Raw genomic sequence first — 490,085 nt, forward strand, 5'->3', positions numbered from 1 at the left:
AAGAACCCCACACAATTCCTTCCAGGGTGACATTATCCAGATATTCTCTAAGGTTTCTTTCAGGGTGCTCCTCAGGGTGACAGGGCATTAATACTCCTAGTAACGTCTCCTCACCCTCACTGGCATTTTGAGGGGCTGACTCTCCAACATCCCATGTAGGTATCTCTATCAATCAAAGACTCCATTCAGCCTGTTCTCAGCCTTGTGCCAACATGATGGTATGCTTGCTTCTGTCAATATCTAATACCTACAGCCTTTGTTCATTTTCACATTATTATCCTTTCCTTCTAACAGCAATGCATATAAATATGGCTTCCTTTGATGCTTTTCATTTGTTCACCCGGATCCAATGAAGGTAAAAATTTAAATTACGTTTTGTATGCAAATATTGAATACAGGGAGCATGAAGTTCATAAGTTAGTATTTACATGTCAGTTTTCATAGTGCTTCCTTTGCAAAGCAATAAAAGTAAAATTAAGCTTATCAACAAGTTGATATGCTGTGGTCCCTCGTGACGCTAAAATTGGGTAACGCAGGTGTGACCATGTTAAATTTTAGACAATCCTGCAGTTCAGCATACATCCGCCCACTGATTGTTTAAAAAGTTAAAAAAGTTACTTCCAGAATTATCAGTGCGGACATAAACAGGAAGCCTAAATATTCCAGGGTGTATTCCTGCCTTGCACCCTCAGCCAGCTGGGATATTCCAGCAAGAAAATGACATGACATAATATGTTATATTTTAAGGGACATGATTGGGCGAGTTTGAAACTATTATGACTTGATAATATTCTTTTTCCTGGTATTACACTCTTGTCACTTGTTCAATATTTGTTTAGCCCGGTACAATGCAGGGACCTAATTACTCACACAGGGCCAATTCAGAGTTGCCCGTGAATGTAACTAAATATACAAATGAAGTATTCAAACACAGACAGTGGACAAAGAAAGTCAAGACTTGAACTGAGTTTCCTACAGATGTGAGGCAGCGACACATAAGCCACACTGCTTAAAAATCTAAGCATTGTTTTCAGATATTCCTTTTGGTCTATTCCTGTTCTACCCCCAAGGTCTTCTTTCACTACACATTCTTCTCTTAGTGCACACCAGGGCCATGTTTTCAGTAAGTCTCAAGTTGCTTTTTTAACACTTTCAGCCATTGTATCCCATTTTCAAGAGTTGTCAATTTCTATTCTGATGATGAAACTTAATTCCCTCTGTGTGAATGTCTGAAAGGCGTGTGACCTTCTAACTTATTGTACTTCACCAACACCCCACCCTCTGATGCTTCGAATGATGCATCCATTTAAACACTGATTGGATTCTCTTGTTCTTGATGTCTCCTATTGTCATTCAGCTTCCCTCATTGGTCCACCATGACTCCGTTTAACATCTGCTGTTATAATTTGTGCTCGATTAAATTTGTAACTTGTCAAGCCAAAGTGCAGTCAATCTGCTGTCACTTTTTTGCCACTAGAACTTTCTGAAGTGTGTCTTATTGAAACTGTGACAAGTTTTCAAGCAGCACCAAGCTGGACTTTCCATTTTATCATTTCTACATTCTAGGCCGTTATGGTGCGCGTTTCTGCCTCCTTCTTTAAATATTGCTGTCAGGATCTCGAGACAGTTGAGCATTTTATTGCCACCATTCATTTACTGTTTATCATTCCAGTCTCCTCTATTTCTCTATTCATAAGGTTGTGATTTTGCAGCATATTATTCTATTGGCATACAGTTTCAGCAGTCTGTCACCATATTACTTTCAAATCAAGTTCTTTTACACTTCTATACAGGCAGTCCCCGGGTTAAGTACGAGATAGGGACTGTAGGTTTCTACTTAACTTGAATTTGTATGTAAGTCGGAACAGGTACATAAATTTAATAAATGCTATTGTTGACTGACTGTAACCAAGTGCTCTGCCAATGAATGATGGAGTTTCACCTCTCTCTGACCTTTTTATTATTTCTACTTTATTTTCAATGGTGATGGTTTTTCTCATCTTTACTGTATCACCAGCACTTGCATCAGATTTGTGTTTCAGAGACATTCTTGAAGGGTGAAGACAAAAGCTCTTCTGCACAGCGCTATACATGCTATCACAGCAGGAAGGCACCCATCGTCAAAACATCTGATGTACTGACAAGAGACAACTTCCTGCTATGTACGTAACAGTACAAGCAGGCTTACTATTGAGAATGAATGGGGGCATCGACAGGTGGTTCATCACCAGCCCACCTCACAGTCACCTCCACTACAGTATGCTGCCTGCAGCGTCTGCCCACTGAGAACGAACACGGTGCGGCCAAAGGCGGGTAGTGAATCGCCCCCATTCAATAGGCAGCCATCTGATGCACACTACAATGCTACCCCCTGCCGCCCCATTCACCCTCAATGGCCTCAGTTCAGCCACAACCGGGTCACTGCTTGCAGCATTACCAGCTGCCCACCGAGAACAAATGGGGCAGCCGTGTGTGGCGGGCGGGCAGTGAAACCGCTTGCTGATGGGAGCTGCCCGAGGGACACTACACTGCGCAAGCAGCAAAATCGCCCCCCTCCAGCCTCCATCCAGCCACCGCTTGCAGCATTACCAGCCGCCCACCAAGAACGAATGGGGCAGCCGTGTGTGGTGGGCGGGCAGTGAAACCGCCCAAAGGACATTACACTGTATGGGCAGCAAAATCGCCTCTGTCCAGCCACTGCCTGCAGCGTCCCCAGGCTGAAGATGACGGAGCAGCAGTTACTGAGGTGCATACGTCGCAGCTGCAGCCCCGTTCGTATGTCGTAGGTCGGATGTCCGTAACCTGGGGACTACCTATATTTATAAATCCAAGACAAGGGCTGGTCTTCATTAGATTTCTGCTCCATCTTTGCCTATAAACTGTGTCCTTCATATCAACCATCTCCATTTTGTTCATGGTTAACCTCACCTATAGGGAATCCATTCCCGGACAGGTTTATCCATTCCCGGGAATTCGGGAATCCTGCATGTCATTCTCGGGGATGACACAGTGCACGGGCATCTCACATGTGAACGGTTTTAGAATGACTGACACTTATTTTTAATAAAACTACTGCAATATGTTGACACCAATAAAAGACTAACCTTATCTACAAGCAGTTCATGCTGTCATATAAGTACATGTGTCTAGTTCAGTGGTGCCCACACTTTTTCGGCTTGCAAGCTACTTTCAAAATGACCAGGTCAAAATGATCTACCTACATTAAAAATGATATATATATAGAGCTTAGTTTTACTGTCAAATAATGCAAAGAGTATGCGACTTGTTTCGCCCTTTACGTTGTGCCCAGGCGTGTGGTTCGTTTATTTGACAGCATGTAGATCGGGGTAATTACATTCATGGCATTCATAGTCTGAATCACAGTCTGATTGTATGGGTGGTTACCTACCAGATAACGCTTGTGTAGGCAAACATCCGCCACGGTGCCCTCTTCAGTTGCAAGAAGCAGATCATAGAATGTTGCAAAGTTTTACTGTCAAATAATGCAAAGAGTACGCGACACGTGTTTCACCCTAATTCTGGGCTCATCCGGCGTACACACTCACTGCAGCCCCTCTCGGGGATCGAACCTCGGACATCAGCGGCGAAGCCTCTTTACGTTGTGCTACAGCGTGTGGTTCGTTTATTTGACAGCATGTAGATCGGGGTAATTACATTCATGGCATTCGTAGTCTGAATCACAATCTGATTGTATGGGTGCATGTGGGATGACCAGTGTGTTAGAAGAAAAGAGATCTCAGACTGGCCGCCCTATATGTCAATCAAGTGGCAAATGCTATAGGGAGGATATATGATAGACTAACATTTAAAAAATTTTTTTTTAAATGCAACGCGATCTACCTGATCAGATACTGATACATTTGTTCTAAACCACGCCCGCACTTGCCATTACTATGAAACACCTCCATTTCAGCTTTTACTGATGCATCCAGTTTCTTGTCATCATTCTATGATGCTAAGTTTCTTGGCACAGATAATGCAGATGCAACAGGCTGACGCATTGCAAGTTCAAGTTGCTGTTCAAAGCTGTTGTCTGACTGACGTCAATGAAGTCTGCCCCGTCCCGGCATATGTGAGCTGCAGAGTGCAGACTCCTCCCAGTCCACTGTACTCAGTCTCAGTGGGAGCCAGGAGACTGACAATTGCTGCTGGTTGACTAAATTAATCTGCAAAACATTACACCGTGGGCCAAAAAACCATGCCACTTAATTATTTTCAACTATAACTCTGCTATTTCTTGATCGATTTTTACACTTTTACACGCTATATATGCAAGCTTGGCCATTCCCAGTTTCCTGGGAATTACAGCAGTAATCCAAAAAAAAATGTCCAGGAGCCCGGGAACGGATACCCTACTCACCTATCCCAAATAGTTTAAGACTATATCTTTGATATAACAATAATTATGTTTCATGTTAAGGTGGTTCTTTTTTTTTTTTGCCTTTCTTCTCTGATTGGCTCCAGCGCTGCGAACATTAAATATTTTACATATTACCTGCTACACAGAGGTGGCTAGTAACAAGTTACATTTACTCCGTTACATTTACTTGTGTAACTTTTTAAAAAAATTGTATTTATACTGCACCATACTTTTTTACTTTTACCTGAGTACATTTGTGAAGAAGAAACACTACTCTTACTCCGCTACATTGGACAACACTCGAATCGTTACTTTTTTCCATTATATACGCTATATTTTTGCCAGAGAGAAGCCGCCAGTGGATCTACTGCATGACTGTTTCACCAATCACACGTAGCAACAATAATCACAAGACTCCATTTCACAAATCAGACGTAGCCATGCAGTCACATGACCACACACAAACTGTGGCGGTATAGTGGCACAAACTCCTCTCAGACAGTGGACAGGGAAAGAAAGAATACATGAAAAATGAGAGCCAACTCCTGCTGAAGCTTAACCATCGCTTCACTGAGTCAAGAACAAGCACGTTTTAACCAAACAAGAACAGACACAGAGAGTCAAGGTAAAGTGAGACTTCTTTAAGTGCAGAGGCTGCCTTGTTCTAATGTTATTTTCTATCAGCTGTGATATTTGGAGGGCAAGTGCATATGCAGTATTATACTGTCAGTGTACAGAATATCTTGTCACTGTAAGTAGTTTGCACTGTTCAAACATACGTTACCTACTGTAGGTATTGGCTTCAAAAGCTTTGTTGTGAAAAACTGACATTGGAAACTTTGTGTTATTTGTGCATCTTTATTTTGTAAAGATGTTATTTATTTTTAATCATTTTTTTATTTTAGTATTTGGAAATAGCAGAATTTGCACATTATTTTATATTTTTGTCTGTCTTATTACAACATTTCTAAAAAATAAATCATTTATTATGATCAAACAGTTACTCGGTACTTGAGTAGGATTTTTATTCTTACTTGAGTAATTTTTTTGGATGACTACTTTTTACTTCTACTTGAGTAATATTATTTTGAAGTAGCACTACTCTTAGTTGAGTACAGTTTTTGGCTACTCTACCCACCTCTGCTGCTACACTGACTTTTGTGAGCAGAAAAGGAAAATATTTGTTAACGATTAATAGCCAACAGAAGCTGAGATATCGCAAGTAGCAAAAATAGATTCACAAAATAAAAAACATGAAAGCAGTGTTGAAACTATTGTGGTTGCTTCCTAATTATAAATTAAAAAAGAGTGACATGTTGGGACCATGGCAGTGTACAGTACTGTGCTAGCCCTGAACCAAGACCAGGCTACATAGTACAGTGCCAGCGGTGGATGATCCTCTGCAGGGTATTCCATAAAGTGAGCTTAGCAAATAAGCCTTGCTTAAATCTGAGCCGGCGTCGGTTCCACCACAGAGGATTAGGGCAAATCACGCTTAGTAACCATGGGAGCTAAGCGCCATGTCCGCTCCGCACCAGGCTAACGATGAAGCTTAGTGCAATGTTGTGGACTGAGAGCTCATGAAATGAACACATCAATAAGAAACAAAACCTCAGAGTATGGTTTGGGGTTTTTTTTTTTTGGTAATACAGCTGATGTTGCTGAATTTTCCTTTAAATTAATCTAACATGTTCATTACTAAGTGGTAAAGCATTACAACATAAGCTATCCATTGAAAATAAACAACATTTAAATGATAACGGTCATTACCACGTCAGTGACACGACTTTGTAGCATATTTGATGTTGCTGCGTTCTTACACACACTGTTGTTTAAATGAATCGGAAATGTGTTGCAAAGCGGTAAAAGATTAACGTCAACACTCTTTATTGAAAATGACAAGAATTAATAATGTATCACATTTAAATTCTTATGCTATCCATCCCTATTGCTTGCTTTTGTCTGTGAGACACAAAACGAAAATGTATAGTAATACTAAAAAAACATTAGAAAGGGGCTGTTCTGTATTTTTAAAGTTGTTCACATTTGATGATTGACTTAGCCAATATTTCTGCTTCCCGGTTATTCAATGTTGCGTGCTTTAAGTAAAAGATTAACTTCCATTAAAATTCCATTAAGCTTGTTATATAAATTAGATATGAACTTAAAGTGCCAGGGGGCTGAGTGGTGGCTCTGAGGCTACGGATTTGCACTGGCAATTGGAAGGTTGCCAGTTCAAATCTTGTAAACCCCAAAACTGACTGTACTTTGTTGGGCCCTTGAGAAAGGCCCTTTACCTACAGTTGCTCCGTCCTGGGTAGGATGTTAATCTGCATCCAGCATGGAGGCCGAAAAACCTGGGGGTTGGTGGCAGAATTGGCACTCCAGCCACCATAAAAACCTCACACTGGTTCCACTCCATCTGAACTAGTGTGGTGCTGAGGTGTCACCCGTCGCATGGCTGCACTCAGGCCCTAATCTGATCCTGAGTTGGTTTGTAATGTGGCAATATGTCATGTGCGGCAATGCACTGTATCAACGTGTGCTCCCAACCTCTCCTCAACTGCTTCACAGTGCATCTGGAAAGTATTCACAGGGCATCACTTTTTCCACATTTTGTTATGTTACAGCCTTATTCCAAAATGGATTAAATTCATTTTTTTCCTCAAAATTCTACACACAACACCCCATAATGCCAACGTGAAAAAAGTTTACTTGAGGTTTTTGCAAATTTATTAAAAATAAAAAAACTGAGAAATCACATCACATTGCTGCAGTCATCTTTCCCTTTATCCTGACTAGCCTCCCAGTTCCTGCCGCTGAAAAACATCCCCACAGCATGATGCTGCCACCACCATACTTCACTGTAGGGATGGTATTGGCCTGGTGATGAGCAGTGCCTGGTTTCCTCCAAACGTGACGCCTGGCATTCACACCAAAGAGTTCAATCTTTGTCTCATCAGACCAGAGAATTTTGTTTCTCATGGTCTGAGAGTCCTTCAGGTGCCTTTTGGCAAACTCCTGGTGGGCTGCCATGTGTCTTTTACTAAGGAGTGGCTTCTGTCTGGCCACTCTACCATACAGGCCTGATTGGTGGATTGCTGCAGAGATGGTTGTCCTTCTGGAAGGTTCTCCTCTCCTCACAGAGGACCTCTGGAGCTCTGACTGAGTGACCATCGGGTTCTTGGTCACCTCCCTGACTAAGGCCCTTCTCCCCCGATCGCTCAGTTTAGATGGCCGGCCAGCTCTAGGAAGAGTCCTGGTGGTTTCGAACTTCTTCCACTTACGGATGATGGAGGCCACTGTGCTCATTGGGACCTTCAAAGCAGCAGAAATGTTTCTGTAACCTTCCCCAGATTTGTGCCTCGGGACAATCCTGTCTCGGAGGTCTACAGACAATTCCTTTGACTTCATGCTTGGTTTGTGCTCTGACATGAACTGTCAACTGTGGGACTTATATAGACAGGTGTGTGCCTTTCCAAATCATGTCCAATCAACTGAATCTACCACAGGTGGACTCCAGTTGACCTGCAGAAACATCTCAAGGATGATCAGGGGAAACAGGATGCACCTGAGCTCAATTTGGAGCTTCATGGCAAAGGCTGTGAATACTTATGTACATGTGCTTTCTCAATTTTTTTATTTTTAATAAATTAGCAAAAATCTCAAGTTAACATTTTTCACGTTGTCATTATGTGGTGTTGTGTGTAGAATTCTGAGGAAAAAAATGAATTTAATCCATTTTAGAATAAGGCTGTAATATAACAAAATGTGGAAAAAGTGATGTGCTGTGAATACTTTCCGGATGCACTGTATGCTGTATGTATATCATAATTAGCAAAATCAGTAGTGGAGTTAAGGAAATGATGTGAGGCAGTGGAGAAGAAAAAGTGAACTTGTAATACTAATTGAAATCCTTACAAGAATTTATGCAATAGAGGCATTTTAAACAATTAGTTCTCAGCCTTGATTCCTCCAAGGTCCCTAGTGTGTCATGTGATTATGTGAGGACCCCCTATATGATATTTCCCCTCTTGTACTTGTGCTGCACTATTGACAAAGCTGCTTGATTTTAAACTTACATTTTTTAACAATAACATATCTGCTGCTGGTCAGCGCGGTGGTGCAGTGGGTGTAGCTGCTGCCTCGCAATTAGGAGACCCGGGTTCGCTTCCTGGGTCCTCCCTGCGTGGAGTTTGCATGTTCTCCCCGTGTCTGCGTGGGTTTCCTCCCACAGTCCAAAGACATGCAGGTTAGGTGCATTGGTGATTCTAAATTGTCCCTAGTGTGTGCTTGGTCTGTGGGTGTGTGTTTGAGCGCCCTGGGCAGGATTTGTTTCCTGCCTTGTGCCTTGTGTTGACTGGGATTGGCTCCAGCAGACCCCTGTGACTCTGTAGTTAGGATATAGCAGGTTGGATAATGGATGGATATCTGCTGCTATTGTCAGCGCTAATACACATGATTTTTTGCATCGCATTATTATCTTTGATGGTCACTTTTGGTCAAAAAAACTTTCATTATACTGAAATTTACATTTCATTAAAATGAAATCTGTTTAACTTGATGTTGTATGAACATTTGACCAGTCTAACAAAAAAGTGTTTGTTATTCTGAAAATTTTGTTACTCGAAAATTTCATTTTGTATTCGCTATAACAGGATTTGACCTGTATGCACTTTCTAAATATCCCAGATACAATACCACTGACCAAATATTCAGAATCTGTGTGTGTCAAAATACCATATACAGAATACAAGGAATGCAATTAGAAAAGACATTCATAATTTATGAAAAATGGAGATCATAACTCCTATAAGAAGCGTTCCCCTCTTCCCTGATTTTGCTTGTCACTGTTGTTTTCATGATCATATACAGTAATGAAATGTACAGAAGCACTTCATGTTTTACATTCCTTTCTTTATTAATTTTTAATGTTTCGGGGTTCACTTTGATCCTGAGTTAAGTCCATATCACATTACACAACTTTTGCAAGGAAGCTACTTATACCAGTGGTGAACCTTGACGTGACTGAATTCACCGGCAGTTCACAAAGTGCCATATACGTCGGTTTCTCTATCTGTGTCAATTCACCTTGTCATCACTATTGCTTGAGTCAACTAACTAACTAACTAATGGTTCAGTTTCAGTTTCAATATTAAAGAGTGTATGCAGCAGGGAGCGCTCTTTCTCCCCTGGAATGTGTTTCTTGATGCAGAACTGACTAGAACCAATACCATCCTTTTTGTACCCATGGCAAGAGAGAATTATGGTACAAAAAGAGATATACTGTAGTATTTAACTTGCTTTAAAACATAACATTCATTCCCAGAATATAATGTATAATCCTGTATACATACATATTCAAGCCGGAGAGAAGCCAAGGAACATCACAGCCAAGTGGGAGAATGCTGACACACTTACTGTATATCCCATCCAGCAGTGAATGTCAACGGCATAGTGAAGATGCTTCTCACATCATGCTGGATCCTCATCATTTTAAACATTCACATAATTACATATTCATAGAATTCATGTCAGATATGGGCAACTACCAGAAGAACTGGCTGGTTATTAATACCTTCATCTGTTCTCATCATTTATCACAGACTCTGGGTTTTTTAACCATATTGGTCAAGCAGACATCAGCACTTTTCTAAAATAACCTGGTTGTGTGTCTTTCACATGTTTTCTGCCCCTCTCCCTAACCTGACTTACAGCTGTCATTTGTCCATCTCTCTAGTAGTCTCTCTCTGTCAGCTGAATTGCAAATCTTTGAAATACGTTTCACAAATTGCATTGGCACTGTTGTGATGTAATTTAGGCAAAGCAATGTAATTTAGTGTTTACAGCTCATCCCCCCACCCCACCCACCTTTACGACTGAGTTTATTAGTAATTTTACAACAGGATTTGGGGGATGTGTCTTAAACCAGTTTGGCGAGTATTTCTCTGCTAAAGTCTTTCATCCTCCACAAGAAAGCCAGGTTACGTTAACATATGGTTGGGGGCAGGTGTTAAGATGTTCTATTTCCCCCATTGGTCTGAAGTATGGCTGTTTGGAATTGGCTTGGATCAGAAGCTTTTAAGTACCATGATGTCCTGTTGGCTCTAGGGGTTGGACAGAACATCTATAAATGTACTTGCTTAAACTCAAAATCTCTGCAGAGCACAGCTAAGCAGCTATATTGACCAGGCTTGCGGCCTGTTCTGAAAAAGCTGAGCACCAATGATGCCTTAACTAGAGACATTAAGTAACTACAAGTCTGTGTGCCACCTGAAGCTACACATCATCATTTAATCAGGTTGTATGATTGCCAGTATTCAAATGTACTTTGCATATTGTTATTATTTATGAATATTATCAATAATACATTGTTTAAATTGTAACGTAACTCCTGCTTGTCTTTTTACTACATCTAATTGCCTGAGATTATAGATATAGAAGGGAAGATGGGGATAAGTTGCATACTATAATACCTTATAAACAGTGGTAAATCTGTGGGATTAGGCATTCTGACAGAGGCTACATCTTAATAATACAAAGGGGAAAGTAGAGCAATATATTACTCTACCAAGATAAAACAGGCACTGATAACCTTCTTGCTACAATGTGTTTGTTACCTTAGAGTGGCAAAACACATAGTAATGTTCCTAATTTTTTGCTGCGTAATGTTCTTTCATCCACAAGATGGCAACAGAATACTGTCCGGAAAGGCTTTACACTGTAGAACAGATCATTACGCGTCACCCTCATTCTGACTCGGGGTTTACCGTAATTACAAGAAATTCCAAGCCCAAGTCACGCTTAGGGTTAATGAAATAGAGGTTAACACTTCAAACAGCCTGAGTTCAGTCAGGCAGCATGCTATTGGCTATCACAGAGAAGGGGCGAGTCCGACTGTGCTTCAGTGTCAGAACACAATAAACAAGACATAGCCAGCGATTTTCAGTCATTAAATTGACATGGTCCATTGATGAGACCAGCAACTGCAGTCAGCAAGTCTGACATATCCAGTGACTAAAAGTCAAGTAATGTGACATCAGCTTTACAGTTTGTTTGTTTGCCCTCATGCATCTGACATCTGACATCCTTGGACTAAAACAAAAAAAAAAAAAAATCTTCTATCCAAAATATTAAATGCCATCCCAATGTGCCTTTCGTTAGCACTGTGGCTTAAGTTCAGTAGCTGTAAAATCTGGAACTGGTGGCCTAAACGTAACGTCTGCAAACACAAGAGGCACACAGCACAAGAGGTTACTTGATCTGCTCGCAAAGCTTTTCAGCTAAATTCAATGTCTGTTTTAGTGGTTGGACACTAGGCCATATGGATACTGTCTGTCAAACTACTACGGGAGGACCACACACTTCTGTACTTAAATAAAAACAAGCCAGGGTACGCATGGCCAATTAAAATTACCAGCCATGCTGGTCTCGCCAACTGTCAAGAATCAGACTTCAACTGGGTCTTGCCTTCAGGATGTTCTGTATCCCTTGCTAATAATAATACATGGGATTACAGGTCCAGACCGCCATGCTAGGGACCTGAGTGTCATGTGTCCGCATACTAGGAGTCGCATACATTTGACACAGAAAAACAAGAAACGTCAGGGGTGAACAGATAACTCTCTATAGTAAAAGTTTCTCTTCCATCTGCTGAGGACAGATTTTCTGAGGAATGTATGAAGGCCGTGTCCTGTCTAGTTGACTTGGCATGTTTCAACAATTTAGCTTTGTTGTACCATATGTTTTATTTGTTTCCAGCTGAAATTGTGCATTCATCTCCATTCTCTGTTTCCTCTTACCACCCCAACCACATCTCCTGTTTCATTAGCTCACAAAGAACTCCTTGTTTCTTGGGAAATATAGTTCACCACTGTAACCAGAGTTGAAAATAACCATGTGATATTGTGATCCGTGAGCATGGCTTTTCTTCCTTAGGTTTAGCATACATACAATTTTTTAACTAAAGAAACACAAAACATATTTTCAGGCAGTGGTAGCAAACTGCACTAAGGGCTATAAATGAAGGATCATGATTGGAACCGGTTGCACTTTTACAATGTGATAGACTGTCAGAATGGTCTTCGAGATCTAATCCATACATAGCAGTGGTCAGTTAAACCTGCAGACAGCTCACTGAATATGCTAAATTAGGCCCTCATTCATACATACAGTAAGTATGGGTCAACGAAATGCGTGGGTATAAAAAGCTTGCCAAGCAGACTCAAAGTCAGAAGTCCCATCGGCACACATTATACTAGTACTAAATCCGTACTAAAATTTTGACTTTGCTATCGATACCAGCATTTGGACCTCAGTAGCGGTACCAAAATGGTTCAGAAGAAAATAAAGAGGACTCCAAAACTCGACTCCATGATGCACTGCACAGCGCAATATGCACATCTTGAATTTGTGAAGTTCCAATTACGTTGAAGCAATCGCCCCGTGAACTTCGGGTTGTGTCGTGAAGTCTACAAAATGGACGCGTTTCCTAAACAGCAGAAGCAAAAGTTGAGGGAAGGGGGAGAAATTAACAGGAAAGCTGGTGGTTACTTCCTGTGCTCAAAATCCCGAAGTGCTGGTACTGTACCATTTTAAAATTTGCGTTTGGGTAAGTTAAAGCGATCTGCGTCCACACTAGTATTTTCACATCGTTTCTGAAAGTATAATCCCTGTCCACACTAAAATGATCAAAATGGCATAGATGTTCGAATACACTACACAAGCGAATATCGTCGGAAAAATCCATGAAGAGACAGTAACACTGCTGGCCACAGACGTGAGCATCAGGAGATTCAGCTTTGTGCCCTAGGAACTAAGTTACCCAAACTATTCTATAACATTTCTGTAATTATTTAGCACTCTAATGCTGATCTTGCTGATCATAACATAGGTCATTATGATAGCAATTGACAAGAAGAATTCATAATTAATTACAGAATTACAGTACAGTACAGTACAGTACAGTAGTGCCTCATTCTCTTGCACAATTTGGCTCAAAACTAATCGTCATCTCATAACAGGCTGAAGTTTCAAGTTTGGTATTTTTCCGTCTAGTCGTTTGAGCTCTAGACTGTCCTCAAGAAATTGTGACACACAGACACATGCCCATCATCAAGATATTGATGTTTTTAGTATCAGGGGAACCTAAAATGTCGAGATCCATCCAAAAATTCGAGGTCAAAATTTCTGACGAATCTAAAGCTTTTGCTCATCCCCCATTGACAAAAGGTTTTAGCAGATTTTTAAAAATAAGCACCGATGTAGAGGCACACAAAGGCACTCATAGATAGATAGATAAATACTTTATTAATCCCAAGGGGAAATTCACATAATCCAGCAGTAGTATACTGATACAAAAAACAATATTAAATTAAAGAGTAATAAAAATGCATGTAAAAGCAGACAATGGCTTTGAATAATGTTAGCGTTTACCCCCCACCCCGGGTGGAATTGAAGAGTCGCATAGTTTGGGGCATGAATGATCTCCTCAGTCTGTCAGTGGAGCAAGATGTTGACAGCAGTCTGTCGCTGAAGCTGCTCCTCTGTCTGGAGATGATACTGTTCAGTGGATTCTCCATGATTGACAGAAACATTTTCAGCGCCCGTCGCTCTGGCACGGATGTCAAACTGTCCAGCTCCGTGCCTACAATAGAGCCTGCCTTCCTCATCATTTTGTCCAGGCGTGAGGTGTCCCTCTTCTTTATGCTGCCTCCCCAGCACACCACCGCGTAGAAGAGGGCGCTCACCACAACCGTCTGGTAGAACATCGGCAGCATCTTATTGCAGATGTTGAAGGACACCAACCTTCTAAGGAAGTATAGTCGGCTCTGACCTTTTTTACACAGAGCATCAGTATTGGAAGTCCAGTCATCCAGCTGCACTCCCAGGTATTTATAGGTCTGTACCCTCTGCACACAGTCTCCTCTGATGATCACGGGGTCCATGAGGGGCCTGGTCCTCCTAAAATCCACCACCAGTTCCTTGGTTTTGCTGGTGTTCAGGTGTAAGTGGTTTGAGTCGCACCATTTAGCAAAGTCCTTGATTAGGTTCCTATACTCCTCCTCCTGCCCACTCCTGATGCAGCCCACGATAGCAGTGTCGTCAGCGAACTTTTGCATGTGGCAGGACTCCGAGTCGTATTGGAAGTCTGATGTATGTTGGCTGAACAGGACCGGAGAAAGTACAGTCCCCTGCGGCGCTCCTGTATTGCTGAACACAATGTCAAACCTGCAGTTCCCGAGACGCACATACTGAGGTCTGTCTGTAAGATAGTCCACGATCCATGCTACCAGGTATGAATCTACTCCCATCTCTGTCAGCTTGTCCCTAAGGATCAGAGGTTGGATTGTGTTGAAGGCAATAGAGAAGTCCAGAAACATAATTCTTACAGCACCACTGCCTCTGTCCAGGTGGGAGAGGGATCGGCGTAGCATATAGATGATGGCATCCTCAGCTCCCACCTTCTCCTGGTATGCGAACTGCAGAGGGTTGAGGGCGTGGTGGACCTGTGGCCTCAGGTGGTGAAGCAGCAGCCGCTCCATGGTCTTCATCACATGTGATGTCAGAGTAACAGACCGGAAGTCTGAGCACTCACTCTAGCACAGTGCCGTCTGAGCTTGTTTCACACTTTTGAGTATCTGTTGCTTGCAAATCAGTATTTTCTAAAAGCTGATCACTTTGTGCCCAGACATTTCTGTCTATGTTGGCATTTTCTGAAGTCTCTAATTAATCATATCACTCTGTTTGATCAATTTGACACAGAAGCTGCAAAGCATTGTGGGATTCTCTTGTCAACATTGTAGAATTTGAGGAGCTGATGCTAATGCAAAGGGCATATATGCCAGTGGACATAAACCTCTTATTCACCCATGCTAGATGAAGAGTTTTAGTTAAAGGCAAACAAAATTTGAGAAGCATCACTGATGAATGCAACATTCAACTCCCAGCACCTGATGGTGTAACAGCCAGACGTCAGAGATGCACAAGAGCATCTCGACATTAAAATAGAAAAATAACAACTTGTGTCTGTTCAGCAGGATGATAAAGATTGAGAGAGACAGATTGAGGTCACTCCTCAGCAAGTAGGGGAGCGACTGTAACTAACCATTCAGAGATCTATGAAGAATACGACCGCATATGGCGTCAGGGAACTGGCGCGAGGTGGCGGGTGGGGAGTTGTCCATGGGCTTGCAGCAGCAGCCCCTCAGTCTCTGTGACGGGCAAAGGCTTCTGACCTGCACCTGGAAGGAGAACCCTTCTAAACAATTAAAAGTAAACCACACCGATCGAGCAGAAACTGTAAAGGTGAAGGGGATAAAAGCTCTGGAACAGAAAAGAGAAGATTCTTTACTGAAAAATTTTCTAATTTCTTAGTTCAGCCCCTCTGCCTGAATTGTGGATTTTAGCTTATAGTGTTTTGTGAATAGGAATTGCTTCTTCTCAACTATTCCCAGCCTTTTCATTTCCGACTCATTGCACAAAGAAGCACACTTTGGATATGTGACATCTCTTAGCCTCTGGCGCCACTATTTCTTCTTCTGCCTTATTCTCATTTCAAAGAGTTTTTGCTGCTGCTGTTTCCACGCTTCTGCCCTTGTGTTCCCCAGATATGCTCCTCTTCTTGTATTCCTCTATTTTTCCTTTCCTGATTTGTTGAGTGTTTCTCATTGGTAGGGAGGTAAATAAAGTAAAAGGTTGATTGGTTAATCTTGCACAGATCAGGATTAGGAGTTGGACATAAAGGCTGTGGCTTCAAATCCCAGTCTACACTTCATGTGTAAAGCAAATTCATTTACCCCGGTCATGACGGAACTATTTAAGTGTGAAAGAGAAAGAGGGTGAGAGTATGTGCTGATAACGTGTTGCCGCACCCACCTCACAACAAACCACCTGGATTGGGACCCGAGTGCAGTGGGTGACACCTCAGCACCACCCTGGAACAGGATGAGGTTTTTTTCTGGTGCCTGTAGTGCCATCCTGCCACCAACCCCAAAGATTTCCTTGTAAGTCGAAGGACCTGTTTGCAGGGCTGGATGCAGGATGAAGCGATTACAGGTTAAAGGCCTAAGGGCCCAACGGAGTAGAGTCACTTCTGGCAAACCTTCCGATTGTCGCTGCGGATTCCTATCCTCAGAACCACCACTCCGCCTTAACATGTGAAAAAAATCAAATTTTATTTTACAGTTAATGCGTAATTTTTGACGTGATCAGGAAGAAATTCATTATATAAAGTCAGGGGCCTCAACCTCAGTTCTGTTGTTCCACTGTTTTTCTTTCTAAACACACCTCTTCTGTAACTTGCCTCTGTTTATAGAGTGGATCTCCATTCTGATTTAATCTTCCTATTCATCTTATTTTACTTCAGCTGTTGGGGACTGCCTGTCCAGACCCTTTGCTGCAATGTATCCCTCTGCTCTCAGGCCCAGCACCTTCATATCCCTCCACCTAAAACCTTGGCCTTCCTCTCGAACTTCTGTCCACCATTATGCTTTCCCAATTGGATTGTTCTCCATACTGAACTTTATAACCACCAGGGGGCACTCCTGACCCAGAATAATGCCCAAACACAATTCTGGGTTTTATATAAAAGATATTTATTTAGCTGCCACACCTTTCCAACAATCCCCCATCAAAAGAGCAATAATTAATACACTAATTCTGTCGATTCTTGTTCCTTCCTCCCACCAAGAGTGTCGCCTCTGATGTGAGATGGTGGTCTCCTTTTCAAGCCAGACCTGGGACTGCTTTCGGTGTCACTATACTGAATATCGGGATCACTTCCAGGTCGCGTGGTCCTTCCCCAACAGCACTCTCTGGTGGGACCTAAGGACCCTGACGGGCCTACACTTCTGCACTCCAATTTCCATGCAACCTTGCGGGCGTCCTGATTAGGATCAGCCTTGAAGAACACTGCACCTTCTATGAGGAAGTATGAACTGTCCCCAGATACCACGTTCTACCAGTTCATTCACTACTGACTCATCCCAGCCATCATGACAATTACAAAAAGTTCTAGTAGGGTTGTGTCTCCAGTCCATCTGTCCTTCCTTCATGGCATCTGGTCTGGGTAAGAACTCTGTCTCCATCCCAGTTGGCATCCTCAATGGCATTTACAACTTTTACTTAATCTTTTCCCATTATACCTTACGATGTTGGGGTCTTGAGCCAATAATTAAATTTTTTCCTATCTTTTGCCAGGATCTTCATTTGCTCCATGGTCATCCCTCTCTTTCTGGCTACTTCTTTGATGTTTTTATTTCCATATCCTTCTAGGTCTTCGCCTTGGTCTTTTTTCTTAACCCTTCATTTCAAACGCCTTTTTGAGATACCACCTGTCACTCATCCTTATTATATGTCCATACCACTGTAGGTGTTTTATTTCTATGGTTTCCATCAGCGTTTGTATTTCCAGTTCTTCAAGGCTTCTTTTATTTCTTGTCCTGTCTTTTAGTTTTATTTATCACTCATCTTAAATACTTCATTTCAACTGCTGTTATTTTAGATATTTCTTTATCGAGTATTGTCCAAGATTCTTCAGTGTGCAATATTGTTAGTGCAAATATACAGTATAGTCACCCTTTTCTGGTTATACAACAGTGAATCTCAGTGGATTTCATTTGAATGTTTTGACACTGATTGACAGTAAAAGAAAACAGATCTCTGCAAAATGAATTACAAATATAAAACACCAAATAATCACAGAAGTAGTCACCTCTTTACTATGTCATATCTAAATCCTCACTGGTGCAGCCAACTGGTTTTAGGAGTCCAATCATTATATCAATGGAGATCACCTTTCGGGGGTTTCCCCTGATTGTAGCATTGATGCATCTTATCTGGAAGGTCCATCTTATGGTGAGACAGAATGGTGGCCTGACCTGCACAATGAAGACAAAAAACACTCCAAGCATCTCCGTCAAAAAAAGATGATTGAGGGGGGCCATCTAAAGAGAACTCTGAAGGAGTTACAAGCCACAGATTGGAGAGACTGTACAGACAACAAACTGTTGTCCACATTGGAAAATCTACCATCAGGGTGATTTGGGTACCCACCTCCATGAAACAAAGGAAAAAGTCTAAAGGAAAGGCTAATATCGCTGCTTCTGTGTCAGCAATGGCCACACTGAAACACTGACACAGACATGAACTGAGCGTGAAAGACAACGAGACCGCTGCAGGAGATAAGACGCCTCCAGCAACACCAGACCCAAATAAAGCTTTCAATATATTTGTTCTTTGACTAAGATTAGTGACATCTCAGAACACCGAGTTATTTACGTGTCACCTTTTTTTGCCAGAGTGTCTTGAGCCTTTTAGAAATGTTTACCTGATGTTTGCTAACTGCGCAATCAGAAGAAGGTTAATTTTGTGCAGATGTGACGTTGTACTCATCAGTTAGTTTGTTACATTCATTAATAAGATTAAAAAGGAAGGTGAAGTTGACCTGATGGAAACATATTTTTCAACGTTAAATCTACAGTGATACCTTGAGATACGAGTTTAATTCGTTCCGTGACCGAGCTCATAAGTCAAAATACTCGTATCTCAAATCAATTTTCCCCATTGAAATTAATTGAAATGAGATTAATTCGTGCCAGCCCCCAAAAAAACACCCCAATTTTTTGTTAAATGTTTTCAACATAAGAAAAATGTATTTTAATGAACAAATATTGTCCATCCATCCATCCTCTTCCGCTTATCCGAGGTCGGGTCGCGGGGACAGCAGCTTAAGCAGAGAAGCCCAGACTTCCCTCTCCCCGGCCACGTCTTCCAGCTCTTCCGGAGAATCCCAAATGTTCCCAGGCCAGCCGGGAGACATAGTCCCTCCAGCGTGTCCTGGGTCTTCCCGGGCCTCCTCCCGTTGGACGTGCCCAGAACACCTCACCAGGGAGGCGTCCAGGAGGCATCCTGATCAGATGCCCGAGCCACCTCATCTGACTCCTCTCGATGCGGAGGAGCAGCGGCTCTACTCTGAGCCCCTCCCGGATGACTGAGCTCCTCATCTTTAAGGGAAAGCCCAGACACCCTGCGGAGGAAACTCATTTCAGCCGCTTGTATTCACGATCTCGTTCTTTCGGTCACTACCCATAGCTCATGACCATAGGTGAGGGTAGGAGCGTAGATCGACTGGTAAATTGAGAGCTTTGCCTTACGGCTCAGCTCTTTTTTCACCACGACAGACCGATGCAGAGCCGCATCACTGCGGATGCCGCACCGATCCGCCTGTCGATCTCGCCCATTCTTCCCTCACTGTGAACAAGACCCCGAGATACTTGAACTCCTCCACTTGGGGCAGGATCTCTCCCCAACCCTGAGAGGGCACTCCACCCTTTTCCGGCTGAGGACCATGTCTCGGATTTGGAGGTGCTGATTCTCATCCCAGCCGCTTCACACTCAGCTGCGAACCGATCCAGAGAGAGCTGAAGATCACGGCCTGATGAAGCAAACAGGACAACATCATCTGCAAAAGCAGTGACCCAATCCTGAGTCCACCAAACGGACCCCTTCAACACCCTGGCTGCGCTTAGAAATTCTGTCCATAAAAGTTATGAACAGAATCGGTGACAAAGGGCAGCCCTGGCGGAGTCCAACTCTCACTGGAAACGGGCTCGACTTACTGCCGCAATGCGGACCAAGCTCTGACACCGTTGTACAGAGACCGAACAGCTCTTATCAGGGGTCCGTACCCCATACTCCCGAGCACCCCCACAGGATTCCCGAGGGACACGGTCAATGCCTTTCCAAGTCCACAAAACACATGTAGACCGGTGGGCAAACTCCCATGCACCCTCCAGGACTCTGCTAAGGGTGAAGAGCTGGTCCACTGTTCCGACCAGGACTAAAACCACACTGTTCCTCCTGAATCCGAGGTTCGACTATCCGACGGACCCTCCTCTCCAGAACCCCGAATAGACTTTTCCAGGGAGGCTGAGGAGTGTGATCCCTCTATAGTTGGAACACACCCTCCGTCCCCTTTTAAAGAGGGGACCACCACCCCGGTCTGCCAATCCAGAGGCACTGTCCTGATGTCCATGCGATGTTGCAGAGCGTGTCAACCAAGACAGTCCTACAACATCCAGAGCCTTAAGGAACTCCGGCATATCTCATCCACCCCGGGCCCTGCCACCAAGGAGTTTTTGACCACCTCGGTGACTTCAGTCCCAGAGATGGGAGAGCCCACCTCAGAGTCCCCAGGCTCTGCTTCCTCATTGGAAGGCATGTTAGTGGGATTGAGGAGGTCTTGAAGTACTCCTCCCACCGACCCACAACGCCCCGAGTCAGGTCAGCAGCGCACCATCCCCACCATATACGGTGTTGACACTGCACTGCTTCGCCCTCCTGAGACGCCGGACGGTGGACCAGAATCTCCTCGAAGCCGTCCAAAGTCATTCTCCATGGCCTCTCCAAACTCCTCCCATGCCCGAAGTTTTGCCTCAGCAACAACGAAACCGCATTCCGCTTGGCCTGCCGGTACCTATCAGCTGCCTCCAGAGACCCACAGGACAAAAAAGTCCTATAGGACTCCTTCTTCAGCTTGACGGCATCCCTCACCGCCGGTGTCCACCAACGGGTTGGGGATTGCCGCCACGACAGGCACCGACCACCTTGCGGCCACAGCCCCGGTCAGCCGCCTCAACAATAGAGGCACGGAACATGGCCCATTCGACTCAATGTCCCCACCTCCCTCGGGACGTGGTTGAAGTTCTGCCGAGGTGGGAGTTGAAGCTACTTCTGACAGGGGACTCTGCCAGCCGTTCCCAGCAGACCCTCACAACACGCTTGGGCCTACCAGGTCTGACCGCATCTTCCCCACCATGAAGCCAACTCACCACCAGGTGGTGATCAGTTGACAGCTCCGCCCCTCTCTTCACCCGAAAGTGTCCAAGACATATGGCCGCAAGTCCGACACACAACCACAAAGTCATCATCGACCTGAGGCCTAGGGTGTCCTGGTGCCAAGTGCACATATGAACACCCTTATGCTTGAACATGGTGTTCGTTATGGACAATCCATGACGAGCACAGAAGTCCAATAACAAAACACGCGCCGGGTTCAGATCGGGGCCATTCCTCCCAATCACGCCCTTCCAGGTCTCACTGTCATTGCCCACGTGAGCATTGAAGTCTCCCAGCAAAACGAGGGAATCCCCAGAAGGTATGCCCTCTAGCACACCCTCCAGAAACTCCAAAAGGGTGGATACTCCAAACTGCTGTTCGGGCGATACGCACAAACAACAGTCAGGACCCTTCCCCACCCAAGGAGGAGAGGCCACCCTCTCGTCCACCGGGGTAAACCCCAATGCACAGGCTCCAAGTCGGAGGGCAATAAGTATGCCCACACCTGCTCGGTGCCTCTCACCGGGGGCAACTCCAGAGTGGTAGAGAGTCCAGCCCCTCTCAAGGAGATTGGTTCCAGAGTCCAAGCTGTGCGTCGAGGTGAGTCCGACTATATCTAGCCAGAACCTCTCGACCTCGCGCACTAGCTCAGGCTCCTTCCCCTTCAGAGAGGTGACATTCCACGTCCCAAGAGCCAGTTTCTGTAGCCGAGGATCAGACCGCCAAGGTCCCGCCTCGCCACCACCCAACTCACACTGCACCCAACCTCCTTGGCCCCTCCCATAGGTGGTGAGCCCATGGGAGGAGGACCCACGTTACCCCTTCGGGCTGGGCCCGGCCGAGCCCCATGGGTGCAGGCCCGCCACCAGGCGCTCGCCATCGAGCCCCACCCCAGGCCTGGCTCCAGAGACGGGCCCCGGTGACCCACGTCCGGGCAAGGGAAAACGTCGTCCACAGTTTTTATTCTTCATTGGAGGTGTTGAACCGCTCTTTGTCTCATCCCTCACCTAGGACCAGTTTGCCTTGGTGGTTCTACCAGGGGCATAAAGCCCGGTCAACATAGCTCCTAGGATCATTGGGACACGCAAACCCCTCCACCACAATAAGGTGACGGCTCAAGGAGGGAACAAATATTGTGTACAAACAAAATAAAACCTAATACATAAAAGAGAATCTAAAGAAATAAACAGATGTTGGTGAAGCCGATTAGCGTATTGTAATGTTTTTTTCTTTCACTTCACTTTTGCTTAACTTAATTTTCTTCACATACTCATTCAATAAAGTCAAGTGTTAGGCAAGTGTCATTAAATAGCGCCGCTGCACGATCAGTTGTAACTTTTTCAGGGTTTCTTTTCAATAAAGTCAAGTGTTAGGCAAGTGTCATTAAATAGCGCCGCTGCACGATCAGTTGTAACTTTTTCAGGGCGTTTCTTTTCTTTAAAGTTCGAAACTTTTTCCCACATTGCAAACATTTCCTTTATCTCACTTTAAGAGATAACCTCCTCCGCGATACCGATCTCCTGCGGAACCTCCGTATGTTTCTGCGTCTGTAGTTCCGTCAACTCCTCTGTCGTCAGTTCCTCAGAATGTGCGGCGACAAGCTCTTTGATGGCTCGTATTTCGAATTTTGGCTCATAACTCAAGGCAAAAAATCAACCTAGTGATGGCTCGTATCTCAAAAAACTCGTACGTTGGGGCTCGTATCTGAAGTTACCACTGTAGTAGGTTTAAAAGTGTTAAGTTACCTATTTGTTAGTGTGTGGCATACAGTATGTGATGTTCTAAAAGTGTGAGTAAATGTTTATTCCTTTGAGGGGTTTGTGTGTCGCTCAGGTGTCTGACCAGTTTCAGCTCTATGTGTGGGGAGGCAGTAAAGAGAAAGCCATTGTTAAAAAACACACAGATCTAATCAAGAGAGATTCTGACGCAGGCTGAACGAAGGTTCTATGGTCTAATAAAGCCAAAATTGAATTTTTTGCCCATCGGACTGAACAGCATGTTGGAGCACCGCACATTCTCAAAATGACACCATCTCCACTGTGAAGCATGGTATAGGTAGCATCAGGCTCTGGGGATGCTTGTCTGCAGCAGGCCCTGGAAGGCTTGTGAGAGTAAGAGAATGCAGCAAAATCAGGAGAATCCTGGAAGAAAACCTGAAGCAGTCTGCAAGAAATCTGCACCTTGGGAGAAGACAACGACCCCAAACATGAAGCCAAAGCAACACGGGAATGGCTTCAAAACAACAATGCTAATGTCCTAGACTGGCAAAGTCAGAGTCCAGATGTCAGGTCAGTTGTGAATTTGGGACTGGACTTGACAAAGGCTGTTCAAGCTGACAGAGCATAAGCAGCTTTACAAAGAAGAACGGCGAGAAATGGCAGAGTTGACATGTGCAGAGCTGAAAGAGACCCAGGCTCACAGACTCAAGGCCGTCATGGCTGCCAAAGGGGCATCTACTAAATATTGACACGATGGGGGAGAATACTTATACGATTGATTATTTTGCTTTTTATATTTGCATTTAATTGAGCCCACTTTGGAAAAATCTGCTTACACTTTGATATTAAAGGACCTCATTCTGCTGATCATTGTCAAAAAAAGAAACAAATTTGAGTAACTATAAAATGTGAAAACTTTCAAAGGGGTGAATACTTTTTATTGTATATAAATATGCCCAGACTGCTGCACCCCATTTTCCATGACTTTCTCCCCCTGTCATTTTCTGTAAAGTCTAGTATTTGTAAGACGTGTCCCATCATCCTGGCGAGGATAAGCAGGTGTAGTAAATCGATGACCAGAGGGTGGTTAGACTGTTCTGTGCGCTTTTCTTTATGATTTTTATTTAGGTTCTTCTCATTTTAAGACTTTAGTTTGGATCGTTTTTTTTCCAACCTTAAGCCCTTCTGTTCTTTTTCTCTTATAAGTAATCATTTACTAGCAGCAGGCGTCAGGTCAGTATGTCCAAAGTAGAAGGCGTTTATCTCAAAAGCATCCATCCTTCCACTTCCTAATTCCACTTTATCCGTTGCAGACACCTGGAGAGTTAGAAATAATCCCCACGCAAGGCTCCCTCACTCTCCCAATTTAGCGCCATCTTACCTGCACGTCAGTGGGATGAGAGTGTAAACCCGAAAATCTGCAGAAAAATCCTTGTGGATGTGGAGAGAATTTATCAACTCTTAGCAAAGGTGGAGAATCAAACCTCAGTCTAATAAACAACATTTAAAAAAAAATTAGAGGGTACAACATTACCTAGTAATTTCAGGAAACCAGATCCGATTGTGAGAATAAAGTTCAAATCCTTTTGTAATCTCTTTTGAGGACTGTGATTGTGGTTTTGTGCCTACACACAATGAAGTAGAATAAACCAAACAGCAGTAGGTGTCATTAAGGAGGCGTCCAGTTCCAGCAAGGATTAAACTTGATTAATGAATAAAATCGTCTAACAAGCCCCCTCACTTTTAATAGCTGTCATTGCTGCTAGTGGCCATCTATGATGAGAGAACTGTGCAGTTAGTGGGCACTTATTGTTAAAAACCTAGACTTGCTTGTTTTAATATTTATTTTATTATACTGTGTAGCTTTTTACATCTAAGTGAAATAATCAATACTAATAAAAGGCAAAGCCCTCACTGACTGACTGACTCACTGACTGACTCACTGACTGACTTCCCGTGTAGGTAGAAGGCTGAAATTTGGAAGGCTCATTTCTTACAGCTTCCTTACAAAAGTTAAACAGGTTTCATTTTGAAATTCTACACGCAATGATCATAATGGTCGACAACGTCCGCCATGTTAAACTTTCTTATTTATGGCCCCACCTGCACAAAATTTGGTAGGCGGCTTCCCTGCGCTAACCGAAACCGATGTACAGTACGTACTTATTTTGATATTTTGGTATTGAACTTTTCAACAGTCTTTGTTACTTATGGGCCCATTTTCAAGAAATTTGGTTACGCGGGTTCCCAACGCTAACCGAAACTAATGTACGTGCTTATTTCGGTGGTATGATGCCACTGTTGGCCGCCATATTGAACTTTTCAACGGTCTTTGTTACTTATGGGCCCATCTTCAAGAAATTTGGTACGCGGGTTCCCAACACTAACTGAATCCTACTTACGTACATATATACGTTCATAACCTGCAGCTCGGTCACCGTGTGAGGCGGCGTTGGGATGGGGGACCCCATCCCAACGCCTCCCACGTTGTTGGCTGCCTGCCTATATAAGGCCATCCGTCACTCCAGTCTCTACATTCCCTTCCTTGCTTCGCCACGGGATTCACGTCTCCCTGCTGATAACTACAGCCTTTTTATTTAATCCACGGCTTCTCCGCTGTTTTATTGTTCATTTATTACGATTATAGTTATTGTGTAGGTATTTTAGACTTACTTTACATTGTTCAGGTACCCATTTCCTTTATCGTTCCAACCGTACCCGCATTAACGTGTCTATCGAGGTGATCACTATCGATCAAAGAACTGTCACTTGCCGAGTGGTTTCCATGCCCGGAGATGGCACCTGCCTTTTCCATTCTCTGTGTTACATATTGCATTGCCACATCAGGCTCACTCTTGATATCCGGAGGAACATTGTGTCTTATGTATTGAATGACTGGGACAGGTTCCAGGTGTGGACTGATGACGGTACAGGAGATAATTATACTACACAGGAGCACTAGAAGAGTGAAATGCTTAAGCCCTTCACCTATGGATCTGCATGCGAGTTGATGGCTGCCGCTGAATTGTTCGGTTGTCGCTTTCAAGTGTACCGAAATGGCCAAATATTTTACACCTTTGGACAACCCCAATGCCTCTTAAACATCTTAGACTCACAGGTGACGATTTGAGTAGTGGACACTTTGATGTTTATGAATGTTTAAACTCTCAAAAGCTGGATGTGAAGTTATCGATGAAACCGGTTGTATGCTTACAACGCTTGACAGATGCCGAATGTCTCTTCAACACAAGTCCTGCAAATACTGTCGTAATTGAAACAAACCATGAAACTCAAACTGATTATGACAGCAGCAATCCAAGCTGTGAGATTTGAGACAAGAGTACTGTTCACATGGCCAACTGTACTTGCATGCTCAAGAGTAAGCTCACCGCACAGCTTGGTCATATTACAACCGGAGGGCGAACTCACAATGTGGTACACAGATCCTTAACAAATAATTATTGGTATATTTTCCCTCAGTTTAAAAAGGATTAATTTTCTTCTTAATAAAAATTTTAAGGCAGTACTTCACCGCTTCGAAGCACGGGTATTTTGCTAGTATTAAATAATATTTTAATAAAATATTAAAAAACATTAATAATAACATTATTATGATTATTAATATTAAATAATATTTTGTAGTCTTCCTAATTACTAATTTGGCTCAGATCTCCTCACATAATATTATTAATATATTATTATATATATTTAATATATTTATATTATTTATTTTATATTATATTATATTGTTTTATCATATTTATATTAATATATTTATTTATAATTTAATATATTAATATATATTATTATTATTATTATTATAATAATATTAAATATTAAATAATATTTGTAGTCTTCCTAATAACTTATTTGTCTCAGATCTTCTCAAATGTATCACTAGATCTAAACCAGTGGTTCCCAGCCGTTTTTTAGTGGTGGCACACTTTTTGTAACCAAAAACACCCGCTACTCTAATAGCCGCAAAGACATTATATATCTCATATACGTGCTCAACTATCTGAACAGTCAGGGCTACCGGAGAAGACGATAAAAAAAGTGGCTTAGAGATCAGCGTTCACAGAATCAGCAGTTACTGAGCACTTTGGTGGGATCTCCCAGCTGCTTCGTTCCTTTGCCTACTCCTTTCAGTCTTAGGGGCAACTCATATGCCCACTGTCCACCAACCTGTGAGACTCGCTGGCATCCACACAGCCAGGCAACGCGTCCAAAGTGCTCTGACATTGCGATCTTGCAGACAAGCGCGGTGGCGCTGTATGCGTATTTAATATTTGCATACAGTAGGTCGATAGTCCTATTTCCCCGGGTGTTACAGTCCACATACTGGAAGAAGGCAAGAAATGTTTAGTCCAGCGTCATATGGTTGAAGTATCCAGTGACTAGAACATGCGCCTCAGGGTGCTGTGTTTGTAACTTAGCAACCGCGGAATGGATGATGTCACCCGCTATCTCCACGTCCGCCCGAGGAGGGATGCAAACAATAACAACAATGACATGTCCAGGCTGGTAGTGCTGGTGGAGTGATGCTGTGGGGAATGTTTTCTTGGAACACTTTGGTTTCCATTAATACTAATCAATCATCGCTTGAATGCCATGGCCTATTTGAGTTTGTTGCAACCCTTCATGGCCACAATTTACCTATCATCTAATGGCTACTTTGCTTGCAATGCACGATGACACAAAACAAAAAGCTTTCTCAAACTGGTCTACTGAACATTACAATGAGTTCAGTGTTCTTCAGTAGCCTTCTTAGTTACTTGGTCTGAATCCAATAGAATGCCTTTAAGGACATGGCAGCACATGATATACACGGCTGCTGGCAAATCTACAGAAATTGTGTGATGTAATCACATTAACATGGACCAGACTCTCAAAATCTTAGAGTGTTTCCAACATTTTGTATCATCCATGCCATGAAGAATTGCTTTGAAATATAAAGGAGGCAAAACCTAGTATTAATTACTACAGTGTTGCTAATAATTTCTCAGTGACTGTACAAATATATTTTGTGGACTGGGACCCGGACACAGGCAGACGGACATCTTAAGTTCACCACACACTGTTTATTTACACTACTATTTACAATAATTACGTGCACTCACACACCCCAGTGCCTCCAGCACCGATTCCCCCAATGTCCAGGCCACACTTTTCCAGTCACTGTGCCTCTCTTTCGACCGCCTCCCGTCCTCTCCCAAGCTCTGTGTGGCGGAAGTGTCGGCTGCGCACCCGGAAGCCGTCCGGGTGTCCCCTGCACCAGGAAGTGCTGGGCTCCACGGTTCCTCAGGCACCTGTGTCGGCTGCGCCTGGCGGAGGCCACGGGCCCCTACAGGGTTGGGCTTCCCAGCACCCTACCCGTGGCCCCCAATACAACCAGGGCGATCGGCACCTTGCAGTCTGGAGGAGGCACAAGCCCTCCTCTGGTCCTCCTGGGCGTCCCAGCCGGGCTCCAGCCCCGACCGGGTCCCACACGGGATACTCCGGCATCGGGGCGCCGCCTGGCAGTGACCACGGGTCCCTACAGGGCTGGGCTTCCAAACCCTGTACCCGAGGCCCCCAACATAACCAGGACGGACGCCCCCTCACGGTCTGGAGGAGGCACAAGCCCTCCTCTGATCTTCCTGGGCGTCCCGGCCGGGGACCACAATATACTTATATATACATGGTAACGCTTGTGGTTGGTCGGCCAGTAGGTCAGTGTAGTGGATGGTTGCTACTGACCGACCAACCACAAGCGTTACCTGGTGGATAATCATTCAAATAATCAGATTGTGATTCAGACCTTTGAATGTAATACTTCGATCTTCACCCCGTCAAGTAAGTGAACCAGCCACTGTGGCATGACGTCAGAGGCTTTGCCTCAGGTGCTGATGTCCGAGGCTCGATCCCTGTAAGGGGAAGCAAAGGTGCATACACCTGCTGAACCCCAATTAGGGCAAAACATGTGTCGTGTGCTCTTTATATTATTTGGCAGGTAGTGTATCACTACCTCCTCCAGACCATGAGGAGGTGACCGCCCTGGTGGCTTTGGGGACCATGGGTACAGAGCTTTGAAGCTCAGCCCTGTAGAGGCCTGTAGTCACCTCCAGGGGGAACCCCAATGCCTACAGAGCCTCGGACCTCAGCACTTCCGCCCCACCCGGAAGTGCTGGGGGGAAGAGAATCAGGGACACCTTGGGTGCTTCCGGGTGCAGAGCTGGTACTTCCACCACACTGGGGAGTGCTGGTGGAAGATTGTCGGGAGGCACCTGGAGCACATCCGGGTGATTATAAAAGGGGTCACCTTCCTCCGTTCGATGGCTGGAGTCGGGTGGAAGAGGACAGAGCTAGGAGGAGAGGAGTGGAGGCGGACCAGAAGAGGCATTGTGAGGCCTGGACTTTGGGGTGATTGATGCTGTGGCACTGGGTTGTGTGTGTTCACCATTGTATATATTTGTAAAATAAACGTGTGTTGGGTGATACTACGATGTCTGCCTGTCTGTGTCCGCCTGCTTACCACAATATATATATTTATACATAGAGAGTCAATGCGTGTGTGCATGGAAAACGGTTTACAGGCTCAAATAGTTATTTTCAGCCAGACCAGGGTCTGACACTGTCATCTGATCCTTTCTCCTCTTATCGCCTGCAGACCAGCCTCTCAGTGACATCACTACAGGTCCACCCACTGCTGACGTCACTCCCGGCACCTTTAAATGACGTCACTTCCATTACCCAAACCCATCTACCTGCCACATCTCCACCTCTTCATCTAATCCACCATATACCCCAGACTCACCCTGTTAGTTAGTTTGGTTTTGAACTAGGCCTTGTAAAGATGTGTTTTCTGTATTTTCTGATTTTTCAGTATATGGGGGCATCCTCAAACCTTTTCTGTCTGCTGCCTAAGTTTTACCACAATAAGTACCCTAATGGATGAACTGGCACTATGACTGGGTTGAAGGAGAATTCCTGGCCTGGTTGGAAAGCCATAATATATGGACACCTGACAGAGTTATCCTTCAGGACTACAAATCCCATGGATTCCTGCAGGTGTCCATACTGGGAAATGCCAGAGGAGTACTGCCATCTATTGTACTGGGGAAAGAACTGCTCTTGTCAGACAACCTCCCCAGACCATCCATTATTCTTCCACCCGTCTGGGATAATAATCAAGCACAATCCCAGCTGGGTTACACCTCCATATAGTGTTCATCCATTGTGGGCCAGCTAATGCATCCCAGTCCATCCCTTAGAGAAATTCATATATATTTATATAAAATGGAAACATGCTGTAGACCAAATAAAACATCTATTCATATCTCATTTAACTGATTAGGGATGTAGTAAAGTCTTATAAAGAGTGTTATAATATAGTGACTAAATAAAAGGTAAAATATTAATAACGCAATATTAGGTACTAAGAGAATAATGAGGAAAACAATTCACATAATTAAACAGTGAGATCACCTGCAAGTACAATGGCTCACTGACCGTGAAATTGGTTGGAACAAAAACCTGGAACCACAAGGATCCTCCAGAGCTGGGGTTGGAAACAACTGGCGTCATCAGTTCAGTGCAGACTGATGGTCATGTCTACAGACTATAGTGAATTCTTATTTTCTTGCTTGTCCAACACGTAGCATACCACCGCTCAGATCTCTAATAGGTTATGTAAAATATAACAAAACTGGTCAAAAGTAGTCCAGGCCTGGACCTGAGGACTCCACCAGTTTTGTGCTCTATACTATAGTGTGACTTACCGTCTTTTGCTCTGTCAGAACTTTATCTGAACAGCTTTACACAGGAATGGCATGAAAACTGTGACAGCATCCAGACTTTACCAGCAAGCAGTTAATTGATAGTTAGTACTCAAATGAGCCAGCCAATCAGAATGAGCAAAACAACTTGCACAGAAACGAACTGGTTGGTGGAATACATAAAGCAGGTTGAGGCGCCCTAGAAAAGTGAAAGCCATGAGTGGTCATCCTGGGGAAACCATCTGCAACAAGACCTTCCGCTTCAATGAGTGGGCATGTATGACCGTGTCGAGAGCCATGGCCTTCAGCTCAGTGCTTGCTGTTCCCAGTAAAAGACTTGTTTACTCAACATCCTCTGGTTGTTGAGGAATTGTGAAATAAGAGTTCACATGTCACACGATCACGAGATTAGGGTGTTTGTCTTTGAATAGGCTGGATTGTCTGCCTTAATCGCTCCAGACCTTTATGGTCTGACATCAGAAGTGCCTTTTCGTGTTTGTATAAAATAAACGTAACCAACATTTATTCATGGTTTTCATTGAAATAGCACATAATTGTGATGCTTTAACCAGCTAACCCACATCCTGATATCCACAACTATAAAAATTAGATTAGGGTTTGTTTGTTCCTAACTAAAACCGTCTGCTTCCTAAACACTGGACGTGTGGAGTCATCAAATAGCTGTTAACATCAAGGAGTCAACACCAATAGAAGGCCCTTCTCCATTCTGCTCGTTTTAGTACTTTCTCTTCAATTTTACAAAAAAATGTATCTTGAAAGAAATTTGGCAGGACTATCATCCATGAAATCTCTACAACAGAGAACAGAAACAGGTAGGAAGAAAGAGAATGAAATCAAAACAGGGATGGCAGTTCAATATGTCCATGCAATATCTCAGTTGTCCATTGGTGTGAAATGCACTGCAGTGAGGCCAAAAACATCCTCCCAATTTCTAGCCAACTTATTCCAAGCCAGAGGCAAGGGGACCTGCTGTCTATCAAAGCAATGTCAGGTGCAAGTCAGGAGCCAACCCATGGTGGGACGCCAGACTACCAGTGTTCTGCACACTAACCACGAGGTCAGCAGTCAAGCAAGCCTACATGTCTTTGAGATCTTTGAAGAAAATGTGCAGGGGTCCAAAGCCAGCTTTCTAGAGCTGTCAGACAGTGGTGCTAAGCACTGTGCCACTCTGCTGCCCACCTTCCAGATGTTTAATTAATTTACTTTCTGTGATTCAGTCAGTGCTACTGTATTACTACTTAAAAATGTGTGCCCCTTTGCTTGTATAATCACTTTAATCCCCATATTTCAACAGCTAACAATATGACACATTGTATGGCTTCTACTACATTTTTTAAGTTTTGTTTTTTTTTTCAGTTCCTGGCATGTTACTCAAACCACAATATGTCAAGTAGCACTGGACTCTTGGACCGCATCATTTGTGGACCTCCTTGGTACATTCACAGGACAGTCAAGCATGAGTTACGTCACATCCGTTAGATCTAAAGTGTTATCCAAATGTATTAAAATGTAGCCTTGAGTAGATTCAATGAAATCTTTGTCAGCTTGCCACCATGGCTTCACCACATTTGTCATTCATTCATTTTCAAGATGAGCTTTTTTCTTTATAGCCTAGCTGGGGGCCTGAGTCTGTCCTGTTACATTCTCATGCCTGCATGTACAGCAGGCCAAACCAGAATACCTGGAAAAAAATCGGGAGTGACTTCCCCTCGACTTTCTTGTATATTCAGACATAGTGATGAGTCATTTATATGGGTAAACCAAAAAAAAATGGTCATATTATTATTTACCTTATTATTCTTAAGGGTTCTATGTTGGCATAATATTTTAAAATGTAAACAAAGCACCTTTCAAATGGCGTCAATTTGCCATACCTATGCACTGTAGTTGGACCTACAACACTAAACATCTGGTTCCTCATTTATAAATGGTGCGTACGCACAAAAATGTTGCATACGCCCGTTTCCATGCTCACATTGCGATGTATAAAAACTAAACTTGGTGTAAAGCCACACACATTTTCACACCAGCTCAGTCCCTGGCGTATGCAAGTTCTCCGCTTGGTTTTACAAAGTGGTGGCACCCATTGTCAAAGCAGTGCTACTGTTCCTGTGTGTTTATCCTTTCTGTTTTAGATCCACATCCCTGACGCGGCTTTATAAATACACTGAAATTAACCGCATATTATTAGTTTAAGGCATCCGATTGTAATTAACCTGCAACAATATAATGGGCCACAGAATGGCCAAACTATTCCAGATACCCTAGCTGCTTTAGCATTGTTACTCTCAAGTATTTATCCCACTGTATCTGAGTGTGGAATCACAGCTCTTAAGCAGCTGATCAGAAAGAGAATTATCGTGTCACAAGAACGACAAAGAGTCATTGGAAAGGTTTGGGGGCAGCCACCATATAATATTTCCAGGCTGCAAAGTCCAAAACAGAACTGACTGCTGCTAAAAAATGGCGGCCTTTAAATGCAAGTACAGGACGTGATGTCATTAAGGCTGGAACCGGCAGTGACGTCGTTGGCAGCGCTGGGACTGAAAGGGATGTCATTGGTTGCCCCAGAGCCAGCGTGACTTCCCGAGAATGGTCTGCAAGGAATTGAGAGAGAGAATCAGTGCACTTCACCATTCCCTGGTCAGGCGTGGAATTACTTTTATTCAAGCCCTTTAGTTGTTCCCTAATTGCGCGTGTGACAATCGGTATACAGCATCAAGAACACGCTGCCTCAGCCATGCTGTCTAGTGAACTGCTCTCATTCAACAAACACTTCACAGCCTTCCTGTAGGGACATCGCAGTTCAAAAACAGTTTCGTCCCAAGAGCGATAAACACACTCAAACATTTCAACTGTTTGTACTTATAAGTACAATTACCTCACTGTAAACTTGCACTACAGTTATAATGGATTTTAGGAGGCCCAGGCCCCTCATGGACCCTGTGATTATCAGAGGTGATGTGTGCAGAGGGTGCAGACCTTTAAATATCTGGGAGTGCAGCTGGATGATAAATTGGACTGGACTGCCAATACTGATGCTCTGTGTGAGAAAGGTCAGAGCAGACTATACTTTCTGAGAAGGTTGGCATCCTTCAACATCTGCAGTAAGATGCTGCAGATGTTCTACCAGACGGTTGTATGAATGCCCTCTTCTACGTGGTGGTGTGCTGGGGTGGCAGCATAAAGATGAAAGGCGCCTCACGCCTGGACAAACTTGTTAAGAAGGCAGGCTCTATTGTAGGAGTAAAGTTGGACAGTTTAACATCTGTGGCAGAGTGCGGGCACTAAGCAAACTCCTGTCAATCATGAAGAATCCACTGCATCCACTTAACAGTGTCATCTCCAGGCAGAGGAGTAGCTTCAGTGACAGACTTTTGTCACTGTCCTGCTCCACTGACAGACTGAGGAGATCGCTCCTCCCCCACACTATGCGACTCTTCAATTCCACCCCGGGGGAGTAAATGCTAACATTAATTTTATTTTAATTTTTTCATTTTATTACTATTTAATTTAATATTGTTTCTTTGTATCAGTATACTGCTGCTGGATTATGTGAATTTCCCTTGGGATTAATAAAGTATCTATCTATCTATCTATCTATCTATCTATCTATCTATCTATCTATCTATCTATCTATCTATCTATCTATCTAATATTCTACAACCTGAGCCACTTTATAAAGTGTGTATTTACATATGATGACGATATCATTTTAAGATGAAATGCAGTAAAATATGTTTATTACATTATACAGATAAAATTTAACATTATTTAAATAATCTATATTGTTAATAATTAAACATGTGAGGACACGGTGTCGCAGCGCTAGCAAGGAGCTGGCACTCGGATTGTTCCTGCCTCGCGCTGTATTCTTGCTGGGACTGGCGCTAAACACTGGAAGGATAGATGGATAGAATAATTAAATATGTACTCGAAGATATTTCCATGTTCCTTAAAAGTTTTGAAGAATCATCATTCTAAGCTTACAGATGGCTTAACGCTCTATTACAGAGCTGATTGTGTGGCGATTGGGTATTTGGAGAAAGAAAATGAAGGACAGGAATTGAGGTTTAGTACGCGTTTGAAAGAGACAGTACTGCTCTAATAAAATATTTCATCGAAGGTTGTCGCACCGACGCAGCAAGCATCTTAGGAGGCAGTAACAATCTCTGGATGAGGCGTCAGTTCATCACTATCATTGCGCCACCGTGTTCCCATGTTTAATAACATGCTTTAACTCGTATGATCATGAAAATTATATCACGTATACAGTACATCTCAGTATGTTAGTTATTCAGAGAGCTGTAATATCATGAATAATGGATTCTGTGTCCTGTCGGAGGAAGAGAAAGCCTGTTTAAGAAACAGGTAATGATTCACACACACAGAGCACATAGAAGAACAAATACAAAACCAAGCATTTAACATGCTACTTTAGTGGCCGACACCTGTGCCACAGCACACTGGTTGTTAAACACTGGTCTAAACTGTGCTACAATTTACTAAATGACCTTCTAATATGGTCTGCTTGATTATAAACTTGACTATGGGGAATTATTGGGGTGTTTGTTTATCTACATGGTGGTATTCAGCCATCCACTTTTCATATAAAGATGATTTCAGAAAAAGCTTCTGGAGTGGGGTTCATAACAAAAACATACTAAGGGATTAAAAAAGAGAGAGACAAAAAAATCTAAGTGTACAGTTAAACGACTCTTTGAAACACAGCCATCAAAGAAAAGGACAAACGGACTCACACCTCCATTACAAACCAGTAAGTGGTCCTCATTAGAAGACCATAATGGCATTGAGTGCAATTCAAGTGAATGGAGCAGTAAAGTGGAACCATTCAGGCAGCACAGGTCTGCACCTTTCTTTACTGTTGCTCTGTTTTGACTTTCAGAAATGAGTCCAGCCAAACTGAAAAGGTGTCTGGGATGCCCCATGCCTTTGAACCCTGGCATCTCCATAATCTCTGGACTACTGCAGTGGTAACCGACCACACCAATGGATGTGGATAAGAAAACAAACAGGAAGGAGAGGAAAACAAGTGCCAAGAACAGAAATCCAAGTCCACTGTCATGCCAAGTATTTATCAACACTGCTCTAATTGCAATGACACACATCGAAACAAAAGTGCAGAAAAAATGAAAGGAATATTCTCCTCTCCTCAGCTCCTCAAACGGCAAAGGTGATTGTCTTATAACCTTTAATAAAATGAAAAATGGGACTATACAGTAAATAGTTCTGCATCTTCTACAAAATGAAATGCTGGATTGCTTTTCCATTAAATAACTATTGTCTACTTATCGCTCTGTAGTAACAGACATGAATAAGAGGCTCTGGGGTAAGGAAGGGCTACAGGCAGAGCCCACTACATTGCGTACAGCTGTTGGATTACAGATGCCAACATAGAGGCTTACTGGTGTCACAACAAGAACACAAAGGAGTCACAAAAAGTTTGGTGTAGCCGCCCTGTATATTGTAAGTGGTTGCAGACAAAGTAAAGCAACTGTTTTCATGGAGTTCAAAACAGAAACTGATGCATAGGTGGAAAATGGTGGGATTTAAGGAGAGGCAGAGGAAGTGACATCATCGAGGTCAGAAGTGGAGGTGACATCATCGGGGCCAGAAATGGAAATGGTGTCATCAGGGCCAGGCAGAATTTCTCGAGAATGGTCTACTGGAAAAGAAGAGAAAGGGTTAATGCACTCTGCCCGGTGTCCAGCATGGAATTTTTCTTATTCATTTTCCCAATATACCCAGCATCTCTCCTCCGCACATGTCCAAAGCAATACAATCTCGCCTCTCTCCTCTCTAACTTTATCTCCCAACCTTCCAACTTGAGCTGACCCTCTAATTTACTAATTTTTAATCCTGTCCATCCTCGTCACACTCAATGAAAATCTTAGCATCTTTAACTCTGCCACCTCCAGCTCTGTCTCCTACTTTCTAGTCAGTGCCACCATCTCCAGCCCACTCTTTCACTCTTGCTGATATCCATCTGTCACAAATCACTCCTGACACTCTTCTCCACCGATTCCACCCTGCCTATTCTCTTTTTCACTTCTCTTCTACCCTCCCTGTTACTCTGTACTGTTGATCCCAGTTATTTAAACTCATCCATCTTCGCCAACTCTACTCCCTGCATCCTCACCATTCCACTGACCTCCCTCTCATTTACACACATGTATTCTGTTTTGTTCCTACTGACCTTCATTCCTCTCCTCTCTAGAGCATATCTCCACCTCTCCAGGGTCTCCTCAACCTGCTCCCTACTATCACTCCAGATCACAATGTCATCAGCAAACATCATAGTCCATGGGGCCTCCTGTCTAATCTCGTCTGTCAGCCTGTCCATCACCACTGCAAATAAGAAAGGGCTCAGAGCCGTTTCCTGATGTAATCCCACCTCCACCTTGAATGCATCTGTCACTCCTACAGCAGACCTCACCACTGTCACACTCCCCTCGTACATATCCTGTACAACTCTTACGTACTTGTCTGTCACTCCGACTTCCCTCATACAATACCACAGCTCCTCTCAGCGCGAGCTGTCATATGCTTTCTTCAGGTCCACAAAGACACAATGCAACTCCTTCTGGCCTTCTCTGTACTTCTCCATCAACACCCTTACAGAAAACATTGCATCTGTGGTGCTCTTTCCTCGCATGACACCATACTGCTGCTCACTAATCATCACCTCACTTCTTAACCTAGCTTCCACTACTCTTTCCCATAACTTCATTCTGTGGCTCATCAATTTTACCCCCCTGTAGTTACTACAGTCCTGCACATCCCCCTTATTCTTAAATATCGGCACCAGTACACTTCTCCACTCCTCAGGCATCCTCTCTCTTTCCAAGATTCCATTAAACAATCTGGTTAAAAACTCCACTGCCATCTCCCCTAAGCACCTCCTTGCTTCCACAGCTATGTCACCTGAACCAACGGTCTTTCCATTCTTCATCCAAAACATATCTGTCCTTACTTCCTTCTTGCTAATCCGTTGTACTTCCTGATTCACTATCTCCACATCATCCAACCTTCTCTCTCTCTCATTCTCTTCATTCATCAGTACTTGTTCCATCTGATCAACACTCTCTCCTTGCTTGTGAGTATGTTTCCATCTTTATCCTTTATCACCTGTAAAAGGGATATGAGAAAGACACATAAAGGTTTGGGGTTTCCAGCCCCGTATACTGTAAAATTATCCACAGTAGTCACAAAAAGGTCACGGTCAAAACAGTACATGTACAGTATTTCGCTGACAACAAAGATGGCGTCGAAGAGGTTTTTATGGAGGCGGGGCCGGAAGTGGAGGAATGCTGGGAAGGAGCCGTGGTGGATGATGGGATTGCTGACATCATTGGTAGCGGACAGAGGAAGGGCGGAAGTAGCGTACTGCGGGAAGGAGTTAGGCTCATGGTGGCGGTGCGTCTTTTTTTCTGTAAGAGAAGAGAGAAAGGTTAGCACCCCGCCACTCCCTCCTGCCGTATTGCTTTGCGATCGAATTAAGGTCCGTCCGCGGTCCCCTACTCGCGCGTGCGTGACACACCCTAACCTGCTGCACATCTTTCCCAGCTCGGTCCCTCTGTCTAGCTAATCGGTACAAGGCCTTTTCTCCCTCCTTAGTTTCGAACTTCTCATACAACTCATCATATGCCTTTTCTTTAGCCTTCACCACCTCTCTTTTTACCTTGCGCCTTATCTCCTTTTACTCTTGTCTACTTTCTTCATCTCTCTGACTATCCCACTTCTTCTTTGCCATCCTCTTCCTCTGTATACTCTCCTGTATTTCCTCATTCCACCACCAGGTTTCCTTTTCCTCCATCCTCTTTCCAGATGTCACACCAAGCACCCTTCTTACTGTCACCTTTACTACATCTGCTGTAGTTTCCCAGCTGTCTGGTAACTCTTCACTACCAACCAGTGCCTGTCTCACCTTCTCCCTAAACTCAACCTTGCAGTCTTCCATTTTCAGCTTCCAGCATTTGATCCTTGACTCTGCCCTCACTCTCTTCCTCTTCTTGATGTCCAACATCATCCTACAGACCAGTATCCTATGCTTCTTAATTACAGTTTTCCCTGCACCACTTTGCAGTCTTCAATATCCACCAGATTGACTCTTCTGCATAGGATATAATCTACCTGTGTGCATCTTCCTCCACTCTTGTACGTCACCCAATGTTCTTCCCTCTTCTTAAAATATGTATTCACACAGCCATGATGATTCTTTTCACAAAATCCACTATCATTTGACCTTCTTCATTCTTCTCCTTGATACCATACCTACCCATCGCCTTCTCATTTCCTCTGTTCCCTTCACCAACATGCCCATTGAAATCCGCTCCAATCACCACTTTCTGTCCCTTGGTTACACTGTTCAACACTTCATCTAACTCACTCCAGAAATGTTCTTTCTCATTCATCGCACACTCATCTTGCTGGGCATATGTACTAACATTCATCATCACACCTTCTTTTTCCAGATTCATAATCATTACTCTGCCTGACACTCATTTCACATCCAAAACACTCTTGACATACTGTTCCTTAATAATAACTCCTACCCCATTTCTCCTCCCATCCACACCATGATAGAACAAATTGAATCCACCTGGCCTTACTCCCCTTCCATTTAGTCTCTTGCACCCACAATATATCAACCTTCCTTCTCTCCATCATATCAGCTAACTCTCTCCCCTTACCAGTCATACCTCCAACATTCAACACTCCTATCTTAAGTTCCACTCTATTTACCTTCCTCCTCTCCTCCTGCCTCCAGACACGTCTCACACCTCTTCTTCTCCTTCTTCGGTCAACAGTAGCTCAATTTCCATCAGCACCCTGCTGGCTAACAGTACTGTTGCGGTCATTGTTAACTCGGGACTCGACTGATCTGGTATGGAAATCAGTATTTTGTTGTCTCCATGTTGATCTGGCAAAATTTTACACCGGATGCCCTTTCTGACGTAACCCTCCACATTTACAGTATCTGCGCTCCAGACCTTTATGGTCTGACATCAGAAGTGCCTTTTCGTGTTTGTATAAAATAAACGTAACCAACATTTATTCATGGTTTTCATTGAAATAGCACATAATTGTGATGCTTTAACCAGCTAACCCACATCCTGATATCCACAACTATAAAAATTAGATTAGGGTTTGTTTGTTCCTAACTAAAACCGTCTGCTTCCTAAACACTGGACGTGTGGAGTCATCAAATAGCTGTTAACATCAAGGAGTCAACACCAATAGAAGGCCCTTCTCCATTCTGCTCGTTTTAGTACTTTCTCTTCAATTTTACAAAAAAATGTATCTTGAAAGAAATTTGGCAGGACTATCATCCATGAAATCTCTACAACAGAGAACAGAAACAGGTAGGAAGAAAGAGAATGAAATCAAAACAGGGATGGCAGTTCAATATGTCCATGCAATATCTCAGTTGTCCATTGGTGTGAAATGCACTGCAGTGAGGCCAAAAACATCCTCCCAATTTCTAGCCAACTTATTCCAAGCCAGAGGCAAGGGGACCTGCTGTCTATCAAAGCAATGTCAGGTGCAAGTCAGGAGCCAACCCATGGTGGGACGCCAGACTACCAGTGTTCTGCACACTAACCACGAGGTCAGCAGTCAAGCAAGCCTACATGTCTTTGAGATCTTTGAAGAAAATGTGCAGGGGTCCAAAGCCAGCTTTCTAGAGCTGTCAGACAGTGGTGCTAAGCACTGTGCCACTCTGCTGCCCACCTTCCAGATGTTTAATTAATTTACTTTCTGTGATTCAGTCAGTGCTACTGTATTACTACTTAAAAATGTGTGCCCCTTTGCTTGTATAATCACTTTAATCCCCCATATTTCAACAGCTAACAATATGACACATTGTATGGCTTCTACTACATTTTTTAAGTTTTGTTTTTTTTTTCAGTTCCTGGCATGTTACTCAAACCACAATATGTCAAGTAGCACTGGACTCTTGGACCGCATCATTTGTGGACCTCCTTGGTACATTCACAGGACAGTCAAGCATGAGTTACGTCACATCCGTTAGATCTAAAGTGTTATCCAAATGTATTAAAATGTAGCCTTGAGTAGATTCAATGAAATCTTTGTCAGCTTGCCACCATGGCTTCACCACATTTGTCATTCATTCATTTTCAAGATGAGCTTTTTTCTTTATAGCCTAGCTGGGGGCCTGAGTCTGTCCTGTTACATTCTCATGCCTGCATGTACAGCAGGCCAAACCAGAATACCTGGAAAAAAATCGGGAGTGACTTCCCCTCGACTTTCTTGTATATTCAGACATAGTGATGAGTCATTTATATGGGTAAACCAAAAAAAAATGGTCATATTATTATTTACCTTATTATTCTTAAGGGTTCTATGTTGGCATAATATTTTAAAATGTAAACAAAGCACCTTTCAAATGGCGTCAATTTGCCATACCTATGCACTGTAGTTGGACCTACAACACTAAACATCTGGTTCCTCATTTATAAATGGTGCGTACGCACAAAAATGTTGCATACGCCCGTTTCCATGCTCACATTGCGATGTATAAAAACTAAACTTGGTGTAAAGCCACACACATTTTCACACCAGCTCAGTCCCTGGCGTATGCAAGTTCTCCGCTTGGTTTTACAAAGTGGTGGCACCCATTGTCAAAGCAGTGCTACTGTTCCTGTGTGTTTATCCTTTCTGTTTTAGATCCACATCCCTGACGCGGCTTTATAAATACACTGAAATTAACCGCATATTATTAGTTTAAGGCATCCGATTGTAATTAACCTGCAACAATATAATGGGCCACAGAATGGCCAAACTATTCCAGATACCCTAGCTGCTTTAGCATTGTTACTCTCAAGTATTTATCCCACTGTATCTGAGTGTGGAATCACAGCTCTCAAGCAGCTGATCAGAAAGAGAATTATCGTGTCACAAGAACGACAAAGAGTCATTGGAAAGGTTTGGGGGCAGCCACCATATAATATTTCCAGGCTGCAAAGTCCAAAACAGAACTGACTGCTGCTAAAAAATGGCGGCCTTTAAATGCAAGTACAGGACGTGATGTCATTAAGGCTGGAACCGGCAGTGACGTCGTTGGCAGCGCTGGGACTGAAAGTGATGTCATTGGTTGCCCCAGAGCCAGGCGTGACTTCCCGAGAATGGTCTGCAAGGAATTGAGAGAGAGAATCAGTGCACTTCACCATTCCCTGGTCAGGCGTGGAATTACTTTTATTCAAGCCCTTTAGTTGTTCCCTAATTGCGCGTGTGTAACAATCGGTATACAGCATCAAGAACACGCTGCCTCAGCCATGCTGTCTAGTGAACTGCTCTCATTCAACAAACACTTCACAGCCTTTCCTGTAGGGACATCGCAGTTCAAAAACAGTTTCGTCCCAAGAACGATAAACACACTCAAACATTTCAACTGTTTGTACTTATAAGTACAATTACCTCACTGTAAACTTGCACTACAGTTATAATGGATTTTAGGAGGCCCAGGCCCCTCATGGACCCTGTGATTATCAGAGGTGATGTGTGCAGAGGGTGCAGACCTTTAAATATCTGGGAGTGCAGCTGGATGATAAATTGGACTGGACTGCCAATACTGATGCTCTGTGTGAGAAAGGTCAGAGCAGACTATACTTTCTGAGAAGGTTGGCATCCTTCAACATCTGCAGTAAGATGCTGCAGATGTTCTACCAGACGGTTGTGGCGAGTAACCTCTTCTACGTGGTGGTGTGCTGGGGGGGCAGCATAAAGATGAAAGGCGCCTCACGCCTGGACAAACTTGTTAAGAAGGCAGGCTCCATTGTAGGAGTAAAGTTGGACAGTTTAACATCCGTGGCAGAGCGACGGGCACTAAGCAAACTCCTGTCAATCATGAAGAATCCACTGCATCCACTTAACAGTGTCATCTCCAGGCAGAGGAGTAGCTTCAGTGACAGACTTTTGTCACCGTCCTGCTCCACTGACAGACTGAGGAGATCGTTCCTCCCCCACACTATGCGACTCTTCAATTCCACCCGGGGGAGTAAATGCTAACATTAATTTTATTTTAATTTTTTTCATTTTTATTACTATTTAATTTAATATTGTTTCTTTGTATCAGTATACTGCTGCTGGATTATGTGAATTTCCCTTGGGATTAATAAAGTATCTATCTATCTATCTATCTATCTATCTATCTATCTATCTATCTATCTATCTATCTATCTATCAGAGTCTATCTATCTATCTAATCTATTGCCTTTCATCTATCTATCTATCTATCTATCTATCTATCTATCTATCTATCTATCTATCTGTGTCAAATAAGGCCTTTATCTATCTATCTATCTATCTAATATCGCACAACCTGAGCCACTTTATAAAGTGTGTATTTACATATGATGACGATATCATTTTAAGATGAAATGCAGTAAAATATGTTTATTACATTATACAGATAAAATGTTAACATTATTTAAATAATCTATATTGTTAATAATTAAACATGTGAGGACACGGTGTCGCAGCGCTAGCAAGGAGCTGGCACTCGGATTGTTCCTGCCTCGCGCTGTATTCTTGCTGGGACTGGCGCAACACTGGAAGGATAGATGGATAGAATAATTAAATATGTACTGCGAAGATATTTCCATGTTCCTTAAAAGTTTTGAAGAATCATCATTCTAAGCTTACAGATGGCTTAACGTCTATTACAGAGCTGATTGTGTGGCGATTGGGTATTTGGAGAAAGAAAATGAAGGACAGGAATTGAGGTTTAGTACGTTTGAAAGAGACAGTACTGCTCTAATAAAGTATTTCATCGAAGGTCGCACACGACGCAGCAAGCATCTTGCGGGAGGCAGTAACAATCTCTGGATGAGGCGTCAGTTCATCACTATCATTGCGCCACCGTGTTCCCATGTTTAATAACATGCTTTAACTCGTATGATCATGAAAATTATATCACGTATACAGTACATCTCAGTAGGTTAGTTATTCAGAGAGCTGTAATATCATGAATGTAATGGATTCTGTGTCCTGTCGGAGGAAGAGAAAGCCTGTTTAAGAAACAGGTAATGATTCACACACACAGAGCACATAGAAGAACAAATACAAAACCAAGCATTTAACATGCTACTTTAGTTACGATGGGATCTGAGAAAGTAGTAAATTAAACGATTTTAAGATGAAGTTTATGATGTTCTACTTCAATGACAAAAAATAAACTACGTGATTAAAGTGGAAATTTTGAGATTAAAGTTCCATGCTTTTTTTCCCACTGTGTCCCTATTTTTTTTTTTCTCTGTACCCTACTCAGACGGTGGGCTACGACTTGTCTTTTCATGGTGACTTTGATATGTGACAAATTCTTTTTTATTTCGGGCACTGTGTGACTTTGTGAACTTGAACTTTCAAGTTTCTCTGACATTCTATGTCACTCGATCAACTTCCTTTTGTTGATTATTCCACCGTTTAAACCAACAAATTGTATGTTTTTCCTTTGCCTCCACTTGGTATTTGCTGAAATTCTTCTATTTTCCCCCGTGCTTTTGCCATTGTCTTTGTCATTGTGGCGCAGGCCACCACCACAAAGAAACCGGAAAAAGAAACGGAAGAGAGAGTAAGGGTCAGTATGGATTTTAGAGCCACCATGAATAGTTATTATGATGAATTGAACATACAGAGTATCAGGATTAAGTTAAAGTTATAAAAAGGCCATGTTAAAGTAATGTGTTTTCAGCAGTGTTTTAAATTGCTCCACTGTATCAGCCTGGCGAATTCCTATTGGCAGGCTATTCCAGATTTTAGGTGCATAACAGCAGAAGGCCGCCCGCCTCACCACTTCTTTTAAGTTTAGCTTTTGGAATTGTAAGGAGACACTCATTTGAAGATCTAAGGCTACGATTTGGAATATAACGTGTCAGGCATTCCGATATATAAGATGGAGCGAGATTATTTAAGGCTTTGTAAACCATAAGCAGTATTTTGAAATCAATTCTGAATGACACAGGTAACCAGTGTAGTGACGTCTACTGACATCAGTTTAAGTGTGTCCACATTCTGTAGTTCTGCCACTTGTATTGTTCTTCGTGGCTTCACCCCGTCAATGTTTTTCTTTACGACTTTGTCACTTGGCGTCTGCTTTTTCTTATACTAAGTAAATATCTTGCCTAAACATGCTCTTCATCTATTCAGCTTTTTTTGTATTCTCTATACTTTTATTTGACGCCAGCAATTCCAAAATGAGAATTCTCAAGCAGTTACATAGGCAGTTGTTACAGCCCCGTTCTAGACATGTGTTGTCTCTTCCTTACCTGTGATTTTTGTATTTATCAACTCCTTTGAAACTCTATTCTGTGGGACCAGGGATTTTGTCCTAAGCTGTCATCCTCTCTTGCTCTCCCTCTCCATCTAGGGCACCCACAGGAAATTCCCATCCATGGCCCTCCTTGCCACAGCAGAACCAGCAGCTCCTTGGCAGTCTCCATCTGCTCACGCTGATGTGATGAGGTGCTTTGCAGTCACACGCTTGGCTCAGCAGTGACATGAAATCCCTCGTCAGCTGGACAGCCCCTGACAACGTGTCCTTCATACCAAATCTGTCCATCTATTACACTTTTTGAAAGGTTTGCTTCTGGAAAAATTTTTGGTGACTATGATAGGCAGGCTCATGCTGCTCACAAATATAATTTCAGATTGTCTGTATCACATAGGAATTTGAAAATTCACTGAATTTAGTGTTTTTAACTGCTTAATGATTCTGATACGATGCATTAGTTCACCTGAGCTAAAAGTGTTTTACTGATGATTTTTATTTCGTCTTAGCATCTGATTCTTCTTGATTCAAAGTCCAACAATGGTTATCTAGCACTGATGGATTCTGCTTACCCTGATACCGCTTTTCCATTATTGCAATGTTCTGGTAATAACATCACCATGTTCTTCATCATTGACGACACTAAGATTAACAGAGAAGAAGTGTAAGTGTGAATGCAGGAAACAAATCTTTAACAGCATGATGCACTTCATGGCTTTGTAAGCTTGGAGCATTTTGCCAACCTGCTGGAGGTAGCTTGGTGCTCTATAGCTGTAAAGACAAATTCTCTACAACATCCTTGAATGGCTTCCATGTGATTTCTGCCAACACAACTGGCAGATCTTTGAACTGCTTGTCATTATATCTGATTTGTGGACCAACAAAAATGTCTTCCATATTCTCTGCATCAATTATTAATGGAAACACCTGTCTCAAATATTGAAATCTTTCACCTACCTTGTTCATTGATTTCAGAGAATTATTCATCCGTCTGTGTTTAATATGAAGACTAGCCATCCCCTGCGGCTTCGCCCACGTAGAAGTGAAACAGGACAGTGAGGTTGGCCCTGCCCGGCTCTCTACTCCTGACATCACTCTCCTCTCTCCCCTCGGCCCACAGCCTCTGTCTCGGATTAACACAAATATATCACTCCTGCAAGTGAACTATGATTCTTAGCACAATGAGAGAAGTTGCAAAATCAACTGGAATGTTCAAGCAAATTATATAAAAAAAAGATCTAAATCCGTTAAGTAGTTCTCTTGTTCACTAACTTTTTGTATCAGTATACTGCTGCTGGATTATGTGAATTTCCCCTTGGGATTAATAAAGTATCTATCTATCTATCTATCTATCTATCTATCTAAGCAGAGTTAAGGTTATGCCATGAGGCAGATGCGTGAGTGAGGAGGGCCTGCCCCCCTCAGCGCAGCCCGATGAGTCTCTTTCAGATTTGCGCTAATAAATCAGTACCGCAGGTGCACTATGATACTTAGCGCAATGAGAAAGTCGCAAAATGAATGGAATGTTCAAGCAAATTATAGAAAAAAACGCAATCTAACTCCGTTAAGTAGTTATCTTGTGACAAGCGGACAGACATACATTTCTTAGCGAGCACCTACAGTACAGGCCAAAAGTTTGGAGACACCTCCTCATTCAATGTGTTTTCTTTATTTTCATGACCATTTACATTGGTAGATTCTCACTGAAGGCATCAAAACTATGAATGAACACATGTGGAGTTAAGTACTTAACAAAAAAAACATTTCAGGTGACTACTTGTTGAAGCTCATCGAGAGAATGCAAAGCAGTAATCAGAGCAAAGGGTGGCTATTTTGAAGAAACTAGAATATAAAACATGTTTTCAGTTATTTCACCTTTTTTGTTAAGTACATAACTCCACATGTGTTCATTCATAGTTTTGATACCTTCTGTGAGAATCTACCAATGTAAATGGTCATGAAAATAAAGGAAACACATTGAATGAGGAGGTGTGTCCAAACTTTTGGACTGTACTGTATGGGTCAAGGGTAACCTACATTCCAAATTTCAAGTCCCAAGTCCTCATGGTTTGGGAGATTTCGTGATGAGTGAGTCAGTGGTATTTATATTTATGTATATAGATGAAGCAAAAATATCTTTGTTGGGTCGATGAGAGGTTTATGTACCACACTTATCTGCTCTGGAACCAAAAGCTTATGGAGCAGGCCATTCTTTTTAATGTATTGAGAGTCTTTGGCATGGCTGCCCCATTCACAGTACTTGATACATCTGAGCTGCATTCCTAGCAGCAGTGCCACTACTTTTTGACTCCACAGAAGCTACAGTTTTTGTTGCTGTACTGTATATGTATACCGGTACTTACAATATGAGAAGAAATCACAACAATTACGATGTGTGACAGGAAAACGTAAAGGTGATTTTTGTGATCAGCAGGCCAACATCCATAAGATAAACCCAAAAGTGCTCAGGAGGCAAAATCTTTGTTGTCCTGCATGATTAAAGCCACTTTATTCACTTCTGGCCCAAGAGTATTCCAGAGGCTGTCCTGTCAAAGCTCAGGTTCAAGACAGGAACCAGCACTGGATGGGAGTCCAAACATGTCCAACTTGGGCCCTAGCTACAACAACAACAACATTTATTTATATAGCACATTTTCATATAAAAAGTAGCTCAAAGTGCTTTACATAATGAAGAATAGAAAATTAAAAGACACAGTAAGAAAACAAAATAAGTCAACATTAATTAACATCGAATAAGAGTAAGGTTCAATGGCCAGGGGGGACAAAAAAAACAAAAAAAAAACTCCAGACGCTGGAGAAAAAAATAAAATCTGTAAGGATTCCAGACCACGAGACCGCGCAGTCCCCTCTGGGCATTCTACCTAACATAAATGAAACAGTCCTCTTTGGATTTAGGGTTCTCACGGAAGGACTTGATGATGATGGTCATGTAGACTTCTGGCTTTTAATCCATCCACCATTGTTTGAGCACCATGAAGCTTTGAGTAGGTGGTGGTGGTGCAGGCAGCTGCACTCACAGCCACTCAGGTGGGGCCACCATTGAGTTGTAAGGGGGAAAGTGGGCAACCAAGCAGACGACCCTGGCTGACAATGACCCGGCCAGGATTCAAACCCTGAGCTGCTAACCACAGTGCCTAGAAGTCCATCAATCAGGCAGGCGCTACCTGAACCCAGAAAGACTTTCCTGACTTGTCTAAAAATTAAAAAGAAAAAACAAAAAACACTACAATGTTTGAATTTCTCACAAGCATTTATTTCATTTCATAATGTTTTCCTTTTCATATTACTGTTTTTGACAAACTCTTTGTTTTGTTAAGTAACATCCAGGTATTCCTTGCCACAATGCGCCACCATCATGTGTGTGGAGTCTACATGTTCTCCCTGTGTTGTTGTGCCTGGTCTTTAATTTTAATTGGTGTCGTCAGTGAGTGTGCCCCCTGGCTCGAGTCCTGCCTTATGCTGGATGTCATTTCCATTTTGCTCTCTGGGATCCAAGAATTATAAGTGGGTAGAGAAAATGGAAACAATGAATGAATGACGAGTTGTTTAGTTATGAACAGGCTGCAGCCTGGCAGCAAACCATCCACCAGAGTGGAGCCACCTTTAGTGATGTCTGCATTGCAGCTGTTCAGTCTGAAGGCTCTTTCACCTTTTTTCTGTTCTGCTAAATTACCACTTTTATGGCACAGTTGGTTGTAGTTTCTTCATCCACCGAAGATAAGCTGAAAAGGTACTTGCCCTTAGGTTTAATTGTCACCATGTGAAGTGGGTGTACTGAGGGATTCCATTGATTTTTTGTGAATTAATAACATGTAGATATCGATTTGCAGTCTTAACATTCAGCCAGGGTTTGTACTGTTTTCTTTTTGCAGCAGTATTAAAGTCTATTTTTGTAATTTGCCTTTACTTCACCTACATTTAAAAGCCCTGTTTGTATATTAATTGTCGTAATGGCCTGTCACTTCACTTTCACTCTGCTTATCCTGCTCAGGGTCCTGGTGACAAGTGTCTGAGCCAGACGGTCCAGACCACCCGGTTATCAAACTCTTTAGTTTCTTATGTGGAGTTCCCAGACCCTTCCAGTGGTGTCATCTCACCAACAAGGTGGGCCACTGAAGGCACCACAGTGGTTGGATTTTAATTTGGATTCAACTTTAGTTTGTTCTTCATCCTTTTGTATCTTATATACATGCTTATAAATAAGTATATAATCTTATAGCGATACAATCTTCTATCCATCCATCCATTATCCGACCTGCTATATCCTAACTACAGGGTCACGGGGGTCTGCTGGGGCCAATCCCAGCCAACACAGGGCGCAAGGCCACCGCAGACTACACCCCTTCCCCTCTCAAAATTATTTTAAAAATAAGCATTTTATAATATCTGCATTTTTTAATATATCCCTTTCTTAACAGCAAATTCAGAAAGTATTCAGACCCCAAAACTTTCTACATATTTTACAGTGCTGGACAATTAATTTGAATTGGACAAATTTGCCCTTTTTGCCAATCAATCGGACTCAAAAACCTATAAAGACAAAGTGGAACAAGTTTACAGGAAGGTTTGTAAGTTTATTAAAAATCCAACTCCTGAAATCTCTCATTCATGTACGTATTCAGACCCTTCTGTGCTTTGTAGAAATTCCTTTAGCAGCAATTACAGCTTCAGATCTTTCTGGGTCAGTCTCGCCAAGCTTTGCACACCTCGGTTTGGGCAGCTTTTCCCATTCTTCTTGGCAGATCCTCTCAAGCTCCTTTAGATTGGATGGGAAGCGTCTTTAAACTGCCATCTTCAGGTCTCTCCACAGATATTATGGGGTTTAAGTCTGGGCTTTCACTGGGCCACTCAAAGACAATCAGAGACTTTGTCCTGAAGTCACTCCAGTGTTGTCTTGGCTGGATGCTTCAGGTCTTTATTGTGCTGAAAGGTGAACATTCACCCAGTCTGAGGCTGAGTGCACTCTGGGGCAGGTTGGAGTCCATTAAATGCCAATTGGCAAACTCCAAGTGGAAGTCAGCCAATCCCCCAAACACACCTGATTGGTGAAGTGCTGCTCTGGTGGCCATTTTGCCGATAGGTTCTCCCATCTTAGCAGAGGACTTTCTGAAGCTCTGTTAGAGCGACAGTTGTGTACTTGGTCACCTCTCTGACCAAGGCCCTTTTTGTGTGGTTACTCAGTTTGGCAGTTCCAAACTTCTTCCATTTCACTATGATTCTGGGAACTCACAAACGCACACACACACAGACTTTATAACCACAAAGAGTTGGGGCGATTTTTTGTAGCACATTGTCCTCTCCGCGGTCCTGGGACATTGGAATCCACACTTAGGTGACAGGGTAAGCGCTCCCTGCTGGCCTCACCAAAATATCTTCTGGCAGCAAACCAAGCTCTTCCTAGATGGCCTCTTATTCAAGTACTGGTCGGGCCAAAACTTGCAAAGCTTCAGCTGGATGACCTGTTCTGAAATATGTGGTATGGCTGCTGGCCAACAATAAATCATCTTTCCATTTAAAAATTCCCATAACATATGTTCTTTAATAAATCCACGCACCCCAAGTACTTTTGATTAATTTTCCAGTCTCTGGAGCTTGAGCCAACCCAGTTAAATGTGACAATGCACATATAAGTAAGCCTCTCGACTGGTGGTGGTGTTCTGAAGTCTCCCGTGGAAACCCACGCGCACACAAGGCGAGGAGGATGACGTCACGCGCTGTGCACGTGAGCGCTGAAGGGCATAAAGGCTGCTCGTTGCGCCGCAGTGTCGCCTCCAACTGGACCGACACCCTGTCGTTAATTTTGGAGTCAATAATCTGAGACAGGAAAACCAAAACGCCGCGCACATGTCGTGTATTATGTGCAAATTTCCCGGTGTAATTGTTGTTAAGCTTTCCTTGTCTTGTATACTTTAAAATGTAGCCAGAGATTGACGTGTCCCTACTGCCGTTCATTTAAACAGCCACGAATGTGCAGACCTGTGTTACTTTATTATAAACATGGCAATATGCATACAACAATAAACTGATCAGAACTGAATTAACCTGTACCTCTAAAGATCAGCCCTTCGATGGACTGGCGTCCCGTCCAGGGCTGGTGCCTGTTTGCGCTCGATACCCTCATGTTGCAGCGACACAACCTTCTTAAAGTTGTTCTACCCATATATTATAAATACGACTACGGTATGGCTGTAACTTTCGCTTTGCAATTCACACGTCGGCTGATCGTTAGTTGACCCCTGTGCTATTTTTGTGCCTTCAACCGGCTATAAAGCGGAAGTCGCCGTTTCCGTTCTCGCTAGCTGATCACGTGGTGATCTTAAAGGCTCATAACGAGTCATACAGTTGCAGAAATTATAACACAGTTGGACTCTGACGTTATGGTTGGTAATAACATTAGTGTATAACATAAGTGTTGTATTGCTTCTAATCCCTGGAATGCATTTATTAGCCGAGTCTTCTCCGGTTCTCTTGTTAACCGTGCCTTCTTTGCGGGTAGCACAGGGGCGCAGCAGCTAGCGGTTCATCCACACGACCTTTTAAACCCAGCACATTGACTAAAACTGTTATGGAGAAAAAGGTTTTGAAAAGTCGTTGTCATTTAAATTGAAACAAATGAATCTATAAGTCGCTTTGAATACAATTATCAAAACATGTATATGCAAACACTGAAATGAGTAACCTTGACGACGTATGGCTCGCCTGTAAAAATGTAATTGGGCATTTGTTTATCTGGGATGTCCGTTGGAACTTTAATCCAATAACCCAAAAATCTCAAAAGATTAGAATTAAAATTAAACTTTTCAGTAAATGCTATAATAGTATAAAATTATTACAGCACGGAGAATTATATCTGAACCACCAGAGTTCGAAGACGATCGGATGGAATTTTAATTTTCATTTATTTATTGATGTATTTTTTAATGCAGGGGTTTCTTCGCGGGCGTCTATGCTTTATTGCCACCTAGTGGTAACACATGCAAAATGCACAAGAAGTTTCTGAATACCTGTACAGTATAATGTTAAAGAACCACACATTGAGATTAGGTACGAGATTAATGTTAATGAATTAATTAATCTTTTAATAAACAAATAACTTAATATTAATAAATAACTTAATAATTACTTAAATCTACTTATTTCAGTACAAATGATTCTTTCTGCATTAGGAGCAAGTTAAAAACAAATTAAAATCGACCAGTGAGCCAAAATGCTGCTCTTTGTTGAAGCCTATTTTGTATTTAAGTGACTTTGTAAGGGTGCAGAACGGTAAGCTTGTCAGTGCGGTGATCACCATTTGAAAATAAAGGGGTCTTAAAAAACAAAGTGACAAGTGCACAGCCAAGGGTTATTATTTGATGTTGGAATTTTATTACAATTGTAAGTAAACACAACATTAGATAGATAGATAGATAGATAGATAGATAGATAGATAGATAGATAGATAGATAGATAGATAGATAGATAGATAGATAGATAGATAGATAGATACTTTATTAATCCCAAGGGGAAATTCACATACTCCAGCAGCAGCATACTGATAAAAATAAACAATATTAAATTAAAGAGTGATAACAATGAAGGTAAAGCAGACAATTACTTTGTATAATGTTAATGTTTACCCCCTGGGTGGAATTGAAGAATTGCATAGCGTGGGGTCTCCTCAGTCTGTTAGTGGAGTAGGACGGTGACAGCAGTCTGTCGCTGAAGCTGCTCCTCTGTCGGGAGATGATACTGTTCAGTGGATGCATTGGATTCTCCATGACTGACAGGAGCCTGCTCAGCGCCCGTCGCTCTGCCACAGATGTCAAACTGTCCAGCTTCATGCCTACAATAGAGCCTGCCTTCCTCACCAGTTTGTCCAGGCGTGAGGCCTCTCTCTTCTTTATGCTGCCTCCCCAGCACACCACCGTGTAGAAGAGGGCATCTGCAGCATCTTATTACAGATGTTGAAGGACACCAACCTTCTAAGAAAGTATAGTCGGCTCTGACCTTTCTCACACAAAGCATCAGTATTGGCAGTCCAGTCCAATTCTTCATCCAGCTGCACTCCCAGGTATTTAAAGGTCTGCACCCTCTGCACACAGTCTCCTCTGATGATCACAGGGTCCATGAGGGGACTGGGCCTCCTAAAATCCACCACCAGCTCCTTGGTCTTGCTGGTGTTCAGGTGTAAGTGGTTTGAGTCGCACCATTTAACAAAGTCTTTGATTAGCTTCCTATACTCCTCCTCCTGCCCACTCCTGATGCAGCCCACAATAGCAGTGTCATCAGCGAACTTTTGCACGTGGCAGGACTCCGAGTCATATTGGAAGTCTGATGTATGTTGGCTGAACAGGACCGGAGAAAGTACAGTCCCCTGCGGCGCTCCTGTGTTGCTGACCACAATGTCAGACCTGCAGTTCCTGAGATGGACATATTGAGGTCTGTCTGTAAGATAGTCCACGATCCATGCCACCAGGTATGAATCTACTCCCGTCTCTGTCAGCTTGTCCCTGAGGAGTAGAGTTTGGATGGTGTTGAAGGCGCTAGAGAAGTCCAAAAACATAATTCTTACAGCACCACTGCCTCTGTCCAGGTGGGAGAGGGGTAGCATATAGATGATGGCATCCTCCACTCTCACCTTCTCCTGGTATGCGAACTGCAGGGGGTCGAGGGCGTGGCGGACCTGTGGCCTCAGATGGTGAAGCAGCAGCCGCTCCATGGTCTTCATCACATGTGACGTCAGAGCAACTGGCCGGAAGTCATTCAGCTCACCAGGACCTGATACCTTTGGGACTGGGGTGATACAAGATGTTTTCCAAGAAAAGACACAGGACTTCATTTATGAACCAACTGCAGGTTCATCTTTATATTGTGTATTCTTCAGGTGGTCTCAGATGTCAGCTGTGTGGACGCAGCACTTACTGCCTCTCACAGTTTTCTTTATGAAGCTGAATGCGCCCTCACATATGTCAGAATTCAGTGGTGCATACAGGTGATAACTTTGAACTCATTTCTGTTGTAACAAATTTTGCAGCAAATTGATGATTTTTTTTAATAGATAGATAGAAAGATAGATAGATAGATAGATAGATAGATAGAATACAGAACTGCAGGATCTACAAGTTACCAGTATTATAAATATATTTACATGTTCTTTTTTTCTAAAAACACAATTGAACCAACAAAAACCCCCTAAAAAACAAACCGCAGTTCCTCATTATCACAGTCACACAGTACACTATGTGAGGAACTTACATAGATAGATATTTTTTATTTTTAAAACAAACTTTATTGACAAAAACATCAAATATACAACTTACACATTATTATAAATATATTTACCAAAAAACACAATTGAACCAACAAAACCCCTAAAAAACAAACCGCAGTTCCTCATTAATCACAGTCACACAGTACACTATTCACACACCATATTGTTTTAAACTTTCCATATTCTTTGTGGATTTGTAAAATTAAAATCAATCAAAATGCGACTAAGGCACAGTATTTTAAAAACACAATCGGATCTTGTAAACCATTCCCTTCAATTTTGTGCTTTCGTTTTCCAAATAGCTAATTTACTTTGCCCCATAATAAAGTTTGCCAAATTCACATTATCTGTGTTTCTTTTAGTTTTTAAAACCAAACAGAAAGCCCACCCTAGTGTACACCATTTCCAATCCCCAACAAGCCTCTCTATTAAATTAAACAAAGGCTCAAGCCTTGGACAAAACATAAAACAGTGAAACACGGTCTCTCTTTCCCCACAGAAACAACAACTGTCAGACACCCCAGGTATAATAATTGACAAGAAGGAGTTCACAGCTAAGATCCCATGTAAGACCCTCCATTGTAAATCACCCACCCTACTGGTCAATGGTGGCTTGTATAGCGACCTCCAGGCTGGCTCTGAGAAGATCCATTTACCAGGATGAATCTCTCCCGTCTCTTCAGCTTGTCCCTGGGGGTAGAGTTTGGATGGTGTTGAAGGGCGGAAGTCAAAACTAATTCTTACAGCACCACCCTTCCGGGTGGGAGGGGTGATATAGATGATGGCATCCTCCCCCTCACCTTCTCCCTTATCGAACTGCGGGGGGCGGGGTGGGGACCTGTGGCCTCAGATGGTGAGAGCAGCCTCCTTGGGCTTCATCCCCTGTGGCGTCAGAGCAACTGGCCCGGAAATCATTCAGCTACCGGACCGTACCTTTGGGATGGGGGGTAAGATTTTTCAAGAAAAACCGGGGGCTTCCCTTTTATGAAACCCAAAGGGGCATTTTTTATTGTGTATTCTTCAGGTGGGCTCAGATGTCAGCTGTGGGGCCCCCCTTCACAGTTTTTTTTTAAATTTTAAAAAGCCCCCACATATTCAGAATTGGGTCATACAGGTGATAACTTTGCTCATTTTTTTTTTTTTTTTTCTGTGCAGTCCATCTTTCTCCTCCATGGAGTGTCTGTTACCGTCCTCAGGGAGTCTCGATGTCTAACTTTTACGCACAGCCAGTACAATTGTTTCCCTGTAGCCGTTGGCAAAGGCAGGTCCATCAGCCTCTCCACCGAAAGAAATTTGCTCTGCTCCGCCGTTGTCCAGTCACCCCCGGGAGATACCAAAAGTGTAGGAAAATCAGGATCCTCAGGTGGATGAGTCCGTTCATTGAACATGTCTCTCAGGAGTGCCGATCTCTCAGCTGACAGTGAAGCCTTCACTTGTGTTAAAAGGTCTGCACCACTCTCACTGACCGCACTCCAATTTGGTGTGCAATTTCATTTTGCGTTCTTCCAACAAAACTTTTCACAGTCAATAACATGTTTTAGTTTTGTGCACACTCCATGTTTAAGATGATTAATGAAAGTTTGAGACAGTGCCACTGAACTACTGTACTTCACATTATTAACAATGGGCTCTTCCAAAACCCAGAACAATGACAGGCTGTCCTCATCCCCTTTAATTGTCACCATCTGCCAGGCTCTAAAAGACTCTTATAAAAGTCCGGTATGTCCGACATATCAAATTTATTCACCTGGCACAGCAGCAGAGTTTTTCCAAATTTCAGGTTTTCAATGTGGTCAAAAAAACGTTGTGCCAAATCCATCCACGGCTGATGCTCAGAAGGATACAACAATTTCTGTAAAGTCTGTAGCCGAAATGCAGCAACTCTCCCGAACACATCTATAATGCCTTGCCCACCTTCATCCAGTGGCTGAAACAGGACACTTCTCCTAAGCCAATGCAGGCCATCCCAAAAAAAATTGATTAAAACTTCCTGAATATTCTGAAGCAGCTGTGCAGGAGGCTCTAAACAAATGCATTTATGCCACAGTCCTGAGGCTATGAGGTTGTTAATGATGAGCATCCTGCCTCTGTAGGATAACTGAGGTAGAATCCACCTCCACCGAGCAAGCCGATCCTTCACCTTCTGCAGTACTCCATCCCAGTTCTTTCGTATGAAGTGTTCATCCCCAAGAAACACTCCTAAATATAACAATCCTTCAGAGGACCACTGCAGGTCACCAACCAGTTGTGGTGGTTTTAAACCAGTCCAGTTGCCCAGTAAGATAGCACTGCTCTTTCCCCAGTTTATTTTAGCTGATGAAACAATTTCAAAAGATCTCTGGCATTGAAGCAAAATGTCAACGTCCTCCTGATTTTTAATGACGATGATGATGTCATCAGCGTATGCTGAAACCTTAACAGGCTCCGCAGTGCAACATGGAATTGATAGACCAGTCAACACTCCTCTCAGTTTAACCAGAAAAGGTTCTAAGGCCAACACGTAGAGCATTCCAGACAAAGGGCACCCCTGCCTGACTCCTCTTCTGACATCAAAAGGTTCGCACAAACCACCATTGACCTTAACTACACCAGAAATGTCACTATACAATAGCTGAATATATTTAACAAAACGGTCCCCAAACCCAAAAGCCTGCATGACTCCCCATAAAAATGAATGTCTGACCCTGTCAAAGGCCTTCTCTTGATCTAAAGAAATAAGACCAATTGGAAAGTTAAAGAGTTTGGATACTGCAAAAATATCTCGAATTAAGAAAATATTATTAAAAATCATTCTATGAGGGACACAATAGCTCTGATCAGGATGCACCACCTGAGCTAAAACAGTTCGCAATCTGTTAGCTAGAGCCTTTGACAGGATTTTGTAATCAGCACAAAGGAGGGACACAGGCCGCCAGTTTTGAGATTTTGTAGGTCACCTTTTTGGCAGTAGTGTTATTACGCCCTGCGGCAACTCTGAGGTAACACACCCATTTTAATACTGTAGAGGAATACCTCCAATACATCAGGACCAATAATATCCCAGAAGTCTTTATAAAATTCCACTGGAATGCCGTCAATGCCTGGGACTTTTCCATTATTCAATTCATTCAGTGCATCAGTGAGCTCTCCTAAGCACAACTCCTTCTCCAGCTCTTCGGAGTCTGCATCATGAAGGTGAGGTAAATCCTTCAAGAAGGTCTGCTGTTCCTCAGCCTCACCTTCCTCTGTTGCAAAAAGAGTCTCATAAAACCTCCGGACCGCCGCCTTATCTCACCCGGGTCCTGAGTCTCCTCACCGTTATCCTGTCTTATGCAATGTAAGACTTTATGTTGAGAGTTCTTTTTCTCAAGTCCAAAAAAATACTGGGTTGGTGCATCCATGTCAGTTATCTGTTGGAATCGCCCTCACTAGAGCCCCCCGAGCCCTTGTTTCCAATAAATGGGCAAGGCCCTTCTTTTTAACCCCAAGAGTTTCCAACAATTTGACATCTGGACCCTGCTGTAGAAGCTGCTGAATCTGAATGATTTCAGTTTCTAACATTGCCATGTCAGACTGTAGTGACTTAGTGACATTTCTGGTGTACTCCTGACATAATAAACGAATGTGGGTCTTCCCAACCTCCCACCACTGTTGTAAACTGGTGAACTCCTTCTTCATGAGTCTCCAACTTGCCCAAAAAAATTTAAATAAGTCTTTAAAACTTTGGTCTTGAAGGAGGAGCGTATTAAAATGCCAGTAGGCACTACGAGGCTTGTAATCAGTTAGGATCACAGAACAAGACACCAAACTGTGATCTGAGAACCCTGCAGGGGTAATGTGACCGTTTTTAAATAAACCAATATGGTGCTTGAAACAATAAAGACGATCAAGCCTGCCATTGAAATAATCCCCCATTCATCCTCCCCATGTATATTGTCTCGTGCCCCCATTTTTATTTCGCCACACATCTTCCAGTCCCACACTCACAACTCTCTCTAATTCCTGGGCTGAGCGTGTGTGCGGCTCCAGCCCGTTATTTCTGTCTTTTTGTGTATCAAGGGTGCAATTAAAATCCCCACCTAGAACGAGGACTTCATTTGTGCAACATTGTGTCAGCACACCCTCCAACTTCTTAAAAAAAGCGATTTTCTCATTCCCATCATTCGGGGCGTATACATTAATAAAAGTAAAAGAACTGCCTTGAAGTTTGACGCCACTTTGAGCAGCCTCCCCTTCACTATTTCTTCAACATCACAAAGAACTACGTGAACATTCTTAGAAAACAGAATGGCTACTCCAGCACTAATATTTGTACCGTTACTGTAATAAATGTCCCTTTCCAATCCCTACTCCACTCCCATTGATTTGCTGTCTATATGGGTTTCCTGTACAAAGGTAACTTTTAAGTCTTTTTGCTTTATGAATTCAAACAAAGCTAGCCTCTTATTATTATTTCTTCCACCATTAATATTTAAGCTTCCTACATTAAAGCAAGCCATGTTAAATGAAAATATAAAAACATTCAAAATAAACAAAATAAACCACAGATCCCAGAATATACAGGATCTTGGAAATGGTGCAGTTGCCCTCTCCATTACTGCTTATTTAGTTTGAACTGTTTCTTCAGCCTGCTTGACAGATTCTTTAATCTGAGAAGCTCTTTATCAGTGAACAAGACAGAAGAGGACTTTTCTTTTCTTAGGCTTTGTATTGAAGAGATAAAAAGTTGCACATCAGGAAAGTAATCGGTCACATCTACACCCCTTCTGCCCTCAGTTTCCGTCACAAATGTTCTGATACTTTGAGCACTGTAACCCCCTCTACCTTTACATTCTTGTAGGTCAGACACAGTTGAACTATCCGACATTTCCCCCTCCGCCTCCTCGTCTCCCTCACTCAGCCCAGCCGCGTTTTCACTGTCTGCCTCAGCTAGGGCCGCGTACCTGCCCTGCGTAACCGGTGGGGCTGCAGCGGGACCTCGCCTTCCTCAGCAGCACAAGCCGTAACATTACTGCGTTTTCGCGCGGTTCCTTCCTCCTCCCAGCTTGTCTTTTTAGCAGGCCGTTTAAACCCATCGTATGGCTCAGGTGCGTTATCGTCGCCTTCCTCCATTTCAATCTCTCCCCACACACTTCCCTGTGCTGTAGCAGAATCTTCTGCTGCATTTTCATTCCCGATGTCCCCCATCGATGCTGGTCTGTGCATTTCCCCATCAAGCAACTCATCTCCCTTATTTAAAGGTTCAGAAACATTTACACTCTCCTCGGGCCGCGCTTCCTCTGGTGTCTTTGTGTTTTCATTACCATTAAGCTGTAAAGGCCGATCTTGTAAATCGTCATTAGTGACATGCAGGTTATCACGAACAACTTCTCTGTTCTCTTTCACTGGACAATTTTTAACTAAATGCCCCTCACTTCCACACCCAAAACATTTCATTTCATCCGAACTCAGAAAAATCACATAATCGAAACCATCAATCTTAAACCTCATAGCAACATTTAAACTTTCATCCATTTTGTTGAGCACCATGTAAACTTGTCTCCTAAAAGACATTACATGTTTTAACTCCGGCGACTTGCACCCCAAAGGAATATAGCGGATTTTTGAAACTAAACGACCGTGACGTACTAATTCTTTTTCTATAGTCTCATTCCTCAAAAATGGGGGGACATTCGATAACGTTACTTTACGTGCTGGCGCCGCCAACGGAGACACCTGCACGAACGAGCCATCGATCACTACACCCTTTTCTACAATTGTCTGCACCAGATCGACAGAACTCAAAAATAATACGATTGCGCCGTTCATTCGCGAGGCGGACTTAATGTTCTCACAACCGATCACATTGCCTACCGCCAACACCGCACTTTCTAAGGGGAAAAAAACATCACACAGAAGTTTTATCCCATGGCGGCGACTCAATCGTTCTAAATTCGCAGCCATTATGGCTGCTGTGGCCAGATGCCACTTCACACAAAAGAAAACGGAAAAACTTTCAAACAATTCACCAAGAAAATGAAAATGGGAAAGGGGGAAAAAAAGTTAAACAAAACACTTCACTCACCAGACTCAGAGCCCACCACCAGCTCTCGCGCCAGATCAACCACCCAACATGCACTGCGACAAATGAAACAGGAAGGAAGCAGATAGATAGATAGATAGATAGATAGATAGATAGATAGACAGACAGAAAGCACTATATAGATAGATAGATAGATAGATAGATAGATAGAAAGCACTATATGAGATAGATAGATAGATAGATAGATAGATAGATAGATAGATAGATAGATAGATAGATAGATAGAAAGCACTATATAGATAGATAGATAGATAGATGAAAGCACTATATGAGATAGATAGATAGATAGATAGATAGATAGATAGATAGATAGATAGATAGATGAGAAAGCCACTATATGAGATAGATAGATAGATAGATAGATAGATAGATAGATAGATAGATAGATACTTTATTAATCCCAAGGGGAAATTCACACAATCCAGCAGCAGTATACTGATACAAAGAAACAATATTAAATTAAATAGTAATAAAAATGAAAAAATGAAAAAAAAAATATAAAATTTGGAGCAATTTTGTACTTGCAGATTTCTTATGCAAATTTCTTATATGATGCAAACTAATAAACCAATGGCAGAAGAAAGAAACAAACAGCCAGACCCTGCAGGCCATATCTAATGTGCTTTGTGCATAGACTTGAAGCGGGTTTGAGTGCGATGCCCCCTGCTGTTGGCTCTCTTCATCTCTCATGGCCTGCTCTGAATGTGGGATCAAACCGGACGCCGTTGTTCTCTAAAACTCATTGAATTATAGTTGTCTCTGATTGTGAAGAAACTGTATGAAGACACGTATTCACTTATGAAGCACCTTGTCAGAGAAAGGCGCTACATAAAATGAAGGCAAGCAGTTTCTTTTGCTACAGTCATGAGAATTGATGAATGGATGGGTAATACAACACTCGCACTCCCCACAAGTCACCCCAGGCAGCACACAGTGTCGATTTTGGTGAACAACAGCACTGCCCTGTCATGAAAACCTTAGGGGAGAATCTGCAAATGGCTGACTGATTCTCAAACGAGACCACTAGCTACTAAGAACAGGGTGTTGGGGTCTATCCCAGCAGCCTGAGCTGTCTATACAAGCCCTGCAGTTTTGGGGGCCTCACACTGGCCACATCTCCCCCACACTGCTATATGAAATCCCTCTTTACACCAGTATAAAAATATAAATGCATATTGATATATTTAACAAAGCAACACACAAAATGTATTTTTGCTGACCAGGGCCGTCTTAACAGCATTATAGGCCCCCGGGCAAAGCACAAGCACTCACAGAAATAGAAATGTAAACGGTCAATAAAATTAAACATACATTTATTGTATTGGTACTTCCAACAAAATCAGTCTTTAAAAATTAAAAAAATATGTTGTACAGCCAAGATTAATCAACACAAACGTTTGAACAATATAACATGAGCCTTGAAAAACACAAAGATTTCATCCTATAAGCTCAATTGGTAAGCCATACAGACAGAGATGGCACAGTTTGAAATTACTATGAATTATTTATTATTAATCAAGTGTTTCACACAAACATTTGTGAAATTTCTGTGCAGAGAATGGAGTTGAAGTGACGTTAACATCTACACTTTTACGTGATGTAGTGTGTGAGATCTGAGGTTGCAGAGGTGACCGTGATACTAAATCAGAGGTGAATGCCAATGTCCACTTGTAACACAATAACAAACATTTATAGTTTAGTATAGTCAGTCAGTCAGTCATCTCCCAACCCGCTATATCCTAACACAGGGTGTGGCAGATTGCCGGGGTCATTACCTGGCTGGGATGCCTGGAGGGACCGGAAAAGGACAATAGTAGCTTCTGGGTCACGAGAGAGCAACTGCCCAGGACTAGTAAAGGACCACGGGAAAGGAGAAAAAGGGTTCTGGCCTGTTTGGACCCGTGGCCACCGCCAGGAGGCGCCTCAAACGTCATCAGACCTGGAGAACTGTCAGGCAAGATGGAGGGTGAACCTGCCAGGGACGCTCGGAGTGCTTCCGGGGCAAAGGGCAGCACTTCCGCCACACCAGGATCGTTTCCAGCCACCTGGAATGCATCTGGGCGGGAAAAACAGTCGGGGAGCTGGAGTCGGGAGAGGGAGCAGGACGAAGCTCCTGGCCAAAGCCCAAGAACAGGAGTGATTAGTGTTGAGTACACTGTGTGTGATTTGGGACTGTGTTTATTGCTGAATAATAAATGTGTGACTTTTATAAAGATGTGGTCTCCGACTGGTGGTGTCCGGGCAAGTCTCACAAGGGTCACGGGGGTCTGCTGGAGCCAATCTCAGCCAACACAGGGTTCAAGGCAGGAACCGGGACTCACGGTAGGACACACACACATACACCCACTAGGGACAATTTAGGAACACCAATGCACCTAACCTGCATGTCTTTGGACTGTGGGAGGAAACCCACGCAGACACAGGGAGAACATGCAAACTCCACGCAGGGAGGACTCGGGAAGCGAACCCAGATCTCCTTAATGCGAGGCAGCAGCGCTACCAATGTACTGTACTAGAATAGTATTTATTTATTGACAGCAAGTCACAACATACATTGATTACCATGGGGCCCCCAAGTGCCCATGTGTTAAGGTGGCCCCCCAAAATCAAGCTCTACCACCTGTACTGCCTGACACAATGAAAAGGAATCCCTAATGGCATGAATTCCATAAAAACGCCCAGCACCACTGACCCCCACTCTAACACCTGTCTCGCTCCTTCAGATGACCCTGCCAGCAGCACTTGGTTTAAGGCAGGGACCCAGCAAAGACCCCCTCATACACAAAGCCACACTCCCACACCAGGCAGCCCGATCCGCACTGAACAAGTGGTGTGGAAGCAGAAGTGAGGAGGACATCAGGTAAGCCGAGTTGTGTGTCTGTTAAATCAAATGAAGTTCTGTTTTTTCCTACATTCGCACTCGGGTGCCAATCCAGGTGGTTCGTCGTGTGGTGGGAGCAGCACCCAACCTCTTCTTCCTCCTCCTCCTCCTCCTTGTTTATTGCTGTTTCTTTTTTTCTGATTTATTTCAAGAGCTTCTGTAAAAAGCCAAATTTCCCTCAGTGTGCAAGTAAAGTATTGTCCATCTGTCTGTCTGTCATGGTGACATGTCGCATATCATTCAGGCGTGCGAGTAAGAACCTCTCTGCACTCTGCACACACGACAAGATCGCTGTTGCTGCTGCTGCATTTTGGGAATTTTGAAAGAAAACAGAAGTGCCAGAGGAGAAGTGTGCAGATAATGGAGAACGTGCAGAGACAACAACCAGACGTGGATCTCAAATCCAGGACGTGGTAACACTGAACCACTGTTGTTTTCTGTCATCATAGATTTGTTTACGGCAAGAACTATTATTTTATTTTACGATGTTTTATTTAAATTGTTTTGTCACCATTTGCCATGGGTTCCACCATTTTGTCCCCACTGTTTATGAGTGTGCTGCTCAGTGCCATCATGTTGTCACTCTTTGACATCATGGCCCGTTTCTTATTTTAAGATGGCAGTCCGCTCGCTGCCCCAGCTGGGTGGAGAGTGAATATTTGCCATTTTTTCCTAATCTGTTTTTTGAACTCAGCTTTTAATTTTTTATATGTTAGTTACAGATCCCCACAGGCCTTTTTATGTGCATTGACATGTGTAGACGTTAGGGTTCGCTCTGCCCCTTTTAACCCAACAGACAGACGTACAGGACACCAAGAAAAGGTGTAAAGGCACCAAGAAGTATTTGAATATTTTGTCTTCTTGAAAACACTGTCCAAAGCACCACAGCCACCATAAACAGCTAAATAAACACAATAATCAGCACAATACAGCACAATTCTCTCTCTATATATCCCAGCAAGCGTTGTTCACCTCCACCCGACTCTGGCTCTCTTGCTGGGTTCCCATCAGTCCTTTAAATAGTCCTTGACCTGGAAGTGCTTCTGTTCTTCTGACCACGTGACTGGCTAGCACCTCTGGGTCTAATGAAGAACTGTCTTTTTCTTCAGCCTGGAAGTACTTAGGGGCTTCCGTCCTCATGACTACCTTGTACTTCTGGGCTATAGGGAAAGCATGACTCCCCAGGTCCTTCAACAGCTCCCCTGGTGGCACCCATGGCACCCAACAGGGCTGAGAAACCAAACTCCAAGTCCCAGGATGCCCTGCGGGAATCCAGGGCACCGCTACACTCCAGGGGAGCTGCCATCTAGCGTTTTGGGGAGGCAGTGTCGGTAAGTAGTTGCCTTCCCCCAACCTTCCATTTCAGGGGCGTCCTTGGCCGGGTTGAGCTACCAACTGTGATAGCCATGTCTGTCTGTCCAGCTGTCCATCTGAAACAACTCGGCACCCAGTGGACCAGTTTTGTTGAAATTTGCCTTGCTTATTCCTCAAGGACATTTGTCAGGACAGTGACGTTTTCATTATGATATCTCAAATGCAGTACACTGTACACTTTGTAGAAATCTGAAAATCTCCCTTTGAGAAGCATCAATGAATTTATGAACTTGTCTGCCTCAAAACAGAAACACATTCTGCACACTTTCAAGTACAAATTTGTTTAGTGTTTCCATTTTATTTTGAATTTATTTCAATGTATATATTTCTGCATTCATAAGAATTTTTTTTTTTTTTGTCCACCACCACTACGAGAAAACCCCCATATATGATATACCACCCAACTCATCTTGCTTTCTAGTTATGCAGGATGTCAAGTTTTTTGTCCATTTTTGGGCCACATTTTGTGCAGGAAATCAAGGTGTCTTTAGCAATAATGATTAGAAGAACTTGAAGTTGTTCAGGTCACATCAACCGAAGCCCCCGGATTCAACCCCTAATGGGAAAAAAAAAGTCAAACTTACTCCTTTTCACAAAACTTTGAAAAAGAGCATCAGTAATAAAGGCACATGGAGTGTAGTTTTATGCTATTTTGAGGTTGCTGATCACAAATTAAACATTGTGAACGCTAGGGGTCGCTGTTGCCCTTTTAAACCTAACAGACAGACCCTCAGGACACAGGGTAAAAGCACTAAGAAGTATTTAAATACTTTTTCTTTTATAAATAGCACCCTTAAGCACCACAGCCACAACTAATACAAGTAAATACAACAATCAACGCAATTCTCTCTCTGTCTTTTCTCCTTCACATCTCCCAGCACCCGACTCTGACTCACTTGGTAGGTTCACAGTCTGACCCGGAAGTGCTTCTGTTCGTCCGTCCATGTGACTTGCCAACACTTCCGGATAAGATGGAGAACTTGTGTTTTCTTCATCCCGGAAGTACTTCTGGATTTCCATCTTCATAACTCACTAGTACTTCCGGGCTATGAGGGAAGCAGGACTTACCAGGTCCTCCTGCAGCATCTCCCGGAGGCACCCACGTTACTCAGCAGGGTTATGAAGCTGAAATCCAAATCCCATAGTTTCCTGTGGGCACTGCTATGCTGCAGGGAAGTCCACATCTATCATCTTGGGGGAGGCAGTGTCTAAACGTAGTTGCCTTCACTCATCCTTTCCTTCTCGGGGCGTCCTAGCAGGGTTGAGCTGCCAGCCATCCCTTACAACATACACTCACCTAAAGGATTATTAGGAACACCATACTAATACGGTGTTTGACCCCCTTTCGCCTTCAGAACTGCCTTAATTCTACGTGGCATTGATTCAACAAGGTGCTGAAAGCATTCTTTAGAAATGTTGGCCCATATTGATAGGATAGCATCTTGCAGGTGATGGCGATTTGTGAGATGCACATCCAGGGCACGAAGCTCCCATTCCACCACATCCCAAAGATGCTCTATTGGGTTGAGATCTGGTGACTGTGGGGGCCATTTTAGTACAGTAAACTCATTGTCATGTTCAAGAAACCAGTTTGAAATGATTCGAGCTTTGTGACATGGTGCATTATCCTGCTGGAAGTAGCCATCAGAGGATGGGAACATGGTGGTCATGAAGGGATGGACATGGTCAGAAACAATGCTCAGGTAGCCCGTGGCATTTAAACGATGCCCAATTGGCACTAAGGGGCCTAAAGTGTACCAAGTAAACATCCCCACACCATTACACCACCACCACCACCAGCCTGCACAGTGATAACAAGGCATGATGGATCCATGTTCTCATTCTGTTTATGCCAAATTCTGACTCTACCATTTGAATGTCTCAACAGAAATCGAGACTCATCAGACCAGGCAACATTTTTCCAGTCTTCAACTGTCCAATTTTGGTGAGCTCGTGCAAATTGTAGCCTCTTTTTCCTATTTGTAGTAGAGATTAATGGTACCCGGTGGGGTCTTCTGCTGTTGTAGCCCATCCGCCTCAAGGTTGTGCGTGTTGTGGCTTCACAAATGCTTTGCTGCATACCTCGGTTTTAACGAGTGGTTATTTCAGTCAAAGTTGCTCTTCTATCAGCTTGAATCAGTCAGCCCATTCTCCTCTGACCTCTAGCATCAACAAGGCATTTTCACCCACAGGACTGCCGCATACTGGATGTTTTTCCCTTTTCACACCATTCTTTGTAAACCCTAGAAATGGTTGTGCGTGAAAATCCCAGTAACTGAGCAGATTGTGAAATACTCAGACCGGCCCATCTGGCACCAACAACCATGCCACGCTCAAAATTGCTTAAATCACCTTTCTTTCCCATTCTGACATTCAGTTTGGAGTTCAGGAGATTCTTGACCAGGACCACACCCCTAAATGCATTGAAGCAACTGCCATGTGATTGGTTGATTAGATAATTGCATTAATGAGAAATTGAACAGGTGTTCCTAATAATCCTTTAGGTGAGTGTACATCAACGAAAGACCTGTGAGAGTGTGTGTGTGTGTGTGTGGAATGGTTCACTCTGCTCATGCTCAACCACAACTACGAGAGTTGGTGTGAATTCTAGAGAAGATGTTTAAGCTTATACAAGTGTGACCTACACTTGGTGAGATGGTGCATGAAATTTTTTTGCCTCTTGCATGCACTTCACTTCTCATTCAACCCAAGCAGACAAAACTCAGCTTTGTGGTATATGAATGTTGTACGTTCACACAACAAGCTAACATATATTTGCCCGAGACAGCCTGCCCTACTTAATTTGTGCCACAGCTGCACTCGACTACACGTCCGTCTCAGACAAGATACGACCCGTCCAGACCCGCTTAGTGGATGCCTCTGCCAGGTCATCAATATCGTAAAACTGCTCGGGAGTCTTCAGGTTGTTTTTTGTCCCGAAGTCCACACCCGGCTAGTATGATAATATTTTTGATGCCTGATTCCTTACTGGTGGTCCTAGTCCTATAAGAGCCACTCCCACAGAGAGGTATTATGTTAGATTATTTCAAAGTCAGTGATTATGAATATGATGTTATTTTTGATCCTCTACTAGGAATCTTGTAGCCCTCTATAGATCTCTACCAGAGGCTGGAAATGAATTAAAATGAGAATATTTGATTTTAAATATTTAAATTAATGCAGCTATTTTAATATTTAAAATAGCTGATGCAATTATTCCTTATTATATACTTCTACCTTATGAGGTAAAGGATTCCATTTTTATGGATAACCCCAATTAGGACGGCTTACACAGGCGTTTTTAAAATATTGTTTTCTTTCACTCCTTTAACTGCCACTCCCGATGGCAGAAGAGTTGAACACCCCTCACTTCTGGGCACAGGATGTGGCAGCCTCAGATGACCAAGTATTGCCACATAAGGGTCCTGACACATAACTAGTTTCTTGAGTTGCGTGCAAAAGGCAAAACAAGGCAGTGCCGGGCAGTTGGACAGCACGCGTCCTGCACGTCCACAGTAAAATCAGAGTGTTTCCTTTGCTTAGCGCTGCAGCTCACTAATACCTAAGTGTTGGGATGAGAATGTAAAAGAGCAGCCGGACATCCAGAGCACTCTGAATGTGGAGTGTGCGCGGAGAGTTCAGTATGTATATATCAGTCAGTCATTACTTGATTCACATGCTGGTTATCTTCTTTGTTTAGCTGAAGAAGCACCTTGTAAGTTGACAATAAAATTTTAAACTTTTGGAGCATTGAAGCCCTGTGTGTCGCTCCCTGCTGTAAACTAAGGACAAAGGGAATATAAGAACAGTCCATTGCTGCAGATAATGACACTCTGGAGCTGGCGCTTCACACCACTGGACACGCTGAATAAGAGAAGCTCCCCTGTGCTGTCTCAACCGTTCAGATTCAGGTAGGAAAAGATTCATGTTGTAGTGAATGACGAGGGTGAGACTTAAAAATCAGGCGCTTGGAACATGATGCTGTAAAGATGCTGAGTTTATTGAAAACAAGAACGGAACAGAAGAGCAAAAAATAAAATAACGCCCCCAGTCCACTATTTAGGGTCGCTAGGCACACCTCTACAACAATGAAATTTCACTATTTTTGTCTTTACCCCTTTCCGTACGCTGCTCTTTTTAATCACTTTCATTGTTCGCTTTCAGACCTTCCTTTTTCCTTCTCCACATCCATACACACACGTGCGCCCACCTCTTTCATTCCTGTCTCCCCCCCACCTGCATACGCACCTTCTGTGTAGTCAGACACTCCAGAGCCTCTCCTAAACACAGTAAATAGAAAACTTTAATTACAAGACATCACACTATTGATGTTTTACCCAATTCCATTATCTCCGGAGCATTCTTATATTCACTTGGCTTAAAGATAGGATCCACTTTCCCATCCAACGCTCATTCTGATCCACTATTGTGGCTTCCTCCATGACTGCATCAAGCGCGTTACCAAGATCATAGTGGGCTGATTCATCCTTTACTTTAATGCTTAATACTCGTTTAAATACTGGAATTAGTGTCACGTCTTTCCAGTGATCCTCAGTTGCAAATGTAACCGACTCAACTCTGCTTTTTCCTGCGTTGTGTAAATAATTATCACGTAGGCACGTTGAGTTAGAACACAAGCTTTTATTTTCCTCCTTCAGTAAACCCCCTTTGCAAAACAAAAGAAATAGACAGAGCGTCACATATACATCTTCTTCCCTCTGCCTATTAAATAATAAATTAAATCGATTATAAATTAACACAAAGTAAATGAAAAAAATAAGAATATCGGGAAAGAAACTGAAACCACAACCTACCCACACAGTGTCCACGATGCTTCTGGCGTTAGAGCCAAAAACGTGGTGTTCACAGGTTGTGAGGTGTAACGCTAATTAACGCCCGTACTACAACAGATTATATTGTTGGTTTACTATAAACTGTTTACAGGGATCAACGCTTTTGGGGAAGTTCATAACAAAAAAATATATATATATAAACAAAATTATAGATAACATTTTACACTTTGCTACACAAACATCCTGCACTCCACAATATGTTCGTTTATGGGTTTAGAACCCTGACGACAAGCTAATATGTTAAACGTTACTAATGAACGGGTATCTCGAACCTTTTCAGAAATCTTTGAATGAACAATGTTGTGCATTGCCCATTGAAGAGTCTTTCTTATATTATCCAGCAGACATGCCATAAGCAATATACGTATCCAATAACCTGGATATGCATTAGGAAGGGCTTCAGAAACTATGCAACTCATTAGGGTCTCTCGTATAACTTGGAGCAGGAGCCAAATTTGGCGAGGGATTGACCACAGACTTAAACTGATTCACCATCCCCGCCAGTTGTTCCACAGATGCCTGCAACTCGCCTACTTGTTTCTTTAGGGTTTTTATCTCCATCCTGAATATCTTGCATGTCTCTGAAAATCCGCCGTATCCCGGGGTCACTCATTTTTAGATTTTTTGTCCTAACGCAGCAGGAAAACAGATAACTAGTTTCTTGATTTAAACCAAAAGACGAGTGCAAAAGACAAAACAGACAAAAATTTTAATAAAATGAAGCAACCGAAACCCAGATAAGATGCAAAAAATCACAGTCAATAATCAGGCAATATGACAGAAAAAATAGTCACAAGAGAACTCGAAAAAGTAAAGAAGGTTTTCTCTGCAGATAATAAAAGACTGAACTCAAAAGGCTGTTCTTTAATACTGTGTGCTGATTAATTCAAGGTCACGACCTCATAGGACCACGCCCCTAGAAACGGGGGTGGAGGGGGAAACACGACCTTTACAACAATACGCAAAAATTGCTTCCATACCAGGAAAAGGCTATAAGACCTCAAATTTCAGCCATAATCATGACAATAAGGAAGAAAGGACTATAATATTACATGTATATTCATTTATTCAATTTGCTAGTAATGATATCTTTATTTATTTCACATATTCATAAGGCTATTGTTTATTCATTACAAGCTAAGTACCCCCCTCCCTTACTGTTCCAGAATGCTAAGTGACATGGTGTTAATGTCCATAAAAGTAAGAAATAAAAGCAACTCAACTTATGTAGAACTAAAGGAGAACCAACTCAATGACACTTCATGATAAAGTCACTAAACTTATACTCTGGATTTCCATTAAGCTTAAAACAACCTCATGGCTGCATTTTCTAAAGATTACAATGATTCAGTATTTCACTGACAGCGTAATTTATAGGGAAAGCACCACAATGAACCCGCTATCTGTCGACTTCATATTCAGCCAACAATTTTATTTTGACTCTACAGCACAAATTTTACATCTCAATTGGGTATTTCTTTTAAAAAAAATTATGCTTAAGAAATTTGAACTGCAAGACCCTCTACATCCACAAATGAACAACAGCACAGAAATCTGTTCATCACTTGAGGTGGAACCTGCCGACTATGAAAGCAACTTCAGCCACATGATATTGTAAAATATACGACAAACATAAGTAGATATATCTTTTAATAAACTATATGTTGTTTAAATAAACATTTTTAAGATCTGAAATATAAGAAAACATATTTCATTTAATATAATGCAGTAAACACATTTCCAAAATACGGAGTATAACACTGTTTGTCCAGGCTCATGTCTCAGACCGATCATTCATTTATTTGGCTTATCCTATTACCTGAAAAAAAATAAAATCAGACATCTCAATGAGGACATTTTATTTTAAACTCCTTCTAATTCACTGAACGTAGTTCACGTAGATACAGTAGCTGCATCAGTGTTAAAAATCAAGTTTATATACATTAACAGTACATATAATTACATTCTGTCATCACTGTTAATTCTGAATATGACTCAATGTTACAAAAGTATATAATAAATAAAACGGATAACAAACTCGTTCAATTAGACAATTTAAAACTGCTCCATCTTTTAAACCAGCTAACCGAATCTCTGAACACAACTGAATGTTAAGCCAGGCAGACATCTTCTAACTTTTCTCACATTCTTTTGCCAAACTCCAGTGTCTGTTTCAGTTTCTGGTTAAATTAACTTGAACAGTCCTTTGAGGGGGGCTTGTGTCTCATTCAGAGGGACTGAGCCGCTCCACCCCGGCTACTGGTTTTCCTCCAACATTCCACCTTGCCCCGGTGTGGATGTGTGCATCAGTAGGCCCACAGGTGAATGGTGTTCTGTCCAGGGCTCATTCTTGCCTTGACCCTAGTACTGCTGGGATAGACTCCAGCCTCTCATGGCTCTGGATTTAGACTTCCACATTATGGCTCTTGTCAGGGAAGATGTTCGGTGTGAATTTGCATAATGCTTCTGTCTGCGCTTGCCTGTGTAGCTAAGACATTCTGCACCATTTTTGTCCAGCATATTTACTATGGAGATGAGATGAAGGTCAGTAGGAACAATGCTGCTATGCTAACAACAAGCCATGGATTACAAGTGACATCAAGGGCCTTTTGAACCAGAAGAAAAGGGCTTTTAAAGGTGGTGATAAGCATGAGCTGAAGTGCGTGCAGAAGGAGCTCCGAGTCCAGCTCAGGGCGGCGAAAGAGCAGTACAGGAGAAAGCTGGAGCAGAAGTTGCAGAACAACAGCATGAAGGAAGTATGGGATGGGATGAAGATTATCACTGGCTGCAGCTCGAAGCGGGTGCCGCCATCGAGGCAGACGTGGAGAGAGCAAACCAAATGAACAACTTCTTTAATAGGTTTGATCACAGTAACCCACTCTCACCTCGGAGTACTGCATCCTCCAACCATCCTTCTGCTGATACCAGCATAGGTGAGACATCCCCACCCACAATTACAGCAGCCCAGGTGAGCAGAGAGCTGAAAAGACTTTGTGCCAGCAAAGCAGCGGGTCCAGATGGTGTATCGCCACGATTGCTGAAGGCCTGTGCGTTGGAACTGGGGAGTCCTCTACAGCGCATCTTCAACCTGAGCCTGGAACAGGGGAGAGTCCCGAGGCTTTGGAAAACATCTTGTATCACTCCTGTCCCAAAGATATCACGTCCTAGTGAGCTGAATGACTTCCGGCCTGTTGCTCTGACGTCACATCTGATGAAGACCATGGAGCGGCTGCTGCTTCACCATCTGAGGCCACAGGTCCACCACGCCCTCAACCCTCTGCAGTTCGCATACCAGGAGAAGGTGGGAGCGGAGGATGCCATCATCTATATGCTACACCGATCCATCTCCCACCTGGACAGAGGCAGTGGTGCTGTAAGAATTATGTTTTTGGACTTCTCTAGCACCTTCAACACCATCCAACCTCTGCTCCTTAGGGATAAGCTGACTGAGATGGGAGTAGACTCACACCTTGTGGCATGGATTGTGGACTATCTTACAGACAGACCTCAATATGTGCGTCTTGGGAACTGCAGGTCTGACACTATGTTCAGCAATACAGGGGCGCCGCAGGGGACTGTACTTTCTCCAGTCCTGTTCAGTCTATATACATCAGACTTCCAATATGACTCGGAGTCCTGCCACGTGCAAACGTTCGCTGATGACACTGCTATTGTGGGCTGCATCAGGAGTGGGCAGGAGGAGGAGTACAGAAAGTTAATCAAGGACTTTGTTAAATGGTGCGACTCAAACCACTTACACCTTAACACCAGCAAGACCAAGGAGCTGGTGGTGGATTTTAGGAGGCCCAGGCCCCTCATGGACCCTGTGATCATCAGAAGTGTCTGTGTGCAGAGGGTGCAGACCTTTAAATATCTGGGAGTGCAGCTGGATGACAAATTGGACTGGACTGCCAATACTGATGCTCTATGTAAGAAAGCTCAGAGCAGACTTTACTTTCTGAGAAGGTTGGCATCCTTCAACATCTGCAGTAAGATGCTGCAGATGTTCTACCAGACGGTTGTGGCGAGTGCCCTCTTCTACGCGGTGGTGTGCTGGGGTGGCAGCATAAAGATGAAAGACGCCTCACGCCTGGACAAACTTGTTAAGAAGGCAGGCTCCATTGTAGGATTAAAGTTGGACAGTTTAACATCTGTGGCAGAGTGACGGGCATTAAGCAAACTCCTGTCAATCATGAAGAATCCACTGCATCCACTTAACAGTGTCATCTCCAGACAGAGGAGTAGCTTCAGTGACAGACTTTTGTCACTGTCCTGTTTCACTGACTGACTGAGGAGATCGTTCCTACCCTACACTATGCGACTCTTCAATTCCACCCGGGGGAGTAAATGCGAACATTAATTTTATTTGAATTCTTTTCATTTTTATTACTATTTAATTTAATATTGTTTCTTTGTATCAGTATACTGCTGCTGGATTATGTGAATTTCCCCTTGGGATTAATAAAGTATCTATCTATCTATCTATCTATCTAACAAAAGACAGAATACATGTGTGTAAATGAGAGGGAGGTCAGTGGAATGGTGAGGATGCAGGGAGAAGAGTTGGTGAAGGTGGATGAGTTTAAATACTTGGGATCAACAGTACAGAGTAACTGGGATTGTGGAAGAGAGGTGAAGACGAGAGTGCAGGCAGGGTGGAATGGGTGGAGAAGAGTGTCAGGAGTAATTTGTGACAGACTGAGTGAAAGGGAAGGTCTACAGGACAGTAGTGAGACCAGCTGTGTTATGTGGGTTAGAGACGGTGGCACTGACCAGAAAGCAGGAGACAGAGCTGGAGGTGGCAGAGTTAAAGATGCTAAGATTTGCATTGGGTGTGACGTGGATGGACGGGATTAGAAATGAGGACATTAGAGGGTCAGCTCAAGTAGGATGGTTTGGAGATAAAGTCAGAGAAGTGAGAGTGCATTGGTTTGGACAGGTGCAGAGGAGAGATGCTGAGTATACTGGGAGAAGGATGTTAAAGACAGAGCTGCCAGGCAAGAGAAAAAGAGGAAGGTCTAAGAGGAAGTTTATGGATATAGTGAGAGAGGACATGCAGGTGTTGGGTGTGACTGGGCAAGATGCAGAGGACAAGAAGATATGGGAGGAGATGATCTGTTTTGGCAACCCCTAACGAGAGCAGCATACAGAAGAAGAAGATTTATTATGGTTTCTCAACCACAGGGACACCAGTGGGTCTTGAGTTGCAATCGTTTATAATGGTAGGGGGTTGTAGTGCGTCGTGAGTGGGTCACTCAGTGGGTCATGGTACTAAGGTTGAAACTCTGACAATTATACTCAATTCACTAAATGAGGACCCCCTCCATGTGCAGGTGCCAGTCCACTGCAGGGCACTCTCACATACACAGTGCTGATTTAAAGTCACCAGTAAACTTAACCAGTTAATCCATGGGTAATGGGTACAAAAAGAAAAAAACCTCTGTGGGCACTAAGGAGGTATTTAATCCCTATTCAGACATTGACTGGATCAAGACTGAAACCCGTTCATCTGGAGCTGTGGGTCACAACACCAAAAAGGCTGAGAAACACTGCTATAGATTATACCATTTATCTGTATGCTGATTGGTGCAGACTGATGTGTTTCTTATGCTATCTAAATGATCCTTGCTTACTTAAGATCAATGCACTTTCATATTTGCCAGTTTGCTTAGGAAACTCACTGGTTAACTCTGTTTGGTTCAAGGGTATGATAAAGAATTTCCATTTTCAATTTATAACCAAAAATAATATCAACTGTTAATTAACAGTATTTAAAGAGAATTTCTATTACACTCTCCACTGTTTCAGTGGGCTAAACGACATATTATACTGTGTGTAGGACAGCCGGGTCCCATGACCGGCAGGGACGCCGCTGCTGCTTATGTTCCGGGGGAGCCACCATGGGCACTCCAGTTCCTCCCCTGGGATGCTTGGTGGCAGACTCCATGGCTGACGGTGATTCCCCAACCACCCGCAGGGCTCCATGGGAGATGGAGTCCTCCACAGCCTGGTTGGGGGCTCGGATGACTGCTAGGGGGAGCTGCATGGACTCAGCAGCCTGGCTGGACGAATCTTTAACCCCACCCGGAGGTGCAATTAGGACCAGGTGGTCAAGCACCTGGAACACTTCTGGGTGGGTTATAAAAAGGGCCAGCCACCACCACTCGAGGAGCCAGGGTCGGGACGAGGAGGACTACGCTTGTGGAGGAGTGGTGGTAGAGGAAGAAGAGTGTGTTGTGGTAAAGTGTTTGTGCTTTGGGACTGTATATTGCCTGTGGGTCACGGGGAAGACGTGTGCCCATGGGTGAAGAAAAATAAAGTCTTTGTGTTGTTATACGTGTCTCTGTGTCTTTCTGTGTCGGGTCAGGTGTATATAGCGCCTTTGTTACAACAGCAACAGGATGGGGTGTTTTTGAGCCACCTCTCAACAACCTAAAATGAGACCAAAGTATCAAAAGTGGCACATGCTTTTACTTAAACACACAAATGTTTGTCACACAAGTACAAAAGTAAAATCTGCATTCCTACCATTTCAGGTCGGTCTACATTGACCGACTTGATGCACTCAATGCCGTTGGGTTGGATTCTGGCCCCCTATAAGTGGATCTGCAAATGGCTAGATGGCTGTTACCATTGAATACTCTGCTGCTGAAACATCAGCACACAAGTCAACTCCTTTGCTCCATTGTTTCACTTTCACTCTCTCTAAATATAGTGCCGGTGTTTCTGCCTGCCTTGTCAGTGTCTTCATGGCTTAAAGCAACACCTTCAGCTGAACCAGCTGTTGTAATTCAAGAAGCTGAAGCTGAAAGAAAGCTAGTAAATTCCCAGTGTAAGTTGTTCTCCTGATAACTTTTAAAACAAATGATAAGTGGCCATTCTGAAAAGCCTGGGGGGCACTTAATTTCCTCATGTCTGACAGCACTGGGCTAGTTCTGTTTTTGGCTTGATGGATCCCAGAGTCTACAACACACCCCAGTACCGCTCCCCATTGACCTGCTAAGTGAAGGGGAAGGCCGACCTTGCAGCAGAGAATTTAATCTCAGATTGAAACTTGGCAGCTTCTCACAAGTTGAGCTAAATGGCCAACGATATGTTTAATTGGGGGACGGGGGAGGATGGTCTGGGTGTCAAAAGGGAGCAACACAAGTAGATGTGTGCCAGTTCAGCCATCCCTGGTAATTCATTGTTTGTGAGTTGTCTATCACTTCTGAAGAGAGGACCTTAAATCCTCAGTTAAAGACAAGGCGGGCATCATGGTGACCTAGGCAGGGCTCCCCAACTGTAGTCCTAGAAGGCCCCAGTGACTGCAGGTTTTCATTCTAACCCTTTTCTTAATTAGTGGCCTGTATTTACTGTTAATTATCTTATTTTGAATTAATTTTAATTGACTTGCTCTTGAAGACTCAGACCCCTTAATTGTTTCTTTTCCTTAATTAGCAGCCAAACAATAATGAAATACAAGATGAGCCAAAACATGACCAGCAAACTGCGTCCGCCGTACAATATCTGAAAAAAAAAAAGAAAGATGAAGGTCTCAGGAATGCTGATCTCAGGTCCACAAAACATTTTATCAGTGCTCTTAGAAAAGAGAAAATCAACAATTTTGGAAATGTCTGCTATTACACAATGAGAGCAACAACAAGCCATTGAATTAAAGAACGGGTTTAATTAACAACAAGAGTACGCCTAATTAAGCAACTGGTTGGAGTGAAAACGGTTGGAGGTTGAGGCCCTGACTTAGTTGGTCTTCTGTTGGCTCCCTGTTTTTATCTTGGTAGAGTGATATATATTACTTTACTTTCCCTTTTTGTATTATTAATATGTTGCCTATGTCAGAATGCTTCAAATCTCACAGACTTATCACAATTTATAAGGTATTGTACCATATAACTTCTCCCCACCTTCCCTTCTACATCAATAACCTCAGGCAATTAGGTGTAGTAAAAGACAGGCAGGAGTTAAGTTGCACTTTAAATCAGGGGTGTCAAACTCCGGTCTTGGAGGGCCGCAGTGGCTGCAGGTTTTCATTCTAACCATCTTCTTAATTAGTGACCAGTTTTTGATGCTAATTACCTTCTTTAGCCTTAGCTTTAATTAGCTTGACTCTGACCCATCCATCCATCCATCCATCTATTGTCCAGCCCGTTGAATCCAAACACAGGGTCACGGAGGTCTGCTGGAGCCAATCCCGGGCAGGGCGCTAACCCACTGCAGTTGACTCTAACCCCTTAGTTGTTTTGTCCTTAATTAGCAGCCGGACAGTAATGAGACATAAAACAAGCAGGACATGACCAGCTCACCTGTACCCATCAAACAAAATCTGAAAATAAAGATGAAGGTCTCAGTTAGGTTGATCCCTCAAGTTACCAAAACATTTTAGGAGTTCTTAGAGAAAAAAAAAAAAGAATATCAACAATTTTGGAAATGTCTGCTGTGGCAGAATGAGAGCGGCAACAAGCCATGGAATTGAATAACAGGTTTAATTAACAGCAAGAATCAGCTTCTCTTTAAGGAACTGGTGGGAGTTTGAAATCCCAGTTTAGCCGGTCATCTGCTGGCTCTTTTCATGTCTCATTGCTGTTTGGCTGTCATTTAATGAAGAAAAGAATCAATTCAGAAGACTTAATCCTTAAAAACAGGGCTATTAAAATAGAGGGAAAAGAAGTTAATTAGCAGTGAAAACTGGACACTGATTAGGAAAAGGGATAGAAAGAAAACCTGCAGCCACTGCGGCCCTCCAGGCCTGGAGTTTGACATCCCTGCTTTAAATAATGTATTATTGAAAATATTCATAAATGATAACAATAAGCAAAGTACATTTGAATAGTGTCAACCATACAACCTGATAAATGGTTATGTGTAGTTTCATGTGGCACACAGACTTGTTAGTTACTTTAAAAGTCTCTAGTTAAGTCCTCATTATTTGGTCAGCTTTCTTCAGAACAGGCCGCATGCCTGTCTCAATATGGCTGCCGAGCTGTGCTCTTCATGGTGTTGTCCTTTTTAGTTCATGGTGTGTGAGATGCTCTTTCATCAGATGTTTGTAAGAGAGAGAGAGGGGTAAAGCAAGCAAATGTATAGATTCTCTGTCCAAACCCTACAGCCAATAGGAGTCATGGTACTTAAAGGCCTCTCATACAAGCCAGTTCCAAACAGCCATACTTTAAACCAATGGGGCACAGAATACCTTCACACCTGCCCTCCAAAACCATTTGTTGAGCTGATGCTTGCCAGCTAGGCAGTCTGGTTTTCCTGTGGGGGTTGACTGAGAGGGTCCTGCAGAGAATCACTGGCCAATCTTGTTTTAGGCACTTTCCCCAACCCTGTCATAAAATTACAAAGGACTGGTTCTTAACCATCAAACCATTGCTGGTCTTATCAATGATAGACATTCGTGTTACAGATAAAGACATACAAAATATTTATCAACTTATGTGCAAAATTCCACACCACAACACTCACTTTCTTCACATTTCATTTCTGTATGGGTGCCATTTGAGTAAAGAAATGAAGCAATTCGCAGGAACGATGAAGAAATTCATGGGAACAAAACTCAAAAACAAGTCAATTAAAATTAATTCAAAAGAAGTTAATTAGCATTAAAAACGGGTCACTAATTAAGAAAACCTACATCCACCCTGACCTTCTAGGGCCGGAGTTGGGGACCCCTGACCTAGGGGTTAGTGCTGCTGCCACACAGCTCCAGATGAGTGTGATTAAATTTGGTCCAGTTGTAATGGCCGACCCCTTATCCGCTACACTACCAAGACCTGTGGCCTGGATAAATTACTAAGCTGAACCTATTTATAACAAGCCGTACCTCTAAGAAATAATATTTTCTCCTCAATCGACAGTTAAACACAAGCAAACAAACGCAGGTATGTAAAATAAGTGTATAAATATATTAAATGAAACACAATGACAAAGACAATAATGCAAATCCCCACCGTAGAATATTTCTGTATATCCCTCCACCAAAGCAGCAAAGTGTGGACACTGCATATACAATAACAAACCCTCCCTTGCCCCTGCAAAGTATAACAAACACAAAACACAAATAACAACAATGGATGAATACTGGATTGTCAATGAACGTGAACTTGATCAAGAAAAAAATGCATGCGTTTGAATCTCCTGAATAAAAGTGGCGCGATCTCACCGTGCTTCCTTGGCGTATGGTGGATAATAATGTCCAACCCCAGGGTTTCTGGCGATGACTGAGCTGTCATGAATCCGGCGAAATGAGTAACAAACTGGGTACAAGGCACAATGTGAAAAATAGCAGGTAATGATGGTCTGTTGCCGTTAATGAAATCTCCGTCTTTCTCCTTCCTCATTTTTTCCTCTTTCCATCCTGATCGTTTAAATAGTGATGAGCCGGATGTAACTGAAATGTAAGCAGGTGCTTTCAGTCCCGGGGCTGTGGTCTCTCTCCCTCATCCGTCCCCTCTGCACTTACGGGGACAACATTCACTGACGTACACATAACAGACAGTAAACAGGACGATGGAAACAACACGCACTCAGCACATACATCGAAAACACTATTACTATGTAGCCCCGCTACACAGTCACTGTCCATACAGGCTTCAAATGGCTCCTGTATGTCCCTTGCTGTGCTTGGTACAACCCATGGAGGAGCTTGTTAAGTTTACTGGTGACTCTAAACCGGCTCTCTGTGTGTGAGTGTGGACTGGCACCTGGCTCCTGCCTCCTGTTCTGTACTTCCAGTATTGACTCTAGGACTCCCAAATCCTGAATTGGACAAATCAAATAAGATGATGACGTCTTCAAATTGTAATCATTATTGGGTTCTACACTTTGTGAACACTGGGGTGCAATGGCCTCTAACCCTTTGTGAAAGTCTTTACTTAAACATATCTACTGTTTTATTACATATTTTATTTTAATACATATGTGTTTTTGTGTCTGTGTGTTCACCTTCTGATATGCTGGCACCCTGTGCTTGCTGGGTTAGACTCCAGCCGGCCCGGATGGATGTTATTGTGTAATTTCTGTTAGGTCTGATTATTATTTAGTATTACTGTACTGTATCTTTAAATGTTCTGCCATTTTGTGGGTGGAGCCCCCAGGAGGTGTGGCCACTGTGATGTCACACCTAAGGGACCGCCCTCCACCTTTACATTTTGGTGGATGAGACAGCATCCTTCAGGCTGCCATCGAGCGTTGTAGGAGTTCTGCAATGTAAGTATTGTTCTTATCTGATATGCTAGTTTTGTGGATTTTCTGCTCTGGTCCCTGGATTTTGCAGATTTAAATATGGTTGCCTGTTCAGATGTACCTTTTCTCCCATATTTTCTTATTGTGTACTTCATTGATCATTGATTACTTTTAGTAATATTTCCCATATTTAAAAAGATTCTTGTTTTGGACTTGTCTACTCAAGCCAGATGTTTAATATTTTCTTGATCTTGAAAGGCTTTTTATGTGCATTTTGAACTATGTAAGTAGTTTTTCAACTTCTAAAGTTAGCTCCCCATTTTTAGGCCTGTGTGCACCACAGCTTGCAGATAGTGGTTGGGGTCTGACTGACTTGGTGTAAGCCTTTTCTTGGCCTGGCCTACTTTCTGGGTCTTTTTGAAGGCCTTGCCCACCAGTTCTCACTCACGTTTGAAACTTCAGATCACAACAGTATGGATAAGATGGTTTCCAGTAATGGATGGGAAAAACATACTGAGAGTTGTTTTCTAGGACACCTGCTGCTGAGTGTGTCCTTAAAATTATTTAGAAAAGACCAAAGCCAGATCAGTTCTCAACTGATGTGGAGGAGTAAAGGGAGAGGGGTGTGTAGACATTAAGTAAGTGATCCTACAAATCATCACTCTATGGCAAAAGCAATCCTTTTGCTGGCATCCCTCGGTACTAAGGAATCCATTCCCAGACGGGTTTATCCATTCCCTGGAATTTGGGAATATTGCATGTCATTCCCAGGCTCCCAGGGATGACATAGTGCACAGGCATCTCACATGTGAATGATTTTAGAATGACTGACACTTATTTTTAATAAAACTACTGCAATATGTTGACACCAATAAACGACTAACCTTATCTACAAGCAATTCATGCTGTCATATAAGTACATGTGTCTAGTTCAGGGGTGCCCACACTTTTTCAGCTTGTGAGCTACTTTTATAATGACCATGTCGAAATGATCTACCTACATTAAAAATGCTATAAATATATATATTGCATAGTTTTATTGTCAAATAATGCAAAGAGTAAGTGACACGTGTTTCGCCCTAATTCTGGGCTCATCAGGCGTACACACTCACTGCAGCCCCTCTCGGGGATCGAACCTTGGATGCCATAGCAAAAGTTAGACCTCTTATATCATTGAAAGATGCTGAGAAATTAATTCACGCGTTTGTTTTCAGTCGACTAGATTACTGTAACGCACTCCTCTCAGGACTACCCAAAAAAGACATAAATCACTTGCAACGAGTGCAGAATGCAGCTGCTAGAATCCTAACTAGGAAAAGAAAATCCGAACACATTTCTCCAGTTTTGATATCACTACACTGGTTACCTGTGTCATTCAGGATTGACTTTAAAATTCTGCTTATGGTTTATAAAGCCTTAAATAATCTCGCCCCATCTTATATATCGGAATGTCTGACACCTTATATTCCAAATCGTAACCTTAGATCCTCAAATGAGTGTCTCCTTAGAATTCCAAGAACAAAACTTAAAAGAAGTGGTGAGGCGGCCTTCTGCTGTTATGCACCTAAAATCTGGAATAGCCTGCCAATAGGAATTCGTCAGGCTGATACAGTGGAGCACTTTAAAACACTGCTGAAAACACATTACTTTAACATGGCCTTTTTATAACTTGAATTTAACTTAATTTAACTTAATCCTGATACTCTGTATGTTCAGTTCATCATAATAACTATTCATGGTGGCTCTAAAATCTGTACTGACCCCTACTCTCTCTTCTATTTCTTTTTTCCGGTTTCTTTGTGGTGGCGGCCTGCGCCACCACCACCTACTCAAAGCTTCATGATGCTCAAACAATGATGGACGGATTAAAAGGCAGAAGTCTACGTGACCATCATCATCAAGTCCTTCCATGAGAACCCTAAATCCAAAGAGGACTGTTTCATTTATGTTAGGTAGAATGCCCAGAGGGGACTGGGTGGTCTCATGGTCTGGAATCCCTGCAGATTTTATTTTTTCTCCAGCCGTCTGGAGTTTTTTTGTTTTTTTGTCCCCTGGCCATTGAACCTTACTCTTATTCGATGTTAATTAATGTTGATTTATTTTGTTTTCTTATTGTGTCTTTTATTTTTCTATTCTTTATTATGTAAAGCACTTTGAGCTACTGTTTGTATGAAAATGTGCTATATAAATAAATGTTGTTGTGTCTTTTTTTTCTAGATTATGATCCCCGGTGTCTATTTGTCCTTTGGTGGGCTCATCTTTGTCACCTTCAGATTCCTTTGGCTCCTGTCTGCCATTTTGTGTAGTGTGTGATTGCTTTGCTGTTGCTTATTCTCAGCTTTCACTCTGAACTGAATCATCCATAAGAGTTATGATGTGATGCGTAGTGGTAGTGTGCTGGCTTTGCAATAAAAAGATTGTGGGTTTGTGTACCTGGTCCTTCTTGTATGGTAGTGCTTTGAGTAGTGAGGATAGTGTTAAGTAAATGTTATTTATTATTTAATTATGGTTTAACTCCTGGACCATCTGTTTAAGCCCTGGGGGCAGTTTATATTTATTGTGAACTAGCAGTAAAGGTGATGTGCGCAGGGGTCAAAAAGTAGTCAGATGTACCTCCACAAAAACATAAAAGATAGAGAGAAAGAGAAAGAGAAAGAGAGAGGTTAGGAGCACACACTGACACAGCTCATTGCTGCACTCACCACAAGACAAACCAACTCAGGATCCTGATTAGGACCCGAGTGCAGCCATGCAATGGATGACACCTCAGCACCACACTAGTTCAGATGGAGTGGACCAGTGTGAGGTTTTTTTTATGGTGGCTGGAGTGCCAATTCTGCCACCGACCCCCAAGTTTTTCCCTGCAGGTTGGAGGGCCTACATTCAAGGATGGATGATAGCTTAGTTGAAAACAAAATGAGGGATCAGCAAAACCATACAAGTGGACACCACACACCCCACAAGAAACCTGTGATAACGTGGGATACATTAATTGTCCACACAAGAGCAGCTCATGCTAGTAGGTAATCCCTTTGTCAAATAGCGCCTGGATCTGCTTTTAGTACCACAAGTGGTCAACACCTGACACAACCTGGTCCACGCTCTGCACAATCATACCAGACAGCAGCACTTCCCAATGCCAGTGATGACATGAAATGTGTGATATCCAACATTCAGTTCACTTCAGTGATCATTCCGCGGGCAGACATATGCCCATCTGCTCTGTCTTCTTATCTTTTGCTCTACCAAGTTCAATTGTTAAATTGTTTCTAATGAAGTCAGATTCTGAGGACTTTCATAAAGAAAAACAAAGTTCAGATGTCCCACCACCTCCTGCCCCCTGAAACGGTGACCTCCAGCTCACCATCTCCTAAGGTCACCTTCCTTCTTTCTTACTCTCCACTTACTTAAAGCTAAAATTTGTGTACTTAGACTATTCAGGTATTTTGGGATGGCCTGCACCTGCCACTTTTCATTCCTTTGTAGACCAACCTCCCCATCACATCATAAGCAGACCAGTGCATGTCCAGTGCACAAAAGGAGTGACGACCTACCTTATTGGAGTATAACCATGAAACCTGACCCCTCATTGCTTGACTCTTCATGTTGACCTGTCACTTTACTATCTTTGGTGGCTCTGAGGCTAAAGGATCTGGTCTGGTAACTTGAAAATTGCTGGTTCAAATCTTGGCAGTGATAGAAGGAATGCATCACCATTGGGCCCTTGAGCAAAGTCCTTAACCTGCATTTGCTCCAGCTACGCTGACCCCCAAAAAACCTGACCTGGAGAGTAAGTTGGGATATGCGAAAATTGACAAATTCCTAATGCAAGAAATTGTATGTGGCGATTAAAGGATTGAAAAATCACTAAAAAAAATCATTTTCTATTAAATCCAATGTTCATTGGCCACTTTGATATGAGCAATATTTGAAGGTTAGGGGACCACCATGCAGGAAAACTCCAAGTAAAACTGGTCTGTCAAAAAGCGCCAAAAGGTGACACACAAATAAGTGAACTTTTGGGCTACAAACAATAAGCACGTCACCCGCCGAACTTTCGTTAAGATTTCAGAAAGAAGAAAGTTCAGGGCGAACGGCTAGCGCTGACATACCCATCGATGGCCACTAGATGGCAGCGTTTCCTCAAAACGAGTTCGGGTTTGGACAGCCTGAAGCGGCGCTCAGTTGACTACGCGGGTGTTCAGAAGTCTTTGCTAAACCCTTACAGTCAGAAACGCTAGAAGACGTGCGGCGGCATTCATATTTGTAAAATGTATTCATATTTGAATTTGCCGACTAGTATGCGATCTGCTCACTACACGTGAGGTTTACAGGAGAGACGATCTGTTTAGTCATCCATTTATCAGTGTTACCTAAAGTTCTGATGGATTAATCCATACAAAATTAAGCTACTTGTTTTGCTGCTTTTAGTGTCCATGTTTTGATTAGCTGATTACGGACGTTATGTTAACCCATAGGCATTTTATACAGCGTCTGCCTTACAGGCCTCTTTCTGTGGTGGTCCAGATCTTTTTGAAAGAAAACGGTGGTGCAATGGTAAGGAGCTGAGAGCTCCGGCCCTGCAACTTTTAGGGGAGTTCTCTCCGTGTTTTGTGGGGTCTCATGGTAGTCCAGATTTATCCTCCTACAGACCTACCCACAGTAGCCGATCAAGGCTTTTGAAATGGGGAGGTGGAGGTGGTAAGCTTGATGGAGGAGCCCCTCACATACCCTTACTCACCTCTCCCCGAGAGGTGGCTCCACCATTTAGGTGAACTAGGTGGTCTCATAGAGCGGCAAAACCTTGGAGGTGGGTGGGGAGGGTGTCATTTTTTTAATCTTTACAGATCCAATGTAGAAATACTCAGACTCAATACAACACTAAGAGGAACAGCCCCCCTACTCTGATCTTCACTTTTATTTAAATGTATCAAATCACTTGAAATTACCCACTCGTTGATATAATGTACATATAACAATGGACCTCAAAACTCTGAGATGTGTATAAGGCTTGTAAGTGTCCTTTACAGCTCCACCTAGTGTACTAAAAATCCTAGAGCTGGCACTGCCCCTGGCACTAACCAGTGTAGAACACACAGAAGGATCTAGCATATGATCAATATGTATGGGATGCCACCTGTAAAATGGCGTACTTGTTATTTATACCATCACTTCTAGCACATTTTCAGGAAGGCAAATGTGAAAATGTGCTTTTTGTTTTTCAAATGTGTGTATTTTGATGTGTAAAATGTGAAATCTCTTGTTCAAATGGCAGATATCTAACTTAAATGGTAAATGTCCCAGCTAAATGGTAAATTTGTGATTGCCCCCTCCAAATAGTAAATATACAGCTTGAATGGGTAAATATTGCCTCTGTGCAATAGATAGATAGATAGATAGATAGATAGATAGATAAATAGATAGATAGATACTTTATTAATCCCAAGGGGAAATTCACATCCAAGTTAAATGGTAAATGTCTTTCTACAAATAGCACCCCATAAATAAGAGCTCTTCTGAGGGTCTGATTTTAAAAGTAGTGAAGATCGGTGGAGTCGATTTCCTCAGGGTTCTAGCTTAGCGTCATCAGCACCACTAAACTGTGATGGGCCACCGACGCTGTCATGTTTACAGTCTGCTGCATGTTTAGCGATCTCTCTTCATTATTAGTCGTTGGTCTCGTTTGCATCTGCTTCACTGTTTTGTGTATCATTTGTTGGATCTTCACCTTCATCATCTGAGCTCTCCTCCTCCTTTCTCTCATATTTTTTGGTTTTATTTGCACATTCACTGTCTTCATCTCCCTTCTTCACCATGACAGCTTTGACCAGGTATAGTTGTCGGTTGGCTTGTGAGCAAAATCAAAGCTGAGTACAGGGAGCTCTTTCTTGCCGTTTCTTGCCCTCCAACACAATCCACTTGTGCTGACCTATTTTTCTAGCAGGAAAGTCTTGTGGTAACATGGTGTGGTTACGTAGTGAACAGGATAGGAGTTTTATTTTAGGAGGCACTAAAATGTTGTTAAATAGATTTTATTTGTAAATATATTGTTTTGCCTCTGCCTGCATGGCAGGTTGATTGATAATTCTGACCTGTCCTCTGTGGTCGTGCTCATAAGTGTGCCCTGTGATGCACTACCACCTTGCCCAGGTTATTCCTGCCTTGCACCTGATGCTGCAAGAATAAGCACCAGTGACCCACAACCTTCAGCTGCATTAGCACGTCCAGGGATATTATGGTGTGTCTTGCTTTTTTGCAAACATAAATCCTAGTAAACTGAATTACTTGCTGAAGGGTAACATTGAATGTTGAACCTTTTCTGTCCTGGATGGGCACACCAAAGAAACTAAAGGCTGCTTCACTCCGATCTCGCCTTGCATGCAGCTGGTAGTTTTGCTGTGGCATCACATGGCTTTATTCCATTTTTGTGGTTTTCTGAACTTCCTCCAAATTTGTGCAGGCGGTGACATTTTAGCATAGCAACTGCATCATGAAGTATTTATTCTGTGTGTGTCTGTGGGTAAGAAATATGCATTTACACCAAAGCATGATTTTACTATATTTTATAATACAGTAGTTATGCTATTAAATGTTGACATATTCACAATGTTATATGTTATGCATATAATAAGTCAACAAATTATAAAGATATGATAAATTGAGTCAAAGAAAAAGAATGATCAATGCCACATTTTAGGTGGCAATGTTTAATAATGTGGGCCTGCTGAAGGTCAGGATTATGCTCCGCCCCTTGTCATTTCTGTTAGTAAAGCTCAGCCTCTGGCCCCGCCCTTGTCCACTCCTTTCCTATACTATTTTTCCTTGGCCACACCCATTTTCATCTGCTGCTTAGCAATGGAAATTGGGCTGCAGTCACATGACAGGAGGGCTTTCTTCACTGCTCTAGTATTGTACTCCGTATCTTTTGTGAAAGTGGAGTTATTTTATTGTATCTTTTACTCTTTTTAAATGTTTACTTTTTTGACAACTTATGCCTGTTAAGATTATGCATGTTAATCGTTTTTTGTATAACCTGTCACAGACGCCTCTTCACTGAGGGGACCAGAGGACCAAGCATGGACAGAACAGTACCTCCCCCGGTACACTAGATGGCAGCCCCCGCCTCGGATTCCCGCAGGGCACCATGGGAGATGGAGTTCTCTGCAACCCTGTTGGGATCTGGGGGTGCCGCCAGAGGGTGCTGCAGTTGTTCCTGAGCCCGTGTGGGCAGTTCTTCCACCACAACCGGAAGTGCAGTCAGAAATAGGTCATCAAAGACCTGGAGCACTTCTGGGTGGGCTATAAAAGGAGCCAGCAGCCACCACATCGAGAGCCAGAGTCGGGAGGAGGGAGATGCAGCTTGCCGGAGAGGAGTGGTGGAGAAAAGTAAAGAGAAGAAGAATTGTGTGGGACTGTGTTGTGCCTGTGGGGAACGGGGAAGGTGTTGCCCACAGGTGAAGAAATAGAAACATTTATTTGTTTCATCAATGTGCCTCCTGCATCTGTCTGTGTTGGGTTGGTCGCTGGTAGAGTGTCATTGTCACAAGCTTTTTTGAGTTTTCTGAGGCATTCAATATCAATTTTACATTTATTTTGATAATCAAATTTAGTTTTTTGTTGTTAGAAATTATTTTGCGTCATTTTCTTCACCATTTTATGTTTTCTTGGGTAGCACCATTTTAATTGCAGTAGCCATGATGTGCTGACAGCTGCTAAAGAATTCGGTCACCGGACGTTACACAGTTGACATCGTCAGTGTGGTGCTGTACGAACAGGCACGTCAGATGCGTCTCTATCTGAGTTTATTGCTTTTCAAAGAAAAACAACTTTTGTATGGCTATTAGTTCTGCTCTTTATCCTTCCTATTGTTGAGTTTTGCTTTCAAATTCATTACTATGATTTTTAGGTTTTGTTTTGTTAGATGAAGGATAGGATTGATATCAGGTTTTGACTCTCTGCTTGCTTTACGTTTTCTTTTCTGGTTATCCCCTTTAAACTTAGTAGTCTTTCCTCGTGCATGGCTAACAATGCCTGTCTAGTCACAAGCTCTTCCTTTTACCCGCATGACATGACTTCTCAGTCACCTCCTGCTGACTCGAATTTGAGTCCAAACTGAAACGTACACAGCTGGCCAAGGTGGACAGGGAGGTCCTACACACTCCACTACCTGCCACATCTGCCACCACACAACTGGTGGTATGATGCTCCATACTCCAGATACTGCGGCACAGAAGACGACAGCATCTTGTCGTTCATGAAACAAAGATAAACCAGAATGGTGGTGTGGAACACAGACAAGAGGGGAATAAAAATACAAAAACTGTTTATTAAAACCAATTCATACATCACAGCTTTGAGTTAGAAGCTGGCAAATCTGAAGCACACAGTGTAATGACTCTTCAAAAATAGAAAAACTCAAAGCCTTCAGATTCTTTTGGCACTTTTCTCCTAGAAAGTATCTCGAGAAAAAGATCCTCTAAAATTAAAATCCTCCGCACAAACAAATCCGCTGGTTTACAGTTCAGCAGTTCATCACACAACTCCACCTCCACCACAAAGGTTAATCGGAAGTCTCTTCTGTTCCGAGCACCGCACAACCTTCTCTGTTTGGGTAAATCAGAAGGCTGCCACATACAGCTAACAATCCCATGATGGCCTTTGTGACCATGCGGGTTCTGGTCCATGCTCCCATCTGCTGTTCGGGAGCCCTTGAGCCCTACACCGTCGGTAATTTTACCGATGAGCTAGACAGTGAGGCAACAACATAGCAAGGGGACGGTACAAAGGTGCAAAAGTGCTTTTACTAAAACTAACAACCAAACAAAGAAAGTGTTTAAAAAAAGTGCAGTGTCTTAAAACAGTCTTCATTAAATAAATAATCCATTAAAACAAACGTGAAACTGGGAGGTTAAAATCCATTAGAAAAATCTCTTCTTAAAAACGACAAGGTTAAAATAATGCAGAAAGCAGTCTTTTTAAATCATTTAAAAGCCCGGTGTAACTTTACCTGGCGTCTCTCCTGCTCCACCCGTTTGGGCCCCGCAACAGGAGAGTCGCCCTCTCAGCAGCTGACCTTTTCTCTGTTCAACTGGTCTGGAGGCCTCCTGACCCCTGGCTTCAGTCGTGCACTTATCCCAGACCGAGATTTGTTGTTCCTCAACGACCACGCTGGAGAAATCCACGTCCCAAGTCTCGGCTCCTGCTGCCTTCCCAGCCTTACGCGGCCAGTCGCCCTTCACTGGTCACGCCCGCTACATGATCACTCAGCGGGAGCGACCACAACTACTACTCCCCGGGTGTCGGCCCAACACCCAGGCTCACTGTACAGCTGCATTCACTCGCTCGCTCTCCGGCACCGGCTTTCGCTTTGTCTCCTACTTTCTGCTTTCACCTGCAACCTCCATTTCTTTCCGTCTTTCTTTTTCTCTTCCTCTTTTTTCTTGGCTGGCTTGCGCTTCTATATTTGTCGAAAGAGGGCATAGCGGCTGTGACAAATCAGCAGCCACAGGAACACTCACGGATGTGGGCAGTCTCTCACCTGTGCACTTAGGTGAGAAACTCCCACACCGCAGATCGCCCTGAGAACCTACCACGTCCCCTCACTAAGCCACGAGCCCGGTGATTATTTATTTAAAACTGGACTTTGCTGAGAGAGCTGTGGACCCGCTATACCACAGCCCTCCACAACAGTAGTCATCTCTCTCACTGAGCAGACAAAAGTCAAAATCAAAGTGACGTCCTAGCACCAGTTGTGTTGTTGTAAATGCCTGTTGGATTTCTCCCACCAGTCCCAACAGGCAACCCTCTAATCCCTACCAATAGGAGTGCACACTTCCACACTTGTGATGCTGTGAATTTCCCCTTGGGATTAATAAAGTATCTATCTATCTATCTATCTATCTATCTATCTATCTATCTATCTATCTATCTATCTATCTATCTATCTATCTATCTATCTATCTATCTATCTATCTATCTATCTCAAACAGGAGGAACTGGTGCACACGTGGCATGAGGACATGCACACAAATGCTCCATTCAGACAACTTTCCAGAATATCGCACAGATAACCTTTTTTTCCTACACCTACTCTCTGGGGTTCTTAACTCACTCTGAGCTCCTTTCTTTGTCGACGACTAACTTGCGCTCCTTTCCCTGCAGCTACATTGCTTTCCTGTGACTATGAGACAAGTCCGCTCTCCTGCGGGTGCAAAGTCTGGTGGTCTTCCAAACCTCAGGATATCTGCACAAGCATACCACCTACCGGAGTGCCACCTCTAAACAGGCGCTGCCTCCAGACAAACAGGTAAAGTTCTAAAACAGTTTAAAACAAAAGAAGTAAATCTTTAGAGAGCCAGCTTTATTTATTCATTTCTTTATTTACTTAAATTATGTCAATAGGGAAATTAGGTTAATCAGCATAGTCCTTTAATACAGCCTGTCTGTCATAGGTGTAGCTCTCTTCACAACAACACAGACACAAGTCGGTTCTTTGAAATGAACGGGCGTTTATTGCTTGGGCTTGTCTTACTCACAGCGTCATGCCTCCACGCCGTGAGAGCTACATGGTGAGTAATCAGTACAAAGCACGTTAGCGAATACACAGTAACTTGCATACACACACGATGCCAACATGAAATAAAAGACGTTTTAATACCTCAATGGCCATTTGTCATGAAAAGAGGTCCTTAAATCACTTTGATTGTCTGTTTCATCTTCAGACATTTATAGTTTGAACCTTAAATGCAACATGGCAGAGCCTCATGAGAGACATCCGCTCACCTGCGGTCCATGGGGCAGGTCTTTCTCGTGTTCTCTCGATAACTCCTAAGTGCGTTCTTGTGAGACACATTACTTTACATACAGACTGTATTATCTTAAAGTCACTTAACAATAACAAGTAAATTTAATATACCCATCATGTTTTAAACTTAGATATTTTAAACTTAAAGTATATATTTATGAAGTTATGTAACCCATTATAAATCAATTATTTGCAACATGAACTTTACATTAAATATTGTTCAACAGATGTGTGTGCCACAAGCTGCTAAGATTATCTACATGAATGTTAAGACTGGGAATCACTGGAAAAAGTCATGAAGTGTGACATTAACTTTACAACTTTTCGGCGCAGCTCCAACTTCACCACAAATGTACCAAACCTTGGTCGCCTGATCAATGTGGAGCACACAGGAATAAAGATGAGAAGTTGAATGGACGTACCAAATTTCAGAAGCCTCTCCTCTCTTTGCACATTCCAGGATATCATTTTTCTTTTGTTTTTTAATGCAGTCATTGCTTCTTTTTTGATAGATTTGTTTGGGCTCCTTCCTGTTTGTTAGTGTTTTATAAATTATACTTCCAGCTGAGAGGTTGTCAACGCTTCACACTCAGGAGTCCATCCCTATGAATTATGACTTTGTTGTAGCTAGTTGCACAGCCATGACTGAGTGTCACTCTTCATGACTGAGAGCCACAGGGGTGAGCAAAACTTTCCATAATTTGCTAAGATTTCGTAAACAAAGACTATGACTGAAAATCACTGGAAAAGTCGTAACAGGTAGTGTGGCAGGGACCACAATAGCTCACTCATTAAGAAGTGAAATCCTATTGGGTTGTAGCAACCGCAGGTACTGAAACGTGATTCCTACACTTCACAACCCGCGAGGCAAGTGGACGATATTTGAAGGCTAAAATAGCATTGCCATATTTGGTCCTCGGCCCCTCTTGTCCACTATGCACGCCCTTAAATAACTGGCAAAACTTCACACACAAAAGAAAGTGGGACTGATAAATATATTGAAATTTGAGGTTTAAATTTACTTGCCTGGTGCCTAAGTGCTAATTAGTGATCCCATTCCCCAGATGCTCTCCCAAGTGGCCAAATCCTAACCCCTGGTTTGACACAGAAATAAAAAAAACGGAAACAAAAAGAAAGATTTCACGTAGTCCACAATTAAGGAGAAAAATCCAACAGTTCAGTTCCTACCGAAATGGCACAAGGAACCATAACAGTCCTCTGGCAAAACGGCTTCTCTGCTGACTATCCCGTAGAATCGCACTCAGGAATCCGACTCACCGGACGGGAGCACTCGGAGAACACCAGTACCTGGCCTCTTCTCGGGGTTTCGTCACCTGAATATTTCTTCGGGGTGGCCGCCTACAAATAGCAGACATGCCTGGGTGAAATAAGATTCTGGATGATTCTTAGAGCGTAGATAGTCGCCTCCTTGCCTTCAGCTTTTTCCTTCCTTTCTTTCTTCCTCTTCCTAGATCTGCTATTCCCCTTAAAAAGGAAAAGTTTCCCGCCGAAACATCCTTTCCCCTCTCAGTCATTATGGAAACCTGACGCTGGCAACAGGCAGCTGGAATATTTACCGGGCGGGATCCTCCTAGACTGGAACGTCATCAAAGGTGCCTGAAGGGCTATTTACAAACACCCTCCCAGCCAACATTATAAAGTGAAGGACAGTCCAACAGGCCAACCCGACAGCCAAGTTATGTAGCCTTGCTGCAGGGTAGCACTCCAAACACTTCTTAGATGGTGTCACACACAGTGAGTAGGAGGGAGCTGTTTGGACTAAGTGAAGGTAATTCCACGCCAGGTCAGGGGGTGGCGGGGTGCACTAAACCTTCTTCTGTTGTCTCTGCAGGCCAAAAATGGGAAAACCTATCTGATTCGACCTTGAAGACGTCACTTCCGGTTCCAGTGCCCAGAAGCACATCACTTCCTGTTTATAGCATCACTTCCGGTCTGGGCATTTAAAGCCACCATATTTTCAACCTTTCAACAGTTCAGTGACAGACTCCAACCGATGCACATCAGTGCTATTTCCAAAACCCATTTGCAGCCTGGGAAATTATACAGGTGGTTGCCCTGAACCTCTTTGTGTGTGTCGAGTCTAATCATTTCACAATGGTTAGGGGTTATTGTGCACCACAAGCTTTCTGAAAGGTAAGCAAAAATGTTATTCCTGCAAGGCCTGGGACATTCGCAGACATAAAGAGGCAAGTATCTGACGGCAACATTCACAAAAAAACTCTTCATATACCTTTTGAATAATCCGCACCAAGATATGTACGTGTGATGTACACTCTGAAGTTGAAGTAGCTCTGGCTAAGTCATCTCAAATGGGTTTCATGAACATGACAATGAGATCAGTGTTCTTTAGCGGTCTTCCCCGTCACCAGATCTAAATCTGGTAAAACATTTTTGGTATGTGGTAGAAGATGCGATTCACAGCAAGAATGTGCAGCTGACAAATCTGAAGAAACTGTGTGATGCAATCATGACAGCATGGACCAGAATATCAAAGACGTGTGTCAAACATAAGTTGAATCTGTGCCACAAAGGACTGAGGCAGTTTTGAGAACAAAAAGAAGCCCTGCTCAGTACTAGTAAAGCAGTCCTATGGATTTCTCAGTGAGTGCCATTTGTAGATAAACAAATGTAATGATGAAAGGAAGTGCAAGTGTTCAAAGAATGCTAACATTCTGTCAATGTAAAAATTTCTGAAGTCTTAAAAACTCTACAAGTTATTCCTAATTATGTCATTTTGATATTTTGCATATGTAAATTAGAGATTCAGATCCACCATTTCAAAGTTGATAACAGTGATCACATTTTATTTTGTTTTGAAAATTGATTGCAAAAACGTTACGGGCCATCGTTGATTATCCTTTTTTGTCCCTTTCTGGCTCACTTGAATACTTAGATACTCCCTTTACACCTTCAGTTTATAGGAAATGAACAGTGCAGTGTAACACACACAAGGCTGTGTTCTGAGAAATATCAAATGTGTTACGATTGAATCCCACTATTTCCACCTTGTATCTCTGTAAACAAAAACCCTTGCCTGAGAGTAACAGTAGCTTACTAAATATCCTCATAACGTCATATTTTAATGGGGCTGCTAATCACATAAGGGTTTAAAAAGCAAAGTTAATTGAATCACTGACTTTGCTTAAGAGGAGTGGGTACCAGAAGAGGTATCAAGATGGCCTAGCCAAAGCTTCATGAAAAAAAACAGTCCACGATTCTGATGAGAGGATGCATTGAAATGGCAGTAGACTTAAACAACGAGGGGCAGACCCAGGAAGTACTGAGTACCTTATCTGCTTCAAGTGACCAGCGAGTGTGTGCGTATCCCCCAAGAAGATCTGGAGAACGTTGTTAAGGATAGGGGAGGAGGCCTAGTCACCCTGCTAAGTGTGTTGCTACCACAATTCTCACCAGAAACATATTATGAAGAGAATAATGATGATGATGATTAAGAGAGGATATTTGTTTCCAAGTGATGGCAGGAGGGGTCTGAATAATGGGCTATTGTTATTTTAATGCTCAAAATGGAGAGCAGAAATTATAGGGGACTAAGATGTTTAGTACAGATAAGAATGGGGTGCAATGGAACCAAGAGTTGCCAGAAGGCACTCTCTAGAGATAGCCCAAGAGCATGTTTTGTCATCATCTGACGCTCGAAGTGTCTAGGCCCACCAGTCCTGGAGTATAAATATAGTACATCTAGAAAGACTAGGAATAGAGGAGGAGGTGAGCCAGGAGCCAACTTATTGTGTGGTCAGGTCACATTGACTTGTTCGGACTTGAAGTGAAAAGCTCAACTTGTCAATCTATTGTTTATGTGTTAATCAAGTCATAATTTTCTACTTTTTGTCGTTTTCTTTAGGTAATTTACCTTCACAAGTAGAGCAACAGAGTTTCATCCATGTATTTGAGAATCATAACATTATCATCATTGTGTTTTGATGTTAATATCTGTGTTCTTTTATGCTACATTTATATGGGAGAATGTGAAACTGTAGAGTGTAGAAATAATCAAAACAGACAGATGAAGAGTTGAGGTCTCGAGGGAATCCCTCTTTAATGTTCTGGTAGAGAAAGGATGAAAAACAATAAATGAAAGGTATAGCAGCTGGCACGTTGTGCTCGTCTCAGTGGTAACGCTTTTGAGGGTCAGGAGCTCTGTCCTTCCTGGATGCTGATTCCAAAATGAACACAGACTTCCAGTGAGGCATCTGGTTAAATACTTTTAGAGCAGAAGGAGATGAGCTTGATGGACTTGTGCTGAAGTGAAATCAGGTATCTTCCTGTGGCTTCTCCTCCATTCTAAACAAAGCAAACAGAACCGTGGTTAATGGCTATACTGTCTTATCTATATTATGCCCTCAGTCTTACCTTACGTTTCTCTTGATCAGCACTTATGAGAAACCCCCATGCTGTGTGAGTGATAACAGAAAAGACAGCTTGCTCAAAGAACGTCTGAGAGACCTCCTTAGCTGTACCCTTTATTTACAGAAAGCATGAAAGGGAAATACAGACAGTACAGTAAGCCTTTATTGTGATGTAAAAAGGAGTCTTGTGTGAGTTGAACACCATGGATTGAAGCCATTAAGGATTATTGATAAGGAATACTTTTATTTGGAGGGGCACTCTGAACTCTAAATGCGGATGGCTAAGATGGAGTGATTTACCCTGGGGTAGAATAAAGATGGCGAGATGGCGAGATGTCCTTAGGGGCCTCATTGTTTTGGAATAAGTGCAAGCATCTCTGAAGAATACTAAATCCAGCTGGCTTTAAGATAGTAAAATATAGTTTGTAGAACTTCATGTTCTTTCTTCTGCTGATTTTGTAAATATGCTATGGTTATTCTTTGTTGTTTGTGTTTGAATCACATAATATATGAACATCACTTCTAAGTTACATGCATTCCTTGGGGTAGTATTATTTGGAGAAATATTTAATGGGTGAAATTATGCTACAGTTAGTGGGTCATTTTATTTTATATTTAGAATAACTTAAACCTAAGAATAGTGTTATGATTCTAGTACACTGTTATAGACGAGAAAACAAAATCCAAAAACAAGGCCTGCCCCAGGCAGCCTGACTCCAAACTCCATAGAATGGCATAAAAGGGGCCTTAGTTTTCAAAGTTCTAAACACTCCTTTAATATTCACAAGTATACCAAAAAGCGCATAAAATGCCCTTCTTGGGAAAGGAACTGTCAAAACCTTTGGCTAGGAAGGACAAGGCCAATGAAGTACAGTAATCCCCCGCTATATCGTGTTTCGACTTTCGCGGCTTCACTCCATCGCAGATTTTAAATGTAAGCATATCTAAATATATATCACAGATTTTTCGCTGGTTCACGGATTTCTGCGGACAATGGGTCTTTTAATTTATGGTACATGCTTCATCAGTTTGTTTGCCCAGTTGATTTCATACAAGGGACGCTACTGGCGGATGGCTTAGAAGCTACCCAATCAGAGCCTGTATTACATATTAACTAAAACTCCTCAATGATATACGATGTGCTTCCCGCACGGTGCTTGTTTGTTTGCATTTTCTCTCTCTCTCTCACTGCCTCTGCCTGACGGAGGGGGTGTGAGCAGAGGGGCTGTTTGCACAGAGGATTCGGACACTCCTCGAAAAAATGCCACTTTATCGCGGTGCTTCGCATACTTAAAAGCCCAAAAGCACATATTGATTTTTTGATTGTTTGCTTTTCTTAGCGAGCACTCTCTCTATCTCTTTGACATTCTCTGCTCCTGACAGCGCTCCTTTGAAGAGGAAGATATGTTTGCATTCTTTTAATTGTGAGAAAGAACTGTCATCTCTGATTTGTCATGGAGCACAGTTTAAACGTTTGACTAAAGGGTGTTATTTCATGTCTAGAGGGCTCTAATAACGTTAACAGTGTGGGAGAGTTTATAAGGGCTTAAAATATATAAAAATAACCATATGGTTTCTACTTTGCGGATTTTCATCTATCGCGGGGGGTTCTGGAACGCAACCTCCACGGTCGAGGAGGGATTACTGTATTTCTATAAATGCGAAAACATATTCAGAAATAAAAGAAATGAACTAAAAATTGCAAATATGGCAAAAAGGTAAAACATATGTGTTTAAATAGCCAATCTAGAGCAGACAGGTCTTAATAAGTAGTCTGATGATCAAAACCCCAAAACAGATGCAAAAAAATCTAATAAACCAGAAAATCCAAATACTTGCAAATATCAATGAGCATCAATGAACTACTGAAGGATCCTCTATGGCAGGGGTGTTGAACTCGGGTCCTGGAGGGCCGCAGTGGCTGCAGGTTTTCAGTCTAACCATCTTCTTAATTAGTGACCAGTTTTTGCTGCTAATTAACTTCTTTTGCCTTAGTGTTAATTAACTTGACTCAAGCCCCTTAGTTGTTTTTTATTCCTTATTTATCAGCCAAACAATGATAAGACACAAATCAAGCCGCCACATGACCAGATCACCTGTACCCACCACACAATATCTGAAAATGAAGGAAGGTGAAGGTCTCAGTAAGGTTGATCTCTCAGCTCACCAAAACATTTTGATGGTGTTCTTAGAAAAAAAACAGAAAATCAACAGTTTTGAAAATGTCTACTGTGGCAGAATGTGAGCAGCAACAAGCTGTGGGATTAAATAATGGGTTTAATTAACAAGATTGGGTTTGCAATGAAGAGACTGGTTGGAGTGAAGTTGGTTGGAGTTTGAAGCTCCAATTTAGCTGGTCATCTGTGGGCTCATTTCACGTCTTATTTCTGTTTGGCTGTCGTTTAATGAAATAAAGAATACATTCAGAGGACCGAATCCTTAAAATCAGGGCTATAAAGATGAAGGGAAAAGAAGTTAATTAGCAGTGAAAACTGGTCACTGATTAGCGAAAGGGTTAGAATGAAAACCTGCCGCCACTGCGGCCCTCCAGGCTAGGAGTTCGACACCCAAGCTCTAGGAGCTTCGAGACAGAAAGGCTTAGGGAGGTCCCTCAGCAGTGACATCAGTGTGGCCCCGTCTTTTGTGATTCCACCCACAAAGAGCGAGAAAAATCAAATGAACAATAATACATAATTAAATTAAAAATATGGAAAATAATACTTTAAATTAAACAAGGAAAATGCAGAAAAGGAAAATAAACAGAATCCACGGGACACCAGTTGGATGAAACATAACAGATTTAGTGGTTGTGGTTGGGTGCGTTAAAGACAGACTTGAACAGGGTGAATTTTTGGGGCACCAACTGTAGGGCATGAGATTTAGAGCTTTCTGTTTGCAGGGAGCGATTCACACCTGGGTTTTTACTTCATGCAGTTACTGACAATAAGTGATTGCATTGGTGTCTGATCCTTAAAGGTGAAAACAGATAGCCTATTTAAACTAACAATAAACCCAAATAAATTGTTCAGTGCAGACACCCAGCATTGGCTCTCTTAAAAGTCAAACACAAGAGTCTCCACATCATATTCATCATTTTTAAGGTTTAATGTTTGTCGGTCAATGCACATTATAATAACAGCTTGGTGATAAGAATTATTATACATGTGAGTCTCATCACGGATGTCATCATTTCCCATTTTCTCTGAAATGTTGCGTACGGGTGCTCCGCTTTCCTCCCACAGTCCAAAGACATGCAGGTTTGGTGCACTGGTGATTCTAAATTGTCCCTAGTGTGTGCTTGGTGTGTGTGTGCACCCTGCCCAGGGTTTGTTTCCTGCCTTGCGCCCTGTGTTGGCTGGGATTGGCTCCAGCAGACCCCCGTGACCCTGTAGTTAGGATATAGCAGGTTGGATAATAGATGGATGGATGGATGGATGCTGCGTACGGATGGGTCAGAGTTGTTTCAAATATACCCTGTAAAACAAGAGGCAAAAAGCAGAGAAAGAGTTGAGAATCATCTGTATGTTATATTATAACAGCACAAGAAAGCAAAATAGCTCCAGAGTAGTGTCTGGGTCAATGTCCAAAACATGACAGGGTGGTGAGGGATGGTGCTTAGCTTTTATAGTTGTAGGGGAGAAAGAAGTGAGTCCATGAGTGTTCAAACTGGAAATTAGATCAGAAGGAGGGGGTGGTTAGGAATGGAATGCAAGAACTGGTCAAGGATTAAGTGGGTTTCTGTTCAGGTGATCTGCAGAAGAGGGAGAAGAGAAGTTAGTGCACTTCGTCAATCCCTGCCTTTGTGTTTTTCCCTTGGTTAATCCCTTAGCCTGCCTCCCAAGTGCACGTGTGTGACATGGCACCCCCCTCAGCCCAGACCTACTGGGTCATGAATGCGGAAGAGGGCATCAGCGTTGGCTTGAAGAGGGCCTCTGTGATAAACGACAGTGAAGCGATATGACTGCAGGTCCAAGAACCACCTTGTGACTCGCAGGTTAAACTCTTTGTGTAGGGCCATCTATTGTAGGGGAACATGGTCCATGATTAGTGTGAACTCACACCGCAGAAGGTAATACTTCAGCATACACCACCCATTTAATTGCAAGAACGTCTCTCTCGACCTCGGCATACCTGGTCTCCCACTCCAGCAGTTTCCAGCTCAGGAAAATGATGGGCTATTCAGCACCATCAACGCTTTGGCTCAGCATGGTACCAAGTCCTATGTCCTAGAGTCCTTCTAGAGAATAAAAAACAAGGAGAAATCTGGACCTTGGTATACTGTGGCCTGACAGTGCCCCTGCCAACTAACTAGCCTAAATATTTAGCTTTGGTCAACCCAAAGGAACACTTCTTCGGGTTAATACGAAGACCGGCTTCTGCTAGTGTTTGGAGCATGTGATGATGTGGGTTCTGGCTCCACACTCCCATTGCTGTTTGGAAGCCCTTGAACCCAACACCATCGGTAATGTCACCGATGAGCTAAACAGTGAGACGATAACAACTGATCAAGGGGATGGTAAAAAGTGCAAAAGTGCTTTTATTAAAAAGTCAATCAAAAACAGTGTTCAATAAATAGTGCAGTGCTTCAAAACGTTAAATAAATTAAATATCATTAAATAATCCATTAAAACGTGGAGGTTAAAAATAGCAAACAAAAACAATCTTTTAAAAACAAGGTTAAAACGTTTCTTTCAGAAGCTGTCTTTAAAAACAACAAGCTCGGTGCTTTTTTTAACACCCCTTATCATTCGGGGTCATTTTTGCTAAATCGCTTGTAATTCGACCTCTCCAAATTAGAATCATTGCTGTTATTGAACTATCTGGAGTATAAACACATGTTTGGTCTCTTTGTAAAGGTAACATTCTCTAGTTTCACCCTTAGTAGTCAGAATCACTGTAGGTGTGACTGATTAAAAGCTATGCACATTAGAACTCACAGAAAAAATGAATTTTTTTGTTCTCGCCTAAGTTTTTTTGTGAAAATAAAGGCCTCTATAGCTGCAGTAGGTAGGTGGGGACAGAAACACACTATGTACCAACAGAATAACTTATTGACTACTCACATTTCAAATTTGAAAAGAATACCTGTAAAAATGACATTTTTACACCAGTTTTTATGTGGGCATGTCCAGGTGCTTTTTAGAGGGACCTCTGGTTTATCCATTATCCACATTTTGGAATTTATGGAAAAAGTGTAATAACTTTTGAATGCTTCAACCCGCAGATATCAATGAGGGCTCTACTGAAAGCTTACACCTAAAGGAATCTATATCTACACACAGTGTCACTCTATTAGTTATGGAAATTCATATTCCATAATAAAAACAATAAAAAATACACATTTCAATATAAAAATAGTCAAAACAAGTCTTATGGGCCAAAAAATATATATATTTTATTTTTTACTTTTTTTTAATAAAATGCACACAAACTATATACATTTTTTACAAACTGTTACAACACAGCTCAGCGTTTTTCCATGTGCCACTGATTGTAGCAATCGTTAGCAGGCAGAAAGCACAAGGGCATGTCACATGTCACTCTCTGCCATTAGACGTCTCCTGGTCCGATTGATCACTGTCACGCCGCGTACATGCATCTATTATTTAATCGAGAGTGTATTTACGTTTATCTGTACTTTTATCCATATTTAAAATGCAAAAAAACTTGGTGAAATCACAATAAACAACCACGCACCAAGTCTGCAGACTGGCACAAATGCCAGCTTCGCGCAGCTCCAATCGGTTTTGTTTACAAGTTGGCATGGCAAGTTACATATCGGCGTGCTCAGCTGCTCATTGGCTGTAAGTTTGGAGTGTCACTCACAGCGTCCAATCAAACTGGTAGATTCTACCAGGGTTTGGAGTTGTGTGTCATCGTTCAGCTGTCTGTGACACTCGTTGGCTATACGAGGTGCCAGTCAGACCCCTCGTAATTGGCCAACTTTGGTGTCAATCAGAAGCTAACACTTCCGTGTAACATGCTTTAGCATGGTTATTGCCGACAGAAACAAATTATGTCTGATATGACCAATAGAAATGAAAAAAAATGTCGGAGCTAGTCTCGAGTTAAAAAACGTTTTCTGGAGTTTTGTCCCTTTGAGGATCTATCGTGTGTTTTGGACCTAATCGTTTTACTGGATTATATTCCCTGGAGCCTTACGGACAGAATGAGATCAATATTGCTCGGAAATATTGATGTTTGACTTGCAGAGAGCCTTCAAAGGTAGTCAAAGGTAGGAAAAGTCAGCTCTTAAAAGTATTTACTTCTCTGTAAAAAGGATTTAGTGTCAGTGCTGTGGTTGTTGTGTGTCAAAATGGTTTATATCATCGGAAAGACGAGACTCTGAATTTTCATTTGATGTGTAGTATGTCGAGGTGCATGACAGAGGGGCATGCACACATGGCTGTGACATGATTGTGACGTCGTAAAATCGTCGTTATGTACCGGGACCGGTACGTGTGCATGTTACTGCTTCTCCCTGTCCAGGCTTTGCAACAGGGGAGCCTCTCTCTCAGCAGCTGCCCTTCTCTCCACTATCGATTTGGCGGCGTCCCGATCCCTGGCTTTGGTTCCGCTCCCTCCAGACCACGACTTGGGAATTCCTCACATGGCCAAGGTTCTCACGTGGAGGACACCACATCCCAAATCCATGACTATCGCTGCCATCCGCGGCCCCATGTGGAGTCACCCATCTCCTTCTTTGGTCACTCCCGCTACATGCTTGATCAGCGGGAGCGACAATTACTACTAGCCCTGGGTGTCAGCCTAACATCCAGGCTGTCTACTCAGCTGCCGACGAGCACTCACTCGCCCGCTTCCTGCTGCACCGACCTGCTCAATCTCTCGCTTCCTGTAACCTCCATCCTTCTTTTCGCTCTCTGATCTTTTCCCTTTCTCCAAACTGACTCGCGCTTCTTATAAGCGAGGGGCCATAGCAGCTGTAGCATATTAGCCACGGAACAATCATGGATGTGGGCAGTCCCTCACCTGTGCACTAGGTGAGAAACGCCCACACCGCAGATTGCCCCGTGGCTTGCTATGGCCCAACGCATCCTCGCTAAGCCGCAGCAAGAGTGGTGATTATTTATTTAAAAAAAACTGGCCTTTGCACAGCGAGCTGTGGACCCGCTATACCACAGAGCCTTGCCTTGATGTGCTGTATGTGTTCTTCCCATGTGCAGAAATAGATGACTACATCATCTAGGTAGGCAGCACTATAGACGTTGTAAGGTTGGAGCACTTTGTCCAGCAGACGCTGGAAGGTTGCAGTCGCCCCATGAAAGCCAAATGGGAGGACATAATACTGCCAGTGTACACTAAGGGTGCTGAATGCAGTCTTTACTTTTGTGGACTCCGTTAAAGGAATTTGCCAGTACCCTTTCATCATGTCAAGGGTGGTCAAAAATTGCGCCCTTCCTAACTGTTTGAGGAGGTTATCCACTCATGGTATTGGATAAGCGTCAAATTGGGAGACCTGATTAAGCCACCGGAAGTCGTTGCTGAACCTCCAACTTCTGTCGGGCTTAGGGACCAGTACGATAGGGATAGACCAAGGGAAGTGGCTTTCTTCGATTACTCCCAGGTCCAAAATACGCCTGATCTCATGCTCTACCTCTGCTTGTTTTTCTTTGAGAAGGCGGTATGGGCACTCCCTGATGATCACCCCGGGCTCAGTCACAATCTCATGCTCAACCAGAGAGGTCCAAACTGGTATTTTGCTTACCATCTCCGGTATCGACTGGAGAGTTGCTTAGAGCTCCTGTCGCTGAACGGGTGTCAGATTATGGTCCAAGTTAAGGTTAATTTTGTGAGTGAAGAGGTAACAGAGCTGTCTGGAGGATGGTGCGGGAGCCTGATCCTTCCACAGTTTCAGTAGTTTGACATGGTATATCCGTTCTCTCAGCTGACAGTTTGGTTGTTTTACCAATTAATCAACGATCCCCTTCCTCTCCTTAACTTTGTAGGGGCCCTGCCAATGGGCCAGTAATTTGGAGTGGGAAGTGAGGTCAAGTACTATGATGCGGTCCCCCAAACGTACCTCCTGGAGGGTCATGCTACGGTCGTAGCAGTGGGCTTGTGCTGCTTATGCCTTCGCCATGTGTACATTTAGGATTGGTCAGATTTGTTCTCATCTATCACATAACTGCACAATATATTCCAATACGTTTGTGGATGGTAGGGCCTCCTCTCTGAGTCCTCCTTTAGGTTGTCCAGAATGCCCCAGAGTTGTCACAAATACAACAGTTCAAATGGGGAGGAGCCCATGGAGGCCTGTGGTACTTCCTTGATAGGCAAATAATGCGAGGGGAAGTAACTGGTCCCAGTTCCTTCCATCCTCACTGACCACCTTGCGCAGCATTTGTTTGAGAGTTTGATTAAATCTCTCAACCAAGCCGTTTGTCTGGGGGTGATTCACTGAGGTCTTTAGATGCTTTATTTTCAGCAACTTGGCCACCTCCTTGAATGTTTCTGAAGTAAAAGGTGTCCCTTGGTCCCTCAGGAATTCAGGGATGCTGTCACGCACAAAGACCCCTACAAGTTCTCGTGCAATGGTCTTAGAGTTAGCTGAGCACCAGGGAACAATATTTGGGAATCGGGTGGTATAATCAGTGAGGACTAGGATATATTTGTGTCCTTGAAATGAGGGTTCAAGGGGTCCAACGAGGTCTACCCCGATTCATTCAAAGGGAATGTCGATTAAGGAAAGGGGAATGAGAGGAGCATGGTCCTTCCTAGGTAACTGTTGCAGTTGACACCCAGGACATGAGCTACAAAAGTGACGAACCTCCTCATTGATCTCTGAGCAGAGCTTAATGTGCTCTAAGGTTTTTTCAGTTCCCAGGTGGGCACCTAGGAGGTGGGTATGCGGTAGCTCACCGACCTCTCGCTGGAAGGTCCGTGGGGCTAACAGGAGGACCAAACCTCCCCCTCGTGCTTGGCTACCCAATAGAGGAGATCACTGTTAATCACAAAGTGCGACCCCTGTGGCATGGCTTGCTGTGTGTGTTGGCCATTTATGGAGATGACTGCATTAAAAGCATTTTTTAGGGAGTTGTCATTCCACTACTCCCGTTTACAGAAACCCTGCATTTATTTAAACTGAAAATGTAAAGTTCCTGGACGCTGCCCAATGTCACTCAATGACCTCAATGAGGGCCTCCATGTTCTAATACAGCTGCCACCAGACCAGCTGGGTGAGGGATTCAAGTAAGCCATAGATCAGAATGTCACAGGTAAGTTGTTCAACAATTTTCTGGGTGTCATTTATTTCTGGTTTCAGCCAATGCCCAGTCTTGCCCCAAACGCCACTCATGCCACTTGCGAGGAAACACGAAACCTCTTTAGGGCCTCAGCTCTGAGCTTATCATAGTTGGTAGTATCTTCCTCCAACAGGTCATAATACACCCGTTGTGCCTTGCCCTTCATGACCAGTGCCAGGATGTTGGCCCATTATACCATGGCCACCCATTCAAATTTGCAGTTCCCTCAAAAATGAGAAACTAAGTCTCAATGTCATCATCTGCCATCAGCAGAACAAGTACCTGAGAGGGGTTTCGGTGCTGGTCTTGTTTAATCCGCTCCAGTTCGGTTGCTAGATTCATTAGGAATGTATTGAGGTCCTGCTTCACAGACATCATGAAGCGGGACCCTGCTGACTACACCACTGTAAAACAAGCAGCAAAAAGCAGAGCAAAAGTTGGAGATCCACCTCATATATTATGTACAACAGCACAAGAAAACAAACTATCTTCAGAGTAGTGTCTGGGTCAATGTCCAAAACGGGACAGGATGATAAGGGACAGTGCTTTGCTTTTATAGTTCTAGGGGAGGAAGAGGTGGGTCCGTGAGAGTTCAAACCAGAAATGAGGCCAGTTGGAGGGCATGGTTAGGAAGGAAATATAGGAACTGGACAAGGATTAAGCATGCTTCTGTTCAGGTGATCTGTAGCAGAGAGAGAAGGGAGGTTAGTGCACTTTGTCAATCCCTGCTTTCATGTTTTGCCTTCTGTTAAGTGCTTAGCCTGCCTCTCAAGCACACGTGTGTGAAAACCGAAGTTCTCCCTTTTATAGATCCTGACTTTTGCGTGAAAAGTTGCATACACAGATTTTGGGTTTCATTTTGTGCATACACAAGCTTTAAAAATCTGACCCTTGGTGAGCCATGTCCAGTGAAGGAAGTCATTCCCAATAACAGATCTTCTGATTGAACTTTATGACCTGTCAGTGTTTACATCACGTCATTCTTATACTGAAGATTTTTTCTTGCAATGGATATCAACCAAATAATTAGTAGCACAGAGCACATTAGCAGTTCTCAGCCCTTCTCTTTTTTTCTCTTCACTAAGAGAATAATAATAAATAATAATAAACACACGCGTTGTAAATGGAACAAACTCAAATGGTAAACTGTTAGTTTCTTTGTCATGTGCATCTCATAATTATAATTAAGAGAAGAAAACGTAGGTAGAAACTTTGAATGTTGCGTCTAAGGCTAAAAGAAGGGTTAGGAACCTTAACAAGCAAGACAACTAAAATAAAGCACAAACATATCACTTGAGCATTTACCACTTCAGCTATAATAATTGGCTTCTAATTAAGGAATTGGGTTAGAAAAAAAGCCTGCAACCACATCGACCATCCAGGACTGAACTTGAGACTTGGGCCCACATTTATCAGACATCTCAGAATTGCTCCAAGGAATTACACTTAAAGTCTGACTAAGGTAAAAAATGTGTCCCACCTCAGAGTAGGACATGAGAAGAACTTGTGTAGCGTCCTAGTCCCAGTCCCAGCCAAGGAAAGGAGGCCACGTCTGAGAATGAATTACATCATGATTTTGACAGCACTCCTTGCCGCTAGTTAACACTCATAATGATGATGTAGCAGTGCTTAAAATGTCCTACATCTTCCAGTGTCCTGGTAGCATCACGCTATTGGACAGCTTTACAGAGTGCAGGGGCTGCTGGGAAGAAGTTTGAGCAAGCGAGCCCTTTCACAAGTAAACTAAAAAAAAAAGTTGATGAGGATTACGATGATCCATCTATTTGTTAATACCTCTCATTATGCAAATGTATTAAGACTCGGCTGCGGTGGGCTGGCGCCCCGCCCAGGGTTTGTTTCCTGCCTTGCACCCTGTGTTGGCTGGGATTGGGTCCAGCAGACCCCCGTGACCCTGTAGTTAGGATATAGCAGGTTGGATAATGGATGGATGGATTAGGACTCGGCCATCTTGGATTACAGTTCTGGCTGGATGGATGTGCTGCCCTGTCCCTGCTTCATTGTGTGAGTTTGTACTGGTTGGATATGTCTTCATCTGGGGAGTGCTTCCAATCACCACGAATCCTCACGCCTCATCAGGAACCTGGTAAGACAAAACTTTACATTGCTTTCAGAAAGCTGCTCATGGGGTTTTTCATTCACAAGTCCATCATCCTCTGCATTTGCTAAATTGGAGTGTTATGTACCTCGTTGTTAGTGTTTATTATTTATTATAAGTGTTGTAATTTATTTTCAATGTCGCGGTGCTGCAGAGGGCCTTTGCCTATGTGGTTTTTGTTATATTGTATGTTCTTTGTTCATTATTTAATTAATATATTCTGTTCCAGGGGTTTGTAGAAAGTAGAGCTCAGCGTACCTATTGTGGACTCTGGCCCGGACACAGACAGACGGACATCATAAGTTACACCACACACTGTTTATTTTCACTAATATTTACAATAATTACGTGCACTTTCAACCCCAGTGCCTCCAGCACCGATTCCCCAAAGCACAGTCCTCACAGTTCCACTGTCTTTAAATGGGAACCCGGATGGGCTCCAGCTGCTTCCCGGCAATCAGTTCTGGCCACACCCCAGTGTGGCGGAAGTGCCGGCTGCGCACCCAGAAGCCGTCCGGGTGTCCCCTGTTGTCTTCCCCCTAGCACTTCCTGGTGTGGCGGAAGTGCTGGGCTCCAAGGTTCCTCAGGCACCTGGGCGCCGCCTGGTTGTGGCCACGGGTCCCTACAGGGCTGGGCTTCCAAGCCCTGTACCCGAGGCCCCTAACATAACCAGGACGGACGCCCCCTCGCGGTCTGGAGGAGGCACAAGCCCTCCTCTGATCCTCCTGGGCGTCCGGCCGGGAACCACACTATACAGAATTTTGCTGTCAATCACCCATCCAGCCAGGCTAGTCTTCAGGGTAATATGCTGGCTGCTATTATACTGTGTGTCCATACTGTCATATTGCTTGCGATTCAATACGTATGCTCATTCACACTTGATCTTTATGTGTGCTGATTTGCCTGAATGTGGCTTGCTTTAGCATTAACTTATGCGAAGTTGTGGGGGAATGAATACATCTGTGTATTTCTTCATGCAATGTGAGGGTGTCAGAGTTTGGTCCAAAATTCAGCAAAGGCTAGGTTGTGACATACGTAAATCATTGCTATTGCAACTCTGCCTTTTCCCTGCATTCAAAAAGCATAACGTTACCAAAATGTTAATTTTACCTGAACACCGTCTTCTGGCAGCTCCTAGTGAGTTAGGACAGCTCAATCCTGCTGAAGTAGTTTAACTTAGGAAAACTGATAAAATGCTTTTATCTAAGATGAGGGCCGAATTTGTGTCACTCTGATATTTTTGAGCCAGTTCAAATTGTTTTTCTACTCTGAGACACTTGATAAATACGAGAACTGGCCTTAAATGGCATATTTAGTGAACTCTTTTATCCAATGAGCCAGCAGGTTTGTGGCTTACTGTATGACAGAAGACTACACTGCTTATACAATAGATGACACTATGCATAATGTTCACGGCTGATTTATCTCATTGACTCGTAAAGACATAAGGTTGACTGCACAATTTCCGTTTTTTACATGTTTCACACAGTATGACATCCCAATGACTTCATTTTTTTCTTCTGCTATCTGCGCGAAGACATTTTACCCAAGTGTGTTCCCCCTTATCTCAACAAGCCAGGCCCACACTCAGGCACACACGGACACTGACAATGAATAATGGGGGACAAGCCCTTGCACCGAGTTCAAATGAAGTTCGTCGTCCAAGTATGCCAAGCAGCGCTGAGCTTCTGCATCTCAAGTTAAAATTAACCCCCCCACCCCCACACTCACCCTTCATTGCTGAGTATATGAAGCTCAGTGCAGGCATGTCAGGTTGTTTCCTGCAGAGAAGACAAAATGAAAAACTGTAATTAGAGAGCTCCTGGTAACCTTCTACATTTAGCATGCGGTATAAGCCCTGTGTTGCAGAAATGTGTATGTGCCAGACCTCCATTCCAGACTGTCCAACCACCCTGGCTTCTGTCTGACATGTCTGTCTAAAGAGGGTCACAGCCTTCCATCTCATGACTTATAAATCTCACCAATGGTGGAGGCTCATACAGTGTATTCAAGTTTAAATGATGAAAAAAGAAGAGGAAACAGCCAGCCAGCCAACCTTTACTTTGCAACTCAGCCATCACCTTTCTCCATAAAAGCTTTACTAGTTGGAATATCACACTTTGGCTGACAGTAAATGGCTCTCAGAAAGGTTGAGAACCCCTGAATCTTCTAGAAGAAATGATAACTTACCTTAGCCTAAAGATTTATTCAGCTGCAAGTGGATCACTAGAGAGCGCAAAACATCTTAACCTAACAGACACATGCTGGTACGGTATATAGGCCATGCTCTTTATGTTGTACCAGTCATGCGGACGCAAAGATTCACACTTAATTACCAGGAACACACTCAGCCTTGAATCGAGACACACACCATGACGACAATGAACTGAAAAACAAGGCACAGAATAAGCCAAAGGTCAAAGCCAGAAAGTCAAATGATCAAGCAAACACAACCAAAGGGCAAAGTTAAAAACAAAGGTCAAAAGACAGAATTGGATTCAAAGTCAAAATTCTACAGCAGGGGTGCCCACACTTTTAAAACGACCAGGCTGAAATGATCTACCTACATTAAAAATGATATCAATTGAAGTCTGAATCACAATCTGATTGTATGGGTGGTTACCTACCAGATAACACGTGTGGTTGGTCTGCAAGTCGGCAGACATGCGCCACGGGTGCCCTCTCAGTTGCGAGAAGCAGATCATCGAATGTTACATAGTTAATTGTCAAATCATGCAGGGTACACGACACGTGTTTCGCCCTATTTTGGGCTCATCAGACGTACGCACTCCACTGCACCCCTCATCGGGGATCGAACCTCGGAAGTCAGACAAACGCACTTCGATTGTGACATTGTGAGAAAAAAAATCCTCTTCCAATTCCACATCCAGCCCATACCCTCCCTAAACAATTTTTTTTTAAATCCGTTCTTTAGTCGATATAAATTGGAAGGCTAACTAGATCACAGCCAGAGTTTTGCAGTAACTCGCGAGTTTGATTGTGCGTGCGGGATGACCAGTGTGTTAGAAGAAAAGACATCTCAGACTGGCCTGTATGTCAATCAAGTGGCAAATGGCATAGGGAAGATATATGATAAAATAACGTTTAAAAAAAATCTTTTTTGAATGCAACGTCATCTACCTGCACTACCTTTGCGATCTACTGGTCGATCGGCATTGGGCACCCCTGCTCTACAGCCTACCTTGCTTAGAAGCTAACTAGAAGTAAACTTTAAAAGATTGGAATATCTGCCAAGGGAAATTGAAACAAGTTGCATGCACCATATCTATATTGGAAGCACTGGTGATGTCACTGACTCAAGTGCAACCACAACGAGAATGGGAACATAATAACGTGCAGCTAAATGGCTTAGGACAAATAGAAATAAAAACAGTAAGAAAACTCAACGCCTTCAAAAAAAATTTAAAATCAAGATAAATATGATGGAAAAAAAAAACAACCCACAGACCAGTTCAGGACCTTCACTGCCTACTTAGAGATGGATTTCTCCCCAGGCAGCCTTACCACTAAATCCACAGGCAGACATTTGCTTGCATAGGCCCAAATGGCAGAACTGGTCTTTAAAGCTAAAAAAAATACTTTAAATGTACAACACGTTTAAAAATGTCCCTCAAGGAGAAGGGTAAACTGTAAAACTCCTCACTTGAGAGACAAGGCAAATGAAAATTGTCATTAAATGGAGTTTTCAAAAGATCTGCATAGTTATGAGGCCTCCAGATATAAGCTAAGAAGCTAATCTGCCCAGAAGAGCCTCGTCTAAACTCACCCAGGCCCCAAATGCTTCAGTAAGACCAGACCTCAAACAAGGGATGTGATAAAATAACACAAAATGTCCACAAAAAGCCTCACAACAGAAAGGATAACCATCAACCCCTGGCTTGTAAACTAAAGGAAAACAAGGAATCTTTATAAATCAAAAAGAGACAAAATGTATTTTCCTAAAAAGACAATGCACTGCAAACAATTGGCAATACACATTCCATAGACAAAACCCAACAAGTGGTCATGTATGCATGTTCAGGGTCTCCTGACAAGCTTGACTGAGGTAAGCACTACCACTGTGGTGCGAGAGGGGGGGAACTGTCACTAACAGTATCATATCCTCTCCCTTTTCCTCAGCCCAGAGAAGACGCCAAGTGAGGGTACGTGTACTCAGCCATGGTGCCCAGAATTAGCCGCACACCCTCTGGTTGTATTGCAATAAAAAACAGTGATCCAGGATAGTCGGGTTTCAGAACTGACCAAGACCTAAATACTCTATGGCTTATAGAATGAAAGATGGGGAGCTTGCCTTTGGCTGACTTAGCATCAGTGTCTTTATTGTTGTCCCTCGCACATTTGTGTTGTGCCTTATTTTAGAACATTTGTGCATTAAATCAACAGGGTTTACCAGGGTGTTACCCAAACATTTCTCTCTGCTCCTGACACCCTGCTTGCCACCAGCAGGCAATAATTTAACAAAAAACAGTAAATCCTAATAGGCAACATTACTTACAGAAACTCCATAATAAACTAAATGATCTCCTGACTTAAACAGCCAGAGGGATGCCTCGGGATTCGTGACATCAGGGTGGCCCTGCCTCCACGGGCTCCGCCTACAAAGAGCAAGAAACAGAGGTACATTTAAAAAGACAGTGCATAATAATAAACATAATAGAAAATATGCAAAAAAAGAAACGTAATAACTTTAAAAAAGCAACAATAACAAATATAAAAAAATGAACAGACATAATAACATTCATATTCAATTCATAACCATAAAAGGAAGCACAAAAATAGGGCAAACAGGGAAAAAGGCAAAAGCTAACAAGTCCAATCTGATATCCAGTACTCCAGTACCCCACAAAAAATCCAAGGAACAACCCTCACAAAAAGCCCTCCATGATGATCAATGAACCTCTGAAGGATGTACTGTACATCCTGACATGTACAGGCAGACCCTCGGGGTGGCCCTTCCTTTTGGGGTACCACCCACATAACACAAAGAACATAAGAAAATGAAAAATACATAAATTCTAAATGATAAATAAACACAACAGTACTGAAAAAAAATGTATAAGAGATAATAATTTAAACACAAAGCATAAAAGGGAGCAAACCCTGGCTGCAACGTAACAGGGTCACTCTTTAAAATACCTTTCTGTCAAAAGCCGTCCCAGTCTCACCTCCCGTCTCTGTCTCTCTTCTTTCTGGCCCTGCTCACTCTCTGCCTGATTTCAGACTTAATGGGCCTTCTGGTTCAAGGTGGCTTTTGGGGTCAAGTCTCAGAATCTGTTACCTTTGTACTAGAAGGAACACTCTGTGCTACCACTCTGTTTGGTGTTTCTGCATCTCTAAGCCTTGAGTTGTACTTCAAAGCTTCCATTACAATTCCTTTCCCCTGAATTGATGTTGTCCCCAGTGGATGGCCTCCTGTCAATCCCATTGGTGGTCATGTGCTGCCATCTGTCAGTCAGGAGACCTCATACCATGCCCTCTAATGTCATGGGGGAACACTGCATGTCTCAGCCTGTATCAATAGATTTTACAAGGCGTATTCTCCTCTTGCAGTGCTGGTAGGTTGTCCCCACCAGCAGATGTTTCCTCCTTTATCTATTGTGGACCCTGTCCCTGTCCTCTGCCATGCTTTAATCCCGTTTGAAGAGTCCGTCTCAGTGAGCACTTCCACAAACTGTTATATTGTATGCTACAGCTGAAGGTGTATTGAGCAACGCAATGTTAATCTTTAAGAGCACACCATAAAGTCCAGTAAATGCCATTAAGTGGATCATTCTTGATTTTATATAGCACCTTTCAATCACTCACAAAGCTCTAACATTAAATAGTATAAATAAGCCTACAAATATGAACTGCATTCTAGGAATGAAGTGACTTAAAATGTGATTTGGGAGAGTGGGGGCTACAAGGAACCGAGACCGCAGAGAAATCAGGAGGAGGTAATGGTACTTTGAAGGTGGGTTTCACAAGTTTCCAAATGTCACCTGTAAATACATAAAAGAAACCCGAAGCACGTAATGGGCACAAACTTCATTATTCAGTGGGAAATCCAGCAAGATCTAAAGTTTGGTATTTGGCTGGTTGAGACTATCTGGTGTGGCTGGAATCTGGCCAGGTATGTACCTCATGTTTGACTGTGTCAGTTTGTTCATGGGAAAAACTTTTTTTCTGCTCTTGTAACAAGCATTAAATTAAAAACATCAGCTGAACTTTTGGTCTTTGTATAGCAGAGCCATGTTAAAAAAAGCTGTTTATGCTCTTTAGTTTACTTTAAGTGCTTATCAAAGCCAGCAGTTCTGCCTCTCATTCTTAGAGCCCCTTATGCCATTCTCTATGGAGTAATGTACAAAAATATTCAGTCGACATAAATCTGAAAGAGCAACTGGTACTTACAGAAAAAGTTACTGACTGATTAAGACAACTGTGGTTACCATTCAATAAAAGGATAAGACCCCTGATCGGTGGTAAAGATTTCAGGAGCTCCTGGGCAGAGACCATCAGAATGACAGGGGGTTCACTGGCAGCCCCTTACTTGTGCTGAAGTCATAAACTGAATGATGTGCTCCCAGATTTCTACAGAAAGCCTCCCAGGACTCTTCAAGGTTACTGAAAAATGGACTCGGTTATTTATCACTTCACACAATGAATGATATTCACAGATCAGAGGATGTGTCTCATAAAAAAGTAACATGACCTAATGTTTCCTACATGTGTTGCTTTTTAAAGTTGCTTCTGGCTTGAATTAATTTAAATCAACAATTCTAACATCACAGCTCTATAGGAATTAACCTTGAAAGAACCATGCAGTGAACAAAGGAAAAAAAAAAGAGGAAAAGCAGGCAAGATGACGTATTAAAACAGATAGCAAGGACTGTCCCAAGGCAGGCAAGTGTCAGACCAGTGTTAATAACATGGAGGGGTCCAAATCATACAAAATTTCCAACGTTTTAGAAGCCTCTGGAGCTATAATAGCCCTTTTTTCTAGGATATTGGGTGGTGCCCTGAGGACACCTGTATATCACTCCATACAAGAGCTCGTCTGATCAGGCAGATGGGACAACTTCAAGAGGATGTTGGCTTTATATGGTGTGACCTGTAAGGGGTGCCACAGAGCCCCAAACCCCAGACACAACCTTCACAGACATAAGTCCTGGTTCAAATTAAAGGTTTATTATAACAAATACCTTCAGATGGGCTTCTTGTACAACACGATTAAAGATTCTCTTCTCTTGTTTTTTCCACTCCTCCCTTATCCCGCTTCATCCAACTCCAGCTTGCTTGAATAAAGCAAAGTGGCTCCTTTTATATAACACCCAGGAGTACTACCAGTGTCAGGTGGGAGTCCAACAAAGTAGGGAATGCTAATCCCTGAAACACAACCTGGGGGCACCCAAGGCACCTAGCAGGGCTGCTACACTGGACTACAATTCCCAGAGTGACCTGTGGATATGCATACAGGTACCACAGCCACAGATGCTGCCATCTAGATTTTGCGGGTTGATAAGGTTGTGACAGGTTGTCTCCCTCTGTCCTTCAATTATACTGGCCACCCAGCCAAGTAAGGATTTTCGGTCCATCCCCAGTGGGATGCCAGCACTTCCACTTCTATGTTGGCATCTCCCACCAACCTCCTGGCTATGACAGGGAATGCGCAGGCTTTCCTTCTATCCACTCACTACTTTGGCCTTCTGGTCAGATAAGGGACCACAACTCATCTCGGCAGGGACAGCAGCCCTTGCCTATCATCCATCCACAAAGCACATGGACTTCCAGAGATTTCTGCTTGCTACAGTTATTACAGAACTTAAACATAAATCCCCATGCCATTGTTTCTCTGGTCAGTATGAGGTGACTTGGGCATCTTTGCCTTTTTCTGACTGCAATTGTCTTCTGCATGACATTGTTCAAATGGAAATTCATCCTTCAGAATCAATTTCAGAAATCCCAGCAGCACAGCGCATAAGGCAGAAACCAACCCTAGAGAGAGCTCCATTCCATCGCTGGCACACTCATATGAATTGTGGGACAGGCCCAACATAAGAACAATTCTGATGAGAACATGTCGATATAAGCCTGCCAATCCCTATTAACTTTACCTTCACAAAACATAATCAAGTCAAGATTTGAAGGTTACTAAAGTACTGTACTATCACCTACCACCCTACATTTCAATTCCTCATATTTATGGCTCTGTGAATCAAAAATAATCTTCTAGCATGTGTGCCACATTTACCTTTAACCATGTGTGCCCAGATCTTCTTCTTAAATAACTAATTTTAAAATGCCAGGTAGTGCACACCTTACTGATTTATTTCATCCAGGGTCTGATCTCTGGTTAAAGTTTATATTCCTCTTTGCCTTGTTTTTCCATTTTTTGCTTCTGAGTGGCAACACTACTTGTTCCATTCAAAATTTTAAACACTTCTATCATTAGTACACTACAACAATCTAGACAAGAACAGGCCATTCAGCCCAACAAAGCTCGACAGTCCTATCCACGTAATTCTTGAAGTCAAGTTTTCAAAGTCCCTAAAGTCTTACTGTCTACCACACTACTTAGTATCTTATTCACAGTTAGTCCATGGTTCTCTGTTTAAAGAAAAACTTCTTAATGTTTCTGTTGTGACCACTAGGGGGTGCTGCAGTCCCCCAAACCCCAGACACAACTGCATGGACATAAGTTCTGGGGTCAAAGGCAAGGTTTATTACAATAATAATACTTTATACAGCTTTTTTTCTCCACAATTACACAAACCAACACCTTTCTTTCTTTCTTTCTTTCTTTCTTTCTTTCTTTCTTTCTTTCTTTCTTTCTTTCTTTCTTCTCCTCCATTTCTCCCAGGCAAGCTTCTTTGTCTGTTTTCCACTCGACTCCAATTCGTCTGGTTGAGGCAGGGCAGTTCCTTTTATATAAGACCAGGTAGTACTTCCTGGGGACAGCCATGGAACCCAACATGCCTACACCCCGAGACTCCAGTTCCCAGCATGCCCTGTGGGTATTCAAATGATTACTGAAGCACAGGGATGCTCCCATCTAGCGTATTGGGGTGGAAAGTACCCACAAACTGTTTTCTCCCGCCGGTTCTTCCATTGTACTGGCCTTCTAGCCAGTTAAGGGTCCTTGTCCCTGACGTAGCAGCCCACGCATGCCATCCATTACATTAAGTTTGTTTATATTTATCTCCTTCAATCTGTTCTTATAGCTCTAACCTCATTGTCCTGGAATGGCTTCTCCCTCTCTTCTCTGGTCCTCCTGTAATGTGGTTTTATCTTTTTTTGCAACACAGAACACCTGTTGTTTTTACTGAGCACGCTGTGTAACCCACCATCCTATTAACCTTCTTAACTGAATATTGTTGTTTGTGGACAGTGAGGAGTCCATTGTGACACTTAAGGTTTTCTCATAAGGCCTACTTCAGAGTGTTTGACCAATCACTGTGTAATCATCTGTTTTGACTTCTCACAGGTAACTGTTGACATTTGCAATATTTACATTATATTTCATCTGTCACATACAGCATTTGCCCAGCTTTGTGATCTGTCTATCTCTCTTCTTAAATAATGCCTCAAAGGAGGACAAGGGGACACCATGTGCAATATGAGGTCCACGGCAATGCAAAGAAAGGGGAAGCCAGTAGATGATTTTTTTTAGGATGCAAAAAGATTTCATACAGGAGGAAATGGTGTACAACCTGTATTTAAACAAAGAAAGCATACATTGTTCTGCTGTAGTCAGAAATAGCTACCTTTTTTCTTAGCAGTTTAAACTAGTTGGTGTCATGAGAGCTGGAGGCCTACAGTACATTTGCTATAGTTTGTACAAAAAAACCCATGACACCACATCATCACATTGGGCAGAAGTGGAACTCTGAAACCCCAGGTGAACACTGGAAGGACAACAAGTGAGGATCATACAGACCCTTCAAACTTTCCTTTTCTTCCCATTTCATTCATCTCTGTATTACTGAATAAACTATGCTGTAAACTAGTCCTGTAGAAGGCCAGGAATGAGAGCGAGAGAACAGGAGATGAAAGAGAGACCTGAAAAAGTCAAAAGATAGCTTTGGAGATTGGAAGAGAAATATTCAGAACAATTTCTAACACCAGATAAATAAAAATGCCAATTTATTTTTAGAATTACCCTGATGTTATAAATTACATTGTCCATTCATTTGTAAGAACTGAGTGTTGGGCAAGAAACAGAGCAGAAAGAGACAATTTTCTCATTACCTAGGCTAACAAGATCAAAAATAGAGCACCAAGGCAACCAGAACATAACAGATAAGAATCGTGTGTGGGACATCTCCACAGATCGCCAGCTGTAGCCAGGAGCAATCACATCTGCTACCTGTCATTAAATCGACAAATGACATCTTCAGCAATAGACTGTTGCATGCTCTGTCAGCGTTGTAATGTTTTTTAATTGATTTGTATTTAAATATTGTGTTGCCACTCCCTCTTGCTTGTTCATTCATTTCTTGCACCAACCTCTTTCAGCTAAGAATCATGGAGGTGGTAGAGACTATTAGTGACAAGAGAAAATAGCTGATGAGAGACTGGTCCATCTCGGCACCTGCACCACACAACAGTGCTGTCAGTGAAAGGTGTGCTGGAAAAATGAAATAGAGAGAGGTAGAGACAATACATACTGACCTAGTGAGGGCCATGATTTGAACCTGGACTCTGGTGCTGCAGCCTCTCTGTCTAACTCTGCTTACTTTCTTAACTATTTCAACACAATGTCATTAGTGGGTTAAATCACACATCGGGGGCTTTGGCAATTCTGAGGTTGGTGAAAAAATGAATAATGAACTGCAAGGGACAACATGAGAAAGTGATCTATCTATCTATCTATCTATCTATCTATCTATCTATCTATCTATCTATCTATCTATCTATCTATCTATCTATCTATCTATCTATCTATCTATCTATACTAAGATGAATATCTATCTATCTATCTATCTATCTATCTATCTATCTATCTATCTATCTATCTATCTATCTATCTATCTATCTATCTATCTATCTATCTATTGTGGACACCAAAACAAGCAGTCACGGACAAAAGGTAAAAGCACAAGGAGTCCTTTATTGTGAGAAAACTCTTCTCATTGAGCATTTGCCACCACCACAGCCACAAATAAATTAAGCACAGTACAATATAGCAACCTGCAGTGGGCTGGCACCCTGCCCAGGGTTTGTTCCTGCCTAGCGCCCTGTGCTGGCTGGGATTGGCTCCAGCAAACCACCCTTGACCCTGTGTTAGGATATAGTGGGCTAGAGAATGACTGATTGACAATATAGCAATTCTTTGTCATATTCTGGTCTGTCATTGAGTCCTCCACACAAGCTTTGTCCACATTCCACCCAATTCTGACTCTTCCTTGTGAGGCAGGCACTTCCAGTCTTCCGTACATGTGGTCTGAAAGCAGTTCTAGGTGAGATCTCTATCTATCTATCTATCTATCTATCTATCTATCTATCTATCTATCTATCTATCTATCTATCTATCTATCTATCTATCTATCTATCTATCTATCTATCTATCTATCTATCTATCTATCTATCTTAATTAATTAAATTAATCTAAATGGTGTGACTCAAACCACCTACAACTGAACACCAGCAAAACCAAGGAGCTGGTGGTGGATTTTAGGAGACCCAGGCCCCTCATGGACCCCATGATCATCAGAGGTGACTGTGTGCAGAGAGTACAGACCTATAAATACCTGGGAGTGCAGCTGGATGATAAATTGGACTTGACTGCCAATACTGATGCTCTGTGCAAGAGAGGAGAGAGCTGACTATACTTCCTTAGAAGGTTGGCATCTTTCAACATCTGCTATAAGATGCTGCAGATGTTCTATCAGGTGGTTGTGGCACGCGCCATCTTCTATGCGATGGTGTGCTGGGGAGGCAGCATAAAGGACGCCTCACGCCTGGACAAACTGGTGAGGAAGGCAGGCTCTATTGTAGTCATGGAGCTGGACAGTTTGACATCCGTGGCAGAGCGACGGGCGCTGAGCAGGCTCCAGTCAATCATGGAGAATCCACTGCATCCACTGAACAGGATCATCTCCAGACAGAGGAGCAGCTTCAGCAACAGACGGCTGTCACCGTCCTGCTCCACTGACAGACTGAGGAGATCGTTCCTTCCCAACACTATGCGGCTCTTCAGTTCCACCCGGGGGGTAAACATTAACATTATACAAAGTTATTGTCTGTTATACCTGCATTTATATCACTGCTGCTAGAGTATGTAAATATCCCCTTGGGATTATCTATCTATCTATCTATCTATCTATCTATCTATCTATCTATCTATCTATCTATCTATCTATCTATCTATCTATCTATCTATCTATCTATCTATCTATCTATCTATCTATAATGTCTTTTAAATGCGTATATTGTATGAACAAACCTGACAACCCTGCATATAAACAAAATGTACATAAACTGAGTCTTTCTGAACCAAAAGCTCTCATCTTGTCCATTTCTTATGTTACCGCACTCAGCAGTTATTTTTAAGATCATTTGTGGTAAACAAATGACTATGAGTCAAACTATGAAAGAAAAACAAACAAAATGAAGATCTCTGTCACTGTGTGATAGGATTTCAATTTTCATACATGTTCTTACAGTTAGTTTGATTTGTTACATTCATACAGAATTTAAAAAATCTTTCTGGCTCAATGCATGGCAAATGTTTCCTGATAACAAGTAGGCTTGAGTATGAAAGCCCAATAGGTCTTATGGAGAGAGAGCAAATGCGCAGATAGGGGTCACCAGAGTACTGTAAATCCTGCTTATTGTTGTAGAGATGCTTTCCTAAGGGAATTCTTCAGAATAAGAAAGGAATTGTGTCAGACTGGAAAAAAGACATTAAGATTCTCACTGGACTGGAAAGGACAGCCAGCGTTCCTCACAAAGCCTCCTCAATCCAATTCAGAATCACAGTGGACCAGAGTATCAGACAAGATCCAGCCCTGGACTGGGTGCCATCCCATTGCAGGGTACACTTACACAGATTTTAAAAATAAATTAAAGGGAACAGGCCATTCAGCCCAACAAGCTTGTCAATCCTATTCACCTAGTTAGTCCAACATTGCACAAGTCGAGATTAGAAGGTCCCTAATGTCCTGCTTTCCACCACACTGCTTGGTAGTTTATTCCATGTGTCTGTTGTCATTTGCATTAAGAAAAACTGTCTAACATCAGTACAAAATCTGCCTTTAACAAATTTCCAACCGTGTCCCCGTGTTCTTTTTCCAGAATTTATTTTAAAGTAGCATGTAGGATATTCTGTGCTAAATCCCTTCATAACTTTAAACAATTCAATAATGCTCTCTCTTAATCTTCATTTACTTAAACTAAAAAGTTTTAACCCCTTCAGTCTTTCCATCGTAGCTTATACTGTACTTCTCAGACCTGGAATTAGCCTTGTTGTCTTCCTTTGTACTCTCTCTAGAACTGCTATGTCATTTTAGTAATACGGAGACCAAAACTGAACACAGTACACCAGATGAGGCCTAACTAGCGTGTTAAATAACTTAAGTACGGTCTCCTTTGACGTGTACCCCCCACACCATGATCTGTAACCTAACATCCTATTAGTTTCCTTGATCACTTCTGCACACCGTCTTGATGTAGATAGTGATGAGTCCACTATGACTCCCAGGTCCTTCTCATAAGGTGTACCTTCAAGTTGTGACCTCCCAATATGTATTCAAATCTAACATTTACACATGTAATACTCAACATTTAGTTACATTCTGTTTCATCTGCCACAGATCTTCTCAAACCTCTATGCTGTCCATATGCCTCTCTAACAACTGAGCTGTTCTGCATTAGTTGGCCTTCCAAATAGTTTGGTATCATCTGCATACTTAACCAGCTCACTGATTATGTTCTTCTCATGTTCACGTATGTATATTAAAAAGAGCAGCAGCCCCAGTACTGGTCTCCAACAGACACCACTTTTAATAGATAGATAGATAGATAGATAGATAGATAGATAGATAGATACTTTATTAATCCCAAGGGGAAATTCACATAATATATATTATACATATACATATTATATATATATATAATATCTCCTAACTCCAAAAAAGTTGTTGTCACCATGACCCTTTGCCCACTTACAAACCACCCTACTTTTCATTTGAATTCCCACTTCTTTTTATTCTTTCAAAACCAATTTTAAAGTCATCAGTAAACCCAACCAGTGGCATAGCTAGGGGTGGACGGAGGGGGCGGTCCGCCCCAGGCGGCACATTTTTGAGGGTGGCATTATTGGCCAAGAGGCTCAGTACAATTCATGTGTAAGCAGTAGGGTTCGGAAAAATGTCAAGTCAAATTCTCTGATTTTAATCCACAAACACTTCAAAAATAATTTTCAGACTGTCTTTCTGTGACGGCATCAGACACAGCAGTTGAAATTTATGAGGCAATAACAAAAATAAACAGAAACATTACACCGATAATAATTTCTAGGAAGATAAACATCTAATTTACAATTTATATTTTTGTTTATCAATCCGAATGCGTTCTTGCAATGCACAGAAATCATCCCCCCCTATCACTTGTACACTACAATGCTTCTGGTTTTCACAGCGTAATTATATTAAACTAATAATTAGAACACGCCTCAGTGCGTCTATACTTCTTGTCTAGTTGATGCTTATAAATAATTATATGTGAAAAATTATTGCTGTTTCTCTATATATGAATAAATCTATGCAAAATTTACCTTAATTTTTCTCTATATGTCATTTTAATTTTCTATTTAAAAAGGTTAATATATTCAGATATGTTGGAGGGTGGCAAATTGAAACACCGCCCCGAGCTACGCCACTGAACCCAGCACACATCTTTGGAAAACAAACATGATTAAACATGAAGTGAAAGTGCATAATCTACACATAAAGTGACTTGTGAATTTCCCCTTGGGATTAATAAAGTATCTATCTATCTATCTATCTATCTATCTATCTATCTATCTATCTATCTATCTATCTATCTATCTATCTATCTATCTATCTATGCTGTACTTACTGTCCCAAAGTAAGAACCACACTCTGTATATACAGCTCAGAACTGGAGTTCCCATCAAGGCCACTAGTGGCCACTGTGGTCTGAAAAGTCCCAGAGCTGACATCACAATTCCAGAGATAGCTTGGGAGTTATTGATAACAGACACTTCGAAGTCTTTACCCTGCCAGTGCCCATGCCAGTCTGGACTCAAAAACTGAGCCAGGATAAAAACCTGAAGATGATGAATTAGAGAGGCCTGCTGCTGGATTATGTGAATTTCCCCTTGGGATTAATAAAGTATATATCTATCTATCTATAGGAAACAGACAACAGGAGATGAAAGGGAGACCTTACTTACGTTGATTTGGTGGTTGGGCAGGCAGAGAAGCACACTGGCACTCTGTTTAGACAGACGCAGTAGCACAGATAGACTGGATTAATTTGTTGTTCATCTTCTGGATACATTTCTCTTCTGCCTTTGTTTATATTCCCTATCCTTTAAACAAAAATTTTACTTTGTAATTTAAATCTCCTTTTGGTGTGTTTGTTCTAGGAGATGATCATTTGACACCATCCAAATAGATGCAGAAAGAATCCCCCCTCCACCCAGCCCACTCCCCCTTTATCTTAGATAGTTCATGATCAGTGTGTCTCAGTGTAATTATTGTATGTATCTCTCACAACATCTCATGTCTGCTGTTACAAAGAAAGCGAGTGAGAACTGCTGTTATTCAATTAGTCTGCAGATCAAGGTTCATTACGTCATGTGTTTGCCGTGACTTGCCCAACTGCATTTCCCAGAACTCTCACTGTTCCACATTTTTAACTGTGAGATTGTAAAGTGTTTGCCATCAAGTTTAGATGCAAGCTGCCTTCAGTTTTATAATTGTCATACACTTTGAACTTTTTAATAAGGAACCAGTTCTTACATTATATACTGTAGCTCGTTTCTTGGTGGTTGTTATGCCGCAGTACTGCACATTTACACTTTATCTTGGGTGTTCACACAGTTTTGGCACAGGGTGCTCTCTCACATGCCCACCACAAACTATCATTTTTTTTTTCTCTCATTTCCTTTTTCATGATTTGCTTGCCATTTTTGCTTCAGGCTACAGCTCACAAGCCCTTGTGTTATTGTACCTTTATCTACCCAATTTGGGTCCTGTGGAGGGCAAATGACCAGGTTAGAAATATTAGGCTGTCGTGCCTTACCCTGTGCACATTTAGAATTAACAGAACATTTTTAGTCATTCAGATGGCACAAAACCTGTGAATAAAAACCCCATCCTGTGTGAAAATGGCACCTGAGAATCAACACCCTCTGACTTATGTCAATTGATCTTTATCTACAGTGTCCTCAAAGTGCAAGGAGCAGAAAAGTAAAGCAAGTGACACACACAAAACAAAAAGGTAAATGTGGCCAAAAACGAAAACAAATGAGACACACAATAAGAATGGGACATGCACAAAATGAAAACAAGTGGCGTGCACAACATCAGCAGTCATGTACACAAAGTATGAGCGGTGGCAGCGTTAAGATGTGGGCACACCAAATTCAAAGGAGGGCAGCATTCACAGGTAAAGTGTCCAAATAATCAATATGAATTTAAAACAAAAGGAGGATGCTGGCTGATGGAATAAATTGACAATCGCTCCTCAATTGCTTGATTACACTATCAGCTTGCAGATACTCTTTTTATTTTAAATACAAGCATATGCCTTTAATAATCCTGTTAAATATACCGTATGTTACTGGAGCAAACATCAGCACAGAGGAGCTCCACTTCTAAATTTGCCATTCTAGTTTAATAAAAGAAAAACTATAAAATAATTTTCCTTTGGCTTTTTCATTGTGAGCATGTACACTGAGACAGTCCTGTTTCAGTTGTGTATATTCTCATTCCAGTTCCACTTCTTGACAAGTTTGTGGATGTTGGCATGTTATCCATTTGTTGATTTGCTGATAATAGGAAGGAACTGAAGGGAAGGAGAAACCAGTCCTGGACTGGACACCACAGTACTGTGAGGAACCATGCTGTCTTACAACTGGCTAATATGGAGTCACTGAGGATATTCAACGCAATGGGTGTTATGCACCAAATTATAACATGCCACCAGCAACAGGCGGAATTAGGTGGCTCTGAGGCTAGACATCTGCCCTGGCAATCAGAAGGCTGCCAGTTCAAATCCTATAAATGCCAGACGTGATTCCACTCCGCTGAGCCCTTGAGCAAAGACCCTTAAACCTACAGTTGATCCATCCTGGCTATGACATTAACCTGCAGGTCCTCCAACGTGCAGGGAGAACTCAGGGGTTGGTGGCAGGACTGGCACTCCAGCCACTGTAATAAAAACCTCACACTGTTCTATTCCATTCAGACTAGTGTGGTGCTGAAGTGTCTCCTGTTGCATGACTGAACTTGGATCCTAATTTGGGATCTTGAGGTGGTTGGTCATGTGGTGGGTGCTGTATTAGTGCCTGCTCCCCACCTCCTCCTCACCAGCACCACCATATCCTCACTAGCCCCCAATGCACATACACTAGAGGTCCTGCCTCTGGAAGAGGTGACATGTCTGCTGGTGTCACTTCTTTGATATATTATGTTATTCAGTTCATCTCACATACAGACTACAACTGACAAGAGAGCACTTGTGTTTGCCACACCTATCATGAAATACTCACACTTTAATATGGATGGATCATCTGCCTGGCTTAGAATAGCCCCTTGTCTAACAAGATGATGCATGGAGAGCAGTTAGAAATTGTTAGGAAAAATGAGGATTGCTTTATGCTAGATGTGACAAACATAACAAGTGGTCTTTTCATGCAAGATGACTGAATAGCTAAATTTGTCAATGACGTAATTCCAGTTGGTCATTGCTGCTTTGGCAGGCAGCGTTCTAAATGAGGTTTGAGCATGTCCATGCGAATGTGATAGAATTTGGTAAACCACTGGATCGACACTTCTCAAAAGTATGCTTCTTGAATCTAAATTAGCACGGCATGACTGAGCAGGGTGACATATATCGGGCATTAAGTCCAAGGCTTGCTTCACCTCTGCAGCTTTAGAAGGTAGGGGAATGAATATAGAAAGCTATATTAATGTTAACGTTAATTTATCTTGATTATTCTCGACTTGTAATATACATGATTGTAACTATCTGTCCTGTGCATAATGTGAAAAGGGCCGATTTTATAGTTTCCATTTTACTAAACTAGAATGGCAGAATTGGAATCAAATTTGGAAGCATTTCTCTCCTGTGTTGACGTGTGCTCCAATAGCTATATATAAATACAGTATAATAATTAAAAGTGCATCTACAGTTAGGTCCATAAATATTTGGACAGAGACAACTTTTTTCTAATTTTGGTTCTGTACATTACCACAATGAATTTTAAATGAAACAACTCAGATGCAGTTGAAGTTCAGACTTTCAGCTTTAATTCAGTGGGGTGAACAAAAAGATTGCATAAAAATGTGAGGCAACTAAAGCATTGTTTTAACACAATCCCTTCATTTCAGGGGCTCAAAAGTTATTGGACAATTGACTCAAAGGCTATTTCATGGGCAGGTGTGGGCAAGTCCATTGTTATGTCTTATCAATTAAGCAGATAAAAGGCCTGGAGTTGATTTGAGGTGTGGTGCTTGCATGTGGAAGATTTTGCTGTGAACAGACAACATGCGGTCAAAGGAGCTCTCCATGCAGGTGAAAGAAGCCATCCTTAAGGTGTGAAAACAGAAAAAACCCATCCGAGAAATTGCTACAATATTACGAGTGGCAAAATCTACAGTTTGGTACATCCTGAGAAAGAAAGCAAGCACTGGTGAACTCAGCAACGCAAAAAGACCTGGACGTCCACGGAAGACAACAGTGGTGGATGATCGTGGAATCATTTCCATGGTGAAGAGAAACCCCTTCACAACAGCCAACCAAGTGAACAACACTCTCCAGGGGGTAGGCGTATCGATATCCAAGTCTACCATAAAGAGAAGACTGCATGAAAGTAAATACAGAGGGTGCACTGCAAGGTGCAAGCCACTCATAAGCCTCAAGAATAGAAAGGCTAGATTGGACATCTAAAAAAGCCAGCACAGTTCTGGAAAAATATTCTTTGGACAGATGAAACCAAGATCAACCTCTACCAGAATGATGGCAAGAAAAAGTATGGAGAAGGCGTGGAACAGCTCATTATCCAATACATACCACATCATCTGTAAAACACGGTGGAGGCAGTATGATGGCTTGGGTGTGCATGGCTGCCAGTGACACTGGGACACTAGTGTTTATTGATGATGTGACACAGGACAGAAGCAGCAGAATGAATTCTGAGGTGTTCAGAGACATACTGTCTGCTCAAATCCAGCTAAATGCAGTCAAATTGATTGGGCAGCGTTTCATGATACAGATGGACAATGACCCAAAACATACAGCCAAAACAACCCTGGAGTTTATTAAAGCAAAGAAGAGGAAAATTCTTGAATGGCCAAGTCAGTCACCTGATCTTAACCCAACTGAGCATGCATTTCACTTGTTGAAGACTAAACTTCGGACAGAAAGGCCCACAAACAAACAGCAACTGAAAGCCGCTGCAGTAAAGGCCTGGCAGAGCATTAAAAAGGAGGAAACCCAGCATCTGGTGATGTCCATGAGTTCAAGACTTCAGGCTGTCATTGCCAGCAAAGGGTTTTCAACCAAGTATTAGAAATGAACATTTTATTTCCAGTTATTTAATTTGTCCAATTACTTTTGAGCCCCTGAAATAAAGGGATTGTGTTAAAACAATGCTTTAGTTGCCTCACATTTTTATTCAATCTTTTTGTTCAACCCCCTGAATTAAAGCTGAAAGTCTGAACTGCATCTGAGTTGTTTCATGTAAAATTCATTGTGGTAATGTACAGAACCAAAATTAGAAAAAAGTTGTCTCTGTCCAAATATTTATGGACCTAACTGTATATATATTTAAAACAAAAAAAGTTTCTGGTCTGCACACCAATACTGTCATCAAAAATTCATTCAAGAACAAATGATGATTCTTTACATTGTGATAGACAGCCGGGGACCGGGCCCTACCGTGAGGCCTGGAGAAGCAGGGGTCCGGGAGAGGGGCAATTCCTACCCAAACAGAACCACGGAGCTGGGAAGCTCGGCCTTGTTGGGACCAGTGGCCACCTCCGGGGCAGCCTGGATGATTCAGAAGCCATGGTATGCAGCACTTCCGCTACACCAGGAAGTGCTGCCAGAAAAGGAAGCAGGTACACCTGGAGTGCTTCCTTTTACCCATGCAGCACTTCCGCCACACCAGGAAGTGCTGCAGGAAGGTCATCATGGAGCACCTGGAGCACATCTGGATTCAACATAAAAGGGCCGACTCACTCCATTCAAGGAGCCGGAGTTGGGAGGCAAGGGATGGAGCTTGAGAGGAGTGCAGATGGAAGAAGAAAAGCAGAAGAAACAAAGAACGTAAAGGAAAGTTAAAGGACTGGGTTATTGTTGTGACTGCTTTGGGCACTGTGTTGTGTGCAAGAAAGAACTGTAAAATAAATAGTGTGTGCATTTGAACATGGTGTGTCCTTGGTGTCTGTCTGTAGCCGGGCTTCTTTCACAACATATAAAAACTTCAATTCTATGAACAAGATATTTTTCTGAAGACTTAAAATCTGTTTAACTGTTTGGGACTTTTAGATAATATTAAGACACTAGCATAGCAAAATGGGACAATGGTAAGTCTGTCTGTTTCAATCACGGCATGCATTTATGAACCACCGTTCACTGGATACGCCTTATATCTCTTTTTCTTTGTATATCTTGTTGCCTTTCTTTCTCAGCCATGCCAGTGGAGTTATTGATATCAGATTATGTGATATACGCACACATGCTGCACAGTTTACTTATGTCAACCACTTGCATTTGTTCATCAGACATTCCGACCCCGTTGTGGACGCCAGGTGTCATTACACCCAAGCACGGACATGGATGCCAGATGAATGGACATCAGATCCTCTTATTGACAGAGGCATAGGGATGTTATTAGAATACACCATTTATCTGCATGCTGATTGATGTCAATTAAAAGGCCTAACTGATAAAAGAAGCTGTTCTGTTAGCCATAGAAAACTCAGCTGTTCACATGGTGGAGCGCCACCAGCCTGGTGTAACAAAGAATGCCCTTCATTGAATTCACTTTTTAACAACTATTTTTTATTTACTGAATATTTGTCCTAACAGACGCCACAGGTCAATAACTGATATTGACGTTCATTTCCCTGATTTTCACATATCATATTGTATGTATATAAGGTGTAGTAGTAGTAATTGGTGGAATGTTTGGAAGGTTTCTGTACAATGTCTGATAAATGACTCTTAGGTTTTAAAATGCGTGTTTATTTAGAAAGCGCAGACACCGTTTAACTTGCAGGACAGAATGTAAATTCAAAAAGATATTTAGAGAAGAGTGTGGGATGAGCGTAACAGTCAAGTTTTTGCATACGTTTTCATTTTTACAGAACTCGATAAAAATATATGTTTGGGTCAAACAAAGTGATGAAGAATACATTTGCTTTGTTTTTAATGCCTGTTTTGTGTGTTTTACTGAATTTTCATTTTTCACCAAAGTTACCAAAAATAATATTATTTATTTGTTCATTTTCTTGTTATTCTGAATATGTAAAGTATTTTATTATGAACCTTGCATCAGAGTGGTGGCTCGGAAGGTTGCTGTTTCCAATCCTGTAAACACTAGGAGTGACTCTACTCCAGTGGTTCTCAACCTGTGGGGCGGGCCTCCCTAGGGGGGGCGCAAAGTAACAAAAAGGGGGGCGCGAAGATGTGAAAAAAGAAAACAAGAATCAAAAATATGAAAAAAAACATCTATTAAAACCAAAACAAATTAACTTAAACTACATTCTGATACTAGAACAATAAATATAGAGTTAGATAAATGTCGATAAAAGTTAAGTAGATATAATAAAATATGCATCTACATTTCAAAAAAAATGTTAGGGGGGGCGCGATTAAAACTGTTATGAAAACTCGGGTCGGAAATACTTAAAGGTTGAGAAACGCTACTCTACTCTGTTTGGCCCTTGAGCAAGACCCTTAACCTGCAATTGCTTTGTCCAGGGTATGCCATTAATGTACATCCAAGCAGGTCCTTCAACTTACAAGGAAAACTTGGGCATTGCTGACAGGATTGGCACTCTAGCCACTGTAACAATCCTCACACTGTGCCATTTTGGAGCTGAGGTGTCACCCCCTGCACTTTGGTCCCAGTCCAGGTGGTTTGTGGTGTGGTGGTGCAGCAATGAGATATCAGCTATCAATGCATGCTCTCAGCCTCTATCTCTTGCATCACTATATGTATTGTATGTGGATTAAGTGCAAGCCTTACAAGGATAAACAGTATATATATGGGGGCGGATAGCACAAATGTGCCTTACCCCAAGTGGCATAATTTAACACGCTGGCCTTGATAAACAGTAGAGCAGCGTTCTAAAGTTAATGGTCCATGTCAGACAAGCTTTCCTTTGAATGAGTTATTTATAACAATAGAGATTTGGAGAAGCACATACTTAGTTTGCAATAACTGTGGGTCATTTGTGTAATACAGCCAACAGGCATAAATGTAATATTAGCAAGCTTATTTTAACTTAGACATGCTGTAAAATGCTAATGATTAGTTAAATTTGTGTCTGTAACATATTCACCAATGTACTTTTATTCAAATACTAGCTTAAGTACTTGATGTTTTCCAGGAATGTATAATGGTCTAAGGTAAAAAAGCAAATAGTTATGTTTTTTAAATGTTGTCCCTTTTGTCATTGCTAGCTGAAATGTTACTGTCCCATCTATCATCTAGACTACTTCACTGACAAGAATCGAGAATTTATTCTTTTTGTCAGTGATTGAATTCCAAAATTGTGGTAACTCCTGGATGGGTTGGAACCCATGGACACTTCTTTTTGGATTTCCTGGTTTAGTGTGGCTTCCCAAAGAAATGTTTGATCACACATTGACAATCTTAATGGTTTGTTGAATAATTGAATCCACGGACCAAAGAAAACACCTACAGGAGTGGGCATGGGCGGGAGTGAGGATCACGGACATTATCACCGGAGACAGCTCCAGTGGCAGTATTCAATGATGTTATATAAAGATTATTTAATCTTGATTTATTCAACATTATTCAAATAATGATGCTGTAGTGGCATTAAAGCCTAAAATTATAAGTGTCTCATCGTAAAATGAATTTGAACAGATGTGAAGAAAAAGTAAAAATTACTATTGCCATCCTCAGTCATTCCTTTCTAACATATTTGGAACGGAAACTCAGTATGCACTAAAGAATCGCTTTTCATTGTGTTTCACAATGGCTTACTGTATCCCTGTCACAGGTGTGTAATAGCGTTGGCTTTTTGAAAAATGTAAGGCTTTAATTTGACAAGAAATCTATAGTTATCAGTTTATATTAAGAGTTATTGTCACGTGTACACAGTGCAAGGAAATTTCTGTCTGCATGTTTGACCAACACAGAGCAGACCACCATAGTCCTTTTCTGGTGACCTGAATCTCACTCTATAGATTTATGTATAATCTAACATCACTAAATAATATGTAGTAGTGAACAAAACAGCTGAGTTTCTTTTCGTATACACTTTTGTGAAATTGATGCTAAACTTAATTTTGCATGCAATTTTGCAACCATGAAACTCACTAAAAAGAGCATTTTGGAGTTTTAAAAGTTTTTGAGCTGTGGAAAGAAAGGACCATTGCACCTTAATGTCTTAGCAACACTTGTACTCTCTTATAGGATGCTAGTATTTCTCAGAAAAGAGTCCAGAAGAAAATTAATGGGGAAAAACTGTCTTTAAGAAAGTAAAATACAACCCACAATAAAATAACGTCCTATAAAAGCTATAACCCAGCGATAAAATAAAATTGCTATCCAAATTAGCTTAGAAGAAAACACTGCTCCTCTGTTCTTAGATGAGGTCTTGCTTTTCCCAGTACAAAACTTTCTGTGCACTGATTGATGGCGCCTTCTCTTCAGCACTAGCGCTCACCTATTGCCTGATGGGAATTGTAGTCCCTGTGTCTGACCGCTTTCGGCTTGTCCCCCTCCATTACAACCCAACTCCCTGATATGCCACATATTCTATTTTTAAAGATGGGCCAATGGCAACACACATGCAGAATTTCCTGAAGATCAGTTTAACCGTTGGGTGTAATTCGTGGACAAACAAACGATTTGTTTTTTATTCATATCGATAATTTACCAGGAAGGGGTTATGAATGAACGCAAGTCAAAATGTCAACCCTGCCAATCTGTTGTTGAAGAGGGCTGCAAATGTGAAAGAGGGAATCTGCCTGCACTGCTGAAAAAATGACCATGGGCATGTCCTGATACTTACGTATGTGTGGAAGGGATAAAATACTCAGCCATACAACTTCTTCTTTCTCTGTGCGTATGTGTGTGTGTGTGTGGGAGGACGCTTTATATCAGGATATCAGCAAGCTAACCTCTCTCCTCTTTTTTTGTGTTCCACTTTTGAAACTTAGTCCTTTTTCTGACTTCATGAACACTGATTCAGAGGTAAGCACTGCACCAGCCAAAACCTGAATCCAGGGCGTGCAGACCTTTCCTCATTGGTTACAGACATTTGCATTGTTTTCAGCCACTTTTTCTGCATCAAAATCTTAGAGCTCCTAAAATGCATGCTGCTCAAAATGGTGATATCCTGAATTATATGACATGGAGGATCTTCACTCCTCCTCATTCTCACCCATGCTTTCCTCAACTCTGTATATATTTTGGCAAATAATCAAAACTAAGATAAAACACCTTTGTTCTGAAGTATCCCCACCAGGTATGATACAGTGAGAGGATTCGGCAATTGTAAAGTGAAAAGCCAGAACTTCTGATTCACTGCTTCATTAAATTCCAACCTTCTGGAGACCGGAACTTTATAAAGGTCTGTCTGAACTTTGACCACCCCACACCATTAAAAGAACTCTTATTGTGAACAACAAAAAATGCTAATACTGGCTCACCCACTTCATGAATTCTCAGGTGGGTTTGCCATTATAAGCCACCATACCATCCTCAAAGAGCTAAGGACGATGCCAGGCTGGATGCACCTGAATGCACTCTTGCCACATGTAGGCAGTCTCCATGAACTGGTGGTAAATCTGATTCACTCCATTAGCCTCTCATCTGTCCCTAGATGGATTTTACGTTTTTTTTTAATTTTAAATATCTACCTCCTGGCTTTGGAATCATGATTTACCAATATAACTGTATTTCTATTTTAAATCTTTACTTAAATAGCACCAGCAGGCAAGCTAAGTGACATTGATGTATGGAGGCTTCATAATCCCATTCATTGAACAGCAGAAGATGGAGGATCTGGCAACAGAAAGAACAACATCTTTTGTTAACATCCTTATGGAAAAAGGCAAACAAAGGTCTCGGTCATATTTTAGATGATCCAGTCTTCAACAAATTTTGTGAAACTGTCTGCACACATAACAGTAGTGAACAACACCACTGAAAGAGGAATACATCTTATTGAAAAGTACAATGACCTACTGACAAAGTTCGAGGAGCACAATTTATTCTTCAAATGGTCCTAAGCCATCCCAAGAATTTTTAACCTCCTCAAAGACTGTACTAATGTTGCAGACCTACAAGGTTGAAACGGTTGTGTGCTGTTCAGTTCAGATAACGTAAAAAAGGTACTAAATGGAGTAACCTCTAAAGCTTGCTTATTTTCATTACAATTGTCTGTGTTTGTTAAAAATATTATAAAGAATAAAACTAGCCTTGTGTAGAATTTGAATCTTTTTCTAGTGTATAAATATAATAGCAGGCCATGTCACTTGCAAAACTTCTCAAATGATTCTGCATTTATGGGGTGTATCAATAAGGGAGATGAAACAGAGGAGAGGAGTCAGGAGGAGAACTTTGTGTTTTGGTGCAAAATGAATTGTCTGAAACTTAACATCAGCAAAACCAAAGAACTGGTTATTGACTTCCACCACACCAGAGAGTCTCTATGTCTGGTCACTGTTCAAGGAGTGGATGTAGAGGTGGTCCACTAATGGAAGTACTTGGCGGTTCACATCAATGACAGCTTGGACTGGCTTCAGAACACAGAGGAACTATATATGAAAGGACAGAGCTGACTCTTCAGTGCAGAGCAGACTCTTCTTCCTTGGGAGACTGAGCTCCTTTAATGTGGGAAGTGACATCCTTCACATCTTCTATAACTCTGTGACAGCCAGTGTGATGTGCTGGCTCAGTAACATCACTTTAAAAGAGGCTCACTGAATCAACAAACTAATTAAAAAGACAGTTTTAATTATGGAATACCCTCTGGACCCCCTGGATTTTGTAGCTAAGGAGAGGTTTAATACAAAACCAAATGCCAGAATGAACAATGCTGCACATCCTCTCTCTGACACAACACTGAGGACTTTCAGCCAATGAATTATTTAGCAGGAGTGTGTTAAGAAACATGACTGTGGGCTCCTTTATACCAACAGCATTATGCCTACATAATGCCTCACTGGGAATGTGACTGCCAAATAAAGAGTTTTCTTTCTTTTTAGTCATTCTGGTGTGTGTGTTTATTATAATAATATTATAATGTATATTATTTTAAGAGAATAGACAGATATTGTAAAGATCTGGGGCACCCAAAGGCAAACCCTGTACAATTGAAATGAAAATAAATGCATTAAACAAATGGTGTTGGGCAAAAATGTTATTTCAGATGAGAGTCAATATCTTGACTGCTGTAAGATGGCGGATCTTCCGGATCTGAGGACTTCTGGCAGGAAGAGGCGGTCAAGGCAGCCAGCCACTGGAAGTGATATCAGTGGTGGTAAAGCCGTCAATCCTCCAGTTTGCAGAGAGGAGAGACATTAGTACAGTGCCAATCCCTGGAGCAGCATGTTGTTACCATTACTGGAGCCCTTAAGCTGTCTTCCAGGTGCATGTGTGTGACTGGTGCACTACAATGCCCGACCTCATGTGGCAAGAGTATGCAGGCAGTTCCTGAAGGATGAAGGAATTGATACCATTGACTGGCCCCCATGCTCGCGTGACGTAAATCTAACAGAACACCTCTGGGTCGTTATGTTTCCGTCCATCCGTCGCCACCAGGTTGCACCTCAGACTGTCTATGAGCTCAGAGATACCCTGGTCCAGATCTTTGAGGAGATCCCCGAGGACACCATCCATCATCTCATTAGGAGCATGCCCAGAGCGCATGGGGGCCATACAAACTACTGAGTACGATTTGGAATTGCTGCAATGAAATTTCGGCAAAATGGACTAGCCTGCCACATCATTTTTTCACTTTGATTTTTGGGGTGTCTTTGAATTCATCCCTCTTTAGGCTGATAATTTTCCTTTCCATCAAACAATGTGGCATCCTTTTGTTCCTAACACATTACCATAGCAGTCCATATCAGTAGAGATATGCAGCAGGAGTGTTAAAGTGTTCCTTTCATTTTTTTGAGCAGTTTATATATAGGCGACCCGGCTGGGATGCCCAAGAGGACCAGAGGAGGGTTTACGCCTTTCCCAGACCATGTGGGGGTGACCGCCCTGGTTGCTTTGGGGACCATGGGTAGGGAGCTTGGAAGCTCAACCCTGTAGGGGCCCGTGGTTACCGCCAGGGGGTGCCCCAATGCCTTGGAGACCCTGGACCTCAGCACTTCCGCCACACCCAGAAGTGCTGGGGGGAAGCGGAGCAGGGACACCCGGAGTGCTTCTTGGAATAGAGGCGGCACTTCCGCCACACTGGGGCGTGTCGGTGGGAGATTACAGGGAGATACCTGGAGCACACCTGGGTGGGGATAAAAGGAGCCGCCTCCCTTCATTCAAGGCTGGAGTTGGGTGAGGAGAGGGCAAAGCATGAGAAGAGAGTGGAGGCGGCCTGAAGACTGAGGCAAAGTGTGTTCGAGGCCTGGACTTTGGGGAAGTCTTGGGGGGGTGTGTGCATTTGACTTTTGCTGACCTGTGAATAAACGTGTGGTGATGTTGTACAACATGTCTGCCTGTCTGTGTCCGGGGCTTAGTCCACTATATATATATATATATATATATATATATATATATATATATATATATATATATATATATATATATATATATATACTAGCAAAATACCCCGGCTTCGGGTTCTCTTTGTATACCACGTTGTCAGTTTGGCCCTCCGGTTGTAATATGACCAAGCTGTGCGCTGAGCTTACTCTTGAGCATTCAACATTGAGTTGGCCATGTGAAAAGCAATCTTGCCTCAAATCTCACAGCTTGGATTGCTGCTGTCATAATCGGTTTGAGTTTCATGGTTTGTTTCAATTACGACAGTATTTGTAGGACTTGTGTTGAAGTGACATTCAGCATCTGTCACGCATTGTAAGTATACAACCGGTTTCATCGATAACTTCACATTCAGCTTTTGAGAGTTTAAACATTCATAAACATCAAAGTGTCCACTACTGAAATCGTCACCTGTCAATCTAAGATGTTTAAGAAGCATTGGCGGTTGTGCAAAGATGTAAAAATATTTGGCCATTTCGGTACACTTGAAAGCGACAACCAAACAATTCAGCGGCAGCCATCGACTCACATGCAGAACCATAGGTGAAGGGCTTAAGCATTTCACTCTTATAGTGCTCCTGTGTAGTATAATTATCTCCTGTACCGTCATCAGTCCACACGTTCAACCTGTCCCAGTCATTCAATACATAAGACACAATGTTCATCCGAAAATCAAGAGTGAGCCTGATACGGCCGTGCAATATGTAACAAAGAGAATGGAAAAGGTAGGTGCCATCTCATGGAAACCACTCGGTAAGTGACAGATCTTTGATCGATGGTGATCACCTCGATAGACATGGGGGTACGGTTGGAATGATAAAGGAAATGTGTACCTGAACAATGTAAAGCAAGTCTAAAATACCTACACAATAACTATAATCATAATAAACGAACAATAAAACAGCGAAGAAGCTGTGGATTAAACAAAAAGGCTGCAGTTATCAGCAGGGAGACATGAATAATGTGGCAAAGCAAGGAAGGGAATGTAGAGACCGGAGCGATGGACGGCCTTATATAGGCAGGCAGCCAACAATGTGGGAGGCGTTGGGATGGGGGACCCAACGCTGCCTCACACAGTGACCGAGCTGCAGGCTATCGACGTATATATGTACGTAAGTAGAATTCAGTTAGCGTTGGGAACCCGCGTTCCAAATTTCTTGAAGATGGGCCCATAAGTAACAAAGACCGTTGAAAGTTCAATATGGCGGCCGACAGTGGCATCATACCACTGAAATAAGTACGTACATTGGTTTCGATTAGCGCAGGGAAGGAGCCTACCAAATTTGAAGATGGGGACATAAATAAGAAAGTTCAACATGGCGGACGTTGTCGACAGTTATGACTGTTACACGTAGAATTTTGCAATGAAACTTGCTTAACTGTTGTAAGTAAGCTGTAAGGAATGAGCCTGCCAAATTTTAGCCTTCTACTTACATGGGAAGTTGGAGAATTAGTGACATTGGAAAGTTCAATATGGCGGCCAAGAGTGGCGTCATACCACCGAAATAAGTACGTACATCGGTTTTGGTTAGCGTAGGGAAGCCACCTACCAAATTTCGTGAAGATGGGGTCAACCTTCTACCTACACGGGAAGTTGGAGAATTAGTGACGTTGGAAAGTTCAATATGGCGGCCGACACTGGCGTCATACCACCAAAATAAGTATGAACATTAGTTTCGGTTAGCGCAGGGAAACAGCCTACCAAATTTCGTGAAGATGGGGCCATAAAACGTTGTCGACCGTTATGACTGTTACATGTAGAATTTCCAACTTTTGTAAGTAAGCTGTAAGGAATAAGCCTGCCAAATTTCAGCCTTCTACCTACACAGGAAGTTGGAGAATTAGTGATGAGTCAGTGAGTGAGTGAGTGAGTCAGTGAGTCAGTCAGTCAGTCAGTGAGGGCTTTGCCTTTTATTGGTATAGATATATATATTGTGGGACTTGCCTGGACACCACCAGTCGGAGGCCACATCTTTATAAAAAGTCACACGTTTATTGAACACATGAATAAAGTCCCAAACACCACACAATGCACTCAGCAATAAATCTCCCCAATAAACCTTCTCTTACAGTCTTCAACCGTCTCTATTCTTCTCCTGGGAGCTTCGTTCAACTCCAACTCCTGACTCTCGCTCCTCGAGTATAAGGAGGCGGCGCCTTTTATTCCTGCCCGGATGTGAACCAAGTGGCTGGTGACGATCTTCCGGCAGCACTTCCTGGTGTGGTGGAAGTGCTGTCCTTTGCCCCGGAAGCACTCCGGGCGTCCCTGGCAGGTTCCTCCGCCATCTGGCAAAGTGTGCCGGAAGTAAAATTCTCCCGGGTTCTAGGAGTCTCTCCTCCTCTCCTGTGGTCCTCTCCTGCTCCAGGGCAGTTGTGTCCTCCTGACCTGGAAGCTTTTAATGTTTCTATCTGGTCCCTGACCAGGTAAGAACCTCAGACATCTGTGACAATAAATATATATATATATATATATATATATATATATATATATATATATATATATATATATATATACTGTATATATATAGTTTTCACATTCATGTTCTGGCTGTATAATTTGCAGGTTAATGGTTAGGTATATCCTGGCACCTGGATTTGCCGGGTGCGGATGCCTTCTCACCAATGTGCTAGTCTTTCAAATGTTGACTCGTAAATTTGTTTGCTATTTTTTCTTCATTGTTTTCACTGTTACTTTATGCTGAATTTCCATTTGCCATGTCAAATATTGACTCTTAACTTGAACTCTGTTCTTCATTTGCCTCTCTGCTCTCATTCAAGCAAGAAACCTTTCAGTAGCTCATTTTATACCAGCCCTTAGTTAAACATTGATGATTGACTCCGTTTTATTTACACTTGTCATGTTTTATTATAGAACGCTGGGACTTCTTGTTGTGAGACCACCACCTTCCTGCTCTGCTACATTGCCTGATTAGGAGCAGAAGTGTAGCAGCCAACAAAAACATAGAAATCCTCATTCCTGCTTATCTGCCCTGCCTAATATGCAGCAAAGAGCAAAGAGGATGTTCCTGTCAGGATGTCATTGGTACCATTATTTGTGTAGTCTAAATCTGTAAGAAAAAAAGAAAATAAACAGGCTGACATTTATTAAAAATGTTATTTTTTCCCCTTAAAATGTAACTGTGTGACTTTGACACAGCCTTTCATATGCGTCTAGGGTTGTTACAGAGGAGTGCGATGTAAAGAATTTTAATGAAGGGTTTTGATCATCATTGCCGTTTAATAGCTCCAGCAACACCGACAGCTCCTGACATGGATTAAGAAGCAGATCCTCCTCTATCCCTCACAATCTCTTTGAGTTTAACTAATGCGTCCCTGCTGATAGTCTCCCGCCTAAAGACCTGGCCATGAGACAGATCCCAGGTCAGCGATAGCTCATAGGTCCTGAGTCAATGGCAGCCTTTCATTTTACAGGGAGCCACTGCTGATATGACTGGCGAGGCTACTCAGACAGGAATGCCATCCCAGTGCATACTGGGCTGGAGCCTGATCAGGAAGCACTGCAATTCAGAAACACCTCCTTATCCTTTCAGATTTATTAAAAACTCATTAGGATAAACGCAGCAGCAAGTAAATTAGAGTAACCTTCCTGTGAGTATTAAAAGGAACAGGTCTCATTTCAGAAAATGCCACAGGGGGACCAAAAAGGCAGAGAATATTTCATTTTGAAATTGAACTGAGAGCCGCCACTCTGGTGGTGTGAAATAGGAAAGAAATAGAATAAATGGAAAACTCCCTATAAAATACTCCTCATGTACGGGACAAATGAATGCAGTTTTTAGATTTCTTTTGTTTAAAACAGCTTGCTGAAAGAGACGGAGATAACAGTCAATGTAAAGTGCTTCAAAAAAACCTGCAGTGGACTAGTGGAGTATGTCTTCTGGAAGATCTTCTGATTGTAATTTTATAAATGTCAAAGTTATTTAAGATTAGTATTTATAGTAACCTATTTTTAGGACTGGTACACAAAAGAATAACAATTCCTGTAAGTAACAGTTGATTTTGCGTAATTATGCGAGGCTAATCTTGCACTTATGTAAAACAGAATTTAGCCAAAGATTTCTCACTGTTTTGGTGGCCATTATGAATATACAGAGTCGTCTAGATTAAATTCATAATTCATATGCAATGTTCTGAATACATAGGGATCTATCTCTGCAACCTAATGAAATGGCGACAGAATGCAGTCAGTCAGTCAGTCATTTTCTAACCCACTTAGTCCTAAACAGGGTCAGGGGGGTCTGCTGGAGCCTACCTCAGCTAGCACAGGGCACAAGGCAGGAACAAATCCTGGACAGGACAGGACACCAGTCCATCACAGGGTGAACACGCACACTCCAACCAAATGCTAGGACCAATTTAGAATCACTAACTCACCTAACTTGTCTGTTATGTAAGAAAACCCACACAGATATGGAGAGAACTTGCAAACTCCACACAGGACGGACACAGGACGCAAACCCTGGGGTCCTTACTGTGAGACAGCAGCACTACCACTGTTCCACCGTGCCACTCAGAATACATTCATTTAAAACATAAAAATAAACTAGTATTAGGACTCATTAAATGCTGTTGTGAACTAAAATTCCAAAATTGGTACAATACTGCTTATAGTTTCCATCTTTTGAAGAACTTGTTTGCTGCATGTATGGAAGTGTGGGGAGCTGGTATGAAGCATGAGCCAACTCTGAACAGGACACGTTCATCCACACATCTGTGGTCACTTGTACTCGGCTCATTAAAACCTGAAAATATATCTTTGGACAATGGGAGGAACCTGGAAACTGAGATGACCATGGCAACGCCACAGAATGGCAAGCCTCAGCCCCAGAGGTTTGAGGCAGCAATGTCAGCCATGGTGACAATGTTGTCCTACTCTATAAATGATAAGCATAATTAAGTTCACAAACTCCAAAGAGAAAATGTGTATAAAGGTGACTAGTGATACCGTGTTGGCTCAGTTTGAATGTGCCTGCATGGAAACTCAACAGAATGACAACTGTTGGACCTGCAGCTGTGATATAGCAATGCCAATTATGGTCAAAGTGCCACCCTACCCTATACACGGTAAGCACCATTAAGCTAACCAATTCTAAAGACAAAAATGTGCATGCAGTGTTGACTGTTGTCGCTTCATTGGCTCAGTTTGATTGAGCAGCAGGATGGATGGATGGTTGGGTTCCTGCTTTGTGTCCAGTGCCAACATGTAAGCTCCAAAGAATGGTTAGCCTTTTCCTGGGGCTGTAAGGCAACATCACCAATCATGGTGACAGTGCCACTGGAAACAGTTGAGCACAATTTAGCTAAGCAATTCCAAATGAGAGATGTGTGTGCCAAAGTTAACTGGTAACACTACATTGGCTCATTGTGATTGGGTCCAATGACGGACTGATGCCTTATTCCTGGTAGGTTATTGCTTTATGCCCAGTGCAGCGGAAATAGGAAAGGGTTCCCCGCTACTCTGAAGTGGATAACCATTTTATAAAATTGAGGTAGGGAGTGATTAAGTCTTAGACCATAGTATACAACTAAATCAAATGCATTAGGTACCCCTTACTTACTACCTACTCTCCCTTTGGCATGCCTGAACAGTATTTTTATTTACCTCTTTTGATGGATGGCATGGTGGTGCAGTGCTAGTGCTGCTGCCTCCCAGCAAGGAGACTAGGGATCACGTCTAGGGACCTCCATGATGGAGTTTGCAGGCTCTCACCATGTCTGCTGGGGGCTGCTCCAGGTTCCTTCCAAGGGCCAAAGACATGCAGTTTAGGTGAATTTGCCTGCTAAATTGGATATTTTGTGTGTATTTGCCCTATGATGGACTAGTGTCCTGTACAGAATTTCTTTCTGCCTAGTCTCCAGCCCCCACTGTGACACTGGTCTGAATTAAGCAGGTTAGAAAATGACATGACATGACCTTTTTGATGCCATACTGGTAACTTATGCACTTAGCATGTAACCAAAATTCAGTCTGCAAGAAGAGAGCAACCCATATAACAGAGGTAAGATGTCTGAGACGGGAGATGTACTCCTGGCAATGGCTTTGGTAATGGGCACCCTAATGTTTTAAGACAGAGGTTCGTGGCTCCCAGCATCTAGACTGAATGGGGTGCAATTACAGATGGTGGCCCACGAGTACATGACAAAGGATGGAGATAAGTCAGACTCTTCAAGATGGGTCAGGAACAAAACAGTTGGCTCTGCACTCAGGGGTCCCTGAATGCTGCCACTTGTGTAGATGAAGAACCAATAGGAGTTAGCTCTCAGAAGGTCCCTGCACCACACCGAAGCAAGCTGCTTATTACAGGAAGGATTGTTCTTCTGCATCTTCAGCTATGGATCAGGGATGCATTTTTCTTGGTTTAAGAAAGTGATTTTCTTACAGTATCCCTGGAATAGGGGTTAAAAGGTTGGCTTTTGAAGGGGAATTAAAGACAGAATGGGAGGCACATTATCCTTTAAGGACAATAAGCAGCTTGAGGTAGGTGATATGAAAGGAAGGAAGGAGCAAAATGGATTCTCCAGAGGAAAAAACACATGGACCTATTGAAAATGTTCATTCTCTACCCAGAAAATGATTGGGTCAGGAGCTAGTCTGGGTCTAGCTAATCAGCAACATGCAATAAACAGGAAGAAACTCACAACAGGCAAAAGTCCATGGAAAGACCCACTCATGCGTTCACCCGTACCCTCTTATATTGGGACGTTTTACAGTTGCCACACAAACACAGGGGACATTGCTGAAGTTATACAGAATGCACCTCAGCCAGCATATACAGAATAAACTGCGTATAGAGGATTGGCACTGCTGCCTCATGAATCCAAACCCCTGGGTCTGAGTCCTGCACCCGATTGCTGTCTGTTTTCACTTTACATATTCTGTCCATGTCTGCATGTTTTTTTTTTTTTTTCTTTACCTGGGTAGTCCATTTTTCCTCATACTTCCCCAAAGATGTGTGCAAATATGACTGTGAATGTATATGTGTGTAGGCCCTGCGAGGGCCCGCTGTCCTGTCCAGGGCTATTTCCTGCATTGCACCCAGTACCACTGGGATAGGATTCCTCTCCTACAGTCCTGATTTGCATTAAGTAGGTTTGAGAGTATTATGTTATGTTAAATAAGTCTGGATGTGCATATAGCACAGAGTTTGCAGGGTCTGCTTCCCTAATATAAAACAAAAGTGCCTTAAAACTGAACAAAGTGGTTTATTTAAAATCAGCCACATTAACTGTTGAAGACAAGTAACAGAATAAGTTCAAGATATTTAGTATGGTCTACCCCATATGTACCTTCAGTGCCTTTCTTCAGTATCCTGAACATTTCTTGACCGACGCTCCATCTCTTGAGAGCATTCCCATAAAGACTGCTTCTCAGACTCTGCCATTTTGAGGCACCTTGCTGACCTTCTCTCCACTTTAACACCTCATATCCTTGAAAACGACTCTCAGCGTGCCTCCTAATCCTTTACTCCTTCTTGTGTGTCTAACACTCACACTTCCTGTCATCCGTTACACCAAAGCCAAACTGACCAATCACAACAAAGCAAAACTGACCAATCAGATTGGTAGGAGGAACTAGACACATATGCAGACCATAGTGTTTTATTATATAGTAGATAAAATACCAAAGGGGTTGACGAGTATGGAGAAACTGCAAAATATCACATCAGAATGAAGTGAAAACAATTCTAATTGCATCCCCGACTATGGCAATACAGTGGAACCTTGGGTCACGACCGTAATTCGTTCCAAAACTCTGGTCGTAACCCGATTTGGTCGTGACCCAAAGTAATTTCCCCCATAGGATTGTGTAAATACAATTAATCCATTCCAGACCGTATGAACTGTATGTAAATATATATTTTTTAAAGATTTTTAAGCACAAATATAGTTAATTATACCATAGAATGCACATCATAATAGTAAACTAAATGTTAAAACATTGAATAACACTGAGAAAACCTTGAACAACAGAGAAAACTAACACTGCAAGAGTTCACGCTATAGCAATACAAACCGTTCGCTAAAAACACTTTTTTTTAATGTGTTTTAAGCACAGGGAAAAAAATGAACATTTGAAAAATCCATAATATAATAAACCACCAAGAAAAGTAACATTGCAACAATGCACGCTACGAACCGATCGCTGTAAACAGAAGTGAAGTGGAGGTTAAAAGTCCAATAGAAAAAAAGTCTTCATTAAATACGAGGTTAAAACAATGCTCGAATCTGTCTCTTTACAAACAAGCCCGGTGCATTCCTTAACTGCCTTCTCGGCCTTAAGCGGCTAGCCCCTCTCTCTTGCTCACTCTCTTTGTCTCTCGTGTGTATGTGTGTGTGTCTCTCTCTCTCGTGTGTATATGTGTGTGTCTCTCTCTCGCGCGTGCCTGTTGTGTGTGTCTCTCTCTCACACGTGCGTCTGTGTGTGTTGCTCTCTCTCTCTCTCTCTCTCTCACTCGCTGCACACGGAATGCACAGGGAGAGACTGAACACGTGCGGAAATCATCGGCGCACACAAACCGAAAGGAAACTGGCTTGTACGTATACCGAGTGTGTGGTCGTGAACAGATGCAAAAGTTTGGTGAACTTTTTGGTCCTAACCTTATTTGTGCATGTTCAGAGACGTTCGTGAACCAAGGTTCCACTGTACCTGGTTTGGTTCCCAACTTTCAGGTGGGGTTGTTCTCTAACCTTCTCACCATCCAAAATACTCAGCCCCAACAGCTGAACATTCATGCTGTGAAATCCAACTCTCTTTTTCATTTTCTTTCTCCAAAATTTAGCCACACCACTTAGAAACATGTCAGTTGAGTCCATGTGTGAATTCGCCTTTTGACTTTCTTTCCCTTTAACCTCAACGATCTTATTTAAAACAGTGAAGTAATCACATCTGGTCAGAGGAGATGACCGTCACCTTTTTCAGACCATGGACACCAGAAGAAGCCTGTAGGACTGAATGCCTGAGCGTCCCACAGTTAAGAGCTCTTACTGCTGTTGTGTTGTGGGCACATTTTACCAGAAAGATTTAGGTTAACTGATTCTCTTAGTGGTAAACGTAAAATGCCAATAAGTAAAAAGCTCTTCCAAGAGATCGTGTTGATTCTATGAGACACGTGTATATTATAATGGCAGTGAAATGTACAGTATATGGACAATAATGCCAGTCCACAAGGAATTAGTGGTCAAAAAACATGCTTGACAATGATGTCAATTAGAAACTAGAGGTGTCCCAGTCTTCAACCGAGCAGACCCTACTCTCCAACACTAAAACTCCATTGGATGGACTTTCTTACGCAAACTCCAGAACAATTCCAGGCCCTAGTTTAGTAAATGCCTAGGCATTACTTGTAGTTAAAGCTGTAGTGATGGCTATGGGGGCCCAATGCCCTATTCAGGCAATTTACATACAATTACTGAACATATTATTAGGAAATTATACCTATATTGGCTAGGCCCAACTTTTGTTCTTAAAACAGCCACAATTGTTAGTACCATTGATCCCACAAGATGTTGGAAATATGTCTTTGAGATTCTGGGCCATGTTGACATGATTTCATCACACAATTTCTGCATATTTGTCAGCTGTACACTAATGCTGCATACTTTCTTATCTGCCATATCCCAGAGACGTTCTATTGGATTCATGTCTGGTGACTGGGAAGGCCTCTGAAGAACACAACTCTTTGTCATGCTCATGAAACCTGTTTGAGAAGATTTTGGCTCTGTGACATGATATATTGTCATGCTGATAAATAGACATTAGCAGTTGGATAAATTTAAGTCAAGAAGGGGTGCACATGGCCAGCAGCAGTACTCATATAAGCCATGGCACTCAAGCGATGATTGATCGGTGTTAACTGACCCAGAGTGTGCCAAGAAAACATTCCTTACTCCATCACACCACCACCAGCCTGGAGTGCATGGATTCATGCTGCTCTGCCATCTGTGTGCATCGGATACAGTACATCAGACCAGGCTGCATTTTTCCAGTCTTCACCTGTCCTGTTTTGGTGAGCCTGTGCCCACTGCTGCCTCAGATTTCATTTCTTGGCTGGCAAGAGTGGAACCCAATGTGGTCTTCTGCTGTTGTGGTGCAACCACTTGTAGGTTTGATGTGTTGTGCACTCCGGGATGATTTTCTGCTCATCCCAGTCCTACAGAGTGGTGATCTGAGTTACTGTTATCTTTCTGTCAGCTCAAACCAGCCTGGCCATTCTCTTCTGATCTCTCTCATCAACAAGGCATTTCCATCTGCAGAACTGCCGCTCACTGTTTTTGTTTTTCACATCATTCTGTGTAAACTCCACAGACTGCTGTGTGTGACAAACCCAGTGTTATGATGTGAAATTTTGCAAACAGGTTTAAAATATTTTGTGTGTCTTTATTTGTAACTTAGATAAAGCAATGTAATATTAGTGTTACATTATTGATAAAAACAGCAATGGTTTAAGAGCCTCTTCCCCCCTTTTAGGAATGAATCTATTTGTAATTTTACGACAGGGTTGGAGGAAGTGCTTCAAACAAGTCTGGCTAATATGTCTCTGCTGAAGTCTCTTAGTCAACCCCCACAGGAAAGCCAGGCTGCCTAACTGCCAAGCTTCACCTTAACACATGGTTTGGAGGGCAGGTGTGAAGGTATTCTGTCCCCCCATTGGTCTGAAGTATGGATGTTTGGAACTGTCCTGTATCAGAAGAAGCCTTTAAGTACCATGACACCCTATTGGCCATAGGGGATGGACAGAAACCCTATACATTTGCTTGCTTTACCCACCCATCTCCCCCTCTCTTACCAAACTGAAGAAAGACCATCTCACACCATGAACTAAAAAGGACAACAAAATGAAGAGGACATCTCATCAACCATATTGAGTCAGGCATGCGGCCTGTTCTGAAGAAAGCTGACCAAAAATGAGGACTTAACTAGAGATATTTTAAGTAACTAACAAGTCTGTGTGCCGCCTGAAACCACACATCAACATTTATCAGGTTGTATGGTTGCCAATATTCAAATGTACTTAGCATATTGTTATTATTTACGAATACTATCAATAATACATTATTTAAATTGTAACTTAACTCCTTCTTGTCTTTTACTACACCTAATTACCTGACATTATAAATGTACAGTAGAAGGGAAGGTGAGAAGTTATATGGTACAATACCTTATAAACAGTGGTAAGTCTGTGAGATTTGAGGCATTCTGACAAAGGCTACATATTAATAATACCAAAGGGGAAAGTAGAGTAATATATTACTCTACCAAGACAAAACACCCAGGAGGTCAGAAATTACAGAAATACTAAAACCACCCTGTCAGGCACCCACCAAAAATCAATACCATGGTCAAAATCACTGAGAAGACATTTTTCCCCATCATGGTGTTTGATGTGAACATTAATTGAAGCTCCTGACTTTTATCTGCATGATTTATGCATTGTGCTGCTGTTACATGATTGGCTAATTAGATAGTTGCATGGATAAGCAGGTGTTCAGGGGTTCCAAATGATTTGCCAAGTCATCATAGGTGCTTCCTCTGTTTTATCAGTTTCATATACTCAGTGCTTTGTGAAACACATACATATTCCTTAGGAACGTTTATAGAGTGCTAACTGGGGAGTTCTCCCTTTCCTACCATGTGTGAAGACAGTTTTTTCTCCATAAGTGTACAGTTATGAAATGTAGACTATGACAAGGTCCAGCTATTCCCCTTTGAACCAAAGGAATTTCAGAAACTTGTAATGAATTCACCATATGAAATGTATCACTACTGTACTGGCTCTGGCATTCTTTACAGTTCAGCACAAGTGAGACATGTTCTGATTAACAAGAGTCGAACAAGCTGAACCACATGCTCTCTGTCAATAATGAAGCCCTTACAAGGTCTGTAAAGTATTTTTTTCTATTGCTGGGGATCATTATCTGTTCAGTACACTACCCTGAGGAGTCCTTCACAGTACTTGATAAGGGGAATTGAACTTGATGGCAATGTGACGCACACCCGCAGGGTGCAAAACCATGTACACCCGGTGTAGGAGGCTGCTTGTTGCTACACCCATATCCCAGTTTTGAGTTTGGAGTTTTCGGGTATGTTACTTTGAACTGGACTAGGAAGTTAAAATAGGTTTTGTTAAATTCATATCTTTCCTAGCCTTGCGGCTTGTGTTTTTTCTTTCTTTTCCTTCCTCTCCAAAAAAAAAAAGGCTATAAATCAGAACCAATGAGGTAAATGGTACAGGAAGCTGCTATGCCATTTCCTAATTTAGATGTTAAGGTCACATTACTCATGACTGGTGCATATAGAAATTGGATTGAAGGCTACACAGCCTGTATGCTTTTTTTTTTGTTAAATCAAAACAATTTTGAATTAAAAAATCAATAAGAAACTAATGCTTTCATCTGAAGAATCTTACAAATTTCCAAATTCATTTATATTTGTGTTATGATAAGAGTAACTGTAATTTTAGGTGACTTGCTTGCTGCCACAGTTAGTCAGTGGTGATTAATGAAGTGGCAGCCATTTATTTTACAGCCTATTGTCTGAGCCACTAGGCCTTACTGGTGTATCGGCTGCTCACCTCATCATGTTACCGTCTCATGAAGACTTGGGTTCAAATGGCAACAGAAGCTGTAAGGATTTTGTATGGTCTCTCTGTGCTCATTTGGATTTTACCAGGAGCTCTTGGGCCTTCTTACTTCCCAGAAACTTGCCAGTAGTTTAACTGGTACCTCTGAAATTGACCTAATTGTGAGCATGTTGTGATAAAATGGCATGGCAAAGAATTGGCAACCAGACCAGAATTTGTCACTGCCTTGTGCCCAGATTTATCTTGGCAGGCTTTGGCATCACATAGCCTTGCTATGGAAGAACTACAGTAATATTTTTTTTTCTGTAGCCCATTTTCATACAAACTGTGTAGCTCAAAGTGCTTTACAAGACATCAAGGAGAAAGTTACATAAAAAAACAATCAGTGGATGCAGTGGATTCTCCATGATTGACAGGAGCCTGCTCAGCGCCCGTCGCTCTGCTACAGATGTCAAACTGTCCAGCTCCATGCCTACAATAGAGCCTGCCTTCCTCACCAGTTTGTCCAGGCGTGAGGCGTCGTTTATGCTGCCTCCCCAGCATACCACCGCGTAGAAGATGGCGCACGCCACAACCGTCTGGTAGAACATCTGCAGCATCTTATTGCAGATGTTGAAGGACGCCAGTCTTCTCTTACACAGTACACCAGTTTTGGCAGTCCAGTCCAATTTATCATCCAGCTGCACTCCCAGGTATTTATAGGTCTGTACTCTCTGCACACAGTCACCTCTGATGATCACAAGGTCCATGAGGGGCCTGGGCCTCCTAAAATCCACCACCAGCTCCTTGGTTTTGCTGGTGTTCAGTGGTAGGTGGTTTGAGTCACACCATTTAACAAAGTCTTTGATTAGCTTCCTATACTGATCCTCCTGCCCACTCCTGATGCAGCCCATGATAGCAGTGTCGTCAGCGAACTTTAGCTAATGGCAAGACTCCAAATCGTATTGGAAGTCTGATGTATATAGGCTGAACAGGACCAGAGAAAGTACAGTCCCATGTGGCGCTCCTGTGCTGCTGACCACAATGTCAGACCTGCAGTTCCCAAGACGCACATATTGAGGTCTGTCTGTAAAATACTTTTAACATTAAATTAAGATTAGGCAACAATATTCTAAAATAAATAACAAAAGAAAAGGTAAGGTCAGATGGCCAGGAGGACAGAAAAAAATAAATCTGCAGGGGTTCCAAGGCCAAAAGACCACCCAGTCCCCACTAGCCATTCTACCTAACATAAATGTGCCTAAATCAGTCGTCTTTGTTTTCAGGCTTCACATGATGGGATTTGATGAAATTGATCTGATGGACAGCTGAGACACTTGCCTTCATTCCATCATCTCAGCGAGCTTCATGGTGTCTTGATCAGGTGGTGGTGGGGCAAATCACCAGAACTGGAAGAGATAGCAAAGAATAGCAGAGATTTGTTAAGATTGCGGATCCATGAATAATATGATAACTCCATGTCCATACAGTCTATTAGGAATACAACTAAAATGTAACTGTGAAAGAGACAAATTCAAATGAAGGGTTTTTAGCAGTTTTTTAAAAATGTTCCACGGTATTACCCTGGCGAATTTCAATTGGTAAAATATTTTTATTTAAAGATTTTAGGTGCATAATAGCAAAATGTCACATCGCTACTTCTTTTAAGCTTGGCTCTTGGCATTATAAGCAGACCTCCATTTAAAGATCTAAGGTTACAACTTGGGAGTTTAGGAGAACATCCCATCCATCCATTATCCAACCTGCTATATCCTAACTACAGGGTCACGGGGGTCTGCTGGAGCCAATCCCAGCCAACACAGGGTGCAAGGCAGGAAACAAACCCCGGGCAGGGCACCAGCATTGCACAATATTAGGAAAGAGCAAAATTATTTAAGGCTTTATAAGAAATCACTAGTAACAGAAGAGAAGAAAAATGAAGGCAGTGGAACAGCGTAAATCAGAACCACCCACTCAGTGGTCAGAACATACATTTTGAGTGAATGTGAGAGGCCTGAGTAGCGCCTTATTGTGCATTACTAAGTGTTGCATGTAGGTAGTTCACCTTAAGCCGGTTTCAGACTTATTCATCCATATGACATTTTCACAATGCTCCAAAGGTGGTTCCAGTGACATGTGCAGCTTGGTCACCCTGAGCCACTTACATGTTCATGCTAGAAATTCTTCTCCCTGTTTTCCTTTATAAAGCTGCCCTGATGTCTGATGCTAAAGTGCAAAGTACATCACCGTGAGTCATGTAGATACTCCAGCTGCCTTCTGTCATCTCTTTGTGTACCTGCTGTCGACATCTGTTGAAGGAAGGCTCTTACTCTTGTGTACATTCAGTCAAGTGGAGGGGTAAAGTCCATTGCCACGTATAACATAATGACTGCATGGACCACTCAAATTACTATAAAGGCCAAGATCAAATATGCCTTCATTTTACATTATTTTAGGTTATTGATTTTACACGGTGCCTTTAGAAAGTAATCCAATCCCTTCATGTTTTACATATTTATATTATGTTGTGCCTTGTGCTAAAATTATTTAAATTCTTTTTTTCTACATTATGTAATACTCAGTGGCAAAGCCAAAACAGGATTTTAGAAATTTCTACAAATTTATTCAAAATAAAAAACTGAACTATGACATCGACACAAGTATTCAGACCTTTTACTCAGAACTTAGTTGAAGTCAACTTGCCGTTGAGTCCCGCTCGGAGTCTTCTTGGGTCTGGCACGATAAAATTCACACACCTGGATTTGAAGATTTTCTGCCATTCTTCTCTGCAAATCCTCTCAAGCTTTGTCACTTTGGATGCAGAGCATTGGTGGACAGCTATTTTCAGGTCTCTCCAGAGATGTTTGATTAAGCTCAAGTTTCGGCTCTGGCTGAACCACTCGAGAATGTTCGGAAACTTGTCCCTGAGTCACTTCTATGCTGTCTTTGCTATGTGTTTCGCGTCATTATCCAGTTGGATGGTGCACCTTTAACCCAAGCTATGGTCCAGAGCTCTCTATGGATATCTCTGTGCTTTGCTCAGTTCAGCTCTCTTCTCACACTGACTTGCCTCCTAGTCCCTGACACTGAAAACATTAGAACATTAGAACATTAGAACAATCTAGATGAGAACAGGCCATTCAGCCCAACAAAGCTCGCCAGTCCTATCCACTTATTTCTTCGAGTTTTGAAAGTTCCGAACATCTTACTGTCTACCACACTACTTGGTAGCTTATTCCAAGTGTCTATCGTTCTTTGTGTAAAGAAAAACTTCCTAATGTTTGTGCGAAATTTACCCTTAACAAGTTTCTAACTGTGTCCCTGTGTTCTTGATGAACTCGTTTTAAAATACAAGTCTCGATCCACTGTACTAATTCCCTTCATAATTTTAAACACTTCAATCATGTCACCTCTTAATCTTCTTTTGCTTAAACTGACTAAACTCAGCTCTTTTAATCTTTCCTCATAATTCAGCCCCTGTAGACCTGGAATCAGCCTAGTCGCTCTTCTCTGGACCTTTTCTAGTGCTGCTATGTCCTTTTTGTAGCCTGAAGACCAAAACTGCACACAGTACTCAAGATGAGGCCTCACCAGTGCATTATAAAGGTTGAGCAGAACCTCCTTGTGACTTGTACTCCACACATCGTGCTATATAACCTAACATTCTGTTAGCCTTCTTAATGGCTTCTGAACACTGTCGGGAAGTCGATAGCTTAGAGTCCACTATGACTCCTAAATCCTTCTCAGGTGTACTCTCGATTTTCCGACCACCCATTGTGTATTCAAACCTAACATTTTTACTTCCTGTGTGTAATACTTTACATTTACTGACATTAAATTTCATCTGCCACAAATCTGCCCAAGCCTGTATGCTATCCAAGTCCTTCTGTAATGAAAAAACGGATTCCAAATTTTCTGCTAATCCACCTATCTTGGTATCATCTGCAAACTTAACCAGCTTGTTACTTATATTCCTGTCTAAATCATTTATATATATTAAAAAAAAAACCCACAATATAATGATGCCACCACCATAGTTCACTATTGGAATGGTATTGCACAGGTGATGAGCGGTGCCTGGTTTCCTCCTGATATGACACTTATAATTGTGGCCAAACTGTTCAGACCAGAGAATCATTTTTCTCTTAGTGTGAGAGTCTTTTTTGTAAACTCCAAGTAGGCTTTCCTGTGTCATCTGGCTATTCTGCCATAAAGCCCAGATTAGTTAAGTGTGTGAGATATGGCCGGCCGTTCATCCTGGCCAATACCCCCACGCCACTAGATGGAGCCCTTCTGGCAGCATGGAGGTGCCCCGAATTCCAGCAGGGCATCATGGACATTGAAGTTTTCCTTCACAACCCTGCTGGATACCATGGGGGCCACATGGGTACGCTGCAGGGAGACTTTTATTTGCCCTATAACCTGGAAGTACGTCCTGGTCACAGGGACAGAGGGAATAACGTACTTCCAGCATAAAAAAGAAGAGTTTTGATCTGACCCAGAAGTGCTAGGAAGTCACATGGACTGAGGGTTCAGAAACACTTCCGGGTCATGGACTATAAAGGACTATGGGAAATCCCAGACAGACGAGCTGAGCCGGGAGGAAGGGTGGCAATGCGTCTGGGAGTGGAGGATTGTTGATGGTTATTGATTTATTGTAGTGATTTATGAGTATTGTGGAGTGGAGGGTGCTTTGTGCACATATTTATTATAATAAAATAATTATTTGGACTTTTATCTGGTGTCTGGTGTCTGGTCTGAGGGTTCAAGGGGACGACAACACCCCCTATCTGTCACAAGTGTTACAGTGGTGTTTGTCCATCTAGAAGATTCTCCCATCTTCACATAGGTTCTCTGGAGCTCAGCCAGACTGGCCAGGGGGTTCTTGGTCACCTCTTTTTACCAAGGCCCCTTCTCATTGGATTGCTCAGTTTGGCCAGCCACCTAGCTCTAGGAAGAGTCGTGGTTGTTCCAGACTTATTCCGTTTAAGAATTATGGAGGCCACTATGCTCTAGGGAACTTCAATGTTGCATGAATTTGGAGTAGCTTTCCTCAGATCTGTGCCGTCTTTGACAAAATTTTAAAAATCCTTCTTTTGCTTTGTCATTCAGGGGTATTGAGTACTGTTTTATGGAGGAAAAAATTAATTTAAATGATTTAAGCATTAGGGCTACAACACAACAAAGTGTGAAAATAGTGACGACCTTCTGAAGGCACGGAAAGAACACAAAAGAAAGGAACAACATACAGCATGAAGAATAGTTCCACTGAAAAGCTGCTCCCCATCTACGTGAACCCAGAAAACCTCTGCCATTTCCTTGACTTATCCATACCTTACCAGTGGAATGGTAAAGAGTGACTTCTGCCAAGTTAGCTTCTTGCTCAATGGTGTGTTTCTCTTTCTAAAGGCAGTGTGTAGTATGGACAACTTCCACCTGTCAAAAGTCACAGAGTTAAAATAAGAAGTGGTCAGGCAGTTAAATGTGGTCTGTGGCATGTTAATGTTGTATGATTTCTGTGTATCTTTAGCAGTATATGGAGTATTCAACAAAGGGGGGCACAATTATGGAGGGTGATACAAGATGTGGTAAATTAGTTTATAATATATGGGCATTCATGTCAATAGCTCACATGTACTTTGACATGAATAATATCCCTTATTGACTGTTAATTGTGTCACTGCTATTCCTCATAACTCCAAAGATGATTGGTTGGGTTAAAAAACACAATTAGGTGGGTGCATCAAGATAAGCAAAGTTTTATTTTGAGTCAAAAATAAAAAAACCTGTCTTTGTCTGAACAGTTACGTTGTAGTTGGCATTGGACATTTTGATCATGTCCTAATACAGAGATATGCATTTGATGTTTGCTTTCATGTTCTGCTTCACATATGTATTGAAACGAGGGGGTGAAAGAGTTTAAATTAGGATTCAAGCAGTATCTGTGACTACTCTTTTATCTTTGGCCAAGTCTGAAGTTTCCTTCTTTGTATTTTTTTATGTGTATTTGAAGGGTGTCATTGTCACTTGTAATAATATTTCTTGAGCTTCTGCAAAAAAGCTAAATTTCCCTCTTTTGACAAATAAGTTCTATCTATCTATCTATCTATCTATCTATCTATCTATCTATCTATCTATCTATCTATCTATCTATCTATCTATCTATCTATCTATCTCATTAGCAGCCTCTTGTTGAACCAATGATCAAGGCCTGTTTGCCAGTGTGGTCAAGTGGGCAGTGTGATTGCTCACAGACATGTCCACATACAGACAGTCTTGTATATCAAATATCAAAGTCTCACCAATCAGTATTTTCATCTGCTTGGATATTTTCCCAAAACAGCAGGAAGGATAAGGTGGATGCTGAACATACCCACTGGCAGAAATAAATGGTATAATGTCATTTATAAAGTGATTTACCTTTGTGTTGTAATTTTTACAAAATTGTTATCTGTATTTGTCAAATAAATTAGCTCCGCAACAAATTTGATTTTAGGCCGGCAGTGTGGTTTAATGGCTAAGGAGCTGTGAGGAAAAGTAATGGTTTTCTGGTTCTGTTCACATTCTGTGTGTCACTTAACCTAATAATGTCTCATGAAATAGGAACAAGCATATTGTGGTGACTGTAAATCACTTTAAATCAAAGTGGCACCTACAAAATAACTAAAATAACTACTGTGCTCAGAAGGTCAACTGAAAAATTAAAAATTTCAAAAATTTTTTAAAAATTTAAATTCAAACTGAAATTTTAGTGATAGCAAAAATAGATTCAATGAGGTTATCAGAAACAAACTTGGATTAAAAGTTAAGACGGAAGTAAAAAGCTTAGGGGTAACCGTTGACTGTAATCTGAATTTTAAATCGCATATTCATCAGATCACTAGGACAGCATTTTTTCACTTAAGAAACATAGCTAAAGTTAGACCTCTTATATCACTGAAAGATGCTGAGAAATTAATTCACGCTTTTGTTTTCAGTAGATTAGATTACTGTAACGCACTCCTCTCAGGACTACCCAAAAAAGACATAAATCGTTTGCAACGAGTGCAGAATGCAGCTGCTAGAATCCTAACTAGGAAAAGAAAATCCGAACACATTTCTCCAGTTTTGATGTCACTACACTGGTTACCTGTGTCATTCAGGATTGACTTTAAAATTCTGCTTATGGTTTATAAAGCCTTAAATAATCTCGCTCCATCTTATATATCGGAATGTCTGACACCTTATATTCCAAATCGTAACCTTAGATCTTCAAATGAGTGTCTCCTTAGAATTCCAAAAGCTAAACTTAAAAGAAGTGGTGAGGCGGGTGGCCTTCTGCTGTTATGCACCTAAAATCTGGAATAGCCTGCCAATAGGAATTCGCCAGGCTGATACAGTAGAGCACTTTAAAACACTGCTGAAAACACATTACTTTAACATGGCCTTCTCATAACTTCACTTTAACTTAATCCTGATACTCTGTATGTTCAATTCATCATAATAACTATTCATGGTGGCTCTAAAATTCGTACTGACCCCTACTCTCTCTTCTGTTTCTTTTTCCGGTTTCTTTGTGGTGGCGGCCTGCATCACCTCCACCTACTCAAAGCTTCATGATGCTCCAACAATGATGGACTGAAAGCCAGAAGTCTACATGACCATCGTCGTCAAATCCCTCCATGAGAACCCTAAATCCAAAGAGGACTGTTTCATTTATGTTAGGTAGAATGCGCAGAGGGGACTGGGCGGTCTCATGGTCTGGAATCCCTACAGATTTTATTTTTTTTCTCCAGCCGTGTGGAGTTTTTTTTGTTTTTTCTGTCCACCCTGGCCATCGGACCTTACTTATTCTATGTTAATTAATGTTGACATATTTTATTTTCTTACTGTATCTTTTATTTTTCTTTTCTTCATTTTGTAAAGCACTTTGAGCTACATTTTTTTGTATGAAAATGTGCTATATAAATAAATGTTGTTGTTGTCAACAAATTTACATTACCAGCTGAGAATGTTATTTTTAAATGTGCCTCCATAGCTTAGAACCATTGAATGGAGTTCTCTATCAAAGGGAAATACCAAATTAGACAACTTTCAGTCCAGCTATTGGTGACAGACTCTTTCAAATAACTGATTTAGTGAGGATTAAAACAAAACTGAGTGCCATTATGAATGATGCTGTGCATCCTCTCCCTGGCAAACTAACACTGAGGACTTTCAGCCAACAAATTATTTAGCAGAAGTGTGTCAAGAAACACTGTGGGAGCTCCTTTATATTAACAGTAATATGTCTGCATAGTGCCTCACCGGGAATGCGACAGCCAAGTCAGAAAGTTTAATTCTTTTATTCGTTTTCATTTGTGTGTTCAGGCCATTGGTATGTGTGTGTGTGTGTATACAGCTTTTATTTATCTACATATTTATGTATTTATTTATTTAAACAGCTTCTGTAAAAAGCCACATTTCCACATGAGGATAAATAATGTTTTATCTATCTATCTATCTATCTATCTATCTATCTATCTATCTATCTATACTAAGATGAATATCTATCTATCTATCTATCTATCTATCTATCTATCTATCTATCTATCTATCTATCTATCTATCTATCTATACTAAGATGAATATCTATCTATCTATCTATCTATCTATCTATCTATCTATCTATCTATCTATCTATCTATTTCATACCCACTCTCACATGAACACCTTCTGGTCTCTTAGGTGGAGCTGTCCTAATGGAGTAGAAATATGGACACTTTGTCCCTTGGGTCATCCCTGGTTACACCAAAAGCAGACTTCCCTCGGTTTCTCCTTCTTGAAGCAAACTGCCATGCAAGTCTGAACATTTATGGACAGTTTTTCTGTCAGGAAGTAAACTGTTTCCCATGGTCAGTTTTTTTTTTTATCTGGCCCCAGATCCTCAGGACTGGAATTTCATCTTTCTGGAGACCTTAAGGTGCATTTTTGAGCCTTCTTAAGATGGCCTTCCAGTCTTCTCATGAGAGAAAGCAGAACATGCTTCAAGGCATCCAGAATTCCTCACTGTTCATATAATGGTTCTCTCTGTCCTCCCATCTTAGACCGCACCATTAAACCATGACATTACTTGCACGTTACAACTTAGTCATCTTGAATTACGCTAGCATTCATTTTGAACTGGCTTCACTTATTCAAGTGTTTCAGGGAGTTGGGGTCCATACTACACTCGTATAGAATAGAATAGAACAGAATAGAACAGAATGCCTTTTATTGTCACTATACACAAGTACAATGAGATTAAAAGCAGCTCCTTCAGTGCAGCCATATATGTAGAACACAACAAGTAAATAAACAAATAAACAAATGGTGCAAAAAGTTGCAAAAAAGTTCTGCAATGCTATATACATATGGAAAGAATAATATATATTGCACTATTGGGTTATTGCACATAATTTAAATATTGCAAAATAATGATGATCATGTGCAGTGAGCAGTGGATGTTAAACCCTGAGAGTAATGATATTGGACAGTATGCAGATATTGCACAGTTATTATCAGTACCATTTAGATATTGGAAATTGCACAGTTGATGGATAGAAGGAAGTCCAGGGGTTGGGGGATTAGACTGTGTAGTCAGTGCCAACAGTGATATGATTCCCAAAAGAAACTTCCACATCAAGCATCCAGAAAGAACTATAACAGGTTCCATAGATAATAGCAAATGTGTGAAATGCCCAATGTGTACCTGATTTTAAAAAGACTCTTGTTACACGCAGTAATGCTGGCTTATCTCAGGTTTTCCAGATCTGTGAATATCCTGCTATAGGTGGTCCATTATACACTAAAGATTTCTGTTCTGTCTGCTTGTTAGAAGCCTTTTCAAAGCCCAAAGAACCTAAGTACTTGGAGAAAGGCCTACACAGACACAGGGGAAACATGCAGACACCACAAAGACAGTGAAGTTGAGAAACAGCAGAGCTTCTTTAACAACGACTGCCCTGAAAAATGTCTGTTTAAATGAACAGAAAAGTCTCCTCAAAGACAAACTTTTTTTTTTTCTGTTATCTGCATTTATGAGACAAACTTCAAGAGAGAGGGCAGCATAGTGGCACATTGGTAGAACTGCTGCCTCACAGTAAGGAGACCTGGGTTCGCTCCCTGGGTCCTTCCTGCGTGGAGTTTGCATGTTCTCCCCGTGTCTCTCCGCGTGGGTTTCCTCCCACAGTCCAAACACATGCAGGTTAGGTGCATTGGTTTTCCTAAATTGTCCCTAGTGGGTGTGTATGTGTGTGTGTCCTGCGGTGGGCTGGCGCCCTGCCTGGGGTTTGTTTTTGCCTTGTGCCCTGTGTTGGCTAGGATTGGCTCCAGAAGACCCCCGTGACTCTGTGTTAGGATATAGTAGGTTGGAAAATGAATGACTGACTTCAAGAGAGACGTTCTGCTTTGACAATAAATAAAACAGCATCATCAGAGCATTCAAATCTGCACCAAATTTTTTAAATTGTTTTACTAGTCTGCTACTCTCTTACTTTGAAATTTATGGTTTTCATTTATCTCGCTAAAGCTTTCTTTACAGTTTCCTACATGTGAAGAATCTGAGAAATTGTCAAGAGTAAAGCATATCTTATCAGTCGTTAAAAATAGGGCAGCTCAAGGTCTCCAGATTGTTACTTACACTTTGGAGTTATTTTATCAGCGTCTTTTAAAACACTTTTGTTACAGGTGATAAACTTCTCAGCCATATGTTAAGCGTAATTTCATACTTTTCTTTTCTTCAAATGCATATACATGACACTTTGAACCACTCTTAAAAATAATGGCACTTTACTTGTTGTGAGGCTCCTTGAGTTGCTTGTTAAAGACCCATTTCATTATGAGAAGTGTTCTTTGTACAGCATATGAAGCTGGTTCTTTTGGCTTTGTAAAAGTCCCTAATACAATGCATCAATAAAGGCAGACATTTTTAATGCATACGAGGCTACATAGAAGGACACTAAGAGATTAGGAAAACCTGAAAGTAGTCTCTGTAATACGCAGTGTCACACACGTGCACATGGGAGGCAGCTAAAGGGCTTGAGTGAAGGCAGTTCGGAGGCATGCCGGGGTGTGGCAGAGTGCACTGACTCTTTTTCTCCCTTGCCTGTAGACCATTCCCGGGGGATTCCACCTGGCTCTCTTGACGTCACTTCCGGGACCGAGCCAATGGAAGTCGACCTCACCAGCTCCGGCCCTTCTGATGTCACGTCCAGCTGTGATCCAATGATTGAAGACCACGTGCTCGATCCTTATGACCTCACTTCCTGTCTTCCCCTTTAAAAACCTGCCCCTTTTCCCTTTTTCCTCAGTCTTGTTTTGGACTCCGTTGTATGCACTTCAGTGCTGGTTAATTTGACAAAAACGACTTTTGCAGCCAGGAAACCAGATTACACGGGTGGCTGCCCCAAACCTTTATCTGTTCATGTCTTGTTTTTGTGACAGCAGTAAAAGACCTTTTAAAATCAGAAACCCACTAATATATCACAAATCTGTTGCCATCTATTTATGGAACCTGCTATGGATCTCAATAAATGAATGTTCTTTCTGGAATCTCCGTGAGGATGGTTCTTTGAGGAACCAACGCTGTGTCATCACTTTAAAGCACCGTTATTTTTAAGACTGAAGAGGAAGGGTCAAAATCTTTCTCAGCACACATGGTGAGAACCTAATCTGAACAAGGTGCCGATAACACGTGAGAGGGTGGGAAACCACAAAGGTAACAGCCAGGAGCGGATCGGTGAGGCAGCCGCGCTAACCACTATGCCACCCACATTAAGACGAACTAATAACTAAATCAGGGCAAATTAGCTATCAAATAAAATACCAAATGTGATGGATCTTAAGATTAGTCTAGTTAATTATACGTTCATCAGAGAAGTGCACACAGAGCCATCATAACATATGGACACAATGGGCATTGGCCGGGGGTCCCAGGAGCACAGGAGCCCATGATGCTTCTGATGCTTATATATGTTTCTGTTTTGCTATCATATTACTTTGCCCAGGAGCCTTTGATGCAGATAAGATGGTCCTGAGTGTGTGCAAGAACAGGTTACCACAGTACACATCTATCTATCTATCTATCTATCTATCTATCTATCTATCTATCTATCTATCTATCTATCTATCTATCTATCTATCTATCTATCTATTTTGATCACTAATTACCCTTTTTTGGCTTGTTACTTAAGAGCCTGACTTGTGTTACAAAAAGGCCCTACAAGTTACAAATGTTCCCTGTGCTGTGGTACAAATGTGCCTTAAAGTTACAAATTGTCCCTACTAGAGGTACAAATTTTCCCTGTAGGTTACAAATGGGCCATTTAGTAGTTACAAAAAGGCCCTAACATCTATCTATCTATCTATCTATCTATTTTGATCACTATTTGAATTAATGCCAACAATTATGCTAGGATTTGCAGATTTACAGCATTTCATTTTAAACTTCTGAACAACTGCCATCAACAAGGTGCCGCTGTGGTGTAGGAGTTGGTGCTGTGACCACACACTGTAATTCCAGGAATGTGAATTTAGTTTCCTGCCTGGCCACTGCCCATAGATTAAATTTGTACATTCTTTTTGTTTTTGCATGGATTTTTTCTTTTTTTTTAAATCCACTTGACGGGTCGTTCAGTAGCCCTAAAGTGACCCGGTGTCAGTGACTTCAGGTGTGCGCATCGCAAGCATGTCACGCAGCAGGCTGGCGCCCTGTCATTTGTTGGCTTTTGTCTTGCGCCTGCTAATGGCTGTGATGCGATTTTGGAAGAGGTCAGTTTATAAAACTAGTAAGTGGAAGCCCTTGGGAGACACTGCCTTGCCTAGCCTAGCAAGATTCACTTTGGATGGTTCTGCTATGCCTATTCAAAATGACTTCATGGTCACATCAGTGTGATGTATAGTTAAATATAATGAAGCATGACTTTATTAAGTAAGAGCTACAGAACCAAACATAAAATACAAATGACTTCGTTTTTCTGTACTGAGACCACACCCCATCCATTTTTAAAAAACGTATTATCATTATTTTTATGTGGTTATTAGTTTACAAGTTCCACTTGTTACAAGTTCCTCTTATCTAAATGACAGTTTTGAAATAAAAACCTCCACATAGAGTGAGGTAATCAGTGGAGTCCCTTAGGGTCTGTCCCGAGACCATTACTTATTTATTTATTTATTTATTTATATTAATGACATATTCCCGGGTCCTCCCTGTGTGGAGTTTGCATGTTCTCCCCGTGTCTGCGTGAGTTTCCTCCCACAGTTCAAAGACATGCAGGTTAGGTGCATTGGCGATCCTAAATTGTCCCTAGTGTGTACATGGTGTGTGTGTGTGTGTGTGTGTGTGCCCTAAGGTGGGCTGGCGCCCAGCCTGGTGTTTGTTTCTTGCCTTGCGCCCTGAGCTGGCTGGGATTGGCTCCAGCAGACCCCCGTGACCCTGTGTTAGGATATAGCAGGTTGGAAAATGGACGGATGGTTTAGGTATAGCAAGCTTGCAAAATCCGCGGATGATACTAAAATTGGAGAAATGGCAGACACTGAGGAGGCAGCAAAGGTAATTCAAGCAGAACTGGACAAGCCTTAGAAGTGGGAACACACTTGGAAAATGCAGTTTAATGTATGACTAGAAACGCGCAAAGTGCTACACGTGGAATAAAGGAACGTCAATTATAAATACAAGATGGGAGACATTGTCCTACAGGAAGTAACCTCTAAAAAGGTGTTAAGGATTTATGTTGGCATAGTGTTTTCATCATCAAAGCAATGTGCATTAGTAATTAAAATGGTAAATTTTAGGTTATATCGTAAAAACTGTTAGCACGGCTGCCTTGCAGTTAGGAGACCGGGGTTCGTTTCCCGGGTCCTTCCTGCATGGAGTTTGCATGTTCTTCCTGCGTCTGCGTGGGTTTCCTCCCACAGTCCAAAGACATACAGGTTAGGTGCATTGGCAATTCTAAATTGTCCCTAGTGTGTGCTTGGTGTGTGTGGGTGTGTGCCCTGCGGTGGGCTGGCACCTGCCCGGGGTTTGTTTCCTGCCTTGTGCCCTGTGTTGAATGGGATTGGCTCCAGCAGACCCCGTGATCCTGTATTTAGGATATAGCGGGTTGGATAATGGATGGATGTTGAATATAAGTTGAGGGATGTTATGATCGGACTATATAATGTAATATTGTGTACAGTTCTGGTCACCATGCTTTAAGAAAAACACAGCAGCACTTGAAGCTGTGCAGAGAAGGGCAGTGAGGCGCGTCCCAGGACTTCAGGACATGTCGTACTTTAAACCTGTGAGCAGAGAAGACTGCGTGGGGATTTAATCCTGGTGTTCAGGATTCTCAAAGGCGTTGATGAAGTAGATCCAGAGGAATTCTTTCAGTTTAACAGTGAATCACATACTGCACTCGAGGACATCGGTGGAAATTAAGGAGGAAGAGCATTTAGGACTGTAGCCAGAAAGCACTTCCTTATGCAAATAGTTGTAGGAAGTTCGAACAAACTACCGAGACATGGAGTTTAAGCCGAAGTCTTGACAACCTTTAAGAAGAATGTGGTGGTGATAATTGGACAGATGAACTATTAGCCAAAGAAATTTTGAAACACTTTTCATAAGTAAAGTAGGAGGTCGCTTAAATAGAACGTGGTGAGTCCCCCGTTGTAATAAGAACTTTCTTCCTGAAAATGAAACTTACAGCTGGGTTCTAATTTGGTTTAACAATACGCCCCCAACCCTCGCCCCACCTTGAAAGAGTAATACTACACTTACGTAAAGTGAAGAAATGCGCTTAGAATGTTACAGTGACAGTTTAGTGAAGGGGTCCCTTAAAATGAATCCATACGAACCTGAGTTTGCGATTTAATAAACTGTACCGACAGTTAAACACTTTAGTATGCCCAGACAGCAACATCGTCTCCTCATTTTAAGGTATGCGGTACTGTTCATTAAAAAAAAAAAAAAATCATGGGAATCTACGCATGATTTTATTTAATATACACACCATACAAAGTTCATGCTGTCTCAATTTGGTTAATCGTATAATAAATATTTTTAGTATCTTGAAAAATGTTACGCGTGAGACGCATAGAAGATCTACTGCATACACCTCCGCACAGAACAGGCAGGGAAACACAAAGAAAAGTTTGAAAATCGCGCTGACGATCGCGGAAAGGTTTTCATTACAGGAAGAAAGGCGTTCTGAGACGTTTTTTTTTTCAATAATTATTGTGCTGTCAAAATAGGTGAAATATAAAGTGAAGAAGGTAAGAAACAATACAGTCAACTAGAGTGGTGATGGCTGAAGTCGCAGGAATCGTCCAAGTCCGGAAAATGGCAACCCGCGGAGTTAAGTGCAAACTCGATGTGCTGCTCATGCAGAATCGAAAAGGAGTCGGGGGACAGCCAGGTGCTGAGCAACGTCAGTTACCACTTATAAATATAGAAAAGGAGTTTTTTAAAAAAAAAAATCAGCTGGTTTGCCGCACCCTGGGTGGCTTTTATTCACATATACTAATAGTTGAAATGGCGAGCAGATTAAATATTTGGTTCGGTTATTCGGCCTTATCTCTGGGTGTCCTTGAGCTCCACGTGGCTTACCCACACATTTTTCAGGTGTTGCACACTTCTCTGAATTCCCATGTTTTAAAAAACGGAGTTTAAAAACAGGAATCTGCCTTTTGTTATAAAATTCAAAAATCCATCTTTTATTTTACATAATGCCTTACGTTAAGCACATCACTTTAATCTCTGTTAATTTTCGGTTACGCAGTGGGAACAAACCTGGAAAGATCTCCCTGCTCCATTACGGATTAACAGTTACTGTGTAATCACGCAATTATTATTTATTGCCACCCCGCTTACTTCTAAATCAGGCAGCGGAGGACTGATGACCGGAGCTAATTCTGGTAGCATTGGGCACAAAGCAGGAATCAGATAAGGGGTGAGTGAACCCCATGGCTTGAAAGGCCGATTTAGACTCACCAGTTATTCTATTTCTGCATGTATCTGAGTTACAGATTTTAATCAGAATATCCGAAGGAAACCCAAGACGACAGCCACAGTGCCGCTTTAAACCCACCGGGACCAGCCGGGCAAACGTGCCAACGACGTCTGCAGACATTATGGCGTTAATGACTCCACGGCGCTTTTGCTCAAAAGGAATCAGTGGTTTTGTTATATTTGCATTTTACGACCGTGTGTGCATGTTTACCGTAAATTGTTTGTGATTAGAGGAATAGTTTTTCAAGGAATAAAAGTTTTGGAATAAACGCCTCTCCGAGACAACTGCACCTTTCCACTCACTCATTGTAAGCAAGAGGTTTGAGGTTAAGTTATTTGATCCGCTTAAAAGGCTATGTTATCAAAACTTATAACGCCAACTCTGAATTCTTCTGTTCGCTCGTTTTCAGGATTCGTTTAATTCGGTTTAGCATTGTGGGTCGCGATGTCTTGCTGGGTCGCCAGGGTAAGCACACTCTTACACACCTATGCACACTCACACATTTTTGAAACTAACATTTAAGGCAGTCACCTTAAACAGAGAAACGCTGCGACGTGCAAACAGCGTTTTGAAAGTACAGGGTGTGGATCAAGAGCAACACGCTTGAGCTGCTGCATCTCCACAAGGTGACCGGCTGTCCAAGTCCTAGATGCTCTCTGCATGGGGACTTCGTGTTCTCCAGGTGTGCGCCTGGGTTTCAGTCACTTTGTTTTCCTCCCTCAGTCCAATAATATGCTGGTTATATATATGGATTGGCGATGCTAAGTTGGCCCCTGATGTTTGTGGTTGTGTGTGCGTCGACTCTGCGGTGAGGCTGATGCCCTCTCCAGGTGTTCTTCCTGCCTTGCTCTCGATACTTGCTGGAATAGGCTCTGATGATGGATGGATGGATGGATTGGCTATGGCTCGAAGTGAGCTCCTTGGAGCGGTGATGCACACGATCGTGATTTTTTTATGCACTACTCTTTCTGATTCGGTGTTGCATTGTTTTGTGTTTATCCGTTTGAGCCTCGAGTATTTATATATTAACTCAGAGTCATTTTATCTTTATTTTGAGAATATCACAAGTGGGCTCCAAATTTAAACGTTGGCAGCGGTAAGTTTCATATCCGTTATTTTGTCTCGTGCAGTCTTAGTTTTTACACCCGAGTTATTTCCATATTCTAGCGGAAATTCATTTCTCGAGCTTTAACGGCATTCTTTGCAGCAAAGTCTTCAAATAAAAGGATTGCAAACAGGTATTTCGACCATACAGATATCTGTCAACCTCGACGGACGACGCCCTATTTCTTTCCTCCTGAAGTCTATATACACGCTCCTGTTGCAAAAAGGAAGATCGGACGTGTCCTTCAATGTATAAGAGGCCGGAATTTTGCATTTGCCCCTGTCAGCGCAGACACAATTAACTTATTTCCTTCCACCTATTCAGCCATCCAAGTGCTCAAGATGCGCATTACCTGCATCTCCAAAATATTTATCTACAAACAGAAGGAACACATTTTTTCCTAATGAAAAAAGTATGAATCTATAAAGATGACTAAGCTGAAATATTTATAAGTAGCTATGAATTCTTAAGAAGGATTTACGTGTATGCAAGGCAGTTTTTATGGCCTCAAGTGACACAGCATATGCGGGCATATTCAACGAGAATATTGCAAATGACGTGTTTCGGTATTTGGAAGGCACGTCAGGAACACTATCTGACGCATTATTACTATTATTATTATTATTTATTCACTTCTTCGTTATCTGTACCTGTTTAATCGAAATCTGGATCCCGGGAAGCGGTGCTACTCCGGCGGTATCGGGTACAAGGCAGGAAACAGCTGGTCATGCGCTAGGCAGACTCACAAATGAAGGCACAGTTTACGGGAGTAAAAAGAAATGTACACATTTTCATGTAAGGAGTTAACTCGTTTTATAGTGAGCAGTGCTGCCGTCTTGAACCTCCTGCGACTTTATCCCGTTCAGTGAGTGACGTTTGCACAACAATGTAGGGTTTTTTGTTTTTTTTTCTGGGTACCATCTAGCATCCCAAAGACTTGTATGTTAGATTGCACGGCGCCCCCACGTTTTTCATGTATATGCGCCTAGCAATTGACAGGCGACCCTCCAGAGCTTGCCCCTTGCTCACAAAGCGGGGTACGTAAGATTGCTGAGGAGTTGAAATACAACTGACCCCCTGGTTAAGTTTTTCTTTTATTCTTCCCGGGGAGATCTACAGGGAGCTGAACGACGTGTTTCATTTGTCTTCCGCTGACTTCGCTTAGTGAGAATGATTTTCTTGACTTCCCTCCCCCGCCGCTACCAGAATACAACGTGACTCCTGCTGCTGGCAGCAGCTGCCGCTTTAAGAAAGGAAGCACGACTCTTAATCACGTCATTTGAAGTTTAGGCGTATTAGCAGGAAACAGGTTTTCCTCTTGGATTGTTGCAATGTGAACATCTTTTTTGACTTCTCCTTTTGCTAAATGCACCCCAAAGTGCTCGCGGCGCAGCGGCTGACTGCAAGGATCACACGATGTCCCCTCGTCGGAAAGTTGGTCTTCTAGCTTGGATTCTGTCTCTTCTCGTATTGATGAGCACATCTGCCGGAGGGCTGCAGCTGCAGCAAAAGTACACGCTGCCTAAAATGACCAACAACTTTGAAGTGGACACTGTCTCCAGGAAAGTATACGTAGCGGCGGTGAACAGCATCTATCAGCTGAGCAGCGACCTGACCCTGGAGGTCGAGCAAATGACCGGACCGGTGGAGGATAATCGGCTGTGCCATGCTCCGGAGTTACCCCAAGCCTCTTGCGACCATCCGAAAGTGCCAACCGACAATCACAACAAGCTGCTTGCCCTGGACCGTGGCCAGGGGGTCGCGGTGGTTTGTGGCTCCGTTTATCAGGGATTCTGTGAGCTACGGAACCTGGACAACATTTCGCAGATCGCCGTGAAATTCCCTCCTAAGGAGAACAACAGCGTGACCGTGTTCCCCAGCATGCTGAACATTGCTGCCAATCACCCTAACGCCTCCACGGTGGGCTTGATCCTCAGGACAGGTGGCACCACAAGGCTACTGGTGGGTGCCACCTATACAGGAGTGGGAACTCCGTACTTCCCCAAAAACCACAGCAAGGAGGATCTGAGGTTCGAAAACACCCCAGAAATCGCTATCAGGTCCCTCAACATTCACGACTTGCCCCGTCTTTTCACCTACGACATCAACCCTTCAGAGGAGAACGTGTTTAAAATAAAGCAGGAGGTGAAGCAAAAGAACAAACTGAGCTTCGTGCGCGCCTTCATTCAAAAGACTTACACATATATCGTCATGAACAACGATGCCAATTTAAGCGACAAGGAGAGTCAGCCCAACAGTATCCTCGCCAGGATATGCCTGGATACAGAGAACCCCCGCAAATCTGCACCTGAGAGCAAAAAACTCACCGAATCCTACATCCAGATGGGCCTCCAGTGCGGGTATAGCGGCAACGTCTACAACAGGGTGGTCTCGGTTTTCTCCGGTAGGATCTATCTGGACGAAGCGCCCGGATTGCAGGATGTCTTGTTTGGCGTCTTTGAGAAAGGAAACAAAAAGTCGGCCGTCTGTGTTTTCAGGTTTGCTGATATTGAGAAGTCCATCCGTGACGCCCGACAAAAGTGTTTAAACACGGATTCAATGGATGTTACCGTATTGGACAGTGTCATACAAGGGACAGGGGCTGGCTGCAGCAAAAACATCAACATTGTGGTAGGTACCCACCTTAGATAGCTGGCATGAGCATGTAGCGCCTTACTACCCCTTAACACGCCCAAGTCCCAAGTACCTAATATCACTTACATTGTAATACTAACAGCAGAGGTGCGGCACGTGAACACTTCAGCGAAGAGTTTCTGCGCGACTTGCTAGGAAATGCTGCGAATTTACACGGATGAATGTGCGAGTGTAAGTGAGCTAACCATTCAGTAATCAAACAACAGAGTAAGGTGTGAACCCCATTTAATGTAGTGCAAAGTCGCGGGTGCGGGAGTCTATCCGGGCATCCCTGTTGAAATGCAGGACACAACCATGGGCGGGGCGCCAGGACATCGCAGCCCGCACCGATTCACCAGAGCTCAATGTGGAAACACCAGTTAACCAAAACTACACGTCTTTGTGTGGTTTGGTGGCGGGGTTGGGTTTGGGACGAGATCCGTTGTACCCCGAGGAAACGTCACTGAGCCGCAGGGCACAACGTGCGAAGTCCGCGGAGATAAAGTCGAGTCTCGGCGTACGTGAGGCAGCAGCGCTTACCACTTTGTCCGCTAAGTGATAACTGATAATCTCCGAGTACCATACTGCATTTCAACGTTGATGTTATTATGACACGTAACCTAACATTAGAAAAGACTACAATCTGTAAAACAACCAAAGCAACAGGTAAGGGTGTATTATACACCAGTTCATTGAATTGTACAACAAAGCATTCGGATTACATAGCAATTTGCAGAAACATAACTAGTTAGTTAAATCTAAATTGTTTTCCTTCCTAAAAACAGTTTATTTCAGTATTATCAGTGCAAGGTGTATTAACCACAAATAAACAATATTTATTCATTTAGCACGCCTAAGGAGGAATTGTTAAACGACAAGCATTTCAAAAAGTGAAGTTTTCAGCAGGTGAAAACTGTATCAATTATCAGGCAGCAAAACTGAGAATCCTACAATAATGCGCCACCCAGTTTATGGCAAAAATCCACTACACATTAAATGCTGCTAAAGTGTTCGGTGCAGAACTAAACTCCAGGAGGCTGTGGTTGACGTGTTCGGTCCTCCCGGCATGGAGTCTGCATGTTCTCCCTGTGTCTGTGTGGGTTTGTTCCTGATGCTCCAATCCGCTCCTAAAGTCCAAGGACACACATCACTCTTAAAATTAACAGTTCTTTAGTGGAGTAGAACCACTGCTCAACAAAGTACAATTTCATTTTGAGAAGTTGTTTTTTTTGTGCTTTTTAACATGTAAAAAAAAAGGAAATCTTTAATGTATGGTAGGTCACCTAGAAGGACACAAACAAATTAAGAAAGCCAGAACTTAGCCTCATTACTGCATGTATGCTGAAAGAGTCCTTTTAAAATCAGGACCCAATGCTATTTCCCAAATCTCTTACCATCTATACATGGCTATTGACTGTATGGAGTCTGTTACAGATCTAAATAAATAAAGATTACTTCTGGAACCTTTGTGTGGATGAGTCTTTTAGGAACCAAAAATGGTTTCCAATGGCATCACTCAGAAGAACCACTCTGACATCTTTTTATTTAATTTTGTTTAAGAGTGCAGGTTAGGTGGATTGGCAATACTAAACTGGCCCAAATGTGTGTGTGTGTGTGCGTTCACCCTGCGATGGACTGGCGCTCTGCCCAGGGATTGTTCCTGCTTTGTGCCCAGAAGCTGATTCGATTATGAAACTGCTGAAACTTAAGCTCCAGGGCCCCTAATCTTGGAGGGCCTCAGAAGTGACTTTATTCTTCATTGCTGGGTGTCTACTGTATGAGAAGTTTTTAAAATAATAATATTAACGATGTAGTATAATTCAGTACAAGATAATAGTTAAAATAAAGATTAAACAGTTGTGAAAGTATCAGTTAGGAGACCTGGGTTCGCTTCCCGGGTCCTCCCTGCGTGGAGTTTGCATGTTCTCCCCGTGTCTGCGTGGGTTTCCTCCGGGCGCTCCGGTTTCCTCCCACAATCCAAAGACATGCAGGTTAGGTGGGTTGGCGATTCGAAATTGGCCCTAGTGTGTGCTTGGTGTGTTTATGTGTGTCCTGATTGGTTCCTGCCTTGTGCCCTGTGTTGGCTGGGATTGGCTCCAGCAGACCCCCGTGACCCTGTGTTCGGATTCAGCGGGTTGGACAATGGATGGATGGATGGATGAAAGTATCATTTAGGCTAACCATAAATGAAAACATCTTCAAATTAAGGATGTTTCAGTCTAAACATTTTTAATATAAAATAATTCATTTAAAACACTATTAACAGTTATGACAGACATTTAAATGGCTATTAAAATGATTTATTTGTGGTGATCTGTCGTGAAACATCCCCCCTGTAGAAGATAACAGTGGCTACCCAGACCTTGTCGCTGGTTTTGAAGGGCCCCTCATGACAGTCTGGGGCTTCAGGCCCACAAAAATGTCCGTCCACCACTGCTTGTGCCCTCTGCTTGCTGTGACAGGCTCCATCTACACTGTGGCCCTGCTCAGGATAAGGTAAATGACTGGAATGGAATGAGTGGATCTCAGACATGCAGTTCTAAGGTGGTGGAGTGTGAACGAATGTGGGCAGTACTTGAGTGTGCCCCGCGATGGACTAGCGCCATATTCTAGTAGGTTCCTGTTTTGGTTGGTGGGACTCTGAAGTGGATAAACTGGTAAACATGATTAGGCAGAAATTTCACCAGCAAGATAAGGGATGATGAGTAACCTCATGGTTAAATATTTAATGACAAAATGAATATTCAGATGTTGTTAGAAAAACTAGATTACATGCAAATTAGCATCTTAAAGCAACCTGTGTTCAGTTAATCGTCTTCCAAAGGCCCACCGCTGTTTCTTTCTTCTACCTTCAAACCTTTTCCCACTTTAATGTGGGGTCACTATATTGGACCAGCATCCTCCACTCTCATCTTTTGTACATTTTCACACCTGACCTGCCTTTTTCCCTTCAAATCCTCCTTCACACAATTCATCCAACTTCTCTTTGGTCATTCTTTTCTCCTCCATCCTGTCACCTCCATATCCACGATTCTTCCCCCCACTTTGTTTAGCTCTCTTCTCATGACATGTCCATACCACTTTAACCTTCTCTCCTGTATTTTCTTTGATATTTTCCCAACTTCAACTGTGCCTCAGATTCTCTCATTCCTGATCTTATTAAGCTTTGTTGCTCCACACATCCATCTCAGCATCTCAGTTTCTGTAATATCCAGAACAGGGGTGGTGAGGGGGTCACGTTTCTATTTCTATATTCAGATTAATTTAAAATACAGTTCTTCCTTTTCACAAACCCAGAGACATATAATGCGCATATAATAAGCTGGTTTTATATAACGAATTGCTTGCCTAATAGAGTCTGCAATTGGATCTCTTCAGATCCTAATTTGCCATCTCTCTTAATATGTTTTAATCCATAATGCGCGCCTGACTAAGCCCTTTTAGAAAATGAATCATAGTAAAACTTTCCTCAAACAAACATTCCCCTTGATCACGGGTCTGCCCTTAGCTAAGCTGTTCCAAGAAAGTTTAGTCGGAGCTCTGACAAAGGTTGTGGGAACTAGTCTGCAAAATTGTGCAATTCTCTGTGTTTTGGAGGCTGGGCATAGAGGCCTCGGGGGCTTATATTAATTTAAAGCGACTGCGAACATTCATCAGTTTAAGAAGGAGGGGGTGAACCAGGCAGTGATGTTACAGTAACCGCAACACACAAATGTCTTTCACAGCTTTTCATATGAAGTGTCACAGAGAGCTTCAAGATGTAATTAGAAATTCGCAGGCTAGCTGCATTTAAGAATACGGATGGATGAATTAAAATGATGAAGCAGATATAAGCAAGAACACCATCAGCCTGTTTTCTGTATAGCACCTTTTTATGTAATGAAGATCACCCCAAATCACCTTATGGGAACCACACTACAGTCCAGAAGTTTGCAAATTGTTTTTCCAAAGTAGTGTACATCCAAGTGAAGTGACATCCTCAAAGTCGCGTGAGTTCGCAGTTCACAGTGCTATGCCTTACCCACTAGGCCACACTTCCAATATTAGCAAAATCAAGTTTATGTTTTGGACACGATTCTATTAAATTTAATAATTGTAATCTCATTTAATAGCATTTTTTCACTTTTTTGAATAGATAGAATGTATAGTAAACACACCAAAGCATATAAAATCCGTCATTTATCTTTCTATATGTAAAATCCAGCATCTGTCTGTTTACTTTTCATGCGAGAATGGATTTAGATCGGGTTGTTTTCTATAATTTGCCTGAACATTGCGGTTGATTTTGCGACTTCTCTCATTGCGCTAAGTATCATAGTTCAGTCACAAATCTGCGAGTGAGGAGAGGGAGAGGAGGGACCTCAGGTGTCGGGAGCTGGGAAGGGCCCTCCTCACTCACACGCCAGTCTTCTCCATTCGAGTCGCTCTACCTCTCGCCACGTGTTGGAGCGTACCTTGTCTCCACTTAGCTAGCGATACCTGTTTGTTCAGCAGACATTATCATCTAGAGTAGTGTTTCTCAACCTTTAAGTATTTGCGACCCGAGTTTTCATAACAGTTTTAATCGCGCCCCCCTAACGTTTTTTTGAAAGGAACCCACTAATGCCAATTTGTTCTTTTTTAATAAATGATATATCATAGATGCATATTTTATTATACCTACTTAACTTTTATCGACATTTATCTAACTCTATATTTATTTTTCTAGTATCAGAATGTAGTTTAAGTTCATTTGTTTTGGTTTCAATAGATGTATTTTTCATATTTTCGATTCTTGTTTTCTTTTTTCACATCTTCGTGCCCCCCTTTTTGTTACTTCGCGGCCCCACAGTTTGAGAACCACTAATCTAGAGATTGTTAAAGAGTAACATTTGACGTTTTTGAGAGGGAGGTCAGAGCTACGTGTGTTTTAGAGGGTACCTGCTAATGGCCAGAGATATCACAGCCACGTGCTCTTCTCCCCACAGAAGATGCTGTCCTGTCAGAACTGAACACGATTAGATACAGTGCCAATGTTTGACGTTGGAGCGTACCTACCTTCTGCTTGGCTAGAGATACCTTTCCAACTTTTTACATTTTTTGGCAAACAGATCACAGCTGCATTCTCACCCCTGATAGCAAAACCAAAAATATTGCATATAAAGAGGCCCTCGGATACAAAAAGCTATCAATATAAATTCTTCTCAATACAAATTATTCAACAATTTCTTTAATTTTATAATTGATTTTTAAAGTTTGTCCTGTTTCACTACTATGCGGGCTAGTATTCTAAAAAACAGAACTTTATGCTTTTTGAGTCCTTACAGTGTCAAGGAGCAATACTTTTTAACAGAAACTTTTCCAAAAGCTTTGTAAAACCAATATCTTTAATAAATAAAAGATGCCTATTCTTTACATTTAATATTAATATTGTCATTAGCTACCCTCATTTCACACGCGTAATGCACTGGGACTGTGCTAAGCATACAAGAGAAGTGGCATTAGACTGTGTGTCCTAAAAAATGGAACTCTGTGACTGTTACTGCATGGAGAGTTCAACTGACTTACAAGAAAGTCGTCATTATAAAATATACAGCACCTTTAGAAGTATTCAGGCCCCTTCACGTTTTACACATTTTATGCTGCTGCCTTGTGCTAAAATGGTTTACATTCATTTTTCCCTCACATCAACACTCAATACCCCACAATGACAAATAAAAAACAGGATTTGAGGAATTTTTTTTGCAAATTTATTAAAAATTAAAAACTGAAATATCACATTGACACAAGTGCCAGACCCTTTACTCAGTACTTCATTGAAGCCTCTATGACAGCAATTACAGCCTGGAGTCATCTTGGGTTTAAATGGACAAGCTTTGCACACCTTGAACTGAGTGTTTTTCTGCCATTCTTCACAGATCTGTCATCTGATTGATGTGTTCAGGTCTCTACAGAGATGTTTAATTGAGTTCAAGTCTGGCCACTCAATAACATTCCCAGAGTTGTCCCTAAGCTTCTCTTGTGTTGTCTTTGCTTTGAACTTTGGGTCATTGCCCTGTTGGATGGTGAACCTTTGGCTTGGCCCAGTCTGGAGCAGGTTTTCATTAATGATACTGCTGTCCTTTTCTCCTTTCAACTTTCCCTTAACCCCAACTATTCTCCCAGTCCCTGTTGCTAAAAAAAAATCTCCACTGCATGATTTGGCCACCACCATGTTTCATCACTGGAATGGTGTGGCACAGGTCCCTTCTCAGAATGAAAGACAAACAGTTTAATGCTGGTTTCATCAGACCAGAGAATCTTGTTTCTCACCATCATTTTGCAAACTCCAAGTGGGCTTTCATGTGTCATCTGGCCACTTTGCCCTAAAACCCAAATAAGTTGAGTCTCACAGTGGTCATTGTCCTTCTGAAAGTTTCTTTCATCTCCACACAGGTTCTCCTGGAGTCCGGCCAGAGTGACCATTCAGTTCTTGCTCACCTCTCTTGTCAAGGCCCTTTTCCCCTAATTGGTTAGTTTGGCCAGGCTGCCAGCTCTACAAAGAGTCGTGGTTGTTCCAAACTCCTTCCATTTAAGAATTATGGAGGTCACTGCGGGTCTACAATGCTGCAGGATATTTTGTGTAGCTCTCCCCAGATCTGTGCCTTGACACAATCCTGTCTTTAAGCTCTTGGTTTTTGCACTGATGCACAATGTCAACTGTGGAACCATCGATAGACAGGCGTGTGCCTTTGCTGATCATGTCCAGTCAATTGAATTGACCACAGGTGGACTCCAAACAAGGTTTGAAAACATCTTGGTGATGATTAATTAAAAGGGGTGCCTTTGAGCCAATAGCAGAGAGTCTCAATGCGGTATTTCAGTTTTTAATTTTTAATAAATTTGCAGAAATGTAAAAAATCCTGCATTTGCTTTGTCATTCTGGGGTACTGAGTGTTGTTTGATGGAGGAAAAAGCTGAATTTTAATGATTTTAGTACCGAGGCTACAGCTTTAGGGATCTGAAGATTTTCTGAAGGCACAGTAAGAACACAAAAGAAATGAACAACATACAGCATGAAGAATAGTTCCACTGGTTGCTTGGTCAATCTCAAATGCTGCTTCCCATCTGCGTAAACCCAGAAAACCTCTGCCATTTCCTTGACTTATCCATACCTTACCAGGTGAAAGGGAAGACATGACTTCTACCAAGTTAGCTTCCTGCTCAGTTGTCCTCAAGTCCTGCTTTTGATTTGTCATTCTGGAGTACTGAGTGTTGCTTGATAAGGACACGACTACAATATAACAAAATATATAACAAGTGAAGGGGTCAGAATGCTTTCAGGAGGCACTGCAAACTTCTTACGGCTCGCTCCTTATGCTGATGAGTAAAGAGAGATGGCTCGGTGGCCAAGGCGTTAGATATAAAAGCACGGAGCTTCCAGGTGGCCACATTCATCCTCTTCTCTGATTCACTGAGTATTCTGAGCAAGTTGCTTGACGTGCCTGCACTCCAAATGTTTAAAACATTAGTCTTGTATTTGTGAAAAAAACTTCATTAAGGTGTAATATAAGATAAAGTCAAGTTGCTTTACCCTAATTGTAGGGTAAAAAGAAAATGTTTTGAGATTCTGAGAGGTATTTGTTTGATATTCTCTAAGGGTCTTTTATTAAGAACATCACCATTAGGCTGCTGTAGTAGAATATCTATATATATATAAAATGGTAAGGATTGTCTGTCTGTCACATAGAAACTTGTGAACCTCTCTGCCTTAAACTTTGATCTTGGTCTTACCTGAGACCTTATGTCAAAATATGGGTAACAGGCCCCATGAATCGGACTTGCGGACTATCCATGGCAACATGGCCACTTGCCATAGCAGACAGGAACACAACAGATGTACATGCAGATGCCGTGGTTGTCAGGAAAAGAACTTTGGCAACATGTGCTGACAGTACAGCACATCGCACAAGCCATTCAGACGCACATCAAGTACACTCTATTATGCCACTAAGAACAACTTGATCTGCAGACGACTGATCATTTTAGGTCCATAAATGACTGATGTTGTGCATCACAAACTCAAGTCATGCACTTTGAACACAAAATAAAGTCATAGAAAAGGTGGCAGCACCCTCAGCAGAGTGATCCAGGCTTCTATGTTTCGTTAAGACCACATTTCCATCGGATTATTGTCAATTGCACTGCACAGGGCACCTTTCTTCAAGTAATGAAGTGTTTTTAGTAAAGTATAAATGCTCATATGCTGATGATGCCATAATTTAAATTACTGCAATGCATCATGGTGACTGAATGCATGCAGAGTGAGTTCTGTGTCGACTTGGTATATTATTGTGAGGAATGCTCCATCCACCCATCCATCCATCTTCTTTTTTCACTTAATCCATTTCAGGGGAATGAAAAACTTGAACGTATCCTAGCAATATTGGGTGCAAAGCAGGAACTAACCTTGCCAGTCCTTCGTAGGGCACACTAATGGGTACTCCCAAATTCAGATTTTCAGGGCCTATTTAAAGTCACCAACAAACCGATAACAAAACAGATAAGTCACTTGCATGTGGAAGGATATCTGCTTACCCAGTGAAAGCCCACCTGGTTTCACAATGAATTTGCAAAGCACTGCTTTAGGGATGCCTTAGCTGTGAAGTTTCCTCCCACTGTCCGCAGACGTGCAGTTAGGTTGAGCGATCTGCTGGTGTGAATCACTGCTGGTAGGTATGTGGACGGATATGCTCTACCATTCACTAGCATTCCATCTTTGCCTTGCTCTAAATGTTGACAGGAAATGCCCTCACTTAGATCCGGAAACAACAGAATGAAAAGGTGGATGAATAGAACGAATCAGAAAATGGACCCCCCGTTAGGCTGAAATAGTTACATGGAGTCCTTAGATTGTTAGGACCCATGTGTGCCAGACAGCATTTGCAGCAAAGGCTCAGTGAAAAAAATCAAACCTTTATACAAAAATGTTATGTCTTTGTCATGATTTCAGCTCCCAAGAAAAAATGCATCCAGCCAAAAGCAAAAAGTGTTTAGTCCCCTAAGCATTTAGGAAAAAACAAAGCCAGGCGGGCTAGACAAACCGCAAAAGCAGGCCACAGACAGCTATGAAAATCGCCTGGAGAGAGCGCGATCGTTTCTTTTCTTTACATAATAATTTGGCAGCCTGCTTTAAATAAAACACAAAGCTCAGATTGTTTTACAGTTTAAGTTTACCTGGGCCAAATAAACACTTTTTCTTCTATTATTATCATATTGTTTCAGTCACTCAGCTCTGCATGGAGGTCATTTGCCTCAAAAACACAAAACAGGCAATTGCATTTTTCAGAGGGTCAGATTTCTATATCATGTGGTAATTTATGTCTGTCTGGCTGTGGAAAACTTTGAGACAGTCACAAAAGTTTACTAAATAGAGCCCGGGGTTTCTATTGGAAAGCTAAAATGTTTTTAGCAGCAATGAGTACTCGCATAAAAAAATGCCATTTTTTAATAATAACAGAAAATTGCGTTTGTGGTTTATGTTAAACCTGGTAGAGTGCAGATCAGATAGTCTTGACATGTTTATCCTCGCCACACAGTAGGTGTCAGGTTTTTCCTTGGCTTTTGCGATAACAGCGGATTGACGTGAAGATTATGATAAGCTCTGTGTGAGCTATTTAAAAGCAGAGATGTCTACTTTAGTCTTCAATTTTTATCCATCCATTTTCCAATTTGCTTTATCCAGTCCACTAACGTAAACACCCACAGCGACTCAAGGAAGGTTCTTTCAGAGCCATTACCGGTAATTAGCCCCAGCATGCATGTGTTTGGGACGTGGGAATACCTGGAGAAAAACTCCAAGCATATATGAAGGGAACATGCAGACTCCACATACGAGATTTGAACAAAGGATGGTGGCGTTCTACAGCCCCTCATATTTTAGATTTACTTATTCATTGTAATACAGGAAATCCACAAAAAAGCTTTGTAATTAAGGGCATTACAATGCTAACAAGGCAGACAAATAATGTGATGTCCCATCTGTTACCTACACTACCACTTTATCCTGTTCCTGCCTTGTGCTCTATGCTTGCTGGGGTAGGCTGCAGCTACCCTGTGATCTACACCACCTCTCTGACAATTGCTCTGCTCTATAGAGATGTGAATTTGTTTGTTTTGTGTATGACTAGATTCAGTAATTGCCATAACTAGATACGTTGGAACCTTGTGTATTTCTTCTTTATAACAGTACTTACTGGTTTAGTGTGATTTTACACATTTAATCCCATTTTAATGAACAAGATGGCTTGTTGAATAAGTGAATCCATGCACAGCAGAAAACATCTACAGTATTGCGGACCAGGGGGTCCTGAGGTTACCAGACATAGCTGCAGGTCTTGGTGTTATTATAGCAGACAGCACCAACACAGACTGATTTCAAGGTCCATAGCATTTTGTTACCGTGATTATGTTCAACTAGCCAAAGCCCACCGTACCATACGGTGGTGTAAAAATAGGAACGGAAAATGGTGAGAAAGGAATTCAGTATAACAAAGGCTTAGGAAACCACCATCGCAGTATAACGAAAACAGCAAGGAGAAAAACCAATGCCAGTAGTCGAGAGAGTACCTTCCTGTAGCAGGCTACGGAAAACATAGACATATATAGATAGACGCCGCATTCACTGTGTTGCCCAGTCGACACGATAAGTCAACGCGTCCACCATATTGCGAGTGGTAAAAGTGCCATTTAAACTAATACAGGTAAACGTGGAAACCGGGTTTTCTGATGAAAAAACAATAACGTTTTAAACAGTATCGTTTACAAACAACGGATTTTGGCGAATCGTTTACATGCAATTATTTATAACCATTTATACACTAAATGCGTGCGTATCCCATGTTCTTAGAGTTGGTGATCGTGGCTCTCTGTCTTGCGTGTGCTCTCTGTCTTGCTTGCCCTTAGTTAGAGTTGGCGGGTTGGGCTCTGTGAGTTGGTGATCGTGGCTCTCTGTCTTGCGTGCGGTGTAAAGTCAACGTGGCTCAGAGGTGCATGTGGACTTTTGCACAGACGAAAGCGACTGAGGCTGTGTTTGGTGAGTTGTTGCACGCATTAAGAGCGACACTGGACTTGGGAGGACGATTACAGTTGCCGTGCGTATCCCATGAGGCGGTAGGAGGGTTAGAGTTGGCGGGCGGGGCTCTGTCTTGCTTGCGCTCACTGTCTTGCGTGCCCTCAGAGCTTCTGTAATGGTTTAATTTCAAATAAATTCTATCTATCTATCTATCTATCTATCTATCTATCTATCTATCTATCTATCTATCTATCTATCTATCTATCTATCTATCTATCTATCTATCTATCTATCTATCTATCTATCTATCTATCTATCTATCTATCTATTATATAGTGACTTCACTATCTATCATAGGTGCCAAGGTGGATGGACAGGCATCCTGGTCATGTTGGCTGATTGTGTCTTTCCTGGCCAGGATGCCACTGTGGATGAATAGGGGGGAGATTGTCTACCCAGAGCAATTTCTCCCCCAGCACAATATATGGCAGTGATCCTTTGGCATAGACCCAGTATAGACACCCACAGGGATCCATGGGATTCGTAGTCTTGAGGGATAACCCTGTCAGGGTTCTTGGGTGCTGCCTAAGGGCACTTCAGGAAGAAAAACCTGTTTCATGGGCTTCCATGTGACCTAAAAGTGCTTCCGTCATTCGGGGCTATGGCACTGGAAATACTCTCGAGCCCAACATAAAAGGAAGTTGTCCAGCCTCCTCCAATTGAGTCAGAGTCGGGAGACAGAAGGTGGCACTTACTGTACATGCAGGGGTTGAAGGATGGAAAGGATCCGTATATTATATAACTATCTATCTACCTTGGACTTGAATAATCCTCAGTCACTCTTCTTCTACCATAGTCTGAGCAACAGCTCGACATGCACTAATGAATCTTGTTTCTTTCTGTTTAATTGTGGCTCACCTTTATTGCAGTTAGTAATGATATGCAGGTGCATGATAGCATTTGCTTTTTCAAAAATGGAAGGTTTTGCTTTGATTAAAAATGTAGTATCATCAGTTCATTTCAGAATTATTGTCACTTATGCGCAGTGCAATGAAATCCGGCAGCCAGAATGTATCTGTAAATTAAAGTATAATTTAACATCACAAAGTAATAGCTAGTGGGTAGAGAATTAGCTTTGTTTCCTTTCACATACAGCATTGCAAAAATTCACTCTAAAGTTTATTTCATATGCAACCATGAAAACTCTGTAAAAAGGGTGTTTTGGTGTTTTCAAAGTTTTTGGGAGTTTGAAAGAAAGAAGAATTGCTTCTTAACTGCTTTACAATGCTTTTGTACCTGTATATTTATCAAAAAAGAGTCTATCTGAAGACAGATAGGGAAATTCAACATGGTTGAACACAACCCATGATGAGACTAGAAGACGTACTCAGACAAAAGCTGTAACACCACCTGGGAATTGTTTCCCCAGCATCAGCACTCATTTTTGGGTTGCACCCCACCCTCTCCCTGATATACCATCTGGTGTATATATTTAAGTCAGACCAACAGTAACACACATTTCATGAAAATTGATTCAGCCATTTTGGCATAACTGGCAAACAAAACAACAGTTAAGCAAACAGGTTATGATTTTATTTATATGGATATGAACTCATAGGGCCCCAAAAGACCACTAATAATTTGCTTTACATGAGAAGTGATCTGCTCCTTGCTTTTTGGTCCGCTTGTGTCAGCTCTGTGTACAGAGAGCAGCTTGTCATCCTATAGGACCCAGTCCCTCTTGTTATTTTTTTATTGTTGAGTCTGTGTATAACTTTGGCGATCTCACAGCCCGTAACGTTTTGTTACTGTAACCTGTGTAAGTGTTAGTGATTAGTGTGAAGCTGAACCATTACTAGACGCCTGCTCTCTTTGAAGATGGGAACTGAAGTCTGGAGCAGTCCTTTGTTAAAACCCTGGCTGTCTCCCAACAATACTGCCCCTTCCACCCTACTCAGGGTAGACTTGTGACAGCCTGACATTTAAGAGCTTCCCCGTCACTGTATTGTAAAGCACATTGTTCTTATACAATTCCCATTGTCTTGAAATATTAAGTGGAGAGATAAAAATAGAATTTAATAATTGTTACTTTGGCTGGGGAGACAAAAAAAATGAAACAATACAAGGCAACATAAGTACCCAGAAATATGCACTTCAAGCACCCTGCTTTTAAATGGATTGTAACAATGCCTAATTTTTGTGTTCATTAATGGGTTCAGCTGTGTACTGACAATATGATTCCCCAGTAACTGCAATTTTGTTTTGATCATACAAATCAGTGTTGCTATGGTCCTCTGAATGGGAATCATATTCTGCCTATCATAAGCATGATACCTCGTAATTAGTTTCAGCTGGATAAACAAATTGTTCACTCACTGAAAGAAAGACCGAAAATACAATGAAGCTGTGTTTGGTGGAAATTTATTATATGTGTGTAAAGATTATATTGTGCTAATTACCGGACATTGAAAATGTTCCTCTACGGTATATTTTTACAGTTATGTTTACAATAAACATAAACAAAACGGGGACAATCCATCAGAGCGGCTAAGTGGACAGACCGTGGAGGATTCTATGTTGTTTTGCAGTCCCTTAGTGAACACATCAGGTGGGGTTTGTCAAAAAGAGAATAGATTTACCAAAATATTTAAATGAGTGTACAATTGGTTAAAGTAATTTGTTTCCATTGATGAAGGATATGCCTTGATGGTAAATTTTTGATATCCTTCGGATATCGCATGATAGTTACTGCAAACTTAACAATTCCAAAGAGTGCATTTAAGTTTTGTTCCTGTCAAGCTAAAGTACAATGTCCACTAGGGAAACCAAGATGACCGCATTAACACCTGCACAGAAAGATTTCAAGGACACACTGAATATCAACTTATTTTAGGTATAACTATTCAAACTGGAATGATAGCTAGTTGATGGCTGACGTCACAGTTAACAGGTAAATTACCTGTTTTCCTTTTCTTCACTTTACTTGTCTTAATATATTTGATGAATTATAAGTTAAGGGCTATAATTATATTGCATATTTATTTATTACTCCTTTGTGACTCAGGGGTTGGAAACAGAAGGATGATTGGATGATTATTCATTACCTGCCTGTTTTGTGATTTATTATTAGTTTATCGTTTCTGTGGTGTGTTTGTGTTTAATTTTGAGTATAAGAGTGTGTGCACTGCTCAGAAGTTGTCTACAGGGAAGACAGGTTTTAAAATAAATTGAAGTAAATTGTTTATTGATTGGGATCGAAATGTTATTTAATGCACTCCATACAGTAGACATGTTAATTATGGCTTAATGTGGTCTAATGTGGCTTATCCCATTTCTCTTCATTAAGTATTCATTGCAACACATTGCCTCTACTCAGTCCTGTCTGCCTTTTTTCACTTTTATGTTGTCTTCTTCTAGCAGGGTTGGCATCTTTGGTCTGGTTATTAGAAATCAGTTTACATCGCACATCTCAGGTGTGCTGGCATAAAATGCATTTTTAATAAATAGAAACTGAAATAAGTAAGAAATATATACAATATTTTTATGTATTTTTTGATTACAGCCCTACATTCAGTATATGAACACCATCAAAACTGACAGACAAGCTCCTCACCCTTGGTTTGCCATCCACCATCTGTAATTGAGTTCTGCACTTTCTAACAGGCACACCTCAGGTTTATCTGAATTGGGAACTGCATTTCCAACAAGAGTATTAAATATGGGGACTCCTCTGGGCTGTGTGCTAAGCCCTCTGCTTTATACCCTCTTTTTGAAGGGCTGTATTGCCTCCCAGAAGAATGCCAGCATCATCAAATATGTAGGTGATACCACAGTCATTGGAGAGATTACTGGGAGAGGTGAGAGCATCCTTCAGGATGAAGGTGGTAAAGCCAGTAACTTAGAATTTCCACTTGAGAACAAATAAAGTAAAAAATAATCTAATCTAGTGCAGTGCCAAAATAACAATCTCTTCTTAAATGTTGCTAAAGCAAAGGAGATGATTGTGTATACACAGAAAAAGGAGGAACAGCATACACCACTGTACATTGGCGAGGCAGAACTGGAAAGAGTGGAAGCCTTAAAATCTCTTGGCTTTTATATTAGTGAGAATCCTACATGGTCCCACATTACTATTCAATTGGTAAAGAAATCTCAGCTGCATTACTATTTCCTATGAAAGATAAAGAAATTTGGTAGCCAGAATCCTTGGTGGCGTTGATGGAGGAACTAAAGAGAACATTTTTACCAATGCATTCAAAGTCTGGTTTGGTAACTGCTCTGCATATGTCGGTTAACGGTCGAGCTTCCAAACCATTTGAGGGACAGCTTTTCCACTTCTAGAGGATATTAACCATTCCAGAGATCTCAGGAGGGCTCACAGCATTAGAAAGGACAGCATCCACCCACAAAGTGGTCTACTTACATGCTTACCACCAGGCAGATGCTACAGGAGTGTGAAACAACAACAACAACAATATTTATTTGTAAAGCACATTTTCATACAAATGATGTAGTCCAAAGTGATTTACAGGATGAAGAAAGAGAAAATTAGGCAATACTAATTAACATAGAATAAAAGTAAGGTCCGATAGCCAGGGAGGACAGAAAAAAACTCCAGATGGCTGGAGATAAAAAATAAAATCTGCAGGGGTTCCAAGGCCACATGACCACCCAGCCCCCTCTAGGCATTCTACTTAAAATAAATGACCTCATTGTATTCAGGCTTCACATGGAAGAACTTGACGATGACGGTCATGTGGACTTCTGACCTTTAATCCATCAATGTAGGTATATCATGGTGCTTTGATCGGGTGGTGGTGGCACAGATCGCCACCACAGAATACCTGAAAAAGAACAGCAGAGAAAGTAGGAGTTAGTATGGATTTCAGAGCCACCAGGAATTATAATGATAATTACATGCATATACAGAATATCAGGATTAAACTAAAATGAAGCTATGAGAAAGCCATGTTAAAGTAATGAGTTTTTATCAGTGTTTTAAAGTGCTCCACCATATCAGCCTGGCGAATTCCTATTGGCAGGCTATTTCCAGATTTTAGGTGCATAACAGCAGAAGGCCACCTCACCACTTCTTTTAAGATTAGCTTTTGGAATTGTAAGGAGACACTCATTTGAGGATCTGAGGTTACGATTTGGAATATAAGGTGTCAGACATTCCGATATATAAGATGGAGCGAGATTATTTAAGGCTTTATAAACCATAAGCAGGATTTTAAAGTCAATTCTAAATGACACAGGTAACCAGTGTAGTTACATCAAAACTGGAGAGATGTGCTCAGATTTTCTGTACATAGTTAAGATTCTGGAAGCTGCATTCTGCACTCGTTGCAATCGATTGATGTCTTTTTTGGGTAGTCCAGAGAGGAGTGCATTACAGTAATCTGGTCGACTGAAAACAAAAGCGTGAACTAATTTTTCAGCATCTTGCAAAGTTATCAGAGGTCTAATTTTTGCTATATTTCTTAAGTGAAAAAATGCTGCCCTAGTAATTTGAAAGCAATGGCTACAAGAATACGGAACAGTTTTTATCCATAGATAATTAGACTTGTGAATGATTCCTGTCCATTTGCTCTTCCCCTCACAATATCTGACTTTGCTGGTACGTGGGTCCAGCCAGTAATGTAACCACTCCATTTACCAATTGAATTATTATAGCTACATTACATGTTTGTTTTTTGGATTATATGTTTCAGTCTCACCTTCTGATTTATATGTTTACATAATGCTCATATTATTTGCACCATATTTGCTTACATTACACTACTCTATTTTTCTTATCTATTGCCTATTGTCTATGAGCACATTAAGTGTATTGTTTTGCGATTAATTTGTGTATACTGGTGGCTTGAAGAGCACACAGAGGTAAGATTTACTTTGTACAGTGTGACTGACTGTTTACTCTGCACATTCTCAACCCAATTCAACTCACTTTCAGAGAAAACAATGTACACATACTGTATGAATGGAAAATCTGAACCAAGAAAATAAGAGTTGTGATCCCCGAGGATGCCCCTTTCAGTGTGAATGTCTAAAGGATAAAAACAAAAAGTAAGCACCAGTGTGCTCCGTCTGTGTGGTGGGATGCACTTAGGTGAAGACAGTTTTCTGAGGCAAAATAAAGACCAAAAGGAATGTGGTTCTGTGGGTAAAGGAAGTGACTTCATTAGTCTTCTGGTGGTTTCTCTTCCTCCATTTTAGGGAAAAAGATAGCAGTAGCGTCACACTCTTTTGCTTCCCTGTGCTAGTTCAGCAAAATGCGTGCGTCTAACAATGTATTTGTATTTATATAAATGGAACAGACCAAGGGTGAGAAAAAAGTGTCATGGGGGCACCAACTGGGTCACCCCCTTTAACATATTCATCAAACAGACAGGATTACCTGCTGTAGATGCAAAAGAAAGAGGAAAAGTTGCCATCTTCTCTGTCTTCAAATCTATTATCGTGCAGATCTATCTCAGAAGGCTCTGGGTCTGATCAGACGTTCTGCTTCTCTGGATGCCTGCTTTTAATGCATCTAGGGTGGAATGGGCGAGTCCAACGCGGGGTACAGTATGTGGGGCTAGGTCTTGTCACCTGTCTTTTTCTCCAAACTGGAGTGTAGGAAAGAGAAGAACATGGTTAACACCAGTGACCCCTCTCATCACAGAGTAGTAGTGCTTTTCTAAATATAGTCAGCAAGGTGCCCATGTGTAATAATATATATATATATATATATATACTGTATACGTTTATGTCAAGTGGCTTTCTTGTCATGCCATACATACACATTACCACAGCATATGGTGGTATGAAATACCATTCCCCAGTACTGCATAAAAATAAATACAGGACAACTGCAAGAACTATACTGTACTATAAATAGATGAATGAATAAATAAATAATAATAAGTAGCCCAGTGATATACTGGTGGCCTGTTCTGAGTTTGTTCCAACCTTGTGCCCTATGCTGGCTGGGAAAGCTTCAGCACCACCCCTGACCCTGTTAAGGACTAAGCGGTTGAGAAAATGACCGACTGACTAAATGATAGGTAACTGAATAGATAGTAAGAATTTGAAATAGATGGTAAACTAAATGATAACACCAGCTAATAATAAAAATCAATAGTAGTAGATTTAACAAATGTACTGCAGATTCATAAGCTACTAGAATCTTACAGCTTCTCCTGTACAAACTGGGAATCTGTGCACAATGTGGTGGAAATACGTTCAATGGTGTTGCTTTACTGGAGAAACACAAGTAGGGGTGCCAGGCACTACCCAGGAAGAGGCACCATGTTCATTTTTGTAAACTGGATTTGTAAACTGGAAAAGCACAAACTCACACACAAACACACACTCAGCTTTATATATTAGATTTTCCCTTACCAAATATAGACATTGTTCTCTTCTTTGTTGTATATAGCACCATCAGTACAAATAAATATCACTAACAATGGCAGAAGGAATGGTAAATGTGGTGAGATCACCCAGTAGAAAATAGGAGCAGCCATAAAACCTGGCACTTTCGGTTGCTATATGTCATAAAATAATTAAATCTCTCTGCCTATCTATGTTGTTTGCCTTTTCGTGACATTAACGTAAAAGACTTGGCATCATGAAATTACCCAGTCCATCTTTAAACAATCTTCTCATAAACTTGACATGTTGGTTTATTGATTTTAAGGATTACTTTTGACATAAACCGTCTGGGCTGCCATCATAACATAAACTGTTACGTGCCCCTGTTGTGCCAAATGCACCCTGAAACAACTTTTAACAGCAGAAAACTGCATTAGAACCCACTTCCCAATGTAACCATTCTTATCTTCCTCTTTCATCAATCATTTCTGACAAACCTTAGCTTTGTCGGCTAATCTGGGACTCCTGATCCAGTGACCCAGCCTTATATCTCCTCACAGACTGCTGTAATGAGGCAGCTGACATATTAATTGAAAAGAACACTTGTCTCATATTTCTTCTGTCTGCAAAAACTTACTGGAGAAAGTAGAGGTCCATTTAAGAGACACCTCAGGTCAGCAGCATTCATTGAGGTAATTAGGCTTTAAGTACTGAAGAGAAAGATTGCTGATTCAATCCAAAATCCTATGATTTCTAGTATGAAAAAAATGCTATCATATTTTTATTAGACTTTGAAATTCTGGAGCTTAATCCTATCAGGTCACATGGGCTAACATAATAAATTTCTGCCAAGTCTTATGGAAGGAGCATCTGGAGTGTTGCATTAAGTTTAGTTATTTTTTTGTCAGTGAAATAAGTCAAATTAAAAAAATGAATTTTGAAATATCAAAAATCACATTTGTTTTTTGCATACAAAAGTGGAACAACCAGAAGATGACATTTAGTGGAGTGCAATATTGGGAGCAATAAGAATCATTAGGTAAAATACAGTGGTGTGAAAAACTATTTGCCCCCTTCCTGATTTCTTATTCTTTTGCATGTTTGTCACACAAAATGTTTCTGATCATCAAACACATTTAACCATTAGTCAAATATAACACAAGTAAACACAAAATTAAGTTTTTAAATGATGGTTTTTATTATTTAGGGAGAAAAAAAAATCCAAACCTACATGGCCCTGTGTGAAAAAGTAATTGCCCCCTGAACCTAATAACTGGTTGGGCCCCCCTTAGCAGCAATAACTGCAATCAAGTGTTTGCGATAACTTGCAATGAGTCTTTTACAGCGCTCTGGAGGAATTTTGGCCCACTCATCTTTGCAGAATTGTTGTAATTCAGCTTTATTTGAGGTTTTTCTAGCATGAACCGCCTTTTTAAGCTCATGCCATAGCATCTCAATTGGATTCAGGTCAGGACTTTGACTAGGCCACTCCAAAGTCTTCATTTTGTTTTTCTTCAGCAATTCAGAGGTGTATTTGCTGGTGTGTTTTGGGTCATTGTCCTGTTGCAGCACCCAAGATCGCTTCAGCTTGAGTTGACGAACAGATGGCCGGACATTCTCCTTCAGGATTTTTTGGTAGACAGTAGAATTCATGGTTCCATCTGTCACAGCAAGCCTTCCAGGTCCTGAAGCAGCAAAACAACCCCAGACCATCACACTACCACCACCATATCTTACTGTTGGTATGATGTTCTTTTTCTGAAATGCTGTGTTCCTTTTACGCCAGATGTAACGGGACATTTGCCTTCCAAAATGTTCAACTTTTGTCTCATCAGTCCACAAGGTATTTTCCCAAAAGTCTTGGCAATCATTGAGATGTTTCTTAGCAAAATTGAGAAGAGCCCTAATAAAATACAAGAGCCCAAATTTTCTTTTTGCTTAACAGTGGTTTGCGTCTTGGAAATCTGCCATGCAGGCCATTTTTGCCCAGTCTCTTTCTTATGGTGAAGTCGTGAACACTGACCTTAATTGAGGCAAGTGAGGCCTGCAGTTCTTTAGACGTTGTCCTGGGGTCTTTTGTGACCTCTCGTCTCTACGCTCTTGGGGTAATTTTGGTCGGCCGGCCACTCCTGGGAAGGTTCACCACTGTTCCATGTTTTTGCCATTTGTGAATAATGGCTCTCACTGTGGTTTGCTGGAGTCCCAAAGCTTTAGAAATGGCTTTATAACCTTTACCAGACTGATAGATCTCAGTTACTTCTGTTCTCATTTGTTCCTGAATTTCTTTGGATCTTGGCATGATGTCTAGCTTTTGAGGTGCTTTTGGTCTACTTCTCTGTGTCAGGCAGCTCCTATTTAAGTGATTTCTTGATTGAAACAGGTGTGGCAGTAATCAGGCCTGGGGTGGCTACGGAAATTGAACTCAGGTGTGATACACCACAGTTAGGTTATTTTTTAACAAAGGGGCAATTACTTTTTCACACAGGGCCATGTAGGTTTGGATTTTTTTTCTCCCTAAATAATAAAACCATCATTTAAAAACTGCATTTTGTGTTTACTTGTGTTATATTTGACTAATGGTTAAATGTGTTTGATGATCAGAAACATTTTGTGTGACAAACATGCAAAAGAATAAGAAATCAGGAAGGGGGCAAATAGTTTTTCACACCACTGTACATTGCCTTTGTTAATATATATGAGATATGATAACAGTTTGTGGTGTGTGAAAAGGTTTGAGGTTTATAAAATATACGTTTGTGTGCATTTATAGCATTTCATATAGGAGCAAAAAAAAAGTAAGCTTGATTTGACAGTACTATAGTGTTGTTTTCAGCCATACTGCTTGAAAACCTGTTAGATAGATAGATAGATAGATAGATAGATAGATAGATAGATAGATAGATAGATAGATAGATAGATAGATAGATAGATAGATACTTTATTAATCCCCAAGGGGAAACTCACATACTCCAGCAGCAGCATACTGAAAAAAACCAATATTAATTAAAGAGCAATAAAAAAGCAGTGCAAGTTCTAAGTATCTATAGTTCTCCACGTGAGGACATATTTCCTAATATTTGTATAAAATGTACTCCTATCCTGCTTCTGTCTACACTCTGTGTTCTTGGTTAAAGAAGCGGTTAGAAAGCAGCAGTGAGTGAAAAATGGCAGGTAGAAGTTGTGTGGGAGCATCTTTAACAGCAAACACAGATATGTAGAAATGTCTAGTAGTTATTAAACAGTTGGTACTGTAATTCATTTAACCTTATATTTAATTTATGAAAGATAAAGCATTTCACAATCCAAATTTTAATAATGAAGCCAGTACAATATAAGTCCAGTATGAGGCTGGACTTTCTGGAGGCTCTCTTGCTTTCAGTAGGTTTACTTATGCAGGAGATAATCCAGCACTTTAAGCTCAAAGTTGATGAACTTGAAGAGAATGTAGTCAGCCTAGATTGTGGTAGAAAAATTGCCAGGTGTCCTTCAGGGAGACAGTGTGCACCCCCTAAAGTAGCTTCAGTAGAGAGAGGTGAGTTAAGATTAAACATAGACGCGAGATACAAGATTCACACTGCCTAGAGACACCAATCCCAGAGTTGGAAGTGTCCAACTCTTTTCACCTGGCAGAAATAGACGGTGACTCTGATCATTCTGGTTTGAGGTAAGCCCCAGTGGGTCACCTAAAACCAGTCCCAGTAAATAGGGAAGTAGTGAAGTAGTAGAGGGTCCAATTGTCATTCTCCATGTTGAAACAAATGACGTAAGTAAGGGTAAGCTGCCAGTTCTGAGATTCAAATGTAAAGAGGTTCAGTACTGAGAAGGTGATAACTGGCCAAAGTTGTCTTCTCAGAAATTTTACCAATGCTCCATGCCAGTCCAGGTAATATTGGGGAGACCAGTATTTTTAACATGTGGTTGAAATCTTTGTAGTAGTTAAAGAAGCATACATTTATGAAACACTGTGGCGCATTCAGGAACAGATTGGACAAGTACATTGTTCCCAAGGCACGATGCAAACTCCGAGGTGATCGAGCGTTTTCAGTTGCAGCCCCAAAACTCTGGAACGATTTGCCGTTGCACGTTAGGCAGGCTACTTCGTCAGCTGTCTTTAGATCCTATTTAAAAACACATTTTTACTCTCTGGCTTTTCACCCAGTATGATATGTTGGCTATCTGTATACGTTGGGTTTTCTTTCTTTTTTTTTTATTGTACAACACTTTGGTCAGCCTTGATGTTGTTTTTAAAGTGCTTTATAAATAAATAAATAAAGTACCACCTTGAAGTGCTACATTTGAACCAAAAGGGCATCAATATATGGGGTGGTGTATAAATAAGTTAAGACAATGATTGTTTAAACTAAGAAATTGGGTGGAGCAGTGTGTAGTTTAGGACAAGCCACGTTTATATCTTTACAAAAGGAAAAAATAATATAAATAATTCAAACCTAGCCTTCTTTGGGTAAATGTCTGTTCCCAGTGATCCCAGTAATTAATAATATTTGTTATTTCCACATCCATATATTTTATTTTAATCTTGCTGTTCCTACTGTCCTGTCTCTGATTCTCTAAATGCTGAAAAAGTATGTTAACATCAAGTTTTGCAGTATCAGCAATAGTCTTCTCTAACTTCCTTTAATATCTCTAACTTCCCTTTGATCTGTTGCTATCATGTGCTCATAAGAATGTACAGTAAGCACAAGAGATGTTTTTGCTTATAGGTCATCTTTTCTTCAGGAATAATCTCATTTTTCCCTTCCAATGAAGTGAAATTTTCTGTTGCTCCCAATATTTGGTGTGAGATTATTCTTCATTATACTATATGAATTATATGTTTTTAACTCTATCCCATTATTCCATATATTCACTGTTTATTTTTTACGTTTATTGGTTCTGTTCAAAACAAGAACCTCAGTATTTAAATATTTAAATTAAATTTGGACATGGACACTCAATACCTTGACATACTGAGCTGAAAACACCATCATTGATTACATCTTTGAATTCCTGTTCTTGTTCTCCACTAAATGGTGGGTTTTCTCAATTTATTTATGGGTAATTAAAGTAACCCATTAATCTAACATCCTGTTTAAATTTTCAGTATTGTTATGAAGTTGTTTGTTGGCACTACTGTCTGCCTTTCTCCCAGTATGCCTTTTGGCATGTTAGTTGACGTTTTAAACCCAAATATTATGACAATGATTAGACAGTGGCTAATCTACCAACTGATGCAGCTGATATGTACTGTCAATTCTCTGTTGTGCAGGTAGAATATCCTCCATGTTTTCTAGCTTGCCTGTCTTTTCTACCTAATACATATCCTATGAGCTTATGCAAATTTCCATTTCTAGGACTCAGACAGGTTTCTTTAGTGTTTTACTACATAAGTACTACAGCTGTTCAAATTTCTCATGCAGATGTTGTGACTGCTTGATCTGTCCTTGTAACAAATTGATATGGAAATGAGAATCATGTGGCAGAAATTTAAAGGAATAGTCAGATGAGATAGTAAGAATAAAGATCTGAGAATGGCAAACTAAACTATGTTTTTATCAGTATTTTTATTTAAGGTAAAAATTATTTCTAGGGCTTTGACGTCCAAGCAATTCAAATCTAGCATTTGCTTTTTGTTTTGAGTTAGTTTTAAGGCTGTTATCGTTGCCTTTTTTTTCAAAACCACTTCTGTTTTATGGGCACTGCCATTTTATGGCTTTGTTACCATATTGTGGTGACCCATTGTTATAGGTAGTGGCTTTAGAGGTGACTCAAAAATGCACGTCTTGACCATATGACATTTTAATCAAAACCTGAGAGTTAGCAAGTTCATTTCTTGGTTTAACTTTTAGGGTAGTGATCCCAAGGTGAATTCTGGCTTGTATTTTGGCTTAAGAGAAAGACTGGAAGAATCTCTGGATAAGAATGTTGGCTTAGTTTTTGATTATGTTTCATCTTCTGTTCCCATAACATTTCTATGTGGTTCCTCGTTCATTCTAGGCAGGACAAACAATGGGGCAAAACACAACTCAAAGTTGCTAAACAAGCAGTGGGTTATGACCAGAATCTCTTTTTTTGAGTTTAATAGCTTAATAAACTAGATATTTAATTTTTTAGCAAAAGGCACAGTTGACATTCTAACATAAATAACATAAATATTATATTTATGATATCACACACCATACTGTATGTGGTGAGTATGTCCCAGTAGTATGGGACATCAAAGCAACTGATTCAATCAGCAATTCAGTCAACAATATTTAAGTAACATAGTAATAGTAAGCAAAAAGAAAATAAAAACCAAACACTGTGGTTTCTTCTAAAGTTGTGACAGCAGTGCTAACAGTCTAGTTTCATATGGTAGCTATTTTCTGATATGGATGATGACAACTAAATCCAGGAGCATATTGACATTCTTCCCTAAACCTGCATTTTCCGGTAGGTCCTCTGTTGTTGTTGCTTCCCACTTTTTGGTCTCTTCAGTCCTAACTACAACCCCGGAGGTATCACAGTTACTGTCCTGTTTTAACTCAAAATGGTTGGATACTTGCGACTTTGTGCTTAACTCCCTTGGACATTATCCACCTCTTTCCTTCTGCTTACTTTTGATTGTGGCCCACCCATCTCTACTTCACTGCACTGGTGTCTCATACAGCTCCAGGCTTGGGGTACACACTATCTTCAGAAATGAAATTCAGGATGAATTTCAATGAAAGACAGCAATGTCTTCTACAAATGGAGAGGTTCTGTTTTAGCTTGTACCTCACTCTTTCTGCAGCTGATGTAAACTTAAGCTAGCACGTTGAGTGAAAACGTTTCATGAAGTAAACAAGGAGGACTGGAATTACGTTGCCCTCAACTGAACCGATTTTTGGGTGAACACGTTTTACCCTGTTTTAACAAATTTGAAAAGTACTTTAAAAAATGAATGAAAATTAGTTTTGCCTATGCGCATGTATCAAGTGCTAATGTATGATTATGGCTTCCTTTGTGCCCGTCTTCATCGGATTAAACTATCAGACGCCTGTTACACTACATGATTTTGTCAGGTAGTATTCTCACCCAACTCAAACACCCCTTGGTTACAACATGTGGAAATGAACTCATTATCTCAGTAACACCGCTGCAGTCAGAGTATCGAATATCAGCCCAGGCACTGCTTGTGTGTAATTTGTACATTACTTACTCCTCATTCTTGAATGTATTTTTCTCCAAGTACTTGAGGTTTTCCTCCCACATCCTAAAGACATGTGTTATGTTAATAAGTGGCCGGTTACTACTGGTGGCCCCATCTATGATTGGTTATCTTTCTTTATGTACAGTGTTGTACAAAGCAAGATAGGCTGTGATTCCTAATGACTCTGAACTGGATAAATGGATTCATACATAAAGGATAAATCAAATAAATTCCTCTTTTATTTGTAGAGTAAAATTTTAGATGCTTCTAAGCTTGCTCACTCCATGCTTTCTTGCTTTACTTCAAACCTTTGTGTGGTCTTGAGCTTTCTTGTTGTAAACCATCATTTAATTCATCTACTTAGCATCTTAGCACTTAGTGTCACTTTTTAAAATATTTTACTCTCTTAGGTTTCTGCTTTGGCTTTTAAGTGCTTTCACTCTTGTGAGTTTAAAAGAAGACAAAAATAACTGGCTACCACTTCCATTCCTGCTGCCTCTTCTGTCTCCCATATTTGCAAGTGTTTGGTATTGCACGGAATTTGGTTAATATACAGATTAAAACTGATTACAAAAAAAATACAAATCCATCCTATATATATATATATAAATATGTATATATACATGCAATGTATATGTGGTTAATACCCAAAAATAACTGGAATTGAAAAAAAAAGTTTTTTAATAATTTTTCTTTCTGAAACTTTAGTCTCCTTCAAAGTCCTCTCCATGTGAATGAATACACTTGTCTCAACGGTTTTCCCACTGGTGGAAACATTTTTGGAATTGCTGAAGAAGAACGTTGTCCAATGCCTGTAGCGATTTTTCTTTGACTTCCTCCATGGCACAAAAACACTTTCCTTTGAGTTCTTTTTTCATATGTGGGAACAAGAAAAAGTCGCATGGAGCAAAGATCAGGCGAGTAGGGAGGGTGGCAAGAACTCCAAGACACACCAGTCAATTCAGAAATCTCTTCAATAGTCCAATGACGATCTTCGTAAATTGCACTGCAAACATTTTCAAATTTTTTCAGTATTCCTTTCATCATTTCCACTTGTTTGAAATTCGAAAACCACTCATAGGCCTGTGTTTTACTTAAAGCTTCCTCTTTAAAAGCAGTTTCAAGCATCACTATGGTTTCAGCAGCTGTTTTCCCTAAGAGAAAACAAAATTTAACGCAGACTTGCTGTTCTTTATGATCACCCATTACAAAAATCGCAGAACATGTTTAATAAGCACCAAGAAAAACCGACACGGAATATCTTACGAACAATACAGAGCAACGCCACTTGGCAGACTGCCACAGAATACTGTAAGTATGCTACACCTAGCAGCAAAACTCGCAGCTAAGTCAGATTTCAGTTATTTTTTGGGTACCCCCTCGTATATATATATTTATATTTATAAGTCAGGGCAAAAGTAGGTTTACAGTTGTTCGCATGGAAAAAGCCATGAATGTTATGATTACTGCAGTGGGCTGGTGCCCTGCCCAGGGTTTGTTTCCTGCCTTGTGCCCTGTGTTGGCTGGGATTGGCTCCAGCAGACCCTCATGACCGTGTAGTTAGGATATAGCGGGTTGGATAATGGATGGATGGATGTTATGATTATTACTATAGCTTTATTTACTTAATAGCTTTGAAAAGAAAAAGGCAATTAATACAAATATATAATAATCAATAAATAAAAAAAAGAATAAACTCTTGTATTTCATGTACCGATTCACATCGGTAAATCTTCTTTTGCCCACCCCTATATGTACTGTATATATATATATATATATATATATATATATATATATATATATATATATATATATATATATATATATATATATATATATATGTATATATATATATATATATATATATATATGTATATATATATATATATATATATGTATATATATATATATATATATATATATATATATATATATATATATATATATATATCTGATAAGGCTCACCTGTGAAGTGAAAACCATTTCAGGTGACTACCTGTTGAAGCTCATCGAGAGAATGCCAAGAGTGTGCAAAGCAGTAATCAGAGCAAAGGTTGGCTATTTTGAAGAAACTAGAATATAAAACATGTTTTCAGTTATTTCACCTTTTTTGTTAAGTACTTAACTCCACATGTGTTCATTCATAGTTTTGATGCCTTCAGTGAGAATCTACCAATGTAAATGGTCATGAAAATAAAGAAAACACATTGAATGAGGAGGTGTGTCCAAACTTTTGGCCTGTACTATATATATATATATATATATATATATATATATATATATATATATATATATATATATATATATATATATATATATATATATATATATATACTGTGAACGCTGGCCCCGGCACAGACAGACGGACAACATATTTTGCTCCACACACTGTTTATTATACACTATTTACAAAGTCTTTGCTCACGTGCACCCCCAGTGCCTTCTCGCAATTCCCCAAAGTCCAGGCCCACAGTCTTTTGTGCCTTCCTGGCGGCCCCTTAAATAATGCCCCGGATGAGCCCCAGGTGTTTCCGGCCTCTGCTCTTTAGCCACGCCCCAGCGTGGCAGAAGTGTCGGCTGCTTTCCTGGCGGCTCTCCGGGCGCCACACAAGGTCTTCCCCCCGGCACTTCCTGGTGTGGCGGAAGTGCCGGGCTCCCGGGATAATTAGGCCCTGGGGCGCCGCCTGGCGGTGGCCACGGGTCCCTACAGGGCTGGGCTTCCATGCCCTGTACCGAGGCCCCTGCCTAACCAGGATGGACGCCCCCACTCCGTCTGGAGGAGGCACTTGCCCTCCTCTTGTCCTCCAAGGCGTCCCGGCCGGGCTCCAGCCCCAGCCGCGGACCGTACGGGATAAACCGGCATCGGAGCGCGCCTGGCGGTGACCACGGGCCCCTACAGGGCTGGGCTTCCATGCCCTTGACCCGTGGTCCCCAACAGAACCAGGACGGACGCCCCCTCGCGGTATGGAGGAGGCACAAGCCCTCCTCTCGTCCTCCTGGGCGTCCCGGCCGGGGACCACAATATATATATATGCCATTCTTAGTCTGAATCACATTCTGATTGTATGTGTGGTTACCTACCAGGTAACGCTTGTGATTGTTCTGCAAGTCGACAAACATCCTCCATGGTGCCCTCTTCAGTTGCGAGAAGCCGATCATAGAATGGTTGAATAGTTTATTGTCAACTAATGTAAAGAGTATGCGACACATTTTTCTAACCACCCATACAATCAGATTGTGATTCAGACTACAAATGCCATGAATGTAATTATCCCGATCTACATGCTGTCAGATAAGCGAACCACACGGCATGGCACAACGTAAAGAGGCTTTGCCGCTGATGTCCGTGGTTCGATCCCCAAGAGGGGGTGCAGTATGCCTGATGAGCCCAGAATTAGTGCGAAACACGTGTCACGTACTCTTTGCATTATTTGACAGTAAACTGTTCAACCATATATATATATATATATATATATATATATATATATATATATATATATATATATATATATATATATATATATATATATATATATATATATATATATATATATATATATATATCTTCTGACCAAAAGGAGTGCACTAATCCCAAAGAAATGTTGGGGTGCCAACCAAGCCACCCCATTTTTGACATGATAAAGTTAAACAAGTATAATAGGTGCACAATGGCACTATAAGGGGCAAAAGATAGAATCAGCCATTGGCTGGATTAATAAAGCTCTATAGAGCAGTCAGGCTTCAGGATTAGTCTGACGAACTGCTCTCCCCCAAAATGACACCCCTCCTTCCAGGAGTGCCCTGCTCTTATAGTTGAAGTGTCTTCTCTGAGCTATGGTTGGAAAATGAGACAAGACAATCGCTGATTGCAACTGTGTCCTAGAGTGGTAGTGTTTACTTCTCATGAGCCCGGAAGTTGACTGTCTAATGCACATGCATAGCTATATATATCACACACCGTATCGTCAGAAACAATTCAGATCCCTTCATTTATGATAACATTATTTTAATTCAAACAACTCTCAATACCCCCATTGACAAAGAGTAAACTGGATTTTAGGATTTTTTTGCAAATTTATAAAAAATTAAAAACTACAAAATTATGCATACCCTTTAGTCAGTACTTCATTGAAGCACCTTTGGCAGCAATTACAGCTCAGAGTCTTCTTGGGTATGATGTGACAAGCATTGTACCTCTGGATTTGTTTCTTTTCTGCCATTCTTACCTGCTGATTCTCTGAAGCTCAGTCAGGTTGGATGGAAACTTCCAGTAAACAGCTATTTTCAGGTCTCTCCACAGATTTTGAAGTGGGTTCAAATCCAAGCTCTGGTTGGGCCACTCAAAAACTTTCAGATAATTGACCCTACACCACTCCTATGTTGACTTTGCTTTCTGTTTAGGGTCATTATTTTGTTGGAAGGTTAATCTTCAGTCCAGTCTGAGGTCCAGAGTGCTTTAAAGCTTGATTTCATTAAGGATATACAGTACCTGTACTTTGCTGCATTCAGCTTTTCCTCAAAAATGGCTATTCTTCTAGTCCATAGCACTGAAACAGAACCCCAGAGCATGCTGTTGCCCCCACCATTCTTCACTGTTTTTGTCTCGCTCCCCACAGCAGCACTAAGCACTCAAAGGCACAGTAAACATAGTGCTTTCTGTTCCTTCTTCCTTTTTTCTCTCTTTGTCCCTTCGTCTCCACTCCTTCTCTGGCAAGCTTAGTCCACCTCCCCCGACTCTGGCTGCCTGAGTAGTAGCTGCTGGCTCCTTTCAAGCTACATCCAGGAGTATTCTAGGTGGCTCATTATAATACAATACAATACAGTTTATTTTTGTATAGCCCAAAATCACACAGGAAGTGCCGCAATGGGCTTTAACAGGCCCTGCCTTTTGACAGCCCCCCAGCCTTGACTCTCTGAGAAGACAAGGAAAAACTCCCAATAAAAACCTTGTAGGGAAAAATGGAAGAAACCTCGGAAAGGCAGTTCAAGAGAGACCCCTTTCCAGGTAGGTTGCGTGCAGTGGGTGTCAAAAGTAGGGGGTCAATACAATACAATACACAGAACAGAACAATTCCTTAAGACAGCATAATAATAAACATTTTAGAAGTACGGTTTAACAGTAGATGATATGACATAATTAGGTTTGGATATTTTTAGAGTCCTGGAGACCTCATCAATCTAGCTGCCTCCCCATTTGGCCATGCCACGGCTGAAACGTTGCTCCGATGAAAGGACCCACCTAGGAGGCCTGCAAAATAGCAGCTCGGGGGAGACAGTGCCCTTCATAAGCCATCTCACCCTATCCTTCCAATAAGGATGTGTCCCAGCCGTCCATTATAAAATATATATATAATATATATATAATATTTATACACAGATACATTATTTTTCTCTCACATTTGCAGTGTGTAAATGCATTTAATAAGGGTTAGGAGGCCACCAGAGATTTTGTTTTCTAATTTATCATGCAGACTCAATATGCTCATAGATTTCCATAGCTATAAAAGTGGTGAATATTTTATCCAGTTCTCATTGCCTTCTGACATGCTGTTCCTCAATTCTTTAAAACTTTGTTGAAGAAAAAATGAGCTTTTGTAAAATGTAAAATGAGACACAGTGCTAGCATTATTGATTGGAATGAAAAAAATAAAAAGCTGGAGCTGAAAATGCATAAAAGGTCATGCATGAAATTCTGTCTTTTGGGGCATTTTTCGATTGGATGGCATTCAAACACAGACACAGCTTAATGATTCTTATGGAGTTCCTTCAGAGAAAAATGATAGCCAAGTGAACTGTTACGCTCCACTGCCATGGCCGGGTGCAGGCATGCGTTTTGCTTCTTGTGAGTAAGTGTGCCAAAGACATTACATATATACGCCATATAAAGCACCTAAGCTACAACTGAATTTGGGGATAGTGGTCCGCACATGATTTGGAATTCTCCTAGCAGGCCCCTTTAATTTGCTGTTGGCTCAGGGATAGAAAAGCTTCATCCCCCTCTCTCAGCACCTGTACTTTGCCATTTTGAAAAGATGGCTTATCTGCCTATCAGTGATCAGCTGTAGATCTGCTCTGGAAATCTGATGGAGGCACCTCACATTTTCCTGTGAGATTCGAAAACCAGTGCAATAATTCTCTGTCTTAATTGCCTCCTAAAATTAATTTGTGTTCAGCTCTGCATATTATTTTCAATTATGCTGGCGGCTCCTGGCAGCTGTCTGTTGAGGCTAATTGGCCTGGATTGGCACATGTCTTTCATGCTGGTTTATAAAAAATTTTTTTTATTTTTTATTTTTTAAATTCCCCGGGTTAAAAAAAAGCGGGGGGGCCCTTTTGGGGGGGCCCCGCACAGACAGACGGACAACATATTTTGCTCCACACACTGTTTATTATACACTATTTACAAAGTCTTTGCTCACGTGCACCCCCAGTGCCTTCTCGCACCGAATTCCCCAAAGTCCAGGCCCACAGTCTTTTGTGCCTTCCTGGCGGCCCCTTAAATAATGCCCCGGATGAGCCCCAGGTGTTTCCGGCCTCTGCTCTTTAGCCACGCCCCAGCGTGGCAGAAGTGTCGGCTGCTTTCCTGGCGGCTCTCCGGCGCCACACACAAGGTCTTCCCCGGCACTTCCTGGTGTGGCGGAAGTGCCGGGCTCCCGGGATAATTAGGCCCTGGGGCGCCGCCTGGCGGTGGCCACGGGTCCCTACAGGGCTGGGCTTCCATGCCCTGTACCCGAGGCCCCCTGCCTAACCAGGATGGACGCCCCACTCCGTCTGGAGGAGGCACTTGCCCTCCTCTTGTCCTCCAAGCGTCCCAGCCGGGCTCCAGCCCCAGCCGCGGACCGTACGGGATAAACCGGCATCGGAGCGCCGCCTGGCGGTGACCACGGGCCCCTACAGGGCTGGGCTTCCATGCCCTTGACCCGTGGTCCCCAACAGAACCAGGACGGACGCCCCCTCGCGGTATGGAGGAGGCACAAGCCCTCCTCTCGTCCTCCTGGGCGTCCCGGCCGGGACCACAATATATATATATGCCATTCTTAGTCTGAATCACATTCTGATTGTATGTGTGGTTACCTACCAGGTAACGCTTGTGATTGTTCTGCAAGTCGACAAACATCCTCCATGGTGCCCTCTTCAGTTGCGAGAAGCCGATCATAGAATGGTTGAATAGTTTATTGTCAACTAATGTAAAGAGTATGCGACACATTTTTCTAACCACCCATACAATCAGATTGTGATTCAGACTACAAATGCCATGAATGTAATTATCCCGATCTACATGCTGTCAGATAAACGAACCACACGGCATGGCACAACGTAAAGAGGCTTTGCCGCTGATGTCCGTGGTTCGATCCCCAAGAGGGGGTGCAGTATGCCTGATGAGCCCAGAATTAGTGCGAAACACGTGTCACGTACTCTTTGCATTATTTGACAGTAAACTGTTCAACCATATATATTGTGAACGGTACCCGGGCACAGACAGGCGGACATGTTGTTATGACACCACCACACGTTTATTTACAAATTATTTACAATATTGGGTCACCAAGACCCCCAAACAATGGTCACAAAGACCCAGTCACGTGCACAAACCCCAAACACTCAAAAGTCCTGGCCACAATGCCTTTCTTGGGCGCCTCCACTCTCCACTGCTTCGTCCTCCTTCCACCCGACTCCAGCCCTGAATGACGGGAGACGGCCCCTTTTATGGAGGACCCGGATGAGCCCCAGGTGTTCCCGCATCTTCTGGCCACGCCCCAGCGTGGCGGAAGTGTCGGCTGTCCTCCCGCTGCTCCCCGGCACCGTCCCCAGTCTTCCCCAGCACTTCCTGGTGTGGCAGGAGTGCTGGGGAAACAAATCCCCAAGGCATTGGGGCGCCTCCTGGCGGTGGCCACGGGCCCCTACAGGGAAGAGCTTCCAAGCCCTTGACCCGTGGCTCCCAAAACAACCCGGAAGGCACACCCCACGTGATCCAGGCCGGGCTCTGACCCTCTTCCGGTCCCTCCTGGCGTCCCCGCCGGGTCATAGCCCCTGGCATCCCTGACAGTGCCCCACAGCCAGCTAAGACCACTCGTGGGTAAGAGCGACCCGCCCCGAGGGCAGCAGAGCTCAAACGGGCCCCACTCGAGGACAGCCGGGTCCGCCCGGCACTCCGAGCAGGGACAGGGGCGGAGACACAATCCAGACACCAACCCATGGTGCATCCCTGTGCCTCGCACAGGTTGTGCTCCCCTTTACCGCACCCCGGGCCTCCTTGGTGGCACCCCCTCCGGGACCTCCACGCCTTTGTTCTGAGCCACTCGTTCCCCCGTTGGCTCCTCCAGCTGCGAGCGCACCTGCGCACCGACAGAGAGATCCTTCTGCAGACGGCCCGACATCAGAGGGCTGTTCCGCCACGAAGGGGTTCCTTCAACTCGCCCGGGGTCCGTCCCTACAAAAGAGAACACAGGGGCAGAACCGCTGCCAACACCCAGCTCGTGCCACGCACGGGCAGCGCTCTCCAACCGCACCCCGCACTTGCCTGATCGGCACCCTCTCCGCGCTTCCGTGTCCCTCTCGACGATGGAGTCGCCGGCACCGCCCGCTCTCTCTCCGCCGCCTCAGGGATTCCCTCTGCTCTCCCAGAGGGCAGCCAGCCACACGCTGCACCCAGCAACGCTGCTCACCTTATCGGAGGAATCGCACCCAGCCCTTTATTCCTCCCTTCACTCTGGGACGCCCTGACGGTTTGAGACTCCTTATGGAATAAAAGGCGCCTCTGTCCCGTCTGCGTCCCTATAGTGCGGCGCAAGACCGCAGCCAACTCGGGGCGGAGGGCGCTAGGACCCGGGGCACTTAGCAGCCCGTGTCCTTCAGCGCCCTCACGGACTCCCCCCAGCGCATGCAGTCCGCGGCGCCGCACTCCTGTCGGAGGGCTGCTTACTCGAACTGATCATTGTCTTCACAGCCTTTTTCAGCAGCCCTCCCATATGCTTTACGGAGTCGGCTGTACTCACCGCCTCCGCTGTACCTCTCTCGCTGGAGATTCCAGCGCCGCGCCGTCCGCTGTCGATAGTAACGTTTCAGCGCCAGCGAGCCTTCTTCTCCAGTACCAGCACCTCAGCCCGAGGGCACATAGCACCTGTAACACACGCTGCCCGGCGGGCTGAAGGGACGCCCAGCTCCGCCAAAGCAGCCGGCAAAGACAGGAAGTTAACCGACGCTGAGCCTACCTGACTGTCGGCCTCCGACGCCGCCACTTCCTGTGGGCCTTCTCCTCCGCCCAATCGGTCTCCCCTGCTCGTGATGGACATTCCCTGGTCCCGCCTCTACAGTCATCGGCGGGCACGCAAGACACACCGCCCAATCGCGTGCCTGTCAGGGGGAGGGACTTCCGGTCCGCGGCCATCTTGGCTCCCTTTCTGCGGCGGCGACGTGCTTGCCGGCAGCCTTGCTGTTGCCAGCGCCTCGAGCTGCAGCGCTCCTCCTTCGCAGCCCTCGCGGCTGCCGCTGTGCTGCCGGAGCCCCGCAAACCAGCATGCCCGCCACTGACGCGGATCCTGGAGGTCCCTGCCTGGAAAACAAACACACGCCCGCCCCAAGGGCCGCTGCCGATAGGCAGGGAACTCACCTCCCAGGTCCCGCCATACCGAGGAAACGCCCTCGGTGTGGCTCTCCGACGCCATGCCGCCCCGGCGCCTCCAGCAACGGCGCGCCGGAGACCGCTGCACTCTTCCAATGCACGCCGCCCCGCTTCAGGGAATAACGCCCTCCTGCGGATCCCTGGCGGTCCGGGTTCCTTTACCCGCTGGGCTGTGTGCACGCAGCACCCGATGCGCGGGTGGGGTCCCCTGCTGCACCGGCCGCCCACAACAATATTTTTTATACAGGTCTCCGCTTTGAAACAGGCGGAGCATCCTGCCGCTACGCCAGATGTGAACGGTACCCGGCACAGACAGGCGGACATGTTGTTATGACACCACCACACGCTTATTTACAAATTATTTACAATATTGGGTCACCAAGACCCCAAACAATGGTCACAAAGACCCAGTCACGTGCACAAACCCCAAACACTCAAAAGTCCTGGCCACAATGCCTTCTTCGGCCGCCTCCACTCTCCACTGCTTCGCCCTCCTTCCACCCGACTCCAGCCCTGAATGACGGAGACGGCCCCTTTTATGGAGGACCCGGATGAGCCCCAGGTGTTCCCGGCAATCTTCTGGCCACGCCCCAGCGTGGCGGAAGTGTCGGCTGTCCTCCCGCTGCCCCCGGCACCGCCCAGTCTTCCCCAGCACTTCCTGGTGTGGCAGGAGTGCTGGGGAAACAAATCCCAAGGCATTGGGCGCCTCCTGGCGGTGGCCACGGGCCCCTACAGGGAAGAGCTTCCAAGCCCTTGACCCGTGGCTCCCAAAACAACCCGGAAGGCACACCCCACGTGATCCAGGCCGGGCTCTGACCCTCTTCCGTCCCTCCTGGCGCCCCGCCGGGTCATAGCCCCTGGCATCCCTGACAATATATATATATATATATATATATATATATATATATATATATATATATATATATATATATATATATATATATATCTTCTGACCAAAAGGAGTGCACTAATCCCAAAGAAATGTTGGGGTGCCAACCAAGCCACCCCATTTTTGACATGATAAAGTTAAACAAGTATAATAGGTGCACAATGGCACTATAAGGGGCAAAGATAGAATCAGCCATTGGCTGGATTAATAAAGCTCTATAGAGCAGTCAGGCTTCAGGATTAGTCTGACGAACTGCTCTCCCCCAAAATGACACCCCTCCTTCCAGGAGTGCCCTGCTCTTATAGTTGAAGTGTCTTCTCTGAGCTATGGTTGGAAAATGAGACAAGACAATCGCTGATTGCAACTGTGTCCTAGAGTGGTAGTGTTTACTTCTCATGAGCCCGGAAGTTGACTGTCTAATGCACATGCATAGCTATATATATCACACATCGTATCGTCAGAAACAATTCAGATCCCTTCATTTATGATAACATTATTTTAATTCAAACAACTCTCAATACCCCCATTGACAAAGAGTAAACTGGATTTTAGGATTTTTTTGCAAATTTATAAAAAATTAAAAACTACAAAATTATGCATACCCTTTAGTCAGTACTTCATTGAAGCACCTTTGGCAGCAATTACAGCTCAGAGTCTTCTTGGGTATGATGTGACAAGCATTGTACCTCTGGATTTGTTTCTTTTCTGCCATTCTTACCTGCTGATTCTCTGAAGCTCAGTCAGGTTGGATGGAAACTTCCAGTAAACAGCTATTTTCAGGTCTCTCCACAGATTTTGAAGTGGGTTCAAATCCAAGCTCTGGTTGGGCCACTCAAAAACTTTCAGATAATTGACCCTACACCACTCCTATGTTGACTTTGCTTTCTGTTTAGGGTCATTATTTTGTTGGAAGGTTAATCTTCAGTCCAGTCTGAGGTCCAGAGTGCTTTAAAGCTTGATTTCATTAAGGATATACAGTACCTGTACTTTGCTGCATTCAGCTTTTCCTCAAAAATGGCTATTCTTCTAGTCCATAGCACTGAAACAGAACCCCAGAGCATGCTGTTGCCCCCACCATTCTTCACTGTTTTTGTCTCGCTCCCCACAGCAGCACTAAGCACTCAAAGGCACAGTAAACATAGTGCTTTCTGTTCCTTCTTCCTTTTTTCTCTCTTTGTCCCTTCGTCTCCACTCCTTCTCTGGCAAGCTTCGTCCACCTCCTCCCGACTCTGGCTGCCTGAGTAGTAGCTGCTGGCTCCTTTCAAGCTACATCCAGGAGTATTCTAGGTGGCTCATTATAATACAATACAATACAGTTTATTTTTGTATAGCCCAAAATCACACAGGAAGTGCCGCAATGGGCTTTAACAGGCCCTGCCTTTTGACAGCCCCCCAGCCTTGACTCTCTGAGAAGACAAGGAAAAACTCCCAATAAAACCTTGTAGGGAAAATGGAAGAAACCTCGGAAAGGCAGTTCAAAGAGAGACCCCTTTCCAGGTAGGTTGGGCGTGCAGTGGGTGTCAAAAGTAGGGGGTCAATACAATACAATACACAGAACAGAACAATTCCTTAAGACAGCATAATAATAAACATTTTAGAAGTACGGTTTAACAGTAGATGATATGACATAATTAGGTTTGGATATTTTTAGAGTCCTGGAGACCTCATCAATCTAGCTGCCTCCCCATTTGGCCATGCCACGGCTGAAACGTTGCTCCGATGAAAGGACCCACCTAGGAGGCCTGCAAAATAGCAGCTCGGGGGAGACAGTGCCCTTCATAAGCCATCTCACCCTATCCTTCCAATAAGGATGTGTCCCAGCCGTCCATTATAAAATATATATATAATATATATATAATATTTATACACAGATACATTATTTTTTCTCTCACATTTGCAGTGTGTAAATGCATTTAATAAGGGTTAGGAGGCCACCAGAGATTTTGTTTTCTAATTTATCATGCAGACTCAATATGCTCATAGATTTCCATAGCTATAAAAGTGGTGAATATTTTATCCAGTTCTCATTGCCTTCTGACATGCTGTTCCTCAATTCTTTAAAACTTTGTTGAAGAAAAAATGAGCTTTTGTAAAATGTAAAATGAGACACAGTGCTAGCATTATTGATTGGAATGAAAAAATAAAAAGCTGGAGCTGAAAATGCATAAAAGGTCATGCATGAAATTCTGTCTTTTGGGGCATTTTCGATTGGATGGCATTCAAACACAGACACAGCTTAATGATTCTTATGGAGTTCCTTCAGAGAAAAATGATAGCCAAGTGAACTGTTACGCTCCACTGCCATGGCCGGGTGCAGGCATGCGTTTTGCTTCTTGTGAGTAAGTGTGCCAAAGACATTACATATATACGCCATATAAAGCACCTAAGCTACAACTGAATTTGGGGATAGTGGTCCGCACATGATTTGGAATTCTCCTAGCAGGCCCCTTTAATTTGCTGTTGGCTCAGGGATAGAAAAGCTTCATCCCCCTCTCTCAGCACCTGTACTTTGCCATTTTGAAAAGATGGCTTATCTGCCTATCAGTGATCAGCTGTAGATCTGCTCTGGAAATCTGATGGAGGCACCTCACATTTTCCTGTGAGATTCGAAAACCAGTGCAATAATTCTCTGTCTTAATTGCCTCCTAAAATTAATTTGTGTTCAGCTCTGCATATTATTTTCAATTATGCTGGCGGCTCCTGGCAGCTGTCTGTTGAGGCTAATTGGCCTGGATTGGCACATGTCTTTCATGCTGGTTTATGTGAACCTTAATTTATTTTAAATTTCCGCTTACCACCTCATAAATGCTTTGAGTGGCATTTTAGGTTTTTATTTTTTCACTGTGACATTCAAGACAAGGCACTGATTTGTTTTGCTTTGGTTCTTTCAGACTACAACAGTATTTCAGTTTGCTGATGCTTGAGCTGGGCAAACAACAAAGGAGTCTGAAAATGACTGAATTTCATCTTCCCCAAGCCAAGATGTTAGAAAATATATGGTCTGTCATATATCAGAAGGAAGATTGATTACATTGATCACAAATTACTTATAGTTTTAGTCCAGTATGTCATTGGTCTCCTCTTTCTTTTCCCATATAAACAAAAAAGCAACATGAGTGGCAGATAGTCTGTCTTTAACCGTAAAATAAAAAAGTACTAGTAGATGGTTTGGTCAGAGCATCTGAGGGGGCTGTTTTGCTCTCCACGTTTGGATCGATAATAACAATGGAGATACATCCATCACAAGCACAATTGTGCTAAACTGTAATGCCGTTCTGTAAATTAGCCAACTATTAAAAGATGTACTTGGCTTTCTGTATTCATGTACAACTTGAATATTTCATTTCAAAATATTAGCAGACTGTGACACACAAGCTGTTTGGCAATCTTATATGTGCAATCAGGTGGTAAGTACAGCTGTTACTGCCGCAAATATCAGCAGAGGCCAAAAAAACGATAGCTGAAAATACATCACTAACGGCATCCTGTGGAAGAAGAACAGTCCTTTAGCTTATAGAAGAGCCACAAGTGGGGTAGCAGATGGGTTCATATTGGATCAGCCCTTCTTCACGGCGTCCAGTCTAATCAATCAGGTGTGAATGTGCAAGTGATTCAATAATTTAGTGCAGCCATTAAAAGAAGACTGAATAATGCAATATCTAAGAAAAAGGCTGGATTAATATTTGAGTGGATCCTCATTTAGATAAAAGTTAATCTTATGTTTAATTTTAATGGAAATAATGAAAAAAATCGAAAATTATATATGAAGATTTTTTTTCTAGAATTTATTAAGCACGTGTAATTTCTGATTAAAAGATACATCTCTTCTTCTTCTTCTACTTTCAGCCACTCCTATTAGGGGTCGCCACAGCCGATCATCTTCTTCCATATCTTTCTGTCCTCGTCATCTTGTTCTGTTATGCCCATCACCTGCATGTCCTCTCTCACCACATCCATCAACATTTGCTTAGGCCTTCCTCTTTTCCCCTTGCCTGGTAGCTCCATCCTTAGCATCCTTCTCACAATATACCCAGCATCTCTCCTCTGCACATGTCACTTGAATATATTCTATTGACTGTTCTCAGATTCTCAGATAATATTTGGATTAAGCTGGTCTGAGTATGTTATTATTTAAAGTTTAATACAACAGCACCTTGGTTACTGCAGTAAAAGCTTACCTGAAGTTACTACACAAAGGCATTCTTATTGTGTGTTATCTTTTTTGTTTATATTTTAACTTCTTCATAACACTAAGATTTTGCCCCCGGTTGCCACTGACATGTTGCTATATGATATACCTCTACATTGTAAGTCTAAATTTCAAAAACAGTCCTCTCAATACCTCCATATTTTTTTTATTCTGCAAAATGTATTAATTATTATCTTCTGCCAGATGTGATGCTAATTCAAATTAGTAATTGCAACATTTTCTAGGTGTTATGAGAGCTTGGGTGACATTTTAGAAATAGATGAAAATAGCAGAAGAAAAGAAACACAAATGACAACCCTACTGAACTTAACTAAACAGACCTCTGTACCAGAAAGGAGAGACCCCCTTTCTACTTCATCAGTACCATAACAAGCACTCTGCTCATCATCTGCCATCTCGCGTTTTCTCATCTAGTTTCCTTTCTTCCCTGATGATTGTGAGCCTTTGTCCAGTTCATCTCAATGTGCGACTATCAGAGACTGCCTGTTAAAATCCTTTCAAGGGCTAATTCTGGGTCAGTCAATTCTGAGGTAATGGAGACCTTTTCAAAAGATATGATGACTGGGTCACCGTGGCCTGGGGACCCATTTATAAAGCTTGTGTACGCAACCTTGCATGCAAACATTGGGAATTATAAAATAATTTTCTTTTTATTTTATTAAAAGCAAGTAACATTCATACAATCAAATAAAACGTAACAAGACTAAATTCAATTCAACCCCCACCCTAGAGAAAGTGAGGAAGGCCAATAGCCAGAGAAAAACTTTAAGAGTAGAAAAGAGGAAAGAGAATCCTTTTTCCCAATATAAATGCCTATTCCAAAATGTTATTGATTAGATCCTGCCAGGTTTTAAAAAAAAGTTTTGAACAGACCCTCTAAGTGAGAATTTGATTTTTTTTCAGTTTTAAATAATATATAACATCAGTTACCCACTGACTTAAAAGAGGTGGACTTGGTTTCCTCCAATGGAGTAAGAGAAGCCTTTGTGCTAGTAGTGAAGTAAAGGCAATTACAGTTTGTTTGTCCTTCTTCACTTTAAGCCCATCTGGGAGACCACCAAACACAGCTGTTAGTGGATTAGGAGTGACTGTGACACCCAAGCTGTCTGATGGGCATACCAAGATTTTTGTCCAGAATGATGTTCCTTTGATGCACGGCCAAAAAATGTGGCCTTGTGAGGCAGGAGCTCGATTGCAACGTTCACAGGTTGGAGTGCCCTGAAAATATTTTGGACAATTTTAAACAAGATGGATGTGTTTGATAAAAGATTTAAAATTGAATAATTGTATGCTTTGTACATATGGAGCTCAAGTGAATTCTGCGCATGGCTGCCTTCCACTTCTTTTCTGAAATGTTGAGTAAGAGATCCTTTTCCCAATGTACTCATAAAAGGAAGGGACTTTAAAATGTTGTATATATTATAGAAATGCTGTCTGAGTCCCCAACACTGATCAATATATAGAAATAGGTGGGAGGTGAGGAAAATTGGGCAGGTTTAATTTAGCAAAGTTTCTAATTTGGAAATAGTGGAAAATTGTGTTGATGGGAAGCTAAACTTAGAGTGTAATTGTTCGTAGGATGCAAAGATATTATCTATATACAAATCTCTAAATGAATTAATGCCATACTTTTTCCAAACTTTAAAAAATGTGTAAGTTTGAGAGGGTAGAAAAAGGGGGTTATCATGTAGAGGTGCCAAGATAAAAGCTTCTCTGTCTTGAAGTGCTTCCTGCATTGGTTTCATATTCTAAATGAGTGATGCACAACTGGTTTGTTAGTATATTGGTGATAACTTGTATTTACTGAGGAAGTACTGCAGGATTTTATTTTAATTGCAAACCAAGCTTGTGTGTGTTCAGCTATTTCTGTCAATATCCAGGTTTTTTATAGCTTGTATATTTGCTGAACAGTATACAATTAAAACTTATGTAGTGCCATTCCACGTTCTGCTTTAGGTCGTTGTAGGGTTGCCCGTTGGCTGCATGGATGATTTGAATTTCAAATAAATGAGTGTTATGATTAATTGTAATTTCTTAAAAAATGATTTGTTAATATACAGTATATGGGGAGGCATTGAAATAGAAAGCTTAGTAAGGATATTTATCTTGACAATGTAATTCTCTGGAGAGTAGATCATCAATACACATCTTGTTTTTCCACACAGACAGCAAAATTTTGTTTAAAAAGAGCTTTATATTTTCTTGTGATATTTACCTCTAGGTATTTAAACTGATCTGCAATGATAAAAGGGGAGGTGTCCAATTTAATGTTGTGTGCTAGAGAGTTCACTAGAAAAAACACACTTTTATTCAAATTAATTTTAGTCCAGATATCTTTTGAAACTCTGCCAGTGCTGTTAGGACTACAGGCATAGGATTTTGTGCATCTGATATATACCGTACCATATCATCTGCATATAGAGACATTTTCTGTTCAAGTCCTTCTCTGATAATCCCCTTTATCTCATAAGCATTTTGACAGTGAACTGCCAGTGGCTCAATGGTGATTGCAAAAAGTAGTGGTGATGAGGGGCATCCTTGTCTAGTACCACGTTCTAGTTTAAAGTAGTCTGAAATAACATTAATACAGACTAAAGCTTCTGGACTGGTATACAGTAATTTGATCCATGTACAAATGTTCTGGCCAAACCCAAATTTGTGCAATGTAGTGAACAGGTAGTCCCATTTAACCATACTGAATATTTTTTCTGCATCCAAAGATAATAAGATCTCTGGGGTGTTAGACTTTATGGGTGAATATATTACATTAAACAGGCATTGAAGGTTAGAAGTTAAGTGTCTGCCTTTAATGAATCCGCTTTGGTCTTATGATATTAACAAAGGAAGCACTTTCTCAATCATTCTAGCTAGAACTTTGGAGAGAATCTTAACATTGTTATTCAGAAGTGAGATTGGTCTGTATGATGCACATTGTAATGTCCTTATTTTTCTTAAGAAAGACAATAATATAAATGTTTATAATAAAAGAGGAGCTAACTTAATTGAAATTTTTATTTATAAAATTCAGCAAGGTAGCCATCAGGGCCTCCTGCTTCTCCACTCTGAAGTAAGATTTTGGCATCTAGTAATTCTGAGAGTTTCAGAGGTTTGTTCAATTCCTCTGCAATGAGAGTATCTAGCTGTGGTATTTGTAATGTATCAAAAAGTGCATTAGATTGTGTCTTGTCTTCTTAAAATTAGAAGAATATGAAAGAAAACAACATGGGAACACTGACCCCTTTGCATGCAACATGTTTTTAGAAACTGGGAAATGACGACTTCCTCGATCAAGTAGGGAATTGCGGCAAACTAGCTAAATGATGACTTACCTGCATAATAATTCATATCACTAAGCCATTATTATAATGTGTGTTGACATGACAAATATTAAACCTCAAAAGTTCTGCTTATGTTGTGCAAACTGCATTTCAGTTCCCTTTAAACATGACCAAAACATGACTAATGCTCCGTATTTGTACTGAAGAACTTTTTGATTTGATTTTTTTATACTTTATATGGCCTATCTGTTGTCACTTCTCAGGAAACTGGCCAACACATCAGGAATATCTCAGCCGAGCTTCATTCCATCATGTCTGCTGTACTACAAGCCATTAACTGACCGGCGAGGTACATCATTCACTTCTAGTATGGTGTGGATGCACATACATAAAACATAACAGGCAATTTGCAGTATATGGTACTCCTAACAGAATCGGAGCAGTTTATGTACTCATATTGCAACAAGGGCATCTAGCAAGAATGAAGCTGCTTTTGTTAACCATGAGCAGTGACATTTCATTAATGCACAACTCACTGAGAAACATCTCTGTGGCCTGGGTAAGCCCATGATTCATCTATGTTAAGACAAGTAGCTTTGACAGATGTCACAATGCTATACGTGAGGCTGGTTTATTGATAAGGTAACTGGTTGAACCCTCACTGTTTTATGTGGCCTGTACTATTCATCGTAACAGCAATCATGTCATTTCATGTGACAACTGACAGTGGCTACCTGCTCAGACACTGGTACCTTACACATTTCCTAGAGTCCCAGAATGCCGTGGAGAAGCACTATAATGTTGTGCATGATCTTGCACCCTTTGTTGTGGAGTACAGCCAGTATTTCGATGCATCAGGTGGGATGCTACTCTACCAGCCAATGAAGTTCTGCAGCATTATGATTGTGTGTGTATATGAGGCATATTAGTATGCTCCATATATGGATGTTTCACAGTGGCGTTCGTGGTACATTCATGTACAATACATATGCAGTACTTACAAGGTGATTTTGATTTATAAATGGTAAATATGTATGAAATTAGCATACAGCAGGTTTAATAAATCTTTTTTTTTTTTTGGTGGGAACATATTTTCATGCTTGAATCCATGCAAAGTTTTATAAATGTGGCTCCCTGGTGTGGTTGTATCATTGAGCTGTTTAAAAGGTTAGAATGTCTCTACCAGCTCTGTGTAGCCTTTCTGTTCCTCTGGTGCCCTTACAGGGTTCTGAAGCACTGCTCACAGATTCAGAGCACAATGCCTCACTCTGTGTCACTCGGTCTATGTTGACAACATCCAGCCAGCCAGGCAAACCTTTAAAGCATATCCATGCAAAAACCAATGGAATTAGTTCAGTGGATTGAGACCCTTACTTTAAAATGAGTTCAACAAAAACACAAAGACGCAATTGGAAAGTTGCTAAAGGTAACTTTTGTGTAAAGATTAGGAAGTTTGTCTTTACACAGATAACTTTAGAAACACAGAATAAGTTACCAAGTGATGTAGTGGACAGTAGGACCCTAGGAACATTCAAAACTTAGCTTGATGTTGTTTTGGAGGAATTAGGTGGCTAGGATTGGTGAGCTTTGTTGGGTTTAATGACCTGTTCTCATCAACGGTTTTTCAAGTGTTCTGATGTTCTAAAGGTCTAATGTCTAAACACTTTTGTCACAATTAAGTACAATTCAGTGTTGTAAAAATTACAGTGTAGTTATAGCCAGAATGGGATCTGATACCCCACCATCTCATAAATGGATCCAACAGGTTTGAAGATTGGATAAATTAACATGAATACTCAATTCAATCACCACTCACCTGTAAGCACAGTTTCTTACAACTCTGTCTCCAGCTGACCAACATGACAGGCTGTAGAAATGCACACTCTCTTCTACATTAATGTACTGATTATTTTCAATCCACACAGGTTAAACAAAGTAAAAAACATCTACTGAACTTTCAAAAGTAGCATTTTAGTACAAGCTGTAGCTTGCCTTACTCACCTCACCTTTACACTACACATTTTACAGTTGACGCTCTTGATTAAGAGATAAGAACAGGCAAACAAGATCCAAAGAAGATGTGCCAATTGTTGTAAATGGCTTCTGGAAATCCTGAACCGCTTGTGCTAAGTTTCGTTGTAGACAATCATCTAACTGTGCACTTAAGTTTCATTCACACTGCACAGCTGTGCATGTCTAGTGGTCTTTTCCTGTGCACCTACCCACCCACCTCATTTTCCATTTTCATTATGACTCAACAAAGACAGAAATGTGAGTTGACTAAAACATGGATTACACCTCATGTAATTAACACACACACATGGGAGTTTCTACACAGTGTCGCCCTGACTTGAGCCCTACTGCAGAATTTTACTAAATTTAGAAAGCTCAGCAATTCTTAATGAATACTGTTTATTTGCTTTTTATATTGATATTTGCTCATGAAAGATTTGATTTTATAGAGGATTGTTTTTACTCACACCCACCACTGACTTCTTTGTGGGGTGAGTGGGATGATGCATTTTGCTTTCAAAGAATTATAGGGAACATGTTTCTTCATATTACTGTACTATACATACTTGTTAGGCAAAGAGAAAAAGAGTTGTGATTTTTTTTTAAATTCTGCATCATAAAGACATGGATTTGGATTTGCATATTTGTTATTCTTTGGGAATGTTTCCAAAATATTCTTAATATATTTCTCTAGCAGTTTTAGGTAGGTGAACAGTTGCCATCAGGCTTATTTGCAAATCTTTACAAAGCTAGTATCCTGTAAAATATTAAGACCCTTTATTCTGTTACAAATAATAATCATGTATCTTCTTCTTTTGGTTTGTGTTTTTACTGCAAGAGGTCTAAGTCACATGCTTAGGGTTTGCCGATGTAACCTTGTGTTAGTGGAAGGCACTCTCCATCTTGATTGTTGTGAAATGTGGTTAAAGGAGTTTGGTGCTATATCTGACATGCTCCCATTGATGAAAGGTGCAAATCACGGACAGAATACAGCCTGTTGTAGGCCATTGACAGCACCGCCTACCTATGTCAAACAGGATTCTGGGAAACCTTACTGATCTTCATGTGTGGGAACCCTATTTAAGACAGTCCAACAACTTGTGCACTGTGGAGAGGACACTTTAATGGCAATGCACAAAATTGAAAGAACTGTTACTTGGAATATCAAGAGTATGACAATGGGACGTTCTGGTGGAACTACTGTCCAGAAGAAAAGTAGACATGTGCAGTGTTCATCGATGAGAAGCTAAAAGAGAGAGATTACTAGTGGAAGTAGTGATGGGTACAATTTATTCTGGCATAGGGGCACTGATGTTATTGCTGCTGTTGGTGTACTTTTGTCAGGCGAATGGAGGGACAAAATGCTGGAGTTGAATAGGATGAGTTAATATAATGAATTGTGAACAACTGATGAGATATAGTCTCAAGATATGCTCTACAGTTTGAAAAAAGTGATGAAGAGAAAGAAGAGTTCTGGAGAAGGTCGATTTGAGTGATGTCTTAGGAGCCTTAGAAGTTGATGACTGCAGTGAGTTGCAACCTGAATGGGTATATTCACGCCAGTGATGGTGGTTATGAGGGTGTTCACTGGAGCTTTACCTTTGGTATGACAAATATTGAAGACAAGAGAATTCTGGATTGTAGTGATGCAATGGAAATGGTTTTCTGCTTTTACCAGCTTTTAAGAAGGAGGAAACTCTGTTGATTATATTTGAATCTCGTGGTGTGAAATGTATGATAGACTGTTTGTAGGTATGGAGAGACAAATGGGACATGTTGAAAAAATATGAGGTTGATCCATGGAGAAAGGTGTTTATTTCAACCTCATTTAGGGGTATGAGAACTCTTAGTTAGAGGGTAATACAAGTAGAGGGTCTGGAAACTAAATGAAGAGAGGGCAAATAATACATTTTCTGAGATTAAGGAAGTAAGAGCATACTCAGTGGTTGGACTAGGGGCCATAGAGACACAAGGAGATGGGGTAGTGGAAAGCTGATGTGGAGAAAATGATTGAGTAGAAAGTAAGATACTGTATAGAGTATTAGAAAACAAACTAAGTAGGCAAAAATGCAATCTATAAGGAAATAAACCAGAATGCTAGAAAAGTTATTGTTGAAAATGTGGGAGTTTGCAAGTAAGCTGCAGAATAAGGAAGGAAAGAGGAAAGTTTTCAGGGTTGAGCAGCAAAGGGCAAAAGAAAAACAGGATGTATTAGGTGGGAATTGCCCAAAAATACTGACGGGACCATCATGATTGATTTTAATGGGATTAATGATATCTGTAAAAAGTACATGGCAAAGGTGTTGAAGGAGGGGGACAAATGGGTAATGTTGTCCATTATGAAAAAACAAAAGGACCTAGCCTTATGTTTGCAAAAGATTAAGTCAAAAAGTGCTGAAAAGGTGAAGACAGCTAAAGCAGTTGGCCCAGCTACAGTGATGTCAGAAAGGGTAACAGAATATCATGGAGTTAAATGTTTGACAGACTTGTGAGGGTTGCTGAAGACTAGATAAGTGTCTTCATTCCAGTCCACAAAGGAAGGTGATCAATTGGTTTGTAGGTCAAATCAAGTGGTCAGGATTTTAGACCAAATGAAGAAGATGGTTGAGACAATGGTGTAGAAAAGAATCTTGAATAAAGTAAACATTATCAATATATTGTTTGCTTTCATGCCTTGGAAGGGAACAACATACATGAACTTTGTTGTCAGGCAAAAGTAAGAAAGGCATAATACTAGCAAGTCAGAAACAGTTGGCAACACACTTAAGTGAAGGGCAGTCACATAATTTGACATACTCAGCAGCTCCCTCCAACTAGCTGTGGAAGAACATTTAATGCCAGCGGTGATGGCAATCTGCAGTCTGAAGAAGCATGAAATGCAGTCAAGAGAGCAAATAAGGATGCTAAAAATTGTGGGGCTACACCAGGAATTCATTCTGAGTTATTTGTTTCTCATGATAAAGTTGTTGGTGTTGATCAGAGAAGTGTGTGAAGGACTGCCATGGGAGTGCTTTGTATGTCATTGATCTTGTATGGATATTAAAAAGTAAAGAGCAACTGAAGGAGAAGATTCTGAGATCAATGGAACTGCCCCCAGTGTGAGAGAGGATCTAAATGAGCTTCTCTGGCATTGAAGAGAAACCTTCATGAAAGCTGTGTGAAAAGTTGTATGTGTTATGGAAAAGAGACATGGCCAATAAAAGAACTTGGAGTAGAAATGGAAGGAAAAGAGATAAAAATGATCAAATGGATGTGTGAAATGTCATGGAGTGAGAGGAAGCAGAATTCCAAAGTAAGAGAACAACTTAGTATGGTGGCAATAGGTGGTGAGGAGGTTGTTTGGGCATATAGAGGGAAAGTTTGAAAATGAGTGTGTGAAGAAGTGCCAAGATGGAAGAGGGGGCGAGGTCCAGAAAAAAGCTGAAGAAGATGTGGTGTGAGGTAGGAGACAGAGAGGTTGGGGGCATGCACCAATTCAGCATGCTGCTGCACCCACCACGTGACGAACCACCTTTGGATTCCAAATTAAGACTCGAGCACAGCCGTGCAACACCTCAGCACCACACTAGTTCAAATGGAATGGAACAGTATGTGTTTTTTTCCAGTGGCAAGAGTGACAATCCTGCCACCAACCGCCAAATTGTTCCTGTAAGTTGGAGGACCTGCTTGCAGGGCTGGATGCAGGATAATGTCATACCCAGGACTGAGCAATTGCAGGTTAAGGGCCTTGCTCAAGGGCCTAACGGAGTAGAATCACTTCTGGCATATATGGAATTCAAACCAGGAACCTTCTGATTGGCGGCATAGATCCCTAGCCTCAGAGCCTCAACTCTGCTTATGATGTAGGAGCAGGTACATACAAAAATGGCTCTCATGCCAAAGAACTCCATGATAAGAGAAGGTGAAAGATGTGGTGTTTCAACCAGCCACTAAAATGCCAGTTCAGCTTATGATGATAACATTCAAATGATTGAGAAGAAATGATAAAAGGTAAACTAACATTTTTGCTTATGAATATTTTAAACAAATTCATAATCTAAATTTGTTGGCTGGCTAAGTGTTTCAAAACTACACATTAGTTATTTTGTTTGAACCACATCTTGCGTGCAAAAATGCATTTCATTTTTTATAAGTTGGTGTATTCCAGCTTTACCCTCTGGATCTGTTTGCCCATTCCTCAAACTCCTTTAAGTTTCTAAAGTGTGCTGTAGGGTTACTATTATCAAATTGTGTCAAATATTCATGAAATGACCACCCCAGGACATTCATCTCTTCGTGCTTGATCCACAGCAGTGTTTTTTGGCTCATTGATTGTGATCATTGTCCTGTGCAAAGACGAATCTTCTCCCAAGCTCAAGATTTTTAGTAGACTGTAACAAGTCTCTTTGCAATGTTTTTCCTTCAATAGTGACATGTTCACCATCTCCGTTGAAGATAAGCAACCACAGCATGCTGCTCCCACAACCCCATTACACCTTAGAGCCTCCAGTGTGCTTTTCTTGGACCATCAGTGGTGTAAGGTTTCAGTCACATATAGTTTTTTATTTAAAAGGGATAATTGTTTTACTTTATCTGAGTAGAAGAACGTTTTCCAAACCATTGCGTTTTCTTGTCAACCTTAAGATGATCCGTTTTTTAGGGGTCTTGATATTGTTGACTGTTGTCCCATTACTCAGCCACAGAATTTCTGAAGGTCTTTTAAGGCTTCTCTCCCAAGTCACCTTGATTGGATACTGAGCTTTGGAGATCTTTCTTTTTCCTGGCCACGTTTGGGCTTCCATTCATCGATAATTTGATCAGAAGGTGATCCATTGTTTCAGTTTCAAGTCTGCTTAGTCAAGTGCAGAAGGAGTAGGGATATAGAAACGTTTTTGATTCTCTTTGTGTTCCTTTTTGTATTTATCACTTTGTCTTTGACTTGCTTAGAATGGTATTTAATTAACCTTTTTAAACTTATTCTTAATATACATCGCATAATTAACAATTCTCAAGCAGTCTACAGTTTTTATCTAAAAAAATTAAACAGTATATTTAGCATTGTAAGGATAGGGACCCACATGAAGATGATTATATCCTTATCAGGATAAAAGATAAAGTGGCCTGAGCACAGGCAACTGAATACTTAGAGAGACATGAACACTAGCTTCTGAATGTTTAGAAAGTTTTTTTAATTTAATATATAACTTCATATAACTTTAAGCTCGTGAGCTTGGCTAAAAATGCAGATGAGAAGAAAATATGCAAGTGTCAATTGCAATTCAGCAATATCTGAAACTTTTTAAAGGTCTGAATACTTTTTCAGGACTCTGCTGCCGTACTATACCTGTGATATGTGCTACCTTATCTGTGTCTTCTAACTAAAAGCAAATATTATGCTGATCCACCCATTTGTGTGTATCTGTTTCCTTTAATTTTGGCAAAACACTCTGAACTAGATCCCAGTTTATTTGACCCCTTGGAATTTTCACATTTTACTGTTATACAACATTGCATTTAATTTGCAGTTTTTAACACTGATCAACAGAAAAAGACATTTTACTGACAAAATGAAAACAGATCTCTATGGAGTGGCCTAAATTAATTACAAATGCAAAATACAAATACTGTAATTGATCAGATATGTTTATACTCCCTTCATATGAGCATTTAGTAGACACGTCTTTTGTAGCCATGATGGCCTTGACTGTTTGTGCACAGGCCTCTCTCTGTCAGCTGGGCACTCCAGCAAAACTCTTGTTTGTAAAACTGCTCCATCTCTGTCTGGTTGCATGTCAGTTATGAGTGTGCAGCTTTGTTCAAGTCCAGAAATACATCTCAATTGGACGTAAACGAGTCATATCCAGGACATTGACATTTTTTTAAACCATTCCAGTGTAGCTTTGGCTTTATGCTTGGGGTTTGTTTTGTTTTGGTAGAGTGATATATTATTTTACTTTCCCCTTTTGTATTATTAATATGTAGCCTTTGTCAGAATGCCTCAAATCATAGACTTACCACTGTTTATAAGGCACTCTACCATATAACTTCTCCCCACCTTCTACATGTATACCCTCAGGCAATTAAGTATGTAAAAGACAAGCAGGAGTTAAGTTACAATTTAAATAATGTATTATTGATAATATTCTTAAATAATAATAATATGCAAAGTACATTTGAAAATTGGCAACCATACAACCTGATAAATGGTGATGCGTAGTTTCAGGCGGCACACAGACTTGTTAGTTACTTAAAATGTCTCTAGTTAAGTCCTCATTTTTGGTCAGCTTTCTTCAGAACAGGCCACATGCCTGTCTCAATATGGTCGATGAGCTGTGCTCTTAATTGTGTTGTCTTTTTCAGTTCATGGTGTGAGATGCTCATTTTTCAGTTGATAAGGGGTTAAAGCAAGCAAATATATAGATATTCTGTCCAACCCCTAGAGCCAATAGGACGTCTGGTACTTTAAAACAAGCAAATATATAGATATTCTGTCCAACCCCTAGAGCCAATAGGACGTCTGGTACTTAAAGGCTTCTGATACAAGTCTTCACACCTGCCACTCCCCAAAACCATTTGTTGAGCTAAAGTTTGCCAGCTAGGCAGTCTGGCTTTCCTGTGGGGGTTGACTGAGAAACAGCAGAGAAACATTTACCAAACTTGTTGGAGGCACTTCCCCCAACCCTGTCGTAAAATTCCTTTAAACGGGGGTAAGCATGAATGCTTCTCACTAATGTAACACTAATATTACATTGCTTTGCCTACATTACAAATAAAGACATGCAAAATGTTTATCAACTTGTATGCAAAATTTCACATCATAACAGGGTTGTTGTCTTGTTGAGAAAAAACAAATCTTCTCTCAAGGTGCAGGTTTCTTGCAGAATTCTTCAGATTGTCCTCCAGGGTTTCATTGTATTTGTCTGCATTAATTTACCTTCTAGCCTCACAAGCCTTCCAAGGCCTGCTGCAGACAAGCATCCCCACAGCATGATGCTTCCACCACCATGCTTTACGCCGTGGATGGTGTGTTTTAAATAATACGCAGGGTCTAACTTACACCAAATATGGCATTTAGTTTGATGGTAAAACGCTCAGTTTGGGTCTTATCAGACCATAAAACCTTCTATCAGTTGACTTCAGAGGCTCCAGTGTACTTTTCTGGCAAACTTTGCATGTTTCTTTTAATGATGGCTTTCTCATTGCCAGTCTCCAGTAAAGCTGTGACTGGTGAAGCACTCAGGAAACACTTGCTGTCTGCACAGTCTCTCCAGTCTGAGCAGCTGTAGCTTGCAACTCTTTCAGAGTTCTCATAGGTCTCATAGTAACTTTACTTGTCTTTTTCTTCAGTTTTTGTGGACAACCTGCTCTAGACAGATTTGAAGATATGACTTATTTAATGATTTATTTAACATGACTCCAATGGATATTCAGAGACGTGGATATTTTTTTTTGACTCCATCCTCTGACTTGTGCTTTTAAGTCTCTTTTTCATGGTGTTGCTTGGAGTGTTCTTTGGTCTACATTGTGTAGGTTAGGCCAACATATTGACCAAGCACAAGCTGAACCATCCAGATAAGGTGCATTTAGACTTTAACTGAAACCCCAGGCAGATTATCTCTATTTAACTAGTGGTGGTACTTTTAACACAAAGTGGTTGTACCAGTGATGATTTAGGAATGTTATATTAAAGGGGGTAGTAGTAGGGTGATGTACCATGTTAGCCATGATGGATGCAATAAGACACCAAGCAAAACAATACCCTTTATTGGGTAACTGAACAGATTACAATATGCAACCTTTTGTGGCAGCTCAGGCCCCTTCTTCAGGCAAGATGTTGCTGTAATACCACAACCTGCCCGAGCTGCATATTGTAATCTGTTCAGTTATCCAATAAAAGATGTCATTTTGCTTCACTTCTCATTGCATATTAAAGGAGGTGTATACTTATTCCATCAATTATTTTGTTATTTATATTTGTAATTAATTTACCTGATTGTGCAGATATATTTTTTCACTTTCACATTAAACAGTTTTTCTGTTGATCAGTGTCCAAAAGGCCAGGTTAAATCCACAGTGATTCAATGTTCTATTACAATAAAATATGAAAGCTTCCAAGGTGGTGAACACTGTACTTTCTATAGGCTCTGTAAGTACATCTCAGGCTTATGCTGAAGCTTGATAACAACGTTCTTCCAGCCGATGGGGCATATGGAAGAAGTCAATGGAGTAAGCCTTACACCAGTGGTCCCCAACTCTGGTCCTGGTGGGCCCCAGTGGCTACAGGTTTTCATTCTAACCTTTGTGTAAATTAGTGACTCATTTTTGGTGCTAATTAACTTCTTTTGAATTCATTTCCTTGACTTGTTTTTTAAGATTTGTTCCCCTGAATGTCTTCATCGTTCCTTTGAATTGCTTCATTTCTTTCCTTAAATGGCACCCAAACAAAAATGAAATGTGAAGTGAGTGAGCCAACAGAAGACCACCTAAGTCAAGGCCTCAGACTTCAACCAATTTCACTTCAACCAGTTGCTTGTTGTTAATTAAACCCGTTCTTTAATTCCATGGCTTGTTGCTTCCTTAATTGTGCAACAGCAGACATTTCTGAAATTGTTGATTTTCTCTTTTCTAAGAGCTCTGATAAAATGTTTAGGGGACCTGAGCAGATCAGCATTCCTGAGACCTTCATCTTTCTTTATTTTCAGCTATTGTATAATGGTCACAGTTTGCCGATCATGTTTTGGTTCATTTTGTATCTCGTTATTGATTGGCTGCTAATTGTGGAAAAAGAAACAATTAATAGGTCCAAGTCTTCATGAGCAAGTCAATGAAAATGAACTCAAAAGAAGTTAATTAGCAGCAAAACAGGTCACTAATTAAGAAAAGAGTTAGAATGAAAACCTGCAGCCACTGGGGCCCTCCAGGACCGGAGTTGGGGACCCCTGCCTTACACAGACACAGGGACATAAACCATGCCTGCCTAGAAAGTGACTGGGGTACAAGTAGTACAAAGCTGTGATGGCACCCACTTTGCCTACATGTTATGTGACATTACTTATAACATGTTTCTTCATGATTGGTTTCATTTCTTTGGTTATATTTTTCACTGAATGCAGTGTGTTTATAAACCCACTGAAGAAAACGCTAAGATCATTGCAGGTCAAGTCTTCCAAAGTTTGCCCTCTTTTCTCAGCTTTATTTGCAGCACATTTATTATTCACAGTTGTTGTAGCCCTACACATTTCCAGCTCACTGTGGATACGGGGCTGGCAATAATTTGATTTCTTCCTTATTCCTTGTCAATGTCAAGAAAACAACAAATACTTGTTAATGCTTAGCAATCCACTCTCAGTCAGAGAGGGGGGCATTTGCAGATATTTGGGCGTTTCCTTAATTGTGCTTTCCTTTTTTGGACAGTTGCAACAGGAGCATCTGGACTGTGGAGCGGCTCACCTCCAGCATCCTCTGGCCATCCGCACACCTTTGAATGTGGCACCAGTGTTTGAAGCCTCAGGCCTCACCTCTGTGGCCGTATCTGTTGTCAACAACTACACAGTGATGTTTCTGGGCACTGCCAGCGGGAAATTACGAAAGGTAAGAGTAGTGTATAATGATCTTAAGGAAATATTGTAATAGAGTTGATATAAGAATCTGTTCAAGATAATGTTCACCACGTGGAATGAAAGATAGTCATGTTAATGGAGTTTGCCTTTCATTGAGTAAAATACTGTCACTGTTGTTTTTGTCCACTGGAAGGCTTAGTATTACAAGGCATTAGAGACCCAGAGTACATTAAGATAGATAGATATCATGGCATAGATCTGTTAGAATGTGCTTATATACCATAAATGAGAGCAGTCAAATTATAATGGAAAATGCCAGGTTGTCTTGGAGTCAGAATTAGAAGGATTCTCAGGTTTGGCTTTGTGAATGTGCCCAATTAATTATCAAAATAAGAAGAAATGGTCCCATGATTAATAAAAGATGTCTTACTCGAGCTGCACCTTTATCAGGATATACTGTATACATATGCCTGATAATCACTGCTTGGGTGGGGAAATTCACTTCTTACCTGCCATCCTCCATCTTCACTTAACTAACCTTTTGTGAAAGAACGAGTGAAGGAGAACATGTCTTCAGAACAGAGTTCAGGCATTTCCAGCCCAAGCACCCCTGTCTGCCCATTGAATCTGCATTGCATTTCTGTCTGAAAATCTATTAACTTGTGAACTTAATGCTACCATTAAACTGGCATAGCTGCTCAGTGGTTAGCCGTGCTGTCTCCTAGGAACCTGAGGCCTGAGTTTAAATTCCAGTTTGATAATTGTGTGAAATTTGCACTTTCCCATTGTTAACGTTACTGTGACCATTATTGGGTCCCAGTGGAAGCAGCCTTTAAAGTTCACATTATTTGAAATATACGACTAGTATTGTATAATGGTTAGTTTCATTTTTTTTTTTCATTCAGTGACAATGAAATAAAAAAAAAAATCCATCCATCGACAGTGTTTTCACAAAGTATTCAGACTCCCATTTTGTTATTTTCCGGCCTTATTCTAAAATTATTGAAATTCAAGTAACACTCAGTACCCCAGAATGTCAAAGTGAAAACGGGACTTTAGACATTTTTTCAAATTTATTAAAATAAGAAAATTGAAATATCTGTTTGACGCAGGTAGTCAGAGTATTTACACAGTATTTAGTTGAAGCACAGCCTGGAGTCATCTTGGGTTTGACGTGACAAGCTTCAAACAGCTGTATTTGGGAATTGACCATCGTTGTTCTTTGCAGACCCTCTCAAGCTCCGTCACTTTTTGGTGGACGGCTCTTATTCAGGTCTCAGATGTTCGATTGGGTTCAAGTTAGGCCTCTAGCTGGGCCACTCAATGACATTGACAGAGTTCTCCCTAAGCCACTCCTGTGTTACCCTTGCTTTGTGTCCTGTTGAAAAATGAACCTTCACCCCGGTCTGATATTCAGAGCGCGCTGGAGCAGGTATTAATCTCTGCATTTTATTCCATTCAGCTTTCCCTCAACCCTGATTTGCTTTCAAGTTCTTGCCACTGAAAAACAACCCCACAGCATGATGCTGCCCCCATCCTGCCTCACTGCTTGAATGATATTACGTGGGTGATGAGCAGTATCTGGTTTCCTCCTGACATGTCACTTAGAAATGAGGTCAGGTAGTTCAGTCTTTCATCTGACCACAGTATCTTGCAAAGTCCAATTGGGTTTTCATGTGTCTTTTAGACCCCCATCTGGCAACTCTGCCATAAAGCCCAGAATAATGGAGTGTAGCAGTGATTGTTGTCCTTCTGGAAGTTTCTCCCATCTTCACACTAGTTCTTTTCAGTCTAACCAGAATGACCTTTGGATTGTAGCTCATCTCGTTTACCAAGGTCCTTTTCCCTGAATTGCTCGACATGGCCAAACAGCCTGCTTTAGGCTATTAGAGTTGTAGTTGTTCCAGACTTCTTCAAATTAAGGATTATGGAGGCCACTGTGCTCTTGGGAACCATCAATGCTGTAGAAATGTTTTTGGTGCCTTCGCCAGATTTGTGTCTCATTAAAATCCTATCTCTAAGTCCCCAACTCTGGTCCTGGAGGGCCCCAGTGGCTACAGGTTTTCATTGTAACCTTTGTCTGAATTAGTGACCCATTTTTGGTGCTAATTAACTTCTATGAATTCATTTAGTTTTTTAAGATTTGTTCCCCTGAATTTCTTCATCATTCCTCTGAATTGCTTCATTTCTTTCCTTAAATGGCACCCAAACAAAAATTAAATGTGAAGTGAGTGAGCCAACAGAAGACCAACTAAGTCAGGGCCTCAACACCAATTTCGCTCCGACTTGTTGCTTTGTGAGGCGCCGAGTCTGGTTGTTAATTAAATCCGTTCTTTAATTCCATGGTTTTTTGCTGCTCTCATTGTGCAATAGCAAACATTTCTGAAATTGTTCATTTTCTCTTTTCTACGAACACTGATAAAATGTTTTGTGGACCTGAGAAGATCAGCATTCCTGAGACCTTCACCTTTCTTTATTTTCAGATATTGTATGATGGACACAGTTTGCTGGTCATGTTTTGGTTCATTTTGTATATCATAATTGTTTGGCTGCTAATTAAGGAAAAGAAACAATTAAGGGGTCTGAGTCTTCAACAGCAAGTCAATTAAGATTAATTCTAAAGAAGTTAATTAGCAGCAAAAACAAGTCACTAATTAAGAAAAGGGTAAGAATGAAAACCTGCAGCCACTGCGGCCCTCCAGGACTGGAGTTGTGAGTCCCTGCTCCACAGGCAATTCCTTAAACCTCATGGCTTGATTTTTGTTCTGATGCACATTGTCAGCTGTGGGACCTTCTATAGACAAGTGTGTCTAATTGAATTGACCAAATATGGGCACCAAATCAGGTGAAGAAACATCTCAACGATGATCAATAGAATGGGATGCACCTGAGCTAAAGTGTGAGCGTCATATGTGATATTTCAGTTTTTTATTTAAAAGAAATTTGCAGTAATTTATAATGTCTTTGTTTTGCTTTGTCATTCTGTAGTATTGAGTTCTGCTAAATGAGGGAACAATGAATTTAAATGGTTTTAATATAAGGCTGCAACATAACACAAAGTAAAAAAGTGAAGGGCTTTGAGAAGTTTGTAAGCACACTGTGAACAGGTGGATATTTTGTATGTTTTACTGTTACTGAGGGAACAAATGAAATTAACGGATAACAGTTTAGTTTAATGCATATGTTACTCATCTGCTCTTATGTAATAAGACCTTAACAAATACAAAACATCAGTAGATCGGTTATTCATCTCTGTGTGGTGTGGCATATCGACATGATGATAAAATGACTCACAGGTCTTAGACTAAACCAGTAACGGCGCACTGCACAATAACATGAAGTGAATACACTTGACATTAGCATTCCTAGTTTTCATCCTCTTTCTCTGTACGTTTAGCACTCATTTAATCAGAGGTTGATGCACTTGCTGCAGGTCTGACATTGTGGTCAGCACCACAGGAGTGCCGCAGGGGACTGTACTTTCTCCGGTCCTATTCAGCCTATATACATCAGACCTCCAATATGACTCGGAGTCCTGCCACGTGCAAAAGTTCGCTGATGACACTGCTATTGTGGGCTGCATCAGGAGTGGGCAGGAGGAGGAGTATAGGAAGCTAATTAAAGACTTTGTTAAATGGTGCGGCTCAAACCACTTACACCTGAACACCAGCAAGACCAAGGATGGATTTTAGGAGGCCCAGGCCCCTCATGGACCCCATAATCATCAGAGGAGACTGTGTGCAGAGGGTACAGACCTATAAATACCTGGGAGTGCAGCTGGATGATAAATTGGACTGGACTGCCAATACTGATGCTCTGTGTAAGAAAGGTCAGAGCCGACTATACTTCCTTAGAAGGTTGGCGTCCTTCAACATCTGCAATAAGATGCTGCCGATGTTCTACCAGACGGTTGTGGCGAGCGGCCTCTTCTACGCAGTGGTGTACTAGGGATGCAGCATAAAGAAGAAGGATGCCTCACACCTGGACAAACTTGTTAAGAAGGTAGGCTCTATTGTAGGAGTAAAGTTGGACAGTTTAACATCTGTGGCAGAGCGACGGGCATTAAGCAAACTCCTGTCAATCATGAAGAATCCACTGCATCCACTGAACAGTGTCATCTCCAGACAGAGGAGTAGCTTCAGCGACAGACTGGTGTCACCGTCCTGCTCCACTGACAGACTGAGGCAATCGTTCCTCCCCTACACTATGCGACTCTTCAATTCCACCCAGGGGAGTAAATGCTAACAATACTCAAAGTTATTGTCTGTTTTTACATGCGTTTTATTACTCTTTAATTTAATATTGTTTTTTTTTTGTATCAGTATACTGCTGCTGGATTATGTGAATTTCCCCTTGGGATTAATAAAGTATCTATCTATCTATCTATCTATCTATCTATCTATCTATCTATCTATCTATCTATCTATCTATCTATCTATCTATCTATCTATCTATCTATCTTATAGTGCCTTATCTATCTATCTATCTATCTATCTATCTATCTATCTATCTATCTATCTATCTATCTATCTATCTATCTATTTTTTACACCCTAGTGGCCTGCTTCTTCTCTTCTTTCATTGAGATCTTTTCACGTTAAAACTGATTAAGTCAGTGTTTGTGTTGCAATTAATTAGTACGTTTTCTTTAATTTTTCACTTCTTCAATCTGCCTCAAGAATGATTTAAGAAATGAAGAGGTAGGGGAAGTAACTGCCAAGGTGGTAGAGAAATGAGAACGGCTCCCGTATGCATGCGCTGCATGGCCACCCTGCTGGCCGCTGCCAAGAGTTGATTCTACAATAAAATAAAATAAAAAGAGGAATATCCTTGGAGGTCAATCATCACTCCCAAAAGCAGATAGTAGACATCACATAGCATATGTGTACCAAATTTCAGGTCAATAGGTAAAAAGGTTTCCAAGCTACAGGTGATTTAAAATCCTGGACAGACAAATGAACAGCCACAGTAGCATATTATATATAAGGTTATGTCATATCAAGAGAAATGCGTCTCAGTTAAGCCACCTCAGAGAACTCCAAAGTGAAGTTTTGTCAGCAGGTCACATTGTAAAGATGAATAAACACTTTACTGCTGCTTTGTAACTACAGTGATAATAATAGTAATTCTTTACATTTATATAGCACTTTTCTCACTGCTCAAAGTGCTCTCCATGCTGAGGGGATCCAGGACGTGAACCCATGATCTCCTCACTGCAAGGAAGCTGTGCTGCCACTGAAAATGTTTTGAAGACCCAGATGCATGCAGGTCTTGTTACATAATAAGAAATGAGTAATAGATGCATTTTTGCAGTACCTAAACTGAAGTGTGTGAGTGCAGTATATCTGTCATGTGAACCTGCTTAATCCATGTGTTAGAGTGGCAGGGTGCCAGAGCAGTCCCGGGGGGCAAGGCACAGGCAGGCTAGCCGTAGTTGGCATGTAATCCATGGCAGGTCACACCCTTGAGCACACTGACACTCACTCATACCAAGCTAATTTGGAATCACCAATTCATCAAATGTGCACACTTTTTGGGTTATGGAAAATAAACTGGGTACCAGGAAAAAAAATAAAATAAACACAGAAACAAGGTAAGAATGCGCAGATTGCACATGGGAAATGTTTACAACAGAATACAAATCCAGCTCTAACTGCTAAGTTGCACATTTTCCATGTTGGGGTCAGAGCTTAATTATCTAAGATAAACTGACACAAAATAGGAAATAACACTTCGTAGGGAGCCAGTCCATTTTAGAGCACACGCATAGACACACCCTGCTGCACAGGAAAGCTGATAACATTCTCAAATCTACTTCATTTAATTCAGGGTGGCAGGGGCACAAAACCTATCCTGGCAGCAATTTGTAAATAGCAGGAAACAGCCCTGGACAGGTCGCTAGCCAGTCATTGACCCAGTCACACACACAAACAGTTGGGCTAATTTGGAATGAATCGAAATGCACATCTTTTTGTGGGTTATCTGTTGGTGAAGAAAGATTCACGGATCTTGACTTTGCTGACGATGCTGTGATCTTCGCAGAGTCAATGGAGGCCCAGATTGGGGCGCTCGAGTGACTGAGTGAGGAGTCTGAGTGTCTGGGCTGGTGAGTGTCCAGGATAAAAACCAAGATCCAGGCCTTTAATGACCTCTTGGGCACAGCCATCAGCAGTGTGTCTGTTTGCGGAGAGAGTGTCGACCTTGTCGAGAGCTTTACTTAGCTCAGCAGTGACATTCATGTCTCTGGTGACTCTTCCCATGAAGTCAGTAAACGTATTGGGAGAGCATGGGGGTCATGAGGTCGCTGGAAAGGGGTGTGTGGCGCTCCCAATATCTATGCAAAAGAACGAAGGTCCAAGTCTTTAGAGTCCTGGTGCTTCGTGTCTTGCTATATGGTTGTGAGATATGGATACCATAATGTGACCTGAGGCAAAGACTGGACTCCTTTGGTACTGTGTCTCTCTGGAAAATCCTTGGGTACCGTTGGGTTTGACTTTGTGTCGAATGAGATGTTGCTCATGGAGTCCCAAATGAGGCACATTACCTGCATTGTGAGGGAGCATCAATTACGGCATTATGACCATTTGGCAATGTTTCCCCGAGGGTCATCCAGCTCGTAAGATCTTCATTGTTGGGGACCAGAGTGGCTGCCCACGTAACTCCTGGCCGCGGCATATAGAGGGTCATTTCCGGAGGGTAGGACTGGACTGCGTGTCTGACTGGAGGGTTGCAAACTGGGATCCCGAGCTGTTTCGTCATGTAGTGGGTGCGGCAACACACTGTACCAGTGCATGCTCCCCAACTTGACTTGACTTGTGGTGGCTCAGTGGTAGCACTGCTGCCTAGCAGTAAGGAGACTGGGGTCCGCATCCTGGGTCCTCCCCAAGATTACTTAGGTTTCCTCCCATGATCCAAAGACATGCAAATTAGATAGATTGCTGATACTAAATTGTCCCTAGTGTGTGGTTGGGTGTGTGTGTTTGCCCTGTGATGTACTGGCATCCTGTCCAGGATTTGTTCCTGCATTGCACCCTGTGCTAGCTGGGATAGCCTTAAGCACCTCCCTCAACCCTGTTCAGGACTAAACCAGCTAGAAAAGCGACTGACATTTTTCGTGAGATTTGATAGGAAAACTGAAATACTCAGATGAAAACCCACGCAGAAAGAGAGAACATGAAAACTCCACTTGGATAATGCACTGGGAGAGGAAGGTGTTGACATGTTTACGACAGAACACAATCACTTCTATTCTTACGCAGTTTCTAAATTGGACTTTAGATGAAAAATGGGCAGGATTTGATCAAATGAGATATCAGATGTTGCTTTATTATACAGTATATACAGTAGTTTATATAATGCTTTTGACAAAAAATGGTCTTATGAAATGTGCTCCAGTGAATGATCTACTGTACAATAGTTGTGCAAATTGGAGTTTATGATTATTAGGCATTTCATTCTAAGGGCATCAGAAAGTGCTGGGGAAAAAAATTGTAATTTTCAGAACACAATAGAAAACATTTCTGTGTCGATAATATAATTTAAGTCAGTTTCTAAAACAATCTTAACTCTGTGATATCAAGCATTAGTTATCCAAAGATGTAGCAGAAAAAAGCGCTTGGCAAGCTGTCCAGTTGTGAAGCTGACACTATGTGAATATGAAGTGAAGATTGTGCAGAATTCAATGGGCTGTATACATCAAAATGTTCCTTTTTGCTCTTATTATATCTTTTGTATTTTTAGGATATGGCTGAGTGAGTTTGTGTAAACCCAGACCCAACCACCAAGTCTTTGTGGATTTTGCACGTTCTCCCCATGTTTTTGTAAAGTTATTTCTGGGTATTCTGGTTTTATTCCCAGATCCCAAAGACGTACCTATTAGGTTAACTAACAAGAGATACTTCCTGCCTTGTGCCTGATGCTGCTGAGATCTGTTTCTGACCCCATAACCATGAACCAAATAAGTGCCTTTGATAATGGGTAAGTGTAGGTTCAAGAAATATGAAGGGTGTCAACCTAAATGGACAAACTGTTTCAAAGTCAGACCTTCAATTGCAGCACTAAAATGAAACTGAAGATGTGAAGTGTGCTGTTGACGTAGCAGGAAGGATAGGCCTTCGGATATGGAGTCTATCACACATTATCTTCATTAATCTAGTAAAATGCTAAGTCGTTCTTCACAACAGGATTAACAGGATATGAAAGGTGATAAGTGATCTATGGCAGCCGTGCTAAGACAGGAAGGGACCTCTGACCCTTTGGTGCTTTGGAAAATGTTCAAATATAACCCAGATATTTTTGACAGCAGATATACAGTAAAACTCCTTCTCTCTTTACAGCTCACCCTGCTCAGAAACTTAACTGTTGGAAGTCAGAAATTCCTGCGTGTGGCCCCTGGAGAGTCTGTTCATCACATTATGACTTTTGACCCCTCAGACAGTAACTACCTCTACCTAATGACATCCTACCAGGTAAGATCACAAGTGTGTCTGTTCCATGGTTGGTCAGAAATATTCACTCTAACAAGAGGAAGGCTTTTTTTACTCGAGTGCTTAATCCATGTTTAAGTTACCAGTGTGAACGCGTCTGACGTCACGTGATCTTGGAAGGTAAACACCCTCAGCCAGTATTTGGATTGGGAACCCCAAGTTTTAGGCCAAATACTCAGTGGGGGTTTGGGGGTCTTTAGGCCTTTGAACCCCTGCACATTTTGTTGTTTTTTCTGGCATTGTGCACCTGGAGTTTCTATTCTTTTGTTTCTTTCCTCCCCAGCCATCTGACCATAGCTTCAAATGTATTATTATAAACCAATCTATAAATAAAAACAGTGTCTACTACTTGTATATCTACAGTATCTATATATATAATTCACTAAGGCAAGACACCCATGGAAAGCACGCCGGAAGGGGCGTGGATTCACTAAGCCGACAAGTAAGACACCTATGGCGCACGCTGGAAGGAGCCACGCCAGAGGTGAATCGCCATGTGCAGCGTGTAAAATGGTTTGCGAGGGGTATCCCATGGGATCCTTAAAACAATCCTTTACAACTGAGTTTAAACCACAATGAAGTAAGCAGTCTTTAAAAACCGAGTTTTCGGTTACGACGCACGACCGCGTGCACCATAGCAAACTGTTTTACACGCTACATACAGCAATTCGTATCCGCGACAAACATGCGTCTTATTAGATGCTCCTGCAGGAACTCAGAAAGTCTACGTGAGTCACAGGTGCATCTGGACTGTGCAAAGACGACAACGACTCAAGTGACGAGTTGGAGGTGGGCACATGAACGATGGCGGTCCGCCAGTTTTCAGTCACGGATGATTGTGTGTTGGTTCGTTCCGTGCATTGTTACAATGTTGCTTTTCTTGCTGATTTATTACATTACCGAGTTTTCAAATGTTAATTTTCTCCCTGTGCTTAAAAATCATTAAAAAACCGGCCTGATTATGCGGCGTATGGTACGCCGCGGGTTGGCTAGTGTAATGTAAGCATGTAGTGATTTATTCTCGTTAATTGTTTTTGGTAGGTCATTTATTCATTCATATTCTTATCTATTGCAACTGTGTTTTTTTTTTTTTTGTTGCAACATTTCTTTGACATCTTGTAAAGCACTTCGAGCTACATTCTTTCTGTGAAAATTTGTACAGAAATAAATGTTCTTGTTTAATTGATTTGCTTTTCTGTTCTTGAAAAGTCAGCTTCAATGCTCCGAAACAGGTCTGCTAGATTTTATCAACAGTCAATTCATTTTATTGTTATTTAGCTGAAAGCGAGCTGAGAACCCTATGTAGATTTTCAGATATGACACCCTAAGATCCACCTTATTAAAGGGATAAATGACTGTGCGTCTGTCTTGGTGTTTGTCAGGTTGCTATGTTTCTGTTATTCCAAAAGATGGCTTATCACTAACATTTTTAGTAATAAAATGCATTGCATTTCTCATTCCAGGAAATGGCACATCACAAACATTAACACTGCTTTTACAAATCCCATTCCAAATGGAACATAACAGAAACATGTGCGTTACAACAACATTTATTTATATTGCACATTTTCATACAAAAAGTAGCTCAAAGTGCTTTACATAATGAAGAAAAGAAAAATAAAAGACAAAATAAGAAATTAAAATAAAACAACATTAGTTAACATAGAAAAGGAGTAAGGTCCGATGGCCAGGGTGGACAGAAAAAACCAAAAGAAAATAACTCCAGACGGCTGGAGAAAAAAATAAAACATGGTGTATTGCAATTGTTAATGCTCAGGTCTACGTTGATTTCTTAGATTTCAACCCATCTTAGACAGGTACAGTAGCACAGCTCGTCCACCTTAATAAAAGTTTAAGGGCCTATGTGTCTGTCTGTGTGTCTGTCTGGCGGCTGCTATGTGTCTGTCAATCCAAAAGATGGTGCATCACAAACATTTTTAGTGATAAAATGCATTGCATTTGTCATTTCAACAGATGGCCCATCACAAATATTAACACTGCTTTTACAAATCCCATAATAAATCCCATATAACAGAGATATATGCATTACATGGTGCACTGCAAATCTCAATACTGAGTTCTATGTTGATTACTTAGATTTCAACCCATCTTAGACAGATAGCACAGCTATTAAAATATAATACAATACAAATCAACTGATTTTATTTGTGAATAGATTCATAGAGTCATTATTGTCACATGTATACAGAACAGTGGAATTATTACATGTTTGTACTTATCCATTTGCCACATATCACCATGTTTGTGCTTATCTATTTGCAACTTGTCACCAGACTCCAGTCATGATCAATGAGTATTACTACCTTACCTTAAAACTGCTGTCTTCTTTAACTGAAAACTCTGAGAACAATATTTTCTGCAAGCACGTGTTTATTTGCTCACATCATTTCCTCCCACATCATAAAGATGAATATGATAGGTAAGCAGTTTATCAGCATTCCAAAAAAAACATTACTAGGAGAGCCACAAACCAAAGAAGAAAATCTGCAGTAACTACAAGAAAGCCTGGTCTTAAAGGCATCCATGCAAAGACATTCGGAGCTGTTGGTGAGACTCTTAAGTTTATGAAATAACTAGACATTAAGGCTAGAACAGTAGTGCATAAACATTAGTAGGAACAGTCTGTATTAAATGGCAAGGGACCTTGACCTCATTCTGTTTCTTATCTTCATTTTTTTTTGTCAAAAATATTTTTGCAAGAAGCCAAAAGTAAAATAATAATAAAAATAAAATAGAAATGTATATGACAACACAGTAAGTATAATTAATATTGTCTTAATGTAAAACTTTGTAACAATCTGTAAGACAAAATATCTGAAGAAGATATTTAGGTAAAATGTTCTATTTTTTTACCTCATTAAATTTTTCTATACAATTTCATTACAGACAACATTTCTTGTAAATATTCTGTCTGAGTTTGGCAACAGTTTGCTTGTTCAGGACCATCTACAACCTTGACAACAACATCTGGAAAACTTCTAACTCTTGATAATGCAACATATAACTGACCGTGGCTGAATACTGGTTCTGGCAAGTAAATGCCAACTATTTCTAAGGTTTGCTCTTCTGAGTCTTTCTCTTTTAGCGTTTTTCTGACGGTCATTTTCTTTTTCTTCAATCGATCTATTTGCTCGTATTTTTCTTTGTCTTTCAGCCTTTCTTTTGTTGATGTTTACTTGTTGAGCTGACCGTTCTTCCAGGAGATGTTGCTTATATAGGATTTGATTGTCCGTGTCTTTTCTCCTACTTGACGTGTCCTTTTTTTGGGTGGCATGTTGTTAGTAGATACGTCCATAATATTTTCTCTTACGTAATACTGGCTTGTATGTGGCTGTAATATGCGTCACTGTATTGTGTGTCGTTAATTTTCTCTCGCAGTAATACTGGTTTGTATTTCTGTAAAAATGCCTGTCATTTTCTCGGACAGTAATACTGGCTTTGTTGTCCGTAATATGACTTTAATTTTCAGAGTGTCCCCAGCAACTGATGTAATGTGTGGTGTGTAGCTGATAATCGTGCCCGTGGCGTCTCCCCAGCAAGTACTGTTTAGTTCCCCAGCAAGTATTTTAATCTGTGCTGGCGTGCAGCTGATTATTGTATGTGTGGCGTCTCCACAGCAACGGATTTTATATGCGCGGCAACGACTACCCAATCAGCACTCTCCCCAGCAATGTTGTCCTTTATTTCTTATCATGCACGGCCGTGGCAAGGCCATTCACTGTGTGCCCAGCTTCCAGCGTGTGTGCTTTATTTACTTATCATGCGCGGCAGCGGCTAGGCCATTCACTGTGTGCTTTATTTACTTATCATGCACAGCCGTGGCAAGGCCATTCACTGTGTGCCAAGCTTCCATTGTGTGTGCGTCCACGGGGTACGGTGCGATTCACAGTGCGGCCCGCGCATGCGCACTTCACCAGAAGACACACACACGGATACCTGGACGCACACAGGGGTTTTATTAAAGAGGATTAGCACGATCTACTGTGGTCATACAATAGACATACAATAGATGGATGGATGGATGCATGCTTGATACTCCAGTTACCCATGTGAGGTTTAAGTGTTGCATATGTACATTATCTAAGGAGTGAGCGAGTGTGGGTTTGTATAAACGTGTGTCCTTCTGTGGACTAATGTTTCTTTTAAGGTTGGTTTCTTCTTTGCACCCATCACTGGAACAATAGCCCGTTGGTCCAATGGAAAGCTGTAAGTAGTTTCAGAAAATTATTGGTCATTCTCTAAGGGCAAAATGAAGCTTAAAAGAAGTTGTATAACTAAGAGCACTCTAGTTGTGTTACATAGTAGGATTTTGTATTTTGGTAGCATGCATTGCATTTTTCCATTTTCAGACTGAGTATTTACTGAACCTCCAGATCTCAGTTCCCTCAGACCTCTGTTGAGGTCTAAAAATAGTGCATCTCCCATGGTGGCCTGTAGCCCTGTTTCTCTGACGTAGAAACACAACAATTACATTAAGATAAGAGGTGATGGAGCAGTCTGAAAAGGCAGCAACCTGGTATTATGTTTTATAAAATCACACACACTCCCCATTATTGGACAAAACAGAAGCAGATACGAGATGCAGAATCATATCCTTTATAAGGTTAAACATTCCCAAAATGATCGACAAGAGAAATAAAAATGATATAAAACAATCAAATTTACTAGAGGGAAACACAAAAAAGATTATAGAAAGAAAGGATGGCAATGAAGTGTACAAAACAAGGACATTTGGCAAAGATGGATGATGGATACAAAAATCTAAAAGAAAAAGAAGTTAATCAGCAGCAAAACCAGGTCACTAATCAAGAAAAGGGTTAGAATGAAAACCTGCAGCCACTGCAGCCCTCCGGGACCAGAGGTGGGGACCCCTGTTGTAATTATTTCTGTTTGTTTTAAGGCTAGGTGACATTAAAAGAAGAGCTACTTCGAGAAGGACGGATCACAGTGCTCATTGATGCATCCATCTATTTTCTAAACCCACTTATCTGAGGCAATGCTACCCTTTATTTGAATCTTATTTTAGCGAGTGCATCTGTTGGCAGGGCCAGGCCCCCCTGACTACCCCTCAAACTCTGTCTATAGTATCATTAGGTATTACTCTTTCTGTGCATCATGTCATGACCAGATGGATGAAGCAGGGTAACGTGATGAAAGACATTTATAGATGACTGAATATTGAAAGAATCACACAGAAATATACTTCATTGAAATGGAAGAGAGGCTTTCAGGAGAAGCAGTCAGTTTTCTTAAATGCCTTTCTTGTTTTGTGAATTATGAAAGATTCTTTACATGGTTGCATTATTGATTAATATGTTTCTCAGAAACGTCAAAGGATTTGAAAAATAAAGCAACAATTTTTAATAAGTATTTGTTTAATTTCCAAAAAAATAGTTACCCTCCATAATTCCACTGCTCTGACAGCGTTCTGCTCTTTTTTTTTTTTTTTCTTTGCAGATTATGCGGGTGAAAGTGGCACGGTGCGATCTGTTCACAACCTGCCTTGATTGCCTGGAGGCAACTGATCCGCACTGTGGATGGTGTACTCTGGAAAACAGGTAGAAAGAACCGGTGTTCAGCATCGTTTTTGTTTGAGAAACCACACTTGTACCATATGCCAGACAAATTTAAAATGAACTGTGAACTTTTTCCTTCAGCCTATTCTGGTATAGGAAAGTCTGCATAAAAACTGTTATGTAACTGCTAGCCAGTAATGGAAAATGTGTAGTCCAGAACTTCAATATTCTGGCAGAACATGATGGAGACTGTTAGGTTGAGGTCTTGTTGCAGGAGTCTTGGAGAATGTGGTTAATGAAAGTATATAAGAGAGAAGGAGATGGAGAAAGAGAAAGCCGTATGGACAAGAGCATTAGTGGTGAGGGCAGGTAGGTTACCTGCACCGTTGAGGTGACAGCCCAAGGGCCAAGGCTTTTATGCAAAATCCAGTGTATTGCGTCCCTCATGCATATGTTGGACATAGTACATTTAATATTTAATAAACATGTTAATTATCAGATACGAGCGTGTACCATACAATTTTGGTCCACATTTTCACACAAAAGCTCCTCCCCATAACCACAGAACAGATTTGTCATGAAATCAATTGCCTTCCAAGTCCTTGATCATTTGAAGTAGGTGGTTAACTGCGTACAAATGTAAAGATTTGGCATGTAAAAGAAAGAAATGTGAGAGAAACGGAATAAGTTATCATGATTCAGAGAGGGAGATATGTCAGAATTTAGCATTAAATGTTATTGAACATCAAGGCAAACTGCCATTAAAGGGCTACACAACTGACATAAAAATAAAAGCAGGGAGCAACACAGTGCGTGAAGAGTAGATGGATGCACCAGAAAGATGCTGTGTGTCCAGGGGGAGCGATCAGCCTCATGAATGGACCATGTACACTGTTAGGAAATGCATTGTGGGAAGGTAGTACCACTTACCGTACTGCCTCAAAACTATGAAAGTGATAAAGTAACATGAAAAGCAACCAGTCACGACACAAATAATACTTTTATACTTAGCATGTATTGTTCAATCATTAAGCATGCAATTCATATCAGGATCTGCCAGGAACCCCCCCAAGCACTGGAATTCAGTAGGATGAATGCGGCTCTCACTCCATCTCCAGGTCTTTCTTTATTGGCTGAGGTGCTTTCAATGCTCCAGTCACTATTGGCTACTGGTGCTTTTGATTGGAGGGTGTAAAGTAATGGAGGGCAGAAATTCAAAGGTCCCAGTATTGGACAGGTCAGAAGTTATCGTACTCTAGCATGTCTGAGGTCCAGAGGTTGTGGAGCTTTGAAGTGCCATTGTAGTGATGTGTGTTATATCTCTAAAAATAATTTTAAGTAACAGTAACTATGCTAAGCTAAGACGTAATGCACATATGTGTGCTTTAGTAGCATTTGAGATTCCTCAACATATGCACATATTCTGAACAAAATCTCCATTCAGCTTTATTTCATCATTTCATATGCGGGTGATTTCATCATAAGCATACCTAAACATCTATGCACTGGAGCTCCTCAGGACTGCATGCTTAGTCCTCTGCTCTTCAACCTGCTGACTCGTGACTGCACAGCGACACACAGCTCTAGTTACATCATCAAGTCTACTGACGACACAACTCTGCTGGGTTTGATAAGCAGGGATGACGAGTCAGCATATGGAGACGAGGTGGAACAGCTGGCCGCTTGGTGCAGAGACAACAAGTTATCCTTCAACATTGACTAGACTAAAGAGTTAATGTTTGACTTCAGGAAGAAAAATAGCTGTGACCACATCCTAGTTTGCATAAATAGCTCTGCTGTGCAGATTTTAAATAGTTGCTCGGTTTGCACAATACTGAGGACCTGAAGTGGACTAACAATACCACGTCCTTAACTAAAAAGGCCTAGCAGAGACAGCACATTTTTGAGGTGACTGAAACATCCAAGCCTCTCATCTCCCACTCTCACCATACTTTATAGTGGCACCATCAAGAGTTTTGATAGCCAGTGCCATCCAAGCCACAGTGCACCAGATTATATCACTTGGTTAGCTTGGGAACGTCTCTGTATGCTCGCCGAAGGAGCTGGTGGCAGGTGAAAAGGATGTCTGGGCATCATTGCTTAGACTGCTGACCACATGACCCAGACCCAAATAAGCGGCAGAAAATGGATGGCTGGACCATTGAGAGTGTTCTGATCAGCTGTATTACGATCTGGTAAGAAAATTTCAGCATGGACAACCATGAAAGAATACAGAGAATAGTGAGTTCAGCAGAGAATATTACTGTGTTGCCTCTCCCTTCTCTGAAAGACACATTCTCTAATAATAATACATTTTATTTATATAGCGTCTTTCCCATGCTCAAGACTCTAAACACTGTGTCCACAAAGCATGCTGCAATGTGCAGGACCCTTCACAGCCCTCTCATGGATTCTTCACTCTTTTGTCAATCTGGAAAAAGATACTGCAGCATCAGAGCCAGATCTTTTCATTTTATGTGATAGCTTCCCCATCAGATATCAGACTCTGCAACACAATGCAACCCCCATGATCTTCCACCCTACCCTAACATCTCAAATCACAATTAATCGTTCCAGTTTATTCATAAATCACTTTATCTCTTGTGTTAAAACAACAGCCACTGGACTGATCTGTGGATCTTGCATTTATTTGCGACTCTGTGTGATTGAGGCAGTTAATTGTATTGGCTAAGTGCCTGTTTAAAAGCGTACTGTGTATTGTGCGGTTTTGTCTGTTTAGGTACACTGTCTTGTCTTGTTTGCACTACGTGTAGACCCTGAGCTTTGTTATTTCATCTCTCTGTATATTTGTATATGGTTGAAATGACAATAAAGTTTACTTTGACTTTTAATAAATGAAGCCCTCCACCGGAGTACTTGTTTACGTCATCTGGAGTACTGTGTGTAGTATTGGTCTTCAGGCTACAAAGAGCACTAGAAAAAGTCCCGAGAAGAGTCACTAGGCTGATTCCAGGGCTACAGGGAATGAATTATGAGGAAAGATCAAAAGCAAAAGGAGGTTAAGAGGAGACATGACTGATGTGTTTAAAATTATGCAGGGAATTAGTCCAGTGGATCGAGACTGTGACTCTAAAATGAGTTCATCAAGAACACGGGGACACAGCTGGAAACTTGTTCTGGGTAAATGTCACACAAATATTAGGATCTTTTTTTTTCGCACAAAGAACAATAGACACTTGGAATAAGTGACCAGGTTGTGTGGTCGACAGTAGGACTTCAGGATCTTTCAAAACTAGACTTGATGTTATTTTAGAAGAATTGAGTAGATAGGGCTGGCGAGCTTTATTGGGCTGAATGGCCTGTTCTTGTCTTGATTGTTCTAATGTTCTAAAACAAAAGCCCAGAAATTTATCATCTATGTAATACTCAAAAACCAAATGAAAAAATGTACTTAAGAGTAGGCTGGGTAGGTGGAGAGCTCTGCTGTATTATGTCAATGTTTTGGAACAGTTATAATTAGCAATCTTTATGAGCCACCTTTCAAAATTGGATTTTTTTAAAGAAGGCTTTCTTCTGTTATCTAAAAATCTAATTAGTGGTTTGAGTCTTCTCTTAACCGCTTCTGCTGGATGTAATCTATGCACTAGAGATCACAGAGTGTGTGGAGTAGCTGATGTTCAACAGTATTTATTGTAACTTTTCATGAAGTCTTCCACCGCGTAGAACATAGCCAGGTTCAAAACACCACACCGTCTGTAATATAGGTGTATGCTGTGGTCTTCAGTGCTTGTCAGGCATAAATTTTATAGTTCAATCTCCACTTCTGGTTTATTTTATTGCCCTTTCCAAGACACCCAACTTTCCAAAGTTCACACTGCAGAAATAGGGAAGTAAATGTTCTGTACCACACTAGCAGACAATGGTGTTTGTAATATTGGTTAAAATGTTGTGGTATCTGTAAAAAGAGAAAGAGAAGCTACGAAAATGTTTTGTGTAGGTAAACCTAAAGGTTTTAGAACATATCTCTTATAGAGCTTCTTCAGTCATACAAGGATTTATTTGCATATCAATATATTTTTAGGTTTTCTGTATGAAATTATTGTAGAGGCCAAATATAAAGCTCTCCTTTTAATACAATTTTGTGTAAAAGGTGTGCTAATGAATATATTAAGAACACAATAAAGAAGTAAATGAAACAGACCTTATTTTTGTAATGATTTGCAATTTCCTGTAAAGTCCTTTTCCAGTTTTTGCACTTGGCATCATTCCTGTGACACCCTTTGGGAGTGAGAATGCCACACTGTCATTATCAGCACCTTCTCCATTGCTTGCAGGATGGTGGTCTTTACATGCTACTTGTTGCATATCTTTGACATGTTATTGCCTCCCTGCCTCACCCCCATCTGTGCCATTAGTTGCTGACTTTTATTGAAGAAGCAATCACATGACAAGGGTGGCATTACCGGAAAAATCTAATGTTAAATGTAAGATTGCTTCCAGTTCTCTAAAGTAGTAAGTTCCGAGTAAACTTGCAGGGGAGTCGCAAAATGAGTGAAATTGATAAGAAAGCAGCAGCAAAATAGTCCAATCTCTAAATATCGAGCTAAATAAATGGTGTCAAATTTATCTCTGTAGAACAGACTGCTTCATCAGTATCCAAAATACGTTACATACAGTGCACAATGACTGTCAGTTTTCTCAAAGATCCCTATAACGTTAGTTTCAAATACAAATTGAATTGGTTTAAAATATAGGATACACCTGGGATTAAAATGCATCTCCAATGTCTGTTTGCATATTACAGCAACTAACCTGTAGTCCATCCATCCATCCATCCATCCTCTTCCGCTTATCCGAGTTTGGGTCGCGGGGGCAGCAGCTTGAGCAGAGAGGCCCAGACTTCCCTAACCCTGGCCACTTCTTCTAGCTCTTCCGGGAGAATCCCAAGGTGTTCCCAGACTAGCCGAGAGACATAGTCCCTCCAGCGTGTCCTGGGTCTTCCCCGGGGCCTCCTCCTGGTTGGACGTGCCTGGAACACCTCACCAGGGAGGCGTCCAGGAGGCGTCCTGATCAGATGCCCGAGCCTCCTAATCTGACTCTTCTCGATGCGGAGGAGCAGCGGCTCTACTCTGAGCCCCTCCCGGATGACTGAGCTTCTCACCCTATCTTTAAGGGAAAGCCCACACCCTGCGGAGGAAACTCATTTCAGCCGCTTGTATTCGCGATCTCGTTCTTTCGGTCACTACCCATAGCTCATGACCATAGGTAAGGGTAGGAACATAGATTGACTGGTAAATTGAGAGCTTTGACTTACGGCTCAGCTCTGTTTTCACCACGACAGACCGATGCAGAGCCCACATCACTGCGAATGCCGAACCGATCTGCCTGTCAATCTCACGATCCATTCTTCCCTCACTCGTGAACAAGACCCCAAGATACTTGAACTCCTCCACTTGGGGCAGGATCTCGCCCCCAACCCTGAGAGGGCACTTCACCCTTTTCCGGCTGAGGACCATGCTCTCGGATTTGGAGGTGCTGATTCTCATCCCAGCCGCTTCACACTCAGCTGCGAACTGATCCAGAGAGAGCTGAAGATCACGGCCTGATGAAGCAAATAGGACAACATCATCTGCAAAAAGCAGTGACCCAATCCTTAATCCACCAAACCGGACTCCTTCAACACCCTGGCTGCGCCTAGAAATTCTGTCCATAAAAGTTACGAACAGAATCGGTGACAAAGGGCAGCCCTGGCGGAGTCCAACTCTCACTGGAAACAGAAACATTCTAACCTGTAGTTAGAATGGAAATGGGAATCAACAAGAAAAAGTGAAAAAAGGTGACATGACACACGGCCATGAAGACATTTACCGTATACACTTGCGTATAAGTTGGGTCTTGAGACACGAAAAATCGATCATAAAATCAGACCCTGACTTATACACCCGTTCAAAAATGCAACACTTACATTTTTTTTGTTTATATCTTCTTGCCTCCTCCAATCTCACACTAATTTCTCAGACACATCAAATTTTGTTGCAGCAGCACAGTTACCAATTTCTTTCGCTACTTCAACCGCGTTTAATTTAAAACCCGCTTCATATGTTCTTCTGATCGAACGCTCCGTCGTAGATAAGGGATGCCCTTATGATAAAGGTGTATGAGGGTGTGAGATACAAAAAACACAAAAAAGTGCAAACGTCGCTTCAGAATAGTTTGGGTATTACTGTGTGGTCACGTAGGTACAATACATTGAAAACAAAGGCCATATGCTCCGTGGTTACTCGTAGGCTTTAGCCATGGCCCTCACAATGGGGCTGACAGGGCTCTAGCCAGGAGGCCCAGGATCACAGGGGCCCGGTGCGGGATGAGTAGATACTATGCACAAACAAAACGTATGAACAGAAAGCAAGAATTGATCCTACAGCGTTGAGTGTCAACTTCAGCATAAAATATTTTGAAAACTAAAAACAATATCAAAAAAAGTTTCAGATTCCTATTGGGTATTCACGTTTTCCATAACACTAGGTTAAGGGCCCGTCAGAGATCCTGGCGTAGGGGCCCACGTTAGAATGTGGGGGCCATGGCTTTAGCATATCATAAACTCTTGGATCAATAGCGTGAGTTTTCCTCATTCAACTTATACGACCGACATTATAAAATACCGGAAATTATTCAGTAAAATCAAGCCCCGACTTATCCACGGGAGAACTTAAATGCGAGTATATACGGTATTTATTGAAGTTGTGACAGCTCAACACACACTTCTGTCGCCGCTCCTCGTACTTTTTCAAGCTGGTCACCCTTCCACGGCTTGCATGACTACTGTGACCACCCTGTGTGATTCTTGAATGTTGTATGTGGAAAGAAAACATTTTTGCATTTCAACTCATGTTGAATGTGATTATCACTGATGGAAACGCTTCAGTGCTGAATCCAGAGGATAATGAATTAGCTTGAAAAAAATGTCTGTGTGGCTAATTCTGCACTTTATAAATTACTTTTTATTTTTTTATTTTCAGAAATGCATAATCATATTATGCTAAATTTAAGAAATAATACTCAAGCCAAGTGAGTAGTGAGCAGCTTTTGTTGTTATCAAACACATCTGCAGTGACAAATTCTGTGTTTCGGTAATCATTGGTTGTCCTCTATTCCTAAAAAATTGCTAACTCATTTTATGCTTTGATTAAGAAATTCAGGTACTAGGAGCAATCATTTTTATTTAATAAAAACTCAAAGGCTGTTATTGAAATGGCTTTTTAATTTTGCATTATGCTTTTAAAAAATACAGGCAGCGTAATAGCACTAGCAGGAAATTTGCTTTTGATCATAAATGTAATTTTTAAAAACAGTCACCTTTGTCACACCTGCAATAAAAATACAAGAGGGAAAATATCATGAAGGGGCTCACATATTCTCACAGTACACTGGGGGACCTTGGAGGAGTAAAAGTTGAGAAGCACTGTCTTATGGGATTCTAAGCTCCTGTTTTTGTTTGTTTTTTTTTGTTACGTCTTACCTTTCTGGTGTCTTTGTATTCTTCCATTATTCACTGACTCCACTCTAGTTCACCAAAGCAAATTCAAACATTACGTGAGGTGCCAGCCACTTTCCTCCTCTCACCTTCCTCCTCTCAGTTGTGCTCTGCTCTGTTTAGTATTGAAGGTGGAGACCCAGCCTCTGGGTTTGGTATTTGCATGCTATTGCCTGACAGGTTTATGAGTGCCTTATTAGAGCATGTCGAGAGCTGCTGTGATTACATTTGGGAAAAAAAACAAAAAAAAAAAACAAAAGTAAAACCCTTACGGTGCAGAGGTGTATTTCCTTGGGAGAAGAATGACTTGATGTTGTGTATAGGTTATCACGTACTGCGCTTTGGTGACTGTTATGAAACTTAAACTAAATAAGTAAATAAATTAAACCCCAATTATCAGTTTTGTGAATTGCTAATTGGATACTTTTTAGATTTGTGCATAACTAAAGAGCTTTGGATACATTTGTCTCAACTCTTAAAACCTGAAATTAGCGAATATGTAATGATATTGAGGGGTATGTGCAGGTGGTACTGAATTGGCTTAATGTCAGAATACAAAAGGCTTCATTCTCATCAGTGGGAGATGTGAGAGAAGAGGCCATGCATGAGTCAATAGCACCCATCATGATGGCCGGTTATGAGTGAGTACGGGTGTATTCCTGAGTGTGCTTCGTAAAGGACTGGTGTTCTCTCATGGCTTTGTCTTGCCTTCCACTTGATCAATACTTGTAGGATAGGCTCCACCTTCCCACTATCCTAATGTTCAATGAAGACGATAAAAGAATAAATGGAAAGATGGGAGATATAGATGACAGCTAAATCATAAGACAAGAATCTGAAATCTGCACATCCTCATGCCTTTTGTTTCAGTTCCTTTTCTTACTGTTTCACTTTTCATCTGTGCTTTTTTCTAATGACTTTGCTGCAGTGTAATTTTTTACTGTGATACCCGTATTTTAGACTATTCTCTTGCCTGCGCCTTGTTTGGTTATTTTCCCTGATCATTTAATGTTGTACTTTTTAAAATTTTAAACTGTGCCTCCTAGACTGCTGTCTGTCTGTCTGTCTGGTTAGTGTGAATCCATCCTTTAAATAATGTCACCAGACACTCCCTCCATCTCAAACACATTTGATCTCAGTAGGCAGTAAATCCTAAATGCTAAAGCAGACATGAATATATTAAGCAGAGTTAAGTGTGAAGCAATGAATTAACAGAATTTAAACAAATCACAACATGTTTCAAACTCTAAAGGGAATTAGTACAAGCTGTTTTGTTACGAAAAGGCCCTTCACTACAAAATAGCTTGTTAGTATTTGTATCGAGCTATTGTGTTCAAATTGTTGTTAAGTCAAGATTTCAAGGTTTTCCAGGCAAAGCAATTAAAATGAACGCCAGGATCATGGATGTTATACACTTCCTTAACCATTGCTGGGGTGTACACTCAATCAGCCAAAGACATGTGGACAAGTTCCTTCACTGAAGCATACATTTAAGGTGTCCAAGACAATGAGTAGATTTTACAAGAATAATTTAAATATTCATCAATAAAATTGTAATTATCCTGATTGCTTTGAATGGCTGCATGGAGCAAAGCAGCATCCTGGCAACCTTCATATTAATATTACTTTAGAAACACTAGGCAAAATAGAATTGATGAACTACTCTATGTTGTGATGAATGGCCTGTACTTGTCAAAACATTATTTTTTCCTATAAAGAGACAGAGATAATTATATTTAATAAGCTGATGATTATGGCTTCTAAAACAGCAGAAGGTTTGCATTTCTGGAATAAGATCTGAGAAAATCATTTTTTCTTTGCATCTATTTTCTAGGTGTTCCCTGCAAAAGGAATGCAGGAACTGGAACCAACCCAATTACTGGATCAGCCTGAGTGACGGAATGCAGTCTTGTCCATCTATGAAAATAATTCCTGAAAGGTTACATTTTTCGCACAAAACGCCGGTAAGTGGTGGGCTCTATCTAGAGAGCTAGAGGTCTTCAGGGCACGCTGTGATCCTATTTGCTGTCCCACAATTCTGATTACTCTATCTGTGCACATTTGCAGGATATTGGGATTCTGATCGATGGTAGTATCCCTGACCTTAAAGATACAAGTGTGTGTTGTGACTTTGGGAATAAGGCTTCTACTCCAGTTGTAAAATACAACATGACAAAGATCTATACATGTCCTTTGCTACCAAAAGAAAAGTATCCAGCGTTCCCTCCTGGTCAAGGTGAGTGGTGATGTATTGAAGCAACACCTCCTTGGGTAGATGAATAGAATTCATATTCCTTTGCTGAAAGGCATTAGTGATACATATGATAATCACTTAACATGAAAATCTAGAAGTATCTGAGCACCTTGGACCCAAATAAGTAATGGGTTACCACTTTGGAAACAGGCAGGACATGATTGAGCCCATTGATCCATAAACACCTTGAGTGGTTTGGAATGAACTGAGAATTGTTTAAGTGTAAGCATCACTTCTCACCAATGTATAAAGTTAGAGTTATCCAAATTAATGTTGTGAAAAGATGCGCCTCGACACAAGACAAAAGTTTGGGACAGCCACCTGTGTACTTGACCTTGGCTGCAAAAGGCAAAGTTTCAGTACAATTGTGTATAGATCCGAGTCGAAAACGGAACTACTCAATGGAGGAAGAAAGTTGGCTTTTATAGGGAGGTATAAGGAAGTGATGTCATCCTCGGGGCCGGGACAGGAAATGACATCATCCTCGAGGCCGGGACAGGAAATGACATCATCCTCGAGGCCGGGACAGGAAGTGACATCCTTAGAGCCGAGGTGATAGTCATGTCTTTGCACTCAGGCAGAATTTCCCATGTCTGGTCAGCGGGGACAAAATAAGAGGGTTGAGTGCGCCCCATCACTCCCCAGCCAGGCATGGAATTCCCTTCTTTTGGTCCCAGTGGCTGGCTCCCATGTGCACGTGTGTGACAATATGCATTTTGGACAAAAGCATGTAGAAACTGAGTAACGCAGGTTGGATCGAGCAATTTGTGACCATTTTGATTAGATTCAGAAGCCGCTTTAAATTAAATTAAGTCTAGAACTCATGTAGGGAATACCTGTGTAATTTAGACTGAAACATCATCAATTTAGTTAAAACAACAGAGCCTAAATTGCCTTAGACAATGGCAGCTGTAGCAGATAGAGGCGTGGTCCACCTCTAACACCCTCAGGTACCACTCTGAACACCAGGTGAGAATATAATAACTATACTTTTTATTATTATACAGTGCACAAAGCACCCTCCACTCTACACTCATAAACCACAAATAATTTAACCACAACAACGCTGTTCTCTTTCCTCCTTGCCCAGACACTTTGCCCTCCTACCTCTCAGCTCAGCTCACTGTCTGGGCTTTCCCACAATCCTTTTATACACCCTGACCCGGAGGTGTTCCTGCTCCATCAGTCCACAGTTCCGTATTCCTTCCGGGTCAGGGCAAACAGTCCTTTTCTTCACCCCGGGAGCACATCGTTTCTTCCTGTCACATGACTATGACGTACTCCTGGGTTATAGGGCACATGCGAGCCTACGAGCCCCCCTACAGCGATGCCTAGTGGTCCCCAAGGTATCCAGCAGGGCTGTGTATAAACACTACAAAGTCCATGATGCCCTGCTGGAACTCGGGGCATGATCATGCTGTCGGGAGAGCTCCTCCTGGCGGGCTGGGGGTGAGGGCTGGAGTAAAATTCCGGCAATCCACCACACAGCATATAGTTGATTAGAGGTATGTGCTTATAAGTGCTTGAGAACCTTAACAATTAAGCAGCAAATATCTGGGCTCCTACTATCAACTCATAGAGTGATTAAGAAGCTTTGATTGGGCAAGGGGTGTCAGTGGTCAAGAGAGGTTCAGACATGTGAGGATACTGAGGAAAGGCGCTGAAGATCAACATAGGGCAAGAGGTATCAAATATGCATTCAAATTATTTTATCACCTGCCTTCAAAAGGTAATATCGCTAGTAACAATATACAGAGTAATAGACATAATTTGGAAAATAATTAAACCTCTTCAGGTGCTACATTAAGGGATTTTGAGTGTGAGTCATCTATACCATCCAAGGCTGGGTCATTAGTGATAGAGCAACCAAATCTGAAAACAAAGACACTTGGAATACAATAAAGATAGTGAGAATAGCAAATGACAGAGTCAAAATTGTGTCGTCTTACAGAATGAACTCCATATCTTGCTATCATTATTTCATAAGCCTTACATTAATGTATGAGGAGCTTGAGTAACTAAGCCTAATTCAAAGCAGGCAGTAGTTGAGTTCACTGCCAATCATGACTAAAATAATGAATCATACTTCATTGGTCTTCTCTTGCTTTCTGCTCCTCTAGATCATATTACCATTAGCACTTCAATCAGAGCTAATGGCACAGGCATCATCTGGGGCAATTTCACCATCTATGATTGTGAGAGAACTGGCAACATCGATCCGAAAAGAGCGTAAGTAAGAGATCTTTTTCTTTCTGCCAGTTTCTGAAATACTGCGTGCTGCCTGAAATCCTGCCAGTCATATACACAATGCAGAAGTATTATGAAGAAGACTATATTTAAAAAAATATCAACATTAAAAGCTAATTAGAACCATTTCACCTCTGTCACCTTTTAGATATGTGCAGGAAAATAAAAGCATCTATAAATGAGAAACTGCTACCTTCCTGCTTAATTGCAACAGCAGTCATTTCCAAAGTAAACAAATAATTATTTAATTTTATTACAATAAAGAGTATGATTTGCTGACTTATCCTTTTTGTGCTTTTAGATGTTATCACTGTCTCAACGCAAAATGGAAATGTTACTGGGATGTGAAAAGATTTGCCTGTGTTTCAAATAATTCTGATTCTAAGAATCAGTTCTTAATTGAGGTAAGATGTGTACAATATCAGATGTTAGTGTTCTCTTTATGGCGTTTAAAAGTTAAAGGTTATTTTTTAGTAACTAAGTCCGTTCTTCTCTCAAAATCTCCTAGAGACATCCTTCTCCTTGTCCCCGTCATCCTGATTGTTTAAAAAGCAAAGGACATGTGTTCCAAAAACTGCTGAACTTGTAGATCTGGGTGGTTGGGAAACAATGTTAAGTGGTGCCAGGCTGAAAAGGGTGAAACGCAACCTGCCAGAATGGACATGTTAGTCTGTTCTGGGACTCCATAGAAAATACGTTGTGGATATTCAGAAAATCTACATTGTTGTGTTCATAAGAATTGCTTAAAAACACTTTGAAATCAGTTTATTTTTTGTTCTTTTCATCCTGGCACACAATAAAACCCCCACATGTGATATAGCATTTGACTCATTTTGCTGTTTACTTATGCAAGAAATCAAGCATTTTGGAATTCCTCCCTATTTATGACCCTCTAGTCTCAAAGAAAAACTCATTTTTAGGCCATATTGGGACCATACTTGGTGCTGGAAATAATACCCTTATGATAAAAAGTAAAAAAATATGTGCCTGTGGCAAAAATGATCAGAAGGATTTTAAACTGTGCATGCCACATCAACCAACTCCAGGGGTTCATCCTCTAATGGGATACAAAGGGTTGAAGTTACTCTTCTTCATAAAACCTTGAAAAAATTAGGACTGGTGTTATGGGCATGTAGAGTGAGGTTTTATGCTAAATCGGGGTTGCTTATGAATTTGGCAATGTTTTTCATATTTGATTCTCTACCTGTGGTTCTCTCCCTCTAAGAACTACTCAAAGAAGGTTAAAAATGACAGATTTCAAACCTAAGCATTTGGGGTATCGTTTTAGACTCTTTCAAGATCGGTGATTATGAACATCAGGTTATTTTGGATTTTTGATCCTTTACTAGGTATCTAGATGGACCGCTATCAGAAGGTCAAAGGTGGCAAATTTCTGTTACTATCGAGAATATTTACACTTTGGATTGAAGCACACAATGTAATGTTTCAAACATCTGATGCAACTATTCTTGTTTATTTTGAAGTTCTACCTCATGAAGTAAATCATTACATTTCTTATGTACACCTCAAATTAGGGTGGTTTACGCTTATTCAGACTTTACCACTTTTGTATCCTTTATTCCAAAATGGTACACTGTACCTGTTGGTCTGCTATATAAGAGATATGAGATTTCCACCCAAATTCAGACTCAATCAGTATATTTTATTGTCCGTTTTCTCTTTTTCTGTTTTAGGAGGCAAATTCCTGTCCACAGCTTTCCCCTACTAAACTCTCCACGGCAGCAACTGGAAACACTCTGGACATTATCATTCACTTGACCAATGCAGCATACTTACAGGTTGGGGCATTGAGCTCTCTTTATTGTCCTACAGAAGGAAAAAATGACTATGTTGGGTACACTTCTCTTCCTGTCTAGCTTGTGTTAACATGAGTCTTTCATCTTGGATGTGGTGCTGTTAGAAGTGGGCAGTAAAAATTCTCACCCGTTTGTCCTGCGATCCACAAGAGTTGGTTTGAAAAGTATAATCTGACCAATCTCAGCAGTTTTTCTTTCTCTCTACCTACTAGGAGAAGTCCCTAGAATGTGACTTTGGAGGGGGACGCACTTATGATGCAAGATGGATCAACATGTCCAGTATTATCTGCTCAGGTGTAACGGTGAGTTTCTGATTCCCAAAATGCCAACCCATATTCTGATACCTCTCCATCCAGCTGACAGACTGATAAAGGCAAAATGCGTTAGCTTCTATTTAAACTACTAGGTAATTTTATGAATTGTGTGTCCTTCTGCTTTCACTTTGATGAACTTACACTCAGGAGTATGAAAGACCACAGTGTGAAGAAGTCTTATTGATAATGAACTAGAACTATTTTTAGCTGGCTGCTTTGTTGTTCGGCCTCTTGTGATTCAATATTTTATTGAACATGACTATCATTTTGTATTTTTGTGACTAAGAAACACCACCCATGGAATACGTCTTCTTCTGCTGCGGTGTGATAGACCAGATTCTTTGCATTGCACTAAAATTGGCTTTGTTCTTGGAAGTGTCTAAGAATGCATACTGGTCTTGTAATCTGCACAACCTTTCTGTTATTTTTAAAAGTGTTATTTAAATCCTAACTCCCCAAAAATGTTCAATTCAAGTATGCACACAGATATATTCCTCTTATAAATGATTTATTTTTGGCCCTGCCTTGGACCCTTTATGCCATTTGTGACAATCTGGGGGAGTAGGCACCTTTCTTCACCTGTTTTGGGAAAGCCCCATCGTAACTATTGTTCGGTCCACACTTGCCTCATTTCTGTCCTCCATTCTTGTTGTTAATATTCTTCTCTTGCCTCATCATTTTCTTCTTCTTGATCTTTCCTCCCTCTCTCTGAAAGAGGTTATTCTCCCTTGGCTCTCTTGCTGCTAAATCTGTTTTACTGTAATAACCTTTTAGAAATCCACAGACGCCCTATTAGTTTCAGCCTGGATTAATGGGGCAAACATTATAACATGAACAAGTGGCATCACTGGAACATCCTAATGTTCAGGGTAAAATAATTTAGAGCCAGGTTTCAGGTGGTTTTCACTTCTGATCAAGAAAGTACCCCCAGGCAGGCCCGGATTTTAAGGGTACATTGTGCCCCTAGGTAGACTTGGTTGCAAGCACCCAAAAAGAATAATCTTTTAGATCCGCACGGTTAGATCTGTAACTAAAATCAGTGGGTAAGGGTTTCACCCTTGGAAGTTAAGCGTCCTTGTGATCGCATATGAAGTTTCACACAATTTTTCCCCCTTGATGGTTGCCACCCTTGTGATCACATATGAAATTAAGGAGCCTGCTGTTCCCCCTTGAAGATCAGCGGCCTTGCAATTGCATTGAATTTATCGCATGTATTCCCCTTGAAGATAGGAGCCCTCACAATCATACTGTATATGAAATGACTTTCTGTCACTACCTTGGGCCTGTGCCTAGAGCTGGCCCTGCCTCTTCAGCTTCTCTAGCTATATACAGTACGACAGACGGATTAGTTTGAAGAGCTTGGGACTGGGAAATGGAGAATAGGAAATGGGGGGGCTGAGAGATACAAGCTTCATTATGCTGTGTCATTTATTTGTGTTCACCATTTGTCTGTATTTGATTGTTTAACTCTTTTAATAAATAATTGGTCACAAATAATAACCTACACCAATGCATAAAAATATTCAATAGTGTACTCATTTCTTTCTATAACTCAAGAAAGGGTACTGCCAGTTACGTTTATATGGGCTAAACTGCAATTACTTTTCTGTTTTATGCAGCTTTACACAACCGAAATCAGCCAACATATCCCAGTTCATGTGCGGCTCAAGGAAAACCCAGAAAAATACATTGACAATCTGGGACCATTGACTGGTACGTATGAATGCACAAACATTGAGCATGGTAAAGGTGCTATATAAATGAAATGTATTCTTCTTCTTCTTCTCATTATTATTATTTATTATTTATTACTGACATACAAGTACAGACCAATCACATGCATGTCAGTCAGTCAGTCAGTCATTGTCCAACCCGCTAAATCCCAACACAGGGTCACGGGGGTCTGCCGGGGCCAATCCGAGCCAACACAGGGCGCAAGGCAGGAACAAATCCTGAGCAGTGCGCCAGCCCACCACAGCATGTACATACATTAAAGTGAAAATACATATATGAATTGTATATTGAGGCACGGGCGGCACGGTGGCGCAGTGGTAGCGCTGCTGCCTCGCAGTTAGGAGACCCGGGTTCGCTTCCCGGGTCCTCCCTGCGTGAAGTTTGCATGGTCTGCCTGGGTTTCCTCCGGGTGCTCCGGTTTTCTCCCTCAGTCCAAAGACATGCAGGTTAGGTGGATTGGTGATTCTATATTGTCCCTAGTGTGTGCTTGGTGTGTGGGTGTGTTTGTGTGTGTCCTGCGGTGGGTTGGCGCCCTGCCCGGGATTGGTTCCTGCCTTGCACTCTGTGTTGGCTGGGATTGGCTCCAGCAGATGCCCGTGACCATGTGTTCGGATTCAATGGGTTGGAAAATGGATGGATGGATAGATATTGAGGCACATATGTATGCTCCCGCAGAAATGTAAGATCACACTGTATTGTACCCTTGCACTCACACCCATGTATGATTTTAAGATTAGATTAGATTAAACTAGATTAGATTCGATTAAATTAGATAAACTGTATTTATCCCATCAGGAAATTCAGATGCATACATCATCAGAAACTTAAAAAAAAACAAGGATACAGACTCACAGGACAGATGAAACAGCTAGTCAATCAAATGATCGATAAATTAATAAGAAAAGACCCCAAGAGGTGCTTCTTAGCAGATCGTGGTGGAATGAACCTGTGGCTAAAAGTGCTCCAAAAGGGCTCCTCCTGGAGGGAATGTAGAGGATTTTTCATGATGGCATTCTATTTTGCCACCATCCTCTTTCCCTCGGCAGCTCCCATTGTGTCCATGGTTTGCTCTATGATGGAGCAGACTTTTCAGATAAATTTGTTCAGGCCTTCTAACTCTTTTGTGCTCAGGTTGCTTCCCCAGGAGACTCCAGCATAGAACACCACACTGGCTACTATGAACTGATAGAACATTTTCAGCAGCTTGACGCAATCATCAAAAGACCTCTCCTTAGGAAGTCCAGTCTTCTCTAGCCCACCTTTTACAGCGCCACTATGTTGTCAGACCAGCTCAGTTTGTTGCTAATGTGAACCCCAGGTACCTGTAGCTCTGCACCAATTCCATGACCTCTTCCTAAATGGTGACTCCTTGGGACTCCTGAAGTCCACCATCAACTCTTTTGTCTTGCTGATGTTGAGTTTCAAGTTGTTGTCCCTGCACCACAAGACAAAGTCTTCCGCAACCTTCTTGCACTCTGACTCGTCTCCATTATTAATCCACCCGATTATGAATGAGTCATCTGAGAATATCTGTAGATGGCAAGAGCTGGTACTGTACTGGAAGTCTGTTGTGTAGAGGGTAAGCTGGAAGGGAGACAGGACAGTTCCCTGAGGTGCTCCAGTAATGCATGCCACCATTTCTAACACACTGTCCCTCAGCTTCACAATCTGCTGTGTGTTGGTCATGTAGTCCAAGATTCAAAGCCTTGAACTTTTTTTTCCCCATTCAGTAAAGCAGAATGGTGTTAAAAGCACTGGAAAAAATCAAAGAACATAAATGTGAAGAACATGAATGTGTTCACACACACTAACATTCAAAACTAATAATGTGCATACCTTAGACCTACACTTGGAAACGTGTGTACACCTTCTACTGTACCTATGAAAGTACTCACACATGCATGCTCATACTGTATTGTTTCAGATAGCTTATTGTGCACATTCACTTGCACACGTAACAATGATCTGTATGTGTCTCTATGTGCACATGCATTCACACTGATACTAACTTGTGTACACATTCACATTCATTCATGGACGTGCATCTTGGATCGTGATAACTGCATGTCATAGCTTGGCCTCCCAGTCCTGTTTTCTTTGTCCAGATGTTCCTGCTCCATTCAGAAACGTGCTGCTTGTGTTCATTAGTCACATAGCAACAACAAAGTGTATGAACTGTACACGGAGGCACAGCCTTAACTAAGCACTCAGCCTTTGTCAACAGTGCCTAAGACCAGAAGCCATCATCTGTGAAAATGATTTTAAACGCCCCACTTTCTCTCTACATTCCCAGCCAAAGCTCGACACACACAGAGTTACTCAAATACACACACAAATTTGCACATACATGCTCACGCAGTCACGTGCCCAGACAAAACAGAGGGAGAAAAAGCTGACTCTCAAATAGGTGTGACCTAGTTTTTTATTGAAAAATGAATATTAAAGAGTATTGACAGCAATTTCTTAAAGGTGTTGAATTAAAATGAAAAAAAAAGGATTTTTCCGTCTTAATGTGCTCTCAGCTAAAAGACACAAAGCCAGGCAATTATTCTAATTGGCAGAGAAAGACGTGCATCTAGAAGTGGAAGTATCAGGTCGGGTGATTGACGCTGAAGAAAGTCACTCAATCTGTCTTCACTCTGCCATTCAGAAATGCTGGCAATTGTCAGTGTAACAAAGAAGGTAAAAGCTAACCCCGAACAAAAAAAATGAAGATAAGTGTAGTTTATAGAATTGTGTAATGCATAACTTTTTAATTTTACTCAAACAAGAGCTGACCCCTGCAGCCTCCCAAAGTAACACCACACTCAAGGAAGCCTGTTGTTCGATGAAAACGGTCATTCAAATGTTCTAGTTTAGATATACCTCCTTACCTTGGCAGATTTATTGTGTTCCTGTGATTTCCTAACTAAAACTCACAAGGCTTCTCTCTAGAGCCATGTGTTTTAACCTGGGATTAGCAAGAAAGCATTTAAAAAGGAGCGGGGCTACACTAAAATTACCCAAATCCTCTGGAAGTGGAAACCAATAGGTGTCCCATCCTTCTCCTAGTGGGACCATGTGTTCATTTTCATTGTCTTCAAGCAGCGTCTCCGCTTTCTGAGGTGCCAAAGACTTTAAGTGGCGTGTGCATTTGGAAGACACTATAGAAATGGACTATTATTATTAATATTATTATAAAGAAGGCTCTCCCCTTCTTTGTTGTCCTCAATTTTTCATCCTTGTCTTTCTTTCTCTTTTTTCTTTTCTGATCTCTTTCTGACCTACTCAGACCTGCGAATGTAGGTGCTTCCCTAACAAACCATGGGCTGCTGGTGAGGAATGGCTGTGCCAACTGCATTTGTGCCTATGAACGTGCAATCTGCCAGTTCTTCATTAAGCACTCCACGGCTGCATGCCTTTCTTACCTCACACACACACACACACACACACACACACACACACACACACTCATGAAGTCTGTCTGAGCTGCACTCATTCTTAAAGATATATTCCACTGAACACACCACAGACTCTGGACACACTTCAGCACACTTGTATACATGACAGAATGGTTTCATCCTAAGCTATATAACACATTTTTGACAATTCATCGGGTGTTTGGTCTTCATTATTAGAAGAAGAGTATTACAGAACTAGAAATTGTCCAGGGAAGATCTACAACTGTGGATGATGACCTTTGAGATAAGATTTTTTGGATATTTTAGATCAGCGGGAATTGATAAGCCATACTGAGTAGATATACCTGCTCCCATAGAGATATTATTATTATTATTATTATTATTATTCATCCATCCATTATCCAACTTGCTATATCCTAACTACAGGGTTATGGGGGTCTACTGGAGCCAATCCCAGCCAACACAGGGCGCAAGGCAGGAAACAAGCCCCGGGCAGGGCGCCAGCCTACCGCAGGGCAATTATTATTATTATTATTATTATTATTATTATTATTATTATTATCCATCCATCCATCCATTTTCTAACCCGCTGAATCCGAATACAGGGTCACGGGGGTCTGCCGGAGCCAATCCCAGCCAACACAGGGCACAAGGCAGGAACCAATCCTGGGCAGGGTGCCAACCCACCACAGGACACACACACGCACACCAAGCACACACTAGGGCCAATTGAGAATCGCCAATCCACCTAACCTGCATGTCTTTGGATTGTGGGAGGAAACTGGAGCACCTGGAGCAAACCCACGCAGACATGGGGAGAACATGCAAACTCCACGCAGGGAGGTCTCCTAACTGCGAGGCAGCAGCACTACCACCACTACCACTTATTATTATTATTATTATTATTATTATTATTATTATCACTTTGCAGCAAAAACTGCTGATGATGAGCCCAATAGCCTCTAAAACAAACATACTGTATGCCAAATGGAAATCACAGCAGCAAAAGTTCAAGATGGCCCAAATGGTTTTAAAAAATTATTTAACCTGAGCTCCAAAATTTTAATAAGTCAAACTTTAAAATAACACAACAGAAAATGAACAGTAACAGGCAAATTAATGGGAGTGATTTAAAAAGACGAGTGTGTGGTGTAGGTGTTTTAACAGTCAGCACAGGTTTAGACAATGGACTTCCTGTTTCAGTATGCTGGCTTTTTACAAGGAAACAACAAAAACATTCAGCCAGATTCTATAAAATAACTTTTAAAAAGTAGGTAGTGCAGTATCTCATCGATCAAACTGCCACACACAGAATTCAAATCCGCTTTCCTGAAGATGTTAACATTATGCTTTAACTAACTGAGAAACCATCTGTGAACTTCAAAGCAGGAGTTCAGGATGCAATGTGTAGGTGGGTGCAGAATTAGCTTAAATACATAAAACATTAGGTTATGGGGAATGGAATGTTTTCTGAATTAGGGAATATCAGGGGTTATCACTGCATCTGTTGCTGTCTTTAATACATTTAAATGACTTAAATAAAGTGATAACAAGGTGAATAAATATGCAGGTCCTGCAAAGAATCAGCAGAACAGAACTCATTTGTGGAAGATTAACTTTAATATAAATACATCTGGAATTTTGCATATTATGGTGGAAGGAAAAGAGAGAGTAATTACATAAATGGAGGTGGATCTAGAAAGTGTGCCTTAATTCAGTTAGTTCGGATTCCTGGTGGTCTTATCATTGTCTCATGACCACCCTGTACATTGTACCAAATAAAAGTCCTAATTTGATACTACATTTTATAGCTTGGTGCCCCGGTTGTGATGCCCCAGGTGTCTGTAGCCATGGGCATCTCCAGTCTCCCAGGTCATTGATAGTGTTATCCGAGGATAGACTGAGCTAAATGAGAACACAATAGCAACATACTGACGCAAAGTGTCTGCTTCTTCTTCTTCTTCTTTCGGCTACTCCTGTTAGGGGTTGCCACAGCGGATCATCTTCTTCCATATCTTTCTGTCCTCTTCATCTTGTTCTGTTACACCCATCACCTGCATGTCCTCTCTCACCACATCCATAAACCTTCACTTAGGCCTTCCTCTTTTCCTCTTGCCTGGCAGCTCTATCTTTAACATCCTTCTCCCAATATACCCAGCATCTCTCCTCTGCACATGTCCAAACCAACGCAATCTCACCTCTCTGACTTTGTCTCCCAACCATCCAACTTGAGCTGACCCTCTAATGTTCTCATTTCTAATCCTGTCCATCCTCGTCACACCCAGTGCAGATCTTAGCATCTTTAACTCTGCTACCTCCAGCTCCGTCTTGCGCTTTCTGGTCAGTGCCACCGTCTCCAACCCATATAACATAGCTGGTCTCACTACCATCCTGTAGACCTTCCCTTTCAGTCTTGCTGATATCCGTCTGTCACAAATCACTCCTGACATTCATTACTGACGGAAAGTGTAAAGTGCGTTTAAGTCATTTTCAGTCAATCAAACCTGTCCAAACATTAGTGTGTGGTACTTTCAACTCATCAGTAAAACAATAGTCCATAAAGTCAACTGTGCCCATTGTAAGTAAGTTATAAATCCAGTAAACAAGTGACTAAAACCAAGGAAAAAATCATATGTTGTGCTCACCCATTTGTCTGCTCAGCAGTGCTGAGACCCTGGCAAATGTGGTCAACTAACTGGCTTCCATCCTAACCACCTCCTTCACCAAGTCTGGCTTACTTGTTCTACCGTCTACGTCTTGACCTGTCAAGAGCCTATGATCTCCATAGCGCCAACCACTCAACATGGTTCAATCCTCCCCTGTAGCGCCATTCCTCTCACTGCACCACTGGGCATCCTTGACATCTTCACTTCCTCCCCATCATGCTGGACTGACCACTCAACTCTGCTCTCCCCTTCTTCATTGTCCCCGATTTTTCATCCTTGTCTTTCTTTCTCATTTTCCTTTTCTGACCTCTTTCTGGCCTACTCAGACCTGTGAATGTTGGTGCTTCCCCAACAAACCATGGACTGCGCCGATTGCACTTGTACCTATGAACGTTCAGTCTGCCAATTCTCCCATTAAGCACTCCTTAGCTCCACACCTTACTTACCTCATACACAAACACACACACACACACTCATGAAGTCTGAGCTGCACTCATTCTTAAAGATATATTCCACTGAACACACCACAGACTCTGGACACACTTCAGCACACTTGTATACATGACAGAATGGTTTCATCCTAAGCTATATAACACAGTTTTGACAATTCATCAGGTGTTTGGTCTTCATTATTAGAAGAGGAGTATTACAGAACTAGAAATTGTCCAGAAAAGATCTACAACTGTGGATGATGACCTTTGAGATAAGATTTTTTGGATATTTAAGATGAGCAGGAATTGATAGGCCTTACTGAGTAGATATACCTGCTCCCATAGAGATATTGTTTGTAAGTTGATGGGATGGGGAACATGTACAGTACATGCTGTATCCTGACCAAAAGGATGGATGCTGACTGGTTTGTAAGAAAGCATTAAAGACATTCTGAGTACAATGTTGTCTTGTGCTCCCTTTGTTTCTAGTGGAGATATACAATTGTGCTTCTGGCAGCTCAGACTGTTCCAAGTGTTGGGGGCGACAAGACCTCGAGCACAACTGCGTCTGGTGTGAGAACAGCTGCAGGCCAAGCAGCGACTGCAAGTCCATCCAAGACACTTGCTCGCCTCCGGAGATACGTAAGGTGAGCCTGAAAATACCCTCGATGCTTCATAATAAAATGTGCAGTTCCCAGCACTTTCTGTCCTGTAAAATTATGAAGAAAAACAGGCAGTGAGAGCAGTCTTATTTTAAACAGTTCAAACACTGCATAATATTAAATAAAATAAAGACTGAACTGCAGTACAATGCAGTCAAGAATTAAGTGAAGGGAAAATATTTGATGTCTGTCTTCTGAATACATTTCCTATTCACCTGGGAGAGAAGCTTATTTTATATTCTGTAATAAAAAATTCAGTACATAATCCTTTTATGCAGCACATATCCCTTTATATCTTTAAACAAATTTGGGGAAGAGGTGTTTGGGAAAGTTGTTAGTAAGTCATCCTTTATTTTATATGGTGTCTTTTGGTCGGCGTCACTATAAAGCGCTTTGCTAGAGCAGTGTTGTACGTCTTGCATAAGCAGATACAGGTATCTTTAAAGGACATATGGAATTAAAGGTCATAATCCGAAGGAGCTGAACTGAATCCTTCTGCCTTACATTTCAAGTTGTGTTAATGAGCTACACATTCTGAACACCATACTGGTGCATATTTTGTTGCAATTTAGTCTGCTTAGTGCTAAATATTGCCATGAGAGCAAAAGGACAGTCCAGGAGATAAATGGGAGACAAAAACAAAGAAATTCAAACGACAAAATCCGAAACGTAATCCTGAAGCTGCCGTCACATTAGTGTCTAGTCGCTGGGTATGCCAGACATGCTGATCTTGTTGTTGAATAATGTAAGTTTAAATGACTAAAAACTGCTGACCCTGTCACATTTATCAACTGCGTGCCTGCCTTCCAGCACAGTCATGCTTGCCTCTGTTATGGTGGCAGGGTTAATGGGTATTGCGAGTTCACCCTCGGTCCCTGCCTTTTTTCCTTTCTGTGGTTGTTCATAAAACACGAGATATCTGACAGATGGCCTTCTCACCATCTTCCTTGTTCCTCGCCACTGCATTTATATGAATTGTACTCCCGGATGGCCATTCTTGGATGTCACCTCTCATATGCACAGAGCACACCCCTACAACTAAAGACATGAGAGCAAGTCACGGACTAATTGGTGTTAATCACTGTGTGGGACACCACAAAATTCACAGGAATGTCCCACCGACTGCCTCTGACTAAGACTATGTCCACTAAATGAAGGCTTCAACTGAAAATCTCTGGAAAAGTCGCCTTAATATTATAACAAGGATTTCCTTAGAACCTACATTTTTCTGGGTAAAGTGTTTACTACCTGACCAAAATATACAGTGGGGGAAATAAGTATTTGATGCCCTGCTGAATTTGTAAGTTTGCTCATTTACAAAGAAATGGACAGTCTCTAATTTTTATGGTAGTTTCATTTTAATTGAAAGACACAGAATATCAACCAAAAATCCAGAAAAAACGCATTACATAAAAGTTACAAATGGATTTGCATGTCGTTGAGAGAAATAAGTATTTGATCGCCAACAGCCCAGCCAGAATTCTGACTCCCACAGACTGGCTGTGTGCCACGTAATCAATTAATTAATCAATTACAGATAAGTTTATCAGTGAACATCCAGGCCTATACATGTGCCTTCTTGAGCAGGGAGACCTTGCAGGCGCAGCAAATCTATTACGGTGTAGAGCATTACCAATGGTGTTCTTGGTGACAGTGGTGGTCCCAACTGCCTTCAGATCATTAACAAAGCTCTTCCCTCCTTTCTCATGATCATCCTCACCCAATGAGGCAAGATCTTGCATGGAGCTCCGGGCTGAGGGCGATTGATGGTCATTTTATATTTCTTCTATTTCCAAATAATCACACCAACAGTTGTCACTTTCTCACCAAGCTTCTTGCTGAAGGTCTTGTAGCCCGTTCCAGTCTTGTGCAGGTCTACAGTCTTGTCCCTGATGTCCTGTGACAGCTCTTTGGTGTCGCCCATGGTGGTGGAGAGGTTGTAATGGACGACATTGATTCTGTGGACAGGAGTGATTTATACACATGATAAGTTGAGATCAGGAGCATCTGTAATTGATTGATTGATTGATTGATTGTAATCTGTGTGCCACTTTGGAAGCCAGAATTCTGGCTGGGCTGTAGGCGATCAAATACCTATTTCTCTCAATGACATGCAAATCAATTTATAACTTTTATATAATGTGTTTTTTCAGGATTTTTGGTTGATGTTCTGCCTTTCTCCATTAAAATGAAACTACCATACAAATTAGAGACTGTTCATTTCTTTGTAAGTGAGCAAATTTACAAATTCAGCAGGGGATCAAATACTTATTTCCCCCACTGTACAGAAGGATTGGAAATGTATGCCTGCCTTTAATAATTAAGTAATGTATAAGTTAGTGGCTGCATAATTTGGGCCATTGTAGGTACCTGTTTAAAGGTAATTACCTCATAAGAGATACTGTTTAGCTTAAAAAAGCACATTATTACTGCAATGGACTGCCACCCGGTCCAGGTAGTGTTCCTGCCTTGTGCCTGTGCTTGCTGGGGTGGGTTCCAACTGCCCCATGACCCTGCTCAGATTAAAGATGGTTCAGAAGATGGATGGATATGCTGCATAATTTTGTCCTTTTTAGGCACCTATTTGAGGGTAATTACCACATCAAACATTATATTTTTCCATCAAGAAATATTGTATTGCTAAAATGGACTTCCATCAAGTTCAGGTGTTGCTCCTGCCTTGTGCCACATGCTTGCTGGGGTGAGCCCTAGCTGACCTATGACCTTGCTCAGGAGCAGGCTGGTTTAGAAGATGAATGGATAAGTTAGTGGCTCAATGAGTCTGGTCCTTTTTAGGCACCTACTTGAGGGTATACCCCACAAAACATTGTGTTTTAGCATCAAAACATACTGTATTACTGTGATGGACTGTCATCCTGTCCAGGTGTTCTCCCTGCCTTGCACCCTAGGACTGCTGGGATAGGCTCCAGCTGCCCTGCTTACCTGCCCTGGATAAGAGAGTTAGGAAAATGGATTAATTGCACTACTGTATTGGCCATTTTTTCAAAAACCTTTTAATATTGAAACAAAATCTATTAATAAAAATGAGTGCAGAGAAAATCTATTGGTAGTTTTAGTTACTTTACAGAAAAAAAAAAATGTTTCCCAAAGAAATTAAAATATTAGACACCATTGAAGAATAACAGAATGTTTTCTTAAACAGTTTTTCGATTTTTGTGTCAGTCTTTCATAGTGTGCATACACGATAAGGGCTCAGTAATTGAGCTGGCGATGTGCCTGTCTGTGCTGTGACATGTTAGTGGTAGTGGCACTGTGTCTGCTGCTGTCAGGCCAGCTCTATTGGTGTAAACGCTGGCTCCGCACAAGCATGTAATTGGAAACGCGAGGTCCCAAAACCGATGGAATGAACGATTGCTTAAAGGCTTTTTGACCAGGATGATCATATGACTGTTTCTTCAGAGAGTTTCATTGTTAATATGTCTTGCAAAAAGTGCTGCCATAAAAATTCTGAAATCTTCTGTTCTGCCTTCCTACATTTTTTTTTTACTGTTCTTCTCTGTATGACTTCAGTTGAGCTCTAATTCATTTCCTGTCAACAGTTGTCTCTCTAATTCTTTATATCAGTTTGAGCACAGGGCAGCTACTTCACAGAATTCGCATAATGAGTTTGAATTGTCCATGTGGAGTGTGCACATTCTGCCAGTGTCCGTATGGACTTTTGTCAGGGTGGTGTGGTTTTCTTCCCACATCCCCAAGGACAGGTGTGTTTGATTAAATGATGACCCTAAATTGGCCCTGTGTACCATATGTGTGTGTGTGGCCACGTGATGGACATGCACCCAGTCCAAGGCTGGTTCATACCTTGCATTCAGAGCTTCTGGGACAGACACCAGCCCAAACCAAACCATGACACTGTATAAAATGCACTGGGTTTGAGAACGTTCTCTGTTACTTTCAGCATATTTTATGTTTCTCTGTGTTTTCTTGCAGCTTTGCTTCAAGCAAAGGCAACCTTAATCAGCTCACATCCTGTTGATTTGTCTGTAACAAAGCTGACAAGCACGCAGAATAAAGATGGTAACACAGCCTGTTGATCTCTGATAAGCAGCATGCTAATCGCCCTCACGGATGCTGCTTGTTACACAGTGTTCTGTTATCCTGATCACCTTTCTACACAAACTCTGACTATAATCTCTGGGTTGCCATGGTGATGTGTTGCATGACCTTTACTAAATCCCTGCTCCTGACTTCAATTTCACATGCTTCTTTTTGCTTTCTCTGGATGCTCCAGTTTCCTTTCCGAGACCCACAACCTAAAATTCCCTTTTCCCTCCTATACAGATATAGAGGGAGATTCACTCGAAAGAGGCCCTGAATATTCTGTTGTAACTCCCATCAGGATGAAGCAATCTGAACCAAAATAATACGGTCTATACCTTGACATACGTATAATCGATTGCATTACATGCGATTCTGGAAGTGGTTTCCGTTTTCTGCCAGGCACATTGATGCGGCGCTCCATGTTCCCGAACGTATTAGCAAGTGTCTCGGGGAGTACAGCAGCAATTTCACGCTGTATGTTTGCCTTCAAATCTTCCACAGTGTGCTTGTTCTGAGCATACCCCAAAAGAAGAAGTCTGGTGGTGTCAGATCTGATAAATGTGGTGGCCAAAGTCCCTTTGAAATTACCCTGTTGCCGAAGAAGGACTCAATTTTTGCCATGCTCCTTGAACGATGTGTGACACGTTGCTCCAACTTGCTGAAAGTTACCATCCATTAACTCTCGATCATCCAATTGATTCTGACATCACTTAAACGAATTGGTGACCCAATAGGTCTGCACCATGAAGACGCGCTGCTCAATACTGTGCACCACCATCCTGATGAGAAGTTGAGTGACTGAGTGAAGGGGTACAGGCGGTATATGTACCCAGAAGTTGCAAATGAAGGTTAAACGTCGCAACGGCTGCCCGGCACCGACCTCATCACTCCGATGCAGGGGCATCCCAGCTTGTTCGAAGTTCCATATACTGAGGAGCACATTTCACATTGTTTCATTCAGATTGCTTCTTCCTAGCAAGAGTAATTACAGAATATTCGGGGCTTCTTTCGAGTGAATCTCCCTGTAGAAAAGAAGCAAGCACTCCATGATGTGCTTTAAATCAAGCACTCAGCAAATGTTCTTATTCAGGACCACGTGAACCATCTAAGAAATATCTGCTCACTATTCGTAGAGCATTTAGCAAACTACATCCACATTCATCAGGGGCATATGCAGCAGGAACAGAGTTTGATGTATTTTGATTATTGCTCACTTTAATTTATAAACTCAAGAAAACTACATGTACAGCATAGGTAAAATAAAATGCAAAATAAAATATAATAAAACATAAATGCACCTTGCAGTATATACCTATACCCAGTGCTATTTGCTAGGTTATTTTGCGCCCTAGGCCAAACTTATTAATGTGCCAATCGACTGTTCGGTAGCTAATAAATGCGGCTTGGATTTTTCCCCCATTATGATCTGCCTAATTTACCTTAATGGTGGTGCCGGCACTGCATATAACACTGCATTCAGAAGGTGTTCAGACCCCTTCACTTCTTTCACATTTTGTTATGTTGCAGCCTTGTGCTAAAATCATTTAAATACATTTTTTCCCACATGGAGCACAAACTCAATACCCCAGAGTGACATAGTGAAAACAGGATTTTTAAAAGGTTTGCAAATTTATTAAAAGTAAAAAAACTGAAATCTTGCATTGACACAGGAATTCAGACCCGTCACTTAGCTCAGCGTTTCTCAGCCTTTAAGTATTTGCGACCCGAGTTTTCATAACAGTTTTAATCGGGGACCCCCTAACATTTTTTTGAAATGTAGATGCATATTTTATTATACCTACTTAACTTTTATCGACATTTATCTAACTCTATATTTATTGTTCTAGTATCAGAATGTAGTTTAAGTTAATTTGTTTTGGTTTCAATAGATGTTTTTTTCATATTTTTGATTCTTGTTTTCTTTTTTTCACATCTTCGCGCCCCCCTTTTTGTTACTTCGTGCCCCACAGGTTGAGAACCACTGACTTAGCATTTAGTTGAAGCACCTTTGGTAGTGATTATAGTCTGGAGTCTTCATGGGCACACCTGGATTCAGGGATTTTGTAACGTTCTTCTCTGTAGATCCTCTCAAGCTCTCTCAGGTTGGATGGAGACCATTGGTAGACTGTTATTTTCAGGGCTCTTCATAAATGTTTGATTGGGTTCAAGTTCAGGCTCTGGATGGGCATATGAAGAACATTCACAGAGTTGTCCCTAAGCTGCTCCTGTGTTGCCTTTGCTTTGTGATTAGGGTCATTGTCCTCTTGGAAGGTGAACCTTTGGTCCAGTCTGAGGTCCAGACCACGTTAAAGCAGGTATTTTTTCAGGATAGCCCCTCATTTTGCTCCATTCAGCATTCCCTGAACCCATATCTAGTCTCTCTGCCTCTGCTGATGAAAAACAATTCTACGGCATGATGCTGCCACCAACAAGTTTCATCACTGGAATGGTATTTCACAGGTGATGAGTGGTGCCCAGCTTCTTCCAAACATGACATTAATTTTGGTTTCATCAGACCAGAGAATCTTGTTTCTCAAAGTCTAATAGTCCTTTAGGTGCCCTTTGCAATCTCCAATCAGGCTTTCATGAGTTTTTCATTACGAAAGACTTCTGTCTGGTCACTCGACATAAAGCCCATATCATGAGAGTGTTTCAGTGATGGTTGGCCTCCAGGAAGTTTCTGCCATCTCCACACAGATTCTCTGGAGCACAGCCAGATTGACTACCGAGTTCTTGGTCACCTCTCCTACCAACACCTTTCTCCCACAAATGCTCAGTTTTTCCAGGTGACAAGCTCTAGTAGAGCTGTGGTTGTTCTAAACTGCTTCCATTTAAGAATTATGAAAGCCCCTGTGCTCTTGGAAACCTTTAATGCTGCAGGACTTTTTGTAGCATTCCCTAAATCTGTGCCTCACCACAATCATGTCTCTAAGCTCTGTAGACAGTTCCTTTGACCTTATGGCTTGTGCATTGCTCTGATACACTTTGTCAACTGTGGACCTTCTGTAGACTGGTATGCACCTTCTTTAATCCTGTCCAATCAATTGAGTTCACCAGAGTTGGACTCCAAACAAGGTGTAGAGACGTCTCAACACTGATCAATAGAATGGGATGCACCTGCTCTAAAGTGCAATTCTCATATGTGATATTTCAGTTTATAATTTTTAGTTAATTTACAGTAATTTATAATATCTTGTTTTCGCTTTGTTAATTTGGGGTAGTGAGTGTTGCTAGATGAGGGAAAAAAATGATTTGAGCATAAGGCTGCAACATAACAAATAATAAAAAAAGTGAAGGGCTGGGAATACTTTGTGAATTCAATATAGACAAGTGGATATTTTTTTATGTTTTATTGTACTAAGAGAAAAAATACATTAATTTTTACAATGCATTGGTGAGTGAACTATATCTATCAAGTGAACCTGCTTAATACAAGTGTTAGAGTGGCATGGAGCCATAGCAGGCCACCAGTCTGGACAGGTGGAGTGGTGGCTCTGAGGCTAGGGATCTGCACTAGCAATCAGAAGGTTGCCGGTTCGAATCCTGTAAATGCCAACAGGGACTCTGTTCTGTTGGGCCCTTGAGCATGACCCTTAACCTGCAATTACTGAGCACTTTAAGTAGTAAGAAAAGCGCTATATAACTGCAAAGAATTATTATTATTTACCGGGATACCTGTCCATGACGTGTCACACCCTCACTCATACCAAGCTAATTTATAATCACCAGTTAATCTAACTTACACCTTTTTTGGAGTACCAGGCAAAAAAATAAATAAATAAACACATATCCTGTGTCTATGCTCTGAAGATGACACCTTTGACCTTCGGGCTTGGTTTTTGTTCAGATACACATTATCAACTGTGGACCCCAGGTGTGTGCATTTCATACTCATGTTCAAACAATTGAATTAACCACCGGTGGACACCAAACAAGGTGTAAAAATATTTCAATGGTGATCAATAGAATGAGATGCACCTGAGCCAGATTTCAAGTGTCACAGTAAAAGGTCGCAATACTTTTTTCAGTGTGATATTTCAGTTCATTTATTTTTAATACATTTGCAAAAATGTCTTCGATCCTGTTTTCACTTTGTCATTCTATGGTATTAAGTGTTGTTTGATGTGGGGAAAAATGAATTTTAGCATAAGGCTTCAGCATAGCAAAATGTGAAAAAGTGAAGCGGTCAGAATGCTTTCTAAATCCACCACACATATACATATATGTGTATACAGTATGTATGTAGTATGTATGTAGTATGTATGCAGTATGTATGCACTGAGACCATCCTGGCAGCTACCGGATTATAGAAAGAGCCACTAAAGGCAATAGCAGGCTTCATTTACACATTCACCACCTCTGTCTCATGTGGGACCAGCTTAGACTTGTTACATATACGGAGCTTATAAATATTAATAAAATAAGTAAAGGGCAAAATATGAATGTATTAAGCTAAAGAAAGCTAGCTATGAAGGAGTGAAAAAACAAACCTCCTGCCCACATTGATTCCAGAGAAAGGAACGCTTCAGGATTTATTAACATTAGGTGAAGGCAGAAAAGAACGTGGCTGTCATTGGACAACAGGCGGTTCATCCCTTGCTGGGCACTGTTCTGTGATGTTAAAGAATAATAATAATAATAATAATAATAATAATAATAATAATAATAATAATAATAGTTTAATATATTTTGGTAGAATTAAAAAAAGTCTTAAATTGGGTCTGTAACTGGTAAAAATTTAAAGAATCAATTTGGTATTTTTACAAGTCAAGTTATTTCTTTATAAACATGCTAAATATGCATTTTCAAGCCTAAATTTTGTTCTAAAGCTATTTGCTTTCTATTACCGTATTGGCCCGAATACAACACGACCTTTTTTGACTAAATATTTCCCGTTCAAAAGTGGACTCGCGTTAAATTCGAGGACTAGGCAATTCAATGTAACAACTCTTCTTATTTGTACGCCTATGCCTCCGACCGACCTGCGTGTTGGTCATGCGAGTCGCGCATGCCGCGTTCGGTATAGTTTGGATCGGTGCGAGTACACGAGACTGCATGAGAGTTTCTAGCTCCGGTGGAATCGCTGGTTTCGAGCATTTCGATTCTGGCGCGCGTCCGGTGTACGCCAGCAAGTGACTATTGTGTCTATGATTCACAGGTAAGTGTAGTCCACGTCTCTCGCAACTGTTATAGTAGAAATTTGCATGTTTGCTCTAGCGGCAGGTTCTTTATTGCCCATAAAAAATGAGCGTGAGTTATAATAGTAGTGTTGAGAAAAAAGGCTCATCAAAGAGACAAATAAATAAAGGTACCAGGAGAACCTACGATATGAATTTTAAGATTATGGTTGCAAATGAGGCAGAGAGAATTAACAACATGAGAGCTTCAAGGAAATACGAAGTTCCAGAAGTACACGTCCATCTCTGGAGAAAAGATTTAACAAAATATATGAATGCAAATTCCTCAAGAAAAACTTTTAGTGGACCCAAAATAGGAAGGTTTAAAGAGGTTGAGCAGTGAGTGGTAAAATTCGTAATAGAAAAGCGAAATGAAGGATTCCCAATATCCCGTGAAGTTATAAAATTTAAAGCGTTAGAAGACGCTGCTAATTTAAACATCCCTAAAATGGACTTTAAAGCAAGTAAGGGTTGGTGTAAAAGAATGATGAAACGGAACGGTTTATCACTACGACGGCGGAATTCTTTGAATTCTTCTATGAAAAATGAATGGATCGCGTTAAATTCTGACTTTTTTTTTAATCTTGATGAAAAAATTGGGGGCCGCGTTATATTCGGGGTCACGTTTAATTCGGGCCGATACAGTAATTTAAAAAATGATCTCGCCTATGGGGCACAGAGGAAAAGCTTACAAATGTACCAAATACGTCCATTTTTCAAGCCAAAACAGTTGTCGAGTATTGATCCATATTTTGCAATTATACACATATTGTAAAATAGTTTAAGCATGTCATTTTTGAACAAAAATACACCAATAATTTGAGATTTGGCCTTTTTAAAAGATGACCAGCTGTACACGATAATTCAGCACTTAGTCTTCTTGTGCAACAACCTTTAAATCCCCCTCACTCCAAAACAGACCAATGGTTGGTTTTGTTTTGATTTACTTCCATATTAATATGAGAATTCACATAAGTGAATTGAAAATGCATCCTTATCTTGAGAAAAGTAGTACCATTTACATGCGATACAATGAGAATTTCCAGGTCCCTTTTGTTGTCGCAAACGTTCAGTGGAAACACAGAAAGCGCAGATCAATATTCGACAGCTGTCTTCACTTGAAAAATGGATGCATTTGGTAAGTTTTTCCTCCGTGCTGCATACTCTCCATTGTAAAGCATCAGAGTGGGCAAGATATATATTTTTTTAGTTTTAGAAAGCACTTAACTTTTGTAGATGGATTGGGAGAGCATGGGGGGTCATGAGGTCTCTGGAAAGGGGTGTGTGGCGCTCCCGATATCTATGCAAAAGGACAAAGGTTGAAGTCTTTAGAGTCCTGGTGCTTCCTATCTTGCCATATGGTTGCAAGACATGGACGTTATCCAGTGACCTGAGACGAAGACTTGATTCCTTTGGTACTATGTCTCTTCAGAGAATCCTTGGGTACTTCTTGTTTGACTTTGCATCAAATGAGTGGTTGCTCATGGAGTCCCGAATGAGACACATTATCTACATTGGGAGCATCAGCTACAGCACTACAGCCATGTGATGCAATTCGCTGAGGTTGATCTGGCTCACAGCATCTTCATTGTTGAGGACCTGAGGGGCTGGATGGCCAAGGGGATGTCCACATAACACCTGGGTGCAGCAGATAGAGGGTCATTTCTGGAAAGTGGGACTGGACCGTGTGTCTGCCTCGGGGGTTGCCAACCAGGATCCCGAGCTATTTCATTCTGTGGTGGGTGCGGCAACACACTGTACCAGTGCATGCTCCCCAACCTGACCTGACCTGACTTAACTTTAGAGCAGAGTTTGCATTGCAAATGCATATATAGTATGTTTGTAAAGAAAAAGCTTTGACTTGAACAAACTTATCCTTTAAGGTCTCTTAATGGTACAAAGTCAGCAGAATTAACTTGCTGAAAATGGCAGTGGCATTAAACACCACAGCAAGATATCAAGAAGAGAAAGGCAATAATAGAGACTAGGTTACAACCAATCACAATTTTTAAAAGCAATGGTTTAAGAAGTGATACTGATTGGATATTTCTAAAATTCACAGATAAAGTATTCTAGATTTTGTGGTCCTTTTAGCTAAAGACTGTGCCTCCTACACTATTTTATTCATTCTGAAAACTGTCAGGAGGCTTGGATCTTGTGGTCAGAATCTTGCTGTACACCCCTCCAGGTGTTTTATCTTCTTTTGGCTTCAACTCCTCATGTAACATAGAATTTAAATGGCAGTTGACATCTTATGCTTCCTATATAACTAAACAAAGTGCAAATTAATTAGATGGCAAAGCAAGTAAAATAATTTATGAGCATCATTAACATTTCATGGCAGTCTGTCAAATAGAATGGCATGTCTGCCTGGCGCCCGGACTGTGTCATAACTGCCACTGTGCATGGAACCACCATTAGCGCATTGCATGAGCCACAAAGTTTCTTAAATGCAGCTAGTGTTGTCTCTGAAACCCTCACTGCTGAAATGCCGTTAGCACTGCTTTTATTTGGAACTCCCCGCCCCTGCCGCCTTAAGGCTTGCATTGTCTGCTATAGTAAGACACTTTGAATGCATTCTGCCAGAGCATATTGGTTTTCCATTTTTAGAAAAACTTCAGGCTTACAGGATCTCAAAAAAATGTGTGTGTGGGGGTGTAGGAATTGTGCAATCAGGAGGAAATCACAATCCGTTTTTTGATGGTACTACACCCATTTAGGGCCCATAATTAGAAAACAGTCGACTGAGAGTGCATAGATAAACAAGGCTCTGCTTTTGTTACCTTATCACAGAGAGTAATTAGGAGATATAGTGGGGCTGGCTGGCTGGCTGGCTGGCTGGCAGGGCAGACGTGAATACTTTCTGGTAAGCAGGAGCTGGATATAGATTCTCGCAGCCTAATTTGGAACTTTAATTTTCACACCTACCCCTAAGCTTCAGCTATCTGGAACCTAACCATTGGGTCTTGCTGATATGCAGAGCCACAAACAGACATAATTTAGACAGAGCTAAGTGATATTTAGTGAGATAAAAACCTAATTTGGAGATAACTGCTACAAAGTGGCACAAGACTTTTTATCAAAAGGAAGAATAACTATAGGTTAAACTGAACTGGTATGTTAGTGGATATTTGTGGGAGAGAGAGACTAAAACAATGCCACTACTCAATATAATTATATGTACTGTAAAAGAGTTAAAAACTTTAACTCAGATTTAGCTTAGCTAACCAATTTATTTGTCCTTTTGTCCATCATGATTTTGATTCAAAGACATAGTGCTTTGTTGACGGGCATCTCTAAAACGTCCTACACAGATACACATACAGGTTTGTTTACAACCTGTGTACATTCTGTACAATGGAGGAGGAAACAAAGAGACTGAAATTCCATCGCTTTTTCACAAACCCTTCTTTGGTATCCTTTAAGTAGGTCCCCATAAAGACAACTGGTATGTTAAATTCGTGTCCCTAGATGCAGTAGTCCAATTTATATGAAAACTGACAAGAGAAATCTGCATGGCCAGATAATCAAATGATTAGTTTTATATGTCGCTATTCTGACATACATTAATGTATTCCCTCACATTGGGCTAGAACATTCAGGGTCAGGTGATTAGCATGACTTATCGTGGCATATTTTAGCTGTTCAGTGTGACAACAGGAACAATTTTGGATACGGTGACGGTTGACATTCGTAGCAGTTATCAAGAGCCTAAGAGGCTCAGAAGAACAACACTAACTGAATTCAAGGGGGATGTGCAACAGGCCATTACAGCAAATAAATAGTTGTTTTATTTAGATTTGGCTTGCATCATGGATCACCAAGCAATGCCAATTTATCTTAGATGTAGAACTCTATCCAAGAGTCTATCAAAATTCCTGCTATTAATTGCTCACCATTGCTGAATTCCAAAACATAGACTACCATGGATAGGTGTCTAGTCATCTTGATGACTACTGCTTCTCTCTTTTACGATCACATTTACAAGGAGAGCCAATGCAGACAGTGACGCATTTTTCAAATGATGCCCTATTAGAACATAAGAACATTGCGACTTTGACAAAGGAGAGGAGACCATTCAGTCCATTACGTTAATTTGTTTCCATAAGAGCTAAACTGTGCCAAAATCTCATTAAGACTGATTATCGAAGTTTCCTTTTCAAATACACGTCTTGAGAGTTTGTTCCAGATTCCCAGAACTCTTTACATAAAGAAGTGCTTCCTGACTTCAGTCCTAAATGCACTTCCCCTTAATTGACACTGGTGTCCTCAAGTATGTGATTGACCCTTAAGCTGAAAGATTCTGCGGGATCATCTTTTGCAATACCTTTGACGATTCTGAAGACCTGGATTAGGTCTCTCCACGTAAAAAATGGTCCGCAGTGCCATTGCCCATGACAGCTGCTCAGTTCTTCTGTTTGTCACAGTCAGTGTGACTCTGACCCTCCCATCTCTGGTAGAAAATATGTAGGTCATTTAATAATGCCAGCTACTTACTGACGTTCTTCTTTCCTTCTCCTTTGTTGTCAACTGCCCATAGTACAATGTCTAATTAATCGACAGATGTAACTGAGCTTCATTTATGGTAATACATTTCAAAATGCTTTCTTTCCTGTCAAATCCTTGTCTTTATGCGTACTCATTACGTAATTAGTAACTTGTACAGTTTTCATGTTTGTCTGTCTGTAAGCTTGTCGAGGCACTTGTAGTCAGTGAAAGGTGCTGTACAAAAATAAACTAAGTGGAGTTGAGAGATCTATAGTTTACTCTGTATCTCTCATGGACTGTTGTCACCCTGGAAAAGCAGCTAAACAGTGTGTGTGGCACAAGACATCATTTAGCACCTACAGTATATGACTCTGCACCACAACATATAGCGCTTCTGCATAGTGAAAAGTACAAAATGCTTAATCCAGCAGTGAAGACACAACATACCATGAATCAATGCAGAACAACAAAGTATTTTATAATATTCTTATTATGGTCAGCTAATCTACCCCTCAAATGAAAATGTGTCATGAAAGTTCTTTACCAGCACTCTGTAAATTGGTCGGGTAGCATAGATCGGTGATGTCGCAAAGCATAATGGGAAACTGGGAAAAAATGTCTGCCAGCTGCAGAGCAAATTTTCAGGGACATTTTGGCTAACAAGTTCACCAGTGAACCCAGCAAATTCTCTGTGTAAAACACATCGGTAAATTTCACTGATCAATGCTACAACATGTTTGTTAGCCACCAAAATGATATATAAATTCATATGTATTCAAACCATATATTTTTAAACATTTAATGTTTTGGTGTCAGTTATATGATGCCAGACTTAAAAACCTAATGGCTGGTCTCACAAAGAATCATCCAGAGCTAAGTTTAAACGGTATACTGATTTATGTAATTTGTTTTATTTAATGGCTTTCTTATTATAGAAGAAATATAAAAAAATGATTTCAAATGGTATGAACTGCATGAAAAGTTTTTTTTGTTATTAGGTGTTATTAATATTTTGTTATTTGTTATTAATAGTTAAGGCATAATTTTGCCTACAGGGATATGAATTCAACCTTCAGTTGTGCCAAAGAAAAGAAAAAATGAAACAGTAACATGAGGCCAAATTAAACCATAAAATGTATTATGTTTTGATACATAAAATGTTGCAATATCATTGTATTGTGTCCCAGGTTTCATGATAATATTGTATTGTATCATCCCTGGCAATTCCCCCCCTAGTCAATTTAGCAGTTCCAACATGCAAATCTTGTCTGGAAAAATAAAATGTTTCCTTGCTATTGTTTCAAAGTGACTTCTTCTTCATATGCTTTTTTTTATGCACTTTAGACCATGGCTTCTGTGTGCACAATTATGTTGTCACAGAATTTACAAAACATTGTTTAATATGGAAGAATAAAGTTAAATTAATAGGAGCATGCAGTCAGAAACATCCAATTACAGTGAGCTGATCAGGGCTAACCAGAACTTAAATGAATGCAGTGACTCCAATCGTATACTATATCATGTCCATTAAACCTAAAGCTTTTTTTTAATTTATCTTTTATTTTGGAGTAACTTTACAAATATAAACCTGTTGTACAATTGTCTTTTTTACCATTAAATCACAGACGCATTGTTAATGCCTTGCTCAGTGAATCCGTGGTGAATCAGGCAATGGGCTATATTAATCCATATGCATTGATCAACCCATAAATAAGACTGAACGAAACAACATATCCTAACATGGAGACTCAATCCTGGTTGTGTAAACAGAAAATAGTTTTTGAACAGGTTGAAGAGAGACAATACCCCCTCCCAAGGCAATACGTTAATGAAACTAACAGTTCCTTTGATTCATCTTTGTATGTAAGCAGGTGGTGATCGTTTCATGGATTACATTTGCTGTTTATGTCTGTTTGCATTTATCTCCCCTAGATCCTGCCCTTAAATGGCCCACTGGAAGGAGGAACTCTGGTGACAATACAAGGAAGGAACCTTGGTCGCAGATTCAGTGATGTCACAGTTGTCATTGGAGAAGTGAAATGCCAGCTGCTGCCCGAGAGATTCATTGTTTCAGAAGAGTGAGTGAATGCTCTTGCGAAACCTCCGGCCATCAAAGCCAGCCAAATGACTGGCATGTTTCATTTTTCAATGTGTGTTGTTAAATTAATTGTTGTCTGCTTCAAAGGCTGCTCGTTAGACTTCTGGAATTATAATCAAACTAGAGAATATTTGTGAAAAATAGAAGGTTTCTTCTATATATCTATACTAATAAAAGGCAAAGCCCTCACTGACTGACTGACTGACTCACTCGTCACTAATTCTCCAACTTCCCGTGTAGGTGGAAGGCTGAAATTTGGCAGGCTCATTCCTTACAGCTTACTTACAAAAGTTAGGCAGGTTTCATTTCGAAATTCTACGCGTAATGGTCATAATTGAATCCTACTTACGTACATATATACGTCCATAGCCTGCAGCTCGGTCGCCGTGTGAGGCGGAGTTGTGTCCCCCATCACCACGCCTCCCATGTAGGGTGCTGCCTGCCTATATTGCGTCCCCCATCCCCACGCCTGTCACGTAATTGACTGCCTGTCCATATAAGGCCATCCTTCAGCAGCAATCCAAGCTGTGAGAAAACAGTAAAAAGGAGGCATGTCAGACGTTGTGGTACATTTTCTGATGCAGCTAGACGAAAACAACTTTGTGACACTGCCGCCACATACTCACAGAAAAATCCACAAGTTAATAGACATGCTGTTGCTAAATACTCGCAGGCAAATCCACAAGTTCATAGAGACGCTGCCGCTAAATACTCACGAGCTAATCCACAAGTTCATAGAGACTCTGTCGCTAAATACTCGCAGGCAATTCCACAAGTTCATAGACACGCTGCCGCTAAATATTCGCAGGCAAATCCACAAGTTAATACCGGGAATGCCTGTTAAACATCTTAGATTCACGAGTAGCGATTTGGGTGGTAATATGTCTAATCGAGGTGATTACCATCGATCAAAGAACTGTCACTTACCAAGTGGTTTCCATGCCCGGAGATGGCGCCTGCCTTTTCCATTCTCTGTGTTACATATTGCACGGCCATATCAGGCTCACACTTGATATCCGGAGGAACATTGTGTCTTATGTATTGAATGACTGGGACAGGTTCCAGGTGTGGACTGATGATGGTACAGGAGATAATTATACTACACAGGAGCACTAGAAGAGTGAAATGCTTAAGGCCTTCACCTATGCATCTGCATGTGAGTCGATGGCTGCCGCTGAATTGTTCGGTTGTCGCTTTCAAGTGTACCGAAATGGCCAAATGTTTTACACCTTTGGACAACCGCCAATGCCTCTTAAACATCTTAGATTCACAGGTGACAATTTCAATAGTGGACACTTTAATGCTTATGAATGTTTAAACTCTCAAAAGCTGGATGTGAAGTTATCGATGAAGCTGATTGTATACTTACAACGCTTGACAGATGCCGAATGTCACTTCAACACAAGTCCTGCAAATACTAACGTAATTGAAACAAACCATGAAACTCAAACCGATTATGACAGCAGCAATCCAAGCTGTGAGAAAACAGTAAAAAGGAGGCATGTCAAACGTCGTGGTACATTTTCTGATGCAGCTAGACGGAAAAAACTTTGTGACGCTGTCGCTAAATACTTGCAGGCAACTCCACAAATTCATAGAGACGCTGTCACTAAATACTCGCAGAAAAATCCACAAGTTAATAGACACGCTGTCACTAAATACTCGCAGGCAAATCCACAAGTTCATAGAGATGCTGCCGCTAAATACTCGCAGGCGATTCCACAAGTTCATACCGGGAATGCCTGTTAAACATCTTAGATTCACGAGTAGCGATTTGGGTAGTGATCACTTTGATGAATGAAACCTGTTATCTTTACAACGGTTGACAAACACGGAATATAACTTGAACACAACACGTCCTCCAAATATGAACCTGATTGAAAGAAATAATGATAATCAAATCCCTGATGACAGCAACACTCATAACAGTCACAAAACAATTACATTGACAATCATGTTACATTATTTTTAAAATGTTTCCTTTTCTTTTCATAACTTCTTTAACACTTAAAAGAGATTCTCATTTATGTTTCATTTAATAATCGACTTTGTCAAAGATGTTTCTCCTAAAATTCCCTTGGAGAAATAGCTTTAGACAAAAAGGACACATGAGATACAACTGAGGTGAAAAGTGAGAAGCCTGGTATATTTGGTGAGGTCTCTTTCCAGTTTTGTTCTAATATCTTTCCAGCTTTCATGTTTTTCACTTAATATTGGACTGATGCCTTTATCTACGGTGACTTCCAACATCTAAGATGCAATCGCTTACATTTAATTTGCATTTGAAATTGGAGCACAGGCAGATGAAGTGACTTTCTCATGGTCACTCAATGGTGTCAGTAGTGGGATTTGAACCCACAACCTCTTTGAAGTCTCAAGTCTTAAGCCCTACACCACACTGCCTGCATTGTCTTCTAGAATGATGTGACAAAGCATGGCGCTATACCAACGTTTGACCCGACACAGTCAGACACGGGAGGCACTGATAAAACACAAATGTTCTTTATTTATTCTTCGCCCATGTGGAACATCTTCCCCATTCCCACAAGCACACAACACAGTCCCGAACACACCAAACACACCATCATTTTTTTCCTCTTCTCTCTATCTCCAGCAAGCTTTGTCCACTACCACCTGGCTGTGGCTCCCAGAATAGTGTCTGCTGGTCCCTTATATAGATCACCCGGAAGTGCTTCAGGTGCTCGTTGACTTACTTCCAGATGTGGCTGAAGAAATGTCCATACGGGCTCAGGAATAGTTGCAGCACACCCTAGCAGCACCTCCGGATCCCAATAGGGCTGTAACGAACTCCAATTCCCATGAAGATTTGCAGGAATCTGAGGTACCACTGCCATCCAGGGGGGCTGCCCTCTAGTGTTCTATGGGAGGTGATGCTCTGTCCACACTTGCTCCCCCAGTCCTTCCAAGGCAGAGGCATCCTGGCTGGGAAAAGGCCCCGACCATCTATGACAAATGAGCATGATGGAATTGGAGCACAGCAATATAAAATAGAGCAACTATTATTCAGTTTTGTAATCACAGTAAAGTGTTTAATTACCACATACAACTGTCCATACATTTCACATTATAGTACTGAGCGCACAATGCAAACACTTACAAATTGCCCAAAAAGAATGTCAAGGCACTATTTGGAAATTCTGAGGCCATTGTGTGACTTTGCTGAGATCTCTGCCGAAACTCAAGAGGAGACCCTTGTGAGAATATCAGGGTATTATGTCCTCAAGAGAAAAACCTGAGAAGCATGAGACAAAAGAAAATATCTCCATTTTATTTCTTTCTGATCTCAGACTGAAATAAACAATTGGAAAGGAAAGAATAAAAAAAATGTACTGCAGCTTTGAGTGTTTCCAGGAGCACAGCAGTCACATTGTTGTCTTGGAGAAACCAGAAAGATATTAAGGGGATCCCTTTTTTTGATTTTTTCATTCCTACGAGCCAGCAGTCCTCTAGATACTTACTTGGACTGCATTCTGTCTTCTTTTTTAGTCAGCTTTTAGAGGGAGAAAATACGATATTTTGAAACATGGTCTGCTTCTGAAGATTTGCACACTTCTGTGTGGAGTTTTCATGCTCTTTGCATGGGATTCTCTTTGCCATTGCAGTTTCTTCCAGCAACACCAAGACTTTTGGTTAAATTAAATGGCAATTCCTAGCTGGGTTATTAAGAGTTAGTGTGTGTGTGACTGTTTGGAATCACAAATTCTGAAAACGAATGGACAAAAAGGCCCATTTTTCTCAGCGATTGCTGTTTTGTATTTTATGAAGACAATGACTCTTGATTTAAGGTCAGCAATGTCCTCTCCTGGTAAATATAAGTAAAAAGCCACACTTTGATTCTGTAATGTTTTCAGCATTTCTCAGATTTTTTTTTACCAACTTAGTACACTTAAACACACTGTGTGTCAAAAGAACAGCTTCAAATCAGCAGTTCACTCGGTTTTGAGAAAAATATACCAATTAGAGTCGTCTAATTAAAATAATGAGACAGTAATTTAAAGCATTAGAAACTGAACAACTTGTCCAAAGATTGCTGACTAATTACCAAAACCAAGAAAATAAATTATTTACCAATGATGTATAATTTTTGTCAGCTGCACCTGCACGTCCCTATTTACTTAAAAATGAACCTAAAAATGAACTTACAGATTATAATCATAGAACAGCTGGTTCATTACGCGCCATTTCAGCCACTAATCTTGAAATCAGTTTGGGGCCGAATGTTTAAATACAGATACAGCATTAATCTGCTCGGCAGGGGTATCTGTTTCTAAAAATGCTTTTTATGTGTGGGGATGTCAGGTAGCCCACAGAGGTAATCTGTTATCATTGGATTAAGTTTGTGTTCATACAGAGTGGAGAAATCTAGGAAATAGCACAAGGAGAGGGGGGCTTGAGAAGAAAGCTAATGAGAGGAACAAGGCTAGGAGAATCAGTCGAGACATTTCTGTTCTGCCTTCCGCATAATCACTTCCATATATTGATGGCTTTCCTTCAGCTTTTCCCAAAATCTCTGCTGCCTCAAGTAAGCATTCATTCCCCTTGATACAAGTGAAATATTTATTTCATTGGCTTGACCGTACAAGATTCCAGGGTGGAACTGGGTTTGATTGGAAACTGCCCGACTCCAGTTTGCAGCCCGTGTAAACTGCACTCTGGTTCTCCAGCAGTGGATCAGAAGCAGATTTACTTTAGCTCTCCTTTCCTAATGTGATGGATTCAATGCGTATTCAATAGTATAGACATCCTGCTCACTTTAGGGTGTTGTAGATTTTATTTTAAATGGAAACATTTGCCTTTTTTGCCCATCATTTTATGGTCAATAACCTATAATAACAAAGTGGTAATATGCTTTTAGAAAAGTGGCCTGAAATGAAGGGACCATGTATAAAAGGTGTTGTCATTTCTACATGGTGAGTGAAATGTATGCAAATCTCCTTAAATTAAAGTCTGCAATGTGCACTTTAATCACACCTGAATTGTTTGATATGTAATTTTTAAACTAAGGAGCAGAGGGGTAAATCAAAGAAAAATGAGTCCTTGTCCCAAACATTATGGCGGGCACTGTTCTTTTGACTTACACAACATTGAACCATTCTGTAGCACCGTATGTTTTCTCAGGTCATCGTACTCTAGTCCTGTCCAGTTAAATGATTTTTATGGTAAGTTCACTGTGTAGCCCTTTGCTCCTGTAAACTGGACCCTTGCACAGATTTACAACTATTTAGTTTTGTAACTGTTAATGTGCGTGCAGATATAGGCAGATACTTTTGGTAGTGGTGATGCTACTAGACTTTACAGTATATGCTTGTCAGATTAGATCCCACATTTACGACCCTGAGCAAGTCACTTTAGTTGACTGTGTTTTAATTGTAAAACAAATGCATTGTGTATGAAGATGATTGGATCTTTGTAAGTCATTTGAACAAAGGCGTCAATGACATGTCTTCCTATATAATACACTACCGTGGCTATTCGTTTGTCTGTTCAGGAATTTAAATCACCTGTAGCTCGCAAACCGTTTGACCTATTGACTTGAAATTTGGTACACATATACTACGTGATGTCTACTATCCGCTTTCGGGGTGATGATTGACCTCCAAAGTTATTCCTCTTTTTATTTTATTTTATTGTAGAATCAACTCTCAACAGCGGCCAGCAGGGCAGCGGTGCTGTGTGTGCATACGGGTGCTGTTCTCATCCCTACCACCTTCACCGTCACTTCCCCTACCTGCTCATATCTTAAATCATTCATGAGGCAGATTGAAGACTTAACTGCCAACTGACTTAATCAGTTTTAATGACAAAAGATGCCAATGAAAGAAGAGACGGTGCAGGCTGCTAGGGTGGAGAAGAGAAGAGTTGCTCAGGAAGCAGCAAGAGCATCAACCTCTGAGCAAGCGAATGCTAAACGTACAGAGAAAGAGTCTGAAAATTATAAGTCAAGTGTATTCACTGCACATTATCGGTATAATTAATGGTATAATAATAATAGAATCATTTTTCATCTATCCATCCATCCATTTTCCAACCCGCTGAATCTGAACACAGGGTCATGGGGTTAGGCAGCAGCGCTACCACTGCGCCACCATGCCACCCTAGAATCATTTTTCTTTTTAAAAAAATTTTGTTTGATTTTATTGGATAAGCAGAAGAGAATGGATGGATGGATGGGTAATTAAAAGTAGATAACATTCCATACAATCAAGTCAAAGTTAACAAAGCAAAATCGAGTCCCAAAGAGAAAGAGAGGAGAGCCAACAACCAAAGCTACTCTTTCTAAGCAGCAACCATGGAAGAGTATCCCTTTCCTTGAAATGGATGCTTATTCTAAAATGTTATTGATTAGATCCTGCCATATTTTTAAAAAGTTTTGAACAGATCCCTTAAGTAAGAAAATAGAATAGTATATCAGTTACCCATTGACTCAAAAGTGGTGGGGTGGGATTCTCCCAGTTACGCAAGATAAGTAGTAGTGAGGTAAAGGCAATACAGTTTGCTTGTCCTTCTCCACTTTAAGCCCATCTGGGAGATAATGGAATACTTTTTAAACAGATGAACATCGATAGACAGAGTGAAATGTTGACTTTTTTACTAAAGTTATTCCAGTAAAATGTCTCTCAGCTCTTAAGGAAGGACCACATTGACCTAAGAGAAAGCATCACATGGCAGGAGAGACACATTCACACCTCACAAAAATATTTTTGCAAAGTGGGCTAGCACCTAAGAGTCATTTAAACAATAAGAAGAATTTGAGGGGAGAGGGGCTTGCCAAAAAATGTTACTCTTTGTGAAAGTGAAGATGGAATAATTTGGAGTGAAGGAAAGTGAGGTGGAGGAAGGTGAGCAGCTGCCTTGCAGTAAGGAGACCAGGGTGGACAGCCAGGGTTCTCTCTGCTAGGAGTCGGCATGTTCTCCCCATATCTGCCCAAATTTCTCCCAATCGTTTCCTCCCACTATCTAAAGACATGCAGCTTGATTCAATTGGTAAAATTGTGTGGTTGGGGTGTGTGTGTGTGTGTGTGTGTCCTGTGATGGACTGGCACCCTGTTCAGGGTTTGTTCCTGCCTTGCTCCTTATGCTAGCTGGAATAGACAAGACCCTCTGGTCTGGATTAAGCAGGACTAAAAATGACATGACAAGGAAGGTGAGGCCATGTTGGAAGTAAGCAAAATCTCAACCATCTGTAAAAGTTGGATTTCCCATTAGAATGTGGTGAACTGATTAATTGGACTTTAAGTTTATACTTACAGTAGAGTATTTTTGTGTGAGGTTGGTAAAATTAATTATGAGCTTTTATGCAAGCAAAGGTTGGACATTGGAGATGTTAAAAAAGTTGCATCTGATGTATTTTTGTAACTCTTCTCTGAATTCTCTGAAGACATAATGCTTTTTCTTTTCAGTGTTGTATGGTTTTGTCTGAATGGATTCTGACACTAAACCTCTATTTGCATAATTTGCCGTAGGATCATCTGTGAAACAGCTGCGGTGACCAAGGAGTTTTCTGATGTGGTGACGGTGAAAGCCCCAGCAGAAGGCAAGTCAAGAGAGAGGTTTGCCTATGTGGTAAGTCCTAGGATCTCTTAATACATGCATTGTTATTTTTAATGAGCTTTTTTCTGTGCTTGTTATGCATAATGCAAAATGATGTAAGGACAAGGCCAAAAATATGAACAACTGACGAGTAAATAAATATTTGAAAAAAAAAATGGCTCCAAATGAAAAGAATGAAAGTGTGGAAACATGCTGACAAAGTGGACATCCAAAAAATGAAAAATGACCATGCAGTTCACAGAACACAAGCATAATAAACATATATTGTAAACTTGACAATATCAGCACAAGTATCCTCCTAAATATAGTTTCATTATATTTTACATTATATTGACTGCTATAGAATTAGTGAGAGGCTGCATCAGTACACATCTGCAAAAAACAAAAAGGTTAAACGTTACTTACATGCTGATAATGAAAGCAGTTTAAAGACACAACATTTTGGCTATATAGTCTTCATCAGGTGTCCAACTGATAAGGAATGAGCAGGTAAAATTTATAGAAGGGGAAGGAGGGAACAAACCAGAGAAGATGAAAGGAGAAAAGGTGAGAGTAGGTGAGAGAAGATGAAGGGAGGGATAATAAAGTGAGTTACTTATTAAGACCTGCAGCAATATTTGATCCCAGGTTGAGAATGAGCTTAGCTTCTTCTGATTTTCTTTTAAAAGTATCTTTGAAGCCCTGTGAAAGAACACACACAAAACGATCAATGTGGCTACGATCAGTGGATGTGAAGTGTTCTACTAAAGGCTTTGTAAGGTCTTTGATCATAACAGCTTCAATATGCTCTCCTTATTTCACCTATGTAGATGGCTGGACACTTCTACAAGAAATGAAGTAGACTGGTAAGAGGATGGTTGTTTCATGTTGAATTTACCAAAGAGACCAGGTTCAAGGGTATTGTTGGTAATATATTTGCAAGTGATAGAGTGGCTCCTAGTACAGCTCAAAATGCCTGGTGAAGAATGTGGCTCTCCTTTGTGAACTGAACTGTGTATGAGAGGTTTGCATACTGTAGGTTAGGTGGAAGGAAATCACAGAAGGTTTAGAAAAAAAGCTCAGTCTGCAACACAGGGAAATTTTTGTTTGCTGACCTGTTGGGGAGATAGAGTATTAGGGTGAAATGGGAGGACCACCGTGCTGAGAGTTTCATTAATGGGATTTCTCTCGGACTTGATGTTATTAGGTCTGCTCCTTGTTTGATTAAGTGCTCTGTCCATTATTTAAGACTAGTAAAATACCCGCGCTTCGCAATGGCGAAGTACTGCCTTAAAATTTTTATTAAGAAGAAAATCTTAAAACCTTTTTAAACTGAGGGAAAATATACCAATAATTATTTGTTAAGGATCTCTTTGTATACCACATTGTGAGTTCGGCCCTCCGGTTGTAATATGACCAAGCTGTGCGCTGAGCTTACTCTTGAGCATGTAACGTACAGTTGGCCATGTGAACAGTAATCTTGTTTCAAATCTCACAGCTTGGATTGCTGCTGTCATAATCGGTTTGAGTTTCATGGTTTGTTTCAATTATGACAGTATTTGCAGGACTTGTGTTGAAGTGACATTTGGCATCTGTCAAGCGTTGTAAGCACACAACCGGTTTCATCGATAACTTCACATCCAGCTTTTGAGAATTTAAACATTATTAAACATCAAAGTGTCCACTACTGAAATCGTCACCTGTGAATCTAAGATGTTTAAGAGGCATTGGCGGTTGTTGAAAGGTGTAAAACATTTGGCCATTTCGGTACACTTGAAAGCGACAACCGAACAATTCAGCGGCAGCCATCAACTCACATGCAGAACCATAGGTGAAGGGCTTAAGCATTTCACTCTTCTAGTGCTCCTGTGTAGTATAATTATCTCCTGTACCATCATCAGTCCACACCTTGAACCCGTCCCAGTCATTCAATACATAAGACACAATGTTCATCTGGATATCAAGAGTGAGCCTGATATGGCCGTGCAATATGTAACAAAGAGAATGGAAAAGGCAGGTGCCATCTCCGGCATGGAAACCACTCGGTAAGTGACAGTTCTTTGATCGATGGTAATCACCTCGATAGACATGGTAATGGGGGTACGGTTGGAATAATAAAGGAAATGGGTACCTGAACAATGTAAAGTAAGTCTAAAATAACTACACAATAATAAAATAACGACACAATAACTATAATTGTAATAAACAAACAATAAAACAGCAGAGAAGCCTTGGATTAAATAAAAAGACTGCAGTTATCAGCAGGGAGACGTGAGTCCCGTGGCGAAGCAAGGAAGGGAATGTAGAGACTGGAGTGACGGACGGTCTTATATAGGCAGGCAGCCAACAACGTGTAAGGCGTTGGGATGGGGGACCCAACGCCGCCTCACACGGTGACCGAGCTGCAGGCTATGGACGTATATATGTACGTAAGTAGGATTCAGTTAGCGTTGGGAACCCGCGTACCAAATTTCTTGAAGATGGGCCTATAAGTAACAAAGACCATTGGAAAGTTCAATATGGCGGCTGACAGTGGCGTCTTACCACCGAAATAAGTATGTACATCGGTTTCGGTTAGCGCAAGGAAGCCGCCTACCAAATTTTGTGAAGATGGGGCCATAAATAAGAAAGTTCAACATGGCGAATGTTGTCGACCGTTATGACTGTTACGCTTAGAATTTTGAAATGAAACCTGCTTAACTTTTGTAAGTAAGCTGTAAGGAATGAGCCTGCCAAATGTCAGCCTTCTAGCTACACGGGAAGTTGGAGAATTAGTGACGTTGGAAAGTTCAATATGGCGGCCGACAGTGTCGTCATACCACCGAAATAAGTACATACATTGGTTTTGGTTAGCGCAGGGAAGCCGCCTACCAAATTTCGTGAAGATGGGGCCTTAAATAAGAAAGTTCAACATGACAGACGTTGTCAACCGTTTTGACCGTTACGGGTAGAATTTCTAAATGAAACCTGGAGAATTAGTGATGAGTGAGTGAGTGAGTGAGTGAGTCAATCAGTGAGGGCTTTGCCTTTTATTAGTATAGATTATCAGTTGTGGACCACCAGGGGTTGCACCGCTGTCCAAACACAACACAGACAGACGTGGGACACAAGTTCAAGGCACATGTTTTTATTTTTCTTTCTTTTTCCTGAGGGAATCGCCTTCCCCAGTTTCCCACCGGTGCAGCACAGTCCACAGCACAATGCAAATCTTTTCTCTCTCTCTCTTTCTCTTTCCTCCACTCCACCGGGATGCTTTGTCTACCTCCTCCCGACTCTGCCTCCTGGAGTAGTGGCTACTGGCTCCTTTTATAAGGCACATGGAAGTGCTCCAGGTGCTTGCTGACCCACTTCCAGGTGTCGCGGAAGAGCTGCCCATAAGGGCTCTGCAGCTCTCCAGGCTATCACCTGGTGGTGGCCATGGGCCCCAGTAGGATTGAGCTTCCATGTTTCAAACCCGTGGCACTGTTGTACACCAGGGGGGCTGTCCTCTAGCACTCCAGGGGAGATAATGTTCTGGATGGGCTCTCTCCCCAGGACCTTCTATTAAATAGCCATCCACCACACAATAAAGGAACTCCTCATTCTTAGTGCTTCACTGCAGAAGACAACCTCATCACTGCAGAGGCAGTGGTGTGTAAGGAACTGTGAATGAAGCTGAAAGTTTTCAGTAGGGATGCCAGGGATGGAAGAAGCTGTAAAGAAAGTACATAAATGTGTAAGTCAGTTAGCCTGTAATAGGCAGATGTTGTAAGTCCTGGAAAGCTGACAGAAACACAGACATCTAAAAATGCTAGAGTTGTGATTAAAACATTAACTGTAAACCTGAGAGATGGATGGCATCTGGTACCATCATTAGTGAATTCCTCTGGCTGACTTCTTGTACAATAGGCAGCACCAACACAATCACCGATGTGTCTTTTGTTCAGGTCTGGCACAAAGCCCAGGTACGAAGAAAATAAACACTATTCCAACCAGTCAATGAAGATCTTAACATAGTTAGGTCCTTTCTGGTATCCATTGCAACTCCAGTGACTAACACTGACTGCTAGGCAGGTTGTATGGTTTTTGTGACTAAGGGACTGGAACTTGAAGCACAAGATTTACAGTTCAGTTACAACCTCTGGCCCCCATAATGACCCTGAGTGAGTCACTTAACCTGCCTGTGCTTCAAATTTATACAACTGCACAATGCGTCTGTACTTGTTAAATGGCTTGGGATGGTATAGAAAGGCACTATATAAAAAGATTGCTCTTTGATAGTTCAGCATACATTCTGTGGCCATACAAATAATTGCACCCTGAAGAAACTGTCCGATTTGCTTGACAGTTAGTATGAAAGATCAAAATACGTTTTTAAATAATTCTATACACACTAGGAGGCTCCACCCACTGCTTGCTTCTCTCGCCAAACTCGGGGGCAGGCGCTGGGCCCCCATATATCATGCAGCTGAGCCACTCTATTAAAGAAAGCTATTGTATTTAAAGATATGGTACAAGCCCCCCTGGTGCTTTTGGCGTCCAACCCCAAGTTGCGGCCTAGTAAGCCGCCCCACAAATGTCTTGATATTTTAGTTTATAATTTAAAAACAGAATAAGAATCTGAAAATCTAACAACATCACATTAAAGTTTGATACATTCTGAAAAGAATGATACCAAACATATTGTGACGTGTCTTGCCATTGCATGGGCTATAGGGAAGGGAAGCAGTGTTGGGGTGGAGTCTTGGGGGAACCCTGTTTGTAAGGGCTTGGGGCACCTCCCTAGAGAGAGAAGAGTGACAGGGATCCGGGTTAATTAACGGAGGGGCTGGAGAAAGGGAGGAGAACAGCATCAGGTGAAAAAGAAGGGAAGTAAATGTTTTTGAGAGGTAAATAGGACGAAGGTGATTAGTCTTTATTATTTTGGAGGTGTCCCCGTGACCCAGACAACGGGCGGCTGTAGGGCACCGTTTATATTGCGGCATATTGAATAAAAAGCGAGTCGGCATTTGGAAGACTTCCCCGGACAAGCGGCTCCTGAGTGTGTTTATTCGACGGGACGTCACAATATATATGTAAATTTTAAAATAAGCCCGATTTAAAGCGTGACAAAAAATCGTTGCACTTTTAGGCTTAGGATTTTATATATAAAGAGTAGTTGTGTGAACTTCGACAATGAGTGTCGTTTCTCCTGTGATTCACACATTAAAACAATGGACAAAACTGGGCAATATGGACAACTTTCTTGAACACCAACAATGCCAGAAGAGAGGGTAGCAGGCAGCAACTCTTTATTGGCCTGAGCAAGGTCTGGAAATGTGTGAATGGATGGTTGGGTGGAAAACTAACTTTTGTTTTTTTTATAATTCAGCTGCCACATGTGCAATGGACGAAGTTAAATGGTTATCCCTGCTTTTAGTTTGCTACGAACAACAAATCACATCCCATTTTCTGTTGCTTATATTCTAACAGCTGCAAATGTTTGAGTAGAGCAAGCTTAATTTTTCAAAAAGGTTGCCATTCCCTTTCATTCCTCTAAAAATGAAAATGCATATTGAAAAGGGAAAAAGAGGTCTGTTGATATTGTCTTCATCCACTGCCATCTCAATTCTGAAGTAAAAAAATACTCAGGAAGTGAAAAGGAAGAGTGGTGTTTATTTTTCAACTCTTGATGCTCTGAAAGGAGAGCTAAGCCAGGAAACATCTGCCTCCACGAGGCAGTAGAAAGAAGAGGAAACTGTGCATTAGCACATCCGAAGACAATAGTCTTCCTTGACCTTAAGGATGTAGATCCTACCCTGGAATGCCTTTGACATTATTTTTGACTTATCTTTTTGGGAACATCCTCTATATTTCCACTGACGTGCTGCTCAGAGCTTTCATCTGGAAGGGAAGCTGCTTCTTTAAACATGAATTCTATACAGCACATGGAATTCCATGCCAAAGCCAATTGCAGTAGCAGATCTCTAACAATGCAGACGCTGAGCAATGTGCTTCAATGAGCCTGGCCATTCTTATACTCTTATGCTTTTCTAAAATGATTTGTTATGGAGTTTCTTATAAAAATTTGAAATGATTTTATTGCATTCCACTCATGATATTAATATCAATGCTTCTGCACCAACACTGTCTATGAAGCAAGCTTAATAAAATCCACACCTCTTTCTAAATGTGTGGTTACATCAAGGGGTACAGTGTAAAATAAGAATAGATTTTATGATGCTGAATTCCTAGTACCATGCTCACCATGAAAGATTTGATGTAAACCGGCTCCAGTTGTTTAGCCTTTGCATTCCTAATGCAGTGTGTTGGCAAACCTATTTGCTCTAATTGGCTATACTGTGAAGCAGGTAGCTGTGCTGCTACTTGGACCCCTTGGAGATTCCCAGCCATCTTAACAAAGCAAGCGTCCTCCAGGCATTCCAGTTCCCTCCAAGGGTCCAAATGTATGCCGGCTGATTTGTTCAGCAAAGCTAAAATTGACAAGAGAGGAGGGTGTTATTTTGTGCATTGTGATGGATTAGAAGTTTTCCTTCCCACTCGTTATGGATGATCTACCTCACTTACACTACATGTGGGTCAGAAATAAAAGGAGAGGTTAACTTTGAAATATGCCATTTAGAATTTACATTCATTTCATTCCTTTCTTTTCATAATGCTGCCGTCTTCATTGCTTTTGTGTTAGTGTTCACTTTGAAAGGCATTATAGATATGAAGACTGATTACACACCTCTGAATCCCAAACAATTTTATCAATGTTTCCATATTCATAGTGTCACATAAATTAGACATTCGTTTTATTCCAGGTCAAGACAAATCTTGCTGTCAACACAATTTTTAGGCTACTCTGTCTCCTTTAAAAGATTCTGCATTAGATAAATTTTGATTAATTAGCTTTAGAGTATTATATTATTATTATTAGCTTCATTATCATATTATAGATGACTTTAAAGAACAAAAAAGTGAGAATTAATTTCTTTCACTAATGGCTTGTTGTCTTGTCCAGGATGGATTCTGAATACAAATTCTTTGGATTCTAAGAATAAACAAATTGATAGATTAATGTAATTCATCTGCATTCCTAACATAATCCTAATTTTGATAATGGATGTATCATGTATGATTATAATAAAAGCTCCTTGAACTGAATTAAGCAGGTTTCAGAATTGACAGATTCAAGCAACTTTGCAAAATGAGAATGGATTGCATATATCTAACACACTATGATCACTAGAGTGGTACAGCCAACAGCACTACTCTCTCATCCACTGTATATCCAAAAGTATGTGGGCATCCCTAAAAATTACTGAGTTTTGGTGTTCCAGCCTCCCTCTTTGTTAAAAGGTGTGTAAAACCATTGGCAAACATTAACAGTAGAATGAGTTGTGTTGAAGAGCTCAGTGACTTTAACTGTGGCACTGCCATATGATGCCAACTTTGCCATAAGTCAGTAGATGAAATTTCAGCTGTGCTTGATCTGTCCTGGTCAACTATAAGTGCTGTTATTATGAAATGGCAGCATCAAGAAGCAAAAACTGCTCAGCTGTGAAGTGGCAGACCACGTACAGAGCAGGGCAGCCATGTGCTAAATTACCTAGGATGTGAAAATCACCTGTCCTGTGTGCAGCACCCACAACAGAGATCCAAACTGCCTCTGCAATTAACATCAGCACAAGAACTGTGCATCAGTAGCTTCATGAAAATGGTTTCCATGGCCGAGCAGCTGCACACAAGCCTAAGATCACTTTGTGCAATACCAAGTGTTAGCTGCAGTGGTGTACAGCACCTTTACTAATGGTGTGCACCAGTGGAGCAGTGGAAACGTGTCCTCTGGAGTGATGAATCATGCTTCACTATCTGGCATCTGACGGACAAACTTGGGTTTGGTGGATGCCAGGAGAATGCTACATTCCAGATTTCTTACTGCCTACAATAAATTTCGGTGGAGAAGGGACAATAATCTGGGGCGGTTTTTCACTGTTTGGGTTCAGCCCCTTCGTCCAAGTGAAGGGTACAGTTAATGCTACAGCACATAAACACTGTGATAAAGGCGCTATATAGCGCCCAACCAGGCACAGACTACGCAGAGGCACGTGTAAAAGTCACACAGGCTTTTATTTTATCTTCAGCCGTGGGGCACATCTTCCCCGTGTCCCACAGGCCCAACACAGTCTCAGAAGCACTTTAACACAAACAACAACTCTCCACCTTGCACCACTACTCCTCCCAGGCAACCTCTTCCTCATGATTCTGGCCTTTGAGTGGTGGAGGCTGGCCCGTTTTATAGCCCACCCAGAAGTGTTCCAGGTGCTTGACCACCTGGTCCCAATTGCACCTCCGGGTTGGGCTGATGACTTGTCCAGCCAGGTTCTTGAAACTCGGCAGCACCCCCTAGTGGCCATCCCAGCTCCCAACAAGGCTTTGGAAGACTCCATCTCCCATGGAGCCAGGTGGGAGGCTGGGGAATCATTGTCGGCCCGGGAGGCTGCCACCAAGCGTCCCAGGGGAGGTATTGAGCTGTCCAAAGTTGCTCCCCTGGAACATATGTAGCAGGGGCTTCCCGGCCGGGCATGGAACCCAGCCGTCCATCACAACACATTTTAGATAATTGTGTACTTGTGGAAACCCCTTTTCTGTTCCAGCATGACTATTCTCCTGTGCATAAAGCCAGGTTCATAATGACTTGGTCTGTTGGTTCTGTTGTGGAGGAACTTAATGACCTACAATGAGCCTGACCTCAACAATACCGAACACTTTTGTGATGAATTAGAATGGCGACTGTAAGCCAGGTGGTCTTGTTCAAAATCAAACCTGACCTCACAAGTGTTGCATTATTGGCTGAATGGGCATAAATTTTCACAGAAACTCCAGAAGGGTAGAGACAGTTATAGTTACAAAGGGGAAGCCAACCCCTTAATAATGCCAATTGTTTTGGAATGGGATGTCCAACAAGCTCATATAGATGTGTTGGTCAGGTTTCCACAAACGTTTGGCTACATACTGTAACTCCAACATCATTACATTGAACTACAGCAGTGCCTACAGGGATTTTTCATATGCTTACTACATCTGCATTTGTTGTTCTCTGGGTTCTCCAGTCTTTCTTTTACATCTCAAGATGTGCTCGTTAGGCTGGGTGGTGACTGTATCTCAACAGAGTTGGTCGATGTTGTGCTTAGCCATTCCATATCACAAGCCCACAGACCTGTGTCTGAAGTCATTGTTAGGGTATGCAGTTTTCACAGTTTACCTCATGTGGATATTCTAATAATATCCTCGATTTTTGTCACACCCAGAAGAAGTTTATATTCGGTTAATTGGCAACTCCACATTGGCCTGCTGTTATATTTAGCAGTTTTATTCCCTGGTTTATGTGTATGTTTGTGTTTGTTATTATTTACATATTTTTAAGTTATTTCTGTTATGTTTATTTATGATTTATCATTAAAGTTGTTGCCATTCTTTGTACTTTGTGGGTGGAACCTTAGGAGGCGGGCCACTCTGACTTTACTACTGCCGGGTGCTCCCTCTGGCTTTATACGTTGACGAGAGAGAAGAGCTGAGCAGTGGTATATTGAGTTTTTAAGAAGTAATGTCTGGTAATTGTTATTTATTCACTATGTTTTCTGGATGTCGGCCTTACGATTGTGTATTGGCACTTGTTTGATTTGGATTGACTTTTTAGGCAAATTGCTTGTGACCTTTTGAGTATTTGGGTATATTTTTGTATTTTGTTAAGAAATCTTGTTTTTCTATGGATTCTTCTTTGCCCTTTTGTTTCACAAGCTAGAGGCTTACATTCAAGGCATTTTGGTATTTTCTAGGACTTACTTTCTCTTTTGAACTTTTAATACTAGTTCTATATTTTAATCCGCCTTAGGCCAAAGCCTGCAGGTAGCCGTTGGGTGACTGACTGGACTGGGGTGAGCCTCTTTTGGGTGAGGCTAATGAAGGTCTTGGCCTGCTTTATGGGTCTTTTGAGAGCCTCACACACCTTATCAGGTTTATGACTCCATATCATAACACCTACAATGAATTGTTGTGCTCATGTGCTGTGATGGACTGGAATCCAATCTAAGCTGGTTTGTGCCTTGCACCCAGTACTGCTAGGGGAGTCTTTCATTCCCAGTAATCATTAAATGGAGATAGAGATTTCATAAAATGGATGGATGGGTGTATTTTTTGCCTCTGCAGTCCTTCCTCCTTATAGCATAGTTGTGACACTAGTCACGTGTAATCCTTATGTTTTCTGCTACATTCATTTAGAATAAAAGTTTAATGAATACATTGGGTTTTCACACTTTAGTATAATTAAAGTTGAACTGATTCCACTTATTCCCTAATGCTTCTGTCCATACTTTGAGTTTCCAATGTATGAGGATTGATTGTATCCATATTTTTCTAAAGCAAATTATATGGCATTTTTGCAGCAAATCAAAAATCTTATTAATTTTAAAAAATGGGACTGGTTGCCAGAGAGCAGTAATGTGGACTGAAATAATTTTCAAGGTTTATGTCCCTTATGGTCGTTGAAGGAAATGACAGGCTCAACAGAAAATACATTTTTTGAAGGCACCAACCTGACCATTCCCGTTTACTTCAAACAAACACTTGGTCACTTGAAAGTTAAACAGAACTGTGACCAACAAAGTATTGCAGCTAAAACAAATGCTCTAGTTACTTGGGTAAATAATGAATGCCTCCTATTAGGCCGTCATGCTTTCATGGTCCAGGGACCAGAAGGGAATGGTCAGTAGCCCTAACTGGGTGGTTTCTCTGAACTATTGGGGAAGACGAAGAAGACAAAACAGTTAGTAACAGTGCCACCTCTCGGTCTGGTGTAGAACCACATACCTGGGAGGAACTCAGAGGGCGAGCCTGTGACAAAAATGTGAGCAGAGATAGTAGGTTCTCAATCTTTCAAGCTGAGATATGTTAAAGTCATAATTGGCACACCTTTGCATCACAAGAGTTATGTATACTGCTGACAGCACTGGCCATGAAGGTACGGTCCAGGAGAACTGCATTCTGGTGAATACAGAGTGTGTGCAGCTCTGGGTTCTGGGATACATCACAAGCGCACATATGTACCATCTAACATGTCACCTTCTTGTTTTCTATCTTTTAGATTCCAACTGTGCAATCAATTAAGCCTGACTTTGGGCCAAGGGCAGGAGGAACAAAAGTAGTCATCGGTGGCACATATTTGGACGTTGGCTCAAAAACAAAGGTTCTGGTGAATGGCTCTAAAGAGTGCACTATCCTGGAGTAAGTTACGAAATGTTTCAAAGATAAAGTACATGCTTATCAGAAGACCAAAAAACATCAGCTGCTATTTGTGTCATTTTTCTCTCTGGCAGGCAGGCACAATCAACAATCAGCTGCATCATGCCAGAGGTGCAGTTTTCAAAGGCGGACGTGTATGTGTGTGTACAGTTTGAAAATAACACATGCATCAAAAGCAATGGAACCATATACAAATATATGAAGAATCCAGTTATATCTGACATCACGCCAAAAACCAGCCACCTTAGGTAAGTGACATCTGCTAATTTAATACTTGTATTATCAAATGGAGTAAATGGTGAGGCACAGTTTATTTATTTGTTTAATTCAGATGTTCTCTGCCATTCCTTCTGGGGGAATCTTACAATGAGAATATTTATTCCATGTACACTTCCGGTTTGCACTGCAAAGACATAAATCAACACTTCCATCAAATCACTGCCATACCCACACACTCTCCACACTAGGCCAATTTAGAATCATCAGAGCCGTACATCATGACTTGTTACTGTGGAAGGAAACCAAACACCCTCAGGGAAAATCACAAGTACCGTACAAGGAAAAAGTACTAGCTAAATACTTAAGACATCCAAATGATGAGTTGAGCAAAGAGCTAATAGCTGGCAACACTGCTACGTCCCTATGTGGCCCGTGTGTGTTTATTTATTTAGGCATTATGGGTTTGGGGCTAATGCATTGAACTGTAAACCACAAGGCTTCTGGTTTATTCTCCACCGTTGCCTCTCTATGTGTTCTAAAGCAGATCAGTTACACTGCTGGTACTGTAGATGTCAGAATCTGAAAAAAATACAATAAAAGTTCCTGTAGATAGATAGATAGATAGATAGATAGATAGATAGATAGATAGATAGATAGATAGATAGTGTGACCACTAGGGGGCGATGCATCCCAGACACAACTGTACAGACACAAGTCCCGGTATAATAAAAAGGTTTATTTTCACAAATTCCTTTACAAAGGCCTTCGACTGTGGCATAAACACAACACAATTCTATTTTTCTATCTTTTTTCTTCTCCACACCTCCCAGACAAGCTTTGTCTGTCCTTTCATCCCCGACTCCAACTTGCCTGGATGATGTAGAGTGGCTTTTTTTATACTGGTCCAAGGAGTACTTCTGGTGCTAGGGTATAGCCTGTTGGAATTACTTTTGGTTCAAACAGAAGCCCCACAAAGTAGGGATTACTAATCCCAGAAGCTCCCGCTGGCAACCCCCATGGAGCCCAACAGGGATGCCCCATGGGACTACAGGTCCCAGCATGCCCTGTGGGTGTCTGAGTAGGGCTCCTAGCCCAGGGATGCTGCATCTAGTTTATCGGGGGAGCATGTAGTCCTTGCATCACACTGGCCTCCTGACCAGGTAAGAAACTTAAACCTGCCCCTGCATACTCACTTCTGTAGTGGCATTTCGTGCTTGCTTCCTGGATGGTGCAGGATGATCCTCACCTGCATTTTCATTCTTAAGAAGGGCTGGCCTGCTGTCCGGGTTAGGATCCTTGCCCCATTGTGGCCAGGATGCCCACTCATGTGTTCAGTCTATTATAATAGATAGGTAGATTGATCATTTCCTATCTATCTATCTATCTATCTATCTATCTATCTATCTATCTTAATTTTTTATTTCATATTATCTTGTCTACTTATAGGCCATTCCTGATTTTTAAGTAGTCAATATCCTTTGTCCTCCCGCCAAAAGCAGCTTCTGTCTTTTGCATATTTTTCTTATTTTAGGGCAATGGAACAACTATTATTTTATAAAGTATGTTTGAGGGGTGGAGTGGTGGCTCTGAGTCTAAGGATCTGCGCTGATATCCCAAAGGTTGCCGGTTTGAAGGGCCCTTGAGCAAGGCCCTTAACCATCAATTGCTCCAAGGGCACTGTACAATGGCTGACCCTGCGCTCTGACGCCAAGGGGTATGCGAAAACTAACACATTCCTAATACAAGCAATTGTATAAGGTGAAATAAAGAATAATAAAAAAAAAAATGTGAACATCATTTGAAGGCACTTCACTAATAGAACTATAGTTCAATTGGTTTTATTCATGCATACTCATTACAATTGCAGGACAGACAAGTGAAGTAACTTGCTCAGGAACACACAGTATGTCAGAGTCAGGCATTAGACTGAAACTCGCAGTATGGTGGCGCAGGATCTAAAGTTGGAGTCATGGAGTCAGCCTACTTTTGGTGGAGTCACAGTAACAGTTGCAAATTAATTTCCTAATTCCAACTCCAGCAGTTGAATCTCAACTACTCTAATAAGAAGGTCTGTAACTCTAACTGGGACATCTGTCTGTTTTGGTAGCTAACACACTAATAAAAGTACCAATACACCAGCCTTTCTTTTATAAGAATGTTGACATCTGAACCAGGCTGGGTGAAAACAGCTGAAATGGTTGTGTGGAGGATGCCACATGATTTGAGTTATGCATTACAAGCAAGAGAGGCAAATAAAGTTATGGAATGACAATTAGTGCCAGTGCAGTTATAGGTCATACATACAGTGTATTGGACATGCATTACAGATGTGTGCCGGATTCCTACTGTCATCTACCCTATTTTCCAATGACCTGACTCCATTAACCCATAATAAGCAAAAATAAAAGTAATTAAAAATCCACTAACAGAGGATTTTAATTAAAATTTTAAAAAAGTCTGCTGGATTTTTCAGCCATGTTGACAAAGTATTGAGTAAGCTGCACAAAGTCTTTACCAGCTGCAAAAACATACAGACAAAAATCTGCACATACAACCTTAACACAAATAGATTTTATTTTTTTTTTTACCTAATGCTTTTCTCTGCTTCTTTCTGTGGTTTGGCTGGGCACTCCAGGAATGTTAATTACAGCTCAGATAGTTCAGCTTCTTAAAATCTGAATCTAAAACCAGTGATGGTGTCTGACTTCCTCATCTTTTTTAATGTGCTGTGCTGTCCACTAGTTTGATTGTCCTCTGAACATCTGACTGCTTTGAATATCCGTTACTTTCAAATAACGTCATCAACTAATGGCATTATGATTAGATTTGTAATGCGTACAAAAGACTGTTTATAAAGTAATGTTTTTGTTCATATATTCAAAGCAATAATATTTTTACTGGAATTTTATTGTGCATTATCGATAATTTGTTGGCCAGCATTTCTCAGTATTTACTGTGATCTTTAGTATTAGTGTGTTGTACCGTGTTAGCCATTGTGAATGTAGTGATAAGTCAAGCAAAATCTTAAAAAGATTACAATATGCAAGCTTTCGATGCAACTCAGGCCCCTTCTTCAAGCGAGGTGTAATACAGAAACTGGAGTTCCCTGTTCCTATATAGACACAAGGACAGAGACACCATTGGAAAACATTTAAGTGAGACATCTTAGATATAAAAAATTAGCAGACCTCTTCAGGCTAAGAGAGGAGTACAATGTATAGTCAAAATCTTTGGATAACATAACTGTCCAACAATGTCTTTGAAAGGAACTGCAAGGCTACAGGTAGAAGATGTTGGGGCTGCTGACCTGGTTGTCCCCTGTTAGTTACGATAACAGTCCAAACAAAATGTACACTCGATGGCACTAAACAGACAAAATTGAGGGTTCTAACAAGGAACATTATCTTGGCTGGTAAAGCACATGATAGAGCTGTGAGAAGGCGTACTGCCCTGTGGAGTGTTCTCATAATGAGTGACGCCTTCTTCTAGGGAACATGGGATATATAGTTGGGGGCCTGGAAGGAGTGGAGTCAGTTGGCTTCACTGAGTCTCTTCTTAGTACTGTGGAGGGAAAAACAGAGGATAAGGTTAGCATCAGCGCCCCCTCTTGACTCGGGGTGGAAGTACAGTACATACCTCAGAAGAAGCCGGACGATGATCCACTGAGGCGCATGCCTGACATTATCTTATTATTTCTCACAAGTTTTAAGGTTAACTCACAACTTTTAAGGTTAACATGATGCTCTGGTCCTGACGCACAGCTCTAACACACATTTCAGTCATTAGCATTGTCATTTGCTGTATATTTTATGAGGTGAGGATGTGCGTCGTAATTAATAACCAGATTGATTAATAAGTACCAACCAATGAGAATAATAATGTCACCTATAAAAGCTGCGGTCAGAAATGTAGTATTTGCTAAAGCTGAAGTTGTAGTCAAACTTTTTAACGTGTCAGGAGCTGGAGTTGGAAACTCTTGCCACCGACTCCAGAACTCTCATAACGCCTCCATAGCCTTAGCCACTAAGTTATACTGGGGTCTTTTTTTTTTGCTTCACTAATCCAGCCGTTTTTCTTACTCTATTACTTATTCTGTTATGGATCCTTTCATGGATTAAATAATAACAATTTGTCTGGCCCTTATATTTCTGTATTAGTGTCCCAAACCCTGACAATTTGACCACATCTAAGTTTGACAATTTTAAGCAGTGGTCAATCACTGTCCACAAATTCAGATATTGGTTCAAACCCACTGAAGTGCCAGATCCTTAAATGATGGTGGTATCTCACAGATGTTGTAAATAAAGATGGTGTGCAGCTTCAGACAGGATGCATTCAGTCCATTTGTGACAAGACAACAGAAGTACAGGAGTGTAAAGTAACACAGATGAAGATCACACAGAGAGCCAGGGAAGCAATCTGAACCCATTAAAAGTGTTAAGCCACACTCTCTAAATAATCAATCCACCTGTACAGATCTGTGTAATAGAAAGGGAAAGCCAAACCCAAATGTCCTTGGGATTTTATTTGGGTCATTGGCCTCTTTACTTTGTAACACGTTTCTTTGTTGACTGGGTTTTAATTCTGCCTTTCACTCTGGACACAGAAATCGAAGCGTGTGGTTAAACAGGTATGGATGCATTACTGTCCTCATGTACCAAAGAAATTAATACTTGCTTCAGTTTTTTCATGAGAAGCCATCTTGAAAAATTACATCTTTCCTATTGTCTTTAGTTACATTGGTTTGAAGCCTTAAAAATCTATTGTTTTATTAAAAAAAATATATCTTTGCGGGTGTTAAGATAAAAGCGCTTAATTCCATATGCATTCTGAGGAGAGGCATTTAAGTCCTGCAGTGCCCGTTGAAGTGGAATTGAAAACGACCTCTTTGTATTCTGTTATGATGTCTGGCTGAGCGCACTGAAAGCTTTATGTCAGCGCACATTTGTATTGACTGATATCTGGTGTTTTGACTGCAGTAAGGCCTATTCAAACATAAGACAACCAACACGTGTCTGGTCAGAGTCTCTCAGTGCACTGACAGGAATTATTTTTATTGTTGAAACTAAACTTTCCAGGGTGCACTCAGAACTTAAATTGCCTGTATAAGGATTGGTTTATTTATTTTAACTGGTTTTTTTTTTTTAAGAAGCAGCCTCTTCCCCTCATGAGGATGTTATGTAAGTGGACGAACGTACACATTGTTCATTCGATTCAATACTTTGTGGAGCAGTTACTGCTTCGAGTCTTCTTTTGGAAGTTTCTTCAAGCTTTGTACTCCTGGATTGGTGCATTTTATCCCATTTTTCTTGGCAGATCCTCATAAATTCCTTTAGATTGGATATCAAGTATCTGTAATCTAAAATCTTTGTGTCTCTCCACACATGTTCTCTCCTTCAAAAGAGTAATAAACAATTTACTATACTACATAGATGAAGTAATTTTAATTGCAGCAACAAAAGAAGGTCTACAAGACTTGGTTAATAGAGTTAATGAGGCCAGCAAAAAAACTAATGTCATGTAACAAAATAAACACAACAACACAAAAGATCACGTGTTGGGGGAATTCCCTGTGTAATCTCCCGCGTCTGAGTAATCGTAAAAGACTGATACTCTGGTCCAAATTTGCACAAACAGACATTTGACAAAGAGAACATGCTTCATGGCTCTTTTATGCATAGATGGCGGGAAATGATAGACAGGAAGCAAAAATGAGTTGGGAGGAAGTGACGTTGATATTGAGGGACGGTATATTCAGGAAGAACCAGAAGTGAAGTTATCGATGTGTGTCCAGAAGTGATGTCATCAAACTGGGACCGGAAATGACATCAACAGCAGAGGACCTGGAAGTGGAGTCATCAGAAAGAGTCGGAAGTATGTGGATTTGAGGTACGGTTTGGGCAGTAAAGGCATTAGTACTCTGTTTCAGTCCTCTACCTTATGTTCTTTCATGCTCATTTTGGGCCCTTTGGCTGCCTCCTAAGCGCACGTGTGTGACAGTCAAAAAGACTAATACAATGGTGTGTGCATAGAAGCAAGAAAACGTCCAAATCAAGATTGATGTGCAGACAGTGAAACTGGTTGCAAGTTTCGTTTATCTGGGACCAATCTTGTGTGAAGATGAAGGATGTTGTCAGGAGATAAACAGGCAGTGATGATATCAAGGAATACAATCTGGAGAAGTAGACATGTATCTAACAGTACAAAAGGCAGGCTGGGTAAAGCCTTTATCTGGCCAATTGCAACATATGGATGCGAAGGATGAGCTTTAAGTAGGCAGACACAAAGAACATAGAAACTTCTGAAATGTGATGCTACAGATGGATGCTACGTGTGTCATGGAAAGAACACCGTACTAACAGATGGGTTCTCAAGCAGCTAAATGATGCCAATGAACTACTGCATTAAGTAAGAAAGTTAAAACTTGGCTGCTTTGGGCACATTACAAGAAATGCTACAGTAGATGTATGGAAAAAGATCAGACATCATTCAGGGATGCACCATTGGGCAACAGAGAAAAAGATGTTCTATGACATTTAAGTCTGGGCTTTGGCTGGACATTCACAGACAGTCAGAGAGCTGTCCCAAAGCCACTCCACCATTGCCTTAACTGCTGAAAGGTGACCCTTTGCCCTAGTCTGAGGTGGTGTGCACTCTGGAGCAGGTTGTTGTCAATGACTTCTCTGTGTATGGTTGCATTCATCCTTTCCTCACTTCTGTTCCCCTGTTCCTGCCATTGAGAAGAACCCCCATAGCATGATGTGACCACCGCCATGCTTCACCGTAGGAATGGTATTAGGTAGGTAGTGAGCAGTGCTTGGTCTTTACCAGACCTAGTGTTTGGAATTCTGCCCAAAGATTTCAGTTTTTATCTCACCAGACCAGAGACTTTTTAATGCTCTCAGTGCCCTTTTAATTGCTGCATATATGTTAGTCACTGTACACCTGATTGATGGAGTGCTGCTGAGATGGTTGTCCTTCCAACAGGTTCTCCCATCTCAGCAGTGGATTTCTGAAGCTCTCTTAGACTGACCATCATGTTGTTGGTCACCTCCCTGACCAAGTTCCTTCTTGCCCGGTTACTCAGTTTGGCCAGACAGCCAACTCTTGGAAGAATCCTGGTGATTCAGAACTTCTTGCACTGCACAATTATTGAGGCTACTGTGTTTCTTGAAACACTCAAAGCTTTAGAAATGGTTTCATTTGATCGCCCTGATATTTGACTCACTACAGCTTGATCATGGAGGTCTACAGAGAGTTCCTTGGACTAAATGGCTTGGTTTTTGCCTTGACAGTACATGCAGTATGAATTGTGGGATATTATACACAGGGGTATGTCCATCCTAAAGAAAGTCCAATCAATTCAGTTTGCCCCAAGTGGGCTCCAATCATGTTTTAGACACCTCTCAAGGAGAATTAAAGTAAACAGGGTGCATGTGACCACAGTTTGGGGTGGCACAGCAAAGGATATAAATACTTACATACATGAAAGATTTACTTTTAATTTTTAATACATTTGCAAACCTTTCTGAAAACATGTTTTCATTTCATCATTATGGGCTAATGAGTGTAGATTGATGGGCAAAAATGGCAAATATATCCATTTAAATTTAGATCTATGACACAGTAAAGCTAGCAAAAAGTGAATCCACTATACGGTATATGCAGCTGTTGTTTTTATAGGCCTATTTTTCCAAACACAGCACAAGCATATCTTTCTATCTGCACAACCGAAATGTTTGAACAGAAAAGCGCAAACCATCAAACTCATCATACCTCATTTATTCTTCAAGGGACGTTCAAAAAGTTTCCGCACTTTTATGTTTTCTTTGGAAACAGTGAAAGCCGGAGGAGTAGTCACTGGTCGTATCTGAGAGGCTCATGTGACTAGTTCTGTCTGGCAAGTGGCTGCCCTTGCAGTTTAATATAAGAGTTGTCATCCTGTGGTGAAGATGGCTGCCAAGCTTATAAATTGCACCAAAGAGGAGCAGTGTTCTATCATACGCTTTTTGTGGACAGAAGGTGTGCTGGGAGCACAAATTCATCTCCGCATGTGTGCTCAGTATGGGGATAAAGTTCTGTCTCGTAGAGTCATTGATGAGTGGATTGAAATGTTCGAAAATGGCTGTACTAGTGTGATGGATGCAGAGCCCATCGGACGTCCAACTATAGCCACGACCACAAGAAATGAAAGTGCATCAGTGGCTACGTGCTCAACCAAAAACATTTTTTGCTGATGGTATTAAAAACACTGGGAAAATTGCATCGGAATTGAAGGTGACTATGTAGAAAAGTGATGTAATTAGTTTGTGAAATTCTTAACAAATAGAGTTAAGAAAAAGTGTGGAAACTTTTTGAATGTTCCTCATATTGCATATATTGTGTCCTAAATACAATTTCAAACCTGAAAAACAACAATGAAGAATAGATGAGTGTCACTTCCCTTTTGGGTTTTTTTTTTATTTTATTGATTTTATTACAACAACAACTTTTATTTATACAGCACATTTTCATACAAATAATGTATCTCAAAGTGCTTTACATGATGAAGAAAGAGAAAAAAGACAAAATAAATAAGAATTAAAATAAGACAAAACTCATTAACATAGAATAAAAGTAAGGTCTGATGGCCAGGGAGGACAGAAAAAACAAAAAAAACTCCAGACGGCTGGAGAAAAAATAAAATCTGCTGGGGTTCCAGGCCACGAGACCACCCAGCCCCCTCTGGACATTCTACCTAACATAAATGATCTCAATCGGTCCTCATTGTATTCAGGGTTCTCATGGAAGGATTTGATGATGACGGTCATGTGGACTTCTGGCATTTAATCCATCAATGTAGGAACATCATGGTGCTTTGATTAGGTGGTGGCACAGGTCAAGTAGGGGTTAGTATGGATTTTGGAGCCACCATGAATAGTAATGATAATTAATTAAATATGCAGAGCATCAGAATTAAACTAAAATGAAGTTATGAGAAAGTCATGTTAAAGTAATATGTTTTCAGCAGTGTTTTAAAGTGCTCCACCGTATCAGCCTGGCAAATTCCTATTGGCAGGCTATTCCAGATTTTAGATGCATAGCAGCAGAAGGCCACCTCACCACTTCTTTTAAGTTTAGCTTTTGGAATTCTAGGCAGACACTCATTTGAAGATCTAAGGTTACGATTTGGAATATAAGGTGTCAGACATTCCGATATATAAGATGGACTGAGATTATTTAAGGCTTTGTAAACCATAAGCAGTATTTTAAAGTCAATTCTGAATGACACAGGTAACCAATGTAGTTAAAATCAAATAACACTCCATACAAATAACTTAAGTTTTACAAAAAAAATTTTAAAAAATAATTAAAAAAAAGATTTGAAACAAATCACCCCCACCCTGAGAAAGACAACTAGGCCAGCAGTGTAAAACTTTATGCTAGTAAAAATAAGTGAATAGATCTCTACTAATAAAAGGCAAAGCCCTCACTGACTGACTGACTGACTCATCACTAATTCTCCAACTTCCCGTGTAGGTAGAAGGCTGAAATTTGGCAGGCTCATTCCTTACAGCTTACTTACAAAAGTTAAGCAGGTTTCATTTCGAAATTCTACACATAACGGTCAACAACGTCCGCCATGTTGAACTTTCTTATTCATGGCCCCATCTTCATGAAATTTGGTAGGTGGCTTCCCTGCGCTAACAGAAACCAATGTACGTACTTATTTCTGTTGTATGACGCCACTGTCAGCCGCCATATTGAACCTTCCAACGTCACTAATTCGTTAATTCGAAGGCTTAAATTTGGTACTTATTTTGGTAGTATGATGCCACTGTCGGCCGTCATATTGAAGTTTTCAATGGTCTTTGTTACTTATGGGCCCATCTTCAAGAAATTTGGTATGCGGGTTCCCAACGCTAACTGAATCCTACTTACGTACATATATACGTCCATAGCCTGCAGCTCGGTCACCGTGTGAGGTGGCGTTGGGTCCCCCATCCCAACGCCTCCCACGTTGTTGGCTGCCTGCCTATATAAGGCCGTCCGTCACTCCAGTCTCTACATTCCCTTCCTTGCTTCACCACGGGATTCACGTCTCCCTGCTGATAACTACAGCCTTTTTATTTAATCCACGGCTTCTCCGCTGTTTTATTGTTCGTTTATTACGATTATAGTTATTGTGTAGGTATTTTAGACTTACTTTACATTGTTCAGGTACCCATTTCCTTTATCATTCCAACCGTACCCCCATTAACATGTCTATCGAGGTGATCACCATCGATCAAAGAACTGTCACTTACCGAGTGATTTCCATGCCCGGAGATGGCACCTACCTTTTCCATTCTCTTTGTTACATATTGCACGACCATATCAGGCTCACTCTTGATATCCAGATGAACATTGTGTCTTATGTATTGAATGACTGGGACAGGTTCAAGGTGTGGACTGATGACGGTACAGGAGATAATTATACTACACAGGAGCACTAGAACAGTGAAATGCTTACGCCCTCCACCTATGGTTCTGCATGTGAGTTGATGGCTGCCGCTGAATTGTTCGGTTGTCGCTTTCAAGTGTACCAAAATGGCCAAATATTTTACACCTTTTGATAACCGCCAATGCCTCTTAAACATCTTAGATTGACAGGTGATGATTTGAGTAGTGGACACTTTGATGTTTATGAATGTTTAAACTCTCAAAAGCTGGATGCGAAGTTATCGATGAAACTGGTTGTATACTTACAACGCTTGACAGATGCCGAATGTCACTTCAACACAAGTCCTACAAATACTGTCGTAATTGAAACAAACCATGAAACTCAAACTGATTATGACAGCAGCAATCCAAGCTGTGAGATTTGAAACAAGATTACTGTTCACATGGCCAACTGTACATTGCATGCTCAAGAGTAAGCTCAGCGCACAGCTTGGTCATATTACAACCGGAGGGCCGAACTGACAATGTGGTATACAAGGAGATCCTAAACAAATAATTATTGGTATTTTTTCCCTCAGTTTAAAAAGGTTTAATTTTCTTCTTAATAAATATTTTAAGGCAGTACTTCACCGCTGCGAAGCGCGGGTATTTTGCTAGTAAATTAATAAATGAATCAAGATAAATGGAGTAACAAAGGGGAGATAACCTGCTTCCTCAATTTAAATGCTTATTCTAAATTGTTAGTGATTAAATCTTGCCAGGTTTTGTACATATCCCTTTTATGTTTTGTTTCAGTGGTGGAAGGACTATCACCGTGCATGGCCAGGATTTCCTCCTGATACAGGACCTGTCTATGAAGGTGGCCAGTTCTGGCCAAGAACAAGTGGTGAGTAATAACTGAGCTTGCGAATGAGACTCACTTTCACAGTACGCTCTACATGGTAACTTTAATTATGCTAAGCAGTGTTTCTTTAAAATGTGATTCCACATGGTGTACTTCATTTATTGCACTTCCACCCATCCCCATTATACCAATGCACGTACATTTTTCTACTCCGTGTACTTCTGCAGGTTCAGTGAATGCTTTTTAAACACCTCTGCTCTTTTTGGTTTGGTTCATTTTTTAAACTCACTTTTTCTAGCACATGATTACAAGGAGCAGGTACTAATCATCACAACATCGAGTACATAGTAAGATAGGAATCAACTGTGGACGGAACGTCAGTACATAGTGGGGTGTAATTACTCAGACACCCACACACATACTCAGACTGAGTCAACACAACATGCGTGTCTTTGGCATGTGAAAAGAAACCAGAAAACTCAGAAAAAAACACACACAGACACGATAAGAAGGGATAGAGACCAGACTGTGAACCGAACCCGGACCCCTTAAGCTACAATCATTACTTACCACTTCTCTTTGTGGTCGTCAACTCAGCATCCAGTATATATTTTAATATTAATCTACATACTTACACCTCATGTTGTTTAAAAAGATTTCATATTCGGTCATCTATTTTTCAAAATAGATTAGTGAGAGTGAGGGATAGGGTAACCATTATCCTTAAGCAATTTATTATTTTATATTTGTAATAAAATTAGGTCATTCTACAGAGAACACCTTTCACTTTCACATTAAAGAGAGTTATTTTTTCTGCTGATCAGTGTTTTAAAAGCCAAATTAAATCTACTGTGATTCGATGTTGTTTAACAATAAAATGTGAAAACTTCCAAGGGGTGAATACAATTTATAGGCACTGTATATACAGTTATAATACTTTAACAATGAAATAATACATACAAAGCACAAAATGCATCTTCTTAATAATCACACGTTTTTCAGTTTTGGGTTGGCTTGATTTAACTTACTATAATATATATTACTAGCCATCCTATGTGGCTTTGCCTGCGTATTAGTGAAACAGGACAGCGAGGAGGGCCCTGCCCAGCTCGCTACTCCTGACGTCACTCTTCCACCTCCCCTCGGCCCGCAGCCTCTGTCTCGGATTAGCGCAAATATATATCGCTCCTACAAGTCAACTGTGATTCTTAGCACTGAGACAAGTCGCAAAATCAACCGGAATGTCCAAGCAAATATTAGAAAAAAAAAAGATCTAAATCTGGTAAGTAGTTCTCTCATTCACTAACTAAACGGAGTTAAGATTTTGCACCGAGGCAGACGCGTGAGTGATAAGGGCCATGCCCCCCTCCCCGCAGCCCAATGAGACTCTCTCGGATTCGCGCTAATAAATCGGCACCGCAAACGAACTATGATACTTAGCGCAATGAGAAAGTCGCGAAATCAACGGAATGTTCAAGCAAATTATAGAAAAAAACCCGATCTAAATCCGTTAAGTAGTTCTCTCGTGAAAAGAGGACAGACATACAAACGGGTCTAAAAAACTATAAGAAATGTTGTGCTTGGACCACGAAATTTTTTAAACCGTTTTTTAGCACCTATGGACCAAGGGTAACCTACATTCCAAATTTCAAGTCCCAAGTCATCATGGTGAGTCAGTGGTATTTGGCTTTATATATATAGATTAACACTCTATGACATTCAAAAGGTAAAGGCAGTTTGAAAATTGTGTGGTAAGGGCAACAAATAGAAGCTGACACAATACAACATACTCATGATGGCTTATGGGTAACTCAGACACACACAGTGCAGTGCTCCGCTATTAGTCTAGTTGAAGCCAAGGTCAACTGAACATGGAAACTCCATTGGTGGGACTGCACCATTCTTGAACAAAATGCTGTGCTGAGTTTTCTTTGGGCAGGGGAAGTGAAACCTGCTGAAATTCACCAAAGGATGTTGGCTTGTGCAGATCAGTAAGCCATTTGATACCCAAATTGCACAAACTTTAAGGTACCCCAAGTCACCATGCACTATGGCATGTGCAGATATCCAAATGTGCAGTAACAGTGGACAACGTAATCTGTTGGCCCTCTCTGATCAAGGCATTCACCATGTCCAGGTGGGCTTGTATGTGTGATTTTGATGGTCGACCAGACTGAACTTGTTCTTCCTGCTTTAAACCTTTCTTCCCATTCATAAACTTTTTGTGAAGTCATACTGTTTTCATTTCCAACTGAGCCAACTTCCTCTAGTGAATTTCAGCAGGGTTCACTCCCTCTGCTCAAAGAAGTCCCACTACAGTGTGTTGTTCAAAAATGGTGCAGTCCCACCAATGGAGCGTCCATGTTCATTTGACCTTGGCTTCAGCTAGACTAAGAGCAGAGCACTGTGTTGTGTGTGTTCAAATTACCCATAACCCATCACGGACATGTTATAATGTACCAGGGCTACATAGCAATAGTGTTTTCAATGTTTGTACTGAGCACGTTTTGTTTCCATCGTCCTGTTTTCTGTTTATAATGTGTGCGTCAGTGAATGTTGTCCCCGTAAATACAGGGGGGACGGATGATGGAGAGAGACCGCAGCCCCAAGATGGAAGGCACCTGTTTACAATCAATCAATTCCAGCTGGCTCATTACTATATAAACAATCAGTAGGGAATAGATAAGGAAAAAAAGGAGAAAGACGGAGATTACATTTTCACAACAACGAACCAACTTTATCTGCTGTTTTCAACATCGCGCTTTTGGTACCAGTTTGTTTTTCATTCCGCCGGACTTATTTCAATTCGATCATCGCCAGAGACCCAGGGGTTGGACTACATTATCCACCGCACACCGAGGATTCACGGTGAGGTCGCTCCATTTTTTCTGGGAAATTCAAACACATCACTTAACTGTTGACCAGTCATCCGTATTCAGGATGACTGTTGTATACTCGGACTCAAGATCACTATCATTGGCATTTTCGGTATTCATTCATTGCTTTTTGTGTTTTGCATTTATTCTATGTTATTGGGGCAAGGGAAGGTTTGTTATTGTATATATGGTGTTGTCACGTTGTTGCTTTGGTGGTGGTTTATACATATCTATATATATATAATATATATATAAATATTATATATTTATACTGTATATATATATATATATAGTATATATATTTATTTTCTACGTGTGAAATTTGCATTTTTGGTTATTGTTTCATTTAATATATGTATCCATTTATTTTGACATATCTGCTTTTATGTGCTTATGTTTAAACCGTCGACTGTTAGGAAAATTTTATTTGTTAGAGGTACGGCTTGGTATGTATAGATTAGCCTCAGTAATTTATCCAGGCCACATGTCTTGGAAGTGTAGCTGCCAGCTGGGTAAAGGGTGTGTGTCAGCTTCTGTCTGTTGGGGTTAACTTATACGTTTCAAATTGTTTTCTACTTTTTGATTTAGCCTTGTATAATTGTTATCAATATAATGGCTTAAAAATACATATACAGTAAGATACGCATTTCACTTGGCCGCAATAGATTATGGCAACCAAAAAGTTGTTTTTTTTAGATAAATAGATAGATAGATAGATAGATAGATAGATAGATAGATAGATAGATAGATACTTTATTAATCCCAAGGGGAAATTCGCAGCAGTATACTGATACAAAGAAACAATATTAAATTAAATAGTAATAAAATGAAAAAAATTAAAATAAAATTAATGTTAGCATTTACTCCCCCGGGTGGAATTGAAGAGTCGCATAGTGTGGGGGAGGAACGATCTCCTCAGTCTGTCAGTGGAGCAGGATGGTGACAAAAGTCTGTCACTGAAGCTACTCCTCTGCCTGGAGATGATCCTGTTAAGTGGATGCAGTGGATTCTTCATGATTGACAGGAGTTTGCTTAGTGCCCGTCGCTCTGCCACGGATGTTAAATTGTCCAACTTTAATCCTACAATAGAGCCTGCCTTCTTAACAAGTTTGTCCAGGCGTGAGGCGTCTTTCATCTTTATGCTGCCACCCCATCACACCACCGCGTAGAAGAGGGCACTCGCCACAACCGTCTGGTAGAACATCTGCAGCATCTTACTGCAGATGTTGAAGGATGCCAACCTTCTCAGAAAGTATAGTCTGCTCTGACCTTTCTTACATAGAGCATCAGTATTAGCAGTCCAGTCCAATTTGTCATCCAGCTGCACTCCCAGATATTTATAGGTCTGCACCCTCTGCACACAGTCACCTCTGATGATCACAGGGTCCATGGTCATTTTGTTGTGTATATATTGTGGAGGATTGCCAGCTTTTGGTTCCGGTCCTCACCCCCAGGCCGCCAGGAACGAGCTCTCCCGACAGCAGGATCGTGCCCTGGGGTCCAGCAGGGCCTCATGGACTTTGTAGTGTTTATACACAGCCCTGCTGGATACCTTGGGGGCCACCAGGAGTCACTGTAAGGGGGTTTGTGGGCTCTTTTGTGCCTTATGACCCGGGAGTACGTCACGGTCACGTGACGGGAAGGAACGACGTGCTCCCGGAGTGAAGAAAAGGACTGTTTGCCCTGACCCGGAAGGAATAAGGAACTGTTGTCTGATTGGACAGGAACGCCTCCGGGTCAGGGGCTATAAAAGGACTAGAAACCAGTCCAGACACTCAGCTGAGCTGGGAGGAAGGGTGGCTAAGGGTCTGGGAGTTGGAGGATTGGTTAAGAGTGTTGATAATTTATGAGTAGTGTGGAAGGTGCTTGGTGCACATTTGTGTTAAACAATAAAGAGTCTGGGACTTTTATCCAGCGTGGTACCTGAGGGTTCAAGGGAGCACTAGCGCCCCCTACTGCCACAATCTATGCAATATAAAAAGAACAAAAATCTTTTGTTAAGAAACTACAAAGAAAGCAGTATGGTGAAGGCAGTTATAAGTGTAAAAGTGGGGTGTAGAGAACACGCAGTGTCCATTTAAAACATCACAGTATGAACAAGGTATGGCCATTTTAAAAACTCTTGTGAAAATATATGTGTAAAATTAATGTTTTGGAGTATGGAAAACGAGTAATGGGAAGAATAGTACATGCGCTATTACAGTAAATCACAACCACACTCCATTTTTTATGTGGATATTGACTCAACGTAACCCGAGTCCGTCATTTAGACATTTGTTTTCAGTGGTCATGTATTTGAAAGGCAGGTTCTGTATGAAAGTAGAATGGGTAGTGAAAATATCCATCCATCCATCCATCCATTTTCTAACCCGCTGAATCCGAATACAGGGTCACGGTGGTCTGCCGGAGCCAATCCCAGCCAACACAGGGCACAAGGCAGGAACCAATCCTGGGCAGGGTGCCAACCCACCGCAGGACACACACAAACACACACTAGGGCCAATTTAGAATCGCCAATCCACCTAACCTGCATGTCTTTGGATTGTGGGAGGAAACCGAGCGCCGGAGGAAACCCACGCGACACGGGGAGAACATGCAAACTCCACGCAGGGAGGACCCGGGAAGCGAACCCGGGTCTCCTAACTGCGAGGCAGCGTAGTGAAAATATTCATATAAAATATACAAGTAGTATCATGCTGCATCTGAATGAATATGAGAGTAAAGGGATTGGTACAGCTGACGCTAATATAAAAACTTAACATGCTGTCTTTATGGTCTTGTTGAGCGCAGGAGCTTTCAATCTGTTATTGATTTAGTTACCAGAAATGGGTGGTCTCATGAAATATGAGATATATAATATGAAACCTTCAGGACACAACCTCAGACAGAATGGAAATGAGTAAGAGAGCTCACTCACACACACACTGAAAGCACAACAAGGCAGTTAGAGACGCCATTGATTAGCAGCAGTGAGCATGCTGAGCTCAGATCTGTCGGCACAATCTGCTGTCTTGTTGTTATAAACACTCATTGATAAGGATAAAAGGAGAAGGAGGGGAATACAAGTGGGAGAATGAGTGTGGATGAGTGTCATCTTCATAAGGTTTGTTTGCATTTTACTTAATTTAATTGGGGATTTAAAACGTTTCTCTCCATGGGGGCATACAGAGGAAAAACAAACAGTAGAAGTTGCCTTAATTACATATAAATATTTGTCTATAGTTTTTCTTCTTGCATTATATTTTGTTTTGCCTCATTTTCTTTTTTCAGTTTTATTTTTTTTAATATCTTCCTAGCAGCCATACCACATGCGCTTCAGAACAGGTCATCCACTTGAAGCTAAGCATGTTCAGGCTCGGCCAGTACTTAAATGAGAGACCAGCCAGGAAAAGCTTGGGTCACTGCTGGAAGAGGTGTTGGTGTGGCCAGCAGGGGGGGTGCTTACCATGTGGTCTGTGTGTGGATCCCAGTGCAGTGAAGGGGACACTGTGCTGTAAATATCAGATGAGACGTGAAACCAAAGTGCTGACTCTCTGTGGTTATAAAGGATCCCTGGGCATCATTCGTAAAGAGTAGGGTGCATCCCGATGTCTTGACTAAATTGTCCATGACGCACACATCGATTTTGGCCCCCTAATCATCACCTCTCTCTAACTGGCTAACTGTCTCTCTCACCCCTTCTCCACCTGGAAGCTGTGTGGTGAGCATACTGGCGCAAACATGGCTGCCGTCACATCATTCAGGTGGGTGCTACACATTAGTGGAGGTTGAAGTGGTTGCCATCTGTCTATGAAAAGTGAGTTGAGTAGCGAAAAAAGTGCTATTATAAATGTGAATTATTATTATTGTATAATCCATCCATCCACTTTCCAGCCCGCTGAATCTGAACACAGGGTCACAGGAGCCAATCCCAGCCAACACAGGGCACAAGGCAGGAACCAATCCCAGGCAGGGTGCCAACCTACCGCAGGACACATACACATCAAGCACCAATTTAGGATCGCCAATCCACCTAACCTGCATGTCTTTGGACTGTGGGAGGAAACCCACACATACATGGGGGGAACATGCAAACTCCACGCAGGGAGGACCTGGGAAGCGAACCCAGGTCTCCTAACTGTGAGGTAGCAGCGCTACCACTGCGCCATCGTGCCGGCCATTATTGGGTAATTCAAAGGTAAAATCAAATTCTGCAAGAAGTGCATATACAGTGTGACAAAACCACCCAACCTGACACAGACAGACACAGGAGGCACACCTATAAAAACACAAGCTTTTTATCTTTCTTCACTCGTGAAGAACGTCTTCCCCATTCCCATGAGCCCACAACACAGTCCAAGCACCAAACACAATACTTTTCTTTCCCTTCCATTCCTCCTCGGCAAGCTTCGTCTCCCTCCTCCCGACTGGTGTCTGCTAGCTCCTTTTATATAAATGTGGCAGAAGAACCATCCACACGGGCTCTGGAGCACCTGCAGCGCCCTCTGGCAACACCCCCAGATCCTAACAGAGCTGTAGATAACTCCATCTCCCATGAAGCCCTGCAGGAGTCCAAGGCACCACTGCAACCCATGGGGGCTGCTATGTAGCGTCCTGGGGAGGTACTGTTCTGCCCACGCTTGCTCACCCGGTCCTCTCAGTGAAGAGGCATCCCGGCCGGGCAAGGACCCCAGCTGTCTGTGACAATAGCAATTAAAAATATATTAATATAACATTTCGATTTGGTCTGGTATAATATTACGCACCCAATCCCTTTCCCTCAAGGCAGCTTCTTCCTCTTTGGATAGAGACACCCATTTTTAGTATCACTCATTGAATTGACCCTTTATAGTCTAAGAGTTTTCCCTGGAAAACCTGGCAGGGGTCGCTACTGGATAGGCCTGGTTTTGTTACTCTGTGTCAGGGCTTTGGTTGTTTGATGTGAACGTCGACTTATCGTTATTTTCACTCATCCATTCCTCACCACGCAAAGCTATCAGTCATTAGCATTACACACACAAATCTCATTCCCTTGGCCTGAGAGGATGCAAAAAAAGTCACTTCCACGCTGTTGTTGCTGGCATATAACGTCAGACAGCAGAATAGGCCAAGACCGATTTTCTTATTTTTAGACCCTTATTTGGTATTTTATTATTATTTTTGATTTTTTTGACTCTTCTACTACATGGTTTGCCTATTTTTAAATTTTTCTTCCTAAACCTAGCAGTTAGACACATACTCACGCACACATACACGGACGCTTCTCCTTTTACCAAGGTGGCTATGAATATATGAGAATGTGTGGGTCACAGACTTGGGTCCGGGTTTCTGAAAAAAATCAGCTTTATTGTTGTGGAGACAGGAATGTTCTCAAACAGGAGCTGTCACTTAAACACACGCAGCATGCAAGCAGTGTCAATGACATCGTCCTGCATTCGCTCCCGTCTCAGATCAAAAGAACAGATAGCCTTCCCGCACAAGAGAGGAGCCAGGTCAGCGACCGGTTTGAAATGTTCCCCGCATCAACCAACTGGCGACAGACTCGTCACACAGTGTGCCTGTGAACTTGTAACTGAACCGGCAGTGGACAACCAATTCCTGTCTGTTTCAGCACACCGCGCAGTTGGGTTGCTGTCAAGTACCGTGCAGTTGGGGGGTTGTTGGGGGCCTCAGAAATTTCACAATATTTATATAGCAATGCAGTGTTAATACACAATGATAAAATATCTATTCTTCATAATCTGAAAAGCAACTTGACCAGACCACCCCAGTGGGGGGTTCCACACAGACACACTTACTGTATATCATTGGTCATCTCAAGTGTCGAATTGGCTGCAGGCCTAGTTATACGCACATGGCTAATAGATAAATGTTGTGATGTGCTGACTCATTACTGACCTGTGAATCGGATCATCAAGTAGACAGCAGACACTTTTTAGGCAATTTGTTTCACAGCAAATAAAATATATTGTCACAGTTTTACACTGATTATAAAGACATTCTGTTGCACAGATGGTAACATTTGTTCTCCTGCAACTGTGTATGAAAGCTAGGAGTACACAGTAACACATCTGAACAGGTGGATTACAAACGTATGGGTGCCACTTGTTTAGGACGGCACACATTCAATTCCCTTCCTGTCCAATGGCCTCCTCATCTTGTGCTAGCGTTGTTGTGAATCAACTGTCTGTGGGTGCATCGCTCCTCTTTGTATTAAATTCTTATTGTTCACAAGAAATTTTGATGTTTCATGTCTTGTTTAATTTTCAACCTGTTTAAAGATTTGTGAAGCCTTTGTATTTGAACTATTCAGACTGAAAAATACCAAGAAAAACTGTCCCTTCCCCTTTGATGAATGGAGATAATCCAACATTTTCTATAGCTACTGTATATCTATATCTATAGTCATGGGGAAAAGAATGTAAATTCTCCTTCAGTTTTATGATATCATTAATCAGGGTTTAAATCACAATTGTGTTGTCATCACTAACTTCCATAACAAGAGATATGCAACCTCAGACGACAAATTAAACATAACAGATTTCAGGAAGCAAACATTCAGAAACCATGTGGGAAAAAAAACAAGTCCACCCTTCCAACTTCCACAATAATTAACGGCGCATTTAACAGTGAGGTGTTACTAATCGCATGCACAAGATTAGCAAATCACCGGGACATGTGACAAAGTCTATAAAAAGAAAAGCTTTTAGCTGTTTGGTGTTCTGGAGCACTCAGGGTTGTGTTCACATCATGTCAAGAAGAAAGGACATCAGCCATGACCTCAGATTAGCAATTGTTTCTGCTCATCAATTTGAGAAGGGTTATAATTTGAAATTCGCCATTCTACGGTGATTTGGATAGTTTCCATATGGAGAACTTTTAAGTCAGTTACCAATCTTCCCAGGGTTGCACACCCCAGCAAATTCAGCTCAAGGTCAGGCCTTGTAATGCTCAGAGAAATTCAGAAAAACCCAAGAACTTTATCACATGACATACTGTCTGTGGTGAGCATATTACATGTTCACACTAATGACAGTACAATTACAAAAAGACCCGACAAATATGGCTTTCTTGAAAGGGTGGAAAGGCAAAACGCCCTTCTTTTTTGGGTTACGTTATACCAGATTTCATCTAAACAAACCACAGACATTTTTGAACAATGTCCTTTAGACTGATGAGACCAAGGTGGCGATATTTTGGTCATCATGCACTGTGACACAGCATATATCACCATAAGTACCTCATACCAACTGTCAAGTGTGGTGGTGGAACGTGTAACGATTGAGGCTTGTTTTGCAACCATGGGACCTCGAAGACTAGCCGTCATTGAGACAAGCATGATCTCCACTTCAAACCAAAATATTATTGAGAGGAAAATGATGGCATCTGTCCAACTATGGGATGAAACTGGATCAGGCAAAAAGACAATGATCCAAAGCACACCACCAAATCAAAATCTAAGAGAAGTCAGGAGCATGAGCTGAGACCACATTGCTGCACCCACCACGCGAAGAACCACCTGGATTGGGACCTGAGTATAGCTGTTGACACCTCAGCACCACACTGGAAGTGCCAATCCTGCCACCAAACCCCAAGTTTTCCCCATAAGTTGGAGGACCTGCTTGCAGGGCAGGATGCATATTAACATCACACACCAGACGAAGCAACTAAGGGCCTCACTCAAGTGCCCAACAGAGTAGAGTCACTGTTGGCATTTACGGGATTCGAAACAGCAATCTTTACGATTGATGGTGCAGATCCCTAACCTGAGAGCCGCCACTCCACATCTCAATGACTAAAAAAGAAAAAAGCCCAGGTGTTGGAATGACCGAGTCAATTTCCAGACCTCAATTCCATCGAGATGTTGTAGCAAGATCTTAAGAGAGCTGCCCACAAACATCAATAAAATGAAGCAATGTTGTCATTTCTCCAAAACGTTTCCTTTAAGTTATTGCTACTTGAGGTGGTTCAACGTGTTGCTGAATTATAGTGCAGATTTATTTTTTCCCCATTGTTTCTGAACATTTGCTTAGATTTTGATAAAAAAAAAAAATCATATTGAATTTTGTTAAGTTTTATTTGTCACCAGAGGTTGCATTTCTGTTTATAGAAGTCAGTGATGACAACACCGTCTTGATTTAGATCCTGACTGATAAAATCTCAGGGTGTTCTTTATTTTGTTCCATGACTAGATAAATATCTATTGATATAGCATTGTACTGTATATAAAGTGAAAAGTGTTTTGAAATAATAATAGAAATATACAATAGTGGAGCTTGAAACTGTCTGCAATGATTCAGCCATATTTGTGACAGCTTAGCATGCTCCTTCATTTTGATTACTTTGTTATGTTAATTATGCATTTTTGTATTTTTTAAACAACTACAGTATTTCTAAGTTTAACAATATCAATGTAATTTTATATTTTATACCTAATTATAACAGGCATCTGCCGCTTTCCTCAATCAGCTTTATCTAAATATTTGAAAAGTGGCCTTACAGATGTGTTGACTACCCAGCTGTTAATTAAAAAAATAAATAATTCTACTTTTCCCTATGACTTTCAGACTTGCGCCATCCAGAGCAACACAATTGCCCTGTGCCCATCCCCAGCGGTTACCCAGGCATCAGAAGAGCACAACCCTGCCGTGGTGGAATTTTACATCAATAGCAAGCTCTACACAGGGGATGGCAGCTCCTCACACAGTTTCCTGGATGATGAAGACATTGCTCAGTCAGGCAAATTCAATCTGGAGTATTTCGAAGACCCTCAATTTTATACAGCTAACAAGGAAAAGTGGATCAAGCATCATGAGGGAGAACCCCTGACCTTGGTTATCATGGTATGTTAAGTACATCTGGATGCTCACGTGCGTGCGTGCGTGCATCCGGAAAGTATTCAAGACGTATCACTTTTTCCACATTTTCTTATGTTACAGCCTTATTCCAAAATCGATTAAATTCATTTTTTTCCCTCAGAATTCTACACACAACACCCCATAATGACAAAGTGAAAAAAGTTTACTTGAGGTTTTTGCAAATTTATTAAAAATTAAAAAACTGAGAAATCACATGTACATAAGTATTCACAGCCTTTGCTCAATACTTTGTCGATGCACCTTTGGCAGCAATTACAGCCTCAAGTCTTTTTGAATATGATGCCACAAGCTTGGCACACCTATCCTTGGCCAGTTTCGCCCATTCCTCTTTGCAGCACCTCTCAAGCTCCATCAGGTTGGTTGGGAAGCGTCGGTGCACAGCCATTTTAAGATCTCTCCAGAGATGTTCAATCGGATTTAAGTCTGGGCTCTGGCTGGGCCACTCAAGGACATTCACAGAGTTGTCCTGAAGCCACTCCTTTGATATCTTGGCTGTGTGCTTAGGGTCGTTGTCCTGCTGAAAGATGAACCATTGCCCCAGTCTGAGGTCAAGAGCGCTGTGGAGCAGATTTTCATCCAGGATGTCTCTGTACATTGCTGCAGTCATCTTTCCCTTTATCCTGACTAGTCTCCCAGTTCCTGCCGCTGAAAAACATCCCCACAGCATGATGCTGCCACCACCATGCTTCACTGTAGGGATGGTATTGGCCTGGTGATGAACGGTGCCTGGTTTCCTCCAAACGTGACGCCTGGCATTCACACCAAAGAGTTCAGTCTTTGTCTCATCAGACCAGAGAATTTTGTTTCTCATGGTCTGAGAGTCCTTCAGGTGACTTTTGGCAAACTCCAGGCGGGCTGCCATGTGCCTTTTACTAAGGAGTGGCTTCCGTCTGGCCACTCTACCATACAGGCCTGATTGGTGGATTGCTGCAGAGATGGTTGTCCTTCTGGAAAGTTCTCCTTTCTCCACAGAGGACCTCTGGAGCTCTGACAGAGTGACAATCGGGTTCTTGGTCACCTCTTTGACTAAGGCCCTTCTCCCCTGATCGCTCAGTTTAGATGGCAGACCAGCTCTAGGAAGAGTCCTGGTGGTTTCAAACTTCTTCCACTTACAGATGATGGAGGCCATTGTGCTCATTGGGACCTTCAAAGCAGCAGAAATGTTTCTGTAACCTTCCCCATATTTGTGGCCTCGAGACAATCCTGTCTTGGAGGTCTACTGACAATTCCTTTGACTTCATGCTTGGTTTGTGCTCTGACATGAACTGTCAACTGTGGGACCTTCTATAGACAGGTGTGTGTCTTTCCAAATCATGTCCAATCAACTGAATTGACCACAGGTGGACTCCAATTAAGCTGCAGAAACATCTCAAGGATGATCAGGGGAAACAGGATGCACCTGAGCTCAATTTTGAGCTTCATGGCAAAGGCTGTGAATACTTATGTACATGTGCTTTCTCAGTTTTTTTATTTTTAATAAATTTGCAAAAATCTCAAGTAAACTTTTTTCACGTTGTCATTATAGGGTGTTGTGTGTAGAATTGCACTGGATGCACTATAGATAGATAGATAGATAGACAGATAGATAGATACTTTATTAATCCCAAGGGGAAATTCACAATATGGAATATCCCATACACAATGTGAAATGGTTCTCCTTCAAACCGTATATCAAAGTTGCTTAGCCATTATATTAATTTTGTGAAAGGTCACATACCGCTGAACAGTACTGTAAATAGTACTTCACTAAAACATTAACTAGTGTGCAGAGATTTGTAAAGAAGGAAAGCAATACGATGTGCAAGTTGCATCTTTGATGGTCCTAGGACAGAGATGTCTAAATTGTGGCCTGCAGACCAGCACAGGCTCACTAGCACATCTGACTAGGAATATTAATAAGGTTCAATGAATAGCAATAGCTTAGATTTATATATTCTGCCTAATAACAGCAAGACATGATTTATATAGTCCTAACTACATGCTTACTTCTCCCTGTTGCTTTTTAGAAACATAATCCATATCAAGTAATAACTGCTAATTATTTGCAACATGTTAGCCTTTGCTTATTGGCATGATTGTGTTTCGCCTCCATATCCTACAACTCTGAGCAGCCCAGTAGAGAGGATTTTGTTCCACCGATGCCCCAAACAAGGACAACACTGTCTTATTAACCTTGGAGTCTGATTTCCTTTCTGGAATTTGAAATACCAGGAATTCTAAAATGTATGAAGGTCGAGGAAAAATGGCCAACCTTCAACAGATTAGACAGCTATCTTGCTACAAGGCCATTCACAAATTTATAAGTCAGTGATGAAAAACTGAAAACAAGTTTTGTGATTTAGTATTAGATCTGTGGAATCATCAACCTTGTAGATCAAGCCAAGTGCTAGCAAGCCCTCATATCTTAAAACTTCAGACCCTAAGTTCTGACAGAAATCCTGCTATCAGCTAGCTACTTGGCAGCCACGAAAAAATGTAAATTATCAGTCAACCAGCTGTTGAAAATCCAAAGTGTTTTTCAATTTTCAAGGTCAGTAGATACACACAAGAAGTTAAAGATGAACACTTGTAACAAAAGGAAACTTGGGGAAATACTTTGGACATAAGCAAACAATATTTTGCTCTTTCTGTCAAGTTTAATGGAGGGCTCAACCATCCACAACAGATTGCATTCATTTTTCCCCTCACCTGGTAGACGACCACTCACTGGCATGTCGACATTTTTGTCAGCATGATTTTTCACATGATTTGGGATGATGGCATGTTTTGTCATATATAGTAGGTGCCATGTGGCTTGAATCAGAAATGCTGTAAAATACCTGACACTGCACTGAAGTACCATCTTCTGAGGGTTTAGCTTTCACTGGAAACTCTATATTTGGGAAAAATTAAGATGTAATACTGGAAAAACATTTTTTTTTACATTTACATTTATTTGCGGGCAGTATGGTGGCACAGTGGTAGCACTGTTGCCTCGCAGTTAGCAGACCTGGGTTCGCTTCCCGGGTCCTCCCTGCATGGAGTTTGCATGTTCTCCCCGTATCTGTGTGGGTTTCCTCCGGGTACTCCAGTTTCCTTCCACAGTACATAGACATGCAGGTTAGGTGCATTGGCGATCCTAAATTGTCCCTAGTGTGTGTTGTGTGTGTGAGCTGGCGCCCTGCCTGGGATTTGTTCCTGCCTTGCACCCTGTGTTGGCTCGGATTGGCACCAGCAGACCCCCGTGACCCTGTGTTAGGATATAGCGGGCTGGAGAATGACTGACTGACTGACATTTATTTGCTTGGCAGACGCTTTTATCCAAAGTGACTTACAAAAGAGGTAAACAAAATCGAGTAACATTAGGCTGGGGCCTGTTTTGTCAACATGTGTAGTAGGACAGGTAAAAAAGTTATAATAACTAATAATTAACAATCATAGATTACAATGGATAAAGCAATTAAACGTAAAACAACAAATGAACCAAAAATATAAAATATCACAGAGCAAAGATAATCAATTAGATTTTCACAGAACAGATAGGTCTTCAGTTGCTTCTGAAAAACATTGAGGGACTCAGTAGTTTGGATGGAGGTGGTCAGTTCATATCACAACTGGGAACTACACAGGAAAAGAGTCTGGACTGAGACTTGATAGCATGCAGAGGTGGCATCACCAGACGCTGTTCCCTGGCAGACCTAAGTGGGTGAGAAGGAGTATAGGACTTCACCAGTGTCTCCATATACTCAGGTGCTGACCCATTGACTAGTTTGTAGGCAAGCATCAGGGGTTTGAACTTAATGTGTGCAGCTACAGCGACCTGAATAGAGAAGTGACATGTGCCCATCTCAGCTGGTTAAATACAAGATGGGCTGCTGCATTCGGGACCATCTGCAGCAGCTTGATAGCACATGTGGTTACTCCTGCCAGAAGTGAGTTGCTGTAGTCCAGACATGACAAGACCAAAGCCTGGATCAAAATTCTGTTCTGTGTATTCCATCAGATAAGGTCTGTTGTACAGCGTGAGCCTGCGTGAATGAGAAACACTAGAAATGTGTTCAGAAAAAGATAGCTGCTCATCAATCACCACCCCAAGGTTGCGTACAGACTTGGCAGGTGTTAGCGGCAGTGAGCCCGGCTATACAGAGACGGGGAGTTGAGCAGATTGATTGGCTGGGATCACAAGAAGCTTTAATATGTATTATAAAATATATTTTATTGTACTGAAATACTGTGATGGGCTGGCACCCTGTGTAGTGGTTGTTCCTGCCTTGTGCCTGATGCATGCTGGGATATGATCCATCTGCCACACGAGCCTGCCTTAAATAAGTGGAATAGGAAAATGGATGGATATACTGAAATTTTAAATATGGGTTACAATGCTGAATATATTTATTACATGGAAATGTGTAGTTCAAACAATGAGCCTTCTGTTTAAATAGAAAGCAACATTTAACTGTGATTTTCAGGCGTCGTTGTTATGTGCTCTGCTGTTTTTCTCAATAATATGCTCAAAGAACAGCATTTATTACATCTAGATAACGGCCATTGCAGTGCACTCACAGCACCTGTTTGATTCTTTCATGCCTCAAAACTCTCTGCCATTTTTCAAGTCCCACCTGTACTTTCCCATTCTGGTGCCCTCACTACAGTAAATTTCAGCATGACATACTTCACTTATTTTGAATGAAAGATTGCAAAAGGAATAGTTGGACAAGGAATTCACTTGTAAACCCCAAGTACTTTGACAGGTAATGCAGGAAAGGGACAAAAGGGGGGCATTTTCAGAAAAGAGCAGTTTGCTCACTACACAAATATCAGTTTAAGCCATTTGTATAATCCTTTGTGCATTTGCTGGAAAGAACCTCCTCCATGGGCTGTCCTGTTAGGCATTAATTCATGTAATGTGTTTGATGATCCAAATGTATAAAAGTATTGTACGGGGCCAAACTCCCTGTCAGTCTGTCAAAATCATGGTATGGAAGGGGCCAGTGCTGCCATTAAGATGAAAAATGGCTCTGAGGCTAAGGATCTGTACTGGTATCCCGAAGGTTGTCGGTTCAAATCCCCATCACTGCCAAAAGAGATCCTACTCTGCTGGGCCCTTGAGCAAGGCCCTTAACCTTCAATTGCTCCAGGGGCGCTGTACAATGGCTGACCCTGCGCTCTGACCCCAAGGGGTATGCAAAAACTAACAAATTACTAATACAAGAAATTGTATAAGATGAAATAGAGAACCAAAAAAAAAAAAAAGAACCAAAAATTAGGCATTTGCCTAGGGCTCAGACCAAAAGGGGGGAAAAACTCAGCCTCATGGGTTAGCTCAGTAATAAACTTGACCTAGGGCAGAAAATAAAGTCAAAGTGAACCTTATTGTCATCTCAACCATATCCAAGTATACAGATAGACGAAATTGCAAAGCTCAGGGTTCACAGTGTAACAACATGAAGTGCAAATAATAAATTAAAAATAGAATTTAAATTCAAATTTAAAATGAAAACACAAACAAGACAAGACAAAGAAGGAGCAGCAATATTGACGTGTAGTAAGCAATATGAACATTGATGCAATGTATGGTATTTGCAGTCTGGATACATAAATATAGTCAAAAGATATGTAATATAATAAATAAATAAATAAATAATAGCTATAGATAATACAGAAATTATCAGTGTCTGATAATATTTGTTTAAGACACGTGTAAACAATGACAGGTCAGAATGTTTCACAGAGTGTCCAAATACTTAAAGGTCAGTATGGGATTTTCAGTTCTTTTCTACATGCCCACTCGTCTTTGCACGAAAGTGGGTTGCATGTATAAAAGTTCTGTTTTTAGAGGTGGTTGAGGCCATGTGGAAGATCCCTGGGGGCACCATAGTGTTAAGGAGTTAATAAGTTAAGGTTAAGTTAATAACCCAGCACCAGTACTAGAGTTGGACTTGCTCAATGTTGTTGTCGGTATTGGAGATGACAGGCCATCAGCCTCCTTCGTGCTTAACACTTAACACTCTGACTATTTTGAACTTCTTGATCCATTTGTAAACACTCCAACATTGTAAAATGCTGACTCTGTATTATGCAGAAAACCTCCTGTGGATTTTGGCCTCCCGGTACTCTTTCAGCCCATAAAAAGTGGATCACTGCTTGTCTCTTTTCTTATGGCGCAAGCAAGCAGAGAGTGGAGAAGCCATGTTTATCTCTAGAAAGAACAAGAGAAACGGACCAATCCAGGCAGAAACATTATCCATGTGACCACATAAACATCATGTTTTCACTGGTGCACCGGGAAAGCTGCACAGCCACAAAACAATCACAAAAGTTCGGATAGTTATTCTTATAGTTTCATAAAAAATTGGAAGTTTTGTGAAAGGGTAGATATTTATGAAGTAGCATATATAAATACCTGTACCTCCTTTTCATGAGTAAGCATGAAGTAAATGAGCGGATTCACTCCCCTCATCAGCAGACTTGGCTTTTTTAAGTTATAATCCAACTTAAACAGTTCTCTTAAACGGACGGTTTGTATTGTGCACAGGTCTACCTGTTTTGCATCCATAGTTTTAATTCTACAGCTGCCAGTCTCCTTTAGTGTTTTCTGTAGAATAAAATGTTGTTACAAAGTATATTCTGAAAACCTAATCTGTTTTAAGATGTTCTTAAGCTCTGCCTGTCAAAGCAGCTTTTCCTCTTTTAGATGTTTTTAGAATCAGTGCACATGATCTGTGATCTGATGGACAATAATAGGTTTACACACAAGTACTTTTATGAGAAACACTGCACTGCGCAGAACAAGCGAGATTCCTATATACCGTATATACTCGGGGATAAGTTCTCCCGTGGATAAGTCGCGACTTGATTTTACTGTATAATTTCTCATATTTTATAATGTCGGTTGTATAAGTCAAATGCGGAAAACTCATGCTGCTGGTTTCTGTGTGGGTGCGACAATGCGCTGTATCAGCGGGTGCTCCTAACCTCTCTCTCAATTGTGCCTACGTGACCGCACAGTAATACCCAAACTATTCCAAGCAACATATGCACTGATTTGTGCTTTTTGTATCTCACACCTTTATTGTAAGAGCATCCCTTATCTATGATGGAGCATTCGATCAGAATAAAATATGAAGCTGGTTTTAAATTAAATGTCATTGAAGTAACAAAAGAAACTGGTAACTGCGCTGCTGCAACAAAATTTGATGCGTCTGAGAAACTAAAGAGAGTTCGGAGGAGACAAGAAGATGTAAAAACAAAAATAATTAAGTGTCACATTTTTGAACGGGCATATAATTCGGGGTCTGATTTTATGATCGATTTTTCGGGTTTCAAGACCCGACTTATACATGAGTATATACGGTAGTATTAAATAAGATAACTGTTCAATATAATATAAAAATAGTGATTACTGATTCTGTAGTGGGGTAGAGAGATCAAAGTAAGAGCTAAAAAGTCAGTCATCTATTTTCTAATGGTTGGTGACCACACAAGTGGGATGTACACACACACATACACACCACCCACAAGTTAGGGCCATTTTAGTATCGCCAATCCACCTAGCAGAGGCGGAGTGGTGGCTCTGAGGCTAGGGGTTTGCATTGGCTATCAGAAGGTTGCTGGTTTGAATCCCAAAAACACCAGAAGTGACTCTACTCCTTTGGGCCCTTGGGTAAGGGCTTCAAATCTGCAATTTCTCCATCCAGGGTGTTATGTTAACCTGCATGCAAGGAGAACTTGAGGATTGGCACTCCAGCCACTGTAAAAAAAAAACCTCACACTGTTCCACTCCATTCAAACTAGTGTGGTGGTCACTCATTGTAGGCCCTAATTTTGAATTCTGAGGTAGCGTGGTGGGTGTGGAAACAGTGCATGCAACCAACGCCAAACCACACACACCAATCCACCTAACCTGCTTGTCTTTGGAGTGTGGGAAGAAACTGGAGCACCTGACAGAAACCCATGCAGACACGGGGACATGAACCCTGGTCTCCATACTGTAAGGAGGCAGCATAAGCTAAAAAATGTGCCCAAAAAATATAATAAAATGTACACTTTAAAGGACATTGAGAAATCAAACATTCTTAAAATAGAACATTGAAAACAAATTTGATGTACAGAGAACGAGTGTGAGTCTGGTTTTATTTGATTGCCCTTTACCGAGAAATATATTGATTATTCTTTCTGTTTGTATTGGCCATACCTTCAGAAAATATTCAGTCCCCTTTACTTTATCACATTTTTTTATGTTGCAGCCTTACGTCAAAATTGTTTAAATTATTTCTTTCCCTAATCAAACAACATTCAATACCCCAGAACGATAAAATGAAAGCAGGATTTTGGGAATTTTTCCAAATACTGAAATATCACAACAACAGCGCCTTAACTGTGACACTTCAAATGTGGCTCAGGTGCGTCCCATTCTATTATTTTCAGACTGGCACTTTTATCCAAGGCAACTTACAACAATGGAGATACAACTGGTTACATTTCTTTTTGGAGCACAGGCAGGTCAAGTGACATGCTCATGGCTACGTTAGCGGAATTGTGTGTATAGAATGCCTCGGAAATTTATAGAATGTGTGACTTTTTAGGAAAAACATGAAATGTCTGTGTTACTTTAACATGCTATATACTTTCCTTAGGGATTGTATATAATACCTAAACATTGTACAGAAGCACTTGTTGGTTTGCCTTTCAGCATTGCGTAGAATGCCTGGAAAATGTTTGAAATTTTAATTGTTTCCTACTTTGAAGTCCTATTTTTGGCATTCTATAGATTTCCTTGACATTCTACACAATGCCTAATTGTACATATTGGTGGTAACAGCTACACAGTGTCAGTAGCAGGATTTGAACCCACAACCTCAAGGTTTGAAGTCCAAAGTATTAACCACTACATCACACTGATCATTATGGAGAAGCTTCCACTTTCTTTGGAGTCTACCTGTGGTCAATTCAAATGACTCAATATGTTTAGGAAAGGCCCACATCTGTCTATAGAAGGTCCCACAGTTGACAATGTGTATCAGAGCAAACACCAAGCCATGAGGTTGAAGGATTTGCCTGCAGCGCTTAGTGACAGAATTGTGTTAATTCACACATCCAGAGAAGACTACCAAACACTTCTGTACCATTGAGGTTTCCCAGGAGCAAAGGCACCCTTGTTATATTTAAACGGAATAAGTTTGGAACAACCACTAATCTTCCTTGAGATGGCCACCCTACCAAACTGAGCAATTCTGGGAGTGGAGCTTTGGCAAGAGAGGTAACCTGTGTGAAGTTGGGAGAGACTTCCACAAAGACGGCCACCATTGCAGTACTCCACTTATCGGACCTATTTGCAGAATGGCCAGATGACAGATGAAAGCCCAATTGGAGTTGGTGAAAAGAACTCTCAGGCTAAGAGAAACAAGGTGGTCTGGTCTGAAGAAACTAAGATGGAACTGTCTAGAGGAAAAGAGAGGCACCAGTGCAACAGCATTCTAACAGGGAAGCATAATGGTGGCAGCATCATGCTGTGGTTGTTGTTTTTTAACAGTAGGAACTGGGAGAGGGAAAGCTGAATAGAGCAAAGTACAGAGATACCCTTAAAGGAAAACCTGCTAAAAAACATTCTGGACTTCAGACTAAGCTGAAAGTTCACCTTCCAACAGGATGATGACCCTAAACACAAAGCCAAGACAACCCAGAAGTGGTGCAGTGAAAACTGTGTCAACGTCCTTGAGTGGCCAAACCAGAGCTGAGACTTGAACCCAAGCAAACATCTCCGAAGAGACCTAATGGGCTGCAGCCAACCTGACAGAGCTTGAGATGATCAATGATAGAAGAATGACAGACAATCCCTAATCCCAGGGGTGCAACGCTTAACACGTCAGCTCCAAGAGGAGCCCAGGTTGTAATCACTGCCAAAGGGGCATCGACAAAGTACTCAGTAAAGGGTGTGAACTTCTAAAATCAGGTTTTCACTTTATGGTATTGAGTGTTGCTTGATGAGGGCAAAACTAAATTTAAATGATTTTATCGTAAGGCTACAACATAACAAGATGTGTAAAAAGTGAAGGGGTCTGAATGCTCTCTGTAGGCACTGTAAGCAAACAAAGAGCTGGCTTTATTGACCTCTAAGGTACGGAGCTAAGTCACTGACTGGCACTTTAAATCAGTAATTGTCAGTTATCGCATTTCATTTGTGGTTTTGCCTAAAGGGGGATTTAATCTATCATAACTACTAAAATGGATTTCTTTTCAAAATGTTTTTTCTGTTTAACCGCAGATGCAAGTGGCTGCCTAGTGCATATTAAAACGAGCTTTGACGCATTTTATTTATATTCGGAGATTTAACTCTTCATTGTCCTTTATAATCGCAGGATCTGCTTAGCATCTTAAGAGAGCTGTTTTTCTGGTCTGAAATCTCACATATTGATAGGGAGGTAGAGGATCATTTCCTATATATTAGATTTACCTTTTGAAGACATGGAAATGTTTAGTCTACCAAAAATAAAACCAACAAACGGTAAACTGTCTACTTTGACCCTGTCTGTGTTAGGCAGTGGGTGGAGGCCAGAGCTGTCCTCATCAACGCGAAACATCAAAGTAAAACATTCATTTAGGATCTTTGTCTCCACTTCAGGCATCTCTGCCTCTGACTGTTACAGCTCCTTTATTTTAAGCATCACCACTTTCTGTCTCCAGTGAGATTAATAAACTAAGTTTGCTAAGAATTTGCTTGAATGAGGGACCTGCAAGTTTCTTTTAACTCTGCACTACATATACTTATGTTGAAGCATTAATATACACAACATGTGAAATGTTATGAGTGAAAACATTGCAAGTGCTCTTATTTAAAGCAGCGAGACATAAAGTACGGCAAGTGCTCAAGGACAAACTAAAACACTAAACTTAGCAAGACAGCACAATTCTTCGGGACGGACTTTCTCACAGTAAGAGAGACTGGTTAGCATGTCTATGGTTAATTTCTGACTTGCGCCTGATGCTCCACATTTCCAATAATCCTGTAACCATGAGAAGCAAACATGAAAAATGGACAAGTCACTCTGTACAGGTCCTGGGGAGTTTAAGAAAAAATAACATCATACTCAGTGACATTGTACAAATGGCATCTAGTATAAAAATACACTTTCCACATAAATTAGCTTTGTGTGTTTGGATTAACATTGGAATACGTCAGGTGAAAGGTCTCAAAGTCTAATTTTGTTTTACTCCGTCAGTATATATTATGGGGCCTGATAATTTGAGGGCATTTACTTGAACTTGGCACATCAAGCTGTTCTTTTTATTGTGTCATTTACTGCTGAGCAGAGACTTAATGTTGTTGGTGGAATGTTGACGCGAACTCTACATCATTTCTGCTTGTGTTTTATTAATTACAAATTGCACGTGTTACAAGTACAGTAGTTATACTGATGCCTGCAAAAGGCTTATGAAATGTATTGTGCGCCCAGGAGGACGAGAGGAGGGCTTGTGCCTCCTCCACACCGCGAGGGGGCGTCCGTCCTGGTTTTGTTGGGAGCCACAGGTCGAAGGCATGGAAGCCCTACCCTGTAGGGGCCCGTGGTTACCGCCAGGCGGCGCCCCGATGCCGGTTTATCCCGTGCAGTCGCCGGCCGGGGCGCCTTGGAGGACGTGAGGAGGGCTTGTGCGAGGGGGCGTCCGTCCTGGTTCTGTTGGGGACCACGGGTCAAGGGCATGGAAGCCCAGCCCTGTAGGGGCCCGTGGTCAATGCCAGGCGGTGCCCCAGTGCCTAATTATCCCGGGAGCCCGGCACTTCCGCCACACCAGGAAGTGCCGGGGGGAAGACTTTATGTGGTGCCCGGAGAGCTGCCAGGAAGGCAGCCGACACTTCTGCCACGCTGGGGCGTGGCCAAGGAACAGATGGCGGAAACACCTGGGGCTCATCCGGGGGCATTATATAAGGGGCCGCCTCCCTCCAGTGTGTGGTGGAAGTCGGGAGGCAGAAGACGGAGCTGGAGAAAGGACAGGAGGCGGCCAGAGGAAAGGCACAGTGACTGTGGGCCCTGGACTTTTGGGGGATTCGGTGCAGAAGGCACTGGGGTTGCGTGAATGCATAACTTGTATATAGTGGATAATAAACAGTGTGTGGTGAAAAATATGTCGTCCGTCTGTCTGTGCTGGGGCCAGCGTTCACAGTATGTATTTGGTTCTAAGGTGACAGAGTGGTGCAGTGATTAGCATGACTTGGATCCTGGGATACTCTTTCTGAAGTTTAACAACAACAACAACAGCATTTATTTCAACAGCACATTGTCATGAACAGAATTAGTGCTTTTCAAGATTTAAAAAAAAAACATGGCAAGAAAAGAAAACAAATTAGACACAGATCAGAACATGAATGAGCAAATGTCATTTTCTAGCCCTCTTAATCCAGACCAGGGTTGCTGGAGCCTATCTCAGCTGGCATAGGGAGCAGGCAGGAGCAAACCCTGGACAGGGCACCAGACCTTCACAGGGCAAACACACTCAAATTTTCTGCCGTCAATCCACCTAACCTGCTTGTCTTTGTAGTGTGAGAGAAAAACAGCACATCCAGAGGACACCCACACAAGGAGGACATGCAAACTCCACACAGGGAGGAACCGGGACATGAACGCTGGTCTCCTTACTGCAATGCAGCAGCACTACCACTGTGCCACCCTGAATGAATAAATAAGATAATAAAAAGCAGTAAATAAGAACACATCACTGTGCACTTACGTAACACAGATATACAAGGCATAGTTAAAGTAGAATCCTTATTTAGAGATTTTTTTTCTAAGGCTGTAATGATAATTCTGATGGTGAGGTCTGGGAGAAGAAGAAAAAAATGCAATCTGCAGGAATTCCAAGGTCAAAAGACCACCCAGTCCACACTGGACATTCTATCGAACATAAACGGGCTTACGCCGTCCCTTAGAGTTTATTAGGTTTCTTCCTAGAAGATTTGATGCAGTGGGGTTTGTGGATAATTAGGGTGCCTGCTTTCAGTCCAACATCATAGGTGGCTGCCTAGTGTTTTGATCAGATGGCACAAAAAAAAAGGAAAACAAAGCAGATAAAAATAGAAATGAGTAATGATTGTAAATATAAAGTATATAATATTTCAATGCATATACAATCTTTTTAGAAGTCTCACTGAAATGCCAAATCAAAAAAGTGTTGTTTTAGGAGTTTTTTGAAATGTTCCTTGGAATTAGCCTGGTGTATCTCTATTGGTAAAGTATTCCAGATTTGTGGTGCGCAACAGCAAAAGGTCACCTCGCCACTTCTTTCATGCTTCACTTTTGGAAGAATAAGCAGGCAGAACCAGAATCACATCTATTGGCTAAGAGTGCTTTCACAGAAAGAATTACATGACAGACATACTGTGTACACAATTGGTAAGCGCACACCTGATAATAGATAAATACTACACAAAGAATGCCAACATCTGTGTAGAAAGTGCAAGGCAGTGCAAGAAATACTGAAACAAATGCAATTTAAAAATGAGCTATATGTAAGAATGTTTCAAAATATTGGGGTGGAGGGGCTGGGAATGTAGATGGACAGGCACTCCAAAAGATAGATAGATAGATAGATAGATAGATAGATAGATAGATAGATAGATAGATAGATAGATAGATAGATAGATGTGAAGGACACTATATAATAAGATAGATAGATAGATAGATAGATATTTTTTTTTTATTTTTAAAAGCAAACTTTATTAAATAAACACAGGAATAAATAAAAAAAAAAACACAGTAAAAACTCAAAATCTTAAGTCTTACAAAAACACGTACACACTTTCCTAATGATGAATATTCATTTTTAAACCATTACATATTCATATTGTTCTTGGAGTATATATTTATCTAATCCCCCCCATTGTTTCCACCCTCCAATCCCACTTATTCTCAATTTATCCACCCAATTTATAAAGGAATGAAACACCAAAGTCAAAGCACAAATTGCAAATTATCTTCATCACATACACAAAGCACATTATTCACGCACCACATTTCCTTAAACTTTGCTAAATTATTTGTGGACTTATAAAAATTAAAATCCACTAATATCCTACTTTCACATACTTTTCTAAAAATACAACAACATTTTCATTTCCACTCCCAGTAATCTTGTTTTTACGGGTCTTCCATATTGACAGTTTTGCTTGCCCGATAATAAAATTAATTAAGTTCATATTTTCTCTGGTGTGTTTTGTAATTCTAACCCCAAACACAAACACCGTGCCATTATACGGGACCCCCAGCCCTTCTACTATTCTTTCAATTTCACTAAAAAAGGTCTGGAGCCTCTCACAATACATAAATGCATGAAAGACACTTTCCCTCAGACCACAAAAAGGGCAGCAATCTGAGACCCCCGGACATATAATCGATAAGAAGGAGTTCACCGCTAGTATCCCATGTACCAACCTCCACTGCAGGTCTCCCACCCTACTGGCCAATGGCGGCTTGTACAACGACCTCCATGCGGGGTTCAGTCCTTGAGGGGCTCCAAGCTTGTCTCTCCATGGTGTGTCGTGTCTTCGTGTCCTCAGCTGCTCCAGGTTGTTCACCTTCACACAAATCCTGTACAGCTGTTTCCCCGGCACTGTAGGTAGAGATAACGCCTCTAGAGAACTTAAGGCTAAAACATTAGTCTCACCATCCCTCAGTTCAACAGCCGGAGACACAGTAAGCGTTGGAAAAGGTGTTTCGTCAGTTGGCTTCAATTGTGATGAGAAAATTCCGTGCAGGAGTGTCATGGATTCCCTGTCCATTGATGATTGTACCTGCCACAGAAACTTCTCCATTAGGCGGACTGAGTGTACCCTGTCTCCACTGCTACCACTTGTGCACTTTTCCAAGTGTAATTTTCCCAGTCAATTATGTCCTTTATTGTGGTTATTCCATGTATTATGAAATGATTAATACAATTTTCAGAAAGTCCTGTAGCAGTGCCAACAGCAGGATTGTAGAACAGTGGTTCATGAAGGACCCAAAATGTGGAGAGGTCATCACAGTCCTTTTTATCAACAGCAGTTGCCACGCTGCTAGAAGGCTTTTATAAAACCTGGCACCTGTAAAGTCTTGATCTTATCTAAGTGGCACAGCAGTAAACTTTTCCCAAGTCCCATATGCCTGGCTTGTTTAAAGAAGAGTACGGCTAAGTTCATCCACTGGCTCTGCTCGACAGGATACAGCAATTTTGAATGGTCTGAAGGCGGAAAGCAGCAATCCTGCTGGTAATGTCAATAAGTCCTTGTCCGCCTTCATCCAATGGTAAAATAGAACGCCCTTCTGTATCCAATGGGTACCAGTCCAAAAAAAATCCATGATCGCCTTCTGTATCTGCTGAACAAGCAAAGGTGGAGGTTGTAGACAAATACACTTATGCCACAGGCTGGAGGTCACCAGGTTATTAATGACCAGCATCCGTCCTCTATAGGATAACTGAGGGAGTATCCACTTCCACTTGGCAAGCCGAGCTGTAACCTTGTCCAACAGACCCTCCCAGTTCTTTTGGATGTAGTGGTCATCTCCGAGATGGACTCCCAGGTACAGGAAGCCTCCAGTTGTCCACTGCAGACCCCTTCAGTCGAGGAGGACTACATCCTTTCCAGTTCCCAACCAACACTGCACTACTTTTGTTCCAATTCACTTTAGCGAAGATGCTTTGCTGTAATTCCTCAGACAATCAGTTAATTTGTCCAAATCCTTCTGGCTTGTGATGACCACAGCAAGATCATCTGCATAAGCAGTGACTTTCACAGGGTCCATGTTGCAGTTGGGGATGGAGAGACCAGTCAGCACCTTCCTCAGGTGCACCAGGAAAGGCTCCAGCGCCAGAGCATATAACATGCCGGACAAAGAACATCCCTGTCTGACTCCTCTTCTGACACTGAAAGGTGCACACAAGCCACCATTGACCTTTATGATACCAGAAATGTCACTATAAAGTAAACGAATATGTTTAATAAAAGACCCCCAAACCCAAACGCCTTCATGGCATTCCATAAAATGAGTGACTGACCCTGTCAAAAGCTTTTCCTGGTCAAGAAAAATAAGACCAGTCTGAAAACCAAACAGTTCTGCAGCAGCCAAAATGTCCCGAATTAAAAAAATGTTATTAAAGATGGACCTGCCAGCCACGCAGTAATTCTGATCAGGATGCACCACTCTCCCTAAAACTTGGACCATCCTGTTGGCTAAGGCTTTAGAGAGAACTTTATAATCAGCGCATAAGAGAGACACAGGCCGCCAGTTCTTAATGAGACACAAGTCTCCTTCTTCGCAGCAGCGTGATCACGGCTCTACGGCAGCTCTGCGGTAACAAGCCAGTTTTAAAACTCCATCGAACACTTCCAATAAGTCCAGGCCGATGACATCCCAGAACTCTTTATAAAACTCCACTGGTATTCCATCGATTCCGGGACCTTCCCTGTTTTCAGCTGTCCCAGGGCTGTGGTGAGTTCTGCAAAGGTCACCTCTCTATTTAGCTGTGCCACATCTGCATTGGGCAGCTGCGGTAAGTCCTGCAAAAAGGCCTGTTGGTCTTCACTGCCACCATCTCCATCTGCAGCAAACAGAAGTTCATAAAATTCGGACCACCTGCCTTATTTCACTGGGCTCTTGTGTCTCACTGCCATCGGGTGTTCTTATGCAATGTAAGATTTTACTCTGCGAGTTTTTTTTCTCTAAACCAAAAAAGTATTGAGTTGGTGCATCCATCTCAGTCAGTCGTTGAAACGGGCCCTCACTAAAGCCCCCTGAGCTCTGGTCTCAAGCAGGTGAGCCAACCCCAGTTTAGCAGAAGTCAGGCTCGCCTGAAGCTGCTCATTTGGACCCTTCTCTAGAAGCTGTTGAAATTCAGCTATTTTAATTTCTAAAGCTGCCATTTCTGACCGCAATACTTGGGTGACATTTCTGGTATACTCCTGACACAAGGCCCGGATGTGACTCTTCCCAACCTCCCACCACTGTTGTAAGCTGGTGAACTCCTTCTTCATATCCTTCCAGCCTCCCCAGAAATGAACAAATAACTCTTTAAAGTTCTGATCTTAAGGAGGAGTGTGTTAAAATGCCAGTATGGACTACGGGGTCTGTAAGTGTTACAAATAAGTGTACAACACACCAAACTGTGATCAGAGAATCCAGTAGGCACAATAGAGCACACCTTAAATAAACCTAACAGGTGCTTAAAACTATAAAAATGATCGAGTCTCGCCATTGAGATCGTATTTCCACTCGTCCGCCCCCAGGTGTATTGCCGACAGGCCCCATTTTAGCCCTCCATACATCTTCCAGCCCAATGTCCTTAATTATTTTACCTAAAGCTCGTGCTGAGCGAGGTGCGGTTCCAGCCCATTATTTCTGTCTATTCTGGTATCAAGTGTACAATTAAAATCCCCTCCTAACACCACCACTTCCTCAGGGTCACACTTGGATAAAAGATCTCCTAACTTGTTAAAGAAGTGGAGCCTCTCCTCACCCTCATTCGGGGTACACATTAATGAAAGTGACGACACTGCCTTGAAGTTTCACCGTCACTTTCAGGAGTCGCCCTTTCACCAGCTCATCAGTGCTGCAAACTTCTACTTGAAGTCCTCCAAGAAATAAAATGGCCACTCCAGCACTAACATTTGTCCCATTACTAAATAAAATGTCCCCCTTCCAATCTCTGCTCCACTCCCACTGATTTTGCTCATCAATGTGGGTTTCTTGTAGAAAGGTGACATTCAAGTCTTTTGTCTGATAAAATCAAACAATGCGACCCTCTTATCTGGACTTCTCCCACCGTTAATATTTAGGGTTCCTATGTGTACACTTGCCATGGTAACAGAATAGATAGATGAACACACAATGAAACACAGGGACCACCACAAAGACTGTGGAGTAGATTTAACAGGGGGCTTAGCCATTAGGTGGTGTTTAGATTGGACTGTTTTCTCAGTTTACTTGTTAAATTCTTTAGCCTCACGAGCTCTTTAACATCAAACATTGCGGAGGCTGCTTTGTCTCGTCGCAACCCGCGGACAGACGATAGAAAGAGGTCAATGTCAGGGAAAAATTCGGCCACATCCACCCCCTTTTTTCCGGCGGTATTCACCAAAAACTCTTTCACACTTTGAGCGCTGTAACCCCCCCTGGCTTTTAACTCTGGGGGCTCCGAGGCAGCAGACCCATCGGAGATATTACCGTCGTCGTTTTCTTCCCCGACACTCCCCGCATTTGAGACGTTATCGGCCGTCTCCGCGAAGACGGGAAAATCCTCCTGACAAGGACCATAGGCGGGATCCTCTCCAACGACCCCCGAGCCCTGACTTAAAACAATTTTCTTTCGTGCCCGATCTTCTCTTTCTCCTTGCCTTTTTTGAGCAGGACGTTTAAATTCACTTTTTTCCTCTGTCTCGTTGCTGCCTCCCTCATCCATATCAATTTCTCCCCACACACTTTCTGCTGCAGTCGCTGTTTGATCTACTGTTTCACTACCGCCTTCATTCGGCTCATCTCTGGGCGGCACTTGATTCTCCTGCCCTTCAGCTCTAGTAGCATTTTTATTCTTATCACCTTGCGCCTCTGCGCCATCAGCCACAATTTCGTGATCTTCCACTTTCTGCCCCTCTATTTCTGTATTTGTACGGCTAGTTTTCTTGTTCCCGTGGTGTTTCTCAGGACACTGTTTAATTAAATGTGCTTCACTCCCGCACCCAAAACATTTCATTTCGTTAGAAGTGACGAAAATCACATAATCGAAATCGTCCACTCTAAACTTCATTGCCACATTTAATTCGTCATCCATTCTATTTAAAACCATAAAACTTGTCTCCTAAATGACAAGACATGTTTTAAATCAGGCGATTTACAACCTAAAGGAATGTGCCGAATTTTCGATACCAGACGCCCATGCCGCTCCAACTCTTTCGCTATAGTTTCATTTTTGAGAAAAGGCGGCGCATTTGAAATTGTTACTCTACGGGACGGACGGCTAAAGGGGAAACCTGTACAAAGGAGCCATTAATAACCACCCCCTTCTCAACCACTGTCGGAACTAAATCCACAGAGCTCAAAAAAACCACGATATTCCCGCTCATTCGTGAAGCTGACTTAATATTGTCACATCCGACCACTTCGCCTACCGCCAAAACCCCCGCCTCTAAAGGAACAAACTCCTCCGATATAAGTTTAATCCCATGGCGGCGGCTCAAACGCTCAAGATTAGCAGCCATTGCGGCTGCCGTGGCCTAAGCCACTCAGTACAAAAACAAGTGTAGCTGTTTTCACCAAAGAAAAGATAGAAATAAGAAACTAGAAAATTAGAAGAAAAAAGAATCACCATACTCACCTCAGCGTCCACCACCAGTTCCACTCGCTCACACTCGAGACAACCACCCAGCATGCACAGCGACAGCAAGAACAGGAAGGAGATAGATAGATAGATAGATAGATAGATAGATGTGAAGGACACTATATAATAAGATAGATAGATAGATAGATAGATAGATAGATAGATGTGAAGGACACTATATAATAAGATAGATAGATAGATAGATAGATAGATAGATAGATAGATAGATAGATAGATAGATAGATAGATAATGAATGGCTCTATATTAGATAGATAGATAGATAGATAGATAGATAGATAGATATGAATGGCTCTATATTAGATAGATAGATAGATAGATAGATAGATAATGAATGGCTCTATATTAGATAGATAGATAGATAGATAGATAGATAATGAATGGCTCTATAGATAGATAGATAGATAGATAGATAGTAGGATAGATAGATAGATAGATAGATAGATAGATAGATAGATAGATAGATAGCTAGATAGGATAGATAGATAGATAGATAGATAGATAGATAGATAGATAGATAGATAGATAGATAGATAGATAGATAGATAGATGTGAAGGACACTATATAATTAGATAGATAGATAGATAGATAGATAGATAGATAGATAGATAGATAGATAGATAGATAGATAGATAGATAGGTAGGTAGATTGATTGATTGATTGATCGATTGAACTTCATTTGTCCCCTAGAGAATAGAGCAAGATTGTTTTGAACTTTACATACCATCAATAATATAAATATATTCTAAAGTACGCTGGTAACCAGTGTAATGATGCTAAAACTGGTGACAAGTGCTCAGATTTTCTTTTGCTGCTTGAGATTCTTGCCGCTTTATTCTGAACTAACTGCAGCCGATTACTGTTCACACGATTCCCTAAGTCTTTCCTGCAGGCTCTCTTATTTCTTCCCACAATATAAAGGGATGCCGTTAGGGTGGTTTGCAACACTAAGTTCTTCCAGTGTGAGTGTGGGTGTGTGCACCGGTGTGACCAGTTATAGACTGGCATCCAGCCCAGAGCTAGTTTCTACCTGACATAAATATAAATGCATAGATTTTGATGGCCTCCTTTATCACATATTGTTGCTTCTGAAAGTGTATGAAATACACCCAAAAATCAAACATCTCTTAACTGTCTCATTTTTGTAGCTAATGCTTTGACACATTCCTTCATCCTGTTTCTGAACCTACTTCATCTATGAAAAGATTGCAAGAAGCCAAAGTCTAGCCCTGGACAGGCTGCCAGCCATTCAAAACAAACCTCACTGAAACTCATCTTTACTCAGACCAGATCAGATTAGTGTCACCAGACAAGCTAGCATGCACTCCTTTAGTAGGTGTGAGAAAGCCAAACTACTGGGAGTACAGGGAGAATATAGCAATGTAACAAAGGTGGAGACCAGACTAGGATTTAAAACCTTGTCGATGAGTCTGATACGCAGCAGGGATGATCACTACACTGTGCTGCCACACTGATGCTCTTACCTAATGCTGATTATCAAGTCTCAGTACGAGTGTTTCCTTTTTCCTACAAAACTAAAGGACCAGTAGGTAGTGTGACTTGCTCAGAGTCGCACAGAGTGTGTGGCCACTTTTGGGTTTACAGTCCAGCACTTTAACCACTGAATCACACTGCATGCCAAAGTGAGGTTTGCAGTTGGGTAGACTCCCAATGCTGGATGGGATATGTGACTAAAAGGAAATGGCGAGAGTAAGAGAGTTTGTGTTCTGAATGGAATAAAAGACTGCATTCGCTGTTTCTAATATATTCATGTTTTCATTTTCAGAAAGGGACAAATAATTTGAATTTTCAAGTCGAAGAGTACAAAGTCATGATTGGCTCCATTCCCTGTGAAATTAGCTTCATCAGTGAGAAGAGCTTCCACTGCACCATCAATGGATCCCTCAGCTCAACAGAACGTGAGCTGCCAGTCATTGTAAGTGAACAGTTCATGCACAGTATTTGGAAATATGGAATGTTGTTAGTGTTTAGTATTTTGTGAATGTTGTACAATTAGTTATTAGATTGCTGCACCATTTCCAAGAACAGACTTAAAACCACCAAATCCCTAGTTAGATGTCATTATTCGATGTAGTTGTAGTAGTTATTTTATGCATACCAGTTTCTAGTTTGTGTATCTAATCTCGTCAAAAGAAGACCTTGTTTCTTATCACTCACTGCCTAAATGATATTACCTTTCATTTTGTACATATCTTTAGGTTCTGGACTTTTTGTTCAAGGCTTTTGTGCAGTCAAATGTGTCAGAATTCATACTGAAATGACAGTAGAGTTAATATGAAATGAGTGTCTGTCTTTAAGCTGTTATCATGGTTTCCATTCCTATCAAAAGAGGTTAATAGGTAACAGTATGTGATAAGGAGCTATTCATTTAGCAGAACGCTCGCTGATTGTACACAGACCCAAAAATATACCAGTTCCAGTTAGGAATAACACATTCTTCATGGCTCCAAGAAATTGCAGCAGCTCTCACTATTGGCCCTCATGTTATAAGAACTGATTCAAGCAAAAACAGTACAAGTCAGCTTTTTGTTGAAGTAATATGATGGTGTGTGCAGGAGACTCTGTGAAACTCAGCTACTTGCCATGTACTGAGAGTGTATATGATGAACGAATGTCAGGTTTTATTAAAGTTAATCAGTATTTGTTTTATGTAAGCTTTGTTTTAAATCCTAAGTATAAGAAGCTGTTATCACGGCTACACTGTATAGCCAAAGGTTTGTGGAAACCTAATCATAACACCTATATGAGCTTACTGGACATGCTGTTCCAAAACCATGGGCATTAATATGGAGTTGACACCCCCTTTGCAGCTTTAATCACCTCAACTCTTCTGGAAAGGTCTTCACAAGATGTTGGATTGTGTCTGTGGGACTTTGAAACAGAAATTTGGACAAGAAGATCTGACAGATCCTCACAGAGATTGTCTGTTGATGTCAGGGTTCTGTGCAGGTCACTCATGTTCCTCGACCAAACTCAATCAACCCATGCTAAAACAGAAAAGGGTCTTCCTCAAACTGTTAGCACAAAGTTGGAGGTGCACAATTAAAATGTCTAAAATGTCTTTCTCTTCTGTGGCATTAATATTATCCTTTACTGGAGCCAAGAGGCCTAGTCTAAACCCTACCATTATCCCTCCTCCACAAAACTTTACAGTAGGGACTATGCATTTCAGAAGGTTGTGTTCTTCTGGCATTCACCAAACCCAGATTTGTTCACCACACTGCCACGATAATGAAGCATGATTCATCACTTCAAAAAAACGTGTTTTCACTGCTCCAGAGTCCATACTTTATAACACTCCGCCCAACGCTTGGCATTGCATGTGGTAATCTTAGACATGTGTGCAGCTGCTTCGACGTGGAAGTGCCTTTTCACGAAGGTCCTGACACATAGTTCTTGTGCTGATGTTGCTTCCAGAGGCAGTCAGTTTGGAGCTCTTTTGTGAGTGATGTAACAGAAGATAAGTATTTTGTATGTGCGGCCCTGTTCTGTGAGTTTGCATGGTCTACCGTGGCTGAGCTGTCGTTCCTCTGAGACTCGTTACACTTCCCAATCATAGCACTTACAGTTAACTGGACCAGATCTAAAAGAGCAAAAATTTCACATCCAAACTTCTAACAAAGATGGCGTCCTATGACTGTGCCACATTTAAAGTCACTGAGCTCTTCAGTACACCTTGTTCTACTGCCAATGCTCGTCAATAGAGATGGCATGGCTATGTGCTTAAGTCGATGCACCTGTTAACAAAGGGTGAGGCTGAAACACCTGAACTCAGTAAAAGTAGCCTTAATGGACCATGTGAAGAGGGATATGTGACTGGTAGTGCATGTAAAAAGGTGTGCAGATAAATATGCTTCCAAAATGTCATCCCTCCAGCCATTTTCTTTAATATTCTTCAAGTTCTTCAGTTTAGTATCCCCTTTAAATATTTATGGAATGTTTTCAAGTCTCTTATCTCTAGTTTTAGCTTCTATTCTTATGAAAATGATAGTTGCCGCTTTTATTTTAATAAATCGCGCATTCTATAAAGATTATTTCTTATTATACTATATTAAACCATCTATCCATTTAAAGAACTTGCTTATCCAAAAATGTGTCACACAAAATCAATAATATATTCCAGCATCAATCTGCACAAAGCAGGAGAAAGATGAAGGCAGGACAACCGTCCATCACAAACTACACTCTCCTACACACCCACAGTCACTATTTCATTGCCAATTTAGACTTTCCAGTCAATTTAATTTACACTCATTACACAAATTATTAGGAATACCACACTAATACTGGGTAGGGCCTCCTCTTGCTCTCAAAACAGTCTCAGTTCTTCATGGCAAGGATTTCACAAGATTTTGGTAATATTCCTTTGAGATTCTGGTCCACACAATTTCTGAAGATTTGTCAAGTTCACATCCCCCAGTGTTCTAATGGATTCAGATCTGGTGACTGGGAAATCCAATGAAGAATATTGAACTCATTGCCATATTCATGAAATCAGTTCACTTTGAAACATAGTGCGTTATCATGTTTGAAGTAGCCGCACGATGATGGTTAAATTGTGGCCATCAAGAGATGCACATGGTCAGCAACAGTACTCAAATAGGCTGTGGCATAAAGGCGATGATTAATTGGTATTAATGATCCCAAACTATGACAAGAAAACATTCCCTACACCATTATACCACCTTCACCAGCATGGACTCTTGACACAAGGCTGGTTTTCGTGCATGGATTCATACTTTCAGCACCAAATTCTGACTCTACCATCTGTGTGCCTCAGCGGAAATTGAGATCACACCAGGCTATTTTTTTCTAGTCTTTAGCCATAAAGGTCTGACAAGCCTGTGCCCACTGTAACCTCAGCTTTCTGTTTTTGGCTGGCAGGAGTAGAACTCAACATGATCTTCTGTTCAAGTTTTGATGTGTTGTGCATTCTGAGAGGTTTTTCTTCTCCTCGCAGTTGTACAGAGTAGTTATTTGAGTTACCTTTCTGTCAGCTCAAACCAGTCTGGTCATTCTCCTCTGAACTCTTTCCTCAGCAAGGTGTTTCTGTCACTCACTGGTTTTTTTTTCTTGTTTTCACACCATTCTGGGTAAACTTTTAAGGACAGTTGGGCCTGAAAATCCCAGGAAATCAGCAGTTACAGAAATACTCAAACCAGCCCATCTGGCACCAACATTCATGCCCTGGTCAAAATCATTTTCCCTATTCTGGTCCCTGTTTTAATGTGAATATTAACTGAAGATCCTAAACTGTATCTGCATGATTTTATGCATTGCACTTCGATCACCTGATTGGCTGATTAGATAATTACATGGATAAACAGGTGTAGAGATGTTTCCTAATAATTTTCCCAATGAGTGTATGTTTCAACAATTGTAAATTAGCCAGATCTTTTAAATCACTTTCGGAAATATTAGGCTACTAAAAGCAATTGTAGTATCGTGTCCCTGTAGCCAAACATGGTTGTCCTTGACCCTAAAAAAAATTCTCATGCTTGGCCTGGAAGCAATCTCAAGCAAGGGGAATTAATTTGGAATCAGGCAGATGGCGGGGGTAGACTCAGTGACAGTAGAAGGAGAACCCTGGGTAGGGGAACGGATGAAATAGCAGAGGAAGAGTGGTTTATTGTGGTATTTAGGATGAAGGCATGTCATAGAGCCACCTCACCTGACAGACCAGGGCTCCCACTGGTAAAGAAAAGCCAATTCTGATTTGTCCATTTTACTGTATTCCCTCATTTGTGCGTTGTGTTGTTTTAAGTAAGCAGAAGGATATTCAGCTTCGTTTCCATTATTCTGGGTGCATGCCAGGACAGCACTCTCTCCCATTAAAATTTCCTTTAATATCAGTGGCCATTCATATATGTATATAATACACTGATATAGCTCTTCTACTGGAAACATTTTTCTTTTAGTTCATTATTTCACATAGTCTACTGGGTCATTTAAAATACAATGAGTTGCTTCTACTTGCTAGTCTCGTGTGATTTTGGCCTTTTCAAATAAAAGTCCTTTTCTTTTAATTTCTGTTAGTCGTGGCAGCAGGAGAGAAATTACTGGGAAAGCATTAAGTTAGCTTGTGGTAAATTAAATTCAGAGTAGACTCTTTAACAGAGTGGCTTAAAAAAAAGAATAACCCACTTTGTTCAACCAATACCATAAACCAAAATGATAAAAATTGTCTGTCAGCCAAGGGGCTACAATACCATAATTTGGCTTTGAGGCCCAGTCCTTAAAAAAGTAAAGTTCTCATATCTTCGGAGTTAGCATAAAATCTACTCATCTATTTGTAGATATCAGCAGTCTGTGCAAGCAGAAAGCTTTTAAAAACTGAGATAGCTTTGACACAAACACACACACAAACACTCACTTGCTAGCTACTGTAAAGCCTTACACTGTAGGTTGGCTTTGTAAACATTTTCAATTATCTGAAGAGAACCCTAAAAATGGATAACAAAAACTAGAGAAAGGATGATTTTTCAAAGGACAATACTTGAAAATGCAAAAATGTATTTTCAAAGAGTGGTCAAGTAAGTGGTGGAACATAAGAGTCTCCCAATCCAGCTGCTAAATCAGTTCACTAGAAAAAAGAACAAAACCAATTAAATGAAGACATGGCATGTAGGGTGTACTGCTGCATTTTATTTGTTGGATGTTTTTCTTGAATTTCTGGTAACGGTGGCTCTGAGGCTAGGAATCTGTGTCAACAATCGGAAGGTTGCTGGTTCGAATCCTGTAAATGCCAGAAGTAATTCCACTCCATTGGACCCTTGATCAAGGCCCTTAACCTGCAATTGGGTATGACGTTAATCTGCAAGCAGGTCCTCCAACTTGCAAGGGAAAATTCAGGAGGTTGGTGGCAGGACTGGCACTCTAGCCACTGTAAAAATAAATACCGTATATACTCACGTATAAATCGGGTCTTGAAACCCGAAACATTGATCATAAAATCAGAACCCGACTTATGCGCCCATTCAAAAATGCAACTCTTAAATTATCTATATATATAATTCACTAAGGCAAGACACCCATGGAAAGCACACTGCAAGGGGCGTGGATTCACTAAACCGCCGACAAGAATGACACCTATGGCACACGCAGGGAGGAGCCACGCCCACCAACTCCAAGACCATTGGATACGACGACAACTCGCAGAGCCACGCCCACCAACTCGGACGCGACGACACAGAAAGAAAGGCGTCATTTATATTCATCTGTCATAGAGGCCTCATGCACTTCGGAGCCACCTTGACTGTTCATAGAGGCATACTCTGTATTTCTCGCGGAGGTGAGTCGCTATATGCAGTGTGTAAAACGGTTTACGAGGGGTATCCCATGGGATCCTTAAAACAATCCTTTACAACTGAGGTTAAAACACAATGAAGTAAGCAGTCTTTAAAAAGCGAGTTTTCGGTTACGACGCACGACCTCGTGCACCATTGCAAACTGTTTTACACGCTACATACAGCAATTCGCATCCGCGACAAACATGTGTCTTCTTAGATGCTCCTGCACTTTGTACACACCCACCTCACTACTACCGTGGTCAGGTGTCTTGGATGATTATATATAGAAAGGCAGCCAAAACCGCACAGAGCAATGAAAAGTCTACGTGAGTCACAGCTGCATCGGGACTGTGCAAAGACGATGACTCGAGTGACGAGTTGGAGGTGGGCACATGAGCAGGCAGTGCATACTGGACGAGAAATCAGCAGACAAGCATAATTGAGGGAATGGAGTGGATGTCCTTCTCCTCTCCTCCCGTTCCACCCTTCGGCCCTGAGCGCCGCACGGACGATTGTATGTTGGTTCGTTCCGTGCATTGTTACAATGTTCCTTTTCTTGCTGATTTATTACATTACAGATTTTTCAAATGTTAATTTTCTCCCTGTGCTTAAAAATCATTAAAAAACCGGCCTGATTATGCAGCGTATGGTACGCCGCGGGTTGGCTAGTTTTTTATATCTTCTTACCTCCTCCAATCTTGCATCAGTTTCTCAAGCGCATCGAATTTTGTTACAGCGGTGCAGTTACCAATTTCACTCGCTACTTCAACAACGTTTAATTTAAAACCAGCTTCATATTTTCTCCTGATCGAACGCTCTGTTGTAGATAAGAGATGCTCTTATGATAAAGGTGTATGAGGGTGAGATACAATAGTTCGGAATAGTTTGGGTATTACTGTATGGTCAGGTAGGCACAGTAGAGAGACAGAGAGGTGAGGAGTACCTGCTGATACAGTGCATTGCTGCACCCACATAGAAAAAAAGGCTGTGTGCTCCGTGGTTACTCTCTCAGGTGGGAGTTAGCATATCATAATCTCTTGGACCAATAGCGTGAGTTTTCCGCATTCGACTTATATGACCGACATTATAAAATACCAGAAATTATACGGTAAAATCAACTCCCGACTTATCCGCGGGAGAACTTATCCATGAGTATATACGGTAAATAAAACTCGACACTGTTCCATTCTAATAAAACTAGTGTGGTGCTGAGGCGTCACTGGCTGCACTCAGGCCCACATTTGGGGTCCAGAGGTGTGGTGGATGTGGCAAAGCACCATATTAGTGCATGATCCCAACCTCTCTCTCTCTCTCTCTGGTTCTAAATTCCCACAAGGGATTTCAATCTATAAGTTCCCATTCCAACTTTTGATTGGCTGTACAAAAGTTGTGTCACTGTGCCATCATTTATGGGTGTTTGGATTCTGTAAAAGGCCAGCAGATAACAAAAGGAGTAGGCAGACCTGGCTTTCCAGGGGAAGTCATTTCCAAATGACAGACAGATAGACTCCAAATAATACATCCAAAATAGAAAAATAACCATCTAATTCTAAAACCACCATCAATTTGCTTTCCTGTTTAAAAGCCAATCCCATCAGCATTAAGCCACTAGAAAGCATGCAACGAAAACTGAATAATAATATTTCAATTATGTAAGACATTATAGTGGATTCAGAAAGTATTCAACATGCTTCATTTTCTGCACAGTTTATTGTGTTGTAGATTTAATTTTAAATCGATACATTTGCCATTTTTGATCATCAGTCTACACTTGAAAACTCATACTGACAATGTAAAGACATGCTTTCAGAAATGTTTGCAACTTTGTTAAAAATCAAAAGCTGAAATCTCTCCTTCATTGAAGTCTTCAGACCCTTTGCTGTAGCACTCCAAGTTGTAATTAGGTGAATCCTGTAAGATTTAATTGTCCTTGAGATGTGTCTAGAACCCGATTGGAGTCCATCTTTGACAAGTTGAATTAACTGGGCATCATTTAGAAAGATACACATGTATCTGAGTATATAAGGTCCCACATCAACACTGCATGTCAGGGAGAAAACCAAGTCATGAAGTCCAAGAAACTCTCTTTAGATCTCCACAATCAAATTTTGGTGAGGTATAGATCAGGGCAAGGGCATAAAAAAAACATTTGTAAAACTTTAAATGTTCCAAGGAGCTTCAATAGTTGTGAAATGGAGTACATTTTGAACCACCAGGTCTCTTCTTAGAGCTGGCCGTCCAGCCATACTGAGTAACCATGCAAGAAAGATCTTGTTCAGGGAGTTGACAAAGATACCAATGGTTACTCTAACAGAGTTTCAGAAGTACTCCCTTAGATTGGAGAACCTGTAGGAAGGCCACCCATCACAGCAGCAATACATTTGACTTTTAGGATAGAGTGGCTAACTCCTGGTTGGAATTTGCTAAACAGCATTTAAAGGACACTGAGAACATGAGGAGAAAGATTCTTTGGTCTGATGAAATAAAAATTGAACTCTTTGAGTAAGAACTCCAAGCACTATGTCTGGTGAACATTACCTGCCTAATACCATCACGACAGTGAAGCATGGCGGCGACAGCATCATGCAATAGGAGTGCTTCTTAACAGCAGGGACAGGGCAATAATCTGAAGCACACTGCAAAGCCAACACTGGAGTGGCTTCAGAACAGAGTGGTCCCTGACTGTTCTTGCATGACCCAGCCAAAGAGAGAGAAGGTGGGGAGCATGCACTGATACAGCAGCATTGCTGCACCCACCATATGACAAACCACCTCAGCATCCCAAATTAGGACCCGAACGCGGCCATGCAATGGATGGCACCTCAGCACCACACTAGTTCAAATTGTTACCAGTTACAGTTACAGTGGCCATCCCCCATGTTTTCCTTGCAAGTGGGAGGACCTGCTTGCAGGTTAACATCATACCGAGGATGGATCAAATGTAGGATAAGGGCCTTGCTCAAGAGCCCAACAGAGTGGAATCACTTCTGGCGTTTACAAGATTCGAACCAGCAACCTTCCGATTCCCAGTGCAGGTCCCTAGCCTCAGAGCTGCCACTCCAGCCAAAGCCCAGACAAACACTATAGAACATCTGTGGAGAGACCTGAAGATGGCACCTACCATCCAAGCTAAGACAGCTTGAGTGGAGCTGCCAATAAGAATGGCTCAAATCTAGGCGTGCAAAAAGATTCAAAACTGTAATTGTTGTCTCTGCAAAGTACTGAATTAAGGGTCTAAGTATGTACAGGTACATGAATGAGAGATTTCAGCTTTTCGTTTTTAATAAATTTGCAAACCTTTCTACAAACATATTTTTTCACTTTGTCATTATGGATTAATAAGTATAGAACAAACATTCTGAAGCACTTTATGTAGGCTAATCAATCTAACAGCATCCCTGCCTAGACATGAGCCAGAATCAATGCGCTGTAAATCTGCCAACTCAGAACCAGTATGCTGCTCATATTTTTTTAAAATTAATAAATTATTATTTTATGAATCACTCAGATCTACTTTTTTCTGCCTCTATTTATTTCTTAAGAAACTGCTTAATAATAACAAATAACAATAATTTGTTACATTTATATACTGTAGCACTTTTCTCCCTACTCAAAGCGTTTAACATAGTGAGTGGGGAGCCACATCAACCGCCACTAATGTGTGGTTGGCCATTTTTGTGCCAGTATGCTCACCACACATGAGCCATTAGGTGGTGGAGTGGTGAGAGAGATAGCCGATTAGAGACAGGGGATGATTAGGAGGCCAGAATGATTAGGCCATGGTGGGCAATTTAGCCTGGACATCAGGATACACCCTACTCTCTATGAAGGATGTCCAGGGATCTTTTATAACCAAAGAGAGTCAGGACCTTGGTTTTACATCTCATCCGAATTTTTATAGCACAGTGAGTCCATCACTGCACTGGAGCACTTCTTAACGAACAACAAAGATGTTTTCATCACAAATTCTCTCCATAGTTTGAACTCTGAAAGGTTTCCTGAATGGCCACTAAAATTTCCAATGCTTGGTTACCTCACCCTTCAGGTACCCACAAGCTGGGGAAACATAAAGATTCTACCCAGTCACCTCCACTGCCAGGTTACCCAAACCCAGTCCCCTATTAGTATGATCTCCATAATGACTCACAACTCATTTAATATATTTCAATATTTTTGCGTCAATTACCATTTAGTTTGCATTTTGATCCCATGCTGTTTACAGCAACAACAGGGAAATGTAAAATGATTTGCTGTATTACAAGGCAAATTCTCTAAGCATACCATCTGGACTAGCATCAGTTTCCAATTAATTGTACCAGAGCTGTTTTATTCAAAATAAATCATTACAAGCCACTTCTCTCATTTCACACAAAATCTTTGAAGGGTTTTGATAATTGATGTAGCGTCTTAAGTCATTTCACAGCCTTCTTCAAGGTGGTTATAGCCCTTGTTGTCATTTACCTCCATGTGTTCTACGCTAAAGGTTAAAACTTGCTCTTTAAAGCAGTACTCATGCCTCCCAGACGGATAGTTCTTCTAGTACAAGCATAAACACGCCTGTATTTTTCCCTCAGAGTTTAAAGAAGTTACCAATCTGATCTCTTACACCAATACAAATAAAAAAGGCGTACACAAGGACTGTAACAAAGGTGGAGCTCACTGTAGCACTCTCCATGATTATCATATTTTGCGCAATATTAAGGCAAATGCTGCCTCAAGCCTCAGCAGCAGGATTTACATCAAAAGGCTATGTAATACCTTATTGTTCTGCCACCATCACACCCCTATCCATTTTAAAAATAAGGAAGCCTAGCCTTTGTTCCCAAATTATAGGCAGTGTATCACTATGAATGGGAAATGGGATTCTTCTGCAAGTGGGGACTGATTGAGCCTTCATTTTCTTCTGCCCGTGCCCACGATTCATGCATGCTTTTCCAGGTTGCCAAGCTGGCTATGAATGAGTTAACGTCTTTTCTCAGTTCACAAACATCAGTATGATACTCTGAGTCCTCAGGATGTTCTTAGTCACACCATATACAACAGCTATCCCCACGTAAAACTACACGCCTTTAAATTCATTGCAGGCCCTTCCTGGGAAGGACCAAATGCTCTGTGATGCTGTTTTCCAGTCGCAGCCATTTTCAGTGACAGACATTAAATAAAGTTATTTATCTGGGATGACCACAACACATCTGCAACGTATGAAACAAGCTTTGTTCCAGCCTTGAAAGTTGTGAAACTCTGCTCCATTCCGGCAGCAGCAGCTAACAATGGCAGGGGAAAGCCAGATGTGTAGTATGTGACTTGTGTCCTTGCCAGAAGACAAGAAAAAAATGAAAATCGATAAAAAAAAACATCTGAAGCTGACGCAAAACTGGAGTCCACTGATAGACTATGACAAAAGAGTGAGAAAATTGCTCTCAGCCAAAGGCAGTTAATCAGCCGAATCTAATGTTTCGAAAAAAAGACATTCATGGCCGTCTAGAGAGCATTTTCACATATTTAGAGGTTCAAAATGACTGACGCCCCTTTCACAAGCCCCCTTCACTTCCAATCTTCTACATGTAACCCATCGCTTCCATTCTTCATTTCCAAGAGTACCTGTAGTGAAATTACAAATGAGTGCCTCTTCTGTCATGGGGGTGTCTCAGTCGGAACCCACTTCACCTGTAATATCCCTGATTTAACTTCTACCCATTTTCGGTTGTTTAGGGGGCCCGACTACTAATCCTTGACTGACGCTGATCACACTGACCAAACCAGGATTGGCTGCATGTGTCATTTATCATTACCTTACTTAGAGACCGAAAACAGTGCACTGAAATCAAGCAGGGGAGCAGGCACAGCATTTTATGCATTTTATTACATAAACTAGACATTAAGCCCGTTACAATAATGGCCGCTAGAACAGTAGTGCATAAACATTTGTATGAACAGTCCATATTAAATGGCAAGGGACCTTGTATGTGGCTGTAATATGCGTCACTGTATTGTGTGCCTTAATTTTGTCTCTCAGTAATACTGGTTTGTATTTTCATAAAATGCCTGTAATTTTGTCCGACAGTAATACAGTGGAACCGAAGTAATTTCCCCAATAGGATTGTATGTAAATACAATTAATCTGTTCCAGATCATATGAACTGTATGTAAATATAGATATTTTTTAAGATTTTAAGCACAAATATAGTTAATTATACCATTGAATGCACAGCATAATAGTAAACTAAATGTAAAAACATTGAATAACAATGAGAAAACCTTGAACAACAGAGAAAACTAACACTGCAAGAGTTCGCGCTATAGCCTTACGACCCGCTCGCTAAAAACACCTTTTTTAATGAGTTTTATGCACAGGAAAAAAAATGAACATTTGAAAAATCCGTAATTTGATAAACAACCAAGAAAAGTAACATTGCAACAATCCACACGTGCGCCTGTTTGTGTGTGTGTGTCTCTCGCGCGGGCCTGCCTGCCTGTGTGTGTGTGTGTCTGTCTCTCGCGCGGGCCTGCCTGCCTGCCTTTGTGTGTGTGTGTGCCTGTCTGTCTGTCTGTCTGTCTCTCGTGTGCACTCACCTGTGTGTCTCTCTCTCTCTCTCTCTCTCTCTCTAGCTCTCTCTGCACACACAGGGAATGCACAGGTAGAGACTGAACACGTGCCGTGTGGCCCCGCGCGCACTTCCCCAGAAGACACACACACAAGGACACTGGACGCACACAGGGGTTTTATTAAAGAGGATATTCTTAATTCCTAAATGTGCCTAAAGTTGACACAAAGAGATTATACGAGGGGGTACCCAAAAATAACTGGAATTAAAAACATTTTTTTAATAATTTTTACTTACTGAAACTTTAGTCTCCTTCAAAGTACTCACAATGTGAATCAATGCACTTGTCCCAACAGTTTTCCCACTGGTGGAAACATTTTTGGAGTTGCTGAAGAAGAACGTTGTCCAATGCCTGCAGTGATTTTTCTTTGATTTCGTCCATGGTACAAAAACACTTTCCCTTGAGTTCTTCTTTCATATGGGGGAACAAGAAAAAGTCGCACGGAGCAAAGATCAGGCGAGTAGGGAAGGTGGCAAGAACACACAAGTCAATTCAGAAATCTCTTCCATAGTCCGACGATGATCTTCGTAAATTGCGTTGCGAACCTTTTCAAGATTTTCGTCATTCCTAATTGTGGAAGGTCGGCCAGATCTTGATTGGTCTTCAAGTGACGTTTCCCCTCATTTTAAACGCGAAAACCACTCGTAGACCTGTGTTTTACTTCCTCTTTAACATCAGTTTCAAGCATCACTACGGTTTCAGCAGCTGTTTTCCCCTAAGAGAAAACAAAATTTAGTGCAGACTCGCTGTTCATTATGATCACCCATCACAAAAATCGCAGAACAAGTTTAATAAGCACCAAGAAAAACCGACACAGAATGGCTTACGAACAATACAGAGCAACTCCACTTGGCAGACTGACTCAGAATACTGTAAGTTGAAATTTGCAACTAAGTCTAGATTGCGCACCAGGTTATTTTGTGTGTGTACCATTTACCCCAAATACACCCTCAATGAATAGCAGTGCATCTACTGTCTATTGCTCAGGTGGAAGGTCTTCATGTGTTATGTAAAGAGGTGGACAGTCTTTTTGGCAGGCCCACCAACTGCAATGGTTAGAGGTAAATCCCCAGACCCTTGATTTGCCCTTGGATTTGTCTTTTTCAGACTTCACTGCCACATTTGTGAACTGTCGAAGGGTAAAGGACTGACACTCTTCTCACTGTGGCCTCTGTCCCCTCAACCAATGTCATCCAGGTCCTATGTTTCTTCTCAAATCTTCCATTAGTCAATATTTTAGCCGTGACAACAGTCTCATAGGACGCACTCTGTGCTTTTACAGCTTCGGCCCACGCTGACCTGAAACACTAGGCATGAGGGAAAGGCTCTTAACTGCTATAATAAAATACATGAGAAAATCTCTCAGCATTTTTAAACACTGGCCTTGAGTTGTATTATTATTAACCATGTCCCCAAGAACACTGCAGATCTTATAGTTCACTAATCCCATTATTTTAGGAGCTGAAATTGGAATTGCTGAACCTATGAAGTAATATGGATGGTGATTCAGGGTGGATGCCCTGACATTTTTGCTCAATGGTATTTTATCAACTCAAGAAAAATTACCAAGTGCCTTGTCTGGCCTGCCTCTGGTTTTATTTCCACTTTTGTGTAACACTCACAGTTAATCCTCTTTTCAACAGTTCCACGGTTCAGTGGTGTCAGGGATTTGTTTCTCTTTTTCTAGATGTAATGTTTGTTTGCATTAGTTTCAAAGATGACTATGTTTTTCATCCCCAGAGAATATCAGTGGATAAAAATAATTGGATTAGTGAAAAGTCATTTTGTGGAGTAGAAAAATGACTGTATTTTTATTGTTTACCCCAACACCATTTTGTTTTTCATGGCCATTACCATTTTGTGATCAGGTTGCCAACACGAATACAGAAATTGCCAGTCTCAAAATTGCATCATTGATACAAATGTTTAAAAGTTTGTTGGATACAAAAGTTTATAGTGTGCTTCAATCCTTCTGGATTCGACTTTGCTGCATGTTTGCTGACTTCCTTTGGTTAGAAACCATTACTTTTTTTCTCTTAGTTTCAATATTTTTTCTGTCTGCCTTCATTCAGTTCTTGGTCCTATAAAACCTCTGCCCACCTGTATTGTGTAATCTATATATATAAAATTCTTTTCGCGTTTGAAATGAAAATTACGTATGACCACATGAAATGGAAATTACGTATGACCGCATAACATAATACAGGAACTAATCACTTTGTTTGTGGACGCCATTTTTATATCGTCTTTGCGAATTGTTACTATTTGTGTGAGAGTTGTTTTACTGATATTGAAAAGAAGTAAACACAAACACGACGATCTATCCCATAGTAGTGCTCTCCACGTCGCCCTCTCCCAGCCCTCTTCTCTGGACTCCAGCGCTGAGCCATTCGCAGCCAGGTGCGTTCTGACAGAGAAGTTTTATTTATTCGTCCACATGACTGTCGCGGAAACTGCCACATTATAACTTTTTTTTAATTGGCAGTACTAGATATTAGAAGAGATGAAGAAAACAGCTTTGCGTCTTTCTACTTTTTAACTGCGCCGAGCTGTAAACAATGTGAAGACGAGACCGCCTTCAGCGGCGAGCAGTCATGACAACAAAGTGGACGCTGGGAGGTGCAGAATGTCGGGCTGCTCCGCCGCGTCGACAGCTTTGCAGTTTTGGGCGGCATCCTCTTTTCTCGCACTGTTTATGACACTTCGAGTGCCCCGTCGGCTCCTTGGACAGTGGAAATCTTTGCGAATGAGTGTGATCGGCACCATCAAAGCGTGACTCTCTTGGTAAATTGCGGTGCACGGCTACTTACTGTCCCTTAAGGTGAATTCGGGTCACTAAAACCCTGCAACATTCAAGGTTGCTTTTGTGATGAATTCTTTTAAGAAGATGGAGGGTTTATATCTAAGAAGATGTACCAACCTCTTCATGTGAAGTATTGGACTTGGGAATTGTTTGGACCTTCTGCCCGTTAAGCACGGAAGGGCAGCGTCCACATTTCTCAGAAAAATTTTTCTCTTAAATCACAGGCACGTAGTGCAAGGTTGTCAGGCAGGTAGTTTACCCAAAACCACTGCAGTAGTACTCAATGTATCTTTACTTCTTAAATGTTAATGTTTTACTGTTTAATAATTTATACACTTCTTATATGTTCTTCAGATTCTTTTATCAAAATGTTTTACTACTTAATAACTTATTTTATAAATACTATATTTTATTTTTTTCCCTTGCAATCAGCTAGTATGTAATATAAATTGACTGGACAAGAGCAGCTGATGACAAGGTTCCCAGTTAGATCTTGTGACAAGATGCACTACCAAATTTGACAAAGGGTATTCAACAGCCAAAAAAAAATAAAAATTAATATCTTTACAAAATCTTTTTCAGTGCTTTCAAATTAATGTAAACAAATTCTCCTTGAAATCATTGGATGTTATTATAACTTTGCTCGTTTGGAATACAAAAAGGCCATGGATAAAAAATGAATTCCTCCACTATCTATAACAGATGGGTGCAATGCGGCTATCTAACTTTCATTTCTATTACCGCATTGTAAATAGAGACTGTGAGACTTTGTAAGAGATCAGATAAAAATGAACTTGCATCCACTTGCTTTGACCATGGAGTGGAAACCAACCATTCATTTCTCCCTGAATACTTTGGAGACCTTTAGATATGTGTATACTGGCAACATATTTGCATCCTTTGAATGACTGTACCTTAAATATAATCTTCATCAAAACATTTCTTGCACTACATGAAGAATAGAGAGGTAGCCAAAAGAAATATGTTTAAATTACAATTTCTACCTGTGATTAAATGTAGGTGTCATAACTAAACTTACATTGGTGCTTTCAAAAGAGTTCACTTCTACATCATCTTAAACAATTTTGGAAACAGAACATTTCAGTTACATTTTTAGATAATGAATGGAAGTCTGACCTAGACAAAACAAACTTTTCCTTAATCTGTGCAAAAACATTACACACAGTCAATGGTTATGATGCTGCTGCTGCTGATGATGATGATGTTGATTCTGAACTAATTGTGTGTACTGACAAGGAGGAACAGACAGAGCATAGGGGTCAGGTGGAGAACTTTGTCTGCAACTTACCATCAGCCAAACCAATGAACTTGTGATTAATTCTCACCACACTGAAGAGTTTCTATGCTTGGCCACTATACAGGGATTGGATGTGAAGGTGTCTACTCCTACAAGTACTTGAAGATCCACATCAGTGAAAGGCTTGACATCTTGAAACATAGAGGAACTATAGAAAAAAAGGGAAGAGCAGACACTTTTTACTTAGGAGACTGTGTTCCTTTATTATAAATAGTGACATCCTTCACATCTTCTATCACTTTGTGATGGCCTGTGCGACTTTTCACACTGTGGTGTGCTGAGACTTAACATCACTTCAAAAGAGGCCCACTAAATCAATAAGCATTGTCAGAGAGAGGAGGTGCAGTTTGGTTCATAAACTTAATCCTAATCCCTGAAAAAAGTAGGAGAAGAGAGAATTAAAAACAAAACTGAGTGCCATTATGAACAGAACTGTCCCTCCTCTCTCTGACACAATAGCAATAAATAATTTCAATAAATTAATTAGTAGAAGTGTGTCAAGAAATGTTATTGGGGCTCCTTCATACCTACAACAATATGCCTTTAATAATAACAATACATTTTATTTATATAGCGCCTTTCACATGCTCAAGGCACTTACAGAATATAAGAAAGAATGGCAGGGTATACAGTATATAGCATAGTACCAACCAATTAAATAAATAAAGAAGATTAAGACAGTAAATTCAGAGAAAGCCTAACAGACAACAGAATTGATGGTCTAGCACACACATACAGGTTACATGAGCATCTTGACAGAGAGGTAAACTGAGAGTTTACTGACTTTATAAAGCCTCACTGTGACTGTGAATGCTCTTTTTACCTTTATCTTAGACAGAAGTTTTGTCTTTTTAGTTTCTTCCCTGTAATCATTGTGGTGTGTATTTTTCTTTGGGGGGTTGTTTTGTAGAATAATATTTATTTATTTAGTCAGTCAGTCTTTATCCAACCCACTATATCTTAACACAGGGTCATGGGGGTCTGCTGGAGCCAATCCCAGCCAACACAGGGCGCAAGACAGCAACAAACCCAGGCAGGGCGCCAGCCCACCACAGGGCACACACACACACCAAGCACACACTAGGGACAATTTAGGATCGCCAATGCACCTAACCTGCATGTCTTTGGACTGTGGGAGGAAACCCATGCAGACACAGGGAGAACATGCCAACTCCACGCAGGGAGGACCCGGGAAGCAAACCCAGGTCTCCTTACTGCGAGGCAGCAGTGCTACCACTGCACCACCGTGCTGGCCCATTTATTTATTTATGTATTTATTTATTTATTGCCCTTCTGTAAAAACCCAAATTCCCCTGCTGAGGACAAATAAAGTGCTATCTATCTATCTATCTATCTATCTATCTATCTATCCTAAAATAAATATCTATCTATCTATCTATCTATCTATCTATCTATCTATCTATCTATTATATGATCTTACCTGTAATTAATGTCTTCAGTCATCTGCATCATTTGGCCAAAAGTTAATTTGGAAATAGCTCCAGCTCCAAACTTGTTACAATAAAATATTTACTTATTTATCAGGTAGAGTTAGGACTGCAATAATCCTGAATCCTGTATCACCAAGCAGGCATTACTGCTCACAGAACAATCTATTGTGCTAATTTGCAGTTCATTATCTTCTCCTGCTCAAGTGGAAGAATCTTAATCTACATACTGTATGTGACTTTAAAGTAGAATTCATCCATCCATTGTCTAACCCGCTGAATCCGAATACAGGGTCACGGGGGTCCGCTGGAGCCAATCCCAGCCAACACAGGGCACAAGGCAGGAACCAATCCTGGGCAGGGTGCCAACCCACCGCAGGACACACACAAACACACCAAGCACACACTAGGGCCAATATAGAATCGCCAATCCACCTAACCTGCATGTCTTTGGATTGTGGGAGGAAACCGGAGCGCCCGGAGAAAACCCACGCAGACACGGGGAGAACATGCAAACTCCACGCAGGGAGGACTCGGGAAGCGAACCCGGGTCTCCTAACTGCGAGGCAGCAGCGCTACCACTGCGCCACCGTGCCGCCCTAAAGTAGAATTTAAAGAATGAATTCCACTTTATGAGGAACAGCTCAAATTATTTATTCTTCAGTGTTTTCCTCAATTAATTAAAAAGGATGAAATATTAGTAACTTTTTGAATACTTCTGTATTTCTGACCGATTCTGGATTTGAAACTTTTCATTCTCTGCTCTCTAGATAAATAGAGGAAGGAGGTATATTACCTGGTTTGAATAAAATGAAATGCTTTACATGTTACTGATTTGTAAGTTATTCTTTGTAATGAAATCCTTAAAGTAAATTTTAAAAAGAACAAAGTGTAAAACATAAAATAACAACACTCACACAAAGTTTTGGAGTCCCAAATGCAAACCCCACTGACTTTCCACTTTTAAGGAATATGGAAAAATTGATGAAAAGAGGAAAAAAAAGTATGTTCAATGCCACCAGAGTTGTATCTTATCACATGATGATCAGATTTCAAGGCTGGGGCTGGAAAGGTAGCATCTGGAGGGCGACTGAGATGATGGTTGTGACTCTCTTCTGGGGATTTCTCCAACATTTTAAGGGTGAAAGAGGAAAACAGGGCAGAGAATGTGTTATCTCCTATTCCTTCCCCCGTGCCCCCACAAAATGACTTCCTGTAAGGGACTCAGCTAGCCTGTGCTTGTGAAGCAAGTGTATGTTAGGATATGCACAACCTAAAAAGGCCCAGATGAAAGCTAACTGAGGCATAAGCAACTCAATGACTGATGTTCACGAAACATTATAAATATATTTCTGTAATAACCACATAACTGTACAAAAATCCAGATGCCAGGCAGAAGGTCTGTCCAGAGCTGATCTACCTAATACCAGTAACTTGAGTTGTGAGTTCCAGCGTCGAATTATAGTATTAATGTAAAAAAGCCTGTCAAATATGGCCAAGTATTTACAACACATTCTTGAGAACATAATTTATGATTAATAGGCTGTCGGCATTATGATCCATTTTGAATATTGTAAAAAGTTGTTGGAAAATACACTGTATTTACAAAATCTGCAAATGGGGAGAGCATCTTTTGGCAATTTAAGAGTGAAAATAAGAACATCTGATGCTTTTTTAACCTTTGATCATATCTGGATATGTTGGTGGGTATTCATGAGGTTCATAAGGCCCCTGGAAATGTTTGAGTGTAAGCAGCAATTTATGATTTTCTTTTACAAACTGCAACCAGCTCAAGATTAAAACAGTCTTTGAACATGCGCATTGCCCTGTAGTTAAGACCTTGTGGGTGGGTTAAACCTTCTTCTTTGTCTGCAGGTAGATGTTTTTGTGTGGATTACGTAGACGAAGGCCTTGACAATAAAAAGGCTTGCCTTTCTAATTGGTCCTCAGTGAGGTTTCATTTTGTGCTCTTCAGGTGCAGGTTGGAAAGTTGAAGCAGACGATTGCGACGGTACACCTTGGTGGTATAGAGACAGCGATCGTCATCTCCATCGTAGTGTGCGGTGTGCTTCTGCTAGCGTGTTCAGTAGGTAAGTAGCTACAAAGTTGCTTATTCTTCTTCTTCACATTTTATGGTGCGCATGTCTTCCTAGCAGTGCATTAGCTCCCTTTCCCAATGATGATAATTATGACCATAGACAGACAGTGAACAATCATAAATCATTAGGGCCGGGATGGAGCTCAGATTGTTATGCTGTTCTTTAAACATTATATATGGAACCGATGAGAAGGGCAAGAAAAAGTGAAAGAAAACCTTGTTGGGCAAATACGGAATTACATCATGCATGCAAAACAATGCTCTCGCACTTACAGGAGCAAGTGTGTGTAATTCAGATTTTCATTTATAAGACGTTTCTAGAAATTCTTCATTTTATAATGCATATCTGTTAGCATCATATTAATAAAAGGCTTTATTAAAAAAATTGAAAATGTTATTCAGGTAGTAGCATACAGCAATATAGTACAGGAAAAATATGCAACAGTAGGCATCAATGAGCAGTATGCAGTGTAAAAATGTGACATTAAGCTATCACGACGATAACAGGGGGATTGCAATGAGTCTGTAAGTGTACATACAGTACGTTAGCTCAGAATCCACATCTTTCAGGAAACCACCGTAAGTTATCAGGCCTTTGAAGAGAAAGATCAACACTACGGCAGCTCAGCTGGCACGTCCTTCAGGAAACTGGGTTATCAGATTTTCAAGAACCATGAGATCAGAAAGGAAATCAAGTTAATGTTGCATAAGGCTGCTTTCATCACGAATCTCCTGCACAGCAGCAAGATCTGCGTTATCAACCTTTGTCACATAACAACACTCAAATATTTTTGTCACCCGGCAGGATTGCTATACAATAACAATAGAACTCTCATGGAAGCAAATACAGCCAGCGTTAATAATTAATAATAATAGTAATAATACTTCTTTACATTTATATAGCACTAAAGGATGTTAAGTGAGACCTTTGATCAGAAGAAATCAAACAAACTTGTCCTTGCTACTCTGTGCTGCTTGTCAATGTTCACTAACCATCTTGTCCACGTTTAAATCCACAAATGCATTTTTCGTTAGAGTGACTGGCTACACTGTTCATTAAAGAGTTGATTCTTTTGGTTTCTCACCAAATAGACAGGGAAGTGACTTATACTCTGATATTTAAAATTCTTTATTAAACAGCCTGTAACAGATATCATCCCTGACCAGATGTGTGCAGGGCCTTTGAGCAGATAACGCATACACTGTCTGATTCAAAAAACATGTCCCCAGAAGTGGTAGTAAACTTAACATGTAAAGTCCCCATGGTTTTCTGATGCAGCACCAATACATTACATCATGGAGTCAGTCAGCTGACAAGTATTATTATGTGGCAAAAATAACCAAGCACTGAGTTACTTCTTCCACATCGAGGAAATGGCTCATGGAGGTTTCTGAGCAGACTATGGTTGACATTCCATCCAGGCTTTGTTGTATACAGGAAAGAGAGCTGACATCCGGTAGGAATTCCCAACAAACTATGGCCGTGCGTGTTCCACTATTACTCTGTTGGAATAAGTATTCAAGAAGGTCTGTCACAAAAGGTTGTATGACAGGATCTACTCAAATTATTGTTTTATGGTCCAGTTACACTTAACAAGCAAAGGTCAAGGCCAGCTATTGAAGGCAATGGTGTCTCAGAATACAACATTTTCTGTTCACTCACTGGGCACGTAACTGTAAATGATTCAATGACAGTCCATGTTGCTTGAGCTAACTCTAGTCTGTCACATGAGCTGGCAATGACAGTTATCATAAAGGTCCAGAGGTGTTACCTGGTAAACCACGGAGTGCACTATACCTCCAAAGATAGTAGAGAAGTTTGACTTCCATAGTGTTACTCTTTCCAACAAATAAAACACGATCGAACACTGAAGGTGCATTTTTATGTCAAGTGCAAATTTAATCAATTGTAATCTGACAAAATTATATAGGATTATATGGTCTGTATATAAAAACAATGTTAAAGGGGGTCTTTTGAAAAAAAAAATGTTCATTGCAGCCGTATGTTTTGAACACTGGTGAAGCGGGATGCTTTGAAAAGGTCCACACTGTGATATGTCCTTGTCCTGCTATTGCTTTTGTGAACGCTGGCCCGGACACAGACAGACGGACAACATTTTTGCACCCAACACACTGTTTATTTACACTATATACAAATATAAAAGTCCAGTGCACACTCACAAACCCCAGTGCCTCTTGCACCGATTTCCCCAATGTCCAGGCCCACAGTCTCTTGTGCCTTCCTGGCCGCCTCCCGTCCTCTCTCTCCAGCTCTGTCTGCTTCCTCCCGACATCCACCACTGACTGGAGGGAGGCGGCCCCTTATATAATGCTCCCGGATGAGCCCCAGGTATCCCCTCCTTAGCCATGCCCCAGTGTGGCGGAAGTGTCGGCTGTCCTCCTGGCAGCTCTCCAGGCGCCACATAAAGTCTTCCCCCCAGCACTTCCTGGTGTGGCGGAAGTGCTGGGCTCCAGGGACAATTAGGCACTGGGGCGCCGCCTGGCGGTGGCCACGGGTCCCTACAGGACTGGGCTTCAAAGCCCCCTACCCGAGGCCCCCTGCATAACCAGGACGGACGCCCCCACTCGGTCTGGAGGATGCACACGCCCTCCGCTGGTCCTCCAAGGCGTCCCGGCCGGGGCCCACACTTTTCATGTCCAGCCTCATGTGTGGCCCCGTACTGATAACTGTAACCAGCGAAGAACATGCAGGCCTTTTAACGAGCATTTATTGCCTAGTTAAGTTAATGTCAAAAGCTGCATTTCAAATTGGACCAGTACTTCTGGGTACATCCATCTTTTTTGTCCCAATGTTTATGTCCTCTCCTGCACATATACTTCAGGCTTCAAAATATACTGTAACAACCAAATGAAAGTTTGGGAGTACCCACCACATGATGAACCACCTGGATTGCGACCCAAGTGCAGGAGATGACACCTCACTGGGACAATGTGAGTTGTTTTTCCTGTTTATATGGTGGCTGGAGTGCCAATCCTTGCACCAACCAACCAGGTTTTCTCTGTAAGTTGGAGGACCTGCTTGCAGATTAACGTCATACCCAGGATGGAGTAATTGCAGGTTAAAGGCCTTGCTCAAGGGCCCAATGGGGTAGAGTCACTTCTGGCATCTATGGGATTTGAACCAGCAACCTTCAGTTGCAGGTGCAGATCCCTAGCCTCAGAGCCACCACGTAAATATAATCATTTTATTTTTGTTTTCTATGTTTTTCTGGTCATTCTCAAGGAACCTATAACATTTCAAAATATAAAAATCAAAATGTTTGTAATACTAATTTTCTAAGTAAAACTCGCTATGAATATTACAAATGCTTCCTAGAAGCCAGGCATCTGCTCTCTTACACTCAGCATGCCAGAAATTAGTAGACGTTTAAGTGAGAAAGCAGAAATCACATGTTTTCTTGATTACAAGAGAATATTAAATAGTAACACACAAATGATAATAATTTTACTTCAGATCATCTGTGATGTTGAATGTGAGATATGAAGGCAAATATTACCATAAAATATTAGAAATGTGCCTCCTCGCAGCAAGCTTAGGGGGATTTTGTTTCCAGAAATTTCTTAACCAGCTTGTATATGTTTTCATAACTAATCTTTCCGATTTTAATCTTTCCTTTTAACTTTGATAGCTTTGGCGGTGTTTTGCACGAAAAGCCGCAGAGCAGAACGCTACTGGCAGAAAACATTACTTCAGATGGAGGAGATGGAATCTCAGATTCGTGAGGAAATTCGCAAAGGTAAAAATAAAAACAAAACCAAAAAAAAACAAAACTTTTAGTATGAAATCCTTAACACATTGCCCAAAAATTCTTTAAAATAGTGCCTTTTGATGGTATGGACGAGCTTTTATTCTCGGGTAAATTAGCATTTTCTTGGTTTTAACTGATAATAAATGGGATCAGTCACCCTACTGCTTACTGGTCCAGACCTCTTGGAGTCATTTTTTAAATGTGTATTTGAATTTTATCATTTGCTGCACCTTCTTTAGGTTTTGCAGAGCTGCAGACAGACATGACGGATCTCACCAAAGAGCTAAATCGCAGTCAGGGAATCCCTTTCCTGGAGTACAAGCATTTTGTTACCCGCACATTCTTCCCCAAGGTGAGTGCTTCTTTCTCCAGTTGGGATGGGTTTTAATGCCACGTCTTAGCATTATCCCCTTATGGTATTTGATTTCCAAGCTGTGGTTGCTCTTACATGAAGATGGGTGACTGTTCTTCACTGTTGCCCATGTGACGTTTTCTCCTGCTATCCACAGACATATGCCAAGTGCATTTGAGCCAAAAAATGAAGGAGTCTGAATGAGAGGTCAAGTGTGGATTCTTATTTCTGTAGCACTCATGAAGGACATGCACCCTTAGGTGGATCTTATCTTGTCTTGCTGACATTAAACATGACATCGATCTTAACATGTAAAGAGTAATTAAATTTATAGTCTGTCTCCCAGTAGAGCAATCAAAGAGCGCCCCTCACTCAAAAAACTCTTTCCTGATGCATGGTGGAAGAATGCGGTTGCTATCATGAAAGTTTGGTTTGTGCACTAGCCCAGTTCAAACGCAGACACTCAGAGTTCATTTGCATTCCCATTGAGAAAGGAAACAGAAACAGGGAATGAATATTGAATACTGAGACGCTCATCTAGAAAGTCATGCAAATTTCTGCAGCAATACTCTTTCTCAATATAGAAGAAGAAAAAGCAACATTTCCTTTTTACTGCTAACCACAGACCTCCCGTGGGCAAAGCAGTGGGCTTTTTGATGTTTTGGAAGAGTCAGATCCTTTTGTTTTATTTTGTTTTGTTTTGCTTTTTTTTTTTCACTTGATGGTGTCATCAAATTTAGAGCACAAGACCGAGGTGTCAGGAAGTCTGCCCCTGCTAATGTGGGTGGCATAGTTTTGTATATCTTGTGTGGTGTCAGCAAAAAAAGAAAACAAAATAAATAAAGAATCCATCAAATCTGAATGAGTCCCCTCATAACCAGTTACCTTCCCCCCCCATATGTAGAAATCCTGACTTTTGCAAAACAAGCAGTGGGAACAAGCAACACGCAGAGCCGTGACACTTACGAAACAGGAAAAATCCAATTAGCGGCCTCCCTCACTAACTCTCCATGTCTTGGCATCTGCAATTCTTTGAAGTCTGCTTGTCTTGCTTCACTTTGGTAGATGTGCTCCAATTACGAGAGGAGTTGTGTCCAGCCTATTCACCAAAACCAGACTCATGCCATCATGACGCCAGAGGAAAGTCACCCCCTTCTGCAGGAATGGAAGGTGAGATGCATGTGGGGATATGGGAGGCATATTATTATGATAATGTCCCAGCCGCTTGTGTTATTTTTATACATTTTATCATCTTGTCGTGTTATCTTTAAACAATTCAATGCGACCTTGAATTGATATAAATGAGTTCAGAAAACCCTGGGCCAGATTTTTTATTTGATTATGCATTTTGACATTGAATGAGATATATGAATGCCGTAAAGTATTAAAATCCAATGAAATGTTGAGCTCTGAAAGATTTGATGCCATGTCAATTGATATTTTAATGACGTTAGTGAAGGGCTATGTCAGCATGTACCTCTATAGCAGGGGTCGCTAACTCCGGTCCTGGCTGCAGGTTTTCAGTCTAACCCTTTTCTTAATGAGTGACCTGTTTTTGCTGCTAATTAACTTCTTTTGAACTAATTTTAATTGGCTTGTTCTTGAAGACTCAGACCCCTTAATTGTTTCTTTTTCCTTAATTAGCAGCCAAACAAAATAAGCCAAAACAACTGGTGTCCATCATATAATACCTGAAAATAAAAAGGGTGAAGGTCTCAGGAATGCTGATCTGCTCAAGTCCACCAAAACATTGTAACAGAGCTCTTAGAAAGAGAAAATCAACAATTTCGGAAATGTCTGCTAATGCACCACAAGAGCAGCAACAAAGCCACGAAATTAAAGAACTGGTTTAATTAATGACAAGAATTGGCACCTCATTAAGCTCCTGGTTGGAGTTTGAGGCTCTGACTTAGTCGGTCTTCTCTTGGCTCACTCACTTCACGTTTCATTTCTGGTTGGGTGCCATTTAAGCAAAGAAATGAAGCAATTCAGAGGAACGATGAAGAAATTCAGGGGAGCAAATCTTAAAAAAAGCAATTCAAATAAAATGAATTCACAAGATGTTAATTAGCACCACAAACAGGGCACTCATTAAAAAAAGGGTTAGAATGAAAACCTGTAGCCAAGGTGGTCCTCCAGGACTGGACTTGGCGACCCCTGCTCTATAGGACAAAAAGGGTTAAAGGTTATTTCCACACTTAAATGAACATAAGGTTAAATACAAAATTTTTATAGTCTTCATCAGGTGTGCTGCTCAAAAAGGAAACAGCAGGTAACATATATAGGAGGGGGAACAAAGTCAGGGCGGATGAAAGGAGAAAAGAGGTGAGAGGTGATGAGAAAAAGCTGCCATTAGAGATGAAAAAGTTAGTCAGTCACTATGGCCGGGAGAAATGTGTGGTTCCAGGCTTGGCTTCTTTTGTTTTTCCTTGAAAAGTGTCTTTGAAACCCTGTGAAAGAAGACAAACAGAGAGATCAGTGTGGCTATGATCAAGGGATGTGAAGTGTCCTACAATAGGCTGTGTGAGATCTTTGATCTTGACAGCTTGGATGTGCTTCCTAAAACAGTCTGCTAGCCAACTCCCTGGTTCATCTATGTAGGTGGCTAGATCCATCCTACAAGTAAAATATGGTCAACTTACCTTATTAAGTTGTTGGTGACATAATTGCAAGTGACACAGTGGCTCCTGTGACACCTTAAAGTGCCTGTCCCTATGTGACACTCCTCTGTGAAATAAGCAGCAGACGATTAGTTTGTGTAGGTTAGGTGGTTGACGTTTGGAGATCAAGGGAGGATTAGGAAACAAGACTCCAGTGGACGGATCAGTCTGAAGACTTGGGGTATTTTGTTTGATGACCTGTGGGAGAGACAGAGTGTTAGGGGGGAATGGGAGGACCAGAGGGATGCGGATTTCATTAATGGGGTTCCTTCTTGGAGTGGATGTTGCTAAGTCTACTCTTGGCTTGATTTAAGACCCTGTCCATATTATGAAAAGAGTAATCGCATATTGTGAACTTTTCATGTGCCAGTATCACATTTTTAAATTACATTTTATAATGCAGACTCCTTCAAGGCATTTCAAAACAATGCATTTTACAAAGGGACTTATTGTTATTTCTGGAGCACAAGCAGATTGGGGGATTTACTTACTGTCATATAGCCTGGCCACAATTGGGTTCAGCATACCACTATACAGATTCGCATTACAACCCTTAGCTGTTAGAGTAAATTTTTACAACAAAGTTAGTAGTTTCCGATCAACTGTGCAGACCTCTAGAAGTCTAAGAAAGAGGTTCTCATACTTTTATGATGCTGAAAGGCGTACATCCTGAATGAAGGATGGTCATTATGGCTTAAATCTTGGGCCCGCAACAGAGGTTTTCTCACTTGTTTTGCAATGAAAAGAAAAAGGTTCTGTTTTGTTGGTTTGCTTGACTTAATTTGAATGTACTGCACTCAGAGTCCCTATGGTTTCCTTCTTCTCCTGACGTTCAAATGTAAAAGCTAGCTGCCCAGTCGGTCTGAAACAGCAAAGGGAATTTGTTTATTCAAGGTTTTACCAGACTGGAAAGCATTTTACTTTAAGTTCATGTCAGAATGAACATAAGTGGAAACAAAATGATTAATTTAAACACAAGGTTACAGCTTCAGATTCCACACTGGCCTTGCTTCGTAAACCTTGAATAAGTCACTTTTGATCTTGATTACGGTACAATGTAAAATTAAACGTTACTGAACTGTCTGTTTTTCTTTTACAATTTTAGAATATATTGAATTGCTCCATTACGGTGCCTTCAGAAAGTTTAATTCAGACCCCTTCACGTTCTACACATTGTATTATGTTGCAGTTTTTTGCAAAAATCTTAATTTTTTCCCTCGTCAAACAACACTCAATATACCAGGAGTTTACAAGTTCTTGCCAATGTATTAAATATATGAAACTGAAATAATTACATTGAGATGAGTATTCAGACCCTTTTCTATGATGCTTGAACTCGGGTGCTTCCCGCTCTATTGATCATCTATTAGATGTTTCAAAACCTTGTTTAAAAGTTGATCTGTTGTCAATTCAATTGTTTGGCCAAGATTAAGAAAAGCACACACCTTTCTATGGAAGGTCCACAGTTAACAAAGTGAGTCAGAGCCTAAACCAAGCTATGAGGTCAAATGAATTACCTGCAGAGCTTAGAGACAGGATTGTGTTGAAGCACAGATCTGGGGAAGGATACAAATATATTTCTAAAAATATTGAAGGTTCCCAAGAGCATAGTTCCTTCTATAATTCTTAAATGAAAGAAGTATGAAACAACCACAACTCTCTCCAGAGATGGCCACCCGGCCAAACTGTGCAATTGTGGATGAAGGGCCATGGAAGGAGAAGTGACCAAGAACCTAATGTTCACTGTGGCTGAGCTCGAGAAAACCAGTGTGGAGATGGGAGAAACTTCCTAAAGGACAACCAGCACTGCAACACTCCACTAATGCGGGCTTTATGGCAGTGTAGCCAGACGACACATGAAAACCCACTTGGAGTTTGCAAAAAGGCACCTGAAGGGTTCCTCAGACTGTTAGAAACAAGATCCCCTGGTCTAATGAAACCATGAATGAACTGTTTGGCGTCGGTTCTAACCATTACTTTTCGGAGAAAAACAGGCACAGCTCAAGACCTGCAGAATATCGTTCCAACAGTGAAGCATGGTGGTTGTTTTTGCTGTGGCAGAGACTGGAAGACTAGTCAGGGTAGAGCAAAGTCTGCACAGAACAAAGTATAGAGACATCCTTCATGAAAACCTGCTCCAGAAGGCTCTGGGCCACAGACTGGGCTGAACATTCACATTTCATAAGGACAATGACCCTAAACACAAAGCATAGACAATAAAGAAGTACCTTAGAGACAACCCTGAAAATGTTCTTGAGTGGTGTAGCTAGAGCCCTGACTTCAGCCCAATTGAACATCTCTGGACAGACCTGAAAATGGCTGTCCATTGACATTCTCCATCAATTCTGACAGAGCATGAGATGATCTTCAGAGAAGAATGACAGAAAATTCCCAAATCCAGGTGTGTGAAGCTTCTGTCAGACCCAAGATGACTCCAACTGGAATTGCTACCAAAGGGGCTTCAGCTAAGTGCTGAGGAAAGGGTCTGAATACTTGTGTCTTTGTCAGATTTCAGTTTGTTTTTATTATTAGCACATTTCTAACATTTCTAACATCCTATAGTCACTTTGTTATTCTGAGATATTCAGAATGAGGGAAAACAGAATTTAAGGGCTGCTGTATAACAAAATGTGAAAAAAGTTAAGGGGCTTGTATACTTCCTGAAGGCACCTTTATTGAACCAATGGGTATCAGTTTCAAAGCTATTTTTCTCAAATGACTGTCAATATTTCTCTAGCTCATCCAATGAATTTCAATTAAATGCTTATAATAATCTCTTTTGTATCTTTAACTCAACGGATATCCTTCACTCATTTAATATTAAAGAAACATTTTATGAATGAAGGTAGTGGACCTTTTATCGTGATTAGGCTCTGTTGGCACCCTGTTCAGATGTGGTTCGCATTGCTGTCAATATAGGGATCAACTTATAAAAAGGAGGTTTGAAAAATGGGTGGACATTAAATAAACTGAAGAGCATCTCTTTGTAGTTTAATCATACAATTTCTTCTCACCTGGGTAGTTAAGCCGTGTTCCTTTTTTCTACACAGTCTTGTAATCAAGTCAAGCCCAACATGGAAGAAGGAATTACGTTATTCTCCACGCTGTTGAACAACAAACACTTTCTTATTACGTTCGTCCATGCTCTGGAACAACAAAAGGACTTTGCTGTCCGGGACAGGTAATGAAAATATACATTTTGTACTTTTGCTGGTGGACCTCTAAATGGATAACACTGCCCCTTCATTGTTACTTGAGGCTGGCGGGGGTACATTTTCTATCATTAAGATGAAAAGCAATGTGTAAGACTCTTTGAGTCTTAGTCGTGACAGATTGGCATGCTGTCCTGGGTGTTGCTATCTCTTCATCTCTTGTGGCCACTATGAGATTTGTGACGACTGTTGTCAGGGTGGACTTGGTTGTCCTTATGTTTCCCATAAGTCAAAGCAGACATTTCTGAATGAAAGAACTGTTGTTTCTAGTATATTACATAACTCAATGAGCTAACTGCACTGCAAAAAACTCAAATCGTAGGAGCCCAATCTAAAAAGCACAATGATAGCTAAAATAGTGGTAAATGAAGTCATAAGTCTAAAATGAAGACATTATTGTGTATATGTAAAATATACAGTACCAAACACTTTAAAAAGCTTTAATCACTTTCCACATTATAAAATGAAATACATCGACCAGGATCACTACACGTATTAGTGAGCCGAACTTAAGAACATTATGAGTTGAAACGCAAGATAAATATAAGCAGTGAAGTATCAAACAGATGGGGTTGGAGTCATAGCAGCTCAACATGCTGCAGCGCTGTTTCGATTCCCAGCTTGTCTATTTCAGGACAGCTCTTGCAGTCTTTGTAAACAGTTTTTCCTTCTTTACACATAAAGCTTTAGTAGGGACTCTTGTCAATTTAATCTAGAATTCTAAAATTTCAGTCTAATAATATAATAATTTATTCAAATGCACATGAAAAAAGAGATATCCAAAAATGTTCTATTGCAATTTCATTCCTAAAACCTACATTTATTGAAATATAACTATATGTACATGCACAGGGATTTATTTCACTGATGCAAATTTATATTGCAACTACCCACGGCACCTGTCTCAGACAGATAATGGAATAATTAAAAAATATTTGCTATCTCGCGGCCTACATGTACTTACAGCGCTTCTCCCCTGTATTTGTGTGTATGAATGCTTCTTCAGCGGTGCTGTGTCTATTGAGTGTGTTTCCATAAAGCCAGCTTTTCAGAATCTGGCGTTATTTTCAAGGCATCTTTCTCATCTTCTGTTAGGTTTTATACTTGCCGTCTTTAAAGCCGACTCTTTCTGCGTGCTTCATACGCCTTCATTCCTCTTTGTGTGTCTCACATTCGCACATCCTCTTTTGTTACATCAGAAAAGACAAACTCACCAGTCACACCAAAGACAAACTGACCAATCAGATGGCTCAGAGGAACAGGGCACACAGACTTTAGTGTAGGGGTTCTTAACCTGATTTCTGTGGACCCCCTGGGGGGTCCAAGGATGGGTTTCAGGGGGTCCTTGAGGGTCAGATAAAAATGAACATTTATATTCACTATACAGCCTGGTACTGTTGAGTCAGAGTATATATAGTAGTAGTAGTATTAGAAAATATAGTAGTAGTAGATTTGTTTTTATTTGTATTTCATAATTATAATGAGTGGCCATTACTTTTTGCATAAAAAAGAGAGTTTTTTTTAGATTATTCTATTTAAAAGTTTAATAATACTTTGTGTATGGCATATTTGTAAGAGACAATCAAATCTCGATAAATAAAGTACATTATATTCGTTGAATGCAAAGTTGTGTGTTTATGTAAATATTTCTGAGGAAGGGGGGGTCCATAGCTTTCATCACATTCTTAAAGGGGTCTGTGACTCAAAAAAGGTTAACAATCACTGTCCTAGTGTTTTATTATATAGTAGATTGTTTCTTTCCTTTTTTAGTTAGATCACTGGCCGGATGAAAGTCTTGCGCAGGGTCTCGCTGTGAGTCACTATTAGAGACTGACTAGAACTTTGTGGTTTTCCGTGTCTTAGCCACTAGGCCACAAGCTTCCTTTAGTAATGAAGAAACCCAAACAGCAAGCAAAATCTTTAGGGTTATTTCTCCTAGTGCTCTAAAGCTTTTAACCCTGCAACTTTAACTGCAGAAACTTGATGACACTGAATTAGAATATCTTTGTATGAAGGAACAGATTTTAGTTTTTGCTGTTAGTATAAAATATTTACATTGTAATGTTAGGTATCACCCATCAAAAATGACAAAACATCAAATGTGGTATTACAAAATACTCCCTAACCTGAAAAGCAAAGGAAGGACATTGGCCATTTGTACAATGGAAACTGGGTAATCTGATTGGCTGATATACAAGAACAGAAATCTGTCCATTGATTACAACGCGACTTTTAGCGGCCTTATGCTTTGGGACATTTACAGTGAGCAGCTACCTCTTCTTTCCAAGTGCAGTAAGAAGAAGCACAATCAACATTAAAATAACTACATTTAAGAGCAGCTGAGAATGAAAGGCTAATCCAGTAAGGCTGCCTTTGGACAGTAAATGGTAATAAAATTCCATCCATCCATTATCCAACCCGCTATATCCTAACTACAGGGTCACGGGGGTCTGCTGGAGCCAATCCCAGACAACACAGGGTCCAAGGCAGGAAACAAACCCCGGGCAGGGTGCCAGCCCACCGCAGTGGTAATAAATTTACTAATAGTTAATAGTGACCAAGAGAAATCAATTTAAATGACCTTAGAAAGAATATATATATATATATATATATATATATATATATATATATATATATATATATATATATATATATATATATATATATTAGCTGTGTAAGCAAGTGCTGTAAAAAGCACAGGGTCCTACAAACTATTGAAATTGTGAGAAAAAAAAATGAAATGTAGAGATGTCAGGTAATTGAAAGGAACTACTCTGGGCGTCTCTCTCCTAGGAGGATTTGTTTTGCCGATGTGCTTGCATCGTTTGTGCATTAGCGATTAAGCGACTTTGTCTTTCTTTGGAGGTTTCATTTTGTGTATTAGCGGCGGGAGTAAAAGAGATACTATTTTGCCAATGTGCTCACCTTGCTACTGAATTAGCGGCTAAGTGAGTGACTCTTTCTTTCAGAGGTTTCATTTTGCCAACATGCTGGCCTTGCTTTTGTATCCTCAGAGGTGGAGCCCTTAACCCGACTGCACCTCTCCCTTCAGACAGACAGACACACTTCCATGCGTAGACTATATAAGATATATATATATTGTGGAGCCAGCCCGGACACAGACAGGCAGACATGTTGTTTTTCAAACCATCACACATTTATTTCCAATATTTACACAAATATACTGGTCACACAGACCCCAGCCAATGGTCACCAAGACCGAGTTCAGTGCACAAAACACCCCAAACACAGTCCTGGCCACAAATGCCTCTCTTCGGGCCGCCTCCACACCTCCTCTGTGATTTGTCCTGCCTCCTCCCGACTCCAGCCTCGAATGAAGGGAGACGGCCCCTTTTATCCAGTTCCCACATGAGCCCCAGGTGTTCCCGGCATTCCTCCTCTGGCCACGCCCCAGCGTGGCGGAAGTGCCGGCTGTCCTCCCGGCAGCTCTCCGGGTGCCGTCCTAAATCTTTCCCCCAGCACTTCCTGGTGTGGCGGAAGTGCTGGGGTAACAGGTCCCAAGGCATTGGGCGCCTCCTGGCGGTGACCACGGCCCATACAGGGTGGAGCTTCCATGCTCTGTACCCGTGGCCCCCAGAGCAACCAGGAAGGTGGCCCCCACGTGATCCAGGGTGGGCTCTGACCCTCTTCCGGTCCCTCACGCCATCCTGGCCGGGTCGTTGCCCCTGGCATCCTTGACAATATATATATATATATATATATATATATATATACATATATATATACATATATCTATAATAACAAATATAAATATATATCTAATAATATATATATATATAACATTTCAGTAGAAATAGTCTTCATTTTTAGGTAGAACAGTCATAAAGTGTCACCAATCCTCACACATCCAGGGACTGAATCAGTTGTATGTGTGGAGTTTACTTGTTCTCTTTGTGTCCACATGGATTTTCTCTACATATTCAAGTTTAAGCCCCCCATCATAAACACTTTCTTGATGTTTTATTGTGAAAATGTGTTCACAAAAGGTACCTTGACCTCTAAAGTTCTTTTTATATTGGTGAACAAGATAATGCTGGAATGCACTAAAATAAAACACACAAATTAAATATCACGAGTCATATTTAGCATACTGTAACAGAACACTTTTTTATTAGTGTTACACTTAACATGTTGGTCGGTGAATTTGTCCTGTGTTTGTGTACTCATGTATGCGAGTGTGTCCTGTAATGGGTGACACCCGACCCTGGGTCGCCCCCTGCTCCCTGGGTTACAAACAGGCACTCCCATCCACCTCACCAACAATGAATTCAAATTGGAATATGTGGGCCCAGAAATAAATGGGTGAAGGGACAAATAACAACAACAACAGTGTTAAGTTCTATAGCACATTTTCATACACAGATTGTAGCTCAAAGTACTTAACAAGATGTTAAAGAAAAAAAAGACAAACTAGAATTGATGCAAATTTGAATAAATAAATGAAATGCCAAAAAGAGTAGATAAGAATAATCAGCACACACTTACGAAACACATAAACACAAGTAACTAGCTGTGCTACCAATCTACGATGGGTTGAAATCTAAATAATAAACTCAGACCTTAGTGTTAATGTGAACCTTGTAATGCATATGTCTCTGTTATATGCCATTTGGTATGAGATTCCTAAAAGCAGTGTTAACGTTTCTGATGTGCCACCTGTTGGAATGACAAATGCAATTACACAATGGAATGACAAATAAAATGACACATTTTATAACTAAAATTGGAATTTTAAATTTATTACTAAAATTATTATCATTACTAATTATTTAAACTGTATTACTTATTACTAAAATTTGGAATAAAATTTGAAATGACACATTTTATTATTAAAAATGTTGACAATGCACACCATCTTTTGGACTGACGGAGATACGCCAACCAGACGGGCACACATGCAGATACACAGAAACGTATCTTTCATTAAGGTGGATATATAATGCAGAGTCTCTATATATAGATTCATAGAAAAATTGTTGAGGCACCAACCTGGTCATCCACATTAATTCAAAAGAAAATAACAAACAAAACACACACTCAGTGGTGTTAGAAAAGAACACAAAAAGCTTCCAGAATTCAGGAAGTCATTAGCAGTTGTTAGACTAGATAGGAGCGCCGTACTGTGATGTGCTTTTTTTACAGAGTGGTGCCTTCATTAGGTGCCCACAGTGGCCCCCTCTTGACCGGTGGTGGTAGTAGTACATAACTCAGATGAGCCTGAAAAGTGATCCACTGATGCACCTGTGTGACAAAATACTATATGTCTTACACAAGTAAGTTAATATCATACAGCACACTTTGATCTGAAAAGACCCCATATAACGTCATCCATCCTATTGTATGGGGTAATAAAGCCATAAAAAACTTGTGGAACTCATCAGTCTAATTTAAAATTAATAGTCCCCAAATGGAGAAAATGTACCACCATAGCACTTCTAATTAGATATGGATGTCCTTCACAATTACTCTAAAGAACAGCAAACTCATTCAGCATGTCTAAGAGAACCCATGACCACATGCAATAATATCTAAGTTTCTGTTGACGTCATGTGCAAACCTCATTAATATAACAGACTGAATAACAACAACATTCATGGAGGGCAGCCAGGAGATTTTTTATTCTAAAAAAAATAATTTTTCTGTTCATACTTACTTTACAAAACACTATTTGAATGTTCTGAATGTTCCGTTCATTAGCTACATGAATCTAAACTTGATCAGACTGATTGCTTTTGGTCAAAAATAAAAGATAAAAACTACATATTTGGCAAAAACCCAGCATTTATAATGAAATTTGTTGTATTTGTTTGTCATCTTTCAATAAGCTCTAATTTCAAATATTTTACTGGGGAACATCAGGCACCCTATCCTTGAGTTGACGCTAAAGAGTTCTTTTTGGAAAAGCCGAGTCCAACTCTCAATTCAATAAATTTATTGTAGCATGGCCTGAAACCGGCTGTTCATGTCTGACATTCACTACAGCACATGTGTACATGGCACTAAGCAAACTGCTGCCAATCATGAAGAATCCACTGCATCCACTGAACAGTGTCATCTGCAGGCAGAGGAGTAGCTTCAGTGACAGACTGAGGAGATCGTTCCTCCCCTACACTATGCGACTCTTCAATTCCACCCGGAGGTGTAAACACTAACATTATTCAAAGTTATTGTCTGTTTTTACATGCATTTTTATTACTCTTTAGTTTAATTTTTTTTTGTATCAGTATGCTGCTGCTGGATTATGTGAATATCCCCTTGGGATTAATAAAGTATCTATCTATCTATCTATCTATCTATCTATCTATCTATCTATCTATCTATCTATCTATCTATCTATCTATCTATCTATCTATCTACAGTACAATTAAAGCAGACTTGTGAGGAACAATGGGCAGATGGGATGATCTGATTAGCAGCTATAAGAAAGGTTTGTTGTCATAGCTGTTAAAGGATGTCCCATCACTCATTGAATCAAAAGGTTGACTTCCCTCTGTGCCCAAGTGTCAAAGTTTTTCTGTGGAATAAACATATTTTATTTTAAAATATTTCCTTTATGTATATGTATTCATTAAATGGATTATTGTACACAGAAAACCTTGGGTTGCTTCTTTAAGACAGGAAAAACAAAGAGTTTACACACTTTCCACCGTGACTGACATTTTAATTGGCTCCCAATATGACAAGCTCTGAAAGTTTCTAAGGTGAAGGATCTTTCTGAAAATGCATTTGATCTGATAGAAAAATATAATTAAAACAGCCAGATGTACTGCTTCACTGGAATCCCAACAATCTTTTCGGTCCTTAAAATGTGTTCTTGTCTTTCCCCCAGGTGTAATCTTGCATCTTTGCTGACCATTGCTCTTCATGGGAAGCTGGAGTATTTCACCAGTATTATGAAAGACTTGCTAATTGATCTTATAGATGCCTCTGCTTCCAAAAATCCCAAACTCATGCTGCGGAGGACTGAGTCGGTTGTTGAGAAGATGCTGACCAACTGGATGTCTATCTGCATGTATAGCTACCTCAAGGTGACCCTTCTAACATCCACACAAACAATAACCTTGCTTGTTCTTATGTGCCAGTAGGCTAAGGTTGCCAGGTCTGTGGTTTTCTCACTCACTTGGGCAATTTTTGATTGTCATTCGTGGGGAAAAAACGGCTTTCACGAGTTTTATTTTTCTGGTCCACTTTTTAAAAACAATATAGAATTTTTGGCTATTTTTCAACACTCCTCCACTGAATTTTTACAATGATTTTCATCCATCTGACACTCTTTTTCCTGTGTGTAAGTTTTTTACTATTATAAAATCTCTGATAGGGATTTTGTGTGATGGTATATATCCATTCTATTACTCTGAAATATCTCAGAGGGGACCCCACCCCTCAGGCATCGATGGTATGTGCCCAACTCCATTGTTCTGACACCAGCACCCCACTTTCTTTGTTTCATTTTGTCTCCTTCGGGCATTGGACTCTTTTTTTTTTTAGCTTAAATTCACTATTGTTCTCAGGCTATAATTTTTTTTTGGAATCCACAGTGGGCTTTTAAAGAATGAATGAATAAAAACAGACGGTAGTTTAACCTGTTTCAATTCAATAGCTGAGGACTGAATTCCCAGAGGTACTTATTTCGTAAATGACAAGGACGTGTGTCCACATTCTCACTGAAGATTTTTTTTTTAATCATGCATGGCTTTAAGCGGGCGGCACGGTGGCGCAGTGGTAGCACTGCTGCCTCGCAGTTAGGAGACCTGGGTTCACTTCCTGGGTCCTCCCTGCGTGGAGTTTGCATGTTCTCCCCGTGTCTGCGTGGGTTTCCTCCGGGCGCTCCAGTTTCCTCCCACAGTCCAACGACATGCAGGTTAGGTGGATTGGCGATTCTGAATTGGCCCTAGTGTGTGCTTGGTTTGTGGGTGTGTTTGTGTGTGTCCTGCGGTGGGTTGGCACCCTGCCCAGGATTGGTTCCTGCCTTGTGCCCTATGTTGGCTGGGATTGGCTCCAGCGTGACCCTGTGTTCGGATTCAGCAGGATGGATGGATGGATGGCTTTAAGCAATGTCTGGAAGAATTAGATTCTGAAATCTTTTGACACATATATAGAAAGATTTTATCATATGTGAGGTAGGAATGGTCCGCAGTTAACTTGTAAAAAATGTATTTTATATCCAGGAGATGCAATGATGTATGGGATGCTAGTAAAGATAGTTTGTTTCTCCTAAACTATTTCATGAATGTGTGTTGCACAATATTTAGGTAAAACGGAAATTTGTCATTGATATGCATTCTTTTCATTTATTTTTGTAGGAAACAGTTGGAGAACCTTTTTTTCTGCTACTGTGTGCCATAAAGCAACAGATTAATAAGGGATCTATTGATGCCATCACAGGCAAAGCCAGGTATACCCTCAATGAGGAATGGCTTTTGCGAGAAAACATTGAAGCCAAGCCATTGGTAAGGGTTACTTTTAGTAAAAATACTGCAGAAAGTTCAAAATCAACATATTTACATATAAATAAATCTGTTAAATTCTTTCAGAATATCAATGTGTCATTCCAAGGCTGTGGTATGGATTCTCTGACGGTGCGGGTCATGAATACAGACACTGTCTCTCAGGTCAAAGAGAAAATTTTAGAAGCTTTTTATAAGAACCTTCCCTTTTCCCAGTGGCCGAGGGTGGAAGACGTAGACTTAGGTGAGTATCGCCTGACAAAAATGGACTTAGTGCCTTGTGAGGTGGTGAAGTGAGTGATGGGATCAGAAATTATTTGTGATAGGGAAGACTTCTCTGAAGCACGTAGGCTAAAGGGTGTGCCAAAGCCTGTTACTCCCAGTCCTGACTGAGGTCCAGATACCCCCTCAGCTGACCAGCAGGCAGTAGTCATGCAATGTGAAACTGGTGTGGTCTTCCTGACTTCGTTCATCCTTCCACCAGGGTGAGGCCAACTAGCTAAACTGCCACATGGAAAGACGAGAGTTTATAATGAAGTATTACATAGTCACACAGAACTACGACTACAAATGCATGAATGTATTTTTATATTAGTAGATGCCACATTTTTTTTTTGTACTCTTTTTTTATTATAAAGTATTTGGCTATATGGCACTCCTCATTTCAGCATGCTCAGTATACACAGTAGCTCCACCGTTAATGGAGAGCTCACCCATCTCCTTGACCGACTGTGACTTGAGTTCAGCAGCTGGAGGGCTTGTTTTATTTTGTACCGTGTTTTGAACATGTCACTCATGAAGTATCTGGAGAGTAAATAATGACCTTTTGGATTTTCAAATCCCAATTTCAGAATGGTTTGCTTCTAGCAATGATAGCCGTATTCTTCGTGACCTGGATGACACCTCAGTAATGGAAGATGGGAAAAAGAAACTCAATGCAGTTTCTCATTACAAGGTGAAAAAGTTAAACTTTTTTTTGTTCCTATTCTCATAAAAATTGATTGGTCTTAAACAGTGTGCCAAGGTACAGCACTAGTTATTTTTGTTTTGAAGATGCCTTAAAACTTATGAAAATGAATAAACTACGAATGTATTGTAGATGTTACCAAGTAGTTGTGCAAATTACAAAAAAAAAAATTTCTTCTGTATTACAATTAAATATGTACCTTAAATTCAATTATTCCAGGATAAAGTGCTGGAGCAGCAGGTATGATGTAATTAGAGTAGATATTATAAACTTTGTTAATCCCAGAGTGAAATTTAGATGTTTGCAGCAGCAGAAACAGAAAAAAAAAATCAAGATACAAACGCACAGGACAAATAATTCAATCAATCGACAGATAGATCAAAAAATAAATAAATAAGGTATATTTGTGCAGAAATAGCGAGTTTTAAGCATTTGGTCTGGGAGATCGGGAGGAAGCACTGAGTTGCTTGATAGTAGCAAACAGTACAGCCCCCCCAAAGGGGCTCCTTAGCACAGTATGGAGGAAAGAGTTTGTATTTAAAACTGCTCCGAGAGAGCGCCTCCAGGAGGGGATGGAGGGGACTTTTCATGATGGCATCAATTTTTCTATTATCGTCTTCTCTATACTATATGCAGGGTTAGCCCTGTGATGGAGCAGGCGTTCCTGTTAAGTTGGTTCAGGCATTCAAGTTCTTCCCCAGGAGTCCCCAGTCATACAATCTAATTACAGAACTGTTGATAAAGGATATTTATTTTGAATTGAAATGACAATACGCTTAGAATTGCATGCAATTTTTTATTTTCTATCCTGCTTAATGCAGTCCAGAGTCATGGGGGGGGCTGGAGCCTAATCCAGCCAGGATAGGGCACAAAGCAGAAACAAAACCTGGACAGGGCGCCAGTCTATGACAGGGCAAACACACACACACAACACAAAACACTGACAGTGTCTCCGATTCACCTAACCTGTATGTCTTTAGACTATGGGAAGAAACGTAAGCTGCCAGACATAAGCATCCACTCCCATGGAGAAAATGCAAACTCCACACAGGGAGGAACCCTGGTCTCCTTACTGCGAGGCATCAGCACTACAACATTGCAAAGACACAAATATCATAAAAGTACAATATATTAATTATATTTTAAAAAATAATCAGTACCTTATAGAGTATCATATACTGTACATTCAGATTATTATGTACTGTATTAAAGATTAAAGGGGGTACCTGCTCCATTCTGGGTGCATTGACGTCACTGCCAAAGAAGAGTGACCAGAGCTGCACAGCAGGTATACTCTGTTAACTCCAAAGGCCTGACCATGTCTACTCACTTCCTAACCTGGCTGATCAGCATGTAGTCAAACATTCAGGTTTTGGAGGAGACTTGTCTGCAGGTCATTTGAAACTATAATAATGGAAGGTAATTTGATAAGATCTGTCATATCAGCATTAAGTTTTTGAAATGTATGGTGTTTAGTGCAATTTAGATGTATATTTAAGGATGCTGTCTATGCCTCTGGATAATTAATATTTACTATATATATTGTGGACGTTATTAACAAGTTTTTGCGTTTTTGCATTTTTTGCATTTCTACTACAAGATGGTTGGGTATAATTTGGCACAGTGAATGGAGATACAGTAGGCATTGTTCAAGGAATTCTAGAGCATTAAAGGCTCATACTATATATAAAACACTGCTAATGTGTTATAAAACAAAAAAGGCAACTATATACATTATGAGATGTCCAAAAATTACCATTCCTTAATGCATGTTATTGTTAACATTAAGATGAAAACTGAGCTAATCAAGAGAATACTATGCCAATGTTTTAATTACAAATGTATTTTTTACAGATACCTGATGGCGCCTCACTTGCCATGAGCCTTAAAGACAAGCGAGATGATACCCTCGGACGAGGTATTACAATTAACTGAAAGCTGGCTGTCATGAAAGAATTTAGATCTTTGGTGAACACACGTTTGGTATCACATAATTGTTTTGAAGTCACATTGAGCCTACACCATACAGTACAGTATGTATCAATACACTGCAAAAAAACACGAGCTAAAATCTAAGAAATTTAACACTGAATTTGAGGCTTTTTGCTGGTGAAATTATCTGTCCATACAGCAAGGTAATTGTATTTGAAAACAAATGTTAACATAAGTTGGTTCATTCTAGAAATAAGAAAGCTCTGACGCACTGCAATTTGTTGTGTGCTTGCCAAGATTTAAAACCTTAGATCTAAAAATATGAGATTAATTATCTTGTTTTAAAAGCTACTTACTAAGTTTCTGTCTTTGAATTTCTGGTATATTCTGAAATTGATCACGAGTATGTCTTTGATGTCTCAGTTAGTCAGGAAATCTTAAAATGGAGCAATTTACTGGTTAAACAAGCTACATGAGATGGAGTGCCAATTTGTACCATTCTCTTTCACTAAAGACAACTTGTTTCAAGATTCAGTGATATAAACTCAAGTTCAATTGCTTGATTTAAGAATGGCACACAAGGCACATCTATTTTTCTAAATGCGCTTTACGCTTTTTATAGTTGTGGCAGCCCTCAGGTGGAAGCCAATCCATCACAAGGCACACTCCCATAACTATCCGCACTCATAGCAGGCCAGTTCTGAGTCACCGGTGAATCCCACGTGCACATCTAACACTACAGTGCATCCGGAAAGTATTCACAGCGCATCACTTTTTCCACATTTTGTTGTTACAGCCTTATTCCAAAATGGATTCAATTAATCTTTTTTCCTCAGAATTCTACACACAACACCCCATAATGACAACATGAAAAAAGTTTACTTGAGGTTTTTGCAAATTTATTAAAAATAAAGAAACTGAGAAATCACATGTACATAAGTATTTACAGCCTTTACTCAATACTTTGTCGATGCACCTTTGGCAGCAATTACAGCCTCAAGTCTTTTGAATATGATGCCACAAGCTTGGCACACCTATCCTTGGCCAGTTTCGCCCATTCCTCTTTGCAGCACCTCTCAAGCTCCATCAGGTTGGATGGGAAGCGTCGGTGCACAGCCATTTTAAGATCTCTCCAGAGATGTTCAATCGGATTCAAGTCTGGTCTCTGGCTGGGCCACTCAAGGACATTCACAGAGTTGTCCTGAAGCCACTCCTTTGATATCTTGGCTGTGTGCTTAGGGTCGTTGTCCTGCTGAAAGATGAACCATCGCCCCAGTCTGAGGTCAAGAGCGCTCTGGAGCAGGTTTTCATCCAGGATGTCTCTGTACATTGCTGCAGTCATCTTTCCCTTTATCCTGACTAGTCTCCCAGTTCCTGCCGCTGAAAAACATCCCACAACATGATGCTGCCACCACCATGCTTCACTGTAGGGACGGTATTGGCCTGGTGATGAGCAGTGCCTGGTTTCCTCCAAACGTGACACCTGGCATTTACACCAAAGAGTTCAATCTTTGTCTCATCAGACCAGAGAATTTTGTTTCTCATGGTCTGAAGGTCCTTCAGGTGCCTTTTGGCAAACTCCAGGTGGGCTGCCATATGCCTTTTACTAAGGAGTGGCTTCCATCTGGCCACCCTACCATACAGGCCTGATTGGTGGATTGCTGCAGAGATGGTTGTCATTCTGGAAGGTTCTCCTCTCTCCACAGAGGACCTCTGGAGCTCTGACAGAGTGATCATCGGGTTCTTGGTCACCTCCCTGACTAAGGCCCTTCTCCCCCGGTCACTCAGTTGAGATGGCTGGCCAGCTCTAGGAAGAGTCCTGGTGGTTTTGAACGTCTTCCACGTACGGATGATGGAGGCCACTGTGCTCATTGGGACCTTCAAAGCAGCAGAAATTTTTCTGTAACCTTCCCCAGATTTGTGCCTCGAGACAATCCTGTCTCGGAAGTCTACAGACAATTCCTTTGACTTCATGCTTGGTTTGTGCTCTGACATGAACTGTCAACTGTGGGACCTTCTATAAACAGGTGTGTACCTTTCCAAATCATGTCCAATCAACTGAATCTACCACAGGTGGACTCCAATTAAGCTGCAGAAACATCTCAAGGATGATCAGGGGAAACAGGATGCACCTGAGCTCAATTTGGAGCTTCATGGCAAAGGCTGTGAATACTTATGTACATGTGCTTTCTCATTTTTTTTATTTTTAATAAATTTACAAAAATCTCAAGTAAACATTTTTCATGTTGTCATTATGGGTTGTTGTGTGTAGAATTCTGAGGAAAAAAATTAATTTAATCCATTTTGGAATAAGGCTGTAACATAACAAAATGTGGAAAAAGTGATGCGCTGTGAATACTTTCCGGATGCACTGTAAAGTAACATCAAAAATCCACACAGACAAGCAAACTCCACTGGGCTCCCAATACTTCAATATATACGGCCAGCTCTGATTCTTCCTTGCATATCTTTAAACATCAGAGTAGGCTAAAACTATATTTTTGTTTCTTCTGACCAGAAACTAGCAGGTGTAGACGAATGGTACAAAATTGCCAAGAATTAAAGGAAAGTCAAATTAAAGTCACCGTAGCACATGCTTTCCTGTTCCTGATTGTAATCTGCTCATTTGTTCTTCGTTGTTTTAACATTGCTTTGCATTCTATGCTCTCTACAGATCCGAATTTAGCTTGTGTTATGAATACTTAAATAGCAGAAATATTTTGAAGCCCTAGTGTATGTTTTTAATTGTGAGATGGTGCAGTTGGAATCCCTAAATCTGGGCCAACGGGCCTTTTATCCAGCTAGCGTTATATAGCTGATCCCCACATTATTTAAATTGAAAAACTTAGCATTCTTTTGAAATATTCAATTAAATATTAATACTAAAATAATGGTGCTGTTGATTATTAAGGTCCCTAGTTTCTGGTATGATGAAATTGTAAGTGACTATGTATTTTTGCACAGTGGTTGGTGTCAAAACCTGTTCTAGACACCATTAATGTGCAGTTTGCATGTTGCCTGCTTGGTTTTTCTCCTGCTGCTTTAGTATCCTCCAGGCTTCCCAAACACATCCAAGTGAGGTGAATCACTGTGAGTGAGTGAGTGAGTGAGTGATGTGGCCACCATCTTGCTTCATTGTTGGAATGATATTGTATAGGTGATGAGTGGTATCTGGTTTCCTCAAGATATGACACTAATCTTGGTTTTTCAACAGACCACAAAATGTTGTTTCTCACTGTCTCAGATTCCTTTAGGTACATTTTTTGCAAACTTGAAGGAGGCTTTCTAGTTCCTCTTACTGAGGAGAGGCTTCTGTCTGGCCACTCTGTCATGGTGGAGTGCTGCAACACTGATTGTTCTTCGGAAGTTTCTCCCATCTCCACACTTGTTCTCTGGAGCTCAACCAGAGTGACCATCAGGTTCCTGATATCCTCTCTTATCATGGTCCTTCTTGGCCAGATGGTCAGCTCTAGAAAGAACCGTGGTTGTACCAGACTTCTTCCATTTAATAATTATGGAGGCCACTGTGCTCTTGTGAATCACCAAAGATGCAGGATTTTTTTTGCTACCTTCCCCAGATCTGTGCCTCAACATAATCCTGTCTCTACACACTGCAGGCCTATTCCTTTGACCTTATGGCTTGGTTTTAGTGTTGATACACATTGTCAACTGCGGGACCTCCGATAGACAGGTGTGTGCCTCTCCTAATCATGTGACATTAATTGAATTCACCACAGGTGGACAAGTGAGGTAACTCAGCCTGATTTCAAGTGTCACAGCAAAGGGTCTGAATACTTGTGGCAATGTGATGTTTCAGTTTTTTATTTTAAATACATTTCCAAACATTTGTTTTCACTTTATTATTCTGAGGTATGGAGTGTTGCTTTATTTGGGGGAAAAATTAATTTAAAAGATTGCTGCAACATAGCAAAATGTGAAAAGTAAAGGGGTCTGAATTCTTTCTGAATCCACCGTACCTGCAGTTCAACGCAATTGTCTTTCTGATCTCAGGGCTCTTTACACTTTCAAAAAGCACGTACCAATCTATAAGAAGCATTTCCGTTTTGTAAGGAACTATCTTACATTCACTAACAACTAAGGTAAAGATTTAGTTAAATTATTTTGTACATGGGCTTTGTTTAAATTTGAAAGAGACGTGGCAAAAAAATTCAAAATTTATCTCAGGATACGATGAGATGCCTCATCTCTATAGCATTTTCATTTGCTTGAATAGCAAAGACTTTTTTACTGCAAGTCAAGTTGGGGAGCATGCACTGGTACAGTGTGTTGCCACACCCACTACACAACAAAACAACTCCCGTTGTTGCCCGGTTGGCAACCCCCCCAGGCAGACACGCGGTCCAGTCCCACCCTCCGGAAATGACTCTCTATCTGCCGCAGCCAGGTGTTACGTGGGCAACCCCTTGGCCTGGTCCAGCCACTCAGGTACCCAACAATGAGGATCTTACGTGCCTGATCACCCATGGGGAAACGCGCCACATGGCCGTAGTGCCGTAACTGACGCTCCCTCACAATGCAGGTAATGTGCCTCATTCAGGACTCCATGAGCAACCGTTCATTCGACACAAAGTCAAACCAACTTTTTTTTTTACTGCTATAATTCTTATTGAGTTCTTTCGTAAAGAAGCTTTACATCACATTGACCGAAATTTTACGTATTATTTCAGATTACGTAGCTATGGTACATTTAGTTATGAAAGTTCCCTGACTCACACTGAAGTCCAATTCACTCCAGCTCCCTTAAATTAGAATTAATGGGAATGGGCTCCAGGGCTTATTTGTGTGATCTTAACCGTAGCTTTCAATGCCAAGAGTATTCAGTCAGGAAAGCTAAACTGTCCAATTTGTAAACACTTCATGAAATATATTTTCAATAAGAAAGCATGCTGTTTAAAAGTTGAAATTAATTTCAAATGATAATTTCTGCTTAATGTATGTCTTCTCATTACTTTCTGTATATTGTTTTTTTTTCAGTTAAGGACTTGGACACTGACAAATATTTTCATTTGGTAAGTACCTATACTTCCCATCATGTTTCCTTCGACACTGTGAAGAAACTGATATCTTACACGGCTCAGGTACCTGGAAAACCTAATCTGCCAATTAAAGTCACGTCATTTTCTAACTCACTTAATCCGGACCAGAGTCCCTGCTAACTCAGGGCGCAAGGCAGGATCAAACCCTGGACAGGGTACCATGGGGGCCAATTTAGCATCGCCGATTCACCTTACATGAATGTCTTTGGACAGTGGGAGGAAACTGGAGAACCCAAAGGAAATCCATGCAGACATGGAGAAAACGCAGGGAGGACCCTGAACATGAACCTGGGACACATATTACTGTGAAGCAGCAGCACTACCTCTGCACTACGGTGCCACCCTGCAAATTAGAGTGCCTGTGGAAAAATATTTTTGGGAAATTTGGTGATAACATACCTTCTTTTATATAAAACTCTTTCGCAAGGCTATCATGTGCACTTGGTAGGAGTGGATTACTGAATGCTTATTTCACGTGTCTTTGTTATCTCATCTGAATTCCTTATCTTTGTATTTTAGTCTGAAAATCGGTATATTCTAAATTGTTCAGCACTCTTTTACATTTTTCCACCCTTTCTATTTCCAACTCTAAATTTTTTGGTAGTCTTCGATATTTTCTGAGAGCAGCATATCCATATTCTTCTTGTTGACAGCATCCTCTGCGAAAACCACACTCTCACTGTATGGTCTTGTTGTCTTGTCTATTGAATTAATGAATTACTTTAATCGCACTTTAATTTTTTACACGTCATGCTCTGGGACTGTGTCTTAATGTGGACATTACTTACATTTTTTGGAATATTCCCCTAAAGTCAAGAAGACAAGTTCACATAATGACATAATCTTGCTCATTAAGAGGACTCAGTAAAGGACTAAATTTACCTCTTTTAAAAATCTCATGCCTTTTGCTCCATGAAATGGACACTTTTAACTGTGTTGAGCACCATTACCATGTCCTGTTCTTCTACTACAGTTCTTACCCTTGTCTTCTCTTTCCTTTTATCCTTTTTGTTTAGTTGACAAAATGTTACTCAGCTCTGGAAACTTCCTTTCTAAGTTTTGCCAAAGCAACAATTATGTGTAAATATAAGCATTGTGTTTCATGTGTCTTGCTGTCATTTTCAAGAGCAGATGCATTACCTTCTACAAATGCTTCCTCCCTTAATTACAGTAGCAAATGACAAGGCAACCAAAAACACATTTGTTCTACTTTTGTCTGTGTTTAACTCTAAAATGATTTATGGAGGCCTTGATCACGTTCTTCAATTGTGAGTGAATACAAAAAAGATGTTTTGAAAAAAAAATACACAGATTATCACTTCAGTTGTGACAGTCTTTACATAAGGGACTTATTATAATACTTGATATTTATCACATGTTTTACAGTTAAGCTATCTGTTACTTTTGCTGTTTCTGTCACGTAGTGTTCAACCGAAGGTGGTCAAATACAAAATGGGCATTTTATTCAATAATGACCATTTATTCCAAATCCCAGGTACTTCCAAATGATGAACAAATGGAGACCAAGAAATCATATCGCCAGAGCCACCGCAAGAAAGTTCTACCAGAAATATACCTGACAAGACTCCTCTCCACAAAGGTTTGACTATTTTCTTTTCGGTTTGGAAGTTCTACTTTACTCACAACTACTTTTTCTTTTAATTTTACCTCATAATCTGACACAATGTTCTGTAGGAATTATTTCATCTAACAATTCATTTCCCAAGCACGCTTGTTCAATTTTTGTGTGGGTGTCAGTCTGTGGGTATGAATGTGCATTACCTATGCCAACAGCATGAAGTCCAAGACAGGCGCCAACCCTGAATAAAGTGCCAGTCTGCTTCTGGGCACACTCATTCATAGAAGGCCAATTTCATGCTTTGTCAATAACTGCATTTCATTGGCTTTAATAAGTACAGTCCAGGGATGATAAAATTACCGTTCTACCCAGATTGGCATAGCATTATTATCATATTAAGCCTGCTTTTGTCTTAATTATTGTCTTCATCTCTTTGTTAACATATGCTGTCTTGTTTTAACTTTACCTTCAAGCTAACATGGAAAAAGTCATAAGAGCAAAGGCCTTTATACTAAACAGTAATCAGCATTAAATAAAAAGGAGAAAAGAAAAAGTGAGAAGAGCAATCACATAATGTATACATTACCCAGTGAAACATATAAGATATTTCCTTTTTTTTTAACCTGCTTATTCCAGTACATAGTTAAAAGGAGTTACTATGTTGTGTGGCTCTTCGTAGCTCCATTGCTTGACAAAGCACCATTTCATTTTGGTCAGGGTTCTTTGCATATGAAGTTGATTGTTTGTGCTTTGAAAAACTTCCTAATATGTAGAAAAACTGTCAAAACCTTAACGTATGGTGGGCTGCAAGACACTAACAGATTAAGAAAAGTTGGAGTTAGCCTGTGTTACTGGGGTGGCAGAGTGGTGGCTCTGAGACTAAGGATCTGTGCCTGTATCTGGAAGGTTGCCAGCTTGAATCCCTGTTACTGCCAAAAGATATCCTACTCTGCGGGGCCCTTGAACAAGGCCCTTAACCTGTAATTGCTCCAGGGGTGCTGTACAATGGCTGACCCCAAGGGGTATGCAAAAACGAACAAATTCCTACTACAAGAAATTGTATAAGCCAAAATAAAGAACAAAAATATAATTTGGAAATTAGGTCCCATTGGTCTTTCACAAATCTGTTACCATCTAATTCATGGTTATTCACTGTATGGAGCATGTTACAGATATAAAAAAATAAATATTCTTTCCGGAACCTTCATGTGGTCTCTCGCACAAACCACTCTGGAACCCTTATTTTTAAGAGTGTAGGGCACACTCACTCAGACGCCTACATTTACTCACACTAGTGTCACCAGTTAACCTAACGTGTTCATCTTTGGAAATTACCAGTTGGTCTCTGCCCATGGAGAGTTTGCACATTCTCCAGGTCTCATGGTGGATCTGCCCATGTGGAGTTTGCACATTCTCCAGATCTCATGGTGGATCTGCCCGTGTGGAGTTTGCACATTCTCCAGGTCTCATGGTGGATCTGCCCATGTGGAGTTTGCACATTCTCCAGGTCTCATGGTGGATCTGCCCATGTGGAGTTTGCACATTCTCCAGGTCTCATGGTGGATCTGCCCATGTGGAGTTTGCACATTCTCCAGGTGGATCTGCCCAGTTTGCACATTCTCCAGGTCTCATGGTGGATCTGCCCTTCAGGTCTCATGGTGGAGTTTGCACATTCTCCAGGTCTCATGGTGGATCTGCCCGTGTGGAGTTTGCACATTCTCCAGGTCTCATGGTGGATCTGCCCGTGTGGAGTTTGTACATTCTCCAGGTCTCATGGTGGATCTGCCCATGTGGAGTTTGTACATTCTCCAGATCTCATGGTGGATCTGCCCATGTGGAGTTTGTACATTCTCCTGATCTCATGGTGGATCTGCCCGTGTGGAGTTTGCACATTGTCCAAGTCTCATAGTGGACCCCACTTTTTCTCCCACATCCCAAAGTCGTTTGGGATGAGGGACAATGTTGAAATGGCCTTTTCCAAGTGTGCTTGTGTGTGTGTCTGTGATTCTGCCCTGCAATGGTTTGGCACCCCATTCAAGTTACTTCTTGCTAAAAGAAGTGGATGGACTAACCTAACATGTACTGTATGTCATTATGAATGCAAAGAGATGTGAAGTCTTCGCATTTTCCAAGCTCCGTGTTGGCTTTTTCTCGGCACTTACATCCCAAAACTGTGCACGTCAGGTTATTTCAAAACCCCACATGGGTACAGTATAAATGTGTATGTCCCATTAGCTTCTTCCTTGTACCAAGTTCTGCATGTTATTCAATATAAACACTTTGAGTACAATTTGATAAATATTTTCATTATTCACTAAAAACTTTTACCCAATATGTTTAGATGATTACACAGTTCTTTATTAGTGTAGCACTATGTATAGAAAGTCTTAGTTTATCTCTAAGCCCTTTGAAGAAAATTCATATTTCAGTGTGAGCAGAAACATTAAAGCAGCTGTGACATGCAACTGTAAGCACCCACTGATGTAGAGTTATAAAGATAATCATCTCTGTTCCCAGTCATGTATGATTAGTTGAGATACAGGAGCAGTCACTGCAGCTTAGTGATTATAAGGAGTTGAGTTTTCCATGTCATGGATTCGAATCCTGTTGCTTTTAGTTCACTGACTGACAAAGTTACTTAAGCAGTCTGCTATGATTTTACCGTCCAAAACTTGAGGGAATTTTACAAGAATAGTCTGGAATGGTGAGGCCAAACTGTTCATTTGGTCATACATTTGAATCTAATGCCTTCTTAGAAGAGTAACAGAAATAACATTGTGGTAAGGAGGGGACAGAGATAGATCATTAAGACCATGGAGCTATAAACCTAGCAATAAAAGAATTTATTATCTTCATATACCGTGCTGCTCATAGTAGAAGGTGCTGGATAAATTAAGGTTAAATAATACTAAATTAACCCATATTTCCAATGGCTGCAAAAACCAGAATGGCAATGAAGAATTTTACATTAATCTACATGACAGAGTTAATGCTGTCATTGCGTTATCCTTTGACTCACACATTTACAATGCAATTAGGGAAGATATTTATAAAATCCCTTCAAGCTAGCATAAAGGAAGAAGATTAATCACCACGTTATTACAGAAATCCTATCTTTGAATATGGAATATGGAATCTGATCTTTTAAAGTAATAAATCTGTTACAAAATGACAAGCATTTACCCTTACCAAATCCTTATCTGTAACTTTAAGTTATGTAGATTCCGAGTTAATCATTAAGGATTTTGCCTTTTTTTTTTTAGTAAATTACTAGCTCAGTCAAACTGTATTCTCACTCTCTCACACTCTCTCTCTGTGTATCTGACAGGGAACGCTTCAGAAGTTTCTGGATGACCTCTTCCAAGCAATTCTAAGCATCCCCAAAGACAAACCCCCCTTTGCAGTGAAATATTTTTTCGATTTTCTTGAGGAGCAGGCTGACAAGCGGGGAATAACTGACCCAGATACTCTGCACATCTGGAAAACAAACAGGTAAGCTCAGCAGGCTAAATGTCCTCAAGCATCCTGAGATTGGGGAGGAAAAATGGAGCAAAACATACAATGGAAAAAGTATATATTTACAACTGTGTGTACTTTGAGACTATGGCTCATATACAATGTGCCCTGTTCACTCACGGATTTAATATGTTGACGAAATAAGTTTATCAGTGAGGACCCTGAAGGCCATGAACTAATCAACAAAGGACTTTCCATTTCATTGTCCAGTTTGATTTTTGTAATGGTACTTAATACACAATAGACGAGCACACCACAGAGTAGAAAAAGACACTGGGCATCGCAGAGTGGCAGACGATGTGGAGGACATTACTACCTACAATAAAGGAACACAGACTCCTAAGAAAAAAAGAGCCGGCTCTGTTCTATCTAATATATAAGAATAACACATAGGAGTGCACTACCACTGTATTGACTTCCTGAGTAGTGACCGCACAGAGAGGCTCTTTAGTGCAGAGAAAGTCAATAACCAGTTCCTTAGATAATAGTGCAGTCAGTCATGACACATCCAGATTGCATTCGTCCATTTTCTGAAAACCACATATCTCTATATATGGCCAATAATAACAGGCGCTAGGCAGGAAACAACACTCGACTGAGTGTTAGCCCATCATAGACTACATCTCTTACTCACCCGCTTTCATTCACAATGGGCGTGAAACTACTTTTTGAGATAAAGTTTGTCAAAACATTTTAAGGCAGCAGTGATATCCAATGTACCATGATTTACAATCAGATAGATAACCAATAAGATGAGGTCAGACTTGCTCAGATTTTACCACTGGTTTTTATTTATAGGCATTAACATTTGAAAAGAGCACGTCCTGCTTGTTGTGTCCACAAATGAAACATTCAGATACCGTAGATCTTTGTTCCCTTGACGTCACCAGCATTTTAGCCAATTTTTTACTGCTCTGGCAAATAGTATTACATCTAAATTATGGTTGTAGAGGACCAACGACTGAGTGCAACAAGAGAAACATCACCGGACATGGTACCAGATGATTGCACAGACCATGAATGGACATATTCATATTCACCATCACCAGGCCCATCACAGATGCAATTAGAATTGTAAATTCACCAAACGCACATCTTTGAGGAAAGGAGAAAAAAAGTGATTATCTGGATTATAAATCTTGATATCCTGGAGAAAACTGCACCCAGAAAATGACCAGGTCTGGTATTTAAGCCCAAGACGCTGAGTCTGTGAGGTATCAGAACTAACCACTACATCACTCCGCTGCCCTGTTCTGCCAAATGTATATGGGATTATGTTTTATTTTTTTTTAATTGTATAAAATATTTGCCTATTAGGTATGAGCCTGTCCCCAGGTCCTAGTCCCACCCTTCACTTGCTCCTTTCTTGTCACCACACTCATATCCTTAAGAAGCTGGGCAGCAGGAAATAAGCAGGAAATCCATGGGATATGTAATGAGAGAACTGAGAAATAAAAAGCTGCAAGCTCTTCATGGGGCTGCTCCAACGTCATGTCATTCCTTAGTTAAGTAAAAGTGTTTTAGCGATTTACAGACTTTGCTCTTTAGACATTCTTTTTGTATTTGGCTTTTATGTTGCCCTTTAAGATTTTTTTTTTAGCTGGCCTGTTTTTTGAGCTACAACAACTTTTTTTCTGTAGACTTGCAAGCATTTCAGTTCTTCACCAGCACCCTCAATTTCCTCCATTTTAAATTGCTGTTTTAGCGATAATTTTCTTTAAAACAGTGCTTGAAGTAGAAACAAATAATTGCTGGTATTCTCTGTTTTTATCAGCTTCTTGGTCCTCCCCATTATGCACTACAAATTTTACACAATTTCTTAATCGAGCGTGCGGTTTAGTCCCCTTTTCATTTTAACTGCTCTGTTATAAGGCTTGCTTTAAACATCTCATTTAATCATTTACCACTAATACAGGTATGAGATCACTTTCAGCAATGTCTATGTCTAGTGAAATTTGGCACATTTTTAATGCATCAGCTTTCTCATAAAAGAAGTTATGCTGGAGATGTACAAAATTCTTACGCTTACAGCAACATCTTGCATTTGGGCCTGATATGTATAACTGTCTAGTTGCTCGTTTAATATCAAATGACCGTTGTAAGGCAGCAAAACAGTTCACTTTGGTAATGGACCTCAACTTGAGAAATCTCATATCTCATATTTAGTTTTCACATATTCTATCCATTCCTACATATGCATATATCTCTGATTATTTTGTAAATAAGTCATTCCATATTGTTAGGCACAAGACTATGTTCCACATTCTTCTTCTTCTTTCTCTTCATCTTTTCCCACTTCTATGTGGGGTCGATGTGCCTGATGAATGTTCTCCATACAGCTTGGTCCTGCACCTCCTTGCCAGTCAAGCCCTTTCCTTCACATCTTCTTTTACTTTATCCATCCACCTCCACTTCAGCCTTCTTCACTTTCTCTTTCCCAGTATTTCCATTTCCATGACACTTTTTCCCAAATATTCATTGTCTGCCCTATGGTATCACACGTCCATACCACTTGAATCAAATTTTCTGTACATTCTTAGATATCTCTTCCACTTTTGTTGTCCCTTTGATTGTCTAATTTTTGTATTCTCTCCTTTTTGTAACTTCATACATTCATCTCAACATTCTCATTTCTGATACATCCAACTTCCTCTCCTGCTCTGCCTTTACTGGCCATGTCTCAGCTCCATATGTCATTGCTAGTCTTCCCACTGTCTTAAAAACCTTACCTTTAACTTTCACCTTAATTCTTCAATCATAGATACCTTCTTCCAGTTGTTCCATCCACACTGCACTCTATAGGTTATCTCTGCATCTAATTTACCATCTTGGGCTACCGCTGATTCTAGATATGTTAATTTATTCCCTCATTTCAATAGCTCTCCCTGCAGGCTAACTTCTTGTCATCACTAAACCTCAAATCTTCTGTCGTCTTCCTATTTATCTTCAATCCCCTGTCTTCCAAAGCCCTTCTTCTTTCTTCCAACTTCCTCTCCACTTCCTCATTTCTGATGCTACACAACACAATGATATCAGCGCAAAGCCTGCATTCGGACAATTGGTCTATTATCCCATGAGTCAACACATCCATAACCAGATCAAAGGAGAAGATCAAGGGTGCTGGCCTACTCTGATGGAGATCTTGTCTGTTACCCCAACATGGTTTTAAACCTGAGTCCTCACTTCCTCATCCATACCCTGGACAATCCTCACATTCTTCTCAGGTACTCCTTTCTCTCTCATGCACCTTCAGACCTCCCGATTTGGTACTCTATCATAAACATTCTCCAAATCAATAAACACCATATGGAAACCTTCCTGTTCTGCATCTACAGTTCCTCTCCTCTCCTCTGGCATAAAACCAAACCGTTCCTCCTCTATGGTGGTCTCCTCCATAAGTCTTCTATCTATAACTGAATTTTAAAGGTAGTGTAATATACTGGGACTAAAAAAAACTAAGAGGGGAACATCTGGGGCATTTATTCCAACTACTTTATTTGTAAATGTGTACTGATAGTGAAATTTGATTATAATGATTGACTCCACCACACCAAGAATTGTGTGTTATTGCTTTACTTAAACAAAATTACACTTTTTTCTTTAATAGTTAATTTTGTATTTTTTTTTTTCAGCTTACCTTTACGATTCTGGGTGAACATCTTAAAAAATCCACAATTTGTCTTTGATATTGACAAGACTGATCACATGGATGCTTGTCTCTCTGTCATAGCTCAGGCTTTCATAGATGCATGCTCTATCTCGGATTTGCAATTGGGCAAGGTAAGGACTTTTACCCAGTGAACACATCCATTTTGTATTCTTTGATATTTGTTTAAGGCTCTGTGCAGTTCAGGGGAAAAGAGAAAACAATATTTCACCTTTTACCAAAGTAATAATGTCTCAGAGAGGCAAGAACAAAAATGCTTTGAAAGTTCTCGATAGCTCCTTTTTGGTTAACAATGCACCTGATCCAGTCTAACACTGCACTGCATTGAGTGGAGCTCCCAGATTCATACGTCCCAGCAAAACGTGAACATTTTAGAGCAAGCAGCCTCCATGACATCTACCCTGAATGTCAAGTCCTATGTATAATGGTACCTTTCAAACAATTTGACCAGTCTCTTCAATAAGCTACACTGTGGTTGTCTTGTTACAGGCTCCAGGCCTGTTCTTTCGGGTTCACTATTTACCCCGAAGAGCCATTTAAAAACAGTTTAACCTGTGTCCAATAAAAAAATTCTGTTGGAATTGCTTAATTTAACTGGCATTTTTGCAAACTGTTCTGTTTAGTCATGGGACCAGGCCTATTGATTTGGAAAAAAAATTTCACAAGTACTTTTTGAGATATACAATTTATTTAAATATACAAGTATGCACACATGGAGACCGACACAAGCACATGCATGCACATACCGACTGAAAGAAATGTAAAAGTGAAGACAGCTTGTCAGACACCTACTAGAGAATATGCTTGATGATGATGGAGAGGAAGAAACTGAAAACTGTAAAGGTCAACGTGCATTGAGACATTAAGCCACCTCTCTACCAACCCAATTTGTCGATCGGTGCAATTTATTTACTCAATTTGACTTGATATGTTTAGTTTTGGGTGGAACGGTGGAGCAGTGGGTAGCGCTGTTTCCTTGCAGTTAGGAGACCCGGGTTCACTTCCTGGGTCCTCCCTCCGTGGAGTTTGCATGTTCTCCCCGTGTCTGTGTGGGTTTCCTTCGGGCGCTCTGGTTTCCTCCCACAGTCCAAAGACATGCAGGTTAGGTGCACTGGTGATTCTAAATTGTCCCTAGTGTGTGCTTGGTGTGTGTGTGTGTGTGCCCTGCAGTGGGCTGGCACCCTGCCCGGGGTTTGTTTCCTGCCTTGTGTCCTGTGTTGGCTCCAGCGGACCCCTGTGATGCTGTAGTTAGGATATAGCGGGTTGGATAATGGATGGATGGACGTTTAGTTTGAAATTAAATTTTATTTAAGTTATTCACTTGATTCACTCTCCTGTTGCTTATACTCTACATTTATTTGATGTGAGGCAAAGAGCCAAGCTCCAAGGCACCAGATGGTGATCCCTATATATTTAGAAATACAAAAAGTAGTTGAAGTAAATTATTGACAATTATTGTCATAAGACAGACAGAAGTCATAAAGCAAGACTGGAGGGTTGTGGTGGTGGTACCATCTTTAAGGTGATCCTCCAGGAGAGGCAGGTTCAGGTAGCTATCAGTTGTCTGTTTTGAATGCAAAAGTAAAAGAGGGTCATTAGGTGAGAGCGCCAACCCTCAACTTGGACTGGTATTACCAGCAGACAAAGTCATTTCTACTATTGTACAGTATTTCTATTCCTGAGGTGGCAATGATAGATTGGCCATCTAACTCTGTGAAGAAGATTACTTGCGTTCTGTTTTGCGTATTGTATTTATCCCATTTCTGACACCAATTGCACACCCATCTTACCTGGAAGGAGGTCTCTCTTTGAATTCCCTTTCCAAAGATTTCTTCCATTTTTGTTCCCTCTACAATTTTTTTGGGAGCAGAGTTTCTTGTCTTCTTAGAGAATCAAGTCCATTGAGACACTCCTTGGGTGATTTCGGGCTTTACAAGAAACAAATTGTTATTATTATTGTCTCCCAAGCACTAGAGTGTGACATTGCATACATAAGAAACATTATATATGTCTATGTTCTTGATTCTATATTATTGTATTGCACTATAAAATCTGAGGGATCTTCTGCAGCATCACTAAAGTGTAATTGACATGGCAGTAGCGTATGGGCCAGTCCAGATTGATTTTCTTAGTTACATACAACTAAAAGAGGACTTATTTATATGAAACATGAACATATGTTATTAGAATACTTGGCCCATGTTCAGGGATGAAGCAAAGAATTCTGGGCACTATACATAAGCAGTCTTTGTGGGCCCCTTCCTGTCAAAAAACAAACTTTTTGTTCCAGGCTTCAAGGGCACCCCACCCAGTAGGCCCTGCGTAATCATTAGACCGAGACTACGACACCCATGCCTATGTTCCAAATTGTATATGTTTACAAATGGTGTATGTGTGATTAAGTAGGAAATTGTAGCTTTATTTCAAATTAGACTTAATTTTTCTTATATCATTATAGTAAAATGTTTCCCTAAATGGTAATGCCATTCTAAGATTCAATTTTCTGTAAACTTCTTTTTCACTTCACAATCAAATATGCTGGCCTTGTTTTGTGAGTTGATAAAATCTGATAATTTTCAAAAAAAAAAATAGCCAAATGTGACAGTTTGCTTGGAAACATGTCACAGAGCTGAATTGAATATCAAAATAATAAAAATGACTGCCATGTGTTAATTTTATTCCATCCACCCTAATGAAATATGCATAACTGACAAGGAGGGTTTGCAGGAGATGCACTGGTTGAAACAGTTGTCTTTGGCTGTTAACAGTTTAGAGTGATGTGATACTAAAGCAAAATGGACAACACATAGTTTCTGACGACATACAGTTAGGTCCATAAATATTTGGACAGAGACAACTTTTTTCTAATTTTGGTTCTGTACATTACCGCAATGAATTTTAAATGAAACAACTCAAATGCAGTTGAAGTGCAGACTTTCAGCTTTAATTCAGTGGATTGAACAAAACGTTTCCATAAAAATGTGAGGCAACTAAAGTATTTTTTTAACACAATCCCTTTATTTCAGGGGCTCAAAAGTAATTGGACAATTGACTCAAAGGCTATTTCATGGGCAGGTGTGTTCAAGTCCGTCATTATGTCTTATCAATTAAGCAGATAAAAGGCCTGGAGTTGATTTGAGGTGTGGTGCTTGCATGTGGAAGATTTTGCTGTGAACAGACAACATGCGGTCAAAGGAGCTCTCCATGCAGGTGAAAGAAGCCATTCTTAAGGTGTGAAAACAGAAAAAACCCATCCGAGAAATTGCTACAATATTACGAGTGGCAAGATCTACAGTTTGGTGCGTCCTGAGAAGGAAAGCAAGCACTGGTGAACTCAGCAGCGCAAAAGACCTGGACGTCCACGGAAGACAACAGTGGTGGATGATCGCAGAATCATTTCCACGGTGAAGAGAAACCCCTTCACAACAGCGAACCAAGTGAACAACACTCTCCAGGGGGTCGGTGTATCGATATCCAAGTCTACCATAAAGAGAAGACTGCATGAAAGTAAATACAGAGGGTGAACTGCAAGGTGCAAGCCACTCATGAGCCTCAAGAATAGAAAGGCTAGATTGGATTTTGCTAAACAACAACAACATTTATTTCTATAGCACATTTTCATACAAACAGTAGCTCAAAGTGCTTTACAAAATGAAGAATAAAAAAATAGAAGACACAATAAAAAATAAAAATAAGTCAACATTAATTAACATAGAATAAGAGTAAGGTCCAATGGCCAGGGTGGACAGAAAAAACAAAAAAACTCCAGACGGCTGGAGAAAAAAAATAAAATCTGTAGGGATTCCAGACCATGAGACCGCCCAGTCCCCTCTGGGCATTCTACCTAACATAAATGAAACAGTCCTCTTTGGATTTAGGGTTCTCATGGAAGGACTTGATGATGATGGTCATGTAGACTTCTGGCTTTCAGTCCATCAATGTTGGAGCATCATAAAGAGCATCTAAAAAAGCCAGCACAGTTCTGGAAAAATATTCTTTGGACAGATGAAACCAAGATCAACCTCTACCAGAATGATGACAAGAAAAAATATGGAGAAGGCGTGGAGCAGCTCATCATCCAATGCATACCACATCAACTGTAAAACACGGTGAAGGCAGTATGATGGCTTGGGCGTGCATGGCTGCCAGTGACACTGGGCCACTAGTGTTTATTGATGATGTGACACAGGACAGAAGCAGCCGAATGAATTCTGAGGTGTTCAGAGCCATACTGTCTGCTCAAATCCAGCTAAATGGCCGTCAAATTGATTGGGCGGTGTTTCATGATACAGATGGGCAATGACCTAAAACATACAGACAAAGCAACCCAGGAGTTTATTAAAGCAAAGAAGTGGAAAATTCTTGAATGGCCAAGTCAGTCACCTGATCTTAACCAAACTGAATATGCATTTCACTTGTTGAAGACTAAACGTCAGACAGAAAGGCCCACAAACAAACAGCAACTGAAAGCCGCTGCAGTAAAGGCCTGGCAGAGCATTAAAAAGGAGGAAACCCAGCATCTGGTGATGTCCGTGAGTTCAAGACTTCAGGCTGTCATTGCCAGCAAAGGGTTTTCAACCAAGTATTAGAAATGAACATTTTATTTCCAGTTATTTAATTTGTCCAATAACTTTTGAGCCCCTGAAATGAAGGGATTGTGTTAAAACAATACTTTAGTTGCCTCACATTTTTAATCAATCATTTTGTTCACCCTACTGAATTAAAGCTGAAAGTCTGCACTTCAACTGAGTTGTTTCATTTAAAATTCATTGTGGTAATGTACAGAACCAAAATTAGAAAAAAGTTGTCTCTGTCCAAATATTTATGGATCCAACTGTATAACTTATTATATTATTAATATGAATTCCTAGATGGATAGATAAACATATTCTATCCTTTTCCATTAACAGTGGTACTACTGTGTTCAGTTCTTTGTGAACGATTATTTACACAGCATGGATTAGCCAGAGCTTTCATTACCTGCATCTTAATTTTTGCTACCTTTAATATCTTACTGAGATGTAGTAACTACAGGTCAGCAAACAGCGCAAGCCTAACGTCGCTAAACTGCTAAATTACAGGAGCCTTACATTTCACATGCATAAGGGCCTGCATTCTGATATCTCTTAACATGACGTCTAGGTTGCAGCCTGACCAACCCGTTCTGAATTTCTAAAATCTGATAAGTTCAGCTTGCAAGGTATTGCTAGACCATGCTGCTACATTTTTTTTTAAATCATATAAGCTTGGTTTCAAGTTTGCGAGGAAACACACAGCTCAGTTTCCCACACTTGACAAGCTTCAGTTCTAAGGTGCCCAGTCCCAAATGAATTTCTACAATCTAAATATTCCACGTTCCACTTTGAGTGGAGTATGTGTCCCTAAATATATAAATGCAGCTTGAAATTATGTTTCCAAACAGTGAGACATACTGAAATACCACAGTGGCATTTACAGTACAGCTCATTTCACTGCGTGTTTGTTCTTAATTATATGAGGACATTTGCAGGATGTTTGTGCAGTCGTGAATGTCACAAAGCTGTTTGTGTCCTTTTCATCATATTCTGAATTTACCAGACATAATAAGGAGCAGACTTCACCTCAAAGTCTGTATCAGTGTGGAATGTTATGATTTATTATATTGGATACTGGCCAATATATGTTTGACCCCTTGAGTCATTTTCAGACAGCAACATTGTTATTCAAGGTCTGTAAGTAAAAGGCCACCTCAGGGTTGTGTAACAGATGGGACATTTGAGGAAGTTTCATACAGAAGAGGAAGGAAGAGTGAAGTTATCAGGTGGAGCATTCTGCAGATTCGAGGTCCCAAGGCATTATTCTCAAGTCTGTTAGGATATAAAAGGCTATAGCCAGTGTAGCACATTGATAAGGGCTCTTCCTTCAGAAAGGGGAAAAAATGACAAGTTGTTTAGACAAGGCAGCAAGAATAGCCAAAAACTGGTTTGTGAAGTTTAAACTTTCCACACATGAATGTTACGCATTAAAAAGTGGAACAAAGGCATCCTAAAATCAAGTTATTTTGAACCTTTCGTGGAAAGCACCCATGCAGGATAGTTCAGTAGGTTCACAATAACAGATCTGCTGTGTATTTATTGCAGGATTCGCCCACCAACAAGCTGCTCTATGCTAAAGAGATCCCAGAGTACAAGAAAACAGTCCAGCGCTATTATCAGCAGATCCAAGAAATGACACCTCTGAGCGAACAGGAAATGAATGCACATTTAGCAGAAGAGTCGCGGGTAAGAAATGAACAGCTGTACATTTTCATAGAAAAATCTATTTCTATATGTAATATTTCTTTAAATTTGCACTGTGAAAATGTCATAGAAGTAACTGGCCTTGATGGAAGCATCATTTGTAGCTCTATAATTACTTCTGGGAATCAAACAGTATACGATTTTAGGAAAGCTTGAGAATTAATAGACAGGCAGATGGAGAGATGGATGTGTTTGTAGCGTTCTCACATAAAGAGCTGAAAATATCAAATAAATTAAATTTAGCTAAAGATAGATAGATAGATAGATAGATAGATAGATAGATAGATAGATAGATAGATAGATAGATAGGAAAGGCACTATATAATAGATAGATAGATAGATAGATAGATAGATAGATAGGAAAGGCACTATATAATAGATAGATAGATAGATAGATAGATAGATAGATAGATAGATAGATAGATAGGGAAGGCACTATATAATAGATAGATAGATAGATAGATAGGGAAGGCACTATATAATAGATAGATAGATAGATAGATAGATAGATAGATAGATAGATAGGGAAGGCACTATATACTACATAGATAGATAGATAGATAGATAGATAGGAAATCTACTAAAAGGCCTAAAACATTCTACTGTATAATGCTGATTTCCTATTTTTTTTTTTTTTAATATATACAGTAGGATTTAATTCCTGGTGTGTTTCTTTCTACCTGCTGCTCATGTAAACCAATTGGACTCCTCTAGAAGAAGTGTCATTAAATCTAATTTTTCTGTTATGAGTTGCTCAAATTTTAGTTTCATGGAAAGTAACGACTTCTGAAGCAAGAGCCGAAAATGTATTTTCTTAATTTTAATGCTCTTGGTATAATTTATAAAGAGCAATAAAATAATAAAATTTGCACTCAAGACAAATGTTTTAATGTTATAATGTGAAATATAAAACTTCACATAACCTTCTGGCGTTGCATCTCCTGTGCAGTATTTCAAAATGGAGTGTCACCTGTAGGTGGTGTCTCAGATCCCTGAATCCCATAAACAAAATGAAGTCTCGGGTTCTAATTCTCTTTTGTTTTTAAAAAGTACTTTACATAGGCTTCTTCTTTTCCACAATCCAAAAGACAACAATACAATTAATTTCTTCTCTTCTCATCCACTCCTCCCTGGAGAGCATTGCCCAATTGTACTCCCAACTCTAACTCTCCAAATGAAATGAGAAGGCCCCTTTTATTCAGGACCCTGGAGTGCTTTCAGTGTAAGGTCATTGCAAAAAAGGACATAGATCCATTTCAGACGAAAGACCAAAGGTGTTATACCTAAGAACCCCCCTTTAAATCATACTGTATTTTCCAAATATCTACATTATCCATATCATTTTGTAAATTTTCAGGGTCCCCAACCACATCATTAAATAGGACAAAAATTGTGAAAAATTCTAAAATAACAACATTTCAAACTCAGTTATAATCCAATTCAAATCAAAGGGCCTGGAGTCAATCCCTGAAATATTGGAAGCAAAGCAAAGACCAGCCCTGGAGAACGGGCCACTCCAACAGACAGCCCACTCACACAGAGCCACGGGCACACTGGGCAGTCCCAATCAAAAGTCTACCAACCCCACATGAAGATTGGTGTAACCAGAGGAAAAAACAAAAAGCGATGCAAATACTGGAGGAACATGCACACAGTGCATAAAGACGAAATCTAAAGTGATCTCTAGAGGAAAGGAAGCATGTCAGATCAAATTAGAAAGAGTAAATAGGATACACTGGCATAAGGGAACAAGATAAAACATGCCTGTCACTCGCCTCCAGCACTGCAGGTAATGTGGATGAAACAGAAGGCTGAACTTCAATTCATAAGAAAAGGCAGTGAGGCATCTCAGTTAGAGGGGGGTCTTCTGTGCAGCGAGAAACAAATTCCATATTAGAGCTGCAATTCAGTGGCCTGGAAAAAGGCTGAAAGCACAATGCAATGCTATGTCGATTAACAAAAGAAATGCAGATCACTGTGTGGGTAAGAGACCCCTGGCTCAGCATAGCACTTGTAAAAGACATAAGAGCACCAAAGTGGGCAAATTCTCAGGAAAAAGAGGCTACTGTACATCTGCTGTGCTAGGCAGATGAGGGCGCTAGGCGGTGATTTACAATGAAACGATGAGGCCTCACCACTGAAATGCGGAGAGCTTCTTCTTCTTTGGAATGTTCTAGTGTCTTGAGTGCATTTATTTATTCATTTGTTTGTTCATTTGTTTATTTACATATATTTTTAATTATTTAGTTGCTTTTCATTTTTATAATGTTCAACTTTGGTCCTGAAAACATAGTGAGTTTAAGTAATGAATTTCAGTCATGAGCAACGTCGGTCCTGGAGGGCTGCAGGTTTTGATCCTAACCCAATTACTTAATGAGAAGTCAATTATTGCTGATGAAGCACTTATTGCTCAAGCAACATTTTAAATCTTCATTTTATTACTCTCACTTGTTCACATTTCACACCTTTAATTGCTTATTTTAGTCTTAAAATGCTGCATTCACTGTTCTTAATTGCTTCCTATTAGCAATAAGATGCAAATGACAAAGAAAGCAGCAGTTCTCCATGTAACTTGTCTCCATTTACATCTGAATGTATTCTTCATGAACTATCTGGTTCAGTAAAATATTTGGAAGGAAGCTGAAGGGAAGAAAGAGAAAGACTGAGAATTATGTATCCTTTTTATCCTTCAAATCATTTGGATGATATCCATGGCACAATACAACACTAACTTCTTCTTCTTTCGCCTGCTCCCATTAGGGGTTGCCACAGCGGATCATCTTCTTCCATATCTTTCTGTCCTCTGCAACTTGTTCTGTTACACCCATTACCTGCATGTCCTCTCTCACCACATCCATGAACCTTCTCTTAGACCTTCCTCTTTTCCTCTCGCCTGGCAGCTCCATCCTTACCATCCTTCTCCCAATATACCCAGTATCTCTCCTTTGCACATGTCCTAAATAAGATCTGTTTCTGGTGAAATTGGTTTCTAATTAAGCAGAAGGATTGAAACAAAAAAATGTAGCCACTACAGCCCACCATGATGGATGTTGCTCACCACAGATGTAATTTTTTTTTTTGTTTGTTTGTAAGTTTTTGTTATTTGTTTTTCTCTGTTAAGAACAAAGCCACAAGGCAAAACTGCGTCTATCACAACTGTTACATCCTGGTTGAATTTAATGCCCTTTATTCCCTTTTCACAGAAATACAGAAATGAGTTTAACACAAATTTGGCCTTGACTGAAATTTATAATTACGCCAAGAGATATCGGACACAGGTAGGCAAAGTTTTCAGCATTATCTTATGTTACATTTTTGTGTTTTCCTAATTTACAGTATAAAATAATAATGTTGTAGAAAATATATAGTACATATACACACTCACTGAACAAATTACTAGGACCACTGTACTAAAACTTGGGAGGACCTCCTTTTGCTCTCAAAACAGCCTCGGTTCTCCAAGGCATGGATTTCATAAGAGCTTGCATACATTACTTTGAGGTTCTGGTCCACACTGACATGATTGCATCACACACTTTCAGTAGATCTACCACATCCCAAAGGTGTTCTACTACAGTCGTGGCCAAAGGTTTTGAGAATGACACAAGTATTGGTTTTCAAATGTTTGCTGCTTCAGTGTTTTTAGATCTTTTTGTCAGATGTTTCTATGGTGTACTTAAGTATAATTACAAGCATTTCATAAGTTTCAAAGGCTTTTATTGACAATTACATTAAGTAATTTGGCCAAATACTAACTGATTGCATAATCAATGCTTGGAGTTTGTCAGAATTTGTGGGTTTTGTTTGTCCACCTACCTCTGGAGGATTGACCACAAGTTCTCAATGGGATTAAGTTCTGGGGAGTTTCCTGGCCATGGACCCAAAATTTCAATGTTTGTTCCCCGAGTCACTTAGTTATCTCTTTTACCTTATGGCCCGGTGCTCTGTCATGCTGGAAAAGGCACTGTGGGTCACCAAACTTGAATGGTTGGGAGAAGTTGCTCTCAGGGGAAGTTTTTGTACCATTCTTTATTCGTTCTCCAAGCATTGATTATGTAAGAATGGGCTGCCATCAGTCAGGATTTGGCCCAGAAGTTGATTGACAGCATGCCAGGGCGAATAGCAGAGGTCAACACTTCAAATATTGCATAAACTTAATGTAATTGTCAATAAAAGCCTTTGAAACTTATTAAATGCTTGTAATTCTACTTCATTATACCATAGAAACATCTGAAAATAAACACTAAAAACACTGAAGCAGCAAACTTTGTGAAAACCAATACAGTGGAACCTCGGGTCACGACCATAATTCGTTCCAAAACTCTGATCATAACCCGATTTGGTCGTGACCCGAGGTAATTTCCCCCATAGGACTGTATGTAAATACAATTAATCTGTTCCAGACCGTACGAACTGTATATAAATATATTTTCTTTAAAGATGTTTAAGCACAAAAATATTTAATTATACAATAGAATGCACAGTGTAATAGTAAACTAAATGTAAAAACATTGAATAACACTGAGACAAACACCCAGGCTCCCTGCTCAGCTGCTCGCTCGCTCTCAGCTACATGCGAGCCTGCACTCACTCTCGCTCTCTCTCTCTCTCATGCTCTCTCTCTCTCTCTCTCTCTCTCTTTCTCGCTCTCACGCTCTCTCTCTCTTTGTTCGCTCTCTCTCTCTCTTTCTCGCTCACTCTCACACTCTCTCTCTCTCTTTGCTCACTCTTGCTCTCTCTCTCTCTCTCTCTCACACCGGTTTTCTCCTCCTTCTCCGCCTTCTCCTTCAACCTCCCTTTCTTTCCTGTTCTCTTCTTTTTCCCTTTAGCCCACTCGCGCTTCTATTTGGTAGTCGTGGCAATCAGCAGCTCCTTTGAACAATTACAGATGTGGACCGCTTCTCACCTGTGCACTTAGGTGAGAAACGCCCACATCACAAACTCATCAAGAAACACTTGGGCCACACACCACCACGCTCCCTCGCTAAGCCGCGAGTGCAGTGATTATTTATTAAAACTGGCCTTTTTGACGGGAGCTGTGGACCCGCTATACCACAGGAGGAAGCTGGGTTGAGAGGAGGTTACAGCTTTGAGGGAGAGTCCCTTTGTGTGATGCACCAAGAACAATGTACAGTACAGGGAGAGACTGAACTCGTGCAGAAATCATCGGCACGTACAAACCGGAAGAGAAACTGGCTTGTTCGTCAACCAAGTGTGTTGTCGTGAATAGATGCAAAAGATTGGCAAACTTTTTGGTCGTAACCCGATTTGTACGTGTTCAGAGACGTTCGTGAACTGAGGTTCCACTGTACTTGTGTCATTCTCAAAACTTTTGGCCACAACTGTAGATTCAGGTCTGTTGACTGGGAGGGCCTCTAAAGAACACTCAACTCCTTGCCATGTTCATGAGACCAGTTTGAGATGACTTTGGCTTTGTGACATGGTGCGATATCATGCTGGACTTAGCCATTAGAAGATGAGTAAATTGTTGCCATAAAGGGGGGCACATAATCAGCTACAATACTTAAATAGGCTGTGGCATTCAATCAATGATTGATTGGTATTAACGGGCCCAAAGTGTGCCAAGAAAACATTAACTACACCATTACACCATCACCAGCCTGGACTGTTGACACAAAGCTGGTTGGGTCCGTGGAGCCATGCTGTTGGCAAGAAATTCTGACCCTACTTTCTGTGTGCCTCAGCAGAAATTGAGAATCATCAGACCAGGTTCCATTTTTCCAGTGTTCATCTCTCTAGTTTTATTGAGCCTGTGCCTATGGCAGTGTCAGCTTTCCATTCTTGGCTAACAGGAGTGGAACCCAATATGGTCTTCTGCTGTTGTAGCCCATCCTCCCACTTCAAGATTCAATGTGTTACTCCTTCTGAAATGCTTTTCTGCTCTCCACAGTTGCTACCGTAGTCTTTCTGTCTGCTTGAACCATTCTGGCCCGATCTCCTCTCATCTGGATGTTTTTTTCCTTTTGTACTGTTCTGAGTAGTCTCTAAAGACTGTTGTGCATGAAATTCTCAGAAGATCAGCAGTTACAGAAATATTCAAACCAGCACCAACTACGGCTAAAATTACTGAGATTACATTTGTTCCCCATTCTAGTGTTTAATGTGAACATTAACTGAAGATCCTAAACTATATCTGCATGATTTTATTCATTGTGCTGCTGCCACATGATTGGTTGATTAGATAATTGAATGGATGAGTTGGTGTACAGGTGTTTGCTCAGTGAATGTATATACTGTATACACACACACATTCGAAAATTAGAAAAGGCCTTGAAGGTCTTAGTATGTTCCATTTTCATTTTACAGGTTTATAAAGTTTTTTCTTTTGAAGTTGACTTTGTTTTTTGTCAAGTAAGGATGTGTTTTGTTTTTAGTATGGAATTTGTGCCATTCGGCTCCATTCAGATTAACGAATCTAGTGATGGAAGTACCTTTGCCAACAGAGCACCACATTGTGCTCAGCTAGATGGGGCCACATAAACAAAGCAACAGCACAATCAGTAATCTTTAAACTATAATGAGTATCACATGTGCATCACTTTTTGCACATTCTGCCACTTCCTGCTGCACAATGTCACGCACTAAAGGTGTGAACAATGTCAACGGGGTAAAGAGTGGCATTAGACGTTTTCTCAAGCTTCTGTTTGCAGGTTCCGTCACTCACAGCCTTCCTTGAATCACCACATTCTCATCAGATTTTCTTGTTTCTTGTTTCTCTCTGCTCAAATTAGGTTGTGAGTGCACTGGACGCCAACCCCACAACCAGGCGCACTCAGCTCCAACACAAGTTCGAACAAGTGATTGCACTGGTGGAGGACAACATTTATGAATGTAGCAGTGAAGCGTGAAGACAATGACTTTGCATTACCTACTTTTGTAATTCTGTAAAAAGGAAACATATGGATGGACGTGATGCCAAATGTGTGCATTCAGTGAAAACACACACACACACACACACACACACACAAAAAAAAAACTTGACAGGCTTAACAGACTAAATCTTCATTTCTTCAAGCAAGAGATGGGTTATGTTGCTGTGGCACACTGTATGAAGTCAAGAAGGGAGTAGAGACTTGCCATCTTTAATAAACGAGACAGATTTCTGAAGGGGTCTCTTGGGTTGGGGAAAGTGATCTTTATTGGGGCTCCATTCAGATCAACAATTAACAGACTGTCTCCCAGTCCCAGTATGGGACAAATCACCAAAGATGACACCTGTCAGATCAAAGATGTGTCACTGCAGTGGCAATTGGCAGCAGGTGATTTTAAATTGTTTGGGATCAACAGTCAAGGCCTCATAACTTTCGTCATTACGTTACATTCACTACAACAATGCCATCACCCAGAATAATCAGAAGGAAGAACCTCCGTCTCAAATGAGTCTCAAAATGGAACTTTAAGAAGACTCCTCTCAGATGAATAATGGAGAAATGGAGATTCTTTTAATCAACATGACACGTCTGTAATGGGATACTCTTGGATCTAAAATAGAGACCTCCAAAGGACGCGTCTATAGGATGAAGCAGGCACATTTTTGCTGGGGACCACATCTGCATAATCAATGAAACAAAAGTCCAATAGATATTTGCTGTGTGTCGGTCCAATATGACATACCTACAAAGAGGAATCCTGCCATCAAAAGAACATTTTCTACTGAGGAAATTTAATTTTGAATTAAGAAAAATGATCTCTCACATTGGGCCAAGTCACTAGCATTGGAGCTGACAGGCTTCCTGACGAATGGAGCACAGAGTTCTCACTAATGACAAATCCCCTGTGGAGTTGGCTCCACCAATGTGAATGATACAATTACTAGTGGCAATCTGTTGTTGTGGATCCTTGAAACAGATCACCAAAGAGGAGCCATTAGATTAATCTCTGAATCATATTTCTAGAGTCAAAAAGAAAATCTTCTGAGACAGAGCCCACCCCACCATCTCAGTGTTTTTGTTTGAACATGAAGCATCTAAATTGGGAATTTCCTTCTCCGGCTGCACTGGATGCTGAACGAAAAAGCTGCTAGCTTCCAGTGGGATGTAACCCAATATATCCTTCAGGAAGAGTTCATTTATCCATCTACAGTACTGTTCTGTTCCTGAGCGATAATAAATAAAAATTCAAATAAGGTAACTGTGTCTCACAGAGATGAAACTGGTTGACAACAACTCATCTAAAACTTTCAATTTCATGTGTCCACATTAGAATAGTAGATCTATAATTTAAATTAATAAAGAGAAAAGTATTGTGTGATGAAAGCGTGAACCAGTACAATCAGCATACTGTAAATAGAGCCAAAGGTGTTTTCCGTTGAGATGTTGTGGACATTTACTGAACTGCATTTGTCCGTGAGTCATCTACATGGAGTTCACATTTTCACGAAACCTTCTGAGCTTCAGAAAATAAGTCAAGAGAAAATGTGAAAACAGCTGATGTGAGTGATCAGACCATCCTTTAACCCCACCAAACAAACTGCTAAACCAGATATATGGCAGTTACATGTTATTCATAATAGTTTTTGGGTAGGAGGGGCTGGCTTTGTATGAGACTGTGGTCATGTTGTCCTTGTGTCTGTCCACTTTGAAAGCTGCCAAACTGTATATATGGTTGCACAACTATTGCCCTTTCTCTTGACCCAAAATCAGAACCTTGCACTTGAAGTCTTTGCCTGATTCTAAAGGTAAAGAAGGACAATTATACAAGTAGAAGAGGTATTGAGGAGCAAATCTGTAGGTTTCGACTCAGAAGTGCCAATATCTTGTGCCAGACAAGGAGAGAAATGAAACTTCTTTAAAAGATTTTTGAAAAAAGCACATTTTTCATTTGGTTCAAGACATCAAACTGGAATATGCACTGTCTTTTCTGGATGGAAAATCCCTACCTTGATCAAATAGTGTGGGTTGAAACCCTTTTGGGGAGTCCGTTTATTAATTATAGTTTTTAAGACACCCTCATGATTTTAACAAAAGCATTGATGCACTGCGTATGTAACATAAATGTTCATAGAGATATTTATGAAGTGTTCGATTGGATTTAACAAATGATGTCTTTAATAGTTGTTTCTATATATATATAAATATACAAAACTTTTTCGGGGGGGAGTTTATATAAAGAATGTGTGTTTTTGTGTGTAAAGCCAAGTTCTTAAAGCCTTAGCAATATGCAGAACTGGAAGAATCAAACAATACATTTTGTTCTGTTCCCAATCTTCATCAGATGCTGGCTTTCTGAATATGAACATATATGGCCAACTAGATGCTGGCTAAGTTTGCTTCTATGGGTTAATTAAAGGAAGAAACCTTTTTTTTAAAGCACCTATAGTGTCGGAGCACAACGGTTTGCCAAGAAAGTGGTAAATTATTAGTATAATAAAAGCCTGAAAAACACGCTCCTTCCAGCTTTGCAGACCTTTTATTTACACAATTACCCTCTGACCCTCTAATGGAAGACGATGGCTCAAACAATGTGCCGTGTGTTCTAGTGAGCAGATAAACAATTTGCATGAAGGTAAAGTTGCAGCAAAACCTAAGAGAAAATTGCGTTTGGCTACATGTGAAATGAGTGCCATTAGCACAAATATCTTCATCTCATCTGCAATGTATTTCTTTTTGTGCTAAAGTATAACAAAACGTATTGCAATGTACAGGTAGCTGCGAGTACTTACAGTGCCTAGTGAAGTTATCCATCCACCCTCGGTGTTTGTCCTCTTTTGTCCAATTACAACCTGGAATTGACATGGATTTTGGGAGGTTAGCAACATTTGATTTACACAACATGCCCATCACTTTGAAGCTACAAAATATTTTATATTGTGACACAATCAAAAATTAAGACAAAAGAAACAGAAATCTGGAGTGTGTGTAGGTGATCATCCTCCAAAGTCAATACTTTTGTGGCAATTCCAGCTGCAAGTCTGTTGGGGAAGGTCTCTGTCAACTTAGCACATCTCACCACTGAGATTGTAACGGCAACTACACAACCGAGACTATTGACTTGGCTAACCTGAGGACTCTCCAGATAATAACAAGCCGTACTCCTTACAAACAGTCCTTTTTTTCCCAAGCGACAGAATAACAGGCAATGCAAATCAGAGATGGAAAATCAAGTGCTGATATATTGAAAGTCAACGAATATATATATATACTAATATATACTAGCCAAAGCCCGGCGTAGCATACGGCGGTGTAAGAATAGGAACGGAAAACAGTGAGAAAGGAATAACAAAAATAGCAAGGAGCGAAACCAATGCCAATGGTCGAGAGAGTACCTTCCTGTAGCAGGCTACGGAAAACATAGACATATATAGATAGACGCCGCATTCACTGTGTTGGCCAGTCGACACGATAAGTCAGCGCTTCCACCCTATTGCGAGAGGTAAAAGTGCCATTTAAACTAATACAGGTAGACGTGGAAACCGGGTTTTCTGATGAAAAATCAATAACGTTTTAAACAGTATCGTTTACAAACAACGGATTTTGGCGAATCGTTTACATGCAATTATTTATATCCATTTATACACTAAATGCGTGCATATCCCATGGTCTTAGAGTTGGTGGGCATGACACTCTGTCTTGCGTATGCTCTCTGTCTTGCTTGCCCTTAGTTAGAGTTAGTGATCGTGGCTCTCTGTCTTGCGTGTCAACGTGGCTCAGAGGTGCATGTGGACTTTTGCACAGACGAAAGCGACTGAGGCTGTGTTTGGTGAGTTGTTGTGTGCCTCGAGAGCAATGCTGGACTCGGGAGGACGGTTACAGTTGGCATGCGTGGCTCCGTCGTGCGTATCCCATGACGCGGTAGGAGGGTTAGAGTTGGCGGGCAGGGCTCTGTCGAGTGTATCCCATGGTCTTAGAGTTGGCGGGCGGGGCTCTGTCTTGCTTGCGCTCAGTGTCTTGCGTGCCCTTAGTGAATTATATATATATATATATATATACTTATATATACTGCTCAAAAGAATTAAAGGAACACTTTTTAATCAGAGTATAGCATAAAGTCAATGAAATTTATGGGATATAAATCTGGTCAGTTAATTAGCAGAGGGGTTGTCAATCAGTTTCAGCTGCTGTGGTGTTAATAAAATTAACAACAGATGCACTAGAGGGGCAACAATGAGATGACCCCAAAACAGGAATGGTTTAACAGGTGGAGGCCACTGACATTTTCCCTCCTCATCTTTTCTGACTGTTTCTTCACTAGTTTTGCATTTGGCTACAGTCAGTGTCACTACTGGTAGCATGAGGCGATACCTGGACCCTACAGAGGTTGCACAGGTAGTCCAACTTCTCCAGGATGGCACATCAATACGTGTCATTGCCAGAAGGTTTGCTGTGTCTCCCTGCACAGTCTCAAGGGCATGGAGGAGATTCTAGGAGACAAGCAGTTACTCTAGGAGAGCTGGAGAGGGCCATCAGCAGGACCAGTATCTGCTCCTTTGGGCAAGGAGGAACAGGATGAGCACTGCCAGAGCCCTACAAAATGACCTCCAGCAGGCCACTGGTGTGAATGTCTCTGACCAAACAACCAGAAAGACTTCATGAGGGTGACCCAAGGGCCCCATGTCCTCTAATGGGCCCTGAGCTCACTGCCCAGCAGCATGCAGCTCCATTGGCATTCGCCATAGAATACCAGAATTGGCAGATGCACCACTGGTGCCCTGTGCTTTTTACAGATGAGAGCAGGTTCACCCTGAGCACGTGACAGAAGTGAAAGGGTCTGGAGAAGCCATGGAGAACATTATGCTGCCTGTAACATCATTCAGCATGAGCAGTTTGGTGGTGGGTTAATGATTGTCTGGGGAGGCATATCCATGGAGGGTCACACAGACCGCTACAGGCTTGACAAAGGCACCTTGGCTGCCATTAGGTATCAGGATGAAATCCTTGGACCCATTGTCAGACCCTATGCTGGTACAGTGGCTCCTGGTGCACGACAATTCCTGGCCTCATGTGGTGAGAGTATGCAGGCAGTTCCTGGAGGATGAAGGAATTGATACCATTGACTGGCCACCACACTTTCCTGACCTAAATCCAATAGAACACCTCTGGGACATTATGTTTTGGTCCATCCAATGCCACCAGGTTGCACCTCAGACTGTCCAGGAGCTCAGTAATGCCCTGGTCCAGATCTGGGAGGAGGAGATCCCCCACAACACCATCTGTCATCTCATTAGAAGCATGCACCGATGTTGTCAGACATGTATACAAGAACACAGGGGCCATACAAAGTGCTGCGTACAATTTGGAGTTGCTGCAATTCAATTTTGGCAAAATGGACTAGCCTGCCACATAATTTTTTCACTCTGATTTTTGGGGCGTCTTTGAATTCAGGGCTCTGTAGGTTGATCATTTTCATTTCCATCAAACGATGTGGCATCCTTTCGTTCCTAACACATTACCCAGTCTATATCAGTATAGATATCCAGGAGGATTTCTTTTTCCCATTGAGATCTGATGTGTTTTCAAAGTGTTCCTCTAATTTTTTTGAGCAGTTTATATATATATATATATACACACACACACACACACACACAAAAGGACAGACAAATACTCAATATTATATATGTGCACAATTCCCCACTATCCCAAAGACACCAGTGAAAAATTCTATATACAGTATATATCCTATTTACCTCGAGCACCCGAATATACAGTAATACTGTAAATATATATAAAAAATACTTTTTAAAACCACACTTATATTAAGTTAAAAAGTGCACTAAAAAAGTAAACAATAAGTCTCTCATACATCACTCAACACTTTTTGAATGTTGATTGATGAAAAGCACCCACGCTTTTATTTTATGAGACAAAGAGAAGTGCGTAGACAGAGGTTCAAACTGCTACATAACACAACTAACCAGACCCAGGGGTTTATATACCTTAAGAAACGGTTCGGACGTGACTGAAACAACAGATAAAGGGGTGCCTACGTGAGACACATGGAGTGTATTGCATTCAAATGTTTATTATAGGACCTACGTGCTTTACGTGAGTTTCATAGATTTTATGACACCACTGTGAATGTGGGATGTGACTAATAAATGACAAGATGAATGGGGAGCACAGCTCAACAAATAACAGTCTCAACTAACAACATGTGGGGCAGAACAAACGGGTTTACTGAACAACAAGAATCAGCTCCTAATTAAGCAACTGGTTGGAGTTCGAGGCCCTGACTTAGTTGGTCTTCTGTTGGCTCCCTTGCTTCACATTTCATTTTTGTTTGGGTGCCATTTAAGGAAAGAAATGAAGCAATTCAGAGGAACGATGAAGAAATTCAGGGGAACATTTCTTAAAAAAAACAAGTCAACTAAATGAATTCAAAAATAAGTTAAGTAGCAGCAAAAACAGGTCACTAATTAAGAAAAGGGTTAGAATGAAACCCTGCAGCCATGGTGGTCCTCCAGGACTGGAGTTGGTGACCCCTGCCATCTCTGCCCAGATATCACACCTTTCTATAGTTAATATTTGCACTTCCCAGCCAATGTGAACTTTTTGCCCTTGACTAAATACAAACATTGCAGAGTTAGCAAAAGTCAACAGAATAGTTCATTCTGAAAAATGTCCCACATGAATCAATTCTATTTATCTCAAAGACAACCAATCAGAAAAAAAAACACGCTCATAAAGGTTAAAGTATGTCAGCTGAAAGCACACTTTTGTATCCAGTAGGAAGATTACCAGATAAATGAAAATGACATGCAGCAACATTTTAAATAATGCGCCTCAAAACTAGATCATCTAAGAATAATAAAGTCAAACACTGGTGATATATTGCAAAGCAAATTGTAAGATAAATCAACCCATTTCTCTACTCAAGACTACAACATCTTGATTGACTGAATGGTCTCTGCTCGTTTCTCAGATTTCTTCTGCCGTCCACCACACAATGCTGAGGAAAAAAGACAAGCGCCAAACTGATTGGGGTAAGAGTCCATGGCAGGCTGTGACCGATGCGATTTAGAGGAGTCAGTAAGTTCAGACATCTTTAGAAGATGAGGGGGGAGTACTGGAGCATCACTGGGGGAATACACACACACACACACACACCCCTAAGCAGACTCCAAAGAGAAAGTGGCAGGTCTAAGATTTGACTCTCTTCTCGTACAGAGCTGTGAGGGAGCAGCCCTGAGTGACATGCTAATCTCCATGTCTCTCTCTCACACACACACACACACACAAAAACTGAGAAAAAGTTCAAATGAGATAGGACAGGAAAGTACACTTCAAGGTTATGAGCCTTCCAGGACTGCATCTCCATTTCTATTCCAGTCAAAAGCAGCTGCAGAGTTGGGGAGAAGAGGGAAGCATTTTAATCTCTTTCGAGTCTCGCAGGAGTACATTAAATTAACACGTCGGCTCTTATTTAAATTCTTTTTAACAGGCCACTCAGACTTTAAACTTGGCAGATTGCCTACAGCAGCAAAGAGTAGAAAATAAAAATTAAAAAAAAAAAAAAAGGTTCTCCTGTGCACAGCTAATACTAACAAACCTCCGTCCAGAGGAGCCAAATTAAATAGCATGAATAGAATTTAGGTCACCTGCTGCTCAGACTTCTGAAATAAAACTAAATGTGGGGTAGAAATTAGATGCTGAGTCGTCTCTATGAATCCCATAGCCCCATGAATCAGACCACCGCTGCCTAGACGATGTCAGACACCCACCCACACTGGTAACTACAGGAGGAAAGCTGCCAAAAAGCAACGGCTCAGGAGGACATCTGGGAGGGATATGCTGTACATGTGAGGAAGGCTCCTAAAATTCATGGCTTCTCATATTAATTCTGATTCATTGTTGGTAACAACCACCAACCATACAGCACCTCTCATTAGAAGTAAATCTCATAAAGCAATTAGGTTTTATAGAAAGGGATTAACAAATACACACTTGATGTATAGACGGTATGAGAGTGATGCAATTTGTTCATTGTTACAATGAGGCCCCCCAGCAAACTTCTCTGGCTGACTTGACCACACTGCTTACTAAATGCAGAACAGATTGCAAAAGTCCTAGGGATAGGGGGCGAGGTGGGGGGTTGGTGATGGTGCCCATTTAAAAAAAAAAACACATGCAGACAAGGACTTTTGGGAACCATCCCATTGCTTCTGTAGTTGGGATTTTAGAACCTGTAGCGGAGACACTAAACCACCATTCACCCAGGCCAACTGAGAACTTTTAAAGAACATGCTGAATCTCATTAAAAGGAGAATATGGCAGGATTTCTTCATCTCTACTCACAGGCCAATCGGTTGACAGGTTATAGGACATCCCACCACAAGACACTGGTCCTCCACTTCCAAATCTGAAGCCTACAAAATGTTCAGAGCTCGTTTCCAAGAACTTAAACCAGGGGTGGGCAATGTCGAATCTGGAGGGCTGCAGGTTTTCGTTCCAACCCAATCCTTGCCAAACTCCAACCTTATTTAAAATTTATGGCTTGTTAGTCTATAAGGTTAGGCTCTTCTATCAAAAGGTCTTCCCCAGAAAAATTATCCAAAAGGTTTGAAGCCTAGAACTGGTCATTTTTAAATTTGTCACATTTCTCTTAAGTGTTTTAGTAAGCCAGGTAATGCTTGGTGAATCCACACCGGTGGAAATGGAAACCAGTTAGATGGAGACCTGCTGGCTCCTTTGTCATTTGCATCTCATGGCTAATAAAATTAATGAATGCAGCAGTTTAAGACTAAACTAAGCATTAAGGGTGGGGGAACTTTAGCAAGCAAGACCACTAAAATGAAGCAGAAAAATGTCTCTTGAGGAGTAAGTGCTTCATCAGCAAGAACGGACTTCTCACTAAAAAACACTGGGTTGGTACAAAAACCCAGCAGCCACCGTGGCTCCCCCAGGACGGACATTGCCCACCCCTGACTTAACCTATTAAAAATGATCCTCCCAAAGTCACTAAAGCTAGCTAAGGTTATTAGCCACCTAATCCAGTATATTTAAAAAGTGAAACATGGAGGTGCATTTTGAAGTTTCTCCAAGACAATTTCCACAGCTTAGACATCTTGTTTGTAGGAGTTCACCTTCTCCACCCTACCATATCATGAAGCTACTGGGTGTTACTTTGCAGGATTAGCTGCGAGCACATACTGTACACCCAAAAGTGTTGCTCCCTCCTCCATGCCAGGCTAGGTTACCTCAACATGCTGAATGCATGAGGCTACGTTACTATACCTCAATTAATACAAAACGCCATTACTCAACAAATTACCTTTATTGAAAAATATAAAATTTAAAAAGGCACTATTTACAAAAAGTTAAAACAGAATCTCAGCACCCCACCCACACTACTGCTCTTTTGGTTTTTTGCTGCGTTTGCCAGCAGTCTTTGCATTCGGCTTGTCAGCATTCTCCTTGCCCACCTCCTCACTGCCCTTTGGTTCAGCCTTGGTCTTGTTCTGGGACTTTTTTGGTGCCCGGACTGTTGGGGTCTCCGCTGAATTCTGCTTCTTGACTTTTGGCTTTGCTTTCTGGTCCAGTTCCTGCCCCGATGGGTCTTTAGTCTTTTTCGGCTTAGCCTTAACTTCCTTCTCAGGGTTCTGTTAAGCAAATACTACAGTTAAACACTGAAAAGTTTGAGCTCCAGACATTCGGCAGCTACTCACCTCAGCCTGATTTTCCTCTGCTACCTCAGATTTCACTTTGGCCTTTTTAGTGTCTGGAGAGAAAAAATAAATATTGCCCTCTGAATTTAAAATTTTCAAGGTTGTCGTCGTCAAGTAAGAGGAGGCCCTTACTTGCAGACTTCAGCTTGTTTCCAGACTTTGGTTTCTTGGCGGCAGCCTTTCGAGTAGCATTTTGCTTCTCATCTGGGTCGACATTTTCTTTTGATTTGGCCCCATTGACAACACGTTTCTTCTCTTTACCTGCAAGCTGAGAAAGTATTCCTCTTAAAAATGGCATGAGCCCCGCGTTCACACTGAACAGGACCGGATTTGCCGGTTTAGAGCTGTAAAGAAAAACACTATGAAACAGAAAACTCCCATCTGCCCTGTGTGAAGAGGCTTGTGAGGGACAGGCTTTAAGATTCCAGGATGCACGGAGGTTTGGGGCAAATCTGTACTTTGTAATTATTACACAGATCTGCACTGAAAGCCAAGTATCACAACATGTGCTTGAAATTCATATTGAGTTTCAAAAGGGAAGATTCAATCCCATGAGTAAATATTAGAAAACAGTGGTACAGGATTTGGGTTTTAAGTGGAATTTGGGAATACCAAATGGATTAATCTGGTCTACTTTTACAGTAAAAAGCCTACCATTTTAAAAAATTTTCAAACCCACTCTGGCCAAATTATGGTTTCAGGAATTGGGAGTATGGATTAGAGCCTATCCTGGCTGGCAAGGGCAGAAGTACAACAATTTAAAACATTTCACGGGTAGGAAATTACAAAACACTGTACAAAAATAAATAGGTTAAAAGACCTAAACTCCAAAGCAGAGACTCCAAACCAAATCCTGGATAGGAACCCTGCACGTTTTCAGAGATATGCATTCAAGGTTTAGACTTTAGTGTCTGGATACAATTAAGGGAGTACACCCTACAGAAAAGGCTAATTTAAAATAACACTACAAAAAGTGTTTTAAAACTATGCAAAGAACAGATTTGATTTTTTAGGGATCTGTATTGTTTTGTTATGGGAAAATGGTTCAAGGGATTAGAACATAAGTAGGCAAAGAATCAGAGAGAAGAGGTCCAATACGTCTATTTTATTTACTTAATCAACTATAATAATCAAACACATATAATGCAGACATACAAAACAACAATACTTAGACATATGCATCTCTGTTGTTAAAGACACAGAGCCATCATCCCAGACCAGTAGACTGAGGGGGCCCGCTTGTCAGTCTTGTCAGAGGACCAACTCATTTTGCCTTCCAAATACCGGGCCCAACCTACCTGGAAAGGGGTCTCTCTTTGCTGTCCCCACGGTTGAGCCTCAAGGCTGGGGGCTGTCAAAAGAAACTGCAGATTTTGGGCTAAGCCTTCCATTATATACTAATTGCGTCCCCCTTGCCCAAAGCGCTTACGCTTACGTGCAAGCAGTGTATACAGAAGTGATTAGTTTCAGCACACACACCTTTCCACGGGACGCGGTGTTGTTTTGCACTTGGTCCTGATGAGGACGACACCTGGTACCAAACGGCACAAAAATAATTCCGTAGTGAAGCCCCTTGAAGTGAAAAACAAGTCAGCATGCCCCTTTATCCTGACGGAGACGGCGTCTGGTACCAAAAGGCACACAAAAATAGTGAAGCCCCTCGAAGTGAACAACAAGTCAGCATAACCCTCTGGCCATATTCCCAGTACTTTTCCTTCTTGAAGCTGGTTTTTGCACTGAGCGACCAACGCCCATCTGCTCTCTTGATTCCCCCCCCTCTCTTTAGAAAAATCCTTCCATTACATGTATGCCAGACAAATTCCCCCATGAGCATTTAAACAAAATCTGAACTTAAACTTGTGCCCACTAACATGGAGGATAAGCCAACCTCCCACAGCAACTTGACTCCGAGTCCAACCCAGGACACTGGGCGTTTAAGGTGCCAGGCACCAATTTGAAAGAAACCAACATAAAAGCATTTGATGGATCGTATTCAGATGGAGAGGTTACTAGTTTGATTAATTTTAATCTCATTTACAACGGTTGAGGGGCACCAGTTTGAACACGTGGTCAGCCTCAAAAGCACAACTGAATGGAATTCCAGCATACAAGGAACTGGTATACAGATCGGTTTATGGCACAGGACCCATAAAAGGAGAAATCACTCCCCCGGAAACACTGAGAAGGCAACAAATGGATTACAAAGCTACAAAAATACAGCCACCAATTTAGGAGAATTCTCTTTATACAAATAATCTAAGCCTTCAGCTTAGAATTTTAAACCTTTTATCAGTTACAGTGCCTTTGCCATGGACCCTTACTCGGTCAACCAATATGCTAGATCAGCATTTCCTAAACTCCGTCCCAAAGACCCACTGTGGCTGCCAGTTTTTATTCCATCCAAATTCACAATTAGTGATAATAAACTGATCTTATTTAAATGCCCTCCTCTTATTCTGCCTATAGAAAAGCACAGCAGTGCCTATCTGGCACCTCTACACGAAAGCCACCTTTTTTAACCTTTGCAAACATATGCCGTTTATCTGGAAAAGATTTGGGATTAAAATTACTTGGAAATCTTTTCATAAGATGCAAAGATGTTGTATATATAAAATTACATTCTAAATTTCACTTTCCAGTAACATTTCTTTTCACTGTTAAATAGAACCTGCCCATTTCCCTCATCTTGCACCTTCCTCCATGCAGGGAAAAAAAAATTAAAAAAATGGCTCAGTCTTGGACTCTGACAGCATTTCTGCAATATATAAAAATTATTTTACAGTCCCTCCCTTTCAAAGATCCAAGTTGACATTGTGAAAATGAGCTCTCACTCAACATATCAGAAAAGGAGTGGAAGGTAGCAATGCAGAGGATTCACTCAAGCTCCATATGCACAACGCATACAAATTATTCAACTTAAAATTATATATCAAGCACATCTGTCTCGCTTTAAACTGTCCAAAATGTTTCCAGAGCAGGACCCAACCTGTGAACGCTGTAATCAAGTGCCAGCCTCATGTTTTGGGCCTGCACCAAGTTAACATCATTCTGGACCAAAATGTTTAAGTGCCTTTCAGACAGCCTTGGTGTCACAATCCCTCCTAACCCATTAACTGCTGCATTTGGTGGTCTTCCAGATGGGTTTAAAGCAGAGAAGGACAAACAAACTGATCTCCTTCACTACACTTTTGGCACGTAGACTTATTTTGCTAAACTGGAAGAATCCTACCTCATGTTTTAAGTCAGTGAGTAACTCCTGCTTTATACGATTTGAAAACTGGAAAAAAAATCAAATACTCCGAGGATCTGTGAAGAACTTTTTCAAAACCTGGCAGGATCTAATCAATATTGTAGAATAAGTTCTTAAAGCACTGAGGAAGTAATTCTCTTCACATGTTACATCTTTATCTGCCTATTAAACTCATCAATTTAGGTTTACAAGCTTTACGTTTTACTCTGTTGGCCATGATCTCTCAAGGGTGGGGGGGTTGATTTGTTTTCAATCTTATTTTTTGTAAAAATTGATCGATTTGTATGGAACACAATAAAATTTGAAAAAAGCACAGCAGCATGCTTTTTACATTTAAGACATTAGGAAATTTCTATTTTTGCGTCAAACATTTACCTCTTTTGTCGTCCTATTTTTTTTGTGCAGATTGCAACATTCATTGTTTCCATCCATTATCCAACCTGCTATATCCTAACCGCAGGGCCATAGGGGGTCTGCTGGAGCCAATACAGGGCACAAGAACTGACTGCCAGGTAAAGAACACCGAATGATGAAAGGCTGCAATAACTAGCGTCAGACCCACTAATTAGTAGATAAATTAAAACAAACGCCTGGAAAAGTAGAATGAAAATCGGCCTGAAAAATTGTCAAAATGTTTAAAAACCCCTATCCCCTTATAAGTGCTTAGTACATTTGAATACATATTTACCAAACTTAATTTCTCCATTGACTCCAAAACACAAACTGGAAAAGGGTTTGCTTTATTGGGCTAGGAATCCCATTAAAAACAGAAGTTGGTAGGAACAAAAACCTGCAACCACAGTGGGTTCCCAGGACTGTTTGGGAAGCACTGTGCTAGATGACAAAGTCTAGAGGCAACAGACCATTAACTGAGCACCAAGGGTCAATTGGCATTGTATTGGGCTGAACATCACCAGGTTGTCTTCTGGGATGAACTGCTGCTTGTCATCACGACTTCCAAGAACACTTCTCCCTCTTTAAATCAATATCGAGAAGTGATTTAAGGTGACTGGCCAGTTCTCATTACACTGTGTGCACAATTAGGCAAGTTGTATTTTTGAGGATTAATTTTAATATGGAACAAACACAGTGCTATCAGTCAATCCAAAATGTTAATAAACCTGAAACCTGAATGTTTCACAACGGAAATGTGAGTGTGAACATCATCAGGGGAATACATATGTGCGCACAATTATTAGGCAACTATTAGTGTGCAGATTTATTATGCAACTAAAGGAAAAATGAAAATTTTCCCATCTCACTTGTTTATTTTCATCTGTTATAGTGAGAATAATAAACAAACACCTCAAAATTTACAAATAAACATCTCTGACATTTCAAAAAAAATCAATCAATCAATCAATGACCAATATAGCCACCCTTCTTTCCAATAACAGTCATAAGCCTTTCCATTCATGGAGTCTGTCAGTTTCTTGATCTGTTGACGATCAGCTTTTTGTGGAGCAGTGACTACAGCCTCCCAGACACTCTTCAGAGAGGTGTATTGTTTTTCTCCCCCGTAAATCTAGCGTTTAAGAAGTGCCCACAAGTTCTCGATAGGGTTTAGGTCAGATGAGGAAGGGGGGCCATGTCATTATTCCTTCATCTTTAAGGCCTTTACTGGCTGGCCACGCAGTGGAGAACTTCGATGCAAGTGATGGAGCATTGGCCTGCATAAAAATCATGGTCTTTTTCCTGTATCACTGTTTGAAGAAAGTGTCTTCGAAAAACTGGCAGTAGGTTTTGAGTTCATCTTCAATGCAAAAAGGTCCAACTAGCTCATCTTTAAAAATACCAGCTCATACCAGTACCCCACCTCCACGTTGGAGTGGAGCTCTGTGCCCATTACTGATCCACAGGTCCATCCATCTGGTCCATCAAGAGTCACTCTCATCTCATCTGTCCATAAAACCTTTGAAAAAAATCTGTCTTCAGATATTTCTTGGCCCAGTTTTGACGTTTCAACTTATGTTTCTTGTTCAGTGGTGGTTGGGTTTCAGCCCTCCTTACCTTGGCCATGTCTTTGAGCACTGAACACCTTGTACTTCTGGGCACTCCAGGTAGGTTGCAGCTCTGGAATATGAAAGTACTGGAGGATAATGGGTTCCTGGTAGCTTCACGTTTGATTCTTCTCAAATCTTTGGCAGCTAATTTGCGTCTTTTGTTCTCAACACGTTTCTTGCGACCCTGTTGACTATTTGCAACAAAATGTTTGATGGTTCTGTGATCACACAGCAATATCTTAGCAATTCCAAAAGTGCTGCATCCCTCTGAAAGACTTTTTACAATTTTTGACTTTTCAGAGTCAGTTAAATCTCTTTTTTGGCCCATTTTGCCCGAGGAAAACTAGCTGCCTAATAATTCTGCACACCTTGATATAGGGTGTTGATCTTCTTAGGCCACACCCTCCCTCATTACACAAATACACATCACCTGACGTGCTTAAATCCAATAAGCATTCAAGTTAATACAGCTTGGAGTTGGAATATACGCATTAAAAATGATATGGTCAAAATACTCACTTGCCTAATTGTGCACACAGTGTAAATTGGCTTTAACAGTATAACTCAACACAGAAAGGTGCCTACAAATTAATAAAAAAAATTAACCCTGGCCTGTACAGGACCATCACAAATGTAAACAGTCCACAATATTAAAGACTGGACATTGTCAAAAATCTTACCTTGAACCTGCCAGTGGCACCAGTAGCCGTAGCATTTTTAGGTCTGATCAAAATGCCACTCACTAAACCTTTCAGAAGGGCATTCTTCAACAGGGTCTTCAGTCTTGCTGGCAGCACAGAGGGGTACTTGGCAAGGATGTATCCACGAATAGCCATCACAGAGACCCCTTTCTTGGTATTCAGCTCTTTCAAGGCCTCAACCACCATGTCAATTGTGGAAGGGTGGCCACTGGATGGAGGTTTGCTAGCCTTAACTGTAGCTTTATAAAAAAAAAAAAAAATAAAAAAAAACACACAACACGACTTGTTAAGTTTACATCACTTACACACCAACCCACCTTCCATGTGCTCTTTTTAAAGCATTCCACTAAGAAAGTAAAATTTACAGTAAAAGGCAACGGAGGTTGCAAGAATTTTACCATAAATACAAGACAGTATTTTTAGGTCTACAGTGTAACGTAGTAATGAACGGTTTTCACGTTACACCACATTACAACAGAAGTGAACACTGAACCCCTAACCATGGGTTAGTACAGTGCAATCAAACCATTAAATTGTCAAGATCAAATACTTGTACACAGTCTGCATCAGTAAACTAACCACCAATAGCAGACACGCTGTTATCATATACATTGAAAAAGAAGTCGGTTAAGGCACATTGTCTGGTGGAGAAGTTCTCTTGGTGGTGTATGGTGTCCTACAGGTGTGCCAGCTTTTCAAATACAACCCACCATAAATCAGCTCCCAGAACCCCAAAAAAAAAACTTGGAAAAAGTCTGCCAAGTTCATGGTCTCCCACCCGACCTCCACTGTGCAAAGGTATGGGGGGTCACCAGGATCACCTAGTAAAAGGGGCGTGTCCTTATGCAAATAACTTGTCACTGAAACGGCGTTTTACATTTTACAGTTGCTTACCTTCACCATTTAACATATAAAACTTTTCCAGTGCAGTGTGTCAGAAAACAGTATGTAGCATATTTTGAAGGCAGAAAATTAGATTTTTATAAAAACTTGGCTTAAAAAAAAAAAAAAATAGTTTAAGACATCAGAACAAAAAAGGTATTTCACTTACCATTCACAGTATATTTGCCGTTTAAAATTTACTGACTTTTACAGTGCAACTCAAAGCTTTTAAAGAGTGTCACACACACCCGCTATTAAAGCACTCTTTGCTTGTTGCTAGAATGTTCACACAATCACTTCACAAAGTGTCATTAACATCCAAGACAGCTCCAACCCTAAACTGAACCCCTTATCAGACTGACACCTTTCAAGTTAATATGTTTGTCAAGTGTTCAAAACCTTGCATGTCTCCCACTGACTAGCCATTCAGAAAAATACCAGTTAATGAATAGGAAATTACTGCACGAGTGGCATTTTATATATACAGTGGTCAGCACGAACAGTACTAGGTAAATCTGCACCTCGGGCAAAGCTAATTAGTGCACCAACCAACTTCTGTAGCCAACCCAGGCACAAACCTTAGGATCCACGACCTTAATGTTGGCATCAGCCCACAATATGACCAACTGTTGAATATCCTCAGCGACAGGTCAAATTACAACTCAAAATGCAATTCTTGTATGCTCGAACAAATGCGGCCTCAACCACCCCACAGTTTTAGAACCGTTTCAAGACCGTGATTAACCGTCCACTTTATAAAATGCCATCTAGCACTGGGCTAGGAGGGTTAGACGGAGGCGCACAGGATGTGCCAAAACAGCATGGAGTTGCCTATTAGCATAACCTCATCTCAGGGCTGTGGGGTGAAAAACCTTAAGGGGCAGCACGTGGGCCAGAACTAGACCTCAGGACTCTGGAGTGTTCAGGCATTGATATAAGCCAGCGGGCCACCGTATTGTCTTGATCATTGCTACAGCCATGCAAGACACTCATGAATGCCGAGGACTGTACTACTTTAGTACATTACAGAACATCACTTCTAGACCAAAACTCAGTCCGACAACTACTCCACTACAAAGGCGTGTAGTTTCATCTCCCACCACGTTTAAAACATCAGTATTGTGATGCCATTATTTCCCACATTCCTGCAGGATACACGATTTTACAGTGGCAGGGCATGTAGTGGCACTACCACAAAGATCCAGTGTGACAAGTTCAAATGCCTACTCATTTGACAAGGGTTGTACCTTCATGCCTTGTAGGGGTACACCAATGCAGTTTAGGTTGAATGTACATTTCAAACTGTACCCACGATAGTCAAGGTGTAAGCATGCAAGGGGGGCTTGATGGGCTAGTGTCACATTCAAGACCATCAGCTAACTTGTGCCTCAATGCGGAGAAAGGCTCTGCATGACCCAAAACTTGATTAAGCAGATTCGACAGGGACATCTCATGTTAACGTCCTATCAAATTACATTTGTCGGTAGCAGCACTTTACAGACCATTTTCTACACTCGGTCAGATCTTTCATCTCATTGCACTACACTGGGGCAGTCCGGAAAGTCGTGTAGTGCCCACCCGCATCAGAAGGCGGCACCAGCAAGGAGGTCATGGTTGATATTAAGCGCCCCTAAAAACAATTTATTAAATCCGCATCGAGAGGAGTCAGATGAGGTGGCTCGGGCATCTGATCAGGATGCCTCCTGGACGCCTCCCTGGTGAGGTGTTCCGGGCACGTCCAACCGGGAGGAGGCCCCGGGGAAGACCCAGGACACGCTGGAGGGACTGTGTCTCCCGGCTGGCCTGGGAACGCCTTGGGATTCTCCCGGAAGAGCTGGGGAGAGGGAAATCTGGGCCTCTCTGCTTAAGCTGCTACCCGACCTCGGATAAGTGGAAGAGGATGGATGGATGGATGAATGCATTTTCAATGATGGGACAAGTCATGGCTGGCACTATAGCCTAATGTGTTCGAATAGGCATAGCCGACCAAATCCCGGTGTTAATTCAACTTTAAATTACGGCGGTGCTCGAATGACAAACCCGGCGAACCAAACGGTCACTACGAACGAGGCACATATAGGCCTACCAGCGGCAAACACACCGCACATTTCAGACTTCGCAACGCCATCGCGATTTGCACTTCACATAAAGGTGAACCATTGCAAGTCTTACACTAACGCGCACAAGAATACAAGTCACTACAAAAAGTACGACATCGTGGGGTTGATTGGAAAGGAAAGCTCAAACGACATTGATGGGCTATCAGGCGACACACCGCCGTTAAAGTTAATCTTCCTTTAGTACTTGTGCATACTGCATCGTCTATTAAAAAAAAAAGACATCGAAGGTCAGCAACGTAATAAACGCCAACGCCTAAAGATTTTCCTGAGAACTGCGGTAAACACCCAACGTTTTCTGATGAAAGTGCAAGAACTCCGATTCCTGACGGGACATTGGCGTTTGCTAACACTAGCCGTTTAAAGTAGAATTCGAAAAAGTACGAGTTATTTTAGGGAACTTACTACAAGCAGATTCTTCACCGATCCTTAACGCCTTCCTTCCACAGTATCTATCGCCATTTGGTCCGCTATGGATGTGGTGCAATGGACGCCCTGCCAAGGATAGAGTCCGGCAGTGTCCCACAGATGGTTTAAATTTGCTTTTGAATGAGACATGTTACTTGATCGCCACTTGCCACTCGCGCTTTGAGCATCATTTTATCCGTTCGCATCGTCCCCCTGTTCGATTTCCAAGAAAACTGTTCCATTTGCGCAGCAAGCCGTTTTAAACACTAACTACGTTCCAATTTCTCGCAATGCAGAAATACACAATACATATCCTTTGAAGTTTCAGAATATTGCTGAACAAAATATTTAACAAGTTAACACACAAGATTACCGTTACCTCCGATTTTTAAAAGGAACAACCTTCATTGAGCCTTATAATTAAAACTGCATTTTAGATATTTTATAGGCTAAACCTTTAACATGTTAAGTGTCCAGTAAAAAGGCATCGTTTTATTATATCTAGGTTAGGAACTAGCACAAGACGCTAAATTTCAAAATAGCTTGCTATCACGATGTATTCCACCATTACATTTTGCCCGACAATCCCCCGTGACTTTAACGCAATACGAAACACAGCACGGCAGGTCGAAAAGGTTAACACGTAAAAGAGTATCCGGTACTGCGGCTTAAGACAAGGAATTCGCGCACAGGTTGGAAGCATGCGCCGAACCACTTGGATTGCGACCCAACGCTCACATGATTTTCGTTAAATTCAGGTAGATTTGCAAAGATCGTCATCTCTTTCAAAAAGAATACACTCTCCCGTTTACTAAACAGTTTTTTTTTAATTTAGAGATGACGGCCAAGAGGAGTCCTCATCATTCTATATCCAACATAGTCAGGTTTTTTTTTTTTTTTTTTAGAGTTTATATCCTAGACTGAAGACGACATTGGATACCCATAAGATAATGAACTGTGTCACTGCGGAGAATAAAAACATCTCACTTTCAAGGAGCGACAAGTAAAAAAGACAAATCCGGTATCAGGATTTACCGACTGTTTTGGTGGTAGAGGTCTCCTCTTCAGAAGCAATTTTCTTGGTGGCCATTTCAAAATAAACTTTTGCAGAAGACAAAAATAAAAAGAAAAACTGCGGCCGTATTTTTTCACAATGATGCCAGCCAAATGCTTTTATCACATCAGTTTGTCCGCGGTAAAGTGCCGATGTGGCCACTAGAATGCTAGTCACGTGTCAATTAATTAGCCGCTAATTGGCTGTAATGCCTACTCTTCAAACCCGCCTTAGCCAATTTCGAGGTCACAGAGTATCGAAGTTCATTTTAACGGCCGCCGGTCCATCAACACGCAGGGCGCCCTCGGACTAAGATGGGATGAGCGGAAAGCTAACAGTTTTTATTCCCTTTTCTTAATTAGTGATCCGTTTTTGCTGCTAATTAACTTCCTTTGAATTAATTTTAATTGACTTGGTTTTTAAGAAATGTTTCCCTGAATTTCTTCATCGTTCCTCTGAATTGCTTCATTTCTTTCCTTAAATGGCACCCAAACAGAAATGAAATATGAAGTGAGTGAGCCAACAGAAGACCAACTAAGTCAGGGCCTCAAACTCCAGCCAATTTCACTCCAACCAGAAGCTTAATGAGGCGCTGAGTCTTGTCGTTAATTCAACCCGTTCTTTAATTCCATGGCTTGTTGCTGCTCTCATTGTGCATAGCAGACATTTCCGAAATTATGGATTTTCTCTTTTCTAAGAGCAGATCAGCATTCCTGAGACCCTCATCTTTCTTTATTTTCAGATACTGTATGATGGACAAAGTTTGCTTGTCATGCTTTGGCTCATTTTGTATCTCACAATTGTTTGGCTGCTAATTAAGGAAAAAGAAACAATTGAGGGGTGGCCCTCCAGGACTGGAGTTGGGCACCCCTGGTCTAAGGCATTGTACAAGATCAGGATATAATAAAATTGTTAAATTCAGGATACTGTTGTTTACTGTAATGTATTTTCAACAGATGCCTTTCTTTAGTCAGCTTGCTGTACAATACAATACAATACAATTTATTTTTGTATAGCCCAAAATCACACAAGAAGTGCCGCGCTGGACTTTAACAGGCCCTGCCTCTTGACAGCCCCCCAGCCTTGACTCTCTAAGAAGACAAGGAAAAACTCCCAAAAAAAACCCAGTAGGGAAAAAATGGAAGAAACCTTGGGAAAGGCAGTTCAAAGAGAGACCCCTTTTCAAATAGTTTGGGCTTGCAGTTGGTGTCAAAAAGAAGGGCGTCAATACAATACAATACACAGAATAGAACAAATCCTCAATACAGTATACAAATAAAAAGTTTACAAGTAAGGAGTAGAATTTAACAGTAGATGATATCACATAACATGATCTGGATTTGTTTAGAGTCATCCATCAAGCTGCCTCCCCCATTTGGCCATTCCACGACTGAAACAGCACTGGGCCAGCCAATCCAATGAAAGGACCCCTCTTTCCCACAATTCCTGCAATCCCCCATCAGAGATTACTTTACTTTAGGCAGGCAAAACAACTTGGCAGGTGGGCCATGGCACCAAGTGCCACATTTGAGTACCGAGAAGAGAAACAGAATAGGTGAGGGTTAGTAACAAATTATAAAGTACAGTCTGCAATCTTTAAAAAATGTAAAGGAACAAATATTGTACAGAAGTAAGTAGTACTAGGGTGTTAGTCATTATGAATGTAGTGAGAAGTCAAGCAAAATGACATCTTGTATTGGCTAACTGAAAAAGGTTACAATATGCAACTCAGATTACAACTTACATCTCAAGATTACATCTCTGCCTGAAGAAGGGGCCTGAGTTGCCTCGAAAGCTTGCATATTGTAATTCTTTTTCAGTTAGCCAATAAAAGGTGTCATTTTGCTTGACTTCACTGTACAGAAGTAAAAAAGAGAAACATTTAACATTGTGTAAAAGATATTAAAAATGGAAAATTACAAACAGTTGTAGTAGTAGTAGCAATACTGTCAATGAACTGTGCTGATTGGTTGACCAAAAGCACTGGCGCCATTTTAAAAATCTGTTAGTAGTTTGGCCTTTGGAGAGTTATTAGTGAAGATCATCACATCATTCTTATAGCCACCTCCCTGGTGTGCTGCTCCATGCACCGCATCAAAGCACTAATCTCCCCCGTGAATTCCTGAACCAGGGGAGTCTCCTGAATGCGGCACACTTTGAGCCACACCATTCTTCATGGCCATATCCTTGGTGTGCCATGCCATACACCGCATCGAAGCAGTAAGTGAAGTCCCCCAGTAAGTGTGGGGCTATCCCCCGTGATTTCCTCAAAGCATTTCACTTCACACCGCATCATTTCTCATTGTACATTGTCACATATTTTGCATAAAAGTTAGTCTGCAGTCAGAACGCAACACGCAAAAGTAGTCAGGCCCACAGGTGGCCCAGGGTCCACATTGTACAGGAACTAATTGGTTCCTGAAAACAGTTTTTGTGGTGGGAAAGCGCTCTGTGATAATCCATCCATTTGGGCCATGTTGGCTGAATCGTGGCCTTTCATGTAACTGTACAAGTATCAAGAAGAATGTGGATGCAGCATGAAGAAGCCAGTGGGTGTAATGAGAGCTGGAAAATTTCAGTACAAGGCCACATGTAGTACTGGAGTGTCACTGCATTATTTGATCCTCCCAGTATTGGTTTCTGGAAGTGAAACCTGAGCAAATAATAAATAATAAATAAATAATGAATAAAATGACGGTATTAGAAATACATTTGATCCAATGGGTTTAAATGTTAAGACAGATGTAAAGAATTTAGTGGTAATTATTGACTGTGACCTAAATTTTAAATCACATATTAATCAGATAACTAGGACAGCATTTTTTTAACTTAGATAGATAGATAGATAGATAGATAGATAGATAGATAGATAGATAGATAGATAGATAGATAGATAGATAGATAGATAGATACTTTATTAATCCCAAGGGGAAATTCACATAATCCAGCAGCAGTATACTGATACAAAGAAACAACATTAAATTAAATAATAATAAAAATGAAAAGAATTAAAATAAAATGAATGTTCGCATTTACTCCCCCGGGTGGAATTGAAGAGTCTCATAGTGTGGGGGATTAACAATCTCCTCAGTCTGTCAGTGGAGCAGGACAGTGACAAAAGTCTGTCACTGAAGCTACTCCTCTGTCTGGAGATGATCCTGTTAAGTGGATGCAGTGGATTCTTCATGATTGACAGGAGTTTGCTTAATGCCCGTCGCTCTGCCACAGATGTTAAACTGTCCAACTTTAATCCTACAATGGAGCCTGCCTTCTTAACAAGTTTGTCCAGGCGTGAGGCGTCTTTCATCTTTATACTGCCTCCCCAGCACCCCACTGCGTAGAAGAGGGCACTCGCCACAACCGTCTGGTAGAACATCTGCAGCATCTTACTGCAGATGTTGAAGGATGCCAACCTTCTCAGAAAGTAAAGTCTGCTCTGACCTTTCTTACATAGAGCATCAGTATTGGCAGTCCAGTCCAATTTTTCATCCAGCTGCACTCTCAGATATTTAAAGGTCTGCACCCTCTGCACACAGAAATATAAAAAAAATTAAATAACTTTGCAAGATGCTGAAAAATTAGTTCACGCTTTTGTTTTGCAGTCCTCTCAGGACCACCCAAAAAAAGACATCAACGAGTGCAGAATGCAGCTGCCAGAATCTTCACTAGGAAAAGAAAATCCGAGCACATCTCTCCAGTTCTGATGTGACTACACTGGTCACCTGTGTCATTTAGAATTGACTTTTAAATCCTGCTTATGGTTTACAAAGCCTTACATAATCTCACTCCATCCTATATTTCAGAATACCTCTCAACTTACACTCCAAATCGTAACCTTAGATCTTCAAATGAGTGTCTGCTTATAATTACAGGAGCCAAACTTAAAAGAAGTGGTGAGGCGGCCTTCTGCTGTTATGCACCTAAAATCTGGAATAGTTTACCGATAGAAATTTGCCAGGCTAATACAGTGGAGCACTTTAAAAAAAAACTGCTGAAAACCCGTTACTTTAACATGGCTTTCTCATAGCTTCATTTTAGTGTAACCCTGATATTCTGTATATGCTTTTAATTAGCTTTTATTTGTTCATGGCTCCGAAATCCATACTAACCCCTACTTTCTCTGCTGTTCTTTTTCCGTTTTTCTGTGGTATCGATCTGCACCACCACCGCCTGACCAAAGCACCGTGCTCTCCCTACATTGATGGATTGAAGGCCTGATATCCACATGACCATCATCGTCAAGTTCTTTCACATGAAGCCTAAACACCATGAGGACTGATTAAGATCATTTATGTCAGGTAGAATGCCTAGAGGGGGCTGGGTGGTCTCATTACCTTGGAACCCTTGCAGATTTTGTTTTTTTTCTCCAGCCCCTGGAGTCCCTTGTTTGTTTGTTTGTTGGACCTTACTTTATTTTTTTGTTAATTAGTATTGCCTAATTTTAATATTTTTTCTTTTGTCATCCTGTAAAGCACTTTGCGCTACATCATTTGTATGAAAACGTGCTATATAAATTAATGTTGATGTTGTTGTTGAGCAAGAATATCATCCAGGACACCAAACTGACAAAGAAAGTAGACAGGAGACAGCCATGAATTGCAAAGAGCTTTTTATTACTTTAACCATGCATAGATTCTATTCCTCCTAGAACGGACCCTGAAAAGCTGCAAATGAACAAATGAAAAAAAAAAAAAACATCCCATGCATTTTATAAAGCTCAGAATATCTGAAGTAAGACCTGGAGGTACAAAATAGGTGGTCTCTTAATTCTTTGGGTTGAGGGAGGGAGGCGCCTTCTTGATAGCCATTGACAGGAGGTGGAAAGTCTCTTTGGTGTTTTATTTTAATCTATGGTGTTAATATCAAACATGTATTTACAGCCTTGTTCAAGTGATCTCCACGTTCAGTCGCTGAAAGTCCATCCTGATTTCGTGCGCCCGTCGGCACGCTCGGCAGAGAGCGGGTAATATGGCTGCAGCTGCAGAGCCTGCCCCACGGCGAAGTTGTCTGGAGACTTTACGCAGGAGACACCTGGCTGGAAGAGACTGAGGAGGCTTCTGTCTTGCTGGAGGCAGCAGAGGTTCCATCCTCCTCGCCAAAGGGATTCTTGCCGCAGCACAGAGTGGTGATCATGCAGTGACGGAACTGTAGGTGACAACACAGCAAAGCATCATGGGATAGAGTACATTAATTAATGTAAGTGAAAGCATAATTACTGCCTTTATAGGTTGGGTCACCCTCCTGATGATTAGGACCCCATCGAGCAAACGGGAGATTAATACCAGCTGAGTGGCTTCTAAGAAAGCCATAGGACTAATAGGGTGGGAGGTACTGCACTTCACTTTTATGCATTTGTTTTTAGCACAGCGCTCTTTGAAATGAACTGTATGCCCTTAGTGCGTTCTCTGGAAACAAATAATGGAGTCTGACACATAGATAATAGATTCTGTCACAAAGCTGTCAGATTTGAAGCAGCTTGGGCCTTTGTGCACTGAGCTCTATTTGAAACACACTGCTGGCTAATGGAGGCATCATTAAGCCATGGCGAGCGGATATTATGTGTTGAGCGCTGGGACTGTGGGCGAGCCTGTCACAGGCAGAAATAGTGCTGGTGAGAAATGGGCCTGCAGTGACCTGCGGGGATGAGCCTGCCAGGAGAAGATGAGAATCTGGCGACACCTGGGACTGCAGTGAGCTATTGGGAGTTGCAAATCATACTGGTAAGGAATGGGCCACTGGTGATCATAAACCAGGGGTGTCCAACTCCAGTCCTGGAGGGCCGCAGTGGCTGCAGGTTTTCAGTATAACTCTTTTCCTAATCGGTGACCAGTTTTCACTGCCGATTAACTCCTTTTCCCTTCATTTTATTAGCCCTGTTTTTAAGGATTCAGTCCTCTGAATGGATTCATTTCTTCATTTAATGTATCATAAATGAATATGATACTAGTGAGAAATGGAATAAGACTGACGTAAACAGATAAGATACTGGTGAGAACTGGGATGAGATTGACATAAGAAGATATTATACTGATAAGAACTGGGATGACACTACCATAAGCAGATATGATACTGTTAAGAAATGGAATATCCTGTTACTTGCATAAGACCACCATATGTAGCTACGATACTGATAACCTACTGGGATGACACTACCATAAGCAGATATGATACTGGTGAGAACTGGGATATCCTGTTACTTGCATAAGACCACCATATGTAGCTACGATACTGATAACCTACTGGGATGACACTACCATAAGCAGATATGATACTGGTGAGAACTGGGATGAGATTGACATAAGAAGATATTATACTGGTAAGAACTTGGATGACACTACCATAAGCAGATATGATACTGTTAAGAAATGGAATATCCTGTTACTTGCATAAGGTATACTGATAACCTACTGGGATGACACTACCATAAGCAGATATGATACTGGTGAGAACTGGGATGACACTACCATAAGCAGATATGATACTGGTGAGAACTGGGATAAGTTTAACATAAGTAGTGTGAGATATGGCCGGTCATTCATCCCGACCAATACCCCCAGGCCGCTAGATGGAGCCCTCCTTGCAGCATGGAGGTGCCCCGAATGCCAGCAATGAATTATGGACAACAAAGTTTTTATGCACAGCCATGCTGGCTACCATGGGGACCACCAGGAGTCGCTGCAGGGAGTCATAAGGACATCTATTTTCCCTACACCCCAGAAGTACGTCCCAGTCACTGGACAGAAGGAATGACGTGCTTCCGGGATGAAAAAGAAGAGTTTTGATCTGACCCGGAGGTGCTAAGAAGTCACATGGACTGAGGGTTCAGAAGCACTTCCGGGTCACGGACTATAAAAGACTCTGGGAAATCCCAGACAGATGAGCTTAGCTGGGTGGCAACGCGTCTGGGAGAGAGGAGGATTATTGATTATTGGGATTTTGTTTGTATGAGAATTGTGGAGAGGAGCGTGCTTTGTGCACATTATTATTATAATAAATCCATTATTTGGACTTTTATCTGGTGTCTGGCGTCTGATCTGAGGGTTCAAAGGGACGATCGTGGCCCTAAACTGTCACAGCAGATATTATACTGGTAAGAACTGGGATGACACTACCATAAGCAGATAGGATACTGGTGAAAGCTGGACCTGGTGCATGTTAATGCTATGAAACAGTCACATTGGTGAGAAGACCTCAGGCAGCAGTGAACTGCAGACACATGTGATGTGGGTGAGCTACTGGGAGTAGACTGCCAGACAAAGATATGATGTTGTTGATAACTGGGGCAGACATAAGGTACTGGGATGACATGTTCATAGGCAGATATCATACTGCCTTTGGGGAGCTATTGTGATAAGAGCCTCAGAATTATTTATGATATATGGTGAAAAGTAGGCCAGTGGTGAGCTGAGAGGATGATATCTTTATAGGCTGATATGCTGGTGAGGACTGGAACTGGCGTGCAATTTTTGGGAAAACATACTGAAAAGCCGATATCATACTGAGAAATTGTGCCGTGAGCGTGTCCTAAATGGATACTAGTGAGATCATTGCAAGCAGACGTGATACTGGTGAGATGATAGATTCGGTGAGCTAATGGTATTACATCTTCAAAGGTTGACATGATGCTGGGTGAAAACTGAGACCACACTAACATACTGGGAGAAAATGCTTCTGAATAGATATTATACTGGTGAGAAATGTACTGCAATGGGATTGTTCATATGTAAACATGGTATTGTGGCGGGACACCAGGATGAAGTTGGGACAGGCAGGCAGGTGATGTGTTCGGTTGGTGAGCTACTGGGATGAGGGTGTCAAAAGTGGATATCTTACTACTGTAATCTCAAGGATACAGTTCTATTGAGCCCTGGTCTGCCAGTGACCTACTGGGATGAGACTGGCATAGTAACCTTTTAATAAGATGTGCTGGTAGGCACTTCTTCACCACAGCAGCTATCTACTTGATGGGTTCTCAATCTTCATTTTATAAAGATCATTAACAGTAATTGTTATAGTTGTGGTTTGCTGTGGCACAGTTGTCTGCAACACAAATTTGAAGAGTCTAGAGTGTGCCACATTTATGTATTGTGTACATTTTGGATTATATGGATAGGCCAAAGATTACAGTTGCACCTTTACCTCCACACATACCTGTTTGTTCAAGAAGATGTAGATTATAGGGTTATAGAGAGAAGCACTTTTGGCAAAGAAAGCAGGTGCTGTCATAAAGACGGGGCCAAAGTCGGTGCCTTGGTGGGTGAAAATGTACCAGGCAACACTGGCATAGGGCACCCAACAAATCAAGAAGCCGACAACCATGACCACAACCATGCGGGTGACTTCTCTTTCGGCCCTCTGGGTGGTTTCAGATTCCTGTTGCTGGGCAGCAGCCTGTTGGGAAGCAAAGGATAATTAGGCAGAAGCCAATGAGGATGTCAAAAACACACTCCCTAATGACAGCTGACTGATTTGGATGGTCCTGGCAGGTCTTAGCATTGCAGGGCACAACGTGAATGGGTTAAGTGGCCACCTGTACTTGGATCTCAGATTCTTCCACTACTAAGGTCAGGGCCATTGAGGTTCCCCTTACAAGCTAATAGACATTTTAAATCATCTGAACACAGAAGAATCTTTTGAGCTGCTCTCAGGACAACACAACAGTCCAATGCAGACCAGAACATTACTGATCAGTGGCTTGGCTTGCTAAAGAAACCTGAATAACAAGTAAAAAACTAAATTAAAGCCTTGCTAACAGTTTACAGAGTGATATGTCAAAGGAACCTGGATGTGAACTGCCAAAATGAAATTGACTAAAGAGTTGGGCAAGATAATAGAAAGTTGACGAAATTCACAAGGTAAGGAGGGACTCAAAAATTCTAAATTGCTGGAGACTACCCTGGCATCAATAGCCACAAGTTAGGATCATTCTAGGATGGGACACAAGGCGACTTCAGAGGGCATTTAGACACGTGATCACACTCCTGAGGACCATAATAATGACAAAGCAAAAAATAACACCAGAATTTAACATTGATGCCTAAATTGAGTGGGAATGAACAGTTTGAGCGGTTTGTGGCCATTCAATATTTATCAGACAAAAACAAGCCTGGCTTTATGTTGGTTTTCATTGGAGCTGCTTTCACACCATTTTATGCCTGATTTATGCATTTCATGCAGGCAGAGAGGCATGTGATCAAAATGATGTTCTTGTTGGCCAATCTTGAAAGACACAAGCCATGTCAATCACCTGTAAATGAACTTGAACTTCACAGACTGGCATACTGTGACCTAAAAAGGTAGAGTGCATTCTGGGTACGTCACTCTTTTTTATTTTCTTGTATACAAAGCATATGGAAAGAATTGAAATCTTCCAAAAATTCAATTTCAAGATTTTGATGAATCTAGATGGTTTAGACCTCCTTGAGTCAGTCAGTCAGTCAGTCAGTCATCGTCCAACCCACTGTATCCTAACACAGGGTCACGGGGGTCTTCTGGAGCCAATCCCAGCCAACACAAGGCACAAGGCAGGGTGCTAACCCACCACAGGGCACAAACACACACACACCAAGCACACACTAGGGACAATTTCAGGATTGCCAATGCACCTAACCTGCATGTCTTTGGACTGTGGGAGGAATCCCACGCAGACACAAGGAGAACATGCAAACTTCATGCAAGAAGGATTCGGGCAGCCCTGAGTCTTAAAATACTATTTTTGGAATTATGTCGATGTGTCTGTCTGCCTGGGTATGTAAACATGATAACCTGATTACACTTTCACTTAGGTCAACCAAATTTTGCATACAAGTATTAGGTACAAAATGAAGATTTCTATCAACTTTTGAGTTATTTCCGCTAACCGGAAGTGGTACTTTTTTATTCATGCAACTGCGTAGTCCGGATTATTCAACTTTACTTTTATAATAATCGTTCAATATATTATTCATTTGATTTGATTTGTTGTTGATGATTCTTTAATGTACAGAATATAAAAATATAATCATTGTCTTGTGGTTTACTCCTCAAATATCCATCCCCATATCTATACATATAAAGGAGAGTTGGGATCCGAGAGACTGTGTTTGTGTGTTTAAGGAGAGTTGGGATGCGAGAGACAGTGTTTGTGTGTTTGTGGAGGGACAGAGAGTTAAGGCGGGTGGGGGAGTCACGTGATCATCTCCCCTCCCGTTCACGTCATTTCATTCACTTCATTTCGCTCCGAGCTGAGCTCCGCAGCTGACGCGGTCCTGCCGTTCTTTTTCCTTAGTGTTTAGTCCTCTCTCCTTTACTGATTTACTGTTTACTAGACTAGACGCAGTACTTACTGAATAGTATTTTTTCCATTAGGGTTTCTACTTAGTGTTTCTTAGTGTTTAATATTGTATATAAAGAAGCTCTATAAGTCGCATGTAGACACATAATACAGCGACTGCAGCGAAGCGCACGAGGTCTGCTAGTCTGAGTATAAGAGAAACTATAGGGGAGACCACTCCCAATTTTTCATAAAGGAAACAAAGATTTCCTGTTGTTGTAAATATGTTTCTTGATAATTCTAAACATTATTTTTTATTTCAACTAGATTTGTTTAAGTGAATGGTTATTGAAACTTAAACCAATTGCAATGTATTGCAGCATGGAAATAATGAACATTTTGTATTGTATAAAAATATTCTTAATAATTTACACAAAATGTACTGAAACTGTCAGATGTTCAAATAATTGCGTTAATACAGCTAATGTACCTGGTTAAGCATTATTGATTATCTGATATTACAGGAACATTTGTTACATTGTTAAATGTTAGTAAAGTTCTTTAGTACTGTCACACTAGCACACTTATATGTGTGCTACACATAGAAGTGCTGTGACAGTAAAAGATGCCAAGTTCACCGTTTGTGAGAATTGGCAGCAGAATTCCGTTATTAGGGTGTTTTTCAAGAAATATTCAGTAGGTAAGAGCATGTCTTTAGGACAAAATTACATTTTCATAAGGTCCTGTAATTAGAAAAATCCAGCGTTAATGGATTAAACTCTAATTATGAACTGACTTCCTTTCTCTATTTCTCGTTGTCCTACACTTATTACACTACTTGTTCTTTCATGGAACTTTACAGGGTTGTGTGGTTCCTTGTTGGTCCATTGCTTGACAAAGAATCGTTTAATTCTTGGAAGGATTCTCTGCATATTAAGTTGCTTCTTTATTGTTTGAAAAGGTTTGTAATGTTACGACAAAACAGAAATCTTTAATGTATGGTAGGCTATGCAGCACGATACGAATAGCAAAATAAATTTGAAATTGGCCCGTATGATTGTATGCAGTAGAAGTCCTTTTAAAATCAGGAACACATTGGTGTTTCACAAATTTGTAACCATTTGTTCATGGCTATTTGTGGTGCCCGTTACATATCTGAACAAATAAAAGTTCTTTCTGGAACTTTCATGTGGATATTTTTTGACGGTGGGAGACCAAAAATGGTTCCCCTTTGGCATCTCTCTGAAGAACCACTTTGGCACCTTTATTTTTAAGAGGGTAGGGAGCCAGACTGGTGTTCTCCTGTCTGTTTCTCGTCATCTTAGGGAGATAGACTTGCCTCTCCTTTTTCAGTTTTTCATAATTCTGTGAAGATGGACTTGTCCCTCCTGGCTTTCTAATTTTCCTGTGGAGATGGCTTGGTGTTCACCTCTGTCATTCTTAGGGTCTTACATCCACACGTATCCATCTGTTAATGACGCTATCTCAGCAGAACCTTAGCCTTCCAGAAACAACTAAATCAGTGAATAGATACTCCATTTGAGAGAGAGACTGGCATACCTCTTTGACAGTGCAGACCAGGCGGCCATAGCAGAAAAAAATCACTATCATTGGAATAGTAAAGTGGACAATGAACATGTAGATGACAAAAGATTCATTGTTGACTTCAGGCTTGAGGGTGTAGTAGTCAATACCACATGAGCACTGCATACCTTCAGGGATGTACCTGGAGAAATAGAAAGCAAGGAAACATTACACGAGTAATCCTACAGGACCATGCCATACATGAACACACACACCACTTGTCCATAGTCCTTGACCAGAGCCAATATGATCACCAGTTGAAAAGGAAGCCTGGGTTTGGGTGCCTATGGGTTGAGGATTTCTATTAGCTGACTTATCCTGAAAAGACTAAATGGAAATTTTCGGACTACATGAGAAGAAGCCTTTCACACAGACATGTTCCCTAGATAGCTAATTAGTAGATTATTTCCATATTTCCTAATTTGTTTCAGACCCCCATTCAGGGTTGCTACATGCATGACATGAGTCTGGATGTAAAGTTACATTTAGTCCTGCCGACCTAAGACTATTTCAAATGTCTACCCTCCATGTGGTTTACTGGTTAGATGAGTGTAAGAATTCCCTGCAGATCATCTGGGTTGGGTTTTCAGATTATTCTCTCTCATATTCCAACAATTTAGACCCCTTTCACCTGAGTCCGTGGGGTAATTACACCTCACTATGGCACCAACATCACTCCCACAAACTGCTTTCATTTTTTACCTGAAAGAAAACTTCTAGGATACACCAATGGATGGTACCCAACTGCCTGGAGACAAAGACGAGCAACACACAAGACTGGCACAGTCTGCTCTTTAACATTTTTTATGCCCTGAGAATAAATATTTGTACAGGGGAAGACCACAGGCTATCTTTCATTTCTAAATTGTTTCCCTTGGAGCATACCTGTGCTATATTTGGGAAGTGACACTAGGTGGCATTTTTCAGACTTTCCCCATTGTGGAAAATGAACATTTGTTTTTGGGTCAAATTTTTGGCCCTTTGGAATTTATTTAGTGGCCACACCTGTACATTTTTGTATCATGGGCAGCTCTGCGTACCCCTCTGCATGCACATTGGGTTTCATGATGCATAACCATTGATTACAGAATAGCATGGAAAGAGGTGGGATCAGATTTACTGTTTAACTAGAAGGCTAAAGGAGAAAGCTTTTGTCACAGAAAAACACTGGGAATAAAACCAATGCCATCATACAACATGTGCTTTGAAGACATTGTTTGAGGTTACCCTTTCAGCGGGGAAAGTTATGGCCACTCTTTCTTTAGATACAGAAGGGGTGATCCCAATAGACATTATGTCACCTTTAACTCATATCTGTACAGGAAGTCTCTTAAATAGCTGAAGAAAGTTTTTACGATGAGGTCAACTTCACAAAATGGTGGCTGAAATCTTCCATCAGCACAGTGCCACACAAGCATGAAAACAAAGCAAGCATTCATAAAACCTGGATGGACTGTTCTTGCCATTAACTCTAAAATTCATATCTTGATCCCTCAAAGTTCTCAAATGTTTCATCGGTGGGAAAACATCTTGGAATGACAAAGTTATTGAAGAAGTGATTAAGTGACTGAGGAAGATACAAGAAGGTGAAGGTTTCCCATACGAGTGTAACCAAAATATGTTGTGTTCTTTACACAGTTCAATAACAAATTACTAGCAATACAAAATACGCTGCAAAACTATCTTGTAAATTCACATATAATGAAAGTGGAATCTATGGGAATAACAGCTGAAAAGTAAGTCATTTAAAAATTACAAAAATTGACCTGTTAGACTTACCTGGACCACCCTAAGAGAGGTGGAGCAGCACAGGACAAGGCCATGATCCAAGTGAAGACAACGCCCATAATGGCATGGTTCTCTCCAAATCGGAAGTTAGCCATAGGTTTGCAGACCACTATGTACCTTTCAATGGCCAAGACCACGAGGGACCACAGACCAATTTCACCTGCAAGGGTAAATCCACTGTGACTTAGTGAGAGTAAATACCAACATGTCTCATTAAATGCAACATACATGTTTCAATAGTTATGTGACAGTGATCTCCATCTGTCCAACGCTGGGTCTTTGCCTTTTCTTGGGTACCTAGACTTAATACTCAATGGCCCCTCTCAAGAATTTAAGACTGTGTTTATGAAAAGAGGGTGAAAGCTCCTGGGGGTATTACGTATTTGACATCTGGACATGGAACGAGGAAACAGACTTCAGCTCCCTGGACAAGGAGTGATGGCAGCCAGCAAAGCCATCACAGATTGAACAGTCAAGCATGTCAAGGTTTGAAAGGTCTCAGCAGACAGTCCATATTTTACATTTCCTTTGAGCCTCTGAAGGACCTCAGGGAGTCAGAGACTATCAATGTCATGATTTTAGGGTTTTGGAAGTTGTACAATCAAGCTTTACACTCATTTATTGTCTCAAGTTAAGTTTATTGTTGTAGTATATACACAAATCCTGGACTGTAACTTTGTGGTATTGGGGATTTTATGTGTAGAATCTGTTCAGTGTTTGAATTTGAATCCCAAAAGTTATTTTCTATTACCATCTTAATTCTCTTGATTACACAATGGCTTGATCATGTGACCATGTCATGAGAAGTTTTCCTACGATTATGATGTGTTTGCATCCTCAAGTATCCCCTGCTGGATAAAAATACATTTTTGTTTGCTTTAGCATCAGTTAGTTTCTACTTCAAGTAGTCAATAGCACTAAGTCTGTTTCATTGGTTTTAATATCCTTTTTTAATAGAAAAACATCTTTGTTTTTGCTCATTTGTGTCCTGGTTGCTCAATCGCTTTTAACTTTGATGCTATGATCAAGCTGCTTTTTCCCCTGACACCATGATTTCTTGACATTTTTTCATTTCCTGGTCAATTTTCTATAGGCACTGTGGTGTAGTGGTTAAGGCTTTGGACCCGAAACCCTGAGCTTGTGTGCTCAAATCCCACTACTGATGATATGTGACCATGAGCAAGTCACATGACCTGTTAATGAGCTCCAATTGGAAACCCAACAGAAATGTAATCGATTGTATCAGAAATGTTGTAAGTCATCTTGGATAAAGGCATCAGCCAAATGAGTTAATGTAATTTTCACTCAATAATTTTCGATGCACCTTACATGTCTACAACAATTGTCATGTGTGCACAGTAAAATGACACATTCACACTTTACTGTCTTCTCAGAACAGTTCACAAAAATACAATTAAAAAAATGAATACATTAAAAAGCATACAGTATTTAGCATCCAACATATAAATATATACATTATGTATTTGGAAGTATTTTATATATATATATATATATATATATATATATATATATATATATATATATACATATATATATTATTTATTTTTATATAATATATATATATATATATATATATATATATATATATAGTGGAACCTCGAGATACGATCACCTCTGTATACGAGAAATTCAAGATAAGAGGAAAGTATGAGCGAAAAATTCGGATCTAAATACGAGCATTGGCTCGCGTAAAGAGCCACGAGCCAGGCTGTGGGTATGCGTGACGCGCTTCCGATCCGCCCGACTGGATTCACCCAAGCTGACGCTGCCAGCCCGTCAGCTCACTCAGTGTTCCTTGTTCTCCCGTAGCGTGAGGATCTATGCGTTTGTGCGCTTGTGATTTCATTGTTTCGCTGTAGCAGTTCGCTGTATAAGCGTATCCAAAAATATCGTGGACATGCAGACGGAGAATAGGAGATGATTGCCCTCAAGAGGAGAGAGAGAGAGGCGCGCGCGAGCGAGCAAGAGAGATAAGGAGAGAGAGAGACGCGTGCACGAGCGAGAGAAATAATGAGAGAGAGACGCGCACGAGAGAGAAGAACCATCAGCTCAGTTATGATCACATGACGCTCAGCAGAAAAAGTGTATCCATACTACTTGTATTGCAAGACATCGCTCGTTTTATCAAGTCAAAATTAAAAAATTTAGCTCATCTTGCAAAACACTCGTAAACCAAGTTACTTGAAAATGGAGGTTCCACTTGTATATATTATTTATCAGTGTTATTTGTTAGGAAAATTGATTTTTATGTTGATATTTTTGGGGGTGCAGAACGGATTCAGTGGATTTCCATTATTTTCAATGGGGAAGTTTGTTCTAGATACGAGAAATTTGCTATACGAGCTCAGTGCTGGAACGAATTAAACTCGTATCTCGAGCTTCCACTGTATATATATATATATATATATATATATATATATATATATATATATACACTAGGGGGTTCCCCCTACTCGATTCGTTTGCCAACCCCCCGAGCCTGAGCTCTGCGCCACCCACATCCCCACATCTCTTCTCTGCCGCTCGCGTTGTGAAGAGGGCAGCTGAATGCACCCCAAGGACACGCGGTCGCTCCTCCGAAACCACCTCTTAATTGGCACATTTACAGAACAAAAGGCGCTGAGGGACAGGTGCAAACAGATTTAAGATGGGCCAGATTTTCAAAGCTTTCTCATAGGCTCTAGTAATTCTAGTGTTAAACAGTAATACAATGGGAAATAAATACAGTTTTTTTTACCTCTTCTTTGCTTAATCAGCTGCTGCCTAGCCGTATGATCTGCATCTCGCATGGTGCTTTGGACATTTAAAATCCTGTACAGCAGCTGTCCTACTCTTTGTCTTTTATTTCCGACCATGGGCGTGGTTAAATCTCTTGGCACAAAGTCTTGTTTCAAGGGACATGAGTTCTTCATATTTTTTTAGTTTATGATTTAAAAACAGAATAAGAATCTGAAAATCTAACAACATCACATTAAAGTCTGATAAATTCTGAAAAGAATGATACCAAACATATATATGTAGGTTTTAAAATAAGCCCGATTTAAAGTGTGACAAAAAACGTGAGATAAAAACGTCATATAAAATCGTTGCACTTTTAGGCTTTGGATTTTATATATATAGAGTAGATATATACATATATATATATATATAGGGGGTCAGTTTAGAGCTACCAACTAGATCAATGTAGAATATAAATTATAGATAATATAGATAATAGGTTTGATTTAATAGTGGTAAGAATTATACTGGACACATTATAGTATAGGCACAAATAATTTAGTTATTTTAAATGATGGGCAGCACAGTGGTGCAGTGGTTAGGGCTGCTGCCTCACAGTTAGGAGATCTGGGTTCGCTTCCTGGATCATCCTTGCATGGAGTCGGCATGCTCTTCCCGTGTCTGCGTGGGTTTCCTCCCACAGTCCATAAACATGCAGGTTAGGTGCACTGGCGATTCTAAAATGGCCCGTGTTTGTGTGTGTCCTGCAGTGGGCTGGCACCCTGCCCGGGGTTTGTTTCCTGCCTTGCACCCTGTATTGGCTGCAGCAGGCCCCCGTGACCCTGTAGTTATGATATAGCGGGTTGGATGATGGATTTTAAATGATGAAGTCATTTTGTTTGTGATTAGTTAATTGTCTGGCATACTGAAAATGTTGTAGTTGGGTCATCTGATTTAGATTGAGAAAGAGGGCGAGGTCTGGAGGAGAGCTGAAAGTCCTGTACAGTCTGTGCACCGTAAATGGATTAAAAAGACCTGAAAACCCACAGCTTATGTGTCGTGACTTCATTCATTTTGCTTTTAATAAGCACAACTCTGACGAATGGAGCTAAAATTGGAGAACTGAAAGAAATCCCACACAGTCACAGGGCGTACATGTAAAATGAACACCAGGTATGTCCAGGTTGGGATTTGAATTCCAGGCCTCTGGAGCTGTTGTGTCAGTAGTGCTAAACACTGTGCCATCGCACTTGATCGTCTTCTAAAATGTGATTTTGCTCTATAAGCTGAAATAACATTTTTCAGACACTTTGTTGCCACTTTGGCTGCCTTATTTAGTATACTTTACATTGTGGTTCCCAGCTTCAGAATATTTTCATGGTTTTTTGTTTATTTGATAACAAAGTTTGGTTTGCCCATCAGAATTAGTCATAACATGTTATAAATACAGCTAACACATGCGAAAAACGCAAGTCCAAAAGATCAGGAACTGAAAGAGGAGAAGAAGAAGAAGAAGAAGAAGAAGAAGAAGAAGAAGAAGAAAAAGAAGAAGAATACAAGTTATTGGAAATGACGGGGAAGAGAAGAGGATGAAGCTGGGTGAATCACAGTTTGACAGACTTATGGCCTTAGTGACAATTCTACAGAGGTCACAAGAGGGGGGACTTGAGGTGGGGAAGGTCACTGGACACAGAGCCTTCTTTAGATTACACAGCTAAATGACAGAGAGTGGAGGTCAAATACAAGAAGAGTGTTGTCAGGCACAACAGTCCAAACTAAAAATGCTTATGGAGAGGCATCATGGACACTGGTGTAAGAGTGCACAAGGCAGTTATCCTTACAGTACATGAAGGGCATTACGATGAATGACTAATATGGTAACAACACCAGCCTTCCATCCCGCAAACCATTTCTGAATGGCACTAGATTGTGATCTAAATCAGCTCTATTAACACTCCCCATGCTTTTAGCTAACCTGCCAGCTCTTAGTTGGCATCCCAGTCAGCCAGAGCTAATGCTGTACTAGTAGTTAAAAAGAAAAAAGTGAGCATCTCTTGGCTGCACTCCATCCAGACATGTAGGAACAGGAACGTCTGCCGTCCTTCCAACTAACAGCAGCAAACGTCTGAAAGAAAAGGCAAACCAAAAAAAAAACAAAAAACCACAAAACAAACAGGCAGCAGATAGCAGGCTAACAGGAAGGCAGTGTGTTTACTGCATGTTTGCTTCTCTGCCACCTACACCTGAGAAAACATCCTGCGCCAGTCTCCAGGGACGCCATGGAGGCATGCGGCTTCAGACAGACGGGCGCTGTGCAGGTGCTTTCTCCATTAGGGCTTTGCATTCTGAGTTTTCAAATTCCTCTCCATTTTCGCAATGGCTTCCAATAATCTATTTATCATATATAGCACCTTCCATATCTCTTTATAAGTTGATCATAAATAGCGCGTTTAGATTTATATATTGATTTTATATTAATTCTTTTATATCTGTCAGTTATATATAGCATCTATCTATCTATCTATCTATCTATCTATCTATCTATCTATCTATCGTGCTTTTTACTATCTACAGTATCTACCACACCTATTTAATTTATATATTAAATTTATATTGCAAGTTTACCTATTGATCATACATAGTGTCTTTCATATCTATTAATGTATGTTTATTATGTGTAATGTATATTTTTTGTATGAACTGTTTGCTTTGAATATCACAAAAACTTTTAAAATGAAGACATTTGGATTCTGGATTTTTTTATTTTTGTACAGTGAGTCATATTAACTGCTAAAATGCCCTTCTGGTAGCTGCATTTTGAACTATTTTGAAGTGTTTGAAATCTCTTGACAAGCGTAGTACCATTTTAGTAGTAAAAAATACATTATTACAAATGTTTGTGATGTGCCATCTGTTGGAATGACAAATGCAGCATATATATATATATATATATATATATATATATATATATATATATATATATATATCCATTGTCTAACCTGCTGAATCCGAATACAGGGTCACGGGGGTCTGCTGGAGCCAATCCCAGCCAACACCGGGCACAAGGCAGGAACTAATCCTGGGCAGGGTGCCAACCCACCGCAGGACACACACAAACACCAAGCACACACTAGGGCCAATTTAGAGTCGCCAATCCACCTAACCAGCATGTCTTTGGACTGTGGGAGGAAACAGGAGCGCCGGAGGAAACCCACGCAGACACGGGGAGAACATGCAAACTCCACGCAGGGAGGACCCGGGAGGCGAACCCGAGTCTCCTAACTGCGAGGCAGCAGCGCCACCGTGCCGCCCTATATATATATTCTTGTTTTATGCCATTTGGTATAGAATGCATAAAAGCAGTGTTAGTGCTTGTGATGCTCCATCTGTTGGAATGACAAACACAATGCATTTTATTACCATAAATGTTTGTGATGTGCCATCTGTTGGAATAGCAGAGACATGGCTACTGGACGGACTCACAGACACTTATCCTATTATTAAGTTGGACAAGGTGTCATTTTTGGCAGTGAAATACTTACTTGCTTCTGCTAATTAACATGTAAAATGTCTCCACTGTCTGTTGCCATGATTAGTAATTATAACTATCTTACCTTGTCATTTCTCTACTTTCTTATTTTGGAAACCTCAGATCATATTTGGACTACAGTAACACTATAAAACTGTGATTCTTTTAAGAAATCAAATTTCAATCTCCCATTATGTCATTTCGATGAACTAATTGATGTACAAACCCCCTTAATCCCATCCAATCTAAACAGTGCTGGGTGTAATGTAACTCTACATTGTGTGTCCAATCACACCCATGCCTACATAGGGCAAATTTAGAAAATCTCCTTAACTTAACAAGCAGATTTTTGAGATGTAGAAGGTAAATTGGGGTATCCATCCACTATCCAACCCACTATATCCTAACTACAGGGTCACAGGGGGTCTGCTGGAGCCAATCCCAGTCAACACAGGGCACAAGGCAGGAAACAAACCCTGGGCAATGTGCCAGCCCACCACAGGGTGAACACACACACACACCAAGCACAATTTAGAATCGCCAGTGCACTTAACCTGCATGTCTTTGGACTGTGGGAGGAAACCGGAGCACCCAAAGGGAAACCCACACAGACACGAGGAGAACATGCAAAGTCCACGCAGGGAGGACCCAGGAAGTGAACCCGGGTCTCCTAACTGCGAGGCAGCAACCCAACCCACTGTGCCACTGTGCCGCACCATGGTGGTATCCAATTAAAAAAAGAAAACTAAAAACAAACCACCCAGACACAGACAGGATATGCAAACTCCACTGGAACATTGTTCAGGTGCAGGACTAAAACACTGGCAGAAGCAGCACTAAACACTGCACCACCATACCACCCATTATAAAAAAAAACATTCTTTCTTTTTATATTTTTTGAGTTTACTGTAAATGAGATTGACAAATGATTGGAAACAAGAAATCTGAAGTGGAAAGAAATATAGCACTCACCTCCCAGAGTAGCAAAGAAGCCCTCTAAGTTGCAGCCTGTCTCCCCAAAGATGAAGTAGCCATGCATGGATGTGTACAAGGTGGTCGTGAAGCCACCAAAAACCATGAATAAGCCGGACACTGCCAGGTTTAGAAGGATGTAGTTGAGCGGCGATCTCAGCTTCTTGTGCTGCACGGTGACATAGAGGGTAAGGAAATTGATGGGAAAAGCAGTAATGATGAGGAAGAACATGTAGGCAGCAATAGCAGAGTACTTCCATGGCTCTGCCAGGTAATACTGGGGGTATTCGAATGGGCTTCTCACCACCCCAGTCTTATTAGACATAGGGATGTAGAAATTTGGACCCTCTGTTCCATTCATGGCTGGAGGTGCCGGGCTTCCGTGAGGAGAAAACTTTCTTTTTTTATGTTGTTTTTTTTTTTTGCCTTTTTTTAAAGCTATATGCTGCCTTGTTAAGGGAAGACTACAGGAGCTCTTAAACCTGGTCGGAGGCTGGCTACTCTACTGTACCTGGACGGGCCACTCCTTTTAAAGTTTCACCCTGGATTAGTTTAGACATTGGTGTCAGCAGAAAAGAAATTGAGGCCACCTTGATGCCTAATAATCCAGCCAAGATGGCTCTCTTTAATTGGCTTCTCTTTAAGATATTAGGCAACACCTGCCACCTGTAAGTGACATCTGCCTGGGAAACAGGGGACATGGAGTTGGGGGCGATATGAGGGGGCTTTCACATTTTATATATATTATTTTTTAAATATTACATAAATCCACCAGTGTATTTCAACACTGCTGGTGCTATGAAGAGAAGAACAAAGAAATCCAAGTACATTTAGATCAGTTATTAGATTAAAACTCAAATGACATTGTTCTGACATTCTAAAGTTTGTATTTTTTGATATTAAGCTGTTATCCATCCATCATCTAACCCACTATATCCTAACTCAGGGTCATGGGGGTCTGGTGGAGCCAATCCCAGGGCACAGGGCAGGGAACAAACCCCAAGCAGGGTGCCAGCCCACCACAGGGCACACCAAGGACAATTTAGAATCGCCAATGCACCTAACCTGCATGTCTTTGGATTGAGGCAGGAAACCCACGCAGACACGGGGAGAACATGCAAACTCCACGCAGGGAGGACCCAGGAAGCGAACCCGGGTCTCCTAACTGCGAGGCAGCAGCGCTACCCACTGCGCCACCTTACGCTGTTATTCATTCATCTAAATGAAGTGAAATTATACCAATAAGCAGTTACTTAATCATATTCATTTTGAAGTGCATCCTCTTGTTGTGTAGAGAAACTGAAAAAATTGTGATATAACAAAATAGGTTGAACACGGTGCCTATAAAAGTGTTGGCCTCCTTGGAAGTTTGCACTTTTACTGGTTATAAAATATTGAATCACGGTGGATTTAACTTTGGCTTTTTTGGCACTTTTCAGCAGAACAATAATATTAAAGTGAAAACCTGTTTCTGCAAAGTGACCTAAATTAACTACAAATATAAAACACAGACACATTGATTGTATAACAATTAATGTGACACATCTAAATCCTCACTGGTGCAGCCAATTGGTTTTAGAAGTCCCAGGATTGATTTAGTTGATTGTAGTCTAACTGCACCTTATCGGGAAGGTCCAACTTGTGTGTGAGTCGATCTGGTGGACTGACCTACACAATGAATCCAAAAGAACAGTCCGAGAACCTCCATGAGTAGGTGATTGAGAAGCACAAGTCAGGGGATAAAGGCAAGAACTTCGCTGAAGATCCCTTGGTGTTCGGTTAAATCAACCATTAAGAGATAGAAAGAGTGGTGCAGAGCTGCAAATCTACTACAGAAAGCCATCCACAAAAATGAAGTGAATGTGTAAGAAGACGACAGGTAAGGGAGGCCACCAAGAAATGATGGGTGATGACTCCAAAGGTGTTACAAGGTACAGTGGGTAAGATTGGAGACTGTTGTCCAGGGGCTTCACCAGTCACAGCTTTATGGGAGAGCGGCAAAGAGAACATAAAAAAATCAGGAGTGGTCTCCTCTAGACTTTCTCATATACTCAGATATGGGGATGGATATTTGAGGAGTAAACCGCAAGACGATTTTTATATTATGTACATTAAAGAGCCATCATCAACAAATCAAATCAAATGAATAATATATTGAACAATTATCATAAAAGTAAATTTGAATAAATCAGACTGAATAAAAAAGCACCACTTCCAGTTAGCGGAGATAGCTCAAAAGTTGATAGAAATCTACGTTTTATACCTAATACTTGTAAGCAAAATTTGGTTGACCTAAGTGAAAGCGTACTCGAGTTACCGTGTTTACACACACACACACACAGACATAATTACAAAAATGGTATTTTTTAGTCTAAAACATCGAGACTCATCAAAATCGAATTTTTGGATGATTCCAATACTTTCCCTATACTTTGCATACGAGAAAGTAAAAATAAACAGAAAGCACATAGTAGAAGTCAGCTGGAAAAGGTTCTGTGGTCTGATGAGACCAAGTCTGAACTCCGCACCAAATGCTGCCCATTATCAGAAACACCCCGTCTCCACCATCCTGTGGGGATGCTTCTCTGCAGAAGGCTCTGGAAGGCTTGGAAGGGTGGAGGGAAAAACGAATGCTGCACAATCAGAGAAATCCTGAAGGAAAGCGTGATGCAGTATGCATGACACCTCCACCATGGGAGAAGATTTTGTTTTCCAGCAAAATAAAAACCCCAAACGTAAAACCAAAGACACAAGAAGGGCTCCAAAAAACCAATGTTAATGTGCTGCAGTGGCCAAGTCAGGGTCCACATCTCAACCCAATTAAATATTTCTGGATGCCCTTGACAAAGGCTGTTTGCTCACAATCCCCATGCAGCTTGACAGAGCTTGACCAGCAAAGACGAATGGGAAAAAATCAGCAGTGTCCGGATATGTCAAGCTGACACACAGAGCCCTGATCTCATAGACTCAAGGCTGTCATGGCTGCTAAAGGTGCATCTACTAAATAATAAATACGTATGTGATTGATTATATTATCTTTATATATAATAATACGCTACTGTGGCTGTCTGTTTGTCTGTCCAGGATTTTAAATCACCTGTAGCTCACAAACCTTTTGAACTATTAACCTGAAATTTGGTACACATATGCTATGTGATGTCTACTATCCGCTTTTGGGAGTGATGATTGACCTCCAAGGTTATTCCTCTTTTTAGTTTTATTTAATTTTATTGTAACATGAACTCTCAACAGCGGCTAGCAGGGCGGCCATGCGGCGCATGCATACGGGCGCCGTTCTCATCCCTACCACCTTCGCCCGTCACTTCCCCTACCTCTTCATATCTTAAATCATTCTTGATGCAGATTGAATACTTAAGTGCCAGCTTGAGTGAAAAATTTAAGAAAATGTACTCAGTAATGGCAACACAAACACTGACTTAATCAGTTTTAACGCAAAAAGATGCCAACGAAAGAATAGGAGAAGCGGGCCGCTGGGGTGGAGAAAAGAAGAGCTGCTCATGAAGCATCAAGCGCATCAACCTCTGAGCAAACGAGTGCTAAACGTACAGAGAAAGAGGATGAGAACTAGGAATGGTCAAGTCAAGTGGATTCACTGCACATTATCGTCACAGTGCGCCGTTACTGGTGTTTTATATTTACTGTGTAATTAATGTAGCTTTGACATTAAAGCAGCGTTTCTCAACCTTTAAGTATTTGCGACCCGAGTTTTCATAACAGTTTTAATTGCGCCCCCCTAACATTTTTTTGAAATATAGATGCATATTTTATTATACCTACTTAACTTTTATCGACATTTATCTAACTCTATATTTATTGTTCTAGTATCAGAATGTCGTTTAAGTTAATTTATTTCAGTTTCAACAGATGTTTTTTTCATATTTTTGATTCTTGTTTTCTTTTTTTCACATCTTCGCGCCCCCCTTTTTGTTACTTTGCGCCCCACAGGCTGAGAACCACTGCATTAAAGATTCTTTTTCTGTTGATCAGTGTCAAAAAAGTCAAATCAAATCCACCGTGAATCAATGTTGCATAACAATAAAATGAGAATGCTTTTAAAAGACACTTCATTAATAGTGAATGGCGCTACATAACAATAGACAGATCTCTTCCTGTAGCTGTTAAGCCTGTGATTTACCTAACTGAACAGGACTACAGATAATCTTATTTAATCTCCAGGGGTTTGTGTAGGAGATGCGGCAATTATAGCGTCATTTAGTGGGGAGGTACAGCATATTGTCAAAATACCACAAGCAGAATGTCACGCAGTGCAGGGATACAATTCTCTCCTTAAAGATTCAAAAACCAGAAAGAATAGCCATCTTGTTAATGGTGTTAAATGCACTCTGGTTTTAATGACTTCATTCTCAAAGGCACAGATGTCGAAATTTGGCTTCCGCACTTTAACTTTGGTCCTACATTAGGACATGCATGTGTTACATTTGCTTTATTAGTAACACTTGCTTCTCTGTTTCTACATTTGGAGTTTTGCTTGCTCGGGTCACTCGAGGACTGATCTGGCACTGCAGTGGCTGAGAGGCAACACTTTCTTCTCTGCTAGCAGGGGCCGCCGCAATATAAATAATTCAGATTGAAGTGGGCATATTTGTTGTAGAGCTTCTAATATGGAACTCTATTAACTACTTTTATTCAGTTACTATGTATTTTTGTATATTTTTAATATTAAAGAAGAACGTTAAGGATAGAGCTGCCAGGTAAGAGAAAAAGAGCAAGACCTAAGAGAAGGTTTATGGATGTGGTAAGAGAGGACATGCAGGTGATGGGTGTGACAGAACAAGATGGAGAGGACAGAAAGATATGGAAGAAGATGATCCGCTGTGGCGACCACTAAAAGAAGAAGAAAGATAATCATTCCCGAAGGGGGATAACATAAAAGGGCAGTTGTGCCCCACAGTTTAAGGGAATTGGGTTCAAATGCCATCCCACCCACTGCCTATTTGATAGATAGATAGATAGATAGATAGATAGATAGATAGATAGATAGATAGATAGATAGATAGATAGATAGATAGATAGATAGATAGATAGATAGATAGATAGATACTTTATTAATCCCAAGGGGAAATTCACATAATCCAGCAGCAGTATACTGATACAAAGAAACAATATTAAATTAAATAATAATAAAAATGAAAAGAATTAAAATAAAATTAATGTTAGCATTTACTCCCCCGGGTGGAATTGAAGAGTCGCATAGTGTGGAGGAGGAACGATCTCCTCAGTCTGTCAGTGGAGCAGGACAGTGACAAAAGTCTGTCACTGAAGCTACTCCTCTGCCTGGAGATGACACTGTTAAGTGGATGCAGTGGATTCTTCATGATTGACAGGAGTTTGCTTAATGCCCGTCGCTCTGCCACAGATGTTAAACTGTCCAACTTTAATCCTACAATGGAGCCTGCCTTCTTAACAAGTTTGTCCAGGCGTGAGGCGTCTTTCATCTTTATGCTGCCACCCCAGCACACCACCGTGTAGAAGAGGGCACTCGCCACAACCGTCTGGTAGAACATCTGCATCATCTTACTGCAGATGTTGAAGGATGCCAACCTTCTCAGAAAGTAAAGTCTGCTCTGAGCTTTCTTACATAGAGCATCAGTATTGGCAGTCCAGTCCAATTTGTCATCCAATTTGACTTCTCTTTGGGTGCTCCAGTTATCCTCCCATATCTCAAAGACTTGTGAGTCTGGTTAATTGGATTCAGTGCATTGGTTTGTTTTGATTGCACCCTGGGGTGGATTGGCGTCGATAGGCTTCAGCCCATGTAAACCTGAATTGGATTTGTGGGTTAATATACTGGATGAATGAATAAGGATTAGCACACTGGTGTAGTGGTTAGAAGGTTCCAGAAAACTGGGTTCAAATCCTGACCCAGGTCTTCTCCATTTGGTCCAGTTTCTGTAAGATCGGCAGGTTAGATTTATTAGAGATATTAAACTGACTTGGTGTGTGTTGAGCATGCCCTGTGAAAGACTGGCACCTTGTCCTGGGTTCAGTGCTGCCTTTCATCCACTGCTACCCAGACAGAATGACTCTCTTAGGGAGCCTAAATTTGGATTGTGGGTAAAAAATGAAGTGGAATTGGTGAAGTGCGCACATGGATATGGATATGGCTGCAGATGTTAGGTGCTCCACCCCTTCATGTCTTTCAACAATAATGTGTAGATGGAGGAGTAGCCCAAATATTAAAAGACAGTCATTGATAACAAGGTGATCCTTGATTTGAACGTAGAACAAATTGGTTAAAATGGGTGGAAGTGGCTGTTCTTACTAAGTAAACTGAATTACTTTAGAGCAGACAAAACTTCATTGTCAGTCTTTTATAAGTCAGTTTGCTTTGATATGTTGGCTTGCAAATCTTACTACTAAGAACAAAAACTCAACAGTATTGATGTACTTGGGGTGAATTAATTCACCATCTTGTCAGGACCTGACTCAAGGCTGAATCCACTGTGTGTGTGTGTGTGGGTACATACTGTGATAGATGGCCGGCCATTCATCCCAGCCAATACCCCCACGCCGCCAGGTGGAGCCCTCCCTGCAGCATGGAGGTGCCCCAAATGCCAGCAGGGAATCCTGGACATTGGAGTTTTTATACACAGCCCTGCTGGATACCCTGGGGGCCACTAGGAAATCCTGCAGGGATGAACAGTGGTTATTTGCCTTACGCCCCGGAAGTATGTCTGAGTCACATGGACAAGGTGAATGACGTGCTTCCGGGGTGAAGAAAAGGACTTTTTATCTGACCCAGAAGTGATAGGAGATCACATGGACTGGGGATTGGAACACTTCCAGGTCAGGGAATATAAAATGATTGTGGGAGCTCCCAGACGGCGAGCTGAGCTGGGTGGAAGGGTGGCAACGCATCTGGGAGTAGAGGATTGTTTATTATTGTGCTTTGTATTGTGGTTTATGAGTATAGAGGAGAGGAGGGTGCTTTGTGAATAAGGTCAACTTTTGGACTTTTATCTGGTGTCTGGCATATTGGACAAGGGTTCAAGGGAGCGATAGCACCCCCTATCTGTCACAATACATACAATACATACATACATACATACATACATTGTGGAAGATCAGCCCAGACACAAACAGACACCAGGGCACACAGAAGTCCAAACACATGTTTATTTAACTTCTCTGCACAGTTCAGTGCACCATTCTCCACAATACTCAGCTCAGTTCATTTACTTCTCTCCGCTTATTCTTATTCTTCTGCAGTCTCCACTCCTCTCCTCTCCTCACAAGCTCCGTCCTCTGCCTCCCGACTCCTGCTCCGGCTCCCTGAATGGAGTGAGGCGGCCTCTTTTATACTACACCCAGATATGCTCCAGGTGCTCCCTGATGGCCTTCCTGCAGCACTTCCTGGTATGGCAGTCCAAGACTCCGTAATCCTCTGGGTGCCCCCTGGCAGTGGCCACGGGCCCCAACAGGGTTAAGCTTCCCAGCTCCGATCCCGTGGCCTTAATGCAAACCAGTGCGGCTGTCCTCTCGTGTGTCTGGGAAGATATTGTCCACGGTGTGTGGTTCATTTATTTGACAGCCTGAAGATCGGAGTAATTACATTTATTGCATTCCTAGTCTGAACCACGATATGATTGTATGGGTGGTGGTTACCTACCAAAAAAGCAGTGAGGTTTATGAACTCTTTTAGGACAGCCCCAATGGGATGACATGCTGTGGAGGGTTGCTTGTCTGTTGCCGAGGCAACTACAGGTCCGCAACGCAGCATCATAGCACTGCGAAAACAACTATGAGCCAATCGAGACCATGCTATATGCGCCTGTCTCCAGTGGGTGATGCAAGGAACATTATAACTTGGGCACTGACCTGGCCACAACCCTGCCCGTTTGTTGTGTCTCTGTATAGAAGAGCGGTAAATCCCACTACAACAAATAACCATGCTGTTCCTGTTTCAAGTTGAATAAAGCTGGTTTTGCTAAAGTACTGAGACTCAGCCTCGTGTTTTGGGGTGTAAAACAGAGACTCACATCACAATATATATTGTGGAAAAAGCACAAGAGACACAAAAAGAGGTTTGGAGTTTCACCCATTATATTAACAACATGGTCTTCAAAAATGATAGGGAAAGAAAGTAATCTCCAAAGAATGAGTCCAGCGCAGGATTTATGTATAAGCTACACAAGCTATAGCTTAGGGCCCCCAAAACAAATTGTCCGAGTGAGCAATTGTCATATATACTTATAAAGGGCCCCATGTCTCAAATAGCTTAGGGCCTTATCAAGTCTAAATCCGGCACTGAATGAGTCCAAGATGTGACTGAATGTGGGAGGCAAGTAGTTGGCTTTATATGTAGGGGGCAGGAAGAGGGGGGACCAACGGGATTTGGCAGAAGTGAGCTCAGTTGGAGGGTGTGACCCGGAGGCAGAAGTGGAACCCGGTTGAGTTTTAAGTGTTCCTTTCTTCTTGTGATCTGCAGAGGTGAGAGAAGAGATGTTAGTGCACTTTGTTACCCTCTGAGTCAACTTTTTACCCTTAGTTAAGTCCCTTCGACTGCCTCCCATGTGCACATGTGACAATTTATATATATATATATATATATATATATATATATATATATATATATTTATATATATATTTTGTGAAGAATTCAGAGAGTCACAGATTAAGGGTTGGGGATCCGTCCCCATATACTGTGTGAACCAGTAAATTCTATGGCTGCAAGTACAACGTTCAGTTTTTTAACAAACAATTGACAAATAATGGCTGACAAATGGGTCAATTTATGTGATCTGGAGAGGAAGTAGGTAATAGAGAAGAGTGACATGGACAGTTGTCGCCAGAGGTGACACCATCAGAGGGCGAATGGAGGTGAAGTTATCAGGATAGGACGGGAGGAACATGGAAGTTCTTCAGATGTCGGAACAAGGTTTTCACAAAGAATTCAATGTAGCGTATTCTTTTGTTCTTCAACTTTTCAGGTGAAGTAAAGAGAGAGGCATTAATACACTGTCTTAGACCCCACAATGCGCGTTTCAGCGCTCCGTCGGGCCCTTTGACTGCCCCCTATATATATATATACACATTATATATATATTGTCACACTTGTGTGAATAGGGGGCATTATAAAGACTTGTATATTCACTGTAATTCCACCCTGAGTAAAGAGGGGTTGCTTTAATTCACATCCTGTTCCCCTTAAGCTGCCGACTAGTAGTTCCGAATGTCAAGAAAATGTGACGTAATTTCTGTTTTCTCTTCTTAAGGCAGTCCTCCTCCAGTCTAGATTCTTTATAGCCATTGCCTTACAAAATGGAGTCAGCCAACATAATATATGAGGATCATTGGTTTCTGCCTGAAACCTCTATTTGTTTTCCGCATTTTGTTTTAATGTACTGTATATATAAATATTGTCACACATGCACATCCGAGGAACTACTCACAGGCTCAATATGATAACCTTCTGGATTAAGAGGGGGTGTTGCTGCTAACATTCCCTTCTCCTTCTCTCCTTGCATCCTTGACAAACCACCCAGCAAGGGCAGTTAGCCTCACCATTTCCAGCATGTGTGTTGTAAGGAAGCTTGGCTGTCCGGAAGAGGTCATCCTGCAAGTGAACCGCCGAATGGAGCTTCCAAAGAAACAACCCTTTCCTGGAGAAGCCAAAGAGCTTATTTTGTTGTTTTGAGCCAAGTGGCCATTTTTCGTTTCACCTTAAGGCACAATTTTGTATTAAATGGGATGGCCCAGTTGGTGTCCCAACTTTTTGTTGTTACCCATCCTGTCATTCCTGCATCCCATACACACATAAAAACATTGTCAGTTTCATGAGCACGAGGAACATTTGGAAAAAGGAAACATTGGCAAGGATGAAGGCATGACACAATTGCTAACATGTTTTTTACTTCCATTCTTGGAGAAGTCCCCAGGTGAGCCATGGTATCACTTTACCACCAGTGTTTGAGACATCTTGAGTCCAGACGTCAGTGGCCAGTCCTGGTCTAGCTCCTGAGTAAGAAGCAGTTCCATTCTCCAGATGCTTTTTTCCCCATGTGGCTGCTGCATTTTGAGCCTTTCTTTTGCCCTTTCATTAAACAGTTCATCCTCAGGGTCACCAAACCTCGTTCTGAAAGTGAGCATTTTGTAATGTCTGTTTCTTACCACAGTTTGGGATTTGAGTACTGGCTTAAACTATCAGTTTAAATGGCTTATCTTGGGTTCCTGGCTCTTTCCTGTTCACAGACAAACCTGTTTGATTTTGTCGGGGTGAGTTGTGGTCTAGTCAGAGGAGGCTGATCGCGACTGGTGGTCACTGGAGTGTGATGCTGGCTGCCTTCAACTCAGTAAGGTTATCTAAACAAAGGCTATGACTGACAGTCACGGGAAAAGCCGCCTTATAGAACTCCAGGTCATTCAGTGATGTTGTTTGTAAGATTACTAGACGCACACTCTTATTGCACCAATGGCTCTTATCTCTTGACTTATTCTATCGTATTTTCACACACGTGTGCATGGGAGGCGGCTAGAAGGACCAAAAGAAGGTAATTCCATGCCAGGCCAGCCGGTAGCGGGGTGCAATAACTCTTTCTCTTTTATCCCTGCAGATGAAACATGGGAAATTCTGCCTGGGACCACTGACACCACTTCTAATTCCAGGCCTGATGACATCACTTCTGGTTCTGGACCCGCTAACATCACTTCCCCTGATCTGCCCTAAAACCCAGCCAACTTCCTTCTGTGAATCAATTCTGTTTTGGACTCAATCTGTATACTACTGTACCTCGAAACTTCACTTTTTGCAGCCTTTTTTCAGGTATACAGGTGGCTGCCCCAAACCTTTTTTTTACATGCCAAGGTGTTTTATTTCAGTTTCTAAGGACCAATGCTTTGTCTTTGTACAATTGTGCCATCACTCGATTTCCAGCTAAGGTGTTTATCTGTGTCGAGTCTGCCTGTTCTCACGGAGCTCACTTGGTTTTCTTTAGGGAACACAAACTCTCACAATCAGAGGACATGTTGCCACGTTTATTGTCCACTTTAAGTAGGCCCGGTGGGTCTGTCTACAAATGTGTCCTGAGACAGACAGGCGTCCCATCCAGTTATGAATCCTAAAGTATTTTAATACAACATCTCCTGTTCTAATAGCGGCTGGGACAGGCTTTGGCTCGTAAAAAAAACCCTGAGTAATAAAAGGGAGGTTCAGAAAATGATTGAAAGTTTGCTGCTGCCTGCTGATCGTCAAACACCTTCACAAAAAATCTGTGAATCTGTGACCTTCTTTAAACCCTAAAGACTTCAGACTATTTCCTTTGAAAAAAAAATAATAAATCAAACCCTGCTGTGCTGTGCCGAAGCGACACAAGAAATGACAAAACAGAGAAAGCGCATGTGTAATTAAAGGGGAAAGTGGGCTCTGGTTGAAAAACCGGAGAGTATCAAGCATCAGCCATTACAAGGACATCCCTTAAAGCAACGATGAGAAGCTGTGGTCATCCGTCAGCAACTGTCTCCTAGTTTCCTGCCGAGTTTTCTTCTCACTGTTCTACATTTGACAAGAAATGAATGGAAAAAGAGGCCTTAAGAAACCATCACGAGACGGGTCGCTAGCCACAAGCTGACTTGTTTCAGAATAAACGCTGCCAGCTATTGTTGCAACACAGCATTCAATCAGTGATGGGAAAAATAAAAAATAACGCATTGTCATTGCTTTTTATTTTTACTTTTACAGCACGTGTTCAAAGGAGGTTTTTATATTAAAAAAACGTGGAATTAAGTACAGTGTGATCAATGGGAACATTTGAAAAAATCTTAACTTCAGTTTGCCTTAAGGATCAAAAAACTGTTCAAGTGGCCACCCCAGCTGTAGAAGCTGGCAGACTCAGGAAGAGATCTGAGGGCCGCACGACGCACCTCGGGTTTCTTCACACGCTGTCTCTGAGCGGCCCACAGAGGAGCTCCATTTCAGCCTGAAAGTGCAGTAAAATTAGGCCTTTGAATAACAAGAATCGCCAGACTGCAGCTTGTCCTGTTCTTGGCGTTACTCACGTCGATCTGCTAATACAGAGGCAGACGGTACACACCAAATGACAGATTTATAAGTTAATAAAGAAAAAAAGAATGGCAGGCTCTAGAATTGCACAGATGGCTGTGACTAAACTTTGATCTGTAGGGATTGGCATTTTGATTGAAATTTTTTATAATGTTCACTGCTTGTGTGTGTGTGCGTGTGTCTTTGCTATAAATCTCATGTTTCAATACAGGATCATTAAAAAATACCTCTGAAATTACAATATTAGAACATTAGAAAACTGTGACGAGAACGGGCCTTTCAGCCCAACAAGCTTGTCCATCCTACTCACTCACTAGTGTAAGATGTGACATGAAACTTAAAACTCAACTACGTCCATTTGTGTTTTCTATTAAATAAAATGAAGTCATGTCTTGTTTTTTGTGGCGCCAGAGAGCGGTGATGTGTTGTGTGATGGTCGGACACATAAGTGAGAATTTCATGATACGTATAAAACTGCTAGCACCCACACCATAGCAGATTTTTATCAGAGGCTCAGCATGAGGTCACATTGCTGGACATTTCGTCCAACTGCTCTCTCTTCTTTTGCCGAATTTAGGGTGAGAGAGCAAAGTCGAGTGGCGTGACTCTAAACAACAAATATTTCAGAGCTTTGATTCTTGGAAAATTGTTGGTGATTAGATAGATAGATAGATAGATAGATAGATAGATAGATACTATATAATAGATAGATAGATAGATAGATAGATAGATAGATAGATAGATAGATAGATAGATAGATAGATAGATAGATAGATAGATAGATAGATAGATAGATAGATAGATAGATAGATAGATAGATAGATAGATAGATAGATAGATACTTTATTAATCCTAAGGGGAAATTCACATTATGATAGATAGGTTCAAGTTGAACACAGATATAATTCCAGATTGACTGCATCCCATAGGAATTCAAAGAAGCTTGAAATGAACTTTTATTGAATTTAGTGTGTTTAATCGCTTAATGATTCTGACACATTGCATTAGTTCAACTGAGCTAAAAATGCATTGCTGCTGATTTTCATTTGTACTCCACATCTCATGCTCCTCATTTGCTCCCAGTAATAGTCAATAGCATTGATGGATTCCACTTGCCCTGATGTTGTTTTCCCATCATTTCAATGTCTGTGTTTGTCACCAAGATTAGCCAAGAAGAAGCACAACTATGAAAGAAGAAAATGAAACTTTAGTGACATTTTGCACGTCATAGTTTTGTATGCTTGAAGCATGTTGTCAACCAGTTGGATGCAGTTTGGTGCTCTGTAGTTCCCAAAAAACATTCTAAATAACATCTTGAATGTCTTCCATGTGATTCCCTCCAGCATCACTAGAACATCTTCGAACTGCTTGTCACTGATGGCACATCTGATTTGTGGACCAATAAAATGCCTTCTTTAATCCTGGGATCAATTATTCGTGGAATGTCAAATATCAAAGTCCTTCATTTTCCTTGTTCATCTCTTTTACAAAATTTTTCATCAGTTATTTTCATTTTACATGAAACAAAGGTGGCGGCACCATGGCGCAGTGGTAGCGCTGCTGCCTCGCAGTTAGGAGACCTGGGTTCGCTTCCCGGGTCCTCCCTGCGTGGAGTTTGCATGTTCTCCCCGTGTCTGCGTGGGTTTTCTCCGGGCGCTCCGGTTTCCTCCCACAATCCAAAGCCATGCAGGTTAGGTGGATTGGCGATTCTACATTGGCCTTGGTGTGTTTGTGTGTGTCCTGTGGTGGGTTGGCACCCTGCCCAGGATTGGTTCCTGCCTTGTGCCCTGTGTTGGCTGGGATTGGCTCCAGCAGACCCCCGTGACCCTATTCGGATTCAGCGCGTTAGAAAATGGATGGATGGATGAAACAAAGGCAAAAATAGTTTTGTCGGGCCGACAGGTGGTTTGTGTGCCACACTTTTCCGCTTTTACAGAGTTGTCAGCTCTTTTTAATGTAATGAGACTGTTTAGCACGGATGTCCCGTTCACAGTACTTGGTATAGTAGAGCTGAATTCCTAGTAGCGGTGACACTACTTTCAAACCACCACAGGCGTTCCAGTTGCAGTTGTTCTACTGTATATGTACACTTATAATATGAAAGGAAATCACAAAAAAATAAAATACTATGTGATAAGAAAATTCACAAGTTCTTTTTGTGAGCAGCAGGCTGAAATTCATAAGATAAATCTAAAAGTGTTCAGGAAGCAAAATCCTCACTGTCCAATGTCATTGGTCATCCTTCAAATTGTTTCCAGAGTAAATCAAAATCCTCAAAGACATTGATAAAGCAGATCCAGCAGAATTCTTTCATCATAACAGTGACTTGCATACTTGAAGACATCTGTGGACATTAAGGGAAAGTGCATTTAGGACTGAAGCCCGGAAACACTTGTGGACTGTGCCGGGCAGTTTATCCCGGCCAAGTCCCCCAAGCCGCCAGATGGAGCCCTCCCTGCAGTATGGAGGTGCCCCTAAGACCAGCAGGGAGTCATGGACTATGTAGTTTTTATCCTCAGCCCTGCTGGATACCACAGGGGCTGCAAGAGGGAGCTGCAGGGAGGACCAAAGACTTATTTGTACACTATGACCCGGAAGTTCGTCATAGGAAGAGCGACGGACTTCCGGGATGAAGAAAAGTACTTTTACCTGACCCGGAAGTGATACAAGATCACATGGACTGGGGACGGGGAACACTTCCGGGTCAGGGAATATAAAAGGACTGAGGAAACTCCCAGATGGCGAGCTGAGCTGGGTGGTAGGAGGGCAACGCGTCTGGGAGTGGAGGATTGTGATTATTATTGATTGGTTATTGTAATTGTGATTTATGAATATAGTGGAGTGGAGGGTGCTTGGTGCACATTATTATAATAAATATAATCATTGGGGCAATTTTAACAGGTGTTTGGCGTGGTACCCGAGGGTTCAAGGGAGCACTACTGCCCCCTACTGCGACACACTCCTTTAGGCTTCCTTTACAAAGTCTGGAACAAACTACCAAGACATGGAGTTGAAGCAGAAAACCTGAGAACCTTTAACAAGGATCTGGATGAGATATGGGACAGCTTAGCTATTTCACTATTATAAAAAGAATTCTTGAAAGGAGATGAGACGCGATTGACTGAGAGAGATACTTTTACGTCCCACGGGACGAGTCTTCGTGTCAAGAGATGTAACCACGCCCGGGGCCGGAAGAACTGCGAGACAAGAGTTTATGCAAAGAGATTTGGAAAAGTCTGGCCCACATAACCACACACACGGTTCGATCATTTCTCAGTTGTGTGAATGCTATTGTCAGACACATTTCTTGTAGAAAGAAAAAAATGATATTCACTCACAGCCAGTTATACGTTGCGTTGTCACGATGTAATTCCAAACACGGAATCAAAATTCAATGCGATATTGATGAAAAGGTAAAAGCGAAAAGAGATCAAATATACTGCATGGACATATGTTTGCAGTAGGCTGGCGCCCTGCCCAGGGTTTGTTTCCTGCCTTGTGCCCTGTGTTAGCTGGGATTGGCTCCGGCAGACCCCCGTGACCCTGTAGTTAGGATATAGCGGGTTGGATAATGGATGGATGGATGGACATATGTGATATGACAGAAGTGCGCCACATGAGATGCAGATCATGTAGCACAGCAGCAGCACCAGCAAGCCAGCAACTGATTGAGCAAAGAGGAGTTAAAAAAAAAAAAAAAAACTATTTGTTTCCCATTGTATCACCGTTTACAGAGGTGGGTAGTAATGAGTTACATTTACTCCGTTACATTTACTTGAGTAACTTTTTTAAAAAATTGTACTTCTAAGAGTAGTTTTACTGCACCATACTTTTTACTTTTACTTGAGTACATTTGTGAAGAAGAAATGCTACTCTTACTCCGCTACATTGGGCAACACTCGACTCGTTACTTTTTTCCATTTATACATCTCTTATATATATTTCTTTTCTGGTTCGTCCTGCTTCCACCTCAAAACCGGTCCCACCCACACGCAACCGACACGGCATTTCTTGATTCCTATTCGTCCTCTTCCAAACCCTTCCCCACGCTGCCAGTGGCTCCTCTTCAAAACCGGTCCCACCCACACGCAACCGACACGGCATTTCTTGATTCCTATTCGTCCTCTTCCAAACCCTTCCCCACGCTGCCAGTGGCTCCTCTTCAAAACCGGCCCCGACCACACGCAGCCGACATGGCATTTCTTACCAAGCTTCTGAAGTACGGTTACAAAATAAGGCAAACTCTGCATGCAGCGAAAATTTACTACTCCAGCTAGATTCCATGCTCATAACCATCAAACCCTTCACTAAATCATACAAACACATGCATGAAATCGCTCAGTCCAATCCAACAGCATCTGTACGAATGCTTTCGAGGAAACCCAAGGCAGGATTTATGACGATACAATGCCCCGACATGTCACACCAATGTTGCAGTGATTTTCGTCGGAGAAGATGGTGAACCGCCTGCCGAAAGGGACATTTGCTTCTATCCCATAGGCAACACCTGTAAACAGATTTCCACGCTCAATATGAATTGCGATCCTATGGTTTTATCCACTTTTTTCCCTTACGGAGACATTGGCTGACACAAAGATTTACAACATGTTCCCTGTAAAAGAAACATCAAGCAAATAAGCCTTACTCAATGCCAATTTTACGCATACAGATTAGCAATGAGGAATATATTTAGTATTTTGTATTCCAGTGACGAACTATTCCAAAAGTAGGTCGTAGATGCGTATGTTAAAACAGAGGGCGTGCGTCTCAACTATTTCAGATTAGATCAACAAGATCTGCGCACTGCAAGCAAACGCTGAAAATAACAATGTACGTGTAGACAAAAATGACCATGTTACCGTCCACATTTCCAGGAAGTCCAAGATACATGCAACAAAACTAGCAGGGTGCCATGGCCATAATACGTTAATTCGGACAGCCTCATTTATTTATCACTTTCACATGTAATCCTGCTTGGCCGGAAATTCTACATGCACTGTCGGATACCCAAAGTCCGGAGCACAGACCTAATATTGTAGTACGAGTCTTTTGGATTAAGCTGCAGGAATTACTTAGAGACATTTTACAACAACATCTTTTTGGGGTTGTTATTGATTATATTTACGTAATCGAATTTCAGAAGTGCAGCATTTCTCATACCCACATGCTGTTTGCTCTTCACAATAATTCTAACAACCAGTCTTCAGCCATGGTCAGTTGTACGTGGCTTTTTCTAGGGTTAGATCTTTCGACTCATTATCTGTCGTCTCCACCAAAACACCTGAGCGAAGCCCCCTAGTTTGTTAAATAAACAAGCTTGATGGAGTGAATAGTCTACTCTTGTTTGTCAGATTTCTTCCATTTGTTAAATGATAAGGACTAACTGAATATCGCTTGACTGATCTCTGAGCCTTTAAACCAACAGGAAGGAACAGCGGGCCATATGTTCTCCCACCTTACACAAAAAAAAGATGAAGTATGGCAGCCTTTTTTGCAACTGCTGCCTGTTTTCAGAGACTTCAGAAGACTAAATGTGAACCTCTTGCAAGAGGACAGCAGGTCATTGGTCTTCCAGTGTTTTTACAGAGAAAAATCACATCACACCAACAACAAGATGGAGAGTTAACAAACATTGCAAAAATGTCAGCCTATCATTTGACTGCTTCCTGTTTTCAGAATTTTGCTGATGAGGTGTACATGCAAGCTTATGGGCAGAGGTGACAAGCTGGCAACTGAAAAAACTTGCAACAGTTTAAGCAAAAACATTCAGAGAGGCTTTCTGGCCGGCCTGCTGCTTGATCATTGCAGTTAGGGCTTATGTGAAGAGAGACTGATAAACTAGAAGTCAAACAACACCACGCTTTTAAGCTAGAAATACATGCTCACGCTCAGATATTATAAGATAAGAACTTTCACACATTTTATTAAAAATATAGGTCACATAAAACATTTTAAGATCTCAGATATCACTTTAATGACTTTAGTTAAATATTTTACAATGGTTTTGTTACATAATGTGATATTCTCAATCTTGCTTAATTTGATTAAGTGTCAAAGGAGGCCAGAGTCTACCCTGGCATCTGCCCACCACAGAGTCTACATCGTTTGGATTTTCTAGTTAAACTGACCCAGCTATCTTTGGGTATAGGAAAGGAAAACCAAAATACCCAGAGGCAAACCCAGTACAGGGAGAACATGCAAACCAAACATCATAACAAGAAGTGCAGTAGTGATGGGCAACTGGGGAATGATTTGTTCTTTTTCAGCAAATTTTTTCTGGTGTGAATTATACAGATTGATTAGTGAGTATTAACGGATCAACTCAGTGGAGCTCAACGAGAGTGCTAAAACACATACTGTACATGTCCTGCATGACGTCATTGGTGACATTCATTTCGCTGACACTGGTAGATGTTTAACACGCATGCGTAAGAACCACCTGAATCATGAATCTCGATTTGCTTCACTTACAGTTCTTTTGGGTTCAAATTATACCAATATCGACAAGTGAAAACTGTTACTGGTGATTCTTACAAGTACAAAGCACTGAAGATATCACAATATATTAATTGCTTTGTTTTGTACAATTCATTATTGCAAATGCATTATTGCACAAACCTACATATTAAATATTTTTTCTAATTTCTAACAGTTATTTGCCTTCCACTTTGCTTTAGCAAACACTTTTTGGACTGATTGATTAGACTGGACATGTATTTTGTATTGATTCTTTTGAGTTAGAACTGAATCATTACCTAAGAACAAGTCACACAATTCTCATTCATTTAATTAATGAAATGAATCATTACCAGAGAATGAATTGCACGATTCTTATTCACTTGATTTGAGAACTGAATCATTACCCAAGAACGAGTCGCATGATTCTCATTCACTTGCAATTCCGTAATGTAACATAACATTTAATTTTAATGATCTATACTAATAAAAGGCAAAGCCCTCACTGACTGACTGACTTATCACTAATTCTCCAAGTTCCCGTGTAGGTAGAAGGCTGAAATTTGGCAGGCTCATTCCTAACAGCTTACTTACAAAAGTTGGGCAGGTTTCATTTCGAAATTCTACGCGTAATGGTCATAACTGGAAGGTATTTTTCTCCATTTACTATAATGGAGTTGAGCTCGAAAGCCGTGGAGGGGCGGAGTTTTGTGTGATATCATCACGCCTCCCACGTAATCACGTGAACTGACTGTCAACGCAGTGCATAGAAAACCATGAAGACCTCCAAAAAGCGCTGAAGAAAACATGCATTATATAATTGAGAAGGCAGTGAAACAATAAGAAGCGAGCGAATGACATATACAACCATATTCATGAGTGCTGCTACCTCGGAAAGAAAGCAAGGTGTAAACCTAAAGTTTAAATTAAGTACATAGACAGGCTACCGCTGGCGTTTCACATGCCCACAGGTAATGCGGGATACAAGTTTAATGAGCGGACGCAGGATATAAACGAGAGTTTTGATCACTTTGTAACTAAGTTAAAATTGTAGGTGAAGGGGTGTGCTTATGCAAATTCCGAGAGACTGTGTTTGTGGGGATTGACAGTTAAGGCGGGTGGGGAGTCACGTCATCATCTCCCTCCCATTTACCTCATTTCGCTCTGAGCTGAGCTCATGCTAACGCCTCTTCAAGCAACTTCGCCAGACTGCCACCAAATACTCACAGAAAAATCCACAAGTTAATACACACGCTGTCTCTAGAGTTTCTGCACACTGAATCCTCCAGGCACTACTTACAAAAGGTTACATTGACAATCATGTTACGTTATTTTTAAAATCTTTCCTTTTCTTAGCACAAGCACAGCTGAGAAGCTTCGATGCATGTGCTCCATAACGCGTTAAAAAATAATGCATTTAATCACACTTTGCATTACAAGCAAAGGGGAGCTTTTGTCAATGCATGATTTCCTGGTACACCGATTACATTGATCAGCGCACCCCGATTCATTTTACCCTCGCACCACCTTAGTTTGAGAAGAAGTATGAAAAAATATGAGGTTAACACAGAAAAACAGATCACCAATTCAAGCTTTATGAATAATCGATTTGCCATCAATAATTGTTTTGGTAAAGCCATCCTCCTTCCATTTTATAATTTTTCCACCACTAGCCATGATTAAATGAACGGTAAAAAAGTAAGAGCGAGGGTGACTTATTTAGGCAGGCATATATATGACAGCAACACTCATGACAATGTCAATCATGTTACGTTATTATTAAAATGTTTCCTTTTCTTTTTCATAACTTCTTTAACACACTACTTCTCCGCTGCGAAGCGCGGGTATTCTGCTAGTGTATTATAAATGCTTTGTGTACTGAAACAGGACAATGTCATATGAATTAGCATAATTTTCAGTATATAATTAATTATATATACTTACAAACACACACACACACATTTATATCTACTCTATATGTATAAAATCCTAAGCCTAAAAATGCGATGATTTTGTGCAATGATTTTATGTGACATATTTTGTCACGCTTTAAATTGGGCTTATTTTAAATCCTACATATACTGTATATGTTTGGTATCATTTTTTTACAGATTTTATCAAACTTTAATGTTATTTTGTTAGATTTTCAAATTCTTATTCCATTGTTAAATTATAAACTAAAAAATATCAAGAACTCAAGTCCCGTGAGACGAGACTTTGTGCCAAAAGATTTAACCAGGCCCGGGGCCAAAAATAAAAGACAGAGAGTAGAACATCTGCTGTACAGGCTTTTAAATGTTCGAAGTGCTGCGCGAGATGCTGATCACATGGCACAGCAGCAGCAAGCCAACAGCTGATTGAGCAAAAAGGAGGTTAAAAAAAAACTGTATTTATTTCCCATTGTATCACAGTTTAAGAGGGGGTTTCGGAGGAGCAAATACGTCCCCTTGGGTGCATTCAGGCCCCCTCTTCACAATATGAGCAGCAGAGACGTGAAGTGGCTGATGCGTAGCGCAGGCCGGGAGGGTTGGTGAGCAAAGCAAGCAGGGGGCGAACCCCCTAGTATGTATATACGTACATACAGTATATATACAGTCATATGAAAACGTTTGGGAACCCCTCTTAATCCTTAGGATTTTTGTTTATCATTGGCTGAGCTTTCAAAGTAGCAACTTCCTTTTAATATATGACATGCCTTATGGAAACAGTAGTATTTCAGCAATGACATTAAGTTTATTGGATTCACAGAAAATATGCAATATGCATCATAACAAAATTAGACAGGTACATAAATTTGGGCACCTCAACAGAGATATTACATCAATAATTAGTTGAGCCTCCTTTTGCAAATATAACAACCTCTAGAGGCCTCCTATAGCCTTTGATGAGTTTCTGGATTCTGGATGGAGGTATTTTTGACCCCATTCTTCCATACAAAATCTCTCCAGTTCAGTTCAATTTGACGGCTGCCGAGCAGGAACAACCTAATTCAAATCATCCCATAGATTTTCAATAATATTCAAGTCAGGGGACTGTGATGGCCATTCCAGAACATTGTACTTCTCCCTCTGCATGAATGCCTTTGTAGATTTCAAACTGTGTTTTGGGTCATTGTCATGTTGGAATATCCAACCTCTGCGTAACTTCAACTTTGTGACTGATGCGGTGTTGTTCTTCCGCCATGCAAAACACTTTTTGTTATGACCAAATACTGTAACTCAATTTTTGTCTCATCAGTTTAAAGCACTTTATTACAAAATTAATCTGGCTTGTCTAAATGAGCATTTGCATACAACAAGTGACTCTGTTTGTGGCATGAGTGTAGAAAGGGCATCTTTCTCATCACCCCGCCATACAGATTTCTTTCTGCAAAATTAGCTGAATTGTAGAGCGATGTACAGATGCACTATTTGCAGCGAGATGTTCTTGCAGGTCTTTGAGGTGATCTGTGGGTTGTCTGTAACCATTCTCACAATCCTGCGCATCCTTTATTTTTCTTGGCCTACCAGACCTGCTGGGTTTAACAGCAACTGTGCCTGTGGCCTTCCATTTCCTGATTACATTCCTTACAGTTGAAACTGACAGTTTAAACCTCTGAGATAGCTTTTTGTAGCCTTCCCCTAAACCATGATATTGAACAATCTTTGTTTTCAGATCTTTTGAGATGCTTTGATGATCCCATGCTGTCTGTCACTCTTCAGAGGAGAGTCAAAGGGAAGCACAACTTGCAATTGACCACCTTAAATACCTTTTCTCATGATTGGACACACCTGTCTATGAAGTTCAAGGCTTAATGAGCTAATTAAACCAATTTCGTGTTGCAAGTAATCAGTATTGAGCAGTGACAGGCATTCAAATCAGCAAAATTACAAGGGGACCAAAATTTTGCACAGCCAGTTTTTCACACTTGATTTAATTTCAAACAACTAAATACTGCTTCACTAAAAGTCTTTGTTCGGAAAACACCCAGTAGTCAGATGTTCCTAGGAAATGAAAGACATACCACTGTTATCTTTTTTGTTGAAAGTAAAGTAAATTATTATACAGGCTGAGAGGGGTTCCCAAACTTTTTCATATGACTGTATATATATATATATATATATATATATATATATATATATATATATATATATATATCTGCGGTGGGTTGGCACCCTGCCCAGGATTGGTTCCTGCCTTGTGCCCTGTGTTGGCTGGGATTGGCTCCAGCAGACCCCCGTGACCCTGTATTCGGATTCAGCGGGTTAGAAAATGGATGGATGGATATATATATATATAAAATACCCGCGCTTCGCAGCGGAGAAGAAGTGTGTTAAAGAAGTTATGAAAAAGAAAAGGAAACATTTGAAAAAATAACGTAACATTTGCTTTCTATTCGTTTGCAAAAGCACAGTTCTTCACCAGCAATTATTTAGTGTTAGCTCAGACCCCACACTTAAAAGTTTCTGTCGCACTTTTGCTGAGTTTGTGCCAAACACGTCCTCTCATTAAACTTGTATCTCGTGAATATTGTATTCGTCTTAGGCATGACAAACGCCAGCGGCAGCGTGTCTATGAACTTAATTTAAAGTTAAGCTTTACACCTTGCTTTCCTATTTGTTTGCATAAGCACAATCCTTCACCAGCAAGTTTAACTCCGTTACAGCAATTTTAAATCCATTACAAAGTGATCCAAAGTCTCGTTTATACCCCGTGTCTTCTCATTAAATTTGTATCTCGCGAATATCGTATTCATCATAGGCATGACAAACGCCAGCGGGAGCGTGTCTACAAACTTAATTTAAACTTACGGTTCACACCGTGCTTTGTTTCCACAGTAGCTGCACTTATGAATATGCTTGTATGCGTCACTCGCTTCATATTCTTTTGCTGCCTTCTCAATTGTGTAATGCGTTTTTTGTTCTCTGCGTACTGCGTTCACAGTCAGTTCACGTGAGCTAGTCGGAGTACATGCATCGAAGGTTCTCAGCTGTGCTTGTGCTATCTCGTGCGATGTCCACGGCTTTATTTAATGTTAGCTAAGACCCGGCACTTAAAAGTTTCTCTCCCACTTTCGCTGAGTTTGTGCCAAACACCACCCTGACCATCTCATCTTCGTCTGCATAAGCACATTCCTTCACCCGTGAATATTTAGCGGCAGAGTGTTTCTATTGGATTGCCGCTGACGGATGGCCTTATATGGGCAGGCACTCAATGGGAGGCGTGACGATGAGGGACGCAACTCCGCCTCACACGGCGACCGAGCTGCAGGCTATGGCCATATATATGTACATAAGTATATTCCAGTTATGACCGTTACGCATAGAATTTCAAAATGAAACCTGCCTAACTTTTGTAAGTAACCTATAAGGAATGAGCCTGCCAAATTTCAGCCTTCTACCTACATGGGAAGTTGGAGAATTAGTGATGAGTCAGTGAGTGAGTGAGTGAGTGAGTGAGTGAGGGCTTTGCCTTTTATTAGTATAGATATATATATTAGATACAGTACTTACCAAACAATACAAACTGCACACAACACGTTTCACCCTGATTGGGGCTAATTAGGTGTACGCACTATCACTTCCTCTTGGGAGGATTGAACCTCAGACTTCATCTTGTAAAGTGAAGCCTCAGATGTGCACCACAGCAGCTTGTTTGCTTACTTGACAGGGTGAAGATCGGAATTACATTCATAGGTTTGAATCGCAGTCTGATTGTTAGGATGGTTACCTATAAGGTAACACGTGTGGTTGGTTGGCCACTAGGCAAAAAAATATACAGTATATACAAAATAAGGTATGAATTATTATTATTTTTTTATATATATATGACCATTGTGAGGCAACCCTCAACCCAGTGCTTGAAGTTGCAGTAAATTTTAGACAATAATCTCTGGTGATACAGTGAAATTCAATCAGTAAGTTAGGTTGCAGGGAGGTTTCCCTGTGACGATTTCCCAGGAGGTGCCAGTACTTATTGGTATGCTAAGAAAAGGTGGGTGTCGGTACAGTGAAATGTACTGTACATCCTCATAATAAAATGACAATCAGTCGAAGTTGTCTGTTTTTGAAGTACACTAAGAAGAGGTGCCAGTACTCTATGTTGAACCTGTAAAAGATGCCACAACTGGAGGAACCACTTCAAGCACTGCCCCAACCTGAGTTTACGCCAGTGTCTAACCCAATAAATGAATCAAACAAATCAAAAGAGTTGATTCACTTAAATGGTTAGTCTCAAAAAATGGATTCAGTAAAGTGAATCGAAATGGCCATCAACAGAACCCTGGAGGCTGGATTGGTGTAGAAGAAGTATTAACCCTGGAGCAGCACTCTTAAGGTTTTGCATTGGCAACAAAAACAGAAACTTAGAGTAAATCTGTTAAATAGGTTGTCCTGTTATCATATGAAAAGTCAATTTCTCTTATTTGTGCAGTTCACAGTAACGAAAGCAGTGAGGCAGAGCCCAGGGTAGTAGCATTGGTGTGAAGCAGCTGTGGACAAGATGCTAGTTTGTCGTAGGGCATAGTCACCCACAAACCCTCACTCATTTACTCACACTGGGACAGTTCACCCATGCCAAATCAATATGGCTACTGGTTTAAAGAAAACCACTATAACAGAAAAAAAAACACAATCAAACTGCACTCTCAAGACATCTAAGCAGAAAAGAAGACACCTTAGTTACTGATTCTTTCACTTTACCACAAAACAAGCAGAAAAATATTCAATTATTTCAATTCAATCACAATTCTCTTATGAATTATACAGTAGATCTGATGAAACAGCCCCGTTTAAACTTATTAATGAAAGCGCAGAACAGGCAATCATTTGATTTTAATACAAATCAGCTTGTGTTTCAATTAAGTATCTCCTGTGCAACTTTTCTTGCCTATTGAATTAAAAAGGAAAGTGTTTCCGAATGCAGTAAGACTTAGCCAGGAAAAACGAGATTAAAATAATCCTTTAGTATGTGTTAATACAATAAGATGGCTAATGCTGAGCTGCTGATATAAGCAAATGTTGTAAAAAGCCCTATGGAGCAGAACGCCTTAAGGAAAGGGAGCCATGAGAGAAAGCCACCGCGTAAGGAGCCAAGCCACATGTGTAAACACTGCCGACGCTTCAATCTCCATTAAACAACATGTGCTTTATCCTTCAAATTATACAGAAGAGGGGAACTCCTTATTAAAATCTTATACAAAGCCACGTAAAAAAAAATGAGATGACACTCAAACACAGGGGATTTTGGGGAACGTACTCTAGAAGACACTTGGGAGCAGGCTGTACAGTGAGAGCCATTGTCTGGTGGTTTGTAACTTACTGTGCTGAAATGGAAGTTTATGGCCTGCTGCTTTGTTTTTATTAATCACAAATGAAAAAGAAAACAGGCATGAATGTCACAGTGAAACAAAACAAGTAAGCTTTAAAATGTAAAGAAAAAAATCCGAGGGGAATTAACAAGCTTTTCTAAAGAAAGGAACAGAAAGCGAGAGCCTCATGAAACTGAATCACTGCTTTGTCATGCGTAGGTGAACGGTCTATTTTTGTTTTTTTTTTATTTCTAGGCACTTACTAGAATGAAACAAAGCCTGAGTTCTTTGGGTAGCAATGGCTCACTTTAACAACCAGTGAGGTCTTCTAAACATTTTACCCTCATAACAAAATCCTTCCCTTGTGCCATCACACCACTGTTACATTTTCACGGTGTCTGCAGCTTATTATTTATATGGCCACTGATCAAGCAAATTCTACCTTGGCATCCATCCTATTTTCCTAAAGGGTGCCACACTGGGTGGATGTTGCTGCCCTGGCCATTGTCTGTGTGGAGTATGGACATTCTCCCCAAAGATGTCTTTATTTGCTGGACTCATGTGAAAGTGTATGTGCTCTGTCTTAGATTGTTTCCTGCCTTGTACTCAGGGTGACTGCTGTGACACTGAAATTAATCAAGCACATTACATGCCTTCCAGCTGTAGATTTGATCGGATTGGCCAATTTCAGTCCCCAGACCAAGTCATTTTCAAATTTAGTGATGGCCTGCTCACCTTCCAGTATCGTTGTGCTCTCCCCTTTAGTTACATCCAAAAATGGACTGCCTAAGGGAGACGCACTAAATGAAGGGTATATAAATTCAGTCATAATCTCAGTCCCCCCTTTTTTTTCCTTTGTTCCACTCTTTTGGGGTGCGTTAAACATGAGACATCAATCACACGAGCTTCTCTTCTGTATAAGAGGTTCAAAGCTCTTGTATTTCTTCTTCCTTATTGCTGCACTAAATTCATTGTACTGTACTTCCAGATGAGCATTCATTGGTGGTCATCTGTCGAGCACACAGGCCCTACGACTGAAGACAAAATCAAACTTGTTTAACTATATAATGGAAAACATCCTTCTCCTATTTATCCTCATTGTTTCCCAATTCTGTGGGGTCGATGTGCTTGATCAGTCTTCTGCAAACAGTGCAATCCTGCACCTTCTCGCCAGTCAAGCCCTTTTTCTTCAGATCTTTGTATACTTTATCCATCCACCTTTGCTTTGGACTCCCTCACTTTATCTTCCCCCTGTACTTCCATTCCCATCCCTCTTTTGCCCACATATTCATTGTCTCTTCTCGTCACATGTCCATACCACTTCAACTGACTTTCCTGTCCTTTCTTAGATATCTCTCCCAGTTTTGTTATATCTCTAGTTGTCTCATTGCTTATGGTGTCATTTTTTCGTAACTCCATATATCCATCTCAACATTCTGTTTTCTGCTACATCTAATTGAGTCTCTTCAGAGAATCCTTGGGTACCGCTGGTTTGACTTTGTGTCGAATGAGCCTTTGCTCATGGAGTCTCGTAAGAGGCACATTACCTGCATGTGGCGTGATTCCCTGAGGGTGATCTGACTCACAGGACCCTCATTGTTGACGACCAGAGTCTCAGGACCAGGCCAAGGGGATGCCCATGCAACACCTAGCTGCAGCAGATAGATGGTCGTTTATGGAGGGTGGGACTGGATCACATGTCTAACTAGGGGGTTGCCAACCAGCATCCCAAGCTGTTTTGACATGTGGTAGGTGCAGCAATGCACTGCAGCAGTGCAGGCTCCCCAACCTGATCTGACTTGACCTAACTTCTTCCCCTGCACTTCCTTTACTGCCCATGTCTCAGTCTCAGCTCCACACATCATTGCTGGTCTTACCACTGTCTTACCTTTAACCTTTGCCTTCACTTTTCGATGACACAACACTCCTGATACCTTCTTCCAGTTATCCCATTCAAACTGCACTCTATGGGTTATTTCTGCATCTAATTCTCCATTTTGGGCTACGGCTGATCCTAGATATTAAAATTTGTCCACTCTTTTCAGTAGCTCTCCCTGCAGGGTAACTTCTGAATCCTGATCATCATTGAGCCTCTTTTTTCTATTCATCTTCAACCCTCTATCATCTAAAACTTTTCTCCATTTTTCCAACATTCTCTCCACTTCTCCTTTTCAACACAATGACATCAGCACAAAGCCTGCACCAGAGGGATTATTCTTTCATCCCATTGACTCAACACATCCATAACCAGATCAAAAAGATAAGGACTTGAAGAAGATCCCTACTCTGACTGGGATCTGTGACCCCAACACTGCCTGTAACCCAAGTAGTCACTCCCTCAGGTATATCCTGGACAATCCTCACACACTTCTCTGGCACTCCTTTCTCTTTCCTGCACCTCCAGACCTCTTGACATGGCACCCTATCATAAGCCTTCCCTAATTCAATAAACACCATATGTAAACCTTTGCTTTTCCTGATGCTTCCTTATGGCCTGTTCTCAACACAAAGACTGCATTAGGTAATTCCTCTCCCTGGCATAAAACCAAACTGCTCCTCATTTATGATGGTTTCTTCCCTAGGCCTTCTCTCTCTAACCCTTTCCCAGATTTCCATTGTGTGTGGCATCAGCTTTATCCCTCTATAGTCTCCACAACCCTGAATATCACCCTTCTCCTTATAAGTGGGTTCCTCCACTCCTCGAATGTTCTCTCTTGTTCATGTGTGTCAAAAGTTTATAACCACTTTTTCTCTTGAACTGCAGCCCACGCAGGTGATGTGACTTATGCAGGGTCACAGAATGGGTAAGCAGCAGGGACTGAACTGACAACCTGGAAATTTTAAAGTGCAGCTCCTTCTCTATCCCACCAGAAATAAGAACTGGGAATTGAACCCCTGGCACACTGCACCCTCCACAGGGTTTAATACAAGGTTCGTAAACACATACTGTAAATAGAGGAAGGCAGGCTGGATTTTTGTTGTCTTAGGGACTTTTAAACCTAAGTTTCCCAACAATTCATGTAAGAGTCACGCTGAAATCAGCTGAGAGTGAGTGTGAGAAAGGTTCAAAACAAAGTCGCTTTATATGCTTTAATAAGGAAATTGTTCTTCATGCTGCACAGACAGCCCACAGCTAATGCTCACATTAAGTAGAAGGGCTCACAATCCCCACTGTGTGGTGCTAGTTACTGCATACGGCCATATGACCTTGAAATTAATAAGAACTTTAAAAATAAGTAGGAGCCTGGTTATACATGACAATGTAAGTTTAAAACCTAATTTTGAGTTTGGGCACCACCTTTAGTTTTCGTAGGACTGTAACCTTTAGTGAGCATGTTTCCCAATGACCCTTGCTGTGAGAAGCTTTGTGCTCCTATTTGGATTATGAGTGGCAAATTGGTGTATGTGGAGAGACCATATCAAGAGAAACCCAAAATACATTTCATGTGAAGTCTGGAAAATGACCCCCATAGACCCCTGGGTGACTTAGCTCTTTAAGAGAAAGCTGATAATACTTTAAACAATGCAGCTTCAGTACACTGGGTCAGTTAATACAGACTATTATTTCTCTCTTTTGATTTCCCTGCATGATTCTGTCGTTTCATCGCCCCAGGGTAGTGGGGTGGTGGGATGGGGTTTAGTCAAATTTAGACAAATACTGAATGGTTTCCTCATCCCCCAGAGGAGAGCCCCTTTGGTCATTCTGGTAAGCAGATACTACTTTGTTTCATCAAGCTGGGGGAGGGGTGGAAGAGGGTTTATTGGTGGAAAGGCCCCTTGGGTACACACCCAGCATGTCCTGATGGTAGATCTATCCCTGTCTTATGTGATGACTCTCAATAAGTGTTCAGTGATTACAAAATTAGAACAACTGTAATAAGAACAGGCCATTTAGCCCAACGAGGTGGTCCATCCTATTCATGAAGATTGTCCACAATAACATCAAGTTGAGACCTGAAGGTTCCTAAAGTCTTACTCTCTATCACACTCTTTGGTAATGTATTTCATGTATCTGTGGTTCTTTGTATGAAGTAAAACTTTCTAAAATCTCTGCAAACTCTGCCTCTAACAAGTTTCCAACTATGTTCCCATTGTCAGACATTCGTGTGTAGGGGACATCTTCAGGGTTAATGCAACAAATGTAATTCCACTGTGACCCACTAGCTGGCACTGTTGTTCACATCCTCTCCTAACTTGTCCTCAGATCCGAGGATTGTCAACTGGAGAACTGGTGTTGTCACTTAGACCACCAAGCGGAAGTTCTGCCAGTTCTGACAGGACCTATAAGTGATCCAGCTATCTAGGAAGATCTCAGTCTAAACAAGACCTGTGTCTGAAGAAGATGTACCTCTATTTCACCCAGGTGTTGCAAATTTTCTTTTTTCAATTCATTTTTTTGCACAAGAAGTTGCCATTATATGGGGTTTTACTACCTTTTGCCGTAAACCTTCATGCCAGTTGTTTCTTATCTGTTTACACCATGTTGGCCTTGAAGATAACCAGGCAGAACAATTATTGGTCCTAATAACTTTAAAAAGACGGCTGTGCATACCATGATGGGTTCCCCACCAAGTTTAATGGCTGGCAATAGACACTGCATCCTTTGGCATTCCCCAAACTTAAACACATATTTGGTACAGGATTAAAGAGAACACATCAGAACATTTCACTTTTCTATACCTCACAGGCACAGGTTTTGTGCTCCTTCCTCCAGGTTATGTATCTTTGTGTATTGGTCTCGCATACAAGTGTTTTCTGAATGGCTGCTCCAAATTTTAGCTTTCTAGAGATTACAACTTTCAATTTTTGTTAAGACTTTGTCACAGAGGTGCTTATGCTTTTGTGACATTTTGTCTGTTCATCTGTTTCTCTATACAGTTTGTTCAAGTTTGTTTCATTTTCTAGAGATGGTCCTCCTTGACACAAGGGCACTAACTATTTTAAAAACTGAAATCTCTTATTCAAATAATTATTCACACCCCTAATTCAGCACTTTGTTGACACCCCATTGGCAGCATTAGCAACTTTTGAGCATTCCTGGGTACGTTTCCACAAGCTTTGCTCACCTGGATTTGGGCAGTTTATTTCATTCTTCCTGGCAGATCCTCCCAAGCTCCATTAGATTAGATGGGGAGCATCTGTAAACTGCCATATTCAGGTCTGATCTGTGGGGTTTAAGTCTGAGCTTTGGCTGGGCCACTCATGGACATTCAGACTGGTCCCAAAGCCACTACAGAGTTTTCTCGGCTGTATGCTTCGGGTCGTTGTTATGCTGACATGTGAACCCCAGCCTGAGGTCATGTACTCTTGGGCAGGTTTTCTTCAGGGACCTCTCTGTGTTTGGCGGCATTCATCCTTCCTTTAATTCTGACCAGTCTCTCTGCCCCTGCCACTGAGAAGCAGCCCTATAGCAGGATTCTGCCACCACCGTAGAGATGATATTCGGCAGGAGATGAGCAGAGCATGGTCTTCCCCAGATATGTTGCTTGGATTCCACCCAAAGACTTCCATTTTTCTCTCATCAGGCCACAGAATCTTTTTCTCAGAGTACTTGAAATGCCATCTGGTACACTCCAAGTCGGGATTCAAACAGTCGTCCATAAACAGCTGAATGATGGAGTGCTGCTGAGATGGTGGTTGTACTCCCAACACCTTCTCCCGTCTCTGCAGAAGACTTCTGAAGTTCTGTTAGAATGACCATTGGGCCAGGGTCCTGCTTCCCCAGTTACTCAGTTTTGCTGGACGGTCAACTACATTAAGAGTCCTGGTGGTTCCAAACGTCCTCCATTTCACAATTAATGAGGTCACTTTTCTCGTGGGAACACTCAAAGCTTAAGAAATGGTTTCATTCCCTTTCCCTGATCTATAACTTGTGGAGGTCTTGGACTTTGTTGCTTTGTTTTTGTCCTGACATGCAGTGTGACTGGTGGGACCTTCTATACAAAGGTGTGTGCCTTTCTAAACTGTCCAATCAATTCAGTTTACCACAGGTGAACTCCAATCAGCAAAATGAAAATTAGCATGATCACAATTTGGAGTATCACAGCAAAAGGTATGAATATGTATATAAGGGAGAAATTTCAGTTTTTGGTTTTCAATACGATTGCAAACGTTTCTGTAAACATGTTTTCACGTTGTCATTATAAGTTATTGAGCATAGATTGATGGCCAAAAATGGCACATATTTCCATTTAAATGTAATCTACAACACAATAAGGTGTAGAGAAAGCGAAGGGACCCAAACACTTTCTGAATCCACAGTATCAAAGTGCTAATTGTCTGCGCTCCTTCATGGCTGTCACATTCTGCTATCTAGTAATCAACCTAATATGACTCATGACACCCAGCTTTATCTGTCCACCAAACCTGAATTTGCTCTCCCCCCATCCTCCCATACTCTCTGTTTAGCTGAACTAAATACATGGTTCTCTTTTAACTTTTTGAAACTCAGCAGCAATAAATCAGAGCTTCTCCTGGTAGGCTCTAAATCAACATTATCCAGAACTAATAGTTTTTCTGTTGCTATCAATAACTTGCCGGTCTCTGTTTCCCCATGTGTGAAAAGTTTGGGTGTCATCCTTGACAGTACTCTGTCTTTTAATTCACACGTCAATAATGTCACTCGGTCTGCTTATTTCCAGTTGCGTAACATCAATCGTCTCCGTTCCTTTCTTACTCCACAGGCCACTGCCATTCTTGTTCACAGCCTTGTTACTTCTCGGCTTGACTATTGTAATTCACTTCTTTTTGGTCTTTCTCAGAAATCAATTCATAAGCTTCAACGTGTTCAGAACTCTGCTGCCCGTATTATCACCAGGACCCCTTCTATTCACCACATCACCCCTGTTCTCCAGCAGCTCCATTGGCTTCCGGTCAAATATTGCATTAATTTTAAAATACTTCTGTATACATTTAAGGCTATTCATCATCTCTCTCCTCCATATCTCTCTGATTTGGTACAGATCATCATCCCATCTCGGTGTCTCAGATCCTCTTCTTTTCTTTCTCTCTCTGTCCCTGTCCCCCGTCTTGCCACTATGGGGAGCAGGGCTTTCAGTTGCTCTGCTCCTCGACTTTGGAATTCCCTACCTCCTGAAATAAGAAACATCACCTCTTTCTCTCTTTTTAAGTCTAGACTAAAAACTCACCTATTCAAAATAGCTTATCCCACATAACTTTCTCCATTTTCCTATCTTGGAACTGTTTTATGTTTTATGTTTTATGATCTTGTAATTTACCTGCTCTTTTGCCTGCTTTTTATTTTCTTATTTTTCTTATTATTTTTTATTGTGTACAATGTCCTTGAGTGTTTTGAAAGGCGCTTTCAAATAAAATGTATTATTATTATTATTATTATTCATGCTTGACCTGCATTTGTAATTGTGATTTAGTTACTTTGACGTTAAATTCTTTTTCTATGTATTTCTTCTGTTATTGTGTATACTTCCCAATCATCCGGACCGCCAATTACACCACCAAGGCCCGTGGCCTGGTAACCTGAGGGGCGTTAGACTTAGACAAGCCATACTTCTTCCAATTACTTCCCCATTCGGCAATTAAATAGGCAAAAAAGGCAAACAGTAGGTAAGTTACTAATGTGAATACATATATTGATGTAAAGAAGTGAAACAAAATGCCAGACAGCATAAATATCTCAATTTCCCCCTCCTGTAACACACACAAACCCACCTGTGAACAGCAGAATATTATAATAAACGGTGCAGCAATAAATATACAGAGTAAACCCTCCCTTGACCCTACACTGAACATAAAACAGATATGACGCACAAGAAACACATAACACACGTAAAGTCCAGGAAATTGTCCAGAGAGTGATTAATGATAATGAACTTGAACCGGTTAGAAACTGTCCAGTGGTAAGCGCGATATGGAAATTATCGAAATAAAAAGAAACGTTCTTTCCATATGGTCCTCGGTCTGTCCTGTTACTACTAAACCTTGGGGTTTTTGTGAGCATGGCAAGATCGTTACAGATCCAGCATTGAGAGCAGCAAGCTGTGGAAAAGTGCATGACGACCCGGACCAGCGTTTCTCTGTTTCTTGATGCTTTTCTGTGTTGTGTTCTGGTTTCTCGCCTTTTTTCATCTATCTATCTATCTATCTATCTATCTATCTATTAATTGAAATAAAAAATAACCGGTTTGACTTAAAGGGTGGACAGGCAAATTACCTTGAGGGGTCACGGTCCTGCAGCCTTCTCTGTCCCCATTTGTTTCCAATGGACAACATTTACACAGACGCGCCATAGACTACATCAGGGGTCCTCAGTCACGGTCCTGCAGGGCCACAGTGCTACAGCTTTTCATTCCAGCCAGTGTCCTAATTAGAACTCAGTCCTTGCTAATAATGCAAGTTCGTGCTGTTATTTATCAAAGACAAATTTTCGTTACTTTGTTGATCAGAGGTCCTCAATTACCATCCTGGAGGTCTGCAGTGGCTGAAAGTTTTCACTTTAACCAGTTTCTTAATCAGAACCCTTTAACTTACTACTAAACATAAGGATGCATACAGCGCCACCCCGCTGCCTGTGCTTGGAAAAGCAGATCATAACCTGGTCCTGCTTCAGCTTCACTACAAACCAAGAGTGAAGGAGCTACCTACAACCACATGCTCATTCAGGAAGTGGTCCCCCGAGGCAGAGCAGGCTCTGAGAGACTGCTTTGGAACTACGGATTGGGATATCCTGCAGGGATCATAAAGTGAGAACATTGAGGAGGTTGTTGACTGCACTACTGATACATCAACATCTGTATGGACATTGTAGTTCCAGTAAGAACAGTACGCTGCTATGCTAACAACAAGCCATGGATTACAAGCGACATCAAGGGCCTTTTGAATCAGAAGAAAAGAGCTTTTAAAGGCGGTGATCAGCATGAGCTCAAGCGCATGCAGAAGGAACTCCGAGTCCAGCTCAGGGCGGCGAAAGAGCAGTACAGGAGAAAACTGGAGCAAAAGCTGCAGAATAACAGCATGAAGGAAGTGTGGGATGGTATGAAGATCATCACTGGCTGCAGCTCGAAGCGTGGAGAAAGAAAACCTGATGAACAACTATTTTAGCAGGTTTGACCACCCTAATCCACTCTCACTTTCACCTCAGAGTACTGCATCTTCCACCCATCCTTCTGCTGATACCAGCATAGGAGAGAGTTCCCCCCACCCACAATTACAGCAGCCCAGGTAAGCAGAGAGCTGAGGAGACTTTGTGCCAGCAAAGCAGTAGGTCCAGATGGAGTATCGCCACGACTTTTGAAGACCTGAGTGTTGGAGCTGGGGAGTCCTTTACAGCATATCTTTAACCTGAGCCTGGAACAGGGGAGAGTCCCGAGGCTGCATCACCCCAGGACCAAAGGTATCATGTCCTGGTGAACTGAATGACTTCAGGCCTGTCGCCTTGACATCACATGTGATGAAGACCATGAAGCAGCTGCTGCTTCACCACCTGAGGCCACAGGTCCACCATGTCCTCGACCCTCTACAGTTTGCATACCAGGAAAAGGTGGGAGCAGAGGATGCCATCACCTACATGTTACACAGATTCCTCTCCCACCTGGACAGAGGCAGTGGTGCTGTAAGAATTATGTTTCTGGACTTCTCTATCGCCTTCAACACCATCCAACCTCTGCTCCTTAGAGAAAAGCTGACAGAGATGGGAGTAGATTCATACCTGGCGGAATGGATCGTGGACTGTCTTAAAGACAGACCTCAGTATGTGCGTCTTGGGAACTGCAGGTCTGACATTGTGGTCAGCAGCACAGGAAATCTGCAGGGGACTGTACTTTCTCCAGTCCTGTTCAGCCTATATACATCGGACCTCCAATACAACTCGAAGTCCTGCCACGTGCAAAAGTTCGCTGACAACACTGCCATTGTGGGCTGCATCAGGAGTGGGCAGGAGGAGGAGTATAGGAACCTAATCAAGGACTTTGTTAAATGGTGCGACTCAAACCACCTACAACTGAACACCAGCACCAGCACCAAGGAACTGGTGGTGGATTTTAGGAGGCCCAGGGCCCTCATGGACCCCATGGTCATCAGAGGTGACTGTGTGCAGAAGGTAAAGACCTATAAATACCTGGGAGTGCAGCTGGATGATAAATTGAACTTGACTGCCAATACTGATGCTCTGTGCAAGAGAGGAGAGAGCTGACTATACTTCCTTAGAAGGCTGGCATCCTTCAACATCTGCAATAGGATGCTGCAGATGTTCTATCAGACGTTTGTGGCGAGTACCCTCTTCTATGTGGTGGTGTGCTGGGGAGGCAGCATAATGAAGAAGGACGCCTCACGCCTGGACAAACTGGTGAAGAAGGCAGGCTCTATTGTGATAGATAGATAGATAGATAGATAGATAGATAGATAGATAGATAGATAGATAGATAGATAGATAGATAGATAGATAGATAGATAGATAGATAGATAGATAGATAGATAGATAGATAGATAGATAGATAGATAGATAGATAGATAGATAGATAGATAGATAGATAGATAGATAGATAGATAGATAGATAGATACTTTATATCTATCAATCTATCTAAAGCAATACGTTTTTTGGGATTAATTTTAGTTCTCTTGCCTGTTACCACTCAGAACCCTTAATTGCCTATTTTAGATTTTAGCAGCTGCATTTAAGTTTTAATTGTTGTCTGTTTTCTTAATCAGACATCACTTAATAATGAGATGCAGATGACTACTAAAACAGCAGCTCTCCAGCTAACTTGCTTACCATGAAGTATCTGTGATAAAAAATGTTTAGAAATAAATGAGAGAGGAATTGGAAGGACCATTATGTTTAAATCTATTCTGGTCCACAAAACACATGAATAATGTTCTCACAGAAGGAAACCCTACAGTGCAAATAAAATTGCTCTTGGATGAATGCAAGCATTAACAAGCCAAACAGTTCAATACCAAGTTTCATTATCAGCATAGACTGCTTTCTAATTAGGAAACTAGTTGGAATAAAAACCTGCAGCCACTGCAGCCCTCCAGGACTGTGATTGAGGACCCCTGGACTACATAAACGGGACAACACTACGAAAGATTTGTCTTGGTACAAAACACATTAAGACGTTCCCATTTATGAAGCACCACTACAACTTCTATATAAAAGCCAGTTACTTTCTACATTCTGGAAACCTGCAGAAGTATGGCAAAATGGCTAAAAATGTGCATTTGGTAAAAACAAAATAAAGAAATATGGAAGAAGTGGAAAGAGTTTGATAAACCATGTAAATGTTATGAGTAATTTTTTTAAAAGAGACATCAGAATGTATAAGGGCCAAAATAGCACTTAAACGAATTAAGGAAGGAACAGCGAGAGAGAGAGGAAGTGTTCATAATGCATCGCCTACACACACAGCAATGTACAGGAATAGACTGCGAAAAATATTAATATACCTTGGACAAAGTCTGTAAAAAAACAGCCTGTAATGCATCTGTTTAAGGAGTGTAAATGTAGAAAGGAGCGGAGGAGACGGACATCTGAGGAAAAAACGGAAAAGAACTGGTGTTGTATGGAGTCAATAAGAAAATGTGGCAAGACAGAAATAAGGAAAGAGTGGAAATGTATTAGCATGTTTAAAGACATTCTGTGGTGAGCTATAGGCATATTAACTTGTAACAGGTTAAAAAATATTCTGATTTATGTATTGAGAGAAAAAGAGTGTGGGTGTAGGATCAGGTAATTAAGATCACAGTGGAAATAGAGTAAGTGAAGAAAAATTAATTGAGGAAGATGCATTGGTGGAAACTGAGGACAGTGTTGAACGAGGTGAGGAAGACATATGTTTTGAGGTAAGGTCTCTGTCCCTCATTAAATATGGCACAGGACAGGGGTGAAGTTTTGCATGTTGGTAAGTACATAAAGTATCCTATTTAAACCTATGAGATGCATGAAATGTATGGACTGGGGTCAATAAGGGGGATCTGAAAGCTAAGAAAAGGGAAAACACTGGAGAGAGACAGGAGGGTCGAAGCTATGGGGAAAAATGTAGTCCACCCGAAACAAGCCTGGAGTGTGTGATAGGTAAGCTAGTACGACATAAAGTAAATTAAAAGAAAGTGAACAAAATAAAAGAAGATAACTGAAGCAAAAATAGAGTTTCCAGCCTTCCTAGAGACGGTGAACTCAGTGTGTGAATTGACAATGTCTATTAACTCTAAAAAGGATCACACACACATACCTGGGGACCCTGGTGAGGAGTAAAATACGTACTGTCTTATCAGTATTATGGGATTTCTAGGACGGTTATAGATTATTTTTGGGCTTGGAAGCACTTGGGAAATCCTCGAAGGAGCTGGAGAGGTCTGGCATGGCCTTCTCAGTCTGTTGCCACCATAAAGCATTTCAGGTAAACGAAATGAAAATGAGATAAGATGAATTAAGTTACAAAGTTATGTGGAGCAGGTTAGAAAATGAACAGACAGGGGGATAAATGGGATAATTTCAAATTTCACCACTAATCATTTTCTAAAATAGAATTCAACATTTTTAGAAAGTAAAAACTTTACACTATTTTAAAATACTTTTACTTTAATAAGTGCAGTTCATTTTGTTAAGTTTTTCATACGTTACTAAAACAATACCTATAATATATATAAGGCAACGAGAATTAACATCATGCTTCTAAAATACATTTCAGCATGCAGTAAGTCGACAAAGCCATGATGAGTATGTAAAAAAAAATATAAATTTTCAATAAATACATACAGTATTATGTAATTCAAAAACTAGCAGTAATAAAATATAAACTTGACAGATATGAAAAAAAATATTTGAAAAAAACTGGGCTCAAAGGAAGTTTATCCCTCAGTGCAACACCAATAAAATAAACTGAATCACCAAGAGATCTCATCCTGGCATGTAAACGGAAGTGCACAGGTCAAAAAAATTCATAAAAGAAAGCATGTACATAACAGAGATATCCAGATTTCTGGAAATTTAATATATACATAGATGGCTTTTGTAAAGTCTAATATGTGACATTTACTTTGGATAAGCAAATAATTTATACATTGCAACATAAAATAAAATGTCAGTTTCACAATAAGTCAATAATTCATAAAAAGATGGTTCAATATGAACTTACTGGAACTCTACAGATAAAAAACAGCCGTTTGAATAATATGTATTGCTCAATACGTGACTCCTTCTAAAAAATAGCACCTCGTGAGCTCTCCCATATCCAATTATCTACTGACATACAAAGCTGCAATTTCACAGGAGACCCACCTTCATGGCATTCCTCACGTTAGCCCGACAGACCACTGTGATTTCCTGCAACGCTCTCCTTCTCCTTTTGTTACCTACCTTTCTGTGAGTGCTCATTTGGACCACTTGTCCTTCCTAGATCTATCTGCTTTAAAAAACCCGCTTTAATGTTCACATTTTTTGTTCTGTACATAATGCTTCATGCTTGTAATGTCTCCCCTTATGGTATTCAGGCCATTACTATATTGAATAGCTTTCCCAGTACTTTATTTTGTACTAGCAGATTACCCAGTGGCTTCGCTCACTGAATGGAAGGGAAAAATTTTTGGTTCTCATGAGGCAACAGCATTAATGCCGTCTGAATAACGCATCCCACGTGATTCAAATTTAACTCTCTCTGTGCTTGGCAGTACTCACACATGATGTCCATTTCTCCTATTGTAACTTTTGGATGTAGGCAATAATCTTTTTCAATGTTATAATTGAATCCCTCCATATACAGACCCTGACGCCTGTGTGACGTAGTAGCCTGTGAATACTGCATCCGCCGAATTCGATTCTGTTCAGCACGTTGTTCGGGTGTTTGTGAGGCCCTCAATTGATCAGCGAGCCTGCGTGCACTCTCTCTCGATCTGCTTCTGTCTCACTTTGTCTGTGTAACCTGACTCCCGTGGTTATACGTAAGCACGATGTTCGGGTGTTTGTGAGGCTGTCAATTGTGATTGTCGTATACGTTGATCAGCGAGCCTTCTCTTTCGATCTGCTTCTGTCACACTTTGTCTGTGTAACCTGACTGTTGTGGTCATACGTAATTTCCGTTTCAAACGCGAGTGCATTATAATATGTTCTGTGGTCATACGTAATTTCCGTTTCAAACGTGAAAAGAATTTTATATATATAGATCTGAATAATCCCGTATTAGTTGCTGCTTTGGCATTCAGTCTAAGGTGTTTTACAAACACTTTGTAGTGAGTTGTTAAGAGAACAGTGCTCCAGAAAATAATCATTTACTGATATACCAATTTCTCTAACAAAATAATGGTAGATAAACTGACTTGGTAACCATACACTGTCCCCACGTATAAGTGCAAACTGTTCTATAATTTTCTGGACTGATGTATTCTGTTACAGAGACTGGGGGAGCCAGAGCCAATCCTGACAACACTGAGCACGTGGCAGGAACAAACCCCTTAACTCAGACCACAGTTCATCACAGGGCACAGTCCCACACTCCTGTACTCGCACATACTGGGACAATCTACAAATGCCAATCAATGTCACATGCAGATCTTTAGCACTGGAAGAAAATGGCTGACTCAGAGACAGGTCACACACACAAAGGGAGAACATTTTCCCAAGTGGGATTTAAATGCAAGTCTCTAGAATGAGACAGCAACGCAAGCCACTGAAACCCTGCGTCACCGCAAAGAAAAAATACTTTGATACAAGCATTAGTGATTCCATCATCCTGCTGTTTACAAAGTTTTACGTATTGCATTAAGGCAATCCAATATGTCCTATTTTTTTATAAATAAACTCGAAGATTTGACTAATCTTTGCAAAATGTCAGACTTTTTATTTTATTTCACTGTCTATTTGAGAAGAAAGTGAGTTCCTTAAAACAAATACACAAAATAAGTACTGATAGAGACAAAAAGAAGTAAAATGTCTTCCCAAAGACACATTTTCACTAAACACTTATAAAAAATATCATTAAGTACCCCACCAACACACACTTAGCGCTCTGAATTATAAAAGAAACACAAAGATGCCCTATAAATAGATTAGACTTAATATAAAAGTACACCAGACAATGGAATAAATCAGACAGGAAATGAAACTCATAATTCATTCTCAATCAGACAGTAAGCAGGCACACCAACACTCACGTCTGAGCCCAGCTTTCTGAGTAAAGCGAGGAGGTCACCCGAAAGAGCATGTCGGCAATATCTTCAGTGACTGACACAAAGACAACGCTCAGCCATACTGTATATCCTCTCACTCCTGAATGAAAAATGACATCGCCTGCCTCAGTTACCTGTTTATAGTTCATGATCAGAAAGTGGCTGACAAAGATTATGTTATTTTGAAAATGTATACTTCTTGTGAAGGGGGAATTGTTTCTCCTTTACATGCAATGCTTGCTGGAATAGGCTCCAGCTTCACCGTGAGCCTGCTCTGGAGAACGCGGTTTGAAAATGCATGGATGGATGGAAGAAAACCTCAAAATCAGCTTTCGCACAAAACTTCAACGTGCTTAATAAAGACACTTGTATGGACAGTAGCAGAGTGAGACAATTACTAAAGCACTTCAAAAAATAGGAAAACAGATATCATGGACGAGCACTATAATGATCACCAATGCTTCAACCAAGGAAAACAGCAATAAAAAAAAAGAACAATGGGTAAGATTTTCAAAAGGAATTGATACATGAGATTGTGAGAAATGAGGTCGTCCCATCATGTCAAAGAGGGTGGGCCTCTCTGGCAGTGTCTTAAATTGGTTTGAATCCTACCTGACAGGGAGAATATATTTTGTTAGTTGTGGGAATTACAATTCGAAGACACATGATATCCGATATGGTGTTCTACAAGGCTCTATCCTGGGTCCGCTGTTATTCTCAATCTACATGCTTCCGTTAGGTCAGATTATCTCAGGGCACAATGTGAGCTACCACAGCTATGCTGATGGCACACAGCTGTACTTATCAATAGCACCTGATGACCCCGATTCTATTGATTCACTAACACAATGTCTGACTAGTATCTCAGAATGGATGAATAGTAATTTTCTCAAGTTAAATAAAGAGAAAACTGAAATTTTAGTGATCAGCAATAATGGATACAATGAGGCTATTAGAAATAAACTGGATACATTAGGATTAAAAGTCAAGACGGAGGTAAAAAGCTTAGGGGTGATTGTTGACTGTAATCTGAATTTTAAATCACATATTAATCAGATCATTAGGACAGCATTTTTTCACTTAAGAAACATAAGTAAAGTTAGACCTCTTATATCACTGAAAGATGCTGAGAAATTAGTTCACGCGTTTGTTTTCAGTCGAC

At 41.2% G+C, this 490,085-nt stretch overlaps 3 protein-coding genes and 1 long non-coding RNA gene across 5 annotated transcripts; 1 reads left to right on the forward strand and 3 right to left on the reverse strand.

The window, feature by feature from the left end:
* The first annotated feature begins 166,338 nt into the window (after nucleotides 1–166,338).
* Nucleotides 166,339–409,509, forward strand: plxnd1 (plexin D1). Of its 2 annotated transcripts, none has more exons than XM_039771008.1 (36): nucleotides 166,339–167,702; nucleotides 222,673–222,849; nucleotides 231,154–231,285; nucleotides 236,782–236,882; nucleotides 246,170–246,299; nucleotides 246,403–246,571; nucleotides 248,710–248,818; nucleotides 249,138–249,240; nucleotides 250,531–250,635; nucleotides 250,866–250,955; nucleotides 252,587–252,680; nucleotides 259,689–259,846; nucleotides 275,521–275,666; nucleotides 283,171–283,270; nucleotides 294,345–294,484; nucleotides 294,577–294,750; nucleotides 305,939–306,029; nucleotides 317,410–317,685; nucleotides 338,846–338,995; nucleotides 358,520–358,634; nucleotides 362,293–362,400; nucleotides 362,652–362,764; nucleotides 363,830–363,934; nucleotides 368,475–368,605; nucleotides 375,487–375,685; nucleotides 376,961–377,107; nucleotides 377,192–377,348; nucleotides 377,956–378,059; nucleotides 379,926–379,989; nucleotides 384,999–385,033; nucleotides 386,556–386,660; nucleotides 389,968–390,131; nucleotides 393,788–393,935; nucleotides 399,942–400,082; nucleotides 403,304–403,378; nucleotides 406,853–409,509. In XM_039771008.1, the coding sequence occupies exons 1-36, from the start codon at nucleotides 166,488–166,490 to the stop codon at nucleotides 406,967–406,969; spliced, it is 5,688 nt and encodes a 1,895-aa protein (XP_039626942.1). In that variant the 5' UTR covers nucleotides 166,339–166,487; the 3' UTR covers nucleotides 406,970–409,509. The 2 variants fall into 2 exon arrangements, with proteins under 2 accessions (XP_039626942.1, XP_039626943.1); XM_039771009.1 differs by having other exon boundaries at nucleotides 250,869–250,955.
* On the reverse strand, nucleotides 183,536–198,044 carry LOC120540339. Its single transcript, XR_005635794.1, has 3 exons — nucleotides 197,494–198,044; nucleotides 185,138–185,348; nucleotides 183,536–183,581 (listed from the first exon to the last, which is right to left on the reverse strand). It is a non-coding gene; the product is annotated as an uncharacterized LOC120540339 (long non-coding RNA).
* Nucleotides 409,510–416,403: 6,894 nt separating the features above from the next.
* On the reverse strand, nucleotides 416,404–427,444 carry LOC120540475 (protein B4-like). Its single transcript, XM_039771313.1, has 5 exons — nucleotides 427,118–427,444; nucleotides 422,655–422,914; nucleotides 416,854–416,989; nucleotides 416,722–416,774; nucleotides 416,404–416,655 (listed from the first exon to the last, which is right to left on the reverse strand). The coding sequence occupies exons 1-5, from the start codon at nucleotides 427,170–427,172 to the stop codon at nucleotides 416,404–416,406; spliced, it is 756 nt and encodes a 251-aa protein (XP_039627247.1). The 5' UTR covers nucleotides 427,173–427,444.
* A 4,388-nt stretch (nucleotides 427,445–431,832) lies between these two features.
* On the reverse strand, nucleotides 431,833–448,400 carry LOC120540341 (rhodopsin). Its single transcript, XM_039771012.1, has 5 exons — nucleotides 448,001–448,400; nucleotides 440,752–440,920; nucleotides 438,949–439,114; nucleotides 435,288–435,527; nucleotides 431,833–432,281 (listed from the first exon to the last, which is right to left on the reverse strand). Exons 1-5 carry the CDS (start codon nucleotides 448,359–448,361, stop codon nucleotides 432,153–432,155), a joined length of 1,065 nt encoding a protein of 354 aa, XP_039626946.1. The 5' UTR covers nucleotides 448,362–448,400; the 3' UTR covers nucleotides 431,833–432,152.
* Between the last annotated feature and the right edge of the window lie 41,685 nt (nucleotides 448,401–490,085).

The sequence above is a fragment of the Polypterus senegalus genome, chromosome 12, assembly GCF_016835505.1.
Source record: "Polypterus senegalus isolate Bchr_013 chromosome 12, ASM1683550v1, whole genome shotgun sequence".
NCBI classification, from domain to species: domain Eukaryota; kingdom Metazoa; phylum Chordata; class Cladistia; order Polypteriformes; family Polypteridae; genus Polypterus; species Polypterus senegalus.

Excerpts from the sequence above, each read along its gene's own strand:
- LOC120540475 (XM_039771313.1), bottom strand. The coding sequence starts at position 427,172 with ATGGCCACCAAGAAAATTGCTTCTGAAGAGGAGACCTCTACCACCAAA. Across the intron at positions 416,775-416,853 it reads AAACAAGCTGAAGTCTGCAA|ACACTAAAAAGGCCAAAGTG; the intron begins GTAAGGGCCTCC and ends TTTTCTCTCCAG. Across the intron at positions 416,656-416,721 it reads CAGAGGAAAATCAGGCTGAG|AACCCTGAGAAGGAAGTTAA; the intron begins GTGAGTAGCTGC and ends TTTGCTTAACAG.
- plxnd1 (XM_039771008.1), top strand. The coding sequence starts at position 166,488 with ATGTCCCCTCGTCGGAAAGTTGGTCTTCTAGCTTGGATTCTGTCTCTT. Across the intron at positions 250,956-252,586 it reads TTATCTGCTCAGGTGTAACG|CTTTACACAACCGAAATCAG; the intron begins GTGAGTTTCTGA and ends TGTTTTATGCAG. Across the intron at positions 259,847-275,520 it reads CGCCTCCGGAGATACGTAAG|ATCCTGCCCTTAAATGGCCC; the intron begins GTGAGCCTGAAA and ends TATCTCCCCTAG.
- LOC120540341 (XM_039771012.1), bottom strand. The coding sequence starts at position 448,361 with ATGAATGGAACAGAGGGTCCAAATTTCTACATCCCTATGTCTAATAAG. Across the intron at positions 439,115-440,751 it reads CCTCTCTTAGGGTGGTCCAG|GTACATCCCTGAAGGTATGC; the intron begins GTAAGTCTAACA and ends CTATTTCTCCAG. Across the intron at positions 432,282-435,287 it reads ACATCTTCTTGAACAAACAG|TTCCGTCACTGCATGATCAC; the intron begins GTATGTGTGGAG and ends TGTCACCTACAG.